The 555,461-nt window shown below is 60.2% G+C and overlaps 8 protein-coding genes and 3 long non-coding RNA genes across 41 annotated transcripts; 4 read left to right on the top strand and 7 right to left on the bottom strand.

The window, feature by feature from the left end:
* Positions 1 to 35,788: 35,788 nt before the first annotated feature.
* On the bottom strand, positions 35,789 to 53,538 carry LOC309859381 (uncharacterized protein; the record flags this gene model as incomplete). The annotated part of the gene is made up of 9 exons (XM_082720010.1): positions 51,416 to 53,538; positions 46,105 to 51,035; positions 44,504 to 44,636; positions 42,804 to 43,036; positions 39,988 to 40,060; positions 38,618 to 38,718; positions 38,088 to 38,144; positions 36,675 to 37,307; positions 35,789 to 35,902 (listed from the first exon to the last, which is right to left on the bottom strand). Exons 2-9 carry the CDS (start codon positions 47,539 to 47,541, stop codon positions 35,789 to 35,791), a joined length of 2,781 nt encoding a protein of 926 aa, XP_082576136.1. The 5' UTR covers positions 47,542 to 51,035; positions 51,416 to 53,538.
* PWWP2B (PWWP domain containing 2B) lies at positions 44,065 to 70,008 on the bottom strand. Of its 4 annotated transcripts, XR_014309122.1 has the most exons (4): positions 67,378 to 67,553; positions 57,141 to 58,744; positions 53,546 to 53,660; positions 44,065 to 44,636 (listed from the first exon to the last, which is right to left on the bottom strand). XR_014309122.1 is itself a non-coding variant. In XM_082721554.1 (3 exons), exon 2 carries the CDS (start codon positions 58,636 to 58,638, stop codon positions 57,154 to 57,156), a length of 1,485 nt encoding a protein of 494 aa, XP_082577680.1. In that variant the 5' UTR covers positions 58,639 to 58,744; positions 69,863 to 70,008; the 3' UTR covers positions 44,065 to 44,636; positions 57,141 to 57,153. The 4 variants fall into 4 exon arrangements, 3 of the variants coding, with proteins under 3 accessions (XP_082577680.1, XP_082577678.1, XP_082577679.1); XM_082721554.1 differs by lacking the exons at positions 53,546 to 53,660; positions 67,378 to 67,553 and adding an exon at positions 69,863 to 70,008; XM_082721552.1 differs by lacking the exon at positions 53,546 to 53,660 and having other exon boundaries at positions 67,378 to 67,552.
* A 3,749-nt stretch (positions 70,009 to 73,757) lies between these two features.
* Positions 73,758 to 102,654, bottom strand: LRRC27 (leucine rich repeat containing 27; the record flags this gene model as incomplete). Of its 9 annotated transcripts, XM_082721556.1 has the most annotated exons (12): positions 102,559 to 102,654; positions 101,719 to 101,851; positions 101,353 to 101,615; positions 98,490 to 98,620; positions 94,040 to 94,098; positions 88,063 to 88,215; positions 86,019 to 86,370; positions 84,909 to 85,106; positions 82,447 to 82,543; positions 80,945 to 81,063; positions 79,303 to 79,432; positions 73,758 to 74,089 (listed from the first exon to the last, which is right to left on the bottom strand). In XM_082721556.1, the coding sequence occupies exons 3-12, from the start codon at positions 101,557 to 101,559 to the stop codon at positions 73,946 to 73,948; spliced, it is 1,590 nt and encodes a 529-aa protein (XP_082577682.1). In that variant the 5' UTR covers positions 101,560 to 101,615; positions 101,719 to 101,851; positions 102,559 to 102,654. The 9 variants fall into 9 exon arrangements, 7 of the variants coding, with proteins under 7 accessions (XP_082577682.1, XP_082577681.1, XP_082577683.1 ...); XM_082721555.1 differs by lacking the exon at positions 102,559 to 102,654 and having other exon boundaries at positions 101,719 to 102,127; XM_082721557.1 differs by lacking the exon at positions 102,559 to 102,654 and having other exon boundaries at positions 84,909 to 85,103; positions 101,719 to 102,127.
* Positions 102,655 to 124,545: 21,891 nt separating this feature from the next.
* On the top strand, positions 124,546 to 193,415 carry STK32C (serine/threonine kinase 32C). Of its 5 annotated transcripts, none has more exons than XM_082721562.1 (12): positions 124,546 to 124,919; positions 164,104 to 164,159; positions 182,617 to 182,768; positions 184,371 to 184,544; positions 185,393 to 185,430; positions 185,543 to 185,632; positions 185,851 to 185,954; positions 186,333 to 186,449; positions 187,334 to 187,459; positions 187,541 to 187,672; positions 191,914 to 191,981; positions 192,802 to 193,415. In XM_082721562.1, exons 1-12 carry the CDS (start codon positions 124,658 to 124,660, stop codon positions 192,938 to 192,940), a joined length of 1,458 nt encoding a protein of 485 aa, XP_082577688.1. In that variant the 5' UTR covers positions 124,546 to 124,657; the 3' UTR covers positions 192,941 to 193,415. The 5 variants fall into 5 exon arrangements, with proteins under 5 accessions (XP_082577688.1, XP_082577690.1, XP_082577689.1 ...); XM_082721564.1 differs by lacking the exon at positions 124,546 to 124,919 and adding an exon at positions 156,701 to 156,914; XM_082721563.1 differs by lacking the exons at positions 124,546 to 124,919; positions 164,104 to 164,159 and adding an exon at positions 167,559 to 167,850.
* Positions 193,416 to 194,725: 1,310 nt separating this feature from the next.
* DPYSL4 (dihydropyrimidinase like 4) lies at positions 194,726 to 210,003 on the bottom strand. 2 transcript variants are annotated; one of them, XM_082721550.1, is made up of 14 exons: positions 209,696 to 210,003; positions 206,262 to 206,350; positions 205,500 to 205,684; positions 203,461 to 203,625; positions 202,865 to 202,926; positions 202,685 to 202,765; positions 201,441 to 201,509; positions 200,950 to 201,070; positions 199,803 to 199,959; positions 199,356 to 199,497; positions 198,585 to 198,755; positions 198,062 to 198,241; positions 196,442 to 196,607; positions 194,726 to 195,568 (listed from the first exon to the last, which is right to left on the bottom strand). In XM_082721550.1, exons 1-14 carry the CDS (start codon positions 209,891 to 209,893, stop codon positions 195,477 to 195,479), a joined length of 1,878 nt encoding a protein of 625 aa, XP_082577676.1. In that variant the 5' UTR covers positions 209,894 to 210,003; the 3' UTR covers positions 194,726 to 195,476. The 2 variants fall into 2 exon arrangements, with proteins under 2 accessions (XP_082577676.1, XP_082577677.1); XM_082721551.1 differs by lacking the exon at positions 209,696 to 210,003 and adding an exon at positions 209,411 to 209,633.
* A 2,029-nt stretch (positions 210,004 to 212,032) lies between these two features.
* On the bottom strand, positions 212,033 to 323,102 carry JAKMIP3 (Janus kinase and microtubule interacting protein 3). Of its 8 annotated transcripts, XM_082721542.1 has the most exons (26): positions 322,521 to 323,102; positions 321,903 to 322,343; positions 321,545 to 321,732; positions 266,144 to 266,388; positions 256,675 to 257,172; positions 251,035 to 251,250; positions 249,495 to 249,614; positions 248,828 to 248,974; positions 247,957 to 248,088; positions 246,207 to 246,242; positions 245,429 to 245,488; positions 244,223 to 244,354; positions 242,991 to 243,119; positions 241,214 to 241,297; positions 239,730 to 239,792; positions 237,942 to 238,040; positions 236,817 to 236,915; positions 236,646 to 236,699; positions 233,409 to 233,474; positions 232,617 to 232,685; positions 232,453 to 232,530; positions 228,673 to 228,876; positions 227,560 to 227,625; positions 225,867 to 225,905; positions 224,208 to 225,179; positions 212,033 to 214,424 (listed from the first exon to the last, which is right to left on the bottom strand). In XM_082721542.1, the coding sequence occupies exons 2-25, from the start codon at positions 322,307 to 322,309 to the stop codon at positions 225,021 to 225,023; spliced, it is 3,390 nt and encodes a 1,129-aa protein (XP_082577668.1). In that variant the 5' UTR covers positions 322,310 to 322,343; positions 322,521 to 323,102; the 3' UTR covers positions 212,033 to 214,424; positions 224,208 to 225,020. The 8 variants fall into 8 exon arrangements, with proteins under 8 accessions (XP_082577668.1, XP_082577672.1, XP_082577673.1 ...); XM_082721546.1 differs by lacking the exons at positions 321,545 to 321,732; positions 321,903 to 322,343; positions 322,521 to 323,102 and adding exons at positions 276,489 to 276,592; positions 289,467 to 289,810 and having other exon boundaries at positions 236,640 to 236,699; XM_082721547.1 differs by lacking the exons at positions 321,545 to 321,732; positions 321,903 to 322,343; positions 322,521 to 323,102 and adding exons at positions 276,489 to 276,592; positions 278,134 to 278,406 and having other exon boundaries at positions 236,640 to 236,699.
* A 2,024-nt stretch (positions 323,103 to 325,126) lies between these two features.
* On the top strand, positions 325,127 to 327,158 carry LOC309860061. The gene is made up of 2 exons (XR_014309128.1): positions 325,127 to 325,530; positions 326,822 to 327,158. It is a non-coding gene; the product is annotated as an uncharacterized lncRNA (long non-coding RNA).
* Positions 327,159 to 334,735: 7,577 nt separating this feature from the next.
* Positions 334,736 to 337,558, bottom strand: LOC309860066. The gene is made up of 2 exons (XR_014309138.1): positions 335,695 to 337,558; positions 334,736 to 335,423 (listed from the first exon to the last, which is right to left on the bottom strand). It is a non-coding gene; the product is annotated as an uncharacterized lncRNA (long non-coding RNA).
* Positions 337,559 to 339,205: 1,647 nt separating this feature from the next.
* BNIP3 (BCL2 interacting protein 3) lies at positions 339,206 to 349,898 on the top strand. Its single transcript, XM_082721572.1, has 6 exons — positions 339,206 to 339,321; positions 345,359 to 345,506; positions 345,997 to 346,081; positions 347,183 to 347,289; positions 347,361 to 347,510; positions 348,974 to 349,898. The coding sequence occupies exons 1-6, from the start codon at positions 339,276 to 339,278 to the stop codon at positions 349,017 to 349,019; spliced, it is 582 nt and encodes a 193-aa protein (XP_082577698.1). The 5' UTR covers positions 339,206 to 339,275; the 3' UTR covers positions 349,020 to 349,898.
* Positions 349,702 to 400,469, bottom strand: PPP2R2D (protein phosphatase 2 regulatory subunit Bdelta). 6 transcript variants are annotated; one of them, XR_014309126.1, is made up of 11 exons: positions 400,368 to 400,469; positions 400,178 to 400,270; positions 375,552 to 375,649; positions 371,430 to 371,595; positions 370,901 to 371,013; positions 367,870 to 368,047; positions 364,888 to 365,052; positions 362,677 to 362,846; positions 362,513 to 362,604; positions 353,430 to 354,066; positions 349,702 to 351,597 (listed from the first exon to the last, which is right to left on the bottom strand). XR_014309126.1 is itself a non-coding variant. In XM_082721567.1 (10 exons), the coding sequence occupies exons 1-10, from the start codon at positions 400,372 to 400,374 to the stop codon at positions 357,648 to 357,650; spliced, it is 1,362 nt and encodes a 453-aa protein (XP_082577693.1). In that variant the 5' UTR covers positions 400,375 to 400,469; the 3' UTR covers positions 357,153 to 357,647. The 6 variants fall into 6 exon arrangements, 5 of the variants coding, with proteins under 5 accessions (XP_082577693.1, XP_082577697.1, XP_082577694.1 ...); XM_082721567.1 differs by lacking the exons at positions 349,702 to 351,597; positions 353,430 to 354,066 and adding an exon at positions 357,153 to 357,927; XM_082721571.1 differs by lacking the exons at positions 349,702 to 351,597; positions 353,430 to 354,066; positions 400,178 to 400,270; positions 400,368 to 400,469 and adding exons at positions 357,153 to 357,927; positions 379,786 to 380,038; positions 380,153 to 380,208.
* Positions 400,470 to 470,909: 70,440 nt separating this feature from the next.
* LOC309859235 lies at positions 470,910 to 475,323 on the top strand. 3 transcript variants are annotated; one of them, XR_014308626.1, is made up of 3 exons: positions 470,910 to 471,636; positions 472,268 to 472,393; positions 474,801 to 475,323. It is a non-coding gene; the product is annotated as an uncharacterized lncRNA (long non-coding RNA). The 3 variants fall into 3 exon arrangements; XR_014308627.1 differs by having other exon boundaries at positions 470,910 to 471,760; XR_014308628.1 differs by having other exon boundaries at positions 470,910 to 472,393.
* The last annotated feature ends 80,138 nt before the right edge of the window (positions 475,324 to 555,461 follow it).

Genomic DNA, 555,461 nt, shown 5'->3' with positions numbered 1-555,461 from the left:
GTTCGCGCAGGAGCCGTGCTCCCCTGCCCAGCATCTGACGGCCCCTCCGGGACGGGTTTTAATCTTGTCGCCAAGCTGAAATGTGAGCCACCTAATCAGGTCGGCGCACTCAGGCCGGAGACGAGCTCCCTCGATCCCGGGAAGGACGGGTCCCTGTCACTCGCTTGCAACCTCGTCTGTGTCTGCGCCGGGAAGGGGCCGCGGCTCTGGTGCGCGGGATGTTAAGGGCTGAGGCCCCGGGTCTCGCCCGAGGGCAGGCTGAGCTCCCGCAGAGGCTCTGTCCCTCATGTCCCCCCGGACCAATGTCCTTCGCAGGCCCTGGGGGCAGGGGCAGCCATAAGCCAGGCCCCCTCCAGAACGCGCCTGCACAGAACCCCGGACTCGGCTCTGTGAAAGCACCCAGGGCCCCGTCTCCCCCCGGCCCCTCCCTGTTCACAGACGCCGGCCCCTCCGCGGCCTGGTGGGGCACCGGCCTGGGGCTTTTCTCTGGGTCACTCCCTCCAGGTATGAGCTCAAGGCTGGGGACGACTCCCCCGTTCTGGGCAGGGCATGAGTGCCACAGGGACCAAGCTCACGTTGGGAGGGCAGCCACGGCCATCTCCGGGGCACATGTCACCACGGCCCGTGCTTCTCCGCGGCCGCAGCTCTCGTCCGGCCTGGGCTCTCGGCTCACGCACCCTTCTCAAGGCCCCTTGGGACCTCAAGCGCCGCCAGGGCTTGTGAGGAAACAAGGTGGTGTGTTAGGTGAGTGGCAGGGACTGAACCTGGGGCCTCTGAGGGAGCCTCTTGAGGTACGGGAGCTGCCCTTAGGACCCTCTGTCGCATCTCCTACACTAACCACCCTGAACACAATGGCTACCTTTAGGATTTGGGGGGCCAAGCCCTGGGAAAATCGGACCACTCGTTACTTTTATCAGAGATTCAGAGAACAAGTTCCCGCTGCCCCTGAAGGCTGACAATGCTCCCAGAAGGGGCGCGAGCCTGTGCCCCCTCGGCCACCTGCCAGCAGGGAGGGGAAGAGACCCGCCCCTGGGAGACCCTCTCGGAGGCAGAACGGGGGTCTGCAGGATGGTCTGGGGCCTCCTGGTCTGAGGGAGGGGACAGCCTCAGGCAGAGGAGCACTGACGTACCACGGGGGTCCTCAGGGTCTCCGTGGGCCGTGGGGAGCTCTGGGCTTCCAGGGTCTCAGCCAGGCCTGGGCCTGTAGCCTGCACGGACCGGTCACTGAGTTGGGGGCCAGCCAGGGACTCTGGGCAGCACCTCTCCCTCGAAACATCGGCTGGTTGAAGGGGTTGCCTTTGCGCCCTGTGCTGTGGTTCCCAGTCACCCGGGCACAAGGCTGGGCTCCTCTCCCTGCACCCACAGACACCTTTGGCCCGAGCTGCTCCCGGTGCGTGACCGGCTGACATGTGTGACGTGTCTCCTGTCACCCCAACTGGGCCTTCGTCCGGCCTTCTCTAGGGGAAGGTATGTGGGGCCGGCCAGAGCCCCCAGGACCTCAGGGTGGGCCCAGCCAGGGATCAGAGGTGGAGGAGCGGCAGCCCACCTCAAAGGTCACGACAAGGACGCTCCGGGGACTGATGAGGGCCACAGCGGGAGCCCCTGCTGTGGGTCCCGGGGACTCGGAACCCCTGTGCCCTCTGCCCCGGGGTGTCAGTCCTGTGCCTCTTGGTGAGGCCGCTGACTGTCCAGCACCCCCGTGTCAGAGAAGTGACCTTCTGGACGCTCCCCGTGGCTGGGGGTGAGGCGCGACGCTTCCCTGCAGGAGACGCGCAGGTCTCCGAGTGGTTCCCGACGCCTCTTCTTTGAATGGAGGAGGGGTGAAGCCCACCGAGTCTGCTGCCGGCCGCCTGCGGACACTGGGAACCCGTCTCCTCTGGAGGAGAGTCAGGAAAGCGTGATCTGGGCAGATCCTTAATAACCGACCTTACAAGTCACCATCACCAGAGACAATTCTAAAAAGAGATTTCCTTTGTCATTGACTCATCTTGGCCTACATGCCGCGGGAAATTTCCACCGCCGCTCGCGTCTGACCCAGGCGCACCCCGGAGGCCCGCGCTGGGTGGGGGCGCAACCCGCGTCAGGACCGTCTCCCAGGGCACGGGCAGGCAGCCGCGGGGACCCCCGGCGGCGGGGGTGCAGGGGGCGGGTGGGAGACGGGTCCCACGTGGGGCGCGCCCCACCCACACCGGCCTGTGGAGCCGTCTTAGGGGACACGCTCCCTTCGGAGGGACCGCGCAGCAGCCGGGGGTGCCCGCAGAGACGTGCGGCCGTGCGCACAGGCAACCGCGGAGCGTCTCCTTGCCTGCAGGAGAGGCCCGTTCCCCAGACCCCTGTCCTGTATCCCCGCCACCCGGCCCGAGCGGCCACGCGGCCCCTTCCGTGTCCGTGCACCCCGTGCAGGGCGTTTCGCAGCACTGGAGCTCCGGATGTGCGGCTCCACGTTCTCTCTGCCCCCTGAGTGTGGGCGGCCCCTACATCTGGGTGACTTTCGCTCAGTGAGTCTAACTTCGAGTTCCAAGAATAAGTTCACCTTAAGGATGTGAGGAAAGACCTGCTTCCTTGTTCAAGTTCAGACACCGGGGCAGCAGGGAACACGGGTCACGGGTGTCTGGGCCCTGCAGAGCCTTGACTCTCTGCAGGACCTCGCCTTCGCGGGGACACGCTGGCTGCCCAGTCACACCTGTGACCCCGTTCCCAGATGGGCAGCGCTGCATCCCCGTCCCCCTTGGGGAGGGAGCAGCAGGTTTCTCTTAGCAAGCAGTCCCCACTGTCGGCGGCTCTCCCAAGCTCCGAAGCCCCAGCCCACACTCCGTCCTTCCCACTGGCTCCCACGCTCAGCTCTGCTCCTCCAGAGGAAAAGCTGGAAGGGGCCACCCAGGGGAGGAGGCCCCCACATCAGGCCTCACTGACAGGTCCCGCCGCCTCCCAGCAGACGAGCTCGGCCTCCTCAGTGGCGGGAGAGGCACAGTGAAGTGTAGGAAGGTTCTCAGAGAATCAAACCCATAGTGTTCATTAAATCTGTTCTTCTTTCTTGTCCATGATTTGCTGGTTTCAGTTAAAACTCTTCAGAGAACACACGGGAAGATGCTCTGTCCCCCACTGTCACCAGCTCCCAGTTTTGAGGAAATCATGTCCGAAAGGAATGGGTCACTCCCAAGGGGGCGATGTGCTCTGAGCAGGGGACAGGGCCACTCAGGACGTTCACTACCAAAATGGAAGTGGTCTAGCCAAGGCTGGAAGGACCGGTCCTAGGACAAAAGAAACGTCCCAAAGCTTGTTCCTGGGGACTTTGACTTGAACGTGACCCGTCTACAGTGACTCGGACTGAAAGACGAGGACAAGTGAGGGAGAGGGCCTGGGCCCGCCGGCGGCCGTGGAGGGAGGAACCCAGCAGGTCCGACACGTGGCCGTAGCTTCAAGCAGACCTGAAGGGACCCCGTCTCCCAGAGGAGACCCAGACTCAGCCCATGGTGGATCCAGGACCGGCCCAAGAGGACCGAGGCTCAGCCCAGGCCGGACCCGGGCCCAGCCGACAGCTTCTGGAAGAGGAAACCGGGTCACAGGAGACGCACCCCGCTTTGGACTTGGGACGTTGGAGAGGTGCTTGCCGGCCCGCACTTTCCCTTAACCCGTAGCACCTCTGACTTGTCTTGACGCTGTTGAGAGAGGTATGTGCTGCCCTTCCTGAGATCACTGGAAACGTCCCAAACCCACGCGGGGGTCAGCAGTCGGAGCGACAGGTGGACTCGCCCGGTCATAGGCCCCCACGCACAGCCAGAGTCCCCCGAGAGCACGCAAGCCGCGGGAGGAAGTCAGATTAACTTCCCTTCGGTCAGTGCCGGGCTGGACACCGTCCGCTGCCAGGCCATTCTCTGTGGCGTGGCCCCTGTGACCCGCCGAGCCCCGCCCTAGCCATAAGGCACCCACCCACATCCCCTATCGGGGGGCCACCAGCTTCTGGCCGGCACGACCCCTAGACTCAGGTGGAGGGTCTGAGCGGGGCAGAGAGCATGGTGTTGGGGGACGGCTGGGTCCCCGCACGTGGCACTCTGCTCCCCCATGCTCTCGGGCGGAGGGGGTTCGGTCCAGGCCTGGCCAGCCCGCATCCTGCCTTCTCATCCGGTCTCAGAGGAGGCTGTCACTTGGGCTCCGCAGGGGCTGTTTACTCCACCTCTAAAGGCCGTCTTGGGTCCCGGTTCCCGTCTGTGAAACCGGAATTTCTGGAAGAGACTGTTTGTCCTTGTGGCTGGGTGTGTATGACTATGTGTCCCCATGGCCACGTGTGTCCCCATGGCCGTGCCTGTGCCCGAGCGAAGCACATCACCTGCGTGAAACGCAGACTTGGGCCCCGGGGGAGGGTGAATTTGCACATCTACGTGCAACTGTGTGTGTGTGTGTGTGAGAGAGAGAGACCGGGCAGGACACGTATGTGCACAGGCATGTGACCAGGCTCGTGGAACTTTCTGGTGGGCTAATCTCCAGGTGGCCCTGGACAGTTCCAGCCTGTGGTGTTCCCCAAGAGGGACCCCAAACCGCAGCAGGGGCTCCTAGCCACTGCTCGCCGGGGCACCTCCAGGAGTGGGCAGCCTCCCATGGCTCCATCCTGGGGAGGAGGCTGTGATCTTTACGAGGCTCCCCACAGGGAGAAGGCAGGGGGCACGGAGTGTAGGCGAGGCCCTTGGGGAGGTCCTACCTGAGCAGAGGGGCCCGTGGCCAGCGGCGTCCTGCAGCTCTGGCCCCAAGGGCCCCAGGAGCGTGCGGGAACACGGAGGGGAGGTCTCCAATCAGGGCGAGGGTCTGGCTCCCTGCCTCTCATCAGCGTAAGAGCCTGGGGCTCAGAGAGGTTAAGAAGCGGCCTAAGGCCCCCAGCGGGTGAGTATCGCAGCCAGGATCTTCAGCCAAGCTGTCCTACCTTCAAAGGAGTGACCCAGGGGGGCGGCCGACTGGAGGGAGAACGGACGTCTCTCTGCTTCCGGAGAGACCTGAGGTCTGGGGCTCGTGGTGGGGCTGCAACGGACTTCCAAGCTGGGGGCGAGGACCTGCGCCTGCGGCCTGCCCTCCCGCCCTCACCCGGGACTCCGCGCAGCACCCTGGAGCCAAGGCCCCCCGGGCGGCATGTCGGTGGGGGGCCGTGGGGCCAGGGTTGGAGGAGCCAAGGGCCAAGGGAAAGAAGGGGCAGGACGTGCCGCCTGGTGAGTCACAGAAAAGGAAGCCGTGACGACTCCCTGGAAGGAAGTGAGGGGTCCAGCGTGCTCCAGCCAGGACCAGCAGAAGAGCCCTGGGGAGGGACGTAGGGTGCTGGACATCTCTCGGCCGGCCGGAGGCCAGGCCAGCGCTCCCGGCAGGAAATCATGCATCCCTGGGGAAAGAGGCCCCCAGGGCCCCTCCAGGCCCTGTCCTGGGCCCCCCCCCGCACCCAGTTAGGTCCTGACTGCACCCTTCTGGGACGGCTCGTGCCTGCCTGCCGAGGGAGACGGAGTGGGAGAGCCCCGCAGTTCACCCGCCTGCAGAGTTCCTGCCGTCCAGCCCCTGCCCTCTGCCTGTCCCGGACGGCGAGGGCTGGCTGCTCCCTCGGCCAGAGGGTGGCTGCTCTGCCAGGGGCCTTCTGCCCTTCCAGTGAGGGACCCGGAATGGCCCAGCGGGTCACAGGCCTGCGTCGGAAGGGTAGTGCCCGGGGAGTGGACCCGACAGCCTGAAGCCAGTGTGGAGCTGGGTGGGGTGAGCCTCCGAGGACACCAAAGGCTGCCGGAGCCAGGCCGAGAGGAGCGTCCACAGATGCTGACAGGGACCCCTCGGACAGCCTGGACCCTACTCGCCTGCTCCCCACTGACCAGGGCTCTGCAAACAGGCAGTCAGGCAGACAGGGGTGGGGAGAGGGGCAGGGCGCCAGGGAGGGCATGGGGTGGGTAGATTAGGGTGTGGCCCATCCTTGGGGGTCGATGTTGGAGGCCCGGGAGCCCGAGGGTGGCGGGGAGAGAACCCAGGCCTCCGGCTCAGCTGACAGGCGAGATCTGGGTGCAGGGAGGCCCGTCCCGCCCCCAGGGGACACAGGCCAAACAGACATGGGGTCCCGTGGCTCCTGGTTTTCCACTCCCACCCTCCAGGGAGGCCCTCGCCCAGGACCCTCACAGGAGGACAGCAGGAGTCCACGCTGGGGTCCGCCCCCCACATCCAGAGCCTGGAGGGGCCCTGTGAGGCCGGACCGGGTGTCACCCCGAGCTTGTGTCTTTCCTTCAGGAAGAAGCCTGTTTACAGGGGGACCCCCATGTCTCTCCGCACCTACACGGGCCGGGGGTGCGCAGGGCGCTCTGCCGGACACTCTCGCGGGATGTCGTTGGCCAGGGTGGCGGGGCCTGGTCTGGGGAGCGCGCCGTGCGTCTCGGGCCCTGCTTGCCGCGCTCTGGAATTTCCGCTTGGTCAGAAAGCCCACGTGGCTTCCCAGACAGGCCGAGACCGCATCCTCGCGCAGCCGCGGACCGAGGACGTCTTCGCAGAACACGGCGCCCCACGGGTTCCTGTCAGACTTGCTCATCCCGTCCAGCTGATCGGGTCGTCCATTCACGAGTCCCGCAAGATGACGGAGGGCCTCCCCTGCGGTCCCCGCTCACTGCGACCCGCTGTGCGTCTTAACTGTTCACGGCTTTGCTCCCTTTCTCTTGGGCTGTTTGGGTTTTCTTACGCTTCCAGAAATCACGTACTCACAAAACACCAGGTGGGGGTCCTTTGGAATTCGTGTCCGTTACAAACATCTTTATCGCTGAGAATACCGTCCTGTGTATTTGACAAGGAGAAAGGTTTGTGACTCAGTGCGGTGACGGATACGGATAAACTCGTGGCGGCGGTACGCGTGTATAAACGCCCTCACCGAAGCGTCAGGTCGCCCGCCGTCCACGGTATCCTGTCGACTCGATCCCAAGCAAACGTGTCCCCCGGCAGCGGCCCGCATTTCCGCACGGTGGTTTTAATGAATGTAAGTTTTCTTTTTTGGTCAATCTTTTTATACTTAAGTCCTCTCTTATGACAAGATCACAGAAATAAGTATCAGCTATTTTCACCCAGAAATTGCACTGTTTATATTTCTGCTCAAATCTGTGTCTTCTCTTATTTTCACGGGTTTCAGGCTCTCGCTTTCTCTAAGTGGGACACTTGCCTCCTTAACGTTCCTTCTTTCCTGCTGTTGAGGCCGCATGCTGCCCTCCTGACCCCGGCCAGGCCCCGGGCGTCTGTGCCTCACGAGCCGCAGTCCTTGCCCTCGGGGAACTCGAGAGGCCTTGGAGGCACGCGGGCCAGGCGGCCACTCACGGCGGCTGCCGGAGTCAGGTGGGTGGGGCTCTCAGGCGCTGTCCCATAGGGTGCGGGTCAGATGCGCCCGTGTCTGCCTGCCGTGTCCGGGTTCTCGGCCACCCACCGCAGAAGCTGGGCCTGTCTCTGGCCCCACACCCCTGCCTTGTAGACAAAGCAGTTTCCTGAAGGAAGCATCTGGAACAATTTCTTGCTGTGCTCCAAACGGGGTTTCCAGAATCTTCTGGGCTTGCTGGTGGGCTCCTAGGAGGACTTTCTCAGGCATGTGACGCTATAGCTCGTGGTTCTCCAGTGCCTCTGAGGAGCACGAGAAGATACTCTGTGACCCCAGGGACCACGTGGCTCTGCCGGGTTCTGTGTGTTGGAGGAGGCCTGGGATTGGATCTGCCCTGAAGAGCTCCTCTTTGTCCCTGGGCCTCGCAGCAGCACAGAAGCATGAGAACCCACCCCAGTCTTGGGACCCAGGTGGACACACGACCTCCAGAGGGGGTCAGAGTGTGGCTCAGGAAAGGATTCGTGTGGCTCTGATACACCTGCTTCCTCACTGGGCAGCGGAGGGTTCAGAATGCAAGTCAGCCGTGTCGGGGAACGGAGCGTGGAGCTTTCTGTCCCAGGGTCACAGACAGAAGAAACACAGCTCTGTGAGGGCACGTCCAGGAAACAGGCTGTCTGCCCTTGTCCGTTCATGAGCGAGTGCGTGCGGGATGAAGGAAGCAGGGCCAGGACGCGCTCGCCTGTCCCCACGGTTGGGCCAGCATCCATGGGCCAGCGGCCATGGGAAGGCCCTGGGAGTGTGTCCCACATGCTGGGAAGGCCCTGCGAGCAGAGGCTTCTATGTGTCCACATGGACCCCAACTCCAGTGTCTCACGAGGGGTGGCAGCTCCGTCCTGGGGGCCCACAACCAGGAGCCGGCATGTGTCAAAGACTGGACGTGGCTTGATGACAAGCCCGTGGACTGAGGGCCCGAGGCTGTAGGAGAACCACGTGGGCTGGGCGGGCAGCAAGAAGGGGACAGCGGGTTCCCAGTGGGACGTCTCCCCAGGATGGGGATGGCTCGGCGAGGTGCCCCCTGCTCGTTGGTGATCAGGGCCCACATCAGGAGGCCCCTCTGGAAATGGCAGGGCTCTCAGACCTCCTTCCCAGACCCTGGGATCCATGCGCGGGTCAGGCTCGTCAGCCCAAATTCCCCTCCTCCTGGAACCACAGAGCGTGACCTGACCTGACAGAAGGGAGCCCCAGGAGCTCTGGGAGGCTGGGAGGACCCGTGGCCACACCTGGATTCAGGCCTCTGCTTCCGGGGCTGGGAGCCAGCTGGGTTGGTGTGGAAGGCCCCAGCCTGTGGCACTTTGTGGCCACGGGCCCAGGGGTGGTGCCGGCGGGCTTTGGACCACACAGCCCGGATTTGCGCTGACCCACCAGCCGCCCCCGTGGGACCTCCCTGGGCCTTCACGGTGCTTTGCTGCTCCCTCCAGACCCCCCTGTGGACTCAGGGCACCCTCAGCCTGGCCTGTGGGTCTGAGGCACACAGTTCCAGGAGGGTGTACAGGGTTTCAGCGAAGAAGCCAGTGCTTGGGGTCTGCGGCGGGGATGCCGCGCCGCCTTCCCGAGGCTTTCCTCACAGCGCCCGGCCTCTTCAGCAACACCCCTCTGTCCGGCAGAGAGGGGACTGCCCCCCTGTGGGCCCCAGGTCCCAGGGAGTGGAGCGCGTCACGGGAGTGTCCCCCAGGGCTCTTCCCCGCCTCTGGGCCTCCTCAATGGCCACGCGGGATAGGGCCACAAGGCCCAGGAGGCCCGAGGCGTTTGGGGGCCTCTGGGACCATGCAGGGGTCAGCCTAAGGCACCCCACCCCTTCTGAGCTCCCAGGGGGTGCTCAGGACCCAGGGGCCAAGTCGGGATCAGAGTCGGGGGCGTCCACGGCAGCACCCCTAGGCCCTCCTGGCGAGGCCTGCAGAAGTTCTCTCCGTCCGGGAGCCTGTCCCAGCGCCTCCCCGGCCGCTCGTGAGGCCGGCTGGGGACACGGGACGAGGCCGGCTGGGGACACGGGACGAGGACCTGCCTTCTCAGCTCCTTTGCCTCTCCCTTGCTCGGCCTCTGCTTGTCCCCCGCTCCACAGTATAGTTCCACGGCCCCTTGTCCCCCGCTCGCAGAAGACCTGGAGGCTGGGGAGAACCCCGCGTGTGTGCACCTACTACGTGCTAAGGCAGCGTGAAGCAGGGGAGCCCCAGCCCCTGCTGACCACAACAGGAGAGGCGTCTTCTTGCCCTGAGGCCCCCAGGCCTAAACACAGCCATGGCCCCCTGGAGTCACCAGGCCGGCCTTCCGTGCTCTCCGGCCAGGCCACTTCTGAGCCACGGTTCTGTGGGCCGCAGCTGCCGGGCCCAGGGCATTGGTGAGCAAGCCTGCCCGGGATGTGGCCCTGGGCCACATGACCACCCTCTCACCCCTGCCCAGCAACCAGGCGTGCACACGACCCCACACACCCTGTGGCGGCTGTGGTCAGGAGACTCTCTGGGCAGCAGGTGGCTCTGACTCCTTCCCAGGCTGGTGGTCTTTCTCCTGACCCCTCGGAGGACCAGGGCCCTGGAAGGGGCAGGGGTGTCCCAGGCCACCTCTGAGGGAGCAGTCCACAGCAGCAGATGGTCACAGAGCACAGGAGCCCAGGCTGGTGTCCAGCAGCTCCCAGCAGCTCCATTGACTGGCCCCGTGCTGGGGAGCAGGTGAGCAGTGGGGGCCCCGGGCTTCCTGGGGAAGGCTTTCTGGGACAGGTGAGGCCCATGACCCCCGAGGAGTGAGCGTAGGGCAAGGGGCACGGGGATTGCATAATCAGGCACATGTGTAATCAGGAGGCCGGTGGAGAGCTGAGGTGGGGTCAGACTTCCGGGCAGAAGTCAGGCGGGGTGGGGAGGGCCCAGGCCTCGGAAGGGGGGTCTGGCGGGCAGAAGGACAAGGAACAGAAGCTCTGGGGAGGCCCGGCTGCCTGCACGAGGGTGCCCAGGCTCCTTGTGGGCAGTGGGCCCCCCGTGTGCTCCGAGCGGGACAGGACTGGGCAGTGGGGCCTGCCTGGGGCATGGGAGTCTCAGCCAGCCGTCCCTGAGCCTACAGGCTGCTCTGACGAGTGTTAGGGCCTTAGCATTTGGGACACACAGGTAAGCCAGGTGGCTGACAGACGCAAAGGTTGCTGCTGATGGATACTGAGCTGCCAGAATGCCACAGGGCCGCGGGGCGCAGGAGCTCAGCTCGCCGAAGATCGGATGGCTCGTCGATCGCCGGCGGGAGCCCCCCAGGAGCTCTAGAGCTCAGAGCAGACGCCAGACACACGCTCCCCCGGAAGGTCAGACCCTCGGCCTGCGGACAGCCCAGGCAGGCCTGAGGGGGAGCCCCGAGGAGCCCCAGGCGATCGCTCCGGGACTGGGGTCCCGGGACACAGCCCAGCTGGAGACAGACGTGGCCCTGGGGCTGTAACCGGAGCGGTGAGGGCCAGGTCTTCCCGGAGCGGTGGCTCTCCACGGCTCTCTGGAAGGAGAGAGCAGTGTTGGGTCATCAAGGGGGACGAGCGCACATCAGGGGCGGCCGCGGACTGGGTGCCTCAACCCCCTTCGGCTATGTCAGAAAGCAAATGGGCAGGAGGGAAGTGGGAAGCTTCCGCTCACAGATGTCCACACCCCCAGGTCCTCGAGGCCTCTGACCGCCCAGGAGGACGCTCGGGAAACACACCGGTGCGCGAACACACACGTCCACAAACACACAAGTGTCCACACACACACACGGCCCTTCCGCGTGGGAGCGCATAAACACACACAAACGTGCACACACCCTGAGCAAAGCCACTCGGGCCTGTAAAAGTCCTTCATCCTGAAGAAGAGCGAATGGGCTCTGGGCCGCCCCGTCTGCTGAACGTCCACCTGTGGCGCAGGTCAGGGTCCTGGGGTCCTGGGGTCGAGCCTGGCCGAGCGGGGAGCAGGCTTCTCCCTCTCCCGCTCCCCCTGCTTCTGCTCCCTCGATCTCTCTCTCACACAAATAAACAAAATCTAAAAAAATTAATGAAAATATAGAATGTAACAATCAAGAAGAAGACAGAAGACATTCTTTACTAAAGATGTTCTAACAGAGAATGCGAATGTCGACGTGTCTGCTCTGAGTTCTCGTTCAGAATCAAGGATCAACGTGCGGGAGAGGCAAGAGAGAAGGAAGAGACCGAGTCGAGCACGACAAGACTTTCGCAGGCGAGCGGCCGCCGCACTGACGGGGGAGCGAAGAGATTCCGACAGAAAGGAGGCAACGGGCAGATCCCAGCGAAACTGGAAGGAAACCGGAGGCGGGGACTGTGCTTTAGAGGCGGCGGAGAACGTGCGTCCCTGCTTCCCAGCGCGGCCCCGAGCGGGCGCCCAACGGAGGACACAGCGATGATGGATTTCAATTTCAATTTTAAAAAATTGTAGTGAGTTTTAAAACCAATGATATGTTGAATGAATCCAAATAATTGTGTTTTGTGATAAAGCAGAATCGTGCATCAAAGACAATTCTTAAAAAAAAAATCACATCACATAATAATTATAAGTGAAAAGTATACAGCATTAAAACGAATCTGGACCTCTAGAAAATCTGGTTGATTTTCTAAGAAAATGGGCTTTTCCAAAATTGCCTCAAGAGGAAATTTGAAAAAGTTTAACAGGTGAACACACACGGATCGAGTGTGAAAGCTCGCAGGGGAATTTCTCCCGTAAGCGGCGGCGGCAGAACGACACAGTCTTATGGGGGTGAACAACAGGTCCTCTCAATGTCATACATGATGAAGACTGATATAAATCTATATGTGTAAGTGAAAAAAATATATATGTGGAAAAAGCCATATATATGTATGTGAATATTTTCTCAGGGGTGCCTGGCTGGCTCAGTTGACGAAGTGTGTGACTCTTGATCTCAGGATCATGAGTTCAAGCCCCATGTTGGGCGTGGAGCCGACTTGAGAAAAAAGAGATCCTCGTTAGTATAGTGCTGCGTATCCCTGCCTGTCGCGCGGGAAACCAGGGTTCGATTCCCCAAGGGGGAGCACACTTGTTGTTTCAGGGCGCCTGGGGGGCTCGGTGGGTTCAAGCCTCTGCCTTCCTCTCAGGTCGTGGCCTCAGGGTCCTGGGATCGAGCCCCACATCGGGCTCTCGGCTCCGCGGGGACCCTGCTTCCCCCCGCCCCCTGCCTACTTGTGATCCCTGTTTGTCAAATAAATAAATAAAATCTTTAAAGAAAGAAAGAAAGGAAATCTTCCAAATTAATTTTATGAATCTAGTTTAACCCTGACACTGAAATTTGGCAAAGACAACATTAAAGAAAAACGATGGTGGAGAGCCTGGGTGAGCCTCAGTTGGTTAAGTGTCCGACTCTTGATCTTACCTCAGATCACGATCTCAGGGTCCTGGGATCGAGCCCCACACCAGGCTCCAGCTTAGGATTCTCCCTCTCCCTCTGCCCCTTCCCTTCACCTCATTCTCTAAAAAAAAATAAAATAAGGAAAAGAAAAGAAAATTATGCTACAGTTTCAATGACAAACACAGAGTAAGAATTCCAAAAACATTCATAGCAAGTTGAATGCAGTCACTATCTTCAATGAACAATACACTGAGTGCGTGGGATTTATCTCTTGAAGACAATGATCAGTTAAAATTATAAAATCGAAGCCATATCAATAGTTTTATTGTACTTACAGGTTAATGAAAAATATGACAATTTATTAATGAATACCACAGAAGGCATTTGATAATACTTAATATCCATTCACCTTAATTTTAATCCAAGTAACACGTGTTTAATTTTAAAGGTCAGAATTGTTTGTGAAGGTTTATAACATAATGATCTAGTCCCTTCATTCCTCTTACTTCTAGAAATTTTTGGCTCCCCAGAGGACACCACTTTCAGTTCTTTTAAAAATTTCTTCATACCTCATAAAATTCTAAATAACACATTTCTCCTATCACTGCTTGATTTTTTTTTTCAATTTTAGATATTATCTATTGGCTTCCTAGTTTGGAAATTTTAGAGCTCTCTTACATTGTCTCCACCATTAAACAGACCCATGGACTTCTCCCCGCCCTCCATTTTTTATGGGCTATCTCATAATTTTTATTAAATCAAAATTAGTGTATGTGTTATTAGATTAGGTAAATGTCATTTGGATCTGAGCCATGAAATGTAATTTGATTATATTTCCTTTGTTATGTAACTTTATATTTTACCAGAGTTAGTAATTGCCTTATTGTTCATTAGCTTGATTTTTCTGCCTAAGGTTTGCAAAGCTTCTTAAGTCTGTGGGCTGATGTTCTTCCTCTGTTCTAGGAAGTCCTGGTCACTATCTTTTTGCATGCTGCTTCCGCCCCATCTCTCTCCTCTCTCTCTGGAACTCTAATTATTAGAATTTTTAAACTTTTTTTTTAAGATTTTAATTTATTTATTTGACAGACAGAGATCACAAGCAGGCAGAGAGGCAGGCAGAGAGAGAGGAGGAAGCAGGCTCCCCGCTGAGCAGAGAGCCCGATGCGGGGCTCGATCCCAGGACCCTGGGATCATGACCTGAGCCGAAGGCAGAGGCTTTAACCCACTGAGCCACCCAGGTGCCCTAATTATTGGAATTTTTGAGCATGCTCCATATGTCTTACATGTTCTCTATGGTTTTTTTTTTCTTCTTTCCCTATCTGCCTTTACTCTCGGCACTTCAGTTTGGGTATTTTCCATTAATCTATTGTCTGGTTCCTCAGTCCTGTGTTCTGCTGCTAAGGGCATTAATTGAGTTTTTAATTTCAGACACTGGATATATGGTTATAAAGTATCCATGTGATCTTTTTATAATTTCTGAAGTAGGCTTCACACTCAACATGGAGCCCAGTGTGGGGCTTGAACTCGCGACTCTGAGATCAAGACCTGAGCTGAGATCAAGTGTTGGGACACTCAGCCTAAACCGACTGAGCCACCTGGGTGCCCCTTATAATTTAAATTATAGTTTTGGAGAAAAAAAAAAAAGATTTCTATTCTCTGGTAAAATTTTCCATCTTTTCCTCAGTTTTCTATAACGTAATTTAAAGTCCTTGCCTGCTAACTCTGATGTCCAGATCACCTTTGGGTCTAATTCCGTCGCCTAGTTCTCCCCTTAATCACGGGTCATACATTTTTGCCTCTTCCATGTTTGGTTAGTGTCCATTATAGGCTTCACACTGTGGGTAAAAAAAGCCAGTGCGGTCCGGGTAAGATTCTCTTCCACTGGTCGTACCTTGAAGGTGTTCCGTGGTCAGGGCTGAAGCTAGCTGGGCTGACTCACAGCATGAGGGAGACCCCGAGACCTTATCTCCAATCACTGCCCAGGGGTGACTCTGATGCAGACATCAGAACTCTTCCTGACCCATGGCAAGAAACCTTGTGGTTGGCCTGTTTTCCAACGTTCAGTGCCTCTGGTCTGAGGCCACGAGGGGCCTGACTGTCTTTCCGGCCGGCTTTCCAGCCTCCTGGTTCCTGGCTCCCACCAGAGATCGCGTTGAGAGGCTGCGGCATGCTTGCAGAGCTCCCTGCCTGAGGGAGGGGCGGCCAGGGATTTCCCTGCGTCTCTCAGAACTGCTCAGTCTGGCTCCCAGCCTCCCCTGTGCCCACCAAACTCCGCAACCCCCTGTGCTGTGTCTGAGGCCCCTGCAGGGTCCAGTCTGGCCTTTCCTCCAAGCTAGACCGCGTGTTTCCCGGGTTTCTCTCTGCTCAGCAGTGGCCTCTCGTCTGGGCCCAAACATGTTTGGCGAGAACCCTGCTGGGGAAATGTCTCTGGGGCACACCCCTGCCTTCAGTGCCTTGAGCTTGGTGCTTTCTCTGGCGTTTTCTGCTTGCTGCAGAAGCGTGGGCCCGCTGTGACCCGCAACCTCCTGCCTGGACACGGGGGCCCACTTGCCTGGCTTTCCGCGTCCTGTGGTTATGCCCCGAGGCCCTGCAGCAGATCAGTCCCGGCATCCTCTCCTCGGGGGCTCGAGGAGAAAGGCAGGCACATCTCCACAGCCCTCCTGCTCACCCACAGCCGCGCGGTGAAGGACTCTGGCTCAGAATGTCGGGGATGGGTTCTACCAACTTCGGGTCCCATTGCTTTAAGTTGTGAGAGTTTGACAGCATCTTGTCGCACTGAGTACAGCCCCTGGTCACCCGCCTGCCCCGAGCTCCCCACCACTGCGTGGGGTTTGGCAGAGGGAGGAGGGGCAGGAGCCGAGCGGGGCCGGGCACTCTCTCCTGCCCTCTCTGGCTGGCGGCTGCGGGCTGTGTCTCGGACTGGGGGTGCAGCCCGCAGCGGTCTCTCGGCAGATGGCTCCCCGTGGGGTCCCTTGGCCCAGACTCCCACAGGCCACAGCCACGGGCCTCCCGGGTTTGCCCTGACCCCGCCAGGAGCAGACCAGGAACACGGCGGCGGTTAAGTGTCCCTAGTATCCAGCCAGCACAGCTGGGAAAATCGGTTGATTATTTGGAGAAGAAAATCAAGTTCTATCCCTGGCCAAGCATGCATATAAATTAATTCCAGATGGATTGGAGAAGTATGAAAAAAGGAGGAAAAAATCATGCTGTAAATAAAAGGTAAGTATTGTGCCAGTTTTGAATTTGAGAAGAACTTTCTAAGCATAAACCCCAAGAAGAGTCCTCAAAGGACGATATGGCTGACTCGGGTGCGCACAGGCTCCCCCGTGAGAGGGTCTTCGTGGAGCGAGACGAGGGACACGCGGGGCACACATCTGCCACAGAAGATCCAAGACTAACAAAAAGAGGAAAATGGGAAAGATTAAGACCCAAGGGTTTCAATAGACCCAAAGGTCTACAGTGAACAAGCCTAGAACCTCCGAGCACCAGAGAAATTAGATGAAAGCCAGGTAGGATTTACCCCGCACCAAACCGCCCAGTCCAGGTTCCGGGTCCATCTGCCCCCACAGGCCCCGCGGGGCCGGTGCCAAGCTCTTCCTGCAAGGGACCCCCCGGTGGACCATCCACTGGTTCAGATTCGGGGCTCAGTCTCTGGCCTGGGATTTTCCCTTCAGACCTGAAGGGGCCGTTGACATATTTTCCTAAACAAATAAGCAGTTTCCCCCCGGGGGACACAGTGTCGCAGCTCCCCCCAACCTCCCTGCCCCCACACCCCGACGGGAAGGAGGGCTGAATAGAACCGGGCAAGCACGGCGCACGCCACCCCCAGACCCCCAGGGGCCCTGCCCTCGCCGTGGAGACACCTGCCTGCCTTGGCCCTGCTCATGCCCGCCTCTCCCACCGCGGCCCTGCCTGCCCCCAGCCCCCTCTGCACCCGCATCTAGGGCTACGGGGATCCCGCCTGGTGTGAGCATCCGGGTGCCGGGGGCATGGGTGCAGCTACAGGGTCCGCAGGGCTCCCTCTGGCCCCAGATGGGAGGGGCCCCGGCTGTCTGCCGCGTGACAGGCTTCTGCAGCCCTGACACTCGCCGCACCCGCTGTGAAGGGAAGGCAAACCCAGGGGAGCCCACGGCGCGTTCGTGCGGCCGACGCCCAGCACGGAAGCCGCGGAGCTGGCCCTGGCGGGGCTCCTCCCAGCCAAGGGGCCATAAACACCTCCAGGTCCAGCAGGGTCCTGTTGCCCAGAGCCTGCGGCCAGCCCTCGGCTCAGCCTGTGTCCGGGCTGCCCACCCAGGTGCACAAGGCCGTTCCCAGCTGTCAGGGGGAGCTTCGGGGCAGCGTGGGGGTCAGCAGGCCCAGGGAGCCCCCACCCCGGGGGCCGGGATGGAGCTGGGGCGGCTACCGCCCCTCTGGCTCCTCGCCCGCTCAGCGCGAGCCACCTGGAAACCTGAGCGGGCTGCAGGCAAGTCACCTGTGCCTGCCGTCGCTTCACCGGCCCTGGGAGGGCGCGGCGCCCCTATCTGAAGACAAGAGGCCCGTAGGCTACCCCAGGTCACCCTCCCAGGACAGAGAGTGCCGGGCCCCGGGCGCCCCATGGCCTCCCTGCCCTGCCTTGTGCCTTCCAGCCGGCAGGAAGGCCATCGTCACCTGGGAAGCCAGGGCCAGGCGGGCGGCGGCAGGGGCAGGCCTGGCCGCTGGGCCCCTGGGAGCCGCTGGTAACGAGGTGTTGTGTAACCCCCGTTTTCTCTCTGGGCTTTCTATTTAATTGGGCGTGTATTTCCAGAAGCAGAATCTGGGCCAGGTGACGGGAGCAGGTCTGAGGGGAGAGGTGGGGGCTGGGGTCTCTTCCTTCGCAGTGGCCAGCATGCTCCTCCGAACGCCGGCTGGCAGGGCGCTGGTGGGGCCCGGGGCAGGCTGGGCCTGCTCACTGGAAGCCTCCTGTGGACCACCATCTGGTTCAAACCCCGTCCTGCCGTCCGGGCTGGCCCTCCTTCGTGCAGATGGTTCCTTCATTAGCAGGTGGCCAGAGCCGGGCACTGTGGTGACTGCCCACGGTCTGGACCTCCAGGCCTCCCTCTCTGGTTGTCACTCAGGGTGTCCCCTGCTGGGTGCCCTGCCCTGTCCCTGCCTGAGCCCCCAGCTCAGCGGTCGACACCACAGGACCTCAGCCAGTGGTGGCCGGGTGGGGAGGGCCGTTTATTGCCTCCCTAGGCCGGGATTCCCCCGTGGCCCTGTGTCCTCAGGCAGGGCTGACCTCTCTGGGCCTCAGTGCGCCCGATGCAACAGGAGGGGCTGGTTGAAAGAGGCCTGGTGCTGCCCAGGACCCTGCCCCCACCCCGTAGGTGGGCTTTGCACGCCGCGCGGAGGACCAGGGACCTGCTCCGCACGGGGAGTGCACGGTGCAGACTGCCGTCCACCTCCAGGACAGGCTGCTGAAGGGACGTGCGACCTTGAGGCTGACCGCAACCGAGTGCTGCTCCCGCTTGCCCGGGAGGGTCGCCTCTTTCCCGGGGGGCCTGGCCCTTGCCTTTCTGGTGCAGGGTGGGTGGGTGGGTGGCCCAGTTCTGGCTCGGGGGGCTGCTGAGCCCAAGCAGGACACTTGAGGAAAGCATCTTCCTCGCAGTGCCGAGCTAGGATAGGGCGAGACCTTCCGGGGCTGTCTCTCCAGTCCAGGACGCTGCGCCCTGAAGCCTGGAGCGGCCTCGGGCTTCCTGGAGAGAAGCACATGCGGCTGTGTTCTCGGCAGCTTTTCTCCGGGGCGGATTAAGGCGGCAGGCGGCCAGGAGTAGGTGAAGGGCGGGCGCGGGGGGTTGCCCATAACTGGGCCAGGCCTCCAGTGACATATTTAGAAAGGATTTGGTATTTGTTATTTCCAAACCGGCATCCAAGGAGTCTCCACGGGAGAGAGCAGAACCGTACTTCCCAGCTTAGCGCTGTTTTCATTCTGAATTATACCATGCTGGTGGGTGGGGAGCACCCTAATTCCTGGGCACTGGGGCCTCCAAGGGTATTGGTGGCAGCCCTGCACAGAGCCCCGAGGGACCTCCAGACCCAGGCCCCGGGCAGGAGCCGGCCAGTGTCCGCATCGGGCCCACGTCAGGGCAGAGCCTCGCAGCCGGGGAACCCGGCGCAGACCGTGACCTCCGACCTGGCCGCCTCCGTGGGTGGCTCGTGTTGGCGGGTCTGCCGGGGCCACCACCGGCCCACTCCTGCGACAGCCTGGCTCTGTGTCGGGGGTCGGGAGCGGGCCCAGTGCTCCCCGTGCCGCGCAGCTCCTCCTCCTGCTGGGGCCGGTGGGTGGGGCCTGGCCCGGCCCCCAGGGTGTCCTGGAAGGAAGCTTCCGGGTTGGGTTGGGACAGGCCTGGCTCCCTGGAGCCCAGCCAGAGAAGAAAACCAGATGGGCTTGTTGGGAGCCAGGCCCGGCCCTGCCTCTCCCACCTTCGGGCCCACGGCCCTGCTCTCAGAGAAGGAGGAGCCGCCATCCTGCCCCCAGGAGGCCCGGGAAGGAGGGGGGACCCCGTGCCCACCACCAGCCACACCCCCGGCCCACCTGTTCCTCCAGCTCTGGGGGCGGGGAGGTGTCCCCATAAACTGCAGGCCCCAGGACAGGAGTGGGCTTGTCTGCAGCGGCGAGGTCCACACGCCTGACACGCAGGAGCCAGCTGGACCAGAGGGACAGGAACCCCCCTCGGGGTCTGTTCCCTTCATCCCAGCCCAGCACGGCGTGCCGCCCAGTGCACTGGACTGGCCGGGCCCTCACACCCACGGCACGGCAGAGTGCTCGGAGGGTTCCTGGAGAAGAAGGCCTCCCCTCGGGCTTGGCCCTTCAGGAGGCTGGGGCCAGGGCCAGGCTTGGACACAGCAAGCCAGAAAACATGAGGCTCTGGCAGAAGGCAGAGCCTGCGGCCCTTCCAGGACGAGTGGGCAGGGTTCCTGCTTAGCCTGCCGGGGGCACAGGCGCCGGGCCGAGCGCTGGCCGCCCATGAGGCGTGTGTTGCAAAACCTGCTTGGGGGGGGGGGGCAGTGAAGGGTGCTCTGGCTACAGGGGACTGGGGGCCCTCAGAGTGCAGCCTGATGTTGAAGGCAGGGTGACCGTGGCACGGAACCCAGCCCTCTCGACCTCGGCCCCCATCTGCAGTCTGGACACCCTACATGTACCCGGAGAGACCCTGTGCGGCAGTGCGGGGCCGGCGGCCCTCTGTGGGGACCCCATCTCCTCTCCTTGGCCCCAGCCTTGGCCCCCACTTGCTGCTCGAGGAGACAGGCCTCTTCCTGTCAGGCCCGAAGCCTGCTTCCTGACGGCCGGCCTCCCCCCAGCTTCGCTCTGACCACCGGCCTCCTGTCTGGGCTGTGCTGGGGGCCAAGGACCACCCCCTTCAGGGAGCACAGAGTCCATCAGGAGAGAGGCCCGGAGCCGACAGGTGAGGGGGCTGGGAAGGTGGTCTTGTTGGGGGCACGGGGAAGTTGGCCCGAGCACGGATGTCTGCCGGTGCATTCGTGCTGCTCCCTGGCCTTGTGAGTGGACACATCGACTTCCTGGTGTGCGGGGCCCAAAGGGTCCTTCTTGGGGCCTGTTCATAAGCAAGGACACCAAGGCCCAAAGGGAAGGCCTCTGCCGAGTCCGTGAACGGAGAGCTGGGCCCGGACGCCGGGCTTCGTGCCCAGCAGACTGAGGAGGCCATCCTCGGGCGACCATCCTCCCCCGGACGCTCGTTCTGATGCCTGGTGATCAGACCTTGAGGTCCTGAAGCCCGCCCGAGCCCTGAGTGCGCCACGTCTGCAGCCACAACGGCCGACCCTGTCTCTTGTTCCACATCCCAGGCCTCGTCCCTGGTCCTGGACCCCAGACTCAGGCCTCAACCACCGTTGCTGGGTGCGTGGGGCTGAGCCCCCCAAGGCCTAAGTGTCCCCGTGCGCTCTGGCCCTGCCCGCCTCCAAGTCACCCTGGACCGGTCTGGCTGCCGCTGTCTGCCCCCACCCGCCCCTCAGCTTTAAGAGCAGGCCTGGAATGGCCCCAAGCCACGGAATGGAGGCTGGGGGTGCTGCCCCCCTGGTCCCAGCCAGGGCATGTCCACCAGGCTCAGCCTGATGCCCAAGAGCCCAGTCAGGCTCTCCTCTCCGAGACGTTTCCAGAACCTGCCAAGGTCTGCAGAGGGAGCAGGAGGCGGTGAAGGGGCCTCAGGGTGCCCCGCAGTGCGAGTCCTTGCTCTGGCCGGCTGCGAGGACGCAGGGCCCGTCTTGCCCCGTTTCCGCGATGGGAGCAGGGACCGCCCATCGGCCGTGGCTTCCTGAGCCACTGTTCCCAGAGGGGTCTGGAGAGGCCTGCAGACACAGTCGGCTTCCCGCTGGCTTCCTTCCGGCAAGCGAGTTCCCAGATGAAGGTCTGGGCTCTGCCGTGGGTCCTGATGGCCACCGTGCTTGGAAGGGGCGCGGGGCACATCTGTGGGCTCCTGTTGAGTTCGCCGCTGGCCAGAGGCCCTTGTCAGGGCACTGGGCTGTATCACTGGGGAGCCGGGCCCAGGGGCAGCCTCTCCCGGCCGGCCCGCATCTCTGCAGCCCTGTCTTCCTCGGTCTCCTCCCTCCCCCACCGGCTCTGTCCCCGCGCAGCCACCATCCATTTCAAGGTGGCTGAGGCTCCGAGGTGGCAGCGGCCTCCCTGTGTGGGCTGGAGTGGGACTCCGTGGGTTCCCAGGACCCCGCCAAGTGTCCCATCCCTCGGTCTAATTTAGAAACGACTAATGAGTCCACTCCCCCCGGGGAGGCCCTGCCGTCTGTCCTGGTTTTAGGAGCTCCTCCTCCCGCGAGCGGACGCAGCCGTAACCCGATTTACCCGCAGCTGGAGGAGGAGCCCACAAGGGCCGGCAGCGGACGGCAGCAGGGTGAGGGGGCAGGCGGGCTGGGCCTCCCGGCAACCCCCCGGTTCAGCTGCTCGAGGTCGTGCAGACCAGTGCATCCCGGTGACATTCCTGGGAGGGCCTGGTCTCTGCTGCCCGGACCCCCGCCCAGGAGGCCGGGGCACATACAGCCTCCCTTCCCCAGCAAGAGACAACCCTTCTAAGAAGGCTCCAAGCCAAAGTCACCAGCCTGGAGACGCTCCTGTGCGCAGACAGCCTTCCCCAGGCCTGTGCCCTGCAGGGCGACATGGTCTCTGGGCCCCGAGTGCCCATGGGCAAGGCCGGGGAGGCCCCCCCGGCACGTGATGCCCGTTCACTCCTTCATCATTCCCTCAGCCGCGCATCCCCACATGAGTAGCAAAGGGGTGCTGGGCCATGGAGCAGAGGGGCCCAGGGCAGGCGGGGAGAGAGGCCTGGGGCCTGACGGAAGCGACAGGGGACGCTTCCGTGAGGAGGTGAGGCCCGAGCTGCAGGGCAGGGGCTGCGGTGACGGAGACGCACAGGGTCTCAGAACGGGAGAGGGACAGGCAGGGCTGGCTGGAGAGGGCAGAGGCCGTTCCTGGGTGTGCCCCCACGCCCCCTGACCCCAGTTGGGCCCAGCCCTAGCCCCAACCCTACGTCCGGTCAGGTTGAGGCTGAGAGGAAGACAGGAGTGTCCTTCTCGGACCTTGGGCAAGGGGAGCCTGCCCAGACCGTGTGGCAGTCAACTGATGGCATCGGACCTGCGGCGGCCCCCCATGTTCAGGGCGGATGGGGGGCTGGGGGATCATGGCGGTGCCTGCTCCCCGTCGCAGCAAGGCCGGGTCGAGCCCAGGACAGGCTCGTAGACGGCTGTCCCCTGCGTCCCGTTCTCCCGGAAGCTGCCGGGCAGACATGGCCAGCATCGTGGACGACCCATCACTGGGCCGAGCTTAATCGTTAGGGTTTTCCTGAACCACAAAGCAAACAGGAGCCCTTCCTCTCTGTCCCTCATGGGACACCTGAGCAGTTTGAACCAGGCCCAAACCACTGAGCAGGGCCTCTCGTGCCGGGATGCCCTGTCCCTTGTCCATTCTGTGCAGCCCTCATTCCTCCAGGAAGTCCTCCACTCTGGGGGAGGGGCCTGGCGAGGAGAGGGACCCACAGGAGAGGGACCCAGCTCCGCTGCGGGCCGTGAGAGAGGAGCTGGGGCTAAGTCAGGCCATCACATACCTCGGAGAATGCTCTTCCTGCCTGACGAGGAGGTTTGGCCCCAAGCCTGTTCCCGGCCACCCAGCTGCCCCCGGTGGGGGCTGAGGGCTCTAAGTGCTGCACGGGGCGCCTGCCTCTACTCAGAGCAAATGGCCCGGCTGCCCGGGAGGAGGCCCTGCACGGTGCAGACATAAAAGCCCCCAGATGTCCATGTCCAGCCCCCAGGATCTGTGAGTGTGTCGCCCTGCCCGGCCATGGGGATTCAGGGCACAGTGGGATAAAGTGATGAGCGGCCCATGTTTGGACAGGGAAGGCGCTCACAGTGAGCAGATTCCGTGTAATCTCGAGGGTCCTTGCAGGGAGGCGGGGGGCAGGAGAGTCCCAACGGCAGAGGGAAGCCCCTACTGGCTTGAAGATGGAGGGAGGGGCCGCGAGCCAAGGAACGCAGGCTCCTCGGGAACCTGGGAGGGGCAAGGGCACCCATCCTTCCCCAGAGAACTTCCCTGCCCCCACCTGGACTTGGCCCATTTCAGGTGTCTGAACTTCAGAGCTGTGAGATGGTAAATTTATATGTTTTTTTGGTTTTTTAAGATTTTATTTATTTATTTGACAGACAGAGATCACAAGTAGGCAGAGAAGCAGGCAGAGAGAGAGGAGGAAGCAAGCTCCCTGCTGAGCAAAGAGCCTGATGCGGGGCTTGATCCCAGGACCCTGAGATCATGACCTGAGCCGAAGGCAGCGGCCCAACCCACTGAGCCACCCAGGCGCCCCATAAATTTATATGTTTTTAAGCCACAAAGCTGTGGTCATTTGTTACAGTGGCCACAAGAAATTCATAAATCCTCCCTCTGAGAGGCCAGAGTCCTGCTTGAGATGCACGCACATGCACACGCACGAGATGACACACAGAAGCACCTGTGGTCACTGCATGTCCACACTCAGCCCGGGGCTTGCACAGACAGGAAGTCCCTATGTGGTTCTAACTCCAGCCACAAGGACAGCCAAGCGAGATGCCCACGGGAGCCATGGTGCAGCCCCCAACAGCCCTGACCCTGGGAGCTCCAGCCATGGCTCCTGGACTTCCTGTCCTCATGCTGGTCAGAGATATGGATGATCAGCCTGGAAGAACCTCAGAGGCCCGATGGCCTTAAAGGAAGGGACTGTCTGTGGTCACAGTCACATGGGGAGCCTGGCTGGGGTCAAACGTCACTGAACCGCTTCCTGGGGCGCCCCATAGCAGTCAAAACCTCCTGGGCTCAGAGCTAGGAACCCAGTTATTTCCAAATCAGGGAGGAGAAGCCCCCTGTGTTGCCTAAAAACTCCCGCTGCCTACTGAGGCACAGCTTGGGTTTCAGACTCGATGAAAAGGGACAACAATGGTGAAGATAGAGATGAAGATGGTGGAGAGGATGGTGAAGATGGAGACAGTGATGGAGATGATGACGGAGATGATGAGGGAGATGATGATGACGGAGATGATGACGGAGATGATGATGACGGAGATGATGAGGGAGATGATGATGACGGAGATGATGACGACGGAGATGATGACGGAGATGATGACGACGGAGATGATGATGATGATGATGGAGATGATGATGGAGATGACGACGGAGATGATGATGGAGATGATGACGGAGATGATGACGGAGATGATGACGATGGAGATGATGACGGAGATGATGACGATGGAGATGATGACGGAGATGATGATGATGTGATGATGATGATGTGATGGAGATGATGATGATGATGATGAGATGGAGATGATAGAGATGACGGTGATGGAGATGATGATGGAGAGATGATGATGAAGATGACGGTGATGATGAAGGTGAGGGAGATGCTGCTGCTGCTGATGGGGACATGACAGCTCAAACACATGCCCAGCAAGGTGTCACCGCAGGATTCTTGGGGTGAGTTTGGCAGTGTTCACAAGGTGCTCACAAGGGCCCTAATAAAGTCAGGGTACAGGTAAAGAAGGTGAGAGATGTGGGGAAATAGCAGCTGCCTTTAGGGGGGACCACCTGGGAGGAACTCCCCGGAGGATGAGGGGTGTCTGGTGTCTCTATTTGGGGAGTGGAGGGGGACACTCATTTTGTTCTTTAAACTTTGAAGTCTTCTGTGGTGGCTCTGCAGGTTTGTAGTTAGAGGGTTTCTCTGGGGCAATGTTTGTGCTGTGGTGTCTGGGGCAGTCTCTAGGCCTTGTGAAACGGGTGGGGTCCCAGTAGAGCCCGGTACTGGGTGGGTCCTGGGCATGCAGGGCCCCAACGCATGCACGCAGGGTGCCCTCTGCTGGCAGAGGTGGGCACTGTTGTGCGTCCGGCGGGATGGGGCTGCCTCCTGGCCAGACCTGAACTTGATGACTCCTGGAGCAGCCCCAGGAAGGTGGGAGCAGGCAACAGTCTGGCTACACCTGTTTGGGCTCACCTCCCACTGCCCCCAGGGTGCCCCTCACCCAGCTGCTCCTGGGAAGTCATTCTGAGCATCACAGGAGGACCTTCCCCCAGGGACAGTCTCTCAGCAGTGATGGCAGAGGCAGCGTCTCTTGGGGGAATGTTTTTGCCGCTTCTTCTTCCCCACCCGCAGCCCCGCACCAGCACCAGCCGGCACTGGCACGCCATTCCCAGGAAAGGGCAGGATCGGAGCCACATTCCTGTCCGTCCAACCAGCACGAGGCCACCTTGACGGTTCCGCATGGGTGCGGGGCACCCCGGACTCAGGTTTGGGTGGTTGGAGCCAGTCTTTGTGGGGTTGAATTTTTAAAAATAGACGGGCCCACAGGGCGTCTCTGAGACCCCCAAAGCGCTGTAACTGCCGACGCGGGGTCCCACCGCACACCGGATGCCTGAGTGCGCCTCGTTCTGGGACCCCGCGCCGTGGCTCTCAGGCTCCAGTCCAGGCCCGAGAGCGACCACACCTGCTGAGACGGCATTTCGGTCTGCGGCAGGACCTCCTGATGGATGCTGAAGGGCCTATACGCCTTCTCGTTGCCCCCGGCTCTCAGTCAGCCGAGAGCAGGCAGGCGGTGGCCTTCCCAGCAAGGGGCAGCTCCACAGGCGGTGTGCGGACGCCACCCAGGAAATCTGTCTGAAACACAAAGGCACGCCATGAAGCCCACCGATGTCCTCGCTGTCTGGGGCTGGTCGGCTGCCCTGCTGGAGCTTTGTCTGACATGGAAAGCTAATGGGCTAGGGCAGGCTTTCCCGAGAACAAGGCCCTGAGTGCTGGCTGGCACAGACCCACCGAGGAGACTCTCGCAGAAGGCTCTGGGCTCAGGGAAAGGGTCTGCGATCTGTAGACCCCAGGACAGCAGGTCTGAACGTCCCGGGACCAGACTCTGAGCTGCACGGGAGGGTTCCAGACCCCAGGCCGCTGGTCTGATGCAGGCTCACGTCTGAGCAGACGTGGCGCTCCGGGCAGGGTGTGTGCACAGGTCCGCCAGCGCCAGGAGAACACGGCTGCAAGCTTTGTGGTTGCTGTGGAGATGACCTGTCCCCTCACAGGGAGACCGAGCACGGAGGACTCTGTCCGCCCTCCACCCCAGCTTCCGTGCTGCCCCGTCCCTGCCCGTGCTGGGCTGCGCTGGTGCGGCCGTCTCCGTCTGCAGCCTCGGGACGCAGCGTCTCCGAAGGAAGATGCCCCAGGTCTTGCTCGTTCCGAGGCTGCAGCTGCTGCACGGACAGATGCAGTTCTCACTCTCCGGAAGGGTGGTGACTGCAGGTAGCGCCGGGACTAGCGGGTGACTCAGACTGTGTCCTGCTGGGGGTCGGGGGGGGAAGGCTGGGGCCACCACCTGTGTGAGCCGTCGCCCGAGGCCATGGTCCCTGCTCCAGGTGCTTCCTGCGAGGGCGCCCAGCACAGAGTGGCCGGCATCCGTCCTGGGGCCTCCACCCAGGCCCCCGAGGGGGCTGAGCTCCTAGAAGCCAGAGGCCAGCCTCCTTCCACGTACTTCCTGTCCTCGCCGGCAAACGTCTGTGCAGGTAAATGTGTTTTTAAAGCCCTCACTTAGGGCAGAATGGATTGTGTCTGGTCTCGGGGAGCCTCCGTGAGCCGCGTCTAGGAGCATGGCACCACCCCTGGGACCAGCTGGTGTGCTGTGGCCACTCGGGGCGCAATGCCTGGAAGCGTCAGCAGGTGGCACCACGGCCCTGCGAAGGCGCTTCCCCCGCCGTGGCCTGAGCCCTGCCCTCCGTGGGCCTTGGGGGGCTTTCCCGGGGGCTGGAGCGTCCCCGGAACAGCCCTGAGACACGTGTCGGGCTCTGCTGTTTGCAGGAGCTTCATGCATCCGGACTCCCCCGCACGCCCTAGGACGGGGTCGCACGGTCCTGGGGTTCCGAAGTGGAAACCGAGGCACAGAGTGGTTCAAACCCAGCGGGCGCCTTCCTCTCAGGACGCCTGGGCAGCTGGACACCTGAGGGCCGGCCGTCGCGTGCTGGCAGCGTCTGTGTCTTCGACAAAGTGGCCAGAAGAGGGCACCCGTGCCCTGCGAGGCTGTGCCCCCCGCCCCCACCACCCCACCCCAGCCACAACCCCCACAGGCTTCGGGACCAGGTTGCGGGGTGCTCAGTGGGCAGCAGGGGGCCCCAGGGTGGGGCTGGCTAACCCAGAGGCCTCCTTCAGGGCTTGGAGCCCCATTGGCCTCCAGCTGTGAGGGCAGCTCCACTTGCTTCCGGGGACCAGGCGGCCACTCTGGGGCAGCGTCCCCCAGGCACAGGGGCCTCAGGGTCATCTTCCCCACGCGGCCCCATCGGGCTCACGGTTTTCTGCCCACAGCTGCAGCTCTCCACCCCCCACCAACGACGACACCACAGTCCCCTCCTCAACCAAGGTGGACCCCCCAAACCTCCTCCTTGGCCAGTGGCGCCTGCCCACTAGGAGCCCCAGGCCGGGGCCTGCCTGTTCTGCTGGGCCCTGAGCAACACGTTCCCTCCCTCTGCCGGGCCCTGGTTGCCCCCCCAAGGCCTCGCAGAGGCGGCTCCTTTCGAAGGCCGGTGAGCTCCCCACCCTTGCGGGCTGCCTGGCAGGCAGGCCAGGGACAGTGTCCCATGTCTGCAGGTCAGTCCCAGGGGTCGGCGTTTGGCCAGGGTCCCCTTGTCTGGTGAAGGGGGGGCCGCGCTGTTTCGGGACGAACCCTGTGTGACCCTCACAGAGCCCCCGGCCCAGACGCAGGTCGTGGAGCTCCCGCTTCTCCCTCCGAAGCACAGGGTCTCCCTGACCCTCGCAGTCTGCCTCTGCCAGGCGGTGGGGCTGGGGTGGGGCTTCCAGGAGGGTGAAGAGAACCTTCCAGGCATTCACACACACACACACACACACACATACACACACAGAGGCATGTGCACGCACATGCACACACTCCAGCACACACACACGCACACTTTCTCTGACATGCTCACGCATGCGCGCACGCACCGTCCTCTCCAGCACGCGCATGCACACGCGTGCACACTCTCTGGCACACGCGTGCGCACACAGGTGTGTTGGCTCTCCGGTGGGCACATGCACACGCACACACATCTGTTTGCAAACGCGCTGCATGTCATGGGCTAATGTGTGTTCTAGTGGCTTCCACGGCAGCGGCCTCTGAGAAATCCAGTCACAGACCTGGAGGGCGTCAACGGGAAGGACAGCCCCTACAACGTCCCGGCGAGGGCACACGTGGGTGGGAAGCTCCAGGGGGTCCCCCGGCAGCTCTGCTGGGAGGCGCGGCAGAGGGCACCTGAGGGGGATCTGTCTGGGAGTCAGCCTCCCAGACCCGGGGGCCCCTGCAGGCCCTGAGACAGGTGCATTCCCAGGAAACTGGGGGGCACCGTTCTGGGGTCTGCACGTACGTCCTCGTCATCCGGCTGCAGCCGAGGAGATACCGTGGCCCCAGGGGGAGCTGAGGAGCCAGGCTCGGGGCGGAGGCCCGTGATCTCGGGCTGGCTCCATGGGACTCCCGGACCCGCCCACGCCCTCCTGCGTGGGCACGCTGGTGGCCCTGTGCCCGCACGCGTGCCTGGCTGGAGCTGGTGCTCCTTCCCTGCAGAACGACGCCCTCTCCTGCCCCGCTCAGCTGACGGCGGGCAGGGTGGCTGCCCTGGCCTGATGTGGGTCCGAGGGTCCCCCACGCCGGGGGCTGGCCCCGAAGGCCTGGGTCTGTTCTGTGCCCTGTAGACACCAGACAGGGTGTGGCCTGCCAGGTCCCTGGTTGGGGGAGTCACGTCTCCTGCCCCCAGCGTGGGCCTCCAAGGCCCCAGGTCCCGAGGTAGACGTCCATGGGGACAGGACTCGCCTCCCTCCCTGACCGCCTGTCCCAGCGCCCTCTGGACCCCAGGAAGACCAGCCCGTCCGCCCTCAGTAGCGTCTGGCCCGCTGGCTGGTCAGGACCCCTCAGAACACCAGTGCTCGTCGGCAGACGCTGGAAATCACACGCGGACGCAGAAAAACAGTGTGAATGTGTCCTACACTGAAGCAAGGCGGCAAGTCGGGGGGCGGGGAGGGGTCCGCACTGGGAAGGGGACGCCCACTCCGGCCCCCTCCCTCCCCCACGGCACAGGCCGGTCCTCCTGGCACCGCCCCCCAGCTGCACCTGGCTGACCCCTACCCGGCCTCAGTCCACGGGGCCCTGGGGAGACGGTCCTGGGTCCTCCCAGGGGCCAGGGCAGCACCGCAGCCCGGACCACACCCCTGCCTTGCGAGAGTGCACGTCCGGTGGGCTCCACGGCCGCTACCCCTTCCGTCCACCCCGTGATCTCTTACCCATTTCTTCCCCAAAAGGAAACTTATTTTTGTATTTTTACCTTTTCTATAATGAACAGGTTTTTGAAACCTTATTTCATTAAAATCATTGAAAAAACAGAAAGTGCAAGACGAAGCCCAAGTTCCCGGAAGAGCTTGGGTGCTGGGGCAGGGCAGGGAGGGGCCGGGTCCCCCGGGAGGAGGGTGATGTGGTGGGGGAGGGGCAGACCTCGTTCTGCGGGGTTCGGGGCTCTCTCTCTCCTGTGGTTGAAGACCCCCCGATTAGGAATTTCCTGTCTCTGCTGGGCTGGGGCCATTAGCTCTCTCCCAAACATGAGGGGACGCTCTGGCCTCCCCACGGACCCCCAGAACCCCAGGCCTCCCCTCCCCTGCCCTTCCTTCCTCCAGGTCCTGCGGAGTCCTTGGAAGCCCGTCCTGCAGGGAATGCTGCGGGGCCCAGGCCCTTGGTCCCTTGGGAGTCCGTGGGGTGTGGGAGGCCTCTTCTCCCTCCCTGAGGTGGGCCCAGGCTCCTCCAGGCTCATGGTGGCCCGTGCTGAGCCCGGGGGGCCCTGGAGAGCCCGTGACCCACCTGTCCGCACAGGCCAACTTGGGGCAGGCGGCCCCACAGAACTAGCTTTTCCCCCCGCAGCCCCAGGCCCTCGGGGGAGCAGCGCCTTGAGCTGGGGGTGGGGTGGGCTGCCAGGGAGAAGAGAAGGCCCTTCCCCAGGCGTCTGGACCCAAGGACAGGGAGGGGAGAACCGAGCTCCTGCCTGCGGTCCCCGTGCGGTCCCCGTGCGCCGCCTGTGCTGGGCCCCGGAGACCAGTGGGAGAAAGGGGGGGTGGGTTGGCTGAGGCGGAGAGGGAGGAGGGGCCAGCGAGACCCCGCCACTCCTTGTGCTCCCGCCCGCCGACGGCCTCCGGAGCTCGCTCGCCTGCCCCTGAAGTTCCATCCGGGCCCTGCCCCGGCGCCAGAGCCCAGGACCAGACCGGTCTCCTCCACGGGACCACGGGGCGGGGGCACCGCCAGGCAACCTCCGCCCCACCCCGCCTCCACCAGCTGTTCCTGGACCCCCATCTGGGCCCCCTGGGCTGCCCTGAGGCGCCCTCAGCCCAGCCGAGGAGGGACAGGCCCTGGGGCCCTGCTGGCAACCCCGCAGGCGCCTTCCCGAGGCTGGAAGTTCTCTCAGGAGGTCCCCGCCTCAAGGGACGCCACAGCCCCCCTGAGGCTCCCCTGGGACTCTCCGCAGCGTCCCGCCCCGCCCCGCCCCGGGGGACCCTCCCCTGGCCCAGGGCTGTCCCTGCCGCTGAGCCTGAGCTGCAGCTGGAGCCCAGGCCTCCTGGGAAGCAGCCGGGGAGGGCCCCGCTGGAGGCGCAGGGAGGCCCTCGGTACCCTCCCCACCCCCCCTCGGCTCCCTGCACTTCCTCCCATCGCGCGGTGAGTCAGCTCAGAGCCGGAGGCCTCTCGGTCTGTCCACGCCCGCCCCAGACTTCCCACTTCTGGAATGCTCTGCACCTGAGGCTCCCTCAGCGTTTGCCCCCACCCCGCCCCACCCCCTCCCCTGACTCAGCCAGGCTCTGCCTGGGAGGAGGCAGGACCCAGGACCGGAAGGCAGAGACTTGAGCCGGGCCACCTCCTCACTCTGGCCTGACTCCTCTGCTGCCCTGGCCATGGGGACTAGGCCTTTCCCTCCCTCTGAAAGTGGCTCCCTGGTGGGGGTGGGGGGGAGTGGGGGGTGCTGAGGGTGAGGCAGGAGGGGCTGGGGTCACCGGGCCTCATGGCTCAGGCTGGACTTCACGCCAGGGGACACAGCTGTGGGGGTCCCAGTGCCCCGATGCTGTGGGGCAGAGGGGCAGGCAGAGCTGGGGCTCATCGGCTGTCCCCTCCTCACTCGCAGGGAAGAAACGCTCCCTGGCTTGGAGAGGGCAGAGCTGACTGAGGGGCCAAAGGGAGTAGGACCAGCGTGACCTGGGGTGGGGGGGCGGGCGGCCTCCTCCCCACCCCCCTGTAGCCGAGTCCCTGGGGGCCTCTGTGAGCCTGGGCAGAACCTCCGGGTGGGGAGGGTTGTGGCTGCTTCTTCCCACGGTGCGGATCTGCAGGGTCCTGTGGCACCAACAAGACACATGTCCTCGAGGTGCCCAGCGCTGTGGCCAGCAGGGCTGTCCCCCTCCTGCCTGGCTGTGGCCCACGGAGGTCAGACATCCTACAGGCTCCCAGGGTGGGCGCCTGTATGCCAGGCCCTCGGAGGCGACATCGGCTCAGGTCAAACGCAGACAGAAACCCCAGCGTGGTCTGGAGAGGTGGTGGGGCTTGTGGCTGGGGCATGTCCTTCAGTGCTCGGGGACGCGGGAGGCACCGTCTTTTCCCTAAATGCCAACATTAAGACAGGCTAGAGGCCCACGGCCTGTCCACTGTCGGCCAGGACTCTGGGGGGCTTTGGGCACATCCCCATGGAAAGAAACCCCAAAGCCCAGCGTCTCTGTTACTCCGAGACATCAGCCCACGGGCTGACCCTGCACCTTTCCTTTCAAACCAAAGGGCTCCTTCTCCTGCCCTGGGCCTCCCTGCAAACATCGGGCAGAAGCGTTGACGTTAGGATCTGTCTTCAGTGTGTCCCCAACAGCACTGAGAAGGGGGTCTGGGCTTCCTGCCCCTGGCCCAGCCCAGGTCGCAGAGCAGCCCAAGGCAGAGTGGCTCCCTCTTCCAGGGCGTGGGGGTTGGGGCTGGGGTGGGAGCCCCGACTGGGCCAGGCCCTTCAGGGGCCCGGGGAGGGGTCCCCGGCCTGTCTTCGTTCAGCTCAGGAACTCCCAGGGTCCCTGGGTCCCACACGTGCTCAGCAACAGCTCATAAATATTCATTTAGAAACGAAAGCCTTGTTAAAGAGCTAATGGGTTGCCGAAACTTAAATTACTTTCGTATTAAAAAGGTTCAGCTGTGAGGGAACACGGGGCAGGACGGACCAGAGACCGGGATGGCGCCGTGCCCTGCCTGGGTCTCCCAGGGGGTCAGGGCCCCCTCCTCCCTGCCCCGCGGACCTGTAGCCAGCTCGGGTGACCTTGGGGGGTGCCGTGGGGGCACGGGCTGGCCGGGAGGATGGGGTTGCCCAGAACAGCCGCCCCGCCCACTGGGCGTGCACGACCAGAGCACGCTCTCTCCCGTTTTTCAGCCGTGTCTGGTCCCTGCCCTGCTTGGTAAACACGGCCTCATGGGCGTGTGCAGCTGAGCGAGCGGAGAGGAGCCCGCGGCCGGCCCGCGGCGAGCGAGAGGAGCCTCCGTCTGGGCGGTCCTCAGCCCCGAGGGGGTTTTCCTTTGTCTCCACACGATGCCCGGTTCCCGCCACCCCCCCTCCTTCTCCTCCTGCTTTGGGGAGGGAGACACTTGGGGAGAACATGGCCGGGCAGCCTTTGGGGGCCGGTTACGTGTCCGGTTACAGTACAGTGGTTTGCCAAGAGCTCACTCTGCTTAAAAATGCCGCAGCTCGGACACGCACCTGCGCCCACAGGCCGAGGGCAGGACAGGGTCGGAGGTTGGGGGATTTCACCGGCTTCATTTTAAATTCTGTTTCTGCCCCAAGTTTTAGGGGATCCACAATCTTTCCCTTTCCTGAAGACCGGTTTGCTTCCTTGAGGGAGAGCGAGTGCGTGCGCCACGCGCCTGAGTAGAGGGAACAGCAGAGGGAGACGGAGCGTCTCCCGCAGACACGGGGCTCGATCCCACGACCCTGAGAGCACGACCCGAGCCGAAACCAAGAGTCAGACGCTCACCGCCCGCGCGCCGGACGCCCCGAGCTCCGCGGTGTTTCACTTCGCTCACACGAGTGTTTCCGATGGCAGCTCCTTCCTTGGGCACGTGCCGCCTGTGCCCACCTTGGCTTATCGAGGGGGCGTCCTCCCCTGGACAGTGACCTGCACCCGCGGTTCACAGGCTCACTTCACACCCACCCACGATGTGGGGCGGAAGGGACGGGCCACAGTGAGCGCAGGAGGAGGCAGGGAAAGGGGACCCTTGCTCTGGGTGGGGGGGACACGGCCTGAGAGCAGCCGGGACACACAGCCTCACGAGGTTAAGTGAGAGTCCCTGTGACCCGGCAGCTCCGCTCCTAGACGTGAGCCCGAGAGAAAGAGAAGCTTCTACACGGGCACGTGGGCTCGCACGTTCCCAGCAGCAGCCAGAAGGGGGGCGCACGCTGCACGTGTGCTGGGGGATGGGCGGATGCACGGAACGTGGCTCAGCCCCCCGGGCAGAACCCCACTCAGCCACCAAGAGCAACATGGGGCGAACACACGCCACGCCACGCCGTGCCACAGAGGGACCTTGAGACGACAGAAGCCACATGTGGTCGATCCCACTCTCGTGACAAGTGCAGCAGAGGTAGATGACGGGTGATGGGAAGCAAGGCCAGCCACCAGGCGTGGGGGAGGGTGAGCCAGGGGCAAGGGGCCTGGGGCAAGCGCTTGGCGTGGCGTGAGGTGACGGCTCTTTCCGAGCGGGCTGTGCCGACGGCCGTACGTCCCCATGAGCCACCCCGAAGAGCACACTTCAGATGGTGGCACAGGACTTACAGCTCAATGAAGCTGTTTTCTAAGGGAGTTAAAACAGGGCACCCTCCACAACTGTGAAAAAATGGACGGACGCGCTAGAAGGTGCATGAAAGGTCATCCCCGGCCCTCCGGAGCGCCCGGCTGCCGGCGGGTCTCCGCTTCCAGTCCGGTGCCTAGCGACGCCGGCCGTGGCCACGACGGGCCACATCTTGCCAAGCCTGCCATGTGCCGTCCACTCCCGCTCGCTGGGGTCCCACGGCTCCGCGCAGACGGTTCGCACAGCAGATTTCAGGAGACTGGGTGTTCAGCGTGAGCGGGGCCAGGCCCTGAGCCGCCCCAAGGCCCTCGGCCCTTTGCTCCCACAGCCTTGAAAGGGTCCTCGTAGTTGGATCCAGGACGCTCTCCCAGGGGCCTGACCTCTTCCGACAGGGACAGACCGGCTCATCAAAGCTCGTTCATAAACACAAACCCATGGCAACCAAGAGCGTGTCCCAAAGTCAGGAACAGCGAATTCCTTCCGCGTCCTGCCCCGGGGCGCTGGGCAGCCATCAGAATCCTTTCAGGACACATTTTGATGCATGAGGAAGTGTGTCGGAAGCGGTGTTGTGTACAGAGCGATTGCACCAGCGCTCGCTGTGTCTGTGTGTGTGCGCAACCCTCCCAGGGGGGTGGACCCGACCTGACCGCGGTTGTCTCTGCTGGGTGTGATGACGGGCGATTCTAGGTTTCTTCTTTATGCATTTTTCTGCATTGTGCTAATCACGTATGATGAACAGCTGTCACGTTTGCAGTCCGAGCGGGGCTGAACGCAAACACGCCTGACGGACGGAGCAGGCGGTCCCGACGGGCGCCGCGCCTGTGTTTGAGGAGCCACGGCTGGTTGGTCGGCGCCTGCACACGGGCTGCGCTCAGAGGAGGCCGCAGCTGAGCGAGTTCTGGGCATGGCCGAGGTGCCGGCCTGCCGCGGTGAGGCTGGGGTGGAGACCAAGCCCGGGGCAACCAGAAGCCCACGGTTCCCAGCCCCGAAGACCACGTCATCCTGAGCGTGAGCGTCCAAAAGGGGAGGGCGCGGGGCTCATCAGGGGTCATGTTCCTGCTGCGCTTCTCGGGCTCGGTGGGCCCTGGACCGTGTCCCGGGTTCGTGTGAGTGGGACGCACGGGGGGTCGTCAGCAGTCTCTCCTTCTCGGGGTGTCCCATGGGGCCTGAACCCCAGGGACCCCTCAAAGGGCAGGAGCGGCTTTGGCTTCCCAGCGCTCAGCTGGGGCTCGTGTGAACGAGGGGCTTTCCCCACATCCTGACTTCCCTGTCAGTGTCAAGGACGAGGGGAGAGAGAGGCAGAGACAGGGAGGGACGGAAGGAGAGATGCTGTAAGGAACGGGCTCCTGCGGTTCTGGGGCCGGACGGCCCTGGATCTGGGGCCGGCCACAGGCTGCGCACCCAGGAACGAGCTGAGCCCAGCCTCGGGGGTGCGGATCCCCTCCTGCTCGGGGACTTGGGTCCTCCTAGCTTGGTGTCTTCAACTGATTGGACGAGGCCCACCACGTAAGGGAGGGTATTCAATCATAGAAAAATTATAGATTGGCCTCTGTCCCCATTCCTGACACAGAGGTCCTCAGTCCCTTGGAATTCCTGCTGACAGGAGTGTCTTTTGTTCAAATGAGGTGACTCTGGGTGGGTTCCCGGATGGGGGCCGGTCGCCAGAGAGACCACGCTGTGGTTAGCAGCTTGGGATCTTCAGCCTTGCAGCCCGGCCAGCCTCTGGGACGGAGAGAGGCCGGGAGACCGAGGGAAGGCTCAGTCGTGCTCGCTGTAGAACTCCGCGGCGGGGGCGGCTCTGAGGGCTTCCGGGAAGGCGGGCACACCCGGACACTCGGGGGGCACAGCCCAGCCCCACCTGGACAGAAGCTCCTTTTTTGTAAAAGAAAGAGGTCCCGGAACGTGGGAGCGTCCCTGTGTTCTCTGAGCTCTTGGAGCAAAGGAGTAAATCCGGGGCTGGGGATGGTCCAGGGAGCCCCCGATTCACCGCAGCCGGGACGGAAGCAGTGGGGGACGGCTGTGCCAGCAGCATCTGGAGAAGGGCCACCTCCGGGGGACCGAGTCCCTAACCTGGGGGTCTGCCCCAGCTCCAGAGGAGTGCTGGGCCGACCGGAATCTGGGACACCCGCTGGGGGCGCAGAGAGCCGCTCTGGTCAGGGAGAAGCTCAGGCAGCTGGTGTCGGAGGGGTGACGCGTGTGTGCCAAGGAGGGGCGGGGAGGGGTGACGCCTGTGCACGAAGCAGAGTCACGAAGAGAGCCGGGCTCTGCCTCACTCAGGCTGCCGACGGTCACGTCCAGTCTTGCCTAAAACCCCCTCGCGTGACAGCTGGGCTGACCAAAGAGCCAGGCCCCGCGGCCCCGTCGAGCCCGGGGGTGAGTCTCCCCATCACAGCAGCCCAGGTTCCAGCGGGCCTAGAGGGCCACGGTGCCCCGCCCGGACCGCACGTGACGGGGTTCCATGTAGCAGCCGAGAAGGACCGGGGCCCCTGGTCTCTGGCGGCAGCCCTGCCCCCTCCTGCCAGACACAGGCCACAGGCTGAGCCCCCACCCCCACCGCCCAGGCACCCGCAGGCACCCAGCCCTGGGCCATCCTGGCCAGTGGCTCCATTGTGGCCAGCCTGCTGCCCAAGGTCCCTAAACTAACCTGAATTAATCTGAACAAGGACCAGGGTTCTGCGGCTGCTTCCGGAACTGGCCGAGTCCCCGCAGAATTCCACCGGGTGACGGGAGAAGGGCCCCTCCCGGTGTCCTCCCCAGGCCCGCTGGCCGCGACCACTGGTGACTGGAGCCCGAGGGCCTCCAGGCCTGCAGACAGGTTTCCATCGGAAAGGGATTTCCCGGGGGGCAGCCTAGGCACGGGCAGGGGAGAGGGGGTGGGGGGCGGCAGCCCCGTGCAGGGGTCGCTGACACCCTGCTTGTCTTTATCCGGTGTGAGCTCACGGGAGAAGCAAACGTGCTTGTTGGGAATGTTCGCGTGACCCACGTGTTCGTCCCGCACGCACACGCCGCTGAGCACAGCGGAGAATCTGTATATCGACTCAGGCGACTCTTCAGGTCGGGGGCCACAGCGGGAGGCCGGTCCCCGAGGGTCGTGGGGACCGGAGCAGGGGCGGGGGTCGCGCAGGGAGGCCCCCAGCGGGAGGCCGGTCCCCGAGGGTCGTGGGGACCGGAGCAGGGGCGGGGGTCGCGCAGGGAGGCCCCCGCCCCACACAGGAGCACTGTTTCCCACCCAGGCCTCCGCCCCTCTTGTCCCTCCCTGTCCCCAGATCCCTTCTTCCTGGGGGCCAGGGCATGGCTGTGGCCACATCTGCTGCCGGTCACGGGGCCCGGGCCCCCGTCTCTGTGCTTTCAACGCCGTGGGCCGTTTGGAGCACCCCCAGCCCTGGCCCCGGGAGGTGGCTCCCACCCAGCCCTTGGGTGGGTCCAGGCACTCTGGGGGACTCTGCTGGCCGGAGCTCCCTCCTGACCAGGCCTCCCTGCTCTGCGCCCAGCCACGGGCCTGCGGGATGGGGCGGCTTCTCCTGGTGCCGGGCATGGACGGGAGCCGAGGCCCCAGCCACAGAGTGAGACGCTGAAGCTGCGTCTTTTTTTTTTTTTCCCAATCACTAATGAAATGTTTAAAAAATATATATTAAACAAAAAAAAAATGTTTTTAAAAAATAAAAAACAATCTTCCACAATGCAATACGTTGCAGATCACCAACATTTTAACTCTTCAGATGACTTCAGTTCAGTTTTTGGTTTCAAAATCTAGAGTGAGCGCTCAGCTCCCGTCTGGTCTCTGGGCCAGGCCTGAACGCGGTGCCCGCAGGCAGGGCCCAGGATGGGACAGGGACTCCACTGGGTTCCTGGTGAGGCTGGAACCCGAGCTTCCTGCCAGGGACTCCAGGCCTGTCACCACAGAGCCCCAGACGGTCTGCCACAGTCCACCCTGCACAGCGGCTGGGCCTCCCCCAGACCCCCCGGGAGGGGCCGCACACACCCACAGACCCACAGAGCAGGCTCCTTCCAGGGGATGGTCCTTTTCTCCTGGCACCTGGAGGAGCGACCTGCGTACCTCGTGTGGCCCCATCAGCGACGTGCACATGGAGGGGTGCTGGGCACAGAGCAGGGCCTGAGGGGTGTGGGCCCGGGCGTGGACACGGGGGCAGGTGGGTGCTCGGCTGCGAGCTGGGGCAGGCTCCGCAGACCGACGTCCTTCCCGCCGGGAGGTGTTGGCCCACGCTGCCCGGCTCGCCCCTTGGCTCAGAACCAGGCCCCATGTGGGGGTGCGGGCAGCACGGAAGGGACAGGGACGGCCAGAGGCTGAGCCCCTGGGGCACCAGTGGCCACTCAAGGCCGCTCTCCCTGCAGCGTGAGCTGCTCCCTCCTCCGGGACTGGGCATCCCTGCGGGCAGCACACATGGCCCAAGCCCTGGGGCAAGCGTGATGGGAGCCTGGCCAGGCCCCACCTGCTCAGCAGGGCTCGTCCCAGACCCGCGCTCCGGTTTGTACAGCATCGTTCGTTCTGGGCGTCTCAGCACACGGGCGCAGAAGGAGTCACGCGGGGTCGGGTCCGGGGCAGGTGCACAAAGGTCTCGGGCTCACCCGCAGGGACCCCGGTAGGCATGCGTGCGGCTCCCCCCGGCGCTCAGGGAGCTCCCGCCGCCCCGCGAAGACGTCGCTGAAGTGCGGCCTCCGCGCCTGTTCTGAGGAGGGACGTTCATCACACGCCTGCGAAGCCTGGTCAGCTCCCCCGAGAGCCCGTCTTGCCCACGTGAGGTCTGGAGGCCGCTCGGAGCCGCAGGGCTGAGCCCACTCGGCCGCTTGGGATGGTGCAGAGTTTCGAAAACCCATTTTCTCTTCCTGTTGGCATGTGTTCTTCTGACTTCACATGCGTCTTTTTCTAAATCAAGGGTCCTTAATTCAGGGGGTCCGTGAACTTGGACCGAAGAAAATGACACCTTTATTTGCACCGACCTCCAAGTAAAATTCAACATTTCCTTCCACTGGGAATGTCCGCGGTCTGGGGGATTTTGTCCCTCGCCAAAAGCGCAGACGCATCTGCGTGGCCGTGCACGCTGTCCCCTTCGAACGTCCATGCTCAGAACCGCGGCGCCTCTCACACGCGGGAGCACGCACGGCACCGTGGCGCGGTCTGCTTCTAGCGTTTGGATGATTGTTTCAGAATAACGGCTCTCGGTTATTCGTTTAAAACATTAATGAATGGAGGAGCAGGGGATTTGCAGGGCAGTGAGACGATTCCACGGGACACCGTCACGGTGCGTGTGGGTCACAGGCATTTGTCCAAACCCACGGACCGGATGGGTTGGCACAGTGAGCCTAGTGTGAACGTCACGATAACGTCTCGGCGCTGGGCCGTCGACGACAACCAAGCAGCACGTTCATGGAAGGAGTGAAAAGCAGGGACGCCCGTGTCCTGGGAGGGGGAAGCTCTGCTGTTTGCCCAACTTTTCTGTAAACCCAAAACTGCTCTCAAATAGAAGGTTCATTGATTTTTTAAAAATTTACTGATTATGAAAACAATTGTCCTCAAGCTGCCAAAGCCTCCCACCGCCCCAGGGAACTTCAGGACCTGGGGACCGCCGAGCCCTCGCCGGCTCCTCGCCTCCCCTCTGGAGAGTCGGGTGGAACGTTCCGGGGCCACTGCAGGCCTGGGCCCCACGGCGGGACAGTCACGGGACAGACATGGTACAGCAGACCCCGGAAACAGTGGTGGCGGAGAAGGTGCAGTTTGTGTTGACGTGGGCACGCAGGCTCCCGCGTCCGGCCACAGTCCCCCAAGACATGCCCAGAACCTTCCAGTCCCAGCTTTGCGGATCTGAAATTCTTGGTTAATGCTTTCCGTCCTGAACGCGCATGTGGTTTCCTGTCAGCATCGCACTCAGAGTAATTCAACCAGAAAGCTCGCTTCTGAAGAGACAAGGCGTGTGCGTCTCTGCAGCGCCGTTTCCCACCTGCGCACGGTCTGGACCCCGCGCCGGCGGGCAGCATGGCCACTCCCGGCAAGTACCGACCCGGCACGGAGCCCTGCGGAAAGAGAGTCACCGTCTTGCGAAGGCCGTCCGCGGTGTGGATGTATAGCTCTGGCAGGATTTCTTTTTCCATTTTAAATCTCGGAGCCAAATTCAGTTTAACAAGCTACATGATTAGTCTGCTTCGGAGCTGATGTGTTTAAAGTTGGAATGTAACACATTAAATATTTTAAGGAAAAAGAGGCACAATATGTGAATCAGAAAGCAAGGATTCCTCCAGAACTAAGCCCAGAGTGACGGTGTCTGTGGGGAGTGCCGTCGGCCGGCAGAGGCTTGCCCCCGGTGTGACTCGTCTGGACAGAACTCTGGGGCCCCGGTTCATAGCCCCGAGAACACAGCCTTCCTGCAGAAGCCAAGCCCCCGTAGTAAGACCCCAGGCCAGGGAGTACACGTCCGGCTGAGTGCGCCCTCCACGTCCCCACCAACGTCACATGCCAGGTTCCCGAGGGTTTGACCTCTGCTGGGAGATGGCGGTGGGGACACAGATGAGCCCGGAGGCACAGCGGGCTCAGCCAGGGAGACCGGAGACAGGAAGGACCCACCGGGGAACCGGCCGCTGTGGGGGGACCCAGCTGGTGCCTGCAGGATGGGGGGGGTGGGGGAGGTGGGCACGTCGGCGGGATCCCGAGCGTGCAGGGTTTCGGGGTCCTTCGGTCAGCAGACGGGGGATGAGAACCAGCGTGATGGCCCGGGGCCTCCATCTCTCCAGCTAGAAGATGTGGGCCCTGTGGTCACGGGCAGGTCCCTTGCATGGCAAAGGCCCCCGGCCATGGTGAGGACGTGATGTGTGTTTGCTCTCCCCCTCACCCCCACGGCCCCCAGGAGCGGCTGAGCAGGATGCACGGGATGGACCCTGTGATCCACAGGGGAGAAGCCGCTGTCCCCGGGCCCAGGGCCGCACCTTCCCACCGCGTCTGTGGCCCAGCACCCTGTGCCCATCGTGGAGCCTGGTCTGCCCCAGGGCCCGACCCCTGTGCAGCCTCACACGGCCCCATGTGGCGAGGTCACAGAGCCTGTGGGGTCCGAGGGCTGGGGGGAGGGGTCGGCCTCCAGGAGGAGCCTTAGCCTCGGCGCCAAATCCCGTCGGCAGCGCCCTGAGCGAGTCGCGCCCTCCGGGCCTTGGCTCACCAACTGGACGACGGGGCAGCACCCCAGGTTGCCACGGGGGCCAGAGAGGGGACGTCGTCGCAGAAGACCCACACAGGAGGCTGGTGTCGGGGGCCGCTCGGCAAGTCTGGGTCTCCCTCCTCCATCCACGGGCCCCGTCTGTCACGGAAGAAGCCCCTCCGGCCCCGAGACCGGCCTCCAGCCCCTCCTCAGACTCCCCGCAGCCGGTAGCGGCGTCCCTCTGCCCCGACGGGCTGGTCTGCAGAGACCCCGAAGTCCAGTCGTCCCCCGCGTGTCAGGTGGGAGCCGTGCGGCCACGAGCTGTGAGCTGAGGGCCCGCCATCCTCTCCTTCACACGGGCTCAACCGTAAGCGCCCGTGCTGTGGACTCCCCCGGCCCGGGCCCCGAGAGCCCGTGTGGGCTCGGCGGTGCTGGTGACTGCGACGCATCCAGGCCGAGGGGGGCGCTGGGGACTAGGCCGCCGGCAGCCCAGGGGACGGGCAGAAGCGGTCCCCTGGCTGGAGGCCCTCCAACAGGCGGCAAGACGGTGGCCCCGGAGAGCAGAGTGGGCCCTGTTCCTGACCCTCAGCCGCAGCCCAGAGTGGGGCGCGGGGACCCCTGCCTTGGAAGAGCGGGGCTGAGCCCGGGACAGGGCGCGTGACAGAATGCTTGTGCGCTGCCCTCCTGTCCTCCTCACGCCGGCCCGCCCCTACCCGAAGCAATGGCCGCCGGCCAAGGGGCCAGGGATGACAACCAGCCCTGTGGGAAGTGAGGACGCTGGTGACTTGTGGGGGCGCAGCGCTGGCTGCTACTCCTCCCGGTATCTGAAGGGGCCTGTGGGGCTGGGGGCTGCGGGGCTATGGGGCGGCTTCCCCCTGCCCCGGGCTTCCGGCCCAGGAGCCTCCGGGCTGGGTCTGGCTGCTCCTGGGACCACACTCGCCCCGGACCCTCAAACAGCGCAGTGAAGGCTAGAGAGACAGACTCCGTCCTTAGGGGTCGGGGAGGACAGGCTAGAGAGGCCCGGCCGGCCCTGTTCTCAGAGCGGGCCAGCTCCCACAGGCGGGACGCACGAGACGCCAGGACCCGGTGGAAGGGTCCCGGGAAGCCTCCCTCCGGCCTCCCTGATAGCCCCACCTCACAGCCCATCTACACCCAGGGCCTCATGGCACTGAGCAGGCCAGCCCCTCTGGCCCAGGTGTGCTCCCGGCCGGGGTCCCGCTGCGGAGAGACCCCCGGCTCCCTCCTCCAAGCTGGCCAGAGCCTTCCTCCTCCCCTGAACCTTTCCGAGAAAGCCCCCAGCGCCTGCCCGCAGACAGCTCCCCTCCCTGGGATGCCCGCCTGCTTCCTGCCGCCGGGCCCCATCCAGCTGCGGGACAGGTTGGGGAGCAGGGCCCCGGGATGGCGCCAGGGACCAGCCCCATCCCTAGCTCGGGGGCTGGCGCCGGGGTGGGCCCAGGCCCCTCAGTCCCCGGGAAGAACGCTATCACACAGACAGGCCTGCTGTGGGCTGTGGGTAGTCGAATGGACAAGAAACCGTGATTAATTTGCTGCCTAGAGAAACAGCCTCAAATACCGAAAAAAAAAAAAAAAAAAAAGCTGCCTTTCCTTTTAGTTAGAACTGTTGTCCACGCCTGCACGCCCAGCGGCCGGTGCCCGCCCCCACAACGCTCCCGGCTGGGGAGGGCTGGGGAGGGGCAGTGAAGCTGGCTGCCATCCACGCTTTGGCGGGGCCGGCTGGGGGGGGCCACGCAGGGCTGGCACCGAGCCAGCAGGCCGCTGGAGACCCCAGGCCGCAGGTGGGACTGAGTGACATCGGCCGTGGGGCGCGGGGCAGATCGAGGGCTGTCCGGGGCCAGGCTGCAGCCTGTAGGGTCCCCACCGGGAAGGGGACAGAGGCTGGGGACAGGGGCCTGGGACCGCTGGCCTGTGTCCTGCAGGAGCCCTCACTGGGCTCTGGGGTTCCAGGCCAGGGTGCCCAGGGGCAAACCCCCACATGCTGGTGGCCCGGGGGCGCTGGCTGTGCCACACCGGGCGGGGGTGCGGAAAGCGCCCAGTCCTGGGCTGCGTGAGGGCCTCCAGCTCAGGGACCCCGAGTCCCCAACGCTCCATTTGAGACACGTGTTTCTCCAAGGAGCCGTGCCTAGCTTTTCAAGAACGCCCTCTCTCTGCCTTGGCGGTGCCCCTGGCCCCCAACCCAGCCGTCACCTCCCAGTGGGCACGGCAGCCCTGGGCACCCCAGGTCTGGGCTCAGCCGGCGGGGAAGACCTTTGGGCAGCTGTGAGCACAGAGGTGAGCACAACCTGGGTTCGGATGGACACGTGGCGCGAAGGCCGGGAGGGGGCGTCCTTGGAGGGTGGGCAAGGTGAAGGTGGCACGGACTCTCGTCCCCGAAGCGCCCCCACCGCAGTCTGCGGGGCCCACGTGGGGGCCTCCCCAGCAGGGGCCTGGGGTGAAGGGCAGGAGGGGTCTGGACAGAGCAGCTCCTTCCGAGGGTCTCGTTCTGGGGGGGATCACGGCTCTGTGCCCACCCCCACCTTGGAAGAGTCAAGGCCAAGACCACAGGAGCCAGGAGGAAAGATGCCCCCCGCCAGCACACGTCCCAGCCTGGCCTCGAGCGGGCTGCTGGGGCCGCGGGCTCTCTGTGTGCTCCGGTAAAGCCGGGGACAGGCCAAGCTGTCACAATCCTCCCTGGCGTGCCCCTCGGCTGGAGTAAGCCGGGAGACGGCAGGCGCCCCTGGAGGGCCGGAGCACGAGGCTGCCCCACCAGGGAAGCCGCAGGGAGCAGGGAAGGGGGTGCACCCCACCCCCACCCCGGGCCGCCCGCTCCTCAAAGCTGCCATGTCGCTCCGCAGGCTCCTCCGCAACCCCCCGGACACCCCCGGGCACAGCCTCTGCGCAGACCTTCCTTTATTCTCGCTCACGTTTCAACAAAGAGCAGAAGCCATTTTCGGTTTCTCTTTTTGGTCTTTAAAGTGACAGAAAGGAGGGAGGAGCCTGTTCGAACACACGCGGGCCAGGTCGCGGCCCCGGGGCAGGTGCTGGGCACCGGGCAGGACCCCAGCTTTGGGAGGGACGTACGGGAGGCAGGCTGCCCGGTTCTCAAGGACGCAGAGACCCCGCGCTGGGCCTGGCCCTGAGCCCTGACACTGGGGTGCCTCTCCCCGCTCCGCAGGCAGCAGTAGGCTGTGGCTGGGCTCCCGGAACGTCACAGCCCAGAACACCCGGAGTCTGACGAGGGAACAAGTACATCCACAGAGGAGCCTGTGCCGGGGGCGCCGTCCCCAGTGCGGGACACGCCTGCTTCTCTCCGGGGAACCGCAGGCAGGCGCACCCCCGGGCCGGGCACGTTTCCGCACGCAGCTGGCCAGAAGGCACGCGGGTCCCTCAGACGGAATGGGGGACGTGGAGGGCGCCCCAAAGTCGGGAGCTCCAGACAGCCCAGCTGTGCTTTCATCGTCCGTGACCTTGAGGGAAGCAGAAAAGGAGAGAGGTCATGTCGGGGTCAAGTACTGGGGACAGGCCCCTGGGGGTCGCAGCATTCAGGTCACAGCACCCACCGCGGGCCATGTGAGCCATATTCCTCAGGCTCTGTGCCCACAGGGATGCCCACAGGGATGCCCACAGACCCGCAGCTCCCAGTGGCCCTCACCACTCCCAGCTCTCTGGCGCCCGCCGTGCCTCCTGGCCGGGACCCCGGCCCTGCACCCCATCCGAGTCCGTCCCCTCCCCGGGGCCCTGAATTTCCCTGAGAAAGGGTCAGGATCATTGACTCATTGAAAGCCCAGACCACGGGGCTCCCTGTGCACCACACAGGGGGACGGGGGGACCCCTGTTCCAGATCCTTCCTGCTGCTCACGGCCCGGGAGGCTGGGGAAGCCAGTGGCTGTGCACACGGCCCTGGGGCTCACAGCTTCGAAGGACCCCAGCGTGCTACCATCAGGGTATGCGACGGACGTCGCTGGAGAGACATGCCCTCCCGGTTTGGGGAGCTCTCTAGGGTTGGGGGCAGACGGCGCCGCGATCGAAACATCACAGGATAAGAAACGTCAGGAAAGCGCATCATTTTGGACTGCGAAGACGAATTCTCTCATCACACAACGTCTGTCACTAGCGGACTTTCCGGTCTGCGAGCACGACACACTGACACAAAACTCCAGTGACAGGAGCTTCCGCGCGGGCCTTCCGCTCACGCACAAGCAGAGCCGGAGGCTTCGCCCATTTTCGCGGAACAGACCCCAGAGACAGAGCCACACGGAGAAACCCTCGTGCCTCCCCGGCTCCACTGCGGCGCTGGGCTCCCCCACGCTGGCCCAGGGCAGCAGGGGTCAGGTCCCCTGGCCAGCCCAGTGCCCGCCGCATCTGCCCAGGGGCCCGGCCTGGAGGGAGATAGGGGGTAGGAGCCAAGAGGTGACTCGGAGGAGCTGGAGCCCAAAGCAGCCCCAAGGACGAGGCCGGGTGCAGGGGACAAGGCTCTGACCTCCCCAGACGTCCCGGCGCAAGGCCGCTGGCTCGGGACAGGGTGGACACAGAGGACGGTGCCCCCCGTAGTGTCTCCGAGGCGGGGGAGCACTGCCCATCTGGGCCTAGACCCACCTTCAGGTTCCTGGGGGTGCAGGAAAGACCCCGGGGGACAGAGAGCCGGGACCCCCCACCCCGTGAGCGGCCTCGGGGAGCGGGGGGAGGAGGGACAGGCCGACCTCCTCCTCCTCCTCCTCCTCCCCACCCACAACGGCCAGGATCCCAAGGAGCAAACAAGGCCCCCTTGGCTGCAGCAGACCAGGCCCGTGCTCCAACCCCAGGGTTTCAGGGCGTGGGACCAGCAGGCCCGGGGGAGGAGGGAGCGGCCACAGAGAGGGGACAGGCAGCGTGAGGACAGCGATGACCACGGCCCGATCGGGGGGGGGGGGCAGGGGCAGCTTCCCTGCTTATTACCATGTTGACAGTAGCCCGGGGAACGCGGTCACCTCCAGACAACGGGCTGAGGCTCAGAGGGGCTCCAGAGCTGCCCAAGGTCGCTCGGCTAGCTTCGAGGCCAGGCTCACACCCAAGCACCCCAGGGCAGCCAGAACAAAGCACTACAGACCGGGCAGCCCCAAACAGAGTCCCTCCCACTGTCCTTGAGGACAGACATCTGGGAACACTGAGGTCCCTGAGGCAGGCAGCCCCATCTCTGGGAGACCTGAGGAGGGGCCCCAGGAAGCCGAGGCCTCCGCCGTCGTGCTGGGCCACAGGCTGAGCACAAGCCGTGAGGGGCCCCCAGGTGACAGGTGCCTCTGCTGGAAGCAGTCCCCCCCAAGGCCAGGCCTGATCACACGCCCTGCAGGGAAAGCTGGCGGCATCCAGGGTGGCTCTACAGTCCCCCGGTCGGTGAGGGACAAGGCCTGAGCAACATACACTCAGCGGGCAGAGCTTTCTGCCCTGCCCTGGCGCGGAGTCCCTTCCCTGGCCAGGCAGAGGCCCTGACCGGTCCCCAAGGAAGTGACCCCCAGAAGAATGTGACCCTCTGTCACTGGGTAGGGCCCACTGGGGGCAGCCGCGGGGAAGCTGGGTGAGAGTGACGGTCACTGTGCGTGGACTGGACGGGGGGGCTGGACGGCCTCCCCCACCTCCCTGAGCCGCCCCCACTCTGGCCCGACACTGAGGACGGCCGTCTCCGGAGACGAGCCGCGGTCCCTTCCTAAGCGACACTCTCCGGACCGCGGCCGTTCCTGATCCCACCAACACTTTACCTCTCCCTCCAGGGGAGCAGCTGGGACCCCCCCCCAGGCTGTTCCCGCTCCCGGAGGGTCCAGCTGGGGTCGGGCAGCTCCAGCTCTGCGACCCATCCACAACCCTGGGGGCTGGAGCTCCGAGGAGAAGCGGTGAGGGCAGATAAGGAGAGGCGTCGGGGTCGGGGCAGGTCACGCCCGTCCCGGGGGAGCCCCTGGGGGGCGAGGGGCGAGCGCCACCAGAACGCCACGGCCGCTCCTTTCCACTGAGTGCTCCAGGGCCTCCCACCAAAGGCCAGCAGGCACCGCGCCACTCAGCCCCCGGAGTCATTAAAACTGCCCACGCCCCTTCCACAACCGATCTCTGGGCATGTCCGGCACACCCATCAGCCGCCCTCCCTAGAAAAACGCACAGTCGACCCGAGGGGAGGCAGCCAGGGCACCCCGTCTCCCGGCAAGAGAAACACGGATTCCAGTGACCCGAGGAGGCTGCTTGTCGCTGGGGGTGTGCCGGGGGCGGCCGGCGGCTCCTGGAAGCCCTCCGGCCAGGCGGGGCCTCCAGGAGAAGAGTAGGTGTTCCTGGAAATCTGCAGACGGTCAGGCAGGTGCCCCACTCCGCAGTCACTGGCCAGCCAGGAGCCCCCGCCACCGCCCCCAGCATAAGCAGGACCGTGGCCGACTCTTTTTCCCTCGCGCACCCGCTAGCCCGGACCCCGCCCCAGAGCACCCCAGCCCCGCTGTCCCTCCTACCCCACCCAGCTCGGAAGCAATGGGAAAGGTAAGGTCACTACACAGGCCCCGCTGGGCTAACGCACCAAGAGCAGCTCGTTTTTCCTGGGACTTCCTGGGCAGGGACGCCCTATTGGCCAGCAGGCCGCCCCACCTGCTCTGGGGACGATAGGCTGCCCTGGGGTCTCTGGGCAGGGCTCGGCTCCTGCATTTGCCACGCAAGTGCTCTGATCCCCCTCCCCCCGTCTGCCCCTCAAGGCCCCAGCAGACCGCACAGAAGCTGCGTCCCCCACAGGGCCCTGAGGCTACCACCACGGGCCCCACGGTTAAGGTCGGCGCAGGCCGCTCTGTTTGCCTGGCTGGGTCCTCAGGTGAGGCTCGCGAGCAGACGGGAGTAACCAGGAGGGTTGTCCCATGGGGGCACACGGCAGGAAGCGTGGTGCCAGGCGGCCAGCACCCAGGCCCCAGAACAATGACCAGACGTGCTGCTCTCCACGCTGAAGACCAGAATGAAGGCGGCCTGCATCCCCGACCACAGCCTTCTGCCCACAGCGGGGTGGGAGCCGCGGCCACCCTAGGAGTGTGAACCCACAGACACCGCAGACAGAGCAAGGCAAAGGCCTACGGCAGCCGGCCGGGCATCGACCACGTCCGCCATCCTTGCGGAGTGTGTGCAGAGTCCCCAGGAACCAGAGAGGCACCCGGCACATGTGACGCTGTCCCTCATCAGTATCTGCTGTACATCTTGGACCAGTGACCACATATCCAGTCCCAAGAGCCCCCCCAGCACGTGGCCTTCCACGAGCCACACACAGATCCGCCACTTGGCCCTGTCCCTCCAGCTTGGCTCTTGGCCAAGCACGGCCACACCCTCAACTCTTCTGAGACCTTGGCCATGGCCCGAGCACCCCGCTCTACAGGACCAGGCCCTACATCCCCTGCTGGGTCCTCATGGCTCTTGTAGCCACATACACCCATGCTGCATCGCAGACCCTGGCCCAGGCAGAGGGAACCCAGGCCAGGAAGTGGGGTGCATCCCTGTCTCCGCCCTGAAATTCAGAGACCGCAACGGGAGGCCTTCAGACTCAGGGCCAGTCACGCCCAGAGGAAGTGGACGACTCGCGGGAGTGCCTGCTTCAGAAGGAGCAGATGCTCTGGAATGGGGGGCTGGGCGGTTGTTGTTGAAGGTCAAGTCTCCCCAGGTTGATACGCAGCCCAAACCTTGTTTGGGTCCAGAGGCCCAGGCGCCTGGGAGCCTCCGGCTCAAGGTTCTCAGTCCAGAGATGCCACAGGGAGAGGCCAGCCTGCCTCTGGGTCTCCCTGGCCCAGACCCTCTTCCCAGGCTGCCTCCCCACCCCAGCCATAGCTCAGAACATCTCCCTGGGTCCCCATGCTGAGTGTGCGTGGACACGTCAGGCAGTTGGCTCTCGTCTCCAAGGCCCAGAGAGGACACCCAGTGGCCCTGGCATGCGGGGTGCACAGTACAGAGCACAGCCCAGGAGTGAACCAGTGTCCCCATCTGTGGTGCCACGGCCCCATCCCCCAGGGCCATGGACACCTGCTGCCAGGGTGTGAGCTCACAGGAATTTACTTACCGGATGGGGAGGCCCCACGCAGAACAGGGTGCGGGGTGAGCGAGTCGAGTGGGGCTTGGCAGGCACAGCCGTGCATGGGGAGCTCCGGGAGAGCCTTCCCAAGGAGGGGACACACAGCCATGACCTTGAGGGACAGGCGACGGCCAGCAAGTGTGGAGTGAGGCGGGCGACCTAGGACCACGAGCCAGAACCCAGGGAAAAACTGGGCTCTCGGGGGCCTCCCTGCCCTGGAGCCTATAGCCCCAACACTGGGTCAGGTCGGAGTCTTAGGTCCCCTGAAGCCTGCAGGCACCTTCCTGCTGGGTGACCTGCTCCCACTCCAGCTCACAGACTGCCTGGTCTCAGGAAAGCGTGGACAGCCCAGAGTCCAGAACGGTGCTGGTGAGAGGTACGGCGTGCCGGCGGGCTCTGCCGAGACAAGGACGGGGTCTCCGCACGCGGCCACAAGCACCTTCTCCGTGCGGAAAGCCTGCCGTGTCCCCACTAATCGGGGGAAATCGAGGCACAGGGGCCTTGGGTACCGTTCCCGCCTCAGTGGGGAGAGGGGCCACACCTGTGCGTCTGCTTATGTCGCTCCCATGCACCGGCCAGCCCTGACCCGACACGCAGCCCCGGTGGGGTGCTCCAAATGGGCCTGGTCACATCGACTTGACGTGGGGCCCTCAGAAATGTGCACAGAATTACGGAACACACACCAGAACGTAAGAAGACAGGAATACAGAAGGGACAAGTACCTTGACATCAACGGGACTAGCTGTTCTGAGGTCCCAACAAGCAGACAGAGCATCTGGCTGATGACTTTGGAAGAGGCATCGGACAGAGCCCTCAGCCCGCGAGGGGCCAGACCCCAGAGACAAGAAGACCCACAGGAAAGCCTGCCGTGTCCCCACTAATCGCCCACGGGTGACACGGCAGTAGTGCTGTTCTGACATGACGAAGTGTGACGTGTTGCGTGGAGGTGGCTGGCATCCTACGCGTCACACAGCGTACACTCACCGAGTACTCAACACGCGACACACACGGTAACGTCCACACGGTTGACCCTCAAATGGGGATGAGAGTGTGACCCTCCCCACGCTCAAAATTCCACGCATAACTTTGACGGCCCCAAATGTAACCACCCGCAGCCCGCCATGCACCAGAGCGGCCGCGGCCGCAGGCACGTGTGCTGTGGGTTGTGCGTGCCACACGCTGTACCCTCACAAGTCAGCTGGACGAAAGCAAACGTTACTAAGAAAACCAGAGGGAGAGAAAAGCGTACTTGTGCACAGGTTCACGGTACCGGCGTGCATTTCTTGAAAAAGCCCGTGTACAAGTGGACCCACGCGGGTCCGACCACGTTGTTCAGAGGTCAACTGTGATTACGTGAGTTTCACGAAGAACCAAGACCTCCAGCGTAAGAGGCAGAAACGCAAATGTGAAAGTTACAGAAGGAAAAATTCTGGATGAGAAGAATCAGTCACACAGTCACGGTCTGTTCTCGAGAGATTCCCAGATCTGCTGCCGGCAAAGCCTACACATGGCCCGGAAACAGCGGGGAAGCTTGGGGCCCCCCGGGGGAGACCCGACCCCAGGTCCAGGCGGGAGATGCCCACCGCGAGCTGGAATCCTGTCGGGCCCAGAGCACGGCCCCTGCAGAGACGACACGGGAGCCGCGGAGCTGCCTGCCGGGGACCACAGCGCCAGCACCGACCACGGTAGTGCTCGCGCGGATGGAAGGGACTCACGAGCCTGTGTGACACGCCCACGCCCACGCCCACGCCCACGACTTTGCTCACGGGTCCCTCTGGCGAGCCCTGGGCACGGCTCGGACACTGGTCCTGCCTCTGTCCTGCAGGATGGCGCGTAAGTTACCGCGCGGCCAGAGTGTCCCCACAGGCTGGCTGAGGAACGCACGGGGCCGCGGTGGGAAGGAGGGGGCCACCTGCAGGATCCCTCCGCAGGGGTGCAGTGTGGGTCCTTCCTCGAGTGCCCTGGGGCTCTGGGTTCAGGTCTGGACCTGGGGGTGCGGGGTGCCGCAGAGCGGGGTGGGGCCAGGGCAAGGATAAGGAGGTGGGGGGCATGGAAGCCACGAAAACCAGGGCAAAACGGGCTCTTCTGCCAGACTGGGCACCTCACCACGGGAGGGGCAGCACCTGCCTGGGAACCCCCTGTCCCCCTCCGCCCAGAGAAGTCCCCCGGCCCCACCCCACCCCTGGCCACCCCTGGCACCTGGAGGAGCCGCTGCCAAGCGCCCCGTGAGTTTCCGGGCACCGCACTGCCATGGCTCCCGCCTCGCCAACCTGTACCCCGCCGGGCTGCCCGGCCGCCCGGCCCTCCCAGGCTCTCAGGGCCCTGCCCAGAGGCGGCGGCAGGGATGGAACTGGTGGCTGGGAGGTGGGACGAGGCCTGAGCTCCCACAGCCGTCTCGGAATTACAGGCCTGTGTTTCCTTTGGGAACAAAATAATTACAACCTTCACCAAGGTTTCCTGAAAGCAGCGCCGGGAGTCAGCGGAGCCACCAGCTTCAGGAGCCAAAGTACCTTTTCCTTTAGGGTTGGGAAAGAGAAAAGCCAGTTTGGGGCGTGCCGCTCAAGGACCCCGTTTCAAAAGGGAGAAAAGGGAGAGCCCACAAGGAGCGTGGGACACCTCGGCCCCCAGCCCCGGCAGGCCAGGCAGCTCCGCCGGCAGGGCTCAGGCCGGCTCTCCTGGTGGGGGCTCTGGGTCCAGGGAGAAATGAGCACCGTGGAGCAGAAATGGCCCAGTGGCCCAAGGTGCTGCCAGGACCTATTGCTCACGGGCACCGCCTCCCAGCAGGGCGGCACATCCTCTGCTGCAAGTCCCTCCATCACGGCACACCCCCAGCGGGCTCCAGCCCACCGCCAGCAGACCCCGCCCTGAGGCTGGGTGGCCCATCACAGAGGAGGCAGGCGGGCCTGTGCAGGGTGGACACCCGGGTCCCTAACCCATCTGCTGACCAGACGGGAGGAGACAGTGGGTGAACGGTGCCCCAACCCCGGGACCAGGGGACCATCCCTTTGCTGGAAACGTGCTGCAGGTGTGTGTGCTGGGACACCGGGATGCGGCCACGCTGGGTCACCCACGTGGTCACCCTGAGGTCCCTGCAGGACGTTGAGGAGGAGGAGATGCCGTGTGACCACAGAAGCAGAGGCTGGGGTGATGCAGTCACAAGCCGAGGGCCCTGGGAGTCCCCGGGAGCTAGACGGGTCCCCCCGGAGCCTCCAGAGGGAGCACAGCTCAGCTGCCACCTTGTTTGGGGTCAGACCCCAGAACTGTGACGATAAACTCCTGTTCCTTCCAGCAGCTACCGCGTGGCCATTTGGGACGGCAGCCACAGGCGACTAACACAGGGTGAGGCTGAGCCCGAGGACGCTCAGTGACGCTCAGTGAGGCACGAGGTCTAGTCCCGGAGTGGCCCGCCGGTGCCGCGGAGGGGACAGCCATGTCACCCCAAAAAGCACCCGCCCCCCAAAACCCTAGCCCAAGAGGCCAGGAGGGCCCAAGGTGCCATCCTGACCCCACCCTGGGCAGGTGCCACAGCTCCGTCCCAGGCTGCGGCAGAGCCCCGCCAACAGCTGCCTGCCACCCGGCTCTGCCCAGGAAGGGCCCCAGGCTCTAAGGGCCTCACAGACGGGGGGCCGTCAGCGCTCCCAGGACACTGAGCCCCTCGGGGCGCGCTCCCGAAGACCGCAGGAACGGCTCCAGCACTGCTCACCCTTCCCTGCACAGGGCCCCCTCCTGGCCATGTGCACCCACTGCCCCCTCGACTCCTTGGCCCACGTGCCTTTCTGCCCGGTCCCCCTCTCTGGGACCTCTGAGACTCACGTCTTGGCCACCTCTCTCGGCCTCTCTCCACAGCCTCCCTTGTTCTAGTGGCCCTTCTGTGGGGCCTAGATCTTTCCTCGGATCCCTGACCACAGCCCACACTCCTCCCAGCCGGGACTCAGGTGCTCAGACACCAGCCAGCGGGGACCCCTGGTCCGCAGTGGTCCCTCTGTTCCTGGAGCTGACACCTAGCACCGCCAGCTCGGCTGTTCTGGGCCCCAGATCCCGGTCCTCACCGGGTCCCTGGCCGCCACCCCATCCTGGCCTCGCTTCTGTCCTCCGGCTGTCCCTCACCTCCTGACTCCACCTACGGTCTTTTCAGCCCAAATAAGGCCATTCACCCCTCTGCCGAACCTGCCCCATGGTGCCCTTTGCTCTTAGGACAAGGCGGCCGTGGGGGCCTCCCCCACCCCCACCCTGGAACGTGCAGGCCTCCTCCGGCCACAGGCCTTGGGCACGCACCCTCCTTCTGTCTAAGACACTCACCCGCAGCCTATTAGCTCATGATTAGCTCACCGTTCGCGCTCAGCCATATGTCACCTCTTCCAGGAAGCCTTCCCGGATCCCCAGTCCAGGTCAGCTTCCTCGCCAGATGCTCGCTGGGGGGCCCTCGTCCCTTCTCAGCACGTTCCTGTGTGTGATTATGCACAAATTTGGGGGCTGTGATTCACAGGGGGAGGCCCGCAGCGGTGCTGTGCCCCCTCCGTCCCCCATCTAGTGGAGCTCTCAGCCCGCAGGGGGCGGGCCGCCACCCTCAGGAGTGGCCATCACCTTTCAGCTTGGGGGGCTGGCCCCATGCTCTTGGCTGTCTCGGCCCCGCCTATAGGACGAGGTCCTCAGACCAGGCCTCTGACCAGCCAAGCCCCAAGGTCCAAGTTGGGAGAGGGGTCCCGCCCCCTCCAGCCCCGGAGCAGGAGCCCGTCCCCACCCCAGAAATGTAGCCTGGGACCCTCCCACCTTCCCTTCCTGTGGGGGACACGGGAGGAGCTTCTGTGAAAACAGCTCCCACTGAGCCAGAAAGGACACAGTGGCCTCCAAAGGCCACCACCAACAGACCCCCTCACTCAGCACCCAACCTGTCCCTTCCCAGACAAGGGAAACGAGGCTCAGAGACGCCGGGCTGCGGGGTGAGAACAGCCGGCGACCAGCCAGGCCAGTGCCAGGCAGCCCTGTGTCTGTCCCCAGAGGTCAGGGTCTTCCTTGGGTGAAGGTCTATGTCTCCCCAGGGTGGACCGGTGCTCGGGGGCAGTCCCTCCTGAGAGCCACTGTGCCCTGTCGCCAGAGCCCAGCCAGGCTCCTGGCTGGCCTCTCACCAGTGCCCTGGCCACCAAGTCCTGGGCTAGCTTGGCACATCTCCAGAAAGTCTTTGTGGACACCCCGGTCAGCCAAGCCTCTGGCCCCCCTGCAAGGTGGGACAGAGGAATCTCTTGGGACACGGTGCTGGGCACGATGTCCCTGAGAGGGCCCTAGGCCCACGGGGTCCGCTGGGACTCCCCTGATGGACCGAGAGGATACTGCAAATACCCCCATCTCCGAGGAGCACCGGGCACGTCCTCTGCTGCTTGCGACACCAGTTGGGCCGGACGCAGCCCGAAGTCCGAGCGTCCCCAGCCTGTCTCCCTGCCCAAGCTCCAGGCCCACGCGGCCCTCCTCCCAGGGGGAGCCCAGGGGCCAGCGACCACGGAACGCCCCTCAGCATCGCACACAAGGTCTGCGGAGCAGCCTCTCACACTGGACCCTGCAGGCCTGACCCGGCCCAGGTCAGGCCCCCGTCCCCACCAAAGGCAGGTCCTAGCTTCCCTTTCAAGGAGCAGGCCAGAGGCCTGTCCCCAGACAGTGTCAGGGACCCTTGAAAGCAAACCTGTCACCAGGTTTGGTGAGACCCCAGTCACCAATGCCAGCGGCTTAAACACCCTCGCGTGGCCCCAGAACAGTCTTCCACCCCCAAAACACGCAAGTAAAAAGCCAATCAGGCAAAACCACTTTGTGCTTTGGAGCTAAAAAGATTCAGCATCCTACGCTCCAGAGCTCCGTGCCCTGCTGGGGAAGCCTGGGAGCAGCCACCGCGGCTGGGGCTGGAGAAAGACACAGATGTACAGAGACACAGAGACAGAGACAGAGAGAGGGAGAGCCAGAGGCGGAGGGAGGCAGGGGGCAGGCCGGGAGGGAGCGGAGGCCAGTCTGTGGGCGCAGCCCTGCAGCCGCGAAACCTGTCTGGCCAGATGCTTCCCTCTGCTTCCCAGTAAACACAGCCAGCCCTGAGCACACTGGGCTACATTCTCCAGGGCTGGGTGGGGCCTCCCTGTCCTCCAGGCCACACTGGGGTGGGGGGGGGGCAGCTCGCTGTCCCTAGGAAGCCGACTGTGACCAGGGACCTGAAGGTCAGTCTCGGGGACTGACTGCTCACCTCACCGACTGGGACCCACAGCTCCCAGGACAGGGGCAAGCGGGAGAGGTGCCCAGGCTCCACACTGACCCCAGACCAAGGCAAAAGCAGTGAGGCTGGTCAGGCCCGGCAGAGGGCACGCAGACGGCAGGACCCCACAGAGGGTCCCCAGCCCCCCAGGCCGTGCCTGGAGAAGGAAGACGCATCTGACCTTTCTCTGGACCCGTTCCCCCATGCGAGGTGCCCACGCCACAGTGTGCCCGACTTTAGCCCCTCGCTGGCATGATGTGAACAGGTGGCTGCCATGCCCATGCCCCAGCTCGAGGGCCCAGAGCTCCCAGGGGCTGTGCCTGGTTCCGGAGAGGGCAGGTTTGCGTCTGAACCCTGGAGAGTCATTCAGGGCAGTGGCCGTGCCTGACACAGGAAGCAGGCTGGGGGAGGGCTGGGAACAAGCTTTCAGGGTCGAGGCCCTGATCCTGCCGAGGGGCCCTCCTCCTCAGGCCCTGATCCTGCCTCGCCTCCTCCTCCTCCTCGTTGCTCCTCCAACCCTGGGCCCCCCAGTCCGTGTGGCACAGCAGCGAGGGGCTCGCCAGACGCCCCACAAAGGCCTCCTGGCCACACACCCGCCCGTTCCGCTGAGGCCTGAGGGCTCGAGCTGGGGACTGCGGAGCCAGACGTGGGAGAGGGGCAGGCGGACCAGACGGGACAAGGTCAGCTGAAGGTCACAGGAATCAAGGCAGAGGCCCAGCTGTGGTGCAGGACCCCTGCTCTGGGCACAGCCCCCCCCCCCCGTTTCTGTGGGCATTAGAGGACACGGAGGCAGCAAGATGGCAGTGACCTGACCTCCACGGGGGATCCCCACCACACACCGTCTGGTCCAGCCCAGGCCACCTGCACGGGACCTACCTCCTGCCCTGACGAGACCAGGGAGGGGGGGCCCTGGGGGGCGTGACACACCTGCACAGCGCGTGGAGACACCTGGGAGGTGCCCACCAGGGCCAGGGGCCTGCGGGACACCCCCCACAGCGCAGGCCCCAGAGCGGGTGGCTTGGCACAGCCCCGTCTCGGGGCCTGGGGACGCTCACGTAGGCCGCCTCTGCCCCGTGGCCGCTTCCTGACCCCCCACGTGGTGACCACAGACAGGCTGCCTGGTCTGGTGACAGCCCCAAGGAGGACCCTCCTAAGGCCTGTGGCCGAAGATCCTACAAAGTTCTCCTGGAGGGGGTCGAAGGGCACAACCCCGGCCCGGGGGCAGAGCCCGGAGCCTCCTTGGGGAGCCCAGAGCGCCCAGCCGCCCCAGCCCGGGAACCAGGTGCCCACCCACGGAGCAGCGCCCACACCGGCCGGCCGGGTCGGGGGCTGGGGCCCTACGGCAGTGGCGTCCGGGGCCGCAGCTCAGGACCTTCCTTCGTTCTGAGTCAGGACCCAGCGGGGACCAGGAGGGGGCGGGGCCACGGCTCCAGGGCGTCCTCTCAGAGCGAGGGCCCTCGAGGAAGCCCCCCGCGCCCCCGCCCCCCTCCGTCTAGACGCCGTCGACCGCCCGCTCCTTTCTCCGGGGGCGGACACGCGGGCAAGTGCATCTTTGAGGCCACACACACCAGGCCGCTCTGGGCACGGGCTCGGACCCTGCTGCTTCGGAAGCCTCCCTCCGTGCCCGGCGTCTGAGCGACACCGGCCTCCGGCAGGACTTCTCTCACCAGAGGGCTCAGCCCAGCGCACACTCACCTGGTCGCCCGACCTAGGTCTCAAACTGGGTCAAGAGCTCCCTTATTTCCGGGGCCACGTGCTGCGCGGCGTTGGCGGCCTCCGTGATGGCCTTCCGGTACATTCCCTTCTTCTTACGGTTAAATCGCAGTTTGAAAAACTCCGAGAACGGGGAGAGCTTCGAAGTTGACAAGAACGACGTCGTCGGGGAACCAAACCACGAGACCTTGGCTTCTTGCCAGGAGGGCGCCCCGTCCTCCTTCTGGCTAAGACTGAGGTCAAGCACACGCGCTGGCCACCAGGGGAAACCGTGAATCTTACCCCACACGATGTCCCCCACGGCCACCGTCCTTCCGTCCCCGGTAACGCACTTGGAGACGCTCTGTGTGTGCAGCCGGACCGTGAGCGGCGGGACTGTCTGCCTGGCGTCCTTGGACGAGGACCGCACCGACGCGCCGTCGCCCGACGAGAGGTCACACGTGTCTGGGAACGTGACTTCCGAGCTGGACGATCTGGACTCGTCCGGACTGTCGCTGCTCCACACCAACTCGCCGGCGCACCCGGGCCCCCTCTCGGGGCAGGTGGCAAGGAAAGCCAGGCCCTGTCGCCCGCGCTGAGCCTGGGCGCACGGCTTGAAGTCCTCGTCCTCGCCAGAGCTTCCGGAAGAAGAGTCCACGGGCCCACGACCGGCAGAGCCATGGCCGAGGCGAGCGGGGGAGCCGGCCCGGGGGCCCCGCCCGTGGCCGTTAAGCGCCTCCACCAGCTCGGCCCGGTACACGGGCTCCCGCTCCCCAGCCCCCCGGGGCCGGGGCTTCAAGCGGATCTTGGGGGGCGGCAGGCCGGTGCCAGGGGGCCCGGGACGCGTCAGCTTTAGCTTGGGGATGGAGGCGGGGGGCCCGGCGGGGTCCTGGCCGCCCCCGTGTGCCTGGGAGGGGCAGAAGGGCTCCAGGGACCCGTGCACGCGAGAGGGTATCTCCACCACCTCGCCCGTGCCCTGCGGCGTGCTGTAGGAGATCTTGATGGCCGGGCTCCGGGGCACCCGGGCCTTGCCCTCCTCCCGCTTCTCTCTCTTGCTCCTCCTCGTGGCGCTGGCCGCGCTGTCCCCTCCGCCCTCAGGGTCCGCGAGCTTGCGGGGTTCTGTGTCGGGGCCGGGGACGCTGCCCGCCCTGCGGCGCGGCTGAGGGGCAGCTGGGGGGCCGGGGCCAGCCTCGGGGGGGCTCAGGGTGCTTTTGCACTTCTCGCAGAGCACTTGGCGCGGCCGCAGACGGATGGGGCTCAGGGCCAGCCGGCCGGGCTCTCGGTTCCGGGACAGGCGCCGGCGGGTCCTCTTGATGGCCCGGGGCGGCGGCTGCGGGACCCACTGCCGGTAGGTGCTTCTCAGCCAGAGTGGGGGAGGGAAAGGGGCTCCCTCAAAGTACGGCGGGAACGGTGGCACGAGAGGCGGGGGTGGCTTGGGGCCCGAGGTCTCAGGGGCCGGGTCCCCGCAGGGTGCTGGCGGAGGGCCCGTCCCCAGCTGCATTGCCTCTCCGTCCTGCTCTGGGGGTGCCGGGCCGTTGCAGCCGTTGACAGGGGGGTCCTCGGGCTGTGGCAGTGGAGCCGACGGGGGCAGGCCAAAGAGGCCGGACCTGGCAGTGGGGAGACAGAAGGGGACAGTCAGGACCATGAGGACACCGCTGCGTCCAGGCCCCACCCCCAGGGGCCCAGCAGGATCTGGGTGCCGGCCAGTGCCCCGAGCACCTGCAGCTGCCTCCAGCCTCTGGACGGGGCAAACACCCCCACGTGTCCCCATGGGGCATCCTAGGGGAAGGCCTGTCTTCTAAGGGGTCTGGGGGCCGACACAGGAGCCGCCTCTCGGGGTTGTCAGGCACGGACATCCGCAACTCGGCTCCCGCGGGTTTGCAGCTGGAGGCCTCGCAAGACCCGGCACAGGCACGTGGGCCCTGGACGGCTGAGGACAGGGTCTGGGGAGTCCGGGGTGCTCACATGGCCTGACTGGGCCCCGGGTCATGGGCCTTGTGCACCCACTTCTTTTCTCCCCCAAGCAGGCTCGCTATGGGCCCAGGTGCTGCTGTGGGGTGTGTGTGTGTGTGTGTTTCTGGGGTTGGAGGCTGCAATGGTGGCCATGGAGAGGGGACAGGAGTCAGAGCCCCGGGTCGAGGAGAGGGTTCGCTCCCTCCTAAATGCTGAGTTGGTCTCAGCAGTCTCCACTGCCCACGTAAGGGGGGCATCCACTCCACCCCTGCCCAGCATGACCTCAAAGGACCACCCTTCCCGCCTGGCACCCCCCGGCCCTTCCCTCAGGACCTCCAGCTCCAGGAGGGGAGTAGACCAAGCAGCACCGACAAGACCACGTGATCCACGGGAAGGGGACGCGAGAGGGCAGGAGACCCACATCCCTGCCATGAAGACCCACAGCGAAGGCCAAGGGCAGGATAGCTGCCCCGGGGCTCCCCAGCCGGGACCTGCCTGGCGAGAGGCCTGCTCTCACCCCCTGGGCAGTGTCCCCCATGCAGACCGCTGGGCACCTGCGAGGGCCGGGTCGTTGTTGAAAATCAGTGCGCAGAGCCCCTCCCCGAGCAGAGGGCCAGCCCGGAGGCCTTGTGCTGGGAGGGAGGGTCGCAGCATCTAATTCCCCAGCGACCCACGCTGCCGCAGGAAAACAACCAAATAGTGAGAAAACGGCCCAAACGGCAGCGAGTGAGCATGCGTGACTTTCCCATACATGTGATGTCGTCGGTGAGATCGCTTTACCCAAAAGCTGTTATGTTTGGAGCCGAACACAGACTTCGGCCAGGCCGCGGAGGACGAGGCTCAGAACACGGCGTCGGCCCTCCCTCGGCCCTTGATCTGACCGGGTGGGGACGACGGAGGGACGCTGCCGTGGTCCCGTCTGCAGGCGGTTTCCCCCTCGGCTGCTCTCCCGGAGAACGAGCTCAGAGGGACCGACCACCCACGCCATCACGGCGCCCGCACAGTCCCCAGGCGCCATCACGGCGCCCGCACAGTCCCCAAGCGCCAGGGCTCGAAGCCCGGAGGCCTCGCCTCGCCACGGTCCTTACAGCCACGGGGTCGGCGCACTCACAAATGTGGAGGCACATGGCGTGCGAATGCCGCCCCGTTGTTTAATTCAAGCTCACACCAAAAGCCCGTTGTTTAATTCAAGCTCACAGCAAAAGCCCGGAGCCACGGTTTTCCTCTTTCCCATCAGGTTCCCATTTACTTGTGACTGTGCCCGAATCTAAAGTCTTCATGGGGGCGGGCGAGGGGTTCACGTCTTCTCTTCATGACCAGAGAGTCCGGCAAACACGGGTCCACGGCCACCTGGCCCTGGGCAGCCTGCCCTTCATGTGGCCGGAGGTGGCCTGTAACCTGTAGCCACGGGGGAGGGAGAAGCGGGGAAGCAGCAGGGTCATGTGGGGAGGGGGACCCCCAGCTCCCGCCGTCTCCTTGCTACCCTCCTCTGGGCACGTGGCTCTTCACCTGCCCTGTGGCCTGGGACGACCGGGTGGTCCCACGGGGACCTGGTGTCTATGCTGCGTCCCAGGTGACCATGGCGGCAGCGGGGTCCTCTCCCTCCACGTGTGCTGCCCACGTGTGCACACGGCTTCCTGCACCTCAGCTGCCACGGGAAGCCAGCACGGCAGGGTTTCCACACCGGGGTGGGCTCAGACTCTTGGGGACCAGGGGTGGGACAGGGGGCCCCAGGGTCATGCCCTCACCTGGCACTGGGTGCGCCGACCCCAGGGCCCAGCGGCCACCACGGGTTTTCTAAGTCGGGATTTCCCCTTGCTCGTGTTTGGATCACCCTGGTGGCCACCCCCCCATTCCCCACCGCACCCCATTCTGCCCCACCCCGTCGGCTGGGACAGGCGCCGCACAGATGCCGGGCCCGGAACAGCTGCTGTGTGGCCCACGAAGGAGACTCTGCCGGAGTCCGGCTGTGGGAGCTAAGACCCCGCCCAAAGCTGCCCCCACCCCACCCGTGGTGGTGACAGGCAGGTGTGTCCGCAAACCTCAGCCCGAGTCCTCAGCCCCAGAACGGTGGCTGGACTCTGCACCCAAACAGCCCCCAGCTCTTCCGCCGGGTGTCCAAGAGCAACCAAGAATTCTGAGCGCTGAACTCCGGCACTCACGCCAAGGCACATGCGTGTGCGCACACACACGCACACACACACAGGCGTTCACTCCCCGAGCTCCTGGGCCAGCAGGCTCACTGCCCCTTGCTGTTAGGGTATCAGGATCCCCTCCGTGTAACCCCTCCGTGTAACCCTAGGAAGGGCTTCCAAGGGGAAAGGGGAGGGCGGCCGTGGTGTCCTGCCAGAGGGTGACACTGAGGACACACAGTGCAGGAGGCCCCACAGGAGCCCCTCACGGGACAGTGTCGGCCCCGCGGGGAGCGCACGGCTGGCACACCGGGCCCGACACTCAACGGGTACCCCAGCTGAGGCTGAGAACAGAGCACCCCAACTGCCACCCGGTGGGCGTGAGAGAGGGCTGCAGGGAAGGCTGTGGGAACCCCAAGAGGACACCCTGTCAGCAGGTCCCTAGACCAAGGGGGTCCCACAGATGAGGAGGGGTCCACGTGCCCGGCAGGATCCACCCTGCTCGGACCTGGACAGCTGTTCCCAAGGCCCAGAAGCCTACTTCCTGCCGTCTTTGCAGGCACGCAGACCGCGAGGGGGACGTTCACGCACACCCATCCCTTCGACTGTCCGCACGGACCCCTAGGCTTCTTTGCTGTCACCCTGTTCAGAAGCAGCCCATACCCACTGGTGAGACTCCCCTGCCCCCAGCCCAAGCCTGTGCGGGTGCAGACCCCTCCTGCCAGGCTGGGGTCCAGGGCACCCCAGGAGCAAAACCCCTGGGCAGTCCCTTTCCCATCACCTCCACCCAGACCAACCTATCGTCCCCCAGGACCCTCCTTTGTAGGAGCCCACCCTGGGGGCTCTGCCGCCCTCTCCCCCTACAGGTGGGCTAGGGCAGGAGGGGGGCAGTGGGGGGCAGGGGTGGAAAGTCACCTTATCCCTGAAGGCCCCAAAGCTGGGGTCCAGGGAGGTTTTTGCCCCCCATTTATCACACACACACACACACACACACACACACACCCCTCAGGGAGTCCCTGAATGTTCAGGACAGAGATCCAGGCCCTGACCTGAGCCAGGGCGGTAAGGCATGGCCCTGGGCACAGGCCAGGTCAGGCAGTGACCCCTCCCTGCCCTAGCAGGTCAAACTGGGTACCAGGTTTGGCTTCACAGAGCACTGGAGAGCAGGCGAGTCTCTGCCCTTGTGTGCAGGGCCCCTCAGCCTATGGGGGGCTCCTGTCTTGAGCAGGGGAGGGCTTCCAGAGGTCAGTTACAAGGCACCCCCACTGAGGACCAAGGGGCAGGCCCCGTGACTCCAGCACTGCACAAAGCCACACTTCCTTCCCAGAGCGGCCTGGCCCAGGCCACGCCCACAGCCCCGGTGTGTAAACAGCAGCCCGGGAACAGCTCCCTCCCCACGCTGCCCGTGGGTTCGAACCCTCCACAGCACCCAGAGACAGGGACACACACACACACACACACACACACACGGCATGGCCATTCCCTATTTACGGACGGACAGAGGCAGAAGGAGCCAAGGGATCCCGTGGGCCCCGAGACCATCGGGGTCTGAGCTCACGTCCAGGCACGAGCCACTCTTCCTGGGCGGGAACTCAGCACCTAGCCCCATGGAGTGACCTCCACTGGATTCCGGGGCACCAGGCGAGGCGCCACCCGGCGGTTCGCCCGCAGGACCCAGCCCCTCAGTGAGGCCAGGCTGTGTGGACATGGGCTGGTGCCAAGGGAAGGAGGCCCAGTCAGCCTGGCAGCGGCCCACAGGTGACACCGCAGGGCCTTGGCCGGAGCGGGCCGGAGAGACAGCCTGCCAGGCCCCCCAGGGTCCTGCCCTCCACCTTGTTGACGGGTCCCCCAGCCCCCACTGGCTCCCTGCCCAAGGACAGAAAGGGATGGGGGAGGGGCCCCAGGCATTGGGGGGCCAGGTTGGCCAAGGTCTCTGTGCAGGAAACTGGGGGACCCTGAAACAAAGCTCAACAAGGCGTCCTTGGGAGCTGGGGGAGGGGCAGACAGCCTCAGCTCCTAGGAAAGCCTGGGGACACCCAGAGCTCAGCAGACGCTAGCGAACAGGGGTCAGATGCAAAAGCAGAGTGGTTCTTCCCCGGAGGGCCCGCACTTGCCTGAGACTAAAGCATGGCCATTCGCAGGGACACAGAGAAGCAGCCTGGCCCGCAGTCCTTGGCAGGAGACCCGCGGCCCGCCTCAGCTCACTGGCCCCCCCGCCGAGGTTTCACCCATGCAACCAGCTCAGCAAAGCCCCAGAGCAGCCCAGGCCTGAGCTGGCCTGCAGCCAGGAGGAGCCGGCCCGGCCGCCCGCCAGAGCTCCCGGCCTCCCCCGCGGCCTCCCTGCTCTGCAGACTTGGGACCCAAGTGGCTGTGGAGCCTGACAGCCGCCTCTGACCCCAGCCGGCTCCACGTTTACCCTGGACCTCCCTTCCTCATCCTCCCATGGGGAGAGGCTACCCTGGTGTCCAGTAAAGGGGTGAAGAAACGGGGCTTCAGGACCAGAAACACCCCAGGGGGCCGGCCCAGGTGCCTGCAGGGGCAGCTGGAGCCAGGAGCCTGCGGCCTCGGGCAGGCCGGAGTCCGGACGGCGAGAGCCACTCGGCAGCTAGGCTCCCTGCGCTCCGCACGTTGGTTTAGAAACTACACCGCGGTCTCCCTCCCCTGCAGCCCGACGGACGGCAGCAGCGGGCTCGGTGGGAAAGAAAGGGCAGCCTTGCGGGGCCTCTGGAGTTGGGGAAAACGGGTTAGCTGGGGAAGTCATGGCCTGGACACCAGCATGGCCCCTCGTCCAGGTAGAGCCAGCGTCTCTGGGGCAAGCTAGGGGGCCAGGCTAGCACATCTGCCCCTCGCCCTGACCTGTGTCCTGGACTCAGAAAGGTTGGCCACCACCAGCAACTGCCTTCCTCCCCTCTCTGCCCTCCGGGGGCTCCCCCGGTCCACACCCCCCCATCACCTTCATACTGGCCAGGTTCCCTGCGTGGCGGCTGCCTGCCTGCTGCAGATCGAGCCACCCTCCGCCATCCCGGGCACCTGCTCTCTGTCCCCAGGGCTCCCTGAGGACAGGGAAGCTATGCCCAGTGTCCAGTGATCCATCCCAGGACCGGCCACCAGCGGCAGTGTGCCCAGGATGGAATGAGGGTGCCGTGCTGCCCAGGGACCGGCCTGCTGGGACCCTTGACTGGCTGCCCACAGACACTGGAGTCCCAGCCACACGGGGTGGGGTGTGGGTCACAGAGGCTCAGGAGCCCCACACGCTAATAGCGCCCTAGGTGACTCACAGCTAGGCGCTTCTGAGAAACACCAGCCCCCACGTGAAGGCTGGGGCCTTGGGGCAGGCCAGGCCTGATGGGCGGTTCGTCCTCACTCCTGCTGTCCAGGCGACCTTCCCTCACCACTCTGGGCCTCTGCCTCGGCCACGGCCACCTCCCCTGGGGAGGGTGCTCCACCGGAGGTGCTCCCCCAAACCACCTACAAAATGATGCCGACACCCACCCTGCCCCCGGCCTGGAAGTCGGAGCCTGTGGGTTCCAGGCAGGCCTGGGTCACCTGTACCCTTACTGCCCCAGAAAGAATCACGGCCTGTGGGGAGCCTGGAGGGACCCTGCCGAGTGGGATGTTGGCACTCAGCCCGGGTGCACCATGGGGAGTTGGTGAGCGCGGGGCGGGGGGGTTGCATGAGGGTCCGTGGGGGGTCTTCCTTCCGATCACAAAGCAGCTTGGCCGCAGGATCCAGCCTGGGCGGGAGGAGGCTGGCCCCGACGCGGCAGCTCCACACGCTTGCCGACTCCTCGGGGGCCTCTGGGAGCTCCTCTGGGAGGAGAACCCACCTCCCAGGGTGCCAAGGGGGGGGGAAGCCACGTCCCAAAGGCCCATGAGTCACCCTGCTTGCTGGGCCCTGCTCCAGGAGAGAGACCGGGACCTGGCGAAGGGCCCCTCCCTTGGGACTGCTCCGTCCCTGCCGGAGACACTGGCAATGATTTACCGCCCTGTGGGGCCCCCCGTTCCCCAGGTTGGCACACCAGCGCTGGAGGCCGCTGATAAACGAGTTACTGGCACGTGGCTGGCCGTGCACCGTGGGGACACTGACAGCTGTGGCCGGGCCGCCCTGAACACACTCGGCCCAACCCCACTGCACTGGGACCCGCAGGCTCCCAGCCGCGGCCCCCAGCTGCCCGGCCCAGCTGCGCAGCGCCCACACCTGGGATGGGGCCCCCACCGAGGGACTGGCCTGCTACTGTCACAGATGAGGGGAGGCACTGAGGAGAAACTGGCCTTGGGAGGGCGAGGACCCTGCCGCTCGAAGCCCCCACCTCCCAGCACAGCCAGGCCAGGCCGCAAGCTGCCGAAAGACCCGGCGGGATGAGTGCGCTGCAAGCAGAGGCTCGAGCTCTAACGCTGTGGGCCAAGGACAGAAGCCGGGGGAAGCCAGGGTGCTGAGTAAGGGGGACGAGGGCAGCTGGGGCCGCGTGGGGACCGAGCTGCCGCGGGCTGGGGGTGCCAGGGGCACAGCTGTGGGCTGGGGGTGCCAGGGGCACAGCGGGAGGCAGCAGGGAGCAGAATGGCACCCGGCAAGGCCCGGGTTCTGGGGGTGGCTGCCGGTACTGCTGAGCGCGGCGGTGGCAGGGCTGACGCCCTGGAGTCTATGGCTGCCCGTTCCCGTGCTGGGGATCCCAGCCTGGTGGGCTTCCTTCCACCAGGGGAGCACTGGTCTCCCAACCAGGTTGGCCCCAGCCTGGGCAGAGGGTGGCAGCCGGAGGCCAGGCGGCCTCCTCTACACACAGCCCCCCCCAACGAGTCAGTGGGGCCCACAGCCTTCCTTTCCTGAGTTGGGGAGCCCAGAAAACGGAGGGGTCCTCTGGTGCAGCTGCTCCTCTCTGAGGAGAGGGACAGGCCCAGCGGGCACAGCCCCACACAGACCCAGTCGTGGGAACAGGCCCAGGATGGCCATCCTGCCTGAGGGGGTAAGAGGTGGCCGTCAGTGCAGCAGACCTTGGCCACTACAGGGCACAGGCTGGGCAGCTTTCAGGTGGCTCTGCTGCAGCCCCCCACTCCCGCCCCTCGGGCCCCCAAGCACTCTCGGTGGCAGCCAGGGCTGAGCGGGGCCACAGTCACCCAGGGAGGCCGTATGTTAAATCATGTGACATTGGCATAAATGGCTTCTGGCACATATAACGAAGAGATAGCGCCAGCGGGGCACCGGGTGAAGAGTGATGGTCTCCTGCCACTGCCGCGCGACTGCAACAAAATCTGGGCCCCACCGGGGAAAAAGTTGGGCCTCTGCAAAGGGACCCATTTATTCTCAGCAGCCTGGAGATAGGGCCCAGCAGGAGCGCCAAGACATTAGTGTCTGATTAATGCCTAATCATTTATCTGTGCGACAGCTCACTACCATGTGACACTGTATCCAGGAGACTCTTCCTGCGGCTGAGTCCCTGCAGCGGGCGCACAGGTGCGAACCGGGGTGGTGTGCCCCCAGGCCTGCGGGGGACCCCCTTCGGCCCCAGAAAGCGGGGACCCAGCCACCGCCCCTACCCAGCACCCCCGCCTGCGCGTGTTCACTCCTCCGCAGCCAGAGGCTCCCCCCAACACTGTTTTCACATCGCACCGCTGGACACAACTGCTCGCCAGCAACCCGGAGCCCCGAGTGCCTCCCAGGAGCCCCGGGGGGAGGGGCGGGGCACTGGGCAGGGCACCCCCGCTCCGAGGGGCTGGCAGGGCAGGTCCCGTGCGCATCTGCGCCCACTGCCCCGCCGCCCCCCAGCCGATGACAATTCTGAAAACAGCCGGATTCAACAGTGCGTCTGAACAAAGAAAAGTGCGTTAATTATGGCAGACGTGCGGAGTTCGGCGGCCGGCGGCACGCGGCGGCGGCGCGGGGACACGGGCTGCGCGCCCCGCGCCCGGCCCCCCTCGGCGCCCACCGCCGCTCCCGCCCGCGAGTCGCGGCGACTTTGAGAGCCACTTTGGCCCCCCGAGTGGCGGCCGCGCTCGCGCGCCCCGGGGCCCCGCGCTCGGGAAACCGAAAGCGGGCGCCGGCGCCGCGCCGCCCCCGCCCTGGAGCCGGTCCGGGCCCTGGGCCCCGCCGGCGGGGCGGGGGCGGCGGCGTCCCGGGAGACTCGGGGCGCCCCGGGGCCCGCGCCCCCGCCCCCGCTCACTTTTTCGTGCAGTCCAGCAGGATCCCGGCGAAGCTGCGCCCGCCGCAGCTCACGGTGACCAGCAGCGCGCCGTTGACGACCTGCTCCACCCGCACCGGCAGCCGGCAGCCGGCCCGCGGCTCCATGCTCCCGCCGCGTCCCGGCCCGCGCGCCCCCGCCCCCGCCCCGCCGCCGCCGCCGGGTCAGCCCGCGCGTGACGCCGCCCGCCGGCCGCCTGACGTCACAAAGCTCCGCTCGGGGCGGCCACCGCGAGCGGGCCGGGGCGGCGGGAGGGGCGCGCGGGGCACCCCCGCCCGCGGACACGGGCCGCAGCCGGGCGCCTCGGAGGCGGCGCGGAAGCGCACTGCGGACCCCCGGGACGGGGCCGGGCTGCGCCCTCCCCGGGGCCCCGCGGTCGCGAGCGCCCGCCCAGAGGACGTACGGGCCGGAGCTCAGGACCCCCGCTCCGGGGCCAGCCCCCACCCCCACTCACGGCCCTGCCCGGCCGTCCGCCCCCCCGCGGCCCCGCGCCCCCCGCCTCGAGTCAGGCGCCCAGTGGCCACCCGGCACGGCGGGGAGGAAGTCCCGGCGACGCCAGCAGGAAGCCGGTCGGGCCGGGCCGAGGAGACGCGGGAGCCGAGGGGACACGGGCAGACGCCCTGCGGAGGGGGCACCTGGCGACCCTCGCGTGCTAGGCGCCGCCCCTGGTGCCCAGAGGGCGCGTGCCTGGCTCAGGGCTGCCTGTGCGCCTGAGGGCGACCCGCGACGGCGTTGGGGAGGGGGATCCGTCCGCAGGTCTCCGCCGCGCGGCCCCGGGCCGCTGGGGAAACAGTGGGTTCTCTGCGACCCCGCCGCGCCGAGAGAGGCAGGGGCCCCACGGGGCGTTCCCAGCGGAAAGGACCGTCTTTCCCGGGCGAGAGCGCGGATCTCCACGCGCGCAGCTGGCCGGCTGGGGGAATGGGAGGTGCAGGCGCCCAGCGGACGTGGGCCCCACCCGGGACCCCTCCCGCGGCCCTGTGCTCCCGCGCGCCTCCAGCCGGGCAGAACTCGACCGTGCCGAGCCTTTGCGCATCCCGCACCTGGCTCGGGACCCCGTAACTGGCAGAGCCCCCAGGGCGGGCCTGTTGCGGTGACCCCGCCTGGGCCCAGCCCCGCCCGGCAGGACCAGCAGGTCCCCTGAGCCGGGCTCGCTGCGCCTGGCTGGGCGCAGGAGATGGGCGGGTGGTTGGGTTGTCCTGACGACCCGGACGCCGCCAGGCCCCGCCCACCCCCCCTCCCGCCTCTTGCCCGGAGCCCGTGCACCGCCCCGCCCCGCTCGGACCTGCGCCGTGGCCGCCACCCGTGGCGCCGCCGGGGACTGTCGGGGCGGCGGTGGCGCCGCTCCTCCTCGCCCTCCAGCGGCGGCCTCCTGGCGCCGGGAGCAGGCAGAGGGGAGTCCGGGCGGAGTCAGGCAGCCGCCGGGAGCTCGCTGCGCCTCACCGCCCCCGCTTGGACGGGGCTAAGGATCCACGCCCAGGGAGCCCTAGGGGAGGCCTAGGGTCCAGGGAGCACCTGTTCCCTGTATGGCTGGGGGTTCCAGCAGACCCCAACCCTCCTTTGGAGAGTGAGAGGCTTCACCGGGAGGCTTCTGGGATCTCAACATGACCACCGCTCAGGGTCAGCAGGGTCCCCCATCACTGTGGGGGCCCCCACAGGGAGCCTCTGCACCCACAGGCCTGTGCAGCCCCCCCACTCCAGAGTTGGACAGGGCTGACTTGGGTGCAGAAATGCCAGGCCACCCCTGCCGGCCCCAGGAGGGGGACTAGCCAGAGGCTGCCTATCTGCTCCATGCAGGTGCCAAGCATGCCCCAAATGCCTTCTGGGCCCTGGGGACGCCACCAGGGGACCAGCTTGTTGGAGTTTGAGTCAGCTCCAGGACTGCTGGGGACATTCCAGGTGTGAGCATGTCCCCGTGTGCCCAGGGGGCTCCCTACGGACAGGCGGGAGGCCTCTGGAGAAGGTACCCTGAGGGGATGCCTGGGTGAGCAGGGAGCCACCTGGGGAGAAGGGGCCCCTCGGCAGCCTGGGGAGAGGTGCCGGGCGCTGGGGTGCACAGAAGGGCACCTTCTGAAGGGCAGGCCGTATTGTGGGGAGTGGGGTCTTCCGGGGTCACTCCCAGGCAGTGGCAGGAGGATCAGTCTGGGCTGGAGCCTGCTGGGACAGTGCGTGTACGCAGGGGCAGGGAGGGGCCCAGAGAGGGCGCGGAGGGCGTGCGGGCCCATGCTGCACAGCTGAGTCAGGGAGCACAGTGAGAAAGGGGGCCTCTGCCCTGTCTTCTTCCAGCCTCAACTCCTGGGCTGTGTCCTCTGCACTTTCTAAGTGGAGTTGGAAGCCACTTTCGGAAACCCATTCTGCACAAGGCAGAACAAAGGGCTCTGCAGGCAGGACTTTGATTTGGAATTTAAAGGGTGACAGTTTGGGGTCCCCCCCCCACCGCAGACCATCCCTCCCAGCCCAGCCAACTCACCTGCTCCAGACCACAGAGCCTCTGATGAAGACAGATATCCTTGGGGGGGGGGGTGAATCAGCTCCGTGGGCCTGCGTGCCGACCCCATGTGCTGATTCCTTCCTGACCCAGGGCTCTCCCCTCTAAGTGTCCCCTTCAAAGACGCAGGTTCTAGACAGACTGGCCCCAGGCAGCAGGGACTGAGGGTGGCTTGCCCACCATGAGCTGCCTAGCAGGGCCATGGGAGAGCTATGGAGTGACCCCCAGCTAAGGGAAAACAGGGCGGCAGCCTCCTCCCTCCGTCCCTGGACTTTGTTCCTAAAGCCTCTGCTTTCTGCCCCATGCACTGGGGCCTCCCCCAGGCCTGCCCAGTGCCAAGCCCTTGGCCTGGCCTGCCCAGGGCCCCAGCAGAGTCACCAGGGCTGGCAATCCTGGCCAGAAGTGCAGGGGAGTGGCGTGACGGGGGACAGAAACCATCCATCACCCTCTCTGAGCTGAGCTGAGTGACCTGAGCTGGCGGGAGGGGCTCCAGGCAGGGGCTAATCTCTGTGTCCCTGTCCCTGTCCCCTCTGGTGCTGATCTTTAGAGGTTCTCCCGGATTTGCCCCGGCTCCCTGCTGGCGTCGTGCCTGCATACCCACAGCCGAGCCCTGCCTCCTGCCGGTCCCAAGGCCAGTGTCCTCCTCCTGGCCCCTCCTCCCACAGGACAGCCCCCCCCCACCCCCAGGGCCCCAGCCCTGTCCCTTGTCTCAGCAGCGGCAGCACTTGCTGGGCGGTCATTCTGTCTCTCCTCAGTGCCCCTCAGGGTTTGCTTGTCCAGGCAGCAGCGCCCCCCACCCCCGAGAAACAGCCCCGCAGAGCCTGATGCGCAGGAGCCTCGCTAGCCCCTGGGGTGGGGGGTTGGCAGGCGGAGTGACAAGCCGGGACTGTGGGCCTGGGGTCCCGCCAGGTGGGACTGTGCCCGCAGAGGGAACAGAAACGGGGACTCTCAAGGACAGTGGGCTCCAGCCCTGGGGGCGGCTCAGCCTCTGGAAGCCGCCGGCACCCGGACCCAGACCCAGATGTTGGAACGTGGCACAGCGTTCTGGAGGCACGGCACGGAGACGTGAGTTAGTCGTGCGGGGCGTCTCCTGGGGTGTCCTGACGGCCGGGGCACCCCCCACCTTGCCGCATCTTCTCACCAATGACCACCACATGACCCGCAGCGAGAGGCCCCCGGCGGCCTCCTGGGCCCTCATTCTCCTGACGCCCATTACCCTCATCAGGCACGTTCTGTGCTGTGGTCCTCGGCAGGCCCCACACCAGAAAGCGGGGCGTCTGTCCGCCAGAGCATCTGCTCTTCCCCACAGAACGCGTTGTAAGTGACCGCCGAGTTACAGCTCTCAGAGCTCAGAGATGTCCTCACAGCCCATCTCGCTGAGGGCTCCGCATGCCTCCTGCTCTCAGCCCCCAGGCCTCCCGAGGTCCCCTCCAGGCAGGTACCCCCTCGCCCACGCCCAGAAGGTCAGTGGGGGGGCAGTATCGCAAGGAGGGACCTGTGCTGGTCCTTCGGAGACAGCATTCCCAGGCACACACCCAACCTTCCTGCGGTGACAGCGGAAAACCTCTGGCCAGCCCTGGAGGTCGGGTCCCCCACGTCTGCACCGCGCTTCATACGGCGACCCAACGACCGCATCTCACCAGGAGGACGAGAACGGGGCCCCGCCGCGAGCACGGGGATGCGGGCCCCACGGGGAGGAGTGGACGGGCCCGGCCGGGAGCACGGGGATGCGGGCCCCACGGGGAGGAGTGGACGGGCCCGGCCGGGAGCACGGGGATGCGGGCCCCACGGGGAGGAGTGGACGGGCCCGGCCGGGAGCACGGGGATGCGGGCCCCACGGGGAGGAGTGGACGGGCCCGGCCGGGAGCACGGGCCCGGGCATGGCAGGCCTCCACCTCCAGCGTTCCCCAGCAGGGAGAAATGGAGGTCATGGTCTCATGCTGGGAGGTAGGGGGTATTTTCCCAGTGAGCTCTGGCTCCGCAGGGACAGGGCCAACTGCTCCCAGCCCCATAACGTGCCTTTCTGTGGACGGGGACACACGCAGCCCCGAGCCCCGAGACCGTTCTGCCCTGTGGGGATGGTGCAAAGAGCCAGCCTCCGTCTGGACGCCCGAGAGGACAGACGCCAGCAGCCCCAGCGGCCCGTGCGCCCCACGGCCACCCCACCCAGTCCAGCAGCACCACCAGCCCCTGCTGACGCGGCAGGACCTCCGTTAGACTCGGCCTGGGCGCCGCCCTGACCCTCACGCTGCAGACAGCCTCGGTCTGGTCCGGCCCCTCTCAGCAGCCAGCCGTGCCCCGACCCTGAGCACCAGCTGTGCTTACCTGAAAGTACCTCTGCCCACGAGGCCTGTGGCCACGTCTTGGCCACGCTGCCACACCGGGGGCTTCTGAGACCCGGGTGCGGGGGCAGGAGCATTTCTCCTGGGCTGGCTGGTGGCCACGTGGGGGACAGCAAAGGGCGCGTGCTCCCGACAGCATGGTGGCTGGTGGGAAGAGAGGGGCCCCAGCCGTGGGCCAGGCATGACCCTCCCGAGGCCCCGGCCTCTGAGGAAGCCTAGGATGTCACAATGCAGGCGCCTGGTCGAGGTGGGCGGGCCGACGCCCCCGACGACGGCCTATGGGGTGGCCCTGCCCCGGGCTGCGGGCAGGCAGTCGCCCTCCTTGGTGTGTGCCCCGGGAGAGCCCAGCCTCTGCCCTGCCGGCCGCCGAGCCCCAGAACCAACCCGAGGCGCCACCTGCAGGAAAGCTGGGGTCACGGCCCCGAGACCTGCTGGGTATGTGCGCGGGGCCATGGCTCTGCTCCGGGAGCAGGCCCGGGTGGGGACACCTGGCCACGGGCCCCACCGTCCCAGCTCCCAGCACAACCTCTGCTCCCTGCCGGGGGCCTCCTGGCCCTTCCTTCACCTCTTCCTCCCTCCCCCTCCCAGGGCTGCGGGGCAGAGGAGGGGGTCCTAGGACACACCATCCAGGCCGTCAGGCGCAGGAACTAGGGAAGGGGAGACCTGATCACGCAGCAGGGGGGGCACCAAGATGTCCGTCAGGGGCCAGGAAGGGCTCCCCTGCCCTAGGCCAAGTCTACAAGGCCCGGGTCAGGAGCAGGGCCAAGCTAGGACAGGCCTCTAGTTTGACCCCTACTGCCCCGAACTCCTGCAGCGTTGCAAGGCACAGCCAGTAGGCTCTGCGCGCTGGCCACGTGGACCGTCACCCCAACAGTTCTTAGGAGGAGGGAGAAGGAGACCGCTGGCTAAGCCAAGGGAGGGGTGAGGAGTGGCCCCGGGACGGCGGCCTCTGCCCCAGGCTCCCTCCCCTCTAGGCCAATCCACTCGCTGCCCCTGTGTGGAGCTTGGGGGTGGGGCCAGCTCTGGAGGCTGTGTGGGGTCCCCGGGTGAGAAATGAGCTGGTGCTGGTCCCCTCAAGGGCAGCGGCACGGGAACAGCACACCAGGGTCTGGTGGGGGTCACTGGACCCAAGGCCTGGTCTAACCACCTCCCTCCCACCCAGAGGTCAAGGAGCTGAGAAGTCAAATGAAGGACATTTTCAAGGTTAAGGCCTGGAATTTAACGCTCAACCAGCCGGCCCTGCAGAGACAAACCCGGGCCGGGCCTGCCCGGCGTGGGTGAGGCTGGCTGCACAGGGCGGGGGCCGAGGTGCGCCAGCAGGAAAGGGAGGCCGCGGGAGAGGAGCAGTGTAGGGGCTGGGGGGCAGGGAGGGCGCTCACGGACCTCCAACCCTCCCTCCGCCGAAACGCAGGAGTCCGCGGACACGAGGTCACATGGGTGACCGGGGCGGCAGGGGTGCGGGGCACAGAGGCTGACACGCAAACACGCCGCCCGCCTGATGGGCAGAGACAGGGGCCCGGGAGGGAAAATCGCGCGGCCGGTTCGCAGACTCTCTTTTATTCCAGCTTAAACCCTGCACAGCCTCCAAAGAGCCGCAGACGAGGCCGTGAGGCAGCCCTGGTGGTGTCGGACCCCCCGGACGCCCGTGGAAGGGGCCCCGGTGAGCTCCGGAGCGGGACTGAAGGTTCCGGCACAAGCGTCTGTCGGGGTCCTCGGACGCAGACTACTTCAGTCCACACCACGTACCGCAAGGCCGGGAGGCAGGCGGCCAGAGTGGCCGGTGTCCGGCGAGAGCGCCCAGCCGGCGGCTTCGCGTCCAAGTCGGCCCCAGGCTCACGTGCCTCGCTTCGTCCTGCGGCTTTCTAGCCTTTTGGGAGAAAGGGAGGGGTGAGAGTGAGCGGGCTGCGGGGCCTGCGCGAAGGCAGGGCTGCGGTCCAGACGCACGGACCGGCGCACAGGCCAGCAGCACTCTGGCCCCGGAGCCGGAGCCCGCCTTCCCCGAGGGGCCTACTCATCCCGGGGCTGCTGAGCAGCGGGGCCAGCTGAGCACGCCCTCTGTCCCTCGGAGGACAACGGTCTCTTTGGTCAGCCGTGAGCTGCTCCTCCTGGGGTCCCCGTCAGGGTCCTGCCTGGCCCCTTGGCCGGCAGCTGTTGGAGTAAGCGCCCGGTGACGGAGGGATAGAGGCTCTCCTGCTCGCATGGCCAGGGTCCGCCCCCTCCCTGCCCAGGGTCCCCCTCCCGATCATGCCTGACCCGGGAGGGCAGGGCTGCAACTGCCCCCTCGCCCCACAGACACAGCCACAGGACCCGGGGTCCCTGACCGCTGAGGGAGATCCCACGTTCCTCGCCAGTCCACTGGGCCTTTGGGGGGACGGAGTGGCCAGCATGGCGGAGCAGGTCTTTCCTGCCTCTGCCCTGAGACATGCTGGCCAGTGGGAACCTGTGTTTGCTGCACTGTGCCTGTCCCATCCCCCAAGGAGGGGCCCGTCCTCCGAGCTCCCGTGTTCCTCTGTTCGGCCTCCCTGGGGTGTGACCTGGACGCCGCCTGCAGCCCAGCACAGGAGGTCCCTGCGCATAGAGCCGTCACAGCCGGGGGTGACGGGGACGTTCAGGCAATGTCACGAAGACTGGGAGAGCTCTCACCTGCCCACTGTGGCACGTGGGATTCGGGGCGCCAGCCCTGCACAGCCCCAAATCCGCCGGTAACTCTTCATTGCCCCAAACTTCGCGAAGAGCCCACTACTGGCCAGAGCCGCGGCCACTAGTACATGCTGTGTGCGCCGTGTGGGTTCTCCCGGGAACGATGACCCTTACTGCGCCCCCAGAGATCACACGCCCCGCGAGGGGGCACCGGGCTTGCCCCCGGGGCGACTGTAGCTGCTGCCCATCCAGCGGTGTCCACCACAGACCGCTTCTTCCCTGCAGAAATCGGCCATGGATTGTCTGTGGATTAAGAACTGCTCCTTCGGAAGGCTTCCCTCGTCTTTGACACACCCGTGACGGCGTCCGCGATGTCCTCCGCCCTTGGCCGGGTGCTCAGCCTCCTCTGCCTGCCCAGGAGACACCCTGCAGGCTCCTCGCCGCCGCACTCCGGCCTGGTGACCCGCACAGTGGGTGGCCTGGGGGCTCCCAGGCGCTCTCTTGGTCGGCGTCTTTTGTTCTGGAATATCTACTCCTCTTTCCCGCTCTGCTGCCTTGTTTGGAGAAACGCGTTCTGCGGTGGCTTCCCGAGGAAAGCTGTGTGGAAAGTGCTGTGTCTGCGACCCCGCCCGCGAATGCCCCGGTCCTCTGCGGGCCCCTGGCCTGGGGACTGGAGCACAGCACTCCCCCCGCCCCCCGGGGAGGAGTCCACTCCGGCTCCTCTCTCCCGGCCCTTCCCGTGCGCCCTCCTCCCGTCAGCAATCTCAGGTCTCAGTTTCAGATCAGAAAGCAGAGGCTTCCTTCCTGCAGAGCCGCCTTCATGGACCCCCGCCGGGACATTGGTCATGGTCCAGGAACTGACGGGGTGTGTTGTCACCTGGGGTCCGCAGTGCCTGCCAGGGCTCACTCTTGTGTTGGACAGTGGCAGGTGTCCGTCACTGCGCGGTCACAGTGGCTCCGCTGCCCTGAGCGCCCTGCTCCTCCCTCCCGGCAACCACCGGTCCCCCTGTGTCTGCAGAGTCGGGCCTTTTCCAGAACGTCATACAGCCGTCACCTTCTCCGCTTGGCTCTCTCACCTGGTAACGTGCATTTGTGGTTCCCTCAGGTCTCTCTATGGCATGGTAGCTCATTCCTTTTTAACACCAGATGACATTCCGTGGGACCCGCAGACAGGGTGTCTCGACTGTTCCTCGTGACGGAGTAAAGCTGCTGCAGACATCCGTGAGCAGCTTTAGCAGGGACCGAAGTTTTCAGCTCTTCAGGTAACTGCCAAGGAGCACAACTGCTGAGTCTCCAGGTAAGAGTACATTTGATTCTGTAACAAATTACCAAACTGTTGTCCCAAGTGCTGGCACTTGGGACGTCCCGCGTCCCCACCAGCGGTGAACGAGAGCTGCTGCTGCTGCTCGTACCCTCACCGGCCTCTGGCGGGTCAGTGACTAGGGTTAGAGCCGTCCGCACGCATGCGAGTGCTATCTCTTCCTTTTAACGTGCAGTCCCCTAATGACGTGCACTAGCGGCATCTTTTCTAGCACGTCATGCCTCTGCATCTTTTTTGGTGAGGCGTCTGCTCAGACCAGATGCTTGAGCTCTGTTTTCTTTCTACAGTCTGGGTAGCAGCCCTTTATCCAGTGATGTGTTTTACAAGTATTTTTTCCAAGTTTCTGTCTTGTCTTGTTCTTTTCACAGCATCTTTCGTAGAGAAAACATTTTATATTTTAAAAGAAGTTATCAATTTTTTGTGCAATACCTTTGGTGTTGTTCTATGTAAAAACTCCCTGCCAACCCGAGGTCACCTGCCCTTTCTCCTGTTGTATTTCCCAGTGTTGCCTTTTCACGTCTTACCTTTCGGTCTGTGATGTGTTTTGGGTCAGCTTCCGTGAAGGTGCGCGGTCTGGCTCTCAACTCCTTGTCTCGCACGTGTCCCAGCACCGTCTGCCGAAGACGCCGCCTTCGCTCCGTCGAACGGCAGTCACTGCCCCACTGCCTGGGTCTGTTTCTCTGACCCACTGGCCCGTCTGTCTACTTTTTCACCAACGCCACACCGTCCTGATTACCGCACTTCGCAGGGAGCCTTGAGGCCGGGGAACGCCAGTCTCTGACCTTGTGCCTCCCCTTCAGTGTCCGTGTGATTCTGAGTCCGTGTGTCCTCTGCATCCAAACGTCAGCATCGGTTGTCGACAGCCGCAGCACAGCTTGCTGGGCTCTTGACTGGGACGGTGTTGAATCTCTGGTCTCCCCATCCATGAACATGGGATGCCTCTCCACTCACTTGGTTCTTTGATTTTGGCATCAGAGTTTTGTTTTCTCGGATGGATCCTGACATATTTTGTTAGATTTGTATCTAGCACCAGGTTCTTAAATTCAAATCCCACTCAGTTGCGGATGTACTGGTAAGCAATTGGCTATTATATATTAATCTTAGACCCTGCAATGTTGCCATGACCACTTCTCAGTTGCAGGAATTTTTTGTCAATTCTTTTGGGTTTTCTACATAGACAATGATGTCATTTGAAAACAAAAACAGTTGTAGCTCTTGCTTCTTAATCTGTGTATCTGTTACTTTTCTTGTCTTGTTGCAAAAGCTAGGACTTCCCACATGATGCTGGAGAGATGTTCCGAAGCGACGTCCCTGCCTTGTTCCTGACCTTCAGGGGAAAGGGTGGTTCTAGTTTCTCACCACGAAGGATGACATTCACTGTGGCTGTACGAGGAAGTTCACTGTATTAAGTCGAGGAAGTTCCACTGGTTTCCTTGTTTGCTGAAAGCTGTTATCACAGATAGGCGTTGGTTTTGTCAAATGTTTCTTTCTGCACCACTAACACGATCATGTTATTTCTCTTCTTTATTGTTACATAAATTCACCTTCAAACGCTGAATCACCCTTGCACACCTGGGATAAACGGCACTTGGTCATGGTGTCTTAATTCTTGTTATATGTTAAGTTTCATTTGCTAATTTTTTTAGGATTTTTAAAAAAGATTTTATTTATTTATTTGACAGAGAGAGAGATCACAAGTAGGCAGAGAGAGAGAAGGAAGCAAGCTCCCCGCTGAGCAGAGAGCCCAAATCGGGACTCGATCCCAAGACCCTGAGATCACGACCCGAGCTGGAGGCAGAGGCTTAACCCACTGAGCCACCAGGCGCCCCTTTTTGAGGATTTTTGCATCAACGTTCGGGAGAAACTGTAGTTCTTCTCTCATGTGACACCTTTGTTCTGATATCAGGGAAAAGCACGCTTCATGGAATGAATGATGATTTTTTTTCTCTGTCTGTGTTTTCTGGAAGGGATTATAGAGAACAGGTATGATTTCTTCCTTAAATGTTTGATAGAATTCACCAGCGAACCCAGTGGAAAATTATTACTGATTCAATTTCTTTAATGGCTAGCCATCCATTCAGATCATCTAGTCCTTCTTGTGTGGGCTCTGGCAGGTGGCGTCTTTCTGGGAACTGGCCCATTTCATGTTAGGTTATCAGGCTTGTGAACACAGAGCTCTTCCTAACACCAAACAGACTTTCGCTCCACAATGTGAAGCTTGAGACACAGACGTTTAGAAGCCGTAGGTCGGGTTCGGGGTATTTAAGGAGGAGGTTACAGCTGTAGACAACGGATCTGGAGAGAATAAAGCTGACCCGAGGGCAGGAACAGTTCTCTGGGCTGGGAAGGAAAAGATTCTGAGAGGAGGGGAGAGTCTGATGGGGGGACCCCCATGGCACGGCCCTGGCTCTCTGCCTGCACTCCCTCTTCCCCTGCCCCACACCGGGCCCACGGAGACAGGTGACAATGGAGCCGTCTGACGGGCTCTGCGGGCAGCTTCGGTGCGGAGCCGCTGCATTAGGGGTGAGACCCGCAGGCCAGAGCGCGGGCGGCCGGGGAGAGCAGGCAGGCTCTCCTACACCCGTGGGCAGCAAGGGCACGGAAGCGTCTGGGTCAGCCCACACAGACTGTCTGAGTCAGTCACTCTAGGGAGGGAGCACCTGGGTGGGTAACCGCGTCGTTCAGGGTGGGAAGCCGCCGTCGCTCTCACGACCCCGACCCCTTCTGCACACACCGCAGGCACCTACCAGGACCTGCAGACGGATGCACATGGCCAGCGGCTGCGTAAGAAGAGGCCGGCCTCCGCACTCCGCACCACACCAACACCGGCGAGCCTGCGGCCTGGCCGCATCTCTCACGGCCCCACCAGGCTCTGCTGGGCACGAAGCGTCCGCGAGGACCCCACAGGCGTGTCCCTAGCGTCTCCACTGATCAGGTGGTGGCACAATGCATCTGTGGGCTCGGTTGCCGTGGAAACACTCCCCTGTCCTCTAACCGGGATCCCGGGCAAGCCGGGAAACGGTCCCGCGATCGGAGAGAACACGTGCTATGAAAGGTGTGGCTCGTTCCCAGATTCTTCCCGAACAGTTTATTTTTACCCACAGCCAACAAATACTCACATCCTCCCAATCCCGTGCGCCAGGCCCGATTTCCTCGAGGAGCTCCATCCCCTGAAACCGTCCTCTGCGCTCGTGTGCTTTCTGAGGCTGCTGTTTCGGGTTTTCTTCCGGACACCCCTCTCGGAGGGCGCTGGGGACGCGAAGGGTGAGGGCGAGGACTTTACACGTCGTGTCGAGTCGCAGCGACTCCTCTGCCCACACAGGGGAGAACATGTTGCTTTTCCCTCCAGGCCACCCGTGGTCCCGGGACTCAGGAACAGTCATGACGCGCGACGGCGCAGTCACGGTGGGGCCACGAGAGGCCACGAGAGGCCACCTGTTCCCCCTTCAGGCAGCAGCTCGGGCAGGCCTAGGTGTTTAGAAGCGGCGAGAACACACACTATGTTGTCAACTTCAAGTCTAGGTAAGAAACGACACGTTCAGGACCGAAAGCTACACGCAGGGGAAGGTCTCTGTTTTTGTAGGAAACACAGAGTTGTAGCAGATCCTTAAACAGGATGCACTAGACCAGGATTTTAGACACATTGGCTCTGCCAACATCAGGGGTTCGGATGATACACATTCTTGTCTTTAAATACGAGAACACTGAGAGGGCAGAGCCTTCTGGAGGGCGTGCGGCAGGGGCGGCAGTGCCCGGCGTGCACCCTGGCTGTGGAGCCGGCACTGAGTCTGCTGGGAATGCAACCAGCTCCCCCTGGCCGGGTCCCTCCCTGACGGCCCGGCCCCACCCCTGCAGCAGGGTCTATGCTGGCTTGGCAAGCTCCTCCCAGCAGCCCCCCCAACCCTGCCCCACAGAGACCTCGAGTGTCCACACCTCTGACCCTGACTACAGGGTGGTCGGAGGCCGGGGCTCTCTGACAGTGACACTCATGAGCTGTGAAGGGGCAGCTCCCTCTCCGTGTTCATCTAAGTCACTCCACGTGGCCGGAGGTTCATCCCATGTGCAGACCGGCGAGACTGTCCCCAAGTGTTCTAGGCACGAAGGAGGCATAACTCCCCAGAAAGAATAGCCCTTCACAGTTCATGCGCCCCAGGCCTCTCGCGTCACGCCGAGTGTGCAGCGCCCTGGAACACACAGCATGTGTAGGCCAGCGGTCGGGCCGGTCCCCTGGCAAGGCTCCACACACCCACAGCTCACTTCCACTTGGGCTTTTGGTGCCCAGAGTGGGGCTGGTGCAGGTCAGAAGGGAGCAGCTGGAGAAGCACGAGGGGCCCAGGAGACAGTGCCCAAGCCCCGGGTCTTCCAGCAGTGTCCCCGGCTGCCCGTGGCCCCCGGCGAGTCTGGGGGGAGGTGCTGGGTGTGGAGCGGTGGAATCATAGCTCAGTGCCTCGTGTGCACAGATTTAGTTCGGGTGGGTCACCGCGCCAGCCGCGCCTGGCAGCGGCTGCGGACGGGTGCGGGGCTCAGCGGGCATTCCCGGGGGCCACACGCTAGGTCGGCATCGGGACTGAGTGAGCACGCCCCCGCAGCGTGAACACGGGTGACGACAGAGACGCAGGCCCCCCAGCAGCCATGGTCGCTGCAGGGGAGCGTAGGCACCGCCCCCACTCCCTGGAGCAGGCAGGTGGCCGGGCCCTCGGCAGCTGCCCAGGAGCACTGCACGGTGGGGGCGTCTGCGTGACTTGGACCCTGGGTACCAACCTCTTGTCTTTACTTGCTTTTGATGACTTCTCTCTGCTTGACCTCACTTTTCCAGACGGATCTGCCGGCGTCTTCTCACTGTCTACCAGACCCACGGCAACAGGAATCTTTGACCTCACCTGGGAGAACATCAGATGTTTTCAGGAATCTGCGGGAGCACTGCTGTCCACACAGAGCCCGGTGCCCGGCGGTGCCCATCCTGCCTCCACGGGCAGCGGTCTCAAGGAAGCCACGCGCCACCCACTCCTGCCCCAGTCGGCCAGACGCGGGCCGTGGGAGAGCAGGGTAGCAGGCCCGGGGATGCCAGGAGGGCCAGGAAGTGGGTCCCTGCCCGAAGTTCGGTCACGTGTATGACAGGCCCCAAGTCCCTCCCGTGGACGCAGATGTTTCCAGCTGCTGAGTTTCAGGCGAGTGCAAGCGCTCGCCCACTGCTGAGAGGCCGAGAGAAGGGAGATCGCGTCCTCGCCGAGCCCATGTCGCGAGTTCGCGGCTGGGCGATGAAGGACCTCATGCACCCACACAAATAAATGCTGAAGACCCCAGAGCAGTGCTTCAGTGTTGGCTTTTTGGGACACAGCGCACTACGATTCCAAGTGAAGACCTCAGCGACCACGGGCCCCAGGTGGAGAGGAGAGAGAGATCTTGACTATTCCCCCCCACTCCTGGGGGTGACGTCCGAGAGCAAGACTGATTTCTCCCCAGCACAGGGGCACAGACCTGTGTGTGTGTGTGTGTGTGTGCCCGTGCGCATGCACCTGTGTGTGTACCGGTGTGTGCATGTACCCGTGCGCTCGTGTGTGTGCACCTGTGCGCACCCCTGCCTGTGTAGCTCTGTGCATACCTGACTGTGCCTGTGTGCGCACCTGTGCCCGGGGATCTCGTGTGTGTATGTGTGTGTGTGTGTGCACGCGCGCGCGTCTTCAGTGCAGCTGTGTGTGCACCTGTGCCCAGGGATCTGTGTGTGCGTGTGCACCTGTGTGTGCACCTGCAGGTGTTTGTGCTTCCGTGTGCCTGCCTGCGAGGAGGCTCGCCCCTTCGGCTGTCAGGAAGTCGGGCAGGGGGAGGACAGGGCCAGTGCAGGAGTGCGGAGAAGGGCAGGGCGGGCCCTGGCCTTACCAGGCCGCCTCCCGTAGGCGTCTAAGTGGGATCCGCGTCGCGCGCACTCAGGGTGGAGTGTGCCCCGTACGACCCGGGAGCTGGCGTGCAGGTACAGAGGGGACGTCGCGCAGCCCCCCGCCCTGACCCCCAGGCTGCCCCAGCCCAGGACCCCCAAAAAGACACTGTGGTGTGCCTCAGCCTTAGGTGGGGGTACTTGTCCCTCCCCTCCACTGGCTAAAGACCCGACTCCTCCCCCGGGAAGGACACAGGGCGGTTGGAGGGCACAGCAGGAGGTGGCTGGGCTGCAGGGGGTCTGCTTGTTGCCTGGCCTCAGGCTCCGTCTGCACTGCAGGGACCACCATGCCCCAGGGCTGGACAGGACCCTCCCCCCACAGCCCCCATACCAGACTCTGCCACGGAGGCAGGGGCTCCCTCGGCGCCTCCTCCGCTGTCCTCCCGGTCTGGGCGTGCTCCCGCAACCCCCGCAGCACTCGCTCGTCTCTGGGGCGGGGGGACACGCAGCACCTTAGCGGCATAGCCCGAGAGAGCCCCAGCAGAGCTCCGCCCCAAACCCATTTCTGTCCCTCACCCAGACACACGGGAGCAGCTCGTCTGCTCCTGTCCTGCAGCTTCGTGCAAGGGGACAAGCAGGACCCCCAGCCCCTGCCAGCACTGGCATCAGGACCCTGCCCCCAGAGAACAGGCCAGGTTCTGGCTACCAGCTGGGGTGTCAAAGGCCTTCATGGTCCCCTCCCTGCCCCTGCACCATCACCCACGTGTCCCTCTGCACAGTGACCCCCGCCCCTGCACCGTCACCCCCCTGCCCCCCTGCATGGCACCCACCCCCGCACCGTCACCCCTCTGCCCCCGCACTGGGCCCTCCCGGCAACAGCACCCCTGCCTTACTGCCCGCAGCACAGAGGTGAGGCTGAGCACCAGACCTTTGCGAAATTTCTGAACTGAACATAAAAGCCAAGCCCTGGCTTGGCTGGAGGCTGCTCGGGGGATGGGGTCCCAGCAAGTGCTCGCTGGCCCTGGGCCTCACCCACAGCACACTCGGGGGTCCCCCGCCTTCCTCTCCTGCAAGCACGCTGCTGCGCCCTCCCAGGGTTCCCGAGCCCCTGCCTCAGCCGAGCCGGGCTCTCCGCTGCTCCAAATCCAGGCGCGACTCTCCGCGGCCGCACCCCTTGCCCCTGGACACAAGGCCTCCATCTGAGCGTCTTGGTGAAATGAGACGGAAGCGACCCAGCCTTTGTGAGGCCCCGGGGTGAGGTTCTTGGGTGGTGTGACGGTGGCCCGCAGGCCGTGCTGAGTCGAACAGGACAGCACTCTGCCCGCGGCCACCAAGGAGGCCACGGAACATCATCTCAGGCCGACGGCAGGGAAACCAAGAAGACAGCGTTCCCCTGCCCTTGAATTCAAGAGCTTCTTTCCACGGAATAGTGCGGCACCGCGGGCAGCGCGCGAGCCGGCCATGCCGGGGGGCGAGCGGACTCCCTGCCCCCTGCTTCCCGCCGTGATCAGCGTTTCCCCAGGCACCAGTGCCCTGCACACTGTCCCGTGTGCCGTCCGGACCACAGGCTGGGCCGGGAGGGGCAGAGATGCCACACGGGCAGGTGCCGGGGTGGCCACTGTCACAAAATGCCACTAAGAGACGGGGTGCAGCGAGGGAGGAGGGGACCCTGGCGGTCAGGGCCAAGTCCATGCATTTGCTCTAGGAGGGCTCCGTCGTGAGCCCACACACGGGTGTGCCCGCTCTGCAGACCCGCCCTGCAAAGCCGTGCGAGCTTGGGGTGAAGCAGCAGGACCTGCCTGCCCTGGAGCCCGGACTCCTGCCAAGGGCCTCTTTGAGGGTTCTCGGGGGGATGGCCTGAGCTCAGGCCAGGTGGTGGCCCGGCACCTGTGGCCCGGCGTGACCCTGCGGGCTGGCGAGGACTCCCAGTGCAGCACAGACACACCCGAGGCTCACCCAGCCCAGAGCAGGGAGCCCTGTGATGCCCGCAGCTCTGAGGGCCCGAGTGCTCCCTCCTGCCACAGAAGGGACTGGATCCCCAGGACAGGGTGTCTTCTGGGGTGGGGGGGACCAGGCAGGTGCACCGCTGACACACTGCGTTTGCCAGCGAGTCTGTCCCCATCAGGGTCCTGAGAGAAAATATGCTCACACGGGATGATTTTAGGGCTGAGGAAGGTCTGTTCGCAAGGGCAGCGGCGGGCGGCCCCCAGGGCCAGAGCAGGAGCCCGGGGCTGGAATGGGGCCACAGCCACCCCAAGCCCCAGAAGGAGAGACTCAGGTAGACTCACAGGGAGGCTCCAGGGGAGAAAGACCCTTCCTCTCTCCCTCCTCCCCAGTCTCCTGTTGGGGCCCCCACTGGCCAAACCCAGCCAGGAGAGGGGCACTGGGGTCCAACGGACGCAGTCCACACTGGACGGCCTCCCAGGGCCCAGAGCTCAGGGGAGATGGGTGGTTGGCGGAGCTGGAGGACACAGGTGGCCGTGAGCACAGGCCCCAGCTGGGCTCCTACAGGGCAGACCGGATCGCCGCCGCCAGCGACACGGCCCATGAGCTGGGACAAGAGTGGGCTGTCTCGGAGCGCACATCTGCAGCGTGGCCTTTCCTCAGAGCAGAGCTGTGAGCAGGGGACTGGCAGGAGGGAAGAGGGGCTGAGAAAGGAAGAAGCCAGAGAAAAGGTGGCAGGCGGGCTGGGGAGGACACGGGGCAAGGACAGCCCGAGTCTGCGTCCACGGCGGCCCGAGACCAAGCCAGACGGAGAGCAGAAGCCGCCCCTCTCCAGAGAAGTCGCCTCCACCAGGCCTGGCCCCAGACCCCCACAGGAGCAGGACCACAGCGGCGCGGACAAACACTCACCGTCTCTGCTGCCCTGTCGCCGTCTGCTTCTCCCGGTGCTCACGGATGGCCGCAGTCCTGGTCTCTTGGGGCCTCCTGGTGGGAAGCCGGGCGTGCTGCAGAGATGGTGCCAGAGCCGGCAGGACACTGGTGACGGAGGGCAGCTTCTTCCTACAGTCCCAGCCCCCACGAGGCACACTCGCCCTTGGAGGGCCCCTGCTAGAACACAACATGCACCGTGGACAAGCAGGGCCTGGGGGCAGACGGCACGACGCGGCCGCCCTCCCGGGGCCCCATAGCCTGGGTGCCCTGCTCCCGGGGCTGCGGGCCGGCTCCGACTCTGAAACACCCGCAGAATCCCGGAGCGCTTGGGCCAGGTAGCCAGGACTCAGCAGGACGAGCGCCCGAACTTGTTCAGAAGCAGATCCGCGACCGGGGGAGGACAGGGAGGGAGAGGTTTCCACGAGGCAGGCGTGGGACTGTCAAGGCCGCGTCACAGCCGGGCGCCCACCTCACATGCTTCCCCTGCTTCCGAGATGGTCACCCGTTCATCAGACCTGACCGAGTTTTCAAGCCCCAGAACCGGGGAAAGAACAGTGTGATAAACCCTGAACACCTCCCGCGCAGGAAGTGCGAGGTTTCCGTCCACTTCTCCATGCGGCTCGGCCCTGCCCACGCACGCTCACCCGTCCGAACAGCCCGTCCACAAAGCTGGACCCCCACAGGCATGCTGGACACATGTCCTTGTGTCCACAGAGCTCAGCTGTGTGGCGCCGTGAGCCAGAGCAAGCACGAGGGTTCTGCGGCCCCGCCCCCACCCCCAATCCCTGTCCCGGCGGAGAGGCTCCCCCCACTCCGAGAACACATGGTCTACATTCACCGGTAAATACTCCCTTTACATGTATGTTCACGCTTGCGTGCACAGGGACACACACACACACTCTGGGTCTTCTCTTGTGTAAGCCTCATTGTGGGGTCCACGCTCTGGGTAACCACCATCCCAAGCCAGTCTCGGTGTGCACGGCACAATAAATGCTGGCCGGGCACGGCCTGGCATCCGAGAAGTTAACTGCAAAATCACATTACAGCTCTGGAAAGATCCAAAAACACGCCACAGCTTCTAAATTTTACCTGAACACGTGTCTCGGGCCGGAGTGCTCTTTCTCCTTCGTGTTTAATGCTGCCCTGAGGTTTGGGGGCAGCTCCAGCGGTAAGAGCTGGTTTTCAAGCAGTTCTGCTCGCTCCTGCTCGACGATCTCCTGCCTCAGCTTCCAGAAGCGCTTGACCTCCTCCTCGCCCGGCCAGTCTTCCGAGGAGTCGGCGGACTTCCGCAGCTCACTCAGGTCTAGCTCCTCGACAGGCGGGAAAAAGGACGCCTCCCGGGAACGAACGGCGTCTTTGTTGGGCGCAGTGTCCTCCTCAGATAAATACAACGAGGGCGGCGGCAGCTCACTTAGGTTCATCGTTGTAACTGGCGAAATCACTAAGAGAACCACACGTTCTTGTAGTAGGCTGGACTGGGACACCAGCCTCCCAGAACCAAACAGACCCAGTGACCAGCTCCCCCTGCAGAGAAGGGGGGTGCAGGCTCCATCTACAGAGAAGGTCTGGGTGGGGGTTGGGGGTGGGCTCTCTCTGCAGGGATTGCCTGGGGGGGGCGGGGAAGGCCCCCCTGCCCCGTGGCCATCACACTCCACATAAATCTTTTAATATCTTTACTTCTTACCAATTTTTAGCCCATATGCCTACTGTTTCTCTTTGGAAGTTTTAAACACTTTCATCTCTAGATAAATTACCTGGAAGAAAATTCGCCAGGAATACTCCTGCCTTTAGGACTAGGCTCAAAGGTCCCCTCACGAACGGACCAGCTCTGGACCAGCTCCGGACGAGTAAGCCCAGCCTCCCACGGCAGCTCCCCTACCCTCACCCGAGAGAACCAGCACAGGTCATGCTGACATAGACTCCTTCTTGGCTTTGGGTTTCTCAGTGATGGCAGTGGATTCTGATCCGCAATTAAGAGGTCAGGCTGGTATACTCTCTGGGAAACAGGAGATTCACGATTCCTAGTAACAGGTTGGCAGCCGACAAAACAGACGCATGAGCTGACCGCTGGCGCCCCACATGCTCTTGGCCTTCACCACTGCAGAGCCTGCTGACCTCACTTCCTGCAGGGCTGGAGACCTGGGCACCCGCCCCCAGGGGAAGCCCTCGACTCAACCAAGTGTTGCTGGTCCCGCGGCACATGTGCCCTACTCCCTTGCTCTGCTGGGAGGAACTCCCGGACCTGAGTTCAGCAGTGGCCCTTGACAAGTGTCACCTCGTAGATCACCAGTCCTGACCCAGTCAACATGGGTGGCACCCAGGAGGCTACGTGTGACCGTGGAGGCCCCGTGGGGCTCCTGCTCCACGTGGCAGCCAGCAGGACCAAGCACCGGTTCAGGCCACATCTGCCCCACTCCGCGCGACACTGGCTTCCTCCCTCCCCTCCCCATCTCCCTGCCTCAGCCTCCACGCTGCCCTCTGGGATCTCCTCCCCGGTCCGTTACGGCCCTTGACTCCTGACTCGGGAGCAGCTTCTGGGGGACTCAAACCAAGACACTTGGCAAATATAATCAGTGTTTTAAAAGTCGGCATACGGGGCCGTTTGTTTGGATTTGGGATGAAGGTGATTTGAGCACGGCAGCACTGTCTCATCACTTCGGGCGCTCCTTACGTTACCGAGGTGGACTAATTATTTACATGATGTGACTAGATCACGTATATAACTACCGTGGCTGTTCCAAATGGATGCGTTTTCTTCGCTCCAGAAGTCACGTTTTAGGTAGTGAATGTTCAGCTATTCCGAAGTGAGCGTCTGGAATGCTTACTTCTTCGTTGTGCGCAGCCACAATCCTCCCTGATCTCCGCCTCCTCTGAGTGTGATGCTCGCTCACCCCCCACAGGCTCTATCGGGGGCATTGAGAACGCAAACCCAGGAGCACAGAACCAAGAAAAGACACGGCTCTGGCAGGTCAGTGCAGACACCTGAACCCAGTGTGAGTCCCGCAGAGGACACGTGAGGCCCCTGTGTACTCCTTGTGACATCATTAGGGACCAGACAGCCTCCCTAGTCCTGGCTTTAAAAAGCACTAACTTCAGTGTTATTGCTGTTTGTTGCAGTACTTGTCCCACAAACCTTGAGAAGTTAAATCTTGGAGGGCAGAGTTCTGGGCAGCATAGATCTGCAGATAGGCCAGGATCGCACGCAGTCCCTTCTGCACCACGAGCGGAGCGGGGAACTCCAGCGGGCAGTGTCTCAGGTTCAGTGCTTTCAGCGAGGTCACATTCCCTGCACGCAAGAGGAAAGCCCAGAACTTCATACTCTTCCATGGAATCGATAGGCAGAGGAAATTTTTTGCACATTAAAGAAAAAAATAAAGACTTATTGAGGATTTGGGGCAGACAGACAGATGTCTGCACTTTACTCTGAACAAAGCCTGCAGGGAAGGCAGGTCGCAGATGAACCTCAGGCCACAGGAGTGAGTGAACAAATGAGGGAACGCAGGAAAACCGGCCTAAGTGGGGGCGCAAAGTCACCGCATCACGTAAAGTGCCTGCGTGCAATGACAAAAACCCCTCAAAGGGATATAAAGGAAAGGCACATGGGACCCACACTCAGGAAACAAGCAGTCACTAGAAACTGTCCTCACGTCAGTTCAGATATCGGAGGAAGCAGACAACTTCGAAGGAGCCACAAATATGTTCAAAGGAACGCAGAAAACCATGCTTAAATAATCAGAGGAAAACATGGTGAAATGACTCAACGAGTCTTTAATGTCAACAAAAACAGAAATTCTAAGAAAGAACCAAACAGCAGTCCTAGAGTTGCAAATACGAAGCCCAGAAAGAAAAGTGCACCAGAGGGACCAACAGCAGACACAGATGACAGAGGAGACAAGCGAACTCGAGATAAAAAGCTTCCGTGCTGACGATCAGAGAGAAGAACGGTGAAACCAGGGGCGCGTGGAGGTCAGTGGAGCAGCAGCGCGTGTGCTGACTGGTGGGAGTGCAGCAAGCCCCAGGGACGAGGGGGGCGAGCAGAGCGGCACATGAGGACACTGGGCAAAGGCTTGGGTGACAGACATCAGTGTAACCTCCAGGACGTTCAACGATCAAGTAAGATGAGCCAAAGGCAATCACACTTAGAAACGTCAAAACCACTGAAATGCAAAGAAAAGTAAACGATCTTGAAAACAGCGCAAGAGAAACATACACACAAGGGGACAGCGAAAGTAACTTCCAGCTGAAGAGAGTGGAGGCCAGAGGACAGGGAACAACATATTTGGGGGCTGGAGAATCCTGCAGATCAAGGGCCCCGAATTCACCAAAACCGTCCTGCTGCAGGAAAAGCGGCTCCCCGGAGCCGGCCCGCAGCAACGACTAAAGTGAACTCGCAACTTCCGAACTCCCCTGCCGTGCACACAGTCTCTCGGCCAGCTCAGCACCCCTGCACTAGACACATGAGCTTAACGGCAGAAGACAGAGTCTGGGAACATAAAGACAAGTTAAGAGGAAGTGATACAAACTGGAACAAAGAGAGAGGGCTGGGAAAAGAAGAGTGTGTCTGAGGCTCGTGGGACAGAATCAACACCCCGACAGCCACGCGCCTGGAGGCCAGGAGGAGAGGAGAAGGAGCAAGAAGCCAGACCTACAGAAATTAGGTTGACAGCCTGGGACTTTCCAAATCTGATTAAAGACATCAGTAAACACATTCCAGAAGCTCAAGGAGCCCCAGATAAAGTAAATACAAAGAAAGCCACACCCAGGCACATCACAGGTGAACTGCTGAAGACTAAACATGAAGACAGGCATTCTCAGCAGCCAGCCAAAGGAGATGCATCCCCTTTAAAAGAAAAGCAGTAAGAACGACAGCAGACTTCTCAACAGAGGTTAGAAGCCAGAAGACAATAAAGACACTTTAGAATGAAATCTGGGTTCTTATACTCTTGTCAAATATTCTTCAAAAATGATGGGAAAGTCAAGATGCCTTTTTAGAAAATCAAACTTGAATAATTCATTACCAAAAGCCTAAATGACAATAGCAAAGACAGATCTTCAGGCTAAGATGGTCATTCCAGGTGGAAGCAAGGAACTTTGAGAAATGTAGGGTAAACATGTAAGAAAATATAAATAAATATAGACAGTTGAAGATGTATCTGCGATTTACAGCACAACAAAAGCAAAATCTATGAACACGACAGGACAGAGGAGGGAGGAGGCAATGGGAAGAGCACTCACGTCTACAGATGCTCGTCGGTCAAGGACGTGCACGTGGCTCCTAGAGAACCACTTGGCAATGCTGCACATGGTGCGTTGAGGGGATCCTACTTCCAGCAGTGCTGGAGCAGCTCCCATGAGATCGACTCTGCGGGAGACCGTCTGTGGAAACCGGGCAAGACAGAAGTGAAAAGCAGGCAGAAACGAGAGGGGGAACAACAGCTCCAAGAAGAGAAAGACACGAGAGTGTAGTATCTGTACAGCTTTCTGGACCACACGGGGCAGCTGCAGCAGACTGAAACCCTTAAGGTCATAACGACCTGCAGCGTCAGAGGACGGCCTGCAGAGGTACCACAGCCCCTAAAGAGTGAAGGCCTGGACTCCAGAGAGGGACAGTCAAGGGGAGCCTTCTGTCTCCATGTACATGGTCTTCACAGTCCCGAACTTCCCACATGTGGGACAGCACGGCCACAGCTACTGCCCTCTGCCAGACAGACAGAGTTCGCGGTCTGTCTCTGTCCTCGCAACGTAACTACCTATTTAAAAAAAAAAAATACTCTAAAGAGGAATATAACAGAATCCAGAATCTCTGCAATGTATCTATCATGATATCCAAGATATAATCCAAAAAATTATTAAAGGAAAAATATGTTCATATCAAATGAAAAAATAAGAACTCTCAATAGAAAATAGTAACAAATAAAATATGAAAATTCTACGATTGACAATACAGTATCTGAAAGAAAATTACCAGGCAATGTTCACAGCCAGTTGGAGGCGACAGGGAAGGCTCATAGACTTGAAGATGTCATCTTCCCTGAAGAGCAGAAAAGTGTGGACTTTAAATGTACAAAAGGTCAGTGATCTGGGAACAATAACAGCGATTCCAACAAACAGGTAAAGAGAGAGAGACCAGGAGCAGAAAAATGCTTGACGGCTTAATGACCAAAATATCTCCCAAATTTGGCAAGAGATAGATGTGAATTTAAAAACTGAATAAATTCAACAAACTCCGAGGAGGCTAAATGCAAAGAAAACCACAGTTAGGTCGCTCATAGTCAAACTGCTGAAAAGCGAAGAAAAAGGTTTCTTTTTCAAGAAAACCTTGAAAGTAACCGAAACCAATCATCACAGTTGATAAAGGAGAACCAAGAATGAAGGACCTCTGAGGCCTGGAGTTGGCACAACTTCTTTAAAGTCCTCGATTAAAAGAATCCAACCTTAATTCTAGATCAACAATGTCCTTTACGAATTAAGGCAGAATAGGGGGGCGCCTGGGTGGCTCAGTGGGTTAAAGCCTCTGCCTTCAGCTCAGGTCATGATCTCAGGGTCCTGGGATCGAGCCCCGCATCGGGCTCTCTGCTCAGCAGGGAGCCTGCTTCCTCCTCTCTCTCTGCCTGCCTCTCTGCCTACTTGTGGTCTCTGTCTGTCAAATAAATAAATAAAATCTTAAAAAAAAAAAAAAAAGAATTAAGACAAAACAGGGGCACCCGGGCGGCTCAGTGGGCAGCCGACTGTCCTTTCTGCCGCGGTCACGGCCGCAGGCCCCTGCTCAGTAGAGAGTCGCTGGTCAACCTCTCCCTCTGCCCCTTCGTTTGTTCATACATATGTGCGTGCTTTCTCTCTGTCTCTTAATAAATAAAAAAATCTTTAAAAAAACCCACGAAAATTAAAAAGGCAGAGATTGTCTGACTGGATAAAAGTGAGCCCAACCACATCCTGCAACACGAGCAATGTGTTGTAAACACAGACAGGTTGGAAGCCAAGGAATGAAACCATGTGCCATACAAACAGTGAGCAGAAGGTCGGAGGACCCACGGATGATGGGGAGTGAAAGTCTAGCTAAGGACAAGACTGTGAATTTATTCAGTTTTTAAATTCACATCTCCGCCCCCCTTGTGACATCGGTGACATTCCTCGGGCACTGCCGGCTGCCCTACATTGAGAGCAGATGGTTAAGGAGCAGAGATCACAGTCCTGCAGGACAGGAGTCTCCCTCAGTTTACCAGTGTCCTCTGACTGACAACAGCCTAACTTCCAGAAGACTCCAACGGTCTTCATGTTGGTACCTCATTAGAAAAACAAAACAAAACTTAGCTTGGCTTGACAATAACCAGGCCTCCAGCATCCTGACAGTCAGTCCTTCTGAACCCCTCTGTCCTCACCGCCCCAACTCCCGAGTACATAACTAGCTAGTCCTCGGGGTCACAGGGCAGCAGCGCTTCCTGCCCATGGATCCTGGCCCCGCACCTTAATAAACCACTATTCTGCACCAAAGATGTCTCAAGAATTCGTTTTTGGTCGTCGACTCCGGACTCCACCCCACTGAATCTCACCTGTATCTGAAACTTCATCGCTAATACATACTGAATGGCCAATAGGCATAGGAGAGTTTCCACATCACCGGCCATCAGAGAAACGCATATGAAAACCACAATGCCGTAACGCTCCACACACCAGAGTAACAAAACTAACAACAGAAAAATCCCAAATTTCTATTCAACCAATAACATAGTATCAAAACACACAAAGTAAAAGCGGACAGATCTAAAATGAAAGACAGACACGGCACAACCATAGTTCACGATTTCAACACGGTCCTTCAGGCACTGACAAAAGAAACAGGCACAAAGGGATATAGGTAGTTTGAATGCTGGGATCAAGCAACTTGACTAACCCAATACGTGGGACATCGCATCGCGTGGCCGTGTGAGCACACACACGCTTCTCTCGTGCACCAGGCGATGCTTGCCACACAGAATGCATCCTGGGCTGGAAAGCACACCTGAACAAGTTTTGAATAACCAAAATTACACAACCAAAGAAAGAGAATCAGAAAGTCTCCCATTGTGTGTAAATGAAGCACAACAGGAAGAGCCCATGGGTCACAGACTATTCGAGAATGTCTTGTGCTGAATGACAGTGGAGATGCACAATTTGGGGGCTTGTGGGGGCAGCTAAGGCAGCGCTGGGGGGAAATCACCAGTCGTGACTGCATGGATTAGGACAGAAAGGTTTAAATTGGTGATTTGGCTCAGTCGGTGAAGCGTCTGCCTTCAGCTCAGGTCCTGATGCCGGGGTCCTGGGATCCAGCCCCACATTAGGCTTCCTGCTCCGCGGGGAGCCTGCTTCTCCCTCTGCCTCTGCCTCTGCCTCTTCTCCCACCTGTGCTCCCTCCCCCTCTTGCTCTCAAATAAAATCTTAAAAAAAAAAAAATCAGTGACCTAAGCCTCCAACTCAATGGTTAGGGAAAGGACAGCAAATCCAACCTAACAAAACAGAGCAAAGAGCAGAAGAATGGGAGGCGGACAGACGCAGACCAGAGACCATCGTCTTCTGCGTCCTCCTCACTTGACAGCCGGGAAAAGGAATACGGATGAAAGCACTAGACTTACACACGTCCCCACGCGTACACCCCAGCAGCTCGGCGCTGAGCCTGAACCGCGCGTGCCCCGCACCCCGTACTGGTCTGAGTCAAGTCCAAGGGAGGGCCCTTTAAATGTGCACTGTCAGGGAGACGCCAGCGGCCACGCTCTCCAGGGGAGCAAGGAGAGGCCGTAGGACCCACAGGCTCCCGGGAGGGAGGGACAGAGGGGGACCGCCACCGCGCAGGGCAGCGCTGGGGCCGGCTTTCCTGAAGGTGCGCTCTGGCTCCGCAGCCCTCCGCGGTTATTACTTCTCCGCTGTGTCCTACCTGCCGTGTGGATCTACGTTCCAACACGACAGCTCCCGAGCACTGTGCTGTCCGAGCCCGGGAAGGGCGGAAGGGGTACGGATGAGGAAAGCAGGAGCCAGCTCACCCCCGGGGGCTTGTCTCCTGTCTCCATCACAGGCTCCCTGAGCTTAAAAGGGCAGCAGGTTAAAGCCAGCTTTTATTTTACTGTTTGAACACTTACCCAGCTCCACAGGCAACTTTTTGATAGGATTTCTTTCCAAAAGCAAAGTTTTCAAATGCCTTTAAAACAAAATAAAAAATATATAATTTAAAAAGCAGAAAATGAAATGACCATTCCCAAAATACACCATCGAATTTCTTCCTTCACCGCCTCTTTAAGGAGACAATGTCGCTGCAGGCGCACACATGTGGCCCACGGCTGTCCGCCCACGCGGCTCCTGGTCTCAGCACACTGACCCTCCAGGCGACTGTCTGCTGGGGGGCTGCCCTGCCCCTGCGGGACGTCCGGCAGCATTGTGCTCTCTACCCACCAGTCCAGGGGGACGCCATCCCGACGCCGTGACAACCAGGAAATCTCTGGGCCTTGTCGGTGCTCCGACTGCCGATCTCGGTGCTCCCTGAGGTGTGCGGGAGGGACCCCAGCCCTCGGAGATGCTCCGTGAGCACCTTTTCCCAGCGAAATACTTGGGAGCCTTCTGCCGCACTGCACACCGCCTGCGGGGTCACTCACAGTGAAGGGCCCGGGGCAGTCTCAGAACAAGCCGGGATGAGGGACGCTTCTCCAGGCCTTTGACTCCAGATCCCTAGTACCTAGTAACATCTCCTAGAAAATCTGGCACAAAATGTACCCCGGAGAGACAGGATACAAGGTGCCCATGAAAAGTTACTCAGCGATGGGGAAACACGAAGATCTCATGTTAAATTCGGTCTTGCCCCTTTCACCCTACTATGCTGCTTTTTCCACATTTAATTCTTTTTTAAAAGACTCATTTATTTATTTATTCGACAGACAGATCACAAGCAGGCAGAGAGGCAGGCAGAGAGAGAGGAAGAAGCAGGCTCCCCGCTGAGCAGAGAGCCTGATGCGGGGCTTGATCTCAGGACCCTGGGATCAGAACCCGAGCTGAAGGCAGAAGCTTAACCCACTGAACCACCCGGCCCCCAGGTGCCCTGTTTGCACGTTTAATTCTCAAGACTGCATCATACACTAAGGATTAGTTTCTTTTTCTCCTTTCCTTTTTAGGGACCCTCAGCTGAAATCTGACATAAAAAGACCACAATACCCTGAGGCTCAAGTCTCCAGCCCCGGCGGGGCGGGGGGTGTCCAGGCAGGGGGCAGGACCCCCAGCCCCAGCCGCCTTGTATGCACGTCACCCTGGACCTCCCAGGACTCGGGGGGATTGCTGAACCCGCTGTACTACCCCGTCTCCAGGGACGGCCTGCCACCAGCACACCACCCGCCCCACAGCGCAGAGTGGCCTGTCTGCGTTCCAGGCGCGCAGGGACACCGACCGTGTGGGGCCGGCTGCCTGCCCCGGTGGAAGAGACCTCACGAGCCCCTGGACAGGGGCTCCTCCTTTATCGCTGACCTCAGCGGCCCCAGGAAGCCACCAGGTGGGTCGAGTGACTGGAGGGGGTCCAAGCTGCGTCCCCCGGTTTCAGTTAGGGTTAGGGTACTGAGGAGCAGCTGGGCACACCTACAAATCCCATTAACGACTCCGCACAGTGAGTGGGAGGAGCCTTCTCAAGCCTCATCCCACCTGGAAGGTGAAAGACACCGGATCCCCAACATCACAGCAGACCAGAGTCCACAGGATTTGAAGGGAAAAGGCCATTTTACAGGCGGACAATTCAGAGCTCTAGTATTCCAGTTAAATTAAGGTTAATTTTTGGATCGGCAACCCCAAAGGAAAATCAGATTACTTGAAGATTAGGCAATTTTCTTTCCATTTGCTCTCTTGGCTTTCCCTTCTTATTTGAAGTTTTAAAGGAACAGACTTTATCCATTGAACTTTTCTTGATTACACAAAGGTGCATTATTTCAATGTCCCTTCAACCACTTGTTTTGGGTTCAGCCCCTTTTAGTTGTGGAACACAGAAAGCAGGCGGAAGACGGGCGGGTGCTGGCCCTGCACAGGACGGACAGACCTGCAGACCGGGGGCTGCAGGTGGGCGGGTGCCCTGGGCTCCCCAGCAGCAGGTCCTGTGGGTCAGGGCGCCCCTGAGCACGGCTTGCAGGCCTGGGGGTCTGCAGTGGTGGGTGGAGGCCATGGGAACCTGCCATCCCCCAGAAAGCGTGTCCGGGCAATGATCTGTGTGGATAGTCTCATGCACTTCGAGCAATGAACTGACACACTGCTGACCCCGTACATACTATCAGCAGTCACCCCCCGTGATGCCGGCGACTTCCCGTGGAGCACACACGTTCACACCCGGAGCCGGAGCTGCCTGGCCAAGGGGCGCACGTACCGACGTGTGCGCATCCTGGCTCGCTCTCTGGGCACAAGCTCACACGTCCAAGACAATGAGAGGGGAGAGCATTAACACTGGCGCTGCTTTAATTAGGCTTTTCGGAAAGTTTAAGGTTTTCAATAAGCCCATAATTACTTAACATTTCTGATTAATACATTTCAGCACTTTGCAAGCTAATCTAAATTTAATGACATAACGGGCTACAAATCACATGCAAAACTGTATCTTAAACAATACTAAGCAGCTGGCTTTGACTGGCAAAATCAAAGAACTCCGAAGCTGGGGGACTGCGGGCTTACTTTCTAGGAAAGAACAGTGCTTAGGCAACGGGTTTTTGCTTATTTGCCCTCTGAGTAGCAATCCGTCTCCTCGCGGTGCGGGCACCCAGCTGCGGGACAGAAAGCACGGAATGACCCTCGGCACCGAAGACGAGGACCTGGGGATGGACCACGCCCTCCCGGCCCACCTGCGACTGCAAGCCGGGAGGCCGCGCGAGGCCGCCAGGCTGGAGGGGACACAGTGGGTACCGGCCCCGGGAAGGCTCAGCCACCTGCCGGGGGCCAAGGCCACGGTTCTGTGTGTCCGGTGGCACAACTCACGGCAGGCGATCTGCAGACCCCGACTAGTCCAGGAGCTCCAGGAAGGCGGCTCCCGGCTCTGACTCCCCCGGCCAGAGGCCCCAGCTCAGCATCAGAAATCAGCTGCTTCTGGGACGCCTGGGTGGCTCAGTTGGTTAAGCAGCTGCCTTCAGCTCAGGTCATGATCCCAGCGTCCTGGGATCGAGTCCCACATAGGGCTCCTTGCTCAGCGGGGAGCCTGCTTCTCCCTCTGCCTCTGCCTGCCTCTCTGTCTGCCTGTGCTCGCTCTCTCCCTCTCTCTCTGATAAATAAATAAAATCTTTAAAAAAAAAAAAAAAGAAGAAGAAATCAGCTGCTTCCTTGCGGAGCCCGCGAAGTCTCAAATGCCTCACAGGGATTTTCTCTCTCTGTGACGTGTGACAAAATACTCACTTCCTAAAAGTCACTCTGAACAACTGTGACCTACAGCTCAGGCCTGCGAAGGGCCTTGTACAGACCTCCAGTCTGCTGAGTCACGGCGGCCGCGTGGCTCTCGGCCGACACAGTTGCTCACATAGGAAGGGGGGTCGGCCCGGCATACCCGTCTTCCTCCAACACCCTGTGGCCATCCCGAACCCCACTGGCTTCTCAAGTGGCCTGCAGCTCTGTGTAGTCAGCCTGACTCAGGCCGCCACCCCCCTCCTTAGAGAGCGACCTCAAGGCCAAGTCGAGTCCCACCTTCTGCACTCAAATCCTTGGTGACTCCGCCATTCAGATCAGAATGAAACCCAACACGGCAAGCCCAGCCTGCAAGGGTAGCCCTCTCCCTCCTGTGTCCTGGCACATGGGCCGCCTGGCCGTCCCCCACGTCGCCCGGTGCACACACACCCACGGCCTATGCGTGTGCTCTCCTCTGCCCAGGAGGCACTCGCATTAAAGGAGATCCTACAGTGTTTACGGGAAGGTTCTCCCAAGGTCAGGAAACAGACAGGGAGGGAGGCGGGAGCTGGAGGCGCTGAGTCAGGACAGGAGGCAGAGCGCACTGTGAGCCCCGCTCCCGGGGGTCTGAGGCGGCTGACCCAGGCTGAGGGGACCCAGGGCTGCTGGCCGGGGCTACATGAGGACGAGGGAGGCGCGGCGTCCGCTCCAGGCGTGGGGGTGCTAGGAAGCCCCCGGGATCAGAGCAGCAGGAACGTGGCCGGATGACAGGCCTTGCTTACGTTGGGGTTTCCAGCTCCCCAAAAGGGAAGGCATTTCTTGTTATCTCAGCTCCCGCAGGCCTCGGGAGCTGAGAGGCTGGTTGCGGTTCCTTGACCCAGCTCCCAGCCCTTCTGGCAGCTTCGCATGAGGACAGTCAGGGCTGGAACCAGATGGTGCAAACACCTCACTGCTGGCCCAGCAAAGGCACTGTGGCCTCCAGCATTCTCCGTGCTATTAAGCATCCTGCACTATGACCCAGTTCCGTGTGTCTGGTTCATTCAGCCGCTGCATCTCTTAGCTGGCTTTAAAAACAGCGCTAAATGCTTCTGCACTGAAATCAAAATTCAATCAGGGGCAGGAGCTGAGCAGCACAAGGGCTAGCACTCAGATGTTTTAACACACGATGGTCTCAAAATCTGGAAATACTAACATACGACTTACTTGTGAGACCCAATCCCAGAAGGAAGTGCTTTAATTCTGTTACAGCGGAGGTCCAGCCAAGTGAGGCTTGGCAGCAACTGGAAGAAATCTGTAGGGAGCTCGCAGAGGGCATTTCTTTGAAGATGCAGTTGCTTCCGGGGAGAAGAAACGAGAAAATCTTGTCAACCAACTGCATTTTAAAACATGATGCATCCCAGAGCACTTCCAGAACCACCCCAGGTCTTGAACTCACACATATCAAGTGAAAAGAAAGCCCAGAAGATCTTACTGTCAGACACTATAAACAGCAGACGAGAGTCAGAAGGGAAAGCATCAGGGTCCCCTGCCCAGGTTTTGGTTGTGGAGAGGGACTCCGGGCTGGCCCTGCGGCTCCCTCACGGCTGACGACTCAGCCACCGCTGCTGCGCACACCACGTTCTCTGCAAATACCCCTGAACCCCAGACCGACTCTCCAAGCGTTTCAGTCCCTCTCCCCCTTCCTATGCCCCACACATGACGCCTCTTGGGCTCTGCTGTCCCTGCCCCTTCCCTAGTGCCTGCCACAGGCAGCCCGCAGTAACTGTGGTCAGGGGACAAAAGGCACAAGCCGAGTCTGGTCCCAGAGACTCGACCCAAGCCAAGAGTTCACAGGAAACTAAAGAAACCGTGCACCAAGCTGTCTGCCTCGGCTGCAGGGCCGCTGTCTCTGGTTACCACCAGCAGCTCCGCAGAAGCCAGCCACTGTCGCAGGACGTGAGAGGGAGGGCAGGGCCATGTCAGCCCACGCGGCACTCACTGCAGCCGTGTAAAGAGCACACGCGAGAGCCCCAGTCACAGCGTGGCACGATTATGGGGAATTCTTAAGTAGGCCCCACGCCGAGCATGGAGTCCAATGCGGGGCCTGAATCCACCACCGTCAGGTCAAGACCTGAGCAGAGATCAGGAACCAGAAGCTTGGGGCAGAGCGCCTAGGTGCCCCCGGCTCTGGAGCCGCTGTGGCAAGTGGCGCACCCCTCACTGCTCTGCACGTCCCATGAGGATCTCTAAGTCCTCCACCGCCGCCGAGCCGGTGGGGCATGATTGTTGAGACCGCGGGCCCGGAAGCCAGACTCTCTGGGTTCAAATCTGGATTTGGAACTTTACTAGCTGTGTGACTCTGAGCGAGCTCCCAAACCTCTCTGTGCTCTGGTGTTGCCCCTGTGAAGGGGTCACATGACCCACCTGCCCGGGGCCACGGGGTGAGCAGCTCCTGGCAGGAGGGGGGCCAGGAAGCAGCAGCCACCACGACTCAGGAGCCCTAAGTGCAGCCTCTGCGACCAGCCCCCGGCTTTGGCCACAGTATCACGACGCCCAGCTCTGCCTCCAATGCGGAGCACCGCGTGTCTTCACGGGTAGGGCAGGGGCTTTACCAGCGCATGCAGTGGGAACTCTCCAGCTCGCCGAGGCATGGCCAGACACCATGCTGGCCACGGCCAGTCCCTGGAGCACAGTCAGGCCGTCAGGCCCGCACAGCATGTGTGTAGCTCAATGTGAGCCCACTCCGGCCTCAGCGGCAGCGCGGCCTCCAAGCTTCTCAGGCCCGCTCTCTCTCGGGCCAAGCTGGCTCTAGGGTTCAGCTCTGAACCCACACATCCTCCCAAAGGCCAGAAAACGCGGGAAGAGATGGTGCCGCTCTTTGCAAAGGGCTGTTCCAGCCACCAGCGAGGTGACAGTGCCACAGAAGCCCAAAGGCTTCTTCGCGTGGGGCCGCAAAGACAGCCTCCTAGTGCTCCGTGTGCGCATCTCCGGACGCGCGACTGGTGACCTCGGAGATCACTGCTTCGCCTGCACACGGACCAGGAACCCAAGGAGCAGAGCGGCCGCCTCACTCTGTGATTCGTTGCCATAGTAACCATCTCTGTTTTCTGAGAGGCATGAACAGTTATGATGTTTCTTCATTGAGGCTAAAGAACAGTTCAGAATTTCCTCTTCTTCCTTCGTGCACGTGCACGGAGGTCCCGTAAAGCTCATGACATGCTGGAGCCTTTGTTCACGGTCAGGAGCGCTTGCGCTCACACACAGCGGCCCTGACGACCCAGGAATTAATTCACTGCAAGAGGTCGGCGCTCAGGGAAGAGAGAGCGGGGCAGGGCCGGCCACGACCACAAACGCGTGGCATGTGACATGCGACAGCGGGGCACCTGACACCCCAGCACACAGCTCTGTGCAAGTGCTCTGAACGGCAGCCAACACCTTATGGGCGCGACATGACCGCGGGCCCTGTGGGCGCTGCACTTCACGAGCCTTACAGCGTAATTCTCATAATGACCCACAAGAATGGTCTCCTCCTGTTCCAGATGAAGACAAACTAGGTTTAAGGAAATTACATGAGTCTGAGGCAGCTGGAGTCCAAGCCCTGCACTCCTGCCCCATTCACATCCACACTGTGCTCCGATGGAACCTTATTCTAGAAACCCTACAGCATGAGACGGTACCCGCGAGGTTAGCAGCTGGCAGGGGCCCGGTGAGGCACCAGGCACAGGGGAAAGTCAGCATGTGACACCTGCGAGGCAGGGGTGAGAAGTGGTTTACCTGTTTTAATACTGCATGGGAGCTCTTTGGGGGGGGCGGTTTCAACAGGAGATCAAGGGTGCCCACCGCAGTGCTTTCTACCACGGGCTTTTGGTGCTTACGACTTTCCCAAGAAGAGAGGCTAGGTATCACAGTGTGACTCCGCGATGTTTCCGGCGGTGGGTCCCCGTGCCGGAATTTCTCTTTCGTGGTGTGCTCCCCACATGAACCCCGAGCTAACCCTCCTCTAGCACTCATCCTGGAAACACTCTCCAGGTAAAGGCCTCCCGTTCACTTGGCAGAGGCACAAACTCCCTATGAAACGCCCACTTACTTCCAGGCTGGGAATTTTAAAGATCGTTCCTAAGTGGTGAAGACCACTTTGACTCAAGTCTAAAACGGACGCGCCAGAAAAGATGACCCCCTGAGCTCCGTGGTGACCCTCTCCGGAGGGGGGAGCAGGGGCGCCCCTAGCTGGAGCAGCGCGGCTCTCCGGACCAGCCGCCCCCGGGGGGACCTCGCAGGAGCGGCTTCCTTCCATCTCTCAGCGGCGGGCAGCTCGGGCCCCTCCGCTCATGCTCCTGGGTCTGCAGGCACCTGGAGACGGGAGGGGGGACAGCAACATGCAGGTGACCCGACGGTCCTCCGGGGGCACAGGGGAGCAGACCACGACCGTCTCCCCTGCCTCCCAAACCGTCACCTTAGTAAGCTGAAGCGTAAACCTGACGTTTAAGTTTGCAGGAAGGAAGGGCGCGGGAGTCCAGGCGCTTCTGCGGCCCGTACGCTTCTCCGTCCACCCCGCGCCGCGGAGCCCGAGACCGAGCCTCCAGCGCCTGGAAACCCGACAGGAAGGGCGACTGCAGGGCGCGGAGGAGCCGGACGGCTTCCCCCTCGGCCGGCCGGGATGCTGCTCCCGCCGCACGGCCTGGAGGGCGCCGCGCTCGCCGCGCCGCGTCAGGCTCGCCGGGACCCGCAGCCGCAGCCGCTCCGCCACCGGGTCCGGGAGCGCCACGGGGTCCGGGCACAAGGCGGGGCGCGGGGACAGCCTGCCCGATGGGACCGGACGGACTCCGGGACCGCGGGCGGACCCCGGGCGGACCCCGGGCGGACCGCGGGCGGACCCCGGGCGGACCGCGGGCGGACCCCGGGCGGCCGGCAGCAGCTCGGCGGCCGGCGCGTCCTCGCGGGAGGGCGGCGCACGCGGGGACCGGGCCAGGGCACGGCCGGCCGGACAGCCAGGCCCGGCCCGCGGGTGCGACCGCCGCGCGCGCGCGGCCCTTCGGGCGGGGTCCCCGGGGACCGGCGGCCGCGGACGGCGCGAGGGGGCCGCGACCCCCGGCGGGCTCCCCGCGGCGGGGCGGGTCCCGAGACCCCAGCGAACCGCAGCCGCGGGAGCAGGGCGGAGCCGGGGTCGCCGTCCCCCCCGCGCGGCTCGGACCCGGCCTGAGCCCCGCACTGAGAGGCCTTCGCCGGGCAGCGGGGCGCGGCGGGGACCCTGCGGGGCGCGGCCTCCCTCCGGCCCCCGCCGCCCCCGCCTCACCTGCGGCGCCGGCACCGCCCGCCCCGGAGAGCCGCCGCCCGCCTTCCCGACAGCGCCCGCGGCCGGGCCCCGCGGTCGCCATGGAGACGCCCGGACGGAGTCGCGCAGGCGCCACGCCCCGCGGTGCGCGCGCAGCCGCGGACGGAGACTGGTGCGCATGCGTACGCGGCCGCGGGGCCGGCCGGGGACGCCCCTCTCCACCGGCCGTGGCGTCGCCTGTGGCCGCGTGTGCGAGCCGATGCGTGACCCTCACAGCGGACACGTGCGCCTTAGTCCGGAGACGCGCACGCACGAGGAGGGCGCTTTCGGGCCGCCGGGGCGAGCGGATTCTGGCCGGGGCGCCCTCCAGGCTGACCCCGGCCGTGGGGGTCCGCGGGCCTGCGGGCTCGGAGGGGCCCCGGGACGGCTGCCATCCCCCGACACCCGTCCACCCCCAGCGCGCCGCACCGCACCGCACCGCACCGCGCCCCCGAGAGCAGGGGCCCGCCCCTCGCCGGAGGCAGCGTCCTGGCCAGGCGCCCTCTGGGCCCCCCTCGGCCAGAGCTTCCAGGCACCAGCGGGGAACCGACTGCCTCTCGGGGCCCAGGCCAGGCCGGGTTCCCTCGGCCGCCGGCCCCTTGGCCGAGCGCCCAGGTGGCCGAGGCGGACCCCAGGCGGTGGCGCACCCCGGGGAGGACGTCCTTCAGGGGCCGGTGCAGGGAGGAGCGGCCGCCGGGCGGCTTCTGACCACTGTCCGTGCAGGGCCGGAGCCGCCGCGGCCGGGAGGGAAGCTGCAGGGGCGGCGGGGAGCGTAGGCAGGTAGGGACCGGCCAGCACGGACTGGGCCGGTGCCGCACAAGTCGGCGGCGGCCATCGGAGAGCCGCGTGCTCGCCTGCCGGGAGCTGGAGCAGCTAACCGCCGGGGGGACGGGGCAGCTAACCGCCGGGGGACGGGGCAGCTAACCGCCGGGGGGACGGAGCAGCTGCCCACCTGCCTCCCTCGCCAGCCCGGCCGCACCTGGGGCTCCATCCTGACCTTCCAGGCGGGAGAGCGTTGCTGCACCCCCACCCCCACCCCACGTCTGGCCGCCAGAAAACCCTGTGGGAAGGGGACATGGGGTGGCGGCGGTCACTGACGCCAGCCAAGTTGGCGCGCACAAAATCACCACAGAACTGGGAACTGGCGTCACCGTCAGACGTCCAAGTCACTGGGCAGGCGGCCGAAAGGGGCAGCTACAGGGCCCCTGCAGAGCTGGACTCGGGTTCTAGGGTTACGTCCGCCTTGAGAAAGGTCACTCTCGGCTTCCGCTAGCGCGGTGGCTCGCCAGGGCATGAGGACCAGCGCTGCCTCGCACAAGGGACTGAAGAGTCCCTGAACGGTGGGCTCTTCCCCGAAGAGCTCCTTTCTGTGCCGGAGCTGAGAGCTCCGCCGCTGAGCAAAGCTCCCGATGGACCAGAGACAAGGGACGAGTCGTTCTTCTGAGATCGCTACAGAGAGGGAGGGTCTAGTCAGCACCAAGACTTCGGGCTGGGAAGAGGGAACCTGAAAAGCACGCGGCCCCGGGAGCCGGCCCGCACTAGGGAGACCTGGGGTGCGGGGTGCGTCCGGCTCCTTGCCAGGCGCAGGCGTCCATCCTTTCGAGAAGAAAACACCATCCTCGGGCTCGGGTTACCTGCGTGTCGCGTGCGTCTACCGAAGGCGACGCGTACACAGGATCGGACAGAGCCGGCCTGCGGGCGGGCCAGGGAAGGCGGTTGTCAAGCGTGCGCCTCTGAGATAAACGTGCAGCCGGCGGGGCCCAGGTCCGTCCTCTCGGTCCTCCTCCGCTGTTGCTGTCGAAGGCGACCTTCCTTCTCACCTTCCTGCCGCCGCCGTGGGCGCCTTGGCCCGGCTCCGAGGCCAGCTGGTGCTCCGGACTGTCGTGCCCCGCTTCCTGTGGGCCACTGTGGACCCTTCACTCCTCGGGGACGGCATTCACCGCCGCTCGCCCCTTTCTGGGCCCGGCCCCGCAGGCCCGACGGCTCCATCACGCACCCTGTCTTGCGTCTCCCTCCCACTGTTGGTGTAGGGAAGCGCTGCAGGTCTGAATAGCTTTCTTTTACAAACGGTCCGATGTGGCTGAGCGTGGAGGGGCTCGAGGGAGGGGCTCTGAGTGTGAACAGCGGTGCCTTCTCCTCCGGAGGACGGAGGTGTTTTTCAGACAAAGGACGTAGGAGAATTTTGGTGTTTCATTTCTTCCCGTTTAGTTCCTCGCCGTGAAGCTGCTGTGATTACGGCGACAGCTTCCCGTGACTGACATGCTTCCTCATCAAAAGAAGAGCAAAAATTCGGTCTTTTTTAAAAACTTGAAATCTGCTCTGCAGAAAGTCAGACGTGAAACCGGCGTTTCTAGGTGCGCCTCACAGGGGCCACAGCGGCTGAAGTGACTCGGCGGATGACCTCCAGGGCCCCTCCGGCTGCTGTCTCGGTCTCTGCTCTGCCTGCTGCGCCGTGGTTCTGACATGTAGCGGGCGAGACTCGTCCTTTTTCCTTGGAAAGAAGTAGGGTCACGAAGGGAAGGTGAAAATGCGCGTCTGTGGGGCCTTGATGTTCTGTGGTTTGGGGCCCCCTTGGAGCATCCGCACGGAGGCCAGGCCCAGCAGTGTGGAAGCCTGGTCAGATCTGAGCAACAAAGGTGTGTTCCTGCGTTTCCCGTCAGCGTGTTGTTCCCCTCTAGGTGCATGGTGTGCGGTCCTACTTCAGGGGTTCTGGTGAGCCGGGACAGCAGCAGCAGGACAGATGACACGGTCCTGATGGAGGGGACGCCACGGGCGCAGAGGGAAGCTTTGCTGTCGGCATTGGGCCGAAGGCTGTCGTCTGCACAGACTGCGCTGTGACGTGAGTACTCCTGGGTCCGTGTCTGCCGGGCTCTCCGCACTTGGCTGTTCATACCCAAGAGGGGGAACAGGTGGTCTTAACCCTATCTCCTGCTGCTGCTGCTGCGGTGGACTCCCGGAGCCTTAGTGTCTTGGCGCACACCCACTGACTCTCTGCGGCTCCAGAGGACAGAGGTGTGGACGCGTTTCCCTGGGTGACGGTCAGGGTCTGCAGGGCTCTGGGAGGATCTGTCGCCCTCTCTCCAGCTTCTAGAGGTGTGCGCGTCCCTTGGTGCATGCCCGGCCCCCATCAGACACCTCAGTCCATCTTTGTCCCGCCTCCTGCTCCCCCTGGACGGACCCTGGGACGATGTTGGTCGTCCGGTGACTCAGAATGGCCTCCCCCTCTCGATATCTTCAGCTCAGGCACGTGGACAACATCCCTTCTGTCCTGTGTGTACCGTGTTCGCAGGTTTTAGGGGTCAGGATGTGGACATCTTTGGGGCCATCATGCCGTCTGCACAGTGGGCACACCTCTTGGAAAGGAGCGGTCCTCCGCGGAGGGAATGCAGTGACAAGCTGACATGATGACCCACAGCCTGTGGTCATCAGTACTGGCGGCGCTGAGGGCGGAGCCCTGGGCTGGGCACACGAGGCGCACAATCAGGAGAAGTGTGGGACAGGGAAAGCCAGCAGCCAGGACACCGGCCCATCCGCAGACCCGAGCCTGGTGTGGATCCACAGCGTGTGGACTCCCGGAGAAACCGGGCTCCGAGGGAGAGGGCTGCCCCTCCCCACACCGACGGTGGCCCCCAGCGCTTCCCTAGGACGCTGTGACCATGTGCGCTGGGCCGTTGCGAGGACCGCTGGACACAGGCAGGACCGATAGTCTGACCTGAAGGTTTGAGGTGTCACCATGGCCACCCGATGGAGCGAAGTATGTGGGTCCTGGTCCATGCGTGGCTTGTTGTGGGCTGCGGGGTGCCCGGACCCCTGAGCCGGGGCTGCTCTCCCAGCTCCTGAGGAGTCACTGGGGTGGACATGGGGCAGTCAGACTCATCCCCGTACTAACGACACTGTCTTCGTATCTTCACGCTGGGGCTTCTGGGGTCTCGCTGACTGGGCGGCAAGAGCCAGTTCTCGGAGACGGCAGAACACTAGCCTGGGAGCTGCTTTCCGAACGGCACTGAGCAGTCTGGAGCCCTCCTCTGAGCCCCCCTCCATCCAGCATGGACACCCCAGCAGGCAGTGACTGGGCCCTGGACAACCAGGGGCCACCACCACTCTAGCCCAGAGCCACCAAAATTGTTCCGTCCCCTCGGTCCTAAGCCCGTTCAGCGGCTCACCTGTTCCTTCCCCGGAAACCACAACACGCGTGCTTGTCCATGTTTCCCTCTGCCTCCTGACCGACCCTGGTGCTCCCTGCGTGGCCTGCGGGGTGTGCCCTGCTCCCCGCTTCTCCGGAACCCTGCCGCCACAGATATTGTCCCTTCACAACGGCTGCCCCCCGGCCGGCACATCTTCCCGTGCCTTATCAAAACAAGTTCTGGGTACATTTTGGAACAACCCCCTTAGCTTCTTGGCCTGTGGGTTAAGGATGGTCACAGCGAGAAGGTCCAGGGGGGCCTCTGAGGCTGCCCCCCACCAGCCAGGACCCCGTCCCGAGGGTGTGGCAGAGACAGCCTGCCCTGAGACCTAAACAATGCAGCAGTGGCCTCTGACCTCCCCCTTCAGGGGACACTCAGCAACAACAGGAGACGTTTTTGGTCATCAAAGCTTGCGGTGGGCAGACGAGGAAAGAGGAGCCTCTAGCGAGGGGAGGCTAGGGGCCCTGCCAAACGCCTTTCGATGCCCAGGACGGCCGTTGTAAACAGAGCATTGTCTGGCACCAGAGGGTCAACCGTGGGGAGCTAGAGGAACTCTGGATTAGATGATGCATTTCAGGAAATCTCTCAGAAACCAGGGCTAACCAAAAAGATGGAAAATCAGAGAGAACATGTATGAAAAGCACAGGGTCAGCGCGAGGGCTCCACAATTCAAGCTGCAAGGAGGAGCGGGAAATCCGATGAGCTCCGCGGTGATTTTTAAATGTTTCCAGGAGTTGAAGGACATGTTTCTGGAGCAGAAGGCTCCTCGTGGATCTAGTGCCAAGAACGAAAAGGGACCCTCGGCACGGCTCACGCGGTGGTGTCTGAAAGCACTGCTTTCAAAGGGAAAAGCCTCCGAGACCCAAGAGAGTCAAAGCGGCCACACCAGCTCAGCTGCGAAGGATCCGGAGTCCTTGTTTTTCTCCACGGCAGGCAGCCCCTCGGACGGCAGTGAAAGCAGACCACGGCATCCCTGCTGTGCGCCCAGAATACGGGCCAGCGGTGTAGACCCAGAGCATCGCCCATCAAACTGGGGGGAGTCGCCAAGACAGTCGGGGACACGGGGAGTGTCCGAGACGGCACCACGGCGGCCCGGCCCGGCAGGAGGAAGCGCCGAGAAGGACGTCTCTGCCACGGCCAGTTGGGGCTGAGAGATGCTTCTGGGGGCCCCGGTGGTTGAAATGACACCTTGGGAATGTCTCGAGGGGCTAGAAAATTCTCGTGACGCTCCCAGAAAATCAAGCATCGGAGAAATCGTGGTTTACTTGGGAAGGACAGAAGGTGAGAGAGGAAAGGGGGCACCTGGGTGAGGGGGTGTCAGCCTTGCTTGGGGCCACCCTTGGGCGCGACAAGAGGGTCCTGTCTTGTCCTGGGTGCTGGGCTGGGGAGGCTCTCAGTTCCAGAGACACAGAACCACACCAGGGGCCTGTGGGGTTCAGAGAGAGGGGAGACCCCTGCCTCTCCCTGGGAGGCTAGAGAAAGGCCAGAGCTGGCCTCCACGGGCAGCTCCAGATCCTAAGCTGGGGCTTCCCGGGTCACTCCCTCCCCTGCTGGGGTGTCAGGATCCGTGGATGCCGGAACGTTCTGTCTCCTGGGCTGACGGGTGGTTACGCAGGTGGGCATGCTTTGTGACAGTCTGCTGAGCTGCGCCGGGGCCCCTGCTCCAGTTTCTGGACGCGTGCTGCCTGTGGGTGGACAAGTTTGTCCTATGGGCATTCTTGGAGGAAATATAGGTGGATTCTATTTTTTCTTAGGCAAAGAGCGGATTTCTTAAATGAAATATAGAAGCACTAACCATAAAAGCAAATGTTGGTAAACGTGCTACCAAAAAAACATCATTAAGAAAAATTAAAAGCTGAACCCAAAGCAAGAGAAGACACTGGTAATTCTCGTTTTCAGTAGATTTGTATGCAGAATATGCAAAGAACTGCTGTAATTCAATTTGAAAAGAGAAAAGAATAGGTTTATTGGGATTAATAGGCAAAAGAGAGGCACCAAGAGCTCACAGCAGAGGGAAAGCGAACGCCCCTGCTCGCCGCGACCCCCCAGCCGGGTGTCCCGAGCGAGATGGCTTTCGGTGGGCGGGAAGGAAGTCTGGAGCACCCGCGCTGGACAGGTCTCCCTGCTGTGGGCTGTGCGTCCGTCCGTCCATCTGTGGGGAGCATCTGGGAAAGCATTTGCGCCCCGGGGGGCTGAGTCCACCGGTGGTGACCCCACGGCTCCCCCAGAGGCTTCAGGGAAGCCAACGCAGAGGCAGCGGGACACCTGGGCACTTGCTGATGACACCCCCGCCTCCCCGGGAGGACCCCGAGCCCGGGACGGGGAAAGCCGTGGAAAGCATGAGCAGTCACTTCCTGCACCAGCGCTGGGGGTGAGTCTGCTGTCGCTTTTGACAGAAGAACAAATGGCGGGAGACCTCACGCCGCTGCAGCGCGGCTACCAGCAGCCCTGGACGGCGACGTTCGGGTGGGAATCGGGGTTCTGAGAAGGGGAGATCCAGAGGCGGGCTGGCCCACAGTCCAGGCCGGGGACGGGCAGGACGCGGGGGTGCACGCTGGGAGGCGTCGCGGGCAGAGTCGCGGTGCCCCGAGACTCATACGTGGCCGCCCTCTCCCAGGGCCTCAGAGGTCGACAGTATTTGGAGACGGAGTCTGAAGAGGTGACGAAGCTCTCATGAGGTCAGCGGGTGGGTCCTGATCCATTCTGACAGGTGTCCCCATGAGAAGGGGGGTGAGGACAGTCCCAGAGGGACGGTGCTGCTGGACGCGGGGACGGGATGGCCGCCCACACTCTGGTGGCTGGGAGGGCAGCCCCCCGCTGCGGTGTCTGCTGCCACAGCTTCAGGAAGCTGGTGGGGGTGGGTGCTGGGGCGTCGACGGGTGCTGGGCGGGGGGCAGCTCCCAGGACCTCACGGTCGCTCTCCGGAGCGCTGGGATTTCCGCATGTCTCGTTGTTGCACAGCAAGGAAGAACGGTGAGCACTGTCCAGCTGCGGGGGCGTGGGAGGCCTGCCCCAGCCCCGCGCGTGCCGGCCCGGCCGGTCCCTTCATGTTGTCACTCCCGAGCCCCTGCCGCCCGCCTGCACAGCAGGTGGTCGTGGAAGGTGTTTTGTCTGAGTGGGGCCGCCTCGACCCAATCGAACAACACGTCTCAAACCTGTGAAGAGCGAGTTTCATCAGAGCCCAGTGCACGTCTTCAGCCGGAGGGCGGGCTCGGGGAAGGGGCCTTTGGGGCAGGGGTGCGTGTGCTTTTACAGGAAGACTTAGAGAGCATCACGATGGAGGCCGTTCCGAAGGTTACAGACTTCTCCTGTTGGTAGTGTGTGCGAGGCCGTGCGACGTCAGTCTTGTGGAAACCAGGGAAGATTTCCGGCTTCTCTCTATGCTCGGAATATTCCTTTTGGGGAATGTTTTCAACAGAGCAGATGTGCACCGTGTCCTGGGGCAGAAGTAGAGCCGTGCTTTGAGGTTGGCGAGTCATTCTGACCTCGGTAAACGTCAGCCTGTAGCTTCCCTCGGAGCCCGGGACCAGGGCCACAAAAGGTCGAAAGTCTCCTTTACTGTGTCACCCGTTCTGAAGAGAGGATTGAGGATGGTGCCAAGAAGTGGCGCTTTTCCCTGAAGATTTTGGGAGCATTTGTGTAGAACTGCACCAGCAGGCGGGTGGGGGTGGCCCCCAGGCCTGTGCTCCCTGTGTGGTCCTTCCTCAGCGAGCCCCTGCGGCAGGCCCTGAGGTGGGGTTTTACTTGGTGCCGGTGGGCACCTCCAAGGCGGCCGTGGCCACGGAGGATGGCATTTGTCGCAGCGTCTGGTGGGGACAGACACTGGCCTGGCCACTGCAGTCCGGCTGGCAGAAGCCACCAGCTCCAGGCTCAGAGGGAAGCACGGCCCGGTGACGGCCGCTCACCCGTGCCCCGGAGGGACGGAATCCTGGGAAAGGTGAAACGGGCGACTACAAAGATCCCGGAATCCTGCGCTCGGCCCGGAAACAAGCTGCGGACTCGTGGGTTGGGACAGTGTGTGCCCGCGGGGGGCACCTCCGATGGCTGACGGGACGGGGCCTCCTCACCCCCAGACAAGGCGTGTGGCGTCGTGTGGGGCGGTTTGCGGGAGTTCCCTGGAGGACACGGGTCGGCCGTCCAGGAGACCTGCGTTCGCCTGCCTCACGACACGGGCCTGGGACGCACCGTGAGCTGGGCCTGGGGCCCGGGATGCTGCGGGCAGAGGGGAGGGGCCGCGGCTGGAAGCTACCTCTGAGCTCTCGTGTTACTAACAGGGGCCAAGCAGTTCGGAGTAAACCGGACAGATCTGATGTGGGGCGAGGGGACTTTTAAAAAGCAGAAACAGAAAACGTCCGACAAGTAGGGAGCCCACCGGCCTCATAACGAGGCAGTTTGAAGCCATTTCTGCCATTTCTGCCCTGTGGGGCGGCTGCCCTGCTGCACGGCCTGCTTGTTCCGGGTGAGGAACCTCGAGGTCCGGGAGGGCAAGGACTTGCCAGGGCTGCGAGCTCCCGGTGAGGGAGCCGGGCTCTCGGTCGTCAGCCACCAAGGTACTGAGGTCCTGACAACGCAGGGGATTTTTCAAGTTTGGAAAAGAAAAAAAGAAAGGACGAGAAATTCACCCAGTCACGGAGAGCGAGAATGCAGGAATTCAACAGCAAGTGAGACGGCCCATGGCCATTTTCCACTGGCCACGTACAACGGCCGCGGGGAGCCTGTGTGATGTGCGGTTGGAGCGTATCATGTTGTGGTTCTGGACTTGGGTAGCCTGTCCAACCCTCAGCAGCTGGGACACAAGATTGAGGGTGTGTGGCTGCTGAGACGGCCGTGGCCCAGGGCTGTCAGGTGCTGTGGTGGTCAGCTGCCACCAACCGGCCCTGTGGGGCCACAGCTGCCTGTGACGATCGGGCCCTCCTCTCGTGCCCCATGCTTCCGGCTGGCCAGCACCCCCAGGCCTTCGGGCCTGACACTGTGCCTCTGCCTTTCCTTGTCGGGGAACGCCGCTGTTCCCAACCTCCCCCACGACGTGAGCAACGGGGTGCGGGCAGAATCCCGAAGGCCCTTGCAGAGTTGGCCTCTTGCTCCCTCGTATTCATGTGGGGAACACACGAGGGCCCTGCTGGTCCCGGAAGAGCAGAGGCTGCAGGACAGACCTGTCTGAATCCGTGGCCCAGAGCCAAGCCCGGTGAGAGCTGCCGAACCACGGCCAGGCAGAGACGCCAGGTCCGAGGCACATTCCCGTGGCGAAGCGAAGTGTGGGGGGTTCTGATGCAGAATTATCACAGGACTAGCCAGCGGGTCCAGGGTCATTTCATCCCTCTATGTAGCCCTCAGGGACGATGTCCAAGATGGCCCTAGGCCAGCTCTGTCTGGGGGCAGCTCCGTCCAGCTTGGACCTCTGTCCTGCCCAAGGAGCCATGTCCCCCACCCCCTTGTCTGCAGTCTCTTAAAACCCACCTGCTGGGGTGCCATGGGCCCGTTTGGGCACATGTTCTTATACGTTCATAAAAACGGCAAGATAAGAGACAGAAGGACCCCGACCACAGCCCACTGCACAGACCCAGCTCCGTGATTTCTGGAAGGTGTGTGGCATTGCGGGGCCTGCACCACAGTCTGGTTTCAGAACACATCAGTGCAGCCTTCGGAAAGCCCCGCTGGGCCTCCGGCCGCACAACCTGTCTCTTCCGGACGCTCCGCAGAATCGGAGTCGCGCACTGCGCAGTCGTCCCTCCGGCCTTCCAGCGTCCCTGCCACAGGATCGCACGGCAGTGGGTGACGCTTCCCGCTGCTGAGTGGTCTCCCGTCGCGGGGCAGCCTGCTTCTCCGTCGGCACTGTGTGCCTGTGCACACGTGGGGACGTTGGGAACAGCACTGTTACAGAACGGGCAGGCGCTGGAGCCGCCACAGGTTGTGTGTCCCGGGGCAGGAGCGGCTTGCCGGGTCGTCTGTGCCCGACGCATCACGGAGTTGCAGCTCCGAGGCGGCCGTGCCACTGTGGCTTGTGCCAGCACAGCACGGGTGCCAGTGTTCAGCCACACCCTTGGAAACACAAGGAACCTGAAGCGGGTTAAGAGCCCCGCGGAACGGGTGGCCCTGGCGTTAGCGCTGTCTTCGGGGAGCACTGCTGCAACACGCTGTGAACCCCGAGTCAGGGCACTGAGTCCCTCCCCAAGGGCGAGATCTGCTTCCCCGTGGGCTCTCAGCTCTGCGCTTTCTGGCCTCTGTGAAAATGGTGCGTAAGCTCCGGCCCAACAGCTCTCGGGGTTTATCGACCTCTTTTCGGTGACTCCTCCCTTGTGCACAAGAAATAAACATCTGCGGTCACTGCGCCTCCTGCGGTCACTCCGTGCCAAGCCTCAGAAAGCGCGTCTAAGAAGCTGCGGGATGCGCCTGCTGCAGGGGTGCCGGTGGGGTGCGTGGCTGCGCGGAGGCCGTGCTCACGGGCACCCGCCGTCGCTGCAACGCGGCCACATGGCATTCTGCGCCTTTGTCCACCGTGTCCCCTGGTTGCGCGGTTCCGAGCCGGTTTTGTTCTCGCGCGGACACGCAGCGGGGCTGCTTCCCAGGCGGTGCGCGTCCCTTGCTTTTATTCACGGTGACTTCTTAGGTTTCCTGAAGACAGATTTGCGGGTTTTTTCATGGCTCGAGCCTTCGGTGTCACATCTGATCACTCTTTGCCACGACTTCCCTGGGTTTTCCCGCAGAACTTCCCTGGTGTCGGCCCACGCTGCGGCCTCTGACCCGTTGGGAGCGCGGTTCGTGGAGGGTCCGAGCTCGTTGATCGCACGCGCTATGTGGCCGTTGCGGGTCTCCTGTGGGAATGCGCGGTTACACACCCATTCCTGTGCGCAGTGGGCCCGCCCTAGTGTTGACAAACTGCATTTTTAAAGGACTTCTCCGTTTTACTCGAGTTGTGAAGTTATGGCACAAAATTTCTGCACTATTTCCCTGATCGCTATTTTTTTTTTATTATTTTGGTTTTTTAAAATATTTTACTTATTTATTTGAGAGAAAGCAAGAGAGCATGAGTAGGGGGAGGGGCAGAGGCAGAGGGAGACCAGACTCCCCGCTGAGCAGCGACCCCGACATGGGCTCCATCCCAGGACCCCGGGATCGTGACTCCAGCGGAAGGCAGATGCTTCACTGACGGAGCCACCCAGGCGTCCTGGGCTGATTATTCTTTTAATCTCATTAGGCTCTGTAGTGATAGCCCCTTTCCCATTTCTGATACGGCAATTTTTTGCTCTTTTTTTCTTATTCAGTAATGCGAGGGTTTTATAAGTTTTATCGATTGTTTTCAAAGGAACAGTGACTGGCTTTGTTGACTTTTCCTCTCACTTACCGTGTTGTTTCATAGATTTCTGCTCTCTCGTCTTTCCCTTCCTTCTGCTCACACTGAATTTAGATTACTCTTCCCTTTTTAGCCCCTTAAGATAGGACTTAGATCATTGATTGCCTGGTTTTTTTCTTATAAGCATTTAAAAATGGCTGTATCCCCCAAATGTTGTGTTGTTGGTTTTCATAGTCATTCAGCTTTAAATATGTCCTAATCTCCTTCATGAGCTATCGTTTGATCTGTGGATTATTTCCAGTTTGTTGCTTAATTTCCAAATGTGCGTAGACTTTAGGACATCTGTTACCCCTGACGCTCTATTTAATTTGTCGTGTTCAGACAACATATTCTCTATGATTACAAAACTTTGAAATTTACTGGAACTTCTTCTCCATCCTGGGCTGTGGCTCGTCTCCACGAACGCCCCTTGCATACTCGAGAGTGATGTGTTCTCTGCGGAGGATTTTATAATGTTCTCTGGATGCCGGTTAGGGCAAGGTGGTTAACGGTTTTCCCCAGACTTCTGCCTCCTTAGTAATTTTGCACGTGTGTGCTTATTCTGTCAGTTAGTGAGGAAGGGGGATTTGAGTTCCTTTCACGACTGGGGCTTGTCTGGTTTTTTCTTGGGCTGTTGTGTGAGTCAGGGTTTTCTGGAGAAACAGATTAGGATCCTTAGAGATATACATATGCGGATTTATTATAGAAATTAGGCCCTGTGCCTGTGGAGCCTGAGCAGGGCCAGGATCTGTCATCTGCAAGCTGGAGAACCAGGGGAGCTGAGGGCTAACTGCCAGTCTGAAGGCTGAAGGCCTGGTAAGCAGGAAGGGGCTCTGGGGCTCTGGGAGCGATGGGGGTAGCTGGTGTGACCTCTGTTCAATGTCTGAGAACAGGAAAATGTGGACAGCCTAGCTCCAGAAGAGAGAGAATTCAGGTTCCCAACAGATCAGTTGATGCCCGACAACTTTGGGGAAGATAGTCTGCTTTGTTCGGTCTACCAATTCAAATGTTAATCTCTTCCAGAGACGGCCTGCACCAACACACCAAGAAATAATGTTTTTCCGGCTGTATGGGCTTCCCATAGCCCAGTCAGGTGGACACATAGAACAGGCCCTCACACGAGTCTACGCCCAGTCAACTTGATACCATACACATCTCCTTAAACTCTACTTAACCTGCAAACAAAGACATAACGAGGTCATAATTGCACCTAACATGGCTATCTCACATGCACCCCAAATTACGCTCAACCCTTCCCCCGTCGGCAATAACAGCAGTGCACGCAGCCCCCATGAGCAACATGGCAGAGCTGACCAGGATGGAGGACAGAGACAAAGCAGCCCTCAGAGTCATCTCACCTGAGCAGCCCTGTGGCGCTGGCTGGCTAGCGGGTTCCTCAGTGGAACAGGTGGACGTCAACCAAGTTCTTCCTTGATCTGTGCTAGCGGAGAAGCTCCAGGCCAAGTGAACACAGGTGTAGCCTGAGTCACAAGAATAAGAGCCATGGGTGCTCAACAGTTGGCAGAGTAGAGCCCGTGTAGATGCCCAGAGCCCCTTGAGTGGAGAGGCCCCTCGAGGAAGGGCTCCAGGACACTCCAGGACACTCAAGGATGTGTATGTTACTCTGTCTCCCAGATTTCCCCCAAAGAACTGGTGGCCTTTGACCAGGGGAACTGAGCGCTGGGGGGAAGGAAATCATCAGACATTTTGGGACTCTTGGACACCGGCTCTGAATGGACATCAATCCTAGGAGACCCAGAACCTCACTGGATGCCCCTCTCCAGCCAGTTGTCATAACTCTGTTTGCTGAGTCTTGAGTGCCTTTCCCTTCCACATGATCCACACTGGCCCATTACACTGCTGAGGTGATGCTGCTTGGACCCAGGAACAGGAAGCACGAATACTCTACACTTGTTGACAGTCGCATGTCAGAGGGTGGGAAGTAAATCTGACCAAAATTCAAGGGCCTTCTGGGGAATTTCTAGGGGCAGTGATATGGGGCATGCCAAGATATCCCATCTAAGGTGAAGGTGCATTGCTCTATCTGCCTCCCCCAACCAAAAAGAGGTACGGCACCTAGTTTGGCTTAATTTTGCTTAATGAACTTTGACATTTTTTTATTAGATGCACACACAGGATTGTGATGTCTTAAGAATTGGTCCTTTTATTGTTATGAAATGTTTCTCTGTATTTCTGGTAATATTTTTGTCTTGAGGTCTGCTTTGCCAAATATGAATGAAGTTGCATCTCTTTTTTTTTTTAAGATTTTTATGTATTTATTTGACAGGCAGAGATTACAAGTAGGCAGAGAGGCAGCCAGAGAGAGAGAAGGAAGCAGGCTCCCTGCTGAGCAAAGTGCACAATTTAGGGCTTGATCCCAGGACCCCGAGATCATGACCTGAGCCAAAGGCAGAGGCTTTAACCCACTGAGCCACCCAGGCGCCTGCATCACCTTTCTTATGACTGTATTCTTACAATGTATTTTTTCCATCTTTTTAATCTCTGCTTTGGTAAATTTGATACCATTTTTATATTTAAGATACATCTTTTTAAAATATTTTATTTATTTGAAAGAAAGAGAGAGAGCGTGCGCGTGAGCAGGAGGAGGGGCAGAGGGCGAAACAGACTCCCCACTGAGCAGGAGGCCCTCTGTGGGTTCAGTCCCAGGACCCTGAGATCATGGCCTGAGCTGAAAGCTGACTGAGCCCCCCAGGCACCCAAAGATGCATCTTTTAAAAACTATAAATTTGGGTCTTGCTTTGGTGTCGAGTCTAACACTCTCCACCTGTTAATTGAAGTTATTAATCCATTTACATTTATTGTAATTGTTGGAATGGTTAGGTGTTAGTATACCACCTTTGTTATCAGTTCCTATTTATCTCCTCTGTTATTCTTTCAGATTGAGTATTCTTAGTATCCAGTTCTCTCTCTCTCTCTAGCTTTAAAAGTGACTGCTTTGGGTTATAACATACATCCTTGATTTATCAGTAGTCCTTGAATTGTTATAATTATACAACTTCCGATACATAAGAAACTTTCAGGGGTATAATCACTTTGCCTTCCCTTATTTGTGCTATTGTCATATATTTTACTTCTATGCATTACAGGCTCTGTCTATAGTGATGATGGTTTTTGGTTCAATCAATCTGTTGTGTCATTTTATTGAAGTGTAACTGACAGACAATATCTTAGTTCCCAGTGTGCGTCACAGTGATCTGATACTTTTAAACATGACGAAATGGTCCCCATGATGGGTCGAGTTACTCTGTTTTCTCACGAAGTCATCACAGTATCACTGACTACATCTGCTATGTTGCACGTTACATCCCATGACCTATTTGTTCTATAACTGGAGATTTGCACTTCTTAATCCCTTCTGCCTTCAGGTAACCAAGTCTGTTTCCTGTGTCTGTGTGCTTTTGTTTTGTTTGTTCACTTGTTTTGTTTTTTAAATTCCACATGTGAGTGAAATCATAGTGAAATCGTAATCTTTCTATTACTGACTTGCTTCTCTTAATGCTATACTCTCTAGGTCTACCCATGTTGTCGCAAATGGCCTGGTTTTTTTTTTTTTTCTTTTTTGATGGCTGAATAATATTCTGTTGTATATATATACCCCACACCTTTATCCATTCATCCGTCGATGGTCCCTTGGACGGCTTCCACGTCTTGGCTGCTGCAGATAATGCTGCAGCGAACATGGGGGCGCACGTATCTCTTTGAACTGGTGTTTTCCTTTTCTTTAAATACCCAGAAGCAGAAAGCATGGCTCATACACTAGCTCTATTTTTCATTTTTTGAGGAACCTCCGTAGTGTTTTCCATTGTGGCTGCACCAATCAATTTTAAAGATAAAGTTTCCAAGTAGTAGAATTTTTGTTTGTCTTGAACAACCTCCTTTTCCATTTCTTACAGTGCTCTCCTGCCGGCGACAGATTCTTTCTGTTGTTTCTTTCTCTCAAAGTGTCTTTTTTAGCCTTTATTTTTAAAGAATATTCTCCTTTGATACAGAATACTATGTTGGAGTTTCTTCCTCTCAGCAAAGTTAGGACGCTGCCCTATCGCCTCCGGCTGGGAAGCTGCTGGCGTTTTCCACTTTACAAGGACCGGTCTTATTCCAGATTTCCACATGCGTCATTGATAAATTCTTATTGACATGTCTACGTGTTACATGGTTACTGATTCTTTTAATTTTTCCAGTAGAATATTATGGCTGTTGAAAACAATTTAAAGTTCAGATATAGTATCTTTTAGTTACAGACTTTCCATTTCTCGCCTACCCGTGAGACTACCCGTACCCGCGCCCATCATGGCCATCTTTCCCTGTGGATTCTCCTAACTTCCTTTCCTCCAGAAGACCAAGAATGTCCACCTGCAGTGTCAAGCCCATTTCTAGGGACTCTGTGGTCAACCGAGAGTGTCGCCGTCAGTCCATGTGCATCTCTGTCCTGGGGTGACCGTGGTGGTCTCGCCCCTGGACCTAGCAGCTGACCCCACCCCTGTTCTCACTGTTCCTGCCGAAACCCGGGAACTCCAGCCCACTGCGGCACCTCCACAGCCATCTCCAGTCCCCAGAGGACAGACACACGGAGCTCCCTGGGGGCTGGGGAACATCTCACTACAACATCAGGGAAGGGCAGGAGTGGGCAAGAGTCCTCATGGCTGGAGCGGGGGGCGGGTCGGGGTCGGTCCACTGCACCTGCCTGTCTTCCTGAGCTGTTAGCCTCCTTCTTTAGGACATGCTTCTCAAACTTTAATGTGAAGACATTCACAATTAAAATGCAGATTTTTAAAGTGTATACTCTGACTCAGCAGGTTTGGGGTGGGGCCTGAGAGTGTCCTTTCGTGGAACCTTCCGGGGGCCACTGCTGTTGTCCTTGCGCGGCTCCCTGACAGCGGAGGACCTGCAGAAGTCCTGCCGCGGAGTCCAGCCCTGCCTCACCCAGCGTTGGTGGCGATCAGAGCTGCCTCCAGGTGCTCGGACCCGCGTGTTAAACCCTGGTCGGTGCAGCCGGGTCAGTGGGTTTGCTCTCCTGAGCCTTACTTCCTCCTCCCTGGGCCTCTAGACTCTGCTCTGACGGCTGCTCCTGGCTGCAGAGGTGGGAGCTTTTCTCTCTGTCTCTGCATGAAGGGTCTGTCTCCCAGGAGCAGTCTTCGTACTTGTCCGTCGGTGCTCCGGGGTCTCCTGACCATCTGACCGTATGACTCTTAGGGGCCTTCGGGCAAGGGGCGGTGTGAAGGCGGGTGCTTGAAAACTGCCGGTGTCAGCTTGAGACACACCTGGCTGAGGTGCAAGCACCAGTAGCTTCTGCGCATGGGGCGGGGGAAGGGCTGTTGCCGCCAGTGAGGGAGGCCGCAGGACATTTCGGGGTTCAGCATTCTCCACCTCAGCTATGTCCGCCCGGACGGCCCCATCTGGCGCTCACGGCCCCTCTTCCTCCCGGCGCACTCTAACAGCTGTCATGGCTCATTTTAGGTGTCAACTAGGCTTGGAGCTGTTGAACCGGGTGCTAAGCCAGGTGTTATCGGGAAGATGCATAGCGACCTGTGCCACGGAGAGGCGGCTGGCATCTGCCATCAGTTGAGTCTAAACCAAGCAGGTCCCCCTGCGTGATCTGGTGGGTCTCAGCAACCAGCCGGAATGGGTGGACAGAGCGTGGAAATATGGCTCCTTGAGGCCGGGTGGGGTAGCTCAGAAGGAAGGGAGGGCTGTTATCTTAGGGGACACACACTTAGCCACGACCACGGTGTGGGCGGACGTGTGCGTGTTAAAGGGGGTGAGGCGGCAAGGTCTGGGATGAGAACCAGGAACGTGCTATGCAAACCAGAGGAAAAGCGGACCTGGTTGTAAAGCGGAAGAACTCTTGACTGAACTGTGTGCTAACGTTGGGCGATGACGAGCTTGGGTGCCGGCGGAGGACACCGACAAGCAGGTTGTTAGAGGTGCGGCTTGCTTTCCGCTTGCTGCCCAGAGTGAAATGTGGAGAAAAGAGGCAAATTGAGGACGTTCTCTAAATTAAATAAAGATTTAATTTATTTATTTGAGAGACAGAATGAGCACGAGAGGGAGAGGGGCAGAGAGAGAAGCTGGCTCCCCACTGAGCAAGGAACCAGACGTGGGGCTCGATCCCAGGACCCCGGGATCGTGACTGGAGCCGAAGGTAGGCGCTTGACCGACTGAGGAATGTCTCTTAAGCAAAAATGAACCAGCCCTAATGATCTGGTAGGTTCTTGGCCTATCCAGATTGCAAAGAATACTAGAATTGGGAAATGGACTGTTGGAAAAGTGTATTCTGAAAAGAGTCTCAGCGGAACCCAGGGGTACAGGTGGGGTCGTGGAGGGGAAGTTCTGCGGAGGGCCCGCCCGTGCGGTGGGACACACACCAGGCCCCGACACTGGATCAGCAGAAGCCCACCCCTGGGACTGGGAGGAAGAGGTCCAGGACGCGGGAGATTGCTACAGGACGCGCGCAGCTCTAGAGCCGGACAGGGGTTGGTGGCGCCCCGGAGCCGCAAGGATGTGTGTGCGGCCTGTCAGGAGGAAGGAAGATGGCCAGGGGTGGTGTGTCTGGCCACAGAAGGTTCTCCTTGGACCTTGGAACTTAACCGAAGCTTCGCTGTGGGATCTTGAGTTTCCCTTCATTCCTTCAGTTTCTTTTTTGGGATGGACACGTCTGTCCCGTGCTTGTCCCGGCCTCAGGACCTCCAGAACCAGCCCTGCCACCAGCAGCCAGTGGTCCCAGCACTCGAATTCCCAAGGCCCTGCCTTCCTTCCCTGGCAGCTCCAGGGCTGATGGCCCCTGGTTTCCACTTCCTGCCAGGGAGGAGGCTCGCTGCGGGCCCCGCACGTGGGTGAGCGCCCGGACTGGAGTCCTGTCGGGCTTCTGCTGCCCGTTTCCTGGGGCCGCTCCGGTACGCCTCCCCCCCCAACCCTCCGCCAGCGAGTCAGGCAATCTGAGCAGAGTTTGATCAAAGGGCTGTTCCCGAAGATGCAGCCAAGTGTCAATGTCAGAACGGTGACCTCAGACGAAACCTACCTGAGAACTGGAGGCAGTGCTGGGCCCCAGTTATGTGACCGCTCGACTCAGTGCTTTTTTGGGCAAGTTAGAGACCAAGGCACGTTTGTGCTTGGGCTTCAGAGACTGAGCCTCGAATACAAAATTGAGCCCCAGCTGTTCTGCGTTCCCTGTCTCAGGGGCACTCACTGTCCCTCAGTGATCCGGGCCCCTCCTCTGCTTACACACCGGCTTGTTCGTGCCTCGGGGCCAGCATCCTCGGCTCCAGGCCACGGGCCTTCAGACGGCTGCTGGTGTGTGCTCAAGTTTCAGAACCCTGCCCAGCCACCCCTGAAGTGGCCCGTTATGGTTCGCCACGCACGATCCCGGGTGCGCTCCCGCATGCTTGATGTGGTCGGCATGTTTATCTGGTACTGAGTCCTTGGCGGTACCCCATCACGGGGACGGGACAGCTAGCCCTGAGCTAGCTGCTCAGGTCATGATCTCAGGGTCCTGGGATCGAGTCCCGCATCGGGCTCTCTGCTCAGCGGGGAGCCTGCTTCCTCCTCTCTCTCTCTCTCTCTGCCTGCCTCTCTGCCTACTTGTGATTTCTCTCTGTCAAATAAATAAATAAAAATCTTAAAAAAAAAAAAACCTGACCAGTGTTAGCAGCAGTGGTGCCCAGGGACACTCTGTTGGCCTCACTGCCCCCTTTCCACTCACAGGTGGCTCCCGTTCCAGCCTCCCCTGAACTCCACGGTCACCTTTGTGGCTGCAGCGACCTGGTCTGCCTGCAGGTGAGGCTGCGCCCAAGCTTTCTGTTTCCTGTCCCCTCTGTGCACCTGATCCAGCTTGCATATCTGATCCTTGGCCTTCCTGGGACCCTGTGCCATGGCCAGGCACAGGGGGTCTCCCAGACAGAGCCGTGGCCTGAGCCCTGAGGCCAGCTACAGGCCCCTGGTAAGAGCTGGTTCCTGCTCGCTTCTGCTGGGGCCGGTGAGGGACCCACCACCCTGGGGCACAGGGGTCTCCTGAGAAGCGCTCAGTGTCTCTGAGGGGATTCTTCCCGTGTCTTGACCCTAGGGCGAGTGCCTGGTTGGGCATTTGGGGCTCTAGTTCAGTGTGCGGATGTCCTCACTCATCTCTGCTGGTCCCCTCACTGTCTTATGTTGAGCCTGGTGCCTGTGAGACAAGAGTCCTGGTCACTTCCGGAGAAGGACTATCCATGCCCACTGCCCGCTGCCGGAGGTCGCCCTGTGGCTCCACTGCTCCTCTCACCGCCCCCCCGAGTGGCCCTGCCCATTGTGCTCCCTGTTACCTACAAGCCCTCAGGCTCTCCATGGCCCCTGTAAACTTTCCAGCCGCTTTCTGAACCCATTAATATTTTTTTTCTTTCTAAAGTCTTGTCTTAGAGCGCCTGGGTGCTGAGGTTGGTTGGGCATCTGACTTCGGCTCAGGTCATGGTCTCTAGGTCCTGCTCAGCATGGAATCTGCTTCTCTCTCTCCCCCTGTGCCTCTCCCTATGGCTCATTCTCTCTCTCTCTCAAATAAATAAAATCTTTATAAAAGCTTGTCTTTTGTTCTCTAGGGGCCAAGGGGGTAGGTTATACCTTTTTATTTTGTTTCTGCCCGTTAGACGGTCTGGGAAGGAGAGGACACGAAGCATGGTCAGTCTGCAGCGGACAAGCCGAGCGAGACTGCTGTGGGTTTGGGGGAATTCTGATGTGCAGCCCTGGGTGACAGCGGCTCCAAGCATAGCCCCCGCCTCACTGCCCCCCCAAACATATTTCTGCTTTTGCTCCTGCAGGATGAATTCCTGCAGGGCGCCTGCTCTGTCAGCACCCGGGACTGGCAAATCGCAACTGTGCACAGGAGCCCTGGACCAGAGCTGCTGGCTGGAGCTCCCGGGAGGGGGAGGCTGAGCCCAGTCTGGGAGGCCTTTGTGTCCAGACAGGGTATGAGCAGGTGTCGGGCCAGGCAGTGGGTAGATGGTCGGTGGCACTAACCTAGGTTCTGCTCCCATCAAAGTAACTGCTCCCCTCCGGATGGCTTACCCCACATGTCTGAGGCTGGTCTGCAGGTGGTCCCAAGTGACTCGGGCTCCCCCTTACCCAGGCCAACACTGGCCCAGAAATAAAAGATCACCTCTGCTCACATCTCATAGGTCAAGCAGGTCAAGGAGCCACACGGAAGGTGGGGTGAGCATAGCTTTCCATGAAGAGAGACCATTGTGGGGACCACCAGGACTGAGGACCGGGAGCTGGGGTGAGGGCTGCAACCAGGAGAGGGGCTGTGAGGTCAGGACAGAGCCCAGGGTGGCTGAAGGGCGTGCATGGAAGGGAGATCCCCGGCGTGGGGGATCCGCGGGGACGGGATCCACTGTCGCCGCGGGGAAGCAGGAGGCCCTTCCAGGATTTCACCGGGGGGGGGGGGGGGGCGGGGGCGGGGGCGGGAGGAAGCAATCCCAGGCTCTGGGCCTGCCTGCGGGGCAGAATTTAAGGCTTCCACAAGTGAAGCCATCACAGAAGAGATTCTTCAGTGACGAGGTCCAGCGCGCAGGGAGCCAGGGCATGCGGAAGGCGCCTCCTGGGGCCTCGGCTGTGCTGAGCGCTGTGCTCCCGCGGTTTCCCGCGGCCTCGCGAGCAGGTGCGGGGGAGGCTCACAGAGGTCAAGCCACACCTCGCCCGAGGTGTGTCGGACCCGGGCCGGGCCAGCGGACTCTGGTCAACGCGGACGCACGGCTCCTGGGAAGGCCGGCGGCGTGTACCCGGACCAGGGGCTCCCGTTCCGGCTCGGGGTCCGGCGGCCTCACTGGCAGGACCCGGGCACCCACCCGGGAGCGCGGGTGCACGAGAGCGTGAGTGTGCGCGCGCCCGCAGCCCGGCTCCCCGCGGAGGGCCCGCCCCGCCCCGTCCCTCCCCGGGCGCAGCCGCAGGGCGCGCCGGGCATCCGGCCGGGAATACCGGCCCGCACGCGCCGACCCCAGCCCAGCCTCGGCCTCCCGCAGCCGTTTCCCCGCGCCCCTTTTCCGGCCTGGCGCGCGGCCTCGCGAAGCGCTGCGCCGCAGGATAAAGTTGAAGGCCGCCCCGCATCCGGCTTTGTTCGCGAAGGCCGCGGGCGCGGAGAGACCCAAGGGGGGCCCTGAGTCTCCAACGCCCTTCCCATCCCTTGGGGTCCCCAGGATGCCCGGACGGAGTCGTGCCCGTCCCTCCCTCGCTCTTGTCTCCGCCTCCTAGTCGGTGCTGCGGCCCCAGTGTCCGTGCGGACCAGCCCCCTCCAGGTGGGCTGTGGGACCCCCAGCGCGGCTCGCCACCCCCTGCGCCTTCCCGCCGGGTCTCCTCCCCGCCCCGCCCTCGGCGCTCGGCCCCGCCCCGACTCCGCCCTCGGCCCCGCCCCGGCCCCACCCCCGCGCGCGGGCAGTCGGCGGCACCGGCCCAGCAGCCAGGACGGGCCAGCGCCGAGGCCGGGGCGCACGGCGAGGGCTGCCAGCCGCTCCCGCTCCCGCTCCCGCTCCGCGCACGGCGGGCGGGCCATGTCCCCGGCTCCGGCCGCGGCGCGCACCCAGGCCCGGCCATGAGGAGCGGCGCGGAGCGCAGGGGCAGCAGCGCGGCGGCGCCCCCCGGCTCGCCGCCCACCGGCCGCGCGCGCCCCTCCGGCCCCGACGCGACCCCGGGCCCGCCGCCGCCCGCCGCCGGCCAGCCCCGGGCCCGGGACTCGGGCGATGCCCGCGCGCAGCCGCGCCCCCTGTTCCCGTGGAGCAAGTGGAAGAAGCGGATGGGCTCGTCCATGTCGGCGGCCGCGGCGCGGAGGCCGGTGTTTGACGACAAGGAGGACGGTGAGTGCGGCCGCCGGCGGGGGCCCGGGCCGCTCCGGGGCCAGCGCGGGGGCCGGCGTCGCGCTCCCAGGGGCGCCGCGGCCGCGGGATTTCCTCGTGCGGACGCCGCGACCCGCCGGGGTGGGGGTGGGGGGCGTCCCGGGGCGTCTCGGTTTCCGAGGAAACTCGCGGGCGGTGCGTGCGGTGCCCACGCGCGCCGGGGCTCCCGCCTGCGTCCTCCGTGTCCGGCGGCGGCGCAGCGTGCGGGAGTGGGCGGCGGCCGGCCCTGCGGGCTGAGGGTCCGTGGCCGGAGCGGTCCGGCCTTAGCTACCCCCCGCGGCCGCGGCCGCCTGCGTTCGTGCTCCTGTCGGGGCGCGCGGCCGGTGTGCTCCGCTCCGCCGGGTGCGCTTCCGGAGAGAGATGCGTGCCCACAGGTGGCCCGGCCCCCGCCCTGGGAGCTCTCGGTCTGCGGAGCAGTGTGTGGTGGTCCCCGCACGGGCTCAGATGTGCGGTGGAGATGGCTTTGCTTTTGTGCAGAGACCTGCCCTTTGGGGACTCCCTTTGAGAACTTCCCCTCGGGTCCTCCGGAGGGAGAGCGCCTGACCCGGACCACCCACCCGCATCTCTGGAGTGGCCTGGAGGAGGCAGCGCCTGCAAAAGACAGTGACAGGCCACCTTGGACGTGGCAGCGACTGGCAGGGAGGGTCCACCTCTGGGGCCCTGGCCCTGGCATAAATTCACACGCAGACACACAGCGCTTTTCTACAGATGTCGTGCAGATAATTTAAATGGTATGAGGATGACACATTTGATGTTTTTTTGACATTTTCTTAAAATACTTGAAATATGCATTTTTCATCTGTAGGCAGCCTGCAAAGGTAGGGTGGGTCTTTTATAATTTTAGACCACAGCTCCACACAGGGGGCCAAGCTATTCATTCTGATAAATAATTTAAACCTGATAGGAAATCACAGTAGTACGACCGCAGGCCAGTGGTGGTGAATGTGCAGGCCATGCCCGGGGGTGGGGGGGTGGGGGGGGGGTCATCCGCACAATGGAGAGGCTGCCTTGGGCTGCCCAGGGGGTGCTGGGCTGCTCAGCCTGGCCACGGTCAGTAGGGAGGGGCATCTGCGACCCGGCACGTCAGTCCAGGGTGTCCTGGGTCTGCCTGTCATTGTGTTCTGAGCTCTGGGGCAGCAGAACTCAGCGCTGTGACTGTTTCCTATGTTATGCATTTTTGATTGAACATAAATATTCTGAGTAAAGAAAGCCCAGGCTGCATTAGGAACTGATGGGGAAGCAGACTGATGTCTAGCTTCTCTGGCTGCGTGATGAGAAAACGTCTGAGAGACGCATCCGAGTTCAGCGCTCGCTGGCGTCAGCCAAGAGCTGGCCAGTCTTGCCGTGTCTTAGCCTTGTGCTCTCCGAGGCAGAGAACGTGGAGATAGAGAAATCGGTGTCGCACGCGGCTGCCTTCAGCTTTTTAACGTGCGGTTTTTCTATTTGCTCATGGTGTGTTATGGCTCAGATTTCAATGATGATTAAAAAGGCAAAAAGAGCACAGACTCTGTTGACACTGCTCACAGTCTGATTTGGGAACTCTTCGGCACATCCCCCGCCCCTGTGTGGGCCTGGAGTAGGACGGCGGAGGCAGCAGCTGCTCCGGCCATGGGGCAGTGGGGGCTGACTCTGGCTACAGGTGCCATCAGGTACTCGCTCATCCCTGGGCACAGCGGCCACATCCCCCAATTGAACGCCCCGTTGGGACTCCTCCAGGCTTTGCGTGGTGAGACTGGGCTTAGCAGCCGTGGGCGTTGTTGGTCTAGACGGCACTTTGTCCCAGGTGTGCGTGTCATGTCGGGGCGCTACGGCTCAAGCATCCGGCACAGGCTTGCGGAGGGCCGTGGGTTTATTCAGAGGAAAGGAATGGGGTTTGGGGCGGAGGAGGGAGAGTCAGGGAGGCAGGCAGCGTTCCCTGAGCCCCAGCTCCCTTCTGGGCCGGGTGTGGAGCCCCCCCCAGCCCCTCCAGCCAGGGGTCGCGTTTCTCCTGCCACTGTCACTGTCAAGCCGGCTTGAAGAGGCCGCGGCACGGTGCTGGTGCCGGTGCGGGAGAGGAGCATTTACTGGGACTGCACAGTTGCTATGGCGACGGAAGACCTTCTGATGGATTTTTTGGATTAAAACTCCCAATTAATATATCAAGTTCGGTATGCAGAGGAAAGGGTAAAAGAGGCGCAGTTTCACAGAGCACCAGGTAAATCCCAGCTGAGAAGCGAGGTTGTGATGGACAAGTGTCCTCGCCCCTGTCCGTCCCGCGGGGTCTAGAGCCCGTGCTTGCTTGGCGGGGCCCGGGCGTGGGGTGGTCTCTGCGTCTCTGTCCCACACTGGAACCAGGGGCCCCTTTCCCCACTCCCCCTGACGCCACGCCTCCTCCGCTCCCATCTCTCGCCGACTTCTGGGAGCTGTGGATCCGAGCCTGCCCGGGGACCTGCCCTGCCTCGGCGGCCCTGCCCTGGAGCCACGCTCCTCTGTGAGCCCTTTCGTGTCTCCTGGTCTCGGTGTCCCATGTGACGTGAGGCTGGGGGCACCCGCCCTTCTCCGCAGTCACGATCAGTGCTCAGACCCCAGTGATGTTAGCTTCCGAGTTGGGGGGCGACGAATCACCGCGAGGTTTGCTCCCCGAGAAAGGACTGGGAGTAAGGAAGCCCCTGAAGGCCACATACGGCTGGCCTGGGTCTGTTGGGTGGGTGGACAGCACGCCAGGGCAGGAGGCCACCAGATTCTCAGGTCACCTTTCTTAAAATGTAAAAATAAATAAGTAAATAAACCCTTTGTTTATTCCTAATTACAGAAGCATGAAGATGTATACGTGTGCATGCTTTCCTGTTTTTCCTAAAATTGTCCTAAATAGGAAAGTCCAGACGCGTAGGGTTAGCGCCAAGACTCCGCAGTGAACGAATCAGGGAGCGTCTTCTGCGCCTCTGCTCTAGGAACGTTCTCACACTTCCAGCCGTAGAGAAACATACTTTTCCTTTGATGCAGAAGCGGATTGCATCCCATACGTGGTTTGGGCGTAACCTGCTTTCTCACTTAGTGGGTGCTGCCGGCATCTGCTGGATCCGAAGCATGTGTTGGCCGGGTTCACACAAGAAGCCTTCGGACCTGGCTGGGAGCTCCACTCCATGGCCCCCTAAAACTGTGGCCGCCTGGTCCCCGCCCCCAGGAATCCCCGCTGGGGGTGGAGCTCCGCACCCCTATCTTGTCAGGCGGGTGGTTCTGACCAGTGGCCAGGACTGAGTCCCTGCCCTTCAGCCTTCCTCGGTGTAGACGTGATGCTCTCTGCTTCCTTCCTTTCCTGCTGTGGGACACTGGGGTGTTCCTACTCTCCTGAATACCACAAACAACCAGCAATGAGCATCTCTGGGCCTTCAGGGTCCTGCAGGTGTGGATGACCTTGTCACCCCCTAGTTGTGTCCATGGAAGGCATCTTGACATAGCTGACCCGCTAGCGTCCTTAGGAACGGTCCCTCTGTGCGCCAGGGGCTGTCCCGGGCGTGCCTTCCGTGACGGCCCCCGAGGATGTGGCTGCTGTGTGCAGGGTACCCAGACCCAGAGGGGCGTGGGGGACTGGCAGCGGACAGGGGGCCCAGGTGAGGGGCACGGAGCGCAGAGCATGGAGTGGTGGGGACGCAGAGCCAGCCAGCGCCCGTTCTGGGCATGTTCAGGCTTCCCTGAACCCTCACCAGCTCTGGCTGCTAGCGATATTTTAAATTTCTAATCGTCTGGAAGGTAAAAGGATTATACGAATACGTTGAGCTTCTCTGACTACTGGTGGGACCTAGGGTCTCTGCTTCTCACGTCGGGCGTCTGTCTCTGTGGATTACTGGTGCCCACCTGAGCCCGTGCTTCCTGCGGGGACCGTGGCACCCCGTGTCTTTGCCCTCTTCTGGGTCTACCAAGCCGTACCCCAGATCGCCCCTCCCCACCCCTGCGCACGTGTGCCGCCTATCTTGCAGTGCTGCTAGGGTTTTGGGTACGGATGTGTTTAATTTTCACGTGGTCAGATTCATCAATAGCTTCCTTTCCGGCAGTTTCCGGCCGGGGTGTCCTGTTACTGCTGTGCCGTTCCCGTTGACAAGCCTGGGTGTGCCCCTCCTGCTGCTGCGTACTTGGAAGCTTCTAGTGCGTCTGGAATGCCGTCTGGCTCCGCAGCCAGGGGTCTTCTTGCCGGGGCCCCGCTTTCCGAGGTTGCGCACATTAGGCTGTTTCTACGTTGGAAATGTCCTGTGCTGCACGTTGGCTGCTGGTTTTGTTGGACTGTGAGCAGGATCTCCTCGCGCACAGCATGTCACCCCGGCCAGTGCGGGGACGAAGGTGCACCTTCTTTCTGAAACTCGCATCTGGGAAAGGCTGCCGTGCTGCGAACCTCACTGGTTCCTCGGGGTTTCTAGCAGCTTTGCTTAGCCTCTCTCGGCACCCGGCCGTCGACCGGCAAGGAAGGATGGTCGGCGCCTGCGTGGTGACATGCCCTGAGAGCTCGCAGGCCCGAGCAGGGCGTCTGGGCGCGCGCGTGGCTGGCCCCACGGTGCAGACAGGGCCCTCGTTTCTGGGCCAGTCTGGTCTTTGGTTATTAGGAGCCTGTGTCCTTCCCTCCTGATGCGGCGGCGGTTTTCTGTGGGGCCCAGACTCGGGCTGACGGTGGTTCCCACCCCCTTCCCCACTGCAGGTCTCTGTCGTTGGTCAGAAGCCTGGTGGCTGCAGACTGTGGGGTCTTTACCAGCCGGCAGGAACGGTGCCGAGGCCCTTGGTGTGGTGGTGGGGATCCGGGCTCTGGCTGGGTAGGACGGCATGCGGTCCCTTGGGAAAGCCCCCTTGCGGGTCCGTCCCTGGGTTTCTGGGTCCCGGAAGCACTCAAGGTGTTTCTCTCCCCACAGCTGACAAGGCTCGTTTTAGAATGGACTCTGGACCTACTGTCATGTCAGCTCTGCACGCCTGTGCATTTGGTCGTATGTTTTAAAGTGCTAAAAATAAGCTGATTTTCTTTTAAAAATTTAACCACCCAGCTTTCTAGGGGAGAGGTAATGTCAGAATGCAGTGGGGGTCATTTTTGTTCAGGGCTTCTCTCTGGGGCTGCTGGTCTGAGAGAAGCAAAGCCGCAGAGAAGCGCTTGTTCTGTACAGGGTCAGGGCCGCCCAAGCAGGGTCTCCGGCCATCACGGGTCCCCAGGGATCGGGGGGATTCTGCTTCAGCAGGTCTGGGTGCAGTCCGGGAGTCGATGTGTCCCACCAGCCTCTGGGCGACATCCCCATTGCCCGTCCTCCAAGTCGGGAGGGCTGGGCAGATGCACAGCAGGTGTGGCTGTGGAGGGCAGGACACCGGGGCTCGGTGCGCAGGGCAGCGGGCATTGGATGGGAGACCCCCCACACCCTGGTGGTCCTCTGTGGACATGCTGGCTCTCGGCGTGAAGCTGCTGGGCAGGGCATGGCACCCTGTCTCTGGTTTGTCCCCGAAACCACCGCATGTTCCTTGGTCTCCCTTCATTGCCCGCGAGGACCTGGCATCTTGCCTCCGACTCCCCCACCCCCGCCCTGGGGCTGCGGGTGCGAGTGCGGCCAGTGGCGTGTTGCTGAGGCCTGTGCAGACACTTGTCCCAGAGCTGGCCACTTGGAGGGTGCGCAGGCACGGTGGGTCCGGCCCCAGCCCCAGCCCCAGCACGAGGGCCTCTGAGGGGCTGATGGGGACGGTCTGTCCTCCTGGGGGGCCCCGGCAGCCTCTCGGGCCCTCCCGAGAACACGTCGGTTCTTATTGCAAGGGCCTGCGCTCAGTTCCCTGACCGTAGGAAGCTCAGTCCAGTTCGACGCTCACCCTCGTGAGAGACCGGACCTCCCGCCTGGTGTCGCTCCTCCTTCCTGTCCACACTGTCCTGCCCCCTTGGAGCTAGGTTCCACCACGCGTCTCTGCATGCCCGCCCCGCTGCCGTCCGCGTGTGACCACAGATCAATGTAAGGCTGTCGCGGCTGCTCTTGCTCCTGGCCAATGCGCCAAGCGATGGCTGGACCTTGCTGTCCTCAGCGGGCAAGTCTTCTCCATCCTGCTCCCCATCCATTAGCGGGGATCGATCTGTCTTCCCCGGAGGGCATCGCCGTGCCGAGCTCGTCTTGGGGTGTGCCCTCCCCCAAGCGGCCAGCTGGCCGGGCGCCCCACAGGACACGCCGGGCTCCTTCCCTTCCCCAGACCCCGGCTGGATCCAGATGCTGAATGATTTTAACGACCAGAATTTGAGATGATTGGGGGGAAGCTGTAATTAATAAAATTATTGTTATTTTTAAAAATCTGGGATGCCTGCTTCACTCGAAAATGTTCTGTCATTGGCCTAAAATCTATTATTTTAAAAAGCGAGGCAGGGCCGCCCAAGCAGGGTCTCCGGCCATCACGGGTCCCCAGGGATCGGGGGGATTCTGCTTCAGCTGGTCTGGGTGCAGTGGGAGTGGCCGAGGGCAGAGGGCCGCCGGGGCGCCCCCCAGCTCGCCCCACTCAGCTGAGAGAAGGGCCGCCCCTCCCGGCCCCCGTGTCCCCCGAGGCGACACGGAGCCCATGGATGGCCCCCGGCGCGGCGGCTCCGGCGCAGGCCCGTGTCGCTCCTGTGAAAACCCTGGGATGTTATTTAGGTTCCAAAGCCAGGAGAGGGTGTGGGTAGGAGTCACTGTCGCCCCCCATTTATTAAAAATAGGAGCTGAGCACATTCACTTTCTCGCAGTGATTTAGAAAGTTGACTTCAGAAAGGTCTCTGCTTTCAGAATTCACATCATGACTCCTCGTGCTTTGCATGCACAAGGCAGAACTTGTGGCAAAAGCAAGAAATAGACGAGTCTGTCATTTCTTTCTGTCACTGCCGCAGGCTCGGCGCGGTCGCTCGCGCCCATCCCAGCGTGCGTTTCCTTTGTCCTTGCCGGCGACCCTGCGCAGGCGAGGCGGGGTCTGCTGTGCGCCCGGGGCTCCGCGTCCAGGCCCCGCGCCTCCCCCGGCACCTGGCTGGCCCGCGTCCTTCCCTCCAGCTGCCTGCGGGGGGCTGGGCGGGCAGGGTCTCCGCACCCTTCGATTTTCCTGGTGATGAACCGCCCTGAAACCTGGTGACACAGCAACCCCGTTCGAGTCTGTCATGACGGTGGGGGGCGGGGGGCGGGTGTCCCTGCTGCCCGTGACGCCTGCAGAGCCAGGACCCCGCGGCGGTGTCCTCGGTCCCCAGCGTGGGTCCTCACTCCCGGCACCCCGGGTCACGTCCCCGGGGCTCTGGTTCCCGCTGTCCGCTCTGTCGTCTCTTCCCGTCTCTGTCACTTACCCCTCGCGGCTCAGTCCTGTCCCTCGCGCCTCTGTGAGCGTCTCTGTGAGCCCTTAGGCTGGGAGTGGCTCCCCTGGTGCCTGTGGCTCAGGGTCCCCCTGTGGTCCCCGTGCGGCTGTCAGCTCTGGCCGCAGCTCAGGGCGGGGGGGTCCTGCTCCCAGGCCAGGTCCCCACCACGGGGCTCTCCATGGAGCTGCTTGCGTGGCCTCACGCGGTGTTGGCCAGCCTCTCCACGAGCCAGGAGACAGAGGAGGAAGCCTGGGTGCCTTCTCGGACCCAGACTCCGTGGTCCCGTGCGGTCACCCCCCCCGGCCCCCACAGGCCGCGTGTCTCCAGCCAGCCGCCGCGCCCAGCCCACACTCAAGGGGGTCAGGTTCCACCCTTCGAAGCAAATGTGAAAGACTGTGTGGGCATATTTTAAACCAGCAGCTGTCCTCCGTGGTCTTGGGGCTTCTCCGTGTCCACTGGGCTCCTCAGTGGGGCACTGGGACTTCTTCCCGCCACGCCAGGTGCGCTGAGGCCGAGGCACGGGAGAGGCGTGGACGGGCACCGTGTCGCTTCCACCACACTCCGCGGCTGCAGCGGGTCTCTGGCCCAGCTCAGGTTCAGGCGAGGGGACGCGCAGCACCAAGACTCTGACCCTGGGGGTGGCCGGCCGGGGCTGGCTTTCAGATGGAGTGGGATCGGGCAGGGGAAGGGAGGGCAGGGGAGGGCCAGGATGAACTCGAAGCCCCTGGTATCCGGCCGGCCTCTCAGGGCATCAGGACCGCTGCCTCACACCTGCCCTCGCTCTGGGCCACCTCGAACCTGGGGCCGCATGGGATGCCGGTGTGGCCAAGGGAGGACCCAGCAGCACCTGTGCAGCGGTCGCTGTTTCCGAGTCCCTGAAAACCCTGGGCCGCACACAGCTGGGTTCAGGCCTCTGAGGGAAACACAGGGGCCCAAGAAGCCGGGAGGCTGTAAACCTCCGTCCCCGCCTGGTTACGGACACTCTGCCGGCGAGTCACCAGCATCCCGGCTTCCAAGGCCCCTGTGCTCCGGGGGCCCCACCCGTGGCTGTCCTCGGCCATGTCTGTTTTCTGTTGGCCCAATTCCTGTGTTTTCTTTTTCTTCAAGAATCAAGGTCATCTTGTGTTTCTGAAGTTGCATTTTAGCTTCTCGGGCAGAAAGGATGGTTTGCAGAGTTAGCACGTGACAGAGAGTGGGGTACAGGGACACAGGAAGGACGGGCATCACAAAGACAGGGAGCTCTGTCCCCTCGTGTGACCCGCGTGCCGGCGCTAGGGGGTCCTGTGGTGGTGTTTGGCCATTGGAAAACCCAGGGCGGGCCTGCCGGTCCTGTGGGCGCTCGGGGCAGCAGGCGGGGCTGGTACCAGGCGGGCGGGCTGCGGCGGGGAGGCGGGCTGTGGGGCTCACAGGGGAACTGGCTGCGAAGGGAGACTGCAGGCCTGGGGGGCGGGGGCGTCTCTGTGTTTCTTTCTGAGGGCATGCTGTTGAACGGGGAGCTGGACCGTGGAGTCCCCAGTGATTTGGATCCTGTGCCCTTTACCCAGAGCCTGCGACAATCAGAAGGCCCCAAAGTGAACGGCTGAAGCCCCCCAGAAGTCGACGGAGCAGACCCCAAGGCAGGGGCCGTGGGGACGGAGCCCGCAGGATGCACTCCGTGGTGGGGCCCCCTCCCGGCCCACGTGGGCCCTGGCTGCCCCTCCCGGCCTGCCTCCCTGCTGACCCAGCTCCTTTCCAGGCCCGCCGTGCTCAGGGACTCAGGGACGGCGTGACCAGCGATCCCGCCTCCCCGTGCTGACCACGCCCTGGCCCCCGCCAGCTGAGTGTGAGCCTGTGGCCGCCAACCAGGCTGGTGATTAACAGCCTCCCGTTACCCTCAGACGTGTCCCGCTTCGGGTGATGGATTATGTGCTGCTCACCCAGCCGGCAGGCGCTGTTGCCAGGATGATCCTTTCTTTCTTATTTTCTTTTCTCTCTCTCTCTTTTTTTTAACTTTATAGCTTTTTATTATATAATGAAAAGTGACAAGAAAAAATAGGAAATTCAGTGTCTTATGTAATCTCAGCGCTGAGACCACAGCCCCGTGTGTCCATCCGCCGCCTCCTGGCCGCGCTCCCATGCCCAGAGCATGTGCAGCTTTTTGAAAACTTTCTCCTTATGAACTTGTTCTAGAACCTTGTAGGCCTGGAGCCGAGTCGGGAAAGCAGAGCCGTGAGTCCCCGTGCTGTTTCCAACGAGGGCCTGCGTCCCTGTGGCACGTCAGGGGGCCCCACTGGTCCAGCCTGCAGTGACAGGTCGCATCCTAGCCGGGTCTCGTCAGGGACACAGACCCGCAGAGCAGGTGCACGGGTGCACGTGTGCACATGTGTCGGGGCATTTATTGTGAGGCATCGGCTGCTCCCGCAGCCAGGTAGGCCCACAGGCATCTGGTTGACTGTCCACAGTCCTCGGGTCCAGCGAGGCGAGGGCAGCGCTCTGTCGGCGGGCTGCGCAGAGCCATCCCCAAGGTGAGGCAGGAACGAAGGGAGAAGCCTCCGCCCTCCTCCGTCGGGGCCTCGGTGGACGGCCTGATGCCCACCCTTGCTGGGCTGGGGTTTTGCTTGACTGAATCCGCAGATGCCGGTGCTCACTTTACCTGGAAACACCCTGGACGCACGCAGGATAGTGTGTGATCCAGGCGCCTTGGCCAGTCAGGTTCACACATAGAATTAACAGTCACGACCGAGTGAAGCTCACAGTTCATTCAGATTCCAGTGTTTACTTACTATCCCTCTCCTGTGCCAGGCCTCACGGGACACCCCGTGGTCTCTCCTGACATTCCTTGGGCCACGACAGTGTCTCAGCCTGTCCCTGTTTTTGATGGCCTTGACGGTTTTGAGGATGACTGGTCGGGTGCTTTGTGGGGTTTGTCTGCGGTTCTCCTGGTGGTTACGCCGGGGTCTCAGAAAAAGCACTGGGGTCCTACCGCAGCAGGTCCGTCTGGTCCCTGCATGTGTTGACCTTGACCCCCCGGGCTGAGGCTGCTTTTCAGGAGTCTCCCCTGTCGGGGGTCTGTCCTGTCCCCTGCACGCTGACCTTTGGGAAGGACATCACCGTGCACACCCACCGTGGATGGGTGTCAGACTCCACTCCGTGACGGAGGCCTCGATGTGATCTGGAATTTTGCGAAGATCTGTCTTCTCCCCACACACACACCACTACACTGCCCTTCGGGTCATCATCCAGTGCGGCTCTGTTCCGTTCTCCTCTCTTATTCCCGCGTGGGCCCCGGGAGCTCTTCCGTGGCCCCCGTCCTCGGCACCCCCACGGCTGCAGCCTTCGGAGCGCTTGCTTCCTTCTGGTACAATAGGTAGGTCCCCAGCCCAGCCCTTGGCCCAGCCAGCTCTCTGGGGAGCCCCGGTCCTTCTGTCAGGGAAGGATCTGTTGGGATCCAGGGCCTGGACTCCTGGGAAAGCACAGTCTGAGCTCCTCACGCCCCTGTCGTCACGAGCTGTGTTCAGAGTGCCGCTCTCTGACGGCCGCACGCAGAGGGAGCGTGAGTTCACACAGCTGCTCTGGAAACTGCTCGCAGGCCCTGTGGGAGCCGCACACTCACACGTGCCCCACGGCAGAGAGAGGGCAGCCCTCACGTCCAGGGCCAGTGTGGACCCGCTGCCCCAACCCCCGCGGGTGCCCCTGCCCCCCGCCCAAACCTATGACCCATTCTTTCAAGCAACCTCGTGCTGAGATGCCCCGGACCCCCAGCAGTACGAGAAACAGGGACCCCAGCCTGGTCAGCCTTAGACCATGTCTGCCGTCTTTGACTGGGGGGCAGCACTGAACCTACAACCCGGCACTGTATTCCTAGGAACAGACCCAGCAGAATGCCCGCGTCTCTGCCCTCCCGGCCGGACGTCGGGAGGCTCTGGGATGGCAGGAGGAGCTGTCCATGGGGCCGGTGCTGACGGGAGGACGTGGAGCCTGCAGGCCCGGCTCGGGGGCGCCAGGGCTGAGCCCCAGTGCGTGTTGTGCTCAGTCCACGCTTCATAGCTGCTGGCTGCTTGTGCCACAGGCTCCTGAGGTGGGCCGGGCTGAGCCCTGTGTCCTTGTGTCCCTGGGGGTCCCGTGGGGCCAGGCGACCTGTGTGCTTTCCACATGTGTCTGTGGAGCGAACAAACGGCGTGCGGCGTTTCTCCCGTGCCGAGACTGCTCTGCTTGAGGCCGTGTCTCTGTTGCTCCCGTTTCCAGCAAGACCGCCCAGGACTGCTTTGTCCTTGCAGTGTCCAGCCCTCCCGTGAGCCCGCGGCCCCACGCTCTGGGGAAGGTCCCCTCCATGTGGCTGAGCATAATATCCAGTCTTCAGCCCTCCTCGTCCCTGGCCCATGGCAGCCCTGGGCATGCTGAACCCCTCCTAGGTCCCTCCAAGACCCCTCCCTTCATGTGGTTTCCCAGACACCATCCTCCAGGCTTCTTCCCGGTCCCTTGGCCGGTCCTTCTTTCTCGACTCTGTCTTGCTACACTCACGCATTGGCCGCCTCAAATGTCGTCCATATGCCGACTCCCAAATTTATATCTCCAGCCGGACCTGCCTCCCACGTCGCAGACTTTTCCGTCCAGTCTCCGACTCGACACCACAACTTGTGTTTCTCGTACTCTCACGTTCGGCCCCTCCAGATTCAAGCTCTGTTGCCCCAAGGGTTCGACCCCTCCTTGGGGCCACACATCCTCCCCAGGCTCCTCATGTTCCCAACCCACGAGTCTGACCACAGCCCCTGCTGTGTGGCACCCTGACCAGGCCCTCCGTGCCCGCTGCCCGCCCCTGCTCCCTGTGGCCACCAGCCCTTTGAACGGCATTTCTGTCTCAGGCTTGCGTGCATCTGAGCCAGCAGTACGGCTCATCTGTTGCTTCTGGAAAGCATTTGTGTCCCTTGAGAAGGTAGGTCCTGGCTCTGGGGGACCAGGCACAGGGCGATCCCGGTTCCCCAGCCGGCAGCAGCAGGACCCTCGTGGCGACCAGACCCTGGCTTTTGATCTTGACCACTCTGTCCCATCTTCTCTGGCGGCGGCTTTCTGTTCAGGGCTGTCAGAGCCGCGAGGTCAAGTCGTCTGGTCCCTCAGAATGACAGGTCCAGGAAGCCGGGCTATAGGATGCATCCCGGCAGGGTTTGCGGTGGGGGGGGGGCTGCCCCAGCTGCTGGAAGGAGATGTAGGGGACTGACCGCACTTGCCTTTGGGCCACGTGTCATGGATGAATTTCGGCAGAGGCAGGTGCAAGTGTCCCCAAAGCACTTTCCCTGAATTCGGCTGGAAGCACTGTGTGTGGGTGGGTTATGAAACGCCCATCTGACGGAGCCGGCAACCCAGCTGATGAGCAGGTGTGAGCCTCGTGTCCAGGCCCACGGCCGCCACCCTCCATGGAGGGTCCTGGCACCTCCTGGGCACCTCCATTGCACATAGAAGGCTTCAGGGCCTCAGCAGGGTGTGGTTCGGCCCACGGGGTCCCCTGGATGTCCTCAGGCTGAGCCGGGGGCTGCCTTGCACTGGGTGGGGCAGGGGGCCTCTTGAAGCCAGGCCGGCTTCGCAGCGTGGGCGTCAGGACCCGGACCGTTCCGTGTGGTGGGGGTGGTCCCCTGCCCACAGGGCATTAGTGGCATCTGGGCCTCCACACATGGGGGCCAGCGGCAGACCCCCATCCTCCTCTGTGGCTGTCAGTCAGACATCCAGCACTGCCGCCTGTGCCCCAGGATAACACCGCCCCGAGCTGAGAACCACTGCACTCACTGGTGGGTACACCGAGCCATGATTTTTCTGAGGCCACCGGCTGGGAAGTGCCATCGAGGCATGGCTGAGGGGTGGTGTTCCTCCCAAAGCATCTCTAGGGGTCCCTGGTGCTGGGGCTGGCAGGACGTACTTCTGCATGTGCGAGCACATGTGGGCCTTGCAAATCTGGAAGAGGCCTGCTTGCTGCGCAAGGTTCAGGGCTGTGCCTGCCCCGGCCGCCCACTCCACGGAGACATCGTCTCCCTGTGGAGGTAGGAGGTGCAATGCCTGGTGTGCCGGACTTTGCCGTGGTGGCCTTTGGAGGGAGCCATCTGGGATGTTCTTGCTCCTTCTGTCTTTAAGAAGCAGCTGGAGTGGCTGAGGGCCTGGAGGAGTTTTGTCTTTGCAGGACCCCAAGGGCCCCCGCAGAGGGAGCCTTGGAAAGGCCCAGGGCTGAAGAAGCTGGGACTCTGGGGAGGGCGAGACCCGCCTGCCTGCCACGGCCCGCATCTATCTGGGGCAGGAGGTTAGGATAGGCTGTCTCATGCACACAGGCGGATGTGGAGGCCGTGCTGACCACGTCCAGCAGCTCCACTGGCCTGGAGTCTCCAGCAGTGGGCCTGGGGGCTGTGCCAGGGGGCTGGGAGACACAGTTTGGGCGGCACGCCTCACTTCACGGGACACAGGGCCCGCAGTCCTTGGGAAGCTGAGCCCCCCCTCGCGGTGTGACACGCGTGTGTAGACCCACGTGTGCAGTCTTAGAGTGAGAGCAGCCCAGACAGCTGAGGGGACCCTGGAAGCCCGGAGCTAGGCGGGGCCACCTGGCTTTGGACCTGCGTGGGCATGTCGAGTGGAATCCAAAAGACCTTTACAAAATGATCTTAAATTCCTTTTAATTAAAGAAATGCCGTGCCCCAGAGAGCGAGACTTGGCTCATCTGCAGACCGAGTTAATAGAAAGGTCCCGAGAGGCTCCGTTAATTACACGATCTCACAGGATCTTCGCTCCTGATGTGGTTCCCACTGCTGTCACCTTAGTGAGCAGATAACATCCCGCGGCGGGCAGAGCCGCCCTCTGTGAAGGAGAGGCGTGGGAGGAATGAGGTAGGAGCCCGTGGTCCAGCGCCCAGGGACAGTGGTGCCCTGTCCCTGGGCCCTGGGGGCGCCTGCCAGCAGCCCAGGCCTCCGACCGTTGGGGCACCACACGTGGGATGTGGGCATGGCTGCGGGTTCGGGACTTGAGGGGCTCTTGGTTTCCGGGGAGCTCATGGAAGCCAGCCTCCCAGATGGCAGTACCAGCAACCTGGCTAAGGAGACTGGCTTTCTGTTCAGAGATGATGCCCTTGCACATGAGTGTGGGTCTGTGTGTGTGCACACGCGTGTGTCTGTGCGTGTGCACGAGTGCACACACGTGCCGCGGAGACAGAGACCCGTCTGTAGGAGTTTCCTGTCATGGGAGTGTGTGTCTTTCTCCAGCTCTCGGAATGCCACGAGGGCACGACTGCGTTGTCTTCACCCTGGGCTCCCCAGCACCTCGCACTTAGTAGGTGCTCAATAAAGGCTCATTGCATTTAACTAAGCTGGGTGGAAAGAGGAAATGAGTTGATGCAGAATTAGCCCAGCCCCAGCCAGGATCTTTCTGACCAGACGGTCATCACTCATGCCGGGTCTCCTTTCAGGGACTGAAATGGGCAGGGGCAGTCGGGGCCCAGACCCCTTCTCCTTCTGGCTGGGCCCTGGAGAGCTCGTGAGGTCCAGGCTGAAGGTGTTTGCTGGCCCGCAGGGTGGCCGCCGAGTATCTTCAAGGCCCTGCAGGCCCTCTCCAGCAGGCACGGCCAGATCTAACTGTCACGGAGAGCTGTACAATTATCAGGAAAATTATGCTTCTTACAGTGGCAGATGATGGGTTCCGAAAGTGATGAACACAGAGAGATTTTGGTGTGAGGAACATTTGCGTCCCTCTGATGACTAATGATATGGTGACTTTTCATTTGCTGATTGGCCACTTGTGAGCTTAGTGTGCAAAGTGTCTGTTTGAGCCCGTGCCTTCTCCCGATCGTGTGTGTGTGCGTGCATGTGTGTGCACACTATACGCACAGAATTCTGCGTGAACGCCGAGCTCCTTAGAAGGAGTTCTGTGGACGTTCCGGGATCCGGCCTTCTGATGGGCGCGCTGACGTCCTTTCTCCCAGTCTGTGCCCGGCCTGGTCTTTCTCCCGGTGTTCTGTTCTGACGAGCAGCTCTTCTACGTCTGCTCTGAAATCTTTGTCTACCTTACAGTCAAGTGGAGGTCTAGGACCAATTCCACATTCATTTTTGTGCAGAGCACGAGGTAGGATATTTATTTAATTTTCCCCTGTGGATACCCAGTTATTCCAGTGCCGTCCCTTGAAAGACTTTCTTTTCCTCACTGGGTCACTTTGGTGCCTTTGTCAAAAGTCTGTTGATCTCCGTGTGTGAGTCTGTTTCTGGGGTCTCGTTTTGTCTTTCCTTACACCAGTGATACGCTGTCTTTACTATGATGATGTTACAGTACAGTGAAGTACTGCACAGTACAAGTCAGTCGAGTATGTCTTCCAACTTTGTTCATTTCCCAAAATCATTTTGATGATTCTGTATCCTTTGTATATCCATATAAATTTTAAATCAGCTTGCCACTTGCTGCAAAAAAAAGTCTGCTGAGATTTTGTTGGGGCTATGTTAAATCCGTGTACCAATTATAGGGAAAATGGGCATCTTACCAATACCGTGTCCCCCGATCCATGAACATGGTATATCTGATCTGGTGTAGTCGCTGTCCGCGATGGGTCACAGTGCGCAGTACAGACAGTACACAGTGTGCAGGTCCTGTATATCTTTCACTAATTTTATTTCCAAGCATTTTGTGTTTATTTGATGTTATCATAAGTGGTATAATTTTTTATATTTTTTAGGTTTTCTTTTTATTACTGGCATTTAGAAATACAGTTTAATTTTAAGTTCAGTTTTCTGAATTTACGTAAAGTAAAATTTATCTTTTTAAGGATGTTGTTCAACGACTTTTGACAAATACATACAGTCACGCAACCACCACTCAGTCCAGTGGGGAATATTTCTGGCACCCCAGAGTTCCTCATTCCTGCGGTTAATCCAGGTCTGTGAGCGGCTGGCGTGTGGGAGCCAGGGCTGTGCATCTGATCCCTGTCCAGTTCTTAAAGGACATTTTGGAAAATAAGTTCTTAATTTTGGTGAAGTCAAAATTTCTTCCTGTATAGTTTGCTCCTTTTTTTTAATGTATTATTTTGTACTTTCTTTTCTTTTCTTTCTTTCTTTCTTTTTTTTTTTTAAGATTTTATCCATTTACTTTGACAGAGAGGGACTTAGTGAGAGAGGGAACACAAGGAGGGGGAGTGGGAGAGGAGAAGCAGGCTCCTCGCTGAGCGGGGAGCCAGACGTGGGTCTCGATCCCAGGACCCTGGGAATCTCACCTGAGCTGAAGGCAGACGGCTAATGACTGAGCCACCCAGGCACCCTAGTTTGCTCTTCTTTTGTGTTTTCTAGGAAATATCTGCCCAATTCCTGGTCACAAAGATTTTTCTCCTTTTTTTCCCTAGGATTTGTACAGCTTTATCTGCTAATTCTCATTCACGTTCTATTTCATGTTGATTTTCGGGTTGGTAAGAAGTAAGGGTCGAGGTTCCCTCCTTCTCCTCTCCCTTCTCTCTTATCTGTCTTCCTCCCTCTCTCCACCCTTCCCCCTTGCCCCTCTTCCTCCCCCTCCCCTGCTCCTTCTGCAGTGGCATGTCTCTCTGGTCTTCTCACCGATGCCAGCCGTACTGGCCACTGTGGCATCTGGGAAGCGGATGTGCTCACCCTCCAGCTTTCTGCTTCTTTCTCGAAATTGTTTTGACTCTTCTGGATTCTTTGGCTTTCCACAAACACGTTAGAAACTGTTCGTCAGTTCCTAAAATACTCTGGCCGTGACACTGACTGAGATTGCGCTGAGACCATCCGTGGTTCGGGGAGAACGGGCCTCTTAGACTTCGGAATCTTCCAGAACGTGAACGTGGCAGCTCGCACTGCCCATCCCGGTCCTGGCTCTCTGCAGGGGTTCGTACGTTCCACGCAGAACCTTTTGCTGAGTGTGTCCCTGCACACTCGCCGTGTAAAACAATGAGGCGTTAGAGGCAGACGCAGCACAGAGGAGTCGGCACTGACCTGGGAAGGCAGCCGTGCCACCGTGAGCCCCACAACAAGGCCAAGCGGGAGGGGCCCCTGGGGAGCCAGGGGAGCAGGAGGAGGGTGGGCGGAGACGGGTCCACTCTCTGTGCTCACGCAGTCAAGTCAAGAACAACCCCGTCGTGCTCATCCACCGCCGCGACGGTAAGAAGCCCCCGGCTCGCGCGCAGGCCTCCGACAGCCCCCGCAGCCCCGTGCTGGAGGGTGGGGCCGAGTCCCTGAGAGCAGCAAGTGCCGTCGGCAAGGACTGCCGCATCTCCACGGTGTTCTGCGCGGGGACTCGGCTGTCGTGGTCCTGCAGAACTCGCTCACTGCTGAGTAGGACCCTCCCCCCACCGCAGAGGAACCCCCTCCCTCATTCTGCGAAGACTCGCCTTTGTGACGGGAATGGAGAAGTCCTGTTTTTTTCTAATAACAATAATAATAATGATAATAAACTTAAAAAACTGTTGTATATCAACTCTACCCTAAATCCTTATCGACCTCACCATTCTAGTATTTCATCGGTGGATTTCCTCAGATTTTGCGCGTCGGGATCATGTCATCTGTGAACGTCTCTTCTGTTCCTCCCTTTCTAGAACTTTCTGCCTTCGCGCAGGCTCTGGGATCTCGGTGGAAGTGGGAGAGCAGACTCCCGGCTCCTGACCTTGGGGAGGGCGCTCCGTACCGCGGCGGCAAGGGCCTGTGTGCTGAGCTTTTGCAAAGATGCCCTTAATAGGCTGAGGAAGTCTTTCTCCCTCATGTGGTGGGATTTTTGTTTTAAGTCATTAATGATGTTGGATTTTGTCGATTCTTTTCCTCATTCTGCGCGAGTGACCCCTTGATTTTCCTCCTCTATTTGCCGCTGTGCTGACTACGCTGTGTTCGAACAGAATCCCAGTCTTGGGTCCCTAAGTTGGGCTTTAATTATTATCGAATTCAGTTTGCTACTGTGTCTTCAGGGATTCCTATGTCCACGTTGGTCCAGATTTTATTTTCCTGAGACGCCATGGTCTGGCTCTGGGGTGTGTCTCCACGGGGTTCAGAAAACGGTTGCAGGGACTCCTTCCGCCTGTTTTCCAAGGGAGTTGGCGTGAGTTTCTGCAGTGTTTGCTCACGCTCTCCGCGAGGCCGTCTGAGCCCAGCATTTTCTTGGTGGGAAGAGCTTAACGACCCACTCAGTTTCTGTAGTAGACGTGGGGCACGTGGACTCTCCGTTAATTCCCATGTCAGGTTTGCTGATCGCTGTCTTTCGAGGATCGGCATTTGCCCACTTGGGCTGAGTTGTTGACTTTACTGCGAACGTAAAGTTGTCCTTTTCCTGCGAACGTCTGCAGGGACACCTCCCTTCTGTTCCCGATGTTTTATGTTTTCTGTGTGACCAGGAGAGGAACGAGAAAACCTCCAGCCCTGCGCATCAGTCTCCTCCCGTTGTTCTGTCTGGTTTGGCCTCCCAGTTTTGCTGCCGGGCGCCTGTGCGTCTGTCTGCTCGACGGCTGGACCGTGGCCGTTGTGAAACGCCTCTCTCTATCCCCGGTGATACTCCGTGGCCTAAAGTCCACTTTGATATTAGCTTTCTTTTGGTTAGTATTTGCAGGAGATGTTTACTCTCACCTCATCTAGGAAGTAGCTCTGCTTTTTTTTTTTTTTTTTTTTAAGATTTTATTTATTTGGCACAGAGAAAGCGAGTGAGCACAAGCAGGGGGAGCAGCAGCAGAGGGAGAGGGAGAAGCAGGCTCCCCGCTGGGCAGGGACCCGATACGGGGCTGGATCCCAGGACCCCGGGATCACCCCTGAGCCCAAGGCAGAGGCTCAACCCACTTAGCCACTCAGGTGCCCCTAATGTCAGCTTTTCATCTGGACTGTTACTCCGTTTACTTTCATGTGAGTGTTGGCATGTTTGGGTTTAAGCCTACAGTTGCACTGTTTTTTCTGTTTTTCCTCCCCCCATCTATTAGTTGTTCACGCTGCTTCTCCGTTCCCACGCGTCAGAGGTAAAGGGGGTCTTGTTTGCTGCACGCCTCAGCACCTCGGGTCTGGGACTGTGCCCCGAAGGCGGCCCTGGTCTCAGGGATGCAGCCCCCGAGTGGCAGCCCTCTAGGACTATTTATCTGGATGGCAGAGGCCCATATGGTCTGCCGGCGCCGGCTCTGAGCCTGCGTTTTCCCATGCTCTGCACTGTGAGCTGCCGCCTCCTGCCCCCCCGGGCCTCCCCGTAGTCTGCAAACCCCACGTGCGTTCTGGGTGGTCTCAGGCCTAGTTGGATCCTCGTCTCCTTCTGGAGGCTGCGTGCCTATGTTGGGGGGATGCCCCCTTCAGCGGGCCTGCAGAGGCCTCAGCAGCACGTCCCAGGCTGCGGAGGATCTGTGACCAGAGGGGCACGCCCTGCACCCAGCAGGGCCTGCTGTGTGCCGTGCGCACGTTCGTCTGTCCCGGCCCGTTTCCTCTGGCACTCGGGAGATGGCCGTGCCCCTCCTCTCCCTCGGGACCCCAGGCCTCTGGATGGGGTGGGGGCTGGGACTGCCTTGGAGTGTGCGGGGAGAAGTGGGAGCCATCTGGGCCTGTAGGGCGAAGAGGTGGGAGGTGACAGCTGGCGGTTTCCGTGCAGCCTACAGCCGTCGTGGGCTTACTCCACTCCTTGTGGCGCTGGGTCATCTCCGTGGCAGCCTCGGTCTGCACCCCACCCCCTGTTCCAGGGCCACTGGCTCTGCAGCAGACGCTGGGACCATGAAAGCCAGCCAGATGCTCCCAGCTCCTGCAGCTGCTGCAGAGACTGTCGTACCCCAGACGCCACCCGGATCCATTCAGGTAGCTAACCGCGCCCTCGCCCGCTCCCTCCGTGTCCCACCTGGGCCCCGGGCCCAGGACATGGGTATGTGGGCCTTGCGGCAAGGACAGGCCGCCGGTGCTGCAAATTCGCGTGCGGGGTGGAGTCTCACACCTCTGGGCCCTAGCAACACACTGGTTTCCTGGGAACACGCCCGCCAGAGTCTGCTCGGCTCCTGCCTCTCCGCAGGGTCTGCCCCTCGGAGGCCCTGTTGCCTTGGTTCCAGGAGCTGCCACAGGCTGACAGCCACTCCGTGCTGAACACAGGGAGGGAAGGCCTTTCCGGGGCGTCCTCACGGTTCACAGAGACTGGCTCCAGCGGGAGGACAGGTGCAGCCCCTGGCCCCGGAGGCCTCTGCTGAGCCTGGGTCCTGCCTGCCCTGAACCTGCCCCGTCACCACCGTGCCTCCCTGTCCCCTGGGCTCCTGAACCTGGGAGCTATACGGCGGGCAGTCTGTGTTGGTTGTGGGCCTTTGCAGGGGAGCAGGGGACTGAGGGCAGAGCCTCCCCCTCAGCCCCTCAGGCCTCAGCCTCTGAGGGGCTGGGAACAGCCAGCCCTCCACTCCTAGACCAGCTGAGTTGTCACCTGACCAGTCCCATGTGACCCCCAGGCACCATACCCTCCCTTCCCTCGGCTGACAAAAGTGTGCACAGAATCGCCTCCGCTGGCTCAGCTCTGTGGAGGGGTGGCAGTCAGTGGCCAAGACATTTAGCTGATGGGCGCAGGCTCCGGAGCACAGCTGAGAGATTAGCATGCCCTTTGCCGTGTCTTCCTAACTGTCGCTGATTTCTTTCCTTAAGTGGGGGCTTCCCTGATGAAGCTGAGGGCCAGCATGGCCAGCCACGAAAGGAGCAGCACGGGTTCACGGTCAGGGGCAGCCGGCACCAGCAGGAAACCTCAGTGGCCACTGTAGGGAGGACGCGGTGCGGCATGCATCTGGGACGGCTATTGCTGGGGCTCCGGGAGCCTCCAGGAGTCCCTGGTGCTCTGGCTGTGCCGGGGACGCATGGCCCGGGAGCGGGCGGCGTGAGGCTGCTGCTTTCTCGAGAATGGTGGCGAGTGGTTCTGCCAAGCCTGCGGGGTCCGAGGTCATCAGCGGTTCTCCAGCTCTGCACCGTTTTTGATACAGCCTGGGCTCTGTCCAGGTACAGCGTGGCTGGCCTGTGGCACGGTTCAGGGCCCCAGCCTGCTCATGTGGGGCGGGCTGCAGGTGCCGGGGTGCAGAGCCCAGCGTCCCCTTCTCGGCGCGATGCACAGACACGCGGACGCAAGACTGTGCCCCTGCCGGCAGCTCCCGTCTCGGCGCCGAGGGCCTGACCCACCGGGCTGCTGACTCACGTGGGGGGAGCCCTGCCTCACACCGGCTTCCTGCCCTGGGTCTGGGGGCCCCCGAGCCGCCTGCACCCGCTCTCGGTTCCGGCTGCCCCCGAGCTCGTCGCCTGACCCCGACCCGACTCTGGGCCTGTTCAGCTGCGCTCTCCTGCCCTGTGGGGAGGGCTGGCAGCAGAGTTGGGAATAGCTGTGCACTGCCTATTTTTATGTCACATTTAACAGTTTTGTTCCTTTTTGGTTTTGGTTTTGTTTTTTAATAAACAGAGAAGAGTAGAGAAGAAAAGAAACCCATAATCTCACACCCTGACCCTTATTGGTGCAAAAACGGACTTGGTGAGAAGGCTGTAGATGTGAAAGCCGCGCAGGGGAGTAGGAAGGGCGCAGCCTCTGTCGTGGGCTCTGCGCCTGCACCCCTGTGCCTCTGAGGGGGTGGGGGACGCGTTCGCACGGCAGGAGCCACCAGTGCAGGGCTCTCACAGCATCATAGAAAGTGAGCACCGTCCTTCGGGGTAGCGCCGTCTTGCACGGGAGTCTACCCGGTTTTCACGTCCACACGACCGTCTGCTCTGCGGCCTGGGTGCCTGGGCTGTTGGGACCGTTGGGTGTTGAATGTCTCTGAGACCTCAATGGGACTCTGGGCTTCGCGGCTGCAGGAAATGACGGTGGTGGCGTTGTCGCCTGGAGGGGTGGGAGCACCGGGTCTGGGTCTGTGCTGACGGTCCCTGAAGGCCTGGCCCTGTCCCCCGCCGCCGGGAGCACGAGGGCCCCCAGCCCCGCCGCACCGTCTCCAGCCCGTGAGGGACCCAGACCCTCCCTCGGGCGAGTCACACGCCATCCCCTTGTCTTGCTGACGGACACTCGTACCTGATCACAGGTGGTCACAGCCTCCGTCTGAGCCGTCCAGCCTGCTCCCGGGCAGCTGGGGTTTCTCACTGACCTGTAGAGGAAATTCTCACTGAACCGTAGAGGTGCGCTGTGCTGCGGGAGATTCGCCCTGATTTGTCGCACTCGTTGCAAATGCCCTTTCCCAGCCTGCAGTCAGCTTACACGGCGGTCACGGGTCGTGCGCTGAGTCTTAACACTCCGCATGGGATTCACCGGACAGTGGAGCCTTTCCTGTGTGGCTTCTGGAGTCGGCCTCTCGTGCTGCAGAACCACAGACAGATTCCCTGTCACCGTCGTCGAGTTCTCCTAGGTTCAGTGTGTGCACACGTGTGTGTGTGCCTGTCCTGTGGGCACGCACATGTGTGTGCCTGTATGCATGCTTACATGTGTGCGTGTGTGCCCGTCTGTGTGCGTGTGCGTGTTTGTGCCCGTCTGTGTGTGCCCATCCATGTGTGTGAGTGTGTGTGCCTGTCTGTGTACGCGTGTGCATGTGTGTTCCCGTCCGTGTGCGTGTGAGTGTGTGTGCCTGTCTGTGTGTGTGCCCGTCCATGTGCGTGTGAGTGTGTGTGCCCGTCCGTGTACACGTGTGCATGTGTGTTCCCGTCCGTGTGCGTGTGAGTGTGTGTGCCCTTCCATGTGTGTGCCTGTCCGTGTGCGTGTGAGTGTCTGTCCGTGTGTGTGCCCGTCCATGTGCGTGTGAGTGTGTGTGCCCGTCCGTGTGTGTGCCCATCCGTGTGCGTGTGAGTGTGTGTGCCCGTCCGTGTGCATGTACACGCACACATACACGCTCACGGGTGCCCACCATGTTGCGTTTGGATTCTGCTTGGGCGCGAGGTCCGAGGGCGACTCAGACGTCCCCTCCCCTCCTCACGTGCCGACCCGATAGCCTTCGTCCCGCTGCCGGCGTGTCCCCCCACTCGCTGTGCGCCGTCTGTCTGTCTGGTTCGGTTGCAAACCACGCCTCTCACAGGACCCCTTTTAAAACACAGTAGGAAGTCGTATCAGAGGGTGAGGTCCCTGTGGAAGGGGTCTACCCCCCGGGGACGCCTGCCACCGTCTGTCCCTGGAGGGATCTGGGATGCGACCTGCAGCCCCCGCCCTCTGCACCATCAACATGCACGATGACGTGGTGAGGAGAAGAAGGACACTCGTCCCCACTGGCCCGAGCACGGGCGGCCCTGCTGATAGGGCTGAGGGCGGATGGGGCCGACAGTCAGGCAGGTGTGTGCCCAGGTAAGAAGCCTGCTGAGAGGAGTGTGTGTGTGCGTACGCGTGTGCAAGGGACAGGGAGGAGAAACCTATTCGATCCGAAGCGTAGCCCTGTACAGTCCCGTCCAGGTCAGGACTGGTGCCTGTGGGGCCATCCCAGGGGTCCCAGGCCGGCAAGGAACTTGGGGTCTCGGGTCCCCATTTGGCGTCCAGCAGAGGCTGTGGGCACAGACCCGAGGCGGGGTCCCCGACACCTGCTCGCAGGGAGAAGCCCGCTCGGCTGGTGGGGAGGCAGGAGGCCGACATTTCCGATGGACGAGGCACGGCCGCCGGCCACCTCGCTGCTCCCGGAACCGCAGGAGGCTGAAACTGCGCCCAGGCCCCCGGACATGGGCAGCGGGCTCTTTTCCTAGAGGCTCCGGAGAACGCCGCGCAGGCCCGGCCACCCTCATCCCACCTTCGCACGGTTTCGGATCCCGGCCAAGACTCCCATCCTGGAAACCTCAAGCTGGGGCTCCTGTGAGGAGGCAGACTCCCGGCGCCACGCAGCTCTTCTGGTTCTTATTTTTAGAAACATGGAGGAGAACAGAAGTCCTGTGCTCTGTCTCGAAATAATGCCTTTCTTTAATTCTACTCAATTGAGCCAAAAATAGACCCACCCTTTCCTAGGATGACCGTCCGAGCTCTTGAGCCAGAGTGGGGAGAGCATCTCGGGCACGGGGCTGCGGCGTGGCCGGCTGGGCAGACCAGGCCAGTCGTCCAGACCAGCCCAGAGCAGAACCTGGATGCCTCTGCCTGTGGCCGCACTCCAGGATCCTAACACACTCAGGCCCCAGCTAAAGGCCCTGGGACCAGCCCAGGGTGGCGGCAGTCCTGACCTCATCCCCAGCCCGGGGTCCACGAAGGGCTGTCGTGGGGCTGGCCCCAGGCTGCTCAGCCCTGTGGCGCTCCTCACGCTTCACCGTTTTGTGTCTTTCCATGAACACCTTCCCTGCCGACAGGTACTCCGCCCTCTGGTTTCCTGTGGACTGAAAGTGGGGGCCCAGACTTGGGGCGGGGTAGGGGAGACCCCGGGACAGGGCCTGCTGCCTGCCCAGTGCATGTCGGGGCTCCTCCGGGCAGCTCCTAGCTTCTTCCCACGCTTGCGAGGTCTCTGTCTTCCTGGCTTCCCCGTGTGCAAGGGGCCCCCAGGAGGGGCTGGGACCTGGGTTTTCTGGACAGACGGGACTTCCTGTAACCTCCTCAGTCCTCACAAATCAGCGCATCTTTGCTTCTTCCCAGAGGAGCCGGGCTGGGGGGAGGCCACGGTGCCTCTGATGGAGACGAGTCATGTGAGGGGGCGTCTGTGCCAGAGGAGGACAAGTTGGGTGAGATCCGGGGGCACGTGTGGCGGTCCAGTGGCCCCGAAACCTCTAGCTGTCCAATGTAAAACCAGGGATGCAGGGGGGCGTGGCTCAGTCATTTGAGCATCTGACTCTTGATTTCAGCTCAGGGTTGTGAGATGGAGCCCTGCGTCGCGCTCTGTGCTCAGTGCCAAGTCTGTGCGTGATTCCCTCTCCCTCTGCCCCCCCCCCCAATTAATAAATTCATCTTTAAAATCACAGTTGTGGACGATCGGCTCTGGGGTGCAGGCCTGGCCACACAGGGGCTGCTGGTGCGTGCACTCTCGTTGCTGGAGGAAGCATGTTAGGGGAAGCAGTTTGAGCTACAAGAAGGGACACTGGACTCTGAGGTGGGGCTCACAGGCCACGGTGGGCTCTCCTCGGTGTGCGAGCCTGTGCCCACGGCGCCGGGGTAACTTCTCCAGCACAGATGGGTCTCCTCCACTGTTGCTCACCTCCCTCTTAGCCGTGGGCACCGGTGCTGGCTCTGATGCCAGAGAGGACTTCGCTGTGGGGAGGTCCAAGGGCCCCTCCTGCTCTGGGCCCATGACGCTCTGGCTGGCATGTGCTCAGCTTCCTTCTGTGGACAGGCCGGTGCCTGGGGATTGAAGCGGCCTGAGGACCTGGTGAGTGTTCGCCTGGACAAGGGGCAGGCACGGCTCCATGGCCAGGCTCCATCAGGTTCCCAAGCCTTGCGTAAATGTCAGTCTGCCGTGTCAGCCCCTAGAGCCTGCTAAAAGGCTTTGTCAACACTCATTTCCTGCACAACAAACAACCATGTGGCTTATTAATCTTTAAATCTCGACTTTCCATCAAAACCATGTGCAAATTTCTTTTCAGAGAAAAGGTCTGACATAAAACTGTGCACTTACCGGGAGATAGAATTTAAAATAGCAGCTTTTCCTTGACGATGTTGCATCGCTTCTGTTGATGTGAACGCAGCGTGGGCTCCGTTTGGCTGAGGCCGGGCTGCCCTCTGCTGAGCGCTGGGTGGGGGCTGGCTGTCAGCCGCTCCCTGGGCCGGCGGAGCCCCCAGACCCGTCCCTCCGCCCCAGACACTCGGACCCTGGGAGGTGTCCAGGTCCCAGCATGGCCACATTCGGGGACGGACTGGCTGGTGGTGGCCAGACGGGCCGTGCTGGGGAAGCCGGCCCTGGGACCCCAGGCAGAAACAAGCCTCCCACTCACGCACTCCCTGGCTCCTTCAGTCATTCACTCAACAGGCTCTCGGGCACACGGGGCCGCGCTCGGCCCTGCAGGCTAACTTGCCGGGCGGCACCAGATTCACCCCCGACTGGATCCACCACGGTCACGGAGCTGAACCTCAGAGCACCTTAAGGGACAAGCAGCTCCTGTCTTGGTTGGAGGCTGCCTCTGGATGAGGCAAGGGGCTGGGGACACGGAAGGCGCCATCCGAACCCCATCCGTTTGGGAGCCGTTAGAAGGCTGAGAGGAAGGTCACGGATTCTTGGTGACGCGTCAGCGGCTATGTAGGATATTAATTGATGGTTGATGCTGGGGCCGTGGGAGCTGAAGGGGACCTGGGGCAGCCCCAACTCTGCCCGGGGACGTCTCGGGCACCCTGGGTGGGTGCGGTGCCATGGCAGCCCGGGGCCTGGCAGCTCTTGCTGTGTGAGCCGAGCTGTGGGAGTGCGGCTCTCGTCAGCTCGGCGAGGGGCTGTCTTGCCGTGGGGATAAATCGGTCCTGCCGCCAGCCCGGGGCCCAGCAGCAGCTCTGGCGGGGGGTGGGGGTGATAAGCGGCTGTGAGGCCTCCCGCTCCCTCGACAGCTTTCCTGGCTTCCCCGCCCCAGCGGCTCCGCACACAGGACTTCCCGCTCTCGGGGGGCAGGTCTGGCCCCGCCGGCCTCTGCATCCTGCCTCTTCTTCCCACGGCAGATGTGTTGCCGGGACCCCAGAGCAGCGGCCTGTGTCTGAGATCGGGGCCAGTGCTCAGTGAAGCCACAGTCTGAGAGCTTGTGGGCCCGTGCACACACAACAGACACACCTACACGCACACCCATGCACAGGCGCACGCACAGACACGTGTGCACACGGACGCACACGCGTGCACATGCACGGCACACATAGACGCGCACATGCCCAGAGAGCTGACCCCCAGGCCCACGCGTGCGCATGCGTGCACACCCAGACACAAGCACACCCCGCACACGTGCACGGAGCCGCACCCACAGGCACACAGAAGCACACGTATGCAGGCGCACAGACACCTGTACACATGCACGCGCCCGCACAGGCACGGAGCCGCACCAGCAGGCACGGGGACACACAGGGGCGATCAGAGGTGTATCATTGCGCTCCAGAATAATGACGACTTTTGCACTGGGCAAACTTCTCCCATTCTGGCCAGGTTTCAGAGGACCCCAGAAGGAGACAGCACCCAGCACCCTGCTTCTGCAGAGGGATGGCCCCGGGTGAGGCTGCGGAGTTGTGTCCACGCTGAGCCCGGGGCACACAGCGTGGGCACAGCCCCTGGGGTGGAGTGGGGGAGGCCCGTGGTTCTGTGCACGCCCAGGCTGGTCCCGAGGTTAAGTGCCGGGCTGTGTGGGTTACCCCAGCCGTGGCTGACGGGGCCATCTCAGAGTGAGCTGCTCCCACGGGGGTCTGCGGCCGGCTGGTGTAGCGGCAGGGCTTCTCCTGGCCTACCCCCTCAGCTCCGGGCCCCAGGACTGGCAGTCAGGCCTACTGGTTCCGCCTCTGGGTGCCCCCCCACCAGCCCTGCTCCCATGACCTGAGCTTCACGTGGGCCCTCTCCTTGGAGCCCCTTCCCAACAGCTGAGCCCAAATACCTGTGTCCTCCAGAAAGCCTTTCTGACCAACTCCCCACCCCCACCACGAACGAGCCTCTCTGTACACCACCCTCCCCCCAGCTCCATGTCCGGGGTTTGGCCAGTCCCGTAGGCCCCGGGGCACAGGTGCGCATGGATCCTGGGACTGGATTCTGACCCACTGCTCTGTCTGCTGGTGGCCATGGCCAGTCCCTGAGCGGCTCTGAACCCCGTTTCCTGCACTCGTGTGGGGAGTAGCTCTGTCCTGCAGTGTTCCGTCTGGACACGTAAAACACCTCCTCCGCATCATCATCTCTTTTGGATGTATTTGTACGGGGGAGGGCTGTGATTACGGTAAGATGCAGAGACCCGAAGCAGGGGACACATGGTTGCCCCTGGAACCAGGACCCCACAAGACAGGACCCGCTATGCTTTCCTAGGAAGCTGCCTCTGGCTCTGCTCTGGGCAGCCCCTCGGCCCCGGGGGCCAAGCTGCTTCCATCGGCCTGGACTGGTTTTGCCCGTCCTCAGACCTGTGTGGTGGAGCCGTACGGTGCATGCATCTTTAAAGCCAGCTTTCACTGAACGCAGTGTGCTGGGGGTTCGTCTGTGTCCGTACGGGTCAGTAGTTGACTCTTTGCACAAGAAGCTGCTGAGGGGCCTTGGGTGGTGATATAACGGAGTCCCCACCCACTCTCCTGTGGGGGACCTTTGGTTGTCTCCGGTATGTGGCGTTACGGATAAGGTTGCCAAGAACGACGCTGCGGACTCGTCTGTTTGGTTTCTCCTGGGAAATGGCTGGGAAGGCAGCGTCCAGCGGCGCATGGTAAGTGCACCTGCGCGTCCATGGGAGGCGGCTGACGGGGCCGGCGCGCTCCATCCGCACCAGCAGCGGGGGGCTGAGCCGCTCACGTCACCGTCACTTGAGGTTGTCAGTCTAGCGCGCGGGCTGTGCTTTGGGCTGTGATGGACCCTGTTGGGTTGGAGGCGCAGACCCCCGGTGAACGCTGACGCCGGGCCTCTCCTGCGCTCCTTGGCTTCTCCTCCGTCCCCTCCTCTAAGCGTCCACCCAAGGCTTCTCCTTTCACACTGGCAGTCGTTCTCTCTGGGGTTGGCAGGAGTTGTTTACACAACTGGCTGCAAACCCTTGCTTGGACGTGTGTCTGCACACATTGCTCCTGTGTTCCTGTGTTTGACTTCTTATGCCTTCGCAGTATCTTTTGAAGAGCAGACATTTTTAATTGGGATGAAGCATGGTTCATTCATTTCTCTGCGGCTGGTGTTTCTGGCGTCACGTCTGAGGAGTCTTTGCCTTGCTTCAGGTTGCAAAAATGTTTGCCCTTCCAGGAACTGTTTTATGTGTATGTTTGCGGTCCGCCTAGCATGGGTTGCTGGGCATAGCATGGGGGGGCGCAGTTAGGAGTTGTACTCAACGATACTCATGGTGGAAGGCCCACATTGCTGCCCAGACTTCATCAGCACCTTTGGGAAAACCAGTATGTGGGGACCTGTCCCTCGCGTTGCCCTGCACCTGACCCTATACGGTACCCCACTGTCCTGATTACTGTACCTTTACGTTAAGACTTAAAACCAGGGGCGCCTGGGTGGGTCAGTGGGTTAAAGCCTTCAGCTCAGGTCATGATCCCAGGGTCCTGGGCTCAAGCCCTGCATCGGGCTCTCTGCTCAAGCAGGAAGCCTGCTTCCCCCTCTCTCTCTGCCTGCTGCTCTGCCTATCTGTGATCTCTGTCAGATAGATAAACAGGATCTGTTAAAAAAAGAAAGAAAGGAAGAAAGAAAGAAAGAAAAAGCATTAAAATCAGGTAGTGCAAGTCCTTCAACTTTGCTCTTTTTTTTTTTTATTTTTTTAAACTATTCTAGGTCATTTCCATTTCCATCTGAATTTTCGTGTCTGCCCACCCATTTCTAGCAAAGAAAACCTAACTAAGGCTTTGACCAGAATCCCACTGACTCTATAGACACCTTTGGAAAGAAGGAGCCACCTTCCTGTCCACTGTTCCTACCTGGGACCTGGGGCGCCTCTCCGCTTACTTGGGTCCTCCATGATCTCTGTGTTTCAGGGTTTCATGTGTGAGTCTTGCACATCTTTCTTAGTCATATTCCTGTATATGTAATGACTTTGGTACAGGGTGATTTGGAAAATCTCATTTTTCAGTACTTTGTTGATATTATATTAGAAATCCAAAAAACTTTAGGTATAGACCATGTATCATGTGACCTTGCTAATTCATGTGTCCGCTCTGGACGTGGCCTGTACGGTCCTCAGGACCTTCTCCATGGACCGCTCTGCAGTCTTTTCCATTCTTTATTTTTAGCTGCTTCTCCTATGTCTTTGGCCAGGGCAGCACTAGAGAAAATGATGAGGATGGGCAGCCTCACCCTGTTCCCCGCTTGGAGGAAGTGTTCTCTTGCCACAGTTAAACGCGGTCTCAGCTGCAGACGGTCGGGTGTCCCGTCTGACCATCGGAAGGTTCTGTTCTTGTTTGCAGAGAGCCCTCAGCACAAACGCATGTGTGTTTTGTCAAGTGCATCTCCCATATCTACTGAGGGGGTCCTGGGTTCCTTCTTCATCCTCTTAGTGCAAGGACTGTGAGCCATTGGTTTCTAGAGTTGAACCAACCTTGCATTCCTGGCACGGACCTCATCAGTTGCAATGTGTTATATTTTTTATACTGCTGCTAATTTGCTAATATTTTGTTAAGGGATTTTGCATGCATGCTCTGAGGAAACATTGGTCTGTAACTTTCTTCTGTCATAGGCTTATCAGGCCTTGCTGTCGGGAAAACATTGATCTCATAAAACAAGTCAGAAGGTGCTTAATTTCTCTGTTTTCTAAATGAGTCTGTGTGAGATCGGTATTGTTTCTTCCTTAAAAAGTTGATAGAATTCACCAGTGAAGCCATCTGGACTGGAGATCTTTTCTGGAGGGTGGATTTCGATTATGAATACATTATTTCAGAAAAAACAGACCTGAGACCGTTCAGGTAGTACAAGTGTGTGTTCTGTCTGTATTAGTTTCATAAATTGTGTATTTCAAGGAATCTCTCCATTTTGTCCACATAGTATAATCCATTGACATAAAGTTAGTTGTTCATGATCTTTCTAAATTATCCTTTAGATGCGTGTGGGGTCCATGATGACATGATCTTTGTAAAATTCTTAATGTTTATGTTTCTCTGTCTTTAAAAAAAAAAAAAACTGGTCTAGGGGCAACTGGGTGTCGCAGTTGGCTAAGCAACTGACTCTTGGTTCTGGGTCAGGTCCTGATGTCAGGGTGGTGGGGTTGAGCCCCACATTGGGCTCGCAGCTTAGTGTGGGGTCTGCTTGTGGCTCTGTCTCTCCCCGTGCCTCTCCTCACTTTGCTTTCTCAGTCTCTCTCTCTCTTTGAAAATAATAGAGAAATGAATCTTTAAAAAATCAGTCTTCCAAAGGTTTGTCAATGTTACAAATCACAAAAATAACTTTCAGTTTTGTTGATATTCCTGCTGTCTGTCTCTCTGACTTCCTTCTTCCTTCTTCTCTGCATACACTTTGTTCTCCTTCACCATCTCTTGACACAGGCACGTGGGGCTGAAAACTTCTGACGCTGGGGCTTCTTCACCCTTGGTATGTCTTGTTTTCAGATGTGAATGTGCACACAGCATGGCCCCGGGGCCGTGGAGGACCGCAGAGAGCTGTAGGTAAACCCAGCACTGTAACAGATTTCCGTCTGTCTGTCCCTCACAGGCCAGGTGGGCCCTGCCCCGCCAGGGAAGAGGACGGATGGACGTGACAGTGAGCATTGGCCATGTACTCGGTTCTGCTGCCAGTAACTGGGAAATGCATGTTTTTCTACAACAAGGAATGTTTCTTAGAATTGAGCTTTCAAAAGTGAAATCAGAGCCTCCGTGGTTGGTCTGTGTGGTGGGAACCCTCTCATCGTCTTTGTGGCTGGGGTTCTTCTGTGGACAGATCACCCTGTTACCCATTCTGCATGGTCGAGCATGTGGGGAATTTCCAGTTTGTGACTGTTCCGCATTTCCTGAGCGTGCCGGCTGGTGGGCGTGTGTCTGTATTTGTGGGTGTGTCCCAGCTGGGCCCTGGGGTGCCCAGAGCTCGGCTTTACTCCCTCAGCGACGTAGCCGAACTCCGGTGGCTCACGCCTTCAGCTTGCGTGGCCGGCTTCCCTGGCTCAGGCTGGTCTCTCGGATGTGGGGCGGTCCCGCTCTCTGAGCCTCTTCTGGTCCCCGAGACGTCGCGCGTGCGTCTGTGTTGAGCTGGCATGTGGGCATCTTTTGCGAGGTGCCTGTTCGTGAAGGTGACTCTTTTCTGTTGTTTTCTGTCTTTTTCCTACTGCCTTGTGGAGTCCCTAAGACGCTCTGGGGTTGGTCAGAGACCGGCTGGGCTCTTGGGCTTTTCCACCTTCTGGCTGCCTCGTGGGTTACGAGCGCGGTGCATCTCTCACGGTGGATGCCTCCCTGGGCCACCTCCTGCTCCTCTCCCTCCTTCTTAGCTTGCTCCCTCGGGCCCTGCCCAGTGCCACCCCGTGCAGCAGGGTCCCGGCCCGCGTGCATTTCCTCAGGCGAGGCTGAAGTCCTGAACCACATCTACGGGTTCTCCCACATGCAGTTCTCATCCACGTCACGGACCCAGCCCCCGTCCGAGCTGCAACGCTGCCGACCGCCCCATCCTCGAGTAATACTTGGCCTCGCTGTGCTTGAACTTCATAGCGAGACCACGGGCACTGCCTCCTGGGGCTCGCTGCAGGGTTCTGCGTGTCTGCCGACTTGTCCGGTGCCTCCGGCCATCTGGCCCACGGCGCAGGGAGTGTGAGCTGGGCCCGGTCGGACCAGCCCCCGGGTACTCCCGTCCAGGGCCCACACGCAGGCCCAGCAGCCGGCCTTAGGGCTGTGGGCTGTGGGGCAGGGAGGGATGCGCCGGGCCGGGGATTTCTGGGGGGCTGCAGATGGGGCTCCCTCAGCTCAGGCCTCTGTGGCCGGGAGTTCCACGTGGGCCTCCCAGGCAAGGCTGGGATCGCGTGGCCGGGTTCGCGTGGCAGGTGTTTGACTTGGCAGCTCTGGGTGCCGTCGGATGCCACAGGGTCAGCAGCAGCGAGCGGCAGGGCTCCCACCCTACGCCGGCAACCAGGGCTCCAAGTCCTCGGGGTGGCTGACACGTACCCCAGGGCCTGGGAGCCTCAACTCTGGGGCCTCTCCTGGAGCCGGAAGAGAGGCTGGGTTGGTGACGGCGGGGTGGGGGGGTCTCCCTTCTGGGCACCGCTGCTTGGTGGCCTGGGGACCCTGGCGCTCACGTGCTCCAGCCTCTGAGGCCTCTTCCCGTGAGGCCCCTCTCTGTGGGGAAGGTGGCAGGGAGCACGGCAGGGCCATTATCCAAGCCCAGAGGCACACAAGGCGGATGGAAACACAGACAGCAGGCCGGGGCTTTCTCCGGCCCTTGGCCTAGCCAAGCATCTCCACCACGTGTGCATCTCTAAGTTCTCTCCCTGGAGTCCCTCTGTTCCCCTGGGGACGCGGGACCCCCCGATTCCTCCTCTAAGTTCTCTCCCTGGAGTCCCTCTGTTCCCCTGGGGACGCGGGACCCCCCGATTCCTCCTCTAAGTTCTCTCCCTGGAATCCCTCTGTTCCCCTGGGGACACGGGACCCCCCGATTCCTCCACGGGCAGCCAGCCTCCTGGTGGACTCAAGCCTGTGGGCAGAGCCCCTCTGGAGGGTAGCTGCAGCCACCGTCGTGGGGCCAGCTCTGACTGTCTGCCCCCGGGTCAGACCTCCCTGGGACTGACTGCGCTCTGCTCCCTGGGTGGGCTGAGATGTTGCTGACGCAGGTCCGGGGGCTGCCGGTCCTGGCTTCACTCTGCCCCTTCCTTGGCCCGAGTCTCTGTCGGAGCACCGGGGAGGCACATACATGCCAACCCCGGGGCACACACAGGCCGGGGTCTCCTGGCAGTGCCGCAGAGTGAGAGGACAGGGCAGGGTCCAGTCGGCAGCTGGGCCAGGGGCCAGTTTGCTTGACTGGGCAGAGCTGCCTCAGGGTTCAGGGCCCAGCTGCCTGTTTGTCCCCTTCCTTGCTCACCCCTGTGCCGAGCCACGGCAGCCTCCAACCAGCTCCTGAGTCCTGAGGCTGAACTGGGGGCTCCCAGGGTGTTATTGAGGGACTCAAGGCCGTCCCTGATGGTGGACCTGGGGCTGTGCACCGGGGACAGGGAGGGGCCAGGGGTGGCGGACCTTGAACAGCAGGACCCCATTGGGCACCCCCGGGGAGGCATGCCCCCCACAGCCACGGGGGGTGGCGGGAGCCTGTGCAGACAGCCTCCCCGGCAGGCCCTGGAGGGACTGGACCCCAGCTGGCAGGGATGCTCTAGTGGTTTGGCTGTTGCCCTAATCTCCTGTTCATGAAGGCTGAGGATGCCGTTGTCAAACAGCTCCGGACGCGGGAGCGGGCCCAACCCAGGATAAACCATGTGGGTGTGGGGAGCTGTCGCTGGAGGTGGTACGGGCTGAGGTTTCCTGTAGGCAGACGTGCCCGTGGTCTCCCCTGCGGTCCAGCCTGGGGGTGGGAAGGCGCCAGGACCGCCTGGCTTCTGGCCTCCAGTCACTCAGGTCCCCAGGCACATTCCTGCGCATGAGCAGAGGGACTGTTCGGGAACGTGAGCCCCCGAGGCCTCAGCCCGGTCCCTGGGCTGGCGCCATGCCCTCGTCATGTCTGTTCCTGAAGAGACAGTGTGAGCGTGCTGCCCCCACCGACCTTGGGCTGGGCACTGAGCTGGTGTCCCATGGCGGGGGCATGGGGGCGAGCGGGCACCGGCTGGGTGGTGAGTGCTCAGAGGGCCCAGCGCAGGCTTCCTGGAGAAGGGCCTGAGGGCTGAGCAGGTGCCCGGGAGGCAGTGGGGCACAGAAGTATTCCAGTGCTGGCTCCCCGCAGTCCCGTCTCTTGTGTCCCGAGGCCCGTGGTCCCTCACCCAGAGTCGGCTCTTTCCCCAGCTCTTTCTTCGCCTGCAAGCAGGAGCGTCTCTTGCTGAGCGGCTCTGAGAACTGGCGGGGTCGGGACACGGAGGGCTGGGCGCGGTGTCCAGTGCGTGGTGTGAGCCGCTTGTGGGGCGAGCCGGTGGCCGTGGAGGGCCCATGGCAGCCAGCAGGTTAGGGGTTCGGTGGTGCGTTGGAGGAGACCGTCTGGTGACCACTCGCACATCGGCAGGCCCGTCCGTGTGTCCTGCGGAGGCCGGGAGGGACCGGAGCCGGCCTCCGCTGGACTGGATGATTTTCTGTGGGAGTTTTCTGGGTCATAGGTTGTTTGACAAATTGTCCTCAACTTTTGAATGAATTTCGGCTTCTTGTGACACTTGACTTATGATTGCAGCTTTCCAGATAAATCCCGACTTCTGGTAGGGAATTCACCAGGGATGTGGAGAGGGCGGGGCCTGTTCTGGGGGACAGGGAGGCGCGGGGGAAGGGACTTGTCCGGTGGCCATGGGCCGGTCACGTCCCCACGGGGCCTACTGCCCAGGCCCTGACGGCATGAGGATGTGGGCCGTGGGGGTCAGGGGCAAGCTGGGCCCCGGGTGGGCACGGGCTCCCCTCCCCTGCCCCCAGCGCGGGCACCGTGTCCCCCGTAACAGCAGCGGTGACTCACGTAACAGCAGCTCTATTTTTACTCTCCCTGGGCTCACCTTCTGTCTTGCTTTCCTCGCTGGCGGCACCGGCTTTTGAAAGGGCTGAATTCCAAACCCCGAAACTCACGGGGACCCATGGCGCCCCTAAGACCTTGCTGTTGGGTCGCCCCTCTGCCCACTGAGGGCGAGTGCTGAGCTTGAGTCTGCATTGCTCAGACATTACCTAACGCTGTCTTTGGATTCTGGAGCATCTGCACAAGGGCCACCCGTTGGCTTTGTCCGCCGCCGTGTGTGGCGTGAGGCCCGCTTCGCACTCTGGGGGTGCCCTCCCCTCTCTCCCTCCAGCCACCCGTGGCCCAGCGGCCAGGCCGGAGGGTCAAGTCAGGTCGGGTCTTGGGGAAACCAGAATGATTTGCATGAGTCCCACGGGAACACGGCCGTGGGCGTGCTGACGGCACTCCTGGGAAAGCCGCTGGCTATGTCCCCGGGGGTGCTCTGTCCCCTCACGAAGCCCAGCGGCGGCAAAGAACCTCAGAAATCATGCGAAAGTCCCCGTAGGAGTTGTGTGTGGGCGCCGGACCTCACACCGGCACGTGGAGAGATGGCGCAGGATCACTGGGCTTGGAGGTGATCCTGGGGCTCGCCCAGCGGCCGCTCCTCTACCTGGTCAGAGAGAACCAGGACCTCCCGCTGCTCCCCATCATTCGGCCTCAAGATGACCTATTTTCTTTCTCTTAAAAAAACAATTTTTTTAAGGATTTTTTTACTTATTTGAGACAGATACAGAGAGAGAGCATGAGCAAGGAGAGAGGCAGAGGGAGAGGGAGAAGCAGGCCTCCCCCGGAGCCAGGACTCCTTGGGGCTCGATCCCAGGACGCGGGACCGTGACCCAGGCTGAGGGCAGACGCTTCACCGTCTGAGCCCCCGGGCGCCCCAAGGTGACCTATTTTCATAGCAACACCCTGCTCTGTGATTGCCAACTAGGCAGCATAAAAGCCTTCCTTGAAGAATGAATATTCTTGGACCTTTGTGTTTTAAATATTCGTCTGTACCCGGAGAGCCGGCGGCACGGCAGGAGGGCCCTGGTGGGTGCCGGCCGCCCCGGCGGGCTCCCTCCTGCGGCGCTTGGGGTCCTGACAGGGCGCGTCGAAGCCACAGGACCGTGGGGGCTACATTCCCTTCTCCTTCCGCCTGGGACCTCAGAGGTGTCTCGCGGCGGCGAGGGAAGGGGAGCGTGTCCACAGCTCGCAGGGCGACACGGATCCGCGCAGGGGCGCCGCAGACGCCCTCCGCCGGCCTCAGTCCGGGCGCTCCCCGCTCACCTCCTCATCTCTGGGCCCAGACCTCGTGGAGATAGCACCCCCGCTGCTTTGTTTCCTTTCGGGCACCCTGTTTGTTGGCTGGCTCCCCACAATGGAGGGCCCACTCTGGGCGGACCCCTCGCTGCCCGCCCCCGGGTCAGGCCCGGCCTGTGGTTGGCGCAGCGGCCTCCGACCTTGGCGCACGCGGCGGGGCCCCGCGTCCCATGCAGACCTACGGCCAGAGCCCTCAGTCAGACAGCGCCGAGGCCGGGGCCCGAAGGGCCCAAGAGAAGCCGAGCCTTGTCTGTCAGCTGGGGTGTCCAGGGCCCCCCAGGAGCCGTGTGCAGGGCAGCAGGGCGCCAGAGCCTGCAGGTCTGCCTGGGACGGACGGATGGCTGGTGGACGGGAGGGTGGACGCTCGCGGGACCCAGGGTGCTGACCTCCGTCGGTGAGGAGCACCAGGTATGTGGGCCGGACAGCGGCTTGGCCCTCAGGACTTGGGCTCAAGGTCACAGGGAGCTGGACCCGAGGTGTTGAGCCCAACTTGTGTCTACAGGCCCCCGGACGCACGCCCTCCGGCCTCGGAGCAGGGTCGCTGTGTGTGTCTGGGAGAGCCTTGCTCCCAGCTTCCAGCCGCCGTGGGACTCACCCCCAGCCCAGTCCTGGGCCTGCCTGGGGCTCCTCCCGGCTCACTGGTCTCCTGGTGCCCAGCAGCTACGTGTGGGATTTCCACCCCGCCCAGGTCTCCCGTGAAGCTTGCAGGTGGCCCACACAGTGCCCTGACGGCCGTCCGGGACTCCCACTGTGTGCCCTCTCCCGCCCTGGGGTCTCAGGAAGTAGGGGTGGTTGTGCCCCAAGCCACAGGCTCCGTGCAGTGGGGTGCACGCTCTCCCCTCCCACTCCTGGAAGCAGGCGCAGGAGAGGCCACAGGGCCGGCCGGTGTGGACCACTTCCGTGCCTGGCCGACCTCCGCCCGCCTTTTTCCCCCAGATGCCCTGGGCTAACCTCAGCCTCCGGGGAGTGAGAGTGGCGTGGGGGGCACGGTGTGGATTTCCTCTGCTCCTGACCTACTGTTTAACACGCTCTGCTCCCACCCTCTCCCTCCACTGGGAGTCTGGAGTCCCGCGTCTGCCTTTCTCTGAGCTCCGTGATTGCCGTGGCTAAGCCCCCCGCTAACCTCAGCCCTGGGGTGTGTGGCCGGCCCAGCGCTGTGCTGGCACCCGGGGGAGGGTGCCTGACCCTAACGCCCTCCCTTCCACTCCCGGGCGGGTCCTCTCACGCCACGTGCTGGGTCACACGCACAGGTGCCCCCTGAGGCTCCACGCGCCATTCTCCGTGTGGCACGCCAGGGCCCTCGCCCCCCCACCCCCCACCCAGGGAGCAGCCCAGACTGCACGGACTGCAGGGCCGTGGGTGTCCGGGGCCCGTAGCGTCTCACGAGTGCCCAGGGCCCGCATCTGGAAGTGGAGCCGGGCTCAGCGGGTGCCGCAAAGCCCAAAGCGAGAGAACAAGAGCTGTGTGTCTTGGAGCAGCCTGTCGTTTGGGGGGCGGCCCTGACCGGGGGGCACAGGCCTAGGGGGCACAGGCTTGGGGGGACACAGGCCTGGAGGTAACAGACCTGGGAGGGCACAGACCTGAGGACAGGGACTTGGGGAGGGTTCAGACCTGGGGCACAGGTGGGGCCATCTGGCCGCGTGGTAGTCAGCTGGGGGAGCCGCGTCCTGGGGGGCGGGCAGATGTGGGAAGCAAGACTGGTCCAAGCTGCCTGGGGCACCGAGATGCTCATGGGAAGGAAACCAGTGGAGGGCAGCTCACATGTCAGGGTCAGAGTGAAGCGGGAGTCCTAGAGCCGGTCCGAACCGCTCACTCCCAGATGACTACGCCCGGGCACCGCGTGTGCGTGGCCCGTGTGCGTGGCCTGTGTGTGGCCTGTGTGTGTGGCCTGTGCGTGGCCCGTGTGCATGGCCCGCGTGCATGGCGGGGAGCATCTTCCTTGAGGACCAGGACAGTTAGTAAAGCTGCAATTTCCAACGACCCCTTTCCCTAGGAGGGGCTTAAGTCTGGGGGAAGTTAATGGAAGTCAAGATTCGGGTGGTTTCCCGCAGGCCTGGGGACCGCCCTTCAGAAAGTGCCCGTTACTCGTCCCCGGGCCGCGGCAGGCTCTCCCGTAGCTCCCCCTGTGAACCCCACGGGAGACTCAGCGGGAGGGCGGGAGGCAGGCTCCGGGCTTCCTGCGTGGGGGCAGTTCAGGGTGGGGGTGTCTAGGTGCCTGGGACTGAAGGGCATACCCTGTCCTCTGCGTGGTCTGTGGGCGGGGTGGCCTGGCCTCGCAAGGAGCCCGGGAAGAGGGATGGTCCGGCCCCAGGACCCACCTCTCAGCCTTGGCTCAGGCCGTCCCTGCTTGACACACAAAGCCTGAGCTGAGCCTCCTGCCGGCCCCAGGACCCACTTCCGGGGTGCAGGGGAGGGCTCCCTGCAGTGGTGGGGGGCAGCCCCTGGACAGCGGCTCCACTGGGGGCTGGTGGAGGGCCCTGGGCCTTGCTGCCAGCTCACCTGCTATGTCTCTGTTTTTTCTGCAGTGAACTTCGACCACTTCCAGATCCTTCGGGCCATCGGAAAGGGCAGCTTCGGGAAGGTAAGGCAGAGCCAGCAAGGAGGGCATGGTAGGACCGTCCCCGCAGCGCACCGGCTCTGTGAGGCCGGGACCCCCACGTCTGTCGGAGGGGGACGTGGACAGGCTGGCAATGAGGCGGGTCAGAGTGGGGTGTCAGCCTCGCTCAGGAGCACTGGGGTCTTCCGTCCAGGTCTTTGCGGGTCTCTAACGCGGCTGGGAGCTGATGGTGCAGATGGCACAGCTGTGGGGCTTTGTAGGACCAAGACCCCGATGCCCCCTCACTTGAGACTCTGATGCCCGCCCCGCGGTGGGGCCACTTTCTTCAGAGGCGGGAGCCCACTCAAGGCCACAAAGGAAGTGCCTTAGAAGCCCCTGGTGGGGGGGGTGGCCGTGGATTTCAGTGTCCGGGAGCCGCTGGGACCCTCTGACGCCAGGCTGCTCCTGCAGGGGTGCGGGGGGCAGGGCGGACAGTGCAGCTGAGCCTGTGTCCTCATCCTGGCCGCTGCGCCGTCGAAGACGTCTCCCTGCTCCTTCGTTCTCTCTTGTCCACATCTAACTTCCTGATTGCTGCCTTGTAACTCTCGAGATCGGGGGTAATTATAACTCAAAGAGGCTTAACGAGCACTCTGAGAAGGTTAAAATTAGCTCTCGGGACTTGGCCTTGTGGGCCTGCTGTAGATGGGTCACTTCTGGGTGGAGAGTTTCTTCGGAGCAGAGGAGGAGGCTTGGCAGAGGAGGATTGGCTCCCCTCTCCATGCAGCTGCGTCTGGATGCCGAGCCTTGGGTCCCCCACGCCTGGGAAGTTATGAACGGGAGCAATGACCTCCTGCAGGAACCCATCAAACACTCTCGTTAAGAAGAGTATTTTTAAGATCTGCTGGTTGGGTTGCCCCCTGCCCACCCTGCTTCTCCCAACCGACTGTAAATTCTGTCTGCTGGGGTTCCAGAGGGCGTGGGGAAGGTCGAGGGACAGACAGGGTGGGGCTCAGGTTAAGGGTAAGGTTAGGTTAGGCGGTGGAGGGCACCAGCCCTCACCAGGTTTCAGGAAGAGTGGCGTGTATGGGGAGACACGGAGGACGAGCAGTGTTGGGGGCTGACCTGGGGCAGCCACTTCTCTGTCCCCTGCCTCCTCCCGTCCCTGTGGTCCCCTCAGGCTCCTTCTGCACTGCCAGGCGGCACACACGCCCCCACTGCCCCGTCTGCAGAACCCCAGGATTCCGGGTTCTCTGACCAGTTCTAGCTTTGAAAAGCCAGCTGGCCCCAGGTCCCGGAGACGGGACTCTGCAGAGCGGTGGCGTGCCGGCAAGGTCCTGCTGAGACTTCAGCCTCAGACACGAGCTGCCTTGGAATGGCTCCCTAACGAGCCCGCCTAATGAGGCCTGCAGGGTCTCTGGGCTGTAGTCCCAGGGCGCCCTGCCCTCGATGGCTTTCTGGAATGTGGAGAAGCCAAGGACCTGTCACTGACCTGGGCTCTGGGCCTTCCAGCTGCTCTCAGTGGCTGGAGCAGTGACCCCAATGCAGAAGCTCCCCAGGACTCAGAAGGCCATCTCCAAGTGTGTGTGGCCGAGCCTGTAAGTGCCTGTTTGTGGCCTTACTTGAGATGTGTGTGCGCAGGCCCTCCATGCCCGACTGCACAGGGAACCCTGGCTCTCTGCGGACGACTGGGTCGAGCAGCTGTAAACACCCCGAGTTCACTGATGCTCCCACTTCACGCGGGAAGGCAAAGTGGCGCCTGTGACAGGACCAGCTCTTCCCAGCAAGGGCTGCTCCCTCGGTGGCTGCCCCACCCTTTGGGGGCGCATTTGTGACCGCCCTTGGCTCCCTGACCGCCACTCCCAAGCTTGCTGTTTCTGGACCTTGGGTACAAAGTCTGCTTAGTGTTTTCGGTTTTTCCAGGTTTTTGTTGTTGTTGTTTTGCTGTTGTCGTGAAGTCATACACGGTTGAAATCACCTGGAGGTGCGCGGCTCGGACTGCTGAGTGACCACCTCATCCTTGTCTCGACTCCCTTGTCTTGGAAAACTGGAGCTCTGCCCCCATTAAACGCCCCTCCCCACCCTCCCAAGTCCGCCATGCCTGAGAAACCACGCCCCCGGGGAGATGGCTTTGTTTTGCAGAGCAGAATGGAAGCTGGTGCTGGAAGCTTACAGCGTGTGCCCAGAACCCCAGCCCCAGCTGGCAGGTGGAGGGCCCTTGTGCCTGGTTCTTCTGACCAGGCCAGGAGTGGGGGGGGCGGTTCTCAGTGCAGGAGGCTCCTCCCCGCTCGCTCCTGTGATTGGGCTGGGGGCTAGGGGTGGGGGCTGTTGTTCCCAAGACGCCTGAGCCCAGGTAAGCCCAGCAGGGGGCCTCACTCCTGTGGGGCAGGTGAGCGGGCGCGCGGCAGGTGAGCGGGCGCGGGGCAGGTGAGCGGGTGCGGGGCAGGTGAGCGGGCGGAGCAAGTGAGCGGGTGCGGGACAGGTGAGCGGGTGGAGCAGGTGAGCGGGTGAGGGACAGGTGAGGGGCGCGCGGCAGGTGAGCGGGTGCGGGGCAGGTGAGCGGGCGCGGGGCAAGTGAGCGGGTGCGGGACAGGTGAGCGGGCGCGGGGCAGGTGAGCGGGCGGGACAGGTGAGGGGCGCGCGGCAGGTGAGCGGGCGCGGGGCAGGTGAGCGGGTGCGGGACAGGTGAGCGGGCGGAGCAGGTGAGCGGGCGGGACAGGTGAGGGGCGCGCGGCAGGTGAGCGGGCGCGGGGCAGGTGAGCGGGTGCGGGACAGGTGAGCGGGCGGAGCAGGTGAGCGGGCGGGACAGGTGAGGGGCGCGCGGCAGGTGAGCGGGCGCGGGGCAGGTGAGCGGGTGCAGGGCTAGGTGATCACGCCGTACACCACTGCCTGGGGCCTCGGGTCGCAAGTGACACTCGACCCCAGGGAGCGGCAGGGGTGACAGTGCGCGAACAGCGCCGGGAGGGGAAGGGCTGGGGCCGCTCCTCCGCCGCGGGTCTCGGCCGGGCCGCCCTCGCCAGCCCCCACGGGTCTCGGCCCCGCACGCCGCCGTCGGACCGGGCGGCTGCACCGTGCGCTTCGGCCCCGCCCAGTTACGCGGGAAGCTGCCCTCGGATTGGCCCGGGAAGGTCATGTGACCGGGATCAGGGCGGGCCGGGAGGGCGGCGCCGGGGCAGGGGCCAGTGTTTGGTCCCTCCGGGGGGAGGGGCGGCGCCGTCCTCAGGGCCTCGGGCTCTGGGCCTCGGGCCAGGGGAGGTCCTGCTTCCCCGCGGCCCTTTCCGGCGGAGGGCGCGGCGGACGGCGAGGGCCGGGCCCAGCGCCCTCTCCGGGGGAGCCTGCGGGGTGCGCCCGGCCGCCCTCTCCGCTGCCGCCCCGGCCGCCCCCTCTCTGCCCCCGGCCGCCCCCGCCGTGTCCCCAGCCGCCCCTTCCCGGCCCGTCTGCCCCCGACCGCCCCCTCTTTGCCCCCGGCCGCCCTCGCCGTGTCCCCAGCACCAGCCCAGCTCTCGGTGCCCTTGGCTGACCTTGGCTGACCTGTAACTAACTAGTACGTTCAAGGCGGTTCTGGCGAAGATCCTCGACCCGCCTCGGACGCGCTCGCCCCCGGCCCGCCCCAGCGGCCGCGCTCCTTCCTGCCCTCGGCCCCCACCCTCTGCCAGGACGCCCGCGGTCCTCTTACTGGTTTTCCATTGGAACTTCCACGGAAGTGTTGTCGCGATCAAGACAAAGTCATGAACTTTGGGTAGGAACTGCGTTTAAAGGTTCAGAGAAAGTTGCTAACTTCCCCAGCTCGGCTGCAGTGCTTCTCCAGTGAAATGTGACACTTTTGGTGGGTCTTTGGCCTTCTGTTCTGCTGATTGTCTTGTTCTTGGAGTTTCTGCTTGTTAAGCTGACGCACACATTATCTTTGTTACTGTTAACAGGAGATTTCACTTTCTAGCGCTGCAGTTTATTGGAAAATGGTGACGTCTGTCACCCTGCCAACCCCCGAGGCCACTGTGGCTGCTGGGGGCCGGGGACCTGGGTGGTCACTGGCTGTGGCTGATACTCCTAGCCTGGGCAGCCCTGTGGCAGGTGTGGCCAGTGGGTGGGGTTCTGGCTTTGCCAACCTGAATGTCCTCCTTGCTGGAAGGTACAGGCTCCCAGCGATGCTATCCACGGGGCAGAGTCTGGGTCTCCATTCGGGACAGGGGTGTGCAGAGCCTCCTCAGGGGGGCACCTGGTCAGACTGGACCATCAGGAAGCAAAGATTAAGGCGGTAGAAGGACACAGCCCATTAGGAAGCAAAGGCTTGTCAATTGGGGGTGGGTGTCCCCTTGTGAGTCCAGAGTCCCTGACCCGGATGCGTTTTCCAGAGACGTGACAGGCTTTTGCACAGTGGGCACAGTTGGGTGTTTGAGCGGGAAGGTCCTGGCCCTCGTCGCGCACGCCAGCCCCTCTCTGCCCCTATGGCCTGGTCCTGCCTCGGCAGGTTTCTGCCCTTCCTAGGCCAGGCCTCCTCCCACTAGCTGCCCTGAGTGCCCTGTACCCCAGGGCACCCCCTTCCTCTCTGCACCTACAGAAAGTGGACTGTTGCTCACACTGAGCCTTCTGGGAGGGCCTGCTGCTGTGCATTTGTGGGTAGGTGGGCCTGGCCGCCTTCTGTTCCCCTACCCAGCTCAGACCTGTCAGGAGGCCGTGGGTTCCGAATTAGGGAGCTTACTGTGAGATCTGGCAGATATGGGGGCTCTTGTCCAGCTGTGAGGCCTGGGGACCCTTTTCCCTTCCGGCGGGTCTGGCTCTTGTAGGAGTACTGGCTGAGATGCTATGGCGGTTGGGGGAGTTCGGACCAGCATGTCTTGTTTCTCTTCAGTTTATGGGGGAAAAGCTAAGATAATTGGGGTACAGTGTGCCTTGGCTGCAGACCCCAACAACTGAGGGAGTTCCTGAGCCCCTTGTGACCACCAGATCTCAGAAGGACCTTGGAGATGAGGTGGGAGGGGGTGGCGGGGCCGGTGTGGCAAGTGCAGTCCCGGGGCTCAGGGCCCCAGTTCTTTCCTGGTGGACCCTGCTTGTTGAGGACGCCCAGCCGTTGCCGTGGAAACACCTCAGCGGCAGCAAAGGGCCTCCCGCCCAGCACCTGGGAGCAGCATCTGCAGTTAACAGGGGGCCCTTCTGGAGATTTGCCCTCAGTAGTGGCAAGAACGCAGTGGGGTGGGGCCGGCGCAGCTGTGGCCGAGGGCTCAGAGCTGTTGTGTCCTGCCAGCTCCTGGAGCAGGCTCACAGCCCCTCCTGAGACGTCCGGACACCCGGACCTTACAGGCCCGTGCCTCCGCTCCTTGTTCCCATCACGTGCTTGACTGTGGCCTGACCACGCCAGTCGCCTTGGGAACCCTGGGAAGGAGCATTGCTGAAGGCCGGGCTAGTGACAGTCACCAGAATTCACGGTGTCCAGTTGCGTCGGCAGGGGCCCGTGGCTGGTGGCCTGGTGCTGGTCACCCTTAGGCAGGGCAGCCTGTGGGCCCGCACACACCCAGGCCCTGGGTTTTCCCACAAGGCTCCATCCTTGTAGCCACATAAATGGTGCAAATGACCCTTGGCAGGGAAGAGCCTCTCCCATCCCAGGGAAGCCCATGCGCATACACATGCACGCACGCACGCATGCACACACACACACCTGCGCGAATCAGCAAAACCCCAAAAAAGTTGAGCAAAGTAGAAAATTACTCAAACTGATGATAGTAGTTGAAATCTTGAAAAGGCCAGTGCACAGAAGAGATTTAAAAAAAAAATGAACTCTGCTGTTTAAATATCACCAGGCCCGCCAGTGCCACCTCTGGGCGTGCACGCCCAGGGCCGAGAGCAGGGACTCCAACAGATGTCTGCACTCCGTGTTCACAGCAGCGTGGGTCACGGCAGCCACGGGGGGCAGGGACACGGGCGCCCAGCACGAATGAAGGGATGAGGGGTCGCGTGTCCTGCAGCCTTGAGAAGAGGGACGGGCCGGCACCTGCTCCCGCATGGAGGGGCCTAAGGGCCCTTAGTGTCCCCAGGCAAGGCCGGTGAGGCCCCGGTGTGCTTACGCTCCAGGCTTGGAGCTCCCAGTGCTGTCAGGGGGGTTGGCGTCACCCCCGTCCGCAGAAGCTGGGTGGGCTCACAGGTTTCCTGTGGCCGCAGCGCCGGGGCTCCCCGTGCTGCCGCCCTTCCCTCTCCATCTGGCCCGCAGCGTCCACGTTCAGACTTCAGTTTCGTACATGACCTTACAAGCAGCTCCTACTTGGGGCCCCTGATGGGAAGGATTTGGCCCCAGAGCCAGCAGTCATTTGAGGGACCCTGCCCAGCTGACCTGTGTCCATCGGGCCTCCCAGAAGGGGTCCTGCTGGGCCCGCTGGGGTGCGGGCGGAGGGCTCTCCAGGGGTGAGGCATGCTGAGACCCAAACAAGCCACACCCGAGGGAAGAGGAGTGTGGGGGGCGGGCACAGGCGCGCTGGTCAGAGAGCCAGAGGAACACCGCGAGTGCGTGTGCGTGTGCGTGTGCGTGTGCGTGCCGTGGGAGGACTTGTGAGGGCCAGTGGGGACCCGTGCCCAGCCAGAAGGGGCTGGACAGGGCAGCAGGGAGCGCAGGTGCTGAGGGCACAGCCTCCTTCCTCTCCCTACCCCAGGGAGCTCACTCGGTGGTGGGGTCCGCACCGGACGCTGCCCAGGCCGAGGGCTGAAGCTGTCCGCGACCTGCAGGTGCCCAGCCCCCTCCCGGCGTCACCGTCTCTCTCAGACGTGCAGTCCCAGAGAGCCAGCGTGGTGGCCTCCCGGGGGCAGCATCTGACGGACCGCCCATCACGTGCTCCGAAGTGGGCCGAAGCACAACGGGAACTTGCTGGCTTGGTCTCTGGGTCCCTCGGGCCTTGCTGTGCCTTAAAATAGCCATCTCCCTAGAGACTGCTTCTGGAGCAGGAGGACGCTCCCGCCCACTTCCTCGGTCTTGTTCCTGGCCAGCGCGCAGGTTGGGCGCTGCTGGGGGCCGAGGCCAGAGAGGTGCACCCGGTGGGTGGACGCTGAGGGTGAGCCCACAGTCCCCCAGGAACTGAGGGAGAAGGAAGCTTGCTGACGGCTGGGCGCGGCTGACGGCTGGAGGCTGTTCTTCGGGACCGGGAGGTGTTGGGGCACCCTGGGCCCAGGCTGCTGACCGTGGGAGCCCAAAGGGTCCCTCTCCGGTGAGCGTGTCTGGACATCTGTCGCTTCTGCCATCTCTAGTAGCTCAGGCAGTGCCGTTTGTCAGGGCAGGGACCCCTGGGCCCCCAGGACCCAAACTCCAGGCCTCCCCACGCACCGCTGCGGAGCTGGGCCCCACATCCCTCGCCAACCAGCCCGTCCTGTGGGCTCTGCCTCATGGGGAAGCAGGTGGGCCCACGCTTGGGCTGCTGAGGCCCCGGCTCGGGACCCACAGCCACATGGCGCGGCCTCATACCTCCTTTCCTTTTCCCTTTTGGGAAACCTCAAGCCTGAACACGAGGGGGAGGAGGAGAAAAGCCGGCAGGCCCCCCCCCCCGCCCCCCCCGCTCGGGGTCCTCTTGTCTCCGCCGCTCCCCGTCCCCCGCTCCTGCCCACACCCAGGGCCGGCGAACCGGGCCCCAAAAGGGTCCCGCTTTATCTTCGAGCCTTTTCGCGGGCGCCTCCGCTCGCAGCTCGGTCCCTTGGGCCGCCGGGGTGACCCGTGCCGGTCGCTCCCACAGGCGCGTTGTGTTTATTCGATGACTCAGACCCACAGGAGGCCCCGTCCCCCTTCTCGCTGCGCTTCCTTCGTGGACAGTCCGGGTCAGCGTGTGCTGGTCCCCGACGTGCTCCCCACCAGCCCCGCCCCCATGTGAGCGGTCACGTCTACACCGGCGGGGGGATCCGGTGTGACTTGCCGCCGGGCTCTGTCTGAGCTAGGCCGCCAGGGATGGTCCCCTCGCCCACGGCTCCCTGAGCAGCGCCGAGGAGTGGCGTCCCAGCTGCCACACGTCGTCCCCAGCTCGCCGCCGTGCTGACGAAGGTTCTCTGTCCCTGAGGTGGAGAAGAGCTCGTCCAGAAGGACACGTGCTTTCTTCCCCTCGCCGGACAGCTGTCAGGGACAGAGCCGGTCCCCGGTGTCTTCTGGCGGCCAGCAGAGCGGAGCTCCGCGGCCACTCTGACGCTGTGGACAGGACGCCTTGCTGTCCCCTGGTCCACGCGCTGTGACGCTGTTGGCGCCCAGTGTGACGGTGTCACGCTCGCTGGGGGGACTGGACGCTTTGGCCCCGAGGAGCAGAGCCTTGGTTTCCCCGTGGGACCTGGGCCCTCCTGGCCGGGAGTGACACTCACCGGCCACAGTCTGGGCGCCGCGGCCGCTGGCTGCTGCTGGACATGGCTGCTTCTTACAGGCCTCTGTCATGGCCAGAGCTGGGAGGTCCACGGGGGGCATCCCCCGGGAGTCGGGCACTCATGGTCCCTGGAAGTCCTTCCTCTCTGATGACCCGCCTCCTGGACACACCCCGTTTGGGGCGTATTTTGCTCTCAGTTCTTCGGTTTTGCCCTTGGTGTTGAATGTGGTGTTTGTGGAGGACACGGACGTGGTGCCGCGCGGAGATCTGTCCAGCCAGGTCGCTCAGGAGTGTGCAGCCTGCCCCACCCTGGCGTCCCGTTTCCTGCTCCCTCCTGGAAACATCCTTCTGGAAGCCGCACATTTTACACGTCCATTCGTTTCTTTTTCATATTTTCCTATGAAATCCGTGGTGGTCTCCCACCACCGCGGCGTTCCTCCAGGCGTGGCTTTTCGTGCCACAGGATTTCTGGACCTGACGCTCCACCCGCCGGCAGCACTCCGTTCTGTGTCGGCGTGACACGGGCAGGCATGCGGACGGGTGTCCCGTGGCAGCCGGACAAAGAGCACAGATACAGTGGCTCCAGCCCCGCGGATGTATTCTGTGGCAGTGTTGGGGGTCGGAGGTCGGCTGTGGGCGAGCCGTGGGCTGACGTCAGGCTGCGGGCAGGCTGGCTCCTTCCGGAGGCTCCAGGGGCACCACCCACCTCCTAGAGGAGCCTGTGGGTCCCGGTGTCCTGGCCTGTGGTCCCACATCCCTCAGGTCCTACTTCCTCTGGCCCTTCTGCCTCCGTCTTTGCCCTGTTCAGAAACCCGTGATGACCCCGGGCCTGCCCGCTGGGGACGGTCTGCATCTCAGGGTCCTTCACACGATCACATCTGCAAAGCCCCCTGTGCCACATGTGGCGACAAGCCCACAGGTCACTGGGGTTCGAGCGTGGACAGGTGGGGGCCAGTGTCTGCTGACCACAGCCCCTGGGGGGGAGGGGGGACTGTCCCCGGTGGTGCAGTCTCAGGCAAGGCCACAGTGACCCGCGTGAGCCTCCGCACAGCTTCGCCAGCGTCTCCATGGGCAGGTTCGTGGATGCGGACACGTGGGCCGGGAGGTAAATGCACACGCGAGTTCCTCCCAGGCCGGTCACCGTGCTGCTACCCCGCACTGTGCTGCTCTCCCACACCGTGCTGCTCCCCCGCGCCGTGCTGCTCCCCCGCGCCGTGCTGCTCCCCCACACCGTGCTGCTCTCCCACACCGTGCTGCTCTCCTGCACAGCACCTGCCACGCCACGTGTCGCCGCGGCTTGGATGTTCACCAGTCTGACGGGAGAGAAGTGGCATCTCTGAGGTTTTGCTCTGCCTTCTGTGACAGCAAGGCCGTGTGGCGGCCCTTCGTGTGTCTGTGCCGCTGCTCCTGTCCGGCTGACCCTTCTCTTTCACTTCTAGAGGCTCATTAGGTCGGGGACACGCTTTGTTTCTGGTGCAGACTACAAAGTTTTCCCCCGTGTTGTGTTTTAGACAGACATGTTTTCCCCACGTGGAAGATGTTCCGTTTTCAGATCTTGTTTATTGGCCTTTCTCCTTGTGGCCAGGGGCCTCGCATCACAGGAGTGCTGTCCTGTCTCGGGTCACAGAGCTCTCTGGGCACACTTTTGTGGGTCACGTCTACGGTTCGGCTGCACATAAACGCTCACGCAGCCGGAATCCATCCTGGCGATTGGGGTCGCGAATGGACCATGTTGGATCCGCTCTAGACAGCCACGCCTGCCCCCAGCTCAGCCCACTCTTGAGTCTTCCCGGGGAGAGCACAGCCGCCCTCACCCCTGTGTTCGCTTTGAGCCTGTCAAACCCAGGTGTAGAACCAGGTCATCTGCAAGCAGAGGTGGTTTTAAATCTTTTGTTAGGTTTTGGCCTTGACTCTAGGTGCTGCGTTTGCTGGCTGGGGTGGAGATCTCTTGGGAGCCCACTGCACTCTTGGCCCATTTCTCTGTCCACATTCCTTGTCTGTCGGAGGGACAGTTGCAGGACCTGCCCCTAGGGAGCCGTGGGGACGACATGAGGACATGAACATGCTCCCCCCAGGGTGCACGGGCACCGGGTTGAGGGCCTGTGTGGCTGACGGTCCTGTGTGGCCAGGTCCTGCCAGTGGTTGGCTCGCCGACCATTCTACTGGGGGTCCTGGGGCAGGAACGTGGCCAGACCTGTCTCTTCTACCTGGAAATGAAGCTCCCCCAGATGGCACTGGGACCCTTTGGCTTAAAATGATAAAAACCTCATTACTCTGCGCCGGGCCTGCTGGTGAAACATCTGGGAACAAGGAGGACAAGACCCAGGTCCGTGGGGCTGGCAGAGGCGGCAGAGGCAGGTCAACAAAGCATATGCGGCGCCGGGGACGAGCCATCTCAGAGCACACAGAGCCCGGCACACCTGCCCCTCCTGCGCGCACCTGCCACACGGACTGCCCGCCGTCCTGGGAGAGCCCGGCGCCCTCCCTCCACCCCGGGCGAGGGGCCCGCCTGCCATGGGGCTGGACGTGGGTTCCCGGTTCAGGGAGGCCAGGCGCCCTGTGGGAGGTGCAGTGTAGACCCGCGCCCCTGCTCTCTTTCCTCCAGCCCAGCCGGACTGCCCGCACCCCCTCCCCGGCTCCAGAAGCTCCCCGGGTGAGATCAGGAGACAATTTCCTCGTAATGTTTGAGGCTTTAAGTACCTGTTGTCAGGCGTTTGCTTTCTGGGGAACAAAAGCTACTTGGAGAGGAGAAGAGCTTCGGGTGGATCACGAAATCAGCAGAACATGCCGACGGCGCTGGATTAGAACGGCCGTTACCGAGCCATCGGCCGCCCCGGCTTCGGGTTGCCCCGGGCACTGCCAGAGAACCCCAGCCGCGTGGGCCGGGCAGCGGAGCTCCTCGTGCATCGGTCGGATTCTGTCCTGTTGTCCGCTTCCGTCCTCGACTGGAGGACGCGGCTCAGAGCCCGGACCCGGGCCGTGGAGGAGATGGTTAAATGGGGCAGCCTGCTCCCAGCCCCGGAGCCCGAAGCACTTCTACTCTCGTCCTGGGAGAGCCGCCTGAGCGGGACGGCGGGGACGGCGCAGACAGACGGCGGGGACCGCGCCCAGCCCCAGCACCGCAGACCCTGCTGTTCTGAGCTCTCCTGGCAGAGAAACCGCGGGGGCCGCCAGACCTGGCCTTTCCAGCTGCGGGGAGCTCCAGCCCCTCTCGGGGGGCCTGACGTGACCGACTCCGCAGGGGAATGCTGGCGCCCTCGGGACAGTGACCCTGTGGGCCCCACAGCCCAGCAGCCTCCCAGAAGCGGTGTGGTCGGCCGGCCTGGGTTAGCAGAGGGGAGCCAGGAGGCTCGGCTCTCCGAGGAGAGGGCTGCACGGGAGGGCTCCCGACAAGTGGCAGGGAAAGCGGTCAGACCGGGGCTCAGGTTAGAGTTCAGAGTGGGGGGTCAGGTAGAGGTCAGAGAAGGGCTCAGGTTAAAGGTCAAATCGGGGGCTTGGGGGCGAGGGCAGAGTGGAGTTTCAGGGTAGAGTCAGAGCTGGGGCTTGGGTTAGAGGTCTGGGTGGGGGGTTGTTGTTTCTTTTTTTTAAAGATTTTATTTATTTATTTGACAGACAGAGATCACAAGCAGGCAGAGAGGCAGACAGAGAGAGGGGAGGAAGCAGTTTCCTTGCGGAGCAGAGAGCCCGATGCAGGACTCGATCCCAGGACCCTGAGATCATGACCTGAGCTGAAGGCAGAGGCTTTAACCCACTGAGCCACCCAGGTGCCCCAGTGGGTGGGGGTTTGTGTTAGAAGTCAGAGCAGGGGCTCAGGCAGAGGCCAAATCAGGGGCTTGGGTTAGAGGTCAGAGTGGGTGCTCGGGTTAGAGGTCAAATCAGGGGCTCAGGGTAGAGAGCAGAGCCAGGGCTTGGTCCAGCCGTGAGCTCAGGGTAGAGAACAAAGTGGGGCTCAGGTTACAGAGGTCAGAGCGGGGGCTGGTTGGAGGCCGTCAGGGTGACGGACACTGGATGGAAGCAGGGTATGTCCATAGATGGGCTCCCTCGAAGGGTCTGGGGACTGTGTTGTGTCCTGAGGCCGCAATAACGCAGCGCTGCCGCTGGGGGCCCACGGCAGCAGAGACACGTTCCCCCACAGCTCTGGATGCCAGACGCCAACGTCAAGGTGTGGCTGGGCTGGGCTCCTCTGAGGCTCGGGGGAGGCGATTTCCCATTGGACTGGAGGACTAGCGGACATGGGACAGACAGAACAGCACGTGTGTGTTTAGGGTGAGTTGTATGTGACCCAGGAGCCCTCGTAAGGAAACAGACACAAAGAGGTGGCCAGACCTACATGTTTCCATCTGGGTTTGGGCAAAGAGGCCGGTGCGGAGGAGTGACTAGACTCGGGGAGCGGAAGGGGAGAGTCGCGTGAACTAGGTCCGTCCAGAATTGTCTTGGCGTCGACTTCCCCATGCTCGGGGCACACAGTTCTGGTGCGGGGAGGACCCGTCCGCCGTCGTCCACCTGGGGCTTCTTTCTGGAGGACGACGGGACGGTCAGGGGCCTGTCCTGACCTGCTGGCGTTTCCATGTCTTAGCCCATGACGTGTGAGCCCGGGGGCACGCTGTAGTGGCCGTCCTCCTCCTCTCCCTGCCCCCCGCGGAGACGTTCCTCAGAGCGTCCCGGCTCGGACGGGACACCGGCAGCTTGCTCCTTCTCTCTTTGAGCCTGTGTCTCCGTCCGGAGAAGAGGTCAGGTTAGCGACGTGGGTCTCCTTTCACGAGGCGGGGCTGCACGTGCACCGCCCACCTCAAGGCCAGGTTCTGAGTCCGCGGGGAGGCCTCCGTGGGCAGGAGGTTGGGTGGTGGGCGCCTCTGGTGGGTGGCGAGGAGGGGCGGGGGCAGCTCCGGGCATCTCCTGGTTTGCGGCCCGCTTGTCCCTGCTGAGGGTCTGGGGAGCTCTGGGGAGCTTCCCGAGGGGCCCGCGCGGCGGCGGTCGGCACGAAGGCCGTGCACGCGAGGTCTCTGCGGTACTTTCTCAGAAAGCGTCTGTCGAGTCATCTGGCTGCCGTGGGGGTGCTGGGGCAGGGCAGTTTTCATGTTTCATGATTCAAGGCGGAAGGCTGGGGGGAAATGCCGGTTTTCCACAGAAAGCACAGAATGGCGCGCCCCGGCTGACGCAGAGGACGTCCGGCGCGGGCCCCCGGGCACCATCGCTGCCACTGACACACAGGCTGTCCAGCAGGGATGCGAGATACCATGGGAGTCACACTACGCGTTTGCAGAGAAGTCGCGTCTCGTGGAACTCAGCCTGACGTTTACATGCGTGTGGCAAGAATAGTGGCTGACCACGTGGCTCTTCGAAGTCTGCTTTGCTAGAACTTTCCCACAGGGTCCCGGATCCAATGTCGCCTCTCGAGACTGAGAAGCCGGGTCACCAGACTCTGCCTTTAGGCCCTCTAAATTAGGGTGAATTCCTGTCTTTCAGGTTCCCAAGGTATCCCCAGTTCCTGGGCCTGTCAACAAGTGACCTTCTTTACTTGCCTGTGGGGCCAGGAGCCCCACGTGCACACCAGGCTGGTCCAGCGCCGCCTGTACCGCTTTCAAAAACGACCTCCCCGGCGAAGTCTTGGTGACATCACCATGAGTTTAATTACGTCCCACGACAAGGAGAACAGACTCCTCCTGTATGTAGACACGCTGGCGTGAAAGTCGGCGTCTTTAAGAACAGTCGCTGAGTTTCGGAGGAGTTGGGTGGGGAGAAGGGGTCAGCGTCTCAGTCCTGCTTGTAAAGGTGAGGTTTCCCACACGGGCCGTGAGCTACGGAGGGTTTGAGAGAAAAGAAAGGTGGGATTTCTTTCTCCTCTGTTCTCTCTCCAGGCAGGCGGAAAGTCTTGAGTAAGAGTGAGGGGATGATCCCAGGGTCCTGGGGTCGGGCCCCGTGTCAGGCTCCCTGCTTAGCGGGGCATCTGAGAGAAACGGGATTTCTTAAGTCTGGAGACCCAGACAGCGGAGAACCAGCAGTGCTTCCAACCAGAGGTCGTAGAAGAGGTCATCATCCTCATGAGGTCCGCCAGGGCCGCGTAATTAAATCCAGTTTCCTGAAGCCACGAGCTTCTCCATTAGTTTTGGAAGGTCTCCGGCTCCGCAGCGTGGTTTCAGGGTCCCCACGGAAGCCCTTCCCAAGGACTTTCTGAATGAAGACAGAGGGCTCTGGTGTGCGCTCGATGGTAAGACGGCGATCATCTCCGAATGCGGAGACAGTGAAAGCAGCCATGGTTCGAGATCTGACGAGAGTGTTTTGCAAAACGATGCAGCTGACGAGGATATTTGGTTATTTCCGTGGCTGTGCCATTTATGACAATAACTGGAATTACCAGCGATTCTACAGGCTCTAGGGGCGTTGGCGGGCCAGCTTCAGCCACTCTGCATGATTCTGAAACACGGGTATTAGTAGCACGTGAGCGGACGGCAGAACCTAAGGGTTAGCGACGCTTCCCGTCTGACAGCTTCCGGGTAACCGAACGCGTCATGTAAGCCTAACTGGGTAACGTCTATATTTTTCTAAGGACAAATAACAAATCAGTAACAAATCATAACAAATCAAAAAGACTGTGTTAAATTTGATTTGGGGAAGATTGTAAAAAATAGGCAGAAGTTTTAAAATATTTGATTAAATAAGATCACAGATCACAAAGCTTACTTACCAATTTAACCAGAATGACAAAGACTTTAAAAGCAAATACAGCAAGTAACATGCGTGGGGGGAAAAAGACCACTTTGTTCTTCCCTGGCCGCTGGGAGGGCGGTGCTTACGGCTGTGTGACCGGAGCCCAGGGAGCCAGGGCTGCCCGACTGGGCACAGGCAGTGGCCGTCAGAGCTCCCAGGCTCTCGGCTCACCAGGAGCCTCCAAATGTGCCTCGTTGGACGGAGGTGGAGACGCTTCGGAAGCTCCGGGCTTCTCCTCCTGAGACCTCGGTCAGGAGACCCCGGGGCTGGGGTTAGGGGGTGTCCGCCTGCCCCTCCACGTCTCTCGGGTGTGCGGAGTGGGGAGAACCCGCAGGCTGTCCCCTGTGGCAGTCTCAGAAATCCTGAGGAAGAGCGTGGGGGGCGGCGGAGACAAGCGGGTGACTGGGCTTTACTGGCTGTGGCCGCAGCCCACGGAACACATTCAGATGATGGCCGGGTGCCCCGGGGCCCCACCGCTCCTCTTTGTCCGTCTGCGTCTCTTGGGAAGGCCCCAGATCGGAGGCCAGGCTCGTGGCGAGATGGGGAGGCAGGACAGCCCGTGGAGCCCGGCGGTCTGTGGCCCGCTGAGAGAGCGCTTGGGTGTCCCTCCTGCAGACGACTTCTGGGCTGTTTTGCGAAACGAGGGGTCGAGTCCAGTAAGCACGTGGTTCTTGCACGAGTGGCCTCACGCGTGGGAAGGGCTGGAAAGGCCTCGGGGGTGACCTCGCCTCCTCCCGGTCTCGGTCCGGCAGCCCTACCAGCTGGGAAAGCAAGAAGAGCGGGACCACCTGTCCAGGGCACCGACCGCTCTGCTCTGTACCCCACGGCTCCTAGGACAGCGGGCACCAGCCACGTTGGCTTCCTGGGGCCACTGTGACAAGTGACCACACACCGAGGACCCTCCCTCTGGTCATCACATTTCCTCTTGCCGTAGACCTGCGTCCCCCAGCCCGCGTGGAAGCCCGTCCCCCAGCGTGCAGGGGTTCGGATTCACGTCAGCCTCTGAGGGAGGCGGGGGCAGAGACCAGACGGTCTCCGTGCGCGTCGCGTCCTGAGGACTGGCTGCGGGAGGACCGTGCGAGCAGACACCATCTGCGAGCCGTGGGGTCCTCACCGATAATGGCTCTGCCGGCACCTTGAGCTTCGACTCCCATCTCCAGACTGGGAGAAAGCACCATCTGCACTTAGGCCACGGGGTCTGCGGTATTTGGGCAGCGCCGCGGAGCCCGGATGCCTTCCTGGGGCTCCCATCTCCCACTGCCTCCTCCTCATGAGGACTCTGCGGGGCAGTCTGGGATGATCTCCTGGGAAAGTCACACATCACAGGGCACAGGGACTAGGATGTGGGTGTCCCTGGGGCCATCGTTCTGCTGAGCACGGTAGAGACACAGCCGTGGTCAGTGGACACGTGGGCACGACAAAGCCGTGGGGGACGTTGGGCTGCCCACAGGCACCTGAGGCTCCTGGACAGGGGTCTCTCTGCTGTGTGTGGCCGCAGTGGGCAGAACCACCCCAAGAGCCTGTCCTCTCTGGTGGCCTCCTCAGCCCCGGCCGGCGTCCTGCTGCTCCGGGTCAGCAGAGGTCCCCACCGGTGTGATGTTCCCGCAGAGGAGCCGCCTCACAGTGGTCACCGCCCCTGTCCCCACCAGCAGGGCTCTGTCCATCCCAACGCCCCTTGGGGACCACATTTTCAGGACTGTGCTCCTTTCAGAGAACAGACACCCTGTCCCCGTGTTCACTTTGGGGGAGAGTCAGGGAAGACGGAACTGCCTCCAGCCTTTCTTTGCGTGGAAGGCCTGGGCGGCGCAGAGGGCAGGACCTGGGCTGTGGCCTCCCTTCCCTGCCCACTCTTCCCGCCGTCAGGAACGGGGCTCCCGTGTGTCTGCCCCCGCCCCAGCCTGCGAAGAGCATCGAGGACGGGCTTAACTCGTGGCGTCAAGACCTTGTGGGGGTCTTTGGAAGTACGAAGCGAAGCAGGTCTGAGGCCGGGCGCAGGTCCCCAGGCTGCGAGCTTCCCGGCAGTCAGCCCAGCTAGAGGACGTTGTAGGCAGGGCTTTGCGGGGCCCTGGGTGGCCTGCACGGGTTCCCGGGCAGCTTTGAGATGGGAGCTGGCCAGGCTCAGCCTGGCCGAACGCCCCCTCCACGCCCGGGACGTCACGCCAGCCAGCTTTGCCTCCCTGGGGCCGGCGGGAGGTGTGTGGGTGTCGCCTTGGAAACCGCCTCTGCAGCTCGCGAAGGTCCTGCACTGGGTGACGTGGGCGCTCAGCTGACGGCGCTTGGTTGTCGTGTCCAGCACCCCACAGCCAGTGGTCACCCGCCACCGCCTGCCAGACACCCTCGTTTGAACAGAACAGACGCCAGAGCGGCGGGGGCTGGGGTGCCGCTTGCCCCGTGCTCGGGTCCCGTCTGCGCCCGCGCCCGCACTTCGTCTCCACACTGTGGATTAAGAGCATAGCCTTGTGGTTTCTGCTTGGGTTTATAGAAATCTCCACACGTTCTCAAAAGCCTTTATAAATTCTGTTCCAGGGGCTGCGTGGTTTTTCACGGAGCTCACTTGCCCGTGTCCATGAGGTTGTTGGAAGATAAGGTTGCTCGAAAGTCTGTTCTAAGCAGTTTGCTCAACTGTGATGAACATTTCCCGGAAAAAGCACCTTTGTTCCCTTTCTTCCCAGAGAGGGAACGTGGCTTCCTTCAAGGCCTGGATCCCACGGGCGTGGCCCGAGACCCCGATGCTCACCGACACTTCTGGTCCAGGACACCTGCCTTTGGGTGTGGCACCCGGGACAGTCTCCCACCCACCTGGAGGTCCAGAACCTCCCATTTCCTCTCCTTCTTTCCCACCCAGCCCACCCCTGGCTCCTGCAGCTTGGAGACCTGAAGCCCGAAGGTGTGGGGCCCCTCGCAGGTGGCTTTGGTCACCTGTCCATGAGCGTCCTCCCTACGACTTGGATGGGGGGTGAGGCATTGCTCCCCCCCAGCCTATGCTTTTGTACATTAGCCCCGCTTCCTTTGGAGACATGGGTCCCTGGTTCTGACAGATGCCCCCGGCCGCTCGGGCTTGCCCCAGCTGACTCGGGGCTGCTTCTTGGGTCTCTCTGTCCCACACGTGTAAACGCCACCGATAGCACTGGCCGGCTGTATAGTCCAGTGCCCTGGGGGACTAGCATGTGAGAGCCGTGTGGGACCCTGTCGTCACAGGAGGGTTCCTGTCGCCACGGGGATGGTGGCCCAGGGTTGACGAGGACAGCAGCTCTCGCACGTGGGGTCCTCCTCGGCCTCCCCCCGCAGCCCTCCAAGTCAGCAGCCGCCCCGAGCGCCGGGAAGGGGTGCTCGTCCCTGTGGGGAGGGGCCTGGGCCCCGGGGCCGTGCTCTTGGCTGGGTCCCGCCCCACCCAAGACCTCCCGTCATTTCTGGGTTGCGTCTGGTGCGGGCAGCAGGGCTGGGGTGGCGGCGTGGACACGGGCGCCCCGTCCGTCCTCCAGGTGTGCATCGTGCAGAAACGGGACACCGAGAAGATGTACGCCATGAAGTACATGAACAAGCAGCAGTGCATCGAGCGGGACGAGGTGCGCAATGTGTTCCGGGAGCTGGAGATCCTGCAGGAGATCGAGCACGTCTTCTTGGTCAACCTGTGGTGCGTGGCCCGCTGCCGCCCTCCCTGACCCCAGGGCCCTCCCCCCGCTCTCTCCTCCCCTGCCCTGGGGACTCCGCCTGGTCAACCTGTGGTGCGTGGCCCGCTGCCGCCCTCCCTGACCCCAGGGCCCCCCCCGCTCTCTCCTCCCCTGCCCTGGGGACTCCGCCTGGTCAACCTGTGGTGCGTGGCCCGCTGCCGCCCTCCCTGACCCCAGGGCCCCCCCCGCTCTCTCCTCCCCTGCCCTGGGGACTCCGCCTGGTCAACCTGTGGTGCGTGGCCCGCTGCCGCCCTCCCTGACCCCAGGGCCCCCCCCGCTCTCTCCTCCCCTGCCCTGGGGACTCCGCCTGGTCAACCTGTGGTGCGTGGCCCGCTGCCGCCCTCCCTGACCCCAGGGCCCCCCCCGCTCTCTCCTCCCCTGCCCTGGGGACTCCGCCTGGTCAACCTGTGGTGCGTGGCCCGCTGCCGCCCTCCCTGACCCCAGGGCCCCCCCCGCTCTCTCCTCCCCTGCCCTGGGGACTCCGCCTGGTCAACCTGTGGTGCGTGGCCCGCTGCCGCCCTCCCTGACCCCAGGGCCCTCCCCCCGCTCTCTCCTCCCCTGCCCTGGGGACTCTGGATGCCTTCAGCTTCCCCGTCCCGGGGCCAGAGCTGTCCAGGCGTACGGGTCTCCCGACCTACAGGAGGGCCAGGCTTTCCCGCCAAGGGGCCTGTGGCCTATGGCGTCGCTGGCACTAGAGTCAGTGGGGAGAGTTCTGGGGGCCTGAGCGCCTCCATAAAATGGGCACCGAGACCAGCTCCTGGATGGCAGGGAGCCTGAGAGCGGCAGTGAGATCACTCTCTCCCGTGTGGGGTCCTGCTGCCCAAGGGCGCCTCCCCACGCGGGGTCCTCCCTGACACTCCCAGCCTGGGTCCGGGCTCCCTGATGGGCTTACAGACCGGACCGCGTCCCCGAGGGCCCCTGTGGGCACAGGTGCCAGGTGGCTGGGAGGGCGTGCACACGCGGAGCTCGGGTCCTGGTAGCGCCGCCTTGGGATGATCGAGCTGAGGGTCCCTCAGCTGAACATGGGGGTAGACAGAAATGTGGGACTGGCATTGTTGAGAGCGACTTGGCGCTAGCTTCTCCAGGGACACACTCAGGGCTGAAGTCCCTCCCCCCCCCACAATGGATCATTCCTCTGGGGCCTCCGCAGGTGCGAGAGGTCCCTCAGCATGGCCAGCAGCCCGAGTCAGATCCCAGGGTCCTGCCTGCGTGTAATCAGGAGGCAGGAGCTGGCCATGTCACAGGGGATGTAGCCTTGCCCGGGTACTAGTGGGAACAGAGTGGGACGCCAGGCCGGCGTGGCAGTGGAGCCCGGAGCTGCCCGGGCCTTCTCCAACTCCTCACCCCTGGACATGGGCCCCGCCTCCCGCGCTGTGGCCGGAGAGCCCTGCGATCGTCTGGTCCCTGTGCTAGCAGAGGGGATGGCGGGGCCCTGCTCCTGGGGAGTGCCCGTGGGAAGTTGTGGGTGTCCAGGCTCTTAGATGGGGGGGTCATCGAGTGCGGTGGGCGCTGTGACCCCAGCTCGCTTCCCACATGTGGGCCACACTCTCGCACGGTGCCCGCAGGTACTCCTTCCAGGACGAGGAGGACATGTTCATGGTCGTGGACCTGCTCCTGGGCGGGGACTTGCGCTACCACCTGCAACAGAACGTCCAGTTCTCCGAGGACACGGTGAGGCTGTACATCTGCGAGATGGCACTGGCCCTCGACTACCTGCGCAGTCAGCACATCATCCACAGGTATGTCCCCAGGGAGTCGCCTGTGGGTGGCTGCGCTCCAGCGGGACCTGGACAGGCTCCTGCACAGTCTGCCTGGCCCCTGGCCTCCAGACCTGCCTGCAGGTGTGGCTCCCGAGCCCATCAGCGCCTGGCTCCAAGCCAGTTCCACGGCTGTGCACCTGCTGCCCCTGGGGGTGGCTTCCATGCAAGCAGCCCCAGGTGGGCTGGGAACGGGGTCCCCTTCAGCTGGTCTGTCCAGCTGCTAGGTCCTGCCTGGCCACCACCTAGCAGAGGCCGTTTGCTCATCGGCCATGCTCCTGGGGGATTGAACAGATGTTAGTGGAAAGCAGATCAGGAAGATAAAGATGGCATGTTAGAGTCAGGTAGATGGGGTCTCTGCGCTCCTGCCCTGGAGGACTGTTACCTGGTTATGATCCAGGCACAGGTGCTGCCTGAGCTCCGAGAGTCAGGCCCAAGGAGGCCCGAGGTCAGCCAGAGGGAGGCATAGACCCCAATCATTAATTCTGTGCAGCCCCAGGGCTCTGGAAGAGTGGCCGGCCCCGGGGTCTGGGTGAGGGGGCCGGCATCTGTCCTCCGGGGCTGCGGCACCCCTGCATCCGGTGCACTCGCCCCCGTCCGTTGGGCCGCAGCAGGTGGCAGCTGGAGGCGCCCCCGGCCCCAGGCCCAGAATAGCTCGTGTCGCCTGGTTCCGCCACAATGTTGCGAGGTCCGTCGCCTTAAGGCCCACTTTGGCCTCTGGGGCGTCTGCCTTGAGTGGGGAGGGGCCCAAGGGACCCCCCTGCCCCGCCAGGGACTGCAAGGCACGAACAAGGCACGAACCGTGGCCCCGTTTCCTGCTCCCTCAACAGAGACGTCAAACCCGACAACATCCTGCTGGACGAGCAAGGTGAGCCGAGGCCGTGCGAGGCCGGGCACAGGGCGGGGTGGGCGGCGCGCATCTGGCCCACGGGATGCGTCTCCCGTCCTTGGGACACTCGCATGGTCTCCTCTGCTCGCAGGGCACGCACACCTGACCGACTTCAACATCGCCACCATCATAAAGGATGGGGAGCGGGCCACCGCACTCGCCGGGACAAAGCCGTACATGGGTGAGCCACGGCCACTGGCTTGCTGTGTCCGGCCCAGGCTGGGGGGCGGGGTGGGGCTCGCTCGGGTCACATCCCTGCAGGCACAGGGCTGTGTGGGACGGGGGCATAGGAGGATCCCACCACCCACACCAGGGGAGGAGGGACCCCCAGGCGGTCAGTGGGGAGGGGGCCCGGGGCCTATGGTTCAGGATGCTCAGCTGCTTCTCCCTCCTGGAAAGCTCCGGAAATCTTCCAGTCCTTCGTCAGCGGTGGGAGCGGCTACTCCTTTGAGGTGGACTGGTGGTCAGTGGGGGTGCTGGCCTACGAGCTGCTGCGTGGATGGGTACGGAGCACGCTGCGTCCCCCAGGGGTGGCCTGAGCCCTCAGGGAAGGATGAAGCTGCCCTCCTGTCCCCAAGGGTGCTCAGTGTCTGCGTGGAGAGCCACTGAGCAGGTGCAGGAGGGCTGAGACCTATTCAAGGGTCTCTGGGGGGGTCCCTGTGCTCTCACCCTGGTGTCCCCTCCTGGGGACCTCCGGGACCCCCCACCCTGGAGGACAGCAGCCCGTCCTGGCCTCGGGGCCAAGCCGCCTGGGCCCAGACCTGCTTCCTCCCGGGCCCTGGGCTCCCCTGGGAGCTGCACCTGCGTGGGGGGGGGGCTGTGGCAGGTGCCTCTGGCTGTGAGGTGAGGCCCTTGGTGCAGCGCTGCCTCCCCCGCCCCAGAGGCCCTACGACATCCACTCCAGCAACGCCGTGGAGTCCCTGGTGCAGCTGTTCAGCACGGCGAGCGTGCAGTACGTCCCCACCTGGTCCAAGGAGATGGTGGGCCTGCTGCGCAAGGTGAGCCCCTCCGCCCGAGGAGGGCCGCGAGCACCCTGGCCACAGGGCCCGGAGGCACCCTGAGAAGACCCGGCCCCCGCTGCACCCCGAACGGCCTGAGCACGCGGCTGTAGCGGCCCAGGGGACCGGGTCAGCGCTGCTGTCCGCGCCTCCATCTGGGGTCCAGGGCTGGGCTGGCCCCACCGCTCTCCACTCAGGGAGCCCCACTTGGAGCACACGGGTGCCTGTCGGGTCAGGATGGGGTATGGGAGAGCTCGACACACGGCCCCGCTGGCTCCTGGCCCTCAGGGCTCTCCTCTGCATGCACTCACCCCTGCCGGACACCTTCACCCCTACAATGATAGCCAGGCAGCCAGAGGCTTCTCCTGGTCCCTGGGGGCTGTCCTCCCGGTCTGCACTGACCACTCTGCCCAGGGGCCTCCCACAGTGGGACCTTGGCCCCCAGAGACCCCAACAGGGAGTGGGGACCATCTGTAGGCCGGGCTTCACACCGAGGAGAAGCCTCAGGTAGGGTCGGCCACGTTTTCTGTAGCAGGAAGGACAGCATGGGGGGGGGGCACGTAGCGCCCGTGACCGGGCCACACAGGGCGCCCTGGGGCCCCCTCAGAGCCTGTCCAGGTCCTTACTGTGGCCTTCCTTGCCACTAGCCAGGCCGAGGCTGCCGCCTGCTGGCGAACTGTGGTAGAGGGTCCCCGGGGACCCCACCTTGGCCAGGCTGTCCCGGCGGCCACGTTACGGCACTGACCCGAGGTCGGGTCTGTCTTGCCTGGCCCTTGAGGTCCTTGCGGCGAGAGCTCCCTGGAGTTCCCTGGCCTGGGGCAGGCGGTCAGCTGTGGGACTGGGTCGTGGGGCCCAGGCACGGTCTCACGTGGACCCCATTCCAGCTCCTCACAGTGGACCCCAAGCACCGAGCGTCCAGCCTCCAGGACATGCAGGCGGCCCCGTCCCTGGCCGGCGTGCTGTGGCAAGACCTGAGCGAGAAGAAGGTGGCGCCGGGCTTCGTGCCCAACGTAAGCCGGGGAGGCGGTGGGGGTGGCTCTGGGAGGGCCTGGGCGCCCCGCCGGCCGGGCTCAGCTCCCGCCCCCCCGCAGAAAGGCCGCCTTCACTGCGACCCCACCTTCGAGCTGGAGGAGATGATCCTGGAGTCCAGGCCGCTGCACAAGAAGAAGAAGCGGCTGGCCAAGACCCGGTCCCGGGACAGCAGCCGGGACAGCTCGCAGTCGGTGAGGGACACGACGCCCCCCAGGCCTGCTCGTCCTCCTGTGCGGATGGGGTCCCTGCTGCTCCATCCTGCCCCTGGCTGTGGGGCTCCGGGCTGGGGACCCATCATGCCCAGCTGTGCCCCCGGGGTCTCCCACACTCGCCCTGTGTGCGGAGCTCCTCTTACAGGGACACCCTAACCCCAGACGGCCCTCTCCCAGCCTGACTCTGGCACATTCCAGGGAGCTGGAGGGTAGGATGTCACTCTGCGGGGTGGGAAACAGAGTAACCCACAGCAGCCCCTCTCCTGCCCCGGGAGGGTGGGGCGTCCCTGGGGAGCTCGCGCTGTGAGCGTGGGACCAGCCCTGCCCCGTCCCCCGGGTATACCTGGTCCTCACAAGAGCACATGGGGTACAGGGGTGGATGGCAGGGGTCACAGCGGTGACCCTGTACGCCACGGGTGCCGCCCCACTCCTGGACCGGACCGGCAGAGGCCCCCAGCCCCAGCGCCGCCCCCTTGCACCTGCTCCCCGCACAGGGGTGAGGCGAGGAGTGGGCAGGGGGCCGGCTGCTGGTGGCGGCCCTGGTGAGCGGGGCTGGAATTGCGGGTGTGGCCCTGCCCATTCCCCCTCGGGGGCTGTTCTGCTCTGGGTGTGGGGGAGGCCGCGGAGCCCCTCCCTCCTCCGTCCCGCTGGGAGTCCTGCTGTTCCGAGGCTGGAGCCCCCCAGGGAGGCCGCAGGCGTTGCGTTGCGGGTTTTCTCTCTCGTGGGCGGGGTCGTTCTCGGACGCGCTGGACTCTATGGACCGCGGCGCGTCGACTTCTCTCTCGTTCCTGCTTCTGGCGTCTCGCCCGAGAAACCGCCGCCCGACGAAGGCCACTGAGGTCCAGTCCTGAGGCTTCTTCTGAGAGTTGGCCCATCTCGCCTCTGGGGTCCTCTTTCGGGGGGGTTTTGCGGAGAGCGTCAGGTCGGGGTCCAGGTCCGACCTTCGGCCCGTGGACGCACGCGTTGGAGAGACAGTTCTTTTCTCGTCGAATGGCTTGGCGTCGTTTTCAGACGTCGGTCCTCCGAAAATAAGGGTTTATTCACGGACACACGAACCCACCCCTTGATCTGTGGGTCCCCCTCGTCTGCCCGGTGCCGGCCCCAGCTGTCCGATGACCACAGCTTTGGCGTCCGCGTCGAGATCAGGGACCGTGAGTCCCGCTCTTTGTCCTCTTTCAAGATCGCTGGGCGGCTCTAGGTGTCTCGCATTTCCGGTGAATTCCCAGTGGCTTGGGGAGTATGTCTGCTCAGCGGGTTTTTGCTGGAAGTGGAGCCGGTCTCGAGGCCCCTGCCACTCCACACCAGGGGTGACAGCTGTCGGTGTCAGTACTGCCCACACACGTGTGCCCGCAGACGAGGATTCACGCGAGGGTTTACTCAGGAAATACGCCCGGGGCAGTTGGTGTCAGAGTCCCGAGGACACAGCTTCCATCTCCCGCCCCCGCAGCGCTCAGCTAAGGGGCGGAGGGCTGTACGTTTCTCTGGTCTGGTGACTCGTGTGCGTGTGCGTGTGTCGGCCGAGAGCCGAGTGGTGCAAGTGTGGGCGTCCTGCCCCAGAACAGGACGCGCACACGGACACAGCACAGGGCTTCCTGTGAACACGCGCCCCACAGCCGGGGAATAGGGGTTCTCTGTGCACCCTGTGGTGTGTGAGGCCCGCGTTGGCACCACCCGCTTCCACAGTGCCCTGGATTGTTCTGGAACCGTTCTCGGGCTTCCTGGGAAACCGAGAGGAGCACGGTTAGCCGGCTGGACCGCAACCCTGGCCGCCCCGTCCTCCATGGCCCTTCCCGTACCGCCTCACCCTCACTTGCTCCTCGGGGGGTCTGCGTGTTGGCGGCTCCCCTCCTGGTGTGACGCGGACCCGTGCCCAGAGAGCCGGAGGCCCTGGCCACATCGTTTCTCAGGCGGGAGCGCGGGCCCTTGTCCGTTCATTATCAGCAAGAAGTCGGGCAAGGCTCAGATGCGTTCTCGGCCCAGAAGCCCTGTTTCCTCCTGATGGTGGAGACCGGCCACTCAGTCAGGGTGGCGACTCCTCTGGGAGGCCACGGAGGCAGGGCCGTGACCGGCAAGGACAGAGCCGTACACACCGAGGGCTGGCCTCACCTTCAGCGAGCACGGACCCGCTAGTGGGAGGGGCTTCTGGGCTTGGGGTGCCCAGACCCCACGTGGGCCCGGGCGCAGGTCACCGGATCCCCCCACCGCAGACAGGAGTGGACAAGGACATCTGGAGGATGTGCCACTTCCCGCTCCTCTCGTGTAGGTGCCGTCACGGTCAGCGTGGTGCAGACTGCGGATGTCAGACAAGCGAGGCTCTCTCTGGCTCTAAGCCCAGCCTCGGGCCAAGGCCACAGAAGTGCCACCGGCCGCCTCGGGTGACGGCAGAGCGGGCCTCGTCCTTCCCGTGGGGGCATGGAGAGGACGTCTCTGTCAACCTAGAGGCTGTGTACCACACCCAGAGCTATGCGTGACTGTGCCGCCGGCTCAGCCGCTGCACCCAGAGCTGCCGTGGGGTCATGCGTGCTGTGGCCCCCACCGTCTGCCACGACCCAGGGGCAGGCTTGCCAAGGGAGCAGGAGGAGAATGGGAAGCTGCATCCCTGTGCCCTGAATGTTCTAAGGCCGAGGTACAGACTTAACATTGTGGATGGGGACACTTGTCCCTGCCCACGCGAGCTGTGACTTATTTGGAACCCAGGCTGCTTTGTCGGGGGCAAGACTTCTCCGGCTCTTCCACCATAACACGAGGACGGCCACGAGGGCTCTACCAGATGCCATAGGAGGGCGTCTTGTTCATGCACTTGGTGGCCGGCAGTGGACGCAACAGCCACTGGGTGGGGCTGGGGTCGCTGCTCTTGAGGTGGGCGTGGCCAGGTGTCTGCTCAGATCTCGCGTCCAACAGACGGGTGAAGACGGTCCCCCCTCCCAGGTGTGCTCAGGAGAGCGGTCACAGCTGTGCTTGGGAAATGGTGGTGATTTCCCATCAAGGTGACTGACGGCTGCTCTTGAACCCGTGGTCTCTCTGCGTGTGTGCACGTGTGCACGCGTGTCTGCGTGCTCAGTGTCCACCTCGTTGAGTGTTAGGAGCACTGTCTGTGCCACGTCAGATGTCACTAGACCCCGGGCCTCGAGGTGACCTCCTCGTCACCACACCCTCACTACCTGTGACCGTGGTCACTCCCACCTGGTTAGGGGCGGCTACGTTCTGTCCAGGCTTCTGTCGTTCTGGCACGCCATCGTCAGCGTGGACGGCAAGGAGTGCCATTGTAGAAAACCGGCAGCGCAGAGCTGCTCCGTGACGCCCCGGCCCTCGCCAGCTCATTCCTTAGCTCCTTTTGAGCCTCCAGGAGAGCATGGTCACCCGAAGGTCCTTGGTTCTTGACTCTTGAGTCTGTCGACCCCAGACGGACTCTAGCTGCCCGCTTCTCTTGAGACTGTCCCCCTCGGCACTGGCCCCGGCTGTTCTGGGATCCTCACTGGGCTGTCATGTCTCCCATGATACGGGAGTCACCCTGCAGCGTACTAGACCCCGCTCCAGGGGTCTTGCCAGAGGATGAGCTCGCCGGGCATGGAGGGATTCCCCATGCGGCCGCGTAGCCCACGCCCCGCCCTCGCACTGCCCTGCGGCGCTCACCCAGCTTGTCCTACCGAGGCAGGGAGCGCCTTTCCGACCTTAGCAGATTCTGCACCAGCCGTGCTGCTGGCGACTGGGCCGTTCTGAGGCCAGGAGGGCAGGTAGAGGCAGATCTGGGGGGGCTGCTCTGTGCCACCTGCAGGAGCCTGAGCGGGGGTCCCTCATGCAGGCCCACAGGACGAATGTGCCCGCCTGTACCACTCAGAGGCCCTCCCAGGTTCCGGGGTCCAGCTCCTTCCTTCCCACGGCCTTGGCTTTGGCGCCGGGAGGGGAGGGAGCTAAGCCAGGTGTGGTTTCTGGCCAAGTTGTGCTGTAGACCCTGCCCTCTTGTCCGCGTCCGCTCCGAGGCAGGAGCTTCCATCCTGGGCATCCTTTGGCCCCTGGCTAAGGGTCATTCAGGAGATGCAAACCCCCAGATGCTGTGGTTGCTGGGACAGTTTCTCCAGCAGCCCAGAAGATCTCCAGAGAAAGCACAGGTGCAGGAGGAGGAGAGGCGGGGCGGGGGGGCGTGCTCGGGAGCCACCGGCGGGGACGGGAGGGCCTCAGAGTGTCCACTACACTCATCGGTATGTTTTTCTGACTCATAGGAGAATGACTACCTTCAGGACTGCCTTGATGCGATCCAGCAAGACTTTGTGATTTTTAACAGAGAAAAGTGAGTGTGTGTTGGGGGTGGGGAGCAGCAGGCCGAGAGGGTCTCTTGGCTCTCAGCCACACAAGTCCTGAGCCCCAGCAGCCATGAGGCACCAGGGGGCCTGGGAAGTGGACAGCCACTATCCTAAGGCATCTGGGGAGCAGCCCTGGGGGCAGAGCGCCGAAGTCCCCAGTTCAGGCTTGTGCGGGAGGGCTCCTTGGGAACTTTCAGTTCTAAACAGGGGCCTAACAGCCAGAATCTCCTGGGGAGACACTCGGTGCACTGCCCAGACAGGCCGACAGCTCGCGGCCCTGCGGAGTCGTGTGGACTGCTACCAGCTACTCATTCCATAAACCCTTACTGAGTGCCAGGGGCTGTGGGTCAGGGTGGTAAGACAGGCCACAAACTGCTGACACGCCTGCTGCAGGGGAGGGAGGAAGCCCGGCCCCGTGGGCTCAGGAGAGGAGGGGCATGGAGGGCATGGAGGGCTTCCTGGAGGAAGCAGCTCTGAGCTCTCTCTTGCCTCAGTGAGCAGGATGATGTGTGGGCACTGGTTTAAGGCACTGGCTTCTATCACGGAGGTCAGAGGCCTGAGTTAGAACAGACTCAGCCAAGCTCTCCGCAAAGCTTTGTTCCAAGAGTGGACCCACCAGCCCACTGCACGAGCCTCAGGCCACCATGGTCACACAGGGGGCTGCGGGGCTGGGCGTCACTCTCAGTTCTCCGCAGCGCCCATGGGGGCAGCAGGTCCAGCCGTGTTCCCAGTCCTCGGACAAGTGGGGACTGGCCACAAGTGCCCTGGGGCTGCTGCAGAGAGCCCCTCGCTGTGTTTCCCCACCAGGCTGAAGAGGAGCCAGGACCCTGCAAGCGAGCCCCTGCCCGTCCCCGAGTCTGGGGATGCTGTGGAGGACCGGGAGGCCGTGCACCCTGTGCTGCCCATGTGTGGCTCCCTCTGTCCCTCCCGCCTCGGCGAGAGTTAATGCTGCTTTGGATACTCAGTCTGCCGGGACGACAGGACAGGCGGCGGGCCGTGGCCCCACATGGACGTTCCCAACCAGCCAGCCTCGCTCCTCCCAGCACAGAGCCGGCTGGTGGCCCTGTTCCTCCCTGGTCCGGATTTCCCTGGAGCCCACGTGCTGGCTCTCGGAGGCACCGGGCACGCGGAGGCTGTCAGTGTGGCCAAGGGCTGCACCAGGAGGCTGAGTGCCCCCCTCCCCGGAGGCTCTGTTTCCTGCAGTTGTGGCCTGTGGCCTCTCCTGGTGGCTCCCTGACCTGCTTCCCCTGACCCATTCCCCCTGGTGGGCACCAGCCCTGCAGTGGCCACTGGACACCATGCACAGGCCACCAGGGCCCACTCAGGCTTGCGTGTCCGGGGGGAGGTGAAGATGTTTTTATAGATACTCCTGCCGTGTTTCTGTAGATTTCTCACCTCTGAGCATCATGACATAAGAGCCATTGTGGTGTCTGTGTGGTATGTGTCACGTGCCCATGGCCGTGGGTCTGTCCAGGATCTAGCCACAGGCTGAATGGCTCCCCCAGTCCCGCAGCTGCAATGGGGGGCACCCTGGGGGCACAGGGCCTGCCCCAGAACCAGAACCAGCACTGCAGGTCATGTGAGGGGCTGGCAGGGCCGGGCAGAGGAGGCAGGCTCCCAGCCCTACTCGCCAAGGGCCGGGGAGTGAGACACATGACCTCACGTGATCACATGGGGACACAGGGCTCTGGTCAGCAGCAGGAAGCCAGGATCCAGAGGTGGCCAGCTGCAGGATGCCCTTTGGGGGGTACCAAGTGCCCAGGAGTTTCTAGATGGAGACCTGGTGATGTCGGAAACTCGAGAAGAGGTTTAAGGTTTCGTAAAAATATGTGAATCTTGAGCACACAGGTTGCCCCATTGGTCAAGTTCAGGTCTTGATCTCAGGGTCTTGAGTTTAAGGTTTCCTGTGTTGGCGGCAGGGAGGTGGGTGTCACCTGGCTCTGTGATCATCTCTCTCACTGGTACCTGAACAGGGGCCCCAGCAGAGCCCCAGAAACCTGGCTGGGAGGCTGCACTGACCCTGGGCCAGCAGGAACATGGAGACCACCAGGTTGGACCTCTCCAGAGGCTGGCCTGGACCATGGTGGTTTCACCAGAAGCCCAGATTCAAGGGTGGGGCTGTCTGAGTCCCCCCAGAGGACACAACTGGTCAGCACTGGGCACGGACGGCGGCACGGATGCTGGAGTGCCCAGCAGTGTGAGGGGTGGGGGCCCATCCCAGACCGTCAAGCTCCCTTGCCTGGCGATCACGCACACCCTGTTCCTAAGGTGAAGACACCCTTCTGGGAACATCCCACACTCGGAGGTAGAACTGGGACCATTTCTTTGAAGCAGGAGAGCTCAGCTCAGCCCAGCCGTTCCTCCTCCTGAGTCAGAACCTGGGGCGGGGGTAGGTGGCTGGGCGTAGACCTCAGGCCAGGGCCACAGCCTCCCGGCCCAAGTGGTTGGCAGGTGGGCTCAGGTCTCCAGCCCAACCGTCTCCCTCAGAGCCCCTGGCCGTGGGTCATGCCAGCCTCTGTCTGTCTGGCTGTGCTCGGATCCAGTGGCCTGGATTCGGGCGTGGCTCCCAGGCCCCCTTCTCAAGGAAGAAGGACCCCTGCCCCTTCCCTGCTCAGAGGCGGAACAGAGCTGTCCCCGGGGGTGGGCGGCACGGCCAGCACGAATGTTCCCGAAGGGCCTGTGTGGAAAGCACCAGCGGGAAGATGAAGTCAGGGTTCCACACAGCAGCAGCTTCTAGCCCAGACGCCTTTAATCGCCCCGAAACCTGGGGGTGCGGGGCGCAGGCCACCGTCTGGGCTGCGCGTGGCATGCAGCTTCCTGGCTACGGTTGTCCTCGATGCACAAAACGGCTGCTCTAGTCAACTACTGTGACGTACACTCAGTGGTGAAGGGACAGCATCTCAGCTAAATGACCCTAAGCCCCGGAAACAGGCGACTACGCGGGCAAGTTTGGGCCCTGGTAACGCGTACAAGCGAGGCCACCCTTCGCTAAGTGCCCGCGTGTCCCTGAAGTCTCAGCAGCTCTGGGGCGGGGGGCCGGCTCGCCGGGGGCTCCCCCACGCCAGGGCGGGCAGGGAGAGGAGCTGGCAGGAGGCCGGGGGCTTCGCAGGGCCGTGATCCCCGGGGGGAGGGGGAGCCAACGGCCTGGACCTGTGGCCTGGCCTGCTGTCTGCACATCTGTGAGGCCCCGGGGGATCCTGTGGGCCTGGCCGGGCGGCCGCCCTGCCTCATGGAGCACCAGGCTGTCCCCCGGGCCACCATCTCCAGCCTCCTCAACCTGGCAGTGGACCCCTTCTCCTTGCGTGGGCTCCTCCTACGGGACCTGGGACCCCAGAAGGGGAGTTTCTGGGGCAGGGCAGGTGAGGCCAAGCACCTTTCAGGTAAATTCAGCAAAGGGACGGCTACGTGAGGTGAGCGGCCCCCACCAGCCGCTGCGGGGCGGCGGCGGGACACCAGCGACTCGCTGGGCCGCACGGGGACGCCTAGGACAGCGAGGTGATGTTGGAACGGCCGCCGGGAGGCGCCATGATCTTCTGGGCCGTGCGGCGGGCAATGTGGTCGTCAGCCTGAGAACCTGGAGGAGAGGCGGTGTGAGGACGGCCGGTCGCACGGCTGCACCTGGGACCTCGGCCGTGGCCACCGCGCCCCCATCACCCACACCGCGGGCAGCCCGGCGCGTGGACGAGGGGACCGGCCGGTGCCCCCACGCTGAGGCCGGGGTGCCCAGGAAGTGCGGCCGGGGCCAGGCCTGCTCATCCCGCGTGGGTCTCCGTCCCGTGGCTGGAGAAAGCTGCCCCCCACTCTTAAGCTGTCCCTGGGGTTTCCAGGGAGAAGTGCCCAGACCCTGTGTGTCTGGAGGCGAGCAGGGACTCTGTCACCTGAGGGCAGTCAGGCTGGGACGTCGGGGGCAGGAAGGGGGAGGGTCAAGCTCCGGTTTGTGGGGGGAACCTAGGGCTCAGGGCCTTTGCAGGAACCTACCACACGGCGTGCCCGACCAGAGGCCCCAGCAGCAGCCGCTGCACCAAGCTACCTGAGCCTTCCAAAGTGTCCCCACGTGTCCCCCAGGCTCACAGACCCCTTCCTTACGTGCCTCCCATATCACCCTGAGAGTAGAGAGGCCGGGCCCGTGGTACTCAGGTCGCCACATTGGATGCCACGTTCACCCCTGGGCTCAGAGGGACAGCCGTCTCCTCAGCACGACTAACGCAAGGAGGGGGTCGCTGGGGCTGTGCTGGGGCGGACGCTGGCGAAGGACGGGGTTTCCCCACAGGTCCACACCCCGGGCCCCCAGAGGTCGGGCGGAAGCATGTTCTGTCCCCAGGCCCCACACTGCCCGGTCTGCGGCCTTGCTGAGCTCGCCTGCAAACAGGCTGGGCCCTGGTACCTGGAACCCCAGGGCTCCTCCCACCCCGAGGATACACCAGCACAGCACCCCAGCTCCACTCACCAGACAGGCTGAACCCCGACCGGTGCAGGTTGCGCACGGGTGGGACCGAGATCTTCCCTGGGCAGGACGCCCGGGCCTGGGCACTGCCCCCCGGCTTGGCGGGCACCATCACCTCGTGGACGGGCCCATCATAGAGGCCTCGGGGCACACCGTGGATCTCGGCCAGCTGCGGGGCGTGGGGGGGCGGAGGTGAGGGGGTCTGAGCCTGCTCCCTCTGCCCCACAGACCCCCTCAGCCGGGCTCCAGACCCCCGGACCCCGCCCGTGGAGGTGCTCCCCTCGCGTCCACCTCCACGCTTGCACGCGCATGGCTCTCTGCTCACACCCGTGCATGCAGCCCCTCCTGGCCCTGGGGCTGGGCAGCGGGGTCCTGGGCTGCAAGACGCCCCTCAGACAGGGCGGCCCCAAGCGAGCAGCCGCTTCTGACAACGCCGGCCCTGACAGCTCCACCTCCTCACTTCAGAGGCCCCAGCCGAGCACCTCCTTCAGCCCGGAGGAGGCCCTGGGTCTCCCTGAAAACGGCCCAAGGCCAGAGACATTTCCCAGCGGCTGCAGCAACGGATGAAGCGGCCCGTGAGCCGAGGAAAACCGCCCCGTGTGCTTGTGCCCCCTGCGCACGTGGCCCTCGGGACTCGTGTTCAGACTCGTGATGGCGGCCGGCCCTGCGGGGTCACCACGGGGTGGTGGCTCAGGTCAAGTGGACCAGCGTGAGGCTTTGAGTCCGCCCACCCCCCATCACCCCGGGTGAGGGCCTGGGAGACCCTCAGCTCTCTGAGTGCCGGCGCTCCCTGAGGCCGAGTCTGTGGCTGGCACCGTCTGGGCGCCCGCGTGTGTCCCGGGCCCCCCACACCACTGAGCGGGAGGAAATGGGGGTGCCCGGCTTCTGGCCTGGACGCTGCACCTCCACCCGCTGCGGGGCTGTCCCAAGGTCCTTCCCGCAGCAGCGGGGTGGCGGCAGCGGTGCAGCCCTCACAGCCGGAGACCGCCGCCAGGTGCGCCATCGCAAGTTAGAGCGGATTCCACCGCCCTTCCTGTGTGCTAAGGAGACCACGTCCCGGCCCCAGCCCGCCCTGGAGGCTGGCCCTCCTCACTGTGGGTTCAGACAACATCCTTCTACAAAACGGGGCAAAGCAGAAATGTGTGTACCACATGCACGTGTGTGTGTGTGTGTGTGTGAACTACCAGTGCGCGCCCTGGGGCCTAGACAGATGCGGGGCACCCGACGGCAGTGGCCAGCTCAGCCAGGGTGTGGGAAAAGCGCTCACAGTGTCTAAGCTCACAAACGCTGCTGCGGAACCTGCACATCCCCACGTTTACTCACACGTACGTCTGCGCACCGGGCCGCGCTTGGGACAGCAAGGGGCCAGGCTGCCTCTCTCACGGTCTCGGCAGCTGTCCTGGGGCGGCAGCCCCTACAGACACTGCAATGCAGCCACTGCCCAGACCCCGTCCACCGCGCGGCCCGATGCCCCCCAGGTCCAGGGCACTGCCGCCCCCGCCCTCGAGGAAAAGCCTCGCAGAACGCAACGCCCCCCTGCCGGGTCCACCCCGACCCCGCCCTGCCCCCCCAACCCGACCCCCGCCCCGTCCTCACCCCGACCCCGCCCGGCGCGGGCCTTACCCGGTTGCGCGCCTTGATCCGCTTGTAGACGAAGTCGGGGAACGTCTTGCGGGGGATGAAGCGTCCAGCGCCGGGGGTGACAAGCAGGTTCCCATCCTCCAGCACCACCCTGCCCTGACTGACGACCACCGTGGGGGCTCCTCGGCACTCGAGGCCTTCAAAAATGTTGTACTCCACGTTCTGGGGAGACAGGGGGAGGGTCGGGGCCCCGGCGTGGTGGCCCCCTCACCCCTCAGTGTGCTGGGGGCGGGCAGCATCCTCGGAGGCTGGTGCACCGGCTCTAGGAGCTCTGACAAGGCCGGGCCACGCTGGCGGGGCCGCAGTTCGGAAGGAACTGCCCATAGCTGGCTGTTCGGCCCCTGAGTCCCGTTCTAGGGACAGAAGGCGCGGAGATGAGCCACTAACAGGGCTGTCAGGTGCGAGGTGCCCCTGCCCAGGGCTGCGGGGCCAGGCCCTGACCTGGACCTGAGCCCGGACCCTGACCCAGACCATGACCCTGACCTAAGAGCCAGGCTTCTCTTACCAGGTTGTGGCTCTTGGCAGAAATGATTTTTGTGGCCTTGGGGTTCCAAATAACGAGGTCAGCATCAGAGCCCACGGCCACGCGCCCCTTCCTCGGGTACACGTTGAAGATTTTGGCAGCATTTGTGCTGGTCACAGCCACAAACTCGTTCTCGTCCATCTTGCCTGAGGCCTGGGAAGCAAGAGAGCCGAGTTCAGGGGTGGAGGGGGGTCCGGGCTCCCGTGTGGACAGGCCCCCCGTTCCGGGCTCCAGGCTCCCGTGTGGACAGGCCCCCCCATCCCTCAGGCAGCACGTGGTGTCGATAGAGTGTGGACCCCGGGGTCGCTCTCTGGCTGTGCACGAACTCCACGCTTGCTATGAGTCAATGAAGCTTTGACAATGTCCGTGTCCCCTGAAGGATGGGACAGTGCCCCCTGGATGACCGGGGGGCCCGAGGAAGCAGGACCTCTGCTCGGGAGGGGTCGGGGCTGGAGTTTGGGGGTGCAGGCAGTCTGAGGAAATCTGAGGTGTTTGGGGGAGACTACTAGCAGCACAGAGGGCCATCCTATAGGACACAAGGAACCCCTCTCCCGGATGCTTTCTGCAGGTGACGGGAGTCCAGGGGAGGACCTGGCTAGCCCGCAGAGCTGGAGGTCTCCTCCGCGGGGCCAGAACCAAACGCCCGGGGAGCCCACAAGCCCCGCCCCCTTCCACGTGGAGTGCTACGTAGTCTGCGGCCTCCCTTCCGAGTGAACTGCGTGCGGCCCGGCCCGCGGCCCCCACTGCACTCACCACGCATTTCTCCCAGACCACAGACATGCGCTCCTCGATGCCGTTGGTGCCCTCGGGGATGAGCGTGAAGTTGTCTTTGCCGACAGCCTTCTGGGCGGTGGTGAAGGTGCAGTGGGCACTGCCGGTCACCTGGAGGTCCCCACTGAGAAACGTTGGGGTCAAGGGAGCCCACAGTGGCCCAATTTTTGTGAGCCAGCAAAGGCCACCATCAGCTCTGTCCCCCTCCCCAGCCCGCACAGCCACGGGGGCTGGAGGGTGTTCAGGAGAGCTGGGCAGCACTGCTGTCCCCATGTAGGGCACAGGAGGACTGGGGTAGACCAGTGTGGGGCCTTGGCCAGGGACGTCTGGCCCAGTGTTTGTGCAGAAGCTAGAGCTGCCCGCGGGCTGAGGTCATGGGGTTTCTGGAGCTTGTGGGCAGGGCTGGGCCACCCTGGAGCAGGTCCCTACCTGGCCAGCAGGGAGGTGAGGTGGTCCCCGGTGCTGGGGTCTGGGTTGATGGGGGGCGATGCGACGAAGGCTGCGGCCTTTGCCCAGTTCTTGCTCCAGTAGTGCGAGCCGCTAGCGCCCAGGCTGGCGGTGATGGGTTCCCCGAACACGACCACCCCTGCCGTGAGACCCATGAGAGGCGCCCGCCGGCCTGCATGCCCCCGGGGACCCGGGCAGCGTGGGGGGCCTGGCCCTGTGCTGCTCATTTCCCGACTGCCCCTCCATTTCCCGATACTGGACAGCTTCCCACACTGAGGGACCCGCTACCCCACACCACCTGCTGGGGGGTCAGGCCTGTAGGGGAAGCAGCCGGGCCACGGTCACCATGAGACATGATCAGCTGTGCCTGCCCCCGCCTGAGGCCTCTCCCAGTGGACCTTAGTTCTCTGTACCCCAGCCTCCTCCAGCCACGGGGCGCTCTGGGGGCAGACCCCAACCCGCAGGCTGTGCACCCCAGCGAACAGTGATGTGGGGCTCCCGCAGGGCCAAGGGGGCCAAGTTCCATCACACATAGAATCAGGCTGTGCGTGCACACACTGCGCGCACGCACACACACACACACACCGTGCGCACGCGCACACACACACACACATCGCGCGCACGCGCACACACACACACACATCGCGCGCACGCACACACACACACACACACACCGTGCGCACGCACACACACACACACACCACGCACACGCACACACACACACCGCGCGCACGCACACACACTCACACACATATCGCGCGCACGCACACACACACACACACACCGCGCGCACGCACACACACACACACCGCGCACACGCACACACACACACACGTGTCCAGCTCTGTCCCTTCAGGGCCAACAGTGCCAGCAGGGGAGCAGCTGCTACCCCAAGAAGACAGGAGACGGGGCCCCACCTGAGGCGGGACAGGGCACCTGTGTCTCCATGGGCCACAGACCTGAGACACCCCCCCCCCCGAGCAAGAGGCCAGGCAGGGCAGTCCCAGCTTCTCGGACCTGTTTGCTCTGAGCCTCTGGGTAGCCAGCCAAGTGCTCTGTCCTGAGAACGTGACCCCTGACCCCCAGAGAGCTCCCTGCATGAGTGTGTGGGGACCAGCCTGGCACTTACCCCTGAGCTTGGCTTGGGCGATCACGTCGGCCGCACCCTTGCTCATCACTTTGGTGACGTACAGGGGGCAGTTGGCCTGCTTGGCAATAGTGACGGCACGGTACACAGCCTCAGCCTCCACCTGGGGAACACGGGGGTGCTCAGCCCGGGCCAGGGCCCTGAGGCCTCCTTCTGACCATTACCCGGGGATCCTGGGCCCAGGGGGGCACTGTGTGGGGCTGAGGACCCCGCCTGTGGCTCAGTGCCCAGGATCTGGGTTGACCCGTGCAGTGCCAGAGCCTGTCCCCACCGCCTTCTTGGTCTTTGGGAACGACCTTAGGGCCACCAGTGGTCAGGAGGGGACATGAACCCGGGGGGTTGGGCCCACTGATTCACACCCCCCCCCCAGAGGGGGACACGTGCGTCACCACCTTGCCCTGCCGTGAGGTCAGGGCCGCCACCGGGCAGAGGTGGCCTGCGGTGCAGTCAGGGCTGGGGTAGCAAAGCCCTACCTCCTCAGGGCGGCTGAGCACGTGGCCCTCAGGGCCAGTGATGCCAAGCTCCAGCAACCGCTTCTGCTCCTAAATAAACGGACAGGTCACCACACTGCAGCCCAGGGGCAGCCGGAAGACCCTCTGGGTGATACCCAGGAGACCCCGGTCCCCACAGCTCACCAGCGCCTGCCCCCACATCCCCGGTGAACCCTGACTCCCCACATCCCCGGTGAACCCTGACCCCAACATCTCACATGAGCTCTGCTCCCCTAAACCAAGCCCTGGGCTGCCAGACCCCCCAGAATCACAAGCTGCGGAGAACTCAGAATGGAGGAGGAGGGTGGGTCTGGAAAGGAGTGACCCCAGCTCCCTAAGTTACAGATGAGGCACGGGGCTTGGAGAGCTCACTCTGCCTGCTGCACTGGTTTCGCTGGTGGGGGCAGGCCCACGGGTACGCTAGGGGCCTGCCATTGGGGTGGACAGAACACATCTCTCCCAAGCTTGCCCTTAAAGATCTGTGTCTGGGCAGCCTCTCGCGTGAACGGAGATGGGGATGCCAGGCTCCACCATGCCGAAGGCAGGAGAAGCAGAAGCCCATGGGCCCGATAATGAGACTCGCTAACATCGTGGGGTGTCTCCCAGGCAGGCTCTGCCCACCCACCTGTGCACTGAGCTCACCCACAACGTTCTCCTAACCACGCCGCCGGGCCTGGCCTTGGACCAGAGGGGCACACGCAGCACACGATGCCCTCATGGTGGGGCGGGTGGACCAGTTATCTGGGAACCCATGTGCGCCTTCCCAGGGCTCACCGCCTTTGAGCTTGGGATGCGCTGAGCCCGACCTGCCAGGAAATTTCTCTGCGGGTCTGGAATGCCAGGGGGTTGTGCTGCGTTGGCCCAGTGAGGAGCCCCCAAACAGCCCAGGGACCCCAAAGTGCCTGCACCTGGCACCCATCCCACAGCCCGGGGCTTGAGGGGCAAGCATGGGACCAGACCCTGTACTCAGTGGTCAGAAGGAAAAGGACCAGCTCCCGGGGCAGCCTCAATCCACAGGGGCAGAAAGCACCAGGAAACCCCATCTCAGTCCCCCCAAAAGTTCTGGGGAACTTCTGATGAGTGTGATAATAGATAATAAATGTGCTACGGCCAAAAGCCCCTCAGGCTCCCCCAACTCCTTGCTTGCTTGTGGGATGACATGCTCAGTGTGTGTGTCCGGACGCCAGCCCTGCCCCTCACCGCCCCGCGGGCAGCCCGCTCCACACCTCCTGCACGATGTCCCCGTTCTCGGCGTGCACTTGAGCTAGCGCACCCAGGTCCCGGATGATGCTGAAAATCTCGTACATCTGGGAAGAGAGTGGACCAGGCGTGTGGGCAGGGCTGTGCTGTCAGGAGCGGGGCCGCCTGAAGCACCCGCTCTGCCCTCCTCCTGACACCGGCCTCACCTGGCCGTCCGTGCACTGGCACCTGTCCTTGTACGCCATGAAGACCAGGAAGGAGTTCACGCCTGCAGGAGAGGCAAGAGGAGATTGGCCACTCAGCCGCTGGCGGTCAGATGCCCGGGGACCTCCACTGCTGCCCATCTCCTCCCGCAGGAGCCTCGTCCTAACTAACGCGTCAGCTCCGCCACGGAACGCTCGTGCGGTTTCAGCTGCAGAAATTTTGGTTAGAAGAGGCTGAGCCTTGATTACCGACTGGCTTGTTCGAGCACAGGCGGCGAGAATAGGGTTTGAAAGGGTTCTGCTCCCAGGAAGACCTCAGACGCTGCGGAGATGTGTGGCCCTTGTCCCAGGGCACAGACAAGGGGGCCGACGGCTAAGGACAATTACAGACGCAGAGGCAGGTGACCTCCTCATCTGCGTCCTCTGGAAGTAGAACAGACCTTCAATTTGTCCAACTTCTCCCCAAATTCCAACTCCCCCAAGCCTGGGGCCAGGCAGAAGCAGAGCCCAGCCTGGCCAGTGGCCCAGGGGAAGTACCCCTTCCCAGCCAGGCGCAGGGAGGCCCAAGCTCCCATGCTCGCCTCGGGCGATGCCCTTACCTTTGTCCTTGACCAGGGCCTCCAGCTCCTCGCGAATGCTCTCGTGCCAGCGGGGGACGTCCACGTGCAGAGAGTAGTCGCAGCAGGCCGTGCCGTCCGCGCGCTCCCGCCACTGCTCATAGGCCGTCAGCAGGCTCACACCCGCGTCGGGGAACACGTGGTCCACTGAGGGGGCAGTGCGGTCAGCTGAGCCCCCACTCTGGTCCCTGGGAACCACCCTGGCCTCCAGGGGAGACTGGCTTCATGTTCCCAAGAGACCAGGAAGTGCATCTGGGCCATGGCCCCCTTCCATGGGGCTGGAGCCACTGTGAGCCTGCCCACTGGTTCTGTCTGAAGAGGCAGGCCCTGGCTTTCCTCTGAGCAGAGAGAGGCCAGATTCAAGCCCTCCTACTCCCTGATGGACACCCCAAGGACCACCGGTGGCAGGTAAGGGGCTTAACCTCCCACACAGGTGTCCACCTGGGGCCCAGCGGGAGGAGATCAAGGGGGGAGGGGCGGGGAGGGCGCTGTCCCTGGTGCTGGACGTGGCCCCCGGCCCCGAGCCGCGGCAGGAGGCGGGTCTCCCTCGCTTGTTTGCACCTCACTGACTATACGCACCTCCAGCGGCGCCACCCCACCCCCGGGAGACCTGAGTGCAGGGCCAGGAGTGGCCACTTGCCCTAGCCAGGCTCAGGTCCAAGGTCCAAGCACTGCTCACAGCCTCTCCTGAGTGCAGGGAAAGGGCTCGGAGGAAGGGTGGCCAGCAAGAAGGCACGCCCACCCAAGGGTTACTGGCCAACGCTGTGCCTTTCTCCAGTGCACCCCTCATGGGACCCCTACTCTACAGTCCCTCTGCGGCTCCAGCCTGGGGCTAGCAGGCTGAGGAAGACACAGCTCGACAGAGGCCAGCCTCGTGCCTGTGGCATCTGTTCATCCTCATGGTGACACCTCATGGCTCGTCTGATGCCTCGGCACGGGCACGAACCGGTGACAAACACGAAGCTTTCCTGGCCACTGTGGCCACCGGCGACAAGCGTGAGCCATGGCCAAAAATGGCCAGTCTCCCCAGTCAAACTAAAATGCGGATCACTGTCAGCCAGTTTTTTGTTTTGTTTTTTGCCTCATGGTTGAGTAAACCAACCAACCCATGATTCTGGCAAGGGCCAAACACCGCTTGTGCAGTAGCCCACAGTCCTCGGAGCAGCCTTTCTGGTGACAGCACTGACAGCAATGAGAGCTGCGCCAGGCATAGCAGAGCTGCTCGCGGGCACAAGCGCACCCTCACCCCCTTCTAAGGAGGATCCTCCTCCTGCTCAGGTTTGCCGAGTGTGACTTCTAAAAGTTAGCGCGTTCCCCACAGCCAGACAGCTGGGACACAGGGCAGCCAGCTGGGTTGGGCCAGGGTTAAGCCCGGCCAGCAGAGAGACGCTGCAGCCACCCCGGGGAGCTGTCTGCGTTCAAGGCCACCAGAGGAGGGGCTGGGGCTCGTCCGGGCTCTGAGCTGCTCCCAGTCAAGTTCACCACCGGCAAGCCAATGCACCTTGCGAGCTGTTAGGTGGGGCTTCTCTGCCGAGCTCCCATGGGGTACGAGCTGCTGCCCGGCACAGAGCCAGCCCGAAACAGAGGGCAAGGATCTCTGCGATTCTGTCCCTAGAAACACAGCCTCCTTCCTGACACAGGCAGGGATTTCACTCAAACCAAGCTTAGGAGGCCTGGGCTTGTGTCGGTTTCAGACAACACGACCCCTCCATGTCCACAAGGCATTTCGGTTTTGAAAACCTAGTCCCTGGCCAGCTGCCAGCTTCCCAGGAAATACTAAATTCCTGGGCGCACATGCATTTGCTCCCGTGGAAACCCCAGGGGCGTCCCCGAGCTGCCAAGGCAAGATGACTCACCATGCAAATGGGGATAACAAAAGAATATGCAAGGCTTTCCTAGACTGAACAGTAAAGGGAAAAGACCCCAAGAAATGCCTATTGTAAGGCTCTTCCCGCAACACATGAGCTTGGCCAGTGAAGCAAGGCATGGGACGGGTCCCCCCCACACAAGGAGACACTCACAGATCATGGTGGTCCCTCCTGCTAGGGCGGCCTTGGTCCCTTGGCAGAAGTCGTCTGCTGGGGTCATGCCCAGGACGGGCATCTGCAGCCTCGTGTGGACGTCAATGCCGCCCGGCAGGACCAGCAGGCCATGCGCGTCGATGGTTTTGATGCCTCCGGGGACAATGAGGTTTTCTCCAATTTGTCTGAAAGCAACAGAGACTTCACTGGTTACAAAGAGCCTAGATCCGAGCACGAGCAGTGAAGCAGGGAAGCTTCTGCTTGGGCTCCTGGAGGAAAAGGGCAACGAGGCGCCAGGACTTCCCTGGCCTGACCCCTGGAGACCCTCAGCGAGCACCACACTCCCACCAGGGGCTCGAGACGGTCACATATAGGATCCAGCCTGGGCTCGCCTGACTGCCCTTGGGACGTCCCCGGGCCTTCCATGTGCCGCTGTACGGCCTGGTGGCCGCAGCCACGCACGACACCAGCAGAGAAGCTAACAGGTGTGGTCGGTAAGGACTTCCTGAGCACCTGCTGTGAGCCCCAAATCATCCTGAAGCTGTGATAACAGGAATGAACGAACATCCTGCTTCCCCAAACCTTGCCACTAACTGGCGAGATGTTTGATCACTCAGGCCCTGGGCTAGAGCTGGGTTTTGGAAAAGGAAAAAAAAAAAAAGAAGAAATTTAGGTGGCTTTCACCCAAAAGTAAACGTGTGGATAACCTGTGATCCGTGTGTACACATGTGATCGGTGAAGATCCCGGAGGCACGGACTCACTTTATCACGCCGTCTTCCACGTACAGATCCGCGCGGAAGGACTGGTCATCATTGACGACCTTCCCACCCTTAATCAGAAGGCGGTCGCTCTGCAGAAACAAGGGAAGATGGGTCAGTTCTCTCCACACCCAGTTCTTCAACGTCGTCCCGTAACTTCCCACCTGCGACTATGCTCGAGCCCCTCGGCCGTGATCTGTGTGCCCCGAAGCAGACACAGAAGCCAGCGCGGCCCACCACCTCCGGGGACGGAGCAGAGATGCGCGGCGGCAGGATGGCTCGACAGCGGCTCCCACGGGCCCCCAGAAGGTCCCACACCCGCAGGGCAGCCGTGTAGCCTTGCCAAAGGCACAGTGACCTGCGGGGGGCCAGGGTGGGGGTGAAGGCGTAGCAGTGAAATGCATTACATTTAAATGGCTACCACCTAATTCATTGCACTGGGGCTCAGATCAGAGGCGGACAAAGTCACATGGTCCCACCCTGGCTGGAGGGTCAGCTCCCCCCAGGGCTCCTGGATGGCCACTGGGTCCAGTTCATACCAGCATGGTGTGGCCTACCGTGGTGCCAAACATGGGGGTTAGAGCAGCGCCCCAGCAGGCAGGGTCCCCGCCCTGGTGGGGGACTGGCTCCCAGCGCAGGGAGAAAGACAAGGATGAGAAATGACGCGAGGCCATCGCAGACAAAGCAAGAACACAGAGGCTGGTGTCACAGCACGAAGGGAGAGGCAGTAGGGCTGCTTCGGGGACAGAGAAGGGCCTCCTAGAAAGGCGGGCTGGACGTGAAATGGCCAGGGGCAGGGTTCCAGGCCAGGGGACAGCCCCTGTAAGGGCCCTCAGGCAGGAACAAGCTTGCGTCGATACCGGACACGAGAAGGAACAAGCTTGCATTGATACTGGACATGAGATGCCAGAACGTTCTGCACGGAAGGGTGAGGGGCTGGGAGCCTGGTGCAGGTGGGAAATGCTGGGCCTGGGGTGTCCGTGGGACCCCTGGGGGGGCTGGAAGCACGGGTTTGAGCACGATCTGGTGGATCACACCGATTCCGTGTAAAAGTAGAATGTGCTGTTTGAGGAAGCCAACGGGGCCACAGCCTGCAGCACGTGAGCCTGCACAGGTGCGATGGGGGGCCTCGGGCCAGAATCCTGGGGCCGAGCCGAGATGGGGCCGAGAGAGGCTGGGAGACGGGCAGGCAGGAGCGGCTGATGGAGAGGCCGTGGGGTTGAAGAGCCAAGTCAAGACCGTGGGGTCGTGGTGCTGCCTGGACGCATCCCACGCGGGGGAACAGAGGGCCAGCAAGCGGGGCCGGCGGTTGGCGGGTCACCCGCACTGCCTGGAGCTGGAGCACGGGGTGGGGGTGGACCCAGGGTGCGGCAGCAGTAAACCCACTTCGAAGAACCCGCTAAATGGTGGGGAAGGGGTGGAGGGGGCAGAAAGCAGGGCCATGCGTGGAACGTCGCACGGCTGTCGGGTGACGTCGGACCTCAGCAGAGCAGTGTGGGCCGCAGCACGGGACGCGAGCAGAGGCCAGGAGTGCAGAGCGCTGCGCGGGAGAAGCCGGCTCCCAGCCCTTCCTCCGCCCCCCGTGGGCGCCTCTGCGCTCCCTCTGACCTGACCGGGCAGGAGCGTCGGGCCAACCTCACAGGGAGGTGGGGCCCTCTGCCGGGGCTTCCAGGAGTCCAAGCCGAGGCCAGGCCGGGGCTCCAGCCTGAGGTCGGTGGCTCTTCACGTACCATCAGCCGATGCCACGGAGCCAAGCTGTGCGGTGCCGTCTGCAGGAACCCCGTGGGACGGCTAAAGCGCCACAGAGCCCGCACCGTGGGAGCCTTACTGCGCTATCCTCACATCTTCTTGATCTCCGTGCGGACCACGTTCTCGGGATTCTAGTCACTAGGAAAACCACCACCCGCCATCCACACAACAGCTGACACACGGCCACAGGCCACAGGCAGCCCCAAATAAGCCCAAGGAAACCCCGGAAGGGAAAGCTTTGGGCAGAAGAGACCTGTGGGCTGTGTCTCCCACTGTCCCCCCCGTGAGGAAGAGACTCGTGGTCACTACACTTCAATACCCCTCCCCTTTCAGGCACCTGAACTCAGAGTCTGGAAACCATCCTGGGTCTGGAAGGAAGAGGGACGGCCGTTGGGACCCGGGGCCACGCCCATCGGGAGGAACAACATGCCGCACCTCTGTCCCACCCGACTGCAGCCCAGAGCTGGCCACTTGGCAGGCTTCCCACACCCGCGGGATCCGGAGCCAGACTGCAGACAGGACCCCCGCCTGCTCGGGAAGGACAGGGGCTCCTTCCTCCTTGAGCATCTCAGGAAGTGAACCAGGGAACCCCTCCAAACTCGGCTGAGGTCAACTCCAGAGTCAGTCTCAGCCCCAGCAGAGACCCCTGCCCCCATCCAGCTGGCGCAGGGGCGCCTTCCCCGCTCCTGGAAGGGGCGGCTTTGTTTCCTGGCAGCGCGGGGTGGACCACCTGACCTCCCGCACCCCTGCATGTGGTTGTGGGGGGGGTCTCTCCTTCCGAGAGCTGGGGCTGCCAGGGTGCTTGCTCAGCCGCGACCCGTGAGCGCTGGTCTCCCCCGGAGTCTGAGATCCCCGGCTTGGTGGAGGGGTCTGGGCCTCCAGGGGCTCCAGGCTGAGCCGCGGGGGCTGAGTCGCTTTGTCTTGGACAAAGAGCTCCCGGCGCGGCGGAGGCGCGGTCCGGAGCTAGCCAGCAGCGCGCGCGGGGAACAGCATCCTCGCCCCAGGCCTGGCTGGCGGTGCCGACAAAAGGCCACGTCCCCCCGCCGAACCCTGGACAGAACCCCGAGGCCGGGTTGGCCGGCTTCCGCGCCCGTCCGCGCGGGGAGGGAGGGCACCTCTGCGCTTCGGGGAGGAGGCCTTTCCGGGCCGCGGGCCCTCGCCGGGCGCACAGGAGGTCCCGGGAAGCCGGCGTGGCCCGGGACCTGTGCGTCTGGCTCTGGAAAGGGGCCCCGGAGGCGCTCGCGGAAACCCCGGCCCATGGCGGCCGCGCGGGAAGGGCCAGCGCCGGGAGAGGAGCGCGCACGGCGGCTAGACCCGGAGGCAGAGCGCTAGGCGCAGAGCCGGGACGGTCCGCCCGGGAGGGGTCAGGGGCGAGGGGTGAAGGGGGCCCGGAGCAGGCTCACCGCGATCCGGGGGACGCTCTTCTTGCCCTGGAAGGACATCCTGCTCCTCCGGCCGGCGCGGCCGCCTCGCTCGGGCCGCGCGGCCTAGCTCGAGCGGAGCGGGCCTGGGGGTCCCGGGCGGGGGCGCGCAGAGCCCGGGCGTGTACGTGGGGGCGCGGGGCGTCCGAGTGCGAGCACGGCAGGCCGCGCCGCTCCGCTTCCGAGCCCCGCCCCCGGGCCCGCCCCGCCCCCCGCCTGCCGCGGCTCCTTTGCGTTCGAGCCCCGCCCCAGCCGCGCAGAACCCACCGGCTCCCGCGCCCCAGCCGCTGCGGTGGCCACTGGCCGCATCTCTGTGCCCCAGGCCGCTGCGGTGGCCACTGGCCGCATCTCTGTGCCCCAGGCCGCTGCGGTGGCCACTGGCCGCATCTCTGTGCCCCAGGCCGCTGCGGTGGCCACTGGCCGCATCTCTGTGCCCCAGGCCGCTGCGGTGGCCACTGGCCGCATCTCTGTGCCCCAGCCGCTGCGGTGGCCACTGGCCGCATCTCTGTGCCCCAGGCCGCTGCGGTGGCCACTGGCCGCATCTCTGTGCCCCAGCCGCTGCGGTGGCCACTGGCCGCATCTCTGTGCCCCAGGCCGCACGCGGACACGCGGACCCCTGCTGCGAGGGGAGGGGGCGAGAACGGTACAGGTCCTGGCCGCCGTGTGCGCGGGGTTTGCACTCCAGGAAGGAGGTTGGGGAGGTCCCCGCAAAGTCCTGCCGGGCCCTGCCCTTGCTCCTGCCCAGCCGGGGACCACCGCCAGCGCCCTGGTGACCCGAAGCACCCGAGACCGCCGGGACTGAACTTAGTCTCAAGTCCAGGCCCAGGCGTTTCGGAAGCTGGGCTCCCTCCGGGCCGGGGCCTCTGGCCCAAGCCTCGCTCCTTTGCATCTACCCCCTGGACCTGGATCGGACGCAGGGCAGGGCAGTGTACTGGCTCTGGGACCTGGCGGTGGACACACTTCTCAGCAAGGCTGCTTTCCCGCAGGTGCGCAGAGCTTAGGGACAAGGGGACAAGTTGGGGAGACACAGAGATAGAAAGGGATAGAGAGAGAAAGACAGCAGCCCAGCACCCCCGACGGACCAGAGATCCAGAACCAAGAGAAGAGGCCGACAGCGTGGGACAGCTTAGTCCCGGGGACAGACGCGGCCAGCCAGGTTGAGGGAGGCCTCGCCTTCATCCCTTACAACGCCTCCGTGAGCCTGCGGATTTGGGAAGAGAACCAGCCCCCAGCCCATGGCCCCGAGGCCTCTGCCCTGCGGCTACTACCTGCGTAGGGCGGCCCTGCTTCACACCGGGCGGCTCTCCCAGACTTTCCGGAGCCCCCGGGCCATCGCCGACTGGCTCCCCGGTTCCCTCTGGGTATCCACGTGGCCCGCTGTAAGGCTCTCCAGCCCAAAGGCTCCGACGGCCGGCACCCGCTGCGGCCAGCTGCAGCGTCTTGCTCTCGAAGGCGTCCTCCACCCAGTGGAGAACGCTGCCGAGCTTGGGCCTGGCCGCGGGGCTGCCTGTGCCCAGCGTTCCCAGGCCGACGGGCAGAGGCTCCCCGGGCTCCTCCCGCTGGCGTGCAGCCATGGCGGGTGCCGGTGAGAGGCCACGGGTCCCCCAGCCTCCTGTGACAGGTGTGTCCGCTGCGTGTGGACCTGGCCAACCGGGGCCTGGCTCTCCCCGGCCCCTCCCCCTTGCCCGCCCCCCTGCCCAGAGGCCCTGTGAGGGGCTGGCGCTGTCCGCGCAGGGAGTGCTGAACGCGCTGGGCTGGACCAGGGGCGCTCATTTGGTCCTGGCGAAGTGCATGGGTTCTCACCTCCCGCTGAAGCTGCAGGCCACCGGCCAGAGGCACGCACTGAAGAAATCACTGTCTATGGGAACTCCAGCCACACTTCCCGGTCCCCTGGGAGGTCCCCCACCTGGCAAGGAGGCTAACTCCAAACGGTGGTGGTGGGGCTGTGATGCACCCAGGAGAGCTCCTCCTGATTGCCCTTAAAGCCTTCGGGGTGAGACATGGCAGAGCAACAGCCTGCCCAGGGTCATAGGTCGATGCTGTCCATCTGTCAAGCCCTGTACAGAATGACTTTTAAGGAAAAGTTATCCCAGCCTCTGTTCTGTTAAGTCAGCAGCATTTCAAAATGTCAGTTTGGGCAATGAGAGGGCTCTTGTTCTGGGGTAGCAGGATCATTCCTGCAGAGCCAAATCAGTGACTGCCCCACCTCTGGTTTCCACTGCCCGCAGCGGATGGATAAAACAGCCTCTACTTACCTGTGTGAAGTCAGTGCAATGAGATCTTGTGCCCAGGGGTTCTTAATCCGTCACAGAAATTCTTCTACTTTTCTAAACTTAAATTTTCTCTTCTGGTTCTCACTTGATAAACAGCTACAGGAGGAAGCCTGCCTAGTGGCTGACCTCAGCCAGGGGCTGCCAGCACCTGGGACTTCAGAGCACGTCTTGCAGGTGGTTTTCCGTGAGGCAGGATGAGGCTGCAGAAAAGAAGCTTGGCTCCCCTTCCAGCACGCAGGAGGCCCAGTTCCCCTTCTGGTGTGGAACATGGCTCGCATGGCCCCTATGCCCAGACTTTTAATGCTTTGGGAAGAGGGGAATTTTGATCTTCTAAGATTTAAAGCCTTTTTTATTAAAACTGTACCATAATTTATAAATGAGTAAAAATCCTCTGGTATATATCATAGGAATCACAATACAAAAATATGTGCAAAATTTTGTAGTTGACCACCATACAAACCCATTTTAGGCCTGTGAATACTGTTTAGCACTGGACAGAATATCACATTTAGAATGTGGTTGGTAAGGACCTGCTTCAGGGAACAGAGACACTGGCTGGCGTACTGCCATGGTAAAATGAGTCCTAATTCGTGGTTGCATAAATTTACAATAAAGCTCTTTAAAATACAGTAAACAAATATATGATTTGATACATATATTTACAACTTGGTTTTCCTGAGCCTAAATGTAAATCCATTACTGTGTTAAAACACACAATCCATCTTAAGGTTTCTGTGATGCAGTGATGGTCCATGTGTGTTGACGTCACACTGCCGCCAAACCCACTCCGGCACACGCTCCTTCCCGACATCCGGTGTGGTGTTGCCAAGCCGTGTAAGGCACGCGGGGTGTCCTGAAGGCTATGGGTTCTGCAAGAGCTGAGCACTTTAAGGAGGAGCCGCCGTCCTTCAGCAGCTGGGACTCCAGACCGTGGACACGTGGAGACGAGGTGCACACACGCGCGCACTTCCGTGTCGGCCAGGGACCGCAACTGACGTGGATTTCTGGTGCAGACAAATGAAAACATCTGTGTTGTTCTGGGTATCGTGGGCACAGTGTGATCGTGCAGATAACGCAGGTCTTCTTGGCTCCACAACAAGCACTTCTGGCAACTTCTGGTCCGTCCTCTTGTTCTATGAGAGAGTGTGGTACTGACACGCAGATGTCCCATTTGAGGAGTTTGCACTAACGAGCCCAGATACTTTCAGGAAATTCAGTGCAGCCCACTGGTTTCTATACTCCAGGATTTAGAAGAGCACGGCATGTAAAACACCTGAATTCTTCAGCTGCCCCTGGACTAGCAGGAATCAGTACAAACCCTCCTATCCTCTTTTTGCTTGCTTGCTTTTTGTTTTTGTTTTTGTTTTTGTTTTTTTCCAAAAGCCCAGTCTCAAATTGCTGGATTCTGTGACTGGGTGAAGAGAAGGTGCCTGGGACACAGGAATAGAAGCTGTGATCTCTACGACCAGAGCCGACACCGCAGCCCCAGTGGCCTCCAGGAACGTGGCAGGGGTACAGTCGCGGTTTGGTGCATGGAATATTACTTACAACATCCACTGAGCCATTTTCACTCTGCACTTTTACATTTAAACAACAACTTGGTGAGCACTGGTCCAGATCTCCATGCTTCTCTGTCCCGCAGAGTTTGCCCTTTTCAAATTACAGAACGATGATGAGACTGTCCGACATGGGTGTGGATGGCCTACGACGTGCTCCGGACAGTTGTACAACGTGCAAAATCACGAGGATCCACATGACCACGGGAAGTGTGGGTCTGGGTTTCGAGCGCACATCGTCAGCTCCGGAATGGCCAGCCCACTCGGCGGCTGATCGGGCGGCGGCAGGAGCCTCCCCGCCTGGAGTTTCCGGACGCCTGCGTCCCACGCTCCAGCCAGCCCCAGCCTGGGCGTCCCCACAGCTGCGCGGCAGCTTTAGGAGCTCGACTACCCTTTGCCATTCGGTTCTGAGCATGACGTGTGACAAGAGGATGGAGTCACTGGGATGAGACAGAGCCACGCACGGAGGACGGAGCAAGATTTCCGACTTGGTCTGCAGAGCCCTGCGGCGGGCGCGGGAGCAACAGACTCACCTGTACCTTGCCCAGGGCGCGCGTAACCGTGGCTCTCAGGACCACAGAAAGGACAGGTCCTTCCCGGGTGAGTGTGGGTTAACGACGCAGCAGTGCCCTGGCCAGTGGAAACCCCGCGCCCGCTGAAGAGAAGCCTGTCTGTCCGATCTTGTCAGCTCTCCCCAATTTCAGCCGGGGGCATCAGCCTGGCCTGGCGCCAGCCGTGTGCACCAGAGCTGAGCAGGCCTTCCGACGCACATAGAAAATGAGCCTGACACTTGCAGATGCAGTCACCCGTCCCTTCGGCCCCTCAGAAATGCGGTTCGCTTTGCTTTCATGCCCCGTTGTGTGTGACACTCTCACCTGGCTGCGGGGGTCACCAGCAGCTCGTCAACCTCCAGGCGCCCCAAAAAAGCTCAGATGTTGTCTCCCGCTTGAGCACACACGACTGCATACACGGAGACTCCCACACAGGATGCACATGCACACACACTCACACACCTGGCACCCCCAAAAGTGTGGCGTCGATGGAAGAGCCACTTCCCACCCGGAAGTCGGGCTGTGTCCGGAAGACGTTCCCGGGCTGTGGGCCAGGGCACTCGGCAGGAAGGGAAGTCGGGCTCAGCGCGGGCTTCACGGATGGACTGTGTCCTCCCTGCAAAAGAGGGAAGACAAAAGCTTTATTCCGGTGGGAGCCACTGAGGCCCTGGGAGGCAAGGCTCGCAGGGGGGAAGGTCTGGAGAGACGCCCCGGGCAAGGGTGCTGACGGAGCATGGGCTCTGCACGTGGTTGGATTAGAGGCTCCAGCAGCAGCTCCTGCTCCTGCTCCTCGGAGAGCCACAAAGATGAGTGCGGAGGTGGCCTCGGGGCTCCCTTGCCACGCCTGGCGCAGCCGTCCGTCCGAATACCCAATGGCCACGTCCTCTCACTGCGCACGCGGTGGGCCGCTGCCAGGCTCCCAATCTTAATACCCTTCACACGTTAACAGTTTAGAATGAGTCATGAAGGAGCTGCTGGGGCTCCTCCGCCCAAAGATGAGGTGCCCTGCCTCAGCTGTGGGGCAGGGGCGCCCAGGGCAGGACCCCGGGCTTGCACACACCTTCCTAATCTAGGAGACGCTGCAGAGAATTCTTCTGGTTTGGGGTTTCTAACTTACCTGCTAAGAAGGAAGAGCCCCCGACTCCTGCGGAAGGAAACTGGGTGGTCACATAAACCAACCCCCAGCACACACCACAGCGGAGTCTCTGGACGACTAAAGTGACACACCGTCCTGTCTCTTCAATCGGATTCGCGTCTAAGCAGATTCGCCTCCAGGCATCAATTTCCAGGATGTTAGCGATGAAGCGCCAGCCCAGCCCCGCCACTTTGCAGACGGAAAAACTGAGGCTCCAAGATATCTTATCTTGGGACCCCACCCCCAACAACCAAGGTCACACTTCCAGGCCAACCAGAGCCAGGGCCCGTGACCACGTGCGCGCCAGCCCTCCCCACCATGGCCCTGCTTCTCTGAGCTAAGACAGTAACTGTCTATGGTATGAGCATCACACGTACAAACACGAAGAACATCTGATGGAAAATACGGTGCAGAATCCTAAAACCCTCGCTCTCTAAAGGGAAGGAACGAGACAATGGCACCTGGCTGCCTGCGGTAGCTTGATGCCCTCGCCTGAGCGGGTCCTGCCCTACGGTGCTAACGCATGCCACACACTACCGCTGTCTCCGGATCGGGTGACTCTGCCCTCGTCCGTGAGCACAGCACCGGCCCCACACTCGCCTGCACACGCTCAGAGGCATGGTTCTGCTTTCAGGATTCCCAGCTTCCCAAGCACCTTCTGCCTCCCAGGCCCACCTCTTCCGGGGGACGTGGTGCTCCCCGCCCCTCCCTTTTCTGACCACAGGCCCAACTTCCTGACTGTCTGCACAGACCATGAGCTTCTCCAAGTTGGAGCCATAAAAGCCCGGAGACAGGTGAGTGTGAGATCATCTTGTGGGCGTGACCTTGGTCTGCGGCCCCTGTGGCATCCACGGGGGGCCCCCTCAGTGCCCCATCAAGCCCCTGGCCCAGAGCTAGGGCAGAGCCCTGAGTGCTTCCGTGAGCAGGAGCTGGAGCTGCTGTTGGCAGGAGGGCCCGCTGGCAAGGTCAGCCCTTGACTGGCCTCTGGGAGCCTCGCCTATGATGCTCTCCCCGCAGGGCAAGGGGGTGCGGGTGGGCTGGCCATGACAGCTCCTACGGGAGATGTGACATGTGGCAAACACCAGTTTCTGGGCGCCTGATGGTCTCGTGCACACAGATGGCTGCCTTCTTGCTGCTGGGGAGGGGTGAGCTCCGTGTGGCCCCCACGGGAGGCCGAGGGCACAGGAAAGGTGTTCCTGGATCGCCCCAGACCGAGTCTTCAGGATTGCAGGTCCAGCTGTGCAGCCTGATCACGTCACTGAGGTAAGTCTCAACCCTGGGACCCCCATGCGCCCGGTCCTGATTCCTGGTGACTCACAGAGAACGTGGGTGTCTTGGAGACGCCCGGACGCTCTGCTTCCTGCTGCGGGGACCCGTGGCAGACCGTGCGGCCGTGGGAGGAGAAGTCGTGGCGTCGGGCCTCCAGGGGCATACCTGTTCCTTTGCTTGGCTGTTCCTGTGGCAAACGTCTGAGTGTGTCTTAGGGGTCAGGTACCACGGAGGGCACATGGGCCCACCAAGGACGCCACAGGGAGCAGGCTGGGACACCTCTACGGCGCATGGGTCCTCAGAGGTCACACATCACACGAGAACAGTCCAGCACGCCGATGGGAACGCGGCCGAGCGCCGTGTGGCAGGAGAGACACCGGACAGGGAGGCACTGCTGCCGCAGGGCGGGGCCGGCGAGGACGCCCAGAGCTGCTCAGAGCCCAGGGGCAGAGCCAGAGCACGAACGCTTGTCCTGTGATGGGGGTAACGTCCCCGCCAGGGCAGGCACGCACGGCCACAGCCTCACCCCTCCTTCTGAAGGGAGCACTTCGGGCAGAACTGTCGCAGCCGCTGTGCTAAGGGACTGCGATGAACTACAGGAACAGGCAGATAACCGAAGCATGACAAGCTCTCACTGCCTGAATGCCGAGATGGGCGGACGAGGGTGAGAGGCCGGCCGGCTCCCGCCCTGCGGGCAGCAGGCGTCTGCACGCAGACACCCAGCCCAACAGACACGATGAGGGCAGAGCCTCAGGGAAGGCTGCCAGTGGGACCCCACGGGGGACGCACGGGTAAGCACGGAATCGTACATACGGGTTAGGAAACAGTACTCAGATCAATGTCAAAATAGAGCGTAACAGGCTCCCACCATCTGTGTTTGTGCCGGGAATTCCCGCTGGGACCTCCACTGTTGGGAAACAGAAAGCTGTTGGCAAAGGAGACAGCGTCTTCCTGGGGTCGGAGGAGCCCCCGGGATGGGCGCCAGCTGCAGATGGTGAGCGCCACGGGAAAGCCTGGACCTGCGCCGCGCCAGGGTTTCCAGAAACGCACACGAGACGAGGAAAGCCAGGCCCACGCGGGATGGTGACAGCCACCTCCGCAGACACCCTGCGGCCCTGCCCTTGCTCTCTGTCCCCAAGCCCCACCCCGACTTCCTGTACCCCAGGCCCGGGAGAACCCGCACACGTGCACACAGCATCCACTTTAGGCGGAGAACAGAACCTTCCCACATAAGCTGTGTGTCTGGGAAAGTGTAGCCAAACGTTTCCAAACCAGAGACAAACAGCAAAACTAACTGTGCTTAGAGCAAAGGTCTTTTTCCCCAAAGCTCTGACGTGGGGAAATATCAGGAAATAGAGCGCCTCACTCAGAGAACCAGCTACGCTTCCCCGCTTCCAGGTCCCTGCAGGCCTTCCGACAGCCCCGCAGATGGTGGCCCAGCCCGGCGGGCGCCCGCGTGGCCATGAGTCCCTGCCCGCCCTGGTATCCGTGAGCCTGTCCCCAGCCGCACAGAGCGGAGCCTGGGGGAGGCCCAGCATGAGGCTGGGCTGGTCCTCGCCCTCGGGCGACATCCCCATTCATACCACGCTCCGCCCTGGTGTCCTCCTGTGGCTTTGACTCAGAGGCAGCCTGGTGAGCACACAGGAAAGGCAGCGGCCCCATCCCCATCGGTGAGCTACTGCTCACCGGTGAGGATGTGGCCCCAGGGCTCTCAAAGGCTGCGGCGGTTCATTTCCTGCATGAACTGGATGGCCCTGGCCTTTGCTAACATTAGCCCGACTGTGTCTGAGAGGACGCTTCTGGAGGTGGCCAGCATCCGCATCCACAGGCTGAATAAAGCAGATCGCTGGCCCCGTGCCGGTGGGCCTCACCCAACCAGGTGAAGGAAAGCCCACCGGAAAGAAAGGGTGGCTAAGAGGGAGACCCCCTGCCTGGCCATGCGCTGACAGTGGCCTTTTCTGGCCTCAGGCTTGGGCTGCATCAAGGGCTCCCCTTGGATGGGAATTTATGGCGTCAGCTGAGACCCGTGGACTCAGGCTGCCCTGGTGTCCAAGGCCCCGCTGGGTCCGCAGCCTGCAGGACGCAGGTGTCCGTTCCTGCGACAGCCGGGTCGTTGCTAAAACTCCCTCCACGGACGGGCCGATGGAGACAGACACAGACACACATCCCGCCCGTCCCGGGGCTCCGGGAAGCCTGACCAGGACCGCGCCTTACCCACAGGTGCCCACACCTCGAGGCCGGGGCAGACAGAGGTCACCCCACCCGGTGTGGCCGGGTCCCTCGGGGCAGCGGCAGGAGCCGAGCCCAGGCCTGCTGGCTCCGTGCCATCGCCACGCCTCCTGCTGGTGGCTCTCCCCGAGCCCCGGCAGACGGCCGTGGCGGTGCGCCCACTGACGCAGCTCCAAGCGAGCCTGGAGACCACGAAGTCCCCGAACGTCCCAGGAAAATCCGACCAAAGAAGGCGCCTCCCACAGCCAAGACAGAAAATGCTCACTCGCAGCCCCAGGACCAGGAGGGGTCGACGGTCCCTGTGGAGGGGCCTCTGGGCCAGAATCCCAGTGGGCGCCAGTGTGGGGGGTCCATGCCCTTGCTGGCCCAGGGCTCAGTACCTGCGGGCTGCCCAAGAGAGCGGACTCCAGGTCGGCCCCGCCCTGGCCCTGGGCTCTTCGGGGTGCGCCGCGGCGGGGGCCCCTCTCAAGCTGGAAGGCCGTTTCTGTGGAGTTGAGTTCCTGCGTCGTCTTCTGTGGCCTTCCTCCACCGGGGCTGACAGGGACCCCTGGTCCGCTGACCTAATGACCTCGGTGGTCAGGCAAACTAGACCATTGGCCTAGAGGGAAGCAGACGCCAAGCCAGCAGAGATGGATGCTGGGACCAGCGTGGGGACGGGCCGTGAGCCCCGCTGGACAGGACAGGACAGGGTGCCTCCATCTCAGTTGCTGAGGCACTGGCCTGGGACTAGTTCTCAACCTCCCTCCTAAGCTCGGTCCACCGCAGGCTCGTGGGAGGGGGACGTGGGGAGGGGGCACCACAGCGGCTCCAGAGGCTCCACAGCTGGAGTCACAGAGCAGCCCTGCCAGGGGGCTCAGCCCGGTCTCCCTCACAGGCTGGGCAAGGCCAGAGGCTCCAGGGCCTCCCAGCAGGCCCTTCGCTGATGTCCACACTGCTGTGTGTCTCAGACGGATCCACCAATGGTAAGTGAGGCCCCGGCCCCTGGGACCAACGTCCCCCAGTCCCCAGGACACACACCGCACACACAAGGCGCACAGGCATGCACATGGGCTCACACCCATGCACACAACTTCTGCCTCGTTCTCCAGCGGTTCTGGGTCTTGTTTCCAGCCGAGGTTCCAGGCAGTTGCTCCCACAGCCCTGGAAGGGGCCGCCGCACTGTCTTTTTCCGACACCGCCTTCTCTAATAAGGCATCTGTTACTAATGGCTTCATGGCCATTCCAGTGAAGAGATCCGTTACTGCTGTCACCGAGATGGTGACGTTCTGGATGACCAGACAGCTGGCCGCCGGCCCCGAGCCGTGGGCTGGGAAGATGACGAATGCCCAAGACAACAGCGCGCCTGGCGGGGGAGGGGAGGGCGCCGCTGCGGCCGCTCTTCCGTGGAGACTGCGAGCGAGTCTCATGAGGTCAGAGCCTTCCATGACAAGGTGAAAACGAGTTCTCAGCAAAGAGCAAAAATAAATTGCTCTGAACGCAGTGTAAACCAGAAGAGACTCTGGGGGTGCGCCCTCGGGCTAGGCTTCGGGCTCCGACGACCCCGCGTCCCGATGCTGAGTGGACGCGCAGAGGCTCTCCACACCCATGAGCTTCCCAAGAGCAACCCCAGGCGTCCGGCCGGAGGTCCCAGGGAGGTCACGATGCAGCGAACGCCCGACAAGCTGTGGCTCTTGGCACAAGGGCAGCAGGTGCACCGTGCATCCAAAAGCGCGGAAAGCGTGACGCCTCCCTACAGAGTGACTCGCGCAACCACAACACGACGCCTTTGACGAACACGGGCGTCTGGCACGAAGCTCTGCACTGGGCCGCTGCGCAGCCGCCGCGGGGAAGGGGGCGGGGGAGGAGCCGGGCTCGGACCTAGACGTCAGTGTGTCCACAGAGGTTACAAGGAACAGAACGGTTGCTGGGACATTCCGGGGCCCGCAGCAAGCCTGGGGCGGGAACCAGTCCGGGAACCAGCCGATTCTGCGCACCAGCAGTGACCTCCTAGTGAGCTTATCCTGACACACAAGTGTGGCCACAGCGTGGCTTCACGTAAAAGGGAGTTCGCACGGGCTTCTCACCCACCATCGGGCAGGCACACGTCTGACGGCTCCGGTCCCAGTCCCTCTTCGTGTTCACCTGGGGTAGAGGTCGACCTCGAACTCCACCACACTCCCTGGCAGGGCTGGCGGCCCGGGGAGGGTCCCGCGGGAGCACAGCAGGCACCGAGGTTCTAGGGGCCTCTCCTACCTCGGCAGGGGCCCTGCCCCTGCTCCCAAGACAGACAGGCAGCCCCTGAGAGCGGCGATCCTCCAAACTCAGCCACCACTCCCGGGGACAAAAAGCCTCAGAGAGTTGCCACGCACACTTGGGTGAACCTTATCCTGCCTCTTGCTCTGTAGATGGACCAGTAAATGAGCCGCTCTGAAGAAGAAAATGTCACTACGTTATCATGGAGAATCTACAGGTCTAGACAGATATTTTTAAAACGCAGTTTCTTGTTCCGTACGCACACAACGCTCGTCCGCTGTGGACGGACCGTGAGCGTGAGAGGCTTCTCCCTGCATTTCAAGGACAGCGACATGGCTGTCCTGTGTGGCCCACCTGGAGGCCGCACAGCGTTAGCGATCTACACCAGGCTTGGGCAGTGCGCAGCTGCTCGCCGGCAGCCGTAAATCCGGGTGTGCTGACAGTTCATGTCTCACATGTCCGGCCTGCAGACCCGGAGCAGGCAGGCATGGTCCCCGGAGATCTGGCCTCCACCCTGGGAACCAGCAGGGACCAGGCACGGCCAGCACAGTGCGGAGGGATGGATGCGTGGACAGCTAGATGATAACGGACACGTGGACAGGTGATAGCAGTCAGCAGCTCTGTCCCCCAGGGCTGGGGAGGATGCCGCAGCCAGGACAGGACGTGAACCAGCCAGAACTGTGGAGAGCTCGTCACGGAGGGCTGGACAGAGCAAGGGACAGATGACTGCAGGAGAAACACGTGCTGTGGCCCAGACCAGGCCCCGTGTGCAAGAAAGGACTTGGAACCAGTCTTGGATGTACGTGCCAGACATCAAGCCATGTGATTCTAGAAGGAAACGTGGCAGAAAGCACCACTGGTTTGAATCAGGCAAGGCTTTCTTAGGTCCAACACTAAGGGGTTGGGTGGGGGTGGGGTGACTACAGCAGTGACCGCAGGGGACATGAGACGGAGTTGAGGCTGGTGGGACAGTCCTGCGTCAGCCTCGTGGGGGGCACACGCATATGCCGAAGCCCAGAGAACTGCACGGCCCGGATCGTGAACTTCACGGAGGGTAAACAAAACAGAAGTCAGCGTGTGGGGAAGGGGACCAACAGGCGGCGCAGCCCCACTGGGAGAGAGGGAGACCGCGGAGCCACGTCACGTCGGAAAACAGTATCTGTCTGGACGCCCCAGGCTGAGGAGTAAAGGACTGTGCACGGGGTCCCCCGGGCTGGCAGAGGTTCCCTACAGGGTGTGCAGTCGGCAGCGGTGAAGCTGTTCCGCGTTCCACGGGGGCTGAGCACGGTGGGAGCCAAAGAAAGGGGCCACAGACAGTCGAGGGGGGCTGGAGCTGGACTTGTTAGCCTGGGACTGGACGTATCAGTTATGAACTCCCAGTTTTATAGCAGATGAGGAATAGATGGTGGATAGACGGGTCAATAGAGAGACAGACAGACGATGGACGGACAGACGGACAGACGGATGGACGGATGGATGATGGACGGACGGACAGATGGATGGACGGATGGATGGATGGTTGGACGGACGGATGGACGGATGGACGGACGGATGATGGACAGACGGACGGATGGGTGATGGATGGCTACATGACGGACAGACCGATGGACAGGTGAATAGATGGATGGACGGATGGACGGACGGATAACAAATGGATGCATGAATGGATGATGGACAGACGGACGGATGGACGGATGGATGATGGACAGATGCAGGGTAGACGGCAGATGGACGCAGAAATATGCATAGGCGTGTGCGTGTTCATGAGTCCGTCCATGCTCCTCCCCTAGGTCAGCCTAGAGATAATGCCGCAGGGCCAGGGGCATCTCCAGCACCAGCGAAGTCAGGTCCTAAGCGCCATCCTGCAAAGGAGGAAGGCGCTCCTTGGGGCAGGGACACGACAAGCCCAGCCTGGGGGGGCAGAAATTAGGAATGTGCTCACTCAACAGACGGGGTGTGTCAAGGGGGACACAGGAGTCACACGAACACATGCCCCATGGCTCAGGCCCGGAAGGTAACCAGTGACGGTGTTGGGTTGTAGCCCGCAGAATAAAGCAAGTGTGCCCAAGTCCGTACCGGCGAGAATAACCAGACAGAGAAACGAACGATAGGACAGGGTCGGGTTTTCTTCAGAGAATGGAAGAACACAGCAGCGACGGGGCCCAGGACACCGTGAGGGCCCTGGGGCCACCACGGCCGCACAAAGGCTGCTGACGGGTGCCAAGCTCAGTGCCCAAAAGCCTGTGGAGAAACAGGACATCTGTGGCCTCCGGGGCCTCTCCCCATGTGGTCACTGGCTGGGACACCACGGTGGCAGAGCCCGGCAGGTGCTGCCGTCACCCGGAGATCAAGCGTAGCGCCCCCCCCGCCCCCCGTGCTACAATGTACGGACGTGCTTGCTCTCGGCCGCGGCCGTGGGGCTGCCCCCGCCTGTCAGAGGAAGAGCTGGCCCCAGGGTCCCGCGCACGGCCTGGCAGGCGGTCGGAGGCCCTGTCCCCGCTGCTGCGACAGGCCAGACCGGGGCCCCGTCTCAGACATTGGTCCCTACCTTGGTGATTGTTCGAGAATGCTCCCCCTGAACCCCGGGCAGCTGGGCAGAGGGGAGGCGTGCTTCCCTCCAGGCCTGCACACCGGTAAGGGTTTCTGACACCCACGAGGGGGCAGCCCTGCGGTGTGTCTGCTGCTGCCGCTGCACCCTGCCAGCCCCGAGGGAAGGGCGCCCCAGAGTGTGCTCCCTGGGAGCCCCATCCAGGCCCTGAGGCCACCGAGGGCCAGCCTGAAGGCCCTGTTCCCCGGGGCAGCTGCATCTGCCCAGCACCTGCTCCCAGAGTCTCTGCTGTCCTGGTTCTAGGTCCCCCCGCAGGAAGGTCCTGCTCACAGCTCTGGGGCATCCACAGCGCTGCGTGGGGCCACCATGGCCGACATGCGGTCAAGAACAAGTGGACGGTTCGGCCTCCAGCAACACCTCACTCAGGAGACTCTGCTGGAAACAGAGGCCTCAGCCCTGGAGCGCCCCTCCTGGGCCCAACCCTCCTGTGGCCTCCTAGCCTGGGGGGCAGGGTGGGGGACAGGCAGGGAGAGGAGTCAGGGGCCAGGAGGCCAAACTCCTGACTGTGCCTGAAGGGGAGGGGCCTGGGGGCCACAGCTCAGGAGAAGGGGACGTCCCTTTCCTGGAGTTTCGGGGGCTCGGGGTGGGCAGGGCTGGCCAGCAGACCCCACAGGGGCTGGAGCTCATTGGGACAGTTCTTCCCTGCTGGGAGGTGAGGTCACCCAGGAAGCTCAGGGACGCTCAGAGGCCTGGGGGAGATGTCCTGGATCTGGGCAAGGAGCCCACGGAGGTTCAGCCCTTGAGGGCCCCTAAGGAGCCCACGGAGGGGCGCCCCCGATCAGGGAGCAGATTCTGGTCCAGGGGGGTGGTGAGAAGTGGGTCTGGACAGTCACCCAGGGCTCCTGCTGCAGGGCAGGTCCCAGCAGACTGACAAGGACCCCAAACAGTGGAGAGGGACAATGGGTCTCTGAGGCCAGGGCGCTCACCTGCTCCCCACCTGGACGTCGGGCCCCTTGTCATGTCCGCAGGACTCCAGGTGCGAGGTCGCCCTCGCGTGGGCGTGGCCCTCGGGCCCCTTCAGCTCCTCTGCAGCTCACGGCCTCCAGGTGGTCGTGGGGGGCAGTGCGCCAGGTGCCGGGGCCCACAGGGCCTGGGGCTCTGCCTTCCAGGAAAACCAGGCCCCTCTCCAGTGGGCTGGGGCGCTCGCTCGTCCCACCTCGCACCGTCATGCTCCTGGTCAGCCCCACCATGTTCCTCCATGCGGCTCAGGGCGGGCTGGAAGCCGGTGGCGGCACGGTGTGTGCAGGAGTCACACCAGCTCCTGAGCCAACAGCGTCTTCAAACCAGGCAGGGGCGTGCCGGCCAGCAGGTGCGCAGGACCCAGCAAGCGGGTCTTCACAGGCCACCTGCGGGACCAGGGGAAGCTGTCCTCGGAACGTGCCCTGTGACCCACCTGGGCTTCCCTGGATGGAGGTCACCGCCGTGGCCACAGGCTTCCCTGGGTCCTCTCTGGGCTGCCTGTGCTCTTCCTGAAGGCTTCGTCCAAGCTTTGTGAGCGACTGAGGAGCGGGGTTGGGGTGGGGGTGGTGTCGGCTTGTGGGCGGCCCTGCACAGAAGCAGCTCTCAGCACCTGCTCAGCAGGGAACGTGTGCATCCTTGTCACCAGGATCAGGAGGCTGTGTCCCGAGGGGGGACCCAGGGTCCAACAGCCAGGATCAGGCCGCTCCCAGAGGATGCCCAGTCAAGAAACAAGTTCTGAGTCTGGCTCAGCAGAGTGGACGGTGCCCACTCAGAGGTGCTCAAAGCCCCCCTTTCTCCCTCTTCCTCAACGGGACGGGGTCCCCAGAGACCAGATCCTCTTGGGGCTTCAGGAATGGGACGCAGCATCTTGTTTTGCTGCCCAGGCACCTGCTGGCCTCTCGTCCCACTGGAGGAAAGGGGTCTGGCTCCTCTGGGGGCTGGAAGACACAAGATGCCGGACACACGTCGGGAAGGGTTCTCTGGAGAGGACAGGGCTGGAGGGACGGGGTACGGGTGGGCTCGGAGAACAGGAGAGTACGCTGCTGCCCCTCAGGGAACCCCTCAGACATCCTTGGAAGGGCAGGCCATGGGCTGGGCGGGACGGTGAGGCCAGCGCTGCTGGTCCTCTCCTCTTACGTTGGAAGGAAGCAGGGGTCAGGACTAGCATGTGGCCCTGGTCTAAAGCCACAGTAATGACACGGCGACCGGGCGGCTGGTCTCACGTCTGTGAATGAGACCTGCGCGTCGCGGAAGCCTGGGCATTTCTGGGGGCTCTTCAGAGTCAGCCCAGCTTGTCCTCAGCACCAGCGGAAAAGGACAAGAAAGGCAAGAGGACTGTGCTCTCCGGCACTGCCTCCGCCGAGGCCACAGAAGCAGGGAAGCCGAGTGTGCGCACGCCTCTGCCATGGGCTCGGTGCCTCGTGAAGGGTCCTCCACACTCCTGCCCCCTCGAGAGAGGCAGGTGCCCCCGACCGACCCCGAATCCTGGCCCTGGATTTGGAACAGCCTTCTGGACACATCTGGGGCTTCCAATAGCACTTGGGCAGCTGGAGTGTGGGGGCCCCACGGGCCCCTGGGGGGTGGACGGGACCGTCGCCGGTGGCACCAGCTGATGAGATACTCACCGTGTTGGGGCCAGGCGCGCTATGACCACAGAATGAAAGCTAAGGAGAAAAATAAGAACAAAAATAGAAACTGAAAAGGGGCGGGGGTGGGAGGCAGAGACATGGAGGGAGAAAGAGAGAAAAAGAGTTTGTGGAGCTCTGGCGAGAAAGGCCGCGATCACAGACAGAACGAGACGCACCTCCGCCAGGCCCGGGAGCGGCCCTGGTGCGTGGGTCCCGGTGCGTGAGGACTGTGCGCCCCGCGCCCCGCACACGCGCCCCCACCAGCCGCCTGTGCTGCCTCCTCTGCGGAGCTGCTGGTCAGGACCCTTGCTGGCGGAACACGAGGACGGCGTCTTGTGGGAAGACATTCCGAGGGCCGGGCAAACCCAGCACCCAGACAAGACGTCGTCCCCATCCCATGGTAAGCAGTAGAGCCAGCAGCATGAAGAGATGCCACCCAGAAGCCTCACCCGGGGTTTGGGGACGGGGGACCGCCAACTCAGGTGCGGGAGGAGCTCCGACAGCGGCACAGACACGTTACAGGAATTCACACCTGGTGTCTAAAATCCAAGTGGATCATGCGCACAAACGTTCTCAGGTTAAGATGCAAAGGGAAACAGGTTTATGTGCGGGGAGAGACCCTGAGCACGTTGCCCTGCCCCTCCGGGCCTGGTGGAGGCTTCCCCACGCATCGGCGTCCACAGGGCCACCAATCCTATTTGCAGGAACACCTCCCTGTTTCCCAGCCTGCGCAAGTCTGGGGACTGCTCACGGCACTCACGGGCACTCACGGGCACCACGAGGTTACACAGTCACCGTGACGACCGCCAGGCAGACGACAGTAAAGGGCCCAGGGAAGGGGCAGGTGTTGTCCCTGGGCAGCAGGGGTGGATGGGGTGTGCTGGGCGGCCTCTGGAAGGGGCCACTCTCCCCCGTGGGCACGGGGCCTCTGCGGTCTCCTCCTTGGGCCGCGCGGCTAACGGAGCGCCCGTGCAAGCAGTGGCCTCCTGCTCTTTCTAGAAGAGCCAAGGTAGGGCAGTCGCTCCATGGGCCACTTTGCTCAGTGCCCAGTGCGGAGCCAGTCATTCGGTGAGACGCACTCTAAGCAACCATCAGTGTGACCACGGAGATAGGAAAGCAACCCTAAGTCACAGTGAAAGAACGGCCCTAAACGAAGCCAACCCCATGGAAAGAGGCAGGGTTCCCTCCAGGCACACTCCAGGCACCTCGATTTGGGGAGGGTGGAATTGGACTGAGCAGACAGAGCGCCCACGACACCACGCCTGACAGGGCTGGGGGTCCGGGAAAAGAGCCAGCTGGTCTGTCCCAGGCCCCCAACTCCCTGCACGCCAGCCCCTGCGTGTCCTAAACCCCAAAGCAGGTGCATTAAGGGCCAGAAACCAGAGACCAGTGTTGGACAGACAACCTGCTTTCAAGAAGAGAAGCCAGCATTTCAGGAACTTGACTTTTAGACCAATTGCTTGATGAATGTGGGGGAATCCCACAGGTCGGCACGACCTCCAGCCCTAAAAGGACCCTAGGTCGCGGGCCCCAGTTCCCACTGCTGCAGCTGGGGAAACTGAGTCTGGGAGAGATGCAGCCCCTGCAAGGCAGCTCGGCTTCCTGCTCACCATCACCCCAAGGCTGGGAGCATGCGAACCGGCACCCCTCCCCGCGCACAAAATAGGCCCCGAACCCACATGCATGGTACCTTTTCCTCCAGCTCCTTTATTTGCCGCTTCTGACCTTCTATTCTTTCTTCTAACTCTTTAATTCTCTGCAGTGGTAAAGGAGGAAAGCCTTCACTCATCAGAGTATTTGGGAAATCCAGGCGTTTGTCCGTTTACATGGCGGACGAGCCGCAGCGCCGCGGCCAGCCCGCACCGTCCACTGTCCGAGACCCCACACCACCGGCAGCCGTGGCGGAGCAGGGCAGCGGCGTGGCTCACCTCGGTTTCCCTGACGGACATAGCTTCCCGCAGTCAGCTGCTCTGCTCCTCCACCCCCACAACTTCAGATGAGAAACCATATGCCGGACACCCCAGAAATCGATTCACACCCTTCCCAGATGTCACCGGCAGCACGAGCCACCACAGTCAGGAAGCCATCCCAGGAGGGACCCCCTTGCGAAGGTGACGCCCCTAGTATTTCCGTTGGTAGACCAGGCTCCCAAGATGCACATTCATGCGTCCTCACTGGACCCTGGAAGCAGCCTGTCTGATGGTAAGGACGGGCCCCCAGGTGCGGTCCCCACACTGACCACCTGAATCTCGCGGCGAGTGTTCTGGCAGGAGGCTGATGCTCTGGTCAGACGCTACCCTAACATTCACCGTAACGCCGGGGTCACTATCTTATGTGACTTTGCAAATGGGGCCACGTATCTGGAGTGCTCTGAACACGGAACACATCTGCCGAGTGTTCCCCGGGGGAGCAGAGGCTGTCCGGTGCGCCAGGGTCCCTCACTTGCTGGTAGAGGGGACCAGGTGGATTAGCCTGAAGTCCTCAAGTGCCCAAGGTCAAAAGAAGGTCACGGTCAGCTCCCGCCCACAATGCGGTTCCCAGACCACGCTTTAGTCATGCCCTTAGTGTCAAAGGAGGAGGCACTTTAGAAACCTCGCAGCCAGAGGTCCCAAGAGAGGGGACATGCCAGCCAGAGGCTGGTCTGCCAGGGCGGGCACAGTGGCTCAAGGGCCTGTCCTGGGAGGGCGTGGCCACTGGAGCCGGGGGCTGCCCCGGGGGCGTGGCCTTGGGACTCCGCCCACGGAGCTCCCAGCCCCTCCCGGGCCCCGCCCCCGGGCCCCGCCCCGGCCCCGCCCCCGCGCACCTGCTGGGCCAGCTGCAGCAGCTCCATGCGCTCCCGCAGGATCTGGGCATCGCGCTCCCGCAGCTCGCTCATCACCTGCCGCTTCCACTGCTCCACCGCCGCCTTGAGCTTCTCACGCTCCTCCTCCGACAGGATCTCGGCCACCTTGGCCCCGGCCTCCTGCTGCAGGGCGTCGTACAGCATGGCTTCCAACTCCAGGATGTGCTGGGGTGGGAGGGCGCACGTCAGTCTGGCTGGCTGGCCAAAGGGAGCCCCGTGATTCCTGGGGGTGACTCCTGGGGGTGACTCCTGGGGGTGTCAGCGCCTCCACACCCCCCCACAGCGGGGGCTGTTTCCGCCTCGGCCGGCTTACACGACCTGCGGAGTGGACACCCAGCCCAGGAGTCGTTACCACGAGCGCATTCACTTCTACACGGGCTTTGACGTGTGCAAGGAAACTTTGGAGGTAGAGCCTTAGCTCACACTGATATCTGGAAAGCGGGTAAGCAGATATTCGAAACCAGAGTAGGGGGACGGCCCCAAGGGGCCCGGAGGAATGGCAGCAGAGGGAAGGCGTCTCCCCCTGCTCACGGCCTTCCTCAAACCCGGGGTTTACGAGCCCCACAGAAGGAAGAACGGCAGTGCTCACAGGGGTCTGTCGGATGTAAGGACAGACGTGCGGGAGGGCCTTGACTTCTAGCCTCTCCCCAGGGGAGGCCGGCCACTCTGCGGTCCTCCATGTCACATATGGTGGGTCAGTCATGTCCCCAAGAAGGTATGTTCAGGTCCTGACCCCTGGATCTCATGAATGTGGCCTCAATATTTAGAACTAGGGTGTCTGCTGCTGTCTTCACACCAGGGCGGAATCATGCTGGATGGGGAGCGGCATCCAATGATCCCATGGCTCGTGTCCTTACAAGGAGAGGGGACTTGGACGTGGTCACAAAAGACATGGGGGAGAAGCCACGTGGAGAGACGAAGGCTGGGGCACACCTGGAGCCCCCGGGAGCCGGAGGAGGCATGAAAGACCCTCCCCTGCGGCCTCAGAGGGAGCGCGTCCTGCCACACTGCATTTGAGACCAGCCTCTGGGCTCTGGGAGCGTGGCCCTTCCTCTTGGCTGCTCCTCACTGCCTTGGACGCGGTCTCATCTTCGCTGGCCGCAGGGCCCTGTGTGCCCAAGTTACCACCTCCACTCTCCGAATGCCGAGAACTTGTACCGCGGGCCTGGGGTGCCCTGCGCAGCCTGGGAGAGGACCCCAGCCCTGCAGAGCTGTCCAGTGCCCACCCCTTCCCCGAGGCAACTGTTCTTATCAGCCCCAGGTCGGGAGACAAGTGGGCTTGGACAATGTGCATGGGGTCCTGGGGACAGCTGGGGTCCAGACCCTGCAGGGGGCTCTGGAGTCCAGGCCTCACCCTGCCCCTGAGGGCTCAGATGCAGAGAGGCCGTCATGCCCCATGCTGCTGGTCCCCGAACATGTGCTTCCCCACAGCGAGGGGCCACAGTGCCCACTGCAGGCCTCCGGGCCGGACCCTGGGGCTCCCAGGCCGGGGCTGAAGCAGAGGCTGATGAGGGAGGCCGAGCAGGGGCCGCGGGTGCCTGGGCCGGAGAGCGGCCGCTAGGGGGCCCCGGGGACAAGGAGAGAACTGCACGGGGCGTGGGCCTCACCCCCTGCCCTCTCAAAAAGAAACCACCATGAACCAGTGCAGAAGGACCCGTGTGCTGCAGCTCAGCGGACTAAATGCTCACCTTGGTATAAATTCCTAGGGGTTTACCAGTCGGATCCAGAACACTTCTAAAGCCTTTTCCCCTGGAGATTTTCCTGAACAATCTTTGGAAAAACCAAATTCCTACACTACAGAAACGCGACCTCTCATCAAAAATGTAACTTCTTCAGAAGTGAAGGGTGTTTTCTTCAGGCAAAATCATTATGAAAAGTGCTTTCAGGTTTCGTGGGCATTTCAGGGAATGAAAAAAACCCTTGCGGCCTCACATTTTATTGGTCTTGACAGCTGCAAAGTAAACTGTCTGCAGCGGCCCCCACCAGCTCACAGCCCAGGCCAGCCCCTCTGGACAGCAGAAGAGCTCAGCGGCTGGGAGATGCTCGGGCATTTACAAGCAAATATCGTGCCGGTGGGGGTGCCGAGCGCGGGCACCCCACAGGCTGCGCACAAAGCTGGAAATGAGAGAGGGACAGCGGCCTTCCCCCCAGCAGAGCGCCACCCGAGGGCCAGCACTCCCTGAGCGTGGCCCCTTGTGTGGGGACCTTCACTTCCCGTTCACAACCTCTGCCACAGCCTGTGTCCTCAGAGCAGGGAGGAGGTGAAGTCCGGGCAGGTGTCCGCAGCCCTGCAGCCCCCCGAGGGCACCCCACTCTCTGGGGTGCACATGCGTGTGTGGGTGTGTGTGCACGTGTGTCTGTGTGTGCGCATGTGAGACATACAGCCCACTCTGATGCCCCCCACACTGGCCCGTCTTTCCGGCACCGATGCACATATTCCTGAGCTGGGCCCTGAGGAACGCCCAGGGCCCAGGGCTGAGCTGTCCCTCTGTGCCTGTGTCTGGGTCTCAGGACTGGAGCACAGTGGGCAGCGGTGGGGACGGGCGTCCGGCTGCTCCCTGGTATCCTTCCCACCCAGCACCACGGACTGGAAGCAGGGAAATGGCCCGTATTTCTGGGAAGGTCCATCAGTGCCCGTTCGGCTCTCTGAGGCCACTGCCCTCCACCACCTTCTCTGTGGCCGTGCCTGCAGGTGTCCCGCAGGTGTCCTGCTGTCACTGGCTGGTGAGTGGGCTGCCAGCACCAGCACCGGCACCCGCATGGGATGGATGGGGCTAATGGAGACATCACACCGTCAGCTTCCCGGCTGGGTAGGACTTGCTGGTGACCCACGCGCTCTCCACACAGTGACCTCACTCTGCTAACACTCCAGAAGGCGGGCACTCGTACCTCTACTTACCACAGGGGATGTCCTTGGCCTCTGGCGTCCCTCTCCCCGCACAGTCTATTCCAGACCCTTCACCTCACAAGGGCCCCTGGAAGCTTCCCCTGAGTTGGTGCCAGACGTGCCCTGACCTCAAGGACTGGCCGTCTAGAGGGACACAAGGTGGGCCGGGAAGCACGTCTGGGAGGCCGCACGCACGCGGGGTGTAACTGACCGCTGGGAAGAAGTGTGGGTGTCCCTCCTCCAGGAAGCCCCCCGTGATGCCCCTTGGCCAGACTAATCAGAGCAGCAAGGATGTGGTGCCAGGTCTCAGTTCACCCTCTTGAAACAAGGCAGCCTGAAGCGCTAATGGGACTTCTCATTGTCAAACCTGTGTCAGTGAGGACTGCGTCCCAGGGCACAGGTGTGTCCCCGAGGACTCCCAGATCTCCGAGCTCACCCCCAGTCGGGACGAGTGTATCAGCGAGTGTTTCCCACGGGCCAGGCAGGCGTGAGGACAGGCACAAGGTACGCTCCTCGGAGTGGCAGGGACACACACAGGAGGCCCCAGAGAACGCGTTTTACGAACAGTCAACCGTGTTCGATTAATTTACAAACACGGTATGTGTCCATGAATCCTATTTCTCGACTCGCTTTAAAGATCCCTGTGAGCTCCACATCCACGGGGCGAAGTGTTTGCTGCCGGAGCAGTCAGGCCTCCCTGGGCCTCAGCAACCAGGGAGGAGCGCAGAGGCGGACACCACGGCGGTCCCCCGGACCCAGGCCCCGAGAGACGGCAGCCAGCGGGAGCACTTCCCCCGCTCCTGCCCGGACTCTGCAGCCCGCGCCCCCCGCAGCGGCGGGCGCGCCTCCCTCACCTTGTGAGCCTGGTCCAAGCTCTGCTTCCTGTAGTCCAGCTCCTCGTCCAGGTAGCCCTTCTGTTTGCTGAACAGCTCCTGAAACACAAGGGGGCCTGCGTCTTAGCCCCGGGCACCCACCTGCTGTCGCCGTGCTGCACACACGAGGCAAGACGCCCACCGACCTTCTCACTCTCTAGGTCAACCATCTTCTGGTGCAGGGCCGACTCCGTCTCCTCAATCTGCTGGAGCCACTGGACACAAACCGGAAGAGCAGGAGATGGTGACCTTGCGGGTGGCCACGCAGGCACCAAAGCCATCCCACCGTCCCCAGGTGCCACAGACAGCCTGGGAGTGGGGGCTGGGTTGGTGTGGCGAGCTCCAGGTGCCCAGCCTCCAGACACCCCCACGTGCTGTCCAGGAGGTCTGTCCCTCACTCCCCAGGGAGAGAAGGGGTGTGAGCAGGGGTTCGGTGGGGACTGGGGACAGAGCGCTCAGCCAGCAGAGGTCTTCCCTCAATCCCATGCCCTGCACCCCTGCTTGCCGGGACTCCCTCCCCCCTTCCCGCTGGGGGCCCAGGACTAGTTGCTGACAGCAGGCCTCCCAGGCAGGCTCTGGCTGGGGGGGTCGGCGGCCAGGAACCAGCTGCAGGTAAGGAGCCCAGGTCGGCTAAGCAGCCCCCGGGGAGGGTTCTGGTGGGGTGAACAGAAAGCCAGTGGTATACAGACCCACTCCACTGCCTGACCTTTAGAGGGAGAAACTGAAGCAGAGTGCGCCTTGAGACAAAGTCTGACTGAACTGTTACCCGCAGAGAGGGTGGTGGGTCTGACCCCTGCATGTGCGCGACCTCCCAAGGCCAACAGGATTCCTTGACTCCCCACCGCCCGCCCACAGCCCAGGAGTGCCTCCTCCAGGGACTGCTCCCTCACCCAGCTGCCCCGGCCCTGTCCCAAGAGCGGCCACACAGGTGCTATTACCTTTTCAGCCAAGGTCAGGACAGTCCTAGCTTGTATGACGACCACTTGCTCCTCATTGGTCAGATTCTGCACCAAAGCAGACACAGGGACAGTCGGCGGGGCGGAGGGGGCTTGCCGAGGCAGTAGGCTGAAATACTGAGGGCAGGGGGCCCTGGTGGGGTGCATGGGGTACTGGTGAGGGGTGTGTGGGGGTACCTGGCAGGGGGTGCTCTGGGGTGCCCGGCAGGGAGGGTGCGTGGGGGGGGGCATGAAGTGAACCTGATGGAGAGGCACAGGGGTTGGGGCCACAGGTTAGGTCACTCGGAGTGAAATGGCCTCCTGGGGTCCTGAAGGCTCTTTACTCTCTACCCTGTTGACCCTGACTTGACTCTGATGCGCTCTCTCTGTTCTGCCCCCACCTGTCACCCCAGGACTGGTGACCAAGACCTGTAGGTGGCCCGCTGAAGGCGAGGGCGTGCAGGGCAGGGGCGATGTACACACACCCACTGTCCCTGGTCCACACATTGGTTGAAAGCCGGTTCTCCACATATGCAGGCTGTGTTAATGGCTAAAACCTGCTTAGGAGTGTGCAGTGATGGCTCCATCCCTGGGGTCTCTGTCTCTTCCCTGCATGGTGTGTTCACATGGGGCCCACCTGGGTGGTCTCTGGCTGAGTCTGGCCTTGGGACCAATGGGCATCCTTGGAGGCTACAAGTCCTTCACTCCCGCAGACCCTGACCGCCACCTGCGTCAGTAGCTGGGTGGCAGCCAGGCTGTCCCCGCCGCAGGGCCCAACTTGGGGTGGGGGGGGGAGCATGGGAATCAGAGACCAGAGGAGGCAGAGTCTGCTGGATCACAGAGCTGGGGACACCCTAGGGCCCCGAACCTGTCTGCTCAGAAAGCCCTCCATCTGGGCTGTGAACTTTGGCCCTCAAGGGCAGGGGTCGCTCACTGTCCCCTAGCCCTGTAGCAGTCAGCCAAGGCAGGGACAGTGACCAAACGCTGTAGGCACAGAGACAAGCTCTGCCTTTGGGGCACAGTGCACCCACACTCAGCCCAGAGCTGGGCTGGCCAGGCCCTCCTCACACTGCCTGCTTCTGGGGGAGCCGTCAGGGGCCAGTGCGCTCCCTCCCGGACGCAGACAGGGACCAGGGAGGGCTGAGCAAGTGGCCTCAGGGAGAACCTACTAGAACAGGGCTGCACTTGGCTCGGGGGCTCACCATTGGGTGAGCAGCCCGGCCAGGAGGTGATGATGTCCCGAGGCCCCGGCCTGGGCAGATGCCGCCTGCTCTGCCTTTCCCCGGGGACCCATCCCTCTGCAGCCCAGGTACAGCTGCGGGGAGGGGTGCTCTGCCAGGGAGGATGGGCCCCGCCAGCCTCTGCTCACCTCCAAGGGCCCTGCCTCCTGAGCACACGAGGTCTGGGGTGGCGGCACCCCCGCAGCCAGTTTGGAGGCTGCGGGCTGTGCATGGCAGTCACAGCACCGGCTGCGAGGGCAGCAGGGCACGGGGTCTCTGTGCTGCTGCCTCAGGAGCTCGGCCGCTGCAAGCTCCAGGAATGAACTTCCGGGCTCGGGCTCCACGGGGCACAGACCCCAGGCATGGGGTGCTTGCGAAGCACACTCATATGCCCCCTGTGACCACCGAAGAGATAGGGACACCCTCCAGGCCCATCAGTAGGAAGTGCCAAGCTGTCCCCAGGGTCCCCTGAGCGTAAAACCTGAAGGTATGTCCTCCAGTCCCCGAGAGCCTCTGTCTCCGTGCTCTGAGGCCCCTTGATGGCTCCACCAGAGCCCATTGGAGCTCTTGAGTAGGGAGGGGCCCTGGGGAAGGGGAAGGGCCCTGAACTGAACTGGACAGAGCGAGGCTCTTCCCACATCTGCTCTAGGACCCTGGGCAGGTGTCCTCTTGGGCCTCAGTTTCTCCAGCTGTGAATCAAAAGGTTAACCAGTATGGTCCCTGCGACGGGGCCTGAGAACTCCGGGCAGGACCCCGCCCCGTCCTGGCTATTGGCTGATGCCTCTACAGCCTACAGCCCAGAGGGAGCAGGGGGTCTGGGGGAGGGGCAGATAGCACCCTCGGAGCCCTGCCCACCCTCCGGAAAGTGTGGGCCAGGAGGGAAGTGCCCCTGTCAACACAGGGCCCTGCACATGTCGCAGCGGCTGGGAAGAACCAGTCCCAAGACGACGTGCGAGCCCCTGGGCTGTGGTACGAGTGAGCGAGTGAGGCTGCGTGTGTGCATGTGTGGCTTCTCTTCTCTTCCTCCTCTGCTTCACCAAGTACACGGATTCGACTCAGTGCCTGGCTGTCTTAGAAGCAGTGAGCAGGATGGGGAGCCCCAGGTCTTAGGACTAGCTGTAGCCTCTGCTTGTTAGTACACCTTGGAGAAAAAGAAGTTCTGGGTGGTGCAGTGGGGCTGCTTCTAGCACAGCTGAGCTGCTCATGGGGCAAAGCCTCAACAAGTACAAGATGACGGACAAAGGACAGACGGAAGGCGGGTGGGAAGGTGGGGGGGGGCAGAGTGTGGGTGGGGGTGACGGAGGGACGGACGGACGAACGGAGGGACGGACGGACGGATGGACGGATGGGAGATGGACGGAGGGACGGACGGACGGATGGAGGGACGGACGGACGGAGGGACGGACGGACGGATGACGTTGGAGGGTAAAGGGGAGGGAGGAAGGGCGGAGGCAGGGGAGCAGCACAGTCACACAGTCATCAGCGTTCTTTGAGACTTTGCTGAAGAAATTGCAACGGTGTCCTAAATGAGATTTGCAGATCATTTATGGTCTCTGCCCTTCCCCCAAAACCAAGGACGTGGGAACCGCTAAGAGCCTGGGATATCTCAGGCACTGGAAGGACCCCCGCCCCCACCCCCGCCCCCACCCCCAGCAAGGTGTGGAAAGGCTTAGAGACCGACCAACATTCCAGAAACTGAGAACATATGGGCAGGAGCATGACGGCCGGCGGACCCGGGTGTGCGCAGCAGACGGCTCCCCATCCTGGCCGAGCAGAGGCCCTGAGCCCCATGCTTCTGGGGGAGTCACCACCCGGCCGGGTGCAGGACCATGAGAGTGGGGCAGGATTCCTCCCAGATGCCAGGGGCTGCCCCAAGCCGTTGTGGCCTCGGGGAGGGTGCAGGCAGGCGGGGCGGCGGGACTCCCGGGGGTCCCTGGATGCTGGGGGCTGCCGGGGCGGGGCCTGGCGCGGGGAGGCGCGCACAAGTCAGGGGAGCGACAGGAGAGCGACGTACACTTACGGCGTTGTCCCCCAGGACGTCCAGCTGCTTCATCAGCTCCGAGACCAGGATGTCCTGGAGGCAGAGAGGGCCACCAGGGGGTGAGCGCGGGGGGCTGGGAGCGGAGGGGCTTGTGGGGCGGGGGGTGGGGCTGTGGCACACGGTGCAGGGGTGGGAGGGGGCGGGCTTTACCGTCACGCCTTCAGCTTCGCAGTAGGCTTGGAGGGGGCTCTTGCCCTCTGCGAAGGGGGTGTGGTGGAAGTTGATGGCTGGGGACTTCCGCTCCCTCTCCTAGGACAGAGAGCAGGCGGCGGGGCTGGGGGCCGGGCTGGGGGCCACCCAGGGACAGGGCGGAGGTGCCGAGGCCAGCGAATGTGGGGGGGCATTTGGGAAACAAGCCCAGGGACAGAGAGGGCCCCTGTGCAGACACTGGCGGCAGCGGGGCCCCCAGCCTGGCAGGCCCGGCTCCTCCATCCCCACCCCTGCTGCTGACCTGCGGGTCCGCCGTGAATCCTTGGGCTGTCAGGAGGCTCAGGGGGTCATGTCCTCCTCCGCGGGCTGACCGGAGCAACTGGTTGGTTGCTCGGAGGACAGTGGCTGGCAGGGCTGCCCCCGACCCAAGGCCACACGCAGGAGCCCCGGAGGCCAAGGGGTGGTCATGTGTGCACACACACGCACACACACCCTCCCGCCACAAGGTTCATGACCTCCTCATCCCCGGGGGTCCTGAAGGTGGCTGGGACTGAGGAGGCAGCCCCAGAGTCACGAGGGCAGCCAGCAGGGCAGATGCCAGCCCCGGTCACGGCCTCACCAGTGGACCATACCCCCCAGCTGCCCTCTGGCTTCAGAGACACCCTCCCGGCCAGGAGTGGCAGTGGAAGGTGACGGCGGCTCCACGGCCGTCCTCATACGTGTGGCTGGATGCTTCCCTGAGGGAGCCGGGCCCCCGCTTCCTCCTCGGCGGGAGGCCAAGGTCACAGAGGAGCACAGGGGCCCAGGACAGCCAGAAGGACACCTGGTCACTGCGTGGCCCCCAGCTGCCCTCACTTGGCCGCTGAGATGAGCAAGGAGCGAGCGTCCACTAGCTGCCACCATGGTCGGGGGTGGCCCACAGGGGCGCAGCCCAACGGGTCTGGAAGCTGACACTCCCGTCTCGCTCATTCTGGGGGGTCTTCCGTGGCCCTTGTTCAGAGAGGCGCCTCCTTTTCGCCCACCCCCTTGGGGTTGTGAGCGAGGGCCCAGGTCAGGAAGGCTGAGCGCCTCCCTCCGACACAGCGGCTCTGCCCCATGCACCCAGTGCCCACGCCCACGGCGCACCTCAAGTTCCAGGATCCGGAACTCCAGTAGCTCGTTTTGGTCCCTCGCATCCTGAACCTCGTGCTTTAACCGACCCTCTTCTATTTCCATTTGTTTAATCTGTAAAATAAAAGGTGGATGAGACACTGAGGTCACGCGAGGGCCCCTCCCGCTTCCTGACAGCTTCCGGCCATCCGTGGGGACAGCCGAGCCTCCCGGGCGCCCAGGGCCCTCGCTCCAGCCGGAGTTGGCTCATCAGGGCAGGCGGGCACAGGGAGCAGTACAGGGGCGAGGAGCCGTAGATGGCCTTGGGATGGCCCTGAGCCCAGTCCAGGCGTCTGAGCAGAGACAGGGGAAGAGAAGGGCCCACCGAGGGGGCACCGCTGAGGTGTCCCGGGCACATGGCCTTGTGAGGACAGGGAAGGGCACACCACAAGGGCGTCCACTGGGCCAGATGGCTTGGCCCATGCCCCCCTGAACTGAATTTGGGGAGCTGAATGCCCTGCTGGGATGCTCAGGGGTACTGGACATGGGTCAGGGCCCGGCATCCGTCCAGGTGCCGTTGGGGGCAGGTTCCCTCCACGGCATGCGGGCTCACGCACAGCCAAGGCCGCAGGCAGCGCCGACCGGAATGTGACCCCGTGCACGTGGTAGCCAGAGAAAGGCACAGGTTTAAAGTGTGCACGGAGCACTACAAGTGTGCACAGTGTTTGCACATGCACATGAGTACCTATGTGTGCACAGAAGCGCTTAAGTGTGCATGTGAGCAGCATGCGTGCACACGAATGTGAGATGCGTGTGAGGGTCATGCGTGTACATGGACATGTGTGCAGAGACATGTGCGGTCACGCGTGCACACAAGCATTTATGTATTTTGTGCACATGGAAGCATTTATGGACGTGGTATACGTACAGGGGAGCATTCAAGTGTGCATGTGTTTGTGCACCCACGAGTGTGCCTGTGAACATTACACAAGTGTGCATGTGTGCATGAGAGCACCACAGACACAGCTGCCGTAATTTAGGAACCTGTGGACTGTCCACAGGAAGCACGTGGGCATTATGCACGATCCAGACCTAACAGCCCCCAGTTGGACTGGGCTGTGGCTCAGGGCTTGGCTGGGAGCTGCCGGTCTGCACGGAGCACAGACACGGTGGCACCCCTCGGGCCTGTGAGGACATGCAGGCCTGGCTCTTCTCTAGAAGGGCTGTGGCTGACCGTGCTTGGCTCAGGACGAGGCCCGTGGCTGGTGGGGAAGGACAGTGCGCGGCAGGACGGCGGCCCCGGCGGCCTTTCTGCCTCTGAACCAGAGCCTGGCTCCCACCTTGGTCTGACCGTCCAGTGCCAGCAGCTCTGGGGCGCCACCCACCGGGGACCATCCCAAGCTGTGCAGGTGTCCTCTGAGAAGCACCCCCCCCCCCCCGGGTCGGGCTGAATGAGGGGGTTGTGTGCAGAACGGGCATCTCACCGGCCCAGAGAAGGGCAAGTGAGGCAGCTCTGGGCAAGAGTCCAGGCTGCTAGCAGGAGCAGACCAGTGGGCCCCGTGTTTTCTGGCCCATCACGTAAAATCCTCCAGCCCACAGAGCCCCAGCTAGGGGTGGGGTGCAGGGCCGACGCGTTTTAGGGACTCCTGTTAACCGGAAGCCAGGAGAGCCCACGGCCAGGGCCACGGCCTGGAGAGCTCAGGTAAGGCCAGACACACAGCAGCGGGTGGGCCGTCTCTGTGGCCCCTCCGAGGACCTCTCTCCGGAAGAGAGTTCCCGGGAGCACAGGGTGTGGGGGCTGCTTTCTCGGGACGCGGAGCGCACCTTCTCCACAAGTTCTTGGTTCCTTCGGTACAGGGCCTGCTTCTCTTCAACCCACTTCATGTCCTTGAGAATGGAATTAAATTGGAGAAATTAATGCCGCAGAATCAGCGCAAAGCCCACATTTAAACCACGGTTCAGCAAAGCGGAGGAGGCAACCCCAGCTTCTGCAGCGGGCTTCTGGCCACCGCTCCTGTGGCTCCTGTCGTGCCGCGAACGAAAGCCTGCGATCTCCCCAGGAGGGGCCCGGACAAGAGCAGACGGAGGCAGCCCTGCTTCCGTGGGACACCGCAGCGCCACACGGCCAGCCCTCCCAGCCCACACCCACCCACGCCAGGCACCAGGGGCACGTGGAGCCATGTGGGTGTCCGGGGTCCGAGGACCTTGACACAGAACCAGCAGGAGCCTGGGACCCTCAGGGCATGTCCCGTCTGTTCGTGCTCAGATGCACGGACGGAGGCCGGCTTCTGTGCTCTGGTGAGAGACGTGTGTAGACGCCCTGCCCCACGCCTGAGGCAGCCACAAGGTCAGGTCAGCTGGGATGCTTCCACAAGCAGCCTCTTCGGCGAGGGGTCAGGAGGAAGGCCCGCTGCCCCACACGCGCCCCTTCTTTCCAGGTTCTTCAGCAAAGTCATCTGGGAAGTCGGAGGGCTGGCGGCCACTGAAAGGCGGCCACACTGTCTTCCTGCTTGTGCCCCGGCTACCCTGCCACTGCTGTCCTGCACGGACGGCCGCCGTGGGGCTCAGGCACCAACCTCATGAGGTCCAGGCAGGGTCCGTGAAGTCTGTGCTCAGCCCCGCCTCTGAGCACGGTTCCTGCAGCCCGAGCGCACGGGGCCCCGGGGCAAGCCAGCCTGCGTGGTTTGGGTAAACAGCTTACAGGTGCCCAGCGCGGAATCTGGGGCTGTGCGCGCTCAGGGGGGTGTGGGCAGCACGACCCCATGTTGCTCGGGTCATCCTCCCGTCCCTCTCGCCGTCTACCCAGTAGTGAACGCACCGAGGGCCACCGTGGGCTGCGCCGGCCTGCTGGTGCCCCAGGTGCTTTCCCACGCAGACCCTCCCATGCAGACCCTCCCACGCAGACCCTCCCACGCAGACCCTCCCGGCCCAACGCGGCCGTCCTCCAGCTTCCTCCTGGGTCCACCAGGGGCTGCGCCGTCCAGCGGGACAGAGGCTTGTGGTGGCAGGCAACAGACACCTTCCCCCAGGATTTGAAGAGCCCAGAGGTGGCGATGGGCGTACGGGTGAGGGAGTGACCGGCGGTCTCCGGGGGCAGCCCCGGCCCTGAGCTGGGGGAGAGACGGGGCCGACGCAGGCCCCTCGTCAAGGCGCGCTGGGCCTTTCCTTTGATCTGTGCTCCTTCCAGGGTCTGCATTTCCTAGTGGGGTGCCTGTCTGCGTGTGCAGCTCCCCCGTACACCTGTGGACCGCCCGTGTCCCTCGGGCGCCCTCCGTGTTGGTGGGCGCCCGGCCCCGCTCGAGCCTCACCTGCCCCTGCTTGGCCAGGGCCTGCTCCAGGTCTTCGATCCGAGCCTGGGCTCTCTGCACCTCTGCTTGCAGCTGCTCACGGGTCTGTAAGATGGGAGCAGGGACACGTCAAACTTCCTCTCGCAGCCAGGACGCCCCGCAGGGCTGGAGGCTTCCAGCGGGCTCTCCCCTCGCTAAGGGAGAGGGAGCGGTCCACGCATCTGCAGGGAAGGCTCTGGGTGGAGGGAAGCGCCAGGAGGCTTGCGGCGAGCGGACTCTCTCGGGTTATGGGGACGCCCTACAGACTCATTCTGAGGGACTGTCAGGGACATCTCTGTAGGCAGGATGAAAGGGCTGAGGAGGGCCGTGGAGGCCTGTGGGGCACCGGCCACTGGGCTGCATCCTGGGCTCTGGCCCACCGGAAGGACACACACACAGCTCAGCGCTTGGCCCATTCCCTCCTGCACGGGTGCCCTCTGCCGGTGCCGCGTGCACCTGACTCCCTCCTCCCCCGCCTCCCGCAGAAGCCCACCCTCCACTGCCCAGGGGCAGGCAAGGCCCCAGACTGTCCAGGCCACCACTCCCCCCGGACTTAATTTGCTCTCATGAGGTCTGGGCCACAGGGCCCTTCATTCCAGTGGGCGCTCCTGTTCCCTGGAAACACCTCTGGGCGGATGAGAGCATCTGGGCCAGCTGGGCACTGGTCAGGGGTCCCTCGAGCGGAGGAGGGCTGAGTATCCCCTGGCCTGGCCCTGGGTTCCCCTTCGGAGACGTTAGCGGACCCTGGTTCTCCTTCCCCTCCTCTGGCCTCCCTATTAGGGCCATCGTGACACAAGGAAAGTTGGAGGGAGATCTGTTTGCTCACAGGGAGTAGGTCCAGTGACTCCAGGCAGCGAGGAGACGGAAGGGGACCCCACTGACACTGTGCCCTGCTTCCAAGAGTCCACGCCCAGCCAGCCAGCTGGAGTCTCAGAACCAGCTGACTGGCGCCGTGCCCTGTGTGGCTGGGGTCAGAGATGGCCCCCCGGTTCCAGGGCAGCTGGGCAGGAGAGACCTTCCGTGTACAGAGTGCAGCCGACCTCCTTACGCAGGGCATCCCCTCAGAGCCCTGGCACGGCAGGCTACATGTCAGGGAGCGTGGGGTGGGGGTTCAGGGGAAGACAGGTCACAGCCCCCTGCCACGGCCTCCCCTGGTGGCCAGCGAGGGCACCTGTCAGCCCCGTGTTCCTGCCTTCGGTGGACGGGCATGAGCGCCTGGCCCAGGGCTCAGGGAAGCAGGGGCAGGAGGGGGACACGTACCTGCTCCCAGCAGGGCCTGGCTGGGGAGGCCCAGGGGCAAGGTGAGCATAGCAGCCGAGCTCAGGTGGACGGGGCGAGTGAAGGACCGCAGCAGATTTCAGGAACCGAGCAGAAACGCTGGCCCTTCCCCACCTCTGAGCCTCCGCTCTGGGAGAGCCCCCCAAGAGCGCCGTGGGCAGGTTCACAAGGAAGCAGACCTCCCCTTGCCTGCCATGGTCCGCAGACGGGACACACGTGGCTCTCCGGGGACCATCACTCACACCTATGTCGGGGACCGCTCCGGGGGGAGGCCCCACCCACCGCCGGGCCGACCCAGTGCTGCCGCGCAAACACGGGTTCCCAGTCGCCTCGGGAGCTCCAACAGGCCCAGCAAGAGCCGAGGGAGAGAGGAATCAGCCCGGAAGGTGAAGCGCCACAGGGGTCCCTGCCACGGCGGGGGGGTCAAGCGGGGAGGAGCCCAGCGGGAGCCGGAACGTGGTGGAGTAGAAGTCAGTTAGACCTTAACTTCTCGCTCTGCGTCCAGCGTCCCTCCGACCTGCTCCTGCAGCAAGGCGTAGGCCCGCTGCAGGGCCTGGTACTCCATGGTCAGCTGCCGGAACCGCAGCTCCGTCTCCTCCTTGGCCACGCCCTGCGCAGGGGCACAGAGACGCAGCGTTGCCGGGGGCCCGGGGAGGTGAGCCCGGAGCCCCCCGGGGGAAAGGCCCAGCTGGCTACACTGAGGCCAGGGTGAGCCTCAGGGGCCAGCAGGCAGGCCAGGGGCTCGGCGGGGACCCCACCTGGCCCCCCAGACGTGTCCGGTGAGACCTGGCCCTGGGGATGCACCTCCTCCCCACCCCCACCTTCCTGCGCGGATTCCCAGATGCCTCCTCTGGCTACAAGGGCACCTGCTGCCCCAGGGAGACGCAGGAGATCGCTGCTGCCTTTAAGGGTCCCCGGGGCCCCGCAGCTGTTGCTCTGAGAACAAGGCCTAGGTCTGCTGTGGAGGCTGGCCGTGTCTGAGAGGACCAGGCCCAGGAGCCCTCACCCGGCCGCAGCTCCCCTGTGCTCCTTATCCCCAAGGCTGCTGGCAGTAGCTGTACGATGATGTCTGAGGTGTCTAAGCGGGTCCACGGCCATGGGGTCACCTGCCCTGATCTGCCCGGGGAGGCACTACCTGGGGTCTTAATGTCCCCTGGGGCCTCTCAGGGCCACTCCTTGTCCTTCAGCCACCGGGGCCAGGCCACTGAGAACAAACCAAGCTTCTTCCCACACGCCGGGCTCAGCTGGCTGCGTGCACCTGAGGGCCGTTCCTTCTGGAAGAAGGACTGGCGGGCAGGACAGACTGGCTGTGTGTCTATTCAAGACGACACTATTCTGCACTATCTGTTCTGTGTACCTCTAGGCTTGGCCCTTGGCCTTGGTGCCAGCCTCCCCATACTGGGTGCTCCAGAGCCCGGGGCAGCCCTCCGAGGGGCAGGGGGCCGTCTGTCCCCACGTGTGGAAGGGCAGGAGCCCAGCGGCGAGCTGAAACCCGGCCGGGGCCCGCGAAGCGATGGTAGCAGCGGGAGGCACTTCTCACCACGCAGAATCACAGGCCGCGGGGGCAGGGGGCACAGCCTGGGAGGGCCATGGAGCCCACCGCCCCAGGGGACAGGCCCCACAGCAAAACCCCAGTATCCAGACCCCCAACCCTGACCGCCCTGGCCTCCAGACCCCGCTCCATCCTGTCCAGAACCCCCCATGGGAGGCTACCTCCTCCAGGTCATCGTCGGGCGTACAGGGGGTCTGGTCCGTCCTGTCCGTCTGGTAGGAGATGGAGGAGCCGTCGGACTCCAGGGAAGCCTCTTCATCATACCCAAAGAAGGTCTCCACCACAACCGGCTTCTGGCCCAAAGGAACTGGGTTAGTCCAGACACGGACCCGTGTCCCCTCCTCACCCCATGTCCACCATCCACTCTCTTTATCCAAGTCCCTCCTGCTGTGTCCCTGACACTTTCCTGAACTCCTGGCCCGACAGTCACAGGAGCCTCCTGGGTCCTTCTTGTGCCAAAATCCCACCAGACCCCTTCACGGTCCAGCTCATGATAGTCACCCCTCGCCACGTGGCCAACGGTCCACACCTTTGTCAACCAACATCCCGTCCTGGGCTGCTGAGCCCATCTGGGTGGCTCCTGGCCTGTACCTCTAGGTACCTTGCCCGGCCCCTCCCCAGTCCTGCCTCCTGGAAGGTGGAGAGGGCGGGTGGGCCTCCTCCCACTGGCTCCCAGGCCCCCAGGAAATCTCTACAATCTACAAATCTGCGACAATCCTGAGGAGAGAGGGCCCCCAACACTCTGGGGGCCAAATGGGCCGGCGTCCGGGCCTGAGGAGTTCTCTCCCAGGCTGCGCGTGGAACACCCTTGAGCGTTCAAAAGCCCAAGAAAACACACTCATGTTGCATAAAGCAGAGCACAAGTTAATGTTCTCTGGGAATACCTCCAGAATCTCCTTTAATAAAAAAACACACATTTATGGAAAAGCATTGGGCTTCAGACTCTCTAGGGGTGCAGGTCTGCCTGGGAGGGGGCCCCATGGGAGCCGCAGACAGGGCACTGCAGCCTGCAGTGGTGACAGGGGACCACGCGGTGGCGGTGGCGAGACAGGCCTGGGTGCCCCGCGGCCACCTGGGGATTCTAACTCCCAGGCCTGCAGGGGAAGGCCAGAGTCGGGGCGAACCCCTCCCTCCTGTGGTCATGAATCATGGGCTATCTGGGAAATTTAAAAGCAACAATGAAGGATTTTTAAATTTAGAATTATAAACAAGAGTATTGATTTGAGGTTCGTGTTGATTATGGTACAGTAACAATTTTTAGAAATAGTAAATATTTCCTGTTCACCTCCAGAGAGAAACTCCCTAGTTTTAAGCGGCTTTAAAAACACACATTCTGTGCACACACGGGTCAGCATCGTCTCCTTTACCTTGGGGAGTTTGGCCATTTTCTTTCTTTGCTTCCGATATCTCAAAAGCTTATCGCGCTCCTGCAGAAACCAGCGGAAAAGGTTTTCTGAGGGGTGACCAACTCCCTCCGCGTTCCCGCGTGGTCACTGGAATGGACCGGGAGGGCAGTTTCTAGGTGGGCTGCTGTCTGCGTGGCCACAGAGCTGGAGCGGCAGACGGCGTCGGGCTCCCGCTTGGCCCACGTGGGGGGCCGTGACCACACCCTGCTCAGTGCTCCAGCCTCCTTCACGGTGTGTGGCCGGGGGGCGGGCTCTGAGCAGAACACACACAAAAAACAGGAACCCACAAGGGCCCGAGCCCAGCCCTGCTCTGCGCTCACTGAGGAGATGTCTGGGGAAATGCACCCCCCACACGGTGGAGACAGACCCTGCAGACACGGGAGGAGACCAAACACCCGTGTCTCCCCAGGGAGCTGAACTGCGTTTCCATGACCCTGACCATGTGCCGGCCACGCTTGGACTGCTGGATCCCAGCAGCAGGGAGGCAACCCGTGGTGGGACTGAGCACCCTAGGGACGCCAGCCGTCCCTGAAGAATGGGCAAAGCTGGGTGCTGGCTCCTGTGGGCCTCCCCGATGGTCACATGGGGCATCTATCTGACCCTAACAAATGGGCAAAGCCTTTGGGTAGGTAGCCTGTGTTGGCACAGCTGCCCTGTCTGGACTAGAAGGAGCCACCAGCAGGAGGGGTTCCAGGGACAAGTGTGCTGGGACACTGGGGTGAATGTGGGAGTTACTTACTAGCACACTCTTCACGTAGCCGGCGGTCTCAAGTGTCTGCAGAGAGGAGAGCTTGTTACAGAGCTGGGCGCACAGACCTGCTCCCCAGGGACCCAGAGCCTGGTGGCTGCCCCAAACTCCACTGCCTGGAGAGGGAGCATCTGACCTGACTCTCATGGTCCCCCCTCCCTCCCTAAGCTGACCTCCCAAGGGCACCGAGAACCTACAGGAGCACCTGGGGGCCCTCGGCCTTTCAGAAACGGCGATAACCTACGACTGCAACCGACCAGGGTTTCCTCCTTTTCCTGAATGCCTCCTCCCCGCAGATCCTCTACACAGGGGGACGCACAGCCACTGTGCGGCTGAACGAGACAAGAGGGCAGCTCTCAGGCACGGTCAGGGAAGGCTGAGCTGGCGAGACCCCCCCTGCAGCCCACACTGGGCTGTGGGACCTCCGTGACTTTGGAGACAACTTCAGTCATCAAAATGAAACAGGCCTTGGGGCCCGGCCAGCTCAGTCTGCAGAGCATGTGACTCGATCTCAGGGTCTTGAGTTCAAGCCCCACATGGGGCATAGAACTTACTAAAAACGACAACAAGACAAGCCGGGCCAGCACTTCTGGGCCATAAGCCACACCGGCAGGAGAGATGCTGCTGTCCCTTCTGCGGCACCCAGAGGTCACAGAAGGACCCAGGCGACTTGCTCTGAAATGATCCAAGGGGACAGCAACAAGAAGCAGAAGGCCCCAAGCAGAGCGACTACAGGAAGGTTTGGTGCAGGACTATTTGCAAAGCCGTGCCCTACAGGGACAGGGCAGTGTCGAGGGCTGGGTGGGCCCGGAAGAGCCTGTCCACGTCCTAACGCCCAGCACCTGGGCCTGGACCTTATCTGGAATAGGATCTCTGCAGACGTGATTGAATCAGGGATCTGGAGGGGAGACCATCCCGGATTAGGGCACATGTCCTCAGGAGAGAAGGGGAGGGACACAAAGCAGCCTTGCGGAGTCAGGCCGAGATCCGGGAGGCCCCAAGCTTCCCTGCAGCGAAGGATGGACCCTGGCCTGGCGCTGGCGCAGGGGGCGTGGCCCTGCTGCCCCTGGACCGGATTCTGGCCTCCAGACTGAGAAAAGGTTGCGCTGCTCAGTCCCAGGGTCCCAGGAGCTAACACTGCGGCATCACTGCCCTTGAACCCCGGGGTCCGAAGCAGGGAGGAGACGACGCAGCTTTAGAGGTCCACTCGGGCATGGCCGCCGTGCAGCCCCAGGGAGGGGCGGGGGGACAGGCCTGCTGGGCTCTCCATCCCACGGACGGGGCAGGAGGGCAAGGAGCCCAGGTAGGTGAGAGGAGGGGTGGGGCCCGAGGGAGATGGGGGTGGGGCCGAGGGAGGAGAGGGGAGGGGCTGAGAGAGACGGGGGCGGGGACTAGGGGCGGCAGGGGCGGGTCCGGGGGAGGGGCTGTGAGAGAGAGACCGGGGGGGCGGGGCCGAGGGAGGAGAGGGGAGGGGCTGAGCGAGACGGGGGCAGGGCCGAGGGGCGGCAGGGGCGGGGCCGACGGAGGACGGGGAGGTGCTGAGAGAGACCGGAGCGGAGAGCCCGTGGGTGGGAAAGGACAGACCGAGGGACGCGAGCTGAGGGGCGCGCGGAGGAGAGGGGAGGGGCCGACGGTCGAGGGGCGGGGCGGGCCAGAGGGGCGGGTCAAGGCCGAGGAAGAAGGGAGGGGAGGGCGTGGCCGTGGGCGAGGGGCGGGGCCGAGGGCGGGAGGGCGCGGGCACCTTGGAAAGCTCGTCGATGAGGTTCTGCTGCTCCACGATCTGCATTTTCAGGAAGTCCACTTCTCTTTCGTCCTGGCTTTGGTCCAGGTCGTTCAGGGAGCTGGGCCTCCTGATGATGCCGGCCCTCTGCCGCTGCAAAGCCAGCCCGACGCGGTCACGCGGGGCGGGCTGAGGGGGGTCGGCGGCCCCGCGCGGGTCCTCCCCGCCAGCCGGGCTCGCGCCGCGCAGCCGCGCCTCCCCGTCCGCCCCGTCCGCGGGGGACCAGGCGCGCCTCGGCTCGGGCCGGGGCGGCGGGCGGCAGGGTCCGGGGGCAGTCTGCGCCCCGGGACGAGGCGGCGGCGTGAGCGGCCCGCCCCCGCGCACCCCGCCGCTGCTGAGCTGAGCGTGGGAAGGAGGCACTTCTGCAGCCGGGTGCGGGGAGGGGGTGCACCCCGGCCTTCCCCCATGCCCCACCCGGGTGAAGGACCGGCTCAAGTAAGAAGGCGCCCAGGAGACACCGGCTAACCGTCCCCACTGCACGACGAGGCCCCCCCACCCCCGGCGGCGCCGGCCTGCGCCACGCTGGTCTGCAGCGGTGCGTCCCTCCACGCAGGTGTCCCGGGGCTCCTCCCACCTGAGCCCGAGATCTTCAGAGTCAGCAGAGGCCGGGGAACCCCGGGTGTTCCACCAGCAGCAGGCCTGGGGCCGGCCCGCCCAGTGACCTCCCCACCCGGTCCCGCTCGGGCAGGTGCCCACAGCCTCGTCCCTCCACGCTCACACCCTCACCTGCCGCCTCCTCTCCCAGCCAGCCCCTTGGGTTCCTTCGCTGCCCTGAGTCTGGAGCCGGGCGTCAGCACCCTCCCGGCCCACCGCACCAGGTGGGGCCCCTTACCATTTCTATGTTCTCCTGGGTGACAAATTTTAACTTGTTCTCCATCCGCCGCAGAGCGTGGGACAGGTCCTCATTCTTCCGGGAAAGTCGCTTGTTCTTATCCAGCAGTGGCTTGTACTGACTCTCCGCTTCCCTCAAGCGCTTTAACTGAAACACAAAATTAATGACACGGCATGACTGCAAGTGTGACATGGAACCAACGGTCCCCGTAGGGAGTCGGCAAACTGACCAGAACAGCTTTGGCTCCAGCCACGCCGTCTCGGGGCCAAGCCTCTATTTTGCCATTAAGAGCCATAGGAGCCTCACCTGGCACATGACCCTACAGGGCCCCTGGAGGAGCCCCACTCAGACACGGGCCACCTGAAATTCCAGTGCCCGTTAGCCGTAATCGTGATGGCTCCGCGGCGAGGGACGGGCCTCACTCGGGTACTTCTGCTCAATAATATGGAGCAGGGATCAACCAACCGGTGCCCAAGGCCCACATATGGCCCCTCAACCAGGTTTTGTTCATAAAGCTTTATTGAAACAGCTGAGAGGCCTGTATGCAAGCCCTGTCCTTGGCACCATCACTCCTTTCCGCAAGGAAAGGGGGCAGGCACCCTGTCCCCCCAAGCAGCCACAGACCCATGTGACACATACCCCGTGGCCCTGCCCCACTGCCACTCACCAGCTCATTCCTTTCCTCCGAAAGCAAGGCGTTTCGGTCCTCCAGCTTCCGGACGATCGCACTCAACTCCGCGATCTTAAGCTGGAAGCGCCGCACGTCCTTTTCATCCAACTGCTGTTCCTAAAACAAAAATCAACTGCAAACAACTGTTCGCAGACACACGCGCAGAAACCTCTGCAGATCCCAGTCACCGCGGAGAACAAAGCAGTTCTGCGCCATTACAGCTCGTGATCGCACGTGGGGGGTGGGTGGGGGCAGACCCCCCCCCCCCGGGACAGGGGACCGCTGCTGACCACCGCGGCCACCGCGGACCGCACAGTGGGGGCAGAGCGAAGGAGCAGGATGTCCGGAATATGCAGTGAAAGGCAAAGGTGTGCAAAGGCGAGCACGCGGGTGTGGGCGGGTGCTGCGGCCTCCCTGGGGCTGCCAAGGGCTGCCCCTGTCGGGAGGGCCTGCGTGTGCGGGAGGCAGGCTCACAGCTTCCCTCGCATGATCGTGTGAGCACAGGAGGAGATGTTCAACCTGAGACTTGCAAAGATGGCTTCCCAGGAAGCGTGCTCCCTCACACTGAGGTTCTACGAGGTCACTTTTGAAACCTCAGGAACCTCATTCAAAAATCAATCAAAACATTCTGATCCAGCTTCAGAGTCTCTCTGGAGTTCACACAATCCATTGAGTGGCAGAGCAAGATTCAATTCAGTTAAGCGATTTATAATAAAATTATAAAAAAAACATGTTCTATTCTTGAAATGTCGTTGTCCTTGGGCTGGCTCAGCGCAAACAGTTTGTCCTCAGAGCAAACAAGGCATGTCCGGGGAGGACAGAGGAACGGTTCCTCATTCAGTAGGTGCAGGAGAGGCTAGGGGCAGGCCCGCAGGACCTGCACTGAGGGTCCACGGAATTTAGAGCCCCCCACCCTGGATTGCCAAGAACCACTCCAGCGGGCTCTGAATCAGGAGCAGCAATGAGCAGTGATGATGTCACAGCCGTGCGGCTGCAAGCTGCCCCCCAACCCACGCTATCTCGGCAGCCTGAAGAGGAGCAGAAGGGTGGCGTGGTCACACAAAAAGAGGGTGGGCGTGACGGGCGGGGGTGCGGGCGAATGGATAGCCAGGAGCCCGTGCACGTGGAGATGGAAGTGGTGCAGCCTCGTCCCTCTCGCCCGGGGCGGGAACCGGGACCAGCAAGCAAGGGCTGTCAGCTGCCTGGGGGCCTGGCAGCTGCAGGCAGGCTCTGGCTGGAGGCCTCGGGGGACCCTGGGGGGCGGGCGGTCGAGTGAAGGCCAGTACTGTGCCACGCCAGCCCGGAAGCAAGGAAGCAGAAGTGTGTCTGCCCGCCCAGCCAAGCTGGAGAAGCGGGGGGCCTGGGGTCCGGCTGGTGGGCTGCAGACACAGTCAGCGTCCCCGGGGCGGGAGGTTCTGGTTCTGGACTCTGGACCTAGGCTCTCAACTCCCTGGGGAGCCGCCCGAGCAGGCCCGCAGAGCCGCGTGCAGCACTGTCTGTGACTTGGGTCGCGGGGGGTGCGGGGGGAGGTGCTTACAGGGCTTCCCGAGTGGTCTGAGGCGTCTCCTGCACCGCCTGCATGAGGAAGCTCCCGTCTGGGGCTGCCCAGGTGCCGATCAGCCTCTTTGACCTGGGACAGCTGCTCATCTAGAGCCTCTTTTTGGAGCTGTAGTCTCTGAGCATGCCCAGCTTGAACCCCTAACTCTCTCTCCAGCACGAAGACTGCTCTGTCTTTAAATTTTATCTCCTCCATCTACAAGGAGAACAGAACACAATCACACAGGCAGGCAGAGTACAGGTCTGCAGTTACCATAGACACACACGGCGGCACTCGGAGCCAGCGTCGGGAGGGGCCCCACGGGAGGGGCCCTGCCCATGTGTCTCTGGGCTCTGCGACGGGATGCAAAGCAGGTGCCACAGCGCAGCTCCACTGCTCTGGCCGCGGCGTGACTCCCTCCACCCCACCCCCGGCCGGGCTGGCCTCTGCTCTGCTGGTCCAGTTCAAGCTGGTGCAGCTGAGTCTCCTTCTGGACTCTGGGCACCCCTCCCAGTGTCCCACCCCTTGTGGTGCTGGACCGCGGGGGCTCCTGGAGGCTGGCATTGGCTGGCAGGTCCACAGACGCCCCCTCTAGCTCCTGCCTTCTGCCGTGTGTCGGGCAGGGCCGGGGAATCGCCGAGTTCCTGGGACCCCATCCATAGCAGACGGGGAGGAGCAGGGTCCGCCCTACAGCAGCGCAGCTGAGGGTGTGAGAAGCGGAATTTCCCGCTGCCTCTTCCCTCCCCTCTCTGAGGGGCACCCCGCCCAGAAAGAGCTGATGCTCTGGTCCTTCTGCACCCTGCCTGTCCTTGCCCCGAGGCGTGGACAGACCGAGATGCTGCCCGACGGCTTGCAGGCAATGCTGCAAGGTCTCCGGACAAGTCAGCTCCAGACTGGAAGTCAGGAGTGTCCGGCCCACCCAGGCCTCTTCAGGCCAGCAGGCGAGTGGCCGTGAGGGGTCCGCGGTCCTCCCCACTCTCCCTGAAGCGCTCGGCCTCCTGAGGGCAGCGAGAAGGCTCTCTGCGCGCGGCTGCCACCTGCCTCCGGGCCCCTCACCTGGCCGCTGCGGGATGCGCTGCCCGTGGGGAGGCAGACACACCCCACGCCCCCTTCTTCAGACAGACGGACTGACGGACTCGGGCGCGGCAAGGGGTCCTTACAAACAGTTCTCGATTTATGAAACGACTCATTTTAAAACAAATTCGCAAACTACGGAGCAGGATGGGATATCCTGGCGCTTCGCTTGCCGTTTCAGGCTAACTGAGCTCATAAACCGGCCACCTGCTGAGGTCAGCTTGGGACAAAGACGTGAGATGTCTCATTAGCCTGGATCACAGAATTTGCAGGCAAGCGATGAACTGAACAGAATAAAAGAAATCCTTAATTGCTAAATTCCCCTTTACTGGAGCACAAAGAAACACCCGGAAGTAGTGAAAACAAAGGGGCCAGTGAAATATAGTTGTATCGCTAAGCAGCCGTGTTCTGGGGTCTAACGACACTCATACGCAACACTTAGAGAGCATCACTATTCTTCCGTCAGGACCCCAGAAAACGAGTCCCTACACGAAGATCCCACTGAAATGAGCTGCGTAAGCAGACGGCTTCGACCAAAAGGCAAACCTCCCTAAGAGGTCGCCCAACCACACCATGTGCTGCGGCCAAGCAGGGCGACGGGCCCACAGAGGAAATTCAAGGACAGGTGCCTTCACACGGGGGTGGGATTTGATCGTCAGGGTGGGAATTCACTCTGAGTTCAGAGACAGTGTCCTGGGGGGTCCTCCTAACGCCGGGGGCTCAGCACACAGCAGTGTCGGTGTCCATCAGCGTCCATGGGCAACAGATGCCCAGACAGGACCCTGCGGTTCCCACCCGAATGCCTGCCTGGGAAGGGGGGACACGCCGGTGCATGAGGTGGAGAGAAAACTCTGTCCGGTCCTGCGGGGCCCCCTTTAGGGTCCCCTAAAGGGCACTGCTTCCAACTGTGGCACATGTCTGCGTAGGATGCCCAGGCCGGCCGGGGAAGCATGGCACTGGGGGCTGCAGTCCCGCTCCCTAGAGGCGCAGCACCCCATTTCCCTGCCCGAGGCCCGCGGGATCTCTCGTCACAGAGAGCACCTGGGACGCCATCTGTCCCCGTCTTATGCAACCGCAAACACCCAGATGACCAGCCCTCCCCAAGGGACAGGACAAGGGCTCTCCGGTGAAATGGGGGCGTGAGTCAGGAGCCTCTGGTCACCCTTCCACCACCTACTCACTCTCTCCCAGACCTCTGCAGTGGCTTCCAGGTGTCCTCCCTGTGTGCACGCCTATGCCTGCTACAGCCCGTCCCTCACAACCACTGTCCTCGCTGAAAATGGAGTCCAGTGGCGTCACTCCCAAAGTTTTAAGGGAAGACCCCAAATCCTGACTGGGGCTGGCCAGCTTCCAGATGAGCCGACCCCACCCGCCTGCAGTCCCAGACCCACACCCGCAGCTCCCCCCTTCCCTCCCCTCCCCCATAGCACACCCACACCCCCTCACCCCTGGGAGCTCCTCCACCCCCTGCCCCTCCCCCATAGCAGCCCCCCCCCCACGCCTCCTCACCCCTGGGAGCTCCCCTCACCCCTTCTTCGCCAGCACACACACCCACCACTCCCGCCCTCTTAGCACCGCACGCCCATTCCTCCCCTCCACAGCCCCTCTCCCCGTTACAGAAGGTGTCCGGAAACCAAGGCAGCCCTTGGGGCGGCTGGTCCCCAGGGAAGGATGCTGAGGCTGGAAGAATGGCCCTTGTGGAGGGGCGAGGACATTCCGCACACCCTGACTCGCCCCTGCCGTCCAGAGCAGGCTCTGCGCAGTGCTCAGAACCAGAACCACTACATGGGGCGCCTGGGAACCTGCGTGTAACATACCCTAGCGGGGCCTGGGAACCTGCGTGTAAAATACCCTAATGGGTGCCTGGTCGGCTCCGTCGACCTAACGTCTCACTCTTGACCGAGGCTCGGGTCGTGATCTCCAGGTCCGGGGACTGAGCCCCTCGTCCTCGGGCTGCGCACCCCACGGGGCGCCTGCTTCTCCCTTTCCCTCGGCCCCTCTCTCTACTCGTGCTCTTTCTCTTTCTCAAATAAATAAAATCTTAAAAAAAAAATGCGTTCTGGACTGTTTGTCGCTCGTGAATAAAAATACAACCAATCTCTGCATTTTGATCTCGATCCTGAAAACATGCAGAACTGTTTTAATGGTTCTGGGGTTTTGGGGTGAACTGCTTAGGGTTTCCTACAGGCACAGCACCGGCAAAAAAGACAGCTTCACACCTTCCTTTCCCGCCTGCTGTGTTTGGTGCCACTGTTCTGCCTTCTTGCCCTGACTCCAGTTCCTGGGAGGGGAAAGAAAACCAAGAGAGGCCCCGACACGACGCAGAACCTCCTACAGCCGGTGTGCCTGCGAGCCCCACGTGGGGAAGGTCCGGAGCCACAGCGGCCTCCAGCCTCCTGGTGGCCACGCCGGAAGTTAAAAGACAACGCAGAGATGCCCTCGAATTCCTGATGGAAAACTTCTCCCCCCCAAGTCCCGACCCAGAAGCCTCGAGCCTGAGAGCGGAATCCAAGTCTCGAGGAAACACGCACAGTCTCCGGAAGTCCTCTCCGCGCCCGGGGTCCGGGATGCCCCTGGAGCCCGCGTTCCGGCAGAAGCGGGAACCAGCGCCAGGAGGAGGCCAGGGGAGGACGGAGCCCAGGAGCGGGCGGGGGCTCCCGGGTGGCCGGAGGTCGGGCTGCTGGCCGGGGGCGGGGGAAGGCAGGCCCGCGGGCGGGCGGGGGGCTCCAGGAGGGGCGTCTGGGGAAGGAGGGCCATGCGTGACTGTGCTGGGGCGGAGATGCCCTCCCGGAATTCAGGCCGAATCACAAACAGGCCCGGAGAGAAACAAGCCCATGAGAAGACGAACTCCACGGCCAAGGGAAGTGCGTACAACACGGTGACAGGCCGTGGGCACTGTGGGTCTTGTGCGAGGAGCGCGCACACGGCAGCCGTCTTGTCGACACTGATTTCACTCAAGTGCCCCGTGGGGGCTTCTCGTGTCCCTGAATACCCTGGGCTCTGGGCCCAGGATGCTGGCCCTGTGCTCCCACCTCCTCGGCTGGGCTGAATTGGCCATGGCTGGGCCCTGCCCCCCAGGGGCCACCCTGCTGTCCCGGGCCGTCACCCGCCCCCCCCCCCCGGGGCCTCAGTGAGCACCCGCCGCGGTCGCCACCGGACGGGTCTCCCCTGACAGTGCCCACACCTCCCTGCATCGGCCCCCCGCTAACAGAAGCCGAGTCCTCCTGTGAAGAGCCGCCCGCACAACGTAGGAGCAGGCGGGAGCAGAGGGGAAGGGGACCGGGGCCCGGGGCAGGCAAAGGGGGAGCAGAAACAGATTTCAAGAAGCAGAACTTTGTGGGCATCTGCGTGGCTCAGTGGGTTAAGCCTCTGCCCTCAGCTCAGGTCCTGACCCCAGGGTCCCTGGATCGAGTCAGCCTGCCTCTCTCTCCGCCTCTGCCTCTCTCCCTGCTTGTGCTCACGCTCTCTCTCTGACTAAATAAATACATCAATAACATCTTTAAAAAATTAGAAATATCAGCATGTTTTTAAGAATTTGGCACAAAGTCCAGAAGAATCAGCTAAAAGAGCGGCCGGCAGCTGCCCCGGGGGCCTCCACGCTAGGGCGGGGCCGGTGGGCACCACAGGGACCGTCTGCTTGTGCTCCAGGCGCCCAGCCGCGGAGCCGGGCCGCAGGCCTGCAGACACACGGCGGGCGCTGCCCGTCCGGGCCCATCTTCCTCCACATGGTCACTGGCGTCCCCCCTTTCCCGGGCAGAAGAAGACAGGAGGGACCGGCCTGTCGCGTAAGGAAGCCCACACTTCCCTCAAGGGTCTTTGTGGCTCACGGCGGCACCGACGCATGGCTTAGAGTTGTGGGGGTCACGGAGTGGGGGACAGCCCGGGAAAGGAGGGCGGCTGTCCGGGCTGGGGGTGTTCGGGCCCCATGTGCACAGCCGCGGAGCTGTGCTTGGCTCACAAGGCTTGCGTCCCCCCCGGGCCTTGGATCTGGAGAGCGGCTGGACCCCGTCTGGGAAGTACAACATGGCGGGATGGCCCGGGGCAGGCTTCAGAAAGGGGGAAGAGGTGCCCGGCCGAGCTGCTTGGAGAGATTGCAGCATCCCGCTCAGGGGATCCCAGGGGTCCTGAGTGTGACCAGCAGCAAAGCCAGCTCGTCCCCAGCCCATGGCAGGGAACATGGGGCTCTAAGGTAGAGCCATTTCCCCCAAATACCAAGGAGGTCAAGCTCCACGGGATGAGGACAGTCAGGCACAAACCCTCCCATACCCTGAATATTCTCTTTAGCTTCTTGCTCTGGGTCTCTGAGGACGCCGACTCTCGGGGCGCCAGCCACGGACAGCGGGTGTCTGGAGCCATCCCGACGCCCCAGGGAAGCTGCCGAAATCCGGCCTCTCCTGACCGGACAAGAGGCTGACTCCCCATGGTCCAGACGCAGAGGGTGCCTCCCCACATGGCACCGACACCAAGACGGCCCCCGGGGGCCGTGGCCTTCACCTCTCTGGACCCTGTGCTCACGCCCACGCCCCACGAGCCCCTCCCCGCACCCCGTGCCCCGGGAGCACATACCAGCCTGCGGATCTCCCGCTCGCACTCCTTCTTGATGCGGGAGATCTCCTCCTGGTGCAGATGGTACACGCTGCGGATCTCCGCGGCCTTGATCTTGTCGGCCTGGGCCACGATGGTCAGCGCCTCCTCCACCTGCTTCTTGGCCCCCTTGAGCTCCGAGATCTCCTGCTGCATCCTCATCTTCTCCGCCTCGAACCCCTTCTTGGCGTCCTCCTTCGCCTCCGCCAGCAGCAGGACCTTGGCCTTGTCGGGGGCACCGTCCCGCAGGGCGTGCAGCAGCGCCCGCAGCCGCCGGTTCTCGCTGTCCTTGGTCTTGGCGACCCGCAGCAGCTCGGCCTCGTGCTGCCGCAGCAGCGCCTCCCGCACGGCCTGCAGCTCCTTCATCTTCTCCTCGTGCAGCTTGGTCTTGAGCTCGGTGAGCAGCACCGCGCTCTTGTGCTGCTCGTGCTCCCGCACCTGCCGCAGCTCCTGGTTCTTCTCCCTCTCCACCCGGCTCACCTGAAAGACAGGAGCGCCGCCGCCTCTGGTCACGTCCCGGCCCGCGCACGCCCGGGGCTCGCGGCGGGAGTTCCGTGTCCTCCCTGCGCGGCTGGGGACGATCTCCCCCTGAGACGCGTCCTCACGGACGAGCCGGGCGGGCGGAGAGCGTGCCAGGCGTCCTCGGCAGCCGGAGGCTGGAAGCACCGTGAGCCTGGAAAGGAAGATCACAGACACGTGGGTCCACACGGACCCACTCCGCTGCCTACCCCCCGCCAGGCCCGGCCGCCTCGCCCATGAGCTGCAGGGAAGAAGGTGCGGGACGCGCGTGCGCACGGGCCTCCGGCCCAGAGGACAGGGCACTGCACTTACCTCCTGCGATGTTCTTGGTCGATGGGGAGGCAACTTGAGGCCATCGGTCTGTCTAGATTTTGGAAATGCTCAGATTTTTCACTGAATCTCTTGTTTTCATCTAGAACGTCAGTCTTGGCTCAGGGGCCACACCACCCACACGCAGCAGGAAGTTGGGGCTCAGGACCTAGCATGGGGTGAGGCAGCGGCTGACCCGCCCCGGGTCCCGCTGTGGCTGGTGTTTCGCTTCCGCCCCGGCCTCTGGGCTCCGTGGCACCTCGTGCAGGGCCAGCATGCCCGAGCCTCTCCTTCTCTCCTGTGACCTCAAGCCCAGCTCCAGAGTGGGCGCCCCCGCTCCCCACTTAGACAGCTACAGCTCCAGCTCCCCCCCACCATCCACCGTCCACAGGAGGAAGCGTCCGTATGGGCAGACGGGTGGCCCAGCCCCCTTCTCTGCTTTGGGGGCGTTCAGGGCAAAGGCAGAGCCGGGGCGCCTCGGTGAGCAGACAACACCCACGGTGCCGTCTGGGAAGTTCCATGCACCCCGCCCACGACCCTGGCACCCCAGCTCGCAACTCTGGGTTCCTTCCCCCAGGGTGACAAGCTCTGACCCTCCACCCTGGGCAGGCCCACCGCCCATCCCCCAGACCGTGGCCGGCAGCCCCCAGACGCCCAGCCCTAACTCCGCACGCCGACCCACCACTGTGCACCCCCTTCCCACAGCAGCCTCCCCCCCAGTGCCTTATTCATCCCTCTCTGCAAGACCGTGGTGTCCCTCCGCGCCAGAGCGAGCATCCCCGGGACCCACGCAGACCGGGAGGCCACACGCCCCGCACCCGCCGTACGCTTACCTCCCATCAGGACACGCATGTGACCGGACGCGCTCAGCTGGGGCTCCCGGCTGGTGGTCCAGTGTGCAGTGGGGTCTACCCTGAGCTGCCCTCGGGATGGCTCAGACCCCGCAGTGCTGCACCAATTCTAGTGACCGAACTCTGTCTCAGCCTTGCAGGCCTCTGGGCGCTAGCAGGACCGAGCAAGTAACTGCCCAGCCGTCTGGGTTCCCGCCAGAGGAGGGGCCGTTGCTGAAGCCTAGTGCGAGGGCTCACTCCTTGCCCACTGAAGGGGCACTGTCCTTCTCCAGTTCCCGGCGAAGATGTCAGTGGTGGTTCTCAGCCGTGGGGGGCGATCAGCAATCTGTGCTCTCAAGGGGCCGCTCCCGAGCCATTTCCGCCCCCACGGGGGGGTCGGGGGCTCGCGGCCGGACATAGGGGAGCCAGCCGGCCTCTTACATGGGCATCAAGAGGGAAGAGCAGTGTGGTCATGGTGGTGGCCACGGGTGGTCACAGAGCTGTTATTTGTCGCAGCAGGAGCTGGTGGAGCGGATGCTCGGGCCTGCAGGGTCTGGCTCTCGCTGTGCTCCCGGCCGATTCAGAGACAACGGCCCCCACACCTGCCGCGTACTTGCCCTTCTGTCCAGTGCCCGGGACCGTCCCTGCTGCATGCGGGAAGGGCCTGGTGAAAACCCAGACCCACACCAAGTGCCCAGCCCCACACGCTCCAACGAGCCGTGGGCAGGTTGGAGCAGCAGGCTCAGACGCAGCAGACCATGGCCGGTGTCCCCTTCGGAGCCCGGGTCCTCCGCTACAGCCCCCACAAGTGCACAAGCAAGCACATGGCGCTTCCAGGAGACACAGGCTCTCACCGCAATTCCGAGCAAGACACACTGGATGGGAAGACCAGCCCCGCTGCTTCCTCGGGCTCCGAGGGTGCCCCGAGATGCCCTCAGCCCCCACCTCGGCCTTCCGCCCCCTTGGGTCTCCGCAGCGGGCGTTCCCCTGACGCTCCATCCATTGGGCCTGTGCTGTGGCCTCAACCGCACGGCTCCCCAGGCCAGAGACGTGCGATGGCGGGGATGTGGCCGGCGGCCCCAAGCACACCGGCCATGGGGAGGCGACGGGCAGGAGGCGTCCCAGGCTCCTGTCCCCAGATGAGCACCGAAAACTGTGGAGATGTGCCGTGGCCTGCCTGCTGGGTCCCACTGGTTCTGGGTGACTCCGATCTGTCCCGGAAACACACGGCAGCTTTGCAAGTTAAGGAGACGGTCCTGTCGAGGTAGCGGGTAGCGACGCTTCCCTGAGATCCGCAGCTGCCTCGGCCGCAGACCGCGGCCCCCAGGACCTCATCAACGTCCGGCCGACGTGGCTGCTGGTGGCTTGGCGGCGCTCTTGACTCTTGGCTTGTGGGGCCACAGCGTTGCCTTCCCAGACGTCGCGGGCTGAGTGGTTTCTGCATCTGGGTGGGTCTCCGCGCCACTCGACGGGCTGCCGGGGGGGGGGGGTGGCAGGTCGCCCATTCGGTTCATTTTTTCCATTCACCCACTTTCAAGGGACGAGGCTCCCCATCGGCCCGGCGGGAGCCCGATTACTTGTTTGGTCAGGAACGTGTGGGTTTGAGCGTAGCCGGCGGGGCTCGGTTTGCTCTCATCCCACTGAGGCTCGGAGCGTCCGTCTGTGGCCCGTGCGAGCCAGCCCCGAAGCCTTCGGACGCGCCGTGACCCTGGCCGTCCCAGGCTCCCCGCAGGTCGGGCGATCCTGTGGCTCACCGCCGGCTCCAGCCTGTGCCCCAGGCACCCTGACTTCTTTCAAGGGGCAGTGCTATTTCGGCGTCCCAGCAGGACCCGGGGCTGCCGCAGCCCCAGGCTGGTCCCGGCTGCAGGCCTCCAGTCGGACAGAAACGGCCTCCCTGTGCGTATGCGAGAGGAGATGCCTCGAGCTTCCCACCGGCGCTTCCCACTTCCAGCTCGGTTTCCACCTCCAGCCCAGGCTTCTGTTCGACCTCCCGGGGCAGCTTCCGGGCCTCCGCTCCCCTCACATGCAGAACCTGGTTCTCAAGGAAGCCGGGGCGGCAGGGGAGAACATTCCCGTATTCCTCTTCGAACCAGGTGAGACACGCAGCCGCTCGGACCCGGGAGCTGCTGTGTTCACACCCTTCCTGCCGGTAAGAGTCCTGACAACGGGCGTTCTCCCACATTCCCTGCTCTCTTCCCCGTTTGTCATGGTGGGGCCTTGTCTGCGTGGTTGGCTCCCGTGACCTGGCCGTCCTCAGGCCTTGTTCAGAAAGAAACTACGTTCCGTGCTGCCCACAGTCCTCACAAAAACCCGCCGGACCCCCAAGTCCCACCCCAGGCCGAGCCAGGCTTTCCCTGAGGAGGGGGTGCTGGTCCCAAGAACCGCCACCAGCCGGCCATCCCAGTGGCTGGGACCTGCTGTGGACACACAGGCCCACGGTGACAGGCACTACCGTCTCCACTCCTCGGTCAAGGCCAACGTCTCCCCTCAGGCCAGACCACAGCCCCACGAGGATGACCCACATCCGGCCCCTGACCCACGCAGACGCTCATAGGGATGGGTGGCCGCCATCCGCAGTCCTGACTGCACATCCCCAAGAGGGGCCGATCTGCTGGAACTGCAGAGCGACAGGGCCGGGCTGGGACGCCCTGAGGCCGGTCTCCTGCCAACCTGCTCCGGACAGGACGGAGACAGAGGCACCCGGAGTCCTGCTGCTCGAGGAGCTGTGTCCGCAGCCGAGATCCGTCACTGATGTCACCCGCCGAGAACAGAACTGCATCTGCAAAGAGCCCCCAAGGCGCCGCCCGGAGCCTGCAGGGTGGGGGGGTCCTGCACTCAGACCGTGGTGCAGCAGGCCCGACCCGCCGGCCACACAGCCACAGGCCCTGGGTCCCTTCTCACCAGGGGCCCTGGCACGCCGTTCCACACTCGTGCGTGCTTGGAAGCAGCCATAACCCTTTACGGGGCCACAGAACATTTACGGCTCTCGAACACCGGTCCACGCATTTGCTCGAGGTTTATGGGATTTTAATTCACATGGGCACACAGCACCGCTGGGGCCTGGCTTCAGGGGTCGTGCCACCTCCACACAGGCTGGCTTTCTTCAGGAAGGGACCAGACCTTTCTCTCTAATTCGGGGTCCTCCCCAGAGATGGGCTATGGAGGCATGAGGCCCGCCTGTCCCCCACTGGCCAGGGCACCGGTCCAGCCAGCAGCGGCACCACCTCGGACCGACGGGCAGGGAGGCCTCCTTCAAGGTGCTGAACGTGCACCCCTGACTTCCCACGTCAGCTGCTTGCGGCCTTTGCCCATGTTAGGCCAGTTTCTGGAACGCCCCGTCTCGGTTCTTGTTCCTCCAGGTCCTGGCTCTGAGAAGGCATCTTCCCTCCGGCTCGCTCTCTGGTTCAGCTCTGGGTCTTTCCTGCCCCGTTTTGTCTGCCACGTCCCAAGCGGCTGTATTTCCGGGGAGATTGCTGTCTCTCGCCCGACCAGGAGGAAAAGCTTGCAGCTGCCGCGGGAGCCTGCCGCACCCTGCGAGGGGGACTCGGTGTTTCTGGGCCTGGAGGAGGGGAAGACCCTTCCCCATGGAAGGCTTGGAAACAACGGGGATTTGGCCATGCGGACATGACTCCCCATTACCGACTCCCACACCTTCCATGGTTGTCGCGCAGACGCCACTGCTCCCCTCGGAGCCAGGCCTGCACGGCGGGTGTGCTGGACCGGCACCGGCTGCGGGGCCGGCCGTCCTCCCCACCCCTCGGCCTTCCCCAACCGGGGGGAGATTGCAACCGTCCCATTGTCCAGCATGACCTACAGTGTCAACTACCCCAACCTCATGACCAGGACACCGCACAATCCCCTAGTGGGTCCTGATCTGCGTTAGGACCCCTGTGCTCTGCCAATGTCGTGGTCCACGCGCTACACTATCGGGCCCCTCCTACCCCCACCTACACAGCCCTCTGTGGCCTAAACTCGGGGCCACCATTGCTGCCGCTGCATCAGGTAAGCCCTGTCCAAGAGGAGCTCCCACAGACCCGCCTTGGCCCACTCTGTCCAGTCATTCTGGTCTCTGGCCTGGGCCACCTCTTCTGAGAGGCCCTCCTTGATTGCACCACTGCCGCCATGCCTTCTTGCCTGGGTTTACTTCGCCCAGACGCCTGCTTCCCATTCCTCAGTGTCTCCCTCCACTGAGGTACGGCCTGGGGGTCACACAGGCACCCCGTGTTTCAGAAACTCCTTCCCAGTTAAAGGAGGCCAGCGTCCTTTGAGCAGGTAGAAGCGTGTCGTGTCCATTCCTTCCCACAGGCCACAGTGGTGCTTGTGAGCAGGGGGGCACAGTGGGGGCAGGACCCCATGAGTGCAGGCCGTGGGGGCTGCTCCGTGTTTGGGCTGGGCTGGAGCCTTGGCGTTGTGGCGGAGATGGGTGGCCTTCAGCACCAGGCTTGGGTGGCCTTCAGCACCAGGCTTGTTTTCACCTCGCTGTCCACGTTCACACCCCCAGCACCCCACTCTGCTTATCGGACGCTGAGTTCATTTCCACGTGGCTCCCACGAAGCCTTCCGAGTGAGCTCCTCTCCCTGCGGGGCCAGCTCCCTCTTTCCAGAGGGTTCTTTGCCAGAGGTGGCCCCACTTCAGTCTCTCGACCGAGGGCAGCCGCAGGATAGTCCTCTTCGATTTAACGTGTCTCATTCTTTACTGTCAAGTCAACCTCCTAGGTACCCCACGAGAGCTTGACCAGCCGCCTGAAAACCGCGGTGCTGAGCTCACGCAGGTTCCCAGGCTTTCTGGGCACCTCGTCTACCCCGGCAAGTCACAGTCCCAAACCGTGGTGTCCCTGCTCCGGGACTGTGCTGGGGATTCCTGCTCAAGGTTGGGTGACCTGCGCCATGGCCTCCGGCACACAACCGCCACGCAGCCGGGCTTGCGAGTGGGTTGGGTCCTCCTGGCTGTCCCCAGACTTCCGGGCTGAGCTCCAGATCCAGCCCACCTCCCCAAGCATCTGGAAGGTGCCAAAACCAGACAGAAATCAGTCCCATGGTCCAGATCTGGTTACGCAAATTTGTCCCCCGCTGTTGCAACAGTGACTTTAACGGTGGCACATAAAAGACTTCAGGATTGATAAGGACAGAGCGGTTGACGATCACGATGATCAGATTCGTGCTTTCCATCCCCCACGTCGGCATGACTAAGGCCCCAACACCGGCAGCTTTGTGTGGCGAGGGTCGCGTTGGGCTGAGCAGACGGAGCGGGGGACACCAGCTCAGGATCGCTGGCGCGTTTCACTGACCGACCTGGCTGCTGGGGGAGACGGGAGAGCGCAGGCGGGAACTGGAAAGAGGCCCGAGGGACGTCCTGCCCTCCGATTATCCTGCTCCCAGCTCAAGGCCCTGGGTTGGGGTGAGGACGGGCGCTCTGAACCCTGGGGGAGCCTGTGTGGCACAGTTACGCGTTCGACTTTTGGTTTCAGCTGAGGTCATGATCTCAGAGTCGTGAGATCGAGTCCCAAGTAGGGCTCCCTGCTCAGCGGGGTGGGGGGGCCCTGCCAGTCTCTCCCTCTCCCACGGCTTCTCCTCCTGCACGCTCTCCTGCTCTCTCAAATAATTAGATAAATCTTAAAAAGAAAGAAAGAAGCCATGAGCCCCACCGGTGTGCGAAGGACAGCCAAGCAGCTCCCTGACCTGAGCCTCACGCCCGTCCCTGGAGGCCAGCCCCACGCGGGAGGAGACAGGAAGGACAGTGTGTCTACGAGGGTCTAGAACTTTCCTATTTGAATCGTGAAGGACAATGTCCTGTGTCGGTTCTGGGTGGTGGGTATCGTCTACAGACGCACACACACAAACACACACATGAACACACTTAAACAAAAAAACACTTGAACGTTTTAATGATGCTTGGCAGGAAGGTACGGGTCTGGCTTGGAAGTAGCAGTGGGAGCCCAGAGGTGGAGGAGGGAAGGCTCAGGCTCAGAGAAGGTCTGTGGGTCTGAATGCACCCCGGCTGCTCCTTCCCACCTTCCAGACTAGCAACAGGGGCGGGAAGGGGAGACGATGATGAAGAACCACTACCCTGCCGCCACCTGCGTGTTCCTGGAGTGGAGGAGACCCAGCTCTCCGGGACTGACACCTTCTCCTGGGGCCTGTGGGGCCCGTGGGGCTCTGTTCCCTGCACCCGCAGGCTGACCGCAGGCTAGAGCCAGGGGGACCCCGGCAGCCTGCGGCTGAGGCGGCAGGGAAGGAGGCTCCGGGCCATGATGCCCAAGGCCGTAGGCTTCAGAGCATCCCCTCGAGTGCACGGGGAAGGGCTCCTGCCAGCAAGGGTGAGCCCCGCCAGCCAGGGTGAGGCTGGCGGCCCCATTTCTAACAAGAGTCACAGGCCCTGCAGTGCAGCAAGTCTGCAAACCGCAGCCTCAGGGACCTCACCCCTGCACAGAGAAGAGCTGGGGGGAGCCCCCTCCCCCGCGGTCTCAGCCAGGTGACCGGGCTGTCCGGGGGCCTGCCGTGCTCCGGACACGCACGCACGCACACGCGCCCTCGGACCCAGCTTCCGCGCACGGGGCCTCGGCCGCGCAGACCCCCGCTCGCTCCTGCCACCCCTGCCCTCGGCCCGCGGGGTTGGGAACCGCCTAGATGCCGCAGGCCGGTCCGTGTGGGCGGAGCCTCAGACCTGCCCCAGCCCCGCGGGGCACCTGGCGCGGGCTGCTCCCGTCCGCGCGGCACAGACCCAGAACTCGAGCGCGGGCCGCGGCCTTTTTTTTCGTCGCTTCCTCTGAACTTGGTGCCAAGAGGTCAGTCCTTCGGGACAGAAGTGACAAAGGCCCCGCCGCAGCACCTCGGCCGCCAGCTCCCGGGCCCTCGCACAGCAGGGAGGGGATGCGAGCTCCAACCCGGCCCGCATCGCGCGCTGTGGCCGCCCCAGGAGCGCACGCCCCGCCGCCGCCCGCGCCCCCACCCGCGCCCCCACCCCAGGCCTCCGCGGGGCGGGCCGGCTTGGCTAAGAGCGCATGCGCAGGAGCACGCAGCCCGCAGACGGCTCGGAAACGGGCGGGCGCGGCCAGTCCGGTCACCGGACTGATGGACGCGGGGTCTGAACCTCCGCGGTTACCACGGCTCCTGGGCCAGGGTGTAACGGGGGGGGGGGTGTCACACAGCTGCTGGAGACCTGGCCCCCCGTCCCCACGGCCTCCCAGAACAGCTCGGCCCTGGGCAGGACCCTCCGGAAGACCCACCCGCTTCCACACTCCCAGGAGGCCTTGGTGGGGGCGGGGGCAGAGGTTGGGCCGTGGAGAGGACAGCGGGTCCGTGGGACGCCTCCCACCCAGGCCTGGCACGGAGCAGGCGGTCCCGGACAGAACCCCACTGCCCCCAGCACAAGCCCCGCCTTCCGCGTGGGCCTCGAGGACCCCAAGTGCCGGACGTCTGGGTGGTGCCATCTCAGGCCTGCCCCAGGCCATCGCCACTCCCCGGGGCTGCCCCCGCGTTCCTGAGGCGCTGGAAGCGCTTCGCTCAGTCTGTGCCTTTCATCCCTGCAGCGGTCGTCCTACCGCCCATTCAGGGGACATTTCCCAGGATGGCGCCACTGGCCGAGGTCCCACTGGCCCAGGCACTGAGGCAGGGCGGTCCCCCACCTCACACTACCCCCCGCCCCGGGCTGCCCTCTTCCCAGAGCTGTCTGCCCTTCCCAGCGGCGCTGAGAGCCCCTGAGGACCCTGGGACCAGGCAGGGAGACCCGGCCGGGCAGGGGTGAGACCCGGCGGGGCAGGGGTGGGGAACAGGGAAGGAGGGTCGGGGGCTCACCTTGCCCTTCTCCTGCTGCAGCTCAATCTGGATGTCGGTGAGCTTGGCCCGCAGGTCCTCGTTGGCGGCCTGGAGAGCAGCGAGGAGCTCCGCCTTGTCCCCCTTGCCTCGGGCGCCCATGCCCTTCTTGGACATGGTGAGGGCGGCCCCAGGGGTGCCCCGGGCGGGCCGAGTCTGGGCTGGGCTGTTCACACCAAGCTCGGCAGGCAGGGCCTCCAGCGGCTCCGCTACATTTCCTTGCTGGCCTGGAGGGAAAACACGGCTGGTGAACGGACTGGCCTCCCGCGGCCTCGGGCGGAGCTTGGGCCACGTGCAGCGGGGATGGGGAGGGCCAAGGCTGGCGTGGAGCCTGGAGGAAGGCGTCCAGACTGCGTGCCCGGCCCTGGCCCCAGACCACAGAGGCCCTCTGTGCTCCGTGCGCAGCTGTGACGGGTCACCGCACCGCCGGTGCCCTGTCAGGCGCAGGAGGAATGCCTGCAGGGTGTTCTGCCTCCTTGGAATGAGAGGCTGCAGACCCGACTTTAAGGTCCAATTTCATACCTGGGTATGTCGCCCCAGAGGCAATGGTGGGCATGAACCAGGAGCTTCTCGGACAAGGGGGTGGACCCTGCCAGGGGCCCCGAGAATTTTGCCCCAGGTGGACATACGCCCTCGCCCTGAGCCAACGCAGGGGAGAACGCACAGCCCCAGCCACCCCGGGCGGCACCCTGCCCTGGGCCTGCTGGTGCATCGCCGAGCACCGCGCTGGGGATTCCCTCCGTGTCCCCAGGCCTGGGGCTGCGTTTCCTTCCCTGCGTGTCCAGCACCAGGTGTGGGAGGGAAGCCAGTCGACCAGCTGTGGAGACTGGAGGCCGGGATTCAGCACCAGGAGGTGGACCCTGCTCCACACTCAGACCTGGGCAACCCCGTGCCTCAGTTCCCTCACCTGCACCAAGGGGAGGCGAGGACGCCCCTGGCCCTCAAGGCTTCCGTCCTGCACCTCAGACACCAGGACGGTGCCCCAGCGGTGCCCGGTAGCACCCGCCTGCCCACCCCAGCTCACAGGCCAGGAAGGTGCCTCCAGTGGGGTCAAAGTTCAGCCTGGACGCAGGCTGGGACACTGTCACTTCTAGGGACGTGCTCTCCACGTGAGTCCCCGCAGCCTTTGTCCTCCCTGAGGCCTCGGGACACGGACTCCGGACAAAGCCCCAGATGGGAGTCTGCGGAGAAGGCCCGCGCAGGCGACACCGAATGAGGAGGCTCGTCAGGCAGAGGCCTCACGTCGGCCTGGGGAGCAGAGCCAGATGGCGGACTCCTCCAAGGACGGGGACTGAAGCCGGTCGGGGACATTGGGGCGTTTGGGGTCACCTCGGCACTGGTGTGGCCTCAGAAAAGATCCCAGCAGACCCTCTGTCCCTCCGCCCGAGCCCGATGGCCGGTCCTCCGCTCCTTCTGTCCCGGGCCCCTGCCCGGAGATGGACACGCCTGGCAGAAGGGAGGGCCGAGGCCGAGGCTCCCGGTTCCATTTGCAGAGTCCACCTGGGGCCATTCTGTAGATTTTCCAGCGCTGTGTAGAGGGTTTTCTGCCCAATTGCAGGGACGTCTCCCTTCACGCCTTCACCGGCAGTGCCGAGAGACCCCTGGGTCAGAGTTCCCGCCGGCAGAGCCACACAGCTGCGCCTGCTGAGGGCAGGCCCACATGCAGGCCCCCAGCCCCACGGGCCGCTGCCGCGGGGCCGTGCCAGAGCTTCTCATCAGCTGCAGGACCCCCTCGTGTCCGGGCGACGCCTGGGTGCTGACCACGGACAACACGAGCCTGAAGCGCGGCCGACGCGGCGCTGCTCAGGGAAACGGATGAAGCAGCAGCTTTGGAAGAAGAAGGGTCCTGGCTGCTCCGAATGGCCACATGAGCTAGTATCCCATTGTCCACGGCGTGGCCTCTGCCATGGCATTCGTGGGGGGGTGGTCAGGAGATGTGGACTGGCGGGTTTCCATTCGGGAGAGGAAAAGGACAGAAAGTTAAAAGCCCCAGTTCCTGCCTTGGTCATCAAAAGCTCTTGGGGGGGCACCTGGGGGGGGTGCCTGGGTGGCTCAGTCGGCGGAGCGTCCGACTCTCCGTTTCGGCTCAGGTCATGGTCTCAGGGTCCTAGGATCGAGCCCTGCCTTGACCTCCCTGCTCAGAGGGGAGCCTGTTTCTCCCTCTCCCTCCAACTTCCCCTGCTCTCCTGCTCTCTCTCTCTCTCAAACAAATAAATAAAATTTTAAAAAGAAAAGCTTGTGGGGGGCCAGGGCAGTGTCTCCGTGGTGGGAGGGAGCCCAGGCTGCCCGTTGGCAGGTTCCCTGCAGACTGCTCGAGGGACCCCCTCGAAGGGCCCGGTGGTCCTGCCTGCAGGCTGTTCTCCACAGCCTGGGCTAAACCACCGTTCCGGCCCCGTGGGCAGAGACTTAGGGGTTCCCGGGGACAGACAGACGTAGCTTTCGGGACATAAGAAAAGTTATTTCAGGCCCCCGGCCGTCCGGCGGGAGCAGAGCAGGACAAGCGGCCACGTCAGGCAGGAGAGGACCTCGTCACACGAGGGACAGTGGCTCAGGGGCACGACCCCCAGGGCTGGTTCCGAAGGGAAGAGGGACCCTGGACCAGCCCTGCAGGATCCAGACCCTGTGAGCCCTCAGGTCCGGGACCGGCCGGGGCCAGAGCACCGGCCCCAACCCGGGCGGGCCTCGTGACGCGGCCCTGCGCTCGGGCACCTTCGGACGCCTTCTGCCCGCTTCCACGCCGAGTGCCGTCCGCGCAAGGCCCTGGGGACTGGCTGCCCCTCGGCTCACACCCCGGCCCCCGCAGTGTGGCTGTCGCTTCGGGAGGGCGCCCCGGTGCTCTCCTTCCTTGTTGCGGGGAAAACCCTTCCTTTTCCTGTTCTCTGGCTTGGTGGCGTCTCTCCGGTCGGCGCCCCCCGGGGGGACCCCAGTCCCGGGTGACAGCCCTGTCCTCCTGCCTCCCCTGGTCAAGACCGCTACGTCTCCCTGCTGCCCGCACCAGGTGCCCGCGAATTCCCAGTCTCCTGCTCAGTCCGCCCAGGCTGCCTTCCAGCCCCGCTACCCAAATACTCCATGTCTTCCGTAGATGGGATGGTTGTTTTTTTACGTATTTTCTTTTTAAGATTTTACTCATTTGAGAGTGAGAGCAGGAGCAGGTGGAGAGCAGGCAGAGGGAGAGGGAGAAGCAGGTCCCCCCAGACTGAGCAGGCGGATGCGGGACTCGATCCCAGGACCCTATGACCACGACCAGAACCGAAGGCAGCCGCCCAACCAACTGAGCCACTCAGGCACCTCTTTTTTTTATGTATAAAATGAAACTCTGTAGGCCTTTCCCGGACGGAGAGCCGGCACCACAGGTGTGTAAGGACGGAAGTCACTGTGGGGCAAGATGGAGGGAGACCCCCGGTGCGGGCTCCAGACAGACACCTGTGGCCCAGCCCTGAGCCTGCAGGGCCCCCAGGCTGGACGGCAGCCCGGGGGTCCCTTCCTTCCCACCCGTGCCCGCCGAGCCCTGAGCCCTCCTCCTGGCCGTCCCCACTGCCCACCGTGCCTTTGCTCCGTCGGGAACACGCTTCCACCAGGCTCCGCACAGACTGTCGGCTCCGGCCTGGGCTCGGGATCCCTGCTGGCCGCCCCACCAGGTTCCTGGAGCTGAGCGGCCCCCGCCGTGCTCTGGACAACCTGCACTGAGAATTTTCCATGCATCGAGGGGCACTGAGCCCTCCCAGCCTCCCTGACTTCTCCCCACAGGCAGAGTCAGTATTTTCCTCCAACACCAGTTTGGAGGCCAATAGAGGAAACTGGCAAGTTTATTACTACGGAAACGATCGGGAAAAACTAACCCCTCCCCATTCCCTTGAAGGCAGTGGGATGTGGCTGGCCTACACCCGAGCAGGGATTCCTGGGCCGCCCCCCTCCCCCAGCCCTTGATGGGATTACCACCAGCAGGAAGGAAAGGGGCTTTTCACGCCCCATATCCTGTTTGTGCTAATGATCTCCCGGTGCGCCCTCAGAGGAGAGTGGGGAGGATAAAGCCTCTGCCTGCACCAGGACAGGCTCAAAGGTGGCGCCCAGGGGGCTCTGGGGTGTCCTGCTCTGCCCTAGTGCCTCTGCACACCCCATGCCTTCCCTCCGTGCCCACACCCGGTAAAGCAGAAGCTGTAAGGGTCACGTTCGGGGCACACACCCCGCTTCCTTCCTGTTTCCACCCCGCTTCCTTCCTGGGAGACAGAAGGGGCGGCCGGAGGGAGACACGGGGCTGGGGGGCCGTGGCCTTTGCTGGTGGCTCCGGCTGGAGCACTCACCCCTGCCCAGAGGAACCAGAGAGTGCTGGAAGCAGGGGCTAGGGGTGGAGGGTCAGCAGGCCACCCCTGGGGCTGCACCAGCCCCCCAAACAGGCCACGGGTGGGCCCCCCAGCCAACATGCTTGAGTGTCCAAGCGCAACAACCCTGAAACCCACGGCTTCCCGTCGCGGGGCTCAGTCCGAGCACCCAGCGTCCACGTGCTGGTGGGGTCCCTGGGGCGCCGAGGGCCGCCTGCCACAGCTGAAAGGGGCAGAGTCCACGTGACAACGCGGGCATTTCAGATACTTGCTGAATTGGTCCGCCTCCAGACAAGAGTCGCGAACCCACTTGGGAGACGCAGGGGCCTGGGGGTACGAAGCAGGGTCACCGACAGGCTCCGGCTCCCCGCAGACCAGTGCACATCTGCCACCGGCCGCGCCTGTCGCACTTTGTTGGGGAGTCACTGAATGACCAGGTTAATAGCGCAGTCTGCGCCCCTAGGTCTTGGGATCTCCAAGGGGGCAGTAAATAGAGGGGCTCGCTCTGCTGTCTCCCAGGAAGCGCTCTTACGTTCGGAGCATCTGGAAAGGGAGAAAGGCTCTGTGCCCGCCAATTGCCCTCCTGGGCAGTAACCCTCCAGCCTCCGAGCTGACAGGAAACTGTGGGGTCCGCCCCACCCCCACCCGGCCCCTGCCGGCCTCCAGGATTTCTCCAACGTGGAGCCCATGCTCTGCTCACACTTTGCCTACAAAGAAGACAGTTTGAATCTGATGCTTGTGCTTCTGACGCTTATCATTTCCACGGAAGCCGAAGGTGTGGGGAGAGAGGAGGCATGCAGCGGGGAGGGGTCCGAGTCACCCTGTGGAACCCTCAGGGACCCCCCGAGCTCAGGGCGGACCTGTTGGCAGCAGACAGATGCCCGCACGCCAGTGTCAGAGGGGCCCTTGGCCCTGGGGGAGGTGTCTCAGGGTGCCCCCTCCCCAGGCTGGGCCCTCAGATGAGCCTGACAGAGTGGCGCAGAAACAGGCCAGCTCTGGGCCCTGGGGTAGCCCTGATGACACACAGCTCTCCCATCCAAAGCCGCTTTCTCCAGAAAACATAAAGACCCCAGAGAGGGAGAGCAGCTGGCCATGTGGCTGAACGGACGTGCTGGTCCCAGAATCTGATCCACGCCTGGACACGTCGAGGCAGGAATTGTGCTGGGGGCCGGGGCCGGGGGCTAAGGGAGCGTCTGGAGCGGGTGGGGAGCAGCACATGGAGTCTGGGGCCCCGGGGGCGGGGGGGACAGACGCACTGTCAGCATGAGCCCTAGGACAGCCCCAAAACATGGCAGACACTCCAGCCCGCTGGGCTCTTTCCCACAACTGACCACGAGGTGGCCACAGGACACATGGAGGGTCCACGGAATGGCCAGGGGCAGAGGCTGAGGCCTCAACTCCCCTGGGAAGTGCGCTTTCTAGAAGCCAGAGGCAGAGGTCAAGAGTCCAAGCAACGTCACCCCGGGGAGTTTCCCTGTCCACTGAGGGCAGGAGCAGATTTTGTGGTTCCAGGATGGGACCAATGCTGCCAAGGCCAGCAGACTCCCCGTGAGTGGCTAGGGCAGCCAGGGAGGCACCCCGCATGGCAGGGGACGCCCTCCACCCCACAAGGACACCAGCGCTCCGCCAGCTGGCTGGCATCTCTGAGAAGTGACTTGGTGTCGGCCACACCACCTCCGTCCTGACTCCAACACCCCCGCCTCTTCCCTGTGAACCTGCCGGGGAGTCACGGTCCCCAGTCCTCTCAGTGGATTCCGACACGTTCCCTTTCCGTGGAAAGTTCTACGGTTCACGGCCGGAGTCCAGGCCCACCCGCGAGTGAGTGAAACTCCAACCTGGACGTAAACTTTTCCATGTGAATCGCATACACGTGGCCGTGTGGGGTGACACAGAGAGAGCCCTCGTGTGTCCACGCAGCTTCCCCGGGGGCCACTTCCTGAGAAACCACAACGCAGAAGTGCCCCCAGGACGATGACCGTGTCTCCCCAGGACCCTCGTGTGTCCTGTAAGCCCGTGCCTGCCCTTGCCCTCCTCAGCCCCGGGCCACTGCGAGTCTGCCCACGTCTCTACATTCTGTCATTTCAGGAACCTTCCAGAAAGGGACTTGGCGGTATGTGACCTTCTGGGATCGGCGTACCTCTGGGATCTGCTCAGGCTCCGCGCACGGGCGGCTCACCCGCGTGCGGCGTTCCTGGGTGTGGGGACCCGCTCATACCAGAGGGCGTCCAGCCGTGTGTGGGCTCGGCCATCACCCCAGGGCCGCTCTCAGCACGTGCACACGGCTTGACGAGCGGCCTTGGTTCTCCGATACAACCACCCATGGCGTGACGCTGGGGTCGCCTGCGCTTGAGGAAGGGTCGTTCCATGAGGCGCCGCTGAGATGTTCGGAGGCTGTGCGCCCCCCCAGCAGCGAGGGTGCTGCTTCCCCGTGGTTTCGTCTGTTTTCCCTGCTCGCTGGTGCCGGTGGCCTCCCATGGGCTCCTGCCCCCGCTGGGCTTCCTCTCTGGTAAAACCACGCTGCCCACCTGTTCTGCCGGCCCATGGGCCAGAGAGGGCAGGCGCCTCGTGCCGCGCGTCCTGCCTGCGTCTGCTGGGGTTTCTGACTCCTGCAGCCCCGGCGAAGACCCGGGGACCTCATCATGGTGTCTTTCCGGGCCCGAGGTCCCTCGCTGGCCTGCCTTCTTCGCCTACTTCTGACCCCCTATCCAGTGTTTTGTTGTGGGATAGGAGGACCAGGGAAGAGCAGATTTACCCTGCCTTCCTGGAGGTGGCAGTTTCTCAGTCAAAGGAAACATCTTACACTTGTATCGACCATTACATGAGAACAATGATTACCACAATCACAGCCGAGATGGCGTCATCTAAACCACGAGTGTGATCTGACGTGTGCTGGCTCCCTTCACAGGCGGACGGCAGGCATCATGTTTAACGGCCGCCGTCACCAACCACCTGTTGGAGGAAAGGGTCCTCACCTCTGGTGCTGCAGGGACCGGCCCGCCCAGGAAAGATGCCTTTTGCAGAAGCCACTTTCTGCGTGGCTTTGCGTTTGCCTGATTCAGTCCGGGGAGGAAGATTTCCATCACATTAATACCAGGAAGTATAAAAGGGCAGCGGTTATGACCCTCCAAAGTGGGCCACTGAGCACAGGAATGGTTTCTGGATGGCAACACGAGTGTTCCGGAAAGAACAGAATCAGAATACCGCATCAATGCACAGTTTGGCTTCTGCTGAGCTGGCCACCTGACGGACGGCCATTTAAAGTGGAGACATGTAAACAGATTTCCAGCACGGGGAAGAATCTCAGATCGCCGACCCAAATGCCAGGTGTTGGGGTGAGGAAACCAGGGTCCAGAGAGAGCGTGTCCCCCAAGGACCCAGCGCCATCTGACAGAGCCCCAGGCCTGCCGTTCCCGAGAGAGACGGCACAACCAGATCCCCCTTGCTACAGACAGTCCAGGCTGGTGACGCTCAGCACTGGGGAGCAGACATGAACGCGCCACGTCTGGAGTGGGCCACCCTAGCCTGCCCAAAAGCTCTCTGCCTCGGTCCAAGGGGGCCACCTCTTCCTAAACCCAGCTGGGGCCCAGGACCAAGCTCAAAAATATGTACAGGAGGGGTGCCTGGGGGGCTCAGTGGGTTGAGCGTCCGACCCTTGGTTTCAGCCAGGGTCACGATCTCAGGGTCCTGGGATCGGAGGGCTCCCTGCTCAGCAGGGGGTCCTCCTTTCTCCTTGCTGCCCCTTCCCCCCGTCATGCTCTCTAAACAAACAAATAAATAAAATCTTTAAAAAAAGTTTAAAGGAATACAAACAACATCCAGCCCCAACATACAAAATCCACCACGTCTGGCATCCAACCGAACGAGCAGGCTGCCGGTTACGTCTCAATAAAACGAGGGGACACGCCCGGCCAGGAAGTAGGGAAGCGGGACTGACTCGGAGCGGGGAACAAGGAGGGAAAACCAGCCAAGACGCGGAGGTAGACCGTAGATCACAGACCTCCCCAGCGCCAGCGAGGACGGCAGAGCAGGGGCAGGGAGAGCCCTTCCCCCGCCCCCCCAAAGCTGCGGGAAGCAGGAGCCTGGGAAGGAGACCCGGAACCCTGTGGAAGGAGCCAGGTCAGGACCATGGAGAGCGGAGCGCTGCGCCCGAGGTGGGGGGTGGGCGGGCGCATGCGCACAGCCGCGGAGAAAGAAAGCCTCCCGGAGGGGGAGGCACCGGGGGAGGGAGCGGAAACCGCGCGGTGAGGCCGCCGACACCTGCTTGGAAACATGCGGGGGCCCCACGTCCACAGACGTTCGCTAGGGTGCTTGCTCTCTCCTGCACTCCCCCGCCCCACGGCATCAGGAAATACGCATCGCCCCCAAAGGAAAGCTTGTTTTTGCTTGTTTAAGGCCTGTGATGAATCTACGTGTTCCCTGCGACCTCAGGCGGGAGGCAGAGTCATCGCTGCAGAGATTGGAGCTGTATCGCCGGGTCCCACAGCACAAGGGAGCCCTGGGTTCTGGCAAATCGTCCAATATAAAAAGTAAAATGGCCATTTGGAAGGATCTCTGTATAATCTGGATGGGGTGGGGGTCAGAGGGACAGCTTCCCTTTCCCTGCGGTGGCGCCCAGAGCTGTCCACATGGGGCGAAGCGCCATGGCAGGGGCTGGGGGTGGAGGCCTCGCTCCTGGCAGGTGGGAGCAGACGGGTGGGAGCGGGTGGGACTCAGCCAGCTCCCCGCTGAAGAAAGCCTCTGTCTGGCGTCCCGAGGCATACCCCCCGACCCCCGACAACGTCCTATGCTCCCCCAGTGGGGATGTGTCTCACCGGCCGAAGCCCACTGGCCTCCTATGTAACCTGTATTCAGGCTGAGTTTCATCCACTGCAGGGTTCTGCATGAAAAGTGCCGGAATTCAGGAGTTGAGGGCAGGAGACAAAAGCCTGCATCTGCCCGGGTCCCTCCGGGTGCGGCCATAGCAGCAGGGCCCAGAAACAAACATCCCTGGCAGCTGTGGTCTCAGGCCCAGGCCAAGTCACCCAAGGGGAAGACCAGGTCCCAGCAAGGGACCTCAGGAGTCAGGGCCTCAAGGAAGAAGGGCAGGTTTTCAGGCCAGTGGGCCAGCCCCGGCAGAGCCCCTCCTGGCCCCGGACTCCACTCGGCCGGCAAAACTGGCCTCCCTGAGGGAGTGAGGCTGCTTTACCCAGTAATGTCCTCTCTCTTGGCAGCCAGAAGGTCAACAACTTCGTCAGCACCCTGTTCTCAGAAGCCTGGGCGACCTACCCCCAAGCCTGGCTCCCCCCAGAAACCGCGGCCTGGGGATGCCACATCCGTCAGCAGGCGCCATTCGGTACCTGTCGTGCTGGCTTCTGGCATTACGCCCCAGATACAGAAAGAGTTGAAATGACATCCGTCTCCTTACTCATTCCCAGCTTCTCTGACTCCCAAACCTGGAAGCCCTGATGTATGGGGTTCAAAGTGCAGCTTCTGGGGTGAGCTTCTGCCTGTGTGTCCACGCCTGAGCCCAGTGGAGGACGGGGGCTGTGGTCTGGGGCCATTGCTCGGCCCGGGACCCCTCTGGAGGCCTTGGCTGAGGATGGGACCCAACCTCTGAGCCCCCAGCCCAAACCTGAGACAAGAGCAAAGTGACCTGAAACAGGGAAGCCCCTGAAGTCGGAGGAACAGCCCCAGAAAGTAGTGAGATTTAGGCTTGTTCCTTTTTGCCCTCCAGGCAGAAATGGACAGAAAACGGGCCATCTAAATCAGTAATTCGATGATAGACATGTAGGCAGATGAGAAGGTAGACAGACAGATGGACAGAAGCAGCGCTGGTTCTCCTGTCCAGAGACATCCAGCCTGAATTACAGCGAGTCCCGTGTCTCCTGCAAGCTCGGCTGGGCTCTGGAGGAGGGTCTGTACGTTTCAAAGGACTTTTGCATTTTATTGCTGAAAGGCACCACATTAGGCCTGCCCCCTGCACAGCCTACATGTGTCCCCTGGCATCGGGAAATTGTCACACGGCTCACCAGGACCACGAGCCCAGACAGAGTCCTCACTGGTCCGCAGGACTGGTCCTGGACTGTGCCTGAAGGGCAGCCACTGGGACCTGAGCTGGAGGGCCTCACAGGGGCTGTCAAGAAAGACGGGTTGGACAGCGAGGACGGACAGCAGACCCTGCGGGAGCCTAACACCTGGAGACACTGACTGGTGACCCTGTCACAGCCAGAGGAGAAATTCTGGAAACCTTCGTTCAGGCAAATGCCTCAGGACAAGGGCTTTGCAAATATACTTTAGGGAGGAATGCCCTGATGGTTGGTAGCGCGTGTCGGTGTCCATCGGAGCTGGGAGAACAGGTCTGCTTGAGGACGGGGGCTCGTAGTTACAGTTGTGTGTGTGTGTGGGGGGGGGTGTCGTCTGATGGGCGCCCGGACGCGAGAAGGGCAAGGGAGGAGGGGCAATGGCGGGACAAGGCGGTCATGACGGCGGCCTGGGGGCTGGCCGCACCAAGCCACCGCGCAGGACAGCTCTGCACTGACAGGGTTTACTCTTTAGGGAAAAGGACAGTTGCTTAGGGCAGCATCAGGAAACACCTGCCTCCTGACCCAGTGTATGTGCTCGCTGGGGATGCTGCAGGGCTCAGAGATCTGACCCCGGGAGCCAGTGTCCTGGTTCAGCAAGGCACGGAGCACACAGCCCCGAGAGTCGAGCCAGGTGCAAGGCCAGGGCTCGGCAGACACTTGAGGTGTCTCTGAGGCAGACACTTGTCTGTCTGCTTCTGCCACCTGTAAAGGTCCCAGAACTCCCTATGATGGACACGGCTCACGTTTCAGTTTGATTAAGCAGTACACAGTGTATATCTGTCGATTAAAAATGGACGTAGAGTTATAGAGCGCCTTTTGTAGTGAGATTTTTGTGGACTATTTCCATTGTTACGGTAAATCCGAAATTTTTAGCTCCCTGCCATTTTATCCACAGAAAAATGTGTTCTCGAATATGTTTTTTTAAATACAAGATTTCTTAGAAACACGTCCCAACAGAAAACCTGTACTGATTTAGGAAGGAGGGGCAGCATTTGGGTTTTGATCATCCAGGGATGCTCTGTGAGGGGGCAGGTGTGGGTCCCCCAATACTGTCCACGTCCTAAACCTGTAACGTGTGAACAGGTTCCTTTATGTGACAGGGCGATCTCACAGATGTGCTCAGGTTAAGACTCTGAGATGCGGTCTGCGGTCCCATCCAATCACATAGATCCTAAAGGCAGACTCTTTCCTAGAAAAGGCCCAAAAGGTGCAGGGGAGGAAGATGTTGACCATCACCACTGGCCTGGACACGGAAGAAGGTGCCCCAAGCCAGAGGTCGACACAGCTTCTGGGCAGGCAGAGCCTTTGGGTCACACAGCACAGGGAAATCAACCTCACGGTCCAATGCCACAGAGCCGAGCTCTGCTGACAACCGAGTGAGCAAGGACACAGACGCCCCCCACCCTGACCCCAGGACCTCCAGAAAGGACAGCAGCAGGCCACACTCGGGCTTAGCCCCATCCCAGACTTCCAGCTGAGCAACCGTGAGACAGCAAGTCTGGGTCGATGTAAGCTACTGGATGGGTGGCAATTCATTTTGGCAACAACAGAAAGTTAATACAGACATTAGCACCCAAGGTGCTGCACCCACCGTGGGCGACCCGTGCGTGTCAGGCAGAACCACCTGCCAGTGAGGTCTGCATCCTTCTTCCTCAGCCAGCTGGTCCCAGGGAGGCCCCCTGAGGCCACGGGTGAGCGGGGAGACGAGGCGCTGTAGCAGGAGAGGGATTGTCGGAACCAGAGGACTTGCCTGTGTCTCTGGGCCTGCTCGAGCTAACCGTATCTATGCTGCACATCCATTTGGCGATGGGGCACTGGGGCGTCCGCTGTGATGCCCACTGTGACACCTGCTGGGGCGCCGCCTGACCTCACAGCCTGGGGAGGGGAGTCAGAAGACATCCTGTTCAGGCTCAGGCTGCGGAGGAACTCGGAGGCCCAGCAACCGGCCACACAGCAGCAGCAGTGAAGAAAAATGGACTTACTCAGTGACCCCTGAGACAGTTGTGGCCACGGTACCCAGAGAGACCAGCAACAAGGGCCTGGCAGAAATACAGCAAACTTTTTGTAACAGAAACTAGTGTCTCTAGCCAAAATCATGTAATTTTACTAAGCCAGATAAACCCCAACCTCACGAACGACCACGTGACTGAGAAACATCACACGGTTCAGAAAATAGGCCCCATGTTATAGTCCACGTACATTATGTTCCAAGGTAAGGGCAGGGAGAGGACGCCAAAAGACTGGCTCCGTTGGCTAATTGTCAAAGAAAAGTAGATCTCTGGATCCGGCTTCCCAATGAAACTCCAAGCGGACTGAAGAGACCTGAGGATGAAAATCAAAGCAGGGAAAGGAGAAAGGAGCACTTCTCAAATCTCTAGAGAGAGTGGCCTCCCTAGGCTTAGTGAAGATGAAAGGAATTCACAACAGGAAAAGCCAGCAGATTCCAACACATTAAAAATTTACATCTCTCTATTATAGATGCCATGCAATTAAGGAGCTAAAACCAAGCTGAAACAGTGTGTGCAATAAATTCAATTAAAAAGTTAATAACTTTACTGTATCAGGAGATCATGAAACTTGATAAAAATACTATGATCTCACAAGATAAATGGGTAACAATCAAAGGAGATAATTTAAAAGAAGGAAAAAATGATTTTAAAATCATGAAAAAACCTCCTCTGCTTATGATGTAAAAAATCACAAGAGAATGTCCCAGCCATAATTTATAAAATCCTATCTTTCCTCAAGCCTGTTAAAGAGTTAAGGCCCCAAGGCAGCCTTAGACGGAGCACAGGAGAAAGAAGTAGGTAAGAAGAAATCAGCTCCAAGTTTAACATGATTCCAAGGGCCGGATGTGAGCTGGCATGTCAGCTGGGAATTGCTCAAGTCCAGACACAAGAGGGGTTGAGGGCAGGGCAGAAGCTGGAGGGGCTCCCCATGTGGTGTGGATCTGCAAGAGGCTGTCTGTTGCCTGGGACAGGTACGAGACTCTCCCCACCACCAGAACCCATATTGCAAAAGTCTTAAGCCACTGGGAGAAGGGCAGCAAGTCCTCTTGTCTACAAGGTCACTGGGATAAGGATAAAAGCAAGATCCCTCCTTCCTTCTGGCCCCAGGATCTAGAAAAGTATCCGTGCCTCTAGGGTAAGAGGCAAAGCCCCAAACCCCTGCCCCTGGGGAGGAAGACAAAAGCCTCTTGACACAGACAGAGCTTGGCTGCTGGGGAGAAGGGCAGGGATCTTCAGAAGGCTGACCGTCCAAGTTCAGGCACAGATGCCTCAACCCATCTAAGGCTACACAGAAGAAACCGAGACCCCCTTTCCTCAAAGCAAGCCTCACAGTAAATAACAAGCAACGGCAGTCTAGCTGGGGGAGGGGCAAGGCCACAGAGACAGCTCCTTCTGCGGCGCAGGTGTGCAGGGCATGTTGGAAGCTGAGATGCAACAGAGACAGCTCCTTCTGCGGCGCAGGGCATGTTGGAAGCTGAGATGCGGCAGAGACATGGACTAGAGCCTGCAGCCGTGTGAGCCTGCAGTGTGCTGGCAGCCCGCCATGAGGGATCTGAACCCCTGCCAGCTGGGATGTACTAACAAAAACTACAAAGCCCGAACCCCGGTCAGCAATTTCCTGGGTCGACTCAAACCCACACACAAACTCGAGAAGAGATGTATCCATATCTGTGCTTAGATATTTTCCTCAAATGTTTTCTACTGTTCCTCTACAGACAATGACTGATACTCAATAAAAAATTACTAGACACAGAAAAACAAAACAAAATACAAGGAAAACCACCACTGTCAAACAACCAGAAGAACTAGACTCAGAGGTGCGGAGTCATTGTAGCTACCAGACGGAACATTTAAAGAACAGTGACTAATATGCTCAAGGGTCTAATGGAAAGGAAGGACGTGATGACTGAAGGGACAGGAACCAGCAGAGAAATGGGAACTATGAGAAAGATTCGAATGGAGACTTTGCAAACAATGATCATGACCTCAGAGGTGAAGAATTCCTTTGGCTGGCTCATCCACAGAATTGACACTGCTGAGGGAAGTCTCCAAGAACTTGAAGACAGGATACTGTCCAATGTGAAACAAAGGAGAAGAGAGAAAACAGAGTCTCTAATCATGTCGGGCAGAATCAAGCAGCCTGGAAGAGAAGGCAGGGGTGGAGTCCCAGAGTAAAACAAGAGAACAGGGAGAAGAAATACATAAAGAAAGAAAACATCAACAACTGTTCAAAATTAGTGAAACACAACAACTCACTGATTTAAGGAGCTCATAGATCCCCAAACAGGAAGAAGAAGTGTAGACATGCCATAGTCAAACTGATGGACACCAGAACTGAAAAAAAAAAAAACCTTCGACAGAACCAAGGAGAGTAGGAAGCACATGACACTCAGGGGAACAGGACGAGAATGAAGGAAGCTAGAAGACAACGGAGCAACGGCTTCAAAGTGCTGGAAAAACCAGACAAAACCCAAACAACCACCTACCAAGTTAGAATTCTATCCTTAGCAAACATATCTTGCAGTAATGAAGGAGCTGACCACCTCACATCCATGATGATGGCTACTATAAGAAGTATTTTTTAAATACATTTTTAATTTTATTTTTTTCAAAGATTTTATTTATTGGAGAGAGAGAGCATGAGCAGGGAGGAGGGCCAGAGGGAGAAGCAGACTCCCCTGTGAGCAGGGAACCTGATGTGGGACTCAATCCCATGACCCCGGGATCATGACCTGAGCTGAAGGCAGACGCCTAACCGACTGAGCCACCCAGGTACCCTAAAATAAGTATTTTCAGAACTTAGTAAATAACAAGTCAGGCGGCAGGTAAATCAGAGCCCTCGTGCACTGCGGGTGGTGTAGCTGCTTCAGGAAACGGTCTGACATGTCCTCACACCGTGTAACAGTCACCATATGACTCAGCCCTCCCATTCCTAGGATGTACCCCAGGATGTACCACATCCACACAAAGTTCACAGCAGCCAGAAAGTGGAGCAACATGAATATTCATCTGACAGATGGACAGATCAGACATGGTCTAGCCGTACAATGGAACATCATTTAGCAGTTAGTAGGAGAGAGATGGGGATACAGGCTACAGTATGGGTGGACCTTGCAAACAGGACAGGATGAAAGAAGCCAGACATAGAAGGTTATATACTAGGGCACCTAGGTGGCTCAGAGGGTTAAGCCTCTGCCTTCGGCTCAGGTTGTGATCTCAGGATCCTGGGTTCGAGCCCCGCATCGGGCTCTCTGCTCAGCAGGGAGCCTACTTCGCCCCCCTCTCTGCCTGCGTCTCTGCCTACTTGTGATTTCTGTCTGTCAAATAAATAAATAAAATCTTAAAAACAAAAAGAAAGGAAGAAAGAAAGAAGGTCATATACTGTATGACTCCATTTTTATGAAATGGCCAGAAAAGGCGACTCAAGAAAGAAAGTAGATGAGAGTTTGCCGCACCGCACGCTTAGGACAGGGCAAGTGAGAAGTGTCAGCTAACGGCATAGGGCTTCTTTTTGGGGTGACAGAAATGTTCTAAATTTGTGGTGACAGCTGCATAACCCTGTGACTATACTAAAACCCTGTGAATTCACACTTTAAGTGGATGACTTACAGATTATTAAAGCTGTTACCAAAAAGAAGGAGAACTAGACTTTTCCAGACAAACAAAAGTTGAAAGGATTTACCTCCAGAGATCTGTGCTACAAAAAATGTTCAAGGAAGTTCTTCAGGCAGAAGAGATGTTCTCAGATGGGAAACCATCTACACAGAGAAAGGAAGAAAGCTCAAAGTAATAAAACTGATGGTGTGTATAAAAGACTCTTTCCTGACATGTCGTCGTCCCCTTGAAAGATAACAAATTATCCAAAGCAAAACCAGGAACAGTGCACTGTAGAGTACACAGCACATGAAAGTAAATATGTAAAACAATAGGAAAAGTGGGAAAGAAAATGAAGGTCATTAATAACACAAAACCTGGCACAATGTCAAGAAGGACTGTAGTGGGTTCAAGATGATACCGAGGCCCTGAAGCGAGTGCCAAAATTTAAACTGAATGAGAAGGGCCATGTTAACCGACAGGCAAATTGGGTCATAAAAATACTCAACCCCACAGAAGTCAAGAAAGGAGGAACAAAGAAGAGCTAATACAAATGGAAAATAAAGAGCAGAAAGCTAGGTTCCACGCCAATCGTGTCATTAAATACTAAAGGCAGACGAGTGAAAAGACGCAAAATAAAGGTAGACCTTTTCAGACGAGTATTTTTTTTTTTTTTTTTAGAAAGACTGGCACCACCTTTACACAATCTACCAGAAACTCACATTAAATATTAAGGCATAGATGAGTTAAAAGCAAAAGGATGGAGAAAGTTAACCATGCAAACTCTACACAAAAGAAGCTGAAGAGACTGTACTCATGTGACACCATGTAGATTTCAGAGCAAGAAACATTGCCAGGGATTAAGAGGGACATTACAGAATGAGAAAGGACTTGCTACATCAAGAGGGCACAGCAATTAAACAACAGAGCTTCAAAAACATGTAAAACACAAACCATAGAAATGCAAGTAAAAATAGGAATTTTCACACCTAGAATTGGAGACTTCAACACTCACCTCTCGGTGAGATGTGAAGTAACTGCATAAAGATGAGCTAAGGATATAAAAGATTTCAACAACAGTATCAACCAGTTTGACCCAATTGACATTTGTAGGACAGAAACATCATCCAACAACAGAATATTCAGTATTTTCGAGTGGACATAAAATACTCATCAAAATAGACTACATGCTGAAACAAATCTCATCAAAGTTAAAACAAGTGAGATGATCCAAGGTATGTTCTCTGCACCATCCCCCCAAAATTAATTTAAAATATGTAGAAAAATATACTGAGGAAAAAAAATTAAATACCTGGAAATGTTAAACATACTTCTAAATAACACATAGGTGAAAAAGAAATTAAGGAATTATAAATAAATTAGAAAAATATTTTGAACTGAATAGAAATAAAAGCACAAATACCAGAACTGGTGGGGTATGACTACTGTGGTACAGAGAGAGCATGAAGGACAATAAACGCTTATACTGGGAATGAGGAAGGTCTCTCACCCCAATCCAATCCCTAGTCTAAGCTTCCGCCTTAAGAACACAGGAAAGGAAAAAGAAAGTAAATGTAAGGTAAGTAGAAGAGAAATAATAAATGTTCATAGAAAGCAATAAATTAAAAAACAAAAACAATAAGAGAAATCAATAAAACTTAAAGTTGGTGTTTTGAAGATATTAACAATATTAATAAACACCTGGAAAAAAATGAAGCATCAATAACAATATCAGGAATGAACAAGAGGACATCACTATGTGTCCTACAGACGTTAAGAAATAACAAATGAAATGGATAAATTCCTTGAAAGATACAAACTAACAAAGCTCACTCATAACTTGAGCACCCTTTTATCCATTAAAGGAATTGAATTTGTGGTAAGAATCTTCCAACACAGAAAATCCTAGGCAGAGACACATGCACTAGTGAATCCTGGCAAACATTCAAGGAAAGAATAAGGACAATTCAACATCAACTCTTCCAGAAGAGAAGTGAACACTTCCCAGCCTTATTCCGATATCCAAACTACACAAAGACATCACAAGAAAAGAATATCCCTCATTAGGAAAGATGGAAAAATCCTCACCAGAATTAGCCACTCGATTCAGCGATATGTTAGAAGGATAATACAGTGGAATCAAATGGGACATGTATAAGGAATGCAAAATTGGTTTAGTATTTTTTAAATGAGGCCCTTTAATTCACCATATTGATATATTGAAAAACACGTAATGATCTTGAAAAACGTAGAAAAGCCTTTGGACAAAATTCCAAAATCCATTCACAATAAAAACTTTCAGCAAAAGTCATGAGCGGAACTTCCTTGACTTGCCGAAGGCCGTCCATAGAAGAACAGTTGTGGCTCGTGCAAGAGGCACCATCTCTCCGCTAAGATAAAGAACGGTGGAAAACCCCTGCACTCACCTTCCCTAGTCAACCGTGAACCAGGAAAAGAGCTAAAGGCCCTTCTGTTCACATACGACACGGCTGTCTACATAGAAAATCCCAAGGAATGACCTGGAACACATGAGGTTAGCAAATTTACAGATTTAAAGATCAAAAGAGAAAAATAAATTACATTTATCTGTTATATTTCTTCATGCTAGCAACAAGTTATTCTATCACAAAACAATACCTTTTACGACAGCCCCCAAAGAACGTGAAATACCTAGAAATCAATCTAACAAAATATTTACCATATTTGTGCACTTTAAGACTCCAGACATTCATGAGAGAAAACTGAAGACTAACGAAATGGAGAGATATTCACGGTTCGTGGATCGCAAGACTCAACCCTGTTGTGATGCTAATGTTCCCCAAATTGAAATTTAGAGTAAACCCAATCTCACTCAAAATTTTAACAGACCCATTTTGTATAAACGGACACGCTCTTTCTAAAATGGCTACGGAAAAAGTAAATGATCTAAACGAACCAATTTTGAAACACAACACATTTGGAGCCGGGAATCACTACGAGTCTCCAGTTCACAAGAAAGCCGCGGCAGTCCTCACGGTGTGACACCGACGTAAGGACGCCCAGGTCAATGGGCCAGAGCGGAAGAGCAGACCCATGTATGTAGCGTCTGTTCAGCTGCCGCGTAACAAAGGATCCAAGAAAACCCAATGGAGCAAAGACAGTCTTTCGAAGAGCTGGAACATTCACACGCCTGTGCGCCCACTCGAGAAAGCCCCGAACACCCCAGCTCCGTCCACAGCCCACACCACCTTCACGATCGAGTCCGAAGGGACCGCGGAACCGATGGAAACATGAAATCGTAAAGCCTCCAGTGAAAACACAGATCCGGTCTTCACGATCTTGGGATGAAAAAGCAAGACCCGTAGAAGAAAATATCGACAAACTCAACTTTACAAAAATTTTAAATTTTACAAAAATTTTGAATTTCTTGTTTTGGGAAAGATACTATTAAGAAAATGAAAAGACCAGTCATGGACTGAGAAAACCTATTTGCAAAACGCACATCTGGGGGAGGACTTGTATCCAGAATATATGGGCATCGACACTCCGAAACTCTCAAAATTCAATCCTAAAGTGACAACCCAGGTTTAAAATGGGCAAAAGCTCTGAGAGACTCGTCACCGAAGCAAGCGGGTGTACGAGCCGCCAAGAAGCCCGGGGAAGGACGCACCCCCCGTCATCAGGGAACTGCAGTAAACGAGCCCCCGCCCACACCTGCCGGCAGGGCCACCGGCTGCGCCACGCGCGGCGCCTGGGCTCGCAGCACCGTCCGACCGCCCGGAAGACACTCGGCTGCTTTCTGAGAAAACGAAACGCCTCCCGTGGGCTCGGCCTACCGATGAGCCCAAGAGAGATGCGAGTCAGCGTCTGCACAAGGACTCGCACGGGAGTTCTTGGAGCCACTGGATCTGCCCGACGACAATGGGAAGCAGCCCCGCAATCATCCTCGAGGGTGTGGACACACAAGGTAGGGCACATCCACACGGTGCTCGGGAAGAAGAAAGAATTAATGGCGAATCCGACAGTAAATCTTGGCACACTTACCCAGAGTGGAAGAAGCCAGATCTGAAAACACACGTGCGCTTATCCTACGACTGCGCTGACACGCACTTCCAGAGAAAATAAACCGGCGGTGCGGGCCTGGGCAGAAGGGCTTGTCCGGAGGAACCGGGAGGGAGCAGTGAAAAGCCGGCGAGACGGCGCGGACGGTCCACACTTGAGGCAGAGGCGGTTTCATGGGCATAAAGGAAGTTTTCGAGCCACACGTGACGCGCTCGCTTGGCCGCTCGGGGCATCCCCGGACAAAGGTGAGCTGCGCGGGCCCTTCTGGGAAGGACGGGGTGATGTGTGCCCTCCGACCTGCCGCATACCCTCACACTCGGTCCCGGCTTTCCATCCGGAGTCGGCCCCGGGAGGCTGGCGGACCCGGGGGGGCCTTCGGCTCAGAGGGGCTCAGTGCCGTGCTGCCTGCGATCGTGAAAACCCTGAACCAATGTCAAGTTGTAGGGACGGGGCTCCTGCCCAGGGAGGCGCCGGGCACACTCTCAGGGGCACTCGCCGAGGCCTCACGCTCCCAGGAAGCGGAGTGTCTCCCGTAAGGGGCAGACAAGGCAAACAGAGATGGATAGGGAAAAAAAGAAAAGGAAGATATTCTAAAATCTTAATATTTTATTTTGTGGGTCTTGTTTTTTTTTCCTTTTCTAGATTCTTTTAACATTTCCATCATAAGAATACACACAATTAAAAAAAAAAAAAAAAAGAGCCAAAACCTGTATTTCATAAAGAAAACACACCTAATGACCTGTTGGGAAGGCACAGACCCCCGTGTCCCACCGGTGCCCAGGAAAGGTCCGTCAGCGGCTGCGCAGCGGCTCCCAGGGCTGGGAGGAGGCAGCGCCCGCATGCGTGCAGGGAGCGTGAGCAGGGGTCGGCGGGGAAGAAGCCTTCTTTCTTCCCTGAGTTCGCTCCTGCCGCTGTGACCGTGGCCCCAGCCTGTTGCCTTGGCTCCCACCAGGAGGGGGTTGTCCACGAGGGCTGCGGGGCCTGGGCCCCTCCGCGACGGGCGTGTGCTCTGACCCCGGAGACACCGTGTGCGAAGCAGACGCCGGCCGAGTGTCCAGGTGTCTGGTCCTCATCATTCACGGCCTTGTCCTTGGGTCAAAGCCCTCATCGCGATCAGGACAGAATCCCGGGCTGGGGCCCGCTTCCGTCTTCACGGCTGGGGTCTGGCTTCGTGTCGAGGCCAGGCCGTGCTTGGCCCCAGGCCCCTGTGGCACGATGCCGGTTCTGACAGCCCGCCTTGTCAGCGGTGCCATTGAGGGGCGTTCTGACAGAATTAATTTCTTTCTTTCTTTCTTTCTTTCTTTCTTCCTTAATTTCTTTTTAAGATTTTATTTACTCATGTGAGACAGAGACAGCGAGGGAGCATGAGCAGGGGAGGCAGAGAGAAAGGGAGAGGCAGGTTTCCAGTTGAGCCGGGAGCCCCATGCGGGACTCGATCCCAGAACCCAAAGATCACGACCTGAGCCAAAGGCAGACACTTAACCATCCGAGCCACCCAGGAGCCCCTGACAGAATTCCTGAGCTGTCACTAAGTGTTGTCACCAGGGCCATGGGGAAGGGCATCAGACGGATGACCGTGACCCGCCACTCTCTGTCTTGTGTGGCCGACGAAGGCCGGCTTCCTCCCGGGGCTCCTGAGCACCTGCCCAGGGGGCTAGACCCACGGCACCACACCCGAGACAGGACAGGGGCGCCCACGCAGTTTGCGCAGGAAGACGGCGAGTTTCCAGAAAGACCGTGTCTCTGCACGGCGGAGGGCTGCTCCGGCGTCCACGCAGCTCCTGGGTCTGGAAATTGGGCAGGAGAGAAGTCAAAAGGTGTGGCGTCCGTCCCACATGGAATGCCCAGTGCACAGGAGCCGCGGTCGGCACGAAGCCTCCGTGAGCTCTTAGAGCAGCTTGTTCCAAAGTCCGTGGGCGGACAATCCTGTCTCCTCCTTCCTAGTGGCCCGGCTGCAGGGACACTCCCAGCAGCTTGGACATCCCACGGGGTCCTCCGAGCGGTGGGCCCTTAGGGGCAGCTGCGTGGCCGTGGGAACAGTGGACTCCCTGCCCGTGTCCAGGGAGGGGTGCCCACAGAGCAGCAGGAATCGCGGAAGAGGAAACCCGGACACGGGTCCGCCGTCCTGACCCCCAGCCGCACCCTCGGCCGCACGCCCAGCTGCAAGGGCGCACGCACCCCCGTCTCCTAGACTTTCCGAGGCCCCCCGAGAACCGCAGACAGAGCCGACCTTTCACCTGGAACCTGGGGGCAAGGGTCCACGCTGGCCTGACCTGCTCGCCTATGACCCCCGCCGTGGCTGACCTGTTCAAGGGCTCAGACCGTGGAGAATCTTCTGGTAAACTCGGGTCTGGGTTTGTGTTGCCAGCTCGGCTCCGCTGACGGGCAGGGCCGTGGGTCCACACGGCCGGCGCTTGCACTGCTGTCCGGATGAGGTTGGGGCCCAGCCGCCCGCGTGCTGCCAGATTCCCCGGAGTGCTCTCTCCGCCGCAGCCCTGCCTGCCCTCGGTCGCCCAGAGCGCCCGGGGAAACCGAGCCACAGAGGGGCCACGCCGCATCCGCCCAGGCAAACCGTGGGAAACACGCAGCACGTGTTACATATAAAAGCGAAACGTGTAACAAGCTGTGGTTTCCCCCAAACCCAAGTTCCTCGCACAAGAAGTGGTGTCGGTGGACACAACGTGAGTCCTGAGAGTCACAGAGAAGACACCAGCCGGCCCCGGGCGGACGGGCGGTAAGAACCAGAGCCATCAACACGCCTGGTTCTCCACAAGAAAACCAGGCCCGGAGGCGTCCTCTGCAGCCGCCGCCCCGGTCTGGGATGAGTGAGCGGGGGTCCCCAGCTGCACAGGGAGGTGCTGCCGCTGCGTTCGTGGGGCGCTGGGCGCACCCGCACGGGCCGAAGGCTCCGCCGGGCCATCCTGCAGCCCACGGCGGCCACGGGAGCAAACGCCAGCCCTGAAGGCGTGACCGGACCCCCCCCCCCCATGGAGGCAGAGAACCCCACTGCCCACAGGGAAGCAGGCCTGGCCTCCCCGGGGTGCACACAGGAGCGCAGACAGAAGGGCCCCGAGCCCCTCAGTGGGGCTGCGCGGCGAAGACAGGCTCTTCCATCCCGTTCACTTCCGGCGGCGCAGGTCGGCCTCCAAACCGAGAAGCGAACTGAGGTGTAGGCAGCCCCTGCACGGAGACCTGGGGCCCAGGCGGGAAAGCCGTGGAGCCCCTGCAGCATTCAAAACAGAAACCCTGCCCGCCGCAGCCCTGCGCCCCTTGCTCTCACCTCTGCTGCCTCCTGTGGATGCCTCGGGCTCCGAGACTCAGCCAGTGGCCTGCGTCCCGCTCCCGCTCCCCGGTTCCATGACTCAGCACCGCGCGCTCGCTCGGATTTCTCAGCCGGAATTTACCAGCCGGCGTTGGGCGTCGGGGGAGGGACCGGCTCCTCCGCGTTTCCAAGCAGCGGCCGATCTCTTCGCTCTCCTCCCCGGACAGGCTCCTCAGGAACGCCCAGCCCCACGCTCCATCCCCAGCCCGGGGCTCCTGGGTGGGGGAGGAGGCGGTCTGCCCTGCCCGGCCCAGCAGCCACTTCTCTCCATGTGCACAGCAGGAGGAATCCTAGGCCCCGGCCGCCCCGGCAAACAGGCGGGGAAGGCGGGGATGGGGGGCCTCGGTCCCAGAGTCCCGCCCCTGGAGCTCAGCCCCCGCGGCCAGCGGCTTCCCGAGACCATTTCAGTCCCCCTGTCCTTGGAAAACCCCTGGATTTCGTGCGGCTGCAAGGTCCGTAACAGGCAGGCACGTCCGCTCCGGAAGGCTGTTTCACTTAAATGCTGAGATGCTGGAAGGGTGACTGTGCTTAAGCCCCAAGGAATGAAAACAGAGGAACGCATCCGGCCAGTAGGACCAGCGCCCGTGGCAGAGCGTGGGACACACGAGCCCTCCGGGCCCGTCGCACCGCAGCTCAAGAGAAGCAAAGTGCCCCAGGCCGGCTCTAGAGAAAACACAGGCCCTACAGGTTGCGGGCTGCTGGGCGCTTAGCAACAGCACCTGATTGGATCAAGGCACCGATTACCACCGGGGCTGGGACGGCCTTGCCGGTCGCTGCCCTGCCAAAGACGCTAGCCACAGCTGCACTGGGGTCTAGAACCAGGAGGGGAGGAGGGAAAAGGCTCCCGGCCGTGGTTCTCCCGTTAGGGCCCGATCCTCGGCCAGTGAGGGCCCTCCCTGGCCCTCTGCTCCCAGCCTGCCCTGCACCCGCCCTGCCCTTCCACCCCACCCCTCCAACACGGACCCAAATGTCCAAATTTCACCCCATCCTAGACCCAGGGGGCATCATTCCAGCAGGAACCCACAGAGTAAAAGCCAGTAACATCCAGTACGATCGTGAGAACGTGGGAATTGTAGGTTTGTGTTAGTGCTTGCACTGGTCCTCCCTGCGGGACTGTGAGTGAGAGCCACGACCAAGTCGTCCTGGCGAACGCTGGCGCGTGCCTCCCACAGCAGTGAGAACACTCCGCCGGCCTCTCCTGAGCTCTTCCAGCCACCGACCCGCTCCAGTCGCCACAGCCCCGCCGGCTAACTGCCACCGCCGTCTCTCCTGCACAGGTGAGGAAACTGAGGCATAGAGACCGGGTAGCCGGCCCGCGGCCACACAGCTGGCAGGTGCTGGGCTGACACGGGGACCGGAGACCAGGTGCAAGCCCCACCCGTGCGGAAGGGCCCACGATGGTGCCCCGAGATGATGCTAACGCTCGTGGGGCCTGTTCCAGCCCCGCATCCGTGTCGCAGGGCCGCTGCTCCCCCAGCCGGAGGGGGAGGCACTCTGGGCGGGGCACGGCCATGAACTCAGCAAAGTGACGCCTAGAAAGGCGCCCAAGGAAATGGTAGAACAACAGTGTTTCACACTCTTACACACGCGCCCTGCGCCGCTCAGCGCTCTCACAGCTTCAGATGCGGCTCGTTTCGGACGATTATGGGAACGTCGCTGCCACAGAACACCAACAGCTGGCCGCATGCTTGGTGTCCGCACAGAGACAGCCGGCACCACGGACGGCACGTGCCCACCAGCACACGGGGCACCGGCGGAACCCGGCTCGTCGAGACCCACCCGTGTGGGAGGACGTGTGTGCGGGCACCTGGCTGGCCCCGGGGCGCAGTGGGAGACTCCGGATCTCAAGGCTGTAAGTTCAAGCCCCATGAGGGGTGTAAGGATTACTTAAAAATAAAATCTTAATAAATAAATAAGTAAGTAGTAAAACGCCAGTTTGTATAACGCGATCACATTGCTATGTCAAAAAGTAAGTGTGTGCATTAAAGAGAGAAAGCATAGGGAGCCAAGAAGGAAATCCTTGCTCATGTGGCCAGACTTCTGACAAGGAACCAAGACCATCCGACGGAGGAAGGCCAGTCTCTTCAACAAACGGTGCCGGAAACTGGACGTCCCCACGCAAGGGGTGACGACAGGTGATGCCGGTGCCACACGCGGAAAGTAAGTGGATCTAGATCCAGGATCTAACGCGAGACCCAGGACAACAAAGCTCCGACAAGACAACACGGGTCCAAAGCGTCGTGGCTCTGGACTCGGCGATGATTTCTTGGCTACGACGCCAAAGGAACTGGGCTTCGTGAAAATCTGAGGATTTGGTGCATCAAGAGACACTATCCCCGGAGTAAAAGGGCAACCCACAGAGCGGGAGAAAATATTGGCAAATGTGGCATCTGATGAGGGGCCGGTGCCCAGAACACAGAGAGCCGGCCCACGACTCAGCACGAGGAGACAAGCCACCGGTCAGGAAGAAGCCAAGGGCTCGCATGGACCCTTCTCCAGAGAAGGCGCACGGACGGCCGAGAAGCTCCTAAAAAGACGCTCCACGCGCTCATCACGAGGGAAACGCGGATCACAGCCCCGCGACGCCACGCACGCTCCCTGGGATGGTTGCGCCAGAAAGAGCGAACGAGAGAAAACACCAAGTGTTGTCGGCGATGCGGGAGGTGGAGTGGCGTCCACGGCTGGTGGGACACGGCGCCGCTGCCGTGGAAAGCAGCATAGGGGGTCCTCCCGCGGTGAACGCGGGGTCACGGCAGAACCGCTCATTCCACGCGGAACCCCGTGTTCACAGCGGGGCTTGCCACGGAGCCACAGCCCGGGAGCCGCCCACGTGCCGCTGATGGGTGAGCGGACGAGCCCTCCCGGCGGGGGGACCCTGTTTGGCCTCAAAAAGAAAGGCGGCTCCAACGCGCGCAGGAGCGGGGGTTCCCGGGGATCATGCCGAGTGCGGTCGCGCAGACACAAGTGTCCTGTGGTTCGGCTCACAGGATGCCCTCAAGTCAAGGTCACTGAGACAGAAGCTGGAAGATGGGCGCCAGGGCAGGGGAGGGCGGTGGGGGCCGGTGTTAATGAGGACAGAGTTCCAGGTTCACGAGAAGACGAGAGCGCCGGGGTGGACGGGGTGGCCGGGGTGGACGGGGTGGACGGCGGGGCCGGGGCACGATGCTGCGCCTGCATGAAACACCACGGAAATGGACGGCAAGTTTTGTGTCACACGTATTTTAACACAGCGCAAAGGTGCAAGAACGTGCGTGTGTATGCATGTGTGTGTGCGTGTGTGCGTCCGTGTGTGTGTGCGTGTGTGTGCGTGCGTGTGTGTGCGCGTGTGTGTGTGTGCGTGTGTCTCCCTGAAAAACTGGAACGTGTACAGCAAAGTACAAAGCGGCAGTGTCCCCAGGGGATGCGACCTCCAGGACTTGACTTCTGGCTTCTTGTCTTCCTGTGCACACACTTTTAAAAACACTGAATATGTGTTTATTCTTAGAATAAAAACAACTACTTTCATCTTCCAACTTATGCACATGCACAGACCTACCGACAGGCCTTTCACCGCTGTGGCCAGCATGTCCCCGCAGACCGTCCTCGCACAGAACCCCGCGGGAGACGGTGTCCCTTCCAAAGTCCCCAGAGGGCTGGGGAGGGGACGGGGGGGCACGGAGAGCGGTGCTGACTCACAGGACCCCAGGAGCAGTTTGCTCATCCAGTAGCACCTGTTTCCTGATGACGGCGGTCGCGTGTGCGCGTGTAGGGAGTTCACAGAACGAAAGAGGGTGCGCCCAAGAGAACAGCCGCCCTCCTGGGCCCCCGGAGGAGCTGGTCTGACTCAGCCTCCGGAGCCGCCCCGTGGTCTCCCACCCCAGCTCGAAGGTCTCAGAAACCGAGGCTGAGCATCCAGGGTGGGCCGCCCTGCCCACGGCGCAGAGGACTGTCTGGTGAGGGCTTTCTGGGGGCAGCCGGGGCGTCTCCAGTCTCTTCTCTGTGGAAGGGTCACCGCCACACGCCCTCTCACCAGGTCCCCGGAGGGCCCGGGTCTGACCTCGGCCCCCGCCTCCAGCTCCCGCCTTCCTTCCCAGGCTGCTTGCTGCGGCCCGCCAGAGAGCTTGCTGGGCCCGGCCTCCCCCATGCGCCCGCTGCTGCCCCACATCCCGCGGCCGCTGCTCATGGCGAGCCCAGCCTCGGGGGCACCCGATGTGCATCTGTGCCAATGGCTGCGGGTGTGCACCTAGCGGGGCAGTGCCGGCGGGTGGGCACGGGCATCCGGGACTGACCCTCACGAACCCCTGTCCCCCGCGGTGGGACGCTGGCCCGTGTGACAGCTGAGGGAGCCCTGCTGTAGGCCTCGCTGCTTCCCCAGGTCCCCGGGAGGTGACGTGGCTTTTCTACGGTGACTGCAGTTCTCGTGTCTGCGCCCGTGATCCGCGGCCCCTCCTGTCACCCTCGTCCCGGCCCTTACTTGTCCCTGGTTGCCGCGGAGGAGGCCATCCTGTAGTCTGGACGGTAACCCTTTGTTGGTGAAGTCTTGGCTGGTCTCGTTCAACGTTAACCTCGCCTTCCGTCCCGCGGAAACACGGAACTCGCGGATCCAACCGTCCTGCCCTGTTTGGGACCGTTTGTTTCTTGCTCAAGAAATGCTTCCCTGACGCATTAATCATCCTCTGAGGTTCATTTTCAGCGGATGTTCTCACGCTCAAGACCGAGTGTTCGGTCGTCCTTCTCCAGGGCCCTGTCCCTCCCGGGGGCTCGCCCGCCCGCTCGCTGCTCTCCGGGGACTCTGCCCACGGGCTCCGACGCCTGCGCCAGCAGCATTCTGGGGTCTCATCGCCTTGGGACGCCCCGTAGGCTCGTCTGCTCTGCCCTGGGGCTTCTCGAACCTGCTCTTTATTCTCCCGTGTTAGCTTGTCCAGACCAACGGAAACCCGGTCTGGATCCTGATGGGAATGAGGCGAACTTACCGAGGGACTGGGAGGGAGCGGACATCGCCTTGATGCTGAGTCTTGACATGAACTAGTGTTGTTCTCCATGTTTTCAAGGTTTCAATGAAGTTGGACCATTTTCTCCAAAAGGGTCCACACGACGTCTGGTCTGTCTCCTCCTGGTCCTCATCCTGTGCCCCAGCACGCAGGTGTGTCGACGGGTGCGTCCCAGTCACTGCCCCTTCCTCACCGTCATGGGCAGAAACTGGCTGCGCAGGAACATGAATGAGCTTAAGATTTTATTTTGTTTTATTTGTAAAGATTTTATGTATTTATTTGACAGAGACTGAGAGATCACAAGTAGACAGAGAGGCGGGCAGAGAGAGAGGAAGGGAAGCAGGCTCCCCGCCGAGCAGAGAGCCCGATGCGGGGCTCGATCCCAGGACCCTGAGATCATGACCTGAGCCGAAGGCAGAGGCTTTACCCCCTGAGCCACCCAGGTGCTCCTCAGATTTTATTTTTAAGTAATCTCTACACCCAACGTGAGGCTTGAACTCATGACTCTGAGATCAAGAGTCACCGGAGCCACCGACAAAGCAGTCACGTGCCCCGTTACCGATGTTCTATGTTGACCTGCTGCGGGCAACGTCCAGAAACCTCTTCCGAGCTCTGAGCGTTGGCTTCTACCATCTCCAGACACGGGAAGTTCTCCTTCCCAATCTCTAAGCTTTCAAAGTCTGTCCCGAGCCGCCGCAGGGCAGGACTCCAGGGCAGGGGAGAAGCCACGGTGACCAGCATCTCCCTGTTTGTTCTGTCTGGAAGGGAAACGCCCTACAGCCTGCCACGAAGCATCGCGCGTGCTGCGGACTCCGACGGCTTGTTTCTCAGATTAAAACCATCTTACCGTTGCTCCTGGCTGGGGGTCCGGTCCCATCATTTCAAGCCCCTAAACCCGGGAGAAGCACAGACTTGGCTCTACAAAGTCTCCCTAAAATGTTCCCACTCTGAGTGAGGAGTGACCAACAAGGTCACCTCTCAGTGCGGGTGGGGACCCGCTCGGAGTCCCTCCGGGGGGGCCCTTCGCGGTCCGAGCACCCCCTCCCCGGGTCTCAGTCTCAGCTCCCCTCCGTGAAGGTTGGTCTGCTCTCCCCTCCCCCGTGGGCACGACAGTGACCGTGGGGGCCTCAGGCAGGCACACGCCCCTGCCCACCCAGCCCCTGGCAGACCCGAGGTCACAGCTCCGGATTTCCACGCAGTCTTCTGACCCCAGAGGGATCCCCCACCCCCGCCCCCGCCTTGCTCTCTCCCTCTAGAATGGGCTGGAGACAACTCTGCCCCCCCCCCCCCACCGAGTCCTGGGCCGGGCTGTAAGGAATGTCCCCCGGGGCGTCTTCAAGGCCACCTTCCCAGCAATTCTATTTGCTTCGGAAACTGCAGCTCCATCTGCCCTGACACAAACAGCTTTGAACAAAATGTCAACGTCTCAGCTCCCCTCTGGTTCTCCTGGGAAAAGTCAGCTTCCGGGGATCTGCCGCTCGGTGGGTGAGCCTGGCCGGAGGACGGGCCCCAGGGATCCCGGCCCCCACTCTCCGCTTCACTCTCGCTCCTCTCCGAGGGGGCAGGCGGCTGTGCTGCGGGCTGAGGTCAGACACCAGAGGGACTGTCCTCCAGGCCCGAGGACAGGGCCATGCAGAGCCCCGGGCAGGGACAGACACGGCAGAGCTGCGGCCGCCGTGGACACCAGGACAGCCTGGCCTTCGAACGTGGCCACAGGCACTGCCTGAGACACTGTCCTATCTTTCCTCGAGAACACATGAGCCTTGGAGAGGTCGGGTCCCTGCCGACCCGGACAAGGAGAGTCCCACCTTCATCCTCAGGACGGCGGCCCGGCTCCGGCAGAGTCTGGCAATCCCTGCTTCGCCTGAAGGCAGACGGACCCTTCACTGCTGGAGACCAATGTCTCCTGGCGGGTGCAGCACGGACGCCGTCCAAGGGACCTCACTGCGCGCGCTTTCCTGGGAACCTGGAGACTGTCCCCGCACCACAGAGCCTTCCAGAGGAAAGCCCTGCCGCCTGCCGCCGAGTCGCGGGGCGGGAAACCAGATCCCTCGGTCCCGGACGCGCACAGCCAGGGTCAGAAGCAGGCAAGAGAGGGCTGCCCTCCCGAAGCAAGGAGAGCGGGCCGTTCCCACCCTGCCGCACCCGCCGGGGAACCGCTCCTGCCCACCAGTGCATGGGGAGCCTGGGGACGCGCGCCAGAGAACGGAACATGGAGGGCGCCGCGTGCCCGAGCCCCTGCACCTCTGGGCTGGGAGGAAGCGACGAGACCCAAAGCCAAACCTTTCCTGAGATCAGCTGTGAAGTTCCAGCGGCCGGGGCCCCTCACACGCCCGCGTCGCAGCGCATGCCGCAGGAGCACAGGACTGGACGCACGCAGAGCGCATCCTATCCCCAGGCGCCCAGGAAGGGGTGCTCGCACAGCGCCGGCCGGCCTCCTGCCCCGACCCCGCCCACGCCCACACACCTGTGCGCGCTCTGCAGGGACGCGACCCGCCTGCTGCCTCCTTCTAGAGCCGTAAGCCCCAGCCGCAGACGCCAGCTGCCTGCCCCGGCTGTTGTCCCCTTGGGAGCCACGCAGAGCCTTCTCCCATGGGAGGCAGCCCTGCCCGCAGGGGTCAGGGGTCTGCAGGGACCCCTGAGTCACCTGCGTCCGGCCCTCCATCAGTGGTGGGCCTGTGCGGCACACGGCCCCGGGGGGCAGGTGAGCGGCTCTCCTGCCTCGCAGGGAGCGCCTGCCCCCAACCCCGCGCTCCTCTGGGTGGGTCGTCCCGAGCCCTCCCCCCGCTGTGGCCCGGTGTGCAGCGTGAACACGGGCCCATTGTGCTTGGGGCTAATGAGCGTGTTTAATCCAAAGCCACAGCGAAGAATACCATCATTCATGCCGCGGGGCGTCGCGCGCCCTCGTCCCTGGGACCGTGGACAACGCCCTGTTCACGAGGGTCATCAACACCGGACACAGCTGCCCTTGTTCAGCCTGCCGGGGCCCAGCCCGAGGCCCAGCAGGCCGGCTGAGGAGGAGGAGGTGACCAGCCGTCGGGCAGAGGATCTGAGCAGGACCCCGTGCACGTCTCCGGTTGGGACGGCTGACCGCCAGCTCACGGAGCCCGTGCTGGGCACCTGTGTCCTTGTCTCATCAGTTCTGACGTGAGCCGGCGAGGCAGTGCCCGGGTGCCCGCTGTCCTGCCGCACGTCCCACTGTCCATTCCTGCTCCGGTACGGCTCCGATGACACTCTGGGCCTGGTGGAGCCGAGCCCGCCCCCCGCGCGCACCGCCGGGGAGACTAAACACCGAGCTGAGCGGCTGGGCACAGAACCAGCCGTCCAGGCGGGGTGTGCGGCGGGACGCGGGTACTGAGGGCCATATCCACGTCACAGTTCTCAGCCTCAGGCCGTGTGGTGCTGGCGAAGCCCCCGGGAGCCACATGCCCATCCTGGGGGAGGCGTGCATGCACACGTGCAGCCGGGACCCCGCAGCCGGATTTCGGATTTCGTTTGGGTCTTGATCCGTGGCTTTCAAAAGGGGAGCGCCCGTGACCCCAGCTGCTCCCAGGAACCACGGACTCCAAAGGGGCCTTCCACGGTGTGAGGTCTGGTTCTGGGGGCTCTTCGGGGGGTGGCGAGTGCACTAGGCCTTTGAGTTTCCCACGGTTCCTCTGTAAGGAGCGGCGAGGAGGAAGTGTCCAGTGTGGCGGAGGGACTGGACGTGCACGAGGTGGGCGGGGCGTGGGATGAGAGCCTCCCGCGGGTGCAGCGCCCTGGGCTCCCTCGGCCCCCCCCTCCTCGGAGAAGCCCAGGCTCAGACGGACGAGGGGAGTCCCGCCGCCCCAGGAGCGAGGAGGCCAGACCGGACCCCGATTTCCAGCTCTCCAGCCAGACTTTGGAAGACCGGCCGCGGCGGACCACCAGCGGGCCGGCCGGGACCCGGGGGACAAGGCCGGCAGCCGAGAGAATACATGGCCGCACCGTGCGCCCGTGCTGTGCAGGGAGCGGCCCCACAGACCCGCGGGAGACTGTCCCAGCGGGCCTGCAGGGGAGGGGTGAGCGGACTGCGAGCCCCAAGGGGAGAGACACAGTGACCGGGTCCCTGCAGCCCTGGGGTTGGTCTGACCGTGCGGCCGGCCGGCCGCCCCCGTGGAGAGAATGAGGCCACAGCTCGTCGGCCTCCCGCTGACCTGGCTCCACGGTCAGACAGAACTGAAGACTGTGAAAGGAGAGGCAGCGTTAATTAAAACCACAGCGTGCGGCGGCCCCAGTGGCTCTGAGAAGCCTGCCTGGCGCCCTGGCTCAGAGCCCACGAGCCCCTTCACGGGCACCAGCGCCTCTGGCTCCCCTCAGTCGTCCCTCTGGCCTCGGTGTCATCCTGGCCTACAGGTTTTTGGCAAAGCCTGCTTTGCTTTAATTTCCTCCCAAATGTTGGCAAAAGAAAGATGTTGAATTTTAATTGATTCATGCCATTTTCCAAGCCAGTTTCTCTGAGGGAAACGCCTGTGTCCGCCGCGCACGGCAGTCTCGTCGCCGGTGAACCGTCCCCACGGAGGAAGGGATTTGCTGTCGGCTCCCGGTCGGGAGTCCGGCCTCCAGAACAGCGGCTCTGGTTCCTGCAGAAGTAAAACCGGCAACACGGACCCCCGCAGTCCTGGAGGAACCACCCCAAAGAGTGCCCAGAACACCCTCCGTCCACCCCCAGGGGCCAGCCTGCCCTCCTCGCGCGAGCGCAGCGGTGCAGAACCTTCCCCGGCCCGTGCCCTCCGCAGCAGGAGAAAGGCCTCAGGACCAGGCCCTCCGCTTCCAGGGGCAGCTGCCCCGTCCCATGGGAACGGTCTTTTGGGTGCCCTCTGTGGGGCTGCCCCTTAGTTCTGTTCCGACTTCAGCTCACCGAAGTCAGCGCCTCGGGCTGGGACCTGGATCCCGGGGACCCCGTGGTCCCCGAGACCATGGCTGACACCGGCCTCACGCGCTGGGATTAGCAACTATTCCGTGATGTGGATTCCTCACTCCACATCCTCTTCCAAGTTCACAGAGTAAAGCGTCCTGGGGCACCCTTGGTCATTCCAAAAGCAGACTTGAAATCTCAACAATGTGGCCTCAGGCTTGAGTCTTGCCTGAGTCCTGTGGCCAGATCCGCCTGGACCGAAGCCAACAGCTCCAGACCTTCTCTAGTTCTCCACGGGGACAAGGAGGAATTTCAGAACTTAACCGGACAGTGGTTGGCGAGGTCAGTCAGAACTAACTCACCCTCCACTCGAAACAGCAAAATGGCAAGATGAGGAATCCCAGGGCCTTCCACACTGAGACAGAAGGGGTTACCGAAGAACCGAAGCAGTTTCCTAAGAAGGTGGCCGCCGGCTGCACTTGAACTCTGCTCCTTAGCCTCTTGGGGTGAGGAAGGCAGGAGAGAAGCCGGTGCTCGCGGCCGCGTGGGGTGTGCTGGTCACCCACCCATGCCTGAGCCCTCAGGGCACCCACAACGCACCCCCACCCCCAGAGACTGTAGAGGCGGCTGCCTTGATCAGAGCGGGGAGCCCCTGCCCCGGGGAGTGGTGACCACAGACAGGTCCTTGCACAGCAGATGACCCAAATGCCACCAAGGACGGCAGGCCGAGCTGGTTCTGAGGCGGCTCCCACCAGGTGCCCCCAGCTGCCTGGCAGGTGCAGACACGACCTTCTCTGGAGAGGCCCCGGAGAATCCCCACAAGCACGTGCTCAAGGACCGCGATACACGTCCACTGCTGAGCCAGGAAAGCAGGAAGCAAGGCCTGGGAGCGAGAACGGAGTGAGGCAAGAGCCCCTCAGCCTCCAGCCCTCGGCATCGACAAACACGGGTTACAGAAGCGCGAGTCTATTTTTTAAACAGACTGTATTTTTAGAGCAGTTTCAGGTTCACAGCAAAACTGAGCAGGAAGCAGACTCCCGCGCACCCCTGCACGGTCTCCTCCCATTTTATTTAAGGAAATAAGCTACAAGCTTGACAATAACTTCAGGGAGTAGAAAACTGTGAGAGATGATGTGCCGAACCTGCGTAAAAACAGAGGATTTTGTAAAAACAGATACAATGGCTGCGGTCAGACGGCCCAGGGGCACGTCTGGCGGCAGAGCAGGCGGGACAGAGACGCGGGAGACGGGAAGATAACTCCGAAGAAACCACCTAGAACCGAGCACAAAGAGACGAAAAAGAGGACACAGAGGGGGTAAGAAAAACGAGAGAGAACGAGATGCTCTCGCAGAAGGAGAAATGAAGGCGAAAAAACCTTGAGAAGCAGAATCTGAAGATTCAGCGACCAAGAGCTCTCCGCAACCGATGCAAGACCAAGGCCGGCCGGAGTCTACACTCAGACCGTAACACTGGAGGAGAAAAGCGGCAACGATCAGAGAAAGTGGAATCTGCCCCAGGAACAGGCGGGAGAGGCACGTCGACGTCTCCGCGGGGCGCGGGGCCCGAGGACGCTGGACCAGCACGAAACACGCTTTTAAAATACCTGCCAAGCAAGCCCTCCACACTTTCACCCTCATTCCTGAAAAAATAAGTGTCCAGACATAGAAACGGGGACGCGGAGAGGAGGAAGCGAGCTCTGGATAAGCTCTCGGGTGTGCCTGAGGCGGACGGTGGTCCCGAAGGCCAGGACGACGGGGAACGCAGACGTGCTCGGCCTGTGCCGAGCGAACACGTACGCGCCCAACGCAGCTTCTAGAAAACGTACGCGCCCAACGCAGCTTCTAGGAAACGTACGCGCCCAACGCAGCTTCTAGGGTTTTATGAAGTAAACAAGGTAGAAACAGAAGCCAACAGCCAGACATGAAATTCGGAGCCAGGATAAGCTGTTCCTTTTTCTGAGCTGAGGGGAGGACCTGGACAGGGGTTCGCCTCCAAGGACTTTACCTTTTCCTGCGACTTTTATCATAATCCTGAAATGATAGAAAACATAATGCATGACATTTAGATAGAAGAGGGGAACCCCTTAATCCAGGCAAGAGGAGCCAAGAAAGGAGAAAAATGGGTGCAACAAACAGAATAAACCCCAAATAAGAGATTCCAACCCACACAAATACCTCAGTGAGCGCCGTGAGTAGAAACGAAGAAATGCATTGCTCAGGTGGAAGCAAAACGGCCTTGATGATGTCGTGACCTCTGAGCCTCCCCAGAGTCCCTCAACACAAAGTGCAGCCACCAGCACAGCCACCGAGAACCAACTAAACACACCGACACAGCGCGCGCCCTCCTGTCCGAGGACTGCTGTGCGAACCAACGGCCCGACACTTCAGGGCTTAGAACAGGGGTTCATTTTGTTCAAGGCCGGGTGGACCGGGAATTTGGTGCAGGCTTAGCTGGGAGGGTCCCCGCTGACCCCAAGGTGCCGGGCGCTGCCGCGGAGCTGGGGCTCCACCTCAGGATGGCTGACGCAGCCACGTCTACACAGGCGCTCGGGCGTCCTCTGGCCACACGGCCGGTGGTTGTGTCCCCGGAGGGCATCCCCGCAGCCCTCCCTCTGAGACGCCTCCAGGAGGCTACGGGGCCTCCCAACAGCCAGCCAGGCGCCTCCAGCACCAGGACCTAGAAGAGCAGGGAGGTGGGCTCTGCCTTGCCGTGGGGCAGAGCAGGGGACTGCGACGCCGCCCCCGACGCCCTCGTCGAGTGAGAAGCCTCGCACAGTCAGCGGGGGGCTTGGATCCGTTCCACTGCGCTGAGAACCCAGAGTTCCCCCAGCTTCTCCCTTGGCAAGAGGGTCCCCACGGAGGGGGAGGCTTGGCCACACAGGTTGATCTTCTCAGAGGAGAAGCGTCATGCGATTTTCTGTGGAGAACGTAGAGAGAACGAACGGAACTCGACCACACGCCAGGCTAAACGATGAGTAACAAAACGGGGGAATATATGGAACTTATGTCACAGGTAAAGGACGAATATCCCCAAACGGCAGGAAACTTCCAGAACTGGGGCACCTGGGTACTCCGTCGGTGAAGCGTCTGCCTTCGGCTCAGGTCATGACCTCAGGGTCCTGGGATCGAGCCCCGCGTCAGGCTCCCAGCTTAGCGGACGGAGAGCTTGCTTCTCCCTCTCCCTCTGCCCCTCCCCACCTCGTGCATTCACGAGCGAGCTCTCTCTCAAATAAATAAATAAAATCTTTAAAAAAAAAAAAAAGGAACTTTCAAAAGCTAAGAAGAAAGCCAAGCAACCCGAGTGAAATGGAAAAAAATGGGCAAACTGTATAAACTATTCACATAAAAAGAAATGCAAATATCCTCTGAATACATGAAAAGACACTCAACTTCCCCATGCTAAGGGAAATCCAAATTAAAACTGCACCGAAATTGCCATCTCCCCTCTTTCCGGCAGCCCCTCCAGCGGGTGGGGGGAAGCGCCGCGCGCCCAGCTGCGGGCAGAGGCACGCAGGGCCACCCCGCGGCAGGGGACCTGGCGGCCTCCGGCGGTGACAGCATCACGGTTCCTTCTCGTCTGGGACTCCCTCTGCTAATAATGGAGCCAACGACATGCTGAGACACACGAAACGAGGCTGGTTCAGAGTAGAACGGCTTCTGAGAGTGAGAGACTGGAAACGACTCACACGTCCGCGGACAGAGGTCGAGCTGCCGCAGGGCGAGGTCCACGCCCGTGCGGGCGGCCGGGTCGGCCCGCAGCACGGAGCGGGAGCTGGAGGAGGCCAGTGGGCGGGGTCGCGGGAGGCTGCGTCGGCCCAGGATGGGAGAAGGCATACGGAAAGACACACGCATTTGCTTGAATCATGTTTCAACGGAAACATGAACTAAAAGAAGACGTAGAAAGTACTGCCAGCGGCGGAGAGAGACGAGGGTTCAAACACAAGGACGAAGCTGTTCTTCCCAGAACACGCTGTCACGTACACTCCGGGATGTTCTCACCCAGAACCGCAACGGGAAGTCCGAAGGAAACACAGCCAACCCTAAGGAGGAGAGAGTCATAAAAAGCAGCCCTAGTCCGCTAGATCTTAAAGACAAAAGAGATGCAAAGGAACTGTGCCCTCTCCTTCACTGACCACGCTGGTGTCCTTATCTTGAAGCCACCATGTCTGCCGTAGATGAAGGCGAGAAACGTCACGCCAGTGTCCCCAGTGGACGCCAGTGTCCCCAGTGGACGCCAGTGTCCCCAGGGGCCATGAAATTCCATCCAGAGAAAAGAGAAACGTTAAACCAGAGAAATAACCATCTCTTCGTCTTAAATTTGAATTGAAAATATCAGAAAAAGATCATGACATTTTTCTCATAGAATCTCTTCTAGCTTTGTCTTCTGGAAATCAGGAAAGTCATGACCAACCCAGCAGCCACGGGCCCCCCCGACACTCAGCTCGGTGGGGCATTCCCGCTGAAAAGACCCAGGGCCCCGGAGGGACGGGGCAGATCCCAGGCCTGCTCAGGCCCTGGGCAAGGCGGGCATCTCAAACCAGAACACGAAGCAGCGAGCCCAGACCACCGGGCTCTGGTCAAGGAGATACGAGGTGAGACCCAGGTCCACGGGGCCAGCAGGGGTCTTGACAAGACCGGGAACAGTAACCCAAACGAAAACACAGATGCATTAGACTTTATCAAAATGCAAAACTTCCGGCAAAAAGTGCAGTTTGGGGACGGAGTAGGCCAGCAGGGCGCGGGGTACATAGAGCTGGTACGTACGGCTCCGTCGGAGGACAGGGAAGGGCACGCTCGCTTGACGGGAGAGGACGTGCTGACACCCAGCAACCGCGCGTCCTCCACAGACGAGCGTCGAGGGAGACAGAAGCCCGAGCCACGGGAGACGCGCCGCACGCGCCCGGCCGGCCAAGGTCCGGACGATCAGGAGGAGGGACGGCCGGGGTCCCCGGAGTTTTGCACCCCTGTGCAGCCATTTGGGGGAAAGTATGTCTGCTTCTTGTGGACAACACCACACCTACCCTGTGAGGCCCACACCGCTCCCAGGAGTTCCCTCACAAGACAAGACACGTCTGCAAAAAGGGTCGTAAAAAAAGTCTGTGGTGGAAAACCGCATAGGCTGTGCCGCAGGCGCCACTTCCCCCACATGCCCTTGCGCCGAGCTACGCAAATGACTTCCGACACCCAAGAGTCTGCGCAAAGCCACAGCTGTGGTCGCTTGGATCCAGTCAGACCGCAGAGTCACGAGCAGCGAAGAGAGGGACGCGGCAGGTCCCAGCGCCAGCGCCCCTCGCGCACCTGCCTGCCCGCCCAGCCCGCTGCGGGGAAAGGACGCGGCTCGCGGGGCCCAGACGGGGAAGGGGGCAGCCGCCCTCCGCGCACGAGCAGCAGGTGTCCGGCCGGCTGCAGGGAGGGGCTCGCGGGCCTGCGCAGCGCCCCGACCCTGAGCCCAAGCCGGGTGGCCCGGGCGACTAAGAGAAAGCCAGGGGAGCTCTGAAGTGACCAACTCACTCACAGAGGCCAGCGCGTCACAAAGGCCCCCTGGGGTCCGAGAGGGCGTCAGCCTTCCAAACACAGAGCTTCGGGGAGAAAAAAAGGTGAAAAGAGAAACTCTTCGTCAAGCCGAGAAGGAGAAACAAAGACCTCAGCAGAAACGTGGGGTCTTCCAAAGACCCCTCCGGAAGACAAAGAGCCGGAACGTCCGGCAGGAGAAGGGGCTCACCGGGCCCCACTGGGACGCACCCAGCACAACTCCCGGATTTCTAAACTGAAGATAAAATCCTCAAGGCCAGGGCCTGGGGGGCTCCGTCAGGGAAGCGTCTGCCTTCAGCTCAGGTCATGGTCTGGGGTCCTGGGGTCGAGCCCCGCGTCCTGCTCCGTGCTCTGTGGGGCTCTGCTTCTCCCTCTGCCTGTCAGCTGCTCCTTCCTGCTTCTCTCTCTCACAAAAAAATAAAACCTTAGATAAAAAAACGCTCAAGGCCTGTGGATAAAAAGATGAGTTACCTTCCAGAGTCCAAAGAACCAGGCCTGTCAGACTTCTAAAACCCAAAGCAAGGCAACAATGGAGAAACATCAGATATATATATATAATGTGAACACACATATATATTTATACATTTATTGACATATATGTGTCCGTGAGAGAAACCGTGAACTGAAGATTTCAGAAACAACCAAGTCTGGCACATCCACGGATCCAGGAAGTAAAGTGTTTAATAATAATGAGTCAAAGCCACGTTTTCTACGTTTCCCACCCAGACGCGCGGTGAGGAGGGGCTGCCGAGACCCGCGCGGGGCTTCCCCGGAGAAGCAAACACAGTTACCGCCGGCCCCGCGGTCCCACTTCTGGGTGCGCGCCAGGGAGAACCACACGCGGCGTCTCAAAGAAATGTCCGAACGCTCGGTCCCGGCGGCATCGCTCACACCACGCACGGCAGGGAGGTGACCCAGGCGTCCGTGGACGGGTGCGCGGAGAAGCCCAGGAGGGAAGTCCTGACACCAGCTACCGTGTAGATGGACCAGGAAGACATCACACGGACTCAGTAAGACAGTCATAGAGGGACAAATCTCGTCTGACCCACTCACGAGCGGTCCCTAGAGGAGTCACACCCACGGGCAGACAGCAGAACAGGCGGCATCAGGGCCGGGGGTGGGGACAGAGCTCAGGGTCGCAAGGTGATGGAGCTCTCGAGCCAGGCGGTGGTGAGTTCTAAGTGAGGTCTATGCACTTACCACCCCGAATGCACACTTAAATGCAGTTAAAGCAGTCCCTTTTACGACCCATGACCTGATCTCGGTCTCCCGCAAATGCTGATGGGTCCCTCGGCTCTGAGGGCCAAGCCGCTTTAGCAGCCCAGCCTTGAGCGAGCATCCACAGCCGCAGCAGACGGTCCAGCCTGCTCCCAGACCCCAGGCCCCCAAGGCCCCTCGCTGACTTCCTCCAGGCCCCGGGCCGGCCTGCTCCTCCCCTTGGACAGCTGTCCTCCGGGTAGCCTCCCCGGACCCCCAGCCAGGGGAGACACCAGGTTGGGGGCTCTTGAAGAACGGGGAAGCATCTTGGTGGCGCTGGTCACAGCAGAAACTGCACACGCGCTTTCACACTGGCCCCAGGCCTGTGTTTCTGAGCACTGACCACTCCTGGAGGGCAGGACCGTGTCCATTGTTCACTGCCCACCCCGAGTGAGGGCCCAGTGCCTGGCCCAGACGAGGTGACTCATAAACGTTGGACAGGAAGGAAAGTCTGATGGCATCAAGCCATTGGGTGGGGCCAAGAGGTCTCCAGTGGGTCCAAGCGGCCCCCAGGCCCAGCATCGAGGCTGCAGCTCTCATCCCACGAGCACCTTCCTGTGTCCCCAGCCAGACCTCTGCTGTCCTGCCCTCTGCCAAGAGATGCCCCACCACGAGGAGAGGGTTGGTGGGCCGATGGGACAAGGGGAAGGCTTGCCTCCCACCGCTCGGCGGGAAAGAAATTCAGCTTGACTCTACCTCCTGGCTTACGTACTTGCCCTATTTCATTCCTCTTCCAGGATCTTCACTCAGATGTCACGGAAAACCTGGAGAGCAAGAGCCTGGCGCAGGTGTGCGGGAGACCTCCCTGCTCGCAGGAACAGCCCTGCCCTCCTCTCTCTGGGGGGCCGCGGAGGGGGGCAATTGAGAACATTCCGCCCCCTCCTCCCTGTCCCTGCTGAAGACCCCAGAGTCCAGAGGACCTGAGGCCTCCGGGTGCTCCCAGAAAGACGTGCATGGGGCCGGCAGAACGCAGCCCCGTTCTCCTCCTGGAACTGTCCGTATTGCCGAGGAGCCCAGCCCAGAGAAGCTGGGATCACGCATGGCAAACCAGGAAGGAAGAAAGAAAGAAAGAAAAGGAACTGCAAACCAGCAGAACCCCCATTTATAATACAAGGGAATTCAATATACCAGGCCTTGTACTAGAGCACAAAAGCAAAAGAAAATTCCAGAAGCCTCCGGCGCGTTGATCGTCGGAGGCACGGACGCAGGCACACTAAGAAATAAAGGACCCGAAGATTCCCAGAGAGGAAGGGTCTGGAGGACCTGCGGAGTGAGGCCGGCCGGGCCCATCTTTGTTAATAATTTCCGATATTGTAACGATCAGTGTAAGTTACGGCGGCAGAGGAGCCGTCAGAGCAGGGGAGACAGACCGGGCGCGCCGCCAGGGCGTGAGGGGGGCGGTGAGCCCAGGGCCGGGCATCGCAGTGCCACATTCTCGGCCGGGGATGCGTTTGCCCTTTGAACTCAAGGTTCCTGAGGGTCTGCGCTCACTTCCCCGGGCAGGGCGTGGGCCGAGCGGACCGAGGACACAGCCTGGCCACGCAGGGCAGGGAAGAGGGCGAGCCACACCAGGTCCCCAAAAATGCGCTCTGAGCCTCTGCAGGGCCGATCCGACCTGGGAAGCCCCCACGTCGGCAGCAAGCACGTGAACCGTGCGCAGCGGGGGCAGCTGGGCGCATCAGCCCACCTTCCCGCCCCAGCCCGCGACCGGCGCGTGGCTCCTCGGAGCCCCTGGGCCATTGCCTCGTCTGCCTCCAGCGGGGCGGGCACAGATGCGGCGGGCGCTGCGGGGCTCCAGTTTCCCGGGAACACGCCCACACTTGTCTGCCTGACCCACAGACACTAAAGCTCTAAAATAACGTACATGTGTTAAGAAAGTTCATTAGGGGCTGTTCAGGAAGGCCAACTGTTAAATCCAACCCAAAACTCTAATTATAAAGAAACAATTAAGGAGACAGCTGAATACTATGCAGACACGATAAATCATTTCTTCACCGATTTTTAAAAATACTCATGAATATGACCTATAAAATGATTATAGTGTGATCCAAATTGTGTGTGTGCGTGTGAGTGTGTTGGGGGGTGTGTTTTCTGTCCACGGACTGTCAGGAGGAGTCCGGCAGGTGTCTAGACGTGGGGAGCAGAAGAGCCCCTATCCCAGTGAACTCGAGCCACCCTGGTGTAGGTAGCCGCCAGCCGGGCTGCTGAGACTACGGGAATGATTCTTCATGGCTCTAGTGGCTGGAAGTCTAGGGTCAGGGCGCCTGCGGGGTGGGGTTCTGGAGGGAGCTGCTTTCCAACTGTGTGTCCCACGGCAGAGAAAGAAAGAGCGAGCCTCTGCCGTCTCCTCTGGGAAGGGCACTGGTCCCACCAAGGCAACCCCACCCTCGTGACCGCATGCAACCCTCATCACCCCCCAGAGGGGTCCTCATGCTATCACACGGGGGGCAGGGCTCCAACACGTGACTACGCAGAAGAGAGAGTCCATCGCGAAGGCACCTAACCCAGCTCCATGCCCGGAGGAAGAGCCTCCCGGCACAGGACCTCTGAGGGATGCTGGTGCTAGGAGGTGAGGCCCTCGGCTGCTTCCTCAAGTGCACAGACACGGAGCTGACCCGAGAAGCCTCTCCAGGGCAGGAAAGCTGAGCGGGCTCGACCCTTCCCTGAGGCCAGCCACAGCAAGGACCGTCTAGCAGGAAGTGCTGGCACACGGCTCGGTGTGATGACTTCACACTGGACCGTGGCACGGCACTGTGACCAGTGACCGCAGTCCAGGCCGAGCCCCGGTGGGAAGGGCCTGGGTCTCCGCCTCACTGGGGACACGGCAGGTATGGAGATGGGGTGTTCGGACCCAATGGGAGGGCAGGGCAGAGCTGAGGACGCATCCTGGTTGCAGGGGAGGGCTCTTATGAGCCAGGACTAAGAGATCTTAATTTGGGACAAGACCCTTGCCCGTTCTGGGTCTTGGGTTCCTCATTTCTAGACGAAGTTTTACGATATTGTCATTTCATCCTTTGTAGAGTCCTTGAGGATGTAGTCCCGGCTCGGTCCTCCCCCCGCCCCCGCTGATGATGGCACCTCCGCCACCTGCCTCAAGATGGGTCCGGGTCTCCTGCAGCCCATCCCTCCTCTCCAAGTCATGCTCACGGCCCCGAACACAGGGAGAGAAATCAGAACAGTGCCTGGCGTGAGCACGGTGAGTTTTTATCATCACTGTTTCCTCTTTTTCAACATTGTTTTTCAGTGCTTTGCCCTTGGTCACAACCTCACAGATCGTGCAGCATCAGAACTCAGAGCAAGGGGACTACAGGCCCAGGCCTGGACTTCACTGGTCACGATGCCACCCACTGTTCCCAGGAAAGGCGGACCCTGTGGGCTCCCGGGGCAGCAGGCACATGGCAGCGGAGAGCTCAGGAACATGCCTGTGGCCCCGGGCACCTAACTGACCGGGAGGCTGCCAGCCCCTCCATCCTGCCCTCGGGACCCAGTTCTCAGCAGCCACTGTCACTACTGACAATAAAGGCCATAGTCATGCCTGTGCAAGTCTTCTCCGTAGAACTGAATTTCCGAAGCATGCACAGGGACGCATCAGATGGCTGCAAAGTCCTATCCAGAACTGGAGTCCTGACTTACCTCAGCCTCCAGCTGAAAGGCGCCATTATAAGAGTTCCTTCTTCCCAACCATATTCTTTTTGGGAGAAATTAGGTGTGTCTAGGGAAGGAGTAAGGTGCTGAGCTGCTTATTCCCTTCCCCATGGGTGGGGAAGACCCCAACCCAATTGGGGCTACTGGTGGTACTGTTCTTGACAGCCACAGAGCAGCCCCCCACCTGGGTGCGGGAGCCCAGGGTGGACGGGGCTGGGCCGGGCTCCTTGATCCTAAAAGCACATCATATCGGTGTTGTGCTGGCCTATCCTGGAAGCACGGCTAAAGGGAACATAACACTCCTTAGTACCGAAGTGACCATGTGTCATTCATGTCGGGGGAAAACCCTGCAGGCAGTTGCCAGAGCAAGTCTTAATTTCTGAGCACAAATCGGCCTTCAGAAAGGCGGTGAAGGGGCTTGCAGGGTCCCGTGCCCCCCTCCTTCTAATCCCAAACCCTGGCAGACAGCGCGCTTGCTGCCTTCTCCCCCGGCCCAGGCTCTCCTAGCACCCGCCGGCCCCCTGCCCCCTCTGTGGCTCCCAAGGCAGAGAGGACGCTGCTGGTCCCTGCTGCTCTGCCGGCCACCACCAATCCTTGTGTTCGCAGGCGACATGCCACAGAGAACCTTCACGGAACCTCACGGCAGCAAGAGGACAGGCTCCTCTGACGATCCTGCTTGTCCCAAGGGACAAGGTCAAAGGGATAGGCCGGGGGTGTTTTCTAGGAAAACTGTCCAGGCCCTGCCTCCCTCTGGCTCCTGACCCCCATCAAACCCTCCGTTCTGTGGGCTTGGATGCTGGGAGCCTCGGAAAGCTCTGCCGCCACCCCCGGAAACAGGAACATGAAATCAAACACCAGACACCGAGGGGGGAGGGGGCGCAGCTCAGTCGGCGACGCGGAAACGCCCAAGTCGCCCGGACCCCTGGACCGCCAGCACCTGCGCGCCCACCCAGGGCCGCCGTCCCCGTGACCACAGAGGCCCGCGCGCCTGCCGCCGCTCCCCGGAGGTCCGGGGTCGTGCGCGGCGGACGCAAGTGGCCGATGGCCTGCGAGGGTCGCCCAGAGAGGCAGAGAGGACCCCCCGCCGCAAGCAGGGGCGGCCCGGCCGCGGGACCGGTCGGCGGAACGTCACTCTGCGGCGCCCGCCCCCCACCCCCGCCGCCTCCGGACTCCACCCCGGGCCACCCCCGGGCCGCGGGCGGGACGCGAGGGCGCTGCCACCCGCCACCCCACCGCGCAGGGCGCCCGGGCCCGGGACGCACGGTGCCAGGCGCGGGCGCAGCGCGGAGGCCCGGCTCGGCGGCGCGCGGGGGCCGGGGGCGGCCGGCGGCTGCTCACCGAGGCTCCCCGCGGGCGGCGCGCTCCGGGCGGCGTCCGACGGCCCCGCTCGGCCCTTGCGGAGGCGCTGCGGCGGGCGGGGGGCGCGCGTCACCGCGGGCGGGCGCCCCGCACCCGGCCCTCCCCCGACGCTCCCCGCCGCCGCCCCGCCGCCGGGCGCGGCCCCGCGACACCCCAACCCCACCTCTTGTCCTCCTCTGCCCACGTCGCTCCGGGCGAGAGCGGGTCGCGGTGCGCGGAAGCGGGCGGCGCTGCGGCTGAAGGTACCCGCGGCTGCTGCGCAGAGCGCGGGGCGGGGGAGGCGGCGGCTCCGGCGCTGACCGCCACCCGCCACCCGCCACCCGCCCGGCGCCGCGGGGCAGGCGCTCCCCCCACCGCGCGCGGGTGCCCGGAGCCGCCGCACGTGCGTGTCCTCACCGTGGACCCCGCCGCCGAGCCGGGCCTTCCGCCGCGCGGGGAGAGGGGACAGCTCCTCGGAGCGCTGCGGGGCGCGGTCCCACCGGCGCGCGGCTCCGGACCCACAATTCCACCGCGTGCCCGGCTCTGGCGCGGGGCTGCTGGCCTCGGGGCCCGGCCCGCCACTTGGGCGCGCGCCGGGGCTGGGCCCTCACTGTGAAGGGCCCCTCTTAGGGTCGCTGGAGGGGTTCACTGAGCTCATAAAGTGGCAGCCGGGTCGTATCCTGTGAAAACCTAGGCACGGGGTTCAAGAGCCCTCAGGGAGGACATTCCTTCTCCCGCACCCAGACTCACAAACCCGCAGATCCCAAAGTTCTGTGCCTGGAGAATGTGGAGGATTCCTGGCGCTGGGGAGAGGGGCCTGGCCTTTATCCCTTCTTCCTGAACGCCGGCGCTGTGGCCGCAGGAAAGCCAGAACCATGCCTTGGTGGTTAGCGGAGAACGCATTTGATAGCACAGGACTCGGGGATGAAGGCCGTTCTCCCACCGGACACCCCGCGGCACCTTGAAATGATGCAGTCCAACGCGCTCCGCCGTCTGGGTGACAGAGTAAGACTTGGGGGTCCCACAAGGTCAGCCCCTTGCTGCAGGCCTTTGGTTCCTTGGTCAGAGGCAGAGGCGGTGGGGGAGAGAGGCTGGTGTGAAAGAGAAGAGAGAGCACTCGGTGGGTCTCCAGACCACAGCCGTGTCGGAAACCCAGCGGACTGCATAGAAAACCACCCCCAGGTGAGCCTTTCCTGCAATCAGGTCTGATGGAATCAACCTGCGGCCCGAGGGCTGGGACCCCGGGGCGTGCGGCATGGCTCTGCGTAGGTCTTAGCGGCCGACAGCCGGGGCAACAGGCCCTGCAGTGGGTTGGGGTGATGGGGGTCGTTAGGCTGGTGTGGACCCCGACATGCTGCCACCGGCACGTCTTCCACGAACTTTTGTGCAGACGAGGGGCAGTGGCTGGCTGACATCGCGGAACGGGTCTCCTCCGCCTGGCTCTCAGCAGGGACACGTGCTGAGCGTGCGAGCGGAATGTGGATACGGTCACATGCGAGCCCACTCCACAGGGCCGTCCGCGCACCTGCTCCTTCCCAGACCTCCTTAGCCCTGAGCCTCTGCAGCTGTTCTTCCGGGGCCTGGTCTTCGTGTCGGCGAAGCTCTCAGCTCGCCCTCTTTCCGAGGAGAGCAGATAACCAAACATGCTGCTGCAAATGCCCACTGGGTGGGCTTAACCTCCCCGCCCCCCCCCGCCCCTGTTAGGGTCGGTTCCTGCGGTGCCCTGACGGGGTCCTCCTCGCCCAGCCGGGCGGTCATGGCAGGACCACGTGCGCACCAGGATCTGTCCTCGGTCGGCGGCCGGCAGCTTTTAGGGCGCTTCCCGTAACACTAAAGGTGCCGGTGAGGGAAGGGGCCTGCTGGGCTCTCTGCTCAGGCAACTTAAGCGCATGTTTCGGATGTGCTGAGACTATGCTCGTCTCGGGCCGCTGAGGCCGCCGTATCAAAGCCCTGCCGACTGGGGGGCTGGGACAGCGGACACTTACTCACAGTCTGGACGCTGGAAGTCCAAGATCGAGGTGCTGGCAGGGCTGGTTCCCAGGGAGGCCTCTGTCCTGATTAGTGTTGGTCCAGACCCAGGGTGCGAGGGGTCCCCTAAAGGTCCGAGTGTTTGCCTTGTCCCAGCACGCAGGCCGGGACGTGCGGCTGCAGGTCCCCTTCAGCCCAGGGGGAAATGTCAAGCCTCCCGGGCTAGCGCAGAATTCTTCCCCAGGGACACCCAGCCTCTCCTTGGCTGCAAGGATTTGGGGTCTGGGAACTGATTCGGGTCTGACCTCGGTGTGAAGGCTGCGGCTTCCGGGACGCTGACTCCGATCTGGTTCTGCTCACTAAGTGTAGTTTGTCATTTCAGTCAAACGGGACAATGGGCCGGGGGACGTCCCAAATCTGAAGGCTGAGGGAGACAGGCGAGTCAGGGGGGACTTCTCATGCGCACCCCAGCCACTCTCTTGGCTGCTTCCTCCCGAATGGCCCGAAGGCTCGCCCCTCCCCGGGGCACTAAGGCAGACATGGGCGGGACGGGTGCCTGATGCTCGGGGAAGCGTCGTGCTGGCTCCTTCCTGTGCGGCCGCGGCAAAGGGACCACCAGGAAGCGAGCAGTCTTGGATGAGGGAACAGCATGGGCGAAGTCACTACGATTACAGCTTTTCTGTACGTTTGAATGTTTCTCAAAACCAAAGTTCAAAATGTACATGAAGGCTATATGAAGCCCAACAACGCTCGGACGTGGCATTGTACCAGTTCAGGGGCTGTCGCAGGAAATGAAAAACAAAACAAAACAGAAAAACACTGCAAGCATAGGTGCAGACCTACCAGGCCAAAAACCTAAGTAAAAGTGGAAACTCTGCTAAGGTTGGAAAAACCCTCGCCAACAGAGATCTCTGGTCTGGGTGAAGTGGAGTAAGCCATCGCTCCCTACCGCGCCCCCCACCCCGCCCCGGGCCGTTTCTGTTCAAACGCAGCTGTGAGACCTGAACCCAAAGCACGCAGTGGCTATTTAAGGGTTCTGGAAGGTGAGCGGTAGCGGGGAGATTGAGGGAAAGAACTAGAATTTAGAGCATCACCAAACTGGTGGTGAGTTTCTCTTGTTTCCCAGCATGGATTAAATCCATTCCCAAACCTGGACCTGGGCATGGGTGCGGAGAGAGACCATTCCGGGAGACGCCTTCCGGTCTCTGCTCAAGGAGTAGGAAAGGGCTCCCCGATGCCCCGTGAGGAGGGGCACGTCCTCCTCTCACTTTTTCCTTTCTTTCTTCCCAGGCCTCGGCCCCAGGTAACCCAGTGGTGGCGACAGCAGCAACAGACTCCAGAAGCCTAGCGCTGTAGCACGGAGCGCCTCCTGCTCTAACTCAGGGACTCTGCTCCCCCAAAGCTGAGCAAATCACTGTTGCTTGATGTCCTCGTCCTCCTCCCACGGGGCCTAGGACACAGGTGCAGTCATCAGGAGTGTGGAGCACGGCCCCTGAGGGCTCCGCTGGTTGAGCGTCTGCCTTCGGCTCTGGTCATGTTCCCAGGGTCCTGGGATCGAGCCCCGCATCGGGCTTCCTGCTCAGCGGGGAGTCTGCCTCTCCTTCCCCCCCTGGGTGCGTGCGCACACTTTCTCTCTCTCTCTCAAATAAATAAATCAAAATCGTAAAAAAAAAAAAAAAAGAGGAATGTAAAATAGATTTCTGGGAAAATGCTCGAAAAGAGAAGCTCCAGGAAGCTGGAAAGTACCGGCGAGACGGCAGAAAGGGGGTAACTGAGAAAAGTGACTTGAGAAAGTTGTGTGGGATCTCCTGGCATTACCCGTGGGCTGCGTCTGGCCCTCATCAGCCCGCCACCGACTGTAGGAGAGCACAGTGGCCACTGCCCCAGTCCCAGGGGGTGGAGCACCCGGGCACAGACCCGAAGAGCACCTCGCAGGTCGGATGGAGGTCAGCACGAGCTCCAGTGAGTCACACGCCCAATACAATGACGTGTATCAACATTCTCCATGACTTAGAAAGTCCCAGGGTCAGGGCGCCTGGGTGGCTCAGTCGGTTAAGCCCCTGCCTTCAGCTCAGGTTCTGATCCGAGGCTCCTGGGATCGAGTCCCACATCGGGCTCCTTGCTTGGTGGGGAGCCTGCTTCTCTCTCCGCCTCTGCCTGCCTCTCTGCCTGCTTGTGCTCTCGCTCTCTCTGACAAATAAATAAATAAATAAAATCTTAAAAAAAAAAACCAGAAAGGTCCCCGGGTCTCGGAACATAGTGTTCACTGTGTGCAGGATACAATCCAAAGCCACCCAGCAAAGAAAGGACCACGACAACCTCAGCTGGAATGTGCAGAGGTAACAGTCGCCGAAACAACAGGCACTGGGTTCTCTGACAGGACGAGCTGTTATAGAAAGGCTTCAACCAGTACGAGCAAACACTCCTGAGAAAATGGAAAGCCAAGAAATATAAAATGTGGGGGCATCTGGGGGCTCCGTCAGTCAAGCGTCCGCCTCACGACCTCTGGGGTCACGGCATCCAGCCCTGCGTCCGGGTCCGTGCTCAGAGCGCGTCGGCTAGAGGTTCCCCCTCCCTCTCCCTTCCCTTTCTGCCCCTCTCCACCCCCGTCTAAAATATATAAATAAAATCTTTTTAAAAAATAAATAGAAAATATAAAGAAAAATCAAATGGAATTATTGCAAATAGAAAAAGACAACAATGAAAATAAAAACCTCATGAGAGGACTCAACAGTGGAATGAAGACAACCGAGGAAGGCGGCCGCGAACCTGGGACAGATCACGGGCCGTGATTCATTCGGCATCACAAAGAGGAAGAGAAGATGACAACATGGAGAGAGACTCAGGGACCTGCGCCGCGATAAAAGGGCTCACATTCGTGTTATCAAACGGGAGAAAGAAGAAAGTCTGGTTAAGAAAAAATATCCGAGGGGCACCTGGGTGGTTTAGTCAGTTAAGCAGCTGCTGTTGGCTCAGGTCATGAGCCCAGCGTCCCGGGATCGAGCCCCGCATCGGGCTCCCTGCTCAGCGGGAAGCCTGCTTCTCCCTCCCCCGCTCCCCCTGCTTGTGTTCCGTCTCTCGCTGTCTCTCTCTGTCAAAGAAATAAACAAAATCTTCTTTAAAAAAGATGAAAATATAAATAAATAAAAATAAAAGAAATATACAGAGAAATAGAAAAACACATAACCCTAGTGGAAGGGAATAAAATTTCTGTCTCAATAATTATTAGAATAAATAGAAATTTAAGCCATAAGTATATAAAAAGTTTGAACAACCTCATTAACAAACTTGATCTAACAGAGATATACATAAGACTGTGTTCAAAGACACACTATATATATTTATTTAAAGATTTTATTTATTTGACAGACAGAGATCACGAGCAGGCAGAGAGGCAGGCAGAGAGAGAGGAGGAAGTACACTCCCCGCTGAGCAGAGAGCCCGATGCGGGACTCGAACCCAGGACCCTGGGACCATGACCTGAGCCGAAGGCAGAGGCTTAACCCACTGAGCCCCGCAGGTGCCCCAAACACACAATATTTTTAAGCCCAAGTAGTTCTGGGCAAGTCTCAAAAATTTTCAAGAATCAACATCATACAGAGCATATTCTCGGACCATGCAGTGGAAAATAACAAAGATAACTGGGAAGTAGCCGCGTGTTTGGGAATTAATAAACACACTTCTGAATAACGCGTTTTGGTCAGAGGATAAGCCACGGTAAAAAATCAGAAAATTATTTTAGATAAGCAAAGGTGAGATGCTAAATATAAAATTTGTGCGACTCGAGAATACGCAATGTTCTCCTGCCTGGGCGGGTACCGCAGCGGGAGACGGCGGGGAGGAAGGAGCCGAGCATCTGCCTCCAGAATCTAGAAAAATGACAAACCCAAACCAAATGAAGAAAAGGAGAAACTGATCAATGCAGAGCAGAGCGTGGTGGCATCGGGGGACAAATGACAAAGAAGAAAAATTAAGCCAAAACGGGTTCTCTGAAAATAACCATGAAATTCACAAGCTTCTGACAAATTTATGAAAATCCTTCGGATACTAAAATAATAAGAATATGTAAATAAATTTTGTGCCAATAAATTTGAAGTTTGAAATGAAATGTACAAACTCCTAGAAATGTAGCAATATTAACTCAGAAAAATGTGATTTTAAAAAAATTCCCCCAAATACAACTCAAAGTGCAGATGGCTTCATTGGCAGTTTTAACCAAATGTTAAAGGATCAAAAGATAAAATCTGACACAAACCCCTTTAGATGATAGAAAAATGGGTGAAAATCCCCAACTTCATGAGAATAGTAAAACTCCTTAAGAAGAGTATGAGAAAAAAGGAGTCGCTGGTCAACCTTACATCAGTAATCGTGCAATAAAGAGTCGCTGGTCAACCTTACATCGGTAATCGGGCAATAAATAAATGCGAGAGGGAAATGAATGCAGGGAAAACAGCAGACAAAATCTGACACTGATTCATACTGTTTTAAAGAAATCTAAGCAGATTTGGAGTTGAGAGGTACTTCTCAAATCCAGTAACGGGGATCTGCTAAAAAAAGGAAAACAAAACCACAACAAAGATCATCTTAGGATAGGTCATCACGATTGGCAGAAATGTCCGGAAGAACCAGAAATAAGACACACATGCCCACGGTCATGTTTTCTAGGCTACATTGTACTTGGGGTCCTAGACTTCGTTGTAATGCAACAACACAACCAAAATGAATATAGATGAAGAATGAAAAAAAAAAGGATAAGAAAGAAAAAACTATTATTATTTGCAGATGGTGTCATTGTACACGTAAGAAATCTAAAAGTCTTCACAGATAAGAAGTAATAAAAGAGGTTGGCTGAATTAAAATCTATCCACTAAAATCATTTAGAAGGTAAGATTTTACAAGTGAAAAAGGAACTATTTACAGTGGCATAAAAATTGCAAGATCTTTATGGATACGATTATGAAAATGTACTGAGAGCTGTTAAAGAAAACGTAAATAATGTAGAGTTATTCTATGTTCTTTACCTGGAAAGTGGAACTGTAGCAAGGAAGTCAGTTCTCCTCAAAGTGAGCAAAAGTGTAATACAGTCCTAGTAAGAATCCCAGCGCTGTGTGGACTCATTATTTATCACTACATAATAAATGACCCCCAAACTTAGAGGAGAACAATACACCTTTATTTATCTCACAATATTTGTGTTCAGGAACCTGGGCACGAACTTAGGCCCTCCTTTTCGGGTTTTCTCAGCGGGGCCACGATCACGGTGTTGGAGGACTGCTGGCTGTGCTTTTGTCTCAGGCTGTTAGAACCACGGCCTCATCTCTCACGTCCTTGCCAAAAAGTCTTCTCAGCAGACCCACCCCACGCACACGCTGAGAGAGGTTCTGTAGGAAGGAGACGCGATGACGTCAGACAGAATCTTCATTCTTAGGAAGGAGTGACACCAGAGATGGCCAAGAGTAAGTATAGCAAGGATCTCTGGACGCTGTGCACACACTGTGCAGTATTACCTCTTCTTAAAGACCACTGACTGTTTCAAACAAGAAGGTCCGAGAAGGTCTATGTCACTTACACGAGTACAATATGGGACATGGTAGCCTAGAAATGAAGGGACATGAGGGCCTAGACATGAACGAATTCTAAGCTTCTTGCCATTTTCCTTGCTAAATGACACGCTGTTTTTGATCGTTTAAAGGTGTGTTCTGTGTCTAGATCAGCTTCTGATGCCTGCTCCTACCTACAGAGACCAGTGAAACCCAGCACAGAGGGGCTGGGTCCAAACACATCAGTAGTCAAGTAAATGTGAGCGCCGCATACTCCGACTGGAGGAGATTGTTAGAGACGGGCACCGAGTGAGGTCACGTGACACGCTGTTTGCGAGAAGACGACGGGTCGGGGGTAGGAGGAGAAGAGGGAAACTGCCTGTCTGGAGTCTGGCGCGTCTACACTCACGTCGGACAGCCGACGTCAAGATAAAGAGCATTGCCAGAGACTAAAAATGGGTACTTCGGAATGATAAAAAGGTCAGTTAATCATGAAGACCTCACAGTCCTGAATGTATAGACGTCTAAGAGCACAGCTACCAACTACGTGAAGCAAACGTCACAGCTGAGAGACACACTTTTTCTCCTGTTTCTGACTTACCCTAAAGTTACTTTCTCAAGGAACTTTGGAGGGGTGGACGGACGGTTGGAGGACGGATGGGCGGGGAGATGAGTAAATGAAGCTACACTTAATCGCATATTCAGTTTCTTACCGACGCACGCAATGTTCCCGGATTAGGTTTCTTGAAAAGATGCACGTGCTCTGGAAGTCAGGTAGCCAGAAGCATCCACAGAGCCAACCACTTACAACCAACCACCCGAGCGGGCTCAGGAGCCCAGACCTGCGCTCGTGACCTTGCCTCCACCAGCCTCCTCTCCGAGGGCACTACTGAGGGACACGTTCCCCAGGTCCTAATCGGCAATTGCGGCCCCGGTGGCTTGACGGGTCCGGCCATCAGCTCAGGAGCCTGTGGCCAAGGTCGCAAGCCCAGCTCTGCTCTTTCCTCCCGGCCACCAGGACACTCACCCCGTGGTGCCCGGGTTCCTCATCTGTGAACCGGAGGCCGACCGTCTACCCAGACGGACAGGTGCGCCCACACCCGCCTGTTGTCCTGTTGTCACCGTCAATACGGATCCTCTTTGGCATAAAAACCAACACTTGATTAAACGGACGCCAACCCCCCTTCTAGCTTCCGTTATGGAAGGAAAGCGCGTGCTGCCCCATCCTCACTGGGGTGGGGTCTTTGGGAGGTCGCTGGGGTGGATGGGGTCTGTGAGGGAATCAGTGGGGTCTGTGAGGGAATCAGCGGCCCACAGGCTTCCCCAGAGAGCCACCCCCTGTCTCTCTCCCCCTCCGAGAGACTCTGTGGGAAGCCAGGCCTCTGCAGAGGAAAGGGGGCCCCCCAGGACCTGACTCCCAGCCTCCAGGCCGTGGGATCAGTTGTTGAGGCCGCCGGGTCTGCGGTGACCTGTTACAGGGGACTGAGCTGATGGAGGCCCCACTCTTTCCTGGCTGTGCCCGGGCACGGGCCTTCGCTCCGTTCCGTCAACAAACACTATGGAGTGGCCCCATGTGTGCACACGTCTGCCCAGGAGACACGCCCCGGCCCTGAGCCTCCAGCCCCCTCCACCCACCCCATAGACCCTGCTCACGCCCCTACAGCTCCACGGGGTCTGGACCGCCCCCAGGACCACCTGTGGCACTTTGCACACGCCTGTACACGGGGCATGCACATCACACGTCACACGCTATGGCGACTGTGGCCTGCTCCTCCCTCTCCGCGATGCCCTGAGACCCACCCTGAGACCATAGCTGTCACCCGGGACTGGGGTCCCCCCGGGGGGCGCCGACCGGAGAGACGCCACCAAGCCAGAGAACAGGAAAAGGAAGGGTTTTCCCCGCAACAAGGAAGGAGAGCACCGGGGCGCCCTCCCGAAGCGACAGCCACACTGCGGGGGCCGGGGTGTGAGCCGAGGGGCAGCTAGTCCCCAGGGCCTTGCGCGGACGGCACTCAGCGTGGAAGCGGGCAGAAGGCGTCCGAAGGTGACCAAGCGCAGGGCCGCGTCACGAGGCCCGCCCGGGTTGGGGCCGGTGCTCTGGCCCCGGCCGGTCCCGGACCTGAGGGCTCACAGGGTCTGGATCCTGCAGGGCTGGTCCAGGGTCCCTCTTCCCTTCGGAACCAGCCCTGGGGGTCGTGCCCCTGAGCCACTGTCCCTCGTGTGACGAGGTTCTCTCCTGCCTGACGTGGCCGCTTGTCCTGCTCTGCTCCCGCCGGACGGCCGGGGGCCTGAAATAACTTTTCTTATGTCCCGAAAGCTACGTCTGTCTGTCTGTCTGTCCCCGGAACCCTCGTCTGTCTGCATACACGGTCCCCCCAGGCTTGTTTTCCTCTCGAGCCTTCGTCCTCCGGGGCCACATTTCGGCTGCCGGGTGCCTCAGAAGGACTGGAAACCACCAGGGCAGATGAAGGGACAGGCAGGCCACAAACACGCACGCCCGTGTTCCCCAGACAAAGGGCAGCGTCTGTCAGGGAAAGTGTCCCTAAGGTCAGCTGGGGGACCCCACGGCAGCACGGGCGCGGCAGGCTCCTTCTGCCCAGGCCGGCCCGCGCCCGCGCCCGCGCCCGCGCCCGCGCCCTCCCCGGAAACGCTCTGCTCGCTCTGCGCGCTCCGTGGCGGGAGGACATGTCCTGAGGTCCCCGTGACAGAGAGACACCCGCCTCTCTTGCCCTTTACAGCTTTTAAAGAAAGTCCGTGTTTTCCCTCCCGCACATTGTATTATGGAAGCTCCCAACATCTAGGGAAGTTGAAGGATCGTGTGTGGCCACGCTTCCATCCGCGTCCGGCTTCTGGGACCCGCTCGTCGCAGGGCTGGGTTCATCGTGGGCCCCCGTGCCCGGCGGTCACCCACCTTCCTCTGTGAGGCATTTCCGAGGAAGCCGCAGACGCAGGACCCGCCCCGTGAACACTGCAACGCGCTCCTCTCTCCCTGCGTTCCCGGTCGGTCCGCAGCTCCTTTCTGGGGGAGAGCGCGGAAGAGAAGATCCGGTGTCCGGCGGGGTGAGTTGGTCAGTGGGGTCCATCTGTGTAATGCAGACCCTGCCCCCAGCCCCAGGACTCAGAATGTGACCCTCCCCGGAGTGTTCCTAGCGCCCTTCCCAGCCCGCCGGGCCCCACGTCCCGGAGCAGCCACCTGACCTCCCAGCCAGACGCTGGTGTAAGCGGACGCGGTGTGCTACGCCGTGGCAGGCTCCCTCACGTGCCCCTACCTCCCGCCGATGTCGTCGTGGTGCCCGCGCGTCCCTCTAGCCGCCCGCTGGGGCCACCCAGGATCTTTCCCCTCCCGGTGTCTTGGGAATAAAGCTGCCGCGGGCGTCCAGGCCACGGCTCCCCGTCCCGAGCGGTCAGGGATCCGCGTCCTGGGCAGCAGGGGGCGGCCGTGAGCCGGCGGAGGGGAGTACAGGGGTGCTCCGGAGGGAGGGAAACCCCCTCCCCGCTCTTTATGGAGAAGCCGCTTTCCACTATGCATCCGACGGTCAGAGGCTGGCTGCACGCGTGGAGGAGGGCCGGGTGAGGCGAGGAGGGTGAGGGGAAGAGGGTGAGGGGAGGAGGTGGACGGCTGCCCCGGCCTCACCCTCCTCGCCAGGACCTTCTGGGCCATCTTCCAGCGGGACATCACATGGATGCAGGGGACACGGGCAGGCAGGTCCCTGTTACGACGTGCACAGCAGCGCATGGGAGTCACGACAGCTTCCCTCCCACGACTGAGCTCAGACGTTTGAAACACAGAAGAGGCTGCCCCAGATCTCCTGGGGACCCCCATAGCATGCAGGGAGGTGGGTCAGGAGCCCTGGAACCGAGGAGGCCACGCGGGGAAGGTCAGCCACTCCCCTTTCTAAAAAGCCAGGACCCAGAATCTGTTGGGAGGGACGGGCCTGCCCTCGGGCTGCTGAAGGACTCAGAACAGCACCCCCTCGGGCCCTCCACGCTGCTGTCCCCTGTGTTCCCAGCATGGGACCCCGCAGTCTCTGAGGGAGGTCTTATGGTTGCCGTGACTTGAAGATGGCTGATGGGAACAACGTGGGGGGAGGGGACTAGGAATCTCTCTCTCTCCTTCTCAGCGTTTCCCCTTCATCAGGGCCTCTGGCAGAAGTCCCGTTCTCGGAGCTGTCCTATGGGCAGGACAACGGGGCCCCTTAGGGCAACCCTCCAGCCCGCTTCTGCCTGGGGACAGCCAGAGAGGGGCCGGAGCCCGAGGCCAGACGGAGCACAGGGGCAGGTGAGCTGCCCACCAGCCTGCTTGGTCCACTCTACTTCCTACGAGGCACAAGGAGAGTGTCCAAGGGAACTGATGGTCCCCTGGGTCGGGAGAGAGAGGACATCTTTCAGCCAGTTTTGTGGACCAGTGGCCGGTTCTCTCCCAAGGATGAGCACAGACACCAGGAGGCTCTGGAAGAGATCCAGGTGCCGTGCCGAGAGTGGCCGGGGCCACATACCGGCCAGGATGGTGGCGGTGGGAAAACGTGGAGGCTGGTCCGGGAGGTCCAGAGGAGGCCGTCAGGAAGCAAGGGTGCAAACTCTGCACAGCGTTCGTATGTGGGGTGGGAAGCCCACGCCTCTCTCCTCTTCCGTGGAGGGACTAAGTTAAGGAGTAAAGATGGCTGTGGACGTGGAGGGAAGACATCGGGGCACCCTGACTCCGTCTTGGTGCAGGGAGTGTGGTGAGAAGGGTCCAGCAAGGAGGCCACGGGCGGCGTCCACGGACGGGACAGTGTGGTCGGGGTGGCCGCGGGCGGTGTCCACGGACGGGACAGTGTGGCTGTGGACAGTGTGGTCGTGGATGGTGCCGTGGATGGGACGGTGTGGCCGTGGACAGTGTGCTGTGGACTGTGGTCACACAGCCTCGCTTTAATCCCTGGACGCTGGGAGCTGCTGGTAGAAGAAAGCCTCTGCGGTGGGTCCAAGGTGGTCAAGATGTGAAGGAGAAACGAGACTCTTGGCCGGGAGGTGCCTGTGGAGTGGGGACATGTGTGCGTCCGTTCCCAGCCAGTCACTTCCAGAGCCAGGGCGAGTGGGAGAGAAAGACCCCCAGGGGAGTTTGCTCTTCCTGGGCTGGTGGCCCCTGGGCATCCAGGGTGATGTGTCGCCGAGGGCTGGCTCGGGAGAGCTCTGCTGCTGCCCAAGCCCCGCGCTCATTCTCAGCGGCAAGTGTCACCACGCTCCGGGCTCCTGGACGGGGGCTTTAGCCCTCATGGCCACACAGGGTGTTTCCAGCCGGATCCACCGCCCCTAGTCCACGGCCTCGCGGGAGTCCTGGGCGCAGGCCGTGGGCAGCCCAGCTCTGCCCTGGGCACCCAGATCTCCGTCCTCACACCCCTCCCGGCCCTGTTTCCAGCCCCGGCCTCCGGCCCCGCATGCGCCCTCTGGGGAAACCTGCTCTGTCAGTCCCCAGCCCCCAGTCCAGAAGGAGCCAATGTGGTTCCCAAGTGTGTGTCCGGCTGCACCGGGGAGTCATTCCACGGCTGCTTCCAGCGCCAGGAGCACCCAAGAGCCTCCTCCCTCCCCTGCCGCCACTCAGCGGGCTCCTTCCCTGCGGCCCACACTTGGCAAAGAGCGTGATCACCTCGGCTCGAGCCACCCGAGCCACCCGGGCCACGTTGGCGGGTCCCTCTTCTTCCGCTGGGCATGTCATGGCCTCCCCTGCGGAGTGCCGCGGTGGCCCCTCCAGGCTGTCCCAGAAAGAGCCCCTCCATTCTGGACGTGGGAACAGAGCTTGGCTAAGCAGGGCCGAAGCTCTGGGGCGACATCTCAGTGCTTAGGGGTCAGAACTCAGCCACCCAGGCGGTGGCCAAGGGTCTTCCATGAAGGGGCAAAGCCCCTGACGCCCCCTCAGCGCGGCACTACCCGCAGCCCCCCAGGCCCGTCTCTGCGTCCGTCTGAGCGGCCCGAGTTCGCCGAAAGCCGGCTCTTCCCTGCATGTCCCGGTCCTCCTCGCAGAATGGGGACTCTGCCCCATGGCCCGTGGGTGTGACTCCCTGTGGCCCTGCCCCCCCCCCCCCGACAGGATGATGCACAGCCTCTCCGCATGGCGGCCTGACCCTGGGGGTCCCTCACCCCCCGGTGCAGATAGATCACTCAGAAGCTGCAGACGTTAGCCCAGGGCGGACTGGTGCCCGTCCAGGTCGTCCGGGAGCAGCCCCGTCCCTCCCAGGACACACCAGCTCCGCAGCCGGTTTTGCAAGGGTCCCTGCGGCCGGCACCGCGGCTGAGCTCCTGGAGCTGAAGCCACCACCTGCGCCTGGGAGTGAGTCTGTGGCCGCGTGTGTCCTTCTGTGGCCTTCCTCCGTGGCCGCCGCAGGACAGGGTTTGCTCTGCATGTGGGTCCCATGCCGCCGTGTGTGTCGGCACGTACGGAGCTGGCCATAGTCTTTTCTCGGAGGAGCAGCTGACCTGTTGGCGTCACCGTCCCGAGGCACAGAAACGGCCCAGCCCCTGGGAGGTCTGCCCTGGGGACTGCATGGAGCCTCGCCAGGAACGTTGCTCGCTCGCTCGCTCGAGGAATGCCCTCCTGTCGTGGACACTTCCAGGCGGGGCGGCCCGGCTCTCGTCACACAACACCCTGTCCTTCGGAAACGCCCAGCTCCTCAACTGCCAGGGACACGGAGTGACGGCTGCTTGTTTACAAGCGAGCGGTTTCGTCACCCTGATGTCCTAAAATAGCCCGGCACAGCGCCGCCCTCCCCGGGAGCTCGCGGAACAGGCTGTGTTCTCCGGGAAGAGGAAGGGGGCAGAACGGCTCGGGCCGCGAGGCGGCTCGTGACCCAAGACAGTGTTTTCTCGAGGGTCCAGGAAGGCGTGGATCAGCCCCCCTCTGGGGCCAGCACGTTCTGTCCTCGGGTCAGCGGCAGGAGGGGCGGGGCGGGGGGATCTGGGCTGCCCCGGTCTCTAGGGAAACACACGGGAAGCGTGTGGCTTGTATTCCTCCCGGGAGATTGTGGCTGAGGCTTTCCTGGCCCCTTTCAGAGCTTCCAGAACACCCGCGGGGCCTCCAGAACATCGTGCCCGGTGTCGCCCTGAGAACCGGGTCTGCAGTGTGGGTGGGGGGTGCTGCAGCCCCACAGTGGGGGGACCAGACCTGCCGGTCCTCGGGAGGTGACTAGGGGGTCTCTGGAGGCTCCAGGAATGCCAAGCCTCTGCTCCCTGAGGTCCCCCCTGAGGCCCTGCCACACAGGGGCTTTGCCTCCAGCCCCCCACCTGCCGTCCGTGGTGACCCCACTAGGCCACCATGCCCTGGAGCCCCAGGGGCCTGGCAATGGGTGTGCGTCCCTCTCTGACACCGCACATTTCACGTGGGGCGAGGCCAGTGGCAGGGTCCAGTTCCGGGTGCGGTGACTGCCACGGGGGTCCTGAGTGCGTGTGGCTGTGTGGGAACCGCACTCCTGGGCCCCAGGGCCCCCCGGCCACCACAAGGACACAGGAGCTAAAAATGAAAGCAGACACCGTGGGGTCCCCTCTGACGCGCTCCCGGCCGCGTGGAAGGCCGTCAGCTGGGGATCCCGCAGGGAGAGGCGGCTCCTGCGGGGAGGGATGGGGACAGTCACCTGGGGGCCGTGGGGGGCTGCCGGGACGGGGGTCAGGGAGGGGTGTCCATCACATCACGGATTCCATGGCACCCCTCCTATGTCTGGGGGTTCGTGGTGAGGGGCCGGCGTGGGCCACTGACCCTGACGCCCGTTACCTGCTCTGAATGCTGGTCCTTCGCCCCCCTGCGGAACCCACGTGTCCTCCTCCTGTCTGCGTCACTTCCTGTCCACAGGTTTGCTCTATTTCAGCAAAACAGACCCTCGTAAAACAAAAACCCAAACAGAGCGGCTGTGCGGCGTGCGCGGGCGCCGTGAGGCTCAGGCGGGGTCTCGGATCCCTCCGGATCCAGGCGAGCCGCGGGCTCTCCGCCAGCCCCGAGCTCCTGCGCGTCTTGTCTTTGCAGTCGCGAACGCCGTGTTCCCCCACCTTCCTGCAAAACCCAAACATGTCCCGGGGGCTCGAGCGATGAGCTGTACTTGCCCCTGGGTGTTCTGTTCCTGTGCTCTCATGAGTGGGACGTTTGCCACTTTCACGCTAGTATGTGAGGAAGGGCCTGATTTTCCTAAGCCTCAGCACACATTTCACTGAATTTTTATTTGTTCAGGTTTTCTCCATTTATTGTCTTCAATTTTATTACTCTTGGTGGGTCCGTTGATTTCTTCGGCAAACGTGAACTGCACACCTACCTAACGTCGGGTCGGGTCCAGCATACACTGTGAGCCGAGAAGACTAAACCCCTGCCCCTGGGGCGCCTGGGACTCAGCTGGTGACGCATCTGCCCTGGCTCAGCTCATGACCCCGGGGTCCTGGGACCGAGCCCCGTGCCGGGCTCCCTGCTCGGCGGGGAGCCTGCTTCTCCCTCTCCCACAGTCCCTCCCCCTGCTTGTGCTCTCTCCCTCTCTCTCTGTCTCAAATAAACAGATAAAAATCTTTAAAAAAAATTTTTTTAAGTGTCCTTTGTCCTTCCCGTGGGGTTGCATTCCCCTCCCCCGGGGGTGGCGCTACTGGCGGGCTTGCCGGCAACACAGGGGGACGCGCTGGTATGTCACAGTTTCGAGTGATGTGTCCCGTGGCTTCCCAGTGTACACCTGTTACCGGGAAGGCTTCCTCGTTGCGAGAGCCAAAAGCAGCCCCGGCGGATGCAGGCGGAAATGGAAGGTGTGGAAGGACGATCGGAGGGCGCGCGGGGCCGCTGGAGAGGCTGTTCTAGCCTTGAAACCAGGCGGGAGCTGCGGGCAGGCCCCCGGCCGGACGACACAAGGGCTTCAGGAGGAAGCCTGGCACCAAGCCCAGCAGGACACGGAAACCCCCGGGCCATCGGTCCGGCCAGGCGGCAGGCTGGGCCCCTGCGTTTCTGCGGATGAAGGGCTGGGGACGGGGGCTCTGCGCGGGGCTCCCTGAGCCAAGCCGCTGGTGAAGGTCTTGGGGCTCCGGTTCCCCCTCCCGCCATCCTGGCTCGTGTTTGGTGCCTGCGCGTCTGACGTCATGTATGCTTTACTGAATCATTCCTGCTCCTAAAATGAGGGTTATTCCTGCTCTTTGGTCCGTCCGGTACTTCTGAAGATGAGCAGATATTTCCTCCCTTGGCTTTTAGTGAGTGCGTCGCGTCATAGACCGTCCTCGCGCTCCCACGACAGCCCCGACTTGGTCGCGAGGCGGGAAAATCTACTTCAGAGTTTGCTTCGCTGTCATTCGATTCAGCATTTTGCACGTGCGTTCCCGGGGAGGACGGCCGCTGTGTTTTCTCACTGTGGCATCAGGACCTGACCTCGGCTTCAGGCTTCCGCCAGTGTCACAGGAGAACTGGGGCCACGCTTGTGGGGCCACAGCCTCGGAGCACAGGGACCCCCAGACGGCGAAGCTTCCACAGAACTCCCATGACGCCGTCCGCGTCGCGTATCTCTGGCTACAGTGACTTAACCTTCCTATTTTTCCTGCCTCTCCAGAATTTCTACCGTAGGGGCCCGGGCGGGCGGCCCAGGACGGGCCCCTTGGGCAGGAAGCCCGCCGCGGCCTCAGGACCCGCTCTTCACCTCCCCCTCAACTACTGAGAGGATTTCCCACCGAGGACCTGCTCCGGGAGCAGCGCGGCCGGCCTGGGCCACCGCACCGTGGCGGGAAGCAGGTCCGTGGACAGGCGGGAGCGGGCAGAGCCTGTCGGGCCCCCGTCCTCCCCCCGCGTCCCCGCGGCCGCAGACGTCTGTGAACCAAACACTGACTTTCTCACCCTCCTGGGCGCCGCGCTCCTTCCCTCTGGCGTCCCAGACCCCCAGCCCCTTCTCCTGAGCTCACGGTGACACGGGGACCCCATGGTGCCCGGGGGTCTCTGGAACCTGCACGTGGGTGGGTTCCCCGCACGCACACCCTTACCTTTGATTTCCTGCCCGGAGTCTGTCTGTCAGTGCGACTCGCAGTCCGGCCAGAAGGGCCCAGAAGGGGACCGGGGTTCCTGCTCCGCGACAGATGGGCTGGTCGGCCAGATCCTTGAACTTGCTGGACCCTGTCGCATGAGAGATGCCGGGACATGTGGAAAACAGCGGAAGGTAAGATTTCCCTTCACGGGAGCCTCCCAGAATCTCTACCTGCGGCGTCGGGTGGAGAGAACGCTGCTGGTGATGTCCTTTCCTCCGAACGCAGGCCCTCAGGAGGAGGCCCCGTGGCGCTACATCCTCGGGCCGAGGGCGCCTGGCTAATTTGGTCGAGTCCCCTGGTTTCTGTTCTCCTTCCTCCCGGAGCTGGTCTTTGTTTTCCCCTGTGTGTGTCTTGTACGTAGCTTGTACGGGAAGGGATTGCCACAGGGCAGAGGCGGGCACGGGCCCCAGAGGCTGGTGAGGCCCCGGTTCCCACCAGCCGCTGTCTGTCGGGACAACGCTGCTGTGGGTTCAAGGCTGTTGCTGAGGGACGTTGTAGAATTGAAAGCCACAGATGTGGTGGCCCAGCCGCTAGCGGGCCTGGTTCCTCGAGAAGACCCCTGGGCCTGGGTAAGTCGGTCGGGGGTTAGGCTGACGGTAGGACGTCAAGAACACGTCCGTGCAGGGAGGTCCACGTAGAACAGTACGCGGTCCCCGACCCCGAGGCACATCGGTCCTCGGTCTCAGTGTGGGCCTGAGACCCGAGGTGCGAGTGAGGATGCAGCGTCTGGGCTCCCTGATCTGGAGGGTGTGTGTACCCGGTGCACCTGCGTGGCCCGGGGAGCGGACCGGGGACCGCAGCCCCCTCCCCGCCTGGTCCGCTCTCGGACTTTTTGCCATGAGAGGTTCCAGCCCATAAGGACGTTTGTCGTCTCGGTCTCTGTGGCGGGTCAGAACTGGAGACTCCCCTTCCAGGAACGCCTGCCCCTGCTCGTGTCCCAGACGAGCTGTTCTCTCCGTAGGACCCTTACCATCGGTGCCACGCAGCATTTGCTTGCTTAGACCAATTTTGGGAGCAAACTTTCGGATCACGGGGGCCGCACCTCTGGGCCCAGTCTGGACAGCCCTTGTGTCCCTGGCAAAGCCGTTCGAGGGCTCGGGTTTGAGTTCCTGTTAATAGATCTACTCGTCGAGGGCCGGACAGTGGATCCTTCAAATTGGCTACATTTATACAGCAAAACTTGGTTTTCAGAGAGCTCTCGAGGCATCTCGTCAGTGGAATGGCTGGTCCCAGGGACGGCCACCGACAGGTTGGAAGAACAGAATGGAGACTTTGAAAATAAATCGTATCTGGTGTAAATTCCTGTTCTTAAAACTCAGCCTCCAGGGCCCGTTTGAACCTCCCTTTCCCTGCACGGTTCACAGGCAGCCCTCGGCATGACCTCTGGGTTCAACGTGTCCCCGTTGCTTGAAGAGATGGTGAAAACTGGGCGACAAATTTCGCAGGAGGAGGGAGACTGGCTTCGGCCCCGCTGACCAGGCCGTGGGCTCGGGCTCCCGGACCCCCTACCGCCAGAGAGTCCTGCCGCCCCACCACCCCCCAACCCCGACTGCAACCCCACTTTTACATGATAAAGCCCCTTTACCTCTGCTTTCAAATAATTAAAAAGGCTGATGACTGTCCGTCCTTCCCCCAGGCCCTCTGATGGCTGATCCTCCAAAGGCCAGAAGTTAGCAGAAGCCACGGCTCAGCCATGTACCGAAGAGAAAACTGATACTAAAATGCTTCACGCACACCTTAAAGGATGCAGCCTGGGCACCTGCCTGCCTCGGGCGGAGGAGCGCGTGACTCTCCAGGTCGGGGTTGTGGGCTCGAGCCCGACGCTGTGGGTAGAGATTGGTTTAAAAAAATAAAATCTTATAAAACACACACACGTAAAGATCTAATTGATTCTCATTTTAGCTGAAAGTCTCCCTGATGGAAAACAAAAACTAGTTAAAAAGAGAGGCCAGTCTCTCGAGACTCAGGCTGTGATCCAGAGCTTGGGGAATTCGACGCAGCTGCCTCCGTCCTCCCAACCTCTGCGGAACCCGAAACGAGCCGCTGAAGCCACGTGCGGAGCCACAGGCCTGCCCCCCCCCCCCCCGCCCCGCACCTCACGGGCTCCTGCAGGGCGCTGCGGGTTTTATGAAAGACCAGGCTGTTGGAACAAGATGGTCCCATACTTAAGAAAAAGGAGGATACATTTTAAATAGCAGTTACTCTGAAACTCTGGAGAAAAAAGGTATTTTTTTTTTTTTTAAGATTTTATGTATTTATTTGACAGAGAGAAATCACAAGTAGATGGAGAGGCAGGCAGAGAGAGAGAGAGAGAGAGAGAGGGAAGCAGGCTCCCGGCTGAGCAGAGAGCCCGATGCGGGACTCGATCCCAGGATCCTGAGATCATGACCTGAGCCGAAGGCAGCGGCTTAACCCACTGAGCCACCCAGGCACCCCGAAAAAAGGTATTTTTAATCCTTTCTCTGTCCCTTAAAACTACAGATGTTTCGAACGTAAACACGGCTCAGAATCAGACTGAAAGAAAAGGAGGAGGAAGAGGCCTTTTGGAGCCGTCGTCCGCCGTCCGCCGCAAGGGCCCGGACTCCAGCATCTCTCCGAGCCGGCGGAGGGGCCGTCTCCCCCGGGGGAACGTGAGATGCCCTCTCTGTGGCTGTGGATTTTGTACCTCCCGCCCCTCCTGCCCCTCCGGGACCCCAGAGAGCCTTTCTTTGAAAGCAAACTTCTAGGAATCGTGTTCCTCCGGAGGAAGAAGAAGTAGTAGAAAATCAGACCTGCAGCCAGTGTCCTGTACACAAGCCCTAGGGTTTGCGCGGTCTTGTCTAGCTGTGCGGGGCCTGCCCTCGTGGGAGGTGCGTTCCCGGGCGCGCGGGGACGGGGGAATCCCGGCGGAGCGCGCCCGTCCCGTCCGCTGGCCCGAAGGCAGGTGCGCAGGAAGACGGCGCTCCGAAACTCAGAGACTAGGCGGGGTGGTCAAGTTCAAGGGATCCGGACGAGTCACTCCTAAAGCAAGTTCAGGGCTGTCAGTTCCACCGAAACAGGCGCGTCTCTGTAAGTATCAGCATGAAATGGGCTTTCCTTCTGCTTGTGTCGGCCAGAACTCAAATAAATTCATAATTTATTATGAAATTTGTCAGGGGAATAAAAAGCGGGAATGTATTTTTTTTTGTTGTTTCGGGAGAAGAAAGTGGTCTTGTCCTTAGTGGGGCTGGTTGTTTGGAGCACGAACTCGGTGAGGAGGAGAAGGGGGGGACGGCGCCCAGGCCGACACCCCACAAGCCCGGCCCAGCGCCCCCGGCCGGGGGCCTTGTTTCTCAGGCGCCACTGCCGACCTCAGGCCCCGGGAAGGAAAGACGGTTCCCGCCGAGCGCTTGCAGTCCTGCGAGAGAGGAGTCTCTGTTCAGGTTTGCAGGTTGAGTCAGGAGGGACGCGTCTCTGGAGGTGTCAGCGTTAAAGACTCAAAACTCCTGTTCCGCTGAGGCTGCTGCGGGCCAAAGAGGCTCCTGTCGCCTCTGCTGCGATCTGTCTACAAAACGATGACTTAAAACGGTCGGTCACGTCTGTGTCTAGTTTTCGGGGGCGATCGTCAGGGTGGCTCTCGAAGTCTTCGCTGACCTGAGATGCCGAGCACTGCTTGGACGATGATGGATCGAAGTCACTGGACAGCGGGTCTTCAGCAGCCTGAAGTCCAGAAGCCTGGAGTGCAGGACGCAGGGCTGTGCTTCTGACAACTTGTTGCAGAGAAACGGAAGATATTTGGGTCAGGTTTTGTGCGTAACCAATTCATAAACATGCCACCTAAAGAGTTTTGGGGAAACGGTTCACAATGGGTCACTGTGTAGGTTTCACTGGAGACGAAGGTTTCTGAGAAGCAAAATTCTGCCGAGTGTAATTAAGACCGAGGGGAATAGGGAAGCAACTCCGTGTTAGAAAAGCAAGATTTAGGTAAGAAAGATATAAGGAATGGGAACACATTTTTTATTGAAGGCTAAAAAAAAAGGTGATTTTGTCCTAAATGAGACTGGTTGTTCAGAAAGAAATGGCCTGGGACAAAATCTGGATGCAAAGGAAAGTCATAGAAGGTTTGTGAAGGGAAGACTTTGGAAAGAAATTTTCGGTGTGGCCAGGACAGACTAAGACCAGAAAGAATGGATTTTAAAAGGACACAAGACTGAGACCCTGCCCTGTCCAAATGACAGTGTTCTCTTGGGTTGCTGTTCTGCTCTGTTTTTTTCTCTTTTGTCTGCCCAGAAAACCAGTCTGTATGTTTTGTTGTTATCAGGTCTTTGATCACTTGGTTACGAACTTCTCCGTTTGGGGGATCCTGGGCGTCTCAGTCGGTTAGGCTCGGGGCCTGACCCAGGCCAGGGTCCTGGGGTGGAGCTCTGCGTCGGGCTCCCTGCTTGGCGGGGAGCCTGCTTCTCCCTCTCCTGCTCACCGCACTAGTGCTCTGTCACTCTCTCGAATAAATAAATAAAATCTTAAAAAAAAACCAAAAACAACTTCTCAATATTAAAGGGGCTAAGTTTTGCTAACAACTGTATAACCTTGTCTATTTGTCTTTGCAATTTCTTATGTCTCCTTGGTTAAATAAATTCTGAGTTTTGTAATGATCTACAATCCTATTCAGGCATGTGCTGTAACTGTCTAACTTTTTTTTAAAAAAGATTTTATTGATTTACTGGCCAGTGAAAGAGTGAGCACAAGAAGGGGGAAGCAGTTGACTGAGAAGCAGGTTCCCCACTGAGCAAGAAGCCCAGCGCGGGGCTGGACCCTGGGGTCCTGACCTGAGTATTAGGCAGAACGCTTGAGGACTGAGCCACCCAGGCATCCCCTGAGTTTGTTTTTTGTTTTTTGTTTTAAACAAACTTCCCAAGATTTAAATTGTAAATGAAATCTCTTTCACTCATTAGGGCTCTTTCTGTGGTCCGTTGGGTTGGCCAGAAGCTCTGTTGAGCAAATAGTGAGACTTCGGTTGTGTCTGTGTCGCTCAGGAAAGGCTCCACGTGTTCTAGAGACGATGCACAATCTCAAGGCTTTATCACGTCCCGGGACAAGCTCCGCTCCGGGCAATTTGATTATTAAAGCGTTGTGTGTCACCGAAATAACCTGACTTCCTTGCCAGCTGTGTTGTAACCTCTCATGAGATTTTTAACCTCGTCCTTTCTGAGTTTTTGTCCTTTATAATTCTTCTTACTCTCCTGCAAAATGAGTTTCATCTTCAAGGACATTCATATAAAGGACTTAGGACAGACACAGGTCTTTGACAGCCATAAAATCCTAGAACTGAAATGGGTAAGAACTTCCTAAACTAACTAAAGCTGCATTCAAGATGAACCGGAATTATAACATGGGACTAAATGACCTAAAACGATGATTATAGCTTTGTGACTCTTGTTCGAAACATCGCCGGTTCCCTAACGTTTGCTCTTCCAGATGAGGGAGACCCGCTCTCAAGATACACGTGACTTACAGAAACGTGATGCAGTATTCATTTGTGAACCAACCGAAGCATTTAACTTTTCTGTCCCGCGAACCCTCTCACTCAGAAAGGTGTCTCTCTTTCATGGCAACCCTAGTCGTTCGCGTAAGTTCGTAACAATCTGTTCTCCCGGAGCGGGACCCCACTGGAAACGTGGGTCATTTTACCAAGGCTTCGACTGGAATGTCACATCTGAGAGAGACGTGCATGGACTCAGACACGACCAGACAGCTTTAAGGAACTGAGGTTGACTTTATGAAACCAGGAGCCAGAAAGGCCCTTGGAACTGTCCGGCTGGTGCCTGCTTACAGAGGTCCCAGCAGCCTCACCGAGGGAGGAAAGAGTATCACCTCGGGGCAGGTGCAGGACCCTCAGGAGGCTGTAGGGACCCCGCGGAGAGGAATCCGCACAGCCTACAGGTACGGCAGGCCGGTCTGACGGCAAGTATCTGGCTCGGTTTCTGGTCTGGGGAGGCTGCTAGAAGTTCAACCTAGAGAGACCTTATAAAGTTCCAGCACAGCAGATTCTAAAAGATTTGTAGGTTCACTCACTGTTCCGCTGAGCTTACGAAAATGATTAGGCCATGATTGTTAAGACTGGACTTGTTTTATAAACCAAGTAGTCCTATCTTGGCTATTTTGGATTAAAAATTAGGGTTTTTATAGAGAGAGGATATTTCAATAACACGTCTTTGTAAATATTAAATTTCAATACTGTTATAAACTAGGCTAGATCCTGAATTCTTCTGTTTCCTCAAATATCTGGCTATGACTCTCCAATAAGGTTTCCAATCTTTTTCCATTCTCTTGACTTAAAGTCATTAAAAAACTAAAACTGGCCTTTTTTCTAAAGCCCTAAAAACTGACCCTGGACAACTTGAAGTAAACTTCCGAGAAACAGCTTTTCTATTTCTACACAGTAGCTCAGGCATAGATAATCTTCACCCTTTTTGTTCTGTCAGGATAACAACAGGGCCCTGGGGCGTATGATTATTTAGAATGAAGTCCCCCATGATCATATAACAGCTGGCACCCTCACCAGTTCTGTGCGGCTGGAATGGTTAAAACTTCCTTAAAAGCCAGAGTGTGCCCCACTCCATGGGGTCAACTATGGGCTTGTGGAGACCATGGGTGACCCCACTTGCTTCGTGACTGGATCAGATGAGGCACTCGGGGATGCGTCTGTCTCTTGAGACAAGTCCTCTCCCACTCGCCGGTGACTCCTCGTGCTTAGGACATTGTTGAGGCTGACCTCAACCAGAAAGGGCTCGTGACGGGTGCATCCCTCCTGGTCGTGTTTATCCTAGAAGCCACCCCTGTAGACGGATAGCCGCAGAAAGGTTTTAGCCAAGCGTACAGTAGCCCTCCTGGTAAAGCTCACTGTGGGACAGTCCCTGACCATCGTGACTTCACATCGGGTCCTGAGTGTCTTAGACACGAAAGGCCACCAATGCATGCCGGGAGGCTGACTTATGAAACACCGGGCCATGCTCACAGACATGCCTGAAATAATACTTAAAACCCGTCGAACTCTGAACCCAGCGACCCTGTTCCGGGACCTGACCATGGCACTTCTGCAGAGCGTACCTGTTCGGACATCATTAGTCTTGCTTATCTTCACGGACCCGCTGTCAAAGCCGCAGGTGACAGCCGTCCTACCCGCGGCGGTGGTTTCATGGAGAAGGGAGTGAGGAAAGCTGGGTGTGCCTGCTGAGGCCCCCGCTCTGTCACAAACACGTCTGCCCCCAGAGCAGAGGCAATAGCGCCCACCTGTCTTTGCCATCTGCCAAGTCTTAACAATCAGCATCTGTACTGACTCCAGATACGCCTTCCTCATCCCATAGACCCGTAGCCATTCGAAGAAAGGCGGATTATTATCAAGCCAGGACTCCCCCATCAAATGTGGTCCTGGAATTATTACACAAACTCAAAGGATGGTCCTCCCGGACTGAGTAGCCCGTGAAATCCTGCCTGCACTTGGAGGAGACCCAGGAGTAGATGACTGTCTCCTGGCTGGGACCCCTCGGCTCTGCGACTCTAACCTGTGGCCCTGGCGTCTCCCAGGCCGGCAGGCCCCTGTTGCCTGTGGTTCGCCTGGACGCATGGACAGACGGATGATTAAAACCGGTACATGCCCAGCCCACTTCCACAGCCCACTTCCACTTGGAGTCCTCCGCGTCATGAAGTCACCGAATTCCTCTGTCGCGCTGTCGTGAGCTCTCACCAGATCTGCGACCGAGGGCACATGTAGGCCCTTCTGTCATTCACAGACTGTCCTACTTCCACTCAGACGCCTCGAGGCAGCCGCCTTCCGCCTTCCGTGGGCGCAGGTTGCTAATCACGGGGATCATAAAGCTGAGCTGGGTAAAAATTTCCAGAAGTGGCGGAAACGCTGTATCCAAGCAGAACAAGAACCAGTGACCCGGGGCTGACTGAACCGAGCAGGACTGCTCTAATTTTTATGACTTTCTGCTGACTTTTAATAAGTGTTTTGTTTTTCCAGATTTAAGATGACTTTTTATCTTCAGCCGACTGACAGCAAGTTGACAACTTTTCCTTTGTGAGCACATGAAACACTTGCCTCTGCGCCGCACCTGCTCCCTCCAGTTCAGCTTCCCTGGGAGCCTGAGGTCACCAAGAACCTGTCCCTTGGCAACAGGACACAGCTGGGAAACTGGTGACGGGTCACTCCTGGTGCTGCGCCTCCCGTCAGTGATCAGGCCAGGTGTCCTCAAACAAGGCTTGTTTTGTCCACAAACTGATGTTAACTGGAATATCGCTGGTGCCGGCGAGGGTTATTGTAGATAGTAGGAATCTGCTTCTGCCACTGTTGTTCGTGAGCTGGGCGGACCGACCCCCTCCGGCGTGCGCTGCCGCCCGGCTATGGGTCCGCGGCTGCCATCATTTCTCACCGTAAGGACTTAGAGTCATTTCCGAATAAAAGCTGCCCTCTTCCCGGAACCCTGGCCAGCGGAACACAGGCCACCACAGTTAACACGGTAATGATGACGGCGCACGGGAACTCAGACCCCTGCAACTGCTCGCATTGTGATGCAGAAGGTAGACGTCTGTGTTAAGCGTGGAAGGTGACTTTTTCACAATTTTTTCGGGGGATGTGGGAGCAGAGAAGTTTGATGACCATGGCTTTAGAAGTGGCCCTGTTTCTGGAGAGGGAAGGTGAAAGCAGGGGTCAGGTGCGCAGTCGGCACATCAACCCACCAAGGCCCCTTCCGCTTCCCACTGCACTTGCCTTGGACCCTTGACTCCACCTAGGGGCTTTCAGGAGTAGCCAACCCCACCTCATCTGTGACCATCACGGGCTGGTTTACGGATAGGCCTCTGGCCGCTCTCACGTGGGGGTCCTCCGAGTGATGGCTCCTGCTACAAGGTCCCTTGTGGACAGGGAAAACCAGGTTGCGGGGAGAAACATATTTCCTTAAACATTTCCCAGTAATTGTATGTACAGAGTTCAGAAGCTTATTAAAAAAAAAGTGTAAGTTTTGGCGAGATTGCAGGATGTGCCAAGACACAAAAATTGTCCTATTTCCATACTAGCAGTAACAAGTGAAATTTCCTAGCAAGTGCCGTCACATAGCACAGGACCATTCCGGGATAGTTCTGCCCAAAGAAGGGCAAGCCTTGCTTGCTGAAAACTACGGAACTCTTCCAAGAGAAAGAACATCTAAGTAAAGGTGCACGGGCTGCCTTTGTGGGTCCGAAGCCCGGATGGGCAGCTCGTTCTGGGGGTTCCCAGGAAGGGGGCCTGAGGAGCTGTGGGGCGCTCGGGGAGGACAGGTGTGGCGGGAACCTGGCCCGGGGCTTTGCAATCGCGGTCTCCGGGGAAGCAGCGCTGCTTGTTCCCTCGCTCCCCGCAGGGCCGGCGTGAGGTCAGCACTCGCTGAATAAAGAGAAGGCGAGGCCAGCAGCTCCGGTCCGGAAGGAGAGCCGGAGAGCGCGCGTCTCTCCTGAGCCCGCGGAGCGGGTCCCAGGGCGCTCCCATGCGGCAGGGAGCCCGGGGCAGGGAGCGCAGTGCCCGATGGCGCCGTGGGCAGGGGGCTCAGGGTCCTGATGGCGGCTGGGGCGGGGGACCACAGCCCGGGTCCTCAGGGCTGGCGAAGGAGCGCTTGGGTTTCTCGTTGGTCCTGAGCCGGAGGCAGGCACAGGGAGCGGGAAGCCCTGGGTGACCGAGCGGGGGCTGGCCCTGTGGGGCTCACTGGCGGGGCGACGTGCGGCCGCCTGGACCGGTCGCTCCAGATCCTGGGCTGACTTCCTGGGCGTCGGACTCGTAGCAGGCCGGCCTCCTGACCGGCCACTGCGGCGAGGGCGGGGCCGTGGGCGGTCTCTGCAGGTGAGGGGCGGGGCCGGTGGGCGGTCTCTGCAGGTGAGGGGCGGGGCCGGTGGGCGGTCGCTGCAGGTGAGGGGCGGGGCCGGTGGGCGGTCGCTGCAGGTGAGGGGCGGGGCCGGTGGGCGGTCGCTGCAGGTGAGGGGCGGGGCCGGTGGGCGGTCGCTGCAGGTGAGGGGCGGGGCCGGTGGGCGGTTTCTGCAGGTGAGGGGCGGGGCCGGTGGGCGGTCGCTGCAGGTGAGGGGCGGGGCCGGTGGGCGGTCGCTGCAGGTGAAGGGCGGGTACTCAGCGCATCCGCAGTCCCGAAGCGCCCTCGTCGGTCAGTCCCGCAATCCGCTACCAGGATTCCGCAGACCACGCCCCGCCTGCGGCCCCGGCCGGCGCAGGGCGACCCCAGCACCACCTCAGTCCCCGCCCCCCACCGCGCCTGCGCACACGCCCCCCGCCCCCCTCCAGGCCCCTCGCCTCACGCACGCGCGTCCTGTTCCTCAGATCTTGCCCTGCGCACGCGCGCTCCGCTCGGCGGCCCCTGTCCCGCGCACGCGCGCTGCGGTCCTTGGGCGAGGCTTCCACCGCCCTGCGCACGCATTGCACGCGCCGCACGCGCCCCGCGCGCCCCGCGTTCTCGCGCAGGCCCAGGCCCCGCCCCCGGCCAGTAGGCGGCGCCGCGGCTTCTGCGCCGTTTATCCGTCGTGCGTCCGGCGGCGCGTCAGTCGGTCGGGCTCGTCGGCCGCCGCCCCGCGTCCTCGCGCCCGCGTGGGAGCTGCGACCCCGCCCGCCTCCCGGTGCCCCCGAGCCGCCGCCGCAGCGCCGTCCGCCCGGCGCCATGTCGCAGAGCGGGACCCCCGGGCTGCAGGAGGAGAACCTGCAGGGTGAGGCCGCGGGGCCGCGGGGGCCGGGGCCGGGGCCGGGGTCGGGGCCGGGGCCGGGCGGGCTGGGGGAACCGGCGGGGCTCGCGGGCCGGGCGCTGCGGGGTCGGGTTCAGCCCGGGTCCTGCCGCCGGAGGAGGGTCCGCGTGCGGCCGGCGCGGGCTCGGGGGACGGGGTCCCGGGCCTCGCCGGGGGCCGCAGACGCTCCTGCTCCCGGTGCGGGGCCCCGGCCGTTGTGCCCCGGAGCGGCCGGCGCGCGCTGGGGACGGGCCTGCGGGGGGTCGCGGCGGGCCCCGGCGGCCTCTGGGCCCGAGCGGGGTCTCCCGGGGCCGACGCAGGCTCGCGGCGCGGCACGTCCCCGACGGGTGTGGCCGGCGGACCCAGGGTGCCCGCCCGCCCGGCCGCTCCGTCCGCGGCGCTGGAGGCTCCGCCGGCGCGGCCCCCCGAGGGCTCTGCCCCGCCCCGCGCCGGCCCCGGGGCTGAGTCCGAGTCCCGCGCCGGCTGCACGGCCGGCGTCTCGGCCCCGCGCCGTCTCTGCGCTGCTGGTGCTCGGCAGGCGCGGTTGCGGGGCGCGGAGACCGCGGGGAGCCGGCCTGGGCCGCGGGCTGGGGCGTCCGTGCTGCGGGCACCGGCCGGCCGCGGAGGGCGGAGCCACTCGCCGCTCGTCACGCGGGCCGCGCAGCTGCCCCGAGAAACGGGCGTCCGGCCTGGTTCCCGGCCGAGGCGGTGCTTGTCCCCTGCCTGTCCCGGCGGGGTGACCTCTTGTTTACGTGCGGAGCGGGGGCCGCGCCGGCCCTGGGGAGCCCGCCCCGCGCAGCGGCAGACCTCGGCCCGGGCAGGTGCCCGCAGAGCTGTTCCTTCGGCCCACGGACGTTCGGCTTGAAGCCCTTGTCCAGCCGGACCGGTCAGGGCCTGCCCCAGGCCCGGGGAGAGGCGCTCGCCGAGCTGATGGTGACGGCGTCCCGGGGAGGGGGTGGCCTCACTGGCTTCCCGCGGGACCCCTGGACTCGGAGCTGCTCGTGGGCCCGGGGCTTCAGCGTGGTGTAGCCCCCCACCCCGCGCTGTGGTCTGCAGCCAGCCGCAGGGCCGCTGGGGCCGGCTGCCCACTGGCCAGAGGGGTCTGTAGAGGAAAAGCTGATCTCCTGAAGGGAAACTGTAGTGTTGGGAAGTTCAGCAGCGAAGGGGGCTCGGCCCCTCGATCCTGGCCCATCCCCCGCATCTCCCGGACGGTCACCGTGAGAGGCCCCGAGGCCCAGTGGAAAAGAGGGCAGGCGACCCCGCGTAGAGGGAGGGGGGCTGCCGGGAAGGGCCGTGGGGTGCGGGGGGCCAGAATGGCGCCGGCCCAGCCAGCAGGGAGCAGGCGCCCGACCTGGGGAAGGAACGGGCTTACCCGGAGTGCTCCAGCCCCGGGCCGCTCTACAGTCAGAGCTGACGGTCCGGCCGGTCTCATTCCGTGTCCCCCAACTCGAGAAGCTTTGGTCTGTCTGGTCTTCTGAAGCCCAGTTCTATTACGGTGACCAGTGGCCGTGTTGACGGAGAGCGGTGAGAACCCGCCGCTTCCGAGAGAAAACGCGCCTCTCCCGGGACGAAGCCCGCCCTGCCCCGCCGCGTCCAGTATCCCCGTGGGAGGGCTGCGTCCCAGCGCCCCGAGGTGGCTGCGGTGCCTGCCGCTGCCCTCCTCCGTGCTCACCCGGCCTGGCTGCCCAGCGTCTCCGCTACAACTGGAGCAAGACGTGCGTGTGCCGGGCTCTGCCTTAGCCTTCCACGCCAGCTTCCAGAGGGCCGGGCGAGGCTTCCCGCAGCCGCCGGGGCCACGCCGCGGGGTGGCCTTCCTCATGGGCTCCACCATGGTGGCCGGAAACACTTGCCCTGGGTCGTGGAGTGGGCCGTGGGGCTAGGGGTGTCTCCTGGGTCACAGGAGAGGCAGGAGCTGCGCTGGGCACCCCGTCTCTAGCTTGTGGGGAGATGGGACGTGGACATGCTGTGTGAGCGGCGTCCCGTTAGCCGCGTGTGTGCCGGGGAGACCGCGGGAGGGGCGTGCAGGGGAAGGCCGGCCAGCCTTGGGCCGGTAACACCACCGTCTGGTTTTTTTTTTTTTTTGATTGTGCCGAGTTACTTGACACGTTGTGATTCTGAGGCCTGAAGCTGCCGTAGGCCCCACGTTTCTTGCTCAGAAAGGTGAGGGAGCTTAACACCTGGCTGACGTGGGTGGCGTGGGTGGCGGGGTAGCCGCCCCCGGGCTCGGCCCCTGCTGTGCTTCCTGCCCAGGTGTTCAGGTTAATAATAAAACTCTCGTCCTGGTCAATCATTCTTGGAGCACAGCTTTTGGACTCCACGGCATGGACAGTCCAGCATGGGCTTTTTTGCTTTCTTGCGGTGCTTAGGTCTTTCTGGGACGTGATTGTAGAAACAGGAGTCTGTCTCACTGGGGTCTTGAGTCGGCCCTTGTGCTGTGACGACAACAACAAAAACACATCACGCGCATCTCGTGGTGCTCGTGTCCGTTATGAATGTTTATTTCTTTGAAGACTAGATTTGGAAGGAACGTACACGCCGGCATGTAGTGTGGCCCGCGGCCCCGGGAGCAGGAGTTGTGCTGCTCCGGCTGAGCCGGCTCGGCGTTGAGCTGTGTCTGCTGGAAAATGTTCGTCTCTGACCTTTCTCCCTGCTTTGTGGCATTGAGCCCCCCAAACCCTTGGAATTTGAGTGATATTAGTGGCTTATTGATAACGGGCCCCTACTGGGAGGTGCTCCCTTGGAACACAGAGTGTGGTAGTGCGGTGCCTCGGGGGCCGTGGCCGCCACACGGGGGTGGACACCCTCCTCCAGGGATGGCGGGGGCTGCAGGTGGGTTCGACGTCACGCAGCAAGGTTCAGAGACGCTTGGTTGGACGAGCGGACGCGCGGGGAGCGGGGCCTCCCCTTCCTCGGACCCAGCGCGGGGGTCTTTCCAGCGGGCGTACCTGAGCTCTGTCCTTCCCGATAACGGGGTAGAGGGAAGTGAAGTGGCTTCCTGAGCTCTGGGAGTTGCTTAGGGAGTGACTGCACTGGGCCGGGCGTCGGAGCCCCGAGCTTGGAGTCTGCAGCAGGTGCGTGAGGAGCGGGACGAGCCCATGTCGGCTGCTCGGCCCGAGAATCTGTCTCTGGATTGTGTGTGGGGGGGACTGACAGCCCCCACGTCCTCCCCACCCCGGTCATGTCAGAAGTGACGCCACCCCTCAGACTCGGTTGACCTCAGGCAGCACAGGCCCCCTGGAGCGCCCCTTCGCCTGCAGAGGGAGCCGAGCCCCGCCTGGCGTCTGCGTGACGGGGAAGGAGCCTCAGAGAACGGGACTGTGTGCCCGGGCTGCTCTGCCAGCCCGCCGAGGGGCTCGGGGGCGGACTCCCACTCCGGAGCTTTCTAAATGACGCGCCAGGGTTGGGGGCACGGAGCTCGGTCGGACGCGTGGTCGCCGGGTAGCCGGGGTGTGGAATGGCCTGGAGTCACGGCAGCTCCTGGGGATGTGCTATGTGCTGGCTGCGGGCCGCTCTGCCTCCTCGTGCCTTAGGGACGTGCTGGTGTGGGCCCGGCCGGCGCCAAGCAGTTGAGCGTGAAAGAGACAAGTTCGCGTGTCACTGGGAAGCGTGTGTGATCTTCAATTGCGAGCTGGGTGCCGGGGTCTGTGCGTTTTCTCTAATGGAGGGGACCTGTTCCACTGCCACGGGCAGGTTAGCCGCGTGTTGGGCTCACTGGGCAGCTGGAGGCCTGCTGGTGCCTCGGTCCACACGGCAGAGGGGAGCGGGTGGGGCCAGGCGATCGCACGGTGTGCGGGGCTGTGCCGTCGTGGGTCACGGTGCCGGCCCTGAAGTTCCCTGCGAACCTGGCTCATGGCGTGTGTCTGGTCCCTGCGTTTCGGTCTTCTGCAGTCTGCCTTCACCGTGCCCCTACTGCCCCGTCCTCCGTAGGCCAGCAGAGTGGCCTCTGACAGATGGTGCTGGAGACACACAGACCTGTGCCACAGAATAGAGAAACTAACCGTCTTGGGCTCAGGAACGGGCCCGTGCATGTGGCCAGCTCGATTTCTCGCAGAGGAAGTAGCGTGGCCGGGGGCAGCGAGGGTGGTCTGGGCAGCGAGTGGCGCCGGGCAGCTCTTCGTCCGCAGGGAGAACCTCACCCGTTTGGGACCACGTGCACAGACGGCAGCCAGGCTCATCAGGCACCAGCCAGGTCTGCAGGCCTCAAGCCTAGAAGGAGATTGAGACTTGGAATTCAAAGCAAAGACCTAACGTTGGAAAGAACGGACATTAAACCCGACAGGGCGAGACGCAGGGACGTTGTTGTGCATTCGGTGGAGAAAGGCTTGTATCTTACATGTGGACCTTGCACAGGAAGAGGAAGAGGTTTTTGAACCATTGATTGATTTCTTTGTTTTTCAGAGAGAGAGAGAGAGAGAGCGCGTGGGGGGGGGCGGGGGCGGGGGAGGGGAGTCTCAGGCGGACCCCTGCAGAGCGCGGAGCCTGACGCAGGGCTCGACCTGAGGACCCCAAGATCATGACCTGAGCCCAGACCAGGGGTCAGACACTCAACCGATGGAGCCACCCAGGTGCCTGTGAGCAGCTAATTTAAAAAGGTGCCGTCCAAGTGGCCAGTAAGCATGGAGAAGATGGCCAGTTCCGTTCGAAATCAGAGAAACGGCAAAGGAGCCCCACAGGACACCGTCCCAGAACGGCCGAACGTCAAGACTGGTTTACTGGGAGGACCGCACCCCCGTTCGGCTGTGTCAGAGGCCTAGGACCACTGAATGTGCAGGTGCTGCTGCTGGCCGCGGGCCTGCCCCGGGGTCCGTGTGGACAGAAGCGAGAGTGTGGCTGCCACGAAACATGAGCAGTCCGGGGGCGCTGAGGTGGCCCAGTCATCGACGGGACTGACTCTAGGCTTCAGCTCAGGTCACGATCTGGGTCCCTCCCGGTGCGCACTCGCTCCCTGCACGCAGTTCCGGCAGGCCTCGCGGGTGGACGGTCTGTGGTGGGGCAGTAGGGGCTCGTGAACCACAGCAGCGCGGGGTGCTCAGCCACACACACGCATCCGCCCGCGCTCGGGGGCCCCCACGTCCAGCCCCCCAGGCACTGCTGTCGGGTCCCGGCCCCCTCCCCAGCGGGGCCGAGCCTGCTGCTTGCCGTGCTTCCAGGACGTGTGTCGGGGGCTCGCGGCCACCCTCTCCGGGCTGGGGCTGCTGCTGGACTCTGCCAGCTGTGGGTTTCCGCAGACACGGGCGGCAGCTGCACAGCCTGTCCTCGCCGTCCAGACGGCGGTGCTGACGTGTCGGTCCTTCTGTGCGGCGTGGTGTGCCGGGGACGGTGCTGAGGTCGGAGAGAACTTGCACGGAAGTGCAGCTGCTGGGGTGCCCACAGCCCAGCCTTGCCCAAGACCGTGGCTCGTGTCGGGCGTGGGGGTGGGCCGGGGCGGCAGGTTCTCCGTCCAGGTTGGGCTAGCGGCCGATCGGCGCCCAGACAGCTCTCTGTGCCTGCAGGATCCGGAGCACGGCCGCGCGGGGTGTTCACCTGCGGTCATTTCTAGTTCGAGAAGGCAGACTTCTTCCTGCAAAGACGTGGCTGACGGCGCACGTCGGGGATGGCTTGCCCTGGTCAGTCTCGTTCAGGGGGAACCTGCCCTTGTCCTACGCGGAGTGTGTTCCTCTGGCTCTGAGGGGCGTGAACACAGACCAGCAGTCCGGGGTTCCTGGGGCGTCAGGATCCGAATGCGATGCTGCCGTGGAAATAAGTGGCGCAGAGATCGTACAGACCTTCCGAGAACTTAAATCTCTTAAGCTCTTGTCGAGCCCTTTCTCTTCTGAAAGTTGAGTGGAAAGAAAGCGTCGCGGTCTGTCGGCCTCCGCTGGCCCAGGGGGTTGCCAGGCACCTGCCCTGCGGCCGGGGGTGGCAGGAGACCGGCCGGTGCGTGTCCGGGGGCGCCGGGGTGCACCTGCGGGAGGTGGGCGCCAGGTGTGTGGGCTCCGCAGTGGGCAGCAGACCCCACTGGCCCCTTCTGTGTGTCCGCCAGGCTCCTGGGTGGAGCTGCACTTCAGCAACGGGAGCGGGAGCAGCGTCCCGGCCTCCGTGTCGGTCTATAACGGCGACCTGGAGAAAATCCTGCTGGACGCGCAGCACGAGTCCGGACGGAGCAGCTCCAAGAGCTCCCACTGCGACAGGTGGGTGTGAGGGGCCCGTCTGCGCGCGCGGGTCACCCCGGCACAGGCCGAGCCCCAGAGTGGCCTCCCCACCCCTGCCTGTGTTGCCGGAGCCGTGCCCTCCGCTGGGAAGGATGGGGTCTGGCCTGTGGAGGGACCGCGGTAAAGCCGGGGGCCTGGGGGGCGGCCGGCACGCACGCAGTGCCCCCGGCATGTCCTGGCCCCGTCAGCTGGGTCCCTGCGAGCTGCCGGGTGTTAGCACGGCTGAGTCAGAAAGCCAAGGTCGGGGGCCCTCGGGCTGTGCCACGGAGCACCGACCCGGTGAGAAGGCCGCAGGCGGGCTGCACTGGGGGTCGTGTGGTCCCCGGCTCCTGCTGCCTGCCGAGCTCAGCCGAAGGGACCGGGGACGGTGGCAGGGAGGCCTGGGCCGGGCCTGCGGGGGGCTGGGCTCCTCGCAGCAGAAACCGTGCTCACATCCCGGTTTCTCTGTCCTCCTCCCTGCGCCCCCAAGCCCGCCTCGCTCACAGACCCCGCAGGATACCACCCGAGCTTCGGAACTCGACGCGCACAGCATCGGCGAGAAGAACAGCTCTCAGGTGGGCGGCGCGGGCAGTGGGGTGGACAGAGAACGCTGTTCTCGGGGGTGGGGGGCTCTTGCCTTGCTTACAGCTGCGCTGGGGGCTTCCCCCCACTTGGCCTCCCGCCGAGCTGACCCGAGCAGGTGTCAAGGTCGTGGGGCCTCCACTGCCCTCAGCTGCCACCCGAGGACGCATGAGGAGCGCGGTGGCTTCCCTCAGGCCTGGAGCCCGGCTGGACCCATGGGGCTGGCATGGAGGGCCTCTGGGGGCCCCTCAGCGGTGGCGCTGTGTCGCGGCTGGCCGTCGGGTTGGCCCTGCCGTGCCGAGCCGTGCTGGTGTTCCGGGTCAGGAACCGGCGGGCCAGTTCGTGAGGCCCCTGCGTGCACGTGTGCGGATGCTCTGGGTCTGACGTGCCGGGCGGGGCTGCGTCCTGCTGTCGGGGAGACCCGGTCTCGGGAACGCGGGCCTTAGGACTGCTGCCCTGGTGCGCGGCGGGATGTGGGGGAAGCGTCCTCTGGGTGTCCCAGTGGTGGTCACGGAACAGTGGACTTCCCTGTGCTGATTCCAGAATCGCTTAGGAAGCAGGTCTTCTGATCCGTACCGCCGGGACCCTTGATCCCACGGGGGTCCCCCTGCCGGGCCCCCTCCCACCCAGGCTCCGTCCCTCCCGGGTCCCCCAGACGGCCATCTCGGGGCAGCTGGCTGGGTGTACCCTGCGTTCCAGAGCGCTTCCAGGATGGGGAGCGGGGGTCTTGCCGACTTTCAGAAGGAATCACAGACTCAGGTTCAGAGTTTTTAAAAGCAAAACACCAGAAAGTCTCCTGTCCTTAGGGTCTGGCCTTACGTATCGCAGGTGTGAGTTTTGGGTTCTTTCCCTCCCACTGGACGAAACCGCCCTTTCCAAGACCGTGGCGCGCGGCCCTGGGTCGCCCCAGCCGTGTGGGCCTGCGGAGCACTTGGATTTTCTCCTCGGAAAACCTGCCCCGCCCTTGGCGTCGGCGTGTGGACGCCCTCGTCCTCCTGCGCCCTGCTTCCTCGGGAGACCGCGTCTGCCGCCCCGTGTTGTCTGGAGCGGGGGCGCGCGGTGCTGAGTGGCGGCGCATGTTGCTTCTGTCGTAGTCGGAGGAGGATTACCTGGAGAGAAGGAAGGAACTCGAGAGCATCCTGAAGAAGAACTCGGACTGGATCTGGGATTGGTCGAGTCGGCCAGAAAACATCCCCCCCAAGTGAGTGTGTGCGGTGGCGCGGGGGCGTCCCGGGCGCGGGGCGGGCGGCTCACCGCGTGTCCCCTCCCCAGGGAGCTGCTGTTCAAGCACCCGAAGCGCACGGCCACGCTCAGCATGAGGAACACCAGCGTCATGAAGAAGGGGGGCGTCTTCTCGGCGGAGTTCCTCAAGGTCTTCCTCCCGTCCCTGCTGCTGTCTCACCTGCTGGCCATCGGGCTGGGGTGAGTGGGGCCGCGGGGCCGCCTCTGCGTGCTCCCGAGGGCAGGGGATCTGGAAACCTGGCCTCCGGGTGTAGATCGTCCGTCCGCTTCCGTAACGTGGGGCCCGGGTCGGGCCCCAGCCCCCTTGCTCCTGACCCTGCTGTGGGGTGGCCCTGACGGAGCCCTGGCGCGTGTCTGCCTGGTGCCTCCGTGACCGTCCATGTCCGTGCGGACTCAGCCACACTTGTCCGTTCTCGCACCATGTGGACGGATGCTGCACGGACACGCTGAGCTGGCCCTCGCTGCAGCGGGCCAGGCTCGGGAGCCGCGCCACTTCCACAGCGCAGCCGTGCTCCGGCAGCCCGGAAGCGAGCCCCACTTGGCTCTGGTGTCCCGCGCCGCGGGCTGAGCTCCCCTCCAGCCTCTGTCTTAGGGTGCCGCGGTGTTCAGTGCATGCAGCTGGCCGGACAGACCGGACGGTCACTGTGAGCGTCTGTCGGAGGCTGGCCTCCCGGGCCCCAGGGAGATGGGACGAGACAGCCCTTGAAGCACTGTCCCCGCATTTTCCCAGATCCCGGGGATGGGGCGCAAGAGACCTGGGGTGTTGGAAGTCTTAGGGCCGGTGGGCGCTTCCTGGTCTTGGAAGGTTCTGTGTCGCCCTCTAGCTCTGTGGGAAGTAAGCAAGCACAGGGCTGCCTTCCCCGCACTCCCTGGAGCCCCACACCCTCGTTCCGGGAACTGTGCCTGGGACATGGCTTCCCAGTGGGTCAGAGGCTCCTGGACGTCAGTGTCCGATGTGAAGCCCTCCCCGGCCCTGGGCCAGACCGTGCCCCCTTCCGGCTCGGAGCTCTGGCTCTCAGCACGGCCCCACTGGCTTCCTCCTGGCCCGTGGGGCTCAGCCGGGCTCGGGTTTTCTCCAGGGCTAGCAGGTTCGGCTCTGTGGGAGCAGGGCCCAGGGCACATTCAGTCCCGGCTTGGGCCTTCGCTTCGAGGCAAGTCCCTGCAGCCCGCTCCCGCGCACTGTCCCTGCCCCTCCCCGGTCCTGCGAGGCTCGTGGAGCTTCTGGTGCCCGGAGTCCAGCCCCCTCGTTCCTCTGAGGCAGCTCCCGGCAGGCCCTGGGGCCTCTCTCCTGCCCGCGGGTGCGGTGGGTGGTGACTCCCCAGCAGTGTGTCACTGCGCGAACTTCTAGACAGACCACGACGGCCTTTCTGCAGCTGGCCAGTGGCCGCCTCTGTACGGGGACCGAGCGCATCCGTGCAAGAGCACAGCTGGCCCTTTTCTGAGGTAGATGTAAAGATGGGACGTTGAACCCTGATACGCTCACCCGGGAAGAGACCTTTACGGAGAGATTCAATACCGGCTTCTCAGTAGCAGGTGGAGGGTAGCCCGTCCTCGCCGGCAGGAGCTCTAGGCCGCCCGCGCACCCAGTCTCCGCCGGGAGAGCCATGGGCCCCGTGCTAACAGCTGTTGCTTTTTCTGTGAAGGATCTACATCGGGAGGCGCCTGACCACTTCCACCAGCACCTTCTGATGAAGACTTGGAAGCTGGCCTTTGTCCCGTAGCGGGGGGTCGGCGCTGTGAGCTGAAGAGCCGCCTGGGGCCGAGCGGAGCGCGTCTCTCGATCCGGCCGGCTGTTCGGAGAACCGTGCGCTCCTCGTCTGCTAGAATGAAAGACAAGACAGAAAACCCCAACACGCTAAGCTGTAATCAAACCTACGGGATCAATTACTGCGCATGTGCTGCTGAGGAACGTCAGTAGTAGTCGGGTAGTGAGTTTTGTTCGGGTACCATAAGTAGCAAAGTGTAAGTAATTTCAACACACTAGATACGACGTGTAGTATTTTAACAAAAATTATCTGTATCGTTACTCAGTTAAAATACTTTATATTTGAAAAGAGTGAATAATGTTTATTAAAATAAGAATGAATGTTTATTAAAATGACTACATACGGGGTTTGTCCCAAGTGAATACTGTGGCCTTACACGCACACTGGCCTAGGAAGCGCTGGGTGTGAGTGGGCAGGTTGTCTCCGCTGCAGACTCCGCCGACCCCCGCTGCCGGTCACACAGCGGGGTCCGGGGAGCAGATGCCGACGCCTGCGTCCGCCTCCAACACGAAGCCGCGGGCCCTGCAGCCGCCCCGGACGGTCGTCGCCTGTCCTGGGCACCTGCTCACGTCTTCCTCTCTCAGCGCCTGGATTGCTGACGCGAGTCCTTCTCTCTGTGTTCGTGTCTCCCCGAATCAGCTTCGTTCTAAGCAAACCTCTGTCTACGAGAGACTGGAAATAGAAAAAATAAATCTCCGCTAAATCCTTCAGAGATGACTGTGGTCATGTATGGTTTAAATGAAATGTTAAAAAACAGTAAAAAAAAAAAATAAAGGTCAGAAAGCTTTCTGATTAAACCAGGCGTCTGCCCCGCTGCCCAGTTCCCTTCCCGAGGCCTGACCTCCGCACGGCTGCCTCCTGGGCCCCTTGTGTCCCCGCGTGCATCTGTCCTACATTTCCACCCTCAGCTCAGTTGTGTTAAATAGCATTTTAGTTTTTAACATTTCTGCTTACATTTAAATGATGACCCTGGACCCAGCTGTGGACCGCTGCCTCACTGGGAGAAGAATTGTTCGTGGGACTTCGCCAGCAAAGGTGAGGCTCCCAGTGACGCGGACGTGCTTCGGCCCAGCCAGTCCTGTGTGACTCACAGCGGGTGGATTTGCCTTTCGCTGGGAACGGGGGCTCGTTCTTCCGCTGCTGGGTCTGGAGCGCCTGCCTGTGAGGGCCACAGCCAGCAGGGCCGCGCGAGGGCACCCCCCCCCCCACCCCCCGTCTTCAGCGTTGGGCGCTGCCCTGTGGCTTTCCCGAGCCATCGCCTGGGCCACTGGGGGCCCTCTGCAAGGCCGCCGTTCGTCCCCGTCTCGGTGGCACTGGGCAGTGAGCAGAACTGGGCAGAAGGCCTCCAGGGCTGTTGGGAAAGTGCTTTTTGGAGTGACATGGGGATTGAGGCTTAGGCCTTCTCGAGGCCTCTCCCACTCAGCGTGAAGGTGGACATTGGACTCCTCGAAGCGCCGTGTTTGCGTGGATTGTGTGTGTGTGTGTGTCCTCGCGTTTGGGAGGGAGAATAGCGCTGCAGGCCTTGGGGTCTCGCAGATGGCCCTTTGTACTTGCCGCTGAATTCACTGAGGAGCAAGTGCACGTGCTCGGATTATGTTAAGGAATCCGGCCACAGAGCTGGTCATCCTGAACGTGGTTTCTGGTCCAGACACCTGCAAGCTCCAGTGGGGCGCTGGGGCGCTGGGAGCACAGGAGGCTACGGCTCTGGAGAGAAATCAGGCACCTGGAAAGCCACCTGCTCGCTCCTTCTGACCGGTGACCCACTCGTAGGAATCTGTCCTGAAGATGAACCTCTGGAGGCCTGACAACCTACAGGAGCGTGTCCAGTAACATATGCTCTGTGGTGGCGCAGTGCGTGTGCGCAGCTGGTCGGGTGCACATGCCACGGGGCTCCCGTGCTGCAGCCCCGTGAGGCTTCTCAAAAGGACCAAGAGGTCTCAACAAACGGGGATTTCTGGGGTGTGCTGGTTCTCCAAGAAACGGGCACCACAGCTGGTGGCCGGCAGCTGGAGCATGGCCGCCACGTATGGGCGGGTCGGTGTCCCTTGAGTTCCCTTCCGGGGACCGGCCTGCTCGGATAGCGGGAGGCGGGGGGCGTGCTCTGGGCCAGCTGCGCTCCCAGGGACTCCGAGCGCCTCCCCCCTGGGGAAGGCGGCCCAGCTCGGACACGGGCCTCAGACGCTGCCCAGTATGGATACTAACCACGGAGAAGAGGAGCTGAACCCTAGCTGCAGCCGGTGAACAAAAAGTATTTGAAAAAACACATCTGGTGTGCTGTTGTTTGTGCAAAACCGCGCGGAAGGGACTAGAACTCACTTGGGAAGAAGGATGGACAGACCTAGAAGTGCGGGAGACTGGCTGCTGCCGGGGGGCAGGGGTGCTGGCGGGTAGGGAGGGGAGGCGGACTAGAAGGCTTAATACCTTTTCCGTGACTCAGAACCCCAGCGATGCTTCACATCCCGAATCCATCACTGAAACCAACGTTCTCAAAGGGATTCAACCTGGAATGCCAGGAGGGACACTTGACTCTTAAAGGAGGCACCCTCGTGGGGCAGGGGAGGTGGACCCACAGACGGCACAGGGCGGCCAGGAAGGGGCGGGTCCTAGCCGGTGGGGGATGCGGACGGGGCACCTGGAGCCGCTCACGGTCCTGAGTCACGGCCCTCCACGCGCGTGTGCCGGCAAACTCGGATCTAGCTTTGTGTAAAGGGCCTGACGCCCATCAGCGGTGGTGGGCCGGCCGCTTCCCGGGCCGGGAGTCAGGAAGGGCTCAAAGCCAGCACCGAGAAAGGACGGACGCCAAAGCGGAGGAACCCAGCAGTGGGACAGCCAGGGCACAAGCTTCCAACAGGAATGGACGATGGCCCGAGACTGGCGGGCGTGCCCGGGGCCACAGCGGCAGCAGGCAGGTGGCAGAAAGGCTCGCTCTCCCTCAGGACCGCAGCGACGGGCAGAAGGGCCGACGGGAGGACGGACGCCTGCCGAGTGCGTGGGGGCTGGAGGGGTGGGTAAGGGTGTGAAGACGCCAGGATGTCTTCCCCCGAAGAGTCATCACAAAACGGGAACTTGGGGCGTGACGGTGAGGAAGCCTCGTGCGGCCGGAATCAACCCACGCGCACACGCTCAGCACCCTCGAGGGGCGGCCGGAGCCCGGGGCTGGGGAGTCCGGACCCTGTGCCACTGCGCAGTGTGACGCGGGCCGCCAGCTGGCTCTGCGGGTGGAGAGAGTTCAAGCCCCCGCGGGGCGCAGAGATGACGTTCACGTCTCGGGGCGCCTGGGGGGCTCCGTCGGTGAAGCCTCCAGCTCTTGATTTCGACTCAGGTCATGTCAGGGTCGTGAGATGGAGCCCCACGTAGGGCTCTGCCTCAGTGGGGAGTCTGTTGGAGACTCTCCCTCTCCCACTGCCCCTGCCTGCATGCCCTTTAAAGTATTATTTTTTAAAGATTTTATTTATTTGAGAGAGCACAAGTGAGGGAAGGGGCAGTGGAAGAGGGAGAAGCAGGTTCCCCAGGGAGCAGGGGACCTGACATGAGCCTTAATCCCACCCAGGACCTGAGCCGCAGACAGACGCTTAACCCACCCAGCCAGCCACCCTTGCGCCCCTGATTAAAATATGATAAAATCTTTAGAAAAACTGTAGAAAAACTGTTGAAAACACCCAACAATGAATTTAAGACCATGGGCAGTGACCTTCCTGACCCTGATCTTGGGGATGGATTTTTGGATTTGAGACAAATGCAAAAGCAACAAAAGCAAAAATAAACCAGTGGGACTAGAGCAAACGGACAAGATGGTGCTCACCCGGGAGGCCGCGGGCGTGACGGAGCAGAAACCTGCGGAGTAGGACAGAATGTCTGCAAAGATTTGTGTGAGAGGGAGCTGACCTTCAGAACAAGCCCCACGACCTCCTCTAACAAGCCGGTTGGGTTAAAAAAGGGCAGAAGACACGAGCAGACCTTTCTGGGACATACGGACATGTGGGCGGCCAGCAGACACGGGAAGCCGTGCTCCACATCGCGGCCATCAGGCGGACGCACATGCGAACCACAGTGAAGCGTGGCCTCGCGCCGGTCACAATGGCCAACATCAGAACAGCAGGTCACCGTTGGCAAGGGTGTGGGGAGAGGGAGCCCTCGGGCCGGCCGGCGGAGTGCAAGCTGCCGCGGCCGCTGTGCACAGCAGGCTCCTCCAGCGGGTGAAGACCGATGTGCCACGGCCCAGGCCCCTGCCCGTGCGCAGAAGCAAGCAGCGCTCTGATCGGACGCTACACCCCACCCCGGTTCACAGTGGTGCGTCCAACAGCCCAAATTGGGAAATAGCCTAAGTGTTCACCTTACATGGATTAAATGTGCGCTCCGTGTCTCGCACACACTCAGAAATACGATGCAGCCGCAGAACAGCAGGAAATCGGGCCATTTCCTTCGTTTCCAGCATGGACGGACCTCGATGCCCTGACGCCCAGTGGTCGAAGTCTCCTGTTCGTTCTCTGAGATGTTATCTGAGAGGCAGAGAGCTGGCGAGCAGGGGAGGGGCAGGGGGAGAAGCAGACCTCCTGCTGAGCCGAGAGCCCGCCGCGGGGCTCCCTCCCAGGGCCCTGAGATCAGGACCTGAGCCGAAGCGGACGCTTCGCGGACGGAGCCCCCCGGGCGCCCCACCACGTGGGATGTAAGAACAAACCCACCATCAGGCTCACGGACGCAGGCGGGGCTGGTGGCCGCCAGAGCGGAGTCGGGCGGCAGAGACGGGCGGAAGGAGCGAGAAGGCTCCGCCGTCCAGCCACACACCAAAGCCGCGGGGACGGAAGTCGGGGTGTGGGGCTACAGCACCTGGAAGCTCCGACGGGAGCAGCTCTGAGCGGTTCTCAGCACAGGAACTGGCGTTCCGTGAGCGTCGGGACGGACGCCGACCGGTCGCTGCGGTGAGCAGACAGCGGTCATGTCCCCCTGAAACTGGTCTCTATTCACGGTACCTCAATTGAAAAAAAAGGAAATCACCATTTCTAACAAGAACCATAGAATCACACTGCATTAAAATACTTCGATTTCAGAGAATGTACTTTTCCTCTGAAAGTTCTTGGAATAACGACAAATTCCTGCTCCTCACCCCCACGGAACACACATTTTCAAAGATATCTCGAGATCTGCAGAGACCCTGACCAAGACCTCTGGGGCAGACAAGCGGACCGTCTCAGGAACTCTCAGAGACGCCCCCGACAGCCTGGGGAGGGTGTGAGGCTGCCACGGAGCACCCCACGGGGGCAGCGCTGTCCCCACACCTCCGGGCCCTGTGCGCTCCAGTGGCCGCCCGCATAGCCACGGACCCAGGCCAGGAGCAGGCTGTCGGCGGTGCCCCCAGGGTGCCAGCGACGCGCCCCAGAGTGTGCGGCCTGGAGGGATCTTCCACAGAACACGTGTGCGGATCCGCGCGGGTAGGGGCTTTGTCGGCGACTTACCGGGTACGGGAACATCAGAGAAACGGTGGTGTCACCGGCTCCGCCATCCTCGACGGCAGGGGACCGAGAACGAACGCGGGCCAGTGTTCGGGGGAGGAGCACCCCGCGAGGCAGGACAGGAAGGACGGGCCGGCTGGTCCTACGTAGCAGCAGCCCAGACTCCCAGCCAAGGGGGCAGCTGCCTGCCCTGGGCCCCTGGTGCTGGGACGCAGCCGGCACTCACGCTCTGAGGACAGGGACGCGCTGCCAGACGAGGTGCAGATGGGGCTGGCGGACACCAGGCCCAGCGGACCCCCCTCCACACATTCTTCTGCTTGTCGCCCCGGGCCCTCAGCAACACCGCGTGCACGCGCTCCGCATCCCATACGCACCCGCCCCTCGCCAGCTCCGGGGGCTGCAGTGTGGGGCCCAGAGGCCCAGTGTGCAGGCCAGAGCCCCCACCGTGACCATGTGCCACCGGGTATCCACCCGGACCCCCAGCAGACTGGTGTGGGGGTAACTGCTGGCCGAGGGGAAGGGGTGCGTGCCCCCGGGATCTGCGCCCAGGCTGGCGACACCCCATGGCTGCCTGTGACGGCCCCGTGTCGGGGGGGAGGGCTGCCTTTTACCCACGTGTTGTCCTGACCCCAGACCGGGCAGAGACTCCTGGCGTGCTCCCTGCCCTGGGCACCAAGGAGCCCCTTTGCACCGAGGGCGGGACCCATGGCAAGCAGGAGGCCGGCCAGGCAGGTGTGAGCAGAGCATGCGGTCGGTCCGGCCCAGCGAGCGGAGGAACTTGGGCTCAGCAGGCTGAGGCCTGGAGGCTGCCGTCTGGGGCTCCGGCGGCCGCCTTCTCTGCCCCGGGAAGGCCAAGGTCTGGGTCTTGGTTGGTTTTCACACCAGCTTACGCGAGACGTTTCTGGACTTGCTACACTAGGCGGCCGGAGCGCCCGAGCCAGGCCGTAAGGGGAATGAATGATGGTTCTGTCGCCGCCTCACACGCCTGGCAGGGTCCTCGGGCAGCCCCCACCTCAGACCGGGGCTCCGCACGAGGACCGACCTCCTCCGGACGGCAGGGGCCTGCCGCTCCTTCCCCTCCGGAGCCGAGTCGTCGCCGTCACCCAGGCCGACCGGGCCAGGGCTCCGGCTCCTCCGTGCACAGGGCACGGGTCTGAGAGAAGTCCAAGTGCGATTTCGGACCCTCTTCAACCCCCTTCAGCGAAGACTTGCCGACGAGTCCTCCTGAGCACACCGTGCACCAGCAGAGCCCCCGGCTCAGCCCGGCTGCCAGGGACGCCCACGGGGGCTGCTGGGGTGCGGGGCACACAGCCTCCGACTGCGGACTCGGGGCCGCTCAGCTCCTCCGAGAGCGGGCAGAGCCGTGGCCTTTGCTGTCGTCACACTGCAAGTGCCGTGATTTGCGGACGGCTGACCACCAGGCTCCTGAATCTCACACTAGCTTATTAGAAGCTCGATTTTTCTTTAAAACAAAGAAACAAAACAAAAAAAGCGTGTGTAAATCCACACACGAATAAAGCGTATTCACCCCGACGCCGGCCCCCAGCCTGGAGAACGTGAAAGCTTCGAGGAAAAGAGCAGCACAGAATTCTAAGAATGAAACCGTTCACACAGCTGACTTCCAGGAACAGAGACGGCGTCTGTAACCGTGACCGAGGACGGGGAGGGCCGTGGCGGCCGCAGGCGCAGCGCTGCCCTCCGTGGGGGCCCCCGGGTGACGGCGGGCCCGAACACACAGCCGAATCTGGTTCAACACTGACAACTCGTCACGCCTTTCCGACAGCTGACGCGGAGTCGCCGTCCCACCAGCACTTTCCCGAAGGACCAGGGCGGGCGAGTCCTTGCAGAGCTGTGCACCTCGGCTCGGTCACTGCCAGCAATGGACACACCGTGAGAATTATGGGGAAGTTTCTAACTCAGCGTGTATTAAAGTGGCATTCTGTGAACGTTAACTCAGGGTGCGAGCGCACGCTCCCCACGAAGGTCTCTGTCCTTACAGGTGGCGTTCACAATCAAGATACGCCTCAAAATTTCAAGACCAGCGCATGTGGCCGGGCGCTCCTGTCCCCTGGAGGACACTGTGACTAGGGCCGTGTGTGGAATCCCAGTAAGGTCCAGTCACTTGGCCCTGGCACATGTCTGTATTGTCTTGGGAAATGCTCATTTCTGGTATCAAAGATCCTGCTTAAAAAACCCACCCCCAAGGCAGTGACGGCGTCACACACGGACTTGGGAAGCAGCCAGAGGCCAGCGTGCGCGTGATCCCGGCAGTTCGCAGGAAGAACGTCCCTCCCACAAGTCCTCCGTGTCCCCGCTGTGACCGAGGCGCTGTGGGACCCAGACATGTCCTCTCAGGGCAGCGACGGTGATGCTCGCGGCTCTCTCCGGGGGCCAGGGCCGGGGCCAGGCTTCGCACAGACCTTACCGGGCGCGTTACCTGCACCATTTCCACAGAAATAAAACAGATTTTGAGCTTGGAACGGACGGGCTCCCAGCCCAAGAGCCGCCATCTGCCAGCCAGGGACAGAAGCTGTGCCCTTGTTCCAAAGCGCGAATCTGCAGAATCTCATGACGTGCAACGAGCAAAGAAAAGGCCGATACTGATCTCGGATTTAAAACCACTTTTTATAGTGTGTTGTTTTATTCGGTGGTCACACCCGAGGCTGTGATGGCAGGTACAGGTGTGGGGGGTAAAAAGCTGCGGGACCTGCTCGGGGAACCACGCCCTCGGCAGGGCCACCCGGGCTCGGAGGACGGGGCGGGGCACGATGGCACGCGCGTGTGAAGGCCCGAGTGTGACGGGGGAGCCGGGGGGTAAGAGTTTCAGAAAAAGAGATGTTCCGCCAGACAACTTTCCTCTTGGGCGTTAACCTTTCGGCCTGCGGACCGGAAAGGAAGGCTCAGACTGAATAAATACACGACCTGGAGGAACGGCCTTTACTGAGCACTGTCCACCCGCCGCGCGCTGAGCGAGGCTCCGCGGAGCAGCGGCCGCCCCTCCAGTCCGCGAAGGGGAGCGGGCAGCAGCGCCTGCTCCTCACGGGGAGGACAGCGCCCCTCCTCGGAGAAGACGGCCGGGCTCAGTCCCCGCGCTGGCTTCCTTAGTTGGCCTTGTCCCGGAAGATGTACAGGTTGTTGGTGGCGGCCACGGCGATGATGTTCTCCGCCGGGTGCCAGGCCGTGTGCAGGATCTTCTTGTTGAAGTCCAGACTGTCCACGCTCATCTCGTCCTTCCTCCTCTTCCCGCCTGCACACACCTTCCGAGGCTTTAAGCTGGCTCGAGGCTTACTGTTCTCCCGGGAGGCTTCCAGCGTGACGTCCCTCCGCGTGTTCCGATCGAACATCCTGAAGAAGTTGTTGTAGGACCCCGTCATGATCGCGCTGCTCGAGACAAGAAGAGAGAGCAACGCCCGTCAAGGAGGAAGCGCTCAGCACCCCGGCCGCGCGCGGGCCCCTCCCTCACCCCTCCTCCCCCGGACAAGACCTTTCTAGAGAAAACGGCACTACGGATGGGCCGGGGAGACATGCAGGGGAAACGTCCTGCTCCACGGGGACGCACAATCACGTCGGCAAAAAGAAGTACAGACGAGAAAAGGAAAAAAGAACCGTGACGCTTTTCATTACACCGTTTTGTTTCCTTAGTGATCTCCACGCCCAACGTGGGGCTCCAACTCACAGCCCGGAGACAGGAGTCCCACGCTCTCCTGACGCAGCCAGCCAGGTGCCGCACGCTAATGCGTCTTTAAAAAAGTAAAAGAACACAGTCACAGTGTATTTGTTTTCAGGTCTGGAACGCCTGCGACTCTGCCGCAGGGGACGCCAGTCAGACTTGTCCCAGCACAACACACGGCTGCTTGAACAGCACTTGACTCATTCGGATGTCGAAAAGTCACTTCACAGGAAGCAACAGGAACACAACGAGAAGTCCCAGACCTCAGTGCGGGTCTCCAGCATTAAGGCTAACGGCTTCCACCTTTTCTATAGTCAAAACATTTGTTACACAGGTTGAAACTTCTGGTCTTTTTCTATAAAACTGAGAGGAAAATGGCCCACAGCCCGTGTTGCCATGATTTGGCCCACGGCTTTAGGACGAGCCCCACTGCAGACCCCGCAGCCTGCCATCTGATCGAGGCACGGCCGGCCGCTGACCCTGACCGCGGGCGAACCCCCCGGGGTCTGACTAAACCACACGCAGGGAACAGGCTCAAGTCCGAGACCACTCTGCTCTCGAGCCCCGGGAGCGCCCAGCCGGGGACACTCGCCAGCTCAGCCTCGGGCCAGATACCGGCAGGGAAGGCTGAGCGGGGTGTGCCCACGGGGAGCTGCCGTGCGCGCTCGGGAAGCCGCACTTCCTGGGAACACAGAGGGCGGGAGACTCCCTCAGGGCCCGCTGTCTTGTGCCTGGCAGAACCCACAGCGGACTGACTGCGGCAGACCCCGGACCCCGGCTGCTCTGACCACCGTGCTCGCACGGGAGCAGGAAAGGCGGCGTCCCCAGCCGCACTGGTCCAGTGACCCAACCACACAGACGACCACCGTCCCGAGCAGTTGGCCAGGTGTCACCCTGTTCGCTAAGACAAAGCAGACTCGGGAACAAGTGGTATGTCCATTTCTGCTGCTGGACAACCCGAGCACAGCCAGGCGGTGCCAGGGACAGCACAGCCCCGGGCGGAGGGCAGGTCCCCCCTCGTGCCACAGCATCCCTCCGCAGGGGCTTCCCGGCCAGAAGGCAGGGGAGGGTTTGCAGGGAGGAAAGAACAGGCAGTGTTCCTGGAAAGTTCTCTGGCGTTCCTGGGGTGGGAGACTTAAGGGAACATTTCAGTGTTTCGGACAGACCAAGAGGCATAAAGAAAAATACACGGACTGTCCACCTACCCATAGGCCACGGCCTGCTGGGTCCAGAAAGACGGGTCCCCACCCGGGGCCCCCAGCAGGACGGTGAGTCCTCAGAGCAGGACAGGATCATTCCGGGACATGTTTACGTGTCAAACAGTTACACATTCTTAACAACACATCCATCTCGTGCGCTCTACGAGACACGGAAGCCGTTGGGTCGTCGTCTTCCAACAGCTTTCTCCGGTCTGTATCCTTGTGAGGCCGTCTATGGCTCTTCCTGTCGCAGGTCACGAGAAGACCCGTTCCCTGCCCCTCACCGGACACGGGCACTGGGGCTCCGTCAGACGCTCGCTCGCTCCTGTCTCTCAACAGCTCTCCCTGCCTGTGCGGCTTTACGGACGCACGCGGGCCCTGCCAGTCTCCAGAGGACCACGGTCATCAGCCTCCGGCCTCCAGCCTGCCCGACATTGCTGTCGTCGTGAGAGCTCTGGGGTGGCATCCCGGTCACTCTGACCTGCTGTCTCCTAATGAAAATGAGCATTTTTATCCATTTTCTTCCCATTTCTATTAACTCCCATTCCTGAGCTTCACTGTCCTACCGACCGGGACTCCTGTGCAGAGTCTGGACGCTTCCCTCTGGAGCAGCCGTACTTCTCTGCTCGTGCGGGTTTCGCCTTCACCACCGTGCCCAGCGTGTGTCCATCGGCCCGGGAGACGCCGCTGACGCTCCAACACCGCCGCCACCTGGACCCGGGCTCACGGCGCTGCCACGGCTCTGGCCCCGTCCCTGCAACACTCAGCTTGTCCCTCCGGCTGAGGGAGAGCCGTAACTGTCCCCCCAACACGGACGACCGAGACTAGTGACTCATGCAGCGTCCACGCTCCTCAGCTTTGCTCACAGGGCTGGGGCCAGCAGCGGCTGCTTTCGATGGCGTCCCTTCCGGGGGGTGCACCCCCGTCTCGTGAGCTCCCCGTGAGGGTGAACTGCTCTCCACCTGAAAGCAGCTTATTGCACACGCGTTCTGAGCGATCCCCATCTCGACACACGCCCCACGTGCTGGCGCGAGCACGAGGGCCGCGGCGCGCCGTCCACCTGCTGCGCGGAGCGGGCTGCTCTCAGCCGGACCGTCTGTTCTCCAAAGTAGCGTGTCAGGCTGTCCACGGCTGTTTTCAAGGTCTCTTTGCATCGGGACCTGTGGTTTCGTTCTGACACAGGGGCGGGGGCGGTCTCTGCGCCTCCTGAATCCACGCGTTCACTCTCCCACCAGCTACCAGAAATCCCGATCTGGCTGTGGTACAGGCACTCCTGGGCACGCATCTGCAATCTGCCCCGTACCCCCCCAGCCCCCGGTGCTCCTGACCTTCCACGGGTCCCACTGGCCACACTCCAGAGGCACGTTGGGGCCCCTCTGATGCGGCTCAGTTCGAAAACCCAAGGTCTCTCTTCCTACTCTGGGTCTCCTACCAAGTCCACGGCCATTTTCAACCACTGCGCTTTTCGTTTCTAGAAGTCCTGTTTGATTCCTTTACGAATTTCCTACGTCATATTTAGGGCTCTCAGGATTCCTTCCGATGACCTGAAAACATCTCCAGCGTTCAACTCTCACGCCCTGCAGCTTACGCTCCAGGATCGGACTCCTCAGAGGGGAAGCTCCGTTGCTGTTTCTGACTGGTTCCCAGCAGCTCCGTGTGTACTTGGTACTTCTCACCTATATGCTCGCATCTAACGGATTTTCATCGGCGGAAATCCCGAGTCCGGGGGTGCTGGGCGAGGCACACCGCCAGGTCAGGTGGGTTTGCGGACAGCGCAACACTGGAGTGCTCTCTCCCAGGCCGGGTGCCAGGGCCCCGCAGTGTCCGAGCGCAGGCGTGCAGCCTCTCTCTGTCGGAGCTGAGCGCGTGCTGGTCGGGACCCCAGCCCCACTGCTTGTGCGGCCCTGCCCAAGGCCCTGGTGTTGCTGCCAGGGCCTTGGGAGACGGATGCCCGCACAAGGCGCACACTGTTTGCCGGGGCGGGTACAGCCCGGTGCTCTGCCTCTGCCCCCGGAGGCTCGCGTCTGCCGCAGTGCCCACGCAACACGGAGAGGTGGCGGTCGGCGTGACAAGAAGGCGGGACCTGAAGTGGTTGCCCTTCCTGAAGCCCAGAGCCCTGCCCGCTCTGTAGGGCTTGACTCCTCAGTTAACTTTTCCAGGTCCCGCGGCCGGTCCAGACACAAATGCCCCATCCTGGGAGGGAGGGCCGGCCGACGGTTCCACATCTCCGGGCACTTCCGTGCTGTTCCCAGCCGCCACGGTCTCGGGCACATTTCCCTCAGGACTCCCATCTGCACGAGGATGGATGATGCCGTTTCCGTAATCCCTGAGGGTCTCACTGCCAGCGCGCACTGTGCGGACCCAAGGCTTCTTGACGCCCACCAGCCCTCCACTGTGAAAACCGAGCCAGCAGGGTCCTGGGATCAGATGTTCCCGGACCTTCTGCTTCCCGTCTCCTCTTCATCTGGCCATCGCGCACTCTCCCTCGCTCACGTGCAGAGATCTGTGGCGGCTTGGCCAGCAGCACAGGCCTCTGCCGCTCAGGTCACAGGGAGGCCCCACCTGAGGCCCCACCTGTACTACTAGGGACGGTGACAGTCTCCTTCCAGCACCAGCAACGCACCGTGTTGTCGGAGATCGGAGACACGGCCCTCACAGTACGGCCGCTACTGCCCTCCTCAAAGGACGCGCACGAAATAAACCACGGGATACCAGAGCCACCGCCTCGTCAAGGCCACTGGGACTTCAGGCCGGCCGCCCGCCAGTGAACTCGGAGAGCAGTTCCCTTCCTCCCTCCCCAAGAAAAGGCGGACTGGAACGTGGCCATCGCACACGCTCAGCGCTAAGCCCCTCTCACTCATCTTGGAAATAAGACAATAAAAATTATTTTGAAATATTTAAGAAGCATTTTAAGTATTTTAAAAACAGCCAAAAGGAACTGTAATACTCTGTGCACCGAGTAAGGACGGGGTCGTGAGTGAGGGGACAGCTGTTCAGATGCCCCGTCTCTGCCTCGAACCTGCCGCTCAGCAGGCAGGCGGCCCGGACGGCACAGCCCCGCAGCCCCCAGGCTGCTCCTCCAGGACGCGCGCCCCACCTGTCTGAACCGCTCCAGCAGCACTCGAACTTGTCGAAGATGCAGTCGTTTTCGTACAGAGAACAAAGCTTGCTTCGCAGGTACTCGTGCACCTTGAGGAAACCACAGCAGAGTCAGAAAGCGCCGTGCGCAGCTGTGGCGCCCCCCCTGCGCGGCAGCCTCACCTGGTGGGTCTCCACGGGCCGGCTCTCCATGTTGAGGTCCCACACCTTCACCGACAGGTAGTCCCGGGTCATCATGTACCGACCGCTGTGGCTGAATTTTACGTCGGAGATGGAGGAGATGATTTCTGAGAAGAAGGACCTACTGCTGGGGTCTTCAGGCTCTTCAAAAACTGAAAAACAAAGTTTTCAGCTTCTGTTTAAAAACCAGGCAACGCGGGAACGCCTGGGTGGCAGAGCTGGTCAAGTGATTTCAGCTCAGGGTCGTGGGATCAAGCCCCATGTGGGGCTCTGCACTCAGCGGAGTCTGCTTGGGACCCTCTCCCCGTCTCCCTCTGCTCCTGGCCCTGCTCACTCGTGCTCTAAAATAAACAACAAAACCAAACCAACACCCCCACCCCCCAAAACAACAAACCCAGAGAACTAACCCCGTTTTAAGTCCCTAGGCCCTCTCTGGGGAGCCCAGGGAGCTGCAGACCGCACAGCACTCACGCTTCTCATCTTTCTGGTACGTCAACTGCCGAGCTTAAGAGACTTAGATGCCACGTCCCAGTGCCAGTTACTGCTAAGGGACAGCACCAGACACACGGGCCCTCGGCTGTGGCCTGGAAAAGCCCCTCAGGACAGTCCGACGTGCCTTTTGGTCAAGACCCTGTGCTGACCACGGCGCCAGCGTGTCCGAGCAGCGCAGGCCCTAGCGAGCCTCATGCAGACCTGTCCCGTCCACACCACAGGAAGACAAAAGCAGCGTCACCTAGGAACCCCGGGACTGGACAGTGACCTCCAGAACGGGTCCCATATACCCAAGCCTGTCAGGAAAGGGATCCGTCTCTGCTGTTCAGGAGTCAAGCTCCGCGTAACAAAACCAAACTACTACTTTCCGGAAGACGCCAGGCGCCTCCTTAGCAGACCTTCCTTCCTCCCACAAGTTTCGCTTTCTCAGAGGAAGCTCAGCGGCCCTCTTCCTGCGCCGTGGTCGGGAGCCCAGAGGCGACACCGGAGCCCTGACTGCTCCGTCAGGCCTGTGGCTCCCGAGACTCCGCGTGCGTGCGTCCGCCTGCGAAGCTGCATTAGCTTTATTTTCTTTTAAATGCAGGAACCCGGAAACGGCTCCGCATCTCAAGTGAATTTTAAGCCAGCCAGGGGCAACACAAACATTCGCTCAAGTCCGTTACTTCGCTGACAAGAACGACTCTGGTATCTAGAATGGTTTACTCAAGAGCATTAAGGGGCGCCCGGCTGGCTTGTTCGGTGGAGCGTGCGACTGGTCATCGTGGGGCGTTCAGTCCCAGCCCCACTGGGCGGACGCCACTATGGACAACAGAACGTTCTCTTCAGACACAGGCCGGCACCGCACGAGGCTCATCGCGGCCGCGGGAGCCCTAGACGAGGCTCTGAAACAGGCGGCCGCGGACACCGCGTGGGGCAGAGGGGCCGCTGAGAAGCGGGGAGAGCGACACACGGGCGCCAGGCCTGCTGGTGCCGCTACGCGTCCTGTGGGAGCCACTCTGGACGCCACGACCGCGAATGGATTTCACCAGCAGAGCAAGCGTCGTGGGCAATGAAGACAAAGGCACGTCCTCGGACAGGCTGCCGGGACCGGTCAACGGACCGTGAGGACGCGTGAGCAGAGTCCCCGGTCACAGCCTAGTCCCCACCACGGGACCCAAAGCGCGACACGCACACTTCCGGTTTCCTAGAAGGCTGGGCCTGCTCTTTACGGCTAAACATGAAAACGAAACTGTCCTCACCTAGAAGACACTTCAAGGCTCAGAGGATTACAGCTAGAGCTTCGCCTGTGGGAACGGGCTTCGAGGGCAGCAAAGCTCACCGCGAACAGAGCCCGTCCCGACAGCTGAGAACCGTCGCGAGTGAGGTGCGGCAGCCCCTGCCGAGGTCCTAATGCACAGAGGTAGAGGCAACAGATGGTTCTCGGCTGGGAGTCCTGGGACGAAGCCCAGAGACTCTGAGCGGGAGGAACACTACAGCTGCCCCCCGGGGGACAGCGGACGGCGAGTCCGTGGGAGCACGGCCTCATGGTCCACGGGTGCCGGCAAGGGCCCACCAGAGGCCACCCGGGGACTCAGGATCAAAAGCCGGTCCTATGCCTGCGTGGGCACGAGGAGCCCAGAAGAGACACGAAGTCTCTGGAGATGGTCTCGCGTCCGGGAAACGGCATCGACGCGAGACGTACGGAGCCTTTCGGGCACTTACACTTGGAGTGTCTGTCACACAGGGCCGAGGAGCGCATGTCGCACAGCCGGATGGTCCCTTTGCTGCTGCTGTACACGAACACGTTGCACTGCAGCGGGTGGAACTCGGCCGCGGTGATCACCTCCGTCAGCTCCTCCATGTTCACGGGCTTGATGTCCACGATGTCTGCGGGCGCACAGTTAAGGCAGAGCGCTCGGCGGGCTTCGGTCCACGTTCAAGGGAACGTCGGTGCGCATCCCCCCACCGCGGGGGCCGACGCAGACGCGCACGGCACGCGAGCCCAGGAAGAGAAGCTGGGTCCCTGCGCGGCTCGCACCACCGCCCCCGCCTCCTCGGGCCCGGACCCACGCGCGCACACGCGGCGCCGGCGTCCTGCCCTCCAGCGTCCCGTGGGAGGCCGTTCCCAGCAAGACCGGACATGTCTGATAAAGCAAACAACGAAAGGAAGCAAGCAGCCACTTGTGCAAAAATCCCACACTTCCATCCATAAATCACACACAGAAAAGAACTGTCAGATTGCAAAAATATGCTTTTTCAAGAATCTTTTCTTGATCTGCCACGAAGAGCCCATTCCAAGCTGTCAGAACACTGCTAACCCTGTAGTCTGCCATCTTTAGACATCATTCAACTAAAAAAAAAAAAAAGCAGAATCTGGCTCTGGCTTTGGGTCAGGATGGAGCAACAGGGTCCAGATGGACCCTTCCACTGAAACGTGTAAGAACCAGGAACCGGGCCACCATAGCTCGCCGCTGGACATGAGACAGCACAGGCTGTGGCCCTGGAGGGGCCGGAGCCCTGCAGCCGGCCCGGGGATGCTCACGGGCCCTTCTGTGCCAGAGCAGAGGTCCTGGCAGGGTCGGGGAGGAGCAACGAGCAGCAGCCCATGAGGACACCGCCGGGCCAGTGCCTCGACAGACCGAGCAGGGCCCCCGCTCAGGCCAGTGCACGGCCTGCGGCCCAAGGTGCGCTGAGGGGACAGCGGTCCGTGCGCAGACCGGTGCAGCGGCACGGGGGCAGGGGAGGGGCCCGAGCCTTGGGGAGCAGCACGACTCGCGGCCAGAGCATTCACGGGAGCGGAGCGAAAGGCACTCGCAGGGTCACGGTGCTAACGGAAGCGCGTAGTAAAGCGCCGTGTGTTCCATGACCTACGTCTCCACAAGGAAGGGCAACTGAAACATGACCGTGGGACAGAGTCTTGCAAAGACAACAAGAAATGTGACTGCGCACATAAATCATTTATGAGTCAGAGTTCTCACAAAACACAAAGAAAAATGATGAGATTCCAAAAGGAGAAAGCCCACAAAGGGTAGTAAAAAAAAAAAGCTCACACTAATGAATAGTAAATTAACAGAATATACTTCAACACACCTATAATCAAATAAATTAAAGATGGTCTTATTTTGGTTTTATTGATGTAAAGTTATTTTAAGAAGGTCCAGGGTTCTGCTAAAATAGACGCTCAGAGGCGGTGGGAACGCCCGTCTCCAAGCCTGCCCAGAGGCGGCCCCCACGCGGCCCTCTGCGGCTCACGTCCCAGGGACTGAGGCCCACAGGTGCATGCGCGGCTCCGGGTGTACACCCAATCCTGCGGCTGCAAACCCGCATTCTGACTCCGGGGGCAGATGGCTAAGACGGGCCAAGCAATCAAGGAGGCCAGTGGAAGGAGCTCTGGAGCTTTTGGATGTGCCCCAGGCCCTGTGCACACTGCTCTGCACCCACGGGCTCTTGGGTCCCACAGGACCACAGGCAGCACCCCAGGAGTGCGGGTTTGCAGAGGGAGAGGAAGGCCTGGGCGACGGAGGGACTCCATGCTCATTAAGGTCGTTGAGCTGAACTCGGGCCTCGGCACCCCGAGCGCTTGCAACTTCATCACCACCGTGTGGAGGAGCCCGTCATTCTTGGACACGAACTTACTCACGCAGACGCCTACAACGTCCGCCGCCTACAACGGTTACCGGTGCAGGGGGGGGCTGGGGGGAAGAACTTCTTCTGAATTATCTGAATTTTGTTCAACGTGGTCACATATTAACAGAAGAAAGGAGGATTTAAAATATGAGTTTAAGGAGGGAAAGCAGAGAGCATGGGCATGAGCCCTGTGAGACGGGAGGCTGTGCCCGGCGGCAGGAAGAGGAGACCCCGCGGGTAGGCATCGGAGCGCCTCGGTGACCAGCAGCACCTCGGGGCGGACAGAGCCGCCACGCTCTTTCTTTGCAAACAGGGTCAACAGCCACACCAAGCGCAGGGACAACAGGCCATAAAAATCCGGTGTGAAACGCTAGAGTTTAAAACACCACATACACTTCGTCTCGCGGCTCTTCCTGAGTACAAGGGAGCACACACACGCGTGCCAAACTGCGGCCCAGGTGACCTGTGGACATCTGTCCCACTGTGGCCAGCCCGACATTGCTCCCAAACGGGGGAAATCCTGACCAGTGCCCCTCGATGTGCACACAGGACAGGGCTCTCACTTCTGCACAAATCGACAACTTCTAACACGCGTGCTCGAGCGGCCGCACGCTGACGGTCACCCTACCAGAAACAGCAGCCCGGCAGCGTTCTGAAGACACGGAAGAGGCCTTCAACAGCTTGTCTTCTCACAGAGCTCTCCCGCGATCAGTCACTCCTAACCACCCCTCTGACCGAAGCCAGGGTCTTCTATTCTAGTATCTGCGAGCAGGTTTAGGGTGAAGAGCAGGGGACCAGGCAGCAGTGAACCTCCAGACACACACACACTATTTAAAACTGTCTCTCAGGAACCCAGGAAGGCAGGTCGTGCTCATTTCACGGAGAACTCTCCCCAGAGGCGGAAAGCAGTTTCCGGTTTTAAGGACAGGTTAAACCAGAGATCTTACACCACAGGCTGCCACGCAGCAAGCCGTGCTCCGAGGTGCCGACTCAGATGCAGGAGCGGACGTGCATCCAGAACTTTCCTGAAGAACAAACCTATGAACAATGCCAAGACAGCCAACCGATGAAGGATACTAAAGCTTCTGTCTGTGATTTCTAAATGCCATAGATTAATTCTCAGGTCATCTGCAGAAAGATAGGTTTCATGATCACTATTTACTGAAATGGAATTTATATGATACGTGTGAGCATTTGCAAAAATTCGTCGTGGACTTGCTTCTACCATAAGATCCATGGGCTTCAATATTGGAACCTAAAAATGGAAGGAAATAGGAATTCAAAACAAAGATCACCACAGCATAAAAGTACAACACTTACAGCAGAAAACAAAAGGGAGTAAGTCTGTATTCCCAGCGAGCTAAGACTTCTGTACAGGCACTCCCCAAAGAACCAAAGAGCAGAGCTGTGAACACAGGCTGCGGACGGGGTCCTGTCCCTCCCTGCAGCTGTCCCTGCGGCAGATCATCCCGGCACGGAGACCCACTGCCGCCAGGGCGGGTGCCCCCGAGGACGGGGCTTCTGCCTGCCTGCCCTGCAGCCACCGCGCGCCCCTGTGAGACGTCGTCAAGAACCCCCCCTCCCTCTCTTGCCACCGCTGCTCTGCGGGGTGACGGTGTGAACCTCTTCACTGCCTGGGGGGTCTGCTGCTCTGTGCACGTGCTGGGTGCCAGGGAGGGGTGCGGGGAGGGGACAGCGCACAGGAGGGCCCCAGAGAGCTGATGTGGGGCCACACTCCCAACAGCTCCTGGCCACGTGGGCTGGTCCGCCTTTCTGTGCTCCTCAGCAGCCCACTGAATCCGGCAGAGACAGTTTCTGGAACGTGTAACGGACTTCAGTGAAAGGGTTTTTAAAAGGAGCACAAAATCCCCATCTCCGTGCTGGGCACTGTGGTCAGGGAACAGGACAGCGACACCATGTGGCAACAGTGGAGTCGCCTGGCAACAGACAGGAGAGCAAGGGGCCGCCTGCGTGTACCAAGGCCCCCACGAGAGGCAGGCGCGCCATCATGGGTGATCGTGTCCACATGTGAACAAGGAGGAGGAAGTCCCCACACCAGTGACATCTAGTGAGAAAGAAGGCAGGAGTTTAAAAGCACAGTAAAAATTAACAGTAGTAACTGTTGCTTTTCTAATTAAAAGCCAAAGGGAGCGCCTGGAAAGGACCGGAGGGGAGCCCGCCTCGTCTCGGCCCAAAAGTCTGCAAAAATGAGCTTGGGGGACAAGCATAAATGCCGCCCTCCTTCTCCAGCAGCTAGGGGCTGACCCCACACCGGTGTTCTCTCAGTAGGAGGCATCTGTCCCGCAGGGCGCACGGCAGGCGGCCACCGCCCTCCGGGTCTCTCAGTGATCCGAGCACATGGCGACTCTCATGTTAGGACAGAAAGGCTCCTCCTCCTAAGTCAGTCCCTTTCCTGGCACTAAAAATCTAAGAGGAAAACAAAATTTAGAAAGAGGAGTATTTGACTCCTACTCAGCCAAATTTGGGCAAATAGTCTTTTTAGCTTTTAGAAAGACAATTAAGAAATCAAATAGAGGCCTAAAGTCACAGAGGTCAGTCAGTTTCCAGCCTGTGAGTCTAAATCGGGGTGCTCACGCAGCTGTTTCTGATGAAACGACACTTCGGTCCAGTTACACCACGTGCCTCTGGCAAACGTGCAGCAGAGCCACTGAGGACAACCGACATGGAGCCCGGCGAGACCATGGGTTTTCCAACGGGCACACGAGCGTCTGGTGCGATGGGGCAGGCTGAGAGCCGGGACAGCGTGCTCGGCGGGAGGCCCTAAAGGCGGTGGGGCACACGCAGCGGGGGAGGCAGGACCGCGTCGCAGGGCACCCAAAGCCTCCTCCGTTCGGTCACACTCAGAGTTCCACATGATGGGAGCGGGAGCCCGAGAGCCACAGTCACTCCCGTGGCTCATCACCACCGCATGGTCGTGGAAGCAAGGGCACGGCGGGGGAGCAACCCCAGTGTTTACATCAAAACATCCTGGTTCAAACCAGGGTTTTAAAAACTCTCCGTGAGTCAATCACGCTACTTCTCCACGTCAACCCCCTGGATGCGTGGTGACACCTCGGTCCCACATGCGCTCCTCCTTGACAATGCTGTGTCCCGCACCCTGGGGAGCACCGGCCCCGTGTCTGGGCTGTGGCTGTCCTGTGCGCCCACCATCCCAGCACCCCGTGTGCGCCCAGCACTGAGAGCTTGGGGAACGGAGCAGAGACAGACCCTGCGCGCTCTGCACCTAGTGTCACTACGGTCTCTCAGCGGGGTGCCCTTCCCTGGAGCACCTAATAACCCGTGACGTGGTCACTGATAAGGTCTTCATTTGATAAACAATATTCAGCAAAGCTTCAAACCTCGTTAAAAAACAAACCAGCCAACCAGCAATTTTCACGGGCACTGGCCAGTGCTGGTCTTCCTGCCGCTGCCCCACGCACGCGGCACATCCTGGCGCCCCACCCCCTGCCTATCTCCTTCCGCACACACTCCAGGGTGGGCACTCCTGGGCAATGACCTGACCCAACTTCACAGCCGTTACAGTGTGAACCCAATCTAGGTGTCAGAACTGATGAAGATGGTCGTGTCACAGGGTGCCCAGGGATACCAAAAAGGAAGTGAAGGTATTATGGACTGACAGGCAAAGAACCCTGAAAGCTCCGAGGGTGCCTCAGCTGACTGCAGAGATGCCACGAGAGCCCCAGGGTTGTGTGGTTCATCTCGCACCCGCGGCCCGTGCGGCTTCACCCAGGGCACCGCTCTGAGTCCCACGGGGACCTCACCACCACCAATGTACGCCTTAAAACCTTCGCAGTGAACGCTGATACACTGAGAGGGATTTCTGTTGCAGGGTCGGCCTTTAGTTTAGACTTTCTTTAGTACCATCAGATCTTTCTGAACGTACTGTGCGGCTTCCTGCTTACGTGAAATCCAGGGAACCCCACTGTAACACACAGGCACACGACGACTGTGATCACAGATAGCCTCCTCGGGTCGGGAAGGCCGATGTCACCGCAGTCCTGCGCAGGGCTCTTCTCTACACAGCTGACTACACACTGCCCCTGATTAACCAGGAAGAGAACTGGGTAGTTTGAGAAAAAGTGTGTACCCGCAGCGCGGTGATGCGAAATGGGTCTCGAAGCCGTCCGTCTTCATCCTTCAGGTTATAACCTTCTGCTCTTTTGTCCCGTTCACTTATTTTCCATAATTTAATAGTTTTATCTGAAAATAAAAATCTCAGTGTCCATGTTAAAAGAAAAACTGTATCACGCACCACCGGAGTCGAGTATCACATCAGAGAACCGTATGGCTCTATGCTGACTGAGAAGCTACGAGACTCTGAAGGTTACTTTCCAGTAGGGACAGAGCGGACGCTCCGTCTGCAGGGTGAGGAGAGGCGGGGCGCGCTGGAGGGCAGGCGCACGGGGCCGCGCCGCTTGCTCCTTGTGCGCGCTTTCCGTCTTCCGCCCGCCGCCTGCTCCCTAGCTAGTCACTTACCCGGTCCCCGAAGTTTAAAGCAGAAACGACCTGGAGAACGGGTTAAAGTAACAAGTAAAGTAAAAATCTGCTACACCCAGCAAATTAAAAATAAAATCCTAAATCAAATAACCCCTTAAAGAAAAACAAAAGGCTCTTACCATTTGTAGAGAGTAGAAAGTGAGCAGCGTTCTGTTGCGGTAGCCACCTAATTTTATTAATTTTTTCCTCAATTTCTAGACTTTTCAAATAGTCAAACTCTGGTTCGTGACTTTGAAAGGTACTGTAAACATTATATTCTCCCCTGGCGTGAGGGCGACTTTTGTTCTGCAAGGAAACACGAGCTGGGTTAATGAACAAAGCACAGCACTGAGAAAACTTCAGTACTACCAATTTGGATATAAAATGACTACACACATTTTTAAAAATTAAAGAAAACCCTGGGTCAAAAATGATCAAGGAGAGGACACTCTGAAATAACTTACTTGGAAAAAACAAGTATCCGATAATTTCGCAGACCTTCTACCCCACCCCCGGGCACCCGTGTTAGAGCGGGTCTGTGGAGCATGCCTGCCGCCCGCACGGGAGCCAGGGGCCCCTTAACACAAGGAGGCTCCTCCACGGACGCACTTTTCCCGGAGAGGCTGGTGGGCCCACGATGGGGGCAGCACGGTGCAGTGTGACCCCGTGCGGTCCACACCGAGCCCCAGAAAGGCCCGCCAAGACAACACCCCCTGCACGCCCCCCAGGAAGAGGAGGACGGGGCAGCACTCAGGCCGTGACCAGCACCAGCAGAGGACCCCTGCGATGGAATTTTCAACACACGTAAAACAGTTCCATACATGACAGTGAAAGCAGAAAAACATGCTTGGGAAGATGCATATTGTCTTCAAAATAATAACCAACTCCGGGAAAGCAGAGTGAGAAGGCGGCAGATTTGGGAACCACGCTGGGAGACAAACTAGGGGGAGCCCAACTGGGGCCGCCTTGACCTTGGTGGTGGGTCCATAAATGTATTTACATTAATCTCTGAAATCTTCTGTAACCAAAGTGACATTTTCTTTTTTTCTTTTTTTTTTTTTTAAGATTTTATTTATTTATTTGACAGACAGAGATCACAAGCAGGCAGAGAGGCAGGCAGAGAGAGAGGGGGAAGCAGGCTCCCCGCTGAGCAGAGAGCCCGATGTGGGGCTCGATCCCAGGACCCTGAGATCATGACCTGAGCCGAAGGCAGAGGCTTCACCCACTGAGCCACCCAGGTGCCCCAAAGTGACATTTTCTATGAAACAGTAAAAATATCACATAATTACAAACCAAGGACAGCAAGATTTTAATTCTCGCTCTATCACTGGCACCTGAACTCTTACATGTTCACACTCGAGGCTATGTGTCAAGGACATCGAACGAGCAGAGAAACCTTTATGTCTGGGCTTGTGTATTACTGAATTAAGATCACATGTTATGAGAAAACACCCCCCAGCTCCCTGAATCTCTCCACTGCATGGCTCTCTGTGCCGCCCACCCCTGGAAACCACATGCAGACCCCAGGGTCTAGGACCCGGTTGCCACGCGTGGCTGTGTTAGGCGCGTTCGCTCTTTCTTCAGGCCTGCGTCCCACCCCCCACGATAAAGCAGAATACACCAGCAGATGCTTCTACCTTGCCCATGAGAAAAAGGAAATTGAAATCTTCAAAGAAGAAACATCTGTGGCATCAGTCCCTCGAGACCGTAACCAAGTCCGAGAAAGCAGCAGGATACGAACAACTGGGCGAGGCACCCACACCCGGGGCCACCGGTCCTTCCCGACCATGGTCTCCGAAAAGACGCGCTGCAGACGTCTTCCTGTCGGAACCACGCCACCCCCTGCCAGCCCTAAAACCTCTGTCCTACAGGCTGAGACCCTGTGTCAGCCTCCGAGGACGCCCAGGCAGGGAGCAGTCTCCGTGTGTCCGGGAAGAGGAGAGCAGAAAAGCCGGAGGAAGGGCCTCAAGGCAGGCCTGCCTGCCCACGGCAGCTGGGTCCCTAGGAGAGAACAGAGCAGAGCCACCAAGGCTGCCCGCCTGAGGTCCTGGGCACAGGCTGGCGAGGACAGGAAGATGGTGGCAGGTGCATTCTGGTTCCGACAGGCTGCGTGCCGGTGTCAGAACCACGTACACCCGACGGCTGGCCCCGTGAACTGCAGAGCCGAGCCAAGTCCCTCAACCCTGCTGGCCTGAGACGGACACACTAGGCTGCCAGGAACGGAGGTCTCTGCCGCTAAGAAGGAAAACAGCTTGAACATCGCGCTGCGAACTCTGCTCCCTGCCTCGCGTCTCGGGCACACCCTGAACTTTCCGACGGTCCCCTCTCGCTCCGACCCCCTGGCTGGACACCGTGCCCCCTTCCGCACTGCAGCACAGCCCTGTGCCCGGGGTGTCCGCGGGGAGGGCGGCGGCGGCTGGACTGACAGCCCTGGGAGAAGCCGCGTCCGCGGGGAGTGTTCCGTGCGGCCAGCGCCAAGATCCAAGAGGAGGAACATGAAGGCTTTTCATGTCAACCGAACTATGAAGAAAAAGACAGGAGAAAAGCTGCCCAGGGTTTCTTAAGTTGCAGACAGCCGGGTATCAAATGTAAACCATGTCAACAACCCGATTCTGCGTGAACCCGTGGCTTCACATGACTGACCACGACGATACACCTTAACGAACACTAACCGCAGGTTCTCACGGAGGAGGCGCCCAGCACAGTAACAGGCCGCTCGAGTCCACTATGATCTATCTCCCATGGGAACCTCGTACTTTTTAGGTTTAAACGAGGACTCGCAAAAGGAGAAAAATTTCCTCTTCTACAAGGATACATTTAGATGGCAAACGTAAAGGAGCGAAGAGCCAACCGGCCGACGGCTCCGACTCGGCCCGCTGCCGTCGGCCCCTCCTGCAAGTCGGAGGTGCGGCCGCCCCCTCGCGGCAGCCCGGCCAGCGAGCGACGTGGGGGGGATGCAAAGTCCTGAACTCCCCGAACCGTCGGTGAAGACCTAGGCAGACTAACGACCTACGCAAGAATTCTTGCCACCCCAAATCAGAAAAAATAGGATTCAATCTACTGAACTAAGAAATTGTCTTTTTAAAAACTAAAAAATAGTTCTTAATTCTATGTGGACATGACCAAAGTCAGAGCTACAGCAAGCACACTTTAATGACGAGACGCTGACCCTCCACAGCGCCCTTCCCACGGACCAGCGCCGTCCTCCGCTTCGGCTGGGGCAGCCCAGGGCCCGCCCTCCCACAGACGCCCCCGAGCGCGCCTCGCCGGTGGCAGGGCCGGCCGCCGCCCGCACGCACGTCCGCGGGAAGGAACAAGGGCCCACGAGGTGCTACGGCGAAGCTCCACCATGAAAGTGTAGAGACCAGATTCCGAGGACGAGAAAGTACGTCCCCGTGACCTGCCCCGACACAGACGAGGGCCCTGCGTGTGAAGTTGGCGGCAAAGACCGAGGCCGGGCTGCACCGTGGCTCGCGCCTACAGGGTGTGCGCGCCCGGCCGCCGCGCCTCCTTCCTCAGCGCTCCCCACCAGCTCTGCTGAGGCTCCGGGGCAAGGCCTGCTTCTACCTCCCATTCTCTCCTTATGCATTACTGAAAAAGACGGGTTTCTCTGCCCTCTCCCCCAAAGAGAGGGACCTACAAAATGGCTTGTGAGTGCGAGTCCTCTGGGGGGCCCTCCAGGCCCCGTTCTGAGGACTCCTTCCTCTTAGCACGGACAATGGGGTCCTCGGGGGGCATGGCAGAGGCAGGCAGCTCCCCTCTGACTGAGGAGGAAGAGAGAAATCATGGCCCCCAACACACAATCTTCCCCGGAGCTGGCGCCGCCGCAGCCGTCCAGCGCGCACTGCCCGCGCACTGCCCACTGGGCCACGGGGCTGACAGCCAGCGCCTCCAGGGGCTGCGGGAGTGAAGCTCACCCACGGCCCCCGGCACAACGACAGGACGAGAGCAAAGCTATGTGGACGTCCACCGCCCCACATCCTTCCCTCGGTCCTCACGGCAGCCTGTGGGCAGAGCAAGGACTCTCCTCTCCCGAAGGCAAGGGCACAGGGGACTCCATCGGAGCTCCGTGGCTGGCCGTCGGGGGGCGGAAGCACGGGTCTTCTGGCTTGCCCGGGACAAACGGCTCCCGCACAGGCCGTGTGCTGCGAATGACTAGAAGCGAAGTCACAGACTGAAAAACGCCCGTGTTTCTCTCCCTCCTTCCAAGTGACACGAGAAAGGCTGGCTTTCATTTGGCTTGTGGACTGCGCATCACTGACCTCTTGTTCCCGCTGAAAAATAACAACTCTGCCGCCCTTGTCTCCCGTCGCTAGAAGATCTCCAGAGTAATTGAATTCAACAGTTGAGATGATGTCAGCTGCCAATAAAATACAGAAGCAATTTACCAGATTACGATTTGGAAAGGAGTTATAATCAATAACAAAGGTCAATAAAAGGTCCAAGAGACAAACACACACATATACAACTTTGTCACTGGATAAAGCAACATTTTCACAGGAAACTCATCATTCCCAAGCAGCTGATTCCGCTTCTGGCACCCAGAGCCCAAGAGCACATACGAGCTCATGGGCTCCGCTCCATGGACTGAATGCTCGGTCCCTGGGGCACCAGGGTTTATTTAGGCTGCATTATCCTGATATGGATAATTTATGGAATAAAATCTTAAGAAAATCAATTTTGAAAAGAAAACAAAAACACTGGTCCTAGAAGACCGCTGTCTGATTTCACGACACACGCCTGATAGTAACTCATAAAATAAATCTCGTTCTTACATGACATTAACAGATGTTTTAATATTCTTTGCAATACCTTTTGCTGGCTTCTGTACAAAATAACACATACACAGCACAAACTGTTTCTCTGACTGGAGGCAACCACGACCACCAATAACGACAGCATCGTTACCCAGTGAGACGCGATGCTGGTCGCCTGAGATTTCGGACACGGACACACAAAGACCTTGGCCATCGGCTCACTACAGGTGAAGGGCACAAGGTACGAGCAATACAGCAAGGGCGGCGTCCCGCGGCCGAGGCCTGGAGGGAACGGATCTGGATTCATGAATGGACCCCTGGACTAAGAAAAACAGAAAGGACCGTTTTCTCCCGGTTGGGCGCGCTGCGTGCGGGCCGAATGAAGACAAGGCCATGGGTTGATCCCCCAGGAGCCGCTGTCCCCCTGCTCCGTCCAGCACAGGGACTCCGCGCCCGCGTCAGCTGCCCCAGACAATCTCCGCTCTGGCTGTCCTGAGGACGAGCCGGGCTGGATCAGTACAGCCCGCCCGGCTGCTGGGGCACGGACACCGACGGCCTGTCCCGCTGGAGGACAGACTGCGCGCTCTGCACAGGGGGACCCCATGGCCGCGGCGGGAGTGTTTAAAGACACGACTGCTGCGCAGCTCCTCGTCCAACACCAGGAAACAGACACTGAAAGTACTTGGAGAACCCGGCCCGTAACGGGGCTCTCAGAGGTGTGCGCAAACCCGCAAGTCACACAGTTGACACGGGACTGCCGTACGAGCTCTCACCTCCTGCACTGTGCTCCGCGTTCTGTTTTTAATTTTTGAAGAGATTTTATTTAGAGCGAGAAAGAGCGAGAGAGAGAGCAGGAGAAGGGGAGGGTCGTGGGAGACGCAGACTCCCTGCCCAGCAGGCACCTCAAGACCCACACCAGGATCAGGACCTGAGCCCAAGGCAGCCATTAATGCACAATGAGCCACCCGGGCGCCCCCTGGGCACGACTTTTAAACACACAGAATTCTCCTGCCTGGGATGTCCTGCCTTCCTTTTTTTTTTTTTTTTAAAAGAAACAAAAACACCCCTTCAGTCACAGCCGGAAAAAGGACGAGGCTTCTTGTCAGACGTGTCGCTTTTTAAATTAAATGACTCAAAATAACCCAATTTGCTTAAATGGAATTAAAATATCCTGTACTGGACTAAACGGGACTCCGCCTCTGTCGTTCACACCCGGGGGTCTATGATATTATATGATTAACAGCATTCTCGCTCTGTCAGTGATTTTTAAACTTAATTAAAACGGACTGAATCTTTTAAAAGAGAAACTCCCATGACTGCCACTGGCGAGAAATTATTTTCATTACGCTGCGCAAATATGTATGAATCTAAAGTGAGAAAATGCTGTCCACAGAGTTTAAAAGAGCTCGAAAGTCTAAATAAATATACAGACTGAATACCTACAGAATCACAAAACCAACCAAATTTAAATTACCAACATGAATTTAACATGATGGCCATTACTCTACAGAACTAGAGTGATGCTAAAAGCATAAACATGGTACTGAGGGCACCCAAGGGGCCTTCGCAGCGGCCACGCATGGCACGAGGACTCGGGACGCACTGCTGGGTATGAGCAGCCGGAGGCCCCTGCGCTGGGCCCACACGCACACGGGCCCTGCTGGCCACAGCGGGTGGCGCTGCGTCTCTGCAGAGTGGCAGCATGGCCCGGGCGCTGGTGCACACAACCCACAGTGAGGCACTCTGGTAGGACAGGTCATCTGGCTGGTGCAGAGCTTACTCAGTCTATGTTTTAAGTCATACTCAGAAACCGTGACGCACACCTGGCAGTGCCCAGGGACCCAGCTCCAACCTTCCGTCCAGTGCGGCCCACGGCTGGGAGAGGCCTTTCCCCACCACCACCACCACGATGCCGGAGAGGACTGGAAAAGTGTCCCACCACTAAGCAACAATGGTGGGCAGGCTCTGACGTGCAGGTGACAGCAAAGGGACAGGAGGCGTGGCAGGTGACAGTCTAAGTACGCACAGGGGGGCGAAGTCTCAACCTGCCCGGGGCCTCGGCCACGCTGCACATCAGGAGCTGGGCATGGAGCTAGAAGGCCATTTCCTGAACTGCTAGGTCCCCCAGGTTGGCCCCACCCTGTCAGGTGGGTGCACAGTTACTCCCCCTTCCTGTTTCCCAAACGCCGGCTGCCGCGAGTGAAAGACTCCTCCCCAAAAGGAAAAATCTCGGAAGAAAAGGTTCAAGATTCGGAAGAAAAGGTTCAAGATTCTAACACATGGGGTCCTTACGAAGTGACCGACCTCAGGGCAGCCCTCCAGCTGGAAGGCCCACCTGCCCACGGAACTGCCTGCCGGCTCCAGACGGTTGCGTCTCAGACACGCACCCATCGCTCCCGACCTGCAGACGGCTGGGCGAAAACCCCAAAACAAGGCAGCTGGAGAAAGAGGGAGAGTGCATAGACAAAATGTCGAAGAAATGACAATTAATGTCCTCAAGGGAGCTAATGCCTGCCAACTGGAATGACATCACCAATGCTGACTGGGCGCCTGCCAGGGGCCAGGGGCTGCTGTAACCGAATGGGGCCCCGGGTGAAGCGGGCGCCCCTCCAACAGCCCGGAAGCAGGGCTCCCGCCATCCCTGAAGCAGGCCCTGGGCACGGCGCCTGGCGCACCTGCGCGGCACCCCAGCCAGGCAGTAGGGCGCAGGGCGGGGTCCCTGGAGGATGGCGACATGCTGCCCCAGAGAAAGAAAAACAAGGAAATGCGCTTTGGAATTCAACGGTGGTAATTTCAAAACTCAACAGCTCTTCCAAAGGGTAGAGCCAGGAGACAGAGACGGACAAGAGGAGAGAAAAGGTCATTAGAGGACCGGGTAGGTGGCCCATCACCAGGTAACAAGCTCTGGAAAGGAGAAGACAAAGCGACACGAACATCAAAGGACTAAGAGGAGCGTGTCCCGCAGCAGGAGCCCAGGAGCCTCCAGGCTGACGAGGTCGTCGGGGGGCTGGGCTGGGCCCAGGAGCAGACCCTCGCCCACCGTGCCTCACTGTGGAAACCACACCCCTGGGGACAAAGGGGGATTCTAAAATTCTCTCGAGAAAACGAACAGGTCACACAGCAAAGGAATCAGGGGGCAGCAGACAGGACGCAGGAAGACGGTGGCCGGACGCCAACTGTCCTCACAGTTCCAAGAAAAACCCGTTTTTGACCCATAATTCTACACCTGGCCAAATTTTCAACTGCATTTAAAAGGGCAGAGTAAAGATACTTCAGACATGAAGGGAAAAAAAGCAAAGACCACAACAAAAAGCCCCTTTCTCAGCAAATACTGGATGATGCAATTTGGCAAAATGAGAACAAAGCCAGGGGAAGGCGGACGGGGGGCGTGCGGACGTCCCTGCACCGGCGAGGACAGGCCAGGAGGCCACGGCGCCGGGAGCAGCCCGTTCCCCCCGCCACAGACACAGAGGAGCAAGCGTGCGGAGCCACCCGGCAGTGGTCGGCTCTGCGGAAGACGAAGTGTGTAGGAGAAGGAGAACAGGGAGCGCAGCGTGGGACCGACCCGTGTCTGCAGCCAGCGCGGCGTGGAGGGCATGGAGACGCCCCCGGAGTCCTCCCGACTCTCCTTCCTGTCCCGTGTCTGCCCTTTTTCAGGGAGGCGGGTGCATGTGGGCGGAAGGTGATGTCTGCAAAGGAGCTAACTCATCAGTCACCAGAACAGGAAGTCAGTACTTACCGTTCAAAACACAGTCCGGAAAGTGGAAGTTAGCGGTGTGAGACGCCCGGCCGTGGGGGTGCTTCGCGGCCGGAGGGGACAGGCGGTAAGAGGCGCTGGACGTAAGAGGACGGGCCGCGTGGACATAAGGAAGTGGGAACAGGACGTGTGGAGGGGCAGGGGCCCCCGAGGGGAAACGTCGTCAACAAGGCGTTAGAAGACGGAGAACATGAGGTCACGCTCATGTGCCCATGGCCTGGCGCAGCCGCAGGGGCTGAGGACACACGAGAGCTGGGTTAGCACAGACAGGCAGGGACGGGGGCACCTGCACTGGAGGTGGGGGTGCGGGGGTCAGGGAGTGCACGGCACAGGAGAGACAGGAGCAGACCTGGGCAGACACGCGGTGTCCCGAGACGGCAGCTCTTTCTTCTAGGAGGCAGGACAGAAGAGTCACCTGCTTGGAGCACAGGTCACGTGGGAGCGAGTGAAGGGAGTGTGCTGCTCAGGGCAGGAGCCAACCGCAGCAGAGAAATGCAGGGTTGGGTCAATGCCCACGTGAGATCTGAGGGCTGCAGCTTATTTTCCAAAATTCAGCAAACACACGAGTAGCTACTATAAGCCAGGCAGTGCCCTGGGCGCTGGGGACACAGCACAGGCCGAGTCCCTGCCGCCATCTCCACGAACGGAGGAACTTTGAACGACCCCTTCACTGCAGCTTGCAGAGTTGCTCGCGCGGGCAACAGGGGACCAGACCAGGTCTGGGCTTCTGCCCGCGGTGTGAGGACAGGGGCTGAGACAGACAAGGAGGGTCAGAGAGAGGAGGGGGGACTTGGAGTCAGGCCCGGCGTCCCACCCAGGGGGCAGGGGGAGCCGACTCCAAGGGCAGCTCCCCGTTCTGCGTACACAGACGCCACGGTCTCTACCTCCCCAGACTCTGAGCTTTTCAAAACCAAACATGCGAGCAAGCCTCAAGCTTCCTCTACTTCGTGCCCTACGTGCGACCTGACCGTCACCTGCGGCAAAATCCTGGGACCCCTTCTGAGTGGCGGCGGCGGCCGCCCTGTCACCGCCCTGTCACTGCTGTGGCTCCCTGGGCCGGGAGGGACCCACGAGTCGGAACTTTGCACCCAAACTGCCGAGTCACGTCAACACAGAACGAAGCCACGACGACCACGACCACGACGCTGTTTCCATTCACGCAGTCTCTCTCTCTCTGTCCCCGGGCGCTGGGGGTGCTGGAACCGCCCCTTCCCGCCGGGCCCGCTGTTCCCGGGGCGGCTGCCCGTGCCTGCACTGGTGGGACGTGGGGGAGACCCAGGCTTGTGCGCCGCCTCCTGACCCCACTTTCCCCCAGAGACCCCTCCGCTCACCGTCTCACCAGCCCCGCCCCAGTGGGCAGGAAAAGCGGGGCAGGAAGCGGCCCCACCCCGAAGGCTGTGTCCCCCGCGGTGGCAGCCGAGACCGCCACACGTCCGCCCAACAATGGAGCGGTCTCCCCAGAAGACACCGAAGGCACCTGCCAAGGGACCCCATCCATGCTGAGCCCCAGAGCAGGCGCACGCCCCCAGACCCGGGAGTCCTCCATGGGTCACCCCCGCCGGCCCCCCGGCACTGCGGACGCCGCTCCTCTGCGCACCCTGCGCTCTGCCCGCCCTACCTCGCCCGTGCACTCGGAGCCTCGAGCTCCCAGGCCAGCCCGCCCCACGGCCACCGGCGCTCCCGAGGCCGGCGCTCCCGAGGCAACCCTCCTGCCTTGTGCGGCCCAGCCACCTCCTCCCTGCAACAGAGGGGCCCGACTTCACGCAGAAACACTGTCCCCCTCATCCTCGAAAGTTGGCGGACCTGCCCCTCAGGCTCCCACAGCAAAGCGGGTGGCGCTCTGCCCCCACCTCTGCCAAGGCGACCTGCTTGCGCCCGGCCAGCTCCTCATCCCCTCCCCGAACTGGGACACACTGACCCCGGATCCCCGGACTGTCTGGACACACACCGCCCTGGCCACATCCCTCGCCGCGTGCTCCGCAGCAGCCGTCAGAGGGCAGGCATACACTGCAGGCACCCCCACGGTGACAAGACGCTTCGGGAAAGGGGTGGCCGGAGGGGGGGCGTCCGTCCTTAAGTGTCCGCCTTCCGTCAGGTCATGATCCCGGGGTCCTGGGACGGAGCCACGCACGGGGCTCCCTGCTGAGCGGGCAGCCCGCGTCTCCCTCTGCTGCTGCTCTCCGCGCCCCTTGTGCGCCCCCCACCCCGTGTCATATAAATAAATAAATAAATAAAATCTTTTTTTTTTTTTTTTTTTTTTTTAAAAAGGGGCTTTGGGAAAATCACACTCAAAAATACTGAAGATGCTTTACTTACATCCAGACTTCGAAGTACGGTCTACTCTCCAAGGACAAAAGTCCAGTGAGGAAGTCCGCTAAGTCAGAACACTTGTACTCACTGAGGTGAATACAAGCGTAGAACACGCCGAAACAGCACACGTTTCCATTAAGAAGGGGACAGTCTTCTACTAACGGGCACAGGAAATACGAGGCATGTGTCTGTAGCGTTCCCCGCTGTCTCCGGAAAGCAGATCACCAACGGCGGCCAAAGCTCTCCTTCAGCAGCCGGCCACGAACGGGCAGGCGGGAGGCAGAAGCCTCCGCCAGACAGAAAACACGGGAAACCACCTGGACGCGCGGCAGTGAGGTTCCAAACTAGAGACACGATCATCTCAGAAGCACTCAAAATTGAGTTTCTCCAAGTTATGAGGCCTGAGTAATGTGTGACAAAGGAGAAAAATCTGAATATCGCTTTCTAGTCGGTCACTAACCGCCCCCAAACCCCCCAAAACCCAGTTTGTGTCAAATTAAATGAACTGGAAAAGTCAGAAGGGAGAAATGAAAGTCCCTTTCTCTGCTACTAGAATGAACAGGGCTTTAATAGAAGGAAGCGTGAACTGTACTTCAGGAACACAAGGACAGTGTCAAGGCGTGAAAGTGAACCGACGACTGATACGCCACGTTAGCAGACGCAGACAGAAAGCACACGTGCTCTCCTGTCCGGACGCGGCACCGACAAGACGCAACCCTGGACCACGATGCGCGCACCCAGCGCACGAAGGACAGAGCGGCCTTCCTCAACCGGACAGCGAGGACCCGCACAACAATCCAGAGCTCACGCCAGTGTCCCTGCACGGGGAGGATGCGGCCGCCCCCCCCACCCCGGGCCAGTTCTGGGACGTTTTCTTCTGAAGGGCCCAGTCAGGGCCGTCAGACAAGGAAAACGAAAGGCGTCCGGATGGAGAGGACGAAGCAGAACTCTGCGCAGAAAATCCTCAGCAACCCACGACCCCCTCCTACCGGCGCTAATAAACACGTGCAGGGAGGACTCGGGACACAAGAACAAACAAAGACCGACTGTTTCTAGACACCAGCAGCGAACAATCCAAAATGAAATTAAGGAACAATTCCACTTACGGTATCATCAGAGTAAGGTATTTACGAATAAATTTAACGAAAGACTGCAAGATTTATGAAGTAAAAATTATAAAACATTGTTGAAAGAAATTAAAGAAACCCTCAAGAAATGTTAAGATTTCATGTGAAGATAGAAGTATTCTCCAAATCGATGTACAGAGAGAACAGGCAACACCCCTTTAAGGCCCCAGCAGTCTCCCCCACACCCCCACCCCTGGCAGAGAGTGACCAGCTAAATCTAAAAATGCGTGTGGGACCGCGTGTGCCGCAGCGGTGCTCGCGCACGGGGCAGGAGCAGCACGAACGTGCCGGCAGAAAGATGCACCAAGAGGCAAAAGAATGAGGAGCTCAGAGAGTTCATTTGTGAGCCCATCTGTGGGTCCCGGTCACTCGCGGTGGGCCCCGGTCACTCACCGTGAGCCAGCAGACTCCCCGCCTGCTGCACACCTGGACCGGGAACTACCCCACTACTCCCTGGTACTTCAGACTCAAACCAGCAAGAAGACAGCACTGGCACATTCGTCAGAAATGTAAAAAAGGCCACTAATTTGAGAAATTGGTACCAAAAGGGGAAGAATCCATCTTTAAATCTGGGAAATGATCTTTAAGCCATCTGTCATCAGCAGAACAAGGCCACTGTCATTTCTCTCCTTATATGCTACCTTTTTTTTTTTTTTTAAAGTGAGCTCTGTGCCCCACATGGCGCTTGGACTCGCAATTCTGAGATCGAGTCACACGCTCCACCCGCAGCCACCAGATGCCCAATCAAGTGCCATCTTTTATTAGTGTGGTAGGCACAGGCACAGCCCTCAGAGTCTTCCTTATGCTAAATAAACCCAATTCAGTATATTTAAACACATGTGGAAGAACTTACACACACTTCCAAGTTAAATAAATCCTGAAATAAAGAAATAATCAAGTAAGTGACATATTCACCAGCTAAATGGTAAAAGAAGTCCAAGTTTTATCAGATTTTAAGCAAACAATGATTACTAAACCCAATTTGTGATTTTATTTTTAAAAATATTTTATTTATTTGTGAGTGAGAGAGAGAGAGAGATTATGTGTGCACGAGGGACCACACGCAGGGGGAGCAGCGGGCAGACGGGGGAACAGACTCCCTGCTGAGCAGGGAGCCCAACGTGGGGCTTGACCCCAGGACCTGAGATTGTGACCTGAGCTGAAGAAAGACACTTAACGGACTGAGCCACCCAGGCGTTCCCCCCAGTTTGTGATTCTAGAAAAATTGTAGCAAGTTATTTTTGACCAGTAAGTTTGCATATAAATAATTCAATTTCCAAACAGCTTTTGAGGAATATATTGTTTAAGAATAAAATTTTTAAAATTTTCAAGGACTAAAAATAAAACTAAAAAACAATTAGAGATGTTCAAAAAATCCACATTTAACTCTGCCATAAAATGGAATGAAATTCTGGTCCGTTCAAGAGAATGAGAAGATAAGCCACATACCAGGAGAAAATATGTGCAAGAGATACAGCTGATAAAGTACTGTTATCCAAAACAGATGAAGAAGTCTTAAAATCAACAATAAGAAAACAGCCCAATTACAAAATGGGCAAAAACCTTAACAGACATTTCAGCAGAAAAGCGCTAAGGAAGGCAGATAAGTGTGTGGGAAGAAGCGCACATCACCTCAGGCAAATACAAATTTGACAAGGTACCACCCCACACCTATTAGCACGCCGACACCCCGAGCCCCGGACACCACCGAATGCCGGCAAAGATGCGGAGCAGCAGGAACTCACTCTCCCCGCGGACGGGAACACAAACCCTGCAGGTGCTTTGCAACGAAGTTTGGTCGTTTCTTACAAAATTAAACATTCTCTTCCCACAGGATTCAGCAATTGTGCTCCTTGACATTTACCCAAAGGAGCTGGAAATTTACATCTACACAAAAACCTGCACACAGATGTTCACAGCAACTTTATTCAATATTTTAAAACATGGAAGTAACCAAGATGTTCTTTGTTCTTCCATAGGTGAACTGTGGTCCAACCAGACGCGGGGGTGTTATTACTCAGAACTAAAAAGAAATGAGCCATCGAGTCCTGAAAATAACGCCTACAATGAAGTGAGAAAAGCCAGAATGAAAAGGCTGCGTACTGCGTGGCCCCAAAGACAAGGCACTTGGGAAAAGGTCAGACTTCGGAGACAGTGAAGAGATCAGAGGTCGCAGGGGTGAATGGAGGAGAGGAACAGGCAGGCAGAGGGTGTTCGGGGCCCAGAAACAGCCCTGCGTGATACCGCCGGGACAGCCGCGAGCGAGAACACGTGTGCCCACTCACAGAGTATTCAGTGCCCGGAGGGAACTCTCATGCACGCAGCTGACGATAGGACTCGGGCCAGCAAGGATGTGTCGCTGGTTCCCTCCTGTAACAAATCCACTGTCTGGTGCAGGTCGTTGATCAGGAGGAAGCAGGGTGTGTGGTACGGAGGGCAGCAGGGAAGACATGGAAAATCTCGGTAGCTTCCCTTTAATTTTACATCAAACCTGAAACTGCTCTAAAAAAATAACGTCTTAACAAAATTTCTGATACGTGCTACAATGCAGAGAGACCTTAAAAACATCATGCATGGCGAGAGAAGCCAGATGCAGGTGGACAACGTCGTGTAATCGCATGTCTGTGCGGTCCCTACAGTAGGCCTGTGATTTTCATAAAACGGAAATCAGAATAAAGATTACTGGGGGCTGGGGGTAAGGGGAAAAGGTTTTTTTTGCTTTTTTATTATTTAATGGGGACAGAGTTATTGTTTGGCAGGTTTAGGTATAGATAGTGCTGATGGTCACACAACATTGTGAATCTAATTAATGTCACTGAATTATATGCTTATGAATGGTTAAAATGATCAACATTAGACTCTGTATAGTTTACCATAATTAAAAAAGAAAACTCCCAGACCTCACAAGAACATCCACTCTCTCCACTTCTATTTAGCAGAGCACTGGAGCTCATAGCCATGGCAATTAGGCAGACAACATAAAGAAATAAAAAGCATCTAAATTGCTAAGTAATAAAACTCCATTTACAGATGACATGATACTATATACAGAAAATCCTAAAGAATCCACCAAAAAATGGCCAGACCTGATATATGAATTCAGTAAAGTCACAGGATACAAAAATCAACGTACAGAAATCTGTTGCATTCCCGTAATACTGATAATGAAGTGGCAGAACGGGAGATTAAGAAAAGAATCCCATTTACAACTGCACCGAAACCAATAAAGTATCAGGAATACACTTATCCAAAGAGGTGAATAACCCGGACTCTGAAAACTGAAACACTGACCCAATAATTTTGAGACGGTGAAAAGAAATGGAAAGACATTCCATGCTCATGGGTTGGAAGCTTACTGATAAAATGTGTACACTACACAAAGCAATGTACACATTTAATGCAATCCCTATCAAAATAACACCAGCATTTTTCACAGAGCTAGCACAAATAGTCCTAAAATTTATTTGGAACTACAAACAACCTTGAAGAGCCAGAGCAATCTTGAAAAGCAAAACCGGAGGTATCACAATCCCAAACTTCAAGGTAAATCACAAAGAGGTAGTCATCAAAACAGAACGGTACTGGTGTAAGAACAGACACGGAGATCCGCGCAACAGCAAGAAACCCCAGAATTAAACCTACAACTACACGGTCAATTCATCTTCAACAAAGGAGGAATGAACATCCAATGGGAAAAAGTCTCTTCAACAAATGGTGTTGGGAAAACGGGTCACATGCATAAGAATGAAACCAGACCACTTTCTCACACCAGACAAGAATTCATTCAAAATGGATTAATAGATGAATTCAGGTCTAAATGTGAGACCTGAAACCATAAAAATCCTGAAGAGACCACAGGCAGTAATCTCTCTGACACCTGCTACCGCAACTTTCTAGTTATGTCTCCTGAGGCACAGGAAACAGAAGCAAAAATAAGCTACTGAGATTACATCAAAGTAAAAAGCTTCTGCCCGGCAGAGGAAACAAGCAACAGAACTAAAAGGCAGCCTGCGGAATGGAAGAAGTATCTGCAAGTGTCTTATCAGATGAAGGACTAGTATCCAAAATACATAAAGAACTTAACTCAACACCCTAAAACACCAAACAATCCAAATTTAAAAATGGGCGTAAGATTTGAGCAGACATTTCTCCAAAGACATCCAGACGACCAACAGACACAGGAAAAGATGCTCAACATCACTGCCATCAGGCCAGTGCACATCAAAACCACAATGAGACGTCACCTCACATCTGTCACAATGGCTAAAATCAACAACTCTTAAGATACAACAACAAGAAGGACAGGGAGAAAAGGGGAACGTCGTGCCCTGCAGGTGGGAAAGCCGGCCCGGGCGGTCGCTGTGGACGGCAGTGTGGATGCTCCTCAAACAGTGAACGACAGAGCCACCCTACCACCCAGGAATCGCACTACAGGGCACTTACCCCCCAAATGCAGAAACACGAGTTTAAAGAGTATGCACGCACCCCAGTGTTTACACAGCATTACCTACAACGGCCAAAGCGTCCATCCACAGATGAATGGGTAAAGGAGATATGACCGATGTGCAATGGGGGATTACTCAGCCGCCAAAAAGAAGGAAATCTTGCTACTTACAACGACGTGGACGGAGCCAGAGAGTATGATGCTGAGCAAAATAAGTCAGAGAAAGGCACGCACGTGATCTCACTCGTACCTGGAGTGTAAGAGACACAGCAAACCAGCAGAGGAAAAGCAGGGAGAGGCAAAGTGAAGAAACAGACTCTGAGAGAACTGGTGGCTACTGTCCGGAGGTGTTGCGGGGAACAAGTGAAAAAGGTGATGGGGATTCAAAGAAATAGACTTGGGAGCACCTAGGTGGCTCAGCTGGTTAAGCATCTGACTCCTGATTCTGCCTCAGGTCAAGATCTCAGGGTGGGTGAGGATCAAGGCCCGTGCCAGGCTCGGCACTGGACATGGAGCCTATTTAAGATTCCCTTTCCCTCTCTCTACAGAAATATTAAATAAAAAGAAATTAGAATATAACATAGGAATCTAATACAGATGTCAATTAAAAAAAAAAAAAAAAAAACCACCACCTCGGGTGCCTGGGTGGCTCAGTCGGTTAAGTGTCTGCCTTCTGCTCAGGTCGTGATCCCGGAGTCCTGCATCAGGGCTCCCTGCTGGGCTGTGAGTCTGCTTCTCCCTCTTCCTCTGCTACTCCTCACCCCTCCATGCTCTCTCTCAAATAAGTCAAATCTAAAAAAAATCCCCAAAAACAAAAGAGCCACAACCACCATGACAAAAACCAAACACAAAAAACACAGTCCTCAAAAAACAAGGTCCGAATCAATGACAGCCGGAGTGTTCTGTATTTCTCCTTGGATCAGATGACATGAAAAGATGCAGCCCCAGGAGCCAGTTCTCAAGACACAGAGAGGCTCTCTGCAAGCCAGCCGGCCCCTCCACCAGGACCCCACAGGCCCTCGTGGCCAGCAACCCCAAAGGGAACAGTGGATGGATTTCTAAATCACCAATTTATGTGATTACGACTTTACCTACTGACACACTTCACCCCAAGCAGTGAAAAACAAACAAACAAACAAAAAAAAAACCACAGAAAGTCCCAAGTGGTTTATTTCATAATTCAAGTCAATTCTTCCTTTTACTACTGAATTCCACTGTTCCTCTGTGAACAGTAAGTAAGCTGAGAATGGTTAAACTTTCTCATTCTCTCAAATTTCCAGTTGCAATCAGGATTACTACCTGAACTTAACTGGGCTCTGTGGCAAAAGAATATTTTTGGTAGGGGCGCCTGGGCGGCTCAGTTGGTTAAGTATTTGCCTTCAGCTCAGGTCAGGATCCTGAGGTCCTGGGACTGAGTCCCCCGATCCAGCTCTGCTCAGCAGGAAGCCTGCTTCTCCTCCTCCCTCTGCCCTCTCGGTGGTACTCACGCTCTCGCAGGAGGATTTTTGGTAACTGCTGCTCCTACCCAGACCAGACTATGTCTGACATTTCCGAGGACTTCAACAAGTGACAGACACATCCTTTCTGAGACCACAGAGTTGAAGCCTAAGTAACGTGATCTCTAACACTCAATCCGATCACTGAGGTCTGGCGAGAGCGCGCTGGGGAAACCAGCAGCAGGAGCGGGGCTGAGGCGGCCACAGAAATCTTCGCTCGATGAGAAGCTGCAGAAGGTGAGCCGTGCATCTGATTTGGCACAAATTCGTAAGTGGGGACAGCCTAGATGCCAACTTCATGGCAAAAGCTGCCGCTGGTGAGGGAAGGGAATGAGGCAGATAGTTAGGTTCTAATGGGGTATCTGGAGGTCAGGAATGGGCAAGGTCAGAGGCCTGTCCTGGAAGACCGCGCAAGAAGCTGGATCAAATCAGACAGGCCCAAGATGGTGGGTGCAAGCACAGGACCTCTGCCCCAACAAGGAAGAAAAGGTGCAAACCTCCTTCCAAGAAATCCCTACCCCAAGTGATGGATACTCCTCCCCCTAGTTAACCTGTCCTTAAAATACAGAAAGCCGAGACCCCCAGGTCGCAGAGCCCCCCTCCCTAGAGCTCCTGGCTCTCCCATCTCCAGAGTGGGTCTTCCCTTTAACAGGCTTCCCTGCTTGGGCGGCTCTCCTCCCCGTCTGCTGCGCCGCATCTGCCTTTGAATTCCTTCTCAGGACAAGACCAAGAACCTTTGGCAACTCCTTTGGGACAGGCTGGGATGAGGCACCACAGCCCAGGGTCTCCCCAGTTTACTGGGCAATAGAGAGGGGCTAGCGATATGACTGGGGATTAGTGAAAAGGACTTCAATTTGAAATGTGACTTTTCTTAAAAGATTTTATTTGGCAGAGAGCGAGCACAAGCAGGGGAAGCAGCTGACACCCCACTCAGCAGAGAGCCCAACACGGGGCCCTGGAATCATAACCCAAGTTGAAGGCAGATGCTTAACTGAGCCACCCAGGTGCCCCTGTAACTTTTACTTCTTAAAAAAATCTGAAACAAATTAAGACCAGATATTGAAAGCATGACTACGTATTATTATTGTACCATGCTAACGACAGGTACGTATGTTATTCTGTTTAAAGCTGACTTACGGGGTCTATCAAAACGGGAGGTATTCTCCTACATGCAAGGTGTGTCCTGGAAACAATGACGTCATAGCGTTTCTCCAGAGCACGCAGGCGGCGAAACAAAGCCGGAGGTAACCCCGCTGCTTTACGAAGTTCGGTGTGCTTACCGACGCACTGATACGGAAAAGGCACGGAAGCCCCCCCAGTCTTCAGTGAGTATTAGCTGGGTCACTGTCTGGCTGTGTTTTACAGCGAGTGAACGACACTAGTGCTTTCTAACGGGTGTGCTTTGATGAGTATCTATTTTGCCATTCGAGATGCTCGAAGCAGAACCGTGAAGAGTCAGCAGCAGGGTCTTGGGGTCCGAACACACAGTGAGGGCAGCCCATCACAAGCGGCAGCAAGGGGCGCGCTTCCGGGTTCAGTTCTTCGAGGCTAGTCTTTTCCTTTCCTTCATGGCCCTTTCCTCCTTATCATTACAAAACACAATGCGTCCTTGGTGCAGAACATCTAACCATACAGACGCATCCAGCATAAAAGCCGATGTCTTTGTAAATGTGAGCCCCCTCTCCACAGGCCCCACTGTGACCCGCTGGGCAGGTCGTCTCCATGCCTACGTATTCACAACTACACTCCGTTTTACAGCCCAGTGCTATTCTGTGAGCTGCTAGTCTGTCTTTTTTTTTTTTTTAATTTTTTATATTATACTCACACACACATATATTGTATTTATTATTTGAGAAAGAAACCATGCATGTGTGCGCGTACACACACACACACACACACCCATGAGAGGTGGGCGGACCTGCGGGAGAAGCAGGCTGCCTGCTGCGCAGGGAGCCGGATGCAGGACTCCATCCTGGGACTCCAGGATCATGACCTGAGTTGAAGAAAGTCTCTTCACCAACTGAGCCCCCCAGGCGCCCCAAGCTCCTGTTTTTAACCTCATGTCCCAGACCGCTCTCTAACAGGCACGGACCCCGTTACGCACAATACGCCGTACCAGAATGCTTTTAATCACCTCACCACTTTTGGGCATCCCAGTCTTTCCGGATGTCTGCTTGCTGCACAGCGCGCGACTCTGTAAACACGCGGTCCCGCAGAGCTGCGAGCTCCGGCACGTAGAATCACCGGGCTGCAGCCTGGCTTTGAGTGTAACAGACACAAATGCTAAACTGCCCTCCAGAAAACGAGTGTAGAGATATTCTCCAGAAATGTCAAACAAACAAAGTCTCACCACTCCTTTAAATTTTTTTTTGCTCAATACCATTTCTTGGATGATTTATATTAACTCTTTCACTTGCCCCTTTTAAAAAATGAAACATGCTAAGACAGGGCTAAAGGTGAAGACCTCTCATCTGCTCTTTTCACCCCAAATTTCCCAATTATCATCCGGGAACTTGCTACCTTTGGGGCAAGAATAAGGACTCACTGAGAACTCACAGTTCATTAAGACGTGTCCGGTATGCCCAAACTGTGCTCAGCACTGCACAAAACACAGGAAAAGATAAATGCATTTACACCCCCGCATCCCCATTTTAGTTGTGGTTTTCTGATGGATGGAGATCGAACAGGCCACAGTGTGTTCCATGCTCTGAGCCCGAAGTCCTGTCCAGGGTTACTGTTTCCAGGGCTGGTCCCTGCCTCCGAGCTCCCAACTCCAGCTTCTACTTTGGTTCAGCGAATGAGCCGCCCTGTCCCACTCACCGTTCCCCGTGTACGCCACGACGGACCCACAGACAGATCTGACTTTTCCCTCGATTTCTTTTCTTTTCTTTTTTTTTTTTTAAGGAAACTGTAAGTTACACTGTGGTTAAGACTTGTATCTTCACCCTTGAAAAAGCCCACATTCTATCACAGTGATGTATGGTCAGACTTAACTGCCCCAATTGTTAAACACTTGGATCAAGTCATAACCAGTTTTATTGCAAAAGGACCCTGTACACATTTAGCAATTCTAGTACCTTAACAGCTACCCAACAAGTCATTAACATACAGAAACATGCATCATGAGAAGCAAGAAGTATCCCTTTGCAAGGATAGGTGTTCAGCAGACATAACTGAACTCTGGGCAGGAGAGCATATGAACTATGGGGCAGAAGAATTAAAACTCAAGGTTCATAATAAAAAATACTTAGAGGTTAATATTCATATTGTATAAAGAGCTTTTAAAAATTGATCTTTAGAAAGCTCAGGAGAACAGCGGAGTCGCGATGTGCTCTGACACTCGCGAAGAAACAAATGTCCGGAGAAAGTGCTGCTGCTAAGGAAGCACCAGTCACCGCACGAATCTGCGCAAAGACTGCTGACTGGAAAAGCCTCCTGTCCTCAGCCAGTGGGTGGGGTGAGCGGAACTTCCACGGAAGGTGTCGGTTGTCATGCCTTTGGGAGGGCAGTTTGGCAGCACCGAGAGGTACATGACCGGCTTTGCCAGTGCGTCCACTCCTAGGAATCCAGCCGCGTCCATGCCTGCATGGGCGGGTGGGTGACCCGACTATCTGCCGTGGCATCTTTACCAACAGCAAAGACTGGAAGCCACCAGTGAGACTAGTTCAATAGATGAGACGATCTGTAAGACGTGACGGCCATCCCAAAGGACCACCCCGAGCTCCGCAACAGGACAGCGCGGTTATACGGTTTCAGCGCCGCCCTGGGCCCGCGACACCTGGCCGGATGGATCCTGACGCCGGCGCCCACGAGCTCTGTGTCCTTGGGCCAAGTGATTTCATCGTCCCGAGGGTCCACGGTCTCTTTATCCAACAAAAGCAGCTGCTACGTCCAGGGTGCTCCGACGGTCAAGAGGTCACGCGTACACACCGGCGAGCAGAAAGCCGGGGTCACCGCACAGCCCAGGCACAGACTGGGGGCGCAGGCGAGCCGCGGAGCCGCGCTGCGGCAGGACGGACGCTGTCGCAGCAGAAACCGAACCGCTCGCACACACACTTCTCCGACAGCAATGAGTGCATCGACGTGTAAGAAGCGGCCTGAACACGCAGCCGGGCACAGTGCCTTCCGGGGAGGACTCCGGGAGCGCGGCGAGGTCGCTTCACCTTCGCGTCCGCGCCGCTGCGTTGTCTTCAGATCCTGAACTCTCGGGGCTCAGGCCGGGGGCCGCGCCCCGCGTCGGGCTCTGCTCCGCGGGACCCCGCGCCCCCCGCCCGCCCGCGGCCTCGGTCCGTCCGGTGACTGCAGCCGCTCCCCGCGCCGGCTTCGCGCGGAGACGCGGGAGGACCAGGAGGAGGAAGGGCCGTCGGTCCTGAAATGCGCCTCTCGTCCCCGCTGCTCTGCGGGCCCTGCGGACCCGGGCCCCGGAGCACCGGCCAGACGTCCCCGAGGCCAGAAGCATCTTCCCAGTGACGCGCCGCCCTGCGCACCGACCCACAGCGGCCCTTCGCTCCCCGCGCGGCAGGGCGGCAGCAGCAGGGCCGCGCGGCGCGCACAGGCACGCGCGCACACAGGCAGACGCACGCACGCAGGCACGCGCACGCAGGCAGGCACGCGCACGCAGGCAGGCACGCGCACGCAGGCGCGCCAGTCTCACCCAGGACCGCGCGGATGCACCGTCGGGAGCATCAGCTTCGCCGGGCGCGCGTGTCCCGACGCCCGCGGCGGTGCAACGGCCGCCGCTCCGCCTGCCAGCGCCGAGCCGGGCGGGAGGAGAAGCGCGTGCGGGCTGGGGTTCGGGCCGGGCGCTGCCCGAGCGGAGCGCGCGGTTCCTCCGCAGGGCAACGCGCCCGCGGCTGCGGCTCCGACGGGCCTCGCGCACGCCCCCGGCCCCCGCGGGCTGCCGACCTGCACGTGCCCGCCTGCAGGAGGCCCTGGACTGCGGGGCGCTGGCGTCGGCTCCGCCACCCCGACGAAGCCCGTGTGACGGGAACGCGCGACCCGCTCCCTCCTTCTGCGGCGGAGACGCGAACAGCCCGGCGCGCCGGAGCGGGGAGCCCGCGGACGAGCACCGGCTCTGCACGGGGCGGAGACCGCGGGCTCCGGCGCGCCCCGCTCGAGCCGACGGCAGCGGCGGTCCCAGGGCACCACCGATCCCGGGACGCCGTCGGGCGCCGGCTGGGCCGCGCTGCTACGGACCGGACCGGACTCCGTGGAACGGCTGCTCACTCCTCCTCCCTCCTCCTGCCGACATGGAGCGTGAGGCCAGACCTTCCCCGCGGACCTCAGCGAGGCAGCCGCAGAGCCTGTGCTCCCCGCAGTGTGCCGACCCCGCCGGAGGGTCCAGAGTGTGACACAAGAGGCCTGTCCTCTCTCTACGACTTTTGCTTGTTTGAGAACGTTGCTTTTCATGGAAGATGTCTTGTTTCCACGCATCAGACTTGTTACTACTTTAACGTGAAATAAATACCTGAAGTTCCTCCGTTTTAATTAAAATACAGGAAACAGCGACAGATACCCACACAAACAAAAGCGCTCTGATCCTCCCGGAGCCAAAGGCTCAAGAAGCACAGTTTGTGCACTGGGGCGGGCCAAGGGCACCGGCCTCCTCTGTCCGCGCAGTGCTGCGGGACCACCTCCATGGGGTCCACCAGCCACCCAGGCAGAGCTGAGCTCACTAGCAGCAAGAGACTGCCCGGCCTGCAAAATCTAAAATACTGACTACTTGGCCGTTCACAAAAACACCCCTGGAGACCTCTGACTTCGAGTAAGCCTCGTCTCCAGCTTTTACTCCTGCAGTAACTTCCCACTGGCCTCCGTTCTTCCCCTTCACCAGCCATTCTCCCAGGACCAGAGTGACCTCCCTAAAAAGAGGTAAAACGGGTTATCACTCTTCTGCTTGGAATCTTAAAGGCCTGCGCTCAGGATCACTTGCAGGTACAATCACAAGTCGTCAGCATGGTGATCTAAGGCTGTTACTGGGCACTCTTTGGCCACTCAGCCCCTCAATAGGGCCACTACCCTCTCTGCTAAAAGACCTGCCAAGCATGCTCTTTCCCAGAATGCACCATGTTCTCCCCAATCTCCTCTCCAAGCCTCCTCCTTCTGGAACATTCTTTACCTCTTCCCTTTCCACACCCTGCCACACCCTGATTTCCTCACCTCACTTCCCACCCAAGTCTGCGAGCGAGGTACTTCAAGCACGTTCCCTCTACTCCCTCTGCTCTCAGGAGGGTGTCTGTCTCACCAGAGGGTTTCTCCAGGCAGGAACAGAGTTCCTCTAATCCAACATCCACACCAGCTGCCCTTGAGAACATGGCTGTGAACTTTCAGATCAGCTAAGCTGAAAGTGGCGCCCGTAACACCCCTCCTTTTTTCAGTCGGCTCCTGGGAGCAACACAGAGTAAGCTCTTCTGTGCAAGAGCATCTCTTAGGACAACATTCCCGCATTCCCCTGTTTGCCAGAGCTTTCCCTGCATTTGTGTGGAATCTTCCGAACAACCTGTCACCGCCATAGGGAACAGTACCCCGGCTGTACAGACGAAAAACCACACGGTAAGTAACCTGTCAAGTTAACACGAAGCTAGTAAGACCCTCGCAATGGGATTTGCCTTTCCGTATCCTGAGTACCAAGTTGAAGAGGTAAGACTAACCCATGCACTAAAACCGGGGAGAGAAAGCAGACGGTGGAGGACTGGCAGGGTGTGCAAGGTAGGCAGGAAACACGGAGAACATTCGTGGCTGGGAAAGAAACAAGAGCAAGGGTCACAGAGCAGGAGAAAAGAAGTACAAAGGAGAAAGGAACCCTGCGTAGTGATACAAGAGCCAAGTGGTTAGGCCCAACAGAAGGGACTGAGGAAGAATGAAGAGACTGGGGGGGAAATCAGGAAAAAAAAAAATCAAGAAACTGTGATTTTTAGGTCTAAGAACAGCAACAACCAAACCCAAACACCCTAAAATACATGAGAATTAATTAACAGTCGTATCTAGCACTAAAAATTTACAGGAAACAAAAGCACTGCAGACTGTTTAATCTTGACAAAAATAATTTTTTTTTTAAATTAAAGATTTTATGTCTTTATTTGAGAGCGAGAACTCGCATGGGAGGCAGAGGGAGAAGCAGACTCCATGCTGAGCAGGAAGCTGGACTCAACCAGGGCTCCATCTCCAGACTTTGGGACCATGACCTGAGCTGAAGGCAGATGCCCAACCAGCTGAGCCACCAGGGGCTCCCTGACAAAAATCTGTTGATATCTATTCTAGATAAGTGAGCTGAGGTTCAGAACGGGCCTTCACACCCAATAAATGGCAGACATGAACTAAACCCAGAATTTCCCAACAAAACTCCCCCCCCCCCAATTTTATTTATTTGAGAGCGAGAACAAGCAGGGAGAGCAGCAGGCAGAGACAGAGGGAGGGAGAAGTAGCCTCCACCGAGCAGGGAGCCCTATGTGGGGCTCAATCCAGGACTCCGGGATCATGACCTTAGTCAAAGGCAGACGCTTAACCAGCTGAGCCACCCAGGCATCCCAAAACAAGACTTTTAAAATCAAGGAATAAAAAAAATTGAGGAGTATGATTTAATACTACCATAAATCTCATGCTTACATCTGATTATATAACTACAGTTAGCCCAGGTTCTTGAACATACAGCCTGATTTCAGAAGCATTACAATGTAACTGTGCTCCTAAGTATGTGAAATGCCTTAATTTTAAGAAAACCACAAGTATCTGATTTCCTAATGGCACAATCTCCCCATGAAACTCTCTTCTAAATTAAACAGCAAGAATATTAGTAGATCGTTTTCTTGTCTGATGGCTTCCCCCCACAAGATGCTTTCCTGGAGAACTTTCACGATAGCATAAACACAAATACTAAATAAATGAGAACCCTACAACAGAATGTAGACAATGTATCAGATTAGGAATACTTCAAGTAGCCAGACCCAGGTCCCATCACAATTAAAAAAAAATCAATGATAAATACTGAGTGTTCACTTCCTATATACAGAAAAAAACAAACAAACAAAGAAAAGAAACCCACAACACTAAAAATAATATGATCGAAAAGTTTTGCATTCACAAATACTGTTTTTCACTGATTGTAGGGAGCACAGATTCCTACATGTTAACATTTCTGAAATCAGATGTAGCTCAAATTTATGAAACAGTATCTTAATATTGATACCCAAATGCCCTTAGTTTTTGTTTCTTTCTCCAACTTCAAGGTTTTCCTTTAATAATATATCTACATAAACCGCTTTAGAAAGGCCGGACCACATCACTGAGATACCCATAGGATTTATACAACTCCCCAGACTTAAGCTGGAGTTACAGATTAACATTTAGTACTATCTTTTTAGAAAAAGATTAACGTCGAATTCAAGACCACAGACCAGATCATGGATTAAGAAACAGATTATAACAAAACCATCAAGTAAAAAGCCAAGACATGTAAAATTGCTAATGAACCAGCGGTCATCAGGCTACACAAAAGCTATAAAACCAGGTCACGGCTGGTTACGACGCCCTCCTCCAGGCCTCCCCACAGCTTCTCTGGAAACACAATCCACGGGCAGAGGCAGCAGGACCCAAAGCTTTCCTGCAAGAAGCAAGTACGTTCGTGCTTTAAGTAACTCACAGAATTACTGCCTCGTCGGCTGGGTGCGCAGGGGTTCCAGGCTCTCCCCACCAAACCATCTTTGTGACATCTGCTCTTTGATGGCCACGCTTTAACCCTTGTTCCCAACCTTCCAAACCTGGGATAGACACTTGCTCTCAAGGCATCTCATTTTCATTTTCTTTCCTACAACTCTGGCCAAGGAGCGCTCTCATGCGCTCTCGAAGGAGCCATCCCCAGGCTGGCAGCCACATCCCACCTCGAGGGCCGCAGCAGCACTGCCTCTGGAGCCAGCCAGGCTGGCTTCAAACCCTGGCTCTGACCTTACAGTGGCTGCTGACCAAGTTAATGGCCCTCTGTGCCTCGGCTTCTGCATCTAGAACTGGGAAGAACAGTCCCTCCCTCCTAGGGCCCTGTGACCGGGAACTAACAGAGCCAGGTAAAGGAGCCAGGTCTGCAGCAGCGAGCACTCCGTCTGTTGGTAGCAGCACTGCAGACTGGGTCCTCTACAAGGTGTGTGTGTGGGGGGACACCCAGCCTTCCAGCTGGATGAGACACACTAGCAAAGGACTCGGCATCATACGGCATCTGTGAACATCTGTTCAGTGCAAGTTGCCCAAGGAAAGGGCCTAGGGCTTAGGGTGGGCAGTGGTGACTGGGCACCACACACGGAGATGGCACGGACACCTACCAGCTTCGGCACAGCGCTCACTGCCTGGAGCATAACGATTTGAAGAAACAAGCTAACAACCACTTCCCTTTTCACTTCCTTTTGGAAGCCTCGCCCTGGTTTTACTCCTGATTCTTGCTTTCCTGGGCAGAGAAGCGCACCTTGTGCGCCTGCAGAGGGTGGTGACGACGGCCACCAGCAGCGAGCTGCAGGGGAGGAGCAGTGACCGTGTCTCCTGCGCCCCGTCCCCAGCAGGAAAACTACCAGGTTCCCTCCAAGCCCAGCTCTACTGCTACTTGCGAGAAACGAGAAATCCGGCAGCGCGATGCTGACCCGGCCCACGCCTAAGCAGAACCCCCCTCTTGGAAAAGAAAAAACCGTCACATTTTCCACGGTTCCGCACGATTATGATTCGAGTCCCCCAAACTATCAGTTTCAAAAATAAGGAAACGAGCAGCCTCAGTCCACTGGGTCCCGAACTGCCCGGCGCTGCCCTCGCAAGTGCGGCCAGGGCCCCCGCTGCGCCCCAGCCACGGTCTCGGAGGCAGAGACGCGCACCGTGCGCGGGTCCGCGGACGCTCTCCTCGTAGCTCGGACCCGGCGAACACCTCGCGGGCCGCCAAGCCGCACAAAGACACGGAAGCGCACGCCTGGGCACGGGAAGCCCCTGCAGGTCCCCGCACCGCCTGCCTCCGGCCAACGTTCCCCCCACGGCCGAGCTCGGGCGGCTCCTCCGCCCCCCGCCCCCCGCCCCCGGCTGCTGCCGTTCCGGGTCCCTGTCCCCGTCTCGTCCGGCAGCGGCACAACTGCGCGGGCGCGGCCGCAACCCGGCGACGGACCCGGGGGGACCGGGCGCGCGCCCCGACTGAGCACTGCGGCCGGAGCCCACGCGGGTGACAGCGAAGCGCGGCGCACGCAGCCGCCGAAGACGCCCGAGGAACGACCACAAAGAAGCTCCCAGAAGCCGCGAACTCGCACGTCCGTGCCAAACTGCGCGGTCGGGGCGGGCCCCGCACAAAGTCCCCGTCGGCTGGACTCCGCCAACAGGGACGTCGGCGCGGAGCCCTCCGGACGGACACCGCGCTGGGGCGCCTCGCCCGCGCCGGCCCTGCCGTCGGTCGGTCGGCCCGTCCGTGCGCCCAGGCGAGCGCGGAGAGGGGCACGGCCGGCGGGACGGGCTCGCCCGGGGCCCGCGGACGCAGCACGGACGCGCAGCTCGCACGAGCGCGGGGAAACCGTGCGTTTGCGCGCAAACCCCGCCCGCACCGGCCCCTCCGGAGCCCCTGCGTGTTTGCCGACCCGCGCGCGCTCCGTCTCGGGGGCCCGGGCATCCGCGGGGTCTTCTGCCAGGGGCGGCGGGGCCGGGGCCGCGGGGGCCGACGATCGGGAGCGCGGGGCCGCCGCTGGGCGCTCCAGGACCCGGCGCGGGAGCGCGGCAGACGGGGCCTCCCGGGCCGCTCCCGCCCACTCGCCGGCGCCGGGTCCCGCACGGCCGCGCCCGCCCCGCGAGCCCCGCCGCCCCCCGGCCCCGCCGTCCGCCCCGAGCCCCGCTTCCCGCCGCGCCGCCCGCCGCCCGCCGCGGGGAGGAGCCGGGGCGCGCCGCCAGAGTCCGCCGCAGGCCCGCTGACCTTGGCTCCGGTCCACGACCCTCGGGCCGCCCCTCGGGTCCCCCGCGAGCGGACGCCGCCCCGCCCGGGTGCGCGGCCTTACCTTCCGCCACGTCCTCGTCCACGGCCCCCTTGACCTGCGAGAAGCACCACTGCAAGTCGTTGCCGCCCGCGGGGCAGCCGCCGCCTCCGGGCCCTGCGGACACACACCGGCGTCAGGCCCCGCGCCCGCCCCGCGCCCCGCGCCCCGCGCCCGCCGCCCCGCGCCCGCCTCGGCCCGCGCGGGCGCTCACCTGCCATGGCCGGCCGGCGGGCGGGCGGGCGGGCGGGCGCCGAGGCGGCGGCGCACGAGGGAGGCGGCCGCCGCGCTCCTGCCGCCCGAGCACCTCAGCCCGGCCGCCGCCGCCGCCGCCGCCGCCGCCGGGGAGGGATTTTTTTCCCCTTTTCAAAATGGCGCCCAATGCCCGTCGCCCCGCTCGATGACGTCATCCCCCTCCGCCTCCTCCGCAGGCCCGGGCGGGGGCGGGGCCGCCGGGAGGCTCCCCTGCGTGGGCGGGGCGGGGCGGGGCGGGGCGGGGCGCGGGGGCTGCCGGGGGCTGCGGGACGTGCCGACCGCGCCTGCGCACGCCGCCCCCTGCTGCGCCATCCCCCCCCCCCCCCCAGCCCGAGCCCGGCGCCGCCCCGAGCCGGACCCGAGCGTCCAGAGCGGCGGGGCTCTAGGGGCTCGGGGCGGGCGCGTCCTCGGAGGCCAGCCGCTCGGCTGCCGCTCTCCGCCCGCCTCTGTCGCGGCGTCCTGGAGGGCTGGCGGCAGCCCCCGCCCCAGCGCGAGCCGGGCCCGCCCCCAGTCCGATCCGCGGCCAATGGGAGCGCGGCCCGTGGGCGCAGCAGCCAACGGAGGGCGCGATCGGAGGGCGGCGGGCGGAGCCCCAGGCCGGGCCGCACCTGCGCGCACCTGCGCCCTGCGCGCGCTCCGGAGCGGCTGCCGGCTGGACGGGGACCCTCCGGACCGCGCGGAGCCCCGGCGGTTCCAAGTCCCCGTTGGGCCGCAGCCCGCGCCGGGCCCGCGCCGTCCGCCGGGGTGTGAGTGCCGCGGTTCTTTGCGCCCCGGGACGCCGCCCCAGGGCACGTGCGGCGTCTCGGCTCGACGGGGCCCGGGGCTCCTTCTCTCTGGGCGTCTCGCTCTGGGCGTGCGGGCGGGCTCTCCGCACCCGCCCCTTCTCCCCGCCACGCGGTGAATGCGGCCGTGACCGCGTCGCCCCGGGACGCCGACCGTTCCCCAGCGGGAGCGTGTCCCGCCCGCGCGTACCCCCCGCGCTGCGCACCGTGTCCGGGACGCGGACGTCCACGGAGCCAGCCGGCCCTGCGCTCGCGGAGCTCCCGCGTCTGCGGCGACCGACGGCGGCAGGGAAGAACCCCGGGGGGCCGGGGAGGAAAGCGGACGCGGGCGCGGGCGTAGCAGTAGGCGGCGGGGGACGACCGCGGGAGGAGCCGCGAGCGACCGGGGGGCCACGAGCCGAAGGCTGTGCCTGGGAGGGGCATGGTCAGGGGCACGAGACGGGAGGCCACGGGGCCGCGAGCAGAGGGCGGCGGCGATGACGGGCTCGGACGGGCCAGTGGGGCTGCTCTGCCCGGGAGACACGGGGGTGGCGCGCCGAGAGTCCGGTCAGGGAGCCTCCTGGCCGGGTCGTTGGGCCACCCGGGCAAGAGCAGGGGGCTGGTGGTCCTGGATGTGCCGGTGCGGGGGACACAGGTCCCATTTCAGAGATGAGCCCCCGAGAAGCACAGCCCCTGGGATTTACCGGTGCGGTGGACGCGGAGCGACAGCAGGACGGCGCTCAGGAATGGCCCCCGGGCGGCTGTGCACCTGGTGGAAAGGACTTTCTTGGCTCGGACATGGGGGGCTGCAGAGGGGGCGGCTGAGCGGGAGCCCAGGCTGGCCGCGAGCTGCTGCAGAGGCACACCCAAGTCTGGCACACCGGCGGAGTCGCCGCCTGGAGCCCTACACTCGGAGAAGGAGGGCATCACGGGGTCCCAAACCAGGCGAGACTGGCGAGCTCACCCCAGAAGGGAAGGTGGCTGGGGAAGGGGCCACTACAGACCTCCAGGGGAGGCCCGGGGGGAAGGACCGTGAGGTGCGCTTCCGGGGAGCCAGAAGCCCACGGAGTCCCGAGCTGGGTGAAGACGGGGACGGGAGTGGCCGGTTCCCCAGCGCGGCGTGATGAAGGCGGAGGGTGGCCTGTGTGGTCTAGCAGTTGGGATGCCATGGCTGACCTTCACAAGAGCGGTGGCTGTGCAGTGCACTGTGCAAATCGGCTGTGAGAGGGTTTCAGAGAAAGGGGTGGGGAGCAGTAACCATGCTTCGCCGTGACCCGGGGCTGTAATCTCCCTTCCCACGTGTAGAGTTAGCCCGTCTGCCTCCGAGCGGTTGAAAGAGAAGCTGTCAGGCTCCCCCACAAACGGGTGCTCTGCTGTGCGTTACAGGTATGTCTTTTGAAGCAATAGCACCATGTTTGGCTTCAGTTTAGACTGTATTGTTTATTAATTAGCTTTCGTTAAATTAAAATTAAAAAGCAGCAGAAGCCACACAGAGGCGCCGCGTCCCGGAGAGCACTGTGCTGCCTGCCTTGCCCGCCCTGTGCGTCAGCTGGCTGTTCTGTTTTATGACCTAAAGGGGTTTAAATATCTCTGAGTTACTCCGGGTTCTAATTGGTGTTGGGCAGTTTTCTTATTTTATTGTTTTTGGATCTCACGGCCAAATTGTGAAATGCCTGGTGTGTATTAGGATCTAGCCTGCTGTATTCGTGCAAGAGATACGATTCTGTAATAAAAAGGAATGGGGTGCCGGTGCAAGCGGGTGACTGTGTTTGTGTCCACGACTCAGAAACATCATGCGAATGAGAGGAGCCGGCGCAAAACCACACACAGTGCGTGATTCTTGTCAGAGTGATGGTCTTGGGTCTGCGCGACGGGGCGTAGCACCTAGTTACTTAATTGAACGGGAATAGAGATGTTGCCGTAAAAGTACTTGGCCGATACAATCACCACCTACAGCCAGCTGGGTCTGATGACCGGAGAGTACCCTTGAGAGCGGCGGGCGTGGGGTTGTTCATCCAATTCTGCCTCAAGGCTGCACGGCCAACTGCTGCCTGCGTTCTCAGCCCGCCATGCAGACATCACACTTGCCAACCCCCGCAGCCCTGGGAGCCAGTCCCTCAAAATGAGTCTTAATACAGGCACAGAGATGCGGTCAGCTCTGTTTTTCTGGAGAACCCTGAAGTCTGGAAGAGGCTAAGTGGTCCCCAGGGATAGGGGCGAGCGTGGCTGTGGGGCAGGGAGGGGACTGACTGGGAGAAAGCAAGGGAGCTTTCTGGGGTGATGGAGATGTTCGGTATCTCGTTGGAGAAATGGTTACGCGGTGTATGCAGCTGTCGGACCACCCATCAAACTCGAGTCTGAAAGTGTGTTCATCTTATTTAACGTGAGTTATGTCTCAATACACTGGTTTTTAAGTCTAACATATATCTAAATTTCCCGCAAGCCTTGTGCGGACTATATATCTTAATAGTTTGAAGGAAATCACAGAGGAAGCTACCCTGTTCATTGTTCTTCCATGAACACCTTTATTTTAAAAAATTTCTTTGATTTACTTAGATTTCAGCAACTACCTACCACTTAGAACACTGCATGTGGATTGCTTTCGAGTTCAGAGGCAGCAGCTACTCAGAACCATCACAGACGTGCCCTGTTGGCAGGGAGCACCGTGTTCCATCCTAAAACGCGTGGGGCTTAGAGACTTGTTGAAGTGTGGGGAGTCCCAGTCCCCTCTGTGGGCTGCTTGGGGGCCGCGTGGGCTGGAGGGCGTGGCTGGAGGAAGCCCCTGTGCGTATGTCCCACGGGCGCTTCACCTGCTTCCCTCGGTGCACAGCTGTGTGGCTGGCAGAATGCAGTGCCTGGAATTGTGTCTCTGATTCTGGTTTTGAAAGACTTAATTTTTTTAGGGCAGGTTTTTCAGGTTTACAAAGAAAACGGGACAGAAGGTGCAGAGATTTTCCACACACCCCGCCCCAGCACATGCACCGCACCCCCCACCATCAATACACTCGTCAGAATGGTACGTGTGTGACCAGAGACGAGCCTGCCCTGGGGTTTCGTTCATGCTTGAGGTTCACGCTGCACCTGCGCCGGGTTTGGACAAACGTCGAGTGCATGTGCCCGTCGTCATGCTGTCATACGGAGTGGTTTCTCTGCCCTGACCATCCCCTGTTCCTCTCTCCCACTCACCCCGCAGACACTCATCTTCTTACTGTCTACCTGATTTTACCTTTTGCAGAATGTTTTATAATTGGCTTTTTTTTTTTTCATTTCGTAACATGGATTTAAGGTTCTCCCTGTGTTTTCATGGCTTGATAAATAACTTCTTTTTATCATTAATAATACTCCGTAGTCTAGACAGACCACAGTGTATTTGACCATTCACCTACCGAAAGACAACTTGGTCATTTCCAAGTTTTGGAAATCACGACTAAAGCTGCTAAAAACATCCTCGACTCCGCGTCCTGCTGCGCCCTTCCTGCTGGAGCTCCGCGAGGAATTAAACTTCATCCCGCCTTTTTTCTTCACTGTTCCCTGAATTTTTCCCCATGGCGAAGGGGAGGAAGGAACAGACAGGACCGCATTACGTTACAGGGCAAAAGGACTTTGCAGAAGGAATTAATGTTACAGGATGCCCATAGGAAGATTATCCGGGATTATCTGTGTGGGCCCCATTGAATCACATGAGTACTTTAAAAAGGCAGAGAGCTTTCTCCAGCGGGAGTCAGAGAGACAGAGAAGGGCAAGTCAGAGGGCTTGCGAGCCTGTGAGGGACTCGGCCGGCCCTTGCTGGCAGTGACCACATGGAAAATGCTAGAAGGAATGCAAACAGCCTGTAGGGGAAAGACCAGTATTGGCTGCGAGCCCGCGGGCAAAGGGGACCTGAGCCCTACAACCAAAATTTGGCCAACTGTTTGAAAGGGCTTGGAAGTGCTTGCATTCCCAGGACCCTAGCCAGAGCCCAGCCCAGGCAGAGGGCCACTGACCCGCCCCCAGGGTGACATTCGGACATTCGGCCTCCAGAGGCAGGAGGTACTACACAAGTGTGGTTTTCAGCCATTACATCGGTGGCCATTCATTCTGGCAGCAAAAGAAAATTGCCTCCTCACCCCCACTTCCTTTTTTGTGAGGCTGAGACGTTTGGACCTGAATTTTATTTTTTTAAAGATTTTATTCATTTATTTGACAGAGATCACAAGTACGCAGAGAGGCAGAGAGAGAGAGAGGAGGAAGCAGGCTCCCCGCTGAGCAGAGAACCCGATGCGGGGCTCGATCCCAGGACCCTGAGATCATGACCTGAGCCGAAGGCAGAGGCTTAACCCACTGAGCCACCCAGGTGCCCCCGACCCGAATTTGATGAGCTATGGAGCTGTAGACATGGGCAGCGCACAGGCTGGCCCGGTCCCTGCAAAGCCAAAGCCGAGGCGCTGAGTCCGGGTGAAAGTGTGGGGTTTCTTGAGTGGTGGCCCTCGGGAGAAGACAGTGAAAAGCAGGCTGGCTGTGGCCGTGGGACCCAGTGGCTGCCCTCCTGGAGCTGCAGGGCAGACACGGCCCTGAGGAGCCCTTGTGGGAGTGAGGGGCTGTGCCCTGCCTGCCCACCTCCATCCCTGTGCCTCTGCTGGGGAGCTGGCTGGCCCGAGGGAGCCCAGCCATGGGCCTTTCCCAGGGACATCTGAGCAGCTCCGTGGGAATCCTAGGCCACCCGGCCCCACCTTCCCGCCCCCTGTGTGCCCGTGGGATGGGTCACTATCTCCCATGGCCTCGGTGCCCCTGGCGTCAGGTGGTTTTGAGACATTCCACGAGCAGAGTCTGGGAACTGGGTCAGAAAAGCTGCTGGGTAGGATCAGCCCAGCCTGTGCTGCCCACCACGTCCTCCTGAGCTCCAGGGAGCCCGGGGCGGGGGCGACCACACCGTGCTGGCCGCCGCTGCTCCTGCAATAGCACCTTGTTTCCGATGCGGGAGGGGGGTGGAGGCAGAGTGGCTCAGGGTGATGGGCCTGGCACTGCCCACGGGGCCCCACATGGTCCCCTCTGGGTCTATATCCGGGCTCCGGGGTGGCAGAGGGACTTCCCACCGCGGCCCTGCGCAGAACCTGCGGGCTTCTGTACGCTGTGTGTCCTTGCGGTAGTAGAGTGAGGCCGTGGGCGGGCAGGTGACCAGCACCCGTGACCCCGTGCGCCCAGGAGCCGCTGGGCCTCCAGGAAATCTGCGCATGCTCTCGGACAAAATCTTTCCTCCCCAAACGCAGGTCCCCTGCACCTGCGTGTCTCTTGTGGTTTGGGTCACTGTCAACCATGTGGTGCTTCTTATCTTTAAAGCAGGTGTTTCAAAAGTGGGAAAACACTTGCCCAATTTAAGTGTTTTTTTCTTTGAAGAAATAATTCACAGATGGGCATGACTTCGTTTCAAAAATAAAAATGTTAGCTTCATGATACTCCACAGTATGGTTTTTTCCTCCAAATTATAAAAACGAAGGCAGCTCTGAAGCAGGTTGTACCCTCATGTCAGCGAGATCAGGACAGAGGCCCCCGGTTCAGAATTAGCTGGTAATTCTCCTTACTGGGAGCGATTTCAGTTTAAATTATGCACAAAAAATGTCACATCTTACCCCATTTATCTCCACAACATACGGATTCCGAATACTGAAAAAAGACCCTTGTGCTTCAAAGGCTCCTTGCCAGTAGGCGTGGCCCTTCTCCCTGTGGGGGAAGGCGTCGGCTGGATGGATCCCACGGCTTAGATGCTCAGAAGGAGCACCGGTGGTCAGTCAGGTCTGTTCTGCAGAGCGCTCTGTGCCTGCGGTGAGCCTGCCGCGGTCGCGCCGTCACCCAGACTGGTTCATTTCGTTCATTTCGTTCGACCCAAAAACTCGAACACGCGGAGCTCCAGAATCGACGGAAGCACAAAATTCAAGAAAGCGCCCCTCCCCCTCCCCCAGACTGACAGACGCTCGCCTGCGGGAGGGCCTGTGTCAGGTCTGAGCCCCGTGGTCGTGACCGTGGGGATCCCACAGCTGGGGTGAGCGCGTGCCCCAGGCAATCCTCGTTTTGGGAGACTGGTGGCCGGCGTGCTCAGCCTGAGCAGGTGCTGGGCGGGGGGCCTGGGAGGGCACTCGGGCTCCGCCACGAAGTTCCAGATCCCCTCTGCTCTCCCAGCCCAAGGACCTCGCGCGGTCCCCAGCCTGTTTGTTTCTTCCCAGAACGACAGGACCCGAGGTTGCCGCTTTGCCGGCCCCCAGGGGCCACCTGGAGATTTAAAGCTCTGGAAACTGTCATGTGCGTCAAAATATATGTGACCTGTCTTTGTCCTTGAGGTTTAGACGGGTGGGGAATTCTGTTCTGCGCCCAGCCTTGCAGATGTCAGGGGAAAACGCAGGCAGATGGGCCATGCTGTCCTGGCACCAGGCCACTGGTGACCCAGGGCCCGGCCATGTCCCCTGGCAGCTGCTGCCCTCTGCTGGCCAAGCTGGGGCAAGCAGGAGGGCGCTGCAGGGACCGGCCCGGTAGAGGTGAGCGGGTTATCTGCGGTCTCTAACAGCTGCCCTGTGCCCAACCATTGCAGCAGAGCAGAAAGGGGACCCCCTTCATCATGGGTCTCCGTGGCCAGAGCTCGCGGCTGCCCTGTCGGGAGGCGTGGCATGTCCTCCAGGCCCCAGTTTCGAAGTGTGGCTCTTGAAACACCACCTCTGCTGACAGGCCCCGTGGGCAATGTCTTGCAAAGTGCTTGTGAGTGTGAGGTTGTTTCGTTACGATTACTTATTTGAGGGACAGTGAGGGAGAGGGCGCAGAGGGAGAGGGAGAAGCAGGCTCCCCGCTGAGCAGGGAGCCCGATGTGGGGCTCGATCCAGGACCCTGAGATCCTGACCTGGGCCAGGAGCAGACGCTTAGCCCACTGAACCCCAGGTGCCCTGTGAGTTTGATGTTTTGATGAGTGTGATACACATCCTGGGAGGAGAGGTAGTCTTTAATTTATTCTTATTTAAATTTTAAAAATCAAGTCCAGACTCCAGAAGGAGGAGGTATGAGCTGTGCTGTCCTGGTTAAAACTTGGGACTTTGGCTGAGAAGGTCGGACATAATCAGGCCCAGTTCCCAGGCAGGAAGCATTGTCTGCCGTGAGACCTGCGCTGGCCCAGGTCACCAGGGCGAAACTACGGGCTGGGTGTGTCTTCCTGGACGGCCCCTGGGGGATGGTTCTGCCCACAACTACCCAGAAGCCTGTAATGCCGGCCATTCGCTTGCCCGGAAGGCTGGGGCGCCAGCCCTGTCGCTGGTCAGCCCTGCAGGGAGGACAGCCGGAACCCGGTGCCTTCTCGGGGGACGGAGCGAATGAGCCACTCAGGGATGTTGATAGCAACGACGGTTTTTGACACGAGACACACAAATACAGACCAAGGATGTTGAATGGAGACCTGTTGGCCAAGTTACGTCAGTGTGCCGTGGCCTTACACACTCGCTCACACACACTTCCCAGCTCTGTCCTCAGCACGACCCAGAAGCAGTGACGCTTGAATGGCATGGGCATCTCTGCCTGAATTTTGGTTCCTAAATAGCAGTCTTGGGGCGCCTGGGTGGCTCAGTGGGTTAAGCCTCTGCCTTTGGCTCAGGTCATGATCTCAGGGTCCTGGGATCGAGTCCCGCATCGGGCTCTCTGCTCAGCGGGGAGCCTGCTTCTCCCTTTCTCTGCCTGCCTCTCTGCCTACTTGTGATCTCTGTCTGTCAAATAAATAAATAAAATCTTTAAAAAAAAAATAACAGTCTCCCCTGAAAGGAAGCAGGCGTCTTCCAGATCTGAGGCAGAGAAGCGCGAGGGCACCCACAAAGCAGTGGCGATGGAGGTTGGTGTCCTGAGAACCCACATCCCGCCGGGGACAGAGGCTGCCGCCAGCCCACCACCTCCGTGCCTGCTGGCCTCCCCAGGTCCCTGGAAGGAAGCGGGTTGGGGGAGTCTGGGGAAGGGGTGTCCTGAGGGCCCCTTAGAGTTGTTGCTGGGGCTGCCGGGAGCCCCACCTTCCATTGCCTTGAGACCCCAGTGGGCATGGGGCTCCCCTGGGGCAGCAGTGTCCCTGAGGCCTGGCCAGACACAGCTCCTTAGCACTCGAAGCAGCCCCACAAATAGCTCTGCCTTCCATGTAGAATTTATTTAAAAAAAAAAAAAAAGTAACTTAGAAAGGCAGATTTCCCTTTAAAAAAAGATGGTTTGAATAAATCCAACTTGCTTCATCAGTGGCCTGGTGACTTTTCCAGATTAAAGGAAAGGCTCATGAGACAGAGGGGAGGGGAGTGCGGGGGCAGTGAAGGAGAGGGCGGGCGGTGTGGGGGAGGGGGCGGCGAGAGGGGGGCGGCGAGGGGGGCCGCGGGGGAGGGGGGAGCAGGGAGGGTGAGGGGTGTTGTGAAGAAACAGGTCAGAGCCTGTGTTGATGGAAGGGCTGGGGAGGGTCCTATGGGCCCGAGCTGGCGGGTCTGCCTGGAATGAGGAGTTGGGAGACAAGAGGTCAGAGCAGGGGCGTCTTCAGGGCAGCACCTGGGGAGAGATGCTTCCTGAAAATTGCCTCCACCACTAATTCTGGAAAATAACTTTTAAATTGATTGACAAGACGGGAACTTTTCATATTAACTATTAGTGAATGTTTAGTAAGTGGAACTTCCCCTCTTGTTAAAGGACACCCACAGCCCACACAGCCACATCACGCTCCACTGTGCGAACCTGGGTGCTTTCCCAGCGTCGGGAGCTAGAAGGACGTCCCCTCTGACCACCACTTCAGCATCACGCTGGGAGTCCTGGTGGAAGCCGTAAGCCAAGAAAAGGAGACGAAGGCATACGGATTGGGAAGGAAGAAAAAAAATTGTCTTTGGTCACAGATGGCAAGGTTGTCCAAAAAAGTGACACAGAAACTCCCGAGCTGATACGTATTGTTGGCAACATTTCAGGATACAAGGGGAATGCGCAAGAGTCATTCTTGCTGTCCTATCCGGGAACAAACAGGATTCAAGATTACAGATAAAACACTATTTACATTAGTGCCAAAAAAGGAAAGAAAAAAAGAGAAATAGGTAGAAATCTAACAAAATATGTCAGGATCCACCCGAGAAAACAAAACTCTGATGCCAAAATCAAAGAACCAAGTGAGTGGAGAGGCATCCCATGTTCATGGATGGGGAGACCAGAGATTCAACACCGTCCCAGTCAAGATCCCAGCAAGCTGTGCTGCAGCTGTCGACAACCGATGCTGACGTTTGGATGGAGAGGACACACAGCTCAGAATCACACGGACACTGAAGGGTAGGCACAAGGTCAGAGACTGGCGTTCCCCGGCCTCAAGGCTCCCTGCGAAGTGCGGTAATCAGGACGGTGTGGCGTTGGTGAAAAAGTAGACAGACGGGCCAGTGGGTCAGAGAAACAGACCCAGGGAGGGCAGTGACTGACGTTCGACGGAGCGAAGGCGGCGTCTTCAGCAGATGGTGCTGGGACACGTGCGAGACAAGGAGTCGAGAGCCAGACCGCGCACCTTCACGGAAGCTGACCCAAAGCGCATCACAGACCGAAATGTAAGACGTGAAATGGCAACGCTGGGAAATACAACAGGAGAAAGGGCAGGTGACCTCGGGTTGGCAGGGAGCTTAAAAGTCTCTCCACCTAGTGTGTGTCGAGACTGGAACTCAGGATCCTGAGACAAGGAGTGCTGCGCCCCACCCGTGGAGCTGGCCAGGAGCCCCGCAGGTGAGATTTTAGAGGTGTCACTGAAGGCACAATCCGTGAAAGAAAAATGTGTAAGTTGGACTTCATGTTCAAGAAACGTGTGCTCTGTGAAGCACGCTCTTAAGAGCATAGAAAGACTAGCCATAGGTGGCTAGAAAGTATGTGCCAAGGAAACGTTGGATAAGGGGTGTGCGTTCAGTGTCCCTGGAGGAGCTCCGGCCGCTGGCTGGCCTGCAGGGTGTGCCAGACACAGGTGTGCCCCGGCCAGGATCCTCTGGGGCAGAGTCTCCACCAGTGGCCCGGGAAGGAGCTGCCGGGCTCATATGGTCCAAGTGCAGAGGGCGGGGATGGCCAGGCCCTGGGTTGCTGACCCCGGGGGGCTGAGCTGGGCTCCCAGGAGGACTGGGGACACCCTTGCCTGCGGTGCACCTGTGAGATTTCAGGCCCTCTTTCTGGCCTCTGCAGGTGGACCCTGGGCCGGTGGGAGAGTGTGGACGACTGGGGAGCAGCGCAGCCTCCCTCTGGGGCGGCGGGGAGCTGAGGACCACGGCTTTCCCTGGCAGTTTTCTCAGCAGAGCGCTGGCCCCTCGCAGCTACCCCTCTGTCCCTCAGGCTGCTCGTATCCCCGTGCACACCTCGAGCGGCCAGCCATTGTCCATCCTGGCTCCTACTCGCCCCAGAGGAGGCCGCTGCGTGGAACGGAGGTGAGTCCCCTCCGGGGTTCTGTGTTCACCTTTGGAACCCACGACGGCAGGACTTTGGGTGATGGTCGTGTTTCTGACGTGCTCGGTGCTTGGGCACTCGGGGCCCAGTTCGGCGCTGGAGACCACCACCCTGGGATGAGCCTTCCACTCTCTAGAGTCCACGGAGCAGTGGGGACGGGGCTCGGGGGTACAGTCCCGGGACACCCCGGGGAGGCATTTTGTGGTGCTGAGAAGCCGACAACTCCCTTAGTGGAAATCACGCCCCTGACCTGGCGCTCAGGGCTGTCGGTCCCGGCCAGGGGTTGCATCGCACGGCCTGGCTGCTTACCGAGAACGTGCCTGCTGTAGTTCGCCTCCAGAAACAATATCCAATCTCACGTGACCTTAAACGACCATGCGTCATGTCAGAAACGAAACATTCATAGTCTAGATCATTCTCGAGTTCTAGAAACATCTGAGACTGAAAGACCCTGGAGCCGCACCCAAGAAGCGGACACCAAGCCTCCACTGGATGCAAATTGCAAGAGGTTTATTGGTTACACAGGCACCTGCGGACGCATCAGCCTTTGTGGGCTGAGCGCGCCGGGCTAAGTTGGGGAGCAGATTATATAGGGCAAGGTTGGGGTGGCGGGAAGCGAGTTTACAGAAGCAGATGCTTGGTTACGAAAATCTGATTGGTTAACTTAAATCAAGCATTGTCAGGCACTGGGTTTAAGGCAAGGACACAACGGTTTGTTCTGGTGGGCCTTGGCTCAGCACTCTGGAAAGTCCCAGGTACACTCTATTCCTCATTTGTCTTTTCTCTTGACAGACCGGGTGATCACAAACAGTAGACATCCTGGTATGTGTTGCCGTCCGGCTATGGGGACAATCAAGCCTTCAGCAAGGGGAGAGGGGGTGCTGTGGGGACATCAGGTTGCTAAAACAAGCCTTTACCAAGGAGGAAGGGGGTCTTTCATTCCCCCCTTTTTCTTTATCATGGATAGAATCCTATATCCATTCGCTTTGTTCATGAAGTCAGTCAGTTTGAGAGCCGGTCTGTTTAATTAGTTGATATTGCTGTGTCAGCACCATTGTCTGGATTACTGACAAGCGATCTTTTACAAACTGTACGAGTTTATTTAAGATACAAGGGCCGATTGAAAATTGGGTTATTGATAAGGTAACTTCTTTGTTGTAATCTCAAGGACATTTGCAAACCAAGGGAGGCTCCTGTCTTGCAGGATTGTGATCTCAGCAAGTCAACTATTTATCGTTTTATGGCAGTCGGGGGTGCCTGAGGAATGCTACACATATGGAGGGGGGCGGGTGAAGAGGGGTTGCAAGGCGCCAGCTTTTGCTTTGTCCTCAGCCAGCCTCCTGCTCCTTCATTACCCCCTGAACAACCTCGACCCTTAAATTTTTAAGGTGGTTGAAGGTGGAAGGTCTCATCTTCTATAACTTCTTCGTGCTGAATAGGGGCGTAGAGCTGTCCCTACCTACTGGGGTCAATATTGATCAGGGTAGGAATGTATAAGGGAGTTTTGAAAGGTGGAGGCAGCTAAATCCAGTGCTGACAGTGAAGAGGTGTCCTCGCGCGCGACAAGGATCGTCTGTCGTGGTGTAGTCATTGTAGCAATGGAGTCTTGGCACCAAGTAGAGAAACATGGAACAAAGCAACATATTAAGGTTAATAAGGCGATAAGAATGAGAAGCCCGAAAAGGAGATTCGGCCTTAGTCCTCCTTTAAACCAGGAACTTAAACATTTACTGAGAGAGAGAGAAGGATCTTGTAGGGCCTTAATTTGGGTATTTATATCTTTTATTAGTCCTGTGACATTTTTGTGATAGTCTGGGATGGACACATAACATTCTGTCTTGATAATTGCACATGTGCCACCCTGGGCTGCTGTCAGGACATCTAAGGCCATCCTATTTTGTAGGACTGCCTTGCGTATCTGTGACACTTTGGTATTAAGCTGGGAGATGCTATTTAGTGAATCATTGAGTGCCTTTGTAGTATATTTATTAAGGACTTCTACATGCCATATGACATCCCCTAGTCCCGCAGATGGAACAAAAATGGATGCTAAGTGATCATACCATTTAAAAACAGATCGTGTTTATCTTTGTTTCAAGTAGGGGAGATTAGCTGGAGTTGTAATGGTTTTAGTAATGCGCCCATGATTCCAGGAAAATCCCCTTTTCTTCCAAATAGCTCCATGGGCATGTGGTACCAGGAAGGCATATTTGGAGTCAGTATAAAGGTTAATTCTTAGGCTTTGGCAATTGCAAAGTGCTAGTGAGCACTATGGCACACTTAACTTTTCTTCTTCTTTCTATGAAAACTATTTTCATCAGAAAACCAACTGTCATTCGTAATTTTAACAGGAGCATCTTAAACGTGGTCATATAGAATAAGCTAGATTAATATCCTCTGAACATTTTTGCTCTATAGAGAAAGAAGTACAGTGGTCAGGTTCAGGCATACAGGTAACTAGGTTTAAAGTTTGACAAATTTTAAGTTTTATTTCTGGCATCTCTGTTAGTGTAGCCCAGTATTTAATAAGTCGGCCTCCATCATCCATTGGTGGCCTTTGGCTACTAAGACAAATCTGGACCTGATGTGACATTATTACAGTTAGGGACTGTCCCATAGTGAGCTTTGAGGCTCTTTTATGAGGGCTGTTTTAGGTTTTGCTAAAGCATCTGTTTGCAATTGCACCTCAATGGAGGTGGCCTCTAGATAAATATGACTAAGGGATGAAACCAATAAGAAGACCTTTGAGTGGTCCAACCTTAACAATATCCTGATTACAGAGGATCATTGTCAAGTGGGAGAAGAGTGCAGTATGCTGGCTTTTAGGCAATTTCATTATTCCAGTTGTTTAATCATGTGCCGTGGGGTCTGCTAATATCCCCACAAAATAATAAGATTGACTAAAGAAGCTATTGTACAACTTCTCTGAAGTTTATCTCAAATTGTTTAGCTTAGGTAAACAAACATTTAAAGACAATCAAATCTAGAATTTAACATCCATAAAGGTGTGTTATTAAAACAGAATTTTTCTCTCTAAAATAACCCTCATTTACAGAGATAGCCAAATCAGGACTAATTCACTTGTGAAACAAGTTCAGTTTTAACAAACTTGGCCTATTATTTACATAAGCTCAGCAAGAACAATGAGTGTGATCAATAGATCTTTTAGCATCTGCTTTGCTGGAACTTTTAATAAGGAATCTCTAGGTTGAACTTTTAGTAGCCTCTCCCGGCCAGAAGCCAAGCCCTGTATTGGCCATCAGGCATGCCTGCAATACCTGTAGATTTGGGCGAATTCCTCAGTGGGCGAATTCCTCTTCTGAGGCTGCACCTACCAAGGAGTGACATTCTTTACTCACCTGGTGAGGCTGCTGGGAACTCCTCAAGCAAGGTATCAGGCCAACAGTCCCAAGGGGCTTTATGGCTCCAGGTTTTATAAAGTCAACCTTAGTTCCTTTAAACTGTCTGGTCATATCCGAGTCTTTTTAAATATGACATTCCAGTCAAAGCCTTGGTAAAATAACCCGTGTTTCCAATTCTTTCCTGTTACAAGGAGAACAGATTCTTATTGGACTTATGCAAATCACTGATTGCCATGGAAGAATGCTTACTTACTGAGACCTTTTGGTTTCAGAGGGTTCAGATAGAGAGAAAAGCTTGAATGCTTTGAACTCTTTTACAAATGAGCACTTTTACATCTCTATAAGTTACAGATAACTAGGAGGAAGTATCCCTAGTCTGGAAGAGCAAACATTAGAGAGAACCAGCAATGTTTAAAGTAAGACAAAACATTAAGAGATATAACATTATAATTTTTTAGTTCATTTAGTCCTGTGTTACCAAATCTGGTGAATGCGGCTTTAGTCAGTTTTGGAAATTTTTACCCATTTAAGTTTTAGGATTTTCAAGTATATCAAATATCTGTATTTGTCCTGAAAGTCTTTTATAGGAATCTCCTTGAAAATAAAACTCATTTTACAAGAGAATTAAAACAATTATAAATGACAAAAACTCAGAATGGATATGGTTAAAGCTAAAGAGACACGGGAGTTTACAATTTAGCTGCAAGAAAATCAGGTTATTTCTGTGATACATAACATTTCCATAATTACAGTATCAAGCGATGATCTCTCAAAACATTAAAACTTTAGGAAGTGCGTAGAATCTCTAGAATAGTTATAGTATTTTCCCAAATGTAATCCAAGGTTTATCATCGGTTCAGTAGTATTTTATGAGCAACTTCATATATCAAGGAAAAGCCTGAGTTAAAGAGATTTTACAATTTAAATCTTGTCAACATTTGCTAAGATCTCAGAAAGTTTTGAAGCACATGCCTAAATATAATTAGGGATGTTAAACACCTGATAAAATAAAACATAGAAACTGGTTTTTCTGGGCAGGCAAAGAGAAAATCACTTACATTCTCGTAACAGGAGATCAATTAATCTAAGAAAACTTTGTCCTTTGAACAGAGAATTTCAGTCTTGTACTAATGTAATGTACCTTTAAAACCTATTCATTTAGTCTATCTTAGTCCGTCCTGACCATCTACAACTTTTCTTTGCATTCAGGTTTTGTCCCAAGTCATTTTCTTTTAAACAATCATCTCATGTAGGATAAAATTACCTTTAACAAAATGTATTCCCATTCCTTAAATCTTTCTTTTTATCATCTATTTTTCTATAGAGTTTCCCTTATTTCCATCAGTCTTAGTTACACTAAGCAGAATTTGATACTCTTAGAAACCCCTTAATCTCTAGTGAAGACTAAGTATTAACCAATTGTGAACTGTTACAACAGAATTCTTCAGGTGGCAAATTTATGAATCAGTTAAGTGGCAAACAAGTTTACCAACAAATTTAAATACTCTTAGTTTCTTTGCAGTAAGAAGTCAAAAGTACAAACCTACAACCAGTAATTAACGACTTAGCATTTTATCCTGTTTGGTTAAGACCTAGATGTTCATAATTTAATTCCATTTGTCATCCAAGCAAAACTTTAAAGCTTTCAGATTATCAAAGACTTTGAAAGCTACTTCAGCAATTACCCATTAGAACTTTGAGACAGACAATTAACCATCAGTTTAGTTATTTCTTTGCTAACAAATTTTAATAAATAACATGAGTTTATTTGACCTTCAGTAAACTTCGAAGTTTCACATTTACTGCCGATAACTTAAAGACAGGTCTTATTTTAATTAAACCAACAAACTTAACTTAGTTCCAACATTGATTTACGTTCCACCTGGACCCACTCCACTTTGAATGTTTACCTGAGACATGGTTGGGAAGATCTGGAGTGGGGGGGGTGTTAGGTCCAGGGGATGCTCTTCTTACTCCCTGTGAAGCAAGAGCAAGAGATTTGGTAACACGGGCATTCACCAGATTTGGTAACACGGGACTAAATGAACTAAAAAATTATAATGTTATATCTCTTAATGTTTTGTCTTACTTTAAACATTGCTGGTTCTCTCTAATGTTTGCTCTTCCAGACTAGGGATACTTCCTCCTAGTTATCTGTAACTTATAGAGATGTAAAAGTGCTCATTTGTAAGAGTGAAGAGAGAAGGAGCTGTGGTGCATGATCTAGAGGCCAGTCATGCAGGCTGCACACACGTTGGTACAGAAACACGTAAGGGGGAAACAGAAGAAACAAAGCGCCGCCAGGAGGCAGAGAAAAGATTCCCGGTTTCAGAGCTCATAAGCCCCAACAGAGGAGCAGACGCCATGCTTTCCCATAAGCCAGGGGGGAGGGGTTAGACAGTCTAAGTCAGGCCAGAGAACACAGGGAAACCTCCCCGAAACAAAGAGTTTCGGCAGCTGCTTGGGAATATTCTCTATAGTCTCTGTCTCGAGTCAGACCAACCCCAGTTGGCTCCAGTTATAGCCATCAACACAGGAAGTGAGTGAAGGAGAAGCTCCCACATCTATTAGGAGAAACAGAGAGAAATAAAGCCAGAGTCCCCTTTGCTAGGGATGGCCCAGCAACCTGGGATTACTAGAAGAAGGCTTATTTACGTAATTATCATCGAATATGTCAGGAGGAAATTTACTAGCTGACTCATTGAATCTGGTTTTAGCTCTTAATACCTATCTTTTATATTCCCTCCCAATATGTACGATGTTGCAGACAAGGGGAGGGCGACCTTTCAGGTGCTGTCCTGCTCACGTCCCTCACGGGAACTTAGGAGCGTCTTAGCTAAGGTCTATCCGTATAAACCCCGGACCAGGCTACTCCATGGAGTAGATGACCGTTATGCCGTATGACGCTCTGCGAGACTCAGGGTGCAGCCCAGTCAGACTCCGTAGCCAAAGGCGGTGGAGCCACATAAACACATTCATACAGTCAGACATTCCTCAGATTCAAACGGATCAGACATTTTTTTTTTTCCTAAACAGAATGTTACCTTCATAACTGATACAAAGAACATATAGACACTTAGGACGTCGACAGGACAGGCTGGACACAAGAGACAAAAATAGAAATTGCTGTGCGGGTTCGGTTCAGAAACCGAGACTACGGGTTACGGTCAGGAGGAACGCGAGATCCTCTCTGACCGACAGGTGGCCCAAGATAATGGACCTCTTCAGACACCCCGAGGCGTCCCCCGGGGTGTTACAGATCCCCGAGGTGTCCCTCGGGGTGGCAGGGGAGAAGTCGAGTTCGTCAACTCCTTCTCAATCCTGCCCCTACTACAGATCAACAACGTTGTTGTACAGTCGTGGCACAAGAACACAAAGACAAGAACATAACATACAATCAGAGAGACAGAGACACAGATGACAGGGACACGGATGCTGGCCAGCTTACCTCCCAGTGGGGACCGGCTAGAGTCTTGGGAGGGACTTCAAGAGATCTCGGTGGAACCTCCAAATGAAAGACCCTCGATCCGCACCCAAGAAGCGGACACCAAGCCTCCACTGGATGCAAATTGCAAGAGGTTTATTGGTTACACAGGCACCTGCGGACGCATCAGCCTTTGTGGGCTGAGCGTGCCGGGCTAAGTTGGGGAGCAGATTATATAGGGCAAGGTTGGGGTGGCGGGAAGCGAGTTTACCGAAGCAGATGCTTGGTTACGGGGATCTGATTGGTTAACTTAAATCAAGCATTGTCAGGCACTGGGTTTAAGGCAAGGACACAACGGTTTGTTCTGGTGGGCCTTGGCTCAGCACTCTGGAAAGTCCCAGGTACACTCTATTCCTCATTTGTCTTTTCTCTTGACAGACCGGGTGATCACAGACAGTAGACATCCTGGTATGTGTTGCCATCCGGCTATGGGGACAATCAAGCCTTCAGCAAGGGGAGAGGGGGTGCTGTGGGGACATCAGGTTGCTAAAACAAGCCTTTACCAAGGAGGAAGGGGGTCTTTCAAGACCACAATGGACCCATTTCCTTTCGAGCAAACTTTCCTTACGAGGACTCCTAAGATCCCCGCACAGGCCCAGAGTCGGCACAGAGGGAAGACTCGCCTTCCCAAGGTCACAGGGCAGTGGGATCTGAGTCTGAGGCCTCCAGCCCTCCCCTCCCCTCCAGGCTGAACCCACCCCCTTCGGGTCCTCTGGGGAGGGCGTGGGTCAGTGGGGAGAGAGGGTGGGGGTCTGGTCTGCAGGCTCCTCCTTCTCCCAGCCCTAGAGGCAGGGGACCCACTTCTAAGCTCCCTCAGCTCCAAGCGTGGGCCTGGGACCCAGGTTCCAGCCCAGAATCAGCTACTCTGGGACCGTGACTCTCACCCAGAAGTAACCACGAGGGGGTTGGCCCAGCACCTCTGCTCCTGGGGAGTCCGGAGGGGAATGTGCTTCCCAGCCAGGCCCTCTCTGAAGGCTTTGTCCCCCACTTTCTTGGGTCCTCAAGGCCACCAGGGGTGGGAGTCCCTTATCGCTGACCCTGGGGTTGGTAGGGAGGGGACAGTGTCATGGACCAAGGCCCCAGCTCTAGCCACACACGCCTCTGCTGAAGGCTTCGAGCTGAGACCCACCCCCGCAGGAGGAAGGAGCTGCTGGGTGCTGGGGTGAGCAGGTCGGTCTGGAGGACTGGGACTGGGGTCAGGCCCACAGCCCGTGGGGGATAAAGCCTCGCATCTGTCACTGGGCCTAGGGCTGCTCCCAAAGAGAGAACACGTGCAAAACCAGGCGAGCAGCCTTTTCTCCCCACAAGGCAGTGGCTGCTGAAGGTGTGAGACGGGCACCCTCTCTGGCTCAGCGTCCCTAAGACCTCGTGGGAGGGCGTGGGTCTGACCACCTGGGGCCCACCACCGTGTCTTCCTGGGGCTGGCCGGCTGCCCAGGGTGACCAGATCATGATAGAGGCTCGGCCCCAGCCTCTTCCAAGGCGAAGAGAGCCCCTCACCGGGGAGCCCCCACTGTCAGGAGTGACGATCCCCAGGCTGGGGTGGGTGCGTTCCTTCGGCGCAGAAAGGGGGAGCCCTGACGGCCTGCGCCACCCCCTGCCTTGCACTCTCCCAGCTGGATGTGGGGTACGGGGGTGCGGCGGGCGGGTGTGGGCCTCCCAGGCCCTCAAATGAACCAGAGAGCAGATGCGAGGGGCCCTGAGTCCAAGCAGGACATTCGCAGCGAGCGTGAGCACGGCTGCCCCGGAGAGGGACGAGCCACAGGGTCCCTGCCACCGGGTGGTGCTCCTGTCCCTTGTCTGTGGGCTCCGCCCGGCCAAGGCCACCGGGATTTGCCCGCCTTCCGCTGGGGTGAGAAGCCCCGGAGAGCGGGGAAGGAGACGGGTTTGCTGGCGCCCGTCCTGGCCCCCGGCTCCGTTTTCCAGGGCCTCCTCGTTCCCCTGCTGGCGTCGTCCCGTCCGGAGCCCGCGGGCCCTGCCTGTCGTCCCTGGGAAGGAAAACAAGGATGACGCCCATGTCTCCCGAGTCTTCCCGCCAGGGTGGTCCTGGGCACCCTCGCGGACACCCCTCGGCTGCCTCACTTTACCCAAGGAGCCCCGAGGTCACAGCGCCCTCGCTGCGCCTCAGAGGTCTGTGACTGCAGGTTTGGGGCTTCCTCCCGCTTCGGTGTCACGGAAGCAGCCCCCGGAAACGGCGAGAGGCGAGTCTGACAGATTGGGATGCCGGCACCTCCAGGCTGTCTGGGTCCCCGGGTTGGTAGCTGCCGGGGCCGGGCCCAGCCCTGCCAACGAGGAGCCCTGGGGACGGCCTGGGGATCTTGCAGTGTGACCAGCCACTGAACCATCATTTTTTAGGAAAAATTGCACTTGGTTTGTGTTTCAGTTAGATCTCCAGCACCTGAGAGGAAAAAAGCCACTTTCTAGGACGGAGGAGACACGTCAAGGAATGTAGGGTAACCGGGTAACGTGTTTCCTTCTGGGGACGCAGGTGCGTGCGGAGTTAGGGTCCCAGGCTCCTCTGCTTTCACCCGGCGGAGGGGGTCAAGGGGGAGGGGTGATGGTCGGGGCAGGGGGCAGGTGGTCAGCGGTTAGTGGGTGATGGCCGGTGACAGGAAGGGAGGTGGTCGGGGCGGGTTGGAATGGGTGAGCCAGACCCTCTGGGGCCCCCCCAGCGCTGTCAGGGGCCTGGGCCCGAGGGCATCGTTGGAACTGCTAGAAGCCAAGCCCCCCTTTCCGAGGCCCGTTTCTAGGATTATTCTGTCTCCGTGTCAGAGGACCCTGCCGCCACGTGTGGCTTGTCCTTTGCTCAGGATAAAGGTCCCCAGCAAGGACGGCCCACCCGCCAGTCTCCTGCGACGGGACCTGCTCGATCCGTCCTCCGTGTGGCCGGCAGGCGTCCTGCCGGGAGCTGCCCGGGGGCGGGGGGGCTTGCTCACGCTCTTCCTGGTGCATGACAGTCGGTGTCACACTCGGGGAAGGGTCCCCGGACCTGCCCTCCTCACCACACACGGAGCAAGTTGGGGGTGGGAGGAGCGCCCTGCATCCCTGAGTCCCTGGTCCTACAGCAGCGAGTCACCTGTGTGCGAAGGCTGGGAGCCTTTCTGGAGGGCAGCGGTCAGGACTTGGAGCCCTTCCCTCCTGAAGAGGAGCACTGGGGGACCTTGCCGGTTCCATTTACGTCAACGGCAGGAAGGGCCGAAGGCAGCCGACGAAAGGGGAACCTGGTGTCTGGCAGGGGGACAGCGATGACACTGGGTTGCTGATGGTCAGTGGGCTGGGAGCGCTGGGGCCGGGGCCCCCATGAACCTGTAGGGCCCTGGGCGTCTGGTTTCCAGGGCCACAGGAGACTGCACAGATGGCTGGCGTGGGCCTCCGAGACTTATCTCCACAGGACACCAGCTGCGGTGGCCACCAGGGCACATGGCCTCTGAGTTTCCCCAGCGGTCAGCGGGAGGGTGGGCATCCGTGGAGATGCTGGGCTTCGGGGAGAACCTCTGCACAACGGAAGCATTGTATCGTGTTTCCCGCCAGACCGTGAGCAGGCGGAGGGCCAGGGTGGGTCTTCACATCCCCCGTTCCACGGAGTGAATGTGGGCGAACCCCAGGTAAGCCCCCGCCTGTGAACCCTGGGGCCCCGGTCTCCCCCACACCGGGTGCACAGGAGGTGCCAGAACACGTGGCAGGGCGGGAGCCGTCCCCACGCACACTGCGGCCTGCTCACCCACCGCCCCCCTGCTGCCCCTGTCTGCAAGCGGCAGGTGAGGGGCTTTGACCCGGCAGCGGAAGGAGCGGGCTGCTGGTGCCTGAGAGGTCACCTGGGTTCCTCGGAAGAAGACAGTTCAAGGGACCGTGAGGTGACTCACTCAGTTTCGCCATGTTTCTCTTAAATCTCCCAATTGTCTGAGATCCCAAATACACAGATTTCAGATAGGTTTCCAGAAACTTCTACTGCTAGGCCTGAAGATTCATTTCTTTTTTTTTTTTTATTTCTTTTTCTTTTTTTTTTTTATTTAAAGATTTTATTTATTTATTTGACAGACAGAGATAACAAGCAGGCAGAGAGGCAGACAGAGAGAGAGGAGAAGCAGGCTCCCCGCTGAGCAGAGAGCCCGATGCGGGGCTCGATCCCAGGACCCTGAGATCATGACCTGAGCCGAAGGCAGAGTCTTAACCCACTGAGCCATCCAGGCAACCCGAAGGTTCATTTCTTTTTAATTTGGAGCTCATTTCATGCTCAACATTTCAACACTTGTCCTTTTAGACCAATGTATCAGAGTTGTGAAGAAAAGAATTGAAAATGGAAAAAAATGAGTCTTCATAAAATACATAAGTAACAATGCATGAGTAATTTGGGTGGCTTTGCAGATAGCGAGCACTGAGACGCTGGCTCGGAACGGTGCCCTGTCCCTGTTGTTAGCTGGATACACCTGGCAAGGCTGAGGTCGGGCCCGTCTGCCACGTGCCCAGCAGCCCCTGGACCGCAGTGGCCTCTGCTTCCAGACCCGGTAGGCCCGAGCGAGCAGGAGGGCCCGTCCTCAGCCCACGCTGACGCCACAGGCGTGCGCGGAAGAAAGGCTGTGTGTTCGGCCGAGCGCCATCCTGCACGTGCGGACTTCGGTCCCCCCTGCTCGGGCCGGACGGCTTCCCGGCCTTGCAGGGGTCCCGGAAGCCTATGGCGCACTGGGGGTCAGAAGCGTGCACCGCTGACCCTGTGGCAGCCAATCAAACATTGTGTTCCATGGTAAAACCAACGAGTGTCCTACAGACAGAGTGACGTGTGGGAATTTAAAGAGAAATACTGAATAGAACTTGTGGGATCTCTCCTGTGTTGGCAGCTCCAGACCCACCCCAGATCCCTGTGGGGCGAGCTGACCTGCCCCTGCCTTTGGAGAAAGCTCCAGCAGGCCGGGGCGGGGGGGGGGGGGGGATGTCGCGCTGCAGGGCGGGGTCTTGGGTCCTGTCATCCAGGGCGAATCGCTCGCCTTCCAGAGCCTCAGCCTCCCTGGCTGCTTCCTGGCTCTGACCGCACAGGCGGACGGCTGTGAGACCTGTGCCTGCCCTGCCCACCTCTGTCGCTGCCCCCGGACTGGACGGCCTCCCCGGCTGGAGCCACTCAGGCCTGCCAGCTAAGCCGACTTGTGCTTATTCACGATGTGAGAGTCGGAGTGCGTTAGAACGTGATGCCAGGGAACGGATTTAGATTTCAGGCCTAAGGCTCAGTTTTACCTTTTAAAGATGCTCTCCACGTCACGTCTGGGGGCAGAGAGAAGCAGTACCGCGGACACTGAGCCAAGCTGTGGAAAGTGCCTGGCACCCTGTGTCCTAGAGACCCTCAGCCCCCCCCCAAGTCTGTGCAGACCCCCGCCACCCTGGGCTTCCCTCCGCGTCTCCCCCGCATGACCGCACGGGGACCTGCGTCCGTGAGAGGGGCCGTGTTTTCAACTCTGCTCTCCGGCGTCTCCGTGAACACGCACTCGGGGAAGCATGTGCCCCTCGGTGCTCCTCTGGTTCACACTCCTGCACCCTCCAAGCCCTCCCCGGGTCTCGCGGCGGCCCACCCACTTCCCTTCCTTACCACCCCCAGCAGGGGACTTTGCAGGTAGTGAGCTCACGTGTTTGTTGCCATAAATTAAATATGCTCATTTTGGACCGTATTTAAGTGTTTATCGGTTCTGACTTTTATTTTATTTTTTTAAGGATTTTATTTATTTGTCAGAGAGAGAGCGAGAGGGAGCACAGGCAGAGGCTGAGGGAGGAGCAGACTCCCTGCCGAGCAAGGAGCCCGATGTGGGACTCGATCCCAGGCCGCTGGGATCATGACCTGAGCTGAAGGCAGCTGCTCAACCAGCTGAGCCACCCAGGCATTCCTATCGGTTCTGACTTTTTAAAAAGTTGAATTAACAGAAGTTCAATTTCTTCCGTTGAACAGAGTCAGACCCAGTGTTGATTAACTTAGTCTGCTCAACATAATGGCAAGGTTGGGTCTTAAATATAGCCTTTTAGCACTTTTAATAGAATGCGAAAGGAAAACTTTCTGGCACAACAGTAAAAGCAGTTAGGAGGGCTTCAGGAGCGTAAATTGAACCCCATGGCTCTGACGGGTGATCCTAGATCTTTCATCAGTAAACGTGGATTTGTGGCTCTGAGCTTGACCCCCGGCAGGCACGAGCAACGCCACTCTCTTGAGCCAGCTGCCCTCCCAGGACACCAACATGACTCTGAGGTCATCGGCTGCTTACGCACTGGTGGACGTTCTGGAAACATCCCCAAGCACGTGGCAGGAAGGGAGCCCACCCGAGTTTCTCTTGCTTCTGGAGCTGCACACTGCTTTGGGGCCGCTGTATAGGTGGGGAGCGATCCGTCCTCAATGTGATCTCCCTACCCAGACTGGGCGGCTGTGGCCCTGAGGTCAGAATCATGGTTTCACCCCCAAGAGAACTCTGTGAGCAGAACTGCCTGCCAAGGTGGAAAGTTAGGTTTGCACTGTCCAGTCTGGGTGGCCACTGGCTACACAGTGCTATGGAACCTTTGAAATGTGGCTAGTGTGGCTAAAGAGCTGAATTTTAAGTTTTACCTGATGTTAACGAATTTGAATCTAGGTGTGAGAGTTACGTGAGGCTATGGTATTGTGTGACGCACCGTAGCAGGCACGTAGCCCTCGACCCTCTTTACAGAAGCCTCTGGCAGTCGGCCTGCAATTCCGCCTCTGGGGAGAGTCCAGCCACCGCTGTGCACGCTGGGAGAATCCCAGGAATGGGGGGCGACCACCGCTGTGCATGCTGGGAGAATCCCAGGGTTTGGGGGGGGCGGCCACCGCTGTGCATGCTGGGAGAATCCCAGGGTTTGGGGGGGGCGGCCACCGCTGTGCATGCTGGGAGAACTGGGCCACCTCGAAGGGCCAGCCAGAGATCAGATGGCCACCGGAGGAGCACCGCCTCCCAGTTGGCAAGTTCATCCTTTCTGCAGTGTCCTTCCCTAATCCCCTTAAATCGTTTTTATTTCCGTTAATGTGGGATTAGGGCAAAGTTGGCTGTGGTCATTATTACAGATGCGTGTGTCTCGTATCCCCATTTGTCCTCAAGAAACCTCGAGTCGTCTTGTCCCCCAGCCCCCCGTGGCAGTGACTCTGCTTTGCGGGCAGGCACTGGGAAGTCAGTCCCTCTGCCCGGACTTGAAATGCAAAGGCCTGTTGGGAAGGCTGTTTGCTGCCTCCGTCTGTTCTTTCCGTGACTTCAAGAGTCCAAACGGGGGTCCCCCTCAGTTCTGGCTGCTGCAGAACCTATTCACCACGCTTAGGCAGAGACCTTCTCAGAAGATGACCGTGCAGCGGGTGCTTTCTTCTGTCTGAAAGGGCAGAGCTGCCTGGACTGGGGCTGCCAGGCTCAGCTCTGCTCTGTGGCATTAAGGGACACAGCACCGGCTGAGCCCGACGGAAGCCGTCCGTGTATTCGGCTATGATCTCAAAACGTGGTGCCGTCCCCAACGTGGGACTCGATCCCAGGATCCCAGGATCCCAAGATCACAAGCTGAGCCAAAGGCAGTCGCCTAACCAGCTGAGCCACCCAGGCGCCCTTCTTCAACCATTTGTAAAGATTTATTTATCTGAGAGAGAGAGAGTGCGCGCGTGTGGAAGCATGAGTAATCTCGAGCAGACTCCATGCTGAGCACAGAGCCTAATGCAGGGCTCGAACTCATGACCCTGAGATCACGACCTGAGCTGAAACCTGGAGTTGGACGCTTAACCTGCTGAGCCATCCAGGAGCCCCGATGTTAGCCATGTCACATGGACAGTTCCGCGGGGACCAGCGTGTCCCCGAGTCCCACAGGCAGCCCCAGCCTCTGTCCCAGGCCTCTCTCGCCCCCCGGACGAGGCTCTGCCCTGTCCCTGTGTCCGCCCCGGCGCCCGCCGGCTCCTCTCTGTCTGGAGACTGTGACGGCTCCCGGCACCTCACGACGGTGGTGGCACGTGCTCCTGGTCCTTCGGTGCCGGCTTCTCTCAGTCGGCATTAGGCCCTTGGGGCCGCTCCATGTGGTGGCAGGTACCAGCCTGTCCCTCCTCTCAAGGCTACAGGACACTTGTCCCTTCATCCCCTCATCTGTGCTGGGCGCTCGGGTCCCTGTCCTGTGCCCCTGAGCCACGCTGCTGTGAACACGGTGCAGACACGTGTTGGAGTCCCTGCTCTTGGGTCTTGGGGGTGCGCGCCCACAGGTGGGATTAGGGGTGTGCATATGGCTCTCCTTCTAGTGTTTTGGGGAACCACCACACTCCTGCTGCTGCTCCACTGACATCCCCGCGTCTGCGTCCGCAGCCCTCGGGATCTCCACGTCCTCGCCAGCCCTCGTTTTCGGGTTGCTGCTGCTGTTTTGGTAACAGACAACCTGATGGATGTGAGGCGACATCTCTCTCTGGTTTTGGTTTGTATTTCCTGATGATCGGAGACATGGGGCATCTTCTCATGCGCTTCTGGGCCATTTGTCTGCCTCTTGGAGCAATGTCTCTCCAAGTCCTGCTCGTGGTTGACGTGGCTTTTGTGTTTGCCCTTGACCTGCCTCGAACTCAAACCCACTTACAAACCCTGCACAGCAGCATTTGGCCCGTCCGGTCGGGCGTTCGAGGACAAGGTAGCAAATCTGCGTGTGGGGGCGGATGCTTGAGTTCGAGGCTCGTTTGGGTGTTTGCCCACAGGCTAATGAGGTGGCCTCCACCCAGGACAAAAGAAACCCCCTGGAGGAGAGCCTCCCGCCGGCTGTCAGAAAGTCACTCCTCGCCCCCCTCAACCTTCGAGATAAGAGTCTGGCTGACGGAATGGGAGTCGTTAGTGTTCTCTGTTCTTCGCTGCCGGGAAGATCAAATTCCAACCTAATTATTGGTGAAAGTGAAATTTTCCCCCCTGAAAACTGCAAGCTTTCAATAATTGGTGTGAGAAGCACACTCCGTGCACACATACGGGGACAGTTTCGTGAAGATTGCCTCGTCCGTCAGCACCAGCGGCCAACGCAGATTCCACCAAAGTGGGGGTGCCTCGGGCTGCTGGGGATGAAAATGGGAAACACCGACGTGAGTGACCCTGCGTCGTTACCTAAGCAGGGGAGAGGCGGGGGAGCTAATAACAGCTCCAGGAACAGGATTTAACGAGGAGAGAAAAGGCAAGAATTAATGCCGAGGTCAGCAGGATGATGTGGCGTTGCTGGGCATTTCTGATGAGCACTGGTGTCCCGGCCTGCTCCGCTCAGAAGCACTTTGCAATTACGGAATATGGGTGGTTAATCTGCAAAGTAATAATAATAATAACCCCAGCATTTGTTTAATTCTTGGGAATTTACAGAGTCCTTGTGAATGCACCCCCTTGGGTCCTCAGAGTCCTTCACCTGGGGGCGGGCACCCAGGACTGCGTCCCGGAGCAGAGGTCTGACCTCAGCCCCTTCTCAGTCCCTCTCTGGTGCACCGGTCCCCAGGCCTTGCCGGACCCAGTACCAAGTGCAGGGGATGGGGTCTACTGCAGCCACTCCAGAGTGAGGGGCAGAGCTGTGGGCTCTTCTCAAGTCCCCCCGACAGCCACGTCCCTGGGCCACTGGCCACTGACTGGTCAGTTTCACCCGGCCGGCTTCCATGTCCGTTTCAGCCCAGGGCTGGCTGTGGGTCCCCCACTTGGGACCTGGGGACAGCAATGTGGTCCCCCATCAGAGCCCCCAGGCCAAGCTGAAAGCCCGGTAGGCAGGCCTGCAGTCTGTCTGTGCTCCCGGCCAAGGGCAGCCGTTGGCCGGGCCTCAGCATCAGCATCACCCCAGACACGGAGCGTCTGTCGACACAAGCTTTCCACAAAGGAGGTCCACGGTCCTGGCTGGGGGCAGACACCAGCGTGGAAGATCCCAGAAGGGCCCAGAGCAGCCCGGGGCTCAGGCAGAAGGAGGTAAGCCCCGCTCCGCCGGCCTGGGTCCAGGGGTTCTGACGCTGGGCCTGCTGTGGGGCTCCTGCTCCCTGCCTAGAACAAACCCAGCTGGGACGGGGCGTTGAGGGCCTTGATGGGGCCCTTGCGCCCACTCTCGTGACAGCCCCACATTGCCTAAGAAGGGCTGGACCAACCCTCCGTTTTCCGCTTTGACTCACCTGCAGGCTTTCATCTCTGCACTCGGGACCGTTAGCCATCTAGTCGCAAACCTGACCTTGGGTGGGCGTTCCTGGAGACCCTCTGGGACCTCTGGAGACCCTTGGCATTACCGGGAGACGGAAGCAGCAGAGCCGCTGGACGAGCGGTCTCGCGGAGGCGGCGTGCTGCCGGACGCCTGGAGCGGGCCCCAGGCCCAGGGAACCGCCAGAGATTTCGGAAAGTCTCCCGCGTAACTCCACTCGCTTGTGCAGAAGGACACACACTTCCCGAGGCTGACCCCACGTTGAAGGCAGCTCTCACGCCAGGAGGTAAGGCCGTGCAGGGGCGCTGGGTGAGGGCGGCAGGGGGAGGCCGAGTGGGGCTCACGTACCGAACCCCAAGAATGACTCTGGGCTTTGAGCGTTGACCAGTAAACTGCAAGGGTTTGCTGCAAACCAGAGCCCGGTTCACAGCAGGGGAGAGGGACGGGGCTGGGGGTGAGGGGAGGCCACTGTCCACATCTGGGCCAGCAAAGGTCAGAGGCCTCGTGACACACTCAGAAGACACCTGGGCTTGGGGCGCCTGGGTGGCTCCGTCGGTTGAAAGCCCGGCTTTTGGTTTCAGCTCAGGCCATGATCTTGGGCTCGTGCGATCGAGCCCCGTGTCGGGCTCTGCCCTCCGCGGGGCGTCTGCTCCTCTTCTTTTTTCTCTCTCTGCCCCTCTCCCTGCTCACGTTCTCTCTCGAAAAGATGCCCAGGCTTGGAAGGCTCCAGACGGGGCCGGAGGGTTCTTTCTGAGCTACGCTCACTGGGCGGTGGGGACACAGGCTCCCATGGGAGCAGCTCGGCCGCAAACAGACTCTCCACGGGGACAGGGCTCCAGAGGGCCTCAGCTCTGTCCTGGGGCCTTCCTATCTCGTCACTGCTCCGGGGGCGCCCCAGGTGTGGCTGTGCTGAGGAAGCCTGGTGCCGCGTCTGGAGAGGCCTCCTTCTGTTTGCAGGGACAGCCGTTGTGTCCCCCTGCCAGGCTCGGACGCCATCCACAGGACCCCCTCCAGACGCGGTGTCCCTGTGGGGAGCGTCGCTCTGGGGCTCTGCCCGGGGCCGTTTCAGATTTGCAGGAAAGGAGACCCGTTGGAGATGGTCCCTTTTGTGGTATTCAGGATGAAGCAGGGTGACCCTTGGTGACAAGAATGACTTGAAATTACATTTTCACTGCAAGTTCGCTTATTTGAAAATGCCTTAATTGGACATTAAGCAAATAGAATATTATGAGTGGTTTTTGGTTTGGCAACAGAAGGACCTAAATCAGAGAAGACGATGTCTTGGAGACTCAAGCAGGCGAGGGCATGTGTGGTTTGTGGCAGCTACGTCCTCACATTCTAGCCGGATCCGAGGCGGGGCTCCCCAGAGCATCACCGGCGGACGGCTGTGTCCTGTGCCCAGAGCTGCCTGCGAGCGGCTGGGGGCAGGGAGGCTCACCTACGGAGGCCTCGGGCCGACCTTGCTCAGGAGCTGGGGGTCGGGGACACCCCAACTCCGTCTTCAGGAATTGCTCTGTTCAAACGCAGTGTTTGTCTTCCCCTCTGCGACTCCAGGAAATTCCACTCTTCAGGGCAGTCATGAGTGTGTTATTAGTGCGATGTCATTTATCAAGAGTGCGGCGACGGCACCTGCTCGAGCATCAGCCGGGGGCGGCTTTGTCCCGGAGGAGGACCAGGAGCACTTGCTGCCCTGAGCTTCTTGGCGTCCTGGAAAGGAGGAGGAATTAGCTAACGGGAAGGATGGCCTGTGGCAGATCATCCACAGAAGATGATCATCATCATCTCCTGACAGAGACGTGCAGAAGCTGGCTCCATCCTCTGGTTTAGCTTTAAAAAAAATCCCCCTATGTTGGGAGAGTGCCAGGTTCCTGGGATGGAACTTGCTGTCAGAAGCGTCTTCACCTTGGCTGGCTGACAGGACCGTGTGGAGAGCGGTTGGGGACGGCCCCGCTGACACCGGCTCGTGGGGCACCTGACGGTCCCGAGTTACGGCCCACACGTCGCTGCCCAGATGGAGCCTCAGGACCTTCCTCTTCTTTCCTGATGGGACCGTCTGGGAAATGGGTTCCAGAAACCCTTTCCTGGGCCGGGGACCCTCGCAGTGAACACCTTAGGGACCCAGACATTTTTCCTTGGGTCACCAGACGGTCCCTGACGTGGGTAGAGCCCGAGGATGACGACAGTCCCTGTCTCGTGCGCGGCGCTGGGACAGCCCAGCCCAGTGAGGCTGCTGGATCTGTTCCGTCTGGGGTCCCTGACTCTGACTCCCAGTCTCTTCTCCGCTCAGCACCCCCCGCCCCCCAAAAGGCCCGGTCCCCTGGGCTGGCCGGCTGTCAGCCTCCAGGCCCTGGGCACCGCCTGCCCGCCGGGTGGGAGGGCTTCTCCTTGCCTCGTCACCGGCGGCCCACGTCTCCTCGAGGGATGCTCCGCATGCTGTTGCTGGACGTTCTGTCAGTGTGCGAACCCTTCCATGGAAGGGACAGTCACTGTGGCGGAGAAGAAAAGTCTTGTAGCCCACGGGACAGCCCTAATTCCTTTGTGGCTCCTGGACACCTTCCTTCTGGGGGACGGCCTGTCCCCTCCCAGGGATGCAGACTGGTTTCTGACCTTTCAGTATTTCCACACTTTCCGTCTTCATCCCGTGGAGCCCGTTTTTATGTGCGGTGGGACTCAGGGACTGGATTTCCTTTTCCATGGCCAAACCCGCCAGCACCTCCCGCTGGCTGTCCCTGCTGTCCCCAGTCTGCCTGCGTGGCCGTAACCACATGGCCAGCCCCAGGTGCCCCGCCGGTCAGGATCCCACCGGCCGGTCGGGATTTTCGCGTCGGATCGGCGTGCTTCCCATCTCACAGTTAAGAAAACATTCTTGGCTGTTTACAGACATTGGTAATTCTCCGTGTGAATTCAAACACCGCACTGCTTATTCCAGGAAAGAAAACAGATGAGATGTCTCTAGGATTCTGGCTCGAGGGGCACCGCGCTCACACATTCCTAGGGAAGGTGTCGATGTGTTTAGCAACATGAGCTGAGTCCCCGAGGATCCGGTGCCTCCCTCCGCCGCCCGGGGCCTGCTCTGGGTGCCACGTGCAGAAGGTCTGTTTTACCTGGAGATGCGGCTCCGTGTTCACCCCCTTCCTTGGGAGCTGTACGGACAGTCACTCTCGGGTGTGGAAGAGTGAGCTCTCGTGTGTGTTCACGCAGTGCTGTGCTGTTGGGTCCCTCTCTCAGGCCTCTGCGGTGCTCACTGTCACTGTGCTGTTGGGTCCCTCTCTCAGGGACCCTCTGCGGTGCTCACTGTCACTGTGCTGTTGGGTCCCTCTCTCAGGCCTCTGCGGTGCTCACTGTCACTGTGCTGTTGGGTCCCTCTCTCAGGGACCCTCTGCGGTGCTCACTGTCACTGTGCTGTTGGGTCCCTCTCTCAGGCCTCTGCGGTGCTCACTGTCACTGTGCTGTTGGGTCCCTCTCTCAGGGACCCTCTGCGGTGCTCACTGTCACTGTGCTGTTGGGTCCCTCTCTCAGGCCTCTGCGGTGCTCACTGTCACAGGCCACAGTACCCGGATATTTGTTCTGATCTATGTATTCTCTATAATAGTCTGGCTGTTGCTGTGAAGGTGTTTCTTGGATGAGATTAACATTTAAGTCGGTAAACATTAAGTAGACTCCTTTACATCATGTGGTGGGCCGCATCCTATCAGTTGAAGGTCTTAAGAAAAAGACTGACTTCCTCTGAAGAAGAGGAAATTCTGCCAGCGGATGGCCTTTGAGCCCAGGCTGCAGCCTCCACTGTCCCTGGGTCTTTAACCTGCTTGTCTGTGGTGTCGACTTTGCCGCGCCGGCTTCCAGGATCGCCTGAGTCAATCCCATACACACTCTCCCTGCCTCTCTCTGCACGTGTGTGTACACACCCGCACAGACGTCCCTCTTGCCTGTCTCTCTGCGGGACGGTCTCAGTGCTGGAAGGCCGCTGGTGCGTTAGCCCCCACAGCTCTGCCGCTCCCGCGCCGGCCGGCCCGTGGTGTCTTCTGCCGGCAGCCTGGGTTTCTGGCTCACCCCCTGGGAGGGCGCCTGGCCGCTGTGCAGAGCCGCGGCCAGTCCTCCGTGCCTCTGAGAGGCCTTGTCGGAGCAGCCACGCCATGGGCAGCACTCGTTAGTTGTGGTGGAAAGTTGACACACGTCAGAAACATTCTTTTAAGAAAGTTGCACATGTAGAGACTTTCTTCCTTGGGCTTGAATGGCCGAAGTGAAACCCTCTGAGTTTTGTAGCTTCTCCCCTCTATTTGCTTCTGTGGGGTCAGTCAGTCCCCGGGAGAGAGCAGGGCTCATCTCCCATCATGCAACTGGGTGACGTCACGATGGACAGTGTCTTGTCGGTACGGACGACTTTCTCCCCCTCGCTGGTCTGTCCACGTAAACCTTTCATCTGCTGTCCGGGGAGGATTGGAGGCTGGGAACGGTCGTCCTCGGTCCTGTTGCGGGGGTCACGGTGGCTTCCCGGCTGGCCGCTCTTCCTTGTGTGAGGCGGGTCGTGGTGCCTGTCCCCCGAGCGGCAGCGGCTAAGAGAGGCGTGGGTTCTTTGGTGGTGTTGCGGGGCCCACCCGCGACCTGGACAGGGACCCCGACAGCCGCTGCTCACCCCTCCCCGGGGGCTGGCCCTGAGCCCACCATGTCCTCGTGCGGACTCCGGGCCGGTCCTCTGCCTGGTCCAGTGGCCGAGGGTTATCCCTACCGGCTCCCGTGGTCGCAGGTGGTGCGTTCGGAATCGTTTTCAGCACGAACAGGCCTGACTGAGGGGCGGCGGGCTAACCTGGACGAGCATCCGATCACTCAGAAAGATCCGGCGCTGCCTCCGCAGAGGCCCCTGATGTCTCTCCTCTCTAGATCCACACCTGCCATCTTGATAGGCGGCTTCTGCCCCGGCTGGGCCCACACCCTGCCCCCGGGGGGCGCCCAGGGAGGCTCCGTCTCCACTCCTTCCCTCTCCAACCAGACTGGAGAGCGGCCCTGCGCGTGCTGGAGTGGAGGTCCCAAGGATGCCCACACGTTGCCCCCTGGAGCCTGTTAGTCTCCTCGGCAAGTGGGAGGGCTTGAGGTTGTGGAGGGGCTGACGTGAAGAGAGGGACACTGTTCCTGACTGTCCACCTGGGGTCCCTCCAATGTTACCGACCCCTCTGACCAAGTTCCCAACACCCAAAGACACACCTGGAGGCTCCCACTGCTGCACACGCCCCCCACGAGCCTGCAGGGTTGTTTACACCTGGATCCAAGCAAGAGCCCTTTCCTCCCGAGAGTAAAGATGAAGGGACCCCCTCAAGTTACGAGCCAGTAGCTGTTCCAGCTGCCTGATGGTGGGCTTCCCCGCAGAAGGGGAGCGTTTTTCTAACAGAGTGGCTTCAATCACAAGTGTATTTTTCGTACCTCTTGAGCAAGACTGAAAGCACACCAGTGTTTTCAGGGTTTCAGGGAGCCCAGTGAAGCCCACGATTCTCCCCTCCGCCCACATCAGCCCGCGGGCAGGTGCGACCCTCCAGATGGGGCTGGAGCGCCTGCAGCCGGAAACTCTGCCTCGGCTCTGGGACTCCGCCCCGGACACGGGGAGCTGTGGAGTGGGGGCTGGAGGGGCGCGACCTCCTCCTGGCCCGTCCGGGGTCCCAGGCAGGGCGCCCGTGCCAGGTGGGTGGAAGGCTGCCTCGCGCTCTGAGCCTCCAGCGGTGGGTCCTGCTGACGCTGTGTGCCATCCTGACCCGCATGCACAGGGCCAGGGAGAACCCCCGGTCCTCGTCAGCCTTGGGACCCAAGGGTCACCGTCGAGGTCGAGGTCCTGTGTGTGTATTGGGTGACGACCACCTTCCACAACTCAGAGGCACCTCAGTCTCTTGGGAACACTGAGGACAATCCCGTGGCCCCTCCCTGGAATGAGCGAGCCCCCCCCCCCCGGGCTGGTAGCGAAAGGCTGAGTCCGGGCTGCGACCTTCCGGGGGCCACGCGTCCCTGAGGCATTTACTTGCATCCCGTTACGGTCACCGTGACTGGGAGACACGAGGAAAGATGTCACCGTCCTGCCTCCCTAGAGTCATCAGTCAGCTGAGTTTTGTATGTAACTTTTACACATTTTGATTAAATTATAGGTACAACATTGTATCCTGGTTTTGATTATTTCAAAATCTTTTGTGTCATTATTTTCAGTGACAGCCTGATAACCTGCCCCCCAACATAAGAGGGCAGGCACCTCCGCTGTTTCTGGGTGTCCCTGTCACACAACAGTATAGGGGTCTTCACACAAAATGTTGCCCATATTTAGCGCTGTTTCTTCAGACTTAGTTACGAGACATGCAGTAATGGGTCAGCGGATGCTGCCGGTTTCTTCAGTCTTGTTTGAATTGAAAACTCCGCTTTCCTTCAGGGCTGGGTCCTGGGGGAGGAGCTCCCGGGGCTGGGCATCCTTCGGCTAACTCACGCAGGCTTGCCTTCACCCTGCCCTCGTGGGGCCTTACAGGGCACCATCCGTGGGCTCCTGCTTTCGGGGGAGCCCACGGGGGGCGCTGAGCCAGGACACAAGGGCGAAGCAGAGCCTGCGTGGGACTGGGTGCTGGGATCACAGCCCTGCCTCGTGGCCCATGGGTGTGGGCTCCCCAGGATCCGCGGCAGACCGGTGGGCTGTGGGGACCGCGGCGCTGTTTGCTCGCTGGGCAGCAGAGGGCAGTGTCTGGACGCGGATGGCAGGGGTTCCCACAGACCTGGCCCGGCTTCCTCTGTCAGCTGCTGGGGTTCAAAGCCAGCCCGAGGTTCTCTCGTGTGTTCCCTGAACGTCCCACACCTAAATCAAAAGCCTAACGTGCTGCGGAAAGAAGGGTCTCATATCTGACATTAATGAAGGTTTTCCCTCGGTTATAGCTGTCGCCACGTCCTCCAGGCCGACAAACTCTCCAGTTAACTTTGAACACCCACAGGAATGGTCTTTTAAAAGGTCCAGTTAAAAACAGGAGAAAATCTTTGCGACCTTGGGTTGGGTAAGGACTTCTCAGGTGAAGCACCAAGATCACGAACGGCAGAACACGGGAGCTTCCTCAACGCGCACGCTGCTGCGTAGGCGGCACCAAGGAGAGCCAAGCGCCCACGGGGGCCATCTGGGCCGGTCCCGTTCCTGGGGAGACGTCTCTTCCGAATCTATAAACAAAGTCTGGAATGAGAAAACGTACCACCCCGTATAACATGCGGGCCTGAGATCTGAACGGACACCGGGTGCCGGGGAGGGTCACGGTCGCCAGCCATGATCACGCGCGAACACGGTTGGAGCTGCCAGGAGGTTCCCCCTGTCGGAACCGCGGAAGAACGAGAAAGAGCCAGAAGACACATCTGCCGGCCCGTGGGGAAGCGCGAGGGAGCCAGGACCCGGCGCACGCGCCTTTACAAGCAGACAGGAGCCCGGGCCTGGAGAAGCACCCAGGGCAGGAAGAAGTGAGTTCACTTGGAAGCCGGTCCACGAACATTCGCAGCGGCTTGGTTGTAACTGGAGGAACCGGGAACGGCTGCGGCCTCCCGCCGGGGACGGGTGAGCGCCCGGGGCTGCCGGCAGTGGGACAGGACACCTGCCGCGTGGGACCGCCAGCACCCGGTGCGCAGGGAGAACCAGGCCAAAGACGCCGGGTGCCACAATGATGCCCCGGAAAGCGAGATGAGGGGACCAGGGCGCTCGTCCTCTAAGCTCCATGGCCAGAGGCTGAGGCTGGTGAAGCGTTGGGGGGTTGGGGTGGTGAGGAGGTCCCGTATTTTGACTGCGCTGGGGATCTAACCTACAGAACGGCACACGCAAAAGATACAGTTTTGAAAAGTGAATAAATGGGTTAGTTACCGCTCCCTCCCTCTGCTTCCAAAAACCTGGTACCAGGTGCGCCGAGGTCCCAAGAAGCCAGGGGCCTCCCAGGAAGGTGACTCTTCTGGGCAGCGAGGCCTCTTTTCCAGAACATTCTTGGGGGAGGTCCATGGGTTGCTGGGGCACTTAGCGTACTGCCAGCCACCTTCAGGGACGGCTCAGGTGACGCTTGCGTGTGACGGCTTCTGGCCGCCCGCAGCGGGGAGGGGCTCGTAGCCCAGCTGTTGTCAGCTGCCTGAGGACTGGACAACCCCGGGGCTATGCGGAGTGCGTACCGCCCACAGGGAGTCCGCGGGGGTGGCCTGCGTCGGGGACACCGTCTCAAGAAAGCTCAATGAACACATTCCCCGAAATCACTTGTATTTTAACTTGGAAGAAACTGCGAAGGTAGGAAAGTGCCAAGGGCCAGGGAAACGCACCTGCAGGCTCGTCCCCAAGGTCCCTCTCCCGACGCCGCCGTGAGTCCTTTCAGGTTTTCTTGTAAACCTCGATAAGAAGAACCATAGGATAGCAATCTCTGAATGTGCCTTTTCCCCACTTAACAATACACTGTGCCCATTTTCCTATCAACCAACGTGGGTCTGCATAATCATTTTTAACGGCCGTACTCCGCAGCACGCAGGAGCCGGTGGGCCTTACTCCCTTGGGTCTGGGGTGCGCACGCGCTGGACACATGGGTACCACAGCTGCCTCTCGTCATTAAGAGTGAGGTTGGAGTGCCTGGGTGGCTCAGTGGGTTAAAGCCTCTGCCTTCGGCTCAGGTCATGATCTCAGGGTCCTGGGATCGAGCCCCACATGGGGCTCTCTGCTCAGAGGGGAGCCTGCTTCCCCCTCTCTCTCTGCCTGCCTCTCTGCCTGCTTGTGCTCTCTGTCTGTCAAATAAATAAATAAAATCTTAAAAAAAAAAAAAGAGTGAGGTTGTCTGTGGATGGACCTCGAAGACATCATGCTCAGTAAGGGCAGTCAGACAGAAAGACACACTGTGTGAACTCACTGACACGCAGAATCTAAAAAACCTGAAAAACTCAGAAAAGGAGAGGGACCCGTGGCGGCCGGAGGCAGAGGGTGGGGAGAGGTCAGAGGCGCAGACTTTCATCTGTGCGATAAAACAGCCTGGGGATGCCAGGTACCGTGGGACACGGCCCAGGGGCCCATGGAGACGCCGCTGAGACACGGAATCCCGAGTTCTAACCACAAGGGGAAGATTTCTTTCTTTCTTTAAAAAATTGGGCCTTTTATATTGTTTCTGGAAGTTTCATCACTCCCTGTTCTCAGGATAAGTCGGTTTTCAGGTTCCATGCTGGACTTTTGCTGGACTGATTCAATCCAGAACCTCCCGTTCTGGGAAATTTTCTTGTGTTAGTTCTTTGGTGATGTCCCTCTCCCTCTCTCTTTTCCTTTTCTGCTTCCACTTTCCGGAATGGACTCAGTCCGAGGTCTGATCTCCCGAACAGGTCACACTCCGGAATGGACTCAGTCCGAGGTCTGATCTCCCGAACAGGTCACACTCCGGAATGGACTCAGTCCGAGGTCTGATCTCCCGAACAGGTCACACTCCACCTCATCTTCCTCCTGCTGTCCTTCCTGTACCTTCTCACTTTGAAATTACAGAATAATTTAAATCATTCTCTAAATTTGAAAAATGGGAGCCTGTTCTTTTCTGTAGGTGAGATAACTTTTCTTCTCAACATCAGGTGATTAATTCTAATTTTTAAAAATTTTCTCTCGGGGCCCTGTGTTTTCTGTCACCCCAGCCCTCTGCCCGTCCTAAGGTAGGAAGCTTTTTCCCAGATGTCTTCTGGTCTCTGGGTGACGCCCCGGTGTTAAGGCATGAGGCAAGTGGAAAGCGACAGGAAGTCAGGTGCCTGGTGGCTTGCTGAGTGTCGGGCCCCCGATCGGCATGACGGTGGACGGCTGGGTCCTCGCCGAGGGTCCGCAGACCCTTTCTCTGGGGGCTCAAGCCCCGCTGCGGCCTCCCACGTCTGGGTGTGGGGTCTGCGCGCCTCCCCGGAAGGACAGCCCCGTCCTCTGCTGGGCCGGCTGTGTGTACCACTGGGGGCTGCGGCGGCACAAGCCACCTGTGTTAGCATCTCCTGAACCACCGCGTTCAGGGGCTGGGCCTTTGGTTCTCATGTCTGGGGACCCCCATTGTGGCTCCAGTCCCTAAGCGGGGTGCAGGTTTCCCCCTTTGCCATTTCTCAATTCCTTCTGTGTCAGGAGGTTATAGGAGAGCGCGGCCTTGGTTTACCTGTCATGGCTCAGCAGAAACCCCCACCAGGGTGTCAAGATAACGTCTCAGAAGGGGGGTTGTTTTTGCAAGAAAACACGAACCTTTCCTAGGCTGTTGGCTTGTCATTCTGACCCCACGACCCCCCATTTTCCTCCCCAGGTCAGGGTGTCGGGGCGCTGGTCCGTTTTCTCTGCGTACTTCTGGGGAATGGGATGTGTGGCTCCATCTGGGTGTGGGGCAGACGGGGAGCTAAGCTGGGGGAGGGTCATGGCGGGACAATGGAACCTCTGACGGGACCCAGGCAGGGCTAAGCGGAAGCCGGGCATGTTACACTCCTGGGGGTGGGTGGCTGGAGTTCACAAGGTCTCTACGGGGTGCGAGGGGCCGAGGCCTGGGCTCTGTCTGTGAGAACCGGCGGGGGTGGGGAGCAGCGGGGCGGGGGTCCAATGGGGACGTAGAGGCATAGCCAGCGCGGGGCTTGGGGGCTCAGGACAGTGTGGCCGCCGCACAGCCAGCAGACGGGGCACGCTGTGACGTCAGCCACCTCCTCCTGCAGGACCAGCGTGGCCGGGCGTGTCGTGGCCAGGTGCTCCCCGTTAGAGAAGCATCTCCGTGGGGGGATCGTGTTTTCTCTCGTGATAAAGGCCTGTGCGTGGGGCGTGTGGCCAGCAGGCCCGTTTGCTCTCTCTCGTGGGGAGACGGCGCTCACAATGTCTGGAAAAGCAGCGGCTGTCCCGCAGAAGCAGGGTTCGCAGCCCAGTGCTCATTTTCCTGTGTGGTCTGGCCTTTCTCAGCTGTCTCAGACCCACAGGCCGCTCAGACCACCCGATGAGGACCTGCTCTCGGGCTGCCTGGACGGGCTGAACTCCTGCCCCAGAATCCTGGCGGGGTCTCGGGGACATCTGGGGGCAGCGGCTGGACTCTCAGCAGCTGACCGGGGCTTCTCGGGCGTCTCGTGGGTGGTCGTATGTTGAGCGGCCCAGGAGGACTTGAGGGGGTGGACGGTGGCACCGGCCGGGATCCCGGGTGCCTCCCTGGACAGTCCCCACGAGCTCCTCTGTTGGGGCAGTGTGCAGGGCTAAAGGCCCCGCTAGGCACCGTGTGTCTGATGAGGCCCAGGGAAGACCCTGTTTTCTCTCCTTTCATGTTCACTGGTGACTCACGAAACCATCAGCCCCTCTCACTTCCAAGGAAAACGCCTCCCCGCAGCTTCTGCTGGGAACAGCCACCACACTGGGTCCCTTGGGCACAGTCGAGGGTCAAGGGCACCTGGCCGAGGGCACCAGCATCAGGCTGGCCGGTGACCTTGGGCCTCTGGGTCGTGGTCAGTAGACCGGCTAGTCAATCAGACTGTCCAGATCTCACGGGACTGCTTGGAGAGAAGCTAAGGCTGGTCCCTTAGCCGGGAGATCTGGGTAGAAATGAGACCAAGGGCTTGGAGCAGGTGGAACAGAGCCCGGGGGGCACCTGGGCAGCTCTCAGGAGGAGTGAGGGCGCCTGGGGCCCTGCCGTGGCATCCCCGAGGGCACCTGCGTCCAGAACTGCCCAACTCAGGCTCTGCGGACCCTCGCTGGGGGTGGGGCTCGAGCGTGACGTCACACTTGAGCAGGCCTGAGTGCACCCCTCCTGTCGCTGCCAGCTGGGTCAGGCTGACGGCGAGAGAAGCGGCTGGCCCCGTGTGACTTCCCGTAGACCCACCTGCGGCTCCAGGTCTGGCATCCTTACCCCCAAGCCCTGTGGTCCGTTGGCCTCCGGCAGCTCTGGGGCTGAGGGCCGAGCAGCCTGAGCCCACAAGGGAGTCAGGGCACCCTCCAGGCCTGGGAGGGGAACGACTGGGCTTGGGCTCCTGCCTCCTCCCGATCCCTGGTGCCGCTCCTCCTGCATAAGAGTGACCCGCGCGCCCCGCCCCGTGTTCCCAGCACCGGACACATTCCGAACCCATCCCCCGCGTTTGCCCGCAGCATGTGCTTCTGCAGCTGGGACCTGTGTTCTCTGCTTTACCTAGGCAGGCCTTCCAGAGCGTCCTCGGGAACCCGCCGCGTCTCGGGCACCAGATGGGGCAGGAAGGTGCTGCTGCCTGAGGCCGGGGTCCACACGCTTTCGCCAGAGATAGGCCCCTGGAGACAGCCGCGGAGACCTCTGTGCGTCCCCAAGGGCTAAGGGAGGGTGGCTCTTCCTGCCTCCACCCCACTCCATCTCACTGCAACAAGACAACCTTCCGTGGCTCCACGGTCACCGCCCAGCATCGGGTGCGGACAGCCCCATTGGCAGTGTGAGGCCCACTCCTGGACGGGGGTGGGGTGGGGGCGAGGCGGGAACAGTCTGCTGGGGCTCCGGACGGTGTGCTTTGAAAGCACATGACTTCCATCCTTTCATCCCCAGGGGAACACTGGCCTCCCTGTGATGCATCTCGAGGCCTTGGGCCTGGAAAATCTCAGGGAGCAGATGGGGCGGAGAGGCCCTGCGGTGGGGGTGGGCGGTTTTAGGGTGTCTGGTGCTAGGACTGTTTCAGGGAGGAGAGAGGCAGGCTTGGGGACTCTGCTTCCTCCCTCTGGTGTGGGGCCAATGGGAGCCACATGGGACTGTCCCCAGACCTCACACTGGCCAGTGGGGGCGGGGGGACAGCTGCTGGACCCTGCAGAGCAAGTTCTGGGGTTGGGGTTGGGGTGCCCCTTCCCCTTTCTCCGAGCATCTGGGGGAGTGTTTGGTGCCGCGGTGGGAGGAAGTGGGTTAGACGCGTGTCACTCCCTCCCCTTCCACTGACGCTGACGGGTTGGGGAGTGGCCTGGGCTCCCCCGCTGCCCACTGGTCTCTGGATCTGGTGAGTCATAGTGGGACGGACGCGCACACCCACCGTCGGAAGATGCAATGTCTTCGCTCGTGGCTCTGGCATCCGCCTGGGTGCCGTTTAGTGCTGCTACCTTCGCTCACGTAGGGTTCGTTACGGTGGGAATAACACGAATCATAAAATGAGGGAAAGCCATTTAGTTTGTCTTATGATCTCAGATTCAAACTAAACGCCAGCTTTAGTGTTTTCCTGCTTTGGGGAAAGCGGGCATCTGGCTGGAATAAATATTTCACTCAGGTTTTCCTGCCTTCACAGTCTGGATTTCAAATCAGAATTACTGTTTTCACGGTGCTACCAAATATTTACGGAACTCACAGAAGACGTGAAGGAAACACCGTCGGATGGGACGGGGCACCGCCTTACCCTCCACGGAAGCCGAACCTTCAGAAACCAGGCAGCACGTGCGTTCCTCTTGGAGGGAGAACAGATCAGTGGGGCGCATAGGTGTCGGGTGTCAGGGAGCCCGTGGGGGTGGCATGGGGGGTGCTAGGTGAAAGCTCCCCTCGGCCGTCCTGGGGTGTTGATCACGGAACAGGCGAGGGGGAGGCCCCAGGCCCTGCCAGATTGGGAGGAGCCTTCTGGACACGGCCTTCACCAGCCCTCCTGTGGCTTAGCCTAACCACCCAAATTGTGCAGGGTTCAAATACCTGACGCACAGCTGTGGGATTTCACTTTTCCTATTCATGCCGCTAAGGAGCGGCTCGGCCGCTGTGTTAATAAGGGCCGTGAACTGGCTTCTCGCTGGTGTCCTGCGCCAATTACCTGGGGTCTGAATTAAGGCCAGGCTTTCCCCTCGTGGCCTGAATCATGGAGATCTGCTTTATCATTTGTTGCTGAGCTGCTTCTCCGGGGGATTTTGGAGGATTAGGCGTTGCTGTAAATAACCCGAAATTCGATGGGAGCAGGACTCAGATGTGGGGCGTGTCTGCCCGCCCAGCCCCGTCTCTCCAATGACCTTTGTTCTCAGCATCGGCACTCTCTGCTTCCCGTCTTTCTGCTGAGCTGGCCAGATTTAAAAGTCAGCACGGCGCTTAGAGTTGCACACATGCAGTCTGAATTGGAGTCGGTCCGCAGGGTGCTGGGACGGTGGTGCTGCTGGGGTCACACAGGCCTGGGGGCTGCCCCCGCAGCGGCCTGGGCACTCCGTGGCAGTAAATGGGCCATGCTGGGAATTCTCTGCCGGCTTGAGGATCCGGGGCACCGGGCAGGCTCAGGGATCCTGTCACTTTTGCTGAACAGCCCTGCCTTGCTGGGGTCCGGCCCCACACTCACAGCCCTGCCTGCTCTGTGGAGCTCCAGCTACCCTGGGCTGCTCTCCGCAGTCCCCTTGTGGTCTGGCCCTTTCCTACCTGGAGACTTCCCAGGAAATGGTCTAGCCCTTCTTTCTTCCACTCTCTTGGGAGGCCTGTCCGCAGCTGGGACGCCTGTCCCTCCTCTGTTCAGGGGCCGTCAGCCTCCCCTTTGCAGCTCCTGGCGCAGGACAGATCTGTCTGTCTGGCCATTGCACGCCCGGTGCCTGGCTCAGACTGGCTGTCGTCGGACTGTAGATAGTGGGATGGTTGGTCCCCCAGGTGGCAGGACCAGCTCTGGGTACCGCTCTGGAAGACGTCAGGTGGCAATCATGGTGAGGTCAGGTGTACAGTGGCCAGATGGAACCTGCCCAGTGGGGGCTCGTCCAGCAAGGCTGGCAGAGCAGGTTTGGCATTGATGCTGCCGGAGGACACTCACATGGCCGGCAGGGAAGCTGACGGCGCGTGGCGAGAACCAGCCCTGGTCGCTGGCGGAGAGCGGGCCGGTGCTTGTAGATGTACTCAGGTTCTGGAATGGCGGCAGACAGAGCCACCCCCCATGAAGGTGGCGTTTGGACCTTCCCACATGGAGCTGCCGCTGCCCCCACATGGAGAATTCGCGTCAGGCTGAAAGCGCGACTGGGCAGGGGTGCGCTGCTGGCTCCGCGGCTCTCTCCATGCTCCGCGGCCCGTCTCAACCTAGTGACCATGTTCGTGTGCGCGCCCCCTTCCCAGTTGTTCGAGAACATCGCCTTGTCTTGCATCCCTGGTATTTCATAATATTGTTCATCATAATACTTCATGGTAACACTGGAAATACACATGTTCTCCTTATAGGAGACCGTGATTCCAGAAGGACTCGTGTTCCACAACAGCGACCGGAGCCTCATGCACAGAGGCCACACGTGGCACCACCTCGTGTGTCTAGGGCCCAGGACGCCACAGGCACAGAGGCGGAGCCCTTGATACCAAGACAGGAACGCAGCAGCGGCCGTTGTGCCAGAGTGTGTTAGGAGAAGCCGATCTCGGACACACTCATGGAGCATGTTCTTGTTTTTGCCGAGCAAACAAAGGACCCTGTAACTGTATCTTCGTCTGAGCGTCTGGACACCCGTGTCTCTGCGAGGGGGAGGACAGACCCGGCCTCCGAGAGCCTTACGCTGCAGGTCTCCTGGAGGCAGGCGGGGAGCCGACGCCAGTGGGGGGAGGCGCGGTCGCCGGGAGGGGCCGGCAGGCAGGTGGGAAGGAGCCGGCCTGGGCTCCCGCGCTGTCCGTAGGACGCCGGCTCGGGGGTGTCTTCAGGTCCCATCTGTGGTCGTGCGTCCGAGGTTCCCCGAAACTCTCCCTGCCCAGGGAGACCGAGAGCGGTCTCGGCGGGCGGGGAAAGGCTGGTCCTGGTTCTTGCCCTGGGTCTCCGCGGAGGCTTGGCGGCCCCGCTAGTGCTGGGTGGGGGCTGTTGGCGGCCGCCGGAGACCGTCCTTCAGGTGGTGGCCGCCCGCGCTCCACTGTGGCTACGCGAGGTGGGTCTGGGCGAGCTGCTGGCGGCGGAGGGTCGGGCTGTGCTCCGCCCGGGGCCCCCCAGGCCGCGTCGTGCTCGCTCTCAGAAAGCCAAGGCTTCGGGGAGAGACGCTTAGAAAGTTGGCTCCTGCTCCCACGTGCTTTCCATGAAGACCTATGAAATAATAGGCTACAGAACATAAAACAAAACCTCTCCCATTTGCTAGTAATTAAATGCTTAAACACTTAAATTATCCGTATCTTCTGCTCATCACATTGCTGGTGGCCCCAAGGCTGCAGAAACACGCGGTTCTCCCGCTCCTCAGATGTCCCGTCTCCTCGCTGCGGCAAATCTCAAGTCGTCAACGAGGCCTCTCGCACAGGGAGTGGGCTGCACAAGCCAGCATTAGCTGCGGCGCGCCACGAAACCCGCCCACGTCGGGACTCCCATTAGGAAGGAAGGAAATCTTCCAGAGTGAGAGTAAACACCGTGCCTTTGCTAGAGAAGCGGTGTGGGAAGATGGCCTCCCGAGACTGTCTGTCAAACACCCTTGAAGAAATGTATCCCGGTGTGTTTACTGCAACAAACGTTCTCGAGACGGACGCCGGCCGAAGCCCTCCTCGGGGCCGCGTGCGGCGTCCCCTTCCCCTGCCGCAGGACGGGGGACGCGCCGCGGCTGCCCAGGCTCGTCGTCGGAGAACTGCCCCCCCCGAGGCTCCCGCAGGGCCGAAGGATGGGGACGAGCAGAAATTCGAGGAAACCCCCTCCCAGAAGGGGCTTCGCCGTGGCCAGGCAGCCCGTGACCACCGTCCAGAGCAGCCTTCACCTGCGACGCGTCACCACGGCCTCTCGCCCGCAAAGGGATGGTGACGAGCGGAGTCTGGCCAGTGCCGTTAGCGCTGCTCTTTCGGAACAGGGAAGAAGCAAGCCATGGAGCATCTGGCTTAGACTGGGAAAGTGGGTCCTTGCGAGCAGGAGAAAGCAGGGCATGTCCGCAAGCATGACTTCTCTGGACCTCCCAGTCTTGTCCAGAGCTTTGGCTCTCTTGTGCATGGTGGACAGTCACGGGCAGTCACAGGCAGTGTCCCAGGTGCTACTGTGCTTAACAAATCACCCTGGAACTCAGCTCTCGTCTTATTGCGCTCACGGATTCAGAGGGTCGGGGGAAGGACGGGGACACCGGGGATGGCTGGTCTCCAACCCTCAGTGTCTGGGCCTTAGCCAGGAGGACTCGGAGGCTGGGGGTGACCTGAAGCCGGGCACTGGAATCATCAGGAGGCGTGGCCGCGCGCTCTTGGAGCCTGGCCTGGGACGACTAGAACCCGGGGCTACCCCAGCTGACCTGGCTTTCTCACAGCATGGCAGCCTGAGGCAGCTCAGCATGCGTGTTCCAGTGAGCGAGACGGAGGGACGCGTCTCTTGTGACCCAGCCCTGGAAGTTGCCTGGGTCACTTCTGCCGTCCGTGACTTGCACACATTCTCCTGCGGCCGAATCCAGTCGGGAGCCAGGCAGGGGAAGGGGCTTCTGGGAAATGCAGTTCCAGCCCCTGCAGATGGTTCCGCCGGCCTGGCGGGGCAGGGGCAGGGCTGTCTGTTCTCTAGGTCTGTCTTGCCAATGTAGACTTTTTCTTTCTGGAGCCTCGGGGTTTTATGCGGGTGAGGCCGTGTTGGGTGCGAGTATGACTTAGGCCCCTTGTCTGCTGCTAATTGTCCCTGTGCCATCAGGCCGCAGGGGGCTGGGGGCCTGCAGATCCCGGGGGAAGGGGAGGGGGGGGACGCTGCACCAGGAGGGGATGTGGGGGTCTGGGGTCCACCAAGGGGCTCTCTCCCAGGGCTGCGTGTGCACCCGCAGTGTGCAGGCTGAGACGCCCCAGTGTGAAGTGGGGAGAGTTAGACAGCCGTCGTCCTCCAGCAGGGAACCGTGTTTTACAAACTTGGCCTTCTCGAAGATGCTCTTTACCAAAGCTCATAAATCCAGGTTGTCCGAGAAAAGGCCAAGGAAGAAAATTCCATTTCAGTCTTTTAAGTGAGTCTGCTTAGCTGGCGCGCCGCGCGCTGGACCGGCTGTAGATCTTCCTCTTTATGACTGCTGCCGGGGCTTCGCGACCAGCACGGATGTGCAGAGACAGAGGCCGGGGCCCCAGGACACAGAGAGGCTGCACAGGTGCGCGTCCCCACGGCCGGCGGCTCTGCACAGCCCCTTCCAGGGAGAGAGCAGGAAAACCGTCATTGCTCAGCCGCTTCTCATCTCTGTATCTTCTTTGGAAAAGTATCTGTTGAAATCTTTTGCCATTAAAAAACCCGAGTTTTTATATTTCTATGGTTGAGTTAGACAATTATTTATATCCTCCAGATACAAGTCCTTCATCAGCTTTATGATTTGAAATATTCCCCAGGTCTGTGAATTATCTTTTCTTCTCTCTATCTCTATTTCTTTAAAAAAAATATTTTATTTATTTATGTGACAGAGAGAGAGACGGGGAGAGAGAGAACACAAGCAGGGGGAGTGGGAGAGGGAGAAGCAGGCTTCCTGCAGAGTGGGGAGCCCGATGTGAGGCTGGATCCCAGGACCCTGAGATTGTGACCTGAGCTGAAGCAGATGCTTAACGACTGAGGCTTCCAAGTGCCCCGTCTTTCCTCCTCTTAACTGTGCCTTTCAAAGAGCAGACATGCTTCACTTTGATGAAGTCGGTTTGCTTTTCCTTATGGACCAGGCTCTTGGCGTCCCACTCGAGAACTCTGCCTCGCCCAAAGGGTTATATTTTCTCCTGTGTTTTCTTTTAGGAGTGTTGTAATTTTGCATGTTACATTTGAGCCTAGGATCTATTTTGAGTTAATTTTTGTATAATGTGTAAAGTATAGGTTGAGCTCATTTTTTTTTTTTTTTTTTTTTTTGGTATATGGATGTCCAATTGCTCCAGAAATATTTGTCAAAAAGATAGCCATTCCCCCACTGAACTACCTTTGCTCCTTTGTCAGAGATCAACTGACCGTGTTTGCGTGGGTTTATCCTGGACTCTCAGTTCTATTCCACGGACAGACGTATTTCTTCTTTCACCAACACGGGGCTGTCTTAATCACTGTGGCTTTAGAATAAGTCAAAATCTGGGAACAGAGCCTGCCAACTGTGTTCTTTGAAAAAATATTTATCTATTATGGTTTCTTTCTACAGATATTTTAGAATAGCATCAGCATGTCTATAAAAAACCCTGCTGTGAATCTGCCTGGGAATGTGTCAAACGTATAGATTGTTTTGGGGAAAATTGACATCTACCTAAACTGAATGTCTCCGTCCATGAACATGGTTTGTCTTCCCATTCATTCATCCCTTTTTTGATTCCTCTCGCCAGTATTTTATAGTTTTCAGCCTATAGATCTTTTACTTACTTTGCTGGATTCATGCCTACATATTTCATTTTTTTGGAGCTAAAGTAAATGGCATTGTTTTTAAAATTTTCTTTTCTAAGCATTCATTGCTTCTGTGTAGAATAATAGGGGATTTTTGTATGTTGACCTTATATTTTGTGAGAAGATTTATAATTCATGCATTGGCACCAGGACATTTTTGGGGAGAAGGGGAAGAGTAGATTCTTCAAAATTTTTTGCAATCCTATTATTTGTGTAGAGGGACAGTTTTATTTCTTCCTTTTTAATCTGTGTGCCCTTATGTTTCTTTTTCTTATGTTATTGCATAATGGAACAGTATTGATTAGGGATGGCAAAAGAAAGAGAAGCCATTCTTGGCTTGTCACCAATATTATAGCAAAGGCCAATGTGCTTTATTAAGATAAGGGTGCACCCAGGTGGCTTAGTTGGTTAAGTGTCTGCCTTTGGCTCAGGTCATGATCTCAGGATCTTGGGATCAAGCCCTGTGTTGGGCTCTCTGCTCATGGGGAGTCTGCTTCTTCCTCTCCCTCTCCCTCTGTGATCTCTCTCACTCTCTCTCAAATATAAAAATAAAATAAATAAAATAAAATAAAATAAAATAAAATAAATAAGGAAGTTCTTTTCTCTCTTTCCTGAGTGAAAGGATGTTGAATTTTGTCAAATATGTTCTCTGCTAATTAATCCATAGGTTTATGTGGTTTTATTTTTTAGTCTGTAAGTGTAGTGTGTTCCATTAATTGATTTACAAGTGCTGCATCAACTTGGCATTCCCAGTACAAACCCAAGTTCATTGTGACGCATTGTTCTTTTAATGTATTGAGGAATCCAGTTTGCCAATATTCTGCTGAATGTTTTGTTTATGTGTTCATGAGTGTATTGGTCTGTGGTTTTCTTGTACTGTTTTGTCTGATTTTGATATCAAGGTAATGCTGGCCTCACAAAATTAAGGGGGAAAGGATTAACTGTCCTTCTGTTTTCTGGGAAGATTGTGGGTTGTTGTATTACGTCGTCCTCAGGCGTTTGGTGGAATGTCCTGGAGCTTACTTTTCTGGAAGCACTCTCACCCAGCTCTTTCTCTCTTTCTTACAAACACGTTTCTTCAATAGGATGATTCCGATGACCTGTTTCTCCTTGAGTCAGTTTTGGTAATCTGTGTTTTTGAAGGAATTGATCTGTGTCATGTAAGTTATTGAGTTTGTGTGCATAAAGTTGTGCTAACGTTACCATATAATGTCTGTGGGTTGGTAGCAATATTCTCACATCTTTCCTTATGATGCTATTTTGTATCTTTGTCTTTGTTTTCTCTTGGTCAAACTGGCTAAAAGTTTATCAATTTTATTGAACTTTTTTTCATGGGAGCAGGTTATGGTTTCATTGTTTTTTTTTTGGTATTATTTTTCTGTTTTCAAGATAATCAATTTCTACTCTTATCTGATTTTTTTCCTTATGTCTTCTTGCTCTGTGTTTATTTTGTTCTTTCTTTTTCTGGTTTCTTAAGGTGGAAACATAGATTATTGATTTGAGTGCTCCTTTTCTTTTCTAATATATGGATTTAATGGCATAAATTTTCTTTAAGCGTTGCTTCAGCTCTATCCCATAAATTTTAATATATTTTAATTTTCATTTAATTATAATAATTTCTAATGTTTCTTTGAGACTTCCTCTTTGACCCATGGGCTACTTAGAATTATTTTGTATAAATTCTAAGTATAAGGAGATTTTCCAAATATTAATTTCTAATTTAATTCCATTCCTGTTGAGGAACATACATTTTATGATTTCTATTCTTCTAAATGTCTGCTGGCTTGTTTTATGATCCAGGATACGGATCTGGTTTGCCTTGGCAAATGTCCCATGTGCACTTTAATGGAATGTGCCTTCTGCTGCTTTGGGATGGAGTGCTCTATAAACATCAGCTCTGTCCAGTTGTTGAGGAGCTTAGGTTTTCCATATCTTTGCTGACTTACTCTCTACTTATTTTTTTATCGGTTGCCGAGAGACAAGTGTTGAAATCCCTAACTACGATAGTCTATTTCTCTTTTCAGTTCAATCAGTTTTTGCCTCATATCTTTTACCGCACTATTGTCAGGTTCATATACATTTATGATGTTATGTGTTCTTGGTGAGTTGAGACTTTCATGATCATGCTGTGTCCCCTATTAGCCTGGTAATTTTTCTCGTTCTGAATTCTTTTTTGTCTGATATTAATGTAGCCATTTCAGCCTTTGATTATTTTTAGTTGTGTGTGTGTGTGTGTGTGTGTGTGTGTGTGTGTGTAGGTGATCCATTTATTTTAATTCGTGCATATCAGTATATTTGAAGTGGGCTTCCAGACCGCATATACTCAGATTTTTAAAAAAAATACGCTCTGATAATCTCTGCCTTATAATTTGTATTTTTGACCATTTGCATTTAATATAACTATTGATATGGTTGGATTTAGCTCGACTGTTTTATTATTTATGTCTGTTCCTTTCCACAGGTTTTATTTTGTCTCTTTCCATTTTTTTCTGCCTTCTTTTGGGTTATTTGAGCATTCAGTTATATTTATATTTTAACTTATTTATCTTTGCATTATAGCTCTGCATGGAGGTCTCATTCCCCACAAAAGCGAGAGCGTGCGGCAGGGCGCTGAGGCAGGCAGGCTGGGCGTTGCTGGCGGCACGGAGGCCTCTGCTGTCTTCTTCCTCCCCAGCTCCTCCCTGCAGGTCAGGCCCCACACAGTCTGACAGTTTACTCAGCTTCCCTGCTCTGTTGGCATTTTTCCCTAAGACATTTCCCAAGACTTTCTTTCTCAGGGAACTCTGCCTTGGGATCTTCTTCTCAGAGGACCCAGAAACAGGGAAGACATGGTGGAGTGCTGCGTGATGGGCACAAACGGAAGCAAAGAATGAAGCCTGTTGGATGAAGGAGAGATGTGAGATGAAACATAGCCAGAGATGGCCACTCTGCTGCCTTGTCCATCTGTTGGGGACATACCATCACAGAGTTAAGGACCAGGCTTGGTGACTGCGTATGACAGTGGGATGGGGGTCTGAGTGCAGAGGGTGGACCCCACAGTTAGAGGTGAGAGAGATCTCATGCACTTGATCCTGGGACTCATTCACTGTTCTCAGAATTGGTTGAGCGGGACCCGGCCCTTGGTAGGAGATGGCCAGTTCATTGCTTTTCCTTCTATATCCAGAGACTTGTAATGGGGACAGCCAGACATTTGATTTGCATTCACAGATCTGTTTACTTGAAGGTGATTTTGCATTGAAATTCATGAGGCAGCAGAAGCACTGCCTGGATTTTGGGGTGGATGCGGGGATCTGTGTCTGTGGCATCTCTGGCCATCTGGTCTGTGTCTGCCGAGTACGATGGGCAGCTCTTCTTTCTGGTTCATAATGTCAGCTGACTTACCTACTATCTTAGCTGCAGAATTTTCCTGCCTTCCTTATTTCTGTGCTTGTGAAGTAGAAATAACTTACAAGGAGGAGACCTCTGGCTTCCTATTATTGACCTGCCATGGCTACGGACAATGCACCTGTTGCTTTCCCTCTCACACTGCAAAATGAGAACGAACCTCTTCACAATAAGCCCCAAGTGGCAGACACAGGCTCCCTCTGTCTATGGAAGTAGATGGGGTCCTCTGCTGTGGTTTCAGCGCGAATGCAGGCACAGATTCAGGCTGGATGCTGGAACTCAGCTGCCCAGTGACCAAGCCAGGATAACAGACATCTGTCTAAGGAACAGACAAATAGTGCTTCCGGTGAGTCGGGACTGCTCTGGGCCCTTCGTCAATGTCCATAATGAGTCACGGCTATTGTCTATTTTACGGAGGAGGGGATGGAGGTGCAGGGAGGTCCGTAACTTGCAGGTGGCAGAACTAAGATCCTAGACCCTCCGTGTGATGGCAGAAGGATGTTCCATGCACTGTCCCAGCTGCCTCTTGGACTCCTTCCTTTTTAGGGGGGATGCCCGAAGTGGGAAAACAGAGCTGCTCAGGTGGTCCAGATGACCAGTCCTCCCAGACAAAGCTCTGGTAACGATGGTGGTCTTGCTGATGGCAATGGCGCTGGCGGTAGAGGAGCACTCCTACCAGCTAAGCATGTGTTGGCACAAGTCCAGAGGACAACGTTACGTGACCTGCGGGCTCCCAGCTGTTCTGGTCCTCCCTCTGGGCCCTCCCACCTCGGCATCTCTGTTGCTGTGGCATCTTCGTGAGCTGGGGTCCCGGGGGAGAGAAGGTAGGTGGAGGTGGCGGCAGAGTCCTGCTGTCTGTCGCGGTGCTGGCACCCAGCCCACCTGAGACCCCTGCTGGGCTCACACACTTGTCGACTCACGTCTGAACCTTGTCCGAAGAGAGAGATGAGAGGGTCTTAGCGACCCTGCTCTGAAAATCAGTCTTTACTGTTCTTCCAGTGCCGTTGCTGCCCAGAAGAGCGGCTCTGGGAGCGATGGTGCAGGAGGCTGCATCCCTGCAGGGCGCCCCCGGGCAGGTGCTTCCGAGGGAAGTGAGGGAGGGAATGCCTCCCTCGGGGGACCCTCGCGTAGAGATCCCTCATTCGCCCTTTCTCCTGCTTTTCATCTGAGTTTAGCACAAAGCTGCTCTTTTGTGATTCCCACGATCTTGGAAGGGGTTGAGTATGAGGAAGACAGCACGCAGCAGGGACTGGCGCTAACGAGTCCCCATCGGGCAGGACCAGGTGGAGGCGTGGAGCTTCCCCCAGACCCCGTCTTCCCGCCACGTGGGACCACGGATTCCAAGCCCCTCCCCTTGCAGAGAGAATAGACTTGTCATGCTGAGACATTTAAACAAAAGAAATCGTTCCTTAGAGTGACGTAGGTGACCTTTCCTGTTTTCCAATATCCAGGGTCAGTCTGGATAAATTTGGGAACAGTATTTTGTCGCTGAGAGATGCTTTTCTCCCCTCAGGCGGCTGTGACTTGGAAGCTGTTCTTGGAAATCCATGTTGCTTCACTGTCCCTGATAACACCGCACACAGATGCGGGGCATCTCTGCTCTCTTATCTCTGCGTGGGGGGTGTGGAGACGCGGGACGAGCGCTTCTTGTGGAGGGAGCTGCAAGTCTGGAGAGCTGTCTGGGGCCGCGCTGGTGTGGGGGCCGTTCCAGAGCGTTGGGAACGTTCTGCGGGGCCGCTCCGCTGCTCTGGGGTAGCAGCAGGAAGAGATGATAGGCAGCTGACCGGAGGCTAGCGTTTGGAGCAAGATAAAAACGTCTGTGCCAAGGAAATGGACAGAAGACAGAAATACCAGCAGGATGGGCTGGTTGGGTTTCAAGTGTGGTCTAGAAGAGACGCACAGACCCTGAGTCTGGAGGGGGGCTGGACGCCCTGAGAGGCCACTGTCGGTCCCTCCAGGTCCAGCTGTGGTCATGGGCTCTTGTCTCCTGCAGGTACCCCATGTCCCTGGTGGGGCATTTGGAGAGCTTGGTGGTGCCGGCATCCCCCTGGGAAGTTATGATGCGGGGTGGTGGGGGGGGTCTCCTGGGAGCAGGCGGCGTGTCCCGAGGCCCCCACCCCGGGCCGCTCATGCCCCTGTCCTGGCCAGCGCTGGGCCGGCACCCAGCGTCGGGAGTTTCCAGCACCACTGCCGTCATGGGCGCCGACCGCGGGGGCCCCTAAGGTCCTTCCGGGCGGGTCTGGAAGGTAAGAATGACATTCGTAACCACCCTAAGATGCCGCCTGCGGTTCTCACAGTGTTGAGGTCACGCCGAGGGGCAGGAGCGCCGCACTCGGTGGGCATTGGGCAGCGGCCTGGGGTCCTGGTGACGGCAGTGCCCCCAGGGTCACAGAACAGACCCAGAGCCTGTGGGAGTGCCCCGGACAGTGCTGTGGAAGGGTTGGGAGCTCTTGTAACCTGTGCCTCCGGTACCCATCCTGGGGCTGCTCTGCAGGAAACGGAACTGCGCGGGGGTGTCTGCGGGACACAAGACGCCCAGGCCCTACTTCGGGGGCGGGGGGGGGAACCACCGATGTGCGGGAGAGGTCGGGGCAGCTGAAGGCACAAGCGTGAAGGACGTTGATGCGGGCTCCCGGGCTTCAGCGGGCGCTCAGCAAACTCCCACTCTGGACTTTCGGTGGAGGACGCACAAGGGAGTCTGCGGTTTTCCGAAAAGGCTTTTGGAACGATCCTCTCTTTCCTACCACATGTTGGTCGTGAGGTTGTGTTTTCTTAAAAATCTGTAAACAAATATCAGGAAAGATTGCACCACAGCAGTTACGAGGCTCTGTCCTCTGTTGCCACTCGTTGGACACACATACACGTACATTAAAACATTGACCTTCTCACTATTACTTTTTAATTTGGAAGATCTACTTTTTTCATTAAAATATGTTATTTATGTTAGCATAGAATGAGTTTATAATTGTTATTTTTAAATGAATTGATTGATCAATTTTTAACATTTCTTTGCTCTCATCCGCACTACGGTATACATAGAGCTCAGCCATGTGCACGGAAGCTCTGTGGGGCTCCCCGTAACTTTTAAACTCTTTGGTGTAAAGTCTGCGAGGCAGACAGAGGGGAGGCCTCCCACGCTGTGGGGCTCGTGGCCGGTTCTGTGGCGCCGCAGAGGGGAGCAGGTGCGTGGACACGGAGGCCCAGCGCCCCTGAGCTCTGTGGTGTGGACGGCAGGTTTCACATCCCCCGGAGCAAACTGCTGTCCTGCTCTTTGCTCCCAGAAGCACCAGACCACCAGTTCGTGGCCAGCCTCGGGGCGCGGCTCTCGGGGAGGCCTCTGTGGCAATGACTTTCCTTGAAATGGTCTTTCTCCATCTGGGGCTGCACGCTTCTGTTTTGGGGGCAGTTGCTGTAGACAGCTTCCGCTAAAGCCCGAATCTGACCGATGCCCGCTTTAGCCGGACAGGCTTGGTTAACGACCAAACCGTGGGACTAAGAATAAACTAGACCTGCCTCCGCTTCCTCGCTGTGAGTTAGTCGCTCTGGAAGCAGAGGGCTGGTGCTATTTTTTGCTATCTGTGAACCCACTTCCTAACCAGGAAGCTCTCCCCGTAAGTACTTCAGAATATTTGTGATTCGATGGATTTCTTCGGTTAATGCTAACATTGATTTCCCGCGGTGGCCGTCAGCCCGCCGTGGAGCTTTATGTTCTGTTGGATGGGCGCGTGGATCAGTGACGTGCTGTGCCTTTTGAGCAGCGGGGTGGTGTGTGTGTCTCATGGAGCAGAAGGTCCCCACCCAGCTCGCCCACAGCCTGGATGCAGGGTCGGCCTCCATGCAGCAGCTTTTGGGGACTCCGCCAGGTCCCCAGACCCGGTTGTCCTGGAGACAGGAGGCCGGACGCCACTCCTGGCTGTGGGCACGTGTCTTCTCCCCACAACGTGGCGGTTCAAGCTGCGGCATGCCTGCAGGTTCCGCCCTGTGTCTTTGCTGCTCTGGGGGTCTGGGGGCCTGGCCCCTCTTTCCACTCGAGGCTGAAGCGTGCCCCACTTCTATGCGGGCTCCTGGCCCTCATTCGTGGGGGGCGCTGGAGCTGCGTTTTCGTGGCGCTCTGCTGGTCAGTGCTGTGCATTCACCCACGGGACGGGCTGTGGAGCAGGGCAGCGGGTGAGACAGACTCTCTTCTCCAGGAACCTCTGTCTGCAGAGAAGATAAGCTTCAGCCCGAAGCGGCTTGCGCTCTGGATGTCCAGGCTAACGAAGCAGGTTCCGGCATAGGAGGCAGAGGGGCTCGGCGGGTGACGCAGACAGAGAAAGGCCATGGGTCCTCAAGGAGAACTCGGGATGAGGCTTAACACGGTGAGTGTGGCCTGAGAGGGCTCTGAGGGTTGTAGAGGAGTCCGGTAGACATGTACAGGGGCAGGGTTGGGGGATTCAAGTGTACAGAGGCCGGTGCCCATGTCGGGAGCAGGGGGCACAGCCAGTGGGGATGAGGCCACTCGAATGACTTGACATTGACCCCAACGGCTCGGAGAGCAGATTGGCTTTGTGTCTCCTGCTGACCCTGAGGGAGGGATTTCTTTTCTCTCTCGCCACTCTGGGGTCTTGTCAAGTTTCAGGGCGATGTGTCCCAGGTGAGTTTTGCCAGGTTTATTGTGGTTGGGATTGGTTTGGCTCTGGATCTGTGGCTCAGTCTTGAATTGCTTCTGGAATTCTCTTCCCTTGGTCAGGCGTGTCCCGGCTGCCCTGTCCTCTGTCCTTTAGTTCAAGGCTGGCCCCCAGCGGCTGTGCCGCCTCGCGCTCCCCCTAGCAGGACGAGGGGCTTCGAGCCGCCACGCCTTCTCCTCGACCCCGGGCCCGGGCGGTCTTCTCGTCAGGTGCTCTGGTGAGCTCGTCCGCCGGGAGCACGTGGTGGTGGGGTCTCCCCTCCGCTTCCCACCAGCACCGTTCACGGCCTCATTTGCCCCCAGCGTATTTCTTGCGTGAATTGTCTGCTCAAAATTTTGCCCATTAAAAACTCCAATTGTTTATCTTCTTAATATGGAGCTACACGAGTCCCTCGAGTGCTCTGGCTCTAGGTCCTTTGTCCGATGCATGTCTGGCCAATCTTTGCTGGGTCTGTCTTGCCTGTTTCTTTCCTTAACGTCCCTTTGGAAGAGCAGAAGTTTCTCGTTTTGATGAAATCCACTTTATCGATTTCTGAATGATTCTAAGAAATCACTGGTCAGCCCAGGATCACAGGGATGTTTTCCTGTATTTTCTTCTAGAAGCTTTGTGGTTTATGGTTCTAGGTTGAGAGGCGGGCTTTGCCGTGGCGCGTGGCAAGGGGCGACGGTGTTTTCTGCTGACGGCTGTCCAGCTGCGCCGACACTGTTTCTTGCAAACATACTACTTCCCTTGTTAAACTGCTCTGGTTTGGTGCTGATGCCCAGTGGGCCTGCGGTGTGGGTCTGCCTCCGGACTGTCCCGCTCCGCTGATCTACGTGCCCACTCTGATGCCAGCGTTGCCCCACTTGTGTTATGTCGCCCCGCATCCTAAAAACGCACGGGGCACGGCCTCCAACTTCGGGCTTCCTTTCCAGCATTGTTTTTGCTCAAAAGCCGCTTGCCCTCCTGCAGATTTGAGAATCTGCCCGCCCCGGGGCATCTTCTGCCTGGACTGCTGCAGTGGCTTCCAGGAGCCCCCTCCAGCCGGGCGTCCGCGTCCCCGGTGCTGCCTGTCAGCTCGACCCCCTTCCCGACGGGGACGGTCTCTTCCCACGGGTGCTCCGGGATTATTCAGTCGTTAAAACATTCTGGTCATTAAAAGCGGCAAAATGTTCTCACATTCCCTCATGCTCGGCTCCTAATACTATGCGTGTGACTGTTTTCTCCTAAACCCAATTTTGGTTTCTTATGAGGGCTAAACGGAGTCACCACACTGATGTCCCTGAGACTCGTGTTTTTGCTAAAAATGGAGATCATTAAATCTCGGCCGCTAGGCTTGATCTGGGTGACCAAGCAGGTTAATGACGACAAAAGTGTCCGGAGGGCTCAAGGCTGCTCTGGCTCCTGCCGGCGGACCGTGAGCGGCTGACCCCAGCGACCTCGCTAATCCCGTCTGCCGCCCCTGCGGGCACAGGCTCCTCCGTCCCGCTGCACGGGAAAGGTCTCCATCCAGGAGGGGACGGGGTCTGTGTGGGCCCAGCGGCCTCGGGTCCGGACGAGCTCCCTGCCAGGCTCGTCGGTGTCCGGTCGGGTGGGAGCCACGGGTCTGGGTCTGTCTGAGGCCTGGGCAGGTGCAAATTCTCTGAGTACGGGCTCAGCTGGCCGTTTCCCGAAGACAGCTCTGGGGGAACCTGCGAGGTGCCCTTTAAACGATTTGGCGCGTGGTTGGAAGATGCTGCGAATTTCCACCTGTGTCTCCCCTCCCCGCTGCACCTGAACATCCTGGCAGTGGGCTGCCGCGGGGGACCCCGGCCGGCCCTGGGGGGCTCGGGTATTAGCACGGGAATCCTGCCCCCCCAGAAAGTCCTCAGTCTTGGGCCCCCCTAGGCCTGGGGCCCACCAGATGGTGTGTGCAGCCCTGCTTGGGGCAGTTCTGTTTTTCCTCCAACACGCTGTAAGCCATTAGTGGTGAACTCACCACCCACGGAGCCCCGAAGCCAGGACCCGGGCTCAGCTCCCCTCTGGGAGATCACTGTGCTCAGTGCAGACCCCAGGAGGCTGCGCGCTCGCTTCTTCACCGGCCCGAGCCCAGAGCACAGACTTCAGTGTCATCTGTGCACCTGCAGGGCCTCGGTCCCAGGATGCCCCCCGGGGAAGGCTGCCCAGTGACAGGACAGTCATACACAGACCCCAGGAGGGCGCACGCGGACGTCCTGCGGTGAGGAGCCCTTCCCAGGTGCTGCTGCCCTTTTGGGGAGATCATCCCTCGCCCGAGAAATGTGTTAGTGAGAGGAAGGAAACATTGCTTTAGAAATGAAAAGCGAACACGTGGGTCTGAGTGTTCTGGCTGCGGCCCCGGCGGAGGCGGTCTTCATGCATTCATTCACCGCGTGTTCGCGGGGAGCCCGCTGTGGGATGCACCTGGCACCGCCAGACTCCTGCTCTCGTGGAGCTCACAGTCTACAAGTAAACAAATACATCAGATAATTCAAAATGCGACAAGTACCCAAGGGACAAAGAGGAAGATTACTCTATAAGGAAAGAGGTGGGAAGACTTTTCCAGGCCGGGAGCCCTTGGCAGGAGCCAGGATCACAATGGTGGCTGGAAGCATCCTCAGGCAGAGGAGGCTGGTGCAAAGGCCCTGAGGCAGTGGAGGCTGCTGCTCGCAAAGACCCAAGAGAAACTGCAGTCGGCAGTCAGGGAGCGAGTGGGGGCAGGAGTAGCGTGTTTATGACTCAGTCTGAATTGTGTTTCTGGAGAATCGCTTGGGCTGCTAGTGGAGAGTGGACTGTGTGCTGGGACAGGCAGCAGAAGCCCGAGACTGGCTATGAGGTGGTGGTGGCCCCCGTAGGGGCTGGGGGGGACCGTGAGGGGTTTCTGTGTAGAGTCTGGGGGGACTTGAAGCACGGACTGGGTTTGGAGAGCATGCCTGCATTTCTGCCAGGGCTTCAGGGAGCACGAGGTGCTGGGCCTTCTGGGGCCATCGGTGAGAAGGCTGGGAGCCCCATCCTCCAAGCTGGTGAGGACAGGGGAGTGGATGTAGTTTGGATCACCCCCTCTGGACACACAGTTTTCCTTGGAATGCGGCCTCTAGCTCCCGCGCCCCCGTGTGCTGGTGGGGTGAGCTGGAGAGGGGCGTGCAGTCCACGCTCAGGTGCGCAGGAACGTCCAGGCCCTCAGGCAGGGCAGGGTGGATGCGGGGCGAGGACAGAGTCTGGCACCCAGCCCTGCGTGTTAATCCCTCCCCCGCAGGAGCGGGCATGCAGCTCTGGGAGACTGAGGCTGGCCGGACTCACGATGGCTTTGTTCAGCCGTGGCTGTTGCCAATGCCAAGCATAGAGGCTTGATAAACATAATTTTAAAGGATAACATCAAATAAGCCATCACTGTTGTCAAATTATGTTTAAATATGCTCTGTTTATAAAACCAATTGTGCTATGCATGAAGCAAATAATGTCCTGAGTGGGCCGAGTGAAAAGTAATCACCTAATCAATTATTAATAAAAAATTTCCAAGTAAAGATTCTCTAAATACGGCTGTCTGGAAACAAACAATGAGGCCTCAGGTTTATAAAGCTCTAGATGTGCTTATATGCGGGTTTATCTGGGGGCACAAGCCCTGTACTTGCCCCCAGGAGGGACTTGGGGGCTGCCCTGTGCCTCCAAGGACGGTCCTTCCTGCCGTCCTCGGGCAGCGGCCAAGACTGGGCAGAAGATGGTCTTCCTCCGAACCCCCCGAAGCCTGCGGCGCTGCAGAGACCCTCTGGGACCTCTGCACGGACCCCGCCTGCCATGCAGACTTCTGGGACACGGAGAAGGTGGGGTTTAAAGGTACTCTGGACCGAGCACTGTCCTCGAACGTCCCCATGTGCCTGGGGATCCTGGTCCCTCTGAGTGTGAAGGCTGTCACGGCCCCCCGCGTCGGGGAATGGTGCCGGACAAGTGGCTCTCCAGATGCACAGAAGACAAGAAGCGAGACTCTTCCCGGTCTGCGCGCCCACGAAACCGGCCGGAGCGCGCGGCAGACCCGGACGTGAAGCCGCAGCGAGGCAGGCCCCAGAGCAATGTGGGAGAGAATTTTTGTGAACTTGGGTTGGGCGACAGTTCTTCGATACGACCCTGAAAGCAAGAGTCGTAAAAATTCATACTATTTCATCACCATTCAGAATTCTGCTTCTCAGATGGATTGCCGAGAGATTGGAAATCACGTAGTTATTCACCGAAGGGATGGTGAGCCGAGTGTGTGAGAAACACCAAGACTCGGCCACAGGAAGATGAAAACCCGATTTAAACAACAGACGGGGAACCCGACCAGCCCCGCACCACAGCGGCACGCCGACGGCGAACCCGCCCAGGAAGCGGTGCTCAGCTCGGCTGGTCAGCAGGGACACGGGAGGGGCAGACCCCGCACCCCCACGACGAAGACTCCGAGGACGGGACCCTGTGCTGACGGGACGCGGAGCTGCTGCAACGCTCATCCGCTGCTGGGGCTGTGGACGGTGCGGCAGACGCCCTGAAACCAGCCTGGGGTTTCTCATGCGGAGAAACCCACTTTGACTTGGTCCGACGATCCCACTACCGGGCCTTTACCCGAGGGAAGGGAAAACTCACGTTAGCACGAACACGTCCGGGAACGACTACTGCAGCTTTACTCACGACTGTTCCCAGTGGGAGTTAACACAATTACCCCCCGCAGGAAAACAGACATCCTCGGACAGCGGGATCTTCCTCTGCGACGGAAACGGAGCGAACCAGCGGTGCATCCGGCGTGAATGACTGTCACAGGCATTACTCCTAGTGAAGGTGACGTCACTTACAATAATACGCCCAGCCTGTCTCATGTTCTAGGGAAGGCAGATCCGTGAGGACCGGGAACAGATGAGCGATGGTGGGGGGTTGGCGTGGCGGGAGGCGCTGACCACGGGGGCCAGGAGGAGTGATGTTTTGGGGGTGATGGAGCTGTTCTGTACCCTGTGTCGTTGGTGATGTAATATTATGCATTTGTCTAAATTTAGAGAATTGTGCACCAAATACAAGGGATTTTACTGTATTTAAACGCAGATAGCCCGAGGATTGCCAGAATGGGTTTTCTGCAGCTTTTAGAGTGACGCCGTGTCCCTGATTCACAGGGCTCTGCCCCTGAAGGTGGGGGTGTCCTTCGATTCTGAGGTGAAGCCGTGAGCAGGAGGGAGGCTGACACGTTCTCAGAGCCGCATGGAAAACCTGTCTCCGGCGTCCGGCCTGCGCTCTTGCCCGGTGAGTGTCCCGGTCCGGGGCCGGGAGCTCTCGGGGTGGACGGCGTCCCCATGTCTTGCCCATCCCTGAGGCCCTGGGCCCGGACAGAACCCCGGTGATGGGGGCAGGCTTGGGCCGCGGGCGGCTGTGGCAGCCCCGAGTTCCCTCAGCCCCAGAAGGGCACGGGGACCCGTCTCTAGGCCGGTCAGCAACAGGGCGCAGGACAAGTGCTGGGCACACCCCGGCCCTGGGCACGCTCGGGGAGGCTGTGGTCAGAGGCCCCTCAGTGAAGTGGCACCTGCCCCCCCGGGAGGCCCTTGGGTGGGCCCTGGACTTGCTCAGCAAACGCGAACATGGTGGTTCGTGGGTCATGATGTGAGCCACATGCTTGTAGTGTGAAGGCTCAGCAGCGAGGGTCGATGCCCAAGGTCACAGCCGCCCTGGTTCCACACCATCTCAGGGGTCTGTGGCCAATGAGGTCAGCCGCTGCAGCGGACAGGAGTGGGGACCCCAGCGCACACAGGGGCCACGCAGTCCAGTCCACATTCTTCTGGGCCGGGTTCTCTGAGAAGCCACCCCGTCCCCCGGTTCCTGGCCCAGTCCTCATGTCAGAAGGGCCCCGGCAAGGCCAAGCAGGTCCAGGAATGCCAGGGGCCGTGGGGCTGGAGGCGTCTCAGCCATGGGGACTGACAGGGCTGCGTCGGGCACAGAGGCCAGATCCTCCATTCGGGGTGCCCGGGACTCTGTCCTGTGAGATGTGGCACTTGGGTCCCTCCTCGGTGGCACAGGCGGGGCCAGCTCCCACATCTCTGTGAGCCACCGGTTGTCCTCTGGGCATGGCTTCTGCGAGGCTGGGCGTCCCAGTGTCCCAGAGAGAGGCCTGTCTCTGGGGGGTTGTAATAGCCATTCAGGCGTCCATGAGTGTGGAGGCGTCTTGGTAACTTCTGGGGCAGTAGGAGCATTTGCAGGGGCAGATGGTGGCTCTGCCATCTCTGTCCGGAGACCCCTGGAAAGGCTTCATGAAGGCGTCATTCCCGATGAACCGGCCCAGGTGCCGGGGAGCCAGGAGCAGAGTCACACAGAGATCGTCCCTCCTTCCCTGTGGGGCTGCTGGGCTGCGCTTCCATGAACCGCCCTGCTGTCCCGGGTGCTTGCTGGCAGGTGCGGTGGACTCTGCTTCGGAGAGGCAGGGCCTGCCTCGTGCATACAGTGAAGGCTGCTCAGGTCCCCCGGGGAGGCCCATGTCAGCACGGGAGGCAGCCTCGGTGGGACCCTCCTGTCTGGGCAGCCAGTCCCACCCCTGGGCCACTTAGGGCACCCCACCCCCCTCCCAAAGTGCTCCGAGCAAGTCCGTGCTGGGGTCCATCTGCTGCAGCCCGGGGACCTCGCTGCTTCTCCGGCTGCGGTGGGCTTGGAGGCATTAATGGGGGAACTGGGACGCTCTCCTGCCGAAGGTCGGGCTCGTGCGTCGGGCTCCTATAAAGGAACCGCCTAGCCTTTCTGCCCCGTCCTGCCCTCGTGGGAGCCTCCCCTCCTGACTGGGCCTGAGAGCTGCGGCAGCAGGGCCAACAGGTGCCGTCGCGTCGGGCCTGGGGCTAGGCGGGGCACGGGGCTGAGGGGTGGCTGAGGGCGCGGGGCTCCTCACAGCTGCTTTGCACCCTGAGGTCTCAGGCTTCTGCCCCCGCCAGCTCTCCTTCCCCCGCCTCCTCTCCTGAGGCCCGGCCCTGCCCACCGTCCGCCGGCCAGTCCACTCGGCCTCCCTTCCTGTTTCCCCCGGCACGTCCTCTGATAAATCTCATATGGGGTCCATCTCCCAGCCACGGCAGTGCAGGGGGCCGGGGGGGTCCCGCTCTCATGCAGGGTCCCCTGCCAGTCAGGGAACCGTCTCAGAAAGAAGGGAGCGGACGGCTGCTGCCTCTCCGCAGGCGGGAGCTGACGCGGCCAACGAAGCGTGGTGCTTGTGCCTGAGACGCAGGCTGACTGCTGTCCTCGCCGCTGTCCTAGCTGGGCTGGGGCTGTGTCCTGGGAGCCTCCGTCTGCACCACGGATGACCTTTCCCGGCTACCGCCCACCTGCATTTTATTTGTTTTAAAAGAATCAAATTAATCTTTTATTTAGGAAATTCTCAAATCATATATAATGCAAACTGCTCCAAAGGTTAGGGTCAGATCTTCCACACTCTTCTGAGTCATTTCTTCTTGGCTGAAGCTCGTGCTGGAGAGGTCGGGGCAGTTGGTGGTGGCTCACGGGTGGGGCACGGGGTTGCTTTCTCCTGGAGCACCTGTGGCCATGGAGGAGAGGTCCAGGGGGTCTGGGGGGGCGAGCAAGGCAGGCGTCCTCAGCTGCCCTTGCTGACGAGCCCCATCTGGAGTCACCTGCTTGGCTCCAGCCAGACCCAGAGGCCTCTAGCAGGGGTGCTGGGGGGAGGGGAGGCCTGCTCCCTGGGAGGGTGAGAGAGGGCAGGACGGGGAAGGGACCGGGGCGTCTGAGTTCTGGGGGAGCCCCGTGCCCACCTTCCCCGCCCACGCAGGGGCTTACGGGCAGCTTGCATGAACACAGGCGACACAGAACACAGGGACAGGTCACAGGTGCTGGCCGCGCGTCCTGGATCCCGCAGCTGGGCCCCCTGATGCAGGGCCAGGGCTCGGACAAGGCATTTCCTGCGGCCAGAGCGGCTGGCGGGTCACGTGGGGTGTGGGAGGGGCTCTCCCCGTCCTGCTGCTTCTTGTCCCCCCACACCATGTCTCCCCAGAAGGTGCAGAGGGTCCCCCACAACCAGCCTCACCCTCCCCAGCTCTTGGGACCCATCCTCCGAGCTCCTGAGAGGTCCTGAGAGGCCCCCCCAGCCCCTGCATCGGGGTAGAAACTGTTTTGTGCAGCCGGCCTTGAGGCTCGGGGATCCCAGACCCCGACAGAAGGCCTTCTGCTGGGGTCACTCCCAGGGTTCTCGCTCTTCCGCTGGAGCCTGCCCGAGGCCCGAGGCCCCTCTCAGGGCACATGCAGAATGAGAGAAAGGACAAGGACATCTCCAGTATGATGGGGACACATGGATGCTGGGGAGCTGTGGGGGGTTGCTGGGGAGAGGGGCAAGCGCCGTCCCCCCGGGTGGCCGGGGCTGCGGGTGGGGGTTTGGGTCAGGGCCCACGCACAGCCCCGCAGGTAGCCTGACGTCAGAAGGGGAGGCCCCGATCCGGGCGGCTGGTGCTCTTACAAGAAGAGGAAGCGACAGTGGGGATATGTGGCACAGAGCGGAGGCCTGGACACTCCGCAGAAGGTGGCCCTGTTCACGGGTGGGAGAGGCCTTGGGCAAGCCGGCCCTGTGACACCCCCATGGAGGACTTCCTGCCTCGGAGCCCAGAGAAAGATCCGTTCTGTGTGGCCGCAGGGCCAGGGCGGGGGCAGGTGAGCAGAATCCTGGAGAGACCCCGGGAGAGCCTCCGCAGGGAGGACAGAGCGGCGGAGCGAGCGCAGGCCGCCGGGAGGGCTCCGGGGAGGAGGCCCGCGCCCAGGAGCAGAAGGGCCGGGCTGGGGCCAGGGGGAGCCAGTGTGGTGGCCGGGGAGGCGGCGGGTGCGGTGTGGCCAGCAGGGTGGGCTGGAGAGTGCTGCGGGGAGTCTGCTTGTGAAGCGGGAGGAGCGGGAGCACACGTGGGGAGGAGCGGGAGCACACGTGGGGAGGAGCGGGAGCACACGTGGGCCGTGGGCCGGGGTCTTCCTCCACCGCCTCCTTTTAAGGCATTTACGTCCTTTTTATCAGCTGAAGGTGCAATATTGCCCAGGGTAAGGGGCCCCAGTGCAATCGGGCACAGCAGGAAATTAACCCCCCCCCCCACCTGCCCTCCCCCCGCCCCCTCTCCGGCACCCCTCCCCCTCCACCCCTGCTACCCCTCCAGCCCTGGGCCCTGCCTTCCCGCCCACCTTCTCCTGCACTGGGACCTCCCACCCCGCCCCAGCCCCTCCCTGCCCCTCCTGCCTGCACCCCTCCCTCCGCCCCCAGCAGCGGCCTCCCTGCCACCCTTCCTGGAACCATCCAAAGGCCTGTCAGTCTGTACACGGCTCCTTTACCGAAGCGGGCGCACAGGAGCGAGTTACTTACTGTTCTGTGCTTTGCTCTTTTGCTTATAAAAACAGAGGATAATGGACCAAACACCACAACCCACCACTCATCTTAAGAAAGAAACATGACGAACTCAACGAGGCTCCCCGGGAGCCCCCAACTCCATACCCCCCTTCCCGGAGGGGCCAGTATTCCGAGTTGGCGGCTTTTCTTTCCTGGGCATGTGTAAAAAATTCTTCTAATGATATGCATGTATTCCTAAGCAGCATTTAGATTTATTTCGTGTTTCTCTAGAGTCCCGGGGCCGGCCGTAGCGTATTACGCGTTCTGCCGCTCGCTTCCCCGGGCTCACACCTCCGACGGCTCAGACTGGCGCCCGTGGTCCGTGGCTCCGAGCCTGCGCCACCCAGCGCTGCGCGCACCGGCCTGTCCCACGGCCCGTGTCTCTGGGGTTGGCCTTTCCAGCACCACAATTCCGGTGCCCAGAACCATTCCAGGGTGACCAGAGGTCGCGGCGTCTCTCCTGGGAAGTGTCTCTGCAGACATTGTCTCGCCTTTGCACGGACTGGCCGTTCCTGGAGGAGGGCCACAGTCCCGGGGCCGGCTGCGGCGATCCCAGGTGGCCCGTGCTGGGTGGGAAGTGGATTCCCGGGCATCGGCTGGGGCACGTGGTGGTCAGAGGAGCAGAACACCCCCAGGGCGACCTGGACATCAGACCAGGGGTGACCAGCCTTGTCTGTGGGCGACAGAGAAGGCCGCATGGCCCTGTGCCGAGGGACTCGGCTGAAGGAGGAATGAGGTGGGAGGTGGTTGTGCCAGCACCGGGTCGGAGGTGGGCCGCGGGGAGACCGGACGCGTCTCTGCCTCAGCAGAGGAGCAGAGCCGGCCCCACGATGACCGGCCCGGGCCTGGGAGGGCGCCGTGAGTGTGGGCGGTGGACGTTGTTCGTACTCACCCTTTAGTTTGCATTGTTCTTTCTAGAGAGTGCGTTCTGGTTCAAAGTCACGTACAGTGAACGTCGTGTCTCCTTTAGGTGAGAGTCTGGAGAATTTTGAGGAGGACCAGGGTTTAGCCTGTGCCCTCAGGCCTGACCCCTCATGGGTGCCCCGAGGCTGCAGCGCGGCAGGGGGTCTACTTTCCTGGGCATCTGCCCCGGGTGGCCCGCAGGAGGGGTGGACTTATGGCCGGCGCAGTGCCCTACCTTGGAGAACCGTCCCCGCGGCCGTGAGTCGCTGGCTTGACCCGCTGTCCTGGCCGTGAGCTGTCCGCGGTGGGGACCGACTGCTTTCCTCCGTTTGCTTGCTTAAGAACTTGGGTTCTTTCTGGTCTGGGCATTAGGACTAGAGCTGTAGGTGTGCATGGACACTGGTCTTTCGAGCGGGGTGGCTGGGTCGGGGGCCGTGTCTATTTCACTTTGCAGAAAACCCCAAACTGTGCTGCAGGGGTCACACCCTGGGGGACTTTCCCCGGGTCTGGTTGACCCGCCTGCAGCCGCTCTCCGGCTGCCTGCGCTCCGGCAACTTCAGCACCCAGGAGCGCGGATGTGTGGCCACGTGCGGGGCCGGGCGCTGGCCTGGAGATTCTGGGCCTGACACGCCCAGCACCTCCCATTCACGTGCCGGCAGTGGGTCCTTTGGGGTCTCCAGTTGGGGAAGGGCTGGCTGACCTCTCTTCTGCTTCCGTCTGCGGGATGATCAGTGGGGGACCCCAAAAAGGACCGACATCGATGCCCCTCTGCGCCGGGGGATCGCCTGGGAGTCTCGTGGAGAAACGAAGCAGTGTGACATTCAGGGCGCGTCTGGGCTTGTGGCCGAGAGCCCTGGCTGCGGTCACCACGTGCACGATCTGGTCCCCACGGATCCTGTGGTGCCTCACCAGGGACTTCAGGGAAGGCAGTAGGGCTGCAGGTGTCCTCAGGCTGGTCTGGCCTTGGCTTTTCCAGGTGCATTTCCCCCGCCGGCCTGGCGGTGGCCCGAACACAGACGGAGGTTCCCGGGGTTGGCAGAGCTCCTGACAGACGGAGGTTCCCGGGGTTGGCAGAGCTCCGGAGCAGGAGCGTCTGTAAGTGGTGCAAACGTGAGACCAACGGAAACATTACCTGTTGGGAGAAAGGCGGGGGTCTGCAGAAGCAGAGGGGGCCTGGGGGAGAAGCCCCTGTTTGGGGGTGTCTCTGCCCGCTGCAGCCGACGGGTGGCCATGGCCTCTGAGCTCTTTTGTCTTGCATGTGGACGTAGTGAGAGGACGTCCTTCCCTTGCTGTGGACAGAGACGCGGGGACCGGCTGGGCCTGGTTCAGCAGAGAGCCGAGGAGGGAGCAGCCACACCCCACGCCCCAGCACCTGTTAGCGCTTGTCGGCGAGGCGGGGAGTCAGCACCACGGCGGGCTCTGCCTGCCGGGCCGAGGTCGGGCACCACAGCAGGGCCCTGCCTGGCTGGAGATGTGTTTGCAGAGCCTCGCGGTGCGGACGGGGGTGCAGCCCCCCAAGGTCACTCCGTGTCAGTGGACATTTCTCCTTGGGGCAGCTTGGCTCACACACTGGCCATGTGTGGACGTTCAGAGAAACGTCTCCGAGAAAACCCGCGGGAGCTCCAGGAGACCAGGAGTTTCGGGACCAGGCCCAGGCCCGTCTCTGTTCTCTGGACCGGCCGGTCGCGCAGGTCACTTCAGCGGGAGCACCGGCTTCACACCCACACCGCGGGCTCTGCTGTGGCAGCGTGCGGCCTGTGAGGACACGGTCAGCACGTGGAGCCCCCGCACACATTTAACCCGGCGCAGAGGAATCCGCTTTGGTCCTTTCAAGGGAGGTGCTTCCCGAAGGCTGCTGGACGGAGGTGTTGGCCTGACGCTGGCCCTGCCCCACAGGAACCCCGGGCGTGAGGGTTGGGCGTGATCGCTGGCCTCCGTCCCATACGTGCCACGCCAACACGTGCCACCGGAAGATCGTCCGTGGGGGCTCCTGGTCTTCCACAGAGCGTGGCACATCCTGGGGTGTCCCTGTGGGTTTGGGGTTTAGACCTTTGGGCAGCTGCGCCCCGAGCGCCCCCACCCTGCCCTGGAATCTCCCGGAGACCTGTGTTCTCAGGACCTGCCTGCCGTCACTCCCGCACGCGGGCCGCCCGTGGGCAGGCGACTCACCATCGGCTCATCCCCACCGCCTTCTCTGCGGTTTCCGGAGCGCATGAGAGCGAGGCTGCACAGTCAGCCCCTGAGCGGGCGGAGAGCCCGGCAGACCCGGTTCTGCTCACCTGTGCCCTCGGGTCACCCTCCTATGATGCTGCTCCTCACCCGCCAGGCTCTCCCTCCTGGGTTTTGCCTGTGCTGTTCCCTCCAGACGGCACACCGTTCCCTCTGCATTCAACGGGTCTGCTCCCTCCACGCTCCGAGTTTCTGCCTCAAGAGGGAGTTTCCGAGAGAGAGAGAGAGAGAGAGAGAGAGAGAGAGAGAGGGCACCCAGTGGGGAGAGAGAGAAGGCGGACAGAGAGGTGTGGCTGTCAGGAAGCCACGGGCAGGCTTCTGGGCTCCGTTCGCAGAGCCAGACCCTCACGCGTGGGCTCAGTGCGAGGCCGTCCAGCCTCGCCGTCCAGCCAGGGGTCCCGGCCGCTGTGGGTAGCACCCCTGCCCGTCCTCCGCCACGCCGCCCGTCCTCCGCCTTGCTGGAGTCCACATCCGTCCCCCAGTCTGCGGCTCGGAGAACGTCTCTGATGAGTCTTTTCACTCCTTCCGTTTCCAGAGTGTTTTCCATCCAGCAGGAGTTTCTCTGCCCCCTGGGGCCTCCCCCGGGCTCCGAGCTGCTTCGTCTTCTCTGCAGCTGTCAGGGACGGAAGCTGCCCAGAGACCGTTCCTCTCTGTGTACGTCCGTCTGGCTCTGCCGCCACAACCCCACCTTAAGCCCCCCTGCTCTCTGGGGAACCCCACGCCATGACCTCCATGGACCCCCACCCCGAGGCGTCCCCATCCTGTCCGCTGGCCCATCCCGTTCTAATGTCTCCTTGGCCCTCTCCATGAGCGGATTCCGGCTGCAGAACACCCGCACGGTAGCGGCGCAGTTCTGTCCCGGCCGACTGCGGTCCGTGTCCCGGCTGTCCCGGCGTGGCTGCCTCATTGCCCTCGAGCTGGGCCGCAGCAGGCGGCTTCTTCGGCAGCAGGAGAAAGGGCACTTCAGAGCCTTCCGTGCCTTCCTCATCGTTCTCCGTCTCAAGGTCACTTCCTGCAGGAAGTCTCTGCTCCAAACCCAGGTCAGGCGCGCAACGCGGCGAGATGTGCTGAGGGTGTGCGGGGGTCAGTAGCAGCGGGTTTGCCGCCGGATCGGAGAGCTGGTCACTGTCCGGGCGCTGATCCGGGAAATGAGCCGGGCGTGGGGACGGAGCTGGAGAAAGGCACTTGCCGGAGAGCAGGCGGGGGTCCCACGGGAATTTCAGCGGCAGGATCTGTGGCTCCAAGCCGGCAGGTCCCCAGGAGGGAGGGGCCGGTCCCAACGGCTGCCCCCGGTGGCGTTTGAGGGTGGCTCGGGACATCGACTCTGGTAGAGACTCTGGGTTTCCAGGGAGGCCACGCCAGCCACGGGCTCCTGCAGCACGTGGTGGGTGTGGACAGTGTCTGCCAAAGGGGCCCCGCCTCGGGGAAACCCAGGAGGTCCACACTGGGAGTTTGACTCAGGGCGGTCGTGTCACTCACGATTCTAATGACTTAAATACATCGCTTCTGTAGGCCTTGCTGAAGGTGGGGGTGATTCTTCATAACCAGGACTCTAATAACCACGACTTCAGAGAAATGACATTTCAAAATAAAGAGCCGACGGATGCCACGGGGTGAATGTTGCAAGCTCCTCAGTGCAGGGGCTTGGACTCCCGTGAGGTGGGCAGGGCCGCCCCGCCCGAACCTCCGCGCTCACGGCTTCCCTGCCCCTCTCCAAGGACAGAGCTCGAACTGTCCTCTCGGACAGCTGCGGTACCTGGCTGAGTGGGCCCGTCTGTACGTGACGGGTCCATCTGTCCTGCCTCACCCTTGACAGGTCGTGATGACCTTACCTTCTCTTTGATTCCTTTCAGCCCCGCAGCTTAGCATGGCTGGTGGAGCACAGGGCACAGCCTGGGGCTGGGGGCCCGTCGCCCAGCCACGTGCGGCCGTGGTCAGTGCCCGCAGTCAGTGCCGAGCCGCCGCTGTCCAGAGCCCCGGTAGCAGAATCCCTCCGAGTTGGCCCTTGGCCGCAGCAGGGACCAGACATGACCTCTGGCCAGACGCCTTTCTGCTCTGATGGCTCACGTGCTGTCTCTCTCAGCACCTGCCTTCGTCCCTCCTGGAGACTGTCTGTGCCTTGGTCAGTGCCTCCGACCACGGTGTGGGAGGAACCCCGGGAAGCCGGTCCACACCTACCTGAGCGCATGGCAGCCACGCTGCCTTTTTATCCTGAGGCGCTGTCCTCCAGGTGCCCGCCTCGTAAGCGCGTGGGAGGTCACTCCTGCCTCCCCTGCTGGGCGGCCGGGGCGGTGGGGGAGGCCGGGCATGGGCTCCAGCCCCTCCCTGTCAGGAGGAAGCCACGCAGACCACTGGTTTTCTTCTCTATCAGAGACCCGGCTTCCAGCTCTTCTGATGTGCAGAGGCCCTAGGGAGCATGAAAGCCCAGCCGGTGAGGCTTCTGGGTCAGAGAGTGAGACCTGGAGCTCCTCCCGCCCCAGACCACACATCCTGGTGGCGGATGCATCTGTCCGGCTTTCGGTGAGGGCGTGAGACGGTGCTCGGCGGCCGTGCTTGTGACACAGGGAAAGCCAAGTTATCAAAGGTCACCAGAGAGGGACCTACTTAGATTTTAACCAGTGACAACGTGACAGAAGAGTGGACATGACCCCACTTGTCTTTGTAGAGGGGGTGAGCAGGTGCGGGGGCGCTGGGGGTCGGCGGGGTCAGGGAATGGGCTTTACGAAGAGCGCAAAGTGGGTGAGTGGTGACAGGAAAACCAATCTGTTGGCCTCTGCCCCCAGTCCCTGGTGCTGGGCCCCGCGTCCCGTGGAACTTGCAGGCATTATGATCGTGGTCCTTCCGGTGAGGCCCTTACACGGCTCTTGGGGGGCTCAGCAGAGGGGCCCGGCCAGGAATGGAAGCTTGGAGCTCTGGACCCCATTCTCTGGGAGGGGGGTGGGCCTTGGTGGTGCATCAGGCTGGGGTCATGAAGCTGCACACAATCCCCCAACTGTGGGACTCTGGGTCCTTGCCGGTTCCGGAACACGTGGGGTGCTGGAAGGGGGTGCCCAGACCGGGTCCGGCGCTCCTTCCACACCTCGCCCTGCACCCTCCTCCTCGGCGGCCCCTCTACATTCCCGAGTTCTCGGAGCCGCTCCAGCGAGCCACCAAACCCAGCAGGGGGTCATGGGCACCTCCGTCTCAGCGGCATCGAAGACACAGATGCGGCTGGGGTCTGACGTCGGGGAGGGGCTGCCTGGTGGGACCGAGCCCTTAACCCCTGAGGTCTGACACCGCCTGCAGGGAGCCAGCGTCCGCACCCAGGGGAGTCGTCGGACGCCAGCCACTGTCGCAGGACTGCTTGGCGATGGAGAGAGGACGGCCTTTCCTGGAGGCCCGCTCTGTCCTGAGGTCTGAGCGCAGGGCTGCAGTGGTGAGGCTCGGCACGCTGCCTGCAGGGATGCGGCACTGAATGCCGTCCGTGTGTCCGGCGTGCACAAAGAGCCATAGTGTCGGGCGAATGAAGCTTTTCTTGTCAGCAGAACCCAGGTCCCCAGGTGACTCACCGCCCTGGTGACAGACCCGGCCGCCGGGTCCCCAGCGCACGGCAGAGTGGGCTCCTCTCCCACAGACATCTTCATGGCTCCTCTGTGGGGACACCTCCTCCTCCCTGGGGGAGGACACGTGCCATTAATGACTGAATGCTCGCGGCCCTTTGCCTGCAGGGACGGGGATGGGCAGGGCCCCAGCAGAGGACCCGTCCCTTCAAGGAGGACGTTTTCCAGTGGGGGAGGGGTAGGCCGGGAGTTCACGGTAAAGGTGCCGAAGACGGAGTCCTGGAGACCAGCGCCGGTGGCCCGCGTGCCGACGGGTTGTTGAAAGAGAAACCTTCATGGGAATGACACATCCAGCCTGGCCACGTGGTCAGGGACGCGCCAGGGGCCCCGGGACCTCTGCGGTGGCCAGCATGGGTGATGGATGGGGTCCCCCTAGTGGGGAGATGCGTGTCCCCCCCAAAATAGGTCCAAGCCCTGAGGCCTGGTGACCTTGTCTCTCTCTCTCAGGGGTCCAGCTTCCCCGTGCCCCAAGCTGCCTGCGCGGGAGCCCGAGTGCCGTCCCTGGGGTTGAGGAGGCTGTTTTCCAAAGCGTTTGCCTGTGCCCCCGGCTTCGAAGCTTAGCTGTCATTTTAGGTAGGAAAGGGGACTTGGGTCAAGATTAGCAAGTCTGCTTTGGGACAGAGCGGCCCCCTGGCAAGACAGGGTCCTCCTCGTCTATGGAAGCTGCCAGAAGCTCTGCTGGTGCTTGCCTCCTTCACACGCCCACGGGCAGGGGGCCCTGCTGGGGGTCAGACCCCTGGGAAAGAAGCAGGGGCAGAGCCGTTTCCTGGGAGAACCTGGCCATGGAGACTGTGGTCTGGGCAGATGGAGCTCCATGGGGGCTTAGTTCGGCTCAGCCGGCGAGAAGGGGCGAGGTCCCGGCTCTGCAGCTGTCAGGACAGGTCACCACGAGCTGCGGGATTCTGCTGCCCAGGGCCCAGCGGGCGTCCAGGGGCCCCCAGGGAGTGAACGAATGCCTGTGAGAGTGAGCGTATGTTGTGCTGGGGTGCTGTGGGGTGGGGGTGGGTGTCCCTACTGGGGTGGGCTGGGGCTTGGGGGGTCACTGGCCTTTGCCCTGTCCTGTGGGCCCGCCTCCCCACCTTGTGCGCCCGGGGCAGGCTTCTTCAGGCTCAGGACATGGGGAAAGGCCCAGGTGCTGTGAGCAACCTTGGGCCCTGGGCAGGTAGACAGTTGCACCAGCCCCGAGGGGACAGTCACCAGGACGCAGGACGCTGCTGGGACCTGGGAATGGCTCCTCCTTGGTGGTGGGGCGGCAGATCCCCGGGTGGGCGCCTTCCCAGATCTCCTGTCCCAGAGCCGCCATCTGCGGAGTTCCGGCCACATCCTGGGTGCCCTGGGCTCCGTGATTCCAGGAGGTGGACAGGCCTGGCCTCTCCACGTCCATGACACGGGGGAGTAGGGCGTTCGCTTCTCTGGGACAGCTACCTTTTCTTCCCTGGTGGTGCCCTGTCTTCCCATGCGGGCCCCGTGCCCTCGCGCCTGGGGTCCTCGGACGGGCGGCCGCTCCCAGCAGCGTGTCCTTGGGCTGAGTTCCAGCGAGTGAGCAGGGGGGACACGAACAGCTCCTGCTCCGAGCCGGTTCACAGTAGAAATGACACCACTGCGTGAGCCTCTGTTGATCGTTCACAGCTTTTCAGACAATTCTGAACTTTGCTGTCGTTTAAGGGAGCCCCGGGCTCTGACGGGACAGCCGAGAGCTGGGCCCTGAGCCTGCAGACGGCTGTCCTCCTGCCCGAGGCTCCGTGGCCGATGGAGGGGTGTCCTTGTCGGCTCTGGGTTCTCCGGGGACCCCTGCGCGATTGTCCTCTGCGCTGGCGGCTCCTCCCCCGAGCGTCACACGGCCGACGGGACTCAGCGTCAGCTGCGTTGGGATCGCGCCCGGAGTGACAGGGGCCTGTACAGGGCAAACGCTAGCTTTCCAGTTGGAACAGTCGGTCCTGAACTGGGCGGCGTCCCCCTCGCGAAGACAAGTCACTTGGCACCTACCCTGCGCCTGATGCGGGGCCTGGTCTGGGTCTGTGGGGACACGCGGATCCCGGTCCGGCCCCAGGGTTCGAGGCCGGAGCCCTCTGCCAGCAGGAGGCCTTGCCCAGCACAGTCGGGGGTCAGCTGGGGGAGCAGGGCGGGGGAGCAAGCCGGGAGGCACACAGGGGCCGCACGCCCGCACCTCGCAACGCACTGACCCATTTTTCTCTGGAGAACTAAATATGCAGTCAAGTGTGAATTGGGGCTTCCCCCCCCCCCCCGGAAGGAGCAGCTGGGGGAGAGAGATGGGGGGGGCAGGAGCTTGGGGGTGCAGGGGTGGGGTGCAGCTGCGGACAGGGTCAGGCACCTATGACCAAAAGGTGTGACAGCCAGTGTCCCACCTGAGGGTAGGCCGGTCCTTGGGGCCCGAGAGGTCTGCATTCTGGGTCCGTCCAGCAGGGGCAGGCCCAGGACCGGCCTGGGACCCGCAGAGGCTGCGATCGCGCTGCTTCCTCCCTGCGTGGGGCGGGGGTGTGCATCCGCGGCTTCTCAGACCAGACGGACGGAGCCTCTCCGGTGGGTCCGCTGGGGACTCACTGCACCACAGACCAGTGCCCTCCTCTGGGGGGGGGGGAGGGGACGGTGCAGGGGGTGGGGGGGCGGGACGCAGCCCCGTGGGGGGGGATGACCTTTGTCCCTGCGGGTCCTTCTGCCCCGCGCTCCTCCCCCTCTTCCCCTAGACCTGGGAGCGAAGGTGAGGAAGGCTGATTTCTGGAGGACGGGGGAAGGGGGCTGTGAGCCCGGCGGGGGCGGGAATGGCGGGAGAAGCCTGTGTGACACCCGGGTCCTCTGGGTCCCCTGGGCTCCACTGCAGGGGGCACAGCCCCTCCCCAGGGACTCAGAAGCCTCAAAGCAGGCATCCGCAGACAGCGACATTGCCTCAAAATCCAGGTGCTTTCAAAGGGTCAGCTTGTTTTTTTTGTGTGTGTGTGTGTGTGTGTGTGTGTTTTTTTAGGTATTTCAGGAATTTTTCCCTTTAGATGTTTGGTCAAAGGCGGACGTGGGTTTGACATTTATCCTAGGGGAGTCCAGCAGTATAGTTTAGGAGATAATCCTTGAAGATGTCCTTCCCGCGCTCACGGACACACGTCCACTCACAGGAAGTGGTCGTTACTGCCGTGGCTGCCGCAGGCTGGGACGCGGCAAGTTAGACTTTGAAGCTGGAGCTGCTCTGGCGTTGGAGGGCAGACTGGACCCTGAAGCCCGCGGCCCCGGTTTACCGAAGCCTTTCCCCCCAGGAATTCATAGTCCCTGCCTGGCTTTTTCTGATCAGCTGGACGCCCCTCTTTGGAGAAGGAAGGAAGCTTTGTTATTCAGAGACAGTTGGGGAGAAAGAACAAAATTTACATCAAAGTCCAGGTGATTTGATGAATATTCATGTGGACAATTTAATCAGCGCCTGTTCATCATCTGCATTTCCATGTGAAACAGTTTCCTGGAATATAAATAAAGACCCAGAGCAATTGTTTTGACTTTCATTTCTGTCTTCAGTGTTGGGGTTTCTGGCTGCCTTCAGGACTGGCTGCCTGTGTAGCCAGAGAGAGGCCGTGTCGGGACCCCTTGGGCGCAGACCACGGGGACGGCCACTCTGGGATCCAGCTGCCCCTCGCGGGCACCTGGCACCTCTACCTGCGACACGTCAGGCCAGTCACACCGCATGGCCTCCCGGCAGGACGCCCCTTAGTCTCGGGAATAATCCAGTACAAATACAGGGGACAGGGTTGTCCACTGGACCCCGGGGTGGCGGGCCCCTGGGCTAGAGGTGACTGTTGAGGGCGGAGGGCAGTCTGGGGGTCCCCTATGCCAGCTGGCCGCCCTGGTCATGGTTGTTCCTGGATGTCCCATAGGCGGGGACTGAGGTGCTGGGGGGCATGGGTGGCAGCCGGGGAGGTCAGCCACAGGTCGGCCACGGCCTCACCTTCCTCCAGCTGCTCAGGCTGCATGCAAATCCCGCAGCTCCGGGGGCTGACCTCCCAGGGGTCCGCACGTGCGTCCAAGTGAAGTGACACCTCATCTCACCTGTAAGCACGACAACACATCCGAGAACGGAACCCGGGGCCGGCTGCACGCAGGGCCACCTGGCGTGGCACAGGCTTCTGGGGGCCACTCGCTCCACAGATGTGCAAAGCCTCTGACCCAGCCGCTTCTCTTCTAGAAGTGGGTCCCGGGGAAATGATTAGATATGATTTTGCATAGGAAGTTAATTAAAAGACTGTTTATAATCGTGAAAAAATTAGAAACAATTGTCAGGTTTAATAACTAGAAGCCGGTGAGCAGCATTCCAGTTGCTCGTTGGAGCGGACCGTGCGGACCGTGAGCACCGCACCAACACTTTCTGCAGGACCACAGACCAGGCGGAGGGTCAGGCTTCACCCAGGTCTAGATCCGGTCGGCAACCGCCCAACGGCCACCGGGAGATCGGGGAGAGGGGCCCATGGAGGGCACATGAGGGCGCGGGAGCGACAGCGGGGGTGGCCGGTCGCAGACACCCACAGAGGATGGTGCATCCTCGGGGTCAGAGGCCGCAGCTCGGAGATGCCCGGATGCACACGCGGACAGCACGGGCTGTGCCAGAGTCCAGCCCTGCACCAGAAGGTCCTTGCTCTGTAACCAGCTTTCTCCCCACGAGGAGTGACAGGGGACCTGTGTTCCTCTCTTCTCAGGGCTTTTCTGAGTCTTTGTGGTGTCCCCCAACTAACCTTTACCACTTTGGTAATCCCCAGAGAAATACAGGGAATGTCCTGTAAAAACCTGCCTCTGTGTGGTTTCCCACTTCTGTTCACCTGTCGGGGAGCCAGAGGCGGCCAGCATGTCCACTGTGGCCCCGGCCACGGCCCCGCCGTGCACCTGCTGGGCCTACACCCATGGCACCGGCTCATCCAGCTTTGGGAGCGGAAATGTGCCGTCCGGTCCCCTTGGTCCGCATCGGCTTCTCTGGGACGGCATTAAGAAAGATGGACTTCTCGGCGAGCCCTTGCGTGGGGACTGTGAAAGAGAAATGACCGGGGTCTTCAAGTTTAGTAGCCTGATTCTTACGGTTTTAGCGCAGAAAGAGTGATGAGCTTCTAGCTTAACATGCGTCACAGAAACAGAACAGCCGTTTAATTTCTACCTTTGTGGAAGGTGAACCTGCTCCCATTTTGCAGGAATAACTGTTTTGCAACATGATTTTTTGCTTTTCAATGACCTCATTGAAATAAACCAAGGACGTCACCGGGGACAGAGATGGTGCCTCAGGGACAGCGTTCTGGTTCACCCATGGCCGGGGAGGTGGGCGCATGTCCTAGAGAAGATGCACCGTTCCGGCCACTGGAGCTGGAATCGTGGCTTTGGCTGGAATCTGGGCCTCCTCCCCAGGCCTCTGGTTGACATCATCCCCCTTCTGGGGTCAAGGGCAGGGAAATTCTGGAAATTTAAAAATATGCCCACATGGGGCGCTGGGCTGACGCGGCCCAAAGAGTGTGCGACTCTCGATGCGGGGTTGTGAGTTCGAGCCCCACGTTGGGCGGAGAGATTACTTTAAAGTGAAACCTGAAAAAACACCTGTGCACAAATTCGCGGACACCCCTCCCTCCGAAGGCGGAGGCCACGTCAGCGCCCTGCCTGCAGGGCTGGGCCTCGCACTGCGCACAAGCCAGGAGCACCTGCCAAATGACGGGCGGCTCCGCAGGGAGCCGGCCTCAGGCCTTCCTGTGAAGCGACCTCAGGCACAGGACGGCCTCGTGGCAGACGTGGGCCGGAAGCCCTGGTGAGGCTGCTCCCGGATTCCTGTGTCACGGAGACGCGGTGACAGGCACCTCCTACGGGACGCCACCGCGTTCTGGGCCGGCTGGTCTCGCACGAGCAGAGGACGCCTGTTCTGCCCACCTCGCTGCTTCGCGCCCAACCCGCCGCTTTTCTCTTCTTTTTTTCTTAGGATTTTAAAACAAATTCTAGGTATCATGTTATTTTGTCTGGATAGAATTCAGGATTTTTTCCCTCGCATTTTACAAGAAGACGTTGTGGGACGTTGCAGGCGCACACAGAAAGTCTGGCAGCCTGTGGCTCCGCGCTCCACACGTCGTGCTGCTCACCTCGGGGCTTCCTTCCTCCAAGAACCAGACAAGACCAAAGCTGTGACACCTTCCCCGCCGGGGAAACTGAGGCACGCTCCGGCGGTGGTTATCGCCGCGCTTGGCACAGAGTCTGAAAACCGGAGGGCGTGTGTGTGTTTGAGACGGCGTGTCTGGCCGTGTTTATGCCTTTCCCCGTCACCGCCCCCTGCAGGAGGGAAACAAAGCAAAATTAATTTAAAATTTTGATTAATTAAATTAAAATTAATGAAATTCATTAATTTCTCCCAGAGAGAGATTAAACCGCACGGAATCAGATTTTTCATCTCCCTCTCCCGTCCCCAGAACGAGTCCTTCCTCTCAGGGGGCGACGCTGCCCTTGTGGAGAGCGAATGGGGGGCCGGGGCGGCTGGTGACCTTCTGGGACCTGCTGCTTGGCCCACGGCAGGGGGTGTTTGGGTGAGGGCGCCGCGTGGCTGCGTCCGGGTCTCTCGGCCGAGCAGCGCTGGTGTGGACACACGCCGGAGGGAGGTCCAGCCCAGCACGGGGGGCCAGCAGTGCCCGCCCAGCCCCACGGTGGCCGCGCACGGGCCATGGGGACAGTGGCCGCGCCGGAGGGCGCCGGCACCGTTTGCGCAAGGGAATCCGGTGCTGTTGTCTTGGCTTCCATTCTCTGCAGGGGCCGCGGGCTGGGTGTTGCCACGACTCAAGGCCCCAAGGTCCCAGCCTCTCCACCTTCACCAGGGGAGGGGGCGTAAGGACCTCACGCAGGAAGAGACCCCGGGAAGGCCACTGGGATCCGTTCAGAGGGCCCGCAGGGTTGCCTGGCCGGAATCTTCCGGAGTGCCCCCCGGCTGCCAGCACACGGGCCTCCACCGTTCTGCCGTCCCCTCGCATCTGCCTCCCGAGCAGGTAGAAGGTGGGAGCGCACGACGGCTTGTTTCCCATTCACCCACGTTACAGGGTGACCCCAAAATGCCCTCCAGAGCAGAGGTCCCATGTGCGCCTCTGAAGCCCCCCACCCAGCCCTCGTGGGGACCGACACTGGTTTTAGTTTCTGCCAATCTGAAGCAGTGCAAGAGCCTCTCATTGTTTTAATTATCTACTTTTTAAGGATTTTATTTATTTATTTGGCAGAGAGAAAGAAAGCAGCAGAGGGAGAGGGAGAAGCAGGTTCCCCACTGAGCAGAGAGCCCGACCCGGGGCTTGATCCCAGGACCCTGGGACCATGACCTGAGCCTAAGGCAGAGGCTTGATGACTGAGCCGCCAGGCGCCCAGAGCATCTCACTGTTTGAATTTGAATTTCCCCAGTACGTTCAGGTCGCCGTCCCTGTGAACGGTCTCATCACAGCCTTTGTGCGTTTTGTCTCCTGGGCTTTCTTTCTATGATTGATTCGTAGGAAAATCATTATGTTTCCTAGATACTGATTATTTCTAGGTAACACACGTTGCAAGCAGTTTTCCTCCTCACCTGTGCCGTCCTTGTTTTGGATTTGTTTCTGTGTCCTGCTACACCCGAATTTTGTGCTTTGTTATGGATTTAGAATGAGTCCTTTCCTTCCCGAGTCAGCGTTTCTCCTTTCTTTCCCCGCATTTCCTCAGCGTGCTCTTGGATATGTCTTTCTAATCTGGTTCTCAACATCGGGCCTTTGATACATTGGGAATTCATGGTTGTCCTTGTGGAGAACTGGGGATCTAGAATTTTTCCCAGTGGGGGACGTCAAGTGTCTCGGAGTTAGTTATCGAATGGGGAGTGGTCATTTCCCTGCTTTGATTTGCAGTGTTCCCTGTACCGTGCGACAGGTGCCGTCCGTGTGTGCGTGGGGCTCCGAGGCGCTTTCCCGAGCTTTCTCGTCTGCTCCATGACCCAGCTGTGTGCCCCGGGACCTTCCCACCTCACGAGGGGGTGACTCGACTTTGAGACAGGCCTCCGTGATCTCATTATGACACGCCTTCCTCTTTTAGCATGGTCTTGGCTGTTCTTGGACTTTTAAGCTTTCAAATAGATTTTAGAATCCGTTTTACAAGTTGCACAGAAAACTATTTTGGGGTTTTGATTGTAGTTGTTTTGCGTTTATAAACTGATTTGGAGAGAATTGGCATCTCCGCGAAGCTGCGTCTTCCCATTCTTCAGCGATGGACGTCCTGTACTTGTTACGTCTTTTCTGAGGTCAGTGAGTCATGGTTTTTACTACGGCTTTCTCCATGATATCTGGAACATCTTACGTTAGATTCAGTTTTGGAGAACTTACAGTCTTTCTCTGTCTCTCCCTCTCTCTCTTTTGTGAGTCACGTTTCCTAATTAGTCACTGCTGACGTGGAAGCATGTTTTCCTCTCTGTGTGGTGAACTCGGAGGCAGTGGCCTGGCTGAACCTTCGCATGAGTTTTGATTATAAATTTCCTTTTATCTTTTTCTGTGCAAAGGTATAAAGATCTGCTAATAATTACCTCATCTTTTATGACCTGTATCCTAACCTTCAAAGTGAACATACCGACTGGCAGGAATCGGTACCATGGAACCGGCGTGGGAGCTACTGGCCGGGCCCCCACCCCCGGCCAGCCCCGGGGACCCGGCTTTGCAGATGCTTCGGGCTAGTCTCGGAGGACAGGAGACTCTGCCGGGTGACGGAGAAGGACGAAGAGAAGGACTCACCAGACAGAGGACCCGGACGTAGGGAATGTATGAGGATTTGGAAGTGCGGTAGCAGGTGTGGAGGTCGGGGCCGGGAGAGAGGAGACAGCGTCCAGCGAGGCGGCTGGAGAGACAGTGCTACAGCGTTTTCAGTCAGGAATGCCAAGACCAAAACCTTTACATCAGCCTTTTATGATAAAACTTACGAACTGAAGAATGCAGTTTGCTGGGTTTCGGCACCCGTGTGGGTCACACCGCCGTCACCACAACGGCGCCGCAGAGCTGTCCCGTCCCTTCCCCGAGTTCCTGCGTTCTTTGCGGTCCATTGCTGGTCCTCGTGCCGACGCCGGAGGTCCTGCCTGTGCAGCCGTTTCCGTCTGGGTCCTCTCCCCCGCATGGTGTCGGCTCCGTTCACTGCCGGGTGCGGCTCTGCGCCGCGGGTCGACCCCGGTTTCCTCCGCGCTGCGCTGGCTGATGGGGATGTGCGCCGGTTCCAGGCTTTGGCTGTTACCAGTGAAGCTGTCGCAAACCTTGTGAGCGCGTCCCCGTGCGGGTTTCATCTCGCGGTACGTGCTCGGAGTGGGGTCACCAATTTACATGGCGAGGATATAGTTACCACTGTAAAGACCCGGCAGATTGTACTTCCAAGCGGCTGTACCGTTTTGCAGTTTTACCTGTAGTGAGCCGTCTTGGTGGGTATACAGTGGTGTCTCATTGTGCTTTTAATATCCATTTCCCTCAAGACAAACATGTGGAGCGTTTTTTCTCATGCTTACTGACCGCTTGTGTGTGTTTGTTTGCGAAGCACCTGTTCCGCTCTTCTGTTAAAATAAAATCGTTCTGGGGCGCCTGGGTGGCTCAGTGGGTTAAGCCTCTTCCTTCACCTCAGGTCATGATCTCAGGGTCCTGGGATCGAGCCCCGCATCGGGCTCTCTGCTCAGCAGGGAGACTGCTTCCCTTCCTCTCTCTCTGCCTACTTGTGATCTCTGTCAAATAAATAAAATCTTAAAAAAAAAAATTGTTCTGTTTCCTTGTGTTCTTATTACGGACTTGCAGAAGAGTTTCTGTGTTCTGATCGCAAGTCCTTTGTCAGATATAATCAGGTAACACTCTCTCCCAGTTAGCTTGTTTTTTAATTTTAATAGTTCTCAGAAATAAAAGTTTTAAATTTTGATGAGTCCAATTCCTCAGTTTTTTCCTTATGGCTCTGCTTTCTGTGTCCTGTCAAGACGTCCTGGCCGGTCCGCGCGGACAGACTTTCGCACGGCGGTGTGACGGCTTTAGCTCTTCCTTCAGGTCTGGGGTCCCTCCTAAGTTCCTCTTTCATATGACGGTGGGACAGATCTGTGGTATCTGGGATTTGTTTTCCCAACCTGATACCCAGCTGTTCTAGGATCATTCGCTGAATGTTCACTTTTGGTTCTTTTTTTTTTTTTTTCTGTCTTTCATTTGGAAAGTTCCTATTTCCAGTGTTTGCGGTCACTAAAATTTTCTCTCCAAGTGTGGAATCTGCTGTTGTTCCTATCCAGTGTGTTTTTCAAATAAACGTTTCTGTTTTAGATTTGGGGAACTACTGCGGAGCTCCTGTGGGGAGGGACTGTGTCCCCCATGCCCTTTCTTCTCCTGTTAGCATCTTACATGAGTAACGTGCGTCTGTCACAATTCACGAACCAATAGCAATGCGGGGCCATTAACAGAAGTCCATACACTGTCCAGACGCTCCTGCGAAAGGCCTGGTGTACAGTCTCTATGGGAGACTCCAAGCTCTTTGAAGCAGAGTATTGTCACCTCTTCAAGAACAAAGCATCTTTGGCTGTTCATTTTCTGATCTGTAGGTGAGAAGTATAGCCCTTTCTGAAATTGTGCTAACACTGAAAGAATTAATAAAAGCAAGTTAATTTTAGAAAGGGAAATATATGAAGAAAAGACTCTTGCTCAAAAGTGTTCTGATCAGGAACAAGGTAAGGGCATCCCCTCTTGCCAAGCCTTTTCAACATTGTACTAGAAATCCTAGCTAATGCCGTAGGAAGAGAAAAGGAAATAAAAGTATATGATTGGGAGGAAAGAAATAAAAATATATTTCTTCACAGAAGACATGATCATTTATGTGAAAAATCTGAAGACCAAATTGCTAATAAGCAATTATAGCCAAGTTTAAGGACACAAGATTCATATACAAAAGTTAATCACTTTTCCTGTGCACCACCAATGAACAAGTGGAATAGGAAATTAAGAACATGTTATCATTTACATCAGCATTTTCCAAAATGGAATACTTAGAAAAATACTTAGATATAGATTTTACAAAATATGCCAGGATCCATCCGAGAAAACAAAACTCTGATGCCAAAATCAAAGAACCAAGTGAGTGGAGAGGCATCCCATGTTCATGGATGGGGAGACCAGAGATTCAACACCGTCCCAGTCAAGATCCCAGCAAGCTGTGCTGCAGCTGTCGACAACCGATGCTGACGTTTAGATGCAGAGGACACACGGGCTCAGAATCTCATGGACACTGAAGGGGAGGCACAAGGTCGGAGACTGGCGTTCCCCGGCCTCAAGGCTCCCTGCGAAGTGCGGTAATCAGGACGGTGTGGCGTTGGTGAAAAAGTAGACAGACGGGCCAGTGGGTCAGAGAAACAGACCCAGGCAGTGGGGCAGTGACTGACGTTCGACGGAGCGAAGGCGGCGTCTTCGGCAGACGGTGCTGGGACACGTGCGAGACAAGGAGTTGAGAGCCAGACCGCGCACCTTCACGGAAGCTGACCCAAAGCGCATCACAGACCGAAAGGTAAGACGTGAAACGGCAACGCTGGGAAATACAACAGGAGAAAGGGCAGGTGACCTCGGGTTGGCAAGAAGGTTAGATGTACACCCAAGTTACAGTCTGTGAACGAGAAACTTAATAAGTGGGAGTTCATTAAAGTGAAAACTTCTGCTCTGAGAAATACAGCGTCATGAGAATGAGAAGATAAGCCACAGATTGGGTGAAAGCATTCGCAAAATACACATCTGCTGAGGGGCTGTTACCCACAATATACAAAGAACATTTAAAATTCAACAATAAGAAAACAACAACCTGATTTAACTGTGGCCCAAAGACTTGATCAGACATTTTGTAAAGAGGATAACCGGACGGCTAGCAAGCATGTGAAAGGACATCACCGTCATATGTGATTGGGGAGTTGGGAACGGAAACAGCCATGAGACAACACTTGACCGGTTAGAGTGACGAAATCCAAGCACGGACCAGCGAGTGCTGGTGAGGACGTGGGGCGACAGGAGCTCTGTCATTGCTGGTGGGGACGCAGGACGGTAGAGTCAGCTTGTAGGACGGTTCTGCAGCTCCTCACAAAATCTGATCCAGCAGTGGCACTCCTCAGTGTTTTCCCCGATGAATTAAAAACTTACATTCACTCAAGAATCTCGTGTTTATAGCAGCCTTTATTCATAATTGCCACAATTCGAAAGTGACCCAGATGTCCTTCGGTAGGCGAGTGGATAAACAGAGAAACCTTGGTCTATCCAGACAGCGGAGGATCGTTTGTTGTTGAAAAGAACACGGACCGAGCCATGAGAAGGCGAGAGGCGCCTTCAGTTCCCGCTGCTACGTGACGGAAGCCGGTGTGAAAAGGCCTCAGAGACGGGATTCCGCTCACAGGACGTTCTGGAAAAGACAGAACTATGAGGACAGTAGAAAGATCTGTAATTCCCAGGGGTTGAGGGAGGGAGGGGTGACTAGGGAGCACAGGGGGGTTTTAGGGCCTCGAAGCCACTCTGCGTGGTGTCGTCATGGTGGGTCCAGGTCTTTACACGTCTGTCCCGAGCCGCAGAGCGCACCACGCCAAGGGTCAGCCACGGACTTGGGGGGACTCGGTGAGTCGATGTGGCTTTGCCGGTTGTAACAAAGGCCCGGACTGGTGTGGGTGTGGATAGTCGGGGAGGCTGTGCTTGGGGGGGCAGGGGGGCAGGGAAGCTCTGCACCTTCTCCTCAGTGTTGCTGTGAAAACTGCTCAAAGGTATGAAGTTTATTAGTAAGTAAAACATTCCAGAAAAAAAGAATGCCGAAATTTCGATTTGGGCAGTGTTGTATAATGACTTTACAAAGTCACACACTTTTAAGCAATTGTTCTCAAAGATCTTTTTTTGGGAGTCTTTTGTCTAGCCCACTCTTCTTCCCAGTGGAAAGGTTTTCCTCCTGAAATCTGCTTAGATGGATAGTGAATTAATTGAATTGCTTTATTTATACTGTCGTGTTCGCTTGATGACTGCCCTGTTTTTTTAGAACTCCTGAAATAACTTAGACAAATTAATTAAGATGACAAGTTGAGCATGAATATTACATTTCCTTTTTAGAATCATGATTTGGATAGACTGTAATTTGAATTTACTGCATTTTAATTCCTAAAGTACTTTCTCAATCTTTGGGGAGGGGAAACGCGTCTTTGCAGGGATCCGCTCTGGTTTGGAGCTGCCAGGCTTGCGGCCGCGTCTGTCTTGAAGAGCCTCCAGAGGAGGGGGTGCCCTTGGCACGGCGGCCCTGAGGGCCGGCAGCCCTGCCCTGGCAGGTCTGCTGTGCCTTCTCTTTGCAGGTCACTGAGCTCAGCTACGTCCCTCCACAGGGGAAGGATGTGACGGGCGGTCCGCCTTGGAGCCTGGACACAGATCTGAGTTTCAAACCCAGGCTTTTTGGGGTTGGAGCATCTGCAAACGCTCTGCGATGGTTCAGGAAGGCCACGGGGCTCCTTCCCACCGGGAAGCAGAAGGCCACGGCCCTCCAGGGGCTTGTCTGGGGGAGGACGTGGGAGCGGGAGGGTGCAGAGGGTTCTCGGGGGAGCAGGTTTGGAGACCGCCCTCATCGTCTCTGCAGGAAACGCCTGCGGACCCTGGTGTCCCCGTCTTCACGTACAGGCTTCTCCTGGGCTCTGGGACGGGTGGGGGGGGGCGCGGGGCAGGGGCTGCCGCCTGCAGGCTCCTGTTCCTGCGTCTCCTCTCGGACGGTCACGTAAGTGTCATCTGAGGTGCTCGTCAGACGAGGAGGTGATGTGAGACCCTCCCTTGCTCTGCTCCTGTGTGAGGGACGAGAGGACCACGCCCCCCGTGACCCGTCCCTGCGCCCCCGCAGAGAGGACCCAGCATCCTGGGGACCTGGCCTCATGCTTGTGGCCCTGGCCAGGGATGGCCACCCTGGCTCCCGGGACACCTCGCTGCGGTCAGCTGGGGAAGCTCCTCCGATCCAGCAGACCAGCCCTGGGCCCCTCCCACGCAGCCCTGCGCTTCCACACGTGCCCACGTGTGTCTCGCTCCCCAGGCAAAGGGAGCCGTGGGATGTGTGAGCCACGGGATGTGGCCAGCCGGCCCGCCAGCCTGGAGTCTCTGGGACAGGGGCCCCGTCCTGCTCAGTGTCTAGCTCGGCGGCTCCAGGAGGTGTGTGGGGGTCTCCCTGCCTCCTGGAGCAACGTCAGCTCCCTGTCCCCGGCTCCTCGGAACCTTCTGTCGGTTCTCAAAGTCTGTTCCATTCTCGCTGACCATTGATTGTGTTTTTAAAATTTGCAGCCTGGAGGAAGCAAGTGCTGTCATTGGAAAGTGGATCCTCTCCGGTGGACGGCTGCAGGTGACCAGGCTGGACAGGGTACTGTCCAGCTGTGCCCGCTACCGCTCTCCCCGGCTTGCAGGCTGACCTGTGTCAGCTGGTCACTTGCCCCCTGGTTTCTGCTGGGCACAGGCCGTAGGTGGAGGAGGAGGGCGGTGGCCAGAGTGTTTTCTCCAACTCCTCCGTGGGCCTTTCGGAGTTGCCCTGCTCCTGGCCCTGCTCCTGGCCCCGCTTCCTGGCCCTGCTCCTGGCCCCGCTTCCTGGCCCTGCTCCTGGCCCCGCTTCCTGGCCCTGCTCCTGGCCCCGCTTCCTGGCCCTGCTCCTGGCCCCGTGGCTTTCTCCGGCAGGGTCTCCCCTGGAGCTCTGCCCACCACAGGAGACAGCCCCGCCGGGATGGTCTTGGGCTCCGCACACCCGTGGGGTTTCCTGACGTGCAGGTTCGGTTCATGGCAGGCGTGCTGGGGCAGGGCTTGGGTGGCCTCGCGAGCTGTGCCTGGAGGCCTGGCCGGCAGGACCTTGGCTCCCCATCCTCAGCAGTGGGAGCCCAGCACCAGCCGTGCCCTCGTCCCGTTGCTAGCCTCACTGCTGCCCAAGGCCTTCCCTGCTCCGGCCACAGGGGTCTGGGCAGTGAGTTTTGTGGCTGCTGGACTCAGAGTGGCCTTCCTTCCCTCGGTCCCTGAACAGTTCGGCTGAGGAGCACGCGCTGCTTGAAACCGTGTTCTCCCCAGCAGGGCTTGGCTTCCGAGACAGCCCTCCTCGACTGGTAAACGGAATTGAAAAAATCTTCTCAAGAAAGAAGAAAAGCACCTTCAGTTTCTAAATTAGGGAATTTATGGTGATAAATCAAGAGTGCCTCCTCTAATAATCATAGAAAAACATGATAATATGATTTACTCTTAAAAGTATTTCTAATATAATACTAGAAAGATTATATTTCAGCTAATATCTGGTTAGCCTGTTGTGCGTGTATGCAAATACCTCTGGAAATATTAATATATACTGCCAGCTTTAGCTAATTAGAGAAATAGTTTCAGGAGGAATGGCCTCCTGATAATTTAATCATGGTTCGGTCTTTGCAGAAAATTACGGTATTTGTTATTAGTTTCGTCTGATTTTCCAAGGAATGAGACATTGGATAAAATCTTTTATCATGTGAGCCAAAAATTATATTTTATTTAATTGTGAAAATTGTTCTGATCTGAATGCTTCTGAGCCCGCTTCCAGGGTCTTTGCCGTCTTGCACACCTGCCCTGGGTGTCGTCCGCGTGGACTCGAAGCCCAGGGGTGTGACAGCTCCTGGCCGTCAGCTTCCGGTGACCGTCGGATGAACCGTTTGGAGCAGGGACTCTCTGAGGAAGGGTTTCTTATGTGTAGAGGCCAGGAGTAATCTTTTCACAAAGACTTTTTGGGAATATTTTAATAAATGACATTAATCACAGCATTTTTTAAAGTGTAAAGTGGAATGAGCCGAGTGTCTGATGACCCTGATTAGACCGGAGGCTCCTCCGTGTGACCCGCAGTCAAGGCGGTTTATTCGGGCTCTGAGGTGGGATTTTCTGAGTCCTTAAAACAGCAGTAGTTACCACGCGAAGTGAAAAACGCAGATGTCAGAATCACTTATATTAACACGATCTTGATTTGGGAGAACGTCTGTACCAGAAGAGCTGGAGGATGATCCGGCGGGAGCGCCTGTGTGGTCGGAGGCCGGTCGGGGGGGGGGTCTGCTCTGGTGGGACCCCGGCTCTGGTTCGCAGACCACGGCGGGACCACGTCAGCCGCGCATGTCCAGGTCCCTGAATGAATGTCAGTGTGTGTGGGGGGGGCCATGTGGAGGGGGGTGGTGTGGGAGGGGTTGGTGTGGGCGGGGGCTCCGTGTGGGGGGGTCGTGTTGGGGGTGGTGTGGGAGGGGTCAGTGTGGGGGGGTCGGTGCGGGGGGTCGGTGTGGGAGGGGTCGGTGTGGGGGGGTCGGTGCAGGGGGTCGGTGTGGGAGGGGTCTGTGTGGGGGGGTCTGTGTGGGGGGGTCGGTGCAGGGGGTCGGTGTGGGGGGGTCGGTGCAGGGGGTCGGTGCGGGGGGTCGGTGTGGGGGGGTCGTGTTGGGGGTCTGTGTGGGGGGGTCTGTGTGGGGGGGTCGGTGCGGGGGGTCGGTGTGGGGGGGTCGGTGCGGGGGGGTCGGTGTGGGGGGGTCGGTGTGGGGGGGTCGGTGCAGGGGGTCGGTGCGGGGGGTCGGTGTGGGGGGGTCGGTGTGGGGGGGTCTGTGTGGGGGGTCGGGTCTGAGTTTGGATCCATTTCCCCAGGAGCTCTTCACCCTGAGAGAAACGGGGGAGAAGGAGGTCAGGGGAGGGGGAGCAGCACCTGTGGCCGCAGCTCTGGGGTCTCGTCCAGTCCCCCCAGAGCCCGACCCCAAGCCCAACCACGCGGGCAGCAGGAGAGCTGAGATGCGGCCCAGGCGCGGGCGGCGGAATTGCAGACGGCGTTTCTCCTGCTTCTGTATCCCGCGCCGTCCCAGCGACATTGGTCATAGAATTTCTGCTACTTGCGGACACCCCCTCCCTGCGACCTGTCGCGTCACATCTGGGGGCTGAGCTGCTGGACACACGCCATAGCCGCTCGCCCAAAGCCTCGGCTTCTACCCACTCCTCGTCGGGTCCTCCTTGGGTGCGCGTCTCTACGGCGATGAGAGGCCGCGGGCCGGGGTTATTTCTGCCTTCACTTGCACCAGTGTGGCTGCCGGCCAGGGGAGGGAGCCCCAGATCCCATGCCGCAGGTCTGCTTTCTGGAACTCCCCACTTCCGGTACCGGCTCTCTGGGCCTGAGCATCCCCAGCGGAGCCCGGGACACAGGCTTGAATTCGGGTTATTAGGTCGGCACGCAGAGGCCCAGAGGGCAGGCGTGAGGGAGTGGGGAAGACAGGACGGAGGGGAGCACAGGTGCTGTCAGGCTGGCTGTCCCTGCTGGACTCTGGGGCCTTCTGACGCCCGGTGCTTAGGCGATCCTGGGGGAAGCATTTACTGCCGGTTTCTGTGCGGCCCTGGCCAAGGGAGCCCCGTGGTTGCACGCCTGGGACGTGGAATGGCCTCTTCCCGGTGACCCACAGCGAGGTGGGACAGGACAGGTGAGTAGTGGCTGAGCCCAGGTGGGTGGTGGCAGGTGCCCCTGTGCACAGTGTGTCGGAGCTGGGGAGCCAGAGCTGGGAGGGGTGTGAGGGGCGCAGAAAGGCGTCCGCTGCCTCCCTGCACAGGCGAGGGCAGGCAGCACCACCTGGGCACACTCCAAGGCACTTGGCACCCCACAAAGTGCCCTGCATGGGGGGAGGGGAAGCTTCGGTAGAGAACGGAGGGGCCTTTGTTGCAGGTGAGAACCCGCCTTCAGTCACCGTCTCCCACCCAGAGGGCTTGCTGGCGGGCACGCTGAGCTCAGAGCAATGGCCCTCCCCATCCTCTGGCCCCAGACAAGTCTACCGAATCCGCCTTCCCAGCACACTCCACCCTCCCTCCATGTCTGCCTCCCCAACCGGTAGAAGCAACAACTCTGTCCAAGGCTCCCCTAGAGCTCCTTTGCGCAAACGCATCCCGTGGGATCACCGTTGTTAAATATGCGCCTGCTTCTCGTGCCCGCTGGGGGGTGTCCTGTGGGTGGAGGCCCGAGCCTTCCCTGAGCACCCGGCATCGGCCCAAAGACCGGTCCCGCCGCGTGATGAGTAACTATTGCACGGAAGTAAATCGTCGTCCTCAATCACGAAATAGAACTTTGTGTTTTTATATGAGTAAATACGTATGATACATAAACAGCGACATGGTATGCATTGTATCTCCACGTATTTTCTGTCCACCTACCTACCCGTCCACAGTGTCCACCCGCCTCTCCCCAGCCCGTACGCCTTGGCCTGTTAAACAACAACACGGAGCAAAGACGCGGGGGTGTGACCCCCCCCCAGAGCCCCGCGGGCTCACGGTCCTTCTTGCGCGGAGATCAAGCCTTCTGATTTGCAATCACCTGATGGGAGCAATTCCCTCATCTTTCCTTTAAAGTGGTGCTTTTCATTCTGTGCTGTGCTACTTCCAAGCTGCACCTGAAACTTTTTGCAGGAGCCTGTATATACCTCTCCCCGGGGAGAATCTCCCAAGTTTTATCAGATTTGAGAAACCGTCCCTGACCCGAGGAAGCTGAGGCCCTGGAGGCTTGTGTTTAGATGATACCTGTCCCCTGAGGGACCGATGTCCAGCAAATTCGCATATTCCACTATTATCCCCTAAAGGAATGAGGACTCTGTGTTCAGGGACACCGTCCCTGGAACGTGACAAACTTTACTTTCTGGAACACGCGACCCCTGGTGGCAGCACCTTTAATGGCGGGTTCAGACTTTAGAACAGTGAATACATTTGGAAAAACAGACGGCGTGTGCCTGCTCCCGCTGGTGACCGGCTGGAGCAGGACCACTTCAGTGGTCGGTGGCAGGCCTGACGGATGCCCGAAGCCACGGGGCTGGCTGGGCGGGACAGCGCAGGAGGCCCCGTGCCACCCTGTGTGGTCAGGCTCCGGGCGGCGGGGACCTCGCAGCACGGCAGGGCCCCACGCTGCTGTCAGTGGAGACGGTCACCCTGTCGCCGGCTCGCCAGCGCCCTGTGCTCAGAGACCAAGGCAGTCGCCCAAACTCACATCTGCCGAAGAAATCTTTCCTGTGCGGCCTGCCTGTCGCCGTGGGCAGCGCCGGGGTTGGCCGGGGACTGGCATTCACCCCCCCCCCCTCGCCCTGCCCATTCCCGGGACTCATTTTAACATCACCGCCCAGTGACTGGCACGGTGGCTGGGGACTGAGGGCTCCAGGCCTCCCCCAGAGCCAGTTGTGTTACTTGGTTAGCTGCGTAACCTCGGGCAGGGTCCCCTGCGTCTGGTCTTTGTGCGTGTTGCTCGCGGGCTCTGCTTTCCTGGCTTGACCCAGCCCAGACACAGAGGAAAGAAGCGCACGGAGCGGCCTGTGTTCTCAATGTCCTCGCAGAGGGACACGCAGGGAGAGGGCAGTGCACGGACCCCCACTCTGCCCCCTCGCCCCGAACCCGGGTATGGTGGGAGCCAGAGGGACAGGGGCCCAAGGGCTGAGGAGGAGGCCCGGCTGCAGCCCACGCTGGGGCCCTGCGGGTCCAGGAGGAAAGAGGGAGGCCCTTGCAAATCCAGACCCTCGCCGGAGTGGCCGGTCAGAACGCCAGCCTGCTATGAGTCAGACTCGTAGGAAGTCAGCCCAGGATCTGGAGTGACCGGTCCAGGAAGCCATACGTAACCCTAACAATGAGCCCCAAAGGGCCAGCCCCTGCTCGGTCACTGAGGGCTTCCCCGCTTCCTGACGCCGTGCCCAGACCCACAGGTGGCCCAGAGGCAGAGACGTGCCGTCGGGTAAGGGAGACCCGGGCGGCTAAGCCTGAGCCTTGCAGCCCCCAGCAGGCGGCTGTGAACTAGGGGTCGGGGGGAGGCCGCTGGTCGGCTCTGGCTGTCTCGCTCTTTCTCCTCTGAGGGTATCACGTCAGCTCCTTGCTATGTTTATGCCTCTGCTTTTGAGACAAATCAATAAATAAAATGTAGGGGACGGACTTTCAGCGGAGCTCTTGCTCCGTCCAGCAGGTGAGGCTGGCGTGCGTCCTGCTTGTTTCCGTCTCCTGCACGCCCGTCATGAGCTCTGTCTTGCGTCTTGCGTTGCGGTGTGGACACAATCCCAACGTCCGTGACGGACGGCCCCGCAGCGGTAATTCTGGAATGTTGTCTCTGACTGTCCCGCAGGAAATCGGAGAGCCGTAACCTCACGAGGTCTTTCTGCAGAGAACGCGCCCTCCCGATCCCGCGGTCCGGAAACAAGGAGTCCCAGGAGGGGCTCATGGAAGCGGCGTTGCTCAGGCTCCAGGGGACTGAGCAGAGGGGGCCGGACGGGGCCTGCAGGGGCCACCCAGAGTCCAGCCGTGCGCATGCTGGGTCCCTGCCGTGTTCTGCCCGAGGCCCTGCTGCTGGGCGGCTGGCCTCCCGCCTGGGCACACGCTCTCTCCTGGTCCACCATTCACTGGTCTTCTAGAATCCTCCATCTCACCCCGTGCCCGGGCCCAGAAGCAGACAGACGCGCTTCCCACTGGAACTCTGAGCTGTAGGCTGTTGTCTTCCGCTTCCCCCGACGGACGGCAATGGGCATCCGTGCCCAGGGCAGGCCCCTCCAGCTCTGCTCTGTCTCTGCAGGTTGTAACCCAGACATGTGCACGCGGCCCTTTCTCTTGGTCCTTAGAGGGCTTCTATTCCTTGACTTGATGTTATTGCTGTCGACTGTGGGCGCGACGTCACACAGCAGGGCTCCCGGGCACAACATCATACACCCTGTGGGCCCGACGTCATTCCCCAGGCCCCGTGGGTGTGACGTCACACAGCAGAGCTTGGGAACACACTCATGTTGTTTACTGAAACTTCATACCCGCGTACCAGGGACTCTCCAGGTCCCCTGGCCTCGCTGCCTGGCAGCACCCGGCAGGCTGGTTCCACGAATCTCTGAAACACCTCGTGGGCCTGGCATCAGTCACCAGCGTTCCCGCGGGTGAGGTGCCCGGAAGCCCGCCGAGGGCCCGGACACCGGGGTCTACGTCTGGGGTCTGCGCTCTGAGCCGGGGCCGGACCCCGTAGCTGCTGCTCCGTCTGGTCCTGCGGTGGCTTCGGGGGCCCAAGCGAGGCCGCGAGCCGCGGACGGAAACGTGGAGAGAGTCCCTCAAACCGGCGGCTCTCCCACATCAGGCTGCCTCCTCCCTCAGCGCTGGTGCCGGGCGGTCTCGGGTGCCACGCCCTTGTGCCACAAGCCGCAGAGGGACCCCAAGAGACGTCACGGTCCACTCGGGCTGCGGTGAGGACTTCGAACCGTGAGAGGGCCCACCGAGGGCTGGAGTGACTTGGACGAGAGAGACCACAGCCGCAGGCGTCCTGACCTTTCTCTCCTTGCTTTCCACGTTGGCTTTGGGACCGGGCGCGAGAGCTGGTGGGAGAGGCGGGAGCGACATCTCGGGCTGGGGGTTCCGCGTCCAGGCGGGTCGTCGGGGGGCACTAGCCCTGTTGGCCCGGAGGTTCTGGGGACTTGCCGTCATCAGCGCGGTTGCTGGGGTGACGAGTGTCCTGGCTTTGAGCCTCCAGCACGGGGACAAGGACAGGTGCTTTCTCCTTTCCGTGGGAGAGTTTGAAAGGCAGGCTAGCAGCCCGTGCGTTGGGATGGAAACTAAAGCCCTACTTGTGTGTCAGCAGGAAGGTAATTTTTAAAAATAAGATTTGACATTTAAAAGTAGCCATACCGGGGCGCCTGGGTGGCTCAGTGGGTTAAGCATCCGCCTTCGGCTCAGGTCATGATCCCAGGGTCCTGGGATCGAGCCCTGCATCGGGTTCTCTGCTCAGCGGGGAGCCTGCTCCCCCCACCCCCCGTCTGCCTCTTTGCCTGCTTCTCTCTGTCAATAAATCAATAAAATCTTTAAAAAATAAGAAAAATAGCCATACCGATATGTATCAGCCTCCCAGAGCTTCTACACCGAGTCACGGATGGACGTCAGTGCAGGTGCTTCTGGGCTGTTTGGATCCTGTCCTGTTCCCTTTCACAGCCGAGCGGCCCTCCTGCGGGCTTCCCGGGACCCGGAGCTGGGCTGCTGGTACAGGAATGAGGACGGCGGGAGGGACCAGAGCTGCCCCGGGTAGAGCCGCCTCGCGACTCCTTCCTGATCAGATCCACCGGCTTCCCAGACCTGGAGCGAGGTAACTGCCCGGAAATCACCAGGGAGCAGGAGACAGCAGGTGCGGGTTCCCTTCCAACCCTCCACCAGCCCTCTGCTCGCGGGTAAGCATGCTCCGTGGGAGCAGGAGTGTTGGGACAGGCCATTCTGAGGCCTTTGGGGGGAAAGCAGGTGGTTTGCCAAGTGCAGAGATGGGAGGGTCCTCTTGGCATCAGGTGTCCCTGTGAAGAAGCCATGTGGCCCGCGTCTCAGGTGCATGAGGGCAAGGCCCGGAGGTGAGCAGCGCGCCCTCCCTGGCCGATGGGGCTCAGATGGGACCCTCAGCCCCGGGGCCTGGGGCTGCAGTAGGGCCTCCTAGAGCCCGTCCCCAGCTCCGAGGCCAAGGAAGGCAGGAAGGGCCCCTTCCAGGAGGTCTTGGGTCCCACGGCAAGCCTGGCTGAAGGCAGGACAAACATGGGGATCCACGTCTCCTTGGGCTCAGCCAGGGGGCAGCGGAGGACCCCACGCAGCGCTCACTGGGTCACTGCCAGCCCAGAGGGCCCCGAGGAGTGGGGCCTTGTTGTGCCCTTGGCCGTGACCTCGGCCACACTCACGTCCAAGCCCCTTCGGCGTATGGATGATTCTGAGGTTAAGGCAATCGAGAAGTAGCCGGCGCGGGAAGAGCTCTCTGTTCCCCCGTCTGCCTACGAGCAGGACATGAATTCCCCTCCTAGGGTTGTCCTCCCGCCGCCGGCCATACGAGGAGAGGGAGCAGCCCTTCTCCCTGGACACGGAGCTCGCACCGAGATGGCGCTGCAGAGAGAAACCGCCGGAACCCGGCCTGTCTGCTTGTCACAGGGTCCCCTCTCACGATTTGCTGCTCCTCGAGCCCCTTTCCGCTGTCTGCTCACTCCTCTGCTGTTTACCGCCTTCTACGGAAACGGCATATAAGCCCCTGAGTGGGGTACTGCTTCTCTGGGTTTTTACTTATTTTCTGTGAAGCCCCTATGCCCACAAAATGAAAGATATTAACATCACTAAGGTGTACAAATTTTTCTCGCATTCACCTGGGTTTTGTCAGTTAATTTGCAGGCACGCAGAACAGGACTTAAGAGGGTAGAGGATACATTTCCTCCCCAACTCCGGAGCCCGTCTGCGGGACGCACAGTGCGGGTGAAGAGGGGATAGGTCGGCTTGTTTCTGTGTCACTCCAGCCCCTGGGTTTTCCACTGGGCACCACACACGGGTGTGTGGGGACGAGCCTTGCAGACGTGGCAGGACGCTGAGCTGGTAGCTGCTCTGTCTTTCCCGCTGTGTCCTGCTGTCCCAACAAAGGTGTCTGTTTCAGAGTCCACTCTGCACCTTCTGTGGGCCCCTCGGGGTGCAGGACGCTGGCCTGCCGAACCTGGCACTGCTGGGTCGAGGTCACTTTGCCATATTACCTTATGGCCACAGCCTGGGAACAGCCTTTCTGACACGCACAGGCCTGCCCCACGGCCCCCTTCAGAAAGCCCGTTTCAGGTGCTGCTCCCTTCAGTTCGCTGAAGGGAGGAGGTTCGCTCTGCGTTCCTGTGACCGTGCTCTCGGGGACCCCGGCTGTGCAGGCAGGGGACGGTCTTTTGGCAGAGGAGCACTGCTGTGGTGGGGATGGCCTGGCCTGGGGGCCCGGCTGCCACCCGCACCCCGGGGACAGCACCTGCTCTGGTGGCAGGGGCGTCCCAGGATCAGGGACAGGTAAGACAAGGAGTCGTGCTCCTGCTCGCCGGGGGCAGAGCTGTCCATTCTCGCCCGGCCTCACTGCACTGTTAAAAGTAGAATTTCCATGACCCGACCCTCAGAACTCGTGAGTTTTGCCCAATTCCTGGGAGCAGAGCAGGTGGCTGCCTCCCGTTTCCCGGACAGCCCAGGCTTGCAGGGTGGCCGGGGGGAGCACATGTATGAGGCCAGCTCTCAAGGGACAGCATTCCAGACCCTGCAGACCCCACAGTGGAGTTTCAGGGTGAGCCCCGTGGCCGGCCTGGCTCAGGGGTGGGGGAGAAGACCACTGCCCTGTACTGAGTCTGCTTCCCTCCTGGTCCTGACGCCCTCTAGCTCCTGGGCTGGGTCTGGGCATCACCTGTGGCGCCCCACCCCGACGGACCTCGGCCTCCCGTCACCAGGACCTCGGCTTGTCACACCAGGTCACACCAGGTTGGCCACTTTGGAGCACGGCCATCTGCTGCTCTACGGAGGAGGGCTTGAGGCTCCCAGGCACCTGCCCTGAGGCCCCGTGTCCAGGCCCCGGGGACCCGATGCCAGTGGCACTGCCCCTCCCGGCCTGGCCAGCTCGTCATGCCCATGGCCTGGGCCCCCTGCTGGTGCCACTACTAGACAGGTGGAGGGGTTGGATCCAAACTCAGGCTGGGGCACGGCCCCTCCAGCCAGAACTGTCCTTGTCAGTCGGCCGTGAACATGGGGAACTGAGTCAGGAGGTCGTCTAAGGACCCTCATGAGTGGTTCCTTCTGTTCTTGACCCCGCCCCCAGCCCTGCCCCGTGTCCCCGGCCCTGAGTGCCGGAGCCCGTCGGTCGGTAGGCTCCAGGCACCTGTGCCCTGGGCCTCGCCCTAACCCAGACATTGGCCCTGTAGCCTCGAAGCCGGTGACACCATTGCTTCACCCCCAGAGCTCCCCTTGCGTCTCGGTGACAGGGGGCAGTGCCCCAGCTCCGGCCAAGTCCCCAAGCCCCTTGGCGGGGTGTGGCCAGCTCCCTGTGGGATCCGCACTATTGGCAAAGGCCAGGGCGCCTCGGCTGCCCTGGGGCCACTGCCCCAAAGGCAGGTGGGAGTGGCCCGGGGTTCAGCCGTCTGCTGCTGACCAGCCAGTCCCCTTGTCTGGGGGCACCCCACCCCCTTAGAGCTGACTTAGGCCACTCTCCCAATCTTAAGTAGCTCAGGGCCTCTGGGAGAATTGAACACAGCAAGGAAAGGTGTGGTGCCAGGCAGGCCACGACACGAGCCGTCCTCAGGGTCGGCCTGCCCTGGGCCGCACCCCCAGGCTGCGCTTCGGCCCTGGCAGCACCCACCCTGTTGGCAGGGGGACACGAGCCCCAGGGACTAGAGACTCTTTGTGCCTCTAGGACACTGGGCCCCTCCTGCGTGTGTACCAGGTGCTGGGTGGGAGCTGGGGGCCTCCATCCCGGGGTCCTAGAGGCTGGGGAAGGCGGGTGGTGGCAGAGGCTCCCGCATGGATGTCTGGATGCCTGGGCTGTTCCCGGCTCCGCACACAGGGCGGTCTGTTCAGCGGAGCGGCAGGGCGGGAGCTGCGAGCGGGTCTCGGGCTGGAGGCGGTGCAGGGGGCAGCAGCTGGCCCTTGCAGGAAGCTCGCCGAGGGTAGGGCTGGCTAGCGGTCAGCAGCTGGACGAGGGCGCAGCACGCTGGAGGGTTTTACTGGGGGACAGAGAGGAGAGCCTGGCGGTTGTTTCCTATGGGGACAGGACCCGCTGCAGGCAGGAGCCGAGGTCAGGGAAGGGCCTGAGTCAGCCAAGCCTGGGAAGCACAACCCATAGCACACATGTGTGCAAACATGCGCGCGGTGAGATTTTAGGAACCGGCTCCTGTGTGTGCGGCCCGGACAGCCCTAAATCTTGGGGCAGGCCACACACCGTACACCCAGGGGAGAGCTGGGGTCCAGGCCACCTGTGGCAGAGTACCTCCTCCTCTGGGGACCTCAGTCTTTTCCTCTGTAGGTCTTCAGCTGATTCATTGAGGCCCACCACATGATGGTGGCAGGAAATTTGCTTTAGCTGGTCTGTCGGGTCTATTGGCTTGGACGTTAATCGGCCTGGGCTGTGGTCTGTGGCTGACGTCACTGCTGACTCCGGGATGAGCTGCTTCGTGTGCCTGATCTCCCCTGGCGGTAAATTCTCCCAGGGCGCCTTCCGAGCCTCTTGGAACCCTGCACTTTGTCAGCCGCGGGCTGCAGAGGGACTGAGCGCACTTGCCAGACACACCCACGCCTGCCCCGTCTGTGGCCGTGACACAGGGAAGCCGCCTCTGCTGTCTGCCCGTCAGCCTCCGTGAGCACCGTGTGCCAGCCCTGCCCAGGCATGCGGCGGCAGGGGGGTGACGGGCGGGGCTGTCCTCGGGACACGAGCGGTCCGGGCTGGGGCCGGCTGAGTGTCTTCTCCAGCCGTGGTTTGTAGAAGGTGAAGCAGGCGTACCCGGGTCGTGTGCCAAGGAGGAGGACCGGTCAGACGGACAGAAGGACGCTGCGGGACAGAGGCCCCGAGCCCTCCCTCGCAGGCCAGGGTGGGACCACCAGGCCCTTCTTGGTCCTCAGGTCTCGCACCGCAGCCAGGGTGCCGGCTGCTGACCCGGAACCAGTGCTGCAGAGACCCTGGGGCTGTGTCCCAGGGGCTGCAGCCATGGGCTCCACTCTGCACCTGCCCAGCCTCCAGCGGATGGTTCTGGACGAGGGTTCGGGGGCATCTCAATGTGAGATGCCGGGGCCGGGCACTGTTGTCACCCCGTCCTCGCCAGACCACTGTGCCTGCCCCTGCCCGGGCCTTCCAGCCCCAGCCTGTGGTGCCCTTGACGGTGACTGCAGAGGGGAGGGGAGCGTGCGCAGACGAGGGCTTGGAGGTGGACCCAAGCCCCCCAGTGAGCAAGTGTGCAGGCGGTGGGTGCTGGGGTGTGCGTGTTCGTGGAGTGCCTCGTGGGGGTGTGTTTGTGGTACCTGGGACTCGCAGGTCGGGGGGGGAGGCCGGACCCTGCTGTCCACTCCCACTCTGTGCGCCTCAGGGTGTACTTCAGGCTCCTCCTGCTCCCCTTCCTCCCCCCGGCATCTCCGGAGGATCGGGGCCTGTCACTGACTTGGGAGGTGCTCCTGCTCCTCATGACGGGCAGAGGCCGCCCCGGGAGCCCCTGCAGTCACCGCCGTGGAAGACACCCAGCGCCGTCCCCATCCGGCTCTGCCTTGGGTTTGAGTTTCCATGGAAACCCCCGGAGCAGGAGACACAGGCCCAGGGAAGTTTTCAGCTATCATTATTTTAAAGAATCTCACTTCGCCTTTCCTGCCCGCATTCAGAGGGCCGTTTCCATGGAAACTGGAACAGAAACTGCCGGTAGGAGAGGAAGTCAAATCTGGCCATTCCCCATGGCTGGCTGTCACGTCTGTTGGCCAGAGCTCGGGGAAGGAGGGCGGCCCCCGCATGGTGGGGAGGGCCCCACACCCCTGGTCTGACTGGGAGACTGCACCCCCGTGCTCTCCTGGGGAGATGCAGCTGCCCCAGGAGGGAGGCAGGGGCTCCCGGGCAAGCCCCTGGTCTCTGAGGGCTCCTATCCCCTTTGTGGTATTGGCCTGACCCACTGGGAAGTGAGGCCAGAAAGGGGAAAGTTTCAAAGATGAGTTTTCCCCAAGGTACCCTGGATGCTGGCCCCCATGTGCTCCCAAAAAGGGGCTGCCAGGACCTGCCAGGCCCCTCCCCCAGGCCCCTCTCCTGGGACCCCAGAAAAGCTGGTCCTCACCAGGGGGGTGGTCACTCGAACGTGATAGGTGGCACTGTCGAAGGTGATGGTCTGGAGGCTGTGGACATGTCACTTGCTCAAACCCTGTGCATGTGCAGCAGCGCAGAACGCACAGGAAAACACCTTTCCCGGGCCCCTGGCCCAGGGCTCTGGCCGGCGGAGCCAGGAGAGGAGGTCCGGAGAGCCCAGGAGCAGGGCTCCTGCTGCCTCCCGGAGCTGCACGGCAGGCAAGATCCGGGATCTTTGTGCAATGAGCTCATCGCCCCCGCGGAGTGGGTGCAGTGGTGCCTGTGGGGGGTGCCCCAGAGGTGTGACCCCTCGCTCTGGTGAGTCTGGGAACGTGACCTTATCCGGAAGAAGGATCTTTGTAGACATAATTGAATTAAGGGTCATGAGGTGAGCTCAGCCTAGACTTAGAAGTACTTCAGGAGAAGTAGGTGGGAACCGCGTGTCCACTGTCGGCAGTGGGTGAAAACCAGACGGAGGTATGTAGGGAATGGAAGACAAGAGCAACACTGTCTGTGAGCTGGACCCAACGGGCGCCTGCAGGACGCCCCGGCCACCAGCAGGCTGCACGTCCCAGGCACCTGGGACATCGCCCAGGGCAAGGTGACGCACTCTGAAGAGTGAAATCATACAAAGTTTCTTCTCTGATGATAATGGGACAGAACCAGAGATTCATCTGGGAACGGAATTTGGGAAATCCACAAATACACCAACAGGTTTCCACCAAATTCCCCAACAGGTTCCTAAGTAGCCACTGGGCCAAAGAAGTGATCACAAGGAAGTTAGGAATCACTCCGGGATGCGTGTGAATAACAACCAAACACACACGCGGGGGGCAGCCTCGTCAGCGCCGAGAGGGAGACCTGGAGCCATGAGCACGTCCACGAGGGAGGACGTCCAGCCGATGACCCGGGCTCCCACCTTCGGAAAGCAGAAGGGGACCAGCCCCGTGCGAACAAGCAGAAGGGAGGAGAGAATTCGGATTAGTGTGGAAGTGAATAACATGTGAGAGAGAGAAAATGATAGCGGAAAAATAAGCAAAACCCAAAACTAGTTCTTTGTAAAAACCAACAAAGCTGATAAACCTTTTGTTGGACTGACCCATGAACGCAGACGCAGACGACTCGATTGCTCACGCCGGGAGTGAAAGAGGCTCTCCACCTCCCAGCAGCGAAGAGGGTTAACAGAAATTGCGTGCCAATTAATTACATAACCTAGATGAAATGGACAAATTCCTAGGAAGACACAAATGACCAAAACTGACTCAAAAAGAAATGGAAAATGAAACTAGACCTATAACCAGTCACGAGGGAGATGCAAATCCTTCCCCAGACAGACAGCTGGGTTCGCCGGTGAGTTCGACGCAATGCTTACAGGAGTGTCATACCAACCCTCCAGAAACTTCCAGAGACACCGACTCAGAGCTCTGCCTGACTTGCTCTCTGATGCCGGCCTCATCAGGGCAGCGAACCAGGCCAGAGCACGCCAGGAAAACCACAGACTGATGTTCCGGGAACTTGAACACAGACACACCCACAAAATAGCAGCCAATGAAATTGGGGAACGTGTAAAAAGGATGTACCCGCGACCCACTGAACTGCATCTCAGAAGCCCCAGGTGTGGCTAACATCTGAGAATCAGTCCCTGAAACACACCACAGTAGCAGAATGAGGGAGGAAACCGCGGATCCTCTCCAAGGATGCGGAGAGATCACGAGACGACATCCACCCGCTTCAGTGACACACATTCAGCAGACGAAGACGGGCTCAGACACCGCCTCGCCTGCGAAAGACGTTAGGAAACGCCGCAGGCAGCATCATACTTGGTCCAGACGCAGTAAGTGTTCACGGAAGGGGGTGGGACACGCCCCTGTTCCGTGTGCGGCCTGAGGAAGCCCAGCCCCTGTCCTAGATGCGCCTCCCAGCCCTGGACCGGGGCTTCCACCCTCGGGAGCGGGCAGTGTCCTGCTGCCTGCCTGGTTGGAGCCGGGTGCGCTTTCAGAGGGTAAGAAATGACATTTCTTGCCAGTGTTCGCCCCCAGAGTATTTGATCCTTTGCTCCTGTGATGCCGTCCGGCCTCAGTCACGCTGCACCCTGTCCCCTTCTGCCTCCATTCTGCCTCGCAGATGAGATGGGACGTCCTTGGTGTCCTCCACGTGTGCGGGCTGCCCGGGCATCTACTCTTTACTTAGCAGAGATAAAGGCGATTGTGCACCCCCCACGCCCCCTGCAGAAGACGGGAGCCCACCCTAGCTGGGCACCGCCCTCCAGCCCTGAGCCGGCAAGACGGCGGGCAGCCGCTGACGTTCCATGGCCTCGGAAAGCGGCCGTCGTCCTCCCTGCGAGGTGTGAGAGCACCATGGGGTGTCCAGCGGAAGGCTTGTGTCGACACGACCCTCTTGGGTCCTCTGTGTGCTGACAGTGGCCAAGATCCCTGGCTCTGGCCAGGCCACGGCTCAGGTGCTGATGGGGTTGACCTGGGGCCGAGACTCAGTGTTTCGCGTGGGGGGTGACAGGACCCCTGACACTGGGGGCTGCTGGAGGGACGCCACTGAGCTCTCGGAGGAGGGCCTGCGGAAGGCTCCGGCAGTGTGTGGGGCCATGCTGATGGTCCTTCCCCGTCACGTGGCCTGCGCTTGCAGGTCATACCCGTCCAGCTGAGGGGGTGCCGCCGATGGTGGGGTTCTGCAAGCTGTGAACCCCGCGGGGAGGGCGTTGTCCGTGTCCCCTGGCACCCCTGAACCAGACCGAGGGGCTCCGTTGCTCTCAGGATCTTTGCACGTCCATGATAGAGACACCCCTCTCTGCGGACGGCCAGCAGAGGCCGGGGATCGGGGAGAAGGGCCAGTGCCCAGCGCGGCCCTGACTGTCGACATTTGCCGCCCCCTGTGTGCACGGCTTCACTCTAATTTCAATGATCTGGCTTCCTTCCTGGTTCACATGTGAACACAAAACACCAACTGAATTTTCAAAAAGTAGTTAAGCTTTTACTTCTGCTTAAACACTCGAGGAGTGGGGAGTGGGGACTCAACTGCTCCCCGAAAAGCCTCAAACATCCCCACGATGCAGGTGGCGGGAGGGGCTGTGACAGGTCCCCGGGGCCCGCCTCCTGCCCTGGCTCCCCTGTCCTGCACGCGCTACCACCGCGGGGACAGATTCCCCAGACCTGCCTCTCCTGCCGTGGAGCCCCCAGCCCCACACGTGTTCCCCCGGGGTCCCCAGCCTGTCCTCTGTGGGGTTCGGTGCAGCCAGACCACAAACACGGACTCCAGTGTCTCCGTGACCTTCTCGCTCCCTCGTGCTGCTGCCCGGCTCCCGTCAGACCCCAGCTGGCCTCACTGGGGGCCTCCCCCGTCGTCCCTCCAGGGCTGCTCTGACCCCGTCCATCAGCCCAGCGGTCCCTTCTCTGCGGCCTCCCCTCCCCCGCCCCCAGACACCGCAGATGCCGCTTCCTTGGGACCCCGGGCTCCGGCCACACAGAACGGACACTTGGGGGGCTCGTCCCCACGGGGCGGATGGCCACACCACGTATGCACACACAGGCTGTGACCCACGGGGCCAGCCCCCACTGTCCCCTTTCACATTTCAAAGTCTCTGTCGCCGTCCCCTGTGTGTCTAAGACGATGCGGCGTCACACCGTCGTCGTCAACGCTGACTGGCCTGGAGTTCGAGCCAAGCAGGACGAACCGATGCGGGACTTCAGAGAGAACTCCGCTTTAAGTTTGTCCTTTCCCTTCTTCTCCTTAAAGTCACCTGTATCTCCTCCCCTGTCGCTGCTGTGACCGACGGTCACACACGTAGTGGTTTGTAGGAACGTAGGGTTCAGGAGCCCGGACGTCTGAGCCGAGGGCAGGCTTGTTCCACCAGGGGCCCCCGGAGCGGTCTTCTGCCCCGAGCCTGCGCCCCTCGCTCCCGCGCAGAGCCGGCACCGCACCCCATCCTCGCCCCGAGCCTGCGCCCCTCGCTCCCGCACAGAGCCGGCACCGCACCCCGTCCTCGCCCCGAGCCTGCGCCCCTCGCTCCCGCGCAGAGCCGGCACCGCACCCCTGCCTCACCCCGAGCCTGCGCCCCTCGCTCCTGCCTCGCCTCTCGTTTCCTCCTCTGACCCCGACCCTGCTGCGGCCCGTCCTGAGGACCCTGCTGTGATGTCAGCCCCGGGCCAGGTCCATCCCCCAAGTCGCGGTCATTCTCCTGACCACATCGGCCGCGTCCTTTTTGCCGTGTCAAGTGACAGAGTCTCGGGTCCTGGGCCCCAGGCTGGGCGCCGCTGGGGGACACTTCCGACTCCCACACATGCTTGCCTCCGCGCTCCTCTCACGTCTCTGTAAAGTGTGACGGTTTTAGAAGTCAGTCTCCCAATTGTGTCGAAACAATCCTACCTAAACCGTGTGTCTTCGGGGCTGCAGGGACAGGTACGCGGCTCCCCCGACTGCTCACTGCTACCAGCAGGGAAAGCGACGGAGCTGCTCACATGGGCACATTTCCACACCGTCACGGAATCTTTCATGAATGCTTGTGGGCTCCTGCCCTGTTTTCCTGAGACGTCTCTGCACGTGGCCTGGCCCCGACGGCTCAGGGTTTTAACCCCTGGGTGCTGACGAGAGCCCGCACGGCAGGGCTTCCCCGGGCTGGCCCACGGCACCTGGGCCTTTCTCACGGCTCGCAACGGCTCGCTTTAAAATCTCCTTTGAGAGTCACTCCGAGGCTGAGGCATGAGGGTGGCCGGCTCACGTGGGGAGGGTGGTGGCCTGCAGGGCCTCTGCTCAGGGTCTCCCCTGCGCAGGGTCCACTTCCCGGAGCGGCTCGGAGAAACAGATGCACGGTGTCTCTTCCCACAGCTGTGCCCCTACGGGTCTGCCCCTTGCTGGACCCTTGCCCTGCAGGTCCTCTCGCCAGACCCTTGCTCTGCAGGACCCGTGCCCAGCGGTCCAGGACGTCAGGGGTGGTGGGCCGATGTCCTCGCTCAGGTGTCCTGTTGATGCTCTGGAACCGGACCCATTGTCATAACTGAATCTCCCGGCGATGGGACATAAAATATTTATATCTGTATCAGGGAAGACAAATTAAGCCAATAATAAACCGTCTGGAGACCAGCACCAGCTCTTTTATTTATGCGAGGACCCCTTCCCGGGAGGTGGACGTGGGGAAAGTGATCGGTGGCCACAGCTCTCTGCGAGGCGGCCCGTCCCCGTGTCCCTTGAGCCCGGTAATTCCTGCCTCTGCGGACAACCCTAACGAGCCAGCCAGGGGGGCGCTCGGCTCCGGGGGTGCTGGCCCTCCCACCGTGGCAGCGCTGGCCTGCGGCAGCCCCAGGGATCAGCGGCCTTACGGCTGGGGTCCTGCCTGTGTCGTAAGAACTGTGGGAAACCTCAGCGTGCAGCACAGCTTCACTGGAGGGGCTGTTGGGAGGACGGTACATGTGTGCACCTCTGTGTGCGTGTGTGTCCGTGTGCACACGTGTGACTGTGTCTCTGTGCATGAGTGCACACGCATGTCTGTGTGTCCGTCATGTGCACACGCCCGTGTCTCTATGTGGATCTCTGTGCATGCGTGTCTGTGTGTACACGTGCAACTGTGGGTGTCTCTGTATCTCCGTGGGTGCATGTACACGTGCATCTGCATGTATTTCCGTGTGTGCGCGTGTGCGTGTGTGTACACACGTGGCTATGTGCGTCTGGAGGCATCTCTGTGTGTGTGCACGTGTGTGTCTACTTGCCGAGGCGCGGGCAGAGTTCCGCGAGGGCCGCGTCTGAGCTGGAGCGCAGCGGCCGACCCGACTTGGCCCTGGTGCTCCGTGTGCCGCTCCTGCTGTATTCTCTCCCTCGGTGAGGGCTGCTGCCCCCCAGCGCCCGCGTGAGCTCTCAGGGCCTCTGTCAGGTTGGGGAGCACCCGGTGGTCCCCGGCTCTGGCGCTGCCCTCGGTCACACCCACAGGTGAGGAAGTGCGGTGTCCGTCCTCACGGCGCCCTTCTTCCTCTCGTTCCAGGGTTTTCCCTGTGTCTGCCCTGCGCTGGTTTGGGTGACAGGTGGACAGGAGTGTCCCTGACTGTGGGGGCGCACGCTGTGGTGTTCGGAGGGCCACGTAACGTCCGACGCGTCCTGCCCACTGTCAGCCTCCCACACGTGGGACAGCCTCGTCTCGAGCCCTTGCTCTGGAGCCCACGGAGGATGGAGGCTCTGCCGGAACCCGGCTGCCGGGGGCTCCCGGCTTAGCTGCACACATGCGGCTCCTGGTGGGCAGAAGTCGGCGCCCGTCTCCCCTTTGCAGTTGAGAAATGAAGGGTTTGTGACACCTGCCCAGGGTCACGATCGGGACCGGACAGTGAGGTGCCGATGGCTGACCTGAGGGGTCGGGTCCCAGATACTCCTGCAAACTCGCTCTGGAGCCTGGGGGAGCACGGTCTGGGGAGCACGGTCTGGGGAGCACGGTCTGCAGCAGCTGGAGTCATGGAGTAAGCCGGGAAAATAGGGTTGGCACAGATGCGTGCCCCTGCTGTCGCACCTCGTACCAGTCATCAGCATTTCAGGCTTTGCAGGGTCATTTACCGCAGATCCGGGTGCCAAGGCGTGGGTGAAGACAGTGGCCGTGCTTGGGGCTGTCTCGGGAGCGGCCATGCCGTTGGTCCTGGGCCCCCCGCCCGTCAGACCACCCCAGCCCAGCCCTCGCACCAAGGCCCGTGCCCGTCAGCCCCGGGCCGTGCTCCCTGCCGGCCCCGCCCCCATCAACCTCCCAGCTCCACGTCCCATACCCAGTGTCCACTCCCTAGGGCAGCGGATGCCAGTCTGGCCATGTGGAGCTTGGGAAACAGGAACTTCTGCGGGTCTCCTGGACCTGGCCGTGGAGGTGTAGTCAGGGTGGGGCGTGTTCTCTGCGGAGAGTGAAACATGATGCTAACGTGGGCACATGTCCAGGTGTGCACCACACGAGTCCACCCATGCCACACATGCAGACGCGCCGCACACCGCAGCATGCAGATCACATGCACACGTGTGCCAACAGTACACGCAAACACACGTGCATGCAACACATGTGCCCATGCTTCACACACACCACACATACACACGCAGGTGCACATGTACCCCTGCTCCCCACCCCCACCCCCAAAGGCGCACGTGGTCTGATGACTCAGGAGCCACACTTCCAGGGGGCTTGCTGCCTCCCAGCTCTGCCGTCCTCCCGTGACCGTGAGCCCGCGTGTCCGCCACGCAGCACACACTCGCATGTCAACGGCGTGTTCGCCCGAGGGAAGCCGTGTGCTGTGCGCGGTGCCCGCACGGAGGAGGCCGGCCTGGAGGGAACTGAGTCACTGCAGGGCAACACAGTATCAGCAGAACAGCATCATCTGCTACTCTGAATTTATATTTTTAATTTGGATTTTGTTACTGTTGTGTTTTGTTTGTGTTTAATTTATAAATGTGTTTTCTTTTTAAAGCCATATAGAAACAGAAGGAAGAGGAGTTTCTATCTGGTTGAATATTTATACATACTGAAGTAAGATTCCGAGGAGCTCTTGTAGGTCTGAACCGGGGACGGAGAGCCTGTGTCTGTGTTCTTCCTGTTCTCTCTGCACGGCCCGCACAGTCAAGTGCCCTTCGGGGACAGGGCCTCGGGTGGGGGTCTGTGAGTCAAGTCCGTTGGGAGGGGCCACTCCGTCCATGTCGTGTCACCTGCGGGGGCCTTTGGGTTCTTGCAACGGGTGCTCCGTGCTCTGCAAATCGGAACATCCTGTGTGGTTCCCGAGGGGTCGCTGCCTCCTCCTTCAGCAGCTGGTTTTCTGAAGCTGCCGGACGTCACAATCACCAGGCGAAATTCAAAAAGTATAACATACACATCTGGTGGCCGGGCCCTGATTCGGACTCCGGGTGGGAAGGTGGCCCAGAGCACGGGGCTCTTGGCGAGGTCCTCACGGCTCCACGGCTGCTCTGGTCCCCGCTGGGGACACCCGGCCCGACCCAGCCTGTGTCCGGAGGCCCAGGCTCCTGTGGGTCCGAGGTGCCTGTCGGAGAGGCCAGCATTCGCGCCGTCTGATCTGTCTCAGTTACGAGTTCGTCACTTTATTCCCCGAACGAGTTTATGTAACTGACCACTTCCCGGGTCACGGGGAAATGTGTTTGAAACATTTCCTCCAATTTAAATGGCAGTTTCATTAGACATTGCTGAGACGTCTGGCAGATGAAGCAAAATACTTTCCTTGTTCTCTTCTTACCTGGGAAGATAGTAAAGCAGAACATATTTATTTGATCGAATGGAAACGATTATCTCTGGACAATAGCAGCTTCTTCTTGCCTTGTGCCTAGAGACAAAGCAGCGACCGGGGGCCTGGCCGGGGGTCTCCCTAGACACTCATGTAACATGCGGGGTGAGCCCCAGTGCAGACAGCTCGGCCTGGAGCCGGTGCACGGACAAGCCCAGGAGGAGGAGGGTGGGGAGGGGCTGGTGGGCAGCCGGCGCCGGGACTGGGAGGAGCGCTGTGGGTCAGGAGGCAGACTGCCCGAGTCCCTCCCAGCACGGGCTCCAGGACCGGCCCCCACACAGACGGATGGGACCGCCCCGGAGTGGAGCGATTCATTTTAGCCATGAGAAGGAAGGGCATTTCAGAGAGACGAACCGGTAACTGGAAATCAGTGTGGCCATCCGTCACTTGATAAAAAGGTTTCCGCGGGGAGCAGCAGAGTGAAGTGGGTGAGGACCCAGGGCCGAGCAGGCCAGCTCGTGCCCAGTTTCCTCCTGGGGGCTCGGGGAGCTGACAGCAATCCCGGGGGTGCCCGGGGTTTGACCCGGGGATGGTCCCCCCGTGGGGTCCAGGAGGACCAGAGTCTGAACCCATACCCAGCCTCTCGGTCAGTGTTGGGCACCACGGCAGACCCGCAGAGCCATGTCCCCGCCATGGGACACTCGTCCTCTTTGTGGACAAACAGTGCAGGGGTTTCCTCAGGGGGACACAGGTGCACTCTCTTTGGAGCCCAGAACCCACGGGAGCCCAGCTCTGATGAAGGTGTCTCCGGGAGGGGTCGGGCCCGCACTCTGGGAGCGCTTCTGGGCGGTCTCCCCGGCGTCCTGCCCAAGTGGGAGTCCTGTGTGTCCTGCCCAAAAGGAGATATTTGCTTGGAAAAAAGCCTGGTTCAAAAGAAACAAGCCAGTCCACTCTGCCTGTGCTGACGCGCGCCTGGAGAGCAGGTGACGGTGACTTGGGCTGCTTTTTGGCATTGCACCAAGAGCCACAGGGCCGGGCACCTGTTCTGGCCCAGGGGTTGGACCCAGGTGTCCTGGCTCCGCTGGAAGGCCTTGTCCACCGTCACCCCCTCCTTAAACACGGCAGCTGCCCACCACGGGCCGCAGAACGGACCTTCCACGCCATGAGTGCTGGGGAGCCTTGGGGCCCTTGGCGGGCCTCTGTGGCTCTGGGGGCTTTATTGGATGGCTCTGCTGGGGGCAGGAGGTGGGGCCACACGGAGCTGAGAACACAGCTCTGGGCCACTGCCGTGTCACGTGTGGGCTGGCCAGGCACCTGGGGACGTTTTATATTCAGACACAATGAGCCTGTCTGCTCTTCGGGGCATGGGCTGTAGGACTCAATCATTTCAGATCCCTTCTGGCCGCTGGGGGCCAAGTGGGAAAAAGTTCTAACAGCTTCATTTCCATGAGAGAAGTGGTCCTAAAAATAGAACACACGCTTCTGAAGCTTCAGGCCGGGGATGGGCCGGCCGCAGCACTGCGGTCTGTCTCGCCAGGGGCGCCCGTGTCTCGCGGCAGCAGAGCCGTTGTCGGGGGGCACACGGCGGGGACGCGGGGGAGGGAAAAGCAATGTTTCTGGGGTCAGAGGAGACAGGCTGGTAAGGCCGTGGAGAAGAGCTCCTCCTGTGGCCCGGGGCGGGGGCTGCCCCGTGGCCAGGCGTGGCGGGGTTCCGCGAGGCGGCCGCGTCAGGAGCCCAGCCCTGGGGGCCGGTGGGAAGGGGCAGGAATGCAGGTTGGTGGGACCAGGCCGGGCTGTTGGCAGCTACCCTGTGGCGAGAGGACACGGCGATCCGGCGATCTCACACCCGTCTGGGAAACGCGGTCGCTCTCGGGGAGGCTGCAGCTGGGCGGGCGGTTTTGGGGAGTGACCCCCGAGGTGGGGTCGTGCAGGAGCCGTGAACAAGACGGACTGAGACCCCGCGCCCTGACCCGGAAGGAAGACCTAGGGAAGGGCGTGTGGGGTGTGACGAGCCTCTTAGTTCTGCGTTTCTGCTCAGAGCACAGTCATGGGCTCGCCTGGAGGCCCAGGGGCGGCCGGTCTCCGGGAGTCTGGGGGATTCATCAGAACAAAGCCAGGCTGTCACGGACACCTCCCCGCCCCGGGCTCCGGGGGAAGCTCATCCCCACCACGGGCCTCTCCGGGCTCCGCCACCCAGTGCGGGAAGCCAGGGTGGCCCGGTGCCTCCCCTCTGCCCACCACCCACACCCTCAGAGACCAGGCCGGTGGGCGGCAGCCCTGGGAGGGGATGGGGCTGGCCGAGGCCCAGACACGCGGCGGGACCGCATCTTCCACGATGGGTGGCTTCAGAAGTGCGTGTGCACAGCGCGGTGCTCGGGAGTCTGGAGGGAGAGAGGGTGGTGAGCTCCGTCCCGCGCAGACACAGACATGTGTCACCACCTGCTCTCCTCCCCCTGAACCTCGGACTGGTTGAGTGGACACAAATGCTTTTTGTGTCCGTGTCCGGCTGCCCGAGACCGGGGCTTGCGGAGGCTTGGGTCTTTCTTTCTCTCCTCGGAAGAAACAGTCCAGACTGAAGTACGTGCCGCGCGTGCTCGCCGCTCGCCATGGCCTCCTGACCCCGTCCCTGGAGACGCGAAGCTCCTCTTCCTCCCGCCCCCTCACCCGTGTGTCCCCACGCGACCCTCGGCCGCTCAGCCAGGGGGCAGGAAGGCAACGCAGGCGCCCCTGGGCCTGGGCGAGGGAGGAGACTGGGGTTTTCGGGATGTGCGGGAGGAGAGCAGAGAACAGGCAGACGAGGGGTGCGCGGGGTGCCAGAGGGGACACCTGCTCACGCCGGCAGTTCTCAGAGCCCCAGAGAGCTGGAGGGAAGGAACGCACCCCCGGATGGCCGAGGCTGCAGAGTGAGGACCGACACAGGGAAGAGGGGGACACAGAGAGAGACGGAGACAGACAGACATGGGGAGACAGAGAGGCCGAGAGAGGGACAGGAACGGATCACCCAGGAGCCTCAGTCTCGACCCTGAGGGCCAGGAGGGGTCTTGCTCAGTTTCAACAACGTAGTGTTAACCTGGACTTCGGCAGCCGCGGTGTTGTGTGGGGCCACGTGCACACGCGGACGGAGCAGAAGCGCCTCCCGTCACACGTGAGGCTTCAGACAGCGTCTCCTGAGCACCTTCCTGGGGAGGCTGCGAGGCCCGTGCTGCGGGGGGGCCGGGGCGAGCCGTGGTGGGGGTGGAGGACGCGGACGGAGGCCGGGGGTTCTGCCAACGATTCTCAGCAGGCCGATCAGCAACAGGGGGCTGGGGGACCACGTGCCCCTGAGGACGGGGTCCAGCCCCAGACAGGTGACTGGGAGCCGGTGACAGCCGTGCCTGCTGGGAGACAAGTCCTCGTCTCCCAACAGGACGGGGAAAGGCAACTAGAAACTCCAGGAGAAACCAGAGAACCCTCTAGACAATAAAATTCCTGGCCGAGCAGCTGCCGAGCAGCTGGCAGGATTCTGAGCTCCTGGGGCCGGGAGGGGAGGGTCCACCTGCCCCCGAAGTCAACACAGGGTGCCCAAGTTCGGACCTCAGACCCGTGAAGAGGAGAATGCCGTGTGGACAGGAATGTTCTCAGCATCAGGGTCTGCAAGTACTGTGTCACTGTCCCGAGCTTTAGCGTCGCCTGACAGGACAAGTGGACACTCAGGGAGGGGGCTCGCAGGCGGGGGCTCCATGGCCGCATGTGGGATGGACGGATGGGACCCCCCGGCTGTCCCCGGCGGGCGCCACAGCCGCATCGCCGGTCACCGCCGGAGCACGGTGGGCTTCACTGCCCACAGCTCCTCACCCGTCCGCACCATCTCCCGAGACTTCCTCCCGGGGCTGCCTGTCACCTGTCCATCCACCGCGTCCCCAGAGCTTGCTGTTTCCCTTCACAGGCACCACAGGCACTCAGCGCCTCTGTTCCCACATCCCACTGGGATGGGGGTGACCATCCCCCCCCGGGGACCCCGACGCCAGAGATGGAGCTCAGCTCCGTGGCCCTCGTACTGTTCTCATATGGCCTGATGCCCAGCACGGGCCGGGATTCGTGGCTGAGAGCGTGACAGCGACAAACGTTCACAACTGCTCCTCCCTCGGCCGCGCTGGACCGGCGTGCGCACGGGGGCACCAGCTCTAAGGACGGGGGTTGCCCGGGGCTCCCCCATGCAGGGCAGGCCGGCGGTCTCCTCTGTGGCTGGCTAGCAGACCCGGCTCCTTCTCAGGCCCACCTTTTCTGGGGTCAGTAGGGCCCCGAGAGCTGGGCCCGCACACACCCACATACATGCACACACACACGCACACGCACATGCACAGGTGGCCCAGCGTGGGGAATGGTGGTGGGAAGAAGCCCTGCCAGGGAGCGATTGGGTCGCCAGCCCTGCTTCCGTCAGCCCCACGAAGGAGTTCTTGGGACTGAGCAAGCAGGACTAGGGCAACTGGGGCGCAGAAGGGCGGCGGGCACTCCCAGGGCCCGTGGTGGGCAGTGGGGTCTGGCCTGTGTGCCCTCAGCGGGCCACCGGAGCAGTGGGGTGCCCGGCTGCAGCCTCACCAGGACGGCACTGTGAGACAACCATTTTTCTTCTGGGAATCAGTAAATTCTCACTAATTTCCCCAAACATTACCAGAGTCTGTTTTCTTAAAGTACAAACATATACAGTATGTTCATCATTTAAAATATCATTTCCTTAATGGTTGAAAATGTTCTCTGGCTGTTTCTTGCGAGCTGTGAACAATTAGGGAACGGCGCATCTCACTTTAGGACCAGCAGTGCTGGTGGAGCTCGTAGACGTCGTCTGCAGGGTAATTAAACCAGAGCAACGCGCTTGTCTCTTTGCAGATGGTTGACACCCCGTGGTGGCCATGGTGACTGTGATTTGTGCGGTCGGACCAGCGGTGGGGTCCCCGGTCACTGAGGCCAGTCCCCCTGGCCGACCGGCAGCTCCCATGCACCTGGCCTGCACCTGTGTTCGGGGGGACCACGGCCTAGCAATGCCCTTGTCTGGAGGCCATACGAGGACCCGGGCACGGAGAGACGCTCTGCGGTGGCGTGGGGCTCACAATGGGCCCGTAAAGAGGAGCGCGTGGGACCCGTGTGTGTCAGTGTGTGTCTACACGTGTGTTCAGGGTTCTGGGAGCCTATGTGAGTGTGCGGATATGTGAGTGTGCGGTGTGTGGAGTGCCTGTGGGAGTGTGCCTGTGAGTGTGCGGATATGTGAGTGTGCGGTGTGTGGAGTGCCTGTGGGAGTGTGCCTGTGAGTGTGCGGATATGTGAGTGTGCGGATATGTGAGTGTGCGGTGTGTGGAGTGCCTGTGGGAGTGTGCCTGTGAGTGTGCGGATATGTGAGTGTGCGGATATGTGAGTGTGCAGATATGTGAGTGTGCGGTGTGTGGAGTGCCTGTGGGAGTGTGCCTGTGAGTGTGCGGATATGTGAGTGTGCAGATATGTGAGTGTGCGGTGTGTGGAGTGCCTGCGGGAGTGTGCCTGTGAGTGTGCGGATATGTGAGTGTGCGGTGTGTGGAGTGCCTGTGGGAGTGTGCCTGTGAGTGTGAGCGTATCTCCCACGGAGCGGGCTCTGCACTGGCCGCCAGCCTGGCTGTTTGGGGGGCGCTGGTCCAGGGTCCTGGGAGCCAGGTGGGGTGTGGGGCGCCCGTGCGCGGAGGCCAGACAGCCCCGCGTTTCTGCTCACGCCTCCCTGCACTCCCATCGGCCCTGAGCGGCTGCCAGTGCGCAGAGGCCCTGGGTTCCAGCAGGGGCTCTGCCAGGCACAAGTGCCCTCCGGCCCCCTCCCTGCGGCCCCGAGATGGTGAGGGCCGCTGTTCAGGGTGACTGTGTGTAAGCCTGGTCCTCCGCCCTGATGTCCCCAAGAAGGTGGGGGGCATGCCCACCTGTCTGCAGCCTCTGGTCCCGGGATGGAACACACAGAAAACGTATATAACATTGGTACTGAGCAAAGCTACAACCCACTGGACCCTGAAGAATTATTTGTGGACACATCAAGGTGTCCACACCTTGAGGAGAAGTTTCTGAGCCCCAAAGGAGGAGTCCGGCCTGGGGTTGTGTTTGCTCCCAGGGCCGCTCCCAGCCTCGCTCTTCTGGACGTGGAACCCAGCCACGTGGGCTCCCCAGTGGACTCCCAGGGCTCCTGGGCCCCTGCAGTTGGGAGCCCTGGTGGGAGGGCGCTGGAGGGGAGGGCAGACAGCGGACGTGCTCTCCTGGTTCCCTGACCGGGTCGTCGGCTGACCGGCCTGTGCTCGCTGCTGAGGGCAGCGCCCCTGCCTCTGGCCCTTTGCACAGCTCCCTCCACTCCTTCCTGGACTCACGGTGCCGCCGGCTCCCTCTGCTGTGTTGGGAGCTGCGCTGACCTGGGGATCTCCGCACCCTGCCCGGCTCTCAGAAGTGGCCACTCCAGCTGCCCCCAGGAGAGCCCTCTGTTTCTGGGGTGATCATCAGACGGGCAGAAATGCACTGTCTCCATCGCGCACATTCCCACAAGGGTCGGGTGAGAGGCCATCACTGCAGGGCCACATGGGGGCAGGCAGTCACCGAGTCTGTACTGCATGACATCTCGATCCCTGAGCCCCGGATGCGTTTCCTGCACACACTAGGCGCTTTGCACGATGTGCTTTGGACTAGGGTCCTCGGCAGGTGCAGAAGCTGATGGGCTGCAGGTCACGCCCCCTCCTGCCTCTCTTGAGCACGTGGCCAAAACCCACACTTCCGTGGCAAGGACCAAGGACGCAGGCACTCGGGGGCAGGGCGGAGTCTCTGCCCCTCCCACGGGGTCTGTCATAAGCCTCCGTAAAGCGAGGCTCTGGCCTTGTCACCACCGAACTAAACATCGGCGACAGAGAGACAACAGGAGGAAACTAACGCACATAAATAATTCGTAGGTCGAAGAACACATTCCAGAGAAAACTGCAAAGAAAAGCAGAGATAGAGAAAAACCGGGCCACGTGGGAACACGCCGAGGCAGCCGGGTGCAGGGCAAGCTTGACGGCCTCTCCTGAGCCCCGCACCCCAGCCAGCCCGGCGGCAGCCCCCCGCCCCCAGGAGACGGTCCCAGCTGAGCAGCACCCCTGCCTCACCGGGCGAGGACACACAGAGCTCCGGGTCGAATTCTGTCCTGCCGGTTGGTAAGGTCAGCTCGTCTGTTCTGGCTGCTGATTCAGAGGTGACCGCAGAAGTGTGTGTGTGTGTGTGTGTGCGCACACGGCGACAGACGCGCCCCTGGAGGTGAGCGTGACAGGCTGCAGGTTCCCCACACCGAGGGAAGGGGCAGAGTCCCTGCAGCCGTGTGCCCCAGGAGCAGCCCCTTCACCCGCTTGGGGAGGAAGGCTCGGGAACGCGGTCGGGTTTCACGGGTGGAAGAGCCGCCGTCGCTGGGGGAGGGCCTGTTTGCTTTTCCCGACCATTATGCTTTTAGGAAAAGTGTAATTGTAATATTTCCAGAATTGGCGGTGTGAGTGTGGAAGGCACTTTAACACGTCGTGCTGTGTATCAGACAGATTTTTTCCAGTAATAACTTCCAATTTGACAGTTCACTTATCTACGATTATTAACTGTGATTCTGATCCCCGTGAATAGTGACAGACTGTCTTAGGCTATTTGTATTCTCTGCCTGCAGACCAGGCCAGCTTCCAGGCATCCCTTCCAGTAAAGCTTGGTCCGGCCCAGTCTAATCACACGGAATGAGGCTCTTGGGATAATGGGGGGGTGTCACCCTCTAATCACGGGCTGTGTCACAGGGCGGCTGCGTGCCACACGCGTCATTGTGTTTGGAAGTGGAAGGGGAGAGCCAGCTCTGAGATATTTCCCACCAGCTTCCAGTACGAGTCAACTAACCATGTTATTACAGCAGCTGCGTAAAATTATGAGCCGCTTGCCAAGCGCCTTTGGAAATCAAAGCCTGAAGATGCCTTTGCAGCTCTCATTTGCATATTTTTTGGACCGTGATTTGGAGGCCTTTGGGTCTGCCTCCACATTTGCTATATCCAGCCGCTGGCTCTCATCATCTCCGCACGGGAGGCTCACCCTGCGAGAGACGCACCTTTTCGCCTGGCAGGGGCGCAGAACTCAGAGCAAGCTGCCCTGCCCACAGGATCCAGGTGGGCAGTGGGCCTGGGGGAGCAGCCAGCACCCCTCGGCTTGGGCATCTAGCTGGCGGGCTGCACGCGCAATGCCTCTCGTCCAGACCCTCTGCACGCCCCCCTGCTTCAGGGTTCCCTGGACTCCTTCTTCTAGCTGCTCCCATCTGAATCTCGGCTGACTCTCCTGCAGCCTACACGCCGTGCACCTCCCCGTCCAGCCACTCCTTCCGGGGAAGGGGCCCGAGGCTGTCGCTAGCCTCCCCACAAGCTGCTCCCTGCTCCCATATGGCTCTGGTTCCCAGCTCACCTCCCACGCCGTCCGACTGTGCGCTTACTATCCCTGGCCTCCAAGGTGGGCGGTCAGCCGGGACCTCGGGTGCTCAGCTGCTGGCCTTGCGTCTGTCGGCCTTGCCGGCTTTGTTCTGGGCACGGGGGTTGAGGCTGCGCGTGGGCTCCAAGCTGATGCTCATGGAGGGCACCTTGTAGATGGTCACAGAGTGCCGAGGGCTGCGTGGCCAAACTTCCTTGGAAATGCTGCGTGGTGGCTGACCACGAAGACTAACCACAGCAGAGCAGCTGCAGGTCCTGCTACTCTGGCCCAGCAGGGGAGCCACCCTGAATGGCCTGAATGGCCTCACCTGCCCTTCTGTGGGAGGGGCAGGGGACTGTGCCAGCCTTGGCTCCGGCCAGGGACAAGCTGCTCACCATGAGGGCCCACAGGCCCCCTGCACTTCACTCTCCTGTTTCCTAACTGGATTGATTTAGGTCCAAGGATACGGTCGACTCTCCACCCATGCCCGCGTGACTGGGCAACAGAACTTGCCCTTTTAATCATAAACTCAGGGAGCTCTCAGTCCCCTGACTGCTTCACTGAGCCCGAAATGGCTGCAGTGAAAAATGCTTACGACTCCTTGTGGGAATAATTCATAGGAGTTTAAAAAACTTCCTCATGGTGATTTTTTGAGCTTTCAGTTTTGTGACAGGGGACAAAAAATGACGTCTGTTCTGCAGCAGCCGACTTCCATCCCCCCCCGGGGGTCTTGGCACAGTCATCTGACTGTGGTAAACAGCCGCGTGGGGACAGGCAAGATGCCAACTCCTAGGGGCTTCCGCCTCACGCCCCCCATCCTGAAGGCCAAGGACAGTGTCGTATCCAGATGCTACAAACTCCCACGTGTGTGAAGAAATCACTAAAATGCACAAATGATGGGAAATTTACCACCACCGTTCATAAGGGCAAGTGCTATTGGTGGTTTTTAGGGTGATACTTTGTGGGATGTGTTTTGGGGGACACACTTGGGAGTGTGGGTACAGGGAAGATCAGCTGCAGGGCAACAGGTGTGTGTGACGGCCGCCCAGCCGTGAGCACCGCTGACGGGAGGTGGGAGGACCTCGCCCAGCCCACACACCTTGGATCAGCAGGCTTACCTCCAGCTGTGTTGCTTGTGTGCAAGGGAGTGACGGGCCCGGGTCCTGGAGAAGATGGCCCCTCTCCCTTTGCTCTGTGGCTTTCCCCGTGGTGCCTCCAGGTCTCATGTGAGCAGCTCTTCCCTCGGATGTTCTTCCAATGTGAAACAATTCTGTCCCCAAAGATGCCCAAGTCCTGATCTCGAGAGCCTCTCAGCATGTCAGTTTCACAGCATCCACGCATGGAATCAAGGTCGCAATTCAGCAAATAGGACGGGGACCTTCCCAGAAACAGAGATTGCAAAGTAAAGCAACATGACACCACTTCACACCCATGTGATTGGCAGAAAAGAACAAGTCTGTCAGTCACAAAGGGTGGGGTCTTAAATTGGTCCTCTCACTTTAGAGAGGAGCTGGAGAGTTGCACACATCCTCCAATTTCCCTCTCCCCTGCAAGCTTACCCTGGAGAAGCTCGAATGCATGAGAATCCAGAGACTCAAGCAGGACTCTTTAATGGACATTCCCAACAGGGAAAACCCAGAGAATCCTAAGTAACAATCAGTAAGAGAGTTGATAAGAAATTTCTGGGACAGTCATACATGGACTGTGCTGTAGGAATGAAGGCGAATGAGAGTTGTGTGCACGCACATGGGTAGACGGGACAGAAACCAGGCTGAGAGGGAAAGACAACCAGTGCAACTTCATTTCTGACCACAAAATCCATGGGAGAGGCACCACTGGGAAAGGGACAGAAGGGAAGTGAGTTCTTGGAGAGGCTCACCTGGGGTTTCCATTGTGTCTGTGATGTCTGATTTCTTTGGAAAATCTAAGGCTGATGAGATAATGTAAGATTTGCTAAAGGTAAGTAGTACACTATTCCACAAATTTACTGTGTGTTGAAATATTTTATATAGAGAATTAAGGCTGTGCTAATTTTTAAAAAGAAGGCATCGGTGGTGGGTTCTGGGGACTATTCTGGGTTCTGGGGACTATTCTGTTCAAGGGGCAGACTCGGAAGGGAGAAGTGGAGAAAAGAGGACTGTTGTAAACTGAATAATGGTTCCCCAAAGAGGTCTGCATCCCAATCTCTGGAACATGTGCATAAAACACCTTACGAGGCAGAAGGGACTTGGCAGGCGTGGTCAAGTTACAATCCTAAGATAGGGGCAGCATCATGGTAGGAAACGCAATTCCTGACATCAGACCCCCACACAAGAAAATCACTAGCAACAATCCATAGACAAGAAGCCTTTGTGAAAATCCTGAAACCTGAAGGTGAGGCTGAACGATCCCCCTGAACCAGGGCAACAGAAAAATGTGCACTAGGAGGGTGAGAGGAGCAGTTTCACTTTGACCACATCGCCCGCCCGCAGGCTGGTGTGCGGTCCTCCTGGTGCTCTAGTTTCTACAGGAGAGAAAAAGAGCTGAAATGAAACAATGTAAATCATTATGAATACATCAAACTCACTGGGAAAGGTAAATACGTGCTCATGGTCACATTCCCTAATGATTTGTGGTGCACAAATCATTTTCAACTATAGTTTCAGTGTTAAAAACAGATGTATTAAAAATAGTGATAACTACAACGATTTGTTATTGCATACGCAATATAAAGAAGATGTAAACTGTAACATCAATAACCGAAAATGTGAGGGCGGAGAAGTAAATGTATAAGGTCTGTGTGTGCTATCGAAGGTAAGTTGTTACCAGCTTAAAATAAAATGTTATAACTGTAAGATATTATATATAAACTTCATGCTTGAGAATCAAACTCAGCATCACAAAAAGTCACCAAATCACCAAGGAAGACAGGGAGAGAGAGAGGAAGGAACAAAAGAACTAGAGAAACAGTCAGGAAACAATGAACAAAATGGCAAGGACAGCCCTTAGCCATCGGTAATTACTTTAGATGTAAGTGGATTAAATTCTCCAGTCAAAAGACACAGAGCGGCTGAATGGGTAAAGCTCTCTCCAATGGTTTGCTGCCTGCAAGAGACTTACTTTAGCTTTAAGAACACACATAGGATGAGAGTGAAGGGATGGAGAAGATATTTCAAGCAAGTCGTAGCCAAAAGGAGCAGAGCTCACTATACTTATATCAGATAAAGCAGACTTTAAGTAAAATAGACTTTCTGCTATGTTGCTGACCTGTAAGAGACAAAGAAGGTCATTACATAATGATAAAGGGATCAATTCATCAAGAAGATCTACAATCGTAAATAGTTTTGCACCCAGCATATATTGCTAAATATACAAAGCAAACACTAGCAGAACTAAAAGGAGACATAATCAGCAATACAATAATAGTAGGGGACCTTAATGACCCACTCTCAACAGTGGATAAATCATCCAGACAGAAAATCAATAAAGAAACAGCAGATTAGAACAACACTATAGACCAAATGGACCTATCAGACACGTTCAGAACATTCCAGCCAACAGCAGCAGAATACACAGTCTTTCCAAGCACATACAAAACATGCTCTAGGATAGAGTATATGTTGATTCACAAAACAAATCTAAAATTTAAGAAGACCGAAATCATGTCAAATGTCTTTTCTAACCTCAATAGTATGGAAACTAGGAATCCATGGTAAGAAGAAAACAGGAAAATTCACAAATATATGGAGATTAAGCAACATGGAACTGAACAACCAGTGGGTCAACAATGACTCAAAAGAGAAAGAAAAAAATATCTTGACACAAATGGAAATGCTGTATACCAAAACTTAAGGCTTGCAGCAAAAGCAGTTTTAAGAGGGAAATTTGTAGAGATAAATGCCAACATTAAAAAAATAAAGATCTCGGGGCGCCTGGGTGGCTCAGTGGGTTAAGCCTCTGCCTTTGGCTCAGATCATGATCCCAGAGTCCTGGGATCGAGCGCCGCATCGGGCTCTCTGCTCGGCGGGGAGCCTGCTTCCCTTCCTCTCTCTCTGCCTGCCTCTCTGCCTGCTTGTGGTCTCTGTCTGTCAAATAAATCAATAAAATCTTAAAAAAAAATCTCAAATAAACCTAACATTATACCTCAAAGAACTAGAAGAAAGCAAATAAAACCCAAAGTTAGTAGAAGGAAGGAAATAAAATGATTAGGGCAGAAATAAATGAAAAAGAGAACAAGAAAACAATAGAAAGATCAATGACACTGAGAGTTGGATTTTTTTTTTAACAATAAAGAAAACTGACAAAACTTTAGCTAGATTAACCAAGAAAAAAGGTGTAGGATTCAAATAAATATAATTATAAATGGGAGAGAAGACATTACAACTTATATCACAGAAATACAAAGGACCATGAACTCTGTGAATGATTCTGTGCCAACAAATTGATACCCTTGAAGAAACAAATTCCTACAAACATGTAGCCTAACAAGACTGAAACATGAATAAATAGAAAATCTGAACAGATCAATAATTTACTAAGGACATTGAGTCAGTAATCAAAAAACTTTCAATAAAGAAAAGCCCAGGAAAATATGGTTTTAACAAATTCTACCAAAATTTAAAGAATAATTAACACCATCCATCACACTCTTCCACAGAACTGAAGAAGAGGGAACGCTTCTGAACTCATTTCTAAGGCGACTATTATCTGATACCAAGTCTGATAAGGGCACTAAAAGAAAAGAAAACTATAGGTCAATATTCCTGATGAATATAGATGTAAAAATTTGCAACAAAATACTAGCAAACTGAATTTAACAGCACATTATAAGGATTGAACACCATGACCAAGCAAGGTTTGATTAACCCTGGGATGCAAGGATGGTTCAACATCTGTGAACCAGTCCATGTGATATCCCCCACTGACCCAATGAAGGATGAAAACCATACGGTCATCTTAATAGATGTAGAGAAAGCATTTGACAAAATTTAGCACCTTTCATTATAAAAGCTCTCAGAAGACAGAGAGTCTAGAAGAAACATATGTAAACATAAAAGGTGTCCATGACAAGTCCACAGCAGACACCAGACCGAATGGTGAAAGGCTGGCAGCTTTTCCTCTAAGATCACGAATAAGACAAGGGTGCCCACTCTCACCACCCCTATTCAGTGTGGTGCTGGAGTTTCTACTCAGAGCAATCAGGCAAGAAAAAATATCTAAATTGGAAAGGAAGAAGTAACACTGTCTCTGCAGATGACATGATTTTATATAGAAAAAAAAAAAAAAAGACTCCAGCAAAGAAATGTTAGAATTAATGAATTCGGTAAAGTATTGCAGGATACAAGATTGACATGCAAAGGCTAGTTGTGTTTCAAATGTCTCATTGTGTGAACAATGAGACATTTGAAAAAATAAAGAAACCAGTTTCATTTCTAATATCAAAAACAATAAAATAACTTAGGAACGAGCCTAGCCAAGTAGGTGAACGATTTCTATGTTGAAAGCTATGAGTTTGAATGAAAGAAATTGAGTAAGTCACCAATCAATGGAACGATATCTTGGGTTCACGGATTAGAAGCATACAAGCTGCTAAATATCCATGAACCAGAAGCAATCGACAGATTCAATGAGGTAAAAATTCCAATGGAATTTTCCCACAGAAATGGAAAAAAAATGTCAAAATGCATATGGAACCACAAAAAAAATTCTCAATAGCCAACACAATCTTGAGCAACAACAAGGCTGGACGCATTACGTTTCCTGGTTTCAAACTACATCGCGAAGCTGCCGTAAGCAACACAACAGTGGCATCAGAACAGACGCACACAGATGAATGGAGCGAAATAGCCCAGAAATACGCCTACATGTGTTCGGCCAACTCGAGGCACCAAGAGCACATGATGGGAAGAGGATTATCTCTTCAGCAAATAGTGTTGGAAAAAGTGGATATCCACATGCAAAAGAATGAAATTGGGCCCTTTTAAATATTACTCACAAAAGTGACTGTGCATGATGAAGGAATTCAGTGTAAGACTCGAAACGGTAAAACTCCTGGAAGAAATGCAGGGTACAAGCTACTTGTCGTAGGTCTTGGAAATGATATTTTAGATATGACAAAGCACACGCCACAAAAGCAAAACCAACAAGCAGGACACAATCCAGCTAAAAAGCGTTTGCAAGCAAAAGAAATAAAATGAAAAAGCAATGTCTGGGTTGGGAGAAACTACTTGCAAACCACACATCTGATAAGGTTTAATATCGAACTATACAAGGGACTGACCCATACCGATACCCAACAGCAAACCTCCCCACGCAATCTGATGAAAAATGGGCAAATGACTTACAGGTATTTTTTTTTTTTTTAAGATTTTATTTATTTATTTGACAGACAGAGATCACGAGTAGGCAGAGAGACAGGCAGAGAGAGAGGAGGAAGCAGGCTCCCCGCTGAGCAGAGAGCCCGATGCGGGGCTCGATCCCAGGACCCTGGGATCATGACCTGAGCTGAAGGCAGAGGCTTTAACCCCCTGAGCCACCCAGGCGCCCCTTACACAGGTATTTTTGTCAGGAAAACATGTAAATGGCCAACATGTCCATGAAAAGATGCTCAACATTACTCCTCACGCACAAATCAAAACCACGGTCCCACCTCCCGGCCCTCAGAGTGGCCGGGACCAGAAAGACCAGAGACAAGAGTGTTGGCGAGTCTGTGCAGAGGAGGGAAGCTTGCACCGTCGGCGGAAGTGCTCGCGGTGCCGGCCCGGGCGCAGGAGCGTGGAGGGCCCTCGAGCAGCCGCAGACCTGCCGTGGCCCTCTGGCTTCTGGGCGTCCTGCCGGCCGCGGCATCCCTCCGGGAAGAGTGTCGGCTTTCCGGCAGCCTCGCCCGTAGCGCCTGGAGATGGAAGCAGCGGGCACGTCTGTCAGTGGCGGACGGACGGAGGAAGGTAGCAGGTGTAATAATGGGGACTTTCCAGCCGTTAAAACGAAAAATCTTGCCCCATGTGACAGCGTGGAGGAACCTCGAGGACATCTTGCAGAATGAGGTGAGCCCGACAGAGAGGCCCGTGCTGCGCATCTCACTTACCCGGGGTCTGAACAAGTGGGACTCGGGCGTGTGGGGGGCTCCTTCGGCGAAGCGTCTGCCTTTGGCTCAGGTCCGCATCCCAGGGTCCTGGGATGCCTGGGGCGGGGGCAGGGGAATGGGGACCTGCCGGTCAAGACGCACACGTTCCTGGCCGCGAGGTGAGTGAGCTGTGGGGCGTGGCACCCGCACGGCCACTGCTGCGTGGTGGACGGTCGCTAAGACAGGGGATCCCGAGTGTTCTCACCACACATGCCAAGTGTTATGGGAGGTGGTGGGCGTGTTAGCTCACCTTATCGTGGTGACGGGTCCCTAGAACACGCTTGTGTCATTACATTGCACACCTTGAACTTACCCAACATTCCTTGTCAGTTATAGCTCAATAAAGCTGGAAAAAATCCCACTCATAATGTTATGTCAAAGGGTATAATGTGATCAAGGAAACATAATTTTTAAAACCAATATTATTAACACTGGCCGAGGATGTAGAAAAATCTATGACAGACACGAAAGATGTGGAAAATATTGTCAAAGAATCCCCTCAATAAAAACATTAGATCCCCCCTTCCCCACATCTTTAAAGTGGGAAATTATCCTTGAATATCCAGATAGGGCCCGTGTGATCATCAGGGCTCTTATAAGGGAAACCGTAATGTTAGAGAGAGGCAAGGGTCAGAGAGAAAGAGGGAGGGAAAAGCGGGGAAGACAGAGAGAGAAAGAGACAGAGAGACAGAGACAGAGAGACAGAGAGAGACAGAGACAGAGAGACAGAGAGACAGAGACAGAGACAGAGACAGAGAGACAGAGACAGAGAGACAGAGCGAGGCAGGGAGGCAGGTCTGGCTGCTCGTGGGGTCCTTGCCGGAGACGGGCGCGCACAGGACGCAGCCGATGCTGGGGAGACCCGTCTCACCACGTACAGCCACAGCGCCAAGACGTCTCCATTGGGTCCCCCGCCGGGGAGTCTTTGGACTGATTTCGGCGAACCGTTTACAGGAACCTCAGTGCTCATCTTTTAATCAGAATTCTCTGCTGTTTTGTTCAAATAAGAATCTAATGAGAAAGCCAAATACGGTAGAGGTGAGAAGGAGATGTGGAAATTACAGAAATCCCCAAAGCAGGCAGTGAATTTCAAACACATGAGTTTATTTTAAAAAGCAATTGTCTTCATTAATTTTTAAATTCATATTCCTGAGGAGAACGTGTGGCTGTAACAAGGGTCCAGTGTCCCAAGGCCCCATCACCCCCCATGAGGAGAGGAAGGAGGGTCCTTCCGAATCGGCGGCCCTGCTGGTGGGGGCAGGGCCAGGCCCCGCTCCGGAAGAGCCGACTGCCCCAGCCCCAGAGTGCTGTCTGTCTGGTCTTCTCTTTCGAAAGGGGCACTTTCAAGTAGTTGGACAAGAAAGGCCAAGTGCGTGTCCTTCCGGTGCCTCTCCCACAGGGCTTGGGTGAGCAGAGCGCAGGGCCCCGCGTCCTCCACGCACGGCTTCTCTCTTCCCTTTCTGGACACGCTGAGGGCTTGAAGGTCTTCTGGGGATGCCCGCGGTGGGGGGACCAGAGGGTAGGACTGCCGCCGTGGGGCCGACCTCGTGTCCCTCTGCGGGAAAGGAGCGCGGGGGAGGGAGGAGGAGTCCCACCGCAGAGCTGGCCGAGAGGGGGGTCCCTGCACTCGCAGCTTCCCGAGGGCCTCCCAGAGCTGACCGGGCGCTCAGCTGAGCGGGTGCAGAAGGCCCCCCCGCAGACCCCCACACCATCGTCCAGGCCATCTTCCCACTGGCGACACCCTCCCCCCAACATCAGTGCCGACCTGTCGTGGCTCAGACTGTCATCGTGTACAATTTAGATGAGTCTGGCTGGCAGTGTCTACACTGTCTCCTGTGCTGAGACACGGACACGAATGCCCTGCCTTGTCCAGGGCATAGAGGGAGGCTTGGTTTCCCCCTGGCCTTCCCCAGTATGATAGCCTTAACCCTTGGGCCACGGGCCCATTGAGGAGGCTGCACTCGCCACAAGGATGCTAGTCCCATTTGGGAACGGGGCATGACCCCTGGGAGGGACCGTGGGCCCCTCGGACGTTCCGTAGTTCACGCCTGGCTTCCCCTCATTCGCGACCCGACTCCCATACACCCTCCTCTCATTTCGGGGCCACAACGACTCTTCAAGTCCTTGGACATCGGCAGCAACTCAGATGCTGTGTCTAACGGTCCCTGTAATATCTGAGTCTCTCCTTTGCCCGGGTCAGAGCTGTGGCACAGGTGCCTGTGGCGAAGAAGCAGGAATCGCCGCAGTGGGTGCCCCCGCCCCAGTGTTGCAGGGCCCCTGTCCAGGCAAAGGCTCGTGGCTTTTTACGGGGCAACTCTTCGGCCTGGCCAGTTGGGCCTACAGAGAGATGGGCCATCTCCACTCAGGGACCGACGGGCCATCCCCACCGAGGGCTCTCAGTGGACAGGAAACTGGTGGCCCGGTTGGCTCCACGTCTGTCTGCTGCTCCCCAACTCGGGTCTGCAGCAGCTGGTCACGGGCGAGCTCCTGCAGGGGACCCCATCTCCATGTTTGCTTCCAGAGGAGCCAGCTGCGGCAGCCCCTTGTGCGGATGCCAGCAAGTGGCCCATCTCAGGGCTGGAGCCGGAGCCAAGGATCCGGTTACCTGCAACATCCTAAGGAAGTGCTTGGAGCCAGGAAGGGGGAACAAACAAGGGGCTGCTTCGGTGGAGCCCGAGCCTCGGCCTGATCCGGAGGCCGCTCCCAAACAGGCATCCCTCCTTGGGGTCCGTCTTGCCTCCAGACGCAGAAGCCAACAGGCATCCGTGTGAGGAATCCTACTCCTGCTGGACTTTGGCTGCGAAGGGGGTCAGCGGGTAAAGCCGCGGCCACCCCAACTGTCTGCCTGGGGTGGTGGGTGGGGCCCCAGGGCCCATGCGCAGCCTCTGAAGGCCTGGGGAGCCTTCTGCTCAGAGCTGGTGAAAGACATCGCGGGGCGGCGGGGAGAGGGTGTGCAGACGTGAAAGTCTGGCACATGTGCCTGTTGCTGAGGACCTCTCGGGTTTATCCTGATTTTCATCAACAGTAGGACCAGAAGCCCCCAGGGAAAGGTAGAAGTCAGGTTCCTCAGGAAAGCAGATCAGTCCTACGCAGGAAGGCCTGGTGAGGTCTCAGCCTGGCAGACAGCTCGGGCCACAGACGCTGTGCCAAGCCCTTCCTGCCTCCCAGCAACAAGCGGTCCAGTCTCCAGCCCAACACTGAGGGTTTCGCGGGCTGGTTTGTCACTGGCCGAGTCAGGTCAGAGTTGCCGCCCGCGCTCGTGTGTGTGGACATGGCTGGGGCAGGGCCGTCACTGTCTGCTGCCCTTGCTTCTTCGGTCCCCGGGAAACACCCCGAAAGCCATCCCTGCAGAATCGGCCACACAGGTGCTTGCAGGGAGCTGGTGGCACAGCTGGGAAGGGGTCAGGGACCCTAGCTCAGTTCTGGCTCAGTGATGTTCCCCAGGCTGTCGGCTCTCTCTTTGTATCAGTCAAATCCCTACACTTGCGTTAGCCCCGTGTAATAGCTTTGCCGGTTGGTAGCATTTCCCGAGGGCATTGGTTCTTGGGGTTCATGTTGATGTGGTTTGCAGTCAGGGTCGTGATGACCCAGCAGCTTTAGAAAGGAAAGACATCTGGTCTGTGCCATCACCGAAGACAATGTACATCACCCAAGACCACTGCCCAGTCCTGTGGCTGGCACAGTCACCCCTCTCTGATTCTTCCCAAAGCATCGGGCAATGGGTGATGTCTTGGAAGGCAAAAAAAAAAAAAATGGCTTGTTGAAAATTTCTATCTTCAGCAAGTGAGATCTGACTTTTTGCTAGGAAGATTTTTGAAATCTAGATGGAACCTTCTCCAAGCAGGTGGAAGCAGTGGGGCCTTCAGGTAACCTGCTGAATCATGCTGTCTTTCTAACGCACAGATGTGCTTGCTGGCACTGCACACATGAAGAAATAACTCTAGCACAAGACTGTCATTATTCAGAATGCTGTGGGGAAGTGTGATCCTTGGGGAGACGCTGGGACAGGGAGCAGGTGCCACACCCCACTCCCTTAAGCTGGCGTGCCAGGGAAGTGGGAGGTGGCTGCACTCACACAGAGATGGGGTAGGTGCAGGCTGGTGTGGGAAGTGGGTGCCCGTGTCCAGGAAACCAGGTAAATAACTGATCAAAGGAGCCATCCAGACAGCCTCTGTTTCCACACATGACTTGGAGGAAAATCTGTACCAATAATCAGAAACAGTGTGGATCTTACCTGGAAAGGCCATGGCCCCTGTGGAAATGGGTGTGCATGGCTTGTCTCCAACAACCTGGGCTCTCACCAGACCCTGGGGACCACATTGGCACCATCCTAGGACAATGGCTGCAATCACACGCAAATGCAGCAAAAATCTAGTTTGCTTACAGGGATTGTATCCATTTCATGCATTTTTAAATTTAGTTAATTGGCTCCAGTTTTGAAATTTCCCAAAGCCTTCTTCGGAAATGAAGCAGTTATTACGCAGCAAATAATGATGATGATGACGGTGGTGATGGTGGTGATGATGGTGATGGTGGTGGTGATGGTGACAATGATGGAGGTGGTGGTGATGGTGATGATGACGGTGATGGTGATGGTGGTGATGATGGTGATGGTGGTGATGACGGTGATGATGATGGTGGTGGTGGTGATGGTGATGATGATGGTGATGGTGGTGATGACGGTGATGGAAGCAGTGGCGGTGACAGTGACTACATGGAAGGCTCACCTGCGTCAGTGCTCTGGTGAGAGAAGGAGAAGGACCTTCTAAGAGAAGAGAGGGGTCCAGAGGATCAGCGCGTTCAGACACATCCAGGTAAGAAAGGGCCAGGGAAGGACTCAGGGCTGGGTAGCCAGGAGGTCCCCGGTGGTCTAGGAGGAAGGCTGAAGGCAGCTTCCAGTTCAGCCTGCAGCGGGCCGGTCAGTCCAGTTCAGCCTGCAGTGGGCCGGTCAGTCCAGTTCAGCCTGCAGTGGGCCGGTCAGTAGCTGACAAGACGTGGAGGTGAGAAGTGAGACTATTTCTCAGACTCATCCGTTCAGGGCGGAGAAATGGTCCTGAGCAGCCACTGAGGGTCTAGGGTCCGTGAGGGATTTTTTCTAGTGTGGGAGAGGCTTGTATGAGCTTCGTGGTTAGCAGAGAGAACCAGAAGAGAGGGGGCAGTCGAAGTCCTGAATAAGCAGGGGTTCTGGACTTGCACGGCGCCTGGGGCTGAGGAGAGGTGGGATGTGGGCCCAGCTGGGAGGGCGGCCTGGGCCGGGGCCGGGGCAGCTCGGATGGGGGTGGAGGGGTGAGGCCCAGGGGCGGACTTGTGCGGACCACGTCCCAGGCAGGGAAATCCAAGGGGACGGAGTTCCTACCATGGCCACCTTTATTATTTTGAATTCTGTTAGAGTGTTTGCAGAGCAGGAAGGCAACAGGGCTGCCCGGGGCTGCAGAGCGGATGGTCACAGCAGCCTCCTGTGGGGCGTGTGGGGCCAGGCTGGATTTGCACAGGCGGCTTCAGTGGCACCAGCCTAGAGGGGGCCCCTTCTCTCCACCCATGCCTGAGGCCAGGGGGCCATGGGACAGGGAGGCAGGGGCCGCATCTGCCAATGCAGGGAACGTGCAGGCGGACAGGACCACGGAGGGGCGGAGGTCGGGAAGTGGCCAAGGGTCTGGGCACGGCAGGTTGGAGGAGGAGTGGGGAGGAGTCAGGAGGTCAAATTGTGGGGCGGTGGGGGAGGAGGGGCGGGGGTCTCAGGAGCCTCGGCTCACGGGGGAGGGGCCGCCGCCCTCGGGACTCCAGCTGTGCCCCCTCCAGCAGCTCCAGAGCTGTCGGGGCGACTCCTTCAGCTGGCTGCACCCACCGCCTGCTTTCGTCCGGCACTGGGGCCCGTTCAGACCGGCGAACGAGGGAGCCCTGGGCCTGTGGCCCGAGCTGACCGTGCGGGAGGTCCCCAGGTGTGTGCGATGTGGGCTGAGAACCACTGCGGGCTCCAGTGGGGCTCAGGTGAGTGCACGGGCCGAGGAGTTGGGGAGCAGATGGCTGGGCCCCACGCGGGTGACCTGGACGGGTCCGAGCCCTGCGCCTCTCCGTCGTGTCCAGCTGACACGGACGCTGCTGTCCCAGGGACCCAACTCGGAGAAGCAGCACCGGCCCTGGGCGGCGCGTGCTGCTGTCCACGCGCAGGGGGAGGGGACGGACGGAGGAGGCCTTGGCCCCAGGGAGCAGGGTCAGCATTTGGCAGGAAAGAGAAGGCTGGGACGTGGCTGAGCGGCCGGTCTCCGGCAGGGCTCACTCAGGGGTCTGAAGCCGAGTGGGATGCTGGCTGCCCAGTGGTGCCTCTGGCCTCGTCCCCAAGGTCACAGAACACCCTTCCGGGGACAGTTTCCTGAGTGGCTCGGTGAGCGCCCCCGCCGATCTGCACTAGGTGTGTGATCAAAGTCCCGTCTGTCAAAGCCACTCCCCTCTGTCCTGCTGTCCTGGGGAAGGAGCTGGAGCGGGTCTCGGGGTGCAGGCAGGACCCGGGTGGTACGAGCAGACGTTCCCTGCGCCGCGAGTCTCCGTCAGTGGTTTCCTGGATCCGCTCTAATTACACGGCTCTGCCTTGCGGGGGAAGAGGTCCGAGCGGCCGTGGTTAGGAAGACAGCGCGGCAGCTTCACGGGAAAGCGGGTCACAAAAGACGACCCTGTAGGACTCGGCGCAGCAACTGTTACCGGGCACCCGTTCAGAGGCCAGACCGCACGCACAGCTCCGTGGCCACCACGCACAGACCTACTCGTGCACACGGCAGGCCACACGGCCTGACTCAGGACCCAGTGCGAGGCCCCCCACGTGGCTCCAGCCACAGGACCCAGGGCCCCCACTGCACCTGCTCCTGTAAACACGAACCGCCCTTGCGCTTGAACTTCTAGGTGCCCAGGCAGACGCAAGCTTCCCAGCAGCCTGGCCGTCTAAGCCTAGGCCCCAGAGCCGATTCCCCGAAGGAGTAGCTTTTGTGCTAGAGCCAGGGGCCAGCAGGCATTTTCGGGACTGCAGGGGGGCGAGAAAGCACTCAGCGGGGTCCGGGGCCTGCAGGCAGTTCTGGGCAGCTGGGCCCGGCGTGGGCGTGGGGTGGGAGGTGGCGCAGGACGCAGAGCTTGGCCCGGGGAGCGACGTGAGCAGACTGTGGCAGAATGATGGCCCGGCTCCTGCCGCGCGCACACGGACGGCCTGGTGTGGGGTCGGCAGCTGGGGCATGGGACGCGGGCTGTCGCAGAGCCAGGGGGAGCCCAGGGTGGGGAGTGAAGCGGCTGGACCCGCAGGCTCTGGCTGCAGAAAGGGGGTGATTCCAGGTTTCCGGGTTTTCCTGGGATGCCCTGAGCGGGGCTGTCCAAGCAGGGGTATCCCTCCGGCAGGCGGGTGGAGGCCTCCGTGCTCCAGAGAGGAGTCCTGCCCCACGGCGAGTGTCAGAGCCGCACCGCAGACAGTTCCCGAAGCATCGGAGGCCACGGGCATCTTCAGGGAGGCCCGGACCTAGTCTGTGCTCGCTTGTGTATGTGTCAGTGGGGTGTGAGTGTGCGTGTGTGTGCACGCACGTGGGCGGCAGGCTGCAGAGGTCACACTTCCAGGGCTTCCTCCTCCAGGCAAGGTCCGAGCCTTCAGTCTGGAGGTCACTGGCGAGGTCCGAGCCTTCAGTCTGGAGGTCACTGGCGAGGTCCGAGCCTTCAGTCTGGAGGTCACTGGCGAGGTCCGAGCCTTCAGTCTGGAGGTCACTGGCGAGGTCCGAGCCTTCAGTCTGGAGGTCACTGGCGAGGTCCGAGCCTTCAGTCTGGAGGTCACTGGCGAGGTCCGAGCCGTCAGTCTGGAGGTCACTGGCGAGGTCCGAGCCGTCAGTCTGGAGGTCACTGGCGAGGTCCGAGCCTTCAGTCTGGAGGTCACTGGCGAGGTCCGAGCCTTCAGTCTGGAGGTCACTGGCGAGGTCCGAGCCGTCAGTCTGGAGGTCACTGGCGAGGTCCGAGCCGTCAGTCTGGAGGTCACTGGCGACGTCCGGCAGGTCGACGGGAGGCTCCGGACCCAGACCTGATCACCAGTTTGAAATCATTTAAGCCAAAGCACACTCCTTACTCATCAAGCTTGTTCTTGAACGGTACTTCTGCCTCTGAGGGGCTAAGAGCACGCTGTGGAAGGGAGGAGTCTATACGGCCTCGGACCCACAGATCGCCCTCTGCCCGGTGTTGACCAAGTTTAGGGAATCAGGGACGCCGTCCAGCGCCAGGGACTCGGAGGCAGGGGGTGCAGCGCCTCCGAGTGTCTGCGGGGAGAAGGAGAGGGCTGTGCCCGGAGGGGAGCCCGCGGGGATGGAGGGGCCCGAGTCCCCGAGACTGCAGAGGCGGGGACTCTCCGGCTGTGACTTGCAGCCCCGTCAGCGCCAGAGGATGGACGCTGACTCCGCACTGTGTTTGCCGGACGAGGTCGGGGAGAGATGGGAGGGTCCGCAGGGACAGGCCGGCTCCTGAGAGGCCAGACACTGAAAACAGGTTCCAAAGTGGCCACTGAGTGACTCTTCCGCACTCACCAGAACGCAAGTATCAAGGACTCTCTGAAGAGCATGTTCTCGCCCCCACTCACACGTGCAACGCTTCCCGGGGACTGGCTTTGTCCCCTCGTGACTGATGCTCACGGACGTGGAGAGGAGATCGCTCCTGCGGGGGCTGGCGCAGTCGGCGAGAGCGGTTTGGGGACGTTGAGCGTGTCCTGAGGCTCTGACGAGAAGCAGATACGTGCAGGAGTGTGCGCACGCGCTGGGTTCGTTCACATAATTGCTCGTTAAGCAAATTGATTTTTTCCACTCTTCTTTTTCCCAAACCGACCCGATTCACCCACACGACCGTGGTGCAGGTGCAGTGTGTGTGGTGGACTCACGTGGCCTCACTAACCCCTTGGTCAGCTGGAGAGCAGGCTCACAGTGACCCCGCTTCATGGGTGAGAAACCACCTGGAGGTCTCATCTGCCGCGTCCCGCGGCCGGGGCTGCACAGCAGGTGCGGAGGGAGGCTCGGCAACCGGGGAAGCGGAGGGGCCCGGTGGGCTCCTGTCGCTGCTGGAGAGATCCTGCGCGGTGGGCGTCAGGGGCAAGCGTGGCCGGAACTGTCCGCCAGTGACTTGGAAACCCCCCAGCCACTGTCCCCCCAAGTCAAGGGGAGGCGATCGGGGCCCAGCTCCACAGACAGGAGCACTTTGTGTTCTCTGCACAGCAGCTTTGGGTGGATTTGGACCAACTAAAGTGGCCACGAAGACCTTTGTCAGAACGGATGGAGGGTTGCGGAGCTGCGCCCGCGGGGCTGGGGTCCCTGTGGCTGCTGGGCGGGCCGGCCGACGTCTGAGGTCCGTCCCAACTTCACACCCCTACCAAACAGTACGATCCAGCGCTCCCCGCAGGACCGAGCCCCACGCCCCTGACCCCCGCCTCCCGGTCGCTCCCGGTCAGGGCACCATCCCCAGAAGCCATCCGTCCCCCCGAACCCAGCTGACACGTTCTGCTCCGCGCTCGTTCCGTGGCAGCCCTGGGAGCGCCCCCTGCGCTCCCACAGGAGGTCCCCTGGAGCAGCCACCTGTGCTCTGCGCGCTGCTCACCAGCCACCCTTCCCCAGGCCCCGTCTCAGGCGCTACGAGGCCTTTCCGTCCTTGGGGTGTCGCTGCCACCTGCTCTCTCCTGGCGCGTCCACCGTCGGCATTGGTGGCTTCGTGCGTGGGACCTCTTTTCAGAGGACGCGTGTCCAGGGCTCGGGGAGCATGTTCTGGCGTCCTCGGTCTGCGTGGAGAGCACGGTGCCCTCTGCCTTCCTGAGTGTGTGGGCGAGGGCACCGTCTTGGCCGGCCCTCCACGCCACTGCTGGCCGTCCCTCCGTGTGCACGTGTCACTTCTAGAGCTGCTGTCAGCCCAGGGATCATAAACCCCTGGATGACTTGTTCCCGTCTGCTTTCCACCGCATTTCTGGAAGGAGCGGCTCAGGACGGGCTCGCACGCGGCTGGCCAGGCTTCCGTGCTGGCCCCACACCTGGAGCATTTGCATCTTTTTGACCACTCGTCTCTCATGACTTTTTATATTTGTGAAATAATTTTTTAAAAATCTGTACCCTTGACTTTCAGGAAAAATAAATCTAATACTTTGAAATAGCGGGCGAACCCCTCGTTTGTCTGACTACTGTGAGTGTCGCGTAAACATCCGTCCCAGAACGTCAGCCTGACCGTCCTGACCGACCTCCTGCCTCCACAGCATCAGCACGTCGCAGGGTGCTCTGCCCGTCCCCAGCTCGCCGGGGACGGCACATCCTTCCAGGCTCTGCGGCAGGACAGCGTCCCCTGGGCAGAAGGCGGCCGCACAGACGGCCGTCCCACCGGGGTGCCCCGAGATCCCCTCTGGCTGCCCATGAGCCAGGGCCGACCCTGAGACCAGGACCTGAGTGGCGTCTAGGCAGGTGATCCCAGAGCCAGGGAGGGAAGCACCCGTCCGTGGAGACCCGTGGTCCTGGGCCTTTGGAAGACGGCACAGACGGTGGGCGGAGTTGGCCGCCCCAGGCGTGAGGGCGCCAGGGCTTCCACACCAACTTCATGCTCTTTCATTTCAGGGCTGCCCCCAAGGAGGTTCGCTCCCCACTGTGTCCTCAGCGCTCGGTGGTGGCCGAGCCAGGACCTGCAGAGGCCAGCGCCCACCGGAGGGAGTCGTGCTGGTCCTCCTAGGCCCCGAGGGAGGACACCACATGGGGCTCTGGCTTCAGACCTGCCGGCTCGCAGAGTTGGGTGGTCTCTCAGCTCCATGCGAAAGGGGAAGAACTCGTTGTTTTAAGAATTACGGACGGGGCGCCTGGTGGGCTCTGTCGCTGAGCATCTGATTTTCGGTTTAGACTCAGGGCATGGCCTGGGAACAAGCCCCGCGTTGGGCTCCCTGCTCAGCACGGAGTCTGCGTCCCCCTCCCTCTCGGTTTCTCCCAGCTCGCACGGGCTCTTTCTCTAAAACAAATAAATCGTTTTAAAAATGATGGAAACCATTCTGGAAGGGAGAGAAGCTCTCTATGCCCTACGGTTTCCTGAGAGTGGGCGGGCTTCCCGCCACGCTGGGGCCCGGCCGAGTCCTGGATCCCGGCAGGATCCCTGGGGGGCCCGTCCTCGGGGCACGGCCTGGACTATCTCTGAGAGGCCGAGAGAGGGACACGCCACCTTGATGACCCTGGACAACGGGTCCTGTTCTGGGAAGAACGGTCCTGTCGGCCCCGAAGGGCGGTGAGCAGAGCGGGTCCTCAGCCTGGTGCCCCGGCCCACAGCCCATCAAGGCTTCGCTCACTCGGTGTAGACGCCATTTCCCCGGCGGGGAGTCTGGGAGGACCAGGCACGGCGCATGTGCTGTGGACGCCCCCGAAAGGCCCCGAGCGTCTGGGTGGGACATGCAGGACAGAGAGCCACAGTGCCCCGCTCGCGCCAGCCTGTCTGCTGCGACTGCGGGAACTCGAGCGGCTCCGGGACAAGCTGGAGCAAACTGGAGGGTTTAGAAGCCCCAGATCCTGCCGCCCAGGTTTGCTGTAAGAGTCGCATCTCTGGGAATCCCCTCAGAGCCCGTGTGACAAGGCCAGAGAAGGTGCCTGGGGACAGGGCCGTGCTGGTGCCAGGCCTGCCCACGCAGCCCACGCAGCCCTGCCCCCCGCGCTGAGGCGCCCGTCCCCCACGCAGGCCCAGCCTGGTCTTGCGGCCGGCTCCAGCCATCAGATGTGAGCTCACGGAATGGGGTCGTGTTCGGGCTGAGGCTTTCAGCTCGTCTCTCTGCCGCTGTGACCGGCTGTGCGCCGCCATCCAGTTCTACGGTGGACTGCGGTGATGGGGAGCAGGGCCTCTGCCTCTCCAGCCTGAGCTGGAGACGTCTCCAATTTCATCCGCCGAGATGTGGGGGCTCCTTGTCTCAGCCACACACCAGCGTGCTCTGACTGTCCTAAACAGCTGTGTAAACTGCCTATCCCTAAAACCACTGTTTTCTCATAAAAGGCCAGGGCATCCCCCAAGGGAGCGGAATGCATAAACAGGGGGTGTGCTTGGACTAGGGGGTGGGTTCATCCCTCAGGAGGTGTGGCCACACTGACCCGGGGTCTGGGGTGACCATTGGCCACCTCTGCTGGAGGAGGGGAGGGGCCTGTCCTGGGATCTGGCTCTGGTCCTCCTGGTCCGAGGGCCGGACGCAGGGCTGGGGGGCTCCAGCCAGCAGTGATACATTCTCCCGAGCAAAGGTGTGGAGGGCCCAGATGGACACTCTCTGCCCAGGAGGGAAGGAGAGCTGGCTGGTGGGTCGGTTCCGGCCCCGGGTGGCGGGCTGTCCAAGGTGGGTGGCCTGTGGGAGCCGCTGTAGGGCCGGCACTGACTGCACCTCTGGGGGGTACCGTCCCTGGGGGCATGCGCTGGGGAGCCGTGGCCAGCTGGCCCCTGAGCGAGGCCCCGGGACAGCCCTGGGCGGCACGTTTGCTGTGTCTGCATGTTTTCGACATGGTCACGAAGCAGGGTGGTCCGAGCACCGTTGGTGTCCCTCCAGCAGGGGACAGAGGACACAAGACACAAGACTCGCTAGGTCTGGGGGGAGCCTGGGAGTCTGCATTCCCACCGATGCCCACCCCACCAAGCTGGGGCTGCCGGCGCAGGGCCACGCCCGGTCAGCAGCCCCTGCCTCTGTGCTGTCTGGCAAGGAGGCCACTGCCTACCCGGGCCACTCCCTTGGAACGTCACTTAAAACCTTGTTTCCTCGGTGCCCGGCCACAGAGCCATGTGTGCCGGGAGCCGCCGTGCCGGCCCGTGCCGGGGTTTCTGTCACGGAGAACACTGTCGGAGAGTGCCGTGCGGACTGTAGGCCCTGGGCGAGCCGCGCCTGAGACGACACGTCTACGGTCCGGTTGTGTAATTCAGTTACCGCGAGTGTGTGGATGTAGCGGGATTAAGAGTCAGACCGTGGAGGTACAGGAGAAAATTAAAACAGCTGTTAATTTAACTTGAGTCCATGCTCTTAGAGAACTGATTGTGAATCGGGAGTTCTGACGAGTCTCGCTTCTCACATTTTCCCCACGAGTCCGCTGACTACAGCCCGAGGGCAGCGGGAAGACGGCGCCATGTCCGGGTCAGCGCCGGGGAGACCGCGCCCCGCTGGCCCAGGCCAGGGCACCCCCCGGATCCTGGGGCAGGTGCGCCCCTTCTGTCGAGCCCCTTGCCATCACCTGCCACGGGCCTGAGCCCTGGACACTGCCACGCTCTGTGGCCGTTAAGTCAGACTGCGGCTGTCTCCTGCCACACTCAGGCTTCTTCCACGGCTGTCGGGAACTGTGGGATTTCATCAAACCAACTCACCTTCGAAGGCCCACGACGGCCGCTGTGATGCGGCGGGAGACAGAAGGTGAGTCGTCCCGGGCAGGGAACGGTCGAACTCTGCCGGCCTGGGACCGCACATCCGGGGAACTCACGGGGAGTCGGCGAAGCCCGGGAAAGCCACGCGCACACACACGCACACACACACACACACACACACACGCACACACACACACACGCGCACACACACACACACACACACACGCACACACACGCGCACACACACGCGCACACACACGCGCACACACACACACACACACAGGCAAGTTCAGCATGTTTGTTTTTGATTTCAGATTATTTTTGATAAAGAGCATTTCTCTATAATGGAAACAGCCAATTAGCTTTTATAATGGGAGGTGCCTCCCCGACTCCGGCAGGACTCCAGGGGGCAGGACTCCCTCGTCTCGGGGTCTGCCTATCCCCTCCCCGGTCCTGGAGACAGGCGCTTCTAGAACCCTCCACTTCCAAGGTCAGCGGGATGACCTTGGCACCAACAGTGACCCGCCAGGCCAGCCTTGTGTGAGCCTCACGCATCGCAGGCGAGTGACCGTCTCTGAGCAGTGTCTTCCCCTCCTCGTTCCGAGGGACGACAGATCCCAGACCCCAGCCCATGGTGTCTCCTGCCCTCCACACCCCGGAGGACCCGGTTTTCCTCAGGCAGGATGAGCAAGGCCAGCCCTGGGGATGGAACCCGCCCCCCGGTTGTCAGAGGCTGGGGCCGGGGCTGTGTGTTTTGGAGGAATGAAGGTGTTTTCCTTCCGCGTTTTGCACGTCTCTGTGCTCACGTCTGGGCTCGGATCCTTCCCTGCAGAGAAGCTGCACTTACACTTTAAGGTGGCAAGACGTTTCCTCCCGAGCCTGGGATGCGCGTCCCCACAGACAGGGGACCTCTGGCCCAGCGGTGCAGGAGGCACGACCCCTCCTCCCGTGCTCTAACCCGGACAGGTGGGCCAGGATGTGGCAGAGACACAGTGACACGCACGGCGCAGCTTCCCCAGGCTCTTTTTTCCCAGAGAACGAGGAAGAGGAAGGGCAGGGCCTGCTGGTAGCCGGGGCCCGGGGCGGAGCCCTCAGCCCTGCCCGCTGGGGTTGGGTCCACACACCGGGACAGGCTCTGGGAAGGAATAAACACTGTGCCTTTGCATTTCGGATGCGCATCGCACAAGCCTTACTTCGGGGGAAGACTTGAAAGCAGACACCTTGCGGAAGGCAGCGGCTGCTGTCCACAGCCCAGAGTCCGCCGGGTGCGGCCCGGATCCCTGATGCTCAGAGCGGCGGCTGGAGAAGCGAGGGGCACGGGCCACTAACAGCTTCGCTCTTTCTAAGTTGCTGATGCTTCGGGGCTGTCCCCTCTGTCCCCAAACCTGCCTGCGTCCTTCATAAATGCCCAGACTTGCACACGCCGCAGTTACCGGTGTCCTTTCTTGGACTCGCGCTCATGACCAGCAGCAAGTGGGACACAGCGCACGGAGACACTGCAGCCCGGTGGCCGGCATGGCCAGGGGAGGGGGCGCACGCTTCGCTCGTGGAGGTTCCAGCCTTGAATCACAGCCTTAGTACAAGCTTCCTGAAAGCTGGTTATTGCATTTTAATGATGTTCTGTCAGGGTCTTGCGGCGAGCTGTGCAGACCGGCACGGGCTGAAGGTCAGACCCCCAGCTGAGCCGTCTAGATTCCAAACAAGAGTGGACAGTTGTCGCTGTGGGGGGACTGCGTGCAGATCTCGGGGACCTGGGACGTGTGCCCCCAGTGAGCCGGGGTCCGAATCGGGGAACAAGGACAGTCTATTTCTGCTGCGTTGAACACTGGGCACGTGCTGGAATCATGGAGTTCTCACAGGAAGAAACATCATGCGGCCGACTGACCACCCAGCCGACGAGCCACCTCCTGCCGCTGACCTGAAGGTAGGTCTGCGTCTGGGGCTCATGTGACGTGGATGATGCGGAGAATGGCGCCGTCTGCTAGCCTGTGTCCTGAAGGAACCCACGGCCCTGTTTCCCACGGCAGTGAGGGCCTGGTCCCGAACACGAACGTGCGGGGTGCCGTGTCCATGCCTGAGACTTCCGGGGGCAGGTTTTAGGCACCCCTGCTCCCCCGCTCTGTGATGTGGTCGTGGCCGTGGACGGTGCCCTGTGCCATGCGAGAGGGGTGCCGAGCTTCCCCGGAGCAAACCGCCCTCGGGTTTACCCCCATCGCTGTAGCGGAAGCCATGGTCCTCTCTGTCTTTAGCAAAAAACAAAGAAAAAATAATAGAAACTACCTTTGTCAGGCTGAGGGTTTACAAAAATTCTGTAGCAACTATAATCGCTTTTATCCGAAATCATGGAAATCCTGTGGGCGATGGGAACGGACCTGTGTCTGTCTGATGAGGCCCTTGCACACGAGAGCAAAGGCTTTGCTTCTTTTCTCGAGGTTCGCCAAGGCCTGAATGGGGGCTTGGGAGCTGGGCCCTGGCTCTTCCCAGCGCCAGCCCCCCCCCCCCGGGACTTGGCTTTCCCGCCACATCTGTGCCTCCTCCGCAGGCTCCCCCGGCCGGACAGGGACCCAGCGGCAGCGCCAGTCCTTCCTGTCGCTGTCCCATTACCTGAATTTATTGTGTGAAATAACCGCTTTCTGGTCCATTCTGAAATGTCAGGGAACAAGGAGGGCTGTGAATATTCATGGATGTCGGGACCCACTTGCAGGAAAAACGAACAGAGGGCGGACAGAGCCTGCTTGTGCGTCCTGAAGCAGAGACCGCGCTCAGGGAGCAGACGTGGTGCCGTGGGCCTCCCGGGGGACCCTCCCAGGGGCTGGAGCCGGTTCTGTGCCGGGGATTGCAGTGTGCAGCACTGTCCGTCCTGCGTCCGTCCCCCGCCGCACACCCCGTCTTACACCATCCAGGGGGCAGAGCTGAAGGGCTCCGCAGGCTCCCCCACCCGGAGGTTCTCTGCGGGGCTCGGGGTGAAGAGCCGTGGACACAGCTGACCTGGGGCAGCTTCAGGTGCTGAGTCCGTCGCTGGGGACAGGCGGCAGGGGCCGGCCTCCCGCACCGGGACAGGGAGGACCCAGGGCGTGGGGGAGCGCGAGCCCCACGGTGCTAGAGCAGCCCTGCGTCCCCAGCAGCTGCTTGGGCACCTGGGAGAGGCCGGGAAGCCATGGGGGCCGGAGGCTCAGTAAAGGCCCCGCGTGTGGGGCACCTCCTGGCCCCCCTCCCCCGCTGCCTCAGCTGGTCTCCGGGGAGGGGCGCGGGCGGGCGGTGGGCCACAGGCCCTGGCTGGTGTTGGTGGAGCGGACCCAGCCTAGCTGCCGCCGGAGGGCCTGCCCGGGGCGGGGCTTTGGTGCCACTCGCCCAGGTCACGCGGTGGAATTATGTCAGCATAATATGTCGACGCTGACGAGCCGGTCCCCGGAACACTGACCCCTGCAGGTGTGGGGCAGCCTCTCCTTGGGCAAAGCGCCCAGAGTGAGGTCTGTTGGGCTCTCCCCGCACTGCTCCCCGCACTGCTCCCCACTACCCACCTGCCGGCTGCATAGGGGCTCCCCGTCTCTCCGCAGGAGGGAAGCAGGGCGGCCTCAGCGCCTGGAGAGGAACCGCCTGGGCTCGGGGTGCAGGCCTCTCCTTACGTGTGAGCCACGCTATGTGGGTCCCACAACCCCCAAGCCGCCGCAGATCCTGGGCCAGTTCCGGAACTGGTGGTGGCGAAGCCTGGCCTGGGTGATTTTGTGTCCGACACTTGGTATGTCCACAGCGACAGGCTCTCTGGTGGGTGCTAACACACGCACACGGCTTCACACCGTGTGCAAACACACAGCTTCCACCTTGTGCACACGCAGACCTCAGACCTCGTGCACACGTACACCCTCCACACGTCATTCACAAGACTCCCTCTCCGACGTCTGTCTGTCATCTTCCCAACCACTCCCTGTCCCGACCTGGTCCACTGGCCGCCGCCCAAGGGCCTCTGTGCGTTCTCTGCTGGGCTCTGCCTCCCTCCACAGAAGGGGAGGCCGGGCTCTCTGTCACCGTCCCTCCCTCTGAGGAGGTGCTGCCTCCTCGCGCTCCTTCAAGGCCTTGCCCAGTGTCACCGGAGTGCGGCCACCATTGGCGTCTGACTAGACCCACATTCGGGACCCGTCCGCCTCTTTCTCCTTTTCCTCCAGGTCATACGGGGCGACGCCCCCATAGCTCAGCCCAAGATGGGTTCAAACTGGGGGAGGGGAGCTGCTCACACAGTGGGGGTGACACGGAGGCCACGCCCCCTGCCGTGAAGCCAGCTCCTGCTCTCCAGCCCCATCCACGCGGACCCCCTCCTCCGTTCTATGACGGATCCCGCTGCCCACTTGAGTCTGTGACTTGGGGGGTCTGGCAGAACCCGGTCACGGTGGCCAGGTCCAGAGTTCGGATTCCCATTGCTTGGTGCCCCATGGCCAAACGGGCCATCCCCAGGGCCAGGGGCGCGCCAGGAGCAGTTCTGAAAATGGTTTAGGTCTCAGCGGCAGGTGGCTGTGCCTCGTGCTAGAATCCCAGACGTCGGCTTGGTCCGATTTTTAGCGGCTGACTTCGCCCTGCAACGGCTCATTATTAGCCCCGCCCCCGCTGGTGTGGTCTCACGGAGTGTTCGTTTTCCTGAAATTCCATGTAACTTCTTTCCCTGTCCTGATCGTGGTCAGGTTTTCTTTACATCCTTGGACATGTTTGTAATATTTATAATCGTTGTTTTTATATCCCCACGGGCTATTTCTAACCAGTCTTGGCATGTTGGGGTCTATTTGTATTGGTTGATTTTTCTCCTGATTGTGATCGCATTTTCTTGCTATTTCACAAACTTGGTAAATTTGGTGGGTCATCAAATATTGTGAAGTTTTTAGTACAGGGTTCTGTTGTGTTCCTTTAAAGAGTGTCAGGCTTTGCTCCGGACGGCAGCTGCTTGTCCAACAGACTGGCCCTCCTGAGGGTTGCTTCTGAGCTTTGTTTGTGCAGTGCTCACGCTCGGATGGGTAGGGCCCACCGGACTAGCTAGGCCCCACTAGTGAGGAGCCTTAGGACTCTGCCCAGTGTCCTGTGGGTCTCAGGCTCCCTCCATTCTCAGTGTTGGGAGCATAACTCTTCCCTTCCCTATGTGAGCACTGAGAGCTGTCTGAGCTACCACCTTCTGGTGGCTCCCTCCTGCCCTGTGGGGTTTCACCTCCCTGTGTGTAGTTCATTGCCCAGCCATAGCTGCAGGGTCCCTTGTTGTCCACTCTCTAGAGACAGAACCCCTTCAGAGTGCCTCCCCGCACATCCTCCTCCTCTCTGGGGTTGTGCCCCACACATTCTAGCTCCCTGGGCCCTTTGCACACAGAAACGTGACTCTGGGCAAGAGTCCTCCTGGTTGCCATGACCTGGGGACTGCTCTGGGCTACAATCTGGAAAGCCTACAGGGCTCACCTCTGGTTTGTCCTCTCTGTACGATCAGCTACCTACTGCCTATTGTGCAATGTTTGAAAACAGAATTTCACATATTTTGTTGGGGTTTTTATTTGTTTTTGCAAGGAGGTCGATTCTTAAGGCAGTTAATGCTTCATGGATGTAGAAGCCTACTGGGTATAAGGTTCTGTTATTTAGTTTACCTTTAAAAACAATGTTCCTTCCAGCCTGCCTTCTTGGTCCGTTCTCTCGCCTTAAAGAACAAAGAATGTCATCCCGAGGGGGCGACTTCTCTTGCAGGAAACCAGCTGGGCTGACGTCTCAGCCCCAACTGCACTGCATCTGGAAAGCATCTGTCAGCGTCCTTTGTCAGGTGGGGAAGCTCACGGAGGATGGGGCCAGGACTTACCCATCTTTGGACCGCGTCAGCTGACAAGGAACCTGGAAGGTGTGCGCGTGCAACAGTCTGTGAGAAACAGGGGTGCTTGTTGGAGTCCCCCTCTGGGCTGAGACAGGAGCTGGACTGACCCAGGAGCTCCCAGACCCATGCAGAGGCCCTTCCCCAGCCCCACAGGGAGCCAGCCTTGTTCTCGGTTTCTCCACGCACCAGACAGCTGACCCCTGGTCTCTTTTCTGAAGACAAGGCCCCTTGGAGGGGTTGCATCCAGCTCAAGGACATGAGGGCCTCACTGGAAGAGGAGGCTAGGCTGGAAAGGAAGACTTTAAATTAAGGTTGGCGGGTAGCACCGTGACCTTCATGGGCTCCGCAACTGGGTCAACAGTGAAGGATTCAGGGCACGACCTTGCCTGTGGCCCCTCCCTGGACCACAGCGCAGGGCGTGGGGCTCCGTGGAGCTGCAGCCTGTGCGTGCTGAGCTCCTAACCCGGTCACGTGCTGCCTGGTGCCCACTGGCTTCACGCGAGCTCAGGACTGGGGGCTCTGGGGGCTCAGGCACTGGGTGTTGATCGCCAGCACCATGAATGGGCATTTTCAGGCTGCGTCCTTGCTGCGGGGTCAGACGAAGCAAGCGGCCTCTTGCTTCTCTCAGAGTGAAGCAGCCGAGGGCCGGGTGTCGGCCATGGTGGGCTCGTGAAGGAGCATCCTTGTCGTCATCACACCTTAGCAGGATTGGGGTCTGAGCCCCTGGGTTCTGAGCTGGTTTGGGAAGCCTGTTGGCATCAGCACCAGGGCCGTGAGGGAGCTCCTCCTCACCCAGGCGGGGGCACAGGAAACCGGGTCCCCCCTCCCTAGGACGGAGGGAGAGCCAGAGTCCCACCGAGGGGGCACGGTTTGCTGAAGGCCCACAGGTTGAGGGAAACACCAAATCCATAGTCCCAGTGTCCACTTCGAGCTCTCCGCGGAAGGAAAAGACAAGGATGTGGGGCAGCTATCCAGGCTCACCCCGGCAGCGGGCCAAAGACGCACATCCAGGCATTAAAACGGAGCAGAAAACTTTCAGCCAGTCACCTATTCGTCTCCCCCGTGATGCCCCTCGAACACCGTCCCATGCCGGTGCGGCGCCGGAACCCAGTGCATGTCCCACCAGAAGCCAGGAAGACAGACAATTTTACCTCGTTATAGAATAAACAGAATAGTGACAGCAGCTATCACCACCGCCGTGACTGGACGTGTCCCCCCGAGAGTCACAGAGGGAGCCGGGCCACGGGAGGGCGCGGGCAGTGGGGCCCCTGGGTGGGAGGGACCAGTGCGGGGGTGGGCTCTCTCGAGGGGATGGGTGCCCTTGTAAGCGGACACATGAGAAAGAGGGTCTCTGTGTGCCCCGTGAGGGCACAGTGTGAGGCCGTCTGAAAGCCCGGAGGGGCCTCCCCAGCAACCGGCCGTGTGGGCACCTGCCCCCGGGGTCCAGCCTGGAGAACTGCGAGAAAATTAGCATCCGTGCTTCAGAGCCACCCAGTCTGTGGCATTTAGCGGTGGCAGCCTGGGCTGATGAAGGCCCCTGCCACCGGCAAACGGGACAAAATGTGAAGGATTTCCATTCTGCAGAGCGACAAGTGGGGGTCGGCCAGCCTTTGTCAACGGGGATGAACATGCATCCGGGTTTTAAATCTGATTTCAGAAAGCATCAAAGAGACAAACCGGTAGCTTTTATCTAGTTAGCAAGTGGTTTTAAAAGTAATTTGCTTCCATAAAAGCACGGCACACAGTGGCCCGTGTTCGCGGCCCTGTCCTGTCGGGAAGGTCCCTGGGCTTTGGTTCCGGTCCCGTGTTCAGAAGCAGCACACACTTCCTTGCTCAATGCCTTCACAGAGGACCGATTCCTACAGGAGAACAAAGGGGGAGGGTTCTGACGCCTCTTTGATCTAGGAGACTTTGAAGGTCAAAACCATGAGACGATTTCCAGCAAAGAAGCTCCAATGCACTCAGCGTTTCTGGGTTGGAAGAGACCATGGAGCTCACAGGGCTCAATGGGCCACTGTAGCTGGGAGGAAAGCTGGGTTTGGTGAGAGAGGGACTTGGAAGGGTCTGGTGTGTCGTCCGTCCCGTCTCGGGCTGCATGGGAGGGTCAGGACGCTCAGTGGGGACGTGGCACCTGTTGGGCGTCTCTGTTGGGAGGATAAAGCCCTGCTCCCTCGAGAAGCACCAGGCTTCAGGTGCACGGCAGCCTGTTTGCTGCAGCCTTTTCTGAGGTCCTGCAGACCACGCTGGCCGGCCCGAGTCTACCTCCAGGGTCCCGCCTCCGTGACGCAGGCCACCCCAAGGAAGCTGCCCGGATGGATGTTGCTACAAATGTGCAAACAGCAGCTCCAGGGAAAATTTGCAACAGGCAGTGTGGACGGGGTGAGGACCAGAGGTGGCCGCAGGGCCCAGGGGACCCGCTGTTCTCCCTCTGGTTGAATCCAGTCTGAGAAGTCATCATGACGTTGAGTTTTTCTGCTTTTCCAGCTCAAAATGATGAACTTCGACAACACCTTCCGTCTCGTCAGCGTAGCGCTGATGACGTTGATTCGGAAACCTGAACATGTTTCGGCGAGAACTAAGCCTTCATTTCTCCGGAGTGAATGTCCAAGATTGCCGCTGAAGCTCCGCTGAAGACGAAACCGCCCACCTACCTTCTGCGGGGCGGCCTGGTTCCTGCCTGCCCACAGGCGGGAGAGCTCCCGTCTCTGCCCCGCGGCCGGCGCGGGGGTCCCTGGGTGTGTTTCCGATGTGTGGGCAGCTGACAGCTCATGGGCTGGCGGGGCGCGGGGCTCCCGTGGGCTGGGCTCCCGATGTGTGTTTCCCGGAGGCTACCGACCGGGGGTCTTTCATCCGCTTACTTGCCCCCCACCCGGCCGTGCCCTCCGCCAGTAAATAACTCCTTGTGCCTGTTGTCCAGACTCGCTCTGGACGGTCTGCTTCCTCCCTGTGGAGCTTGCGAAGGCTTCGTGCGTTTCAGGGACTCGTTATCTGGGGCGTGTGGCGTTTGCAAATATTTCTCCCGGTCTCAGGCTTGCCAATTTTTTTTTTTTTCCTTTCTTTCTTTTTAATCATCTTGATTCTTTGTCAGAGCAAAACTTTTAGCTCCGGAGCAGTCGTGTTTACCCATATTTTCCTTCCGTGGTCTCTGCCTTTGATGTCGAGTCTAAGAACTCTTCTGCTACACCCAGTTCCTGAAGATTTCCCCAACATTCACTCTAAAAGTCGTACGGTTTTATACTTTACATTCGAGGCCATGATCCATTTTAGTTAAATTTGGTATAAAGTGTGCAGGTTGGGTCAAAGCTCTCTGTGTGGACTGCGGATGTCCAACCGCTCCAGCACCAGTTACGGAAAAGGCCGTCCTTCGGCGCTTTGGCCAGAAATCAGTTCAACAGTCTCTGAGGGCACGTTCCTGGGTTTCCTCTGCGCCCCGTCGGTGGACACGTTGTCCGTCTCCCGACACCACGGTCCTGGCCGCCTCGAAGTGGACTGCCCGATCCCTCTCTTCATTCTGTTTTCGGTTTCAAAATGGTTTGAGGTATTTTAGTTCATTCACCTGTCACACATTTGCAAACTGACTTGTTTATATCCACACAAAAATCTTGCTGCGACTTTGATGGGAATCGTGTCGAATTCGTATATCAACTCGGGAGGACTTTACGCACTCACTGGGCCGAGTGGGTTCAGTCATGCGCACGGTCTTCCCCTGCACCTGTCTCACCCACTCCCGTCGGTCTGATGGACCCATGCCCCAGGACGTCATTTGTCTCAGTGGCTGTCAATGGTGCTGTGTGTGCGCACGTGTGTGTGTGTGTGCGCACGCGCGTGTGTGTGTGTGTGTGTGTGTGTGTGTGTGTGTGTGTTGTGTGTTAGAGAGACAGCACGACCGCGGTGGGGGACAGAGGGAGAGAAAATCTCAAGCAGACTCCCCCCACTAAGTGTGGAGTCCAACGCGGGGCTCGATCTCACGACCCTGAGATCACGAACTGAGCCGAAGCCAAGAGTCAGGTGTCTAACCGCCGGAGCCACCCAGCCGCCCCAATACGGTGTTTTTAATTTCTGTGTGTTCGTTGCTTGGGTCTAGAAATACAATTAGCTTCTGTATGTTTAGGTTTATGCTTATGTTCTGTTTGTTTGTGATGAGTCTTGAGGCCTTGCTGAACTCATTTATCAGTTCTAAGACTTTTCTGGTAGGTTCCTGGGACTGTTTACATAGAAACCCACAGCGTCTGCAGAGAGAGTTGGCGTCCTCCCCGCTCTGCCTAGAACCTCGACGCCGTGTTGAGTAGAAATGGTGAGAAGGGACGCACTGCGTTTTCCCTCATCTTAGCAGGAAGCATTTGGTCTTTCCTCATCGACGGTGGCATTAGCTTTATTTTTGTTTATGTTATTGAACTGATGTCTAGTTTCCCTGGTTTGTGGGATTTTTATCACAGGTTGGTGTTAGATTTTTCTCCTCTGACTTATGGATGTGGTGCTCACACCGGCTGGTTTCTTTTCTTTTTCTTTTTTTTTTTTTTAAGATAATAGTGAATTATTATTATTTTTTATTTTTATTTTTTTATAATTTTTATTATGTTATGTAACTCACCATACAGTACATGATCAGTTTTGATGCAGCATTTCATGGTTCATTATTTGCGTATAACACCCAGAGCTCCTTACAACACGTGCCGTCCCTAATACCGAGCACCGGGCTCCCCCATCCCCACGCCCCCCCCCAGCCCTCAGTTTGTTTCTGAGTCCACAGTCTCTCGTGGCTCATCTCCCCCTCTGATTTCTCCCCTTTCATTTTTCCCTTCCTTCTCCTAATGTCCTCCATGCTATTCCTTATGCTCCACAACTAAGTGAAACCATGTGATAACTGACTCTCTCTGCTTGACTTATTTCACTCAGCATCATCTCCTCCAGTCTTGTCCATGTTGCTACAAAAGCTGGGGATTCATCCTTTCTGATGGAGGCATCATACTCCATAGTGTATATGGACCACATCTTCCTTATCCGTTCGTCCGTTGAAGGACATCTTGACTCTTTCCACAGTTTGGCGACTGTGGCCATTGCTGCTATGAACATTGGGGTACAGAAGGCCCTTCTTTTCACTATATCTAGATCTTTGGGGTAAATACCCAGCAAAATCAATATCCAAAAAAGAAAGAATTAAGTTAAAAATTGGGCAGAAGATGTGGACAGGCACTTTTCCAAAGACGACAAACAAATGACTCACAGACACATAAAAAGTGTTCATCATCACTAGCCGTCAAGGAGATTCAAATCAAAACCACATTGAGATACCACCTTACACCAGTTAGAATGGCCAAAATTAGCAAGACAGGAAACAACATGTGTTGGAGAGGATGTGGAGAAAGGGGAACCCTCTTACACGGTTGATGGGAATGCAAGTTGGTGCATCCACTCTGGAAAACAGTGTGGAGATTCCTCAAAAAATTAAAGACAGAGCTCTTCTATGACCCCACAATTGCACTGCCTGATTTCAGGTGTAGACTTGGCCTTCCACACTGGGGATAGACTTCAGTGAGTCATGATGTGTGATTCTTTTTACACACTGTTGATTGGTTGCAAAAATATTTTGCTAATTTTTACATGCAAGTTCATGAGATACTGGTTTGTATTTTATATATATGTGATGCTGGTGTTATCTTTACCTGGTTTTTCTATCGGGATGATGGTGTCACAGGATGGATTGGAAAGTGTTCTATCCTCTGCTCTTTTCTGGAACAGATTTTGTGGAGTTTGTGTTAATTCTTCTTCAAACACTTGGTAGAATTCTCCAGTGAAAGCATCTGAGCCTGGAGGATTTTTGTTTGATTTTTTTTGAAGTTTTTAAAGTTACAATTTCAATGTCCTTAAAAGTCACAGGACCGTTCAAATGATCAGTTTTATGACTGGATGAATTGGGATAGTTTGTGTTTTGGGGGAATGGGCCCATTTCATGGGATTTGTCAGATTGTCCCATGATTCTCCTCATTGTCGGCAGGGTTGGCAATGTCTCCAGCCTCATTCCCGAGGCTGGTCATTGCGGCTGGGTGAGAAAGTCAACAGCGCATCACTGGGTCCCATTATTTAAGCCACTCTGCCAAACTCTGCCTTTTAATTAGTGTATTTAGACCATTTCCAGTTAATGTAACTATGTGTCTCTTATTACTTGACTTCTGTTTGTTTTTCATTAGACTCTTTTCCCTCCCTTCCCCTAGGTTACTTGAACGTTTTTCTCTTTTTAAATTCCATTTTGGTTTATTCAGACACTTTGGAAACTTTGGTATTTGATTTATACCAGACACTTTGGAGTGTCTGGTTTGCATAGGTGACGAAGGTCTCCTGCGGCCCTCCATGGGAGGTGGGTACATGGTTACAGCCTTATGGGGGTACAGTCCTGGCTCTACATGGGACTTCTGCTGGCGTGGGTGGATGTGAGTCCACCGCTTTTCTGCGACATCTGATCGGAGTGGAGGGGTCATTCTCTCTTGCTGGGCTGATACTTTTCTGGTCCTTGTCAGGAGACACCAGCTTTCCTGGGGCTTTTGAGACTGTGTGTGTCCACTGGTGTTTCTGGCTTGCCAGCTCCCTGTGGCCCAAGCCTGTGACACATGAGGCAGGAAGAAAGCCCAAGAGACTCGCTGCTGTGTCCCCCTCAGTTCCGCAGCCCCCGGCTCTTCTGCCCTCTCTTCACCCTTCAGAATCTGTTTAGACTGGCTTTGACACAGTGTGCAGGGTTTTGAGTTGTGCTTAGCGGGAGGAATAGGGAAAGTATATCTGCTCCATGGAAGTTCTGGTTCATCGTGTTTTAATTCACTAAAATTCAAGTACTTTCTTACCCAGCCACAGAAAACTGATGTCATATGTAGTTTTCTGAGATGTTTTATTAAGTAATTTTGATTTATTTGGTACTGGTAAGTAGCAAAAATGGCAATATTATGTCTTCTCATGTTTTCTACTAAAGATTACGTTGTCTACATTAAACAGACAATAACATGCTTACGTTTAGTTCTCTCTTAGGAGAGAACTCGCTCACCTGGGCAGCGAGAGCCAACCGTAGCCGCATGCTCTCGAAGACCAAACCCACAAGAGGAACACACTTCTCCAAATGTGATTGTTGGGGAGCCCCAGCCCTGGAGGAGCCTGGGGAAGGGGTGACGTGGAGGGCAGCCGTGCAGGGAGCACGCACTGTTGACGCACTCTTCACGGAGCGTGTGTAGGGCTTGTCCGCGAGGCGCTAGCTGGCAGAGAAGACCACAGGGGCTGAGGAGGGTCGCTAACACAGGGACCCCCTCTTCGTGCCGTCAAGGATGGATTCTTGCCCAGACCAGAGTAGACTGTGGGGCACCGTCCGGCCATGGAGGCGTCCTCCACGGCTGGTTCTACCCCGTGCCTGCGGTGCTCACCTCCACGTTGTGACGCTGCGTTTTAGAAGCTTCACTTGGCTGCACAGCCAGAAGGCACACAGCTGACAGACGCCACAACTATTAAGCAGGTTAATGGCAAAGCCATCCATTCAGATGATTTATAAAGCCACACATCTTGTTATAACCAATGAGGCTTGAATGGGGATGTGGTGGGGGTGGTGGCGGCTGGGGGCTCAGGTCACTGTTCTCTGGTCAGTAGAGTCAGCTACAATTTGCAACAGATCCAGAGGAAGCTGAAATGTCCTCATCTCCATGGGTGTCCCCGCGGCTGAGACCTCAAAGCTTTGCCCCCAGTGCCCCTGGATCGACGGTCTCAAGAAGCTTTCGTGGACACTGTGAGCAGTGCGGGTCATGGGTTGGGCACAGGGGCCTTGGGGACTGTGGGGGAGGGTATGGGGTTCCTCGTCCTCCAAGAGTCACAGTCAGGATGAAGACAATGGCCGGGGGCCAACAGGGTGGGAGGGGTCTGGAGTGTGGACAAAGCCCTGAGGGACAGGGATGCAGAGAGGAGAAGCTATGAGAGGGCGGAGGCAGAGACAGGTGGACAGGGCCACAAGCCCAGGAGTGTCCGGGGCTTCCAGAAGCTGAAAGGGGCTGGAAGGATCCTCCCTAGAGCTTTGCAGGGGGTAGGGTTCTGCAACACCTGATTTCAGACTCCCAGCCTCCAGCATGTGAGAGAACAGATTTCCATTCCCTTACGTTCCCCCAGGTTGTGGTACTTTTTTAATAGCAACCCCAGGACCCTAGCATATGTATATATCTCCAGTTGGGTGGGCTCTGAGGACACTGGGAGGGACTCCTGAATTTCCCACCTAAGCACGGGTTCATCTGTTGGGTCCTTTGTTCGGAGAACCTACTGGCCACTGAGCAGCAGGCTGCTGGCTGAGCTGGCTAGGAGGAGACAGAGAGAGACAGAGTGAGGGAGACAGAATGAGAGAGAGAGACAGAAGGAGAGAGACAGAAGGAGAGCCAAACACGCTCCGGCTTCCCGACGCAGAGTATTTGCTTGGGAGGCAGGACGGAAGCGGATGACATGAGGCAGGAGGAGGAGGAAGAAGCTGGTGCCTCCTGTGCTTCTTGAGAGTCTCTGGAGGTGAGCCCTGGGCTTCGCTCCAAGGACATCAGAACACCTGACTGGCTTCCTTTTTGGTGCTGGTCACCACGTGCCCCGCTAGGCCAGCGTCGGTGGCTCTGCACCCCGGTCTTACACGCACGTTTCTCCGGAGCTCTGTCTCCATCCTGCACGGTGGGTGAGCAGCGGTGCTGTTCATCTCCCGAGACGTTTCCTCTTTGTGTTTCTTTCCATCAGAGGAGGTCTGGGAGGCCTTTTCATCTCCTGTGACGGAAAAGCCCCCAGGAGAAGCCACACCACCACGTCATGCCCCGTGAGGAGGTTGTGGCCATGGTGCTCGAGCAGCTTAATTACAAGCACCCCCCTCAACATTACATCAGGTCATTGCCATCCTACGGCTCACAAAAAACAAGCTTTTTTTTTTTTATTTTTAATTAATTTAATTTTTTTTTTCAGGGTTCCAAGACAAAAACAAGTTTTCTAGTGGGACCTTACACATACCCCACATGGCACCAGGAAACCTTAAAACAGCAGTTCTGAAGCCTCTTCTCGGTCGGGAGACGGTCAGGTGCTGCCGGCTCGGGGCTCAGCCCACAGCCTGGGTCGAAGACGGTCGGGCCTCGGCCCCCTTGGAACTCAGCATCGAAGAGCTCATGATGGAGGTGGTGCATTTAAGTGGGATTCGGAAAGGGCGTGAGGCCCGCTTTCCTTCTGAAAGTCCTTCCTTCCCCCGGTTTTGTGTCCCTGGAAAACCACTTCCCTTCTTTCCGGCTCACGGAGCCTGCGTCCTGCTTCCTCTTGCTCCAGAGTCATCAGCCAGACGCCTTTCCTGCCGCTCTGCCTCCCTTCGGCTGCTCTGGCTGGTCCTCCCGAGCCCGCCCTCAGCTCTGCTCGGCTCCTGCTGCTCATGCTGTCTGTAGGCATTGCTTCTTTCTCCGCCCCAGGGCCTTTACATGGGCCGTTCTCGGTACCCAGAAAGCCTTTGGTCCTCCTCCACTCTGAACCCGGAGCACAGCTCAGGCGTCTCTGCAGACACCGAGTCTCTTCCCCACCGACCGGGGCCGCTCTCCCGTGCCGCACTCCCTGGTTCTGCCTTTGGACAGTGGGATTGCTTTGCTCCTCCCCCAGGGCCCTGCCCCGGGAGCGGTGCGGCCCCAGTAAACAACGGATGCGCGCGCCGAGCGTGCCGGGCGAATCTGCGAGCCCACGTGCCGTGTCCGTGGTGCTGCTCCCACGTCCCCCCCAGCTCCAGGTCCTTCACGTGTCCTGGCAACAATAAACACAGTATCCTTCCGATACGATAATTAAGGGCAAACATAATCTGAGTTTCAGGGACACTTTAAAGAAAATTATAGATTAAAAAAGGGAAAGTAACTTTTAGAAAGACACAGCAACCGTTGGGGGAAATCTTAAGAGACTGAAAAGTAATTGAGCGGCAAATTATACCTTCCAGATGGCGCCGGCAGTTAGCGCCTTCAGAGCCCCAGACGCGGCCCCACGGAAAGGAGGTGTTTGCAGGAGAAGACTACAAACGCTGCAGAAACACAATTATCCCCGTAAATGTGGACAGGAGGAACAGTGGCAGCGTGCGGCTTTCTCTGTTCTGAGACGTTCGAGACGCGGGTAAGAAGCATCGGGTCTGCAGGCCGCGCCCACCGTCTGCCCGAGACCTGAATATTCATGGGCAGATCTGTCCGAATCAGGCCGTGTTTTCCAGTCGCACAGGTTGCGTCCAGAGAAAGGGGTTGTGATTGTGCTAGAGAAGGAGGTCTGTGTCCGGCCTGGACGCGCCGGACACAGAAGACAAGGAGGGGCCCCACGGGGCAGTGGTCCCCGCCTCCCCAGCCCCTCCCACGGGGCCACCCCGCACCCCAGACTTCTGTTCTCTGTCGAATGGAAACCTTCAGGGCCCAGGGCGGTTGTGGCTAGAGGCCCCAGCATGGCTGCTGTCCCTGCTGGAGCGACAGACACACCTGCTTCTCACCCCACGGGGGTTCCACTGCGGGACTGAGGAGCTCCTGCCCTGCTGGGGGGGGCTGCTGCCCAGCCAGGCCGTCGCCGGGCTTGCCTTCAGCAGTAGGAGGCCTCCCGGCGTCGCGGGGGATGCTGAGGGATGCCCTGTCCCGCCCCCTCTGGACAAGCTCCCCTGAGACGTCTTCTCCCGGGACCACACGTGCCCCTTCACACCCGCTCCGGGACCATCAGAGACAGACCCTGGGGGCCCCACGCTCCGGAGGGCTGTGCCTTCCCTCACCCACCGTGCTGCTCAGTCTGACGCTGGTTTTATTCCGTGGGCATCCCAGCCCCATCACGGAGCCCAGCACGTAGTAAGTTCTCAATAAATACGGGTTGGAGGAAGGATAGTCCATGCCCTACATTTTACAAATACTTAAGATTTGGTTTGTTCCTCCGTAAGGTGACTGTGCACAAGGACTTACCATCGTCCATAAAACATCGCTCGTTTAATGGCATTTACGTTTAGTCTTCACGTTGCTAAAACCCAGGGCAGGAGACAGAACGCAGGTCCCACCTGGCCCGGGAGCAGGGGGCAATGGAGACATTTTGTCCCCACTGTTGGGCTCGACCCTTGTTCACTGGGGTTCGGCAGCTGCTAATGAGGGCCTGCTCGGATCCAGTAACTAGTGGGTACCAGCTCCGGGGCAGTGGAGGTCCGCTCGCCAGGGCTCCGTGAACTGAGAGGGCGGTGGGCCGCGCACACCGGGATCCAGTAACTAGTGGGTACCAGCTCCGGGGCAGTGGAGGTCCGCTCGCCAGGGCTCCGTGAACTGAGAGGGCGGTGGGCCGCGCACACCGGCAGGGAGGACCCGCGGAAGCTAACGGGCGTCTCAGCAGGGTGGAGGCAGGAGGGGCCTCTGCGGACGGGACACCTGCCTGCTCGGGGCTGGAGGAGCAGCATCGAGCATGCGCCACAGGCAGGAGGGCTCCCTGCGCGACTCGGGGCACGCAGCGTGTTTTCCCCGTGTTACAGTCAGACTGGAGGCGCACTTGACCTTGCTGCTGAACGTGACAATGGGGCTTTGCTTCCACGCGTCGCCCTAAAACTTCAGGCTTTCCAGGAAGGGTTACGCCGTGGTTTTTGTTGTTTCTAAACGGGGACATGGCCGTCTGCTCTCACCGGCTCAGCCGGCTGCACTTGCTGCCCGGGAACTGGATGTCCGTGGCCGTCCAAGGTTCTGCCTCCCAGTGCAGGTGCTGCCTGGGCAGGCGTGGCCGTGGTGGTGGATACGAGGCCGTAAACGAGGGGCCTGGGCCGGGCGACGTGTGGCCATTTGTTTCCCGTCTCCCCGTCACTGCTTCGTGTGCCGGGAGCCGCCTGCCTCGGTGAAGCGGTTTTGGAGAACGTGTACGGCAGGGGGAGAGACCGTGGCTTCCGGGAAGAGTGAAAGTCCCTTGAAGGCACGGCTCGCCGTTCTGAGGCCCGCGTGTCGCGGGACCCATTTCCACGATCCGGAGCCCCCATTCCCAGGGACGCGTGGAGGGAGCCGCATTTTACTGTTACACAAAGGAAACGTTAAAAAAAATGCAGAACTTGAGGGATGAAAACGGGCTTTTAAGAAAATGTGCTTAAATCCAAAGAAAAAAATGAAACCCTGTCTTCCAGCTGGAAGGAAAAGAGCCACAGATACCCGGGGGGTGGGGTGGGGGGTGACGACATCGGCACAGGGCGATGTTCTCCCCGGTCACCTGGAAAGGTTTTAAAGGCAACCTAATAATTCATTTTAAAATGATCAGTTTTTAGTGTTAAATTAAATGCCAACTTGCAAGAGAGTCTGTGGTGCAAATGATCCCGCTATTTTGGGAGAGACACAGCCTGGTGATGGTAGCCTTGTTTAATTAAACCCGGAGACCCCGCCGTGCAGGGCTGCCTTTGCTCAGGGATTTCCATTAGCAGGTGCCCCGCGCTCGCGGTGAGAGGACGACACGTGCGTGGGGAGAGACTGGAATTGAACGGCCACATGGGCTGCGTCGCGCTCCGCGTGCCTCTCCTCTGCCCGCGTCTAGCTCGCATCTGTCCTTCATTCGTTCGAGGGTTTCCGAGCACTGGCAGCGGACGGAGGGCCTCTGGGTCCCGCTCTGGGGCTGACAGCGAGCGCTGGCCTTCCTTTCGTCCACGTGCCCTTCCTTGGAGCCCCCTCGCGCTGCCCCGCCGCAGCGGATGCCCCCAGGACAGGCCCACAGCCACATGCATCAGCATCGGCCGTGACGATGGTGACCGGGACCACTGACCACTGACCACTGGCCTGTGCCCCAAAGATGGGGCCGATAGGGTGGAGCTTCGGTGCCGCTGCCAAGGCCTTGCTGGTGGCCGTGTGCGCCTTGTTCCATTTCCAGGAGGACTGAGCTCCTCTCGACCAGCACAAGAGCAAAGTCAGCCCATCGTTCAACGAAGAATTATCGGGGGCTTTCCTTCCACCTTCAAAGTTGGACAAACTTGAGGGAGGGAGACATGACCACACAAACAGGGACGCCACCGATAGGAGACGTCTGGTCACCCGTCCTTTGCTGGAAGCTCCACAAGGAGCCTTGGCGTGCTAAGCGCAGGGACGGGGTGACCTCAGGGTCCGGGTCATGCACCTCGCCTGTGGCACCTGCGGGTCCAACGTCCAGGGCAGGCACGGCCATGACTGCGGTGAGGGAGGGTCGTGGACATCGTGATGCTCCACTGAGGGTCTAGGGCTGGTGTCCCCATGGATGCCCAGAGGGGATAAGGAGGTGACA

The sequence above is a fragment of the Mustela nivalis genome, assembly GCF_964662115.1.
Source record: "Mustela nivalis genome assembly, chromosome: 2".
In the NCBI taxonomy this organism is placed as follows: Eukaryota; Metazoa; Chordata; class Mammalia; order Carnivora; family Mustelidae; genus Mustela; species Mustela nivalis.
Note: the sequence above shows the minus strand (reverse complement) of the source record. Positions and strands in the feature narration are given on the sequence as shown.

What these genes read in the sequence shown, in the direction of transcription:
- PWWP2B (XM_082721552.1), bottom strand. Translation starts at nt 67,502, where the DNA reads ATGGAGCCGCGGGCCGGCTGCCGGCTGCCGGTGCGGGTGGAGCAGGTC. An exon ending in CTGCTGGACTGCACGAAAAA is followed by an intron (nt 58,745 to 67,377) that starts GTGAGCGGGGGC and finishes CCCCACTGCCAG; the next exon opens with GTCCGGCCTCTTTGGCCTGC.
- STK32C (XM_082721562.1), top strand. Translation starts at nt 124,658, where the DNA reads ATGAGGAGCGGCGCGGAGCGCAGGGGCAGCAGCGCGGCGGCGCCCCCC. An exon ending in GTCTTCTTGGTCAACCTGTG is followed by an intron (nt 182,769 to 184,370) that starts GTGCGTGGCCCG and finishes CGGTGCCCGCAG; the next exon opens with GTACTCCTTCCAGGACGAGG. An exon ending in TGGTGGGCCTGCTGCGCAAG is followed by an intron (nt 186,450 to 187,333) that starts GTGAGCCCCTCC and finishes ACCCCATTCCAG; the next exon opens with CTCCTCACAGTGGACCCCAA.
- DPYSL4 (XM_082721550.1), bottom strand. Translation starts at nt 209,893, where the DNA reads ATGCGGCCAGTGGCCACCGCAGCGGCCTGGGGCACAGAGATGCGGCCA. An exon ending in CGGCTGGGGCGCGGGAGCCG is followed by an intron (nt 206,351 to 209,695) that starts GTGGGTTCTGCG and finishes TTGTTTCTGCAG; the next exon opens with AGCGACCGCCTTCTGATTAA. An exon ending in GTCGGGGTTCAGCCTGTCTG is followed by an intron (nt 195,569 to 196,441) that starts GTGAGTGGAGCT and finishes CCTCTCCTCCAG; the next exon opens with GTTCTCAGGCTGACGACCAC.
- JAKMIP3 (XM_082721542.1), bottom strand. Translation starts at nt 322,309, where the DNA reads ATGTCCCGCTGGAAGATGGCCCAGAAGGTCCTGGCGAGGAGGGTGAGG. An exon ending in CCGACGATGACCTGGAGGAG is followed by an intron (nt 243,120 to 244,222) that starts GTAGCCTCCCAT and finishes GCCCCTGCGCAG; the next exon opens with GGCGTGGCCAAGGAGGAGAC. An exon ending in ACCAAGAACTTGTGGAGAAG is followed by an intron (nt 238,041 to 239,729) that starts GTGCGCTCCGCG and finishes TTTATTTTACAG; the next exon opens with ATTAAACAAATGGAAATAGA.
- BNIP3 (XM_082721572.1), top strand. Translation starts at nt 339,276, where the DNA reads ATGTCGCAGAGCGGGACCCCCGGGCTGCAGGAGGAGAACCTGCAGG. An exon ending in GCAGGAGGAGAACCTGCAGG is followed by an intron (nt 339,322 to 345,358) that starts GTGAGGCCGCGG and finishes TGTGTCCGCCAG; the next exon opens with GCTCCTGGGTGGAGCTGCAC. An exon ending in AAGAGCTCCCACTGCGACAG is followed by an intron (nt 345,507 to 345,996) that starts GTGGGTGTGAGG and finishes TGCGCCCCCAAG; the next exon opens with CCCGCCTCGCTCACAGACCC.
- PPP2R2D (XM_082721567.1), bottom strand. An exon ending in TTTTTCAGCGGGAACAAGAG is followed by an intron (nt 371,596 to 375,551) that starts GTCAGTGATGCG and finishes GTTTCCTTGCAG; the next exon opens with AACAAAAGTCGCCCTCACGC. An exon ending in AATCACAGACAGAAGCTTTA is followed by an intron (nt 365,053 to 367,869) that starts GTATCCTTCATC and finishes GTGCGCCCGCAG; the next exon opens with ACATCGTGGACATCAAGCCC.